This window comes from Drosophila bipectinata, chromosome 3L (assembly GCF_030179905.1).
Source record: "Drosophila bipectinata strain 14024-0381.07 chromosome 3L, DbipHiC1v2, whole genome shotgun sequence".
Classification (NCBI taxonomy): domain Eukaryota; kingdom Metazoa; phylum Arthropoda; class Insecta; order Diptera; family Drosophilidae; genus Drosophila; species Drosophila bipectinata.
Genome location: NC_091738.1, coordinates 16741935 through 17285985, shown reverse-complemented (window position 1 = coordinate 17285985; position 544051 = coordinate 16741935). Strand labels below are relative to the sequence as shown.

At 41.4% G+C, this 544051-nt stretch overlaps 80 protein-coding genes and 5 long non-coding RNA genes across 160 annotated transcripts; 43 read left to right on the top strand and 42 right to left on the bottom strand.

Annotated features, from left to right (window-relative positions):
• Positions 1–25449: 25449 nt before the first annotated feature.
• LOC108120368 (Chemosensory protein A 75a) lies at positions 25450–27182 on the bottom strand. 2 transcript variants are annotated; one of them, XM_070280330.1, is made up of 3 exons: positions 26435–27167; positions 26291–26380; positions 25460–26235 (listed from the first exon to the last, which is right to left on the bottom strand). In XM_070280330.1, exons 1-3 carry the CDS (start codon positions 26913–26915, stop codon positions 26207–26209), a joined length of 600 nt encoding a protein of 199 aa, XP_070136431.1. In that variant the 5' UTR covers positions 26916–27167; the 3' UTR covers positions 25460–26206. The 2 variants fall into 2 exon arrangements, with proteins under 2 accessions (XP_070136430.1, XP_070136431.1); XM_070280329.1 differs by having other exon boundaries at positions 25450–26380; positions 26435–27182.
• Positions 27183–27328: 146 nt separating this feature from the next.
• On the top strand, positions 27329–37664 carry LOC138926342 (uncharacterized). 2 transcript variants are annotated; one of them, XR_011442820.1, is made up of 5 exons: positions 27329–27403; positions 27486–27569; positions 27674–27749; positions 37008–37202; positions 37289–37664. It is a non-coding gene; the product is annotated as an uncharacterized lncRNA (long non-coding RNA). The 2 variants fall into 2 exon arrangements; XR_011442821.1 differs by lacking the exons at positions 27329–27403; positions 27486–27569; positions 27674–27749 and adding an exon at positions 34868–35119.
• A 1333-nt stretch (positions 37665–38997) lies between these two features.
• On the bottom strand, positions 38998–42226 carry LOC108120353 (uncharacterized). Its single transcript, XM_017233972.3, has 5 exons — positions 41476–42226; positions 40873–41417; positions 39939–40816; positions 39347–39885; positions 38998–39285 (listed from the first exon to the last, which is right to left on the bottom strand). Exons 3-5 carry the CDS (start codon positions 40423–40425, stop codon positions 39052–39054), a joined length of 1260 nt encoding a protein of 419 aa, XP_017089461.2. The 5' UTR covers positions 40426–40816; positions 40873–41417; positions 41476–42226; the 3' UTR covers positions 38998–39051.
• Positions 42227–42429: 203 nt separating this feature from the next.
• Positions 42430–58120, top strand: LOC138926341 (uncharacterized). 3 transcript variants are annotated; one of them, XR_011442819.1, is made up of 6 exons: positions 42430–42793; positions 42847–42913; positions 50733–50967; positions 51033–51086; positions 52116–52392; positions 57879–58120. It is a non-coding gene; the product is annotated as an uncharacterized lncRNA (long non-coding RNA). The 3 variants fall into 3 exon arrangements; XR_011442817.1 differs by having other exon boundaries at positions 42430–42913; positions 57879–57906; XR_011442818.1 differs by lacking the exon at positions 57879–58120 and having other exon boundaries at positions 42430–42913; positions 52116–52481.
• LOC108120332 (larval serum protein 1 beta chain) lies at positions 45420–49956 on the bottom strand. The gene is made up of 3 exons (XM_070279374.1): positions 49887–49956; positions 47405–47532; positions 45420–47348 (listed from the first exon to the last, which is right to left on the bottom strand). Exons 1-3 carry the CDS (start codon positions 49954–49956, stop codon positions 45549–45551), a joined length of 1998 nt encoding a protein of 665 aa, XP_070135475.1. The 3' UTR covers positions 45420–45548.
• A 6882-nt stretch (positions 58121–65002) lies between the features above and the next one.
• hid (head involution defective) lies at positions 65003–79918 on the top strand. 2 transcript variants are annotated; one of them, XM_043212072.2, is made up of 4 exons: positions 65003–65913; positions 74712–75225; positions 75491–75848; positions 77340–79918. In XM_043212072.2, the coding sequence occupies exons 1-4, from the start codon at positions 65571–65573 to the stop codon at positions 77418–77420; spliced, it is 1296 nt and encodes a 431-aa protein (XP_043068007.1). In that variant the 5' UTR covers positions 65003–65570; the 3' UTR covers positions 77421–79918. The 2 variants fall into 2 exon arrangements, with proteins under 2 accessions (XP_043068007.1, XP_017089441.2); XM_017233952.3 differs by having other exon boundaries at positions 65005–65913; positions 75539–75848; positions 77340–79917.
• A 2559-nt stretch (positions 79919–82477) lies between these two features.
• On the bottom strand, positions 82478–83952 carry LOC108120370 (uncharacterized). Its single transcript, XM_017233989.3, has 4 exons — positions 83451–83952; positions 82851–83389; positions 82673–82787; positions 82478–82603 (listed from the first exon to the last, which is right to left on the bottom strand). The coding sequence occupies exons 1-3, from the start codon at positions 83923–83925 to the stop codon at positions 82716–82718; spliced, it is 1086 nt and encodes a 361-aa protein (XP_017089478.2). The 5' UTR covers positions 83926–83952; the 3' UTR covers positions 82478–82603; positions 82673–82715.
• A 419-nt stretch (positions 83953–84371) lies between these two features.
• On the bottom strand, positions 84372–85502 carry LOC108120395 (uncharacterized). The gene has a single exon (XM_017234037.3). It carries the CDS (start codon positions 85500–85502, stop codon positions 84426–84428), a length of 1077 nt encoding a protein of 358 aa, XP_017089526.2. The 3' UTR covers positions 84372–84425.
• Positions 85503–86782: 1280 nt separating this feature from the next.
• On the top strand, positions 86783–93441 carry LOC108120390 (uncharacterized). Of its 2 annotated transcripts, none has more exons than XM_017234029.3 (6): positions 86783–86994; positions 89104–89290; positions 89458–90346; positions 90435–91045; positions 91686–91806; positions 91871–93441. In XM_017234029.3, the coding sequence occupies exons 2-6, from the start codon at positions 89193–89195 to the stop codon at positions 93338–93340; spliced, it is 3189 nt and encodes a 1062-aa protein (XP_017089518.2). In that variant the 5' UTR covers positions 86783–86994; positions 89104–89192; the 3' UTR covers positions 93341–93441. The 2 variants fall into 2 exon arrangements, with proteins under 2 accessions (XP_017089518.2, XP_017089519.2); XM_017234030.3 differs by having other exon boundaries at positions 86783–86998.
• A 1214-nt stretch (positions 93442–94655) lies between these two features.
• Positions 94656–98989, bottom strand: LOC108120399 (uncharacterized). The gene is made up of 3 exons (XM_017234041.3): positions 98657–98989; positions 97452–97668; positions 94656–95210 (listed from the first exon to the last, which is right to left on the bottom strand). The coding sequence occupies exons 1-3, from the start codon at positions 98862–98864 to the stop codon at positions 95051–95053; spliced, it is 585 nt and encodes a 194-aa protein (XP_017089530.2). The 5' UTR covers positions 98865–98989; the 3' UTR covers positions 94656–95050.
• Positions 97542–133539, bottom strand: mus304 (mutagen-sensitive 304). Of its 2 annotated transcripts, none has more exons than XM_017234033.3 (6): positions 132839–133539; positions 131290–132784; positions 131054–131233; positions 130329–130994; positions 119433–119523; positions 97542–97668 (listed from the first exon to the last, which is right to left on the bottom strand). In XM_017234033.3, the coding sequence occupies exons 1-4, from the start codon at positions 133475–133477 to the stop codon at positions 130771–130773; spliced, it is 2538 nt and encodes an 845-aa protein (XP_017089522.2). In that variant the 5' UTR covers positions 133478–133539; the 3' UTR covers positions 97542–97668; positions 119433–119523; positions 130329–130770. The 2 variants fall into 2 exon arrangements, with proteins under 2 accessions (XP_017089522.2, XP_070135476.1); XM_070279375.1 differs by lacking the exon at positions 97542–97668 and adding an exon at positions 117669–117759.
• geko lies at positions 102666–108811 on the bottom strand. Of its 3 annotated transcripts, none has more exons than XM_070280268.1 (3): positions 108134–108811; positions 104450–104624; positions 102666–103164 (listed from the first exon to the last, which is right to left on the bottom strand). In XM_070280268.1, exons 1-3 carry the CDS (start codon positions 108378–108380, stop codon positions 102978–102980), a joined length of 609 nt encoding a protein of 202 aa, XP_070136369.1. In that variant the 5' UTR covers positions 108381–108811; the 3' UTR covers positions 102666–102977. The 3 variants fall into 3 exon arrangements, with proteins under 3 accessions (XP_070136369.1, XP_017089529.1, XP_017089528.1); XM_017234040.3 differs by having other exon boundaries at positions 104450–104621; XM_017234039.3 differs by having other exon boundaries at positions 104450–104651; positions 108134–108809.
• Cyp312a1 (Cytochrome P450 312a1) lies at positions 114811–116702 on the top strand. Its single transcript, XM_017234034.3, has 3 exons — positions 114811–115482; positions 115550–116112; positions 116176–116702. Exons 1-3 carry the CDS (start codon positions 114854–114856, stop codon positions 116517–116519), a joined length of 1536 nt encoding a protein of 511 aa, XP_017089523.2. The 5' UTR covers positions 114811–114853; the 3' UTR covers positions 116520–116702.
• Positions 123891–125071, top strand: LOC108120396 (reticulon-1-A). The gene is made up of 2 exons (XM_017234038.3): positions 123891–124514; positions 124575–125071. The coding sequence occupies exons 1-2, from the start codon at positions 124001–124003 to the stop codon at positions 124910–124912; spliced, it is 852 nt and encodes a 283-aa protein (XP_017089527.2). The 5' UTR covers positions 123891–124000; the 3' UTR covers positions 124913–125071.
• Positions 127912–129370, bottom strand: LOC108120393 (uncharacterized). Its single transcript, XM_017234035.3, has 3 exons — positions 128980–129370; positions 128456–128912; positions 127912–128394 (listed from the first exon to the last, which is right to left on the bottom strand). Exons 1-3 carry the CDS (start codon positions 129309–129311, stop codon positions 127975–127977), a joined length of 1209 nt encoding a protein of 402 aa, XP_017089524.2. The 5' UTR covers positions 129312–129370; the 3' UTR covers positions 127912–127974.
• A 187-nt stretch (positions 133540–133726) lies between the features above and the next one.
• Positions 133727–135425, top strand: Polr3D (RNA polymerase III subunit C53). The gene is made up of 4 exons (XM_017234036.3): positions 133727–134107; positions 134168–134541; positions 134600–134671; positions 134728–135425. Exons 1-4 carry the CDS (start codon positions 133890–133892, stop codon positions 135282–135284), a joined length of 1221 nt encoding a protein of 406 aa, XP_017089525.2. The 5' UTR covers positions 133727–133889; the 3' UTR covers positions 135285–135425.
• Positions 135426–135730: 305 nt separating this feature from the next.
• On the bottom strand, positions 135731–137097 carry Tom20 (translocase of outer membrane 20). Its single transcript, XM_017234042.3, has 3 exons — positions 136888–137097; positions 136749–136824; positions 135731–136190 (listed from the first exon to the last, which is right to left on the bottom strand). The coding sequence occupies exons 1-3, from the start codon at positions 137015–137017 to the stop codon at positions 135884–135886; spliced, it is 513 nt and encodes a 170-aa protein (XP_017089531.1). The 5' UTR covers positions 137018–137097; the 3' UTR covers positions 135731–135883.
• Positions 137098–137907: 810 nt separating this feature from the next.
• Positions 137908–140108, top strand: LOC108120429 (4-aminobutyrate aminotransferase, mitochondrial-like). The gene is made up of 5 exons (XM_017234100.3): positions 137908–138064; positions 138123–138247; positions 138447–138618; positions 138677–138839; positions 139008–140108. The coding sequence occupies exons 1-5, from the start codon at positions 138028–138030 to the stop codon at positions 139969–139971; spliced, it is 1461 nt and encodes a 486-aa protein (XP_017089589.2). The 5' UTR covers positions 137908–138027; the 3' UTR covers positions 139972–140108.
• An 84-nt stretch (positions 140109–140192) lies between these two features.
• LOC108120428 (4-aminobutyrate aminotransferase, mitochondrial-like) lies at positions 140193–142252 on the top strand. Of its 2 annotated transcripts, none has more exons than XM_017234097.3 (6): positions 140193–140349; positions 140410–140498; positions 140553–140686; positions 140777–140948; positions 141009–141171; positions 141231–142252. In XM_017234097.3, exons 1-6 carry the CDS (start codon positions 140333–140335, stop codon positions 142192–142194), a joined length of 1539 nt encoding a protein of 512 aa, XP_017089586.3. In that variant the 5' UTR covers positions 140193–140332; the 3' UTR covers positions 142195–142252. The 2 variants fall into 2 exon arrangements, with proteins under 2 accessions (XP_017089586.3, XP_070135564.1); XM_070279463.1 differs by having other exon boundaries at positions 140212–140349; positions 140569–140686; positions 140760–140948.
• A 101-nt stretch (positions 142253–142353) lies between these two features.
• On the bottom strand, positions 142354–148043 carry Nca (neurocalcin homolog). Of its 2 annotated transcripts, none has more exons than XM_017234101.3 (6): positions 147963–148043; positions 146900–146959; positions 143264–143363; positions 143087–143205; positions 142839–143027; positions 142354–142783 (listed from the first exon to the last, which is right to left on the bottom strand). In XM_017234101.3, the coding sequence occupies exons 3-6, from the start codon at positions 143331–143333 to the stop codon at positions 142589–142591; spliced, it is 573 nt and encodes a 190-aa protein (XP_017089590.1). In that variant the 5' UTR covers positions 143334–143363; positions 146900–146959; positions 147963–148043; the 3' UTR covers positions 142354–142588. The 2 variants fall into 2 exon arrangements, with proteins under 2 accessions (XP_017089590.1, XP_070135565.1); XM_070279464.1 differs by having other exon boundaries at positions 146900–146962; positions 147963–148039.
• Positions 144073–148025, bottom strand: LOC108120432 (neuronal calcium sensor 2). Of its 6 annotated transcripts, none has more exons than XM_070279466.1 (5): positions 146900–146962; positions 145469–145620; positions 145249–145392; positions 144457–144585; positions 144073–144367 (listed from the first exon to the last, which is right to left on the bottom strand). In XM_070279466.1, exons 2-5 carry the CDS (start codon positions 145577–145579, stop codon positions 144191–144193), a joined length of 561 nt encoding a protein of 186 aa, XP_070135567.1. In that variant the 5' UTR covers positions 145580–145620; positions 146900–146962; the 3' UTR covers positions 144073–144190. The 6 variants fall into 6 exon arrangements, with proteins under 6 accessions (XP_070135567.1, XP_070135566.1, XP_017089593.1 ...); XM_070279465.1 differs by having other exon boundaries at positions 145469–145609; XM_017234104.3 differs by lacking the exons at positions 145249–145392; positions 145469–145620 and adding an exon at positions 147963–148025 and having other exon boundaries at positions 146900–146959.
• A 762-nt stretch (positions 148044–148805) lies between the features above and the next one.
• fln (flightin) lies at positions 148806–150426 on the top strand. The gene is made up of 4 exons (XM_017233978.3): positions 148806–148874; positions 149370–149636; positions 149704–149859; positions 149915–150426. The coding sequence occupies exons 2-4, from the start codon at positions 149374–149376 to the stop codon at positions 150048–150050; spliced, it is 555 nt and encodes a 184-aa protein (XP_017089467.1). The 5' UTR covers positions 148806–148874; positions 149370–149373; the 3' UTR covers positions 150051–150426.
• A 435-nt stretch (positions 150427–150861) lies between these two features.
• On the top strand, positions 150862–151895 carry Csas (CMP-sialic acid synthase). Its single transcript, XM_017233993.3, has 5 exons — positions 150862–150997; positions 151061–151251; positions 151303–151507; positions 151566–151733; positions 151787–151895. The coding sequence occupies exons 1-5, from the start codon at positions 150927–150929 to the stop codon at positions 151893–151895; spliced, it is 744 nt and encodes a 247-aa protein (XP_017089482.2). The 5' UTR covers positions 150862–150926.
• A 98-nt stretch (positions 151896–151993) lies between these two features.
• Positions 151994–153980, bottom strand: schuy (schumacher-levy). The gene is made up of 2 exons (XM_017233984.3): positions 153277–153980; positions 151994–153209 (listed from the first exon to the last, which is right to left on the bottom strand). The coding sequence occupies exons 1-2, from the start codon at positions 153863–153865 to the stop codon at positions 152074–152076; spliced, it is 1725 nt and encodes a 574-aa protein (XP_017089473.2). The 5' UTR covers positions 153866–153980; the 3' UTR covers positions 151994–152073.
• A 6798-nt stretch (positions 153981–160778) lies between these two features.
• Positions 160779–162682, top strand: hale (hale-bopp). Its single transcript, XM_017233975.3, has 2 exons — positions 160779–161195; positions 161391–162682. The coding sequence occupies exons 1-2, from the start codon at positions 160954–160956 to the stop codon at positions 162634–162636; spliced, it is 1488 nt and encodes a 495-aa protein (XP_017089464.2). The 5' UTR covers positions 160779–160953; the 3' UTR covers positions 162637–162682.
• Positions 162683–162907: 225 nt separating this feature from the next.
• On the bottom strand, positions 162908–168451 carry LOC108120334 (bromodomain-containing protein DDB_G0280777). 3 transcript variants are annotated; one of them, XM_070280172.1, is made up of 4 exons: positions 168250–168451; positions 165783–165922; positions 165540–165734; positions 162908–165486 (listed from the first exon to the last, which is right to left on the bottom strand). In XM_070280172.1, the coding sequence occupies exons 2-4, from the start codon at positions 165860–165862 to the stop codon at positions 163008–163010; spliced, it is 2754 nt and encodes a 917-aa protein (XP_070136273.1). In that variant the 5' UTR covers positions 165863–165922; positions 168250–168451; the 3' UTR covers positions 162908–163007. The 3 variants fall into 3 exon arrangements, with proteins under 3 accessions (XP_070136273.1, XP_070136275.1, XP_070136276.1); XM_070280174.1 differs by having other exon boundaries at positions 165540–165713; XM_070280175.1 differs by lacking the exons at positions 165540–165734; positions 165783–165922; positions 168250–168451 and having other exon boundaries at positions 162908–165318; positions 165383–165486.
• Positions 167324–168277, top strand: LOC108120352 (uncharacterized protein C16orf52 homolog A). Its single transcript, XM_017233971.3, has 2 exons — positions 167324–167498; positions 167576–168277. The coding sequence occupies exons 1-2, from the start codon at positions 167393–167395 to the stop codon at positions 167974–167976; spliced, it is 507 nt and encodes a 168-aa protein (XP_017089460.1). The 5' UTR covers positions 167324–167392; the 3' UTR covers positions 167977–168277.
• A 500-nt stretch (positions 168452–168951) lies between the features above and the next one.
• On the bottom strand, positions 168952–201313 carry Ac76E (adenylate cyclase type 2 Ac76E). 5 transcript variants are annotated; one of them, XM_070279702.1, is made up of 22 exons: positions 201074–201313; positions 193001–193106; positions 192732–192935; positions 180627–180760; positions 180347–180544; positions 180156–180278; positions 178959–179153; positions 178668–178895; positions 178447–178574; positions 176195–176353; positions 174263–175038; positions 173920–174018; positions 173024–173142; positions 172320–172546; positions 172046–172253; positions 171673–171989; positions 171446–171608; positions 171169–171381; positions 170948–171052; positions 170798–170812; positions 170066–170308; positions 168952–170001 (listed from the first exon to the last, which is right to left on the bottom strand). In XM_070279702.1, the coding sequence occupies exons 3-22, from the start codon at positions 192916–192918 to the stop codon at positions 169870–169872; spliced, it is 3969 nt and encodes a 1322-aa protein (XP_070135803.1). In that variant the 5' UTR covers positions 192919–192935; positions 193001–193106; positions 201074–201313; the 3' UTR covers positions 168952–169869. The 5 variants fall into 5 exon arrangements, with proteins under 5 accessions (XP_070135803.1, XP_017089617.2, XP_070135804.1 ...); XM_017234128.3 differs by having other exon boundaries at positions 168953–170001; positions 192732–193106; XM_070279703.1 differs by having other exon boundaries at positions 168953–170001; positions 192732–193106; positions 201208–201313.
• LOC138926276 (uncharacterized) lies at positions 183373–184388 on the top strand. Of its 2 annotated transcripts, none has more exons than XM_070279912.1 (4): positions 183373–183576; positions 183627–183830; positions 183883–183942; positions 184003–184388. In XM_070279912.1, exons 2-4 carry the CDS (start codon positions 183677–183679, stop codon positions 184356–184358), a joined length of 570 nt encoding a protein of 189 aa, XP_070136013.1. In that variant the 5' UTR covers positions 183373–183576; positions 183627–183676; the 3' UTR covers positions 184359–184388. The 2 variants fall into 2 exon arrangements, with proteins under 2 accessions (XP_070136013.1, XP_070136012.1); XM_070279911.1 differs by having other exon boundaries at positions 183376–183576; positions 183638–183830.
• On the top strand, positions 189113–190280 carry LOC108120447 (uncharacterized). The gene is made up of 5 exons (XM_017234132.3): positions 189113–189320; positions 189377–189471; positions 189531–189687; positions 189741–189831; positions 189905–190280. Exons 1-5 carry the CDS (start codon positions 189176–189178, stop codon positions 189909–189911), a joined length of 495 nt encoding a protein of 164 aa, XP_017089621.3. The 5' UTR covers positions 189113–189175; the 3' UTR covers positions 189912–190280.
• Positions 190365–191322, top strand: LOC108120448 (uncharacterized). 2 transcript variants are annotated; one of them, XM_070279706.1, is made up of 6 exons: positions 190365–190520; positions 190579–190608; positions 190662–190747; positions 190798–190960; positions 191014–191107; positions 191179–191322. In XM_070279706.1, exons 1-5 carry the CDS (start codon positions 190400–190402, stop codon positions 191094–191096), a joined length of 483 nt encoding a protein of 160 aa, XP_070135807.1. In that variant the 5' UTR covers positions 190365–190399; the 3' UTR covers positions 191097–191107; positions 191179–191322. The 2 variants fall into 2 exon arrangements, with proteins under 2 accessions (XP_070135807.1, XP_070135806.1); XM_070279705.1 differs by having other exon boundaries at positions 191170–191322.
• Positions 201314–206169: 4856 nt separating the features above from the next.
• RhoGDI (rho GDP-dissociation inhibitor) lies at positions 206170–209843 on the bottom strand. The gene is made up of 5 exons (XM_017234123.3): positions 209658–209843; positions 207962–208161; positions 207785–207894; positions 207609–207723; positions 206170–207111 (listed from the first exon to the last, which is right to left on the bottom strand). The coding sequence occupies exons 2-5, from the start codon at positions 208143–208145 to the stop codon at positions 206915–206917; spliced, it is 606 nt and encodes a 201-aa protein (XP_017089612.1). The 5' UTR covers positions 208146–208161; positions 209658–209843; the 3' UTR covers positions 206170–206914.
• Positions 207126–207575, bottom strand: LOC122322323 (uncharacterized). The gene has a single exon (XM_043214121.2). The coding sequence runs from the start codon at positions 207373–207375 to the stop codon at positions 207271–207273; it is 105 nt and encodes a 34-aa protein (XP_043070056.1). The 5' UTR covers positions 207376–207575; the 3' UTR covers positions 207126–207270.
• Positions 209844–209975: 132 nt separating the features above from the next.
• On the top strand, positions 209976–211050 carry LOC108120441 (metaxin-2). Its single transcript, XM_017234122.3, has 2 exons — positions 209976–210208; positions 210269–211050. Exons 1-2 carry the CDS (start codon positions 210125–210127, stop codon positions 210992–210994), a joined length of 810 nt encoding a protein of 269 aa, XP_017089611.1. The 5' UTR covers positions 209976–210124; the 3' UTR covers positions 210995–211050.
• Positions 211051–211420: 370 nt separating this feature from the next.
• LOC138926379 (uncharacterized) lies at positions 211421–212866 on the top strand. Its single transcript, XR_011442870.1, has 2 exons — positions 211421–211628; positions 211685–212866. It is a non-coding gene; the product is annotated as an uncharacterized lncRNA (long non-coding RNA).
• Positions 212867–214673: 1807 nt separating this feature from the next.
• LOC108120466 (uncharacterized) lies at positions 214674–216064 on the top strand. The gene is made up of 3 exons (XM_017234163.3): positions 214674–214921; positions 214977–215092; positions 215238–216064. The coding sequence occupies exons 1-3, from the start codon at positions 214704–214706 to the stop codon at positions 215597–215599; spliced, it is 696 nt and encodes a 231-aa protein (XP_017089652.2). The 5' UTR covers positions 214674–214703; the 3' UTR covers positions 215600–216064.
• On the bottom strand, positions 215799–217666 carry Grasp65 (Golgi reassembly-stacking protein 2). The gene is made up of 2 exons (XM_017234162.3): positions 217504–217666; positions 215799–217378 (listed from the first exon to the last, which is right to left on the bottom strand). Exons 1-2 carry the CDS (start codon positions 217547–217549, stop codon positions 215967–215969), a joined length of 1458 nt encoding a protein of 485 aa, XP_017089651.2. The 5' UTR covers positions 217550–217666; the 3' UTR covers positions 215799–215966.
• Positions 217667–219865: 2199 nt separating this feature from the next.
• Positions 219866–220743, bottom strand: Pfdn6 (prefoldin 6). Its single transcript, XM_017234017.3, has 3 exons — positions 220519–220743; positions 220231–220456; positions 219866–220071 (listed from the first exon to the last, which is right to left on the bottom strand). The coding sequence occupies exons 1-3, from the start codon at positions 220589–220591 to the stop codon at positions 219993–219995; spliced, it is 378 nt and encodes a 125-aa protein (XP_017089506.1). The 5' UTR covers positions 220592–220743; the 3' UTR covers positions 219866–219992.
• Positions 220744–220869: 126 nt separating this feature from the next.
• On the top strand, positions 220870–224944 carry Su(z)12 (Polycomb protein Su(z)12). Of its 2 annotated transcripts, XM_070280039.1 has the most exons (7): positions 220870–221422; positions 221498–221544; positions 221607–222093; positions 222161–223004; positions 223060–223913; positions 224400–224591; positions 224667–224800. In XM_070280039.1, the coding sequence occupies exons 1-6, from the start codon at positions 221227–221229 to the stop codon at positions 224582–224584; spliced, it is 2613 nt and encodes an 870-aa protein (XP_070136140.1). In that variant the 5' UTR covers positions 220870–221226; the 3' UTR covers positions 224585–224591; positions 224667–224800. The 2 variants fall into 2 exon arrangements, with proteins under 2 accessions (XP_070136140.1, XP_017089504.2); XM_017234015.3 differs by lacking the exon at positions 224400–224591 and having other exon boundaries at positions 220875–221422; positions 224667–224944.
• On the bottom strand, positions 224269–225499 carry LOC138926333 (uncharacterized). The gene is made up of 3 exons (XR_011442804.1): positions 225442–225499; positions 224642–225381; positions 224269–224568 (listed from the first exon to the last, which is right to left on the bottom strand). It is a non-coding gene; the product is annotated as an uncharacterized lncRNA (long non-coding RNA).
• A 252-nt stretch (positions 225500–225751) lies between these two features.
• On the bottom strand, positions 225752–229043 carry Rpn1 (regulatory particle non-ATPase 1). The gene is made up of 2 exons (XM_017234014.3): positions 226789–229043; positions 225752–226729 (listed from the first exon to the last, which is right to left on the bottom strand). Exons 1-2 carry the CDS (start codon positions 228721–228723, stop codon positions 225893–225895), a joined length of 2772 nt encoding a protein of 923 aa, XP_017089503.2. The 5' UTR covers positions 228724–229043; the 3' UTR covers positions 225752–225892.
• Positions 229044–229238: 195 nt separating this feature from the next.
• Positions 229239–230403, top strand: Mtr3 (exosome complex exonuclease Mtr3). The gene is made up of 2 exons (XM_017234003.3): positions 229239–229478; positions 229536–230403. Exons 1-2 carry the CDS (start codon positions 229328–229330, stop codon positions 230360–230362), a joined length of 978 nt encoding a protein of 325 aa, XP_017089492.2. The 5' UTR covers positions 229239–229327; the 3' UTR covers positions 230363–230403.
• Prp3 (pre-mRNA processing factor 3) lies at positions 230401–233494 on the bottom strand. Of its 2 annotated transcripts, XM_017234002.3 has the most exons (4): positions 233270–233492; positions 232483–232673; positions 231414–232413; positions 230401–231352 (listed from the first exon to the last, which is right to left on the bottom strand). In XM_017234002.3, the coding sequence occupies exons 3-4, from the start codon at positions 232246–232248 to the stop codon at positions 230598–230600; spliced, it is 1590 nt and encodes a 529-aa protein (XP_017089491.1). In that variant the 5' UTR covers positions 232249–232413; positions 232483–232673; positions 233270–233492; the 3' UTR covers positions 230401–230597. The 2 variants fall into 2 exon arrangements, with proteins under 2 accessions (XP_017089491.1, XP_017089490.2); XM_017234001.3 differs by having other exon boundaries at positions 231414–232673; positions 233270–233494.
• On the top strand, positions 232886–261225 carry Mi-2 (chromodomain-helicase-DNA-binding protein Mi-2 homolog). 2 transcript variants are annotated; one of them, XM_017233998.3, is made up of 6 exons: positions 232886–233065; positions 254676–254752; positions 254838–255081; positions 255138–259546; positions 259612–260647; positions 260712–261225. In XM_017233998.3, exons 1-6 carry the CDS (start codon positions 233029–233031, stop codon positions 260849–260851), a joined length of 5943 nt encoding a protein of 1980 aa, XP_017089487.2. In that variant the 5' UTR covers positions 232886–233028; the 3' UTR covers positions 260852–261225. The 2 variants fall into 2 exon arrangements, with proteins under 2 accessions (XP_017089487.2, XP_017089486.2); XM_017233997.3 differs by having other exon boundaries at positions 259609–260647.
• On the top strand, positions 233717–251682 carry Su(Tpl) (Suppressor of Triplolethal). Of its 4 annotated transcripts, none has more exons than XM_070280038.1 (5): positions 233717–233883; positions 244457–244583; positions 244649–245036; positions 245095–245171; positions 247267–251682. In XM_070280038.1, the coding sequence occupies exon 5, from the start codon at positions 247593–247595 to the stop codon at positions 250854–250856; it is 3264 nt and encodes a 1087-aa protein (XP_070136139.1). In that variant the 5' UTR covers positions 233717–233883; positions 244457–244583; positions 244649–245036; positions 245095–245171; positions 247267–247592; the 3' UTR covers positions 250857–251682. The 4 variants fall into 4 exon arrangements, with proteins under 4 accessions (XP_070136139.1, XP_017089488.2, XP_070136138.1 ...); XM_017233999.3 differs by having other exon boundaries at positions 233717–233939; XM_070280037.1 differs by having other exon boundaries at positions 233717–233939; positions 244635–245036.
• A 776-nt stretch (positions 261226–262001) lies between the features above and the next one.
• LOC138926347 (uncharacterized) lies at positions 262002–263094 on the bottom strand. The gene is made up of 2 exons (XM_070280113.1): positions 262953–263094; positions 262002–262597 (listed from the first exon to the last, which is right to left on the bottom strand). The coding sequence occupies exons 1-2, from the start codon at positions 262989–262991 to the stop codon at positions 262202–262204; spliced, it is 435 nt and encodes a 144-aa protein (XP_070136214.1). The 5' UTR covers positions 262992–263094; the 3' UTR covers positions 262002–262201.
• Positions 263095–264741: 1647 nt separating this feature from the next.
• Usp32 (Ubiquitin specific protease 32) lies at positions 264742–275192 on the bottom strand. Of its 2 annotated transcripts, none has more exons than XM_017234060.3 (13): positions 274857–275192; positions 272432–272666; positions 272083–272359; positions 271768–271996; positions 269714–271705; positions 269351–269656; positions 269015–269295; positions 267216–267859; positions 266991–267157; positions 266749–266936; positions 266505–266690; positions 265994–266449; positions 264742–265938 (listed from the first exon to the last, which is right to left on the bottom strand). In XM_017234060.3, exons 1-13 carry the CDS (start codon positions 274912–274914, stop codon positions 265660–265662), a joined length of 5298 nt encoding a protein of 1765 aa, XP_017089549.2. In that variant the 5' UTR covers positions 274915–275192; the 3' UTR covers positions 264742–265659. The 2 variants fall into 2 exon arrangements, with proteins under 2 accessions (XP_017089549.2, XP_017089550.2); XM_017234061.3 differs by having other exon boundaries at positions 269072–269295.
• A 260-nt stretch (positions 275193–275452) lies between these two features.
• On the top strand, positions 275453–278666 carry Rab8 (RAS oncogene family member Rab8). The gene is made up of 5 exons (XM_017234062.3): positions 275453–276056; positions 276761–276821; positions 276879–277083; positions 277319–277459; positions 277569–278666. The coding sequence occupies exons 1-5, from the start codon at positions 275933–275935 to the stop codon at positions 277659–277661; spliced, it is 624 nt and encodes a 207-aa protein (XP_017089551.1). The 5' UTR covers positions 275453–275932; the 3' UTR covers positions 277662–278666.
• Positions 278667–278955: 289 nt separating this feature from the next.
• Papss (PAPS synthetase) lies at positions 278956–285232 on the bottom strand. Of its 3 annotated transcripts, none has more exons than XM_017234151.3 (4): positions 284884–285232; positions 281160–281274; positions 279572–281097; positions 278956–279505 (listed from the first exon to the last, which is right to left on the bottom strand). In XM_017234151.3, exons 1-4 carry the CDS (start codon positions 284923–284925, stop codon positions 279299–279301), a joined length of 1890 nt encoding a protein of 629 aa, XP_017089640.2. In that variant the 5' UTR covers positions 284926–285232; the 3' UTR covers positions 278956–279298. The 3 variants fall into 3 exon arrangements, with proteins under 3 accessions (XP_017089640.2, XP_017089638.2, XP_017089639.2); XM_017234149.3 differs by lacking the exon at positions 284884–285232 and adding an exon at positions 282709–283042; XM_017234150.3 differs by lacking the exon at positions 284884–285232 and adding an exon at positions 281891–282136.
• A 226-nt stretch (positions 285233–285458) lies between these two features.
• kto (mediator complex subunit kohtalo) lies at positions 285459–293847 on the bottom strand. Of its 3 annotated transcripts, none has more exons than XM_070279438.1 (8): positions 293144–293847; positions 290419–293086; positions 288644–290363; positions 288201–288584; positions 287834–288145; positions 287478–287795; positions 286991–287285; positions 285459–286931 (listed from the first exon to the last, which is right to left on the bottom strand). In XM_070279438.1, the coding sequence occupies exons 1-8, from the start codon at positions 293754–293756 to the stop codon at positions 285631–285633; spliced, it is 7611 nt and encodes a 2536-aa protein (XP_070135539.1). In that variant the 5' UTR covers positions 293757–293847; the 3' UTR covers positions 285459–285630. The 3 variants fall into 3 exon arrangements, with proteins under 3 accessions (XP_070135539.1, XP_017089582.2, XP_017089583.2); XM_017234093.3 differs by having other exon boundaries at positions 287478–287777; XM_017234094.3 differs by lacking the exons at positions 287478–287795; positions 287834–288145; positions 288201–288584; ... (1 more) ...; positions 290419–293086; positions 293144–293847 and adding an exon at positions 287341–287453 and having other exon boundaries at positions 285475–286931.
• A 267-nt stretch (positions 293848–294114) lies between these two features.
• LOC108120350 (F-box/LRR-repeat protein 16) lies at positions 294115–295853 on the bottom strand. The gene is made up of 3 exons (XM_017233970.3): positions 295263–295853; positions 294513–295204; positions 294115–294450 (listed from the first exon to the last, which is right to left on the bottom strand). Exons 1-3 carry the CDS (start codon positions 295750–295752, stop codon positions 294334–294336), a joined length of 1299 nt encoding a protein of 432 aa, XP_017089459.2. The 5' UTR covers positions 295753–295853; the 3' UTR covers positions 294115–294333.
• Positions 295854–296107: 254 nt separating this feature from the next.
• On the top strand, positions 296108–299445 carry trc (Serine/threonine-protein kinase tricornered). The gene is made up of 5 exons (XM_017234165.3): positions 296108–296879; positions 297312–297521; positions 297585–297691; positions 297751–298235; positions 298293–299445. The coding sequence occupies exons 1-5, from the start codon at positions 296400–296402 to the stop codon at positions 298385–298387; spliced, it is 1377 nt and encodes a 458-aa protein (XP_017089654.1). The 5' UTR covers positions 296108–296399; the 3' UTR covers positions 298388–299445.
• A 99-nt stretch (positions 299446–299544) lies between these two features.
• Positions 299545–306079, top strand: Fibp (acidic fibroblast growth factor intracellular-binding protein). 2 transcript variants are annotated; one of them, XM_070280594.1, is made up of 10 exons: positions 299545–299560; positions 304376–304432; positions 304488–304566; positions 304625–304943; positions 305005–305112; positions 305167–305299; positions 305355–305455; positions 305511–305579; positions 305635–305820; positions 305877–306079. In XM_070280594.1, the coding sequence occupies exons 2-10, from the start codon at positions 304430–304432 to the stop codon at positions 305953–305955; spliced, it is 1077 nt and encodes a 358-aa protein (XP_070136695.1). In that variant the 5' UTR covers positions 299545–299560; positions 304376–304429; the 3' UTR covers positions 305956–306079. The 2 variants fall into 2 exon arrangements, with proteins under 2 accessions (XP_070136695.1, XP_017089616.1); XM_017234127.3 differs by lacking the exon at positions 299545–299560 and having other exon boundaries at positions 304359–304432.
• On the bottom strand, positions 299625–304137 carry Deaf1 (deformed epidermal autoregulatory factor 1). 2 transcript variants are annotated; one of them, XM_017234126.3, is made up of 4 exons: positions 303650–304137; positions 302309–303122; positions 301403–302028; positions 299625–301343 (listed from the first exon to the last, which is right to left on the bottom strand). In XM_017234126.3, exons 1-4 carry the CDS (start codon positions 303782–303784, stop codon positions 301173–301175), a joined length of 1746 nt encoding a protein of 581 aa, XP_017089615.1. In that variant the 5' UTR covers positions 303785–304137; the 3' UTR covers positions 299625–301172. The 2 variants fall into 2 exon arrangements, with proteins under 2 accessions (XP_017089615.1, XP_017089614.1); XM_017234125.3 differs by having other exon boundaries at positions 302300–303122; positions 303650–304136.
• Positions 306080–306181: 102 nt separating the features above from the next.
• On the top strand, positions 306182–308212 carry cyc (basic helix-loop-helix ARNT-like protein cyc). The gene is made up of 5 exons (XM_070280593.1): positions 306182–306337; positions 306592–306666; positions 306761–307215; positions 307273–307699; positions 307797–308212. Exons 1-5 carry the CDS (start codon positions 306318–306320, stop codon positions 308056–308058), a joined length of 1239 nt encoding a protein of 412 aa, XP_070136694.1. The 5' UTR covers positions 306182–306317; the 3' UTR covers positions 308059–308212.
• A 365-nt stretch (positions 308213–308577) lies between these two features.
• On the top strand, positions 308578–311379 carry Cyp305a1 (Cytochrome P450 305a1). Its single transcript, XM_017234085.3, has 3 exons — positions 308578–308840; positions 309709–309746; positions 309831–311379. Exons 1-3 carry the CDS (start codon positions 308747–308749, stop codon positions 311205–311207), a joined length of 1509 nt encoding a protein of 502 aa, XP_017089574.2. The 5' UTR covers positions 308578–308746; the 3' UTR covers positions 311208–311379.
• An 83-nt stretch (positions 311380–311462) lies between these two features.
• Kap-alpha1 (karyopherin alpha1) lies at positions 311463–314454 on the bottom strand. Of its 2 annotated transcripts, XM_017234083.3 has the most exons (6): positions 314349–314454; positions 313501–313724; positions 312940–313439; positions 312618–312881; positions 312057–312556; positions 311463–312002 (listed from the first exon to the last, which is right to left on the bottom strand). In XM_017234083.3, exons 2-6 carry the CDS (start codon positions 313699–313701, stop codon positions 311821–311823), a joined length of 1647 nt encoding a protein of 548 aa, XP_017089572.2. In that variant the 5' UTR covers positions 313702–313724; positions 314349–314454; the 3' UTR covers positions 311463–311820. The 2 variants fall into 2 exon arrangements, with proteins under 2 accessions (XP_017089572.2, XP_017089573.2); XM_017234084.3 differs by lacking the exon at positions 314349–314454 and having other exon boundaries at positions 313501–313823.
• LOC108120426 (DNA repair protein SWI5 homolog) lies at positions 314438–314894 on the top strand. Its single transcript, XM_017234089.3, has one exon. It carries the CDS (start codon positions 314524–314526, stop codon positions 314746–314748), a length of 225 nt encoding a protein of 74 aa, XP_017089578.2. The 5' UTR covers positions 314438–314523; the 3' UTR covers positions 314749–314894.
• Ccdc58 (Coiled-coil domain-containing 58) lies at positions 314810–316555 on the bottom strand. 2 transcript variants are annotated; one of them, XM_017234088.3, is made up of 5 exons: positions 316414–316555; positions 315633–315678; positions 315414–315560; positions 315228–315350; positions 314810–315165 (listed from the first exon to the last, which is right to left on the bottom strand). In XM_017234088.3, the coding sequence occupies exons 2-5, from the start codon at positions 315666–315668 to the stop codon at positions 315061–315063; spliced, it is 411 nt and encodes a 136-aa protein (XP_017089577.1). In that variant the 5' UTR covers positions 315669–315678; positions 316414–316555; the 3' UTR covers positions 314810–315060. The 2 variants fall into 2 exon arrangements, with proteins under 2 accessions (XP_017089577.1, XP_070136263.1); XM_070280162.1 differs by having other exon boundaries at positions 316521–316538.
• LOC108120423 (uncharacterized) lies at positions 315799–316771 on the top strand. Its single transcript, XM_017234087.3, has one exon. The coding sequence runs from the start codon at positions 315889–315891 to the stop codon at positions 316546–316548; it is 660 nt and encodes a 219-aa protein (XP_017089576.2). The 5' UTR covers positions 315799–315888; the 3' UTR covers positions 316549–316771.
• A 126-nt stretch (positions 316772–316897) lies between these two features.
• TORIP (Torsin interacting protein) lies at positions 316898–318039 on the top strand. Its single transcript, XM_017234086.3, has 3 exons — positions 316898–317494; positions 317549–317685; positions 317743–318039. The coding sequence occupies exons 1-3, from the start codon at positions 316942–316944 to the stop codon at positions 317971–317973; spliced, it is 921 nt and encodes a 306-aa protein (XP_017089575.2). The 5' UTR covers positions 316898–316941; the 3' UTR covers positions 317974–318039.
• On the bottom strand, positions 318033–322039 carry Ir76a (Ionotropic receptor 76a). The gene is made up of 8 exons (XM_017233955.3): positions 321985–322039; positions 321678–321922; positions 319840–320005; positions 319512–319780; positions 319328–319451; positions 319162–319270; positions 318597–319101; positions 318033–318539 (listed from the first exon to the last, which is right to left on the bottom strand). The coding sequence occupies exons 1-8, from the start codon at positions 322037–322039 to the stop codon at positions 318051–318053; spliced, it is 1962 nt and encodes a 653-aa protein (XP_017089444.2). The 3' UTR covers positions 318033–318050.
• Positions 320114–322070, top strand: LOC108120439 (uncharacterized). Its single transcript, XM_017234119.3, has 4 exons — positions 320114–320694; positions 320792–321504; positions 321557–321776; positions 321836–322070. The coding sequence occupies exons 1-3, from the start codon at positions 320193–320195 to the stop codon at positions 321665–321667; spliced, it is 1326 nt and encodes a 441-aa protein (XP_017089608.2). The 5' UTR covers positions 320114–320192; the 3' UTR covers positions 321668–321776; positions 321836–322070.
• Positions 322071–322249: 179 nt separating this feature from the next.
• On the bottom strand, positions 322250–327182 carry SREBP (Sterol regulatory element binding protein). 2 transcript variants are annotated; one of them, XM_017234116.3, is made up of 7 exons: positions 326958–327182; positions 324862–326312; positions 323997–324799; positions 323544–323938; positions 323363–323489; positions 322953–323120; positions 322250–322898 (listed from the first exon to the last, which is right to left on the bottom strand). In XM_017234116.3, the coding sequence occupies exons 2-7, from the start codon at positions 326300–326302 to the stop codon at positions 322533–322535; spliced, it is 3300 nt and encodes a 1099-aa protein (XP_017089605.2). In that variant the 5' UTR covers positions 326303–326312; positions 326958–327182; the 3' UTR covers positions 322250–322532. The 2 variants fall into 2 exon arrangements, with proteins under 2 accessions (XP_017089605.2, XP_017089606.2); XM_017234117.3 differs by having other exon boundaries at positions 324862–326309.
• A 1037-nt stretch (positions 327183–328219) lies between these two features.
• On the bottom strand, positions 328220–330530 carry Lsp2 (Larval serum protein 2). The gene has a single exon (XM_017233959.3). It carries the CDS (start codon positions 330500–330502, stop codon positions 328400–328402), a length of 2103 nt encoding a protein of 700 aa, XP_017089448.1. The 5' UTR covers positions 330503–330530; the 3' UTR covers positions 328220–328399.
• A 1220-nt stretch (positions 330531–331750) lies between these two features.
• Ir68b (Ionotropic receptor 68b) lies at positions 331751–333652 on the bottom strand. The gene has a single exon (XM_017233956.2). The coding sequence runs from the start codon at positions 333650–333652 to the stop codon at positions 331751–331753; it is 1902 nt and encodes a 633-aa protein (XP_017089445.2).
• A 535-nt stretch (positions 333653–334187) lies between these two features.
• Positions 334188–337680, top strand: yps (ypsilon schachtel). 2 transcript variants are annotated; one of them, XM_017234078.3, is made up of 4 exons: positions 334188–334673; positions 335333–335950; positions 336153–336244; positions 336803–337680. In XM_017234078.3, exons 1-4 carry the CDS (start codon positions 334502–334504, stop codon positions 336848–336850), a joined length of 930 nt encoding a protein of 309 aa, XP_017089567.1. In that variant the 5' UTR covers positions 334188–334501; the 3' UTR covers positions 336851–337680. The 2 variants fall into 2 exon arrangements, with proteins under 2 accessions (XP_017089567.1, XP_017089566.1); XM_017234077.3 differs by having other exon boundaries at positions 334191–334673; positions 335333–336061.
• LOC108120419 (uncharacterized) lies at positions 337679–338724 on the bottom strand. Its single transcript, XM_017234082.3, has 2 exons — positions 338226–338724; positions 337679–338171 (listed from the first exon to the last, which is right to left on the bottom strand). Exons 1-2 carry the CDS (start codon positions 338667–338669, stop codon positions 337773–337775), a joined length of 843 nt encoding a protein of 280 aa, XP_017089571.2. The 5' UTR covers positions 338670–338724; the 3' UTR covers positions 337679–337772.
• An 80-nt stretch (positions 338725–338804) lies between these two features.
• Positions 338805–340072, bottom strand: ssp (sunspot). Of its 2 annotated transcripts, XM_043214181.2 has the most exons (3): positions 339485–340072; positions 338890–339419; positions 338805–338835 (listed from the first exon to the last, which is right to left on the bottom strand). In XM_043214181.2, the coding sequence occupies exons 1-2, from the start codon at positions 340000–340002 to the stop codon at positions 338933–338935; spliced, it is 1005 nt and encodes a 334-aa protein (XP_043070116.1). In that variant the 5' UTR covers positions 340003–340072; the 3' UTR covers positions 338805–338835; positions 338890–338932. The 2 variants fall into 2 exon arrangements, with proteins under 2 accessions (XP_043070116.1, XP_017089570.2); XM_017234081.3 differs by having other exon boundaries at positions 338805–339419.
• A 35-nt stretch (positions 340073–340107) lies between these two features.
• On the top strand, positions 340108–341419 carry LOC108120417 (eukaryotic translation initiation factor 2 subunit 1). Its single transcript, XM_017234080.3, has 2 exons — positions 340108–340215; positions 340344–341419. The coding sequence occupies exon 2, from the start codon at positions 340388–340390 to the stop codon at positions 341417–341419; it is 1032 nt and encodes a 343-aa protein (XP_017089569.2). The 5' UTR covers positions 340108–340215; positions 340344–340387.
• Positions 341420–341423: 4 nt separating this feature from the next.
• vers (versatile) lies at positions 341424–343392 on the bottom strand. The gene is made up of 4 exons (XM_017234076.3): positions 343054–343392; positions 342542–342999; positions 342355–342482; positions 341424–342111 (listed from the first exon to the last, which is right to left on the bottom strand). The coding sequence occupies exons 1-4, from the start codon at positions 343267–343269 to the stop codon at positions 341639–341641; spliced, it is 1275 nt and encodes a 424-aa protein (XP_017089565.2). The 5' UTR covers positions 343270–343392; the 3' UTR covers positions 341424–341638.
• A 250-nt stretch (positions 343393–343642) lies between these two features.
• LOC108120409 (cytochrome c oxidase assembly protein COX18, mitochondrial) lies at positions 343643–344929 on the top strand. Its single transcript, XM_017234069.3, has 2 exons — positions 343643–344171; positions 344231–344929. Exons 1-2 carry the CDS (start codon positions 343704–343706, stop codon positions 344819–344821), a joined length of 1059 nt encoding a protein of 352 aa, XP_017089558.1. The 5' UTR covers positions 343643–343703; the 3' UTR covers positions 344822–344929.
• A 392-nt stretch (positions 344930–345321) lies between these two features.
• teq (Tequila) lies at positions 345322–355376 on the top strand. Of its 5 annotated transcripts, none has more exons than XM_070279591.1 (18): positions 345322–345527; positions 345857–346400; positions 346452–346609; positions 346776–347061; positions 347116–347598; positions 347665–348207; positions 348339–348584; positions 348645–349112; positions 349171–350559; positions 350621–351082; positions 351142–351411; positions 352618–353214; positions 353271–353662; positions 353733–353888; positions 353947–354715; positions 354775–354867; positions 354988–355071; positions 355129–355376. In XM_070279591.1, the coding sequence occupies exons 1-18, from the start codon at positions 345480–345482 to the stop codon at positions 355263–355265; spliced, it is 7125 nt and encodes a 2374-aa protein (XP_070135692.1). In that variant the 5' UTR covers positions 345322–345479; the 3' UTR covers positions 355266–355376. The 5 variants fall into 5 exon arrangements, with proteins under 5 accessions (XP_070135692.1, XP_070135693.1, XP_070135691.1 ...); XM_070279592.1 differs by having other exon boundaries at positions 346452–346643; positions 346816–347061; XM_070279590.1 differs by having other exon boundaries at positions 351142–353214.
• Positions 355377–356172: 796 nt separating this feature from the next.
• Positions 356173–358004, top strand: LOC108120345 (uncharacterized). Its single transcript, XM_017233965.3, has 4 exons — positions 356173–356443; positions 356763–356873; positions 356931–357356; positions 357735–358004. Exons 1-4 carry the CDS (start codon positions 356261–356263, stop codon positions 357891–357893), a joined length of 879 nt encoding a protein of 292 aa, XP_017089454.2. The 5' UTR covers positions 356173–356260; the 3' UTR covers positions 357894–358004.
• A 2002-nt stretch (positions 358005–360006) lies between these two features.
• Positions 360007–360658, top strand: LOC108120382 (uncharacterized). The gene has a single exon (XM_017234013.3). It carries the CDS (start codon positions 360172–360174, stop codon positions 360388–360390), a length of 219 nt encoding a protein of 72 aa, XP_017089502.1. The 5' UTR covers positions 360007–360171; the 3' UTR covers positions 360391–360658.
• Positions 360659–364971: 4313 nt separating this feature from the next.
• On the bottom strand, positions 364972–390675 carry bol (boule homolog, RNA binding protein). Of its 7 annotated transcripts, XM_017234005.3 has the most exons (9): positions 386196–386391; positions 384863–384988; positions 376087–376499; positions 375869–376022; positions 371568–371627; positions 371395–371512; positions 371049–371140; positions 370953–370986; positions 364972–366262 (listed from the first exon to the last, which is right to left on the bottom strand). In XM_017234005.3, the coding sequence occupies exons 3-9, from the start codon at positions 376206–376208 to the stop codon at positions 366120–366122; spliced, it is 723 nt and encodes a 240-aa protein (XP_017089494.2). In that variant the 5' UTR covers positions 376209–376499; positions 384863–384988; positions 386196–386391; the 3' UTR covers positions 364972–366119. The 7 variants fall into 7 exon arrangements, with proteins under 7 accessions (XP_017089494.2, XP_017089495.2, XP_070136543.1 ...); XM_017234006.3 differs by lacking the exons at positions 384863–384988; positions 386196–386391 and adding an exon at positions 390248–390674; XM_070280442.1 differs by lacking the exons at positions 384863–384988; positions 386196–386391 and adding an exon at positions 390248–390670 and having other exon boundaries at positions 371049–371125.
• LOC138926423 (uncharacterized) lies at positions 374505–375120 on the top strand. Its single transcript, XR_011442953.1, has 2 exons — positions 374505–374626; positions 374713–375120. It is a non-coding gene; the product is annotated as an uncharacterized lncRNA (long non-coding RNA).
• Positions 390676–391402: 727 nt separating the features above from the next.
• On the top strand, positions 391403–392478 carry Dhpr (dihydropteridine reductase). Its single transcript, XM_017234059.3, has 2 exons — positions 391403–391666; positions 391748–392478. The coding sequence occupies exons 1-2, from the start codon at positions 391583–391585 to the stop codon at positions 392369–392371; spliced, it is 708 nt and encodes a 235-aa protein (XP_017089548.2). The 5' UTR covers positions 391403–391582; the 3' UTR covers positions 392372–392478.
• Use1 (Vesicle transport protein Use1) lies at positions 392395–396517 on the bottom strand. 2 transcript variants are annotated; one of them, XM_017234058.3, is made up of 4 exons: positions 396387–396517; positions 393345–393695; positions 392936–393286; positions 392395–392637 (listed from the first exon to the last, which is right to left on the bottom strand). In XM_017234058.3, the coding sequence occupies exons 2-4, from the start codon at positions 393685–393687 to the stop codon at positions 392594–392596; spliced, it is 738 nt and encodes a 245-aa protein (XP_017089547.2). In that variant the 5' UTR covers positions 393688–393695; positions 396387–396517; the 3' UTR covers positions 392395–392593. The 2 variants fall into 2 exon arrangements, with proteins under 2 accessions (XP_017089547.2, XP_070136299.1); XM_070280198.1 differs by lacking the exon at positions 396387–396517 and adding an exon at positions 394250–394269.
• nwk (nervous wreck) lies at positions 394344–404025 on the top strand. Of its 14 annotated transcripts, XM_017234055.3 has the most exons (13): positions 394346–394459; positions 395004–395138; positions 395214–395443; positions 395499–396026; positions 396369–397272; positions 397336–397504; positions 397574–397993; positions 399808–399864; positions 401369–401394; positions 401691–401832; positions 401908–402087; positions 402154–402518; positions 402625–404025. In XM_017234055.3, exons 2-13 carry the CDS (start codon positions 395118–395120, stop codon positions 402679–402681), a joined length of 3099 nt encoding a protein of 1032 aa, XP_017089544.1. In that variant the 5' UTR covers positions 394346–394459; positions 395004–395117; the 3' UTR covers positions 402682–404025. The 14 variants fall into 14 exon arrangements, with proteins under 14 accessions (XP_017089538.2, XP_017089539.2, XP_017089544.1 ...); XM_017234049.2 differs by adding an exon at positions 400611–400643 and having other exon boundaries at positions 394344–394459; positions 401691–402518; XM_017234050.2 differs by adding an exon at positions 400611–400643 and having other exon boundaries at positions 394345–394459; positions 397336–397993; positions 401905–402518.
• A 5182-nt stretch (positions 404026–409207) lies between these two features.
• On the bottom strand, positions 409208–442281 carry Rdl (Resistant to dieldrin). 9 transcript variants are annotated; one of them, XM_043212293.2, is made up of 10 exons: positions 442148–442281; positions 437010–438813; positions 429477–429574; positions 426929–426996; positions 422045–422271; positions 420547–420629; positions 416792–416929; positions 413956–414240; positions 409794–410428; positions 409208–409645 (listed from the first exon to the last, which is right to left on the bottom strand). In XM_043212293.2, the coding sequence occupies exons 2-10, from the start codon at positions 437153–437155 to the stop codon at positions 409484–409486; spliced, it is 1842 nt and encodes a 613-aa protein (XP_043068228.1). In that variant the 5' UTR covers positions 437156–438813; positions 442148–442281; the 3' UTR covers positions 409208–409483. The 9 variants fall into 9 exon arrangements, with proteins under 9 accessions (XP_043068228.1, XP_043068227.1, XP_043068231.1 ...); XM_043212292.2 differs by lacking the exons at positions 416792–416929; positions 426929–426996 and adding exons at positions 418719–418856; positions 429117–429184 and having other exon boundaries at positions 442148–442280; XM_043212296.2 differs by lacking the exons at positions 416792–416929; positions 426929–426996 and adding exons at positions 418719–418856; positions 429117–429184 and having other exon boundaries at positions 409800–410428; positions 442148–442280.
• Positions 442282–469575: 27294 nt separating this feature from the next.
• Slc45-1 (Solute carrier family 45 member 1) lies at positions 469576–474844 on the bottom strand. Of its 2 annotated transcripts, none has more exons than XM_017234152.3 (4): positions 473890–474844; positions 470478–471912; positions 470119–470293; positions 469576–470054 (listed from the first exon to the last, which is right to left on the bottom strand). In XM_017234152.3, the coding sequence occupies exons 2-4, from the start codon at positions 471887–471889 to the stop codon at positions 469833–469835; spliced, it is 1809 nt and encodes a 602-aa protein (XP_017089641.2). In that variant the 5' UTR covers positions 471890–471912; positions 473890–474844; the 3' UTR covers positions 469576–469832. The 2 variants fall into 2 exon arrangements, with proteins under 2 accessions (XP_017089641.2, XP_017089642.2); XM_017234153.3 differs by lacking the exon at positions 473890–474844 and adding an exon at positions 472571–472830.
• Positions 474845–477673: 2829 nt separating this feature from the next.
• LOC108120467 (sodium-dependent nutrient amino acid transporter 1) lies at positions 477674–480901 on the top strand. Its single transcript, XM_017234164.3, has 6 exons — positions 477674–478007; positions 478433–478507; positions 478568–478895; positions 478950–480020; positions 480269–480445; positions 480498–480901. Exons 2-6 carry the CDS (start codon positions 478445–478447, stop codon positions 480752–480754), a joined length of 1896 nt encoding a protein of 631 aa, XP_017089653.2. The 5' UTR covers positions 477674–478007; positions 478433–478444; the 3' UTR covers positions 480755–480901.
• Positions 480902–502732: 21831 nt separating this feature from the next.
• Positions 502733–504387, bottom strand: LOC108120337 (palmitoyltransferase ZDHHC6). Its single transcript, XM_017233957.3, has one exon. The coding sequence runs from the start codon at positions 504210–504212 to the stop codon at positions 502896–502898; it is 1317 nt and encodes a 438-aa protein (XP_017089446.2). The 5' UTR covers positions 504213–504387; the 3' UTR covers positions 502733–502895.
• An 18268-nt stretch (positions 504388–522655) lies between these two features.
• On the top strand, positions 522656–543378 carry GluRIB (Glutamate receptor IB). The gene is made up of 16 exons (XM_043211069.2): positions 522656–522962; positions 523628–523780; positions 524192–524319; positions 524884–525013; positions 532465–532718; positions 532860–533024; positions 534538–534870; positions 535104–535205; positions 535658–535898; positions 536141–536235; positions 536305–536472; positions 538779–538893; positions 540432–540892; positions 541799–542043; positions 542370–542841; positions 543239–543378. The coding sequence occupies exons 1-16, from the start codon at positions 522827–522829 to the stop codon at positions 543341–543343; spliced, it is 3303 nt and encodes a 1100-aa protein (XP_043067004.1). The 5' UTR covers positions 522656–522826; the 3' UTR covers positions 543344–543378.
• The last annotated feature ends 673 nt before the right edge of the window (positions 543379–544051 follow it).

Below are 544051 nucleotides of genomic sequence, written 5' to 3'. Positions count from 1 at the left end.
TAGAACAAGCTTTATGCCTTGGCCTAAATAATCATTTTAAAATTCTAATTCCAAAGCCATAGTTATCTATTCTTTAATAACCATTTGGTATTCCACTAAGTACTCCCCATGGACAGGGTATCTCAAACAGCTGGCCCCAACCAATGTTGGCCAAAGCAGGTGATAAGGCGGCAGCAGCAGCCACTCGAACCACATCAAACGTCGTCATAAACCAGCTGCAACAGCGGCAACATTGCAGTCGGCGGAGAGGGGGGCGGCTTAACGGCGGGGGGCGTGGCGTGGGCGATGGAAAACTCAATTGCGTCGTTGCGAAAATTAACTGCAATATGCAGAGAGCCCGCAGAGGCCGAGAGCCACTTGTGGCACAAATGTTAAAGGCTCGCCACAAGGCCCGGTCGGGCTTTTTTTCGCCTTTGGTTACACAGTAAGAAATAGTTCAAATTTAATTAGCTAATTTTAAGGTACCAAATGCGTTTTGTTACCTTTACTTCATAAAGATACAGGACGTATGTATGAGTAATATTTATGAAAGCTTTATGGCAACAGTGCGTATGAGCAATATTTTTCTGAAAATAATTTTGGCAACACGGCGTATGAGTAATTTTGTTTAGAAGGCTTTTGGAATACAGGATGTATGATCTTTTTTCAGAATAAACTACTTAATACTACGCATGGGTGATATTACTTAGAAGAAACTGAAAACGAAATACCTATTTTTCTAAATTTTAGCAAATTTTTCTATTTCTTTCAGTGTCTTTGCAACTTTGGCTTCCTACGTTGTGCTGGCCAAGTTAAGAAGGCGTCGTGGCTTCCGTGGCAGGTTACAACAAATTTTGTTGTTGGCTTGGCCTAATGCGAAAGTTGTTGCCCTTGTGTTGGTGTGTGTGTTCGTGCCACAAGTGGCAGTGCCAAACAACACTGTCCTTCAAAATTAAATTTTAATGTTGGAGAATATACATTTCTTTAAAAGTTATAATGTTAAATAACAAATTTTATGTTTAAAATAAATATTTATTTTAAAAATTTAAATGCAAAATAATATGTTTTATATCCTTATATCTTGTTGCATAGTGTTGTTTGCCAACCACGTCACGCGTCAAACTTTGTACGTGTTGTTTCGTTTGTTGGTCAAGTGACCAACAATAACAACAACAACTGAGGCTACAAAAAAAGCAACAAAAACAACGACAACATTGACAATAACAAATGCAACACGCGCTTAATTTTTATTAGACCTCATGTGGTGCGCATGCGCAGCACCGAATAACCGTTGCACATGAGCATACGGATACAAATGTATCTGAGTATCTGTATCTCGACGCTCGTATGTGCGCGTAGATATATTTTTTGGGGCCAGCAATTGGCATAATTGACTGGCCGCTCGTCGGTCGTCTGGGTTGCTACGTGAGGTGGGAGATCTTTTTGGTTAACATGTTGTGGTGCCCCACCTCGCCCAAATCCACCGGCAGGCCAATTGATTTATGTTCATCATTAATAACAATCACAAGCGAGTTACCAGACAAATGCGAAGCAAGGTATTTGAGTGACAAGGAGGTTGAACCTTGAATAACACCCACTATGGATTAGGGTCTACTTGGGAAAGGGTCTTTAAACCTATATCAATAATATAAAGTATCATACTATATACTTAGCTTTGAATAAACTTCCTGAAACCAGAATCAATTGTAAACATTTTTATTGCACATTTGCCTCATCATTTAATTATTACGATCCCTTCAATTAAGAGCCAATTAACAGAATGTATTCTCTTAAATATTATTTACTAAGGAATCAATAACAACCTGCAAGTCATAAGTGTAAGACATGAAAGAATTAAAAAAAAAAAAATAAATAAATATAGAATGTGTATAATTCAAATAGACAGATTTTAGTTTCTTGGTAACTTTAATTTTCTCTCATTTTCTTTATGTTTATAAAATCGTTTTAATATCATTGTCTCACTGCGTGTTTCGCAATTATCCGCAATAAATTGGTTTATGTCGGCAGCTTCACATATCAACCCATACAGATTTTATGGCCCTCACCGTCTATATTTAGATATCGGCACAATGAAGAGCCATGCCACAGAAAAAAACAGAGTCCAACCCGGACTAATTGCCATGTCCACAAAGCTGCTGCTTATCCTTGATCATCAATGGTTCATTAACTCCGCCAGAAGTGCTGTAAAGCAAAGAAAAAACTCATAATGCTGTGGAGCGTATTTAATACAATTAACTGGCTACGTTATGAGATTAACCCCATCGCAACGGGGGAATCGTAGAAGAGCCAAGATCAGGCTCCTGCCCAGATTAACAATCAATTAAAATTGACAAGTGGTCAGCAAGTTCTGCACTGGATGGATGGACAAAAGAAAATGCCCCGACCGGACAGCAGGAGACCCATGGAGTAAAGGGTGAGGAAAATAATTACGATGGCTGCATAAAAGGCGCCATTTAGCTCCGGCTAACGACACGCAATAATTACGCCCAATTAATCGCAATAACTTTTGCAAATTAGATAATTTCGGTTCACGTCCCAGCGTCCCGGAGAACGCTTGGCCAGCTGCCTGGGGCCGCATTAAATGTAATTCTTTTCTTGCAACAAATTCTTTGCAAGAGGGAGTTTCAAACGCCACAAGACTTTCAAATGTGTGTAATCAGGCAGAACTGCACTTGTCGCTCTTCCATAGGAAGATGTATCTACTCCGGCCCCCAGGGCAGACCCAGAAACGCCCCAACTTTTGTGACAATGTACGGTGTTTTGATGGGTATCGCTGGGTATTTGATAGAAAAAGCTTTATTAGATGTTGAATTAATTTAAGAATGATTAAAGTTATACCAACATTGCGTATACTTTATTTAAGGTTTCTGGTTATTGCTTTTGAATCTAAATTATTATCCAGTCATCTTCATAAACCCATTACCACTTTCTTCATAATTTTATTCATTTTTTATACCTGATTCCCACAATTTAGGATTATGTATGCAATTCCGTTTTAATAGATCATAATTTTGCCTAATCGCCATAAATGACACTTATCTTTAGCACTCTCCTCCTTAAAGGAATCCCTACTTTATAGCCTAACAGATATCAAATAGTCGACTCTTAATTCTAATATCCATAATTTATTATTTCCTAGTACAAGTTTGTTGTTTTTTTCCATTCTAGCCCCTAGTGTCCGACACTTGCTGCAGTGGGTTGTTGTTGCTCCTCTGCCGCTGCTGCTCCATCAAAAGGCTGTTCTGCAAATAAATTATTGCCCCGTGCACTTGTGCCTGCCCCCTGAAGTCCCCCACGACACCCTCTCCTCCTCGAGTCTTTCAGGCAAAATGCCTACTTAACCAAGGCGCAATGCTAAAAATACAATTGAACCTATTGCTGACAGCTGTTGCGTAAGACGGGGAGCGGTTTAACTCAAAGAGGTAGTAGATCTTTATAAAATATTTGAAAATAGTCTTCTTTATTAAATATAACATTTTGAATCGAACCAAAATATAAATCTCTTAATATGGGGCTCAAGCTTAACCCTTTCATAGTAAAATACGCTCCTGTATCCATGCAATTTATCAAAAGGCAGCACGCCAGGAAAGCCAACTACAAGCAGCTCCAACCAGTCGGATGGCCCTCCGGCGAAAAGCACAAGATGCTGCCGAGGAGGAGTCGTCTTCATCTAGTATTACATAAGCAAACTCAAGATGCGACCGGCGGTTGGGAGCTTATCTATCCGCAAGTATTGGCTGCTGGCGGGCCAAGGAGCAGATCAAGTGGCACAAGATCACAAGCTGAGGAAAAAAGCAAAAAAAAAATATATATATATATATGTATAAAGAGGGAGGAGTACTGTGATGGGGCCACGACAGCTGGCAAAAGACGGCGGCACTGTACTGGAAAAGACAAGTCCAGATCCAAAGATCCTGCTTTGCCAGAAAAAAAGGCTTCGGGCGGGCACGCGTCAAGCTGGAGAGTTGGTCAAATGGACAAGTAACTGAAAGAAAATATATGAAAAAAAATTAATATATATATCTATAAAGGAGTTTTTCAGGAGATAATAATCCATAGTATTTTTTAGAGAATTTTAGCCAATAAACCTTCAATGCCTCACCTCATACTTCCTTAGAACCTTTTAGCCCTTTTTTCCGGTGCAATCTGTGGATTATCTGGCCAAAACTAAAACGGTAGCCTAGCCCATTGTCCAGGAGTTTCATATAAATGTTAGTTTGTGTATGGGAATTGATTTGTTTGTGGCCTGTGGCCAAGTGACAGAGCTAGGGGACTTAAATCCAATCAGCGGACTAGTCCGCACACGCCTCCAATTAGAGTCTAAATGACAATTGTACTTTTAACCCAATTTACTCTCGGCTCTTCACAGATTCTCGCCAGTTGTTCTCTGTAGCCTTAACAATAAATCTGAATTGTGTACGATTTTTAGAGTACACATAGAGCCCATAATTCAAGTCCCTTTCTTTTAGTTCTCCTCCTTCGGGTCGATCGCACTTCAATCTTTGCTCAAGTGTCGCCGTTGCCCCCTAAAAGAAGCCCATGGAGTGCATCGGCTTGCCATATTTGAAAGGGTATTACAGGGTCAATTGATTTTAGTGGGGTTTTGTTTTAAAATATGAAATGGTAAAAAAATATATAAAGAAAAAAAGATAAGGATTAAATTAATAAAGGGATTAATTGATATGAAATAAATGATCTTAGATCTATGACTTTGTAAGTATGAAGCAATTGTTTGTGGATATAAGTTGAATTAACTTTATTATAAGTTTGATTAAAATAATTACCATAATTTCTTAAAGTTTTGACTATTATTTGAATAATTTTCATGGCTTAATTTATTATATTCAATCTAATTATTTAGGTATATCTTTTATTTTTTAAAAAGTTTTGTTGATTATATCTTGAGTTTCCTTTTAAGAGTATCTATGAATCGCCTATACCCTTTTATAATTTTCCCCTTTCTTGTTTATGCATTTGATTATTTGCTTAAATCTTTATCGTTGATTTCCAAGTGTGCCTGTGTGTTGGTGTGTATCTGTGTGTGCCTTCCTCGTTTTTAGTTTAGTTCTTTTTTTTTCAACTTTAGTTTCGTATGCAGGCAACGTTTCTCGTTTCGTTCCTTGGCACTCTTCGTTTGCATCCACACGCACACACACTCAGACACATATTCTCACAGATACTTATTTGTATCTGTATCTCAAAGTGAGGCGGAGGCGAGTCAAGATCCATTAAGGCAATGACCTGTTTTCATATCATTTCTATACGAACTATAGAGATGTGTGTGTGTGCGATGTTGTTGTTTTGTCTCGTTCTAGCGACCAGCTGAAGGGGGGGCGTGGGAGGAAAGGACGGGGGGTAGGGGGGGAGCAGGGCACACGCAATCGGAGGAATCGACGGACGTCGCATGTGTCCCAATGTTGCAAGTTGATAGTAAAAATTATGATGATTCTTGCCCCAAACAACTGGCGGTTACTGGTCAAACAAGTTCCGTTGTTGTTGTTGTTTTTTTTCCAGGCTGTTGTTGCTTTTGTATTTGTTGTTCTTGTCGTTATTGTTGTTGTTGCTGCTGCTGTTGTGTGTGCATATTTATCTCTGCGTTGTCGCTGCCTCTACTTCATTAGGTCTTTAATTTTATTTCGTATCAAAACAGAGAAACACTTTCTACCCTTTGATAGACCTGCCTTGATACCCTGTATTTGAGATAAAATAAAAAAAATATATCCTAGTTATATAGAAAATATCATCATATATTTGTCAACAATATCCTTGAATATCCAAACTAGCCCCTTGATGTATGCTATAGTTTTGATAATCGAGCCACACAGATCTGGTTTACAAAATTTATGTACAAAATTTCTAAAAAGTTCTTGAAAAATTATTCATCCAGGGTATTTCAAAGTTCGACCCTTCACCATGTATCTCGTACTTCTTACAAGTTGTACTACAATCGTACGAGTATCTTGTGGATACTTGGACAACGTAAAAAGTCTTTGGCGCGTAAAATCTTTTTGGGTTCATTAGAACGTTGCACGTTGTATTCGATACCGTGCTTCCTTCTGTCCAGGGAACCAAGTTCCCTGGCAGAGATCTCTTCCTGGGCCTGGTCGCATGGGCAATCAAGTCGTTTCTCGTCCTCCTGTCACTTTGACAGCGCATCTGCGGTTTAATCTGGTTTCTGGTCGGCACTAGTAGTTGCCCTGCTCTTCTGCCAAGTACCTAGATGCAAGTACAAGTATTATTGCAGAGTACAGTACGAACCAGGAGCAGAACTAGCCGTAGGGGCATCTATTTTTAGTGATCGCGTGGATATGATCGATCCAGTTGAAGGCGTGACAAAAGGGACAAGTTCGTTTAAGTTGTTTGGTTTCCTAATAAGGGGTTTTTATCTACATAAAATTGATTACTTTTCAGTTGAATTTAAAATCCTCTAGACCTCTATCTACGGGTTATCGCACCTTCTATTGCCGATCACTCCCATCCATCAACCATAAACCTTGTGCAAAGAGACCATCCCTGCCATCTTGGTTTGGTTCCTTTCAGTTTGCCCAAGATAAGCACCACTACTTTCCACTTTTAGTGTAAAGTGCCTTTCTATTTGCCAGAAACCAACAGAACCCACCGTCCGACCGTCCGATATCTGGCACTTTATTTGCTTAGAACGTTTGCCTCTGTTTGGCTACTTAAATTTCCCAGAGTCAATAAATGGATTCGAGTTTGTCAGCAGTCAGCAGCAGTCGTCTCTGGCCCAACCTTGACCATTCCACATAGTTGCGATTATCTGGCGATGCTACAACTTCCCCAGGGTCATTCGGTTGGTTTTGCCAGCCATTGTTCATTAGCAGCAGCACTATCCTTGAAATAAAATTGAAATCGTAATGGGGCACACCCCCTGGGGGCCCGATATGAATTGCACTCGCAAAGTCAAAGTTTAAGCAAAGTTTGACCGAGTATATGGGCAAAGCATTTTAATCACGGTTCATTTTCCATAGATTAACTCCCGAGTAGGTGGAAACAATGGTTGCAACTTGCAAGACAAATAATTGTTGGTTCCATTTACACGGAAAGAAATGATGGAATTTCGTAAAAATATTAATGAATCAATTAAGTCTGATGGAATAATAAGTGGACAAAGCTATTCAGCAAACTATGATGTTGCATTTTAAAGACAAATCACCTTTCATACATAGAGTATTATTCTCGGTGCAATCGAGAACTGAAAACCATTGGGATCAGACCCTACTTAACCATAATCATGGCCAAGTGCTGATTTGCATTCGCAATTGCTCGAATCAATGTTATGAACGTCAAAAGCACGACAAATGAATCATGCGGCGATCTCTTCTTTATATAGATCCCCCATCGCCACCGGCTGGCCCCCTTGATCCCCGATCTGGGAGATTCGAGCTCAACTTTGTAACTCGTGTGCCCCAGAGGCAGCGACATTGACAATGAGCCAAAAAGCGTTTCCAAAGCGATCCACAAACGGTAGCCAGCCACCAATAACAAAAACAATGCACCCAACAATAGTGGCAGGAATGGCTGAAAACCTAACGAATAATATAATACCAATTACAGACTTATGACCTAGGTTTTAAGATAAAATATGTGATTTAATATAAAAACTTTTAAGATATTAGAAATCTATCACTGCTAAGATAATACTAGTACTAGTAGTTTTTACTTTTCCTCAAAAACATCATACCTTTATCCCCTCTTTTTAGAAGGTATCTAAAGAAAACGTGCCCGTTTGTAAGAGCTTTTGGATTTGGATTTGTTGTTGCAGCATGATCGGGCAAAAGATCGTTAAGCAGTGCACAGTAGCTGCCCGAGCGTCATAATAACAGCAGCAACAAGATGTTCGGCCCCAACCCTCCTCTTTGAAACTCTCGAGGCCTCCAGCACCCTTTTTCTGAAACCCACACCCCTTCCCCTCCCAAACCGAATCAGGCCCACCACCTACTTGCAGGTCCCAGTTTCTGTACGCCTGTCCATCTGTCCCCGTGGAGTGTGGAGCTGCAGCTGCAACGCTGCAGGGTGTACACTGTACAGTGCAACATCGACGCGCCACAAATCAACGAGCAGGCCCATGCAGGCACAGGCACACACACTGCTCCTCCTCCGGTATCGGAGCCAGCGTAGGCAACTGGTTAACCGGTTTGCTCTTCGCCAGGCGGACACTCCGGACATATCGGACGGAATGGACGGGAACGGACAGAGCGTACGGAGGAGACGTTGCCGACGACGATGCATAAAGCTTTTTTAGAACCTTCTTTGTTGCGACGGGGTATGGGATGCACTTGCAGAAAAACTACTATACAAGTTTGTTTTCTTTAAAATTTAAAATAATACATAATTGAAAAATGTAAGAATAATTTATAATACATAAAAATGTATGTAAAATTTAATTCAGAAAATATTTTATTCATAACAAGCTGTATGAAACTCAAAAAGATCATTCTTTGTAGGTTTGGAATCATACTTTGATAAAATTAAAATTTAAATAAAGTACCAATATATACATAAAAGTTTCCCTATAAATATTAAGATTTCTAAGCTTTAGAATAATTTTAAAATACATTCCAATAGCTACCCTTTTTTCAGACATAATGATGCTATATCTCATAGTCTTTACTTTTATCTGATGTATTTCTTATCCTTTTTATAACGATGGTAGCCAAACCCAATTTCAATTTGTTTACACTGATTGATCTTAACCAATTTCTCTTTTGGCCTTTGTAATAACTAGTCAGCTACTAGTTCACAGCCCCCGTTTCCCCTCAACACAAATCGTTAAATTTCATATATCATATTATGGCCTGGTCCATGAACCCCTAATTTTGTTGCGTGTAATTGCCACTTCCAGTACAAAAGCTTTTATTTTGTATGCTTGTTGTATCTGCTGCTGCTGTTTTTGTTGTTGGTGTTATATCTTTAGTTGTTGTAGTATCTTTTGTTGTTGTATTTTCTGTTTCGTTCGGTTCTTTTCCTTCCTCTATGTTTAAGGCGACTGCGCTGCCGTCTTAAGCTGCATTACAACTTTTTACTGCGTCTTAAACTGAAATCGAGTTTTGTTGTTCACGTACAGATACATCCATACATACAGACAGACGTACCTACGTAAAGATACATATGTATGTATATATGTATCTTTTGTCCGTTTGTATCTTTTTTTCATACATCAGTGTGTGCGCAACTCCGCCCGAACCATCAACGCCCCAAGTGCATTGGGCCTCCCCACCGCCCCCTTTTTTTTTTTTTAAGTTTCCCCTACCTCTTGCCCCTACCCCTTTTCATATATCTCTCTTTATGTGTCTCTGACAATCTGCTGGTTTGATAGTTACAACGTAGTCATCGTCAGCCTCCCATATCGCCTCCCTCCTCCTGACCCACCGGAGTTCGTCCAGTAGCCGCGCTTAATTGCATTTTGACTTGCGGCGTGAAGTCGAGTTGAGGCGATGATCATCATGGCGGTGCTGATGATGAGGCTGGAGAAGAACAGCCAGCCAAAGATCTCGAGACGAAGACGAAGACGAAAGAAGCTTTGTCATATTGGAACTCTCTACGGTCTATTTGCTTAGAGGCGTGGTGGCCAGTCGCCTCCTTTTTGGCGTATGCCCAGTAGCTGATGCTGGGCTGAAGTGTTTTCGCAGCTACACTGGAAAAATAATATAAATTCCATATTAAATCTATCTAAAATTTTATATTTTTGTAAAATTTTTTAAAAGAAATATAAACTTACAGGTACGACGGTGCATTCTGGGCCTAAGTCTTAGGTGACAAAGGATCAATTACGTGGAAGATTTATTAAATGGATATTATAATATAGTATGTACATATTATATAGCTTACTATATTATTAGAAACAATATAATTTTTTTTAAATCTATTTTTTATTTGTGCATTTCTCCGTGAACCTTTTATTGTATTTATTTTGGTCTGTGGGCTTTGTTGTAGTTTTTATTATGACTTGCAACTGTGCGATGCATTTTCCAGCTTCTGTTCTATGTTTGTTCTATGTTGATTGAATGCCCTTTGTTAGTTTGGGGACTCTTTTGTTGGTTTTTGTTCATTTGCTGTGATTAGTTAGCGGGTTTATGAAAATCTTGAATAATTTAATACCATTTTTGGTTTGTTTTCGTCAAATTAGTGGTTCTTTAACCAAATAGAGTTGAGTTAAATGAAAACTGTAAACAAAGTAAAGGGTTATTTGGGTATTTATATTTACAAACAATTTCTTAGGGATTTTACTTATCTTACTTACAAGCTTTTTATAAATTGACCCTTCGATCCAATAGATCTTTAACTTAATATCAAGATAACTAATGCAAAATCATGTCTTAATATATTTATTACTTATTAACCGCTTTTCTTTTGTTTTTAGCCATGTTTATTATATAGTATGAGCATGGCTTTTATATTTCCAATAAAGCTAATTAGTTATGCCGATCAGCTATCGATTTCAGCGACCCAGAGTCGAATCGGTAGCCCGCTTGTTAACCAAAACCACAGACATCACGCATAAATTTCGATTTGTCTCTGGTTACAACTTGTCTTACACATTATGGCCAAGTCTTTTGTTTTTTTTTTTTTTATTTGTGATTCGCGTGTCTTTTTTTAATAAATTAGTTATACACACTAGGGGCTACTGGGACATTTGATAAATTCAACATGGGTCCTACGCTTTAAAGCGAATATAGGAAAATATATATGCCAGAGAACCCTCCCAAATATTAAAACAAATATTAATTCATTGTATTATTGTTTTATTTCATCTTTTTATTATTTTAATTTATCACTGTGTTTCTGTGTTTATTTTTTTACAACTTAAAACTACTAATAGTATTACCCCCTTTGTGTTTATTTTTTACAAAGGTGCTTTGGGCATAATTTTACCATAATATTGTACCAATTTGAGTTTGTGTTAATTTGTGTGTTTGGATGTTAATTTGTGTGTTTGGATCGGTAAATCATCTCGGGGCGTTAGTTTATGGGCTGCGTTGACTTTTTCTTTGATATTGGTTTGGATTTGATGCTGCTCTTTTATGCTGCCTGCAATTATCCAGACCGTTTTGATGGGCCCCCTAAGCCCCGGTAACTGTGCTTTAATGGACCCCATAAATTGTGGGACATTATGACACGAGCAATAATCCTGATTCCATCCGCAGTCCACACCTCAGCATGCATTTCATTATAAATAGGTTAAGATGCTAAATATACTGGACATAAAAAATCCGAAGCCAAGAAAGGCAACACACACATATCCGTATGGACTCGCATAAACCTTTAAACCTAAACACGCACTTAAGTCATAAAAAATAAAAACCAACAACAGCAACTAAGACGAAAAACATGACATTAACTTGCATGAGGGGTTAAGCAGCACACCAGAAGAAGCAGCAGCAGCAGCAGCTCCATCACCAGCTCCAGCACCAGCCAAAGGAAAAAAAATAAAAGAAAAAATAATAATATTGTCTATAGAAGCCAGCACAGGTGTTCAGTTGCCGCTGCAGCAGCACCACCAGCCGCACACATAAAAAACCAGCAGAAAAAAAAAATATACAAAACACACAAAAAACTTAAAATCAAGTTTTAAAGATTCAACGACGTCGACGGCACTTAAACAGCCCCCCAAAGTTAGAAAAGGAGGGGCCTACGCCGAGCGAGGGAGACGGAAGGCAACCTTTAAATGCGGGCCGAGCAGCAGCATCCAAACGTGATGGGATCGCAGGACCAGGGGCCGTATCGGAGCCGGGGAGGGAGTGATATAGGGGCAGGGGGGATATAGCGAAGCCAAACCCAACTCGCGATCGGTCCGTGCAGGCAGCAACTTGTCGAGACCCGAGACTCGCCCCCATACCCAAACCCAAACCCAAGCCAGTGCCCCTGCCCCTGTTCCAGCTGGTGCCCCATACCCTTGGACGGACTCAAGTGCCTGACTGCCTGATTATGATCGGATCGGATCCGAGTGGTGGGCTATATGAGCTGCTCCCGCTGTTGATACACTATAAAAAAAGGGAATATGAAAAGTTGGAGGATAGAAGGATTATGAAGGATCTAGGGTTTAGAATCTATATCATTATAGGACCATGCTAGGATGAGGATCAGTTTCTTTAAAATAAGCAATACTTTCAGAGTGGTCTTAACTAAAAACAGAGCTTCTCGAACCAACTATCTAAGTAATATATGTATGTATGCATTAGGCCACTTCTTTTATGATTTTTATGAAAACTTTAATATAAACGCAGTACAATATATTATATTATATGTAATTACATTGCAGTGTTGGCTGGCTGCCGAAGAGTTTCTGTCTTCGCGGTGGCTGGCTGCCTGCATGTGTAATAAACATAATGATAATGCCCGCCGTCGTCCAAGTGGTTTGGTTGCCTTTTTGCTGCTACCGTGGATGTAATTTACACTTACACTGCCAGTCAACGGTTCTCTGTCCGGACGGAGGAGGGGTAGTGGAACTTTGGTCTTAGAGAAGCCCATGAAATGACACAGTTTGGTAAGAACCACAACCGATATCCAATAACTGCTAAATGATTCCGTTTGTTTTCCATGGGCTGTGGAAAACCATAACGAAACGTGATCGAACGGAAAGCCCTCTGGCGGTAATTAGCTGAAGTTTTGGTTAAAAGTAAAAGCCATCTGGCGTTTGAAAATGTTGAATAGGAAGTGGGTTTATGGTTCTAAGAGGGTCTTGGAGTTCAATTATGTGGTGTCTAGACTCTGGCTCTGACTTTGTCTTGTGATAAAACCAAGATATATTTAGGACTTAAGAAAGAGCTCTTTGGAAGTAGCTTTCATTTTAGAACGTTAAAAGGACACCTTGAAAGGACATGGGAATATTGAAACCCATTAGACCACAAGGTTTTAAGACCATTGTGCAATTATTGACTTATATTTCCAATCAAAGCCATAATAAACGAAATTTGGCCAACAAGGAGACCCTACCAAAAACCTTGCTTATACCCTTTGGGCACTTGAATTGGATCGGAACTGAGGTGAACCCCCTCTGAAAAGACCAGAGCCCCAGCAAAACCAGCAGCTGAGCCCCTCGGGCGGCAGTTAATCAACAGTTTTTATGCAAAACTATAAAAAAAAGACATACTGAAAAAAAACTAAAACCAGAACAGGAAAATGAAAAGCGAGCAATAACCCATAACCGAGCAAAAACGATGGTAAAAAAAAAAGAAATACTGAAACGCACACCTCAAGCCCCCAAAACAAGTCAATATGATCGATCGTTTGCTTGATTAAACCTAATTGAAAACGAAAATGCAGAAAGCAAAAGATTTGGAGAGAAGAGAGCCGCTCGATACGAAAAGATCCGATTCCGATCCGCTGTCATGATCACTTGCTGGCTGGTTCTTCGGATCGGGATCGGTTTCGGTCCGGTCCGGTTCGGTACGGTTCGGTCAGTGGAAATCTCGTATCGGTGGAAACCCACCAGACGACTTACTACAAGAATTTTGAAATCAAAACAAAAACGTAAAAGATCAACGCACAAAAAGAGCGCGCCACTGAATTTTGGCGGGAGACTACTGTACCGTCGATCGGCGAGAATCAGATGAACAAAACAAACCGACAAAACCGGAGGAGCCTGTAGTAGGCGTAACCGCTGCGCCAGTGTTGGTTGGTGGAGCATGTATAGAAAATCGAGAAGAACAACAAAACTAAAAAATAAAGTCTAGAAGAGAGATGGACATAAGAGAAAACCACAGCAAAGAGATCGTTAAGATCATAAAAGAGATGCAAAGAGCATTAAAAAGAGTAGTGAGCAGTGTTGCCGATCTGCAGATGAGGCACCGGAGTTTATAGAGCTGTAGAAGATTTAAGTTCTAATTTCAAAACGGCTTGAAATGGATTTACTCTGGTTTTATCGTTATCTCCTGATTTTCAAGAAGTATATTTCATAGTTTGATGAAATAGATGAGCAGATTTTTAACCTGATTAAGGGGTATTTAAAAAAATTCAATTCAACCATCTATCAAAAAGCTTAAAGCAATAATGAAACCGTAATTAATGATCAATTAAATGCCTTCAACACATTAATCGGTTGATAAGGAAACCTGAATACGAGACCCTTCTGCCACTGTAACAATTTTCCCCAGCAAACCAAACACAATATGCTCCCCTCGAACAGACCCTACCGGTTTCCCTCGTTCGGGATTGGGTAAAAAAAAAAGCGCGCCAAAAAGTTGCTCCTACTGTGTATTTATAGTCCTTCCTATGTTGGGGTGCAATAAAGCCAGAAAAAGGGAGCGAGACCAGGGAGGGGTACAAGGAAAAGGCTGCAGTTCTACTGGGTGAGTGTAATAACCTCAAACGGACCCAGAGACGGGTCTCTCGATCCTCTCCCTGGTCTCCCTTCTCCCGTTGAATAAATTTCACGGCAGAGGCGAAAAGGAAGAAATCGAAAGAGGAGCAGAATATAAAGAAGATCAGCAGGAGGGAAGGAGGCAACGTTACTTGTTTCTTAAAGGGTCCCCTCTTTCACACATAAAAAACTACAAAATTGCAATATATTTAAATTTAATATTATTTTTACCTAATATTCGTCGAACAACCTTAACCATTTAGCGGTCTCAGAACGTAAGCCATGATCCTCTGTGTTTTGATTTTACGGCACAGATGTTTTATTTGCCACAACTTACACACACACACACACTCTCACAAAATATATCCAAGAGTGGCATGGAGGTAACTGAAGAGGGAGACAGAGCATTGGAGCAATCTCATGTTTACCCTGTCGCAGTTTTCCCTCATGATCCTCCACTTCGTGTCTTTTAATGCCTTTAATCCTAGCAAATAATACAAAGAGGGAGCTCTAGGACAAGTGTAAGGAGGAATACGAAAAGGCAGCCAAAACGGGGAGGACAAAAAGAAACACTGATAAAAAATCTGGAGTAATTTATAGAACAAGGAGAAGAGTTTAAAAAAGTAGCTAAAATAGTAGTAGGAAATAATACTAATTTTCTAAAAGATGGACTTTCAATGGTAGTATACTGTTACTTTATTTTTAATATAGTGGTATTTGAAATATAAAATAAACATTTTATTTTAAACTTTCAACAAATTAAACAAATTATTCGATAAAATTATTCGATTCGATATTCGTTTTCGATAAAATAAAATGGTTTCCACCACCACCACCTCCACCATTTTTTGTTGCATACTTATGGTGTGAATATTAAGCCACAATGTCCTTTTCACTTTAAATACTTGTTTTTAATTCTTACTTTTAAATAAAAATATTTTTTTTGCAGTGCTTAGAACCAGCAGAACAGCAAAAGTCTCGGGGACTCAACCTGGGGACGTGTCTCTGTCCGTGGCATAAAACAGAAAGTGTGCAACACACGCTCGGGCAGGGAGGATGAAGATTGCCGGAATAGTATGGGAGGTTTAGAGGGGGTAACCCATGTGGTTGTGGTCCCAGTCCCAGTCCCTGTCCCGGTCTGTGTGTCCCAACTACGATTGCAATGAACTTCTAGCCCAGAGTCATTGAACTTATCCTGGGGACTAGTCTGACTCCGACTCCGACTCTGACTCTGACTTTGGCTCTGACTGAGACTGGGACTCTACCACGATATCAGGTCGGTGATCGTCATGATTGCGTTCGTCTTCGTTGCAACTACGTCATAATGATCATGGTTCGTGGCACACACAGACCAGTGGCTTTGTCCCCAGCTGTACCACACACTGGATCTGGATCTGAATCTGAATCCGACTCTTGCTTTGGCTCTGGCTCTGTCTCTGCCTTTGACTCCTTCATGGACATAATGAACTTGGGTTCTGGACGTACTTACAAATACGTAGTAGAACTGCGTACGCAATTTTCAAATCGTGTTTGCCCCACGACTTCATGAAGCCATCCCCTTTGTGCCACCCACCTTTGAGATCTAACTTTAAAAGTGGTTTAAAATGAGAGGGTATTTATAATGCGATTGGTAATGATGGTATATCTTATCTTAAAAATATCTAATATTTTACAGGTTTATTTAATAGGTCTCTCAATCCTTTAATAAGCGTTTCAGAAGAATAAACCCATCAATAGACTCTAATAAATATTACAAAAGGTATATCTATGAGGGTATCCCAACCTTCGCTTATGAAAGATGTGGTGTCTTCCCTGTTTTCTATTTGATTTTGCAACACGATGGCTTTGTTGGTTGACTTTACCCCAAATGTCTTAGTATGAGTACCCATATACATATGTATATGTATATGTATCTGTATGTATGATAATGATGTCGGTGATCGTGCCACTTTAGCAATGGTTAGCTACTTAGATCGGGCCGTGTGCCAGACCCCTGGGATGGGTTGAAGAACCTTTTGATTGGTTAACCATACACACGACCATAGCCCCCTGCCTGCCAGCCCCATGGAACGTTCTGTGGGCAATCCTGAAGTGGGGTGCGGTGTTGTTGGGGCATTTAACTGTGCCATGTTCAGGTCCTCCTCGTATCTTCCCCAAAGCTTCCCCCTAAAACTGCCTTTCTACTGTGGGCTTGCATGCATAATATTGCCAAGATTTATGCAAAAATTGATGGCAATTAGTCGTCGACTCTGCTTCGTTCTTTATCTGGCTCTCAGTGGCTCTCGAAGGGAGCTCTGTTTATTCATATATACAAATACATATATGCATAAAATATATATATATCTCCAGCAGATCTTGTCAGTAGGCTTGTGCATAATGATTTTCGGTATCAAATTACATTGGTTAGGGGTTTTTAGTATGTATTTTATTTGCTTTCAGCTCTTGTCGACGCTGCTGTCCTGAGTCTTCTGTCTTCAGTTCTCTTCCTGCTTAATTTGATGCGCTCGTGCCGTCTTTTCTTCCCTGGATCCGTCCCCAGCAAATCCCCACTCTTCCAGGCTGCTCTTGTTGTTTGCCAATCTTTTGCTCTGGAGATCGTTGGCTTTCTTTTGAATCAGATTTAATAGCTTTTGACCGAGACGTAATTATTAACTAGACTAGCTACAAAATATATTAAAGACGTTAAAGATAATTTGATATATTTGGACTTTCTCCTACCCACTCTTTTTAATTATTGTCAATAATCCCATATTACCTATTAGAATCCTGTTTTAAGGTGTCTCTGAGAGAGATATTATGCTGATTGTTATTGTCACTGCCAGGGCATAATTCTAATGTTCGTACAGGTGTTCAATATTAACGGAAAATATACACAAGACACACGCACTGGACAAAGGTAGGCCCCAGAAAAAAGGTAAACCAGAAGCCAAGCCAATGAAGAAGCAAAGTAAACTCGGCCCAAGTCGAAACCCACAATACAAATAAACAAAACGCACACACACGCACCTGGGTGTATAAATCTTAAACCACAGAATAAAAGAAAAACAACCTGGGGCTTCGACTTCAGATTCTACCCCCCACTCTCCCATCTCACCTGAGTGGCAGCTACACCTCCTCACCTTTCTCCTGCTCGCTAAGTGAGAATCGTAGTAGCCTGGCTGAGTCTTTGTTGTGATTTAATATTTCGGTTTATCAACTTTATTAGAGACCCCCACTTGGGGTTATATTCTTGCTTAGATTCTTCTGGGGTTTGGTCACTAAATGGTGTTTTTAGTTAATCGATGTTTAAATATTGTTTTAGGAAAATAAAGATTTTAATGTAAGATCCATTACCTGTTAATGGCTAGTCACATTTTTAAATAGTGTCTTTTCTAACCATCTTTAATACAATACCATCTTTAATACTAATGCCATTTTAACAGCCAATATATTATCATGTACCATTACATTTTTAATACTAATAGCATTTTTATTCCCAAACAAGCTGTAAACTACAGTTTTTATGTTTTTTTTAAATTTCTTGAACAACTTTTTAAATATTAGCCCCGCCTTAGGATGATTAACAAACATAAGCCCAATTCTTACCAACATTTTGCCTTTTTTCGCTATAATGTCTTGTAACAAGAGAAGCCACAGAACACCAAGATCGAAGAGTTCAAGAAAAAGGAAGGAACTAACCCTAAATCCCACAGCTGAGTCTTTCAAAACACACAGATACCCATATACATATAAGAAGACACTGCACCACAGAACCGACGTCCAGCTGTTGTCTCCTTTTTCGAAAGGGAGTAGAAATCGGAGGAGGGAGTAGAAAAAGGAACGTTGTGGATGGAGGGATGGCTGTCGCTCAGTCGGACGTCGTAAGCGTGTATGACATGTGAGTTGCACGTTTTGTCGATTTTCAAATTGAGCCAGCGTCTCAGCACTCCTATTTTAGCCCTAGCCTCAGAAATAGCCAAATAGCCTTTTTCCAAACTATTAGCTAGAAGTTTTTGAAAATGTTTAAAAAAGGTTAGAGGTTTTGAGGGTATAAGTTTAGAAAAATATTGTCTGTTTTTCTTTAAAAATCAATCTAACCTTTATTCACAAAAAAATATATATATATTAGGATATATTACTAAATCCCTAGCCAGATTTCCCAGAACTGTCTGTTCTTCTATTTCGATCTCTGCCTACTTTTGTCTCCTTCACTCTCTATTCTCCCCCGACTCGTGCAATCAAATTGAGAAGTTCCAGTTGGGCCCCCGAAGGTCCGTCTTCGGTCCGGATCCGTCCGTTCAAGACCTATGGGTACCTGTCAGTCAAAATGCGTTTTACAACAGTTTTTTTTTTTCTTCTTTTCTTTTCTGCTTTTGGTTTCTTTTTTTTTCTAGTCTTGTTGGCCATTTGGTAACCCGTATCGTTGGTGTTGGTTTTGTTGTAACACGATTTTATTTTCCCTTTTCTACCTCGAAAATCTATGAGCAATCTATCTTTTGAGTGCACCACCACCACCAACAAACACAACAATCAATTTGGTTTCTTTATTTTTTATTTTGTTGTCTACTTTTGAGGTTTAATGTGGCAAACAGCGACGAAGATTCAACAACTACTACTGTATGGTAATCCATGACAGTTACCGAGATCTTTATTGTGATCTATGGGTTTTTTCGCCAGGTGGTTGGGGTATGGGGATAAAATGGGATAGGGATGCTATAAGGTATTATTAAAAATTGGTTGAAACTGGAATAAATTATTTCTTAAGGTATAAACTGTGGAACTCCATGAAAAATCTGAAAAAAATATTAATTAATATTAAGAAATTAAAAAGCGTTCTGATTAGTTATAATATATGTAAACTTTAATCCTTTATTGAGGTTAAACGACGACCCTTGTTCTGGGCCAAAAGAGCTATTAACCGAAGGGAACCATCTTGGTTCCACATTCGCGTTTGCCACACAATAAAATGTCATAAATTATACGCTCAAAACAGAGCACAACGCCTGGTCATCATAAAATGAACACATACAAATGCCCATATATATTTATATATACATGGGCAACAATAAAGATCCAAATGCAACAACAGACGACGACTGATCATTAATTAATGAACATGATCAGCGGAGGCAGAAGCAAAAGCTGAGGCAGATGAGTTGTGGTCCAGGCCATTAGAATGCAACATGTCGTCGTGGTCGTGTTCGATTGCTTGAAGCACAGATATACATCGAGACCCATCTATCTAAGAATCTATATAGAAATACACTTCAAGAAATACTAATATTATTGTTTAATCAAAGTAAGACTTGCTATTTTAAAAGCCTGGCAATTTAAAGAAGATCATAGGCTTAAAGATTAGGGTAAAGATAAGTATGTACTTTGAAGTAACCTTTTTATACCCATTTCTTCAAGTGCATAATTCTCATGTGTGTAGAATTTTCCTTTGTTTACAAAACAAAATGTAAACAAAACTTTTGTTCTATCATCACAGGCAGCGATTGAAAGCATTTGCTGCCAAGCTTCAAATAAAAAAAAAAAAAAAAGAAAATAAAAGGGCAGCAGGCTGAGGGAACCTCAGAATCTGGGGCAACCAAGCTGGGGGCCTTTTTGGATTTGGCTTCTGTATGAGAGTGTGCGTGCTCGTATCTGTGTGTGCTTGCATAAGCAGGCTGTGGCAAAAGATCGAGATACGCACCAAAGAAAGTATCTATCAATATGTTAAAGGGAAAAATAACCCGAATAATGAACTTAAAATACTCTTAAAAATGATATTCGAAATATTGTCGTAAGTCTTATAATTTAATATATTTTAGTTATAGAATCAAGTTTATAGATTCTATAAAAATTTAAAAAAATAACTAGTCATTATAAAATACAGATCTTTTAAGATTTAAGCTTCTAAAGATCCCTCATAAAGTTTAAATGGTAGAGTATCTTACGGATTGCTTCTGTTCCCTCATAGTTTTGCTGCAACACTTTGATTGACAGCTGTTGCAGTGTGCTTTAGTTTTTATTTTCGTTATTTCTGCTTCGGGTTTATCTGTAAACGCGCCTCCGAATGTTTCTAATGACATTCACTTTTTGGGGAGAACCCCACACGCTTTTTGGGTCAATCATTATCGCCAAGCCAAGTTGCTGGGCACGCAGTTTGCACGTTTCCCCGGGCGAAGTCGAATCTTTACCTTTAAGCTCCGTCCGGAATGGACGGTCATGAACATGCACAAAGCCATGATCGGACCCCAGATGATTTCACTTTCAATGCCTGGGTTGAGCACACACAACACCGGCTGGGGGAGACTTTAAGATTGGGGTTTTGAGGCCGCCTGGGGATATCACTTTACCATCTACACGGGGAGAAAATCCGCGCCTAGATACTTGTAAGCCTTGAGCTAAATAATGGATATTCTAAGTTCCTTTTTTCAAGTGTCAGAGGACCATGATCTAGCTTGATTTATTCAGGGGTCAGGACTGGCAAATGTTTGGGGAAACCTATTAGATTACCACATCGCAGTCTGTATATGCACATGGTGTGTGTTTGCGCCAGCCCCATTATCTCTAGTCAAACAAATGTTCCTCCAGCCAATCTTCGGGGCAATAGAAACGTCAACCCTCTGCAAAAGAAATAGAGTCCCAGCTCGGAGGAAGGAATACAAGAGTTGTGGCAAACACAAAAAAAAAAAACAGAAGAAAGGAAAACAGCCACTGGACAGGTCTGTCTGGCCAGTCCATGATAGATCACCCCATGGACAAATACGGACAGGTGAAACTTGTCAGTCAGCCAGCCAGTCAGGGTCTGGGGATCGTACTGGTTTGTAAAAGGCAGGGGTTGGACCTTTGGGCCAGCTAGCCAAAAGGGTCGTCGTCGCGAGTCCTACGCCAACAAACAAACAAACAAGCAAGCAAACAAATAAACAAACTGAAAGGGACAGGCCTGGGTTATGGGTGGAAATCTTTGGAAAACTAGCAAAATAAATAGGGAACGAAGTCATGGATTACCTAAAAAATTGAGGCGTTCTTTTGTCGTAAAAATGCTATAAATGTAAAAATCATACTTTCATCACAAATTAATCTCAAACATTCATAAAACTACAGACCTTTTAGTTCATAAATAATAAATTTATTCCTAATCGATGCATGGAATATTCTAATTATCCAGGGTAACAAGAGTGCACCTATGGGGTCACATTTCGATTGGTTGGTCTTATCGCTCTGTAAAAACAAAGACCCTAGAAAAAGGGATCATGTAGCTGAGCTCAGATCAGTTCGTATGGTTTTTGGGCTCAGTGAACCCGGAGACACACTTGCAGAGTGTGCTGGGCACAAGTGCAGGGAACCTTTGTAACGAGGGAAAATAATAATGGGAAAGGGCCAGAGGACAGGGACCTGGGGCTAAGAAACCGAGGGCAGTTTTTCGCTCCCTAACCGACAATTACGGACTGACTGCGATCGTGTCTTGTCTCACAATCTCATGTTAATTTCTGGTTCCACGGCCAGTGCATTTATCACGCTGTCTTCGGTTTTACGACTCATCATTGTCCTCACATCCCTCGATTGTCACCTATTTTGATAGTTGGTGGATTCGCAGCTCCCCTTTATAGGCATTTCTTTGTCTCTTAACTTTTTTAATATCTCCATAAAATGATCTCTTTGGACTGGAGCTAGTTTTACGATCTGTCTCTGCTACCAAAAAAAAACCAAGCGGGTCAGAGTTATGATTCATTGGCGATTCGAACACCTGCAAACTGAAATTTCAGTAAAAGACTCACTCAGGTGTGACCCAGGGCTAATGAGAGGGAAGTTAAACCGGATTAGGATCACAGAAGTGGTAGTTTTCGAGATTTGAGGGTGGAAATACAGATCAGGAAAGATAGCGATAGGAAGAAAAACATTTGTAAAGATTCAAGACAAGGATCTTCCTGCGTAATGTTACAAATCCAGAAATATCCATAAAATAGTATACGTTTAATAACTCCTCTTCAACTGTTGGAAACTAAAATGTGGATAAAGCAAAAACCTAACAATGCCATCAGTTTAAAAATAAGAAACAATGGTCACCTTTTGTCTTTGTGCCTCAATCGTAAGCATTTTGTCGCACAGCTTGTATTTAACCTTTTAAGGAAAGTCAAAAGATCATTTCGATTAATTCGATATACCCGTATTGTGTAGGATGTTCGGATGGCTTTTTGTATGCGTTTTATCATTTAACTGCAAAGATAATTTTCTCAGACATGATTTAAGCATTAAGCCAAGCTATGCTCACCGTTCCAGTGGGCCATTAACATCCAGGTGTCAATTGGCCAGGCCAATAAGAACACCTCAGGAGGAGGGAGGGAATGGGAATACCAAGCGATTGGCAACCTGTCGCATTAACAAGAATACCAAAGGTGGCCAGCAATCTGCCGGGCAAAAGTAAAAGTGATCCTCTCCACTCCATGGAGAGCAGACCAATCCACTTGCCATATTTACATTCCCAGTAACTTGACTTAGTAACTGACTGATCGACTGGGTCAATAGAAACCAGAAGCCAATGAGGAGAAGACTGGGTATCACTGAAGGAAAAGAAAAGATCTAAGAATAATAGTATCACTATTTTATTAAAAACTTACAAGCCTCTTAGTGTAATGAACTATCGAATGTATAAAATAAGTAAATGAGTTTAAGATACTGAAAACAGAAAAACCTCTTAATTCATGATTTTTTTTCAGTGAAAATATAATTTGTTACTGCTACTCACTTCAGCTCAACAAGTTCCGCGCGACTGCTTCCAATTATGGCGAGGATCTGTTTGCAACATACACCAAAAAGTCAACTGCTTTGGGCCCTGGTTTCGACTGGGTTTGGTTTTGTATTGCTGGCCTGGCTGGATGGTTGGTTGGCTGGTTGGTTAGACAGTGGGTTGGCCTACTACTGGTCTTAGACAGCCTGGCGGCTTCCACTTGAGCAAAGACAATGCGTGAATGCAGCCCAAAACTGGCCAAACTCGTGGATATCGACCGGTTAGTTGTTTCGACATCATTTAAGTTCATGATGTATGGCTTTAAAGCTAAATATGTTTTTAGGATTCAGGTCAAGTACAATACCCTTTTTTCCCCCAACTATTTACTTAATTTAGAAATACTTTTTAATATTTTTTTTTCAATATATAGCTTTATAAACCGCCCCATGCTTAATTATAGTTTATTAATTTTGCAAAACAAGTTGTTGCTTTGGCTGCCTGTTGAGATCCTGGCCTTTATGATTGCATTTTACGTTTTAAGTTTTCGCGGCTTTTCGGCTAGGTTTCTTTTTTTCTACTACGCCTTGGATTTCTGCAAACTTTAATTAAATTGTTATGCAAAAGTTCCACTTGTCGCTACTGGCTGCTGCTATATAATTTGGGATTGTACTGGATCAGCAAGTGCATTGGAGATATGGATTAAAAATACCAGTTGTTTGTAATTATTACAAGAGAAAAGGATCTTTGGGGTATGCAGTATATAATAAAGATTTCAATGTATTTTTTAAGGCTTATTAAACTTAAATACTTTTATAAAAAGTCTCCAATATCCCCTTCGAAAGTTTCAAATGCTCAAGTGTGGTGTTTCTGTGGCTTAAGGGGGCTTCTGGCATCGAATTAGGTCAAGTGTTTTCTATGGGCTTCGTTTTTCAGCCTCCGAGACTCGAGTCTCTCTCCAGGCCAATTATCTAATTTTCAAATTAACAGCTGAAACTGCGCCTCAGGCTAGAAAATCATTTCCTCCTCTTGAATTTCTAAATATTCAACTTGAACTTTGACTTGCTCTCAGATCGTTTACTGATAACATATAATTGGATTTTGATTGTAATTCGACCAGCATGTCACGTAAAAAATAAGATTAATGTTTGGTGACAGCAGAATAATGTTTACATGGACCACTGACACCAGCTGCAAGTTATTCGTTGTATTTTCTAGAGGGCGGCCACCTGTGTTTGGCATTTCGCACCTTTCGGCAAATGCGTGAATCATTCGGGCCCACCAGCAAGTGAATTAGTCATCATTAGTGAAAAATTGCACTAGAAAAGTGTGTCCGAACTGTAGAAATTCCATTGGCATAAATCGACTGACTGCACAGTAGAGGTGTTAAAGGAAGTTATCTAAAACGACTTATTAAGTCTCTTTAATTTGGTTTTGAATAAAACTGAAAAATATTTAAATAATGGATCTAGTAAAGAGACTTTGTGTTTAAAAACAAAATATATTTTTATGCTTAAAACTCAATAATTAAACTAAATTTATACACCAACTTCGTATTCCCTTTGTTCCAGAAAAAAAATCAGAGTTAACCAAAGAGGCTCTACATCCAGATGGCGAGAAGAGAGATAGGGGCTCCGCGGAGCAGACGTGGAAGAAGCTGGAGACAGACAGAGACTCAAGTTGAAGTGCAGCCAGAAATGCTACGGCGCATGCGCAACGAAGCCGAAGTCGGCTTATTTATGGTCTTTGGTTTGGGGCTTTGGTTCTTTATTTTTTCTGTTGGTTTTCGTTAAAAAAAAATTTCATTTCTTTTTTTTTTGCTTTTTAGGTTCATTGGCTCTTCTTGGTTTGCCTTTTGTTAAAATGCATTTATGGTCTTATTTTGTTGTATGTACGTCTTCTGGTTCCCTTTTGACGCAAGCGTGTGTGTATTTCTGGGCTGTAGTTTTTTCATTCTTTTTGTTATATTTATTTTCTTTATTATTGTGAACTCTCCGAAGACGAAGAAAAATTTCACAAGGCGTCGCCAGAGTGTCTGGCGTGTCTGGCCTGAGTTATCTTGCCCCTTCCTCTGACGATCTCTTTTATTTTCTGGCCAGTGCTGCATGCTTGGCTCTTGTCCCGACCATTCTGGCTATTTTTGGCCAAGTCAGAGGCCCAAAAGATGAGCCCAAAGACGGCTAAAAAAAATTATTAATCAGGATGCATTTTGATGCATAATCATTCTAAATGTATTTTTAAGTGACAAAATAAGCATACATTGTTCTTCTTAAATCAATTTTTGAAATAATATAATTTTGATAAGATTTAAATTTTTGTTTTCTTATATACTAATTTATTACAAAAAATCGTATGGTAATACTTCCAAAGTCAAAAATAAAATATATGGTAATAGCTATCCTGTAAGCTGTAAATGATCATTTTAATAATATTATTTGTAAAGCGTTACTTCTTGAGCTTTTATAATCTTTAAAAAAATATTGTTATTCGAATTGATTATTCAAAATAAGTTACTTCACAAGATAAATCACTAGTACAATTTTAGGGTATATGCCTGACACGTGATTACTTTTAAAACTTAAAAACAATAAGAAACCTTAGTAAAACTTTTATGATAGCCGAAATGTAAAAGTTTAGTCTTAAACACGTTTAAGCCATGGATTAAGCAGGAGTTCATTAAGCACTACCCACAGTTCCCGCTAAGAATCCTCGACTAAATCGAAGGAATAAAGGGTTATCGGGCTCAACATCGTGACCCAACCTGATCAGTAATCCAATCAGTAATCGGTTTATAGAGGGGCAAGCGTACAGATTCAGCTTCCGAATCTTTACACATTCGCTTAATAAGACACATACCCCGTCATTGGTTAGCCTGTTCGAATATTGAAGATTTACGGATTCCAGTTGTTTCAATCGAGATATGTATGATACGATGTGACCGTCATCTAAGTGACATGCTAATTTTCGCAAAGCCTTAAGGTGGGAAATCGCCTTCACCTCAGACTCATCAAGATCCCGAATGGTTTCAGAACAAAATCGAAGTTTTTGCAAAGTATTTGCGTATTTAAAGATAGAAGTACCAAATATTTGGTTCAATTTGGTGGTAGGATTGGTATATTCTATTTCTAGATACTTTAATGAGGGCATAAAGGGTAGTTGGGTGTAAAATTTCCCGAAACCAATTTTAATAAATCTCATTTGGGGCCACACTTCGTAGGTATCCCTGGGGAAACGTATTTTTACGTACGATACACTTAAACTATGTAGATTTTTCATACCCGAACACATTTGGTAGAGATTGACAAACTCGTTACGATAGTTTACTATCCTAATGTATTCTAAATTTTCAAGCATCTTGACGGCCAACACTGAAATAAATAAATTGAATTCGTTGCATAGAATTATTAGAGAGTTTCACTCACTATCTCTGAGGGGAAACTTTATTAAATCCAAGTATATAAGATTGGGAAGCAATCGCAAAGTTTTCACCACCTTGAGCCGTTCGTAGTTGTTGCTTAGTCCGATCCACTTGAGATTCTCCAAGGTCGCTAGCAAAGGAGACACGTGGTTCCAAAAGTGACTGCGTACGGGCAGGTAATACTCCTCCAAATTCGGACAAAACATGGCAGCCAGCTTGGTCACTTTCACGGATGTCTTCACTTTTCTGGTTACGATTTGCGTAACGGTCTTGCCACACAGCGGCAATATGAGTTTCCACTCCTGCATCGGCCGTTCATCGAACATGATTTTCTCGTATTTGTTTCCAGCGTCCATGGCAAAGGCAAATCCAAAACTCTTGTGAGCCTTTACCAAGTTCATTTTATCCTTCTCGTCTTCGATTTCCTTGTAAATCATTACCATAACATCCAACGGCAAGTCCAAAATAGAACATTTTGATTCCATTTTAAGTAATCAAAAATTTCCTCCAATATAAAGGTCCAGAAACGCCAATGAAACAAAGCTCTTCAGTAATGCTGGCTTTTAGAGATGGAAGATGCCACGCGGAGTCCTAGCTAAAATATCGATTGCACCGGAAATGAATTGGTTTTTAATAATATACTAAAATTAATACTAAAATTATATTCCTTCTTCTAATGTTTTATACGCAGAATGAATATGGATATTTTAATATGCTTTTGTCACAACATTAAACGCTTGCTTAGATTTAACAAAAATTTATTAATAAATTTTGTTTTCAAAAATAAGTGTTTCATTTTCAATGTTTCAAACGGGTATGTGTGTTATCGGTTATCCTCTACCTTAGGATAAGAGTGTGGACACACCTTTAGCTTTATTTCTCAGCTTGTGTGGTTCCCCAGAATTAAGTTTCTTTTAGCTTTGTATAAATACAATTGCCAATGGAAAACTACGCTAATTTTGTAACAGAAATGGTAAGCTTAACCCTTTCAAGAAAATTGCACCTTTCATCAATCATTTAACAATGTATACTCGATCTAATCAAATTTTACGCAGCGCTGATCACCCCAAAGACCGGAGCCCTAACACTAGTTTTGTTCAGCAGATTTAAATGGAAATTCTCACGTTATTGGGATCGGGGTAAGCGATGTCGATGCGATCGCAGTGGATCATTTTCACACGCCTCTATTTTTCATGCGTTCTGCATTCGCGCCTACTGCCAATTACATTCGTGCAACTGTCAGCCGTTCAATGACAATGACAGCACAGGGTTAAGAGCTGCCCCTCTCCATCCATCGACCTGCAGATGCTCCACGTTTGGTAAGCGATTTTCCCTTTTTATTTGTGTACACTGTATCGAACTAGGACGGCACTGCAAAAAACTGCGACTACTAGGGCGCTTAAAATTCTTTTATGTATTTTAGAAGAAATATTCTTTTTTGAAAGAATGGTATCTCAGTGTAACAATCAGAGCCCAATTCATGCATATGCAGCCATTATGTGAGGGAGATCAATTCGGCTGAGCTCCTCCTCCTCCGATCTGATCCACTCAATCTGCATAGGAGACTGGAGAAGGGGAATCGGAGCGACCTGTACAGGTTATCCTGTTCGTGTAATGATCACGGTTGTTGCTTTTGTGCCTCACGCAATTTGTGCGCCGAATGCCGAGCATCGCTATCAATTGCCTGACCCCTAATAACGAATTCGTGCCCAACTTAATTGCAGACATATTGATGAGGACTCGGTCGGGGATAATCCCCGGGACCCTTTTCCCCATCTCCATCCCATTTTGGGTTTCCATTTTCTATACGGTTCCTTCTTCATTTTTTTTTTTGCCATTTGCGTGTCATTTTCTAAGTAGAATTGGCATTTCTTTTATCTCAAAGGAGATCGGATCAGATATCAGAAAAGGACCAAAGGCAGACAACAATTGAGAGTAAAAGTAAATGTTGGCGATCCATGTCACCCCCGCCCAACCTTCCTACTCAAAACAGAGATCGAGATCACTTGTTTGTTTAAGTTCTTAGCAGGTTCATCGTCATCGAAATGTTTCTGGTTCGTTGATTCAACAAAATATTGAATCCTTTTGTTTGCCTCGCCAACAGGTGGAGAGTATCCTGCCTCGCCCTGTCCCTGTCCCGCCGCCTGAGTGTTAATTGGATTATGTATTGCTTAATGATCACCGAATCCCTCGGGTGTTAATCACTTGAATATCCACCTGGAGGAGCTTGCCATATTTTTGCGGTTCTGTGATTAACAAAAACCCAAAAAAAAAGGGAAAGTCGGCTATATAGGTCAAGCACGTATTTTTGGAGACTGGTTCTCCTTTATTATAAAATCCAATTCTGTGGTTAATTCCCAAAAAAAGAAATACTGCTATATGTTAGTCAAGAAAATAAAAGTTGTTCACATATTCTTCTTGATTTTAATTACCGGAAGCTAGGACAGTTTGAACCCAAGTTCTCATAGATTGAAGTCCCGAACCCTCCCACAACTCTCAATCAATGATATTTGTACAATTTGTTAAACAATTTAATTCTCACACATTGCTGATTTTTCCACATTTTCTTAAATAAACAAAACGATCAAGCCTCAGTTGGGTGCGGCGGCGGCCCCTAATTCTTGGAGATGTAGAATAATGGGGTTCCCAACTCCTCCGCAAGTGCTCAGAATGGCGTGAAAACGCTTGTAAGTTGGTGGGTATTATTCTCATTTAACAATCGAATGCACATGACAGGGGTCTTGGCTCTTCAGTCTTGAAATATAAAAAGCGAAAAGAATATATAAAAAAGAAGTGCACATCAAACAAATTAATTTGCCCACTGCCATGGCTGAGTGCGCAGGTGCAGGTTACTTTTGGGATTCTTAAGGGATTTTGGGTGTGTTTAACCACAAACTTAAGGATTCTTCAAAATATATGATTTCAAAAGAAAATTTTATAATGTCTTTAATAAAAATCATGAAGACCCGAAGTCTGCGTTTTGCATCATTGCGCTTTGGTCGAGCTTGAGTGATTCTGAAATTTATGCTGAAGTTTCTTGAAGAACTTGTAAACACATTTAGATTATTTATATAGTTTCTGGACTCGGCGTGGGAAATCATATTCGTTGTATTATTAATTAGGAAAATCAATCAGGTGGAACCCATAAGTAATTGTATGGGAAGTATTCATTAGGAGGTCTTTTACTTGCGAATATTTTGGAGAGTCGTAGTTTATTCTTTCTATGCGATTTTATTTGATTTTTTTTAGCCAAATAGTTCTTGTATTATATTTCATGCCTCTTGAACTTGTCATATTTATCAAAATTTTCCAATACAAGAATACTTTTTATGGTTTTTTAACTACAAACGCCAACAGTTTGGAAAGGGAATTAGAGGCGTGCACTTGAGAGGCAAAATATTCCTGGAACGCACGTGTTGCCCAAGTGTTAAAAATGCATTTGTTGAAAATAAATCAGGACGGATGAGAGGACTGGAAGCAGCGGGAATCGTCACCCAAGTTGAAACTAATTTTATGCATGACTTTTTACACATTCCAGCGATATTTCCCCTGACAGCCACTCCAGCATACTTGGACAGTTCTTACTTTTGTTTCACAGTCTCGCGGCGACATTCCTGCACTTTTCTCTATTTTTTTCCCTTTTTCAGATCTTTTTGTTTGGAGTGTGCTGCATTTTATGCACAGTTAAGTTAATCTGCCCTAAGCGTACTTAACAATCCGGAGGCATGTGTCATCCTCTCACTTTGCCGGGCCTGGAGCCGGGGACGGGCCTGTGACACATGAGACGGCGTCGTCTCCCGGTTTCTGTTTCGGTTGGTCCGTGCCACTCAAATGCCCACTTGAGGCAGGCCATCCACTCGTGTTGCCATCCTAGGACCAGGTCCATTTTTGGGTTATCGATTTGGCATATGTCTTGGCAGGGAATCAATCCGTTGGTCCCGACATTTCGCCACAGCAGGTGGGGCAGATGGTACTTCGAGATATGCAGAAACATTTCCCTTTCAGTTTCTTTATTAGTTACATAAATAATACCTCTTGTGTTAAGCTAAAATTTAAAAAAACCTCGTTAAGATCATTTCAGATCTTGTCCTGGGCTACCGTTTGCGTAATAAATAACTCGAGAACATCGACTGTGAAAACACGAAAGAGGCATTTCAATGCATCCACCTGATGACTGCCCGGGCATCCGACTAATGACACATAAATATTTATCAGAGCCTCGAACCCAGTCCACCCCCTCTCCAGGGTGAAGTTATTACTGAAAGGGTTCTCGTGGCCAAAGAAAAAGCTCTGATCGTTTCTTCTTTGTGAGTTTCAGATATATATTCAGTTTTTTGTCCGCATGCCTTCTGTAATCTGGCTGAGCCGAGCTACTTGACTTACACACGCAGAACAGAAGAACCAGTTCGGGCTCGGGTTCGGGGCATTGAGTAATTACTGTGGGGACCCAGAGTGAACCTTTTGCCTGGCGAGTGCGTCTCTACACTGAAAACAATACTCCTCTAATAGGTATGACTTATATGGTCTGGACTATCAAGTGAGTGATAAGCTCCATACCTCTTATTATATTTAATCATAAATATTTTAATTATAAAATAATTTTTTTCTAGTGTCTCTGTCCAGCGCTGTCTTTGGCTTAATTGCGTAAGGCAGGTGGCAGTTGCTGTTGCCGATGTTGCTGGTGTTGCTGTTGGTGGAAGAGAATAAGACACGGTCACAGACAGGCCACTTTAAAGTTGTTCCCGTTGGTGATTAGTGACGGGTCTCCGGCTCCAGCTCCTGCTCCAACTCCAGCTACAGTGCCCTCCCGATCCACTAGGCCGAAGTCTGGCCTCAGTACGAGTGCTTTCCATTATGGCCAAGTGTCAAATTAAGTGCTCACATGATTAATATTTGTGGCCGGCAGGCATTGTTCCATTGCATTCGACCAATTCCTGTTCGGCTTCTGTCGTGGGTCCGTGCAATTTTCTCGCTGATTAACCGTGTCGCTTGGCTATTAACTTTTAATTGTGAGCCCCGTACCAAAAGGCATCAGCATCAGTCTATCCCTTAAGGTATTTTCTAGCCATAAAGTCAATTGATGTATTTGGCATTGCCCGATGTTTTACGATGTCCTGGAACGGATCAGCGACAATGACCAACGGAAATTGGCTGACATAGCTTCTTGGTGAGTCAGTTTTAAAAACGACTATAATTTTTATGAAATTCTTCGAAAATGGTTCTATTTTAGGCCTATGTATTCTATGACAAACATGAAATGTCATATTGTCATCGAATTAATCCTGGTTCCTGCTTATGAGTAATTTTTGTGGCGAAAACTTTCGTTTTTTCAGGTCAGTTAATTAATGCGATAATTAATCTTGCTGACTGTCTGGTGGAGGGGATGACGCCTTTTGCATTTTATTGCCTGCGGTCCAGGTGACTTTAAATCAGCTAACTGAGCTGTCAGAATTTTACAGTTGCTGCGTGTTTTGGGAATTTGCCTTTCGAAAGTGGGTCAATGTAAAAAGCGAAATTATGTGGGTTGAAACCAAAAAACAATCAGGTCGGGTTAAATGGTTCGATTTAATATTAGAATCAGTTATATATAAATATTTTTAAACCTTTAAAGAGACTTTGGACACAGGATGTATTAAATCTACAATATCATCCGCTTAGATCATTTTCTAATAATTACCTACTTCCCTTCTCCAGTTCATTAGACTCTTATTATTCTTAAATTACTTCTAAACTTGAGAATTCTCTAATGGAATATAGGATCTAATGTACTCTTGAGCGGATATACCAAACAGGGAATCAAAATTTCTACAGAGCTAATGGTAAACCTTTTTGTAACTTTGGGCGAAAACTGGTTTCTCGCTTTCAGACAATTTCAAACGTAAATTTATGATCCAGTGCGAGCGGTGCGAGCTATGACTGTGTATCTGTATCTGTATCTGTGGCTGAGAGATGTCAAGATACACGAAATGAGTAGCTCGCTACTGCGACTCGGACTTGATGCACACCTGCATCTCGTTTTTGTTGTTGTTTCTCTCTTTATTATTGGTGTTAAAATTATGGGTTACGCCAGCCCAGGCTGGGGTGATCTGGGGTTAGGTGAGGTGTGGTTGACAGTCTGTGTCCGTGTGCGTGAGAGTATCTGTGTAAGACGGTAGCACTTCCCTGGGCCAAAAAACCAGTAACCAGTTCCTGCCGATCAGGCCGAAGTCACAGCCTGAGATTCCGTTTTCAATTCCAAATTCAATTCCGAGTCCAAATCAGAGCCTCATACCCCGTCCTCTGTCTGTCGTCGTGTCTGAAAATGTGTTCTAAGGGTCATAAATTCTGCCTGGCGTGTTTTCTGAGGGAGTTGAGCCAACCATGACCACAATGGGTTCAACACTGGTAGTCAAATAATCTCGTTTAATGCTCGGCTTTTGTCGATCTCGTTGGAAAAGTGGTGGCCAAGAGACTGGGGGAATTTATGTTAAGTAGAAAACATTTTAATGGCATCTTAAACAAAAGAGTTTATTCTAAAAGGAGCACTTAAAGTTTTATAAAGATTTGTGTTAAGATCGAGAGATGCTTGAATACTTTTCAAGAAATAATTCAGGTTAAGATTAAGGCTTTGAGTTATTTGAGTTATTAATTGAAGAAAAGACTATTTTAATCCTAATTGAGTTTGCGTGTTAGTTTAGTATTAAGTATCCTTCAGATTCGCTTTTGAACTCCTTGATTGGAGCTTCTATTAGTCGACCTCCACACCTCTGCCCCAATCCGATCCGCAGAATCCTCCTCGGTGCAATCAATTACTAAAATCCCTGGCCGACTCATTAGATGCGGCCGAGACCATGTCTTACTTCTTCATAAGCAATTGCAGTTCATTACAGTGGATTGGAGCCTCATTAGGCGGACAGTTCCTTCCAATTTGCAGGCATGCCAAAAGGGTTTAATGTTTTGATTAAGACTCAGTTCTAACCAGATCCAGAGCAGGTGTTGAGAGATGTTGGCGTGCGGCTGGCAAATTTTAAATTTGCCATGAACAGCCCAGCTCAGCAGAAAGTCCGGTGTTGAGGAGATTCTGGCCTTTATCGGGCTTTGGCATCTGTTAACTGTATTTTTAGATGAACCCAAACGGCGACCGCAATTGGTTTTTATGGCCCGAGGTGTCTGGGGTTCTTCGGTTTGGAAATCAACAATAGAAACCTTGACCGATTAGCGACAAGTTAAACCCTTTGTACACAATCTTCTGACCTTAGGTCGTAAATTAATCAAGCCCCGAAGTGAGACTGAGTCGAAACAGAGTCATCAAACGGTGGCAGTAACTCCAGCTCTACTCCACTCCACTCGAGTCGACTCCAATCCAATCCGACCGGCGACCAACACCTGAGCTCCGCAGCACACAACACACAAACAAGTTGATTTTCCAGCCCAAATGCCCCCAAAACCCAGCCCACTCCACACCACTCGAATCCAAAACTTAACCCAAGCCCATTGTATGTCATTTTTCAAAACCAGAAATGAAACGAAACGAATTAAAGGCAGTTTGGAAATAAGAAACGAATATTATTTTCTTCTTAAGGCACCTTATCACCTTGTGGGGTCCAAAAAATCGATTTTTTTTTTTTTGTCTTATCGTGTAGATATATGTTCCAAAAATGTGCTGTAAAAGTTTCAGATCGAAATCTGAAAAATTTCGAAAGTTATAGCCCGTTACATAGAGCACTGTCGAGCACCTGCCGAGCGCGCCAAAACTTTAAACGCGTTTTTCTCAGAACCATGTTTTTGGACCTTACGTGCAGGATTAAAGACGCTACAATGAACCAATCGTCACCAAATTTTTTTAAAAATGTTCCTTAGGGTTTTTTCTAACAAATGACCCGTGACCAGCCAAAAATATTGGAAATTGTTTATTTAAAAAAATAATCAGTACAGAAAAAAATGCGAAAATTGACATTTTTTTTTCAAAACCTCATAACTTTTGGAATTTTGATTTTTTTTTCATGATAGAGGGTCATTTGATAGATGATACGATACTAATTAAGAATGTGTTCGGTTTTTTTGTTTCAGATCACGGGTTCTCAGCCAATCCTGCACGGGAGCAAAATGCATGCCGCCACCAATGGGCGCCCCCTCCCCCCCCCTTTTTGGATTTTTTCAAGTTCAAAATTTGTATTCTTTGAATAAATATATGTTTATATTCTGACGAAAATTTCAGCGCTGTATCTTTAACCGTTTTCTCAAAAAAAATTCCTAAAAAAAGAGCACTTTTTGACCCCACAAGGTGATAAGGTGCCTTAAATAAAATTGATTTTAAATAAGATACTTTAAAAGGCTCAGAAAAGTGTCTAAAATGTATAGTTAAGAAAGTATACTATTATCTTTAGAAGGGGGTTTATGAGTAGCATATGGAAATAGTTATACCTCCTTCGACTCTTCAATTACAGGGTATCCCAAATGAAGCCTGTAGTTCGCTTTGGTCTTGGGGCTTTGCTCCAGCGCACGTGCCAAGGCAGAAACGCGGCTTTTGCGCAGGCGCAGACCCCAGCTTGATGCCAGAAATCAGAGAAAAAAAATCAAATTCAACTCTGACGATGATGACGATGGCCAAAACAGTTGTGGAACAGTTGTACTTCGTTGTTGCCTCTGGCTTTGGTCATTTGTTGGAAAAACGCCCAGACAAGATTCAAAAAACCAGGCAACTAAAGCGGTTAGTGATGGTTCTCTTATGAAATTTATATTCTTACCAGTTTCTGTAGTTGCTCTCTAAATAGTCCCTAAAAATATTACTTAATTTAGTTAAGTGCTTCATAGATAAGGAATCAATAATTACATAATTAAAAGAAAAGCATTTACTTGACCATTTTAAACTTTTTCAACCCATTTGGTTCCAAAAACCAACTCCATCTCCAACCATGACTCGTTTGTTGCTAAAGGCAAGAAAGAAAACGAAGCTTTGGGGCTTCCAAGAGTAAAAGTCATTTATTTTATTTAGATTTGTCAGACATTTGTGGGCTCTGTTTGCCGGTGTGCATCGTTTTTAATTAAAAAACATTCGAAGAAACAAAATATCTTGGCTACTTGGACTCGTGCCCACGAAGGTGCCTAAAGTGGGCGTTTTTCTTCTTGAAAGGGGCGTTTGTAGCCACCAGAGAGCTTCTTCTTGGCCAGACATTGTAATTGTGGATCATGATGGTATTGAAGATGATGATTCAGCTGATTTGGACTGTCTGGAATATTTATGGCTTGTGCCAGCCGTCTTCAGCTAGAGAAACTTTGTGCCCAAAGCTGAACTTTATTCTTGCCCCTATCTCGAAGGCATCTCGGAAACTCGACTTATCTCTGATGGGTGCTACTGAAAATTTGTTTCTTTTTGTTGTTTGATTTGATTTCCATAGAAATTGGATTTTTTGGAGCCGGCCAGCACGTGCTCCCCGCTTCCATTTGCAGGTGGTGCTCCACGAAAGAACCTCTTGGCCACTTCTTGGCCACGTTCTGATCTTTGGCTGTCAGCAGCGCCCACGCCAATTGATCCCCATGCCTTTGTGTTGTCTCGGTAACTGTGTCAGCAATTAGTTTCAGACTTTATTTATGGTCTCCATTTGCCATTTGCCTGTTAAATTAATTAAACAAAGCCATAAACGTACATTGTAACCATAAAGCAATTCGATGTTTTGGAAATAGGTACAAGGTTACAGCTGGGGATGTGGGTAATGGCATTAGAAAGGATAGTGGAGCTTAAAAAGGGTTTTCTAAAAAGTCTAGATCATGATATTAGATATACTTTAGAGAATAATTATCTAAAAAGTTGAAGCTCCCTATAAATATTTCTTGAAGCTACAAAATCAGACCATTTTATTCACACAATCACTCTGTAAGCCGAGTGTCAACGACCAGCTCAGAGTGTTTATAACTATCTTTTCAACACCGATCGAGCAATTGTGCAGAACAAAGAGCTCTCCAGAGCCCGGCCAGCGGAAAACAAATTCATTACCAAAAGACCTGAGCCCCATCGACCCACCGAGGCACATTAGTCATCTGTGAGAGGCACGACACGAGAGGCGAACCAATCGACTACAATATACTTATCGCGCCTATAAAATCAATCAACTTTTAATAAAAAAATAAAAATGGAAACGAGTAACAATACAAGCAATAAAGAGCTGCTGGAAAAGGAGTTCAGTTTCCGCACATGTGGAGCAGATCGGAGCAGACCAGTGACTCATGGAGTGGTCAAGTCGAGAACGAACCGTGCCCCAACCGAAAACCATAAATAAGCTCAAATATAAATAATTTTTAGCTCCTCCCGGCACGCCTCTGGCCTATCTTCCCGACATTTTGCTTATTTGCCCATTCGGTTTTGTTTATACAATAAATCTACCTGGCCAAGAGCCTCTGCAAAATCTAACAAAGCAAAAGACAGGCCGGAAAGCGGGACTAGATTCCCTTGATCGAGACTTGATATACCCTGACATTTAATTAATTATTTAATTAATATTTTTAAATAGATGAGTGAGGCTGTTTTCCTAACTAAACATCTAATAAGCTTTGAAATAAATTTATTTAATACCTAGTATTCGTTCATTTCGTTCATCTAGGGTATCTGCAAAAACAAGGAAGATGACTGGAAGTTTTAGACCAGAATGGGCATGGACCTAAAGCCAACTACCTGCAGTCCGTGAGTCACCAAAGCAAATCTTGCAGTTTTGGTCCAAAAGTTAAATGATCAACAATCAACGAGGCTTGATATGATTAGCAAGTCCCTCAGACGATCTTTTGGGCCACGTTTCCAGGTAGTTAGAAACCTCGGCCCTGATGTCTGGCCCGAAAGGCCAGGTTCAAGCTCTTCACTCTGTACATGGGAGCTTTTTTTTTGCAGGTCGTGCCGACGTCTGGATTGTCTACTATGTGACTCATCCCAGATCAGGCCAGATCGTAACCACCTCCAACCCGACATCCCCTCTGGACTTTTGTTACACGACAACAGCGACGGCTTCTTCTCGACGGCGGTTTCGGTTTTTGTTTTTAATGCGAAAATGGTGTTTCTGTTGGCGTCTTTAGTTGTCAATGCGGTTCGAGGGCGATTTAGTCAGAAACGAGAAAATTATGAGCTCAATTGACTGCGGAATGGGCTCAGTAGTCGCTAAATTTCTTAATTAAATAGGTGCGATGGCAGAGTGCTAAGCCCATAAAATGGTATAAATTATTTCCGCGATTGAAAGTTTAGGATAAAGGCGAGATTATGCATTTTTTCGCAGCCCTTTACTATTTTTAGACATTTATTGCATTGATGCTGATAGATTCATGGAGCAATTGCAATTTCAAGACAGATCTTCTGGCTGTCAAATTAAATTTTCCGCCATGGCGCGATGCTTTATTTTTAGCTTTCATTTTTCCAGTTCGTTTGCATCGCACGCACATGGGCGAATGCAATTTTATGCAAAAATCTACATACGTTCATAGAAAATATTCACTCTCAATGAATCGGAGGTGTGAAATGTTTGCTGTGAAATGTTTGGCAAAATGTGACTCTCAAAGCGGAGGCGTTCCCAAATGCTGGCTAAAAATATTCAAAAACCGCTTTGTGAAAAGCGCATATTGTTTATTTTCGAGGGCGGTGTGTGAACAGTTTTATATTAAAATTTTGAATTTCATAGACTCTGAAAATTTGTAAACTTCAATCAAAAAAGTACCCTGTACAAAACATAAATTAAAGTGATAAATCCGAGAACCATTCGATTGCCACTCAACGCATGTTTTTCTGTCGGGCATTTGTCAATATTTAATTGGCAGCCGTGCAGGTTGGCCAAGTCGCCACCTCGAAGTCGTAAATAAAAATCGACACTCATGCCAAGGATGTCAACTTCTTGAACAATTGCAAGTGCAAATTAATTCTAGCTTTTATTTTTTTTAATTTTTGGTAATAATATTGGCACTACTTGTCTATATATTCTATGGGTTTAGACCTTCAAAAAGTATCTGTTTTTATTAAATCATTGCCATCCCTATTGGAAAATTTGATGTCTTGTATCAATTATAGCAATTAGCAAAGCTCCATCTTCATATAAAATATCTGATAAAGTTAATTTTATTGCCCTTGTTCAATTGCAGTTTATAGTCTTTTTTAATGTGTTTTGATTTATGTCTGATCTGGTAATTTTTATTGTCCTCTGTCTAAGATTTGCTTTTCTATTTTGTAGTATTTGTGTAAAAGATATTGTCTCTTTGTTTAAATATTTTTCTTAAATTAAATTAAAGCGAGTCGCGGAATATCCTCAGTCCCAGTGATGTCATTTAATTGTGACAACGATGACCCACTTTCACTGCCGAGGGAATGTGAACAGCTGTCAGGCATACGGTGAAATATTGGACATCCCTTGAGACATGACCAGTGCCGATAATCCACGAGTCGGGGTACAGGAGGCGGAGGCCACAGACTCCTCCCATCACTCATCCAACTGGAAACCAAACAAAAGACGAGAAAAGGCGGCCACCGGCAAACATGGAGAACACTCGTACTTCCGATTTCGCAGATTGCAATAATGAGACAACAGATCGCCCACACACAAAGCATCAAAGACAAAAGAATTCTTGCTCAATCGATACATATTTTATTTTAGACGAGCATTTAGGCTACGAGCATCAGAAAACATAAAATAAGTAACTGGGATAATGCCACGAACATGGAGATGTCATCTTATCCTCACAGGCAATTTCGAAAAATTGTGCTAGTACGTAAAGTGAAAAACCCTTAACCCACTGACCAGCAATATTCCCTGGGATTAGTGGATCATGTCTTGCCATATTGACAACCTCAGCAGGTAGACCATTTATGTTCCTGACTTGTATAATACCGGAATTTGGAATACGTTCAAGCTGGAAAATTAGGAATTAAATGATATAAGTAAAAATTCAAAAAATTATATCAAAAACATACCTCTTTGATTATTTTCAAGCTGTTTGGACAACTAAGGATGAATGGATTTCCCACGCTGAAGCTATTTTTAATCAGGATTTTCACAAATGAAGGCAAGAATAAATTGGAAATTGAGCTATGCAAACGAAAATCGGCTATACTGCTACAGACTTTGAGGGCTTCCAGAAAATCAATTTCCTTAAATGTTTGAGGGTTTTCAAAGGACAACTCAAGAGACCTTAGTGTTCCGGCGTGCGTTGCTATCCAATCGTACAGGTTAAGTTTCAGGACTAGGTATTTATTGCCCCAGAATTTAAGTCTTTTAAGCTTCGGAAAATATGGAATTTCAGTTGATATTTGAGAGTTGCAGATAGCAAGGCTCTCCAAATTAGTCAATTCCAAAACTGATTTATTTGTGAATGACAGATCAAAGTTGGAAATGTGCAACGACCGCAGATTTTTAATATGTGAGCATATTTTAAAAATATTAACGGGCATAGAATCCAGCTTAAGTGTTATGCTTAAAACTTCCAAGTGATTGAGGTGTTGTACCAGATCAACTGAAAAATTTAGAGATTATAGAGATTTATTGCAAATTCTTTACAAAACTTACTCTGCTCTCCATTCACTCCGTACAAAAGCAACTCGTTTAGTTGGGGTAGCTCCCTTATGGCATCCATTACTTCTATGGGGAGCTCAAATTTGTCCAAAACGTATAAATGAACCGACTTTAAACTTTTCCGTTTGCTTAATAGGGATGTGATCTTGTTAACATTTCGGCTGTGCACTTTGAGTTGAATACTTTCAATGTTTTGGCAATACTTCTCTATCAGAACTATGGGGACTTCAGAATGCTTACTAAATAACTCGTGTATTTGTACAATTTCGGAACCGCAAATGGGCAAAATCGTTGGCCAGAATTGGATTGGCAGTTTATAGGGATGAATCTTTTCGTATACTTTCTTGTTGTAGTAACAAAGTGCTTTGCTAAAATTGACGTGTACTTGACCGAAATTGATTTGGTCCTCAGTATTTAGTTTGTCAAGTATTAGATGAATAACATCTATTGGCAGGCGCGTGATTTCCGGTGGTGCTGTCATTTCGATTTATGATTGCCAACTGAAACTTGGAGCTGCAGCTAGAAATGAATTAATAATTTAATCAGCGCCAGATTGTTCTTCGAATCCATTAAAACTTTCGCGATTACAAACACATACATATTTTATTTAAATTTTTAGTCTTTTCAGTGCTGATAAGGATTTAATTGGAGGTACTTTTTGTAGCTATATATTCGTTTCTATAATACTGGAAAGATTTTGATTTTTTCTGCTCTTAACTACACAACTTGGATAAAATACCAAAATAACTGCAGCAGTTATATGCAATTCTACTTAAATCCAGGCGAGTGGGACGATCAGTTTTGTTGGATTCAGCGGTCCCCCAATTAATGTTTCTTATGTGGACCACGTCAGAATTCGGTATTCCCCATCTCTGTCAATACAAATTTTTCAATAAAATATAATTTTCTTTTTTAGATCCAAACTCACCGCCACATTCAGTTCCTCATAGTTTTTACAATCTAAATAGAAACAGTTTTCCACGGTTCTTCCATTTTTTAAAAGGACATGTATCAGAGGCGCCAGGAACAGGTTTGTAATTCGGTTGTGCAACCGGAATTCGGATAATTTTTTGCATTCTTTGAGAACTTCTAAGAAATCAATTTCTCTAAACTCTGAGTCCAAGGCACACCTCATTTCCAGAGCCTCGATCGTATTGGCGTGTCTCGAAATCCAATGGTACAGGCTTTGTTTTCGAGAAAAATATGAATTTCTCCAAAATGTTATTTTTTTAAGTTTTTTAAAATGAGGTAGCTCTGTTGATATGTTGCAAAAGCAAATGTCCAGTGTCTCCAAGTTAGGAAAGACCAAGTCTTGAGGATCAGTCTGGTTTAACGTGATGTTGAAGTTGGAAATGTATAAGGTTTGCAGTAGTTTGAGACGCGAACATATTTCGAAAATGTTGGTTGAATCATATTTCCGTTTTATGGAAAGGCTTAAAAATTGTAATCTCTCCAGGTCCTGTACATGGTGAACTGATAAAGATAGTTTATTGAAATTATAGTTTTTTGAAATATTTTCAATTTTTCTTACCTTGATTTTCCTCTAGTCCGTATAAAAGCAAATTATTTAGGTTGGGAAGTCTTTTCAAGGCACGCATAATTTTTTCCGTAAATCTACACTCACCGTAGAAATACAAGTGAACTGATCGGAGGGTTTTCCTATTTTTCAATAAGCTAGCTACGTCCCTAATGTTTCGATGGTTCACATTTAATTGAATGGATTCCAGATTAGAGCAATGTCTGTCGATTAGCTTTATGGGAACGTTGTCATTTGGTTCGAACAGCTCGTGTACTTTTAAAATTTTTTGCCCGGACAGAGGCATAATGGTGGACCAATATCTTACTGGCAGTATCCGAGGATCAATGTGCTCGTATTTTTTTTTGATATTTAAATTAAATGCTCCTTGTAGTTTTTTATGCGATTGGGCCAAGCTCAGTTTGTCGCAAAACTGTAATTCTTTAAATATTAGGTCAAGGACCTCAATCGGCAAATTGATAAGCGATGGAGCCTCCATTTTGTAATGGAGAGGCGCTATAATCGCGTCGAAAAAAATGTAACACTGGTGGCTTGTATTCTCAAGCATCCGTATTTATGTGATTTTTTATAAGCTCATTTTTCCTAAAACTAATCATTTCATATAACAATCAGACTTTGCTGGAATTTTATTTCTAATTTCCTCTGAAATCGCATCACTTCCAGTACTTGCCCTCTATATCAGTTCCTTATAAGTTTATAGATTTTTGGGAAATTAAGTAATATTTCACTCTTTTGAAAAACCCAATAAATTTGTTCACTAATAAAATAAAAACACTCATTTAAAAAATCCCGATCATCATGCCACTTCTTATCAATTTCTTCCATAAATAAAGGAATCACTTTATTAAAATTTTAGAGAATGTGTTTGCGTATTGTCATTTTTATAACGTCACAAAATACATATTTAGTCAAGAATTCCCATCCGTAAATTATAAGTTTTGACTTTGCGGCAACGAATACAATTTTATACTCTTTCTATGGAACATAAGAAACTTTTTCAAGTTTAAATTTTTGTCGAAAATGAGAGCAACATTCGTTATCTGAGAACGTAGAGCAATGGACTGTCAAATACATAAGCTCAATTTAGCTTATTAATATGTTTTTTTTTATGAAGCAATGAAGCTTCGAGCTGAAAGTGTGTGGCTTATCTTTTTCAAATAATTACACTATCTATTATAAGGCTGTAAACTTTATACTATATGGTAATTCGTGGAATGTAGAATTGATCTGATAAGATGTGAAATTAATCAATCAAATTAGTCGCTGATGAAATAAATTTTATATATATTGTATATGTGCTTACACAGCTATAGTATGGCGTTTTTTCCAAGAAATTTATTCATTCATTCATTCTATAATTTGAAGATGAAAGCGAGAAGACGCATGTGACCTTGACAAAGTGAAAGCTTAGATTGTGGATTCTTTAGAAAATGTATGTACCTTGAACAGCTAAGGCAAACAAAGAAACATATTCTTTGTTTAAATCATTAAATATTAACTAACTATATTGATATTATTAACTATATATTGGAAAGGGAAGCCCTCGACATTCGTCATATGTATATGTATGTAAATATGTAAGTAAGGGCTTTAGTCATACAAGTGGTGTGGGAACTTTTATCGCTGCAATCGCTAAACGTCATGGTTTGTGTTAAAGGCAATTTATTAATTATGCATAAATGACAAGGACCTGGTATGGGATTGTGGGATGGGGGGATCGAAAGGCGGAAAGTTCAAAAAGCAATCAAGTTCTGAGTGCCGACAGTTCTCAGCCGATTGTACAGTTATGCAAACAGAAGGACCGGACCGGATCGGGAGACTTTATAGCCTCACCTGAACTGAAGTTAAGCTGACAAAATGCACTTCAACTGGAATCACCTTAAATGGCAGACAACACACGTTCTTTTGGCTTATTGCGTTTTATGGTTTTTTCCCTTAGTTGGCAAAACTTTTCATCGGAAACCATTTGACTGGCTAATGTTTTCTTTTTTTTTATTTGCTCCCCACTTTAATTTGGGCGTCATAAATTATTATAAAGAAATACATAAATATATATGTATTTATATTTGAAAAGAAAAAGGAAAAAGAGTCTAGAATCCATTACTAGGTCTTCATTTACCTGCGGGACGAAGATCCTAAAAACTCAGTCGGTTCGATGCAATTCGAGGCCCAGAGGGACCCATGTGTTTTCAAGTGGCCCGGTCTATCAGTCTACCATTTTTCTTCCTTTTTTCTGATTCCCGGCTCCTTCGTAAAGTTTTAAATTTCTTGGAAATAAAAGCCTGGCCATTAGTTTTCGTCCTTCCCTTTTCTATCGCTCTACGGTCGACTGCCTCTTTTTTATTATTTCTTCAAAATGTTTTTTTTTGGATTCAGAAAGGCAAAATTTTGCAGCTACCTAAGCCTCCAAAAACCAGAGATAGCAAGTGCAGGTGAGATAGCAGCATGAGCAAGCGAGAGGGCAAAAAATCTAAGACCCCGTCATGGTTTGTAGTCTTCTAAATAGGAATACTCTTAATTGGTCCTTTTGAATTTATCATGGGGTTTGTAAACCTGTTCTATAAATAGTCTAGTAGAACCTAAAACTGATTTTTTGGTAAAAATATTGTGTGAATAAATGTGTAAAATATTATTTTAATATATTTTATTCAAAAGCCCTAATATCCTAATATTCCCTAATATTCAAATGAAAGTATGGGGTTTGTGGATCTACTCCATAAATAGTCTTTTGTAGCCTAGAACAGAATTTTTTATTTTGAAAAAATATGTTCAGAAGAAAATATATAGTATAAATAATAGCTATATATACATATATAATAATTTAATAATATATTCAATAAAGAGTTGAAAAAATATTACCATAATATCCATAATATAAAAATATTATCATATTACCATTTTTTCATAAAAATTCTCCTATTGTCTAATCTAGAATTTCTCATGGCTCAAAGCTGTTGTAAAAAATACTATAAAAAGTATAATAAACACTTTAAATATTTTATTTATATTTTAAATTAAGAGTATTTGAAATCCTACCAAATCTACATATTCTTCTCCCCCAATCTTCCGCGTTATCTGCGCCGTCTACTCTCGGCCTGTGTCCGTGCGTTTATTTAATTTTTTATTCGGGCTCACTTGTCCCTCATACACCGTGTTTTACCATAGTTGTTGTATTTTGTTTTTTTTATTGGTTGTTGTTGTTGTTGTTGCTGCTGCAATAGCTGCGATACGAGACCGTGCAGGTGTCCAATATTTTCTTTTATACCGCGTCATCGGGCCAAAAGAAAGAGAGGGAATATATCGGAGGGGGAATGAAAACCAAAAACTAGTTCTAGATTTTCAGCCCCTCCCCCTGGCTTTATTTCGCCCATATTCGATTCGATTGCGTATAACAAGTTTAGCTGTCTGGCCCACCCCCTCGATCCCCACTACCCCGATCCACGATCCCCGATCGAACCGTTCTTCGACTTTGGAATAAAGTGCTTTGCATCCATGCAACGTCGTCCCTGCCCCATACCCATGCCCCAATCTCCCACACCTAATACCTTTCCTCTTCATATATTCTTGTTCGTTTTTAAATTTTCAGATTACATTTAAACAAAAAACTTATACCAGAATATTTAAAATATAATTTTTAATAAAAATTTCATTTAAAAACTCTAAATAATAAATTCCTTCTATTTTCCTTAAAACTGTATGTTTTTTAATATTCCTGAAATTATGTTTTTAAGTGTAATTTTGATTAATATTTTACACATGTTGGATTTGGGGTTTTTAGTGGCCCCATGTGGAGTGCCCCCTCTCTTTAATATTTCCCCCCGCTGCCTGGTAATTACCCAAATTTGGCGTCACTTGCCGTTAAAGGTTTTAGAAGTTGGCTAGAAAAGGGGCATAGACAGAAACGGTAAAGTGGAATTAAGGTTTATTTATGGAGCTGTCCTAACGATAACTTAAAAGGTTCGATTGATGATGGAGGGCTGGGATTAGGTTGCCCAAATAATATCTATCAAAATTTATTGGTGTTACAAACAAATAAAGGGATTAGGTTCATATTGCAGACCAAGAACTCATGCCAAATGATCTTCATGCCAGATCTCAACGTCCTTCCAGAGTACATGGCTTCCGAAGACCTCCTCCGCTTGGTGATCCTCTTCCAGATATCGCTCAAAAGGATAACCCAATGGCAGCTCATCCCATCGACTGATTCCTTTGGTGATATCACAATTCAATTCGTTTCCTTGCTGGGCTTTAAAGTCATAACTGGTGGCCACGATAAATAGACGCATTTTTAAGGGATTTCCTAGACCCCCGCGTGGTAAAATCAACCGCCTGGGAAATCCACAATTCGCAGTAGATATATTCAAGGGAAAGTCGAACTCCTCGTTTTGCGCCAATTTCACAAACTGATTTAGTTCTGTTAATGAAATGTGATCGCCCACGAAACCCTTGAAATCCAGAGAATTTCTTGTAATCCGATTGTCACCCTGGTAGATCATTGTCAGAAAAGAATCTAGAAGATAGAAAGGCTGCCGGTTGATAGATTTACCTTCCGGTATAGTTAGGTATATCTTAAATATAGTTGATTTGGTAATGTTGCTTGAGACTTGAAGGGTATAGCTGAAGTCCTTCTGCTGAAGTCGAAACTGCCGCTGTTGGAGGGTGAAAGGCCACAGAAACTGGCCTCCAAAGTGAAAGTGTCTGGTGTGCAGAAGATTACTGAGATCTATATCCACAGGCTGATCAAAGGTAATCAATGGACTAACTTTTACATCATTTATTTTGAGATTGGTTGGTATAAAACTCCTCTCGGTGGATGGTTGAAAATGCTCATTATAACAACGATATAGTTGCAGTAATCGATCGGCGTAATAGTAAAAGTTTTCTGATCTTAACGCAGTCCGTAGATCCAATAGAAGTTGAGGTTGGTTTGCTGTATCCATTTGAAACTGTGTCCATTCATAGGGAAAGAGTTCCTTCAGCCCAATGAGCCAATTATTATTTATTGACAAATCAATAAAAGTTCCATTTTTCAAAAGAAGACTTTGTGAGGTAATGGCCTCGTTTACCATTGACTCTAACCTTTCCAGATAATCGTTTATGTCGTTTGTTGTTTTTTGATTTTCAGGGGAAAATCTTAAATTCTGCCAGGATATAAGCTGAGAGTTTCTTTCATCCTTTATGAATTGTAACCTTTCGTAGGACATCTTCTGGCCATACCGTTCAAGTTTGTAACGTGCTAGAATCTGGCCCAATTGGTAGTACCACCATTCCTGAAATTGGTCTGATTTATCTTCAACTAGGTTAATGCCTGTATTAAGATAATACCAATAAGCCAGCCAGTCAACATCCTCAACTAGATATCCAAGTTTATTTCCACTTGGCCTTTGTTTCATTCTAAAAATAGTTACACCGGCCATGGCTTTGAGCCATTCTGGGGTATTTCTTAAATCCCCATCCACTTCAAGGGGTTCCATTTCTAGAGGATGCACTTCCTTAAAATCTGTCATGTTTCCTTCCCTTATCCAGTTGGCAAAATTAAAATTTCTAGCCTCTCTTACAGTCTGCATATCGAGAAAGGACTCTGGCCATAGTTCATAAATCTTGGGCATTATCAGGGGCTGATAGTCGTCCCTTTTCAGAAGGACCTGTGTCAGAGCCTGTACAAAAAGGCCAGGGTTCATGTGCAAGCGAGCCCAACAGATATTTTGCCACAAAGTATACCAATCCCTGGTGTTGTAGAAAAAATTGTAAAGCCCCAGAGTCTGCTGGTAGTGATCCTCATAGAGAGGGTTGTAGTAGGCTTTCTGATCCAATAACTTTCCCATACTGAATGCCTCCAAAAATGCAGTCATGCGATCGTTAAAAATCTAAAAAATAATACATGTATAATTTACATTTATTTGTTATTACAATGTGTATATACCACATATTGATCTTTGTCAGTAACCAACTGTTCACCCAACAATCGCCATTGGTCGTTCATGAGAGGTTCGTGGACATGGTGCAGAATTTCTATCAAAAATTGCTCCTTTTCGAGATAGTAGCGATTACCTTAAAGTGGGTGATTAAATCAATGTATAGCTTGAAGCAAGGCTTTATAAGTTTACCTATCCCTCCGCCTAAAATTTGCAACCAAAAAGTTGGAGCTAAAAATATTAATAAACCAAAAAATCGCATGACACTTGTTTACCACACACGAATTAAAAATATACTGAGTTTCGCCAAAAGAATTTTATTTTGATAAGCTATATTTAAATTTATATTTATATATACCTATATTTCTATAGGTGCGAACTTCATTATCTCTAGCCTTACAATATACAGTAGAACAAACAAAAAAAGAGCGTAGTTTTGATACTTGATTTTAAGGGGAATTCCCTTAAAAAATTTTTTTTCTTATTAAAAACAAATCTAAATTTTTCCTAAATGAGTATTATTTGTTTCCCTTGGATGGGGAAATCCTCTCATATAATATATGGGGTTTATTACAAAGACAACCGTTTCACACGAAATTTCTTTTTTGACTTGTCATGTGATAAGACTTGTGATATGGTATTATAAAAACAAGAAAGGAATGCTAACTTCGGGCGGAGCCGAAGTTTATATACCCTTGCAGTTAAAACCGGATATATATCGCAAACATCGGATATAGTTGGCCGATCCTTATGGGAATAGGAATATATAATCCAATTTATTACAATACAAAATCTAAAAAAAGTCCCAAACTTCTATCTTCAAAAATACGAAAGTTGATATTTCTACCAAATACCATTTCCGATCGTTCAGTTATATGGCAGCTATAGGATATAGTCGGCCGATCCTAATGAAATTTGGTAGGTCGGATTAACTGACCAAAAATATAATCTGTACCAAGTTCCAGCTTTCTATCTTCAAAAACATGAAAGTTGGGTCATTTCCGATCGTTCAGTTATATGGCAGCTATAGGATATAGTCGGCCGATCCTTACGAAATTTGGCATGTCGTATTATTTTGCCAAAAATAGCTCTCATGTCAAATTTGAACTCTCTAACTCTAAAAACACCAAAGTTATACCATTTCCGATCAATCAGTTATATGGCAGCTATATGATATAGTCGGCCGATCCGGGCCGTTCCGACTTATATACTGCGTGCAAAGGAAAGAAGGGTGTATGCAAAGTTTCAAGTCGATAGCTTTAAAACTGAGAGACTAGTTCGCGTAGAAACAGACAGACAGACAGACGGACAGACGGACAGACGGACAGACGGACATGCTCATATCAACTCAGGAGGTGATCCTGATCAAGAATATATATACTTTATAGGGTCGGAGATGTCTCCTTCACTGCGTTGCACACTTTTGGACAAAATTATAATACCCTCTGCAAGGGTATAATTAAACGCATATTAGATCATCTTTAAAGAATGTTAGATGAGAATAACCTTATCTTAATATGCAAATATAAATAAACGATAGAAAATGTTACTTCCGTTTTAATGTTTACTTTAATTGCCAATTACTGGGTTATAAGGAATTAACGCAAGTCTCATTTGCCTATTAGTCACCCAAAAGTGGCACAATAATGCAAAGCGATTGTTTTTTTTTTTTATGGCAACTTGTTGGTTATAGTCACCGACACGCCCCCCTCCGACCCGACGCCCACCGGCGATCGCTTCCAGCTCCTGTTGCGAAAATTTGCGGACATTAAATTGCCAACTCAGTCGGTTTCTGGTGATTTCTGAATGCCCGATGTCGGCTTGATGACTGGATGGCGGAAAAAAGGGCAAATTATAATGCGAGAAATGTTAATTACAGTCGGCTCGTATCGTCCCGTCTCAGTATCTGGCCCATTGTTCGTCCAGAAATTGGCGCATTAATGTAAATCGTCAGCCAGGCATGACGGATTATAGGAACACAGACCTAGTCCCAGTCCAGGGCGGCCAAGTAAATTAACGTCCAGTTACGCTGGCATTATACGATTTTGAGTACATATATGTATGTTGCACAAAGCTCTTTGTTTCCGAGTTTCCCGGGTGACAAAACGTTGGGCCCGAAGAACTTAATGAATTGGAACCGTATCGAAACGAAGCAACAAGGCACCCGATAGACGTACCACCCGGTAACTACCCGCTGATTAATTCCCATTGACAATAGAGAGAAGGTCTGTGGAGCTGATAAGCCTGTTTGGACCGTTACTGGTTGTGCGATGCTATTGCTGCCTCATGAAAACTGATTACCGAATTCCAAATCCAACAAAACGTGACAAGCGGATGGAGAATATTGTCTAATCATTGTCACAGTAGAACATCTTATAGATCACTGACAAAAAATTAGGAGCATTTGTAGGCCTTGCCTTCATCTATTATTTTTCTTAAGAAATATAAAATATTTTCAGTGTAAAGCAGTGTCTATGAGTCCCTTCGCACGTGCATTAGCACCCCGGGGTGCCATGCGATTCTGGATTCCGGATTGTCTTCGATCATGAGTGCTTTGCATAATATTAGCAAAAGATCTGAGATCGGGGATCGTATTGCTGCATCTTGGCGCAGAATTTCCATGGGCTTGCCATCATCATCAAATTGCCATAAATCGTCGCATCCGAGAACCCTCCGGGGCCTTCAGTACGCTCCTTTCAAATGTCATCACTGTGTTTTTCTTCTTTTCCCTGATCCTTGGCCCCGGGAGGCTTATGAAATGCAAATTACATTTCAATAGTGCGCTTCAATGGCTCTCCCCTATAACCCTCGACTCGCCTACTTTGTTCTTTGTCATCGGCCAGATGATTGCCCCCTTTTAGCGCATTGGAATCGTATTTAAAAAGTCATTATCGGGTGGATCGAGAACCCCCTTCCAACTTTTTTTTTTTTTAGCGCATCAATCATTGCGCCTTTTGTCAACCTTCGTTTTTTTTTCCCTAGTTGGGTCATAAAACGGTTGGAAAGTGACGATCTTAGTTATTATGCGTGTGATTGGGAGGTTAGAACGAATAAATACTTGAAACTAGAGTTCGGGAATAGCTGCTGGATAAAAATTATAATAGAGAAAACTTCTCTCCAATGAAATGACTCACTTGTGGGCACTGCAGTTATTTCTAAAAGTTCTAATGGATGAGAACGACAACAATTACCATATTTTCGACACCTTGAGGATGTTACACAACCCCATTTAACCTTCTGAAGCCTATTTTCAACTATTTTCACTCACTCAGCTATCTGCCACAACCTCCATAAGCTGCTTATTTATTGCCACTTTTTTTCGTGTAAATATTTTAGGTCTGACGCACACTTTGGTGGCTTTTTGGAATGGCATGTGGACCTCCGACGATCGTCAATGGCAAAATGTGTAACCGAGCAGAAATGAATCATCGGCGGCCCAGGGTCCAAGACTAAACCCCAAAAAAAGTAATGCCAACCCAGACGGCTGGGCCCCAATCGGTAGTCGGCTGTTTTTTTAATAAGGCAGGCGACAAACAAAAAAATAAAATTGGGTCACCAGAGATAAAAGCGCGTAAGTGTTGCTTAAACATGCACTTTACAAAACGAATAAAATTAATAAATTCATTTTTAAAACAGAGTCAAGAGATTATGATATCCACTTAAGGTTTCTAACTAGATTATAATTGAAGGGTTTGTACATAATTATCACTTACTTAAAACACATTTTTTTAAGTGGAACATAAATGGAACCAATTTCGGGAGTTATTCCTGTCCGAAATATAATACACCCCTTTTGGAAAGGGGAGAGAAAGGATCCTGGAACAATGGCCGGGCTTTCATGCGAACTGTCAACTTGTCATGACAATTAACCAAGTCGATGGCTATCTGGCTATCTATCGCAGCGACGAGGAAACCCAGGAAACGCCCACGCATGCCAGTCGTCTTAAGCGTTAAACAAATTAAGTATCCGTCGGGTGGAAATGGTAGTGGGAGAAAGGGGGAATTATTATTGAAATACGACACCCACCGAGTGGATCGGAGTGGATGCATCAGGTAGAGGCGATGACCCAATTCGCTCTGCACTTGCGCGACAATTTCGGTAAACACATAAGAACCCTGGAGTGACCCCAGCCCCACCGTCGGTATACCCCTTGACGCTTTATTTTCATTATTTTTTTTTCGTCAGCTCCAATATTTGTTTACCATTTAGTTTATTATGCTGTGTGCGCTTTGGTTCTGACTGGTTGTTTGATTGCCCTTATTGGACATCGGTGGTGGTGTTGTGGTGATTTTCAATTCAAGTTATGATTATTATATGTTGGGAAAGTCAAATAACGGTCGGCCAAGGCATATGAGGCATTCAAAGACGCACAATTGTCGGTGATAATTTCCATTTGATGAGTTTTCAATTGGGCTCACCAATGGGTTTTTTGATCTTTTCCCCATTCGACTCCCGAGGTGTTGGGAAGTTTGTTAATACGCCAATCGGTTAACAAATATCATACATAAGTTCACCTTTTTTGTTGACATCTATGAGAACAGGGTCTGGAGTATAGCTTAATTGATGTGATATGTTCATGGGAATGAGAATTTCGATATTAAGTGCGAACATTCGTTTAAATGTGAGGGTTATTCAAATGCAACTATTGACAACCAATATACCTCGAAAAGGTGATTCTTTCTTTCAACTTAAAAATTCATATTTTGTTCTCCTTCCAGAGACTCCATGACACAGTTTACCTTAACGAGTTGAAGAAAGCGCCAAATCATCGCGAGGATTAACACCAATCGTCGGAATCAGAATCACTGCGGATATCATCGGCCCACCTGAAAAGTTCCCATCGCTTTACGTGATTTGTTCTGTGTCAGTTACCATTTCTGCCTGTGACAAATTTACGGCGAGTGACTTTCGTAAATTGCATTTTAATAATTTTGTGGAAATGCTTAATCACGAGAAACGGTTGAATGAGGACATAAATAAACGATCGCGATGAAGGTAAATCCACATTTGGGAATCTTCGATTTGTTTTATTATCTTAAAAGATACTACTGATGAAAATTTTTAATATATGTAAATGGCGCATATTCTTTCACCCGATTTCTTGTCTTTGCAAAAATCCTACTCATGTCTCCCTGCAGTCTGCCATGGCAGATATCTAAAAATAACAAACAAAAATGAGATAAAATACTGTAAACAAAATTGTTATTTCCCTTTTGTTGGGGAGAATTCTTTGCGTTTATAAATACAACTGCCGTACGATTGTCAAAGTTGACAATTTATTTTTAATCAGGCAAAAACTGAGAAACGACGCATATCTGCCAGATACACTCAGCCCCTCAGCATATCTGGCAGATACATTTCAAGAGGGGATGAGCACTTGATTAAAGAAAACATCCAAAGGGGTAGATCACTTTGCAAAGGAATTTGTTTGTGCAGATTTTTGTTTATTTTGTTGCAAATGTTTTACTATATAGAGGCTTAAAATTAGATAGTTGAAGATTTTCAATCCTTGTACTTATTCCCACTATTAAATCTTAAGATTAGCTCTCCCATGCGTACCAAGCCCTGAGCTAACCCATTTAGGAGTTGATCGCACTGACCCAGAAGTTGTTCCCAGCCAAGCGAATCGCTTGCCCTGGAGAACCACTGACCATCCCCACCAGATCCCATCCCGTAGGCGGCCCTTTGATCCCCCTTCAGGAGACAGAAAGAGAGAGAGTGTCAAAGAGGTTGGGCACTTACTGGAGCATAAATGAGACGCGGATCCGAGATTTCGCTTTCGTTTTGCGGATCGATTTCTGTGGAGGAAGGCGGGCGATTGCACAGTGACTCTGTCTAACCGAGGATCACGTGTTTTTGTTTTTTTTTCATTTTTTTGATCAACATTGAAGAACAATTACAGTAATTCCAATTAATACACGGCACTGGCTCGGCTTCCTTTGGCCAGTATCTCGCAGATGTGGCGCGTGCTGCATGCCAGCCCAGTATCTGTATCTGTATCCAGATAGTCGCCCATCGAGCTGCACTTATTATTGTCCATCTATTTGTCTTTGATCAATCTCGGCTCCAGTTGCAGTTGAAGTTGCAGTTGTGGCAGCAACCAGTAGCTGAAACTCTCGGACCCGCAATTATAAATGACTGAGCCAGCTTGGAGAGCTGGCCACTATAATTGCCCCTAAGGGGAAATCAGCAGCAGTAACTAACAACTTTGTATCTGCAACATGGACACGCTAACTGCCTCACCAGTTGCAGCTCCAGAGACAGTCGAAATAGATACGGGGCGTTCTATGACTTTTATCGCACAATTCTAACTAACTGCAGGCTATGTTCTGATGAGGGTAATCCAAGTGGTCCAGGCATCTGCAGATTGGGTTGCATCGCTCATATTCAAAATTAACCAACGATCTACATAACTGTTCTCCTTTCTATTCCATACTCTTGCTGAGGGTACTATACAATTCTCCAAAGGTGTGCAACGCATTAAAGGGGCCACCTCCAATCTTATAAAGAATACAAGTAATTTTCTCATCAATACTCCGGTAAGGGGTTTGTATGTATATATTTACTAATACTCAACCAACTTTTGAGAGCAATACCTTTTAAGTTCAATATATCGATTCTCTTATCAAATTTTCATCAAAACATGAGAGCATAATATTATTTCAATATTTTCCCAAATTTAATATGCCTTTCAAAAAAATGCGAGTAGTTATGGTGGTAAAATTCATCAGATTGTTGAGCATAATACCTTTCACGTTTTGTAGATCTATGTATTTTCCATAAATCTGCTTCAGAATCTGAACATAAATATTTTTTTTTTAGTTTTTGCCGATGTTTTGGAGGTTCCATGGATCTTGATTGATAATATGGTAACTTGAACAAAAAAGTGATACTAATACAATAAATCAGAAATTTTGGACCATGGAGAGTCCATGGAGGGTCTTAATTGATAAGAACTTGAACAAAATAGTGATATAATGAAATAAATAAATCTGAAATTTAAAAAAATTTATCTTGTAATACAGCCCCTCTAAGATCCTGTGTAAAAAATGAATGAAAAAACAAAGTTTCAGAGAAAAACAAGGAAGAAATCTGAACATAAATATTTTTTTGTTTAGTTTTTGCCGATGTTTTTGGAGATTCCATGGATCTTGATTGATAATGTGGTAACTTGAACAAAATAGTGATACTAATAAAATAAATCAGAAATGTTGGACTCTTTGTCGTAGTTTCATGAGGGTCCATGGAGGGTCTTAATTGATAAGAACTTGAACAAAATAGTGATATAAATGAAATAAATAAATCAGAAATTTTTAAAAAATGTATCTTGCAATACAGAACCTTTAAGATCCTATGTAAAAAATGAATGAAAAAACCGAAAATTTCAGCGTAACAAAGAAGAAATCTGAACATAAATATTTTTTTTTAGTTTTTGCCGATGTTTTTGGAGGGTCCATGGATCTTGATTGATTATAACTTGAACAAAATAGTGGTACTAATAAAATAAATCAGAAAACTTGGACTCATTTTCCTTGTAGGGGTAGGGTCCATGGAGAGTCTTAATTGATAAGAACTTGAACAAAATAGTGATATAAGTAAAATAAATAAATCAGAAATTTTTAAAAAATGTATCTTGCAATACAGAACCTTTAAGATCCTATGTAAAAAATGAATGAAAAAACCGAAAATTTCAGCGTAACAAAGAAGAAATCTGAACATAAATATTTTTTTTTAGTTTTTGCCGATGTTTTTGGAGGGTCCATGGATCTTGATTGATTATAACTTGAACAAAATAGTGGTACTAATAAAATAAATCAGAAAACTTGGACTCATTTTCCTTGTAGGGGGAGGGTCCATGGAGAGTCTTAATTGATAAGAACTTGAACAAAATAGTGATATAAGTAAAATAAATAAATCAGACATTTTAAAAAATATATCTTGTAATACAGAACCTTTAAGATCCTGTGTAAAAAAATAAAAAAAAACCCAAAATTTCTTCGTAACAAAGAAGAAATCTGAACATAAATTTTTTTTTGAGTTTTTGCCGTTGTTTTTGGAGGGTCCATGGATCTTGATTGATTATAACTTGAACAAAATAGTGGTACTAATAAAATAAATCAGAAAACTTGGACTCATTTTCCTTGTAGGGGGAGGGTCCATGGAGAGTCTTAATTGATAAGAACTTGAACAAAATAGTGATATAAGTAAAATAAATAAATCAGAAATTTTTAAAAAATGTATCTTGTAATACAGAACCTTCAAGATCCTATGTAAAAAATGAATGAAAAAACCGAAAATTTCAGCGTAACAAAGAAGAAATCTGAACATAAATATTTTTTTTTAGTTTTTGCCGATGTTTTTGCAGGGTCCATGGATCTTGACTGATTATAACTTGAACAAAATAGTGGTACTAATAAAATAAATCAGAAAACTTGGACTCTTGTTCCTTGTCGGAGGAGGGTCCATGGAGAGTGTTAATTGATAAGAACTTGAACAAAATAGTGATATAAGTAAAATAAATAAATCAGACATTTTTAAAAAATGTATCTTGTAATACAGAACCTTTAAGATCCTATGTAAAAAAATGAATGAAAAAACCGAAAATTTCAGCTTAATGAAGTAGAAATCTGAACAAATATTTGTTTTATATTTATAATTTTTTTTACAATATATAAAATATAAATGAAAAATGGAAAAATAAATCAGAGATGTGACTTTTATTGTTTAACAGATATTAAAAAAATAAAAATAATTAGCAGAGCAGATAAAGAAGGAAATCGAGATACTTCGATCGCTAGAGATTGCTCCGGAACAGAACTGGAACACAATAGTGATATAAATAAAATAAATAAATCAGGAGCAGAATCTGAGAATTTGACATAGTCACTCGAGATACCCAAGTGTTCAAAACTACAGCTTGTGTTCATAAAATATATGTGTTCATAAAAAAATTAAAACATAAAAAAAAAGTAAACACAAAAAAGTCAACAGTTTTCATAAAAATGTAGCTCCATTTGGCTTTGGAGCTATAGTCGCACCGGTTAACAGACCTAAACGTGTAGTCTCCAGGACTGGAGCTTACCAAAGTCGAATTAGATTTATAACACAGAACTTGAACAAAATGGTGATACAAAAAAAAAAAAAATTAATCTGGAGCAGAATAGGATGATCTAACAGTCGAGCAATTGATTACCAAATGTTTAAACCTAAGGATTTTCTGGAGAATTCAGAAAATATCGTTGAAAATTTTATTAGTTAAAATTAGCTCTATTTGGCTTTGGAGCTAAAGTCGTACTGGTAAAAAGAACAAAATAGTGATAAAAAAAAAAAAATAAATCAGGAGCAGAATTGCAGAATTTGGTAATGGAAATTTCGCTCTGGAGTTGCAGAACCCAAGCGATTAAAGCTTAAACACAAAAAAAAGAAAAAGTTTTAAATAAAAATAAAAATAAATAAAAATTTAGCTCCATTAGGCTTGGGAGCTGAAGTCGTACTGATAAAAAGACCTACATGAACCTGGTCTATAATTGCAGGTTTCCAAAGCCTACTTGGCTTTATAACATTTCATTATTTTTCTTTGGGTCACACTGCAAAGGGTAATTCGATTTATTTTCGATGAATATATCGATGTAATACAAATTAAAACTTTTCTTATAGTTCCTAAATATAGATTTACCTTGTTAGAAATTTTCTGTAGCCTTTTCAGTACCTTGTTAGAGTTTTTTTTATATTTTGTACCTTTTCTGAAGGATCCCCTTCAGAATTCTACAAAATCCATGCAGATGTTATATGCCCACCGTGAAAGCTATATCTTTGGTAATAGCTATCCGATTGTTGAGCGAAAGTTTTGTAAATCGATTTACCAATCGGCATCAAAACCTTATCCAGAAGACCATAATTTTTTAGATTTTGCAAAATTTTCTGGAGGGTCTCTTTCAAAAATCTTCCTACAAAACACTACTGCACTACTAAAAATCAATGCAAACGGCCAAACCGATCGATCCCAGTTAAATATGGGTTGCGCTCTTGGCCTCGAATCGGGTTTGGGCTTGGGTATTGGAGATGGGCATGGCCCCCTCATACGCAGTCCTCAGTCGTCGGCCCTTTCCCCGCTGTTTTGGGCAAGCTCAGGCATATAATTTCGTTGACGCGCAGAATAAATGATAAATGCAATCATTATAAGAAACACAGCCACAGAAGAGCAACGAAAACTTTGCGAACACGAACGCATGATTAAAACTTTGCCAAAGACGTGGTAAGGGGCCAGGAGCGGTGGGATGATGGGTTTCTGGATCCGTGATGGGGTCCAGCAGTGTTGATGCAGAGCTTAAGATACATGCTACACAGAAAGGAAAATTGTATAATACTTTTATGAGGTGATATAGAGAGTATTAGTTTCCTATAAATTAAGGAAGATTTTATTTTTTATATTTTTCATATTAGAAAAATATTATTTTTATTGAAAACTATATTTTTTTCAGTGCAGCGACCGAGTCCGATCCAATGCGTGTGCCTACCCCTGCCCCTTGCAGTTCGATCGTGATACGCTGACCGAGTGCAGCGCGAATGTTTTATGACCAGACCCAACCGGGCCGGGCATAATTTGTTAGCCTGGCCAAGAGGATGCTGAATCCGAATCTGGATCTGGACCCTGGCTGGCTGCCGGGCCCTGCCCTCTGCAGTCCTTTCCTGTCCGCCCCCTTTTGCACAGAAGCTGCTCACCCCACTCCCGACTCTCGATTGCGTATAATTTTTTCGATTCTGTTCCTTTATTTTTTTTTTTTTTTGTTTTTTTCATTTTAGCTGTTTTGTTTTTGGAGCTGGGACCTTCTTCATTGGCATCATTTGCCTGCGGGGCATAATTTTTGATGGGCTTTTGTCTGCTTCTCTGGAACCCAAAGGCCCGAAGAGGTATGGCTGCGGTGAGACTGGCCAACCTGATCCAGAGTTAAGGTAGCATAGGGTGGCTTAATTTATTTTTAAAATATATACCTACATGTGTATATGGGTAAGTGTATTTAGTTTTTTATTTATTTATTTTTTGTAAAACTTTTTTAATTTGTTTTATTCTTAATAGTATTTCTTAGGGTCCATCCCTCTGTCTACCTTTGTTTTTCGGATCGTTTTTGCATACCTCGCTGCTTGTGATCAAAAAATATGCTACACATTTTCACTTTATGGAGTTCTACCTATACGATGCCCCCAACCTGGCGACAGTGATCGACCCTCGGGCCTCAGCATGAATATTTTAGTTGGCGAAAAAATCAAAAAAATAAAAGACCCGAAGGGATCCAGCTGAGGTGGCCAGATGGAGAAGAGTGTGGTGTGGATCGGTAGAATTGAGGACTAGGTTAGGGAGACCGATTGGACCTGGGGTCTGGACTGGACCTGGACTGGGATGGGTTTTGGCTGTCACGGACACTGGGCGCTGATGAACGTTGTTTCGTGTCCGGCATCTAAAAACTGCCTTTATGTACCCTGGACTTACTATATGAAGATATCAGGGTATGTTAGACATTTAAGATGAAGTTAAGAAATGAATAAGAAATCTGTTGTTTTTCGGAGGTTTTTTTTCTTATAAATATTTCATTTTATTTTAATATATTGTTTCATTTCTTTTAAATATGATATTTTTCAAGCAAAGTTAATATTTAAACTGAAGTTACTGATTTATAAGGATATTTTTTATATCAACTTTGATTTCTTTAGAATTTTTAAATATTTAATATTTTTGTAATACCCCTTTTTTAACTCAATCTTGTATGTCTTGGCTGGATTTGGCTTTTTTGCTTTCTGGCCAGTTCTTCGCTGTATTTTATGCTCATTTAATCTCGCAGCGCGTTTTTAACACATTTAAGGAGTTGCTGGCCGGAATAAGGGCACCAAGGGGGCGGAGAAGGGGTGGCAGCAACAACCACATCATCGATTATGTTGATCTTTTTTTTTTTTGTTGCGTTTCATTTCGTTGTTCGCCCGGCTTGCTGGCTATATTCCCTTCTCTATCCCCTATATACAGTGCTATCTCTTTCAGTCGACCGATTTTTTTTTTGTTTAACTGCGCACATTTACTGGATCGTTTCAGGGGGTGGGGGGTGGAGACAATGGCCGAGACGACCGGTGACTCGCTACCTGTCTTACACAAAATAAACGTTGCCCTTGCTTCAGGTACACATAGAGAAATTTAATTAGATTTTATAATAAATTTTAAAAATATAATAAGCAGTATAGTTTTTATGGCAATGGTATTTGCCCTTGACATTAGACTATATTTTTTTTTGAAAAAATGTACTACCTTTTGCATACATTTTAAGTGTGCCCCCATCTCCAATTTTTAATGTTTTCTCTGCTTTGTAACATAATTTTTTCTTCCCTGTCTGTTTGTTTCCAGTTTGGAAACCCTTTAGGCGCTCATTGTCAGCTCAGGTTCTTCGATTCTGTATTTTTTTTTACAAAACCAGATAAAAAACAAAAAAAAAACGAAAAAGTGAACAAACTGGCAGATATATGTATATGATTTCTTATTGTAAATCATGACATTTTGTTGCTTTCTGGGCTGGCATGTTGTCTTGCTACCGTTTCGACTGTTACGCCGTGTGTTTGATTTGCGACGTAAGAGGTGGGACAGAAAAATGGGTTCCCGAGCCCACGCGGCGGATTATTAATGCAGCTGCTGGAAATGACTCTTTTCTTATGAAAGTTTTTACAAGAATATAATAATAATAATATCTTGAAAATATTTGCCATCTGATATTCTGTTCAGGGTTATCTATTTAAGATCTAAGATGACCCTCATTAAACAGGATTATTTAGCTGAATTGATCGAGCGGGGAAGAGAGTGTTTACGGCCCACTTGAATAGCCTTCTAAGTGGCTTTCTTTGCAGCCCCATTCGCTGGCATTTAAACCCTTTCAACTGCGCCTCGGACCCTCTGCCTTTGGTACACAAATTACCCCAATTCAGGTGCCTAGGCTAACCCTTTTATTTTTCGTTGAATATTTCGTAGGGGAAACTGAAACAAAATGTAAATAAAATTGCCACAAAAAGGGGGAAAAAAATCTGTTGGGTTGCCGGCGGCCAAGTTTCACTTTGACACCTAAAGTGTGCGCGCATACGCCCCCGAACACCCTTCCTCCCCCTCTAAAATATGTATGGGAATTCAGACCGCACTCCACCCTACCCCCACAGGAACTGCACTGCGACCTGCCCTTGATGCCGGCGCCCCTGTTCGTTTATTTTAATTTTTTGTTCGCCTGCGCTTTCATTTTTATGCATCCGCACAGTCGGCGAGAGCACAAAAAAAGAAAGAGGGATTTTCTGTTTTGGTTTTTCCTTCAGACAACAGGCAACATTTGCTGCCAGCACACCCCTCGCTTTTCTGCCGCCCCGGAACGCCACTGCCACCCCTCCGCCGACGCCCATTTGGCTGGATGCTCAATAGGTCTTGCGCTTGATAGGTCAGTGACCCACTTGGATGTGTTGTTTTATTCACCACCAATGTTGCTCATGATGATGATGATAATGATGATGATGGCGTGCCTCGTAATGATGTTGTGTTAGGGCAGTGCCAGGAGCAGTAGCATCAGGAAAAATAAGTTTAAAAAGAGAATTATTTTTTTATAAATTAATAGTAAAAGTATATTGAAACGGGCGCTTTTAAGAAATAATATTGGCTAAGTAAGAGTTTTACATGATATAACATTTTATTTGAATAAAATGTATATAAAACAAATATTTCTAAAAAATACCTTATAAATGCCCGTTTTGAAGAAATACACACATATTAAAAGTCACCGGCTTGGGAACACTGTAACCCCCACGGACCCAATGCTGCAACCACCCTCTCACCCCATCTCTTTTAGGGCTGCGGTTGGCTCCCCCCCTTTTCAGTGCAGCATCAAGTTCTTAACATCATCATCATGTTCTTCCTTCTTCTCCAGTTTTTTCCCGATTTTTTTTTGCCTTTTCCATAAAGTCAACGTTCTTGGCGTTTTCGCAGCTGCCTCGGTTTGCCATTGCCCCCCTCGTTGGGGAAAAAGGAAGAAAGGGGGGTGCTTATGCTGGGGGTGATGGTGTGGTCGTGTGTGTGTATAGGGCTCGGCAAGATTGCGGCACATGTGACGCTTTGGTCGCGTGCTGCCTTTCGCTCATCTGGTCGTGCTTCTTCCTTTTCATCAGATGCAGGGCCAAATGCCCTAGGCCCTGTATTTGGTCATACACTGCGAAAAAATACTATAAGGGAGGCTTCCTTAAAGTTTATAAAAAGTTGCCTCCCCAAAAAGCATGCTAATTATTTTCACATTCATGAATATTAAGTATACGTATGGTTACTATAAGATGGGCTTGTGGTAAGCCCTTCTTGGGGCATTGGATATCTTTCAGTGGAAGTAACTTCTGCCACTCGCTTCATTTGCACTCACTGCAGTTGCAATTGAAATTGGCATGGGCGCGGCACGAAGGGGGTTGGCTTGGTTCCTGGGAGCTGCTTGGGAGCTCTTATCAAGAGCAGGTCATCGGGAGATGGCAGATGCTGATTGCAGGCAGCAGGGGAATGAAAAATGGGTGGCCCTCGAAAGTGTAACTTCTTCGAGGGAATAATATTTATGTTGCTGGAAAATTAAGGAAAAGGGGGAAATGGGGCTCTAAATCAATAAATTGATAGGGGAGTGACACTTGCATCCTGGAGATGCGCCATTTTTAATCTAAGATGGGACTAGGGAGCGATATTGTCTTTAATTACTTTAAGAATAAGTTGAGAGATATTAATTACTACATATTATATTTAATATTTTCATTATTATATGTCCCTGCATTAACTTAACCGCTTAAGTGACGACTGGCTAGCTCTTAATTTAACGGTAATTTGTGTGCACTCCTCTCCTCCATCCACCATCCTCCATGGCCGCTGCGCAGGCGCACAATTTACTGTTGTCCAGCCGCCGCCTAATTGGTTGCTCCCCGTTGTTATTGTCGCGATTGTTGTTTTTGTAACAGCATCTACTTATTGCAAATATGAACTAATATTTATTTTTATTGAAGTGAATTTTTTGCGTAGCAATTCAAAACTGCAAACACCAGCAGAAAGCACAAATTTATTTGTTTTCATTGTTTGTTGGGCGGGCGGCAGTTGCAGTAGTCCAGCAGCAGCAGGAATTGTGTAATAAATAATTTAAGCTCGCTTTTGCAGCGTGCCACATAATCATATTCAATAATAATAATAAAAGCAACAACAATATGGGCTGGGCCCCCAGTTAAGAGGGTTGGAGCAGTGCTATGCTTGTTTGGGTCGCTGACCCAGAAATGTCAAATAGGGAAGTCTTTTAATTTTTATTTTCTCGTTACTCCATTTATTTTAGATCATATCTTTGGGTTTGATTAGACTACTGATACTTTATTATTCAAAGAATTTAGTATTTAATATCTAACACAATTTTCTTCAATTAATTTCACCATATTCTCTCAGGTTACCTTATCAGTTCTTGAGAACCTCTACCTCTTAAGAACCTCCAACAACCCCCACTCGTTATATTTTTTGTTTATTATTCCATTTGTGTTCACTGCCAGCCAATTCGACGTCGAATGGGACTCATATTACGCTTAATCAGTTTTGCTCGCAAATCAACAGACTCCTCTACCCGCCCCTCGCTGGGCCCCTCGCTCCGAGCCACTCCCTCCAGTAATTGGAGTCGCAAATAAAAGAGCTTTGAGTTAAAAAATAAAATAAAAAGCCAATCTTAAGTAAACGCAAGCAAAGTTTATAAAAAAAAAAAAGTACAAATCACAAAAATCGAGCCCCTTTTTCTGTGTTGTCGCTGTTCTGCTCTCCTTCTGCTTCTCCGCCCCTTATCAGCCTCTTTGTTGTTCTGTATGCTTTGAACTCCTTCGCTTGTTGCATGCTCGCTCATGTTCATGATTTATGTCAGTGTGGTAGTGCCAACATGATTTTTTTTATGAATTTCATCATCTGGGGTAATCCTTGCATAATGTTTTGAAATATTAATAATATTTTATACAGAAATAAATAAGCTAAATAAAATAAAACTTGTATGTGTGTTAGCTAATGAAGAATACTTTAGCTTTTAGCAGAGTTTAAAATAAATGTTCTTTCTACAATTTAAAGATTAAGTTATATAATTCAATTAAATTTCAATTTGTGTCTATTTATGGAATTGGTTGCTAAACTTGACTTCTTAATAAATATTTCTTTACTTCGACCATAAACTCAAAATACTGATTACCAAAAGCTGTGTTAATTAAATAATCCAACGGTTATTAAGACGCTCAACTGTGCCATAAAATTTAGATTAAATGCATATGTAAATATTTGTTTTAATGCGCGTTTCAAAATATTTATCAAGTCTTTTCGCGCGCAAAATTAAGAAAAGGACAGATGCTACAGGCGCTGGTAAGAGCGAGACAAGTGAACAAGCCTGTTTGATGGGGATGGGGAGTAGAAAGAGGGGGATGGAGGGGCAAGAGCAAAAACTGGTTTCCGTGTTGCACAGTCAATTTTTGAAATATGGTGAAATTGATCAATCAGTAACCGAAATCCGAATATAATTTTTGAAAAACATCCAAAACTTGTTTTTGAATCAAAACCCACGCAGGAATTCTTAGTTTTGGAGTAGGATCACTAAAGTGTGTAATTTTTGCAAAAAAATAGACAAATACAAAACATTAAATTCTTAAGAATTTCAAATATTAAAAATAATTTAACAATAGTTCAAAAACAAGTTCTTTTCCTTATAATCCATAGTTATAGTAGCAGATTCTACTCCATTACATAGACTCCCTTTTTGGCTCCGTTTTCTGTATCTACTCCTATTTTAATGCTACTTTTCTGCTACTTTTTTGTTGGGTCTCTTAATGTCGTAGCTCTCTCGTTGCCAGTTCTCTGTCGTTTTCAAGAGCGTCATAAATTGAAATAAAAAATCAAAACCAAGAGCAATCCCAACAACAAAAAGGCAGGGGAGCATTGTACAATCGCAGTTTTTGTTTTGCTTTGGTGTTCGCTGAGCAGCGCTGCCAGCGCTCTGCTGCTGCCTTTTCTACTACCTTATCTGCTGCTTCTTCTTGTTCTGCCTCTGCCAGCAGAGTTACCTGCTCAACAAGATCTTTGTGTACTCACACACACATGCATAAGCAAGCCCACAGCCACCGCCTGCCCACTCACTCTCAGTTTCTCTCAGGTTGCGTTCTTTGGGATACCCTGTAACCCTAAAAGATTAAATATTAAATATTAAAATCACTCATACGACTTGTATGTCACTGAACCGGAAGTTCAAGGGACAACACTGCGTATGAGTGTTAAGCTTTGAAGCCATTGCGCATTAAACACCGCATTATTGGAAATCTCCAATAATCAGTTTCAATTAACCCTACGAGTACTGGATATATAAAAAAAGAGGCGATTATTCTCTCTTTTTTTTTGTTGTTGTATTCTTCCCCCGCATGCAACTACCTGCATGCATGTGCATGTACAGGAGCGAGCGTGTGAGAGAGGAAGAACGAGAAAGAGCGCAAGAGACTGCACTGCACTGCCTGCCTGCCGCAGCGCCTACAACGTTGTATCTGTATCTGGCCTGGCTCCGCTGGCCTGTAGTTTGAGGTGGCTCCGCACAGTTCGCAGTTAGCCGCGGAGCCAGTAAGACGTGTTTTCTCCTCAGAAACAACGCTCTTTCTTTGAGTCTGCAACACGTTTTAAGTGCTTCCCCAAACAACAATCGATAACAACAGTAACAACAACAGCAGCCAGTAGAATTAAAAATTCGTGATTGTGTTTTTAAATAAAAAGTTCTAACCGATGAAAGTTTTGATGAAAAATGCAAAAGAATCTGGAAAACTAACTTGACTTGAGTGTTGTTCGAAAAAAAACCATAAAAATAATAATAATAAACAAAAAACAAAAACTGCACAAAAAATGCAAAAGTTTCTAATTTTCAAAATCTTGCACAAAAAATACAAAATAAATTAAAGTGAACTCTAAACTGAAAAAGAAACGAAAAGAAAAGAATAATAAATAGAGAAGGAAAACAAACGTAGAGCGAAGAACAATCAAAAGAAGAGCCAAGCGAAAACAAAAAGCAGGAAGAAGCTGCCGGAAGGAAAGGATAAAGGACGCAAGCACCCATCACACCCACAAACACACACACATACACCACCCACACACAAGCACGATGGCCGTGCCCTTTTTTTTGCCCGAGGGCGGCACCGATGACATTGCCTCGAGTTCATCGGGTGCTTCGGGCAACTCCTCCCCCCACAATCCGCACAGCCACCCCCCGCTCTCGGCGCACTCGACATCGGGCGCATCCTCCTCATCCTCGTCCTCGGGAGTGTCCTCAGCCTCCTCCGCGGCATCCTCGGCCTCGTCCGACGGCGCCAGCAGCGTCGCCTCGCAGTCGCCCAACACCACCACCTCGGCCACGCAGACGCCGATGCAGTCGCCTCTGCCCACCGACCAGGTGCTCTATGCCCTCTGCGAGTGGGTTAGGATCTATCAGCAGAACCAGCAGAACGGTGAGTTTTGAAGGGTTTTTTGAAAATCTTTTCAAAAATATTATTTTATTTAAATATTTCCAAATATTAAAAATTGTTTTTAACAATTTAAAAGTGGATTATTGAAAGACGATTCTGAAATACTTCAACTTTGATCTTAAGAATTCGGTTTTATCTTTTAAATAGGAAAAAACTAAATATAATTTTATACTCTATTTTTAATTAATAATCTTTTATATATAATTAAGAACATGGATATAGAATAAAGAATATTCTACATAGATTATATATTCTATTCTATATTCTAGATATCTAGGGTGTGATGGGTGTATTCTATTCTATATCTTATATAGAATATATAACTGTATTGTTGCTCTTATAGAACTAAATATTGCTCTAAACTGTAAAGAAAAAATATTCTTTATCTTAAAATTCTATATGCGGTATTTCAAGAATTCCTGATAAGAAAAATAACTAATAATTCTACAACCATTATGTGTACAACCTTTTTAAAACACTTGTTATGGATAATAATATTTCATTGACTTGCAAAAACTTGATTCTTTTTAGTTATTTTCTTACTTCTCTTGTAGTGAAAAATATAAGAGTTTATATTAACATTTTTATTATAGATATATAGGAAAAGAAAAGTTTGATGAGAGAAACATTATTATGTTTCATAAATGCAAGGCTCTCGGAATTAATTTTAAAAATATTCGTGTTTCAAAAAATATCATCTTATGAAGGAAGAACCCATTTCATAGGATGCGTCCTTACAATAGTATTCTTCTTATAATAAGAATATAATTCTTAAGAAAATATTATTTTCTTCTTAATAAAAATATTCACATTCCAAAAATTATAATCTTAAGAAGGATATTCCCATATACATTCCTACTACCTACTACTATTCTTAAAACTAAGAATTCCTAAGGAAATATTCTTTTTCCTAAGAATATTTACACATTTAAATTCATAAATTAATGTCCTTAAAATACTATTTAATTTTAAGATCAAGCCTTCCTTAACTTGTTTAAAAAATGTATCTTTTTGTAAAAAGAAACACCAAACGGTATCGAATTCCCAAAGAAGTATCTCAACAGGCCCGAAAGTCAGTGTCCGCATTTTAAAATGGGTCAGCAATTAGCCAAGTTGTTGTTGTGACTTCATTTGTTAACTGCTTCAGTTCCCCTTGGGCGAGTTTCACTTTTCAAGGTTGTTGACTCATCCAACCGATTCCGATTCCCGTCCGACTGCAACTGCCCCAGGTCAGCACTTTGCCAGCTTATCAGGCTACATGGTATTTGCATTAAATTACTACTCGGCCACATTCGAAAGGAAGCCGCTGCCGAAAAGGGTAGTAATTCAATAAAAATTAATCGAATCGAAGTTCAAAAAAGGGGAAAATTGAAGGTAATTGAGACCATAAGATCGGGGGAGGAAGTTAAAAAGCAAACAAGATGACACAAAAATGCAAACAATAATATGGTATTAAGTTTCTTGGCTTGTTTACTGCTTTTGGTCAAAAAATAATAAAACACTCAATTAACGATATGCGTCTTAGAACTATATATCACTTTATTAGAACCTGGTATTAATTACAATCTCCCGATCTATAAAGACCCACTCCAGACCCACTAAATAGCCGCAGAAATCTCCCAACTAGAGACAGATGCAAGACAACTGCCAACTGGGCTGTCAGGCCATATTATTTCTTGGCCAAAAGCTGGGCGTGTGCTGGCCAGAAAAAAAGACGGTAAAACAGAGCTGGAAGCCAAAGAGCTAAGCACGTTTAATTGGCACGCGCCAAACTCGCCTCCAAGTGAGTGTGTGTGTGTGTATCTGGGTATCTGCTAGATATGTATCTCAATCACAATGCCCGTATCTGTTACAGTTGCGCCCGAGTCGTAACCCAAATTATTAAACGCCATTTGACCTTAGGCGACTAGTTTTCCACCGCGGACCGGGGGCTGGGCGTGGAGTGAGGCTGAGGGTGAGGGTGTGGGGCCATTTGCTAAGTGTTTGACTTAACGGTTGTTTAAGTAGCTTTTGTGCACCGCAACCGTTGAGTGCGGTCAGTATTTTTTGTGTATTTTTTTTGCGCTTTTCATGTTTACTTTGCGGTTGCTGTTTTTTATTTTTTTGTTCAGCGTTCCTTAATTTTTGTTTTTCCTTTGCATAATAGATTTTGTCGCTGTCGATGATTGCCAGCTGCGGTTGAGCTGCAACAAATTTTTGTTTTATTTTCTTACCTTTTTTTTTGCGATTGTCAGCAACAGTTGGTCAAGCTTGAAAATGTAGTAGACTTCCCTCTGAGTCACTTTTGGGCGTTGCATTTTAGTAAAATTATCTCAAGTTGTGCAATATACAGTACACATATCTCTCAAAAGTCAAGAACCTTTTGATTCTTAACCACAAAAAAAAAGCTCCCTTAGAACAACAGCTCTCAATTGTGGCTCAAGTCACTCAAGTATATAATTTATCTAATAGTGACACATCCCTAAACTAGTGAACAATGCTTGCCAGGCTCTTAACACAAGAACGGGATAAACTCCTGTTAACAGATGGGAGCATCCTCCCAAAACGCTTAGTCATCAACCAGCAACCTAGCAACCCTAAAAGCCTAAAAATGCGAGGCGCAAACAACCCCAACAAAAATTCCTAAATACCCAAAGAGCTTCTCCCAAATAAAGGAGGAGCAGGGAGTCCTTTTGTTTGGGGAGAGGATTAAGCATCCATCCTAGAGTCGGCCTACAACCCACTCCCGTGGCCAGCCGACAAAAGGTGCAATGACAGCAGATTTTCAGACTAGGTATACAGAAAAAAATAAATATTTTTTAACTTTAATAAATAAGAAATTAATAATTAATATTAAAAGATTATTTTTTATTTATTTAAATATCTCACATTCTCTTAAAAACCTTTAAAAAAATCTTCCAAAACATAACCTCTATTTTGCAACAGTGTTGAGCACCCAACCTAACCTCAATGTTTGTCCTCTACGTTTTGCTATGCAAATTCGCATCATTCGCCAACCTCCGGCTCTGTTGCCAACAGCTGTTTTGCTGCTAGGCGTTGTTTGTTGCTGCCGGCGTCGCAGCCGCACTTGACATTTTCAACCATTTTGTTTTGCTCGGCAACTTCGTAGGCACTCCGCTTGGCGCTCGGCTTGGCGGAAGCTAACGGTAAACACAGGGCAAAATGGCGGCAAAAATGGCGACTTTTATCCTGCCTGCCTGGCAACAAAGCTCAGCTGACTGTGCGCACAGAGAAAGAGAGAGGGTAGCATCCTAAGAGAGGGAGTGCCTATTAACCGCAAGTTTTTGTACAGCCTATCCCTAGAAGGGGTGGGCGGTGGTGGTGGTGGAGAAATGGCGGAATAAGAGAGGGGTTTTCATCATTTGCATCTCGATGAGGTTGGCCCTGTTGCCAAGCTGCCGTTTTTTGCTTTTTTTTCCAAAACTGTTATTGACCGTGAATTTTTATTTATTTCTCTGCTTTTGCTTTTGCTTTTTCGTGCTTTGCTTTTTCATGTAAATTGCTTTTATTGAGCTGCGTATTTTTTTGTAATTGTTTCACTTAATTTAAGCTTTTTTTTACGATTTTATGGCCAACATAAAGATCTTTTGACAGCTGCGACAAATCGAATATTTCCCCATAAAAGCTACATAAAGTACATAGTTTGCCAGCAGATGTGAAACATAAACCTTTAACTTCTTCAATCTTTCAACTATTTCTTCTCAAGACTGTTGACATTTCACACCATTCAGCGCAATGAACTTTACATACTTTTTTCAAGTTTAAATGCCCGCCAGGCACTTTGGCTAATAAGAAAAAAAAAAAACAGTATAAACTTGACACTTTTGGCGACACTATACGTAGACAGGAGCTACCTGGATGAGCCCCGACTGAGCTCCACAGTCTTTTGATTAAGTCTCCTTGGAGGCCGTGCTAAATTGTTTGCATTGAAGCGTTCGGGTTAAGTTATGAGAGCGACACCCTGCCATCTGCCATCTGCCACCTGCCACCTGCCTCTGGAACGTGCTCAAGTTTTTGTTATGAAATCGAGCCTAGACAAGTCACCCAGCCATCCTCGACAAGTCGTCTACCATTCAGGAGGACAAAGGAACTTGTGCCGTGATGCTCAGGGCAGAAGTGGAAAAGGATATGTATCAAAAGGCGGAAAACTAAGAACAGGATATGCTTCTTAGCCGGGCACAGACACAGACAGTATACCTGGCTACTTGTTATAATTGGCGAGGTGGCTTTAAAGTTTTAAGGATGTAAGGATGTAAGGATAAATGCCCGATTTGAGGAAATGTTTCTTGGAAAACAGTATCGAATGCGATAACTGGAACCTCCAAACAACACTTGGCTATCAACAAATAAGCTCGTGTAATTGTAGTCGGTAGTCAGTGGGTGGCTCGTGTGGTTTCCGGAGGTGGTGCGGCGGTGGCGGTGGATCGGCAATAGATAACCCTTCGGGCACGCCAGCTCCGAGTGGCTGGGCATGACGCACCGAAGACAGCCAGCCAGTCTGCCCCAGCCGGCTCGCATATGTAATTTCCATTCATTTATTAATAAATTTTTTCCGTTGCCGTTCGAGACGTGCAGTTTGCCGTTTTGTGGCTACAGTTTTTTTTCTCATTTTTTATTCTTCTCTTTTTTTTAATTATTTTAATTGCGTTGCATCTGATCGAATGCTGGCGTACAGTTTTATTTATTGTTTAATTGTAATTTTCACATTTACGTTGTTAATTGCAGCAGGGTGGAAACTGCTAAATGCTGCTATAAAATTGGGTGATTGTTTAATAATATTTATAGCATAAAGTTTTAATACCGGAAGTTGGTAAAATTTACTTAAGAATTAACATAAACCTGGCACTTAAGTTTTGAGAACCTTTCTGAAGCTCTTCTGCTGGATTGGCAGTATTTTTATTTATATTTTTTTTTATTCAATCCTTTATACTTTAGTGCTTTGGGTAGCCTTGTTTATATGCTCCTTTTGGGACACAAAACACATGCTACCAAATCTCCTCCTAAAAATATGCAAACTGCCAAGACCAAGGACTTGTGCTTCGCTCACTTTCCTGTCAATCGATGTGCATCCTCTGCCTGATTTTCCTTTAGCTTTTTATAGCCTTTTAAGCTGTTTTTCCTTTGTTGGATACCAGACCCTGGATAGGAAATTGAAAAATTGCATTTGAGAAGCTCTAGACCCCAGAGCTTCGTATCTGCTAGCCTTAGCTGGGCTGGCGTGATAAGCGTTTGAGCTATTTCCACAAAAATGCTTTCAATGCGGGGCTGGGAATGAATATTTTGAAATTCTATTCAGCTGTCCCTCAACCGGGTTCCTCATTCCTTAAAGTACATAGCTCTTCGCAACGGCTTTTAATTCCTAAAATATTTTTCATCTAATTCTCGCATATATTACTGACCCCATTTCAGTTTAATTATCTTTTTATGAGAATAATATATGTATGCTGACCTTGCTGACAAACTAGATAGCTCTTGATGCACTGCCCTTAGTTCTTTGCTTTCCAGAATTCTTCTCACGAATTCTTCAATTTACTTCCCGGATCTTCCAACAAAGAAACTTTCTCTTTCCGCAAATTATTACGCAAGTTGCTTAAATCCCAGAACTTTCTCCTTCTACTGCCATGAATCACCCAAATGACTTTCCCAAATTTGTCAAACAGCTTCCGCATATTTTAAGCCAATTCTCCAAATGGCTAATTATCCGCCAAACCAAAATTGGTAATTAACAGCGGGACATATGGCCATAAATCGGAATATCTATTGATCTTTAAATAGAAACATAGATCGGCAGCTGATTGACATTCGAGTCGAGAGATCGACATGATCGAATTGTAAAGCCCCCGAAAAAGGCATTTCTAGAAACTGTAGTAAGCTTGAGGATTCTTTATCTGGAGATCGTACACTTGCCGTAATTATTTCCCGAATTCTGAGGCAATTTCCTGAGAAGAGCCTTTTAATTAGTCACTTGCCTTGAAATGTGAGTTGGCCAACCAAATTGGTAATCTCGCATCAGTCGTGACAGTCGACAAATCGCCTTAAATGAATGACTTCAAAAATGTACTTACATCATTTTCTGTGGCTTGTTTTCATTGTCGTCTTGGGTGGGCGGTGTTGTGTTAACTGTAAAATGAGTGTTTCTTAACTGAATTATTCAGGTCTCGTGTAATCTTGAGCTTTGCTTCCCAACTCCAGACACACAGCCAGACAGACCGAGCTTGTTGTGAAGTATTTCCTTTGTTCTGTCATCTTCAGCATGTTTCAGTTGTGTTTCTTTAAATTTTAAAAATTCATCAATAAATGTCAATGTCAAGTGAAGTTGCTGCTTTGGAGTATATTTCGGCTGAGATATTCGTCTTGAAATTAGTCTCAGACCTTATATCTATAGCTTCCTTCCTCGATATCTGGCCAATGTATAGCCCCAGCCAGCATTTCCCATTCCGTTCCACTGACCAACTTATAGAACTCGCACTTCTCAAACTCGTTTCGAAGTGCGACGCAATTGTTCCGTCGAGTACTCGTATTTATTCATAGTTTGCAATTGCAGCAGTGACTCTAGTATATTTTTATGTGTAGTTCATTCTTTTTTTTTTTTTTTTTTTTTTTACATTTTGCATTTAGCTTAGCACTTCAAGGTTATAATGAGCAACATATGCTGCGGGTCCGCCGCCAGCCAGCCAGCCAGCAAATGCAATCAACTGGCTAAGGCACAACTAAAAATGCATTTCAACGACAACGCCAGCGACGACGATTTGTTCTTTTGTGTGGCACTAACAGATACAATGATACAACAAACCAAGCCACAACTAAAGCGTAACATACAGCTCGGCATTTTTCACGTTTTTCCCGAGCTGTTCTTGGGGCTTTTTCTGAGGCGTTCTGCTTAGTTAAACCTTAGCCATTGCCTGATTGATGTTTGTCAGCTGGGTCTCTCCGAAGCGGCCTAGAACCGAAGGAAAAATTTAAGTAAATTATACACATAATTGCATTTTTTTTTTGTAACTTTAGTTTTGTCCAGATGCCACTACGATCTCCGCAGAGTACTCGTAATTCAATTAAACATTTTTCACATATTGTTGGCTTGCGAAAAAAAAGAAATAATTTATAATCGAATGCAGGAGGGGGCTAGTGACAATTGGTCACGTTTCGTCACCAACCACAATAGCAGCGCCCGCATCGGGTGGCGATCATAAAAGTTGTAAAGCCCCCGGATAGAGTTGTCTTCCAAAAAAAACAGTGACTGAAAGCTGCTATCAGATACTCTCTAATATTAAGCTATTTAAGCACTTCCCCCTCCGCCACATTCGATGAAAAATGTATCTCATATGCTAAGTGCTGGCAGATAATTTTCCACACAATTTGCAATTAGTAATAAAATTTTTTTTTCTTTATATCTGACTGGGGCTCGTCAGTTTCATCATAAAGGCACTGCCATCGACACGGCTAGTTATACAAGTTGGCCAGGCCGTAATGATCCCTGCCTCTGGCTCTCGCTATGGTTTCGCTTCGTTTCTGAAGCCAAAGCCGAAGCTAAAAGCCTGATGGTGAAGCTGAGGCTGGAGCTGGCAGATTTTCAAGGTTAGAAGCAACGACGATGGCGCGCGGTTAGCGCACGTGAGCTTCAGGCCCCAGGCAGGCCTCAGCTGCTCAACTGCTCGGCTACTCAGCTGGTTGGCTAGATACCACCAGCAAACTAGTTTCAAATGCCTGCCAAGTATCTGTAAGATACACACGGTTCAGGCAAGGAGTGGCTCAGCTTTGGCCAGCAATTAAATACAGATTTTCTTGCAACTGCAGCAGCAACAGCTGTGGGCCCATTTCGTTTCGATTCTGGCCGTTTCGAGTTCAAGGGTATTGGGTCAAATTGCAAATTAGTGGCCTGCAGGTTGACAGTGAGTGACATTATGGTATATCTCGATACTGACCACCAGAACCGACGCGAGAGACAGATGCTCGGCTTCCGCCGCCAGCGATTTGTATAAATTTTGCATTACAATCGATCTTAAATAGCTTTTTAAGTAAATAAACATTAAGAAGTCATGTGTATGAAAATGAAATCGCACACCCTATCCAGCTAATGGATAGTTTTTTATTTTTTAAATTTATGCGCATACCAAGTGGCCAGCTTAGAAGTGCTTTTGTTGTCGATTTGCATCTGAGAACACTAAGCTCAGATACAGATACAGATGCTTTTCAAGTTGATTTTTGGCTGGTGCTTCAATGGCAGATACAAATGTATCTTCAGGCGGCTTATGAGGTACTTATCGCTTGCGAACAAGTGGAAGATTGTTTGTTATTGTTCATGGATATCGGATAAGAGCCAGCATCTACAATTAGATGAAAATGCATCTTTTGGGGAGTTGATTGAACTTTGGAGATAAGTTTTTTTTTAAGACTATTACTTAATTATGGAACATGAGGTTAAGGTAGCTCCATTGCCATATAAAGATATCCAATTTTATTGTGCTACCTGATCATTTTTTATGGAAGGTTTTACGATCGGCGAGGACTTGCCTTGCCGTAATTATAGCAGTTTTTACTGCCGGCCAGTTGGAAGTTGGCAAGACAATGCACCTCACAAAGCCCCGACCTTAGACACTTCCCCGCATTGTCACTTAAACCCAGCCAGCTCCAGATCTCTGGCCAATGCCGCCTTTGTTTACTCACCCAGTGCTCCATTGTTGGGCGATCTTTATGATGAACGTGGGCAGCAGGTGATCCGAGGGAGTATTGTTTTTTATTTTTAATATTTTAATAGTCCTATTTTTGTTATTTCATTGCAGGCCCTCACATCTTCCAGTATCCACCACCGCCGAGTCCTTCTTGCAACTACACGGGTGGCGAAATATTCTTTCCCCACGGCCCCCCCAATCCGAATCCCCATCCACGCACTCCCCGCACCAGCGTGAGCTTCTCGGCCGGCGAGGAGTACAACTTCTTCCGGCAGGCGACCCACCATGCGCCATATCCGGCGCCATCGACACCGCAACCGATGCCACCGCAGTCGGCGCCGGCGATGCACTGCAGCCACAGTTACCCGCAGCAGTCGGCAGCACCCCACCTGATGGCACAGCACCACTCGTCGCCGTACGGCATGGGCGGTTACTACGCCTCCTATACGCCGCCACCCACGCCGAACACCGCCAGTGCCGGCAGCGCCTCGACCTCCTCGGTGGCGTTCGGCTGGCCCCAGAGCCACCAGCCCATCCACAGCCCCGGGCTGGCCTCCACCCCGCTGTCGGCGCCACTGGCGCCCAAGATGCGACTCCAGCGCAGCCAGTCGGATGCGGCCAGACGGTGAGTAGATACAACATTAAAGGGCTTATCAGCTGGTGGCAGAAATTGATTCGATTTGTAATCACTTTGTTATTTAATCTGGAAGTCACTACCCATTTGCGAATGCAATTCCCATGAAACTGCGCCAAGTTTTTAATTAATGAAATCGGCCAAGTATTCATGGGATTATGTATATAGAGAACCGACACCAGACTGATAATTGCTCATGACGTTGCCAAGACCCAGCCTTCATACATACATATATTATAGTATAGTATATATTCAGTGATATTTATAGAGAACCATTATGCCCCTCTTTCCGATTCTCGAACAGCAAGCGATTGACCTCGACGGGTGAGGATGAGCGCGAGTATCAGAGCGATTATGAGACCAGTTGGGACGAGTTTGACGATCGCTATGACAACTTTACGGCCGGACGGGAGCGTCTCCAGGAGTTCAATGGACGTATTCCGCCCCGGAAGAAGAAAACAAGTGCCACCAGTAGTAGTACTTTGAATCCAATCACCCAAAACGAGAGCCAACTGGGCACTAGTTCGTCGGAGTGCAGCGACAACATCACCAATAGCCAGAACCATCAGCGGCAGGTGGAACGGGAGCGTCAGAGGGCAAAGGCCGAGAAAAAGGTGAGTTTTTAACTTAATTTTTAAATTAAATACAACTTAGATATATAGAGGGAAGATAGTCGCACCTCCTGTGCCCCCCAGGAGCGTAATTAGAATAACACGAGCCGCCAACTTAGGGAGTTCATTAACTCACAAGTAGGAGCAGATCTGGAGGCAACATCTGTGCGATCCTCGTTCCACACCGGCACGTGGCAAACATTTTTCAAAGGCTCAACTAGCTAGAAGTTGACTAAAAATACATCCAGGAATGACAAATTGCCACACGCGAAAGGAGTTTTCAGATACAGATACAGATGCAGGCGGTGGCGCGCAGATACAGATACCCGGCAAGACCCGGCCCTGGGCATGTATAACACTTTTTTTTCGCTGCATATGCTAACTGTGTGATAAAAATTAATTGCGCAGTTCCCCGGACCCGTGGAAAGAGTAGCTCTTGTCACTTGTCTCCTCAGCTCGCATCGCTTTATGTTAATCGAGGCAGGCGCCTCTGGAAGTCGGGCCTTTGTGTCAGCAGCCCTCATCGAGCTTACGTTTTTCTGCTTTTTTTTTTTAATACACACATACTATAATATATATTTTATAAATACGCGTTGCGTTTTTAGTTTTAGTTTTTGTGGCGCAATTGAAAGAAATGCAAAGTTGAAGAAATTCAATCGCAATTGCATGACACACACTGACTCAGACTCTGACTCTGACTGGGACTTGATACCATTTCCAGTTCTAGCCTTTGATTTATTTTATTTTTTCATTTGCAATTGAAACGTTTCTTATCGCAACAAGGGGGCCTATCCTTGGGGAGGCTACTAGCTACTAGACGAGTGGAAAAAATATATATATAGAGCAGTTGGCTGGTGGGATGCGACCTTATCCGAGACTCTGTCAGCTGCGAATCGGGAGCGTGAGAAGTTCTATAATCTGAAAAGTATTATATATATCAAATACGCACTTTATATACAACATTTCATAGTAATTACTATTTGAAACTCACTCCGAAAATTGCATCAAAATTCTGCCACATGTTCGATGGCCTTTCGTACCATTAACCACAGTGATACTGTCACAAAATCCTAACAAAATAAACCCAAAATTCGGTCAAAAATAACAGAAATGGAAATTTGCATAATAAATGCGAGGGTCAAGCCACCACCACCCTCATCATGCACCTCACACGTGCCACACTGACTGCGACCATTGAAGCGTGGAATATTGGACAAATAAATGGTGTAAATTATATAACCATTGATGCGGGTGGGTGATGGTGATGGAGATGGAGAGTCAAGTGCTCTTTATACGAAAATAATTACACCATTGACCGGACAAAAATAGAGCCCCGTCCAGCCACATGAAGTTCATTCGGATAGCCAGTCTATAGTTGCGTTTGATTTACGAGTTCGAGAGGGATGGTTTTGGCCACGTGTGTGGTTTTAGATACTTTATACGACACAGGGGAGTAAAATAAAATACTAAATAATTTTATATTTTTATTTTCAGAAACCCCAGAGCTTCACTTGGCCCACAGTTGTCACCGTTTTCGTTTTGGCCATGGGCTGTGGATTTTTTGCGGCGCGATGAAACCGCCCCCCGACTCGTATCGAAACGAACGATCTTTTAGTGAAATCAGCTACTTCTTAAGATAAATACCGATCTACAGCATAGATATTAGTGCCACGAATTTAATGGATCTGCAGAAAGTCATTAATTCGTAATGCGAATAATAATATAAACCGAATAGGGATATAAGAAGGTTGACGGGACACAAGAACAATATATTCCAACTGTCTAGAATGTCTATCTGTCTATTTGCCTATGTGGTAACTGCATTTGTATCTCTAAAAAAGAAACTACACTTTCCTCAAATACAACAATTCAAACTGCTCAAAGTAATGAAAACTCTTAGACTGGCAAGAGACTCAAATCGAACTTATTTTTTTGCGAATGCATATATTTTGTACAACACTTTTGAACTCCACAACAACAAAATATTTACAAATTATATAAAAAAAAACAAGTACAAAAAATTAAAAAAAAAAGATATATATAAAGCAAAAGAAAACTGCCAATTTTTGAGATACTTTTGATAGTCTTTGTTTTGCATTTAATCATTTCCACTTGCATTTTCTTAAAAAAAAGTAAATCCACTTCTATTGTAGAATATAGTAAACAGCAATTTCAATGTCTTCGCATTTGTAATTCCAAATTGCAAGAAAAATGAAAAACAAAATATATTTTAAATATGTTTAACTAGTAGAATTTTTTAGATCTAAGCCCGCAAGAAAAATCACACACTTAGCTTTAATTGTTAAAACAAAAAAAAGAAAACTAAACAACAAAAAAAAAGGACAGGATTAAAAGAATTATGATTTAATATTGTATATAGTTTTTATGCCATTTTTGTGATGTTTTGTGTCTACGGTTTATGTCATGTTATTTTAGTTAAATTTCTTATGATTTATGTTTAATTGTAATTGTATAATTTTTGTCATTGTTTGTTCATCATCATCTTCAAATTGGTCTCACAATCTAGTAGTTAAGCCGCCCGCCCCAGGGAGTTGAGAGCGTAATAGGTTGAAGGTCGCCAGGGTTGATTCCGTTCTTAGACAGTCTTTTTTTGGAATGCACACAAATGATCTCTCACAATGGAAATTAATGGAAATTGATCTCCGCAAATAGCCAAAGTAAAAAAAGAAATGTAGCGGAAAGACCCTTATTTTCGTGGCGATTTTCAATATTTGCTTTCACAAATTCCCGGGCGTTTCAATGCTAATCGATTACCGTGACATGAAAGCGAACATAGCGAAAAAAAAAACAATCAAAAAAAAAATGAAAGATAGAAAAAACAATTCCCAAAAATCGCATTGATCTCATGGATTTATATACATTACAAATATTTCAACCGTTTTTTTACAATGAGAAGAAATGTTATGAAAAGCAGAAAGTGAAAAGTGAAAACAGCGAAACAGTAAACAAAAATTAATGAAAAGTTAATCTTAAGTTCGCCAAGCGTTTTAGTTTAAGCAAAATATTTTAGATAAGAGTCGATTTAGTTCGTTTTTTGAACTGTCTTTGGATGACAGTCTCTCTTATTTTTTTTTTGTATATAGAGCAATATTATTTTGTATATGATATAAGTGAACAGTATACCACCCATCAAATCCAATCCAATCCCAACCAGATCCCACAGCCAGACCACAACACACAATCAAATAGAATATGTTTTCTCGTACATACCTGCCTATGTATTAATCATAATTTGTATTACAAAACAGTACAATATTTCCAAAAAAAACCCAATTGAAAAATTATTTTTGTAAATTTTTTTGCATCAAATGAACTGGGAATCCCTAACCTGTCCTGGTTGGGGAAATCCCTAGTTCATTGCTAATTAGTTTTCACAATGATCTCGGTAAAGTTTTGTGGCCTCGCGCCCAGAAATCGACATAAACAATTGGATCGATTTTTGGTTGCCATAAATACTCGAACAAAAAGTTAGAGAAAAACGAAGCAAAAGGAACAATTCAATCAGAATGGAATACATGAAATTTATATACATACGTTTCACCCAATGCGACTTAATCCGTTTTTTTGTTAGTAAACTTAAGTATCTCTACTCGACCTCTGTATATAGTGCAGTTCGAATCATAGAATCAAATGCCATTTTTTGTATAGAATTTTGTTTGGTGCCAAAACAATTACAGATATGAACGCGTATTTTTTAAATACCCGTACATATAATGAATATATACATATATCGTAACTTCAATCGTATAGGTTTTCTATAGATTTCAGCGATTTTGTCAAATCCAATTTATGAATAAATTTCTGTTTTTGTTTTGTGTTTCGGAAGCAGGAAAACTTTGTTTAACTTGTACATTTTATATTATGCTGTAATATTTTTAATATATACATAAATATCATTACTGATCTCATGAATATGTTCATAAGACAACCAGAAATATAAATATTTAGAAATATGAATAAATCTATGTGTATGTGTAAATGATATAAAGCGCATAAATATCATGTAAGATTTACAGAACAACAAAAAAAACGTGCAACAAAAAAACAAAATAAAAAATAAAAATAATAAAATGCAAGAAGGTGTTTAATTTCGCTTATTTCAGCTTGAATTTGAAATGGTTTCAATTTAATAACTATAATGATGCTCTTTCATTACTTAATATGACTTAATTGGACAAAATAATTACTTTATTCACATTTTTTTTGTGGGCTTGCCAATATCGTATCTGAAAGATCGTATTCCACAAAAAACACTGCATACTTTTAGGCACTTGGGAAACAAGATCAGTGATGCCCAGCTAGAGGGTTTTTATTCAAAAGGAAAAACCCACCCCTTTCCATAAGATAAGGGTGAAAACGAATCCTTTATTCATATTTCATATGCGAATGAAAACTGCTGGCCACTTAAGCGGCAAATATTCAGGCGAATGCCTAAACCAATTTGTAGTTTCTTTTCCTTTCGTGGCCACGGATTAAGTGGTCATAATTGCTGCTCCTGCAGCCAGGACACGCGACTTGGTAACAGGATACCCACACACGTTGGTCGTGTCACAAAAATGATGGGTTATTAGCGGCTTAAGCAGACCAGGATAATGGTTATAAAGCAAGATTCGTGGGCAGGGCCAATTATGTTAACCTGGCCAGCCGAAAACCTCAACCTCTGAGGTCAGGACATCCGTTTCCGCCTTCAATCACGGACGCATGCAAGTGTCAATCATAGGGCATATTTAATCTGAAATTACGATTTCAATTTAATTCCAAGCGCGTGTCCGTTTTGCTTCAATGGTGTGCTAATCTGAACCCTGTAATCTAACCAGAATTCAATTTCATTTTAAAGAAAAGTAATCTTGAATAGAACACATATCTTAACTCCATCTCCAATAATTTGAAGCTGCTCTTAGAATATGTTTTCATATGTTTTAATTAAAAGGAATCCTAATTAACTATTCGCCACTTGAAAGCCACTTAAAAGTAATTCAATTATAAATAAAACTCATTGAGAGGGTAACGCATCTGATTACTTCAGTTTTTGCCAAAGGAGGAAGGAAAGAAAAAGTTAATTTCATTAAAGGAGTAAGTTCCCATCTTCCGCCCAGCTTAACCCTGGCTGGCTGTTTGTGAAACATGGCCAGGCATCACAGATGCATTAAAAATTCATTACAAAGTGCACACGAAGGACAAAAAGCTGCCATCCTTGGAGGAGGATGCAGAAGTACGCAGGTATGAATGTACATAAGTGGATCCTGGAACATGAACACAAATGTAAGAAACTTGTTCTGCCATTTCTGCCATGTTTTCTTAAATGATTTTACACAAAATTTAAATTAGATTAGACTCTTAGATAAGATAACAATAAAATGAAGATATTTTTATTGAAGATAATAATTTCACATTCAATATTTGGCTGTTTTAGCTTGAGGCACTTTTTTATTGGAAAAACTTAAACCTTTCTCTCAATTTTAGGTCCTTTTTGAAGGAAAAGGAAACACAAAACACGGATAAGTAAACACAAGATGTCCTAGTCAAAAGGATGGCAAACGGAAGGAAATAAACAATCTCATATCTGGCAAGCGATTCGAGCAGGACTCGTAAATTTTCGTAGCCTGCAGGCCATCGGCTGGATAACTCATAAGAGAGGCAATATATGACGATCATAATCAACGTCTTTGCCACTTTATTGACAAACTAATAAAATGCCAAAGAAAGAGATAGCCAAAGGCATAAAGAGAGAGAGAGGGCAGGAGTGTGCAAGGATGTCGAACAAGAGGCGGAATGATACCCGTATGGAAGATGGAAGCAAACGATTTATTAAAATCCCAGTACATGGCATACATAATAAAAAGCCAGACCCTTTGCTGACCGTTGATGTGATGAGTAATTTGCTTTTGGCTTTTAATGTTGGCCCATTGGACACTGAAAATAAGATAGGACACTCTTTAAAACTCAAGTCCATTTCTAATAAAATAAATTAAGAAGTTCTTACCTGAGTTCTCCTTCTTTTTAGACTATAAAACATTTTAATTATTTTTTTAAGTTTATGTTATGTTATTCCCTTTTTTCTTCAAGTGTAGTAACCTTACCAGACAACGAATAGTTGCAGGACACGGAAATTAGTGCGGAAACGCTTACTACGCTTAGCAATCTGTCAAAAAGCCAAAATGTAATAAATGAGACCCACACTGGGGGGGTGGAGAGGGGCCAGTCTGAGGACCATCACCATAATTCATAGGACATGCCAAGAACCCACAAAAGGCTGACCAGCGACCAGCGAGGACAAAGGCGCCAACTGGGGGCTGGGCTGTCTTTTATGGCAGCAGATGCACCATATTTCAACTACACGTTGATAAGTGGTCATTTGTCCTGGACCTGGGTCCTGGAATCGGGGAAATGGCAGAGCTTCCTGCATGCCAACAGGCATTTCATAATGATTTTAACAACCTTTTTACGGAAAAAAACCCCTTTGGGCCAACTGAAAGGCATGGATATGTGGTCCTTTGAATGTCCTCAGACATTCATATGTTTATTAATTTTTGCACGATTTTCCGGTAGCTTGCATTTGACCAAATAGAAATCCTTCATACATAATAAATAAAATAAATTAAAAATCGGGATAGTGTTTCAAGTATTTTTATTTGCAAAAGGATGAAGAAATTATTGAATTAGAATTATTGAAGAATTATTATTGATTTATAGTAATCACATATCCGTCACTTTTGTTTTAGGAACTTCTATGTTTTCTATATAATTTAAAAGATTTAAATAGTTTATATAGAATGTAAGTATAGGCAATTATTAATTATACTTACGTACGACTGCCATTACGTTCGCTTTATAATAGCTTCAAAAATGTTAGTTTAAAAAAAACAGATCCATATTCCGGCACCAAGAAAGGTCAACCATTTCTGAACAAAATCTCTTTAGCTGAAAGCATTAGTTTCGAAGGTAATTAACATTTAATTAGTTATTTTATCTCCAGAAACTTACTACTCGTTTTTCTTCTATTCCCTGGTAATGCAATTTGAGTTTCAATTTTTTATTTTTGTTGAATCCATGCTCCTTTAGAATTTCTTCGAATTTTTTGAAAAAAATTCGTGGTATAATTTTATCGTTACAAGCTGCATAAAGGATAAGGGTTTTTAAATTTTTGCAGCCTCGGAAAACCTTCAAAAAAAAGCCGGGCCGAAAAGTGTCTTCCCAGAACTTCAATAACTCCAAAGTTTTGGAGTGTTGCATTACCCAACCCGGGAAAGCACTGTCTTCAGAGCATTGGTTTAAGATAAAATGCAACGCTTTGAGTTTGGGGAGCCATGGCATTTCACCCTTAACGGTGCAAAAAATAATGGTAAGCTTTTCCAACGTCGAGCTGTGCATCTTCTCATTTGTGCTCTTTATAGAAAAGTCTCGCAACACGGCGACTCGTAGAGTGTTCAAAGGCAATTCTGCAAGGGACCAAGACCTCCGGGTACTATATGCACCAACAATTTTCAGATGCTCCACATTTTTCAATGTTTTCAAATAGGGAACTGAAATCAAAATGGTTTTCAATAAAATACATATATGGTAGTTTAGGTAAATAACTCTTACTTTGCGATTGTAAAAGTTGACGTATTATCAACTGTTTCACTGATTCCATTTTGGAACAAACTTTCATCAGTTCAATCGGAACATTCGGCTTTAAATGGCCATCGAGTTTCCTTAGACGCCTTGTCGTGTCTGACAGAAAATTGATCTCGAGTATCTCCAGGTTGTGGCAGAACATACTCAATAGCATAAACTTGTCTTCATGGTCGGTTTCATCAAAGGTGGCTTTTCTCACGGTGTGGCCACAAAACGACAGCAGAGTCTCCCAACCGCTGAACGGGTATCTCTTGAGGTTAATTTCCTTCAACGCATCACGACAGTGCCAGGATAATGCTTTTCCCAAATATGGATGCACCTCAGCCAAACTGACCTTCGAAAACACTGACAGCTCGGTGTACACCAAGTCCAGGACCTCAATAGGCAGTTTCAATAAGTAATTATTGAAAGTTATCACCTCGCCAGCCACGTTTCGCTTCATCGTGAAAATGAAAAGACTCGGAAACGGAAATGATTTTTCGGTATAGCTTTGGTCATACTTGGTAAATACTGATCATGGTCATACTTTGTTTAAATAAAATACCAGCAGTTTAAAAAAATTTTTCACTTTGGTATAAAATAAATTGTATTAGTAACTTTTTTGTTTTTTTCAGAGCCCAGAGATTATATAGTTATTTTTTTAAATAGTTTAATTATATGTATGCTTAATTATGAAGAAAGTATGACCGTATCTTTTAAGTTAACCCACATAAATCGATAACAATCAGCTGTTGGAGGTGAAAAAGCTTCTAAATATTTTCCCAAATTATTTATTTTTTTAAATTTATTTTTTTTGTTTACAAAATACACAATTCATTTTAGAAAACACTTTCAAAACGATCACCTATTTCAACACTATTCACCTAAATTCTGCTTAAAATTAATATTAAAAGAGGTAATGATATTTATATTGAAATTAATACAAAAAAATTAACAATATTTTTAATCTGACTCGCTGCCATCGTCTGCAAAAGTAATTCGATTCGTTTTCAATACTCTATAGGTATTTGCTGGAGCCCCGATTTTTGGGCTTTTTTCCGGCGCCTTAGGTTTTTTGCTTCGTTCGACAAAAGCTTCCTTGAAACACTGAAGAAAAGCCGGAACCTGGGGAATATTCCCCGCCGAGTGGAAGGCCACAATACCGTCGATATGCTGGGGACGCAGCAGGCTGCATAACTGCCGGAGATGCATTCGGGTGGGCAGTGGCGTCCATTTGAGTTGTCGCAGGGGAAGGGTCAGCGTGCGTGACCCCGAGTCGGTATGTAGCGCCTCTAAAGCTGCCTCACAATCAAGGATCATGCAGACATTTATCTTTACAGAGTTATCGTCACACTGGAACCGCCCTAAATCGCTGCTGAGATGCTTGTAACTCTGGGCCAAGGTGCCCATCGGTCGAATTTGGCCATACAACCGGGTGTGTCCCAAGTTCCAGATCAGTTCCTCATAACCAAAATGTGGCAGCTTCAGCTCTCGCACTTGGTTATTTTGGATGCAGTCTTTCTGAATCTTCTTGGCCATTTCATCGAAGTCCAAGTGCTCGAAGGGCTTATTCACGGAGGACAGATTGAGGTAAAGCCGTTCGGTACCGTTTCTGATCCAGGAGTTGAAAACAGGATTACCCAGCAGGCGTCCCAAGTTATCCATCCTCACCGACGAATAGCAATAGAGTAGTCTTCCGCCTTGGGGTCGGCGGATGAGCAGAATGAGGCTGTTATTCAGGTGGCTGCCACAGCAGAGCATGGCCTCCAGTTTCCTTCCGAAAATCAGTTGCACCTCAAAAGGCTGACAGTCCTCCACCAGATGAAAATTCTGCTTCGAGATTTGGCCGCCCCGCAAGCTCAGGTAGTCGATAAGCTGATTGGCCAACGGTTCGGTGGTGTACATCCGGCAGAACGTCCGAGGCAAAGGCTGCAGCTGCTCCTCCACCCGGAATAGGCTGGTAAGGAAAACTTTGGCATTTGCTTCATACAGTTTGGGAATAACATCAAAGGATAGTTCCGGGTGCTCCTTTGGACGCATGTTGGCTAAAAATAGAAGAAATTAAAGGCCATTACTTTATGGTATTTCTTATAAAAGCTTTAAAATGTTATGTATGTATGTCACGCGTCATTCAAGTGGGCAATGAAGTTCCGCCAAATAAAATGAATCATAGACTCATCGACGACCTTTCATGGTCGGGCAACACACCCCAGTACTCCCACACACGGATGTTAGTGTAGAAAAAAATAATCCATTGACTGCCGTTCATCAATCATGATCCAAAGACGGCATTCGGGCTTTGCATAACTCAACCAAATGTAAACAAATTGCGAAGTCTGGCAAAAACTGAAGCGAGTTGAACGGCAGACATTGGCACAGATATTGGTTTGGAACTCTGGCCATAAGTCGACTTCGAGGAATAGCCCACGATCTTGTTTTTTTCTTTTGTGGTTTTGCTTTCGTTTGACCGCCAAATCCACTCCGACAGCCCCCATCCCAACAAGCCATGAATGCAGGTTACCTCAGAGGCGATAAAAAGTGTAAATTATTATTACCAACAGCTGGGAAAAAGAAAGCCAAAGGTGGCTTTTTGGCTCAGGAGGCGGGGGCGGAGGTGAACGACTAGAGCAGAAAATTACTCAACTCCGAGTCAGTTTCGGTTTCGGTTTCTGTTTCAGTTTTCAGATGTTCAGACTTGTTGGATTGTTAGCCGCTTAGTCGCCAGCCAGCCGGCCTGCTCTCTGATGCCCCAACTTTCACTCAGACGTCCACTTATTGGCCCATTATAATTAAGCCATTTTGCTGGCCAACTGCCTCGTTGGACAATCATTTCTCACTCGAAAAGTGTAACAAATGGGCAAACCAATTGGCGCAATGCTGCTGTAATTGTAATTGATATCATCGTGTGTAACCGAGTTGAATGAACACAATGGGTCTTTATGAAATGGGTGATTCGAGGAGTTTCTGGGATGGTGATTTACATAGCTATGAATTTAGTTTTTATCATCTCTTTTAATTTTTTTTAAAATTTTTTGTTTAAAAGTACTCCCTTAAACCCTTCTCTTAAAATAATTAATATATATATTACTAATTTTAATAAGATAACATAGGCCTTTGTTATCAAGATTAGCTATTTTCAACTTTAAACCATTGACCTTCAGAGCCATGCCTTTTTTTTGCTTTCTTCGCTCAACAGCTCTCTTTCTTCAAGCCAACTCTCTCCCATTTATTGGCCAAGTCTTCAGATATATGTATATAGCTATATATATTCATAAAAAAAGAGATCTCTAGAGTTGGCTTGGCGGTTTTTCTGCGCCGGCGTCGCGTGTCAAACGAGCGCCGAACTTAAAGCCGGAAAGACGTTACCGGCGCATGCGCACCAGCTGCCTTCGGTTTATTATTTTGTTTTCTATATTTTTTTTCGGTTGCGAGGCTTTTAGTTTACCAGTCAACCAGTTTCCATACAAAGTTCGCTTTCAGTTTCGTTTGCCAGACGGCGAGAAAAAGAAGCAGCGCCCCAACAAAAAGTGCAGTGAGTAAGCTGGAGGGGAAAATACCCAGCCAACTAACTACTTGGCTGAAAATGAAACCGAAAGTGTGCAAATCAAAATCAAAAGCCGGGCCCTAAATGTCGCAATTCAAAAACCAAACAAAGCGTGTCAATTGTGCCTAGAAACGCAAACGGGCAATTTTTGAGCTCAACCAGCCAGGAAGAGTGAAAAGAAAGTTGTGAAAAGAAGTGGATACATCAGAGTTTGGCTTTAAAATAGTGACTAAAATACAATTAATGTTTTATACTAAAAATATTAAAGAAAGTGTTTTAAATAATATCAATAATTAGTTTAAAACAAATACCTAAAATATATTAAACTAGAGATGCACTTTCCATCTCTGTTTCGAAAAGTAATAAGATTCGAATCAAACCCCAAACACGCCTTGGACATTAAAGTTAATTGGTGGGGCGGATTGAGATAAGGAAGGAGTGACAGGGGCGTGGTCACATCTCCAGTGTTGAGTGGATTATGTAATTTGACAAGCAGCAGGATACTTCCCAAAAGAATTCACAACACGTACGCCACATCCGCATCCGCAGCCGTATCCGTGTACGTCTTTGCCCGGACAATTGGGAACGCATCTCAAGCGTAAAGTGTCCTTTCGTGTCGCCGCCTCCTCGTTTAGTGTCCCTTTCGCCACTCAGCCACCCACAGCTCCTGTGCATTTTGTGATCCTTGCACCTGGTGCATTCAGCAGACCAATCCCCCCTTAAAATTAGCTGACATTTCTTGTCGGAAACTCCCATTGCCGTCTGCTGTCTTTTGGTTTAGTGCAGCGCCCTCTGTTGCCAGGCAGCAGCAAATGCAATTTTCTAGTACTTCCCCGAAAACTCTCTATATCCCTATCCCTACCCCTTGGTCCTGCACCTCGCCTCCTGTCGGGATCGTAAAATTTTTGGCTGCAATTACAGCTGGTGGAGAAGTCTGTTCTGGCAATTGTATGAAATTTAAATTTTATATTCAACAAGACATTTGGCACTGCACACACAAAAACATAAATAATAAATTTTCAACTCTGCCCAGATGCTGCAAGTCATACGCAAACTTTAACCCAGAAATTTCGAAATTTCTTGTGCGTCATCTTAAACACTGGGGTTTCACATTTTCGAGACAGACGTGTTTTCTTACAATAACCTTGACTCCATTTAAATGCAAATGCAAATCGAACCGCCAGGCGACAAATTGTGAATAATTTATGGTGAAACTGGTGCCTTACAAAAAACAGATTTAGTGAAGAATGTTAATACCCAAATGAATGGGTAGCGAGTGTGCCAAAAAGCCAAAGAAATCAATAAAGTAATAGGAGAGTGTATAACTTCTATAGAGAATCTAAAACACACTTTCACTGATCCGTAAAATGGGATTCATAAAAAATCTATAAAAATACTCTTTTAAGAAAAAATGACTTTAATAAATAAGATATTAAGTTCATGTTCCATAAACTTCAAGAGGTTATATGACTTGAGTTACTAAATCAATACAAAATTTACAGGTTTAACAAATATGTAATCTTTATAAATATTGATTTTTCTTTAGTTTAAAATATCATCTCATAAAAAACCCTAAACAAAGAGTCTTCAGACTAAAGAGCTAGTTCCAGACAAGTTAAAATTATGATGTATGCACTCTAGACAATTGCCATAAGAAAAGCAAACCATAAACTTTTAAGGCCTGTCAGCACTCCGCCAAAAATAAAACTCGACAATAATCCAAATAATTCCGCATGCCCCACAAAGACTAAAGATGATGGCATCCGATTATTTGTGGCAGCCGTGCGGTTGCATAAACACGGCGCAATCATAAAAAACGGAATTAAACAAATGTCGCGGCGGCACTGGCGTCGGCTTCGGCTCCTTTGCCGGATAGCACGTGAGAATTGCATTAATATGAATGCAAATGTGCATCCTTGGGGATGCTGCAGGGGGTCCTGGGGGCAAATCTATAAATTTATGCGCAAATGTAGCAAGGAAAGTGTCAAGCACAAGTCGCTGGGATATGGCGCGAAAATTCTTTTGTAGTTTGGGTTTGACAGCAAGTTTTTATGATGTTTTCCCCTCCCACCCACTGATGCCGTTTTCCTACTTTAGACGACGTGCCTTAAGCTTATGAATCGCTGACGTGAGCACCGGGATATTCCACATTTTCCACCCCAACGCCCCCATCCTGCCCGGCCGAAATGCAATTGCTCTGGGAGCCTCGAAGTGTGCAATGGAAAATTGCAATTCTAATTATCGCATTAGTCGTCGACGTGTCGTGCATAAGAAATGGCAACGGGTGAGTTGATTGAGCTTTTCCTAAATTATGCAAATTTCCCACAGCCCATTCCCTTAAAAAAAACCACTAAACTTAGGCTTATAGTCAGTTGAGGAATACTAAGATGTCTTGATGGCTTAAAGCTACTCCATTTCTTTAAATCTTTATCATTTTTCCCTTCCCTCCAGCGAGGAAAACCAAATCTCCGTGAAGCTGAAAAACTTCTTTCCCTCGGAGGCAGTGCCTGAAGTCTCGGAAGCTCAAAATCACGCAGAAACCTCCGCCAGAGTAACCAACGGCGGAGGAGGCGGCTTCAGACCCTCCCAAATGCTGGACTTCACACCCTCCGATGTGATGCCCCAGGGAGGGGGAAATCGCTATCCCCCAAGCTACTTGGAACCAAACTATAAACACGAAATACCCAGCTCTTTGGGCCAGCAAGTGGCCTCGGACAAGCAGTTCTCATTCCCGGAGGACTCTTCCTCGGTGTTTCAGAGCACTCCGCTGCCCACGACTCCGGTGGTCAGCTACTTGGATCCGTACACCCAACAGAACTACCGCTACACACCCACACCGCCTCCCATAATTCAGTACCAGAGGGAGCAGCAACCACAAGACGATCAGGTGTATACTGTCCAGTCTTCCCTTCTGGTGGGCAGTCATCAGAATCCGAATCATCAGCGTCCTGGTCACGTGGAGGACGTGTATCTGAAGCGACCCGGCTACGTCTTCGACGAGAGCCCGTCGACCATCTACCGGCGACCCACACGACCTCCGCCCTCGCTGCCGCCCCCGCCCACCACTGCGTCGCATAAAATATCCTACGACAGCCACGATTATCCGCCGCCCAGCTACGCCGCCCAGCAGACATCCAATTTCGTGCCCCAACAGCCAAAGCAGCGACCACTGTACCAGCGCCAAGACATCTCTGGGCATCGAGGGGGCCCAGCTCCGGTATCCCCAGTGTCCCCGGCAGTTCCAACATCCCCAGCTTCGTCTAATTATGCAAACAGCTTTGATAATTATTTGCAGCGTCCGAACCCACAGCAGATACAGATACAGAACCCCCAGAACCAGGTAAGCACTGGAAGAAATTAAGCTTCTCTGATAATAAGGCTCCTTTAGAGAGGAATTCCAAGTGACTAATATTTTGTTCTGTGTACAGTATGGGCAATATCAATACAACCCCCAGAATGGAGCTGGATTTGGAGGAGGTGGAGGCCCAATATATGGAGGTGGAGGCGGAGCAGCTCAACCCCAGCGACCCAGGCCGGGACACAATTACTACGAGTATCAAATTGGCGAGATACCGCCACCACAATCCCAGCACTTCCAGCAACAGCAGCAACAACAGCATTTCAACTATCGTCCTGGCACTCAGTCACCAGGAGGCGGTGGAGGTGGAGGTGGTGGAGCAGGTGGTGTGGGTGGTGGTTTAGCCACCCTGGCCTCGCTGTTCAGCTCGACGCAGCAGTATGCACCGCAATTTACGAATCTCCTTTTGGGGGGCGGTGGCTCTTCCGCCACATCGGCAACATCCTCACCATTAGGCAGTCTCCTCGGCGCTTTCGCTGGGACACAAGGAGCAGGCTACCAGACCGGAGGACATTCAGGGGGTGGTGGTCGACCACCCAACACACAACTCATTAGGGCACTGGAGAACATAGCTCGCAACGACGATTTGCAGTGCGTGCCCAAGGTGCTCTGCCAGATGATTGCCGGTCAAACGTTACGTGGCCAATTGCCCGGATTCGTTACCTCCCCGGCCATAGCCAAGTAAGTTTTCCATAGAGAGAATACTCCACTTACACTAAAGAAAAATGGTGATATTATGCGGTTGTAAGTCGGATATAAAAAAAGGATCAAAGACTATCTATTGTCTTTAAATGATTAACTTCAACCTTAGATGAAGAGTAGTACCTCTTAGTAGAAGAGTCCTTTCATTACTAAAATATTTATAATAATTTATTCTCAGTGTAGTGGCATTAGTTGGCCCCCATTTTGCAGAGGCTTTAGTTTGCGAGTAAATATTATTAAATTTGCATTTTGAGGCAGATGGGTGGCATCTTGTTTCTGTGGTGCAGCGTTAACTAGGATTAGACTTCATTACTGCCTTCCAGACCATATTGATTGTTCCATTAAATGAGCTACGTCTGGTGTGGAGCTCGGAATGGGTTACCTAAATGAGCCAGAGCAGGGGTTGCTACAGCACCCATTCTAAATTGAATTGTTTGGCTTTGGCAAATTCTTGGTTTCAAGTCAATTAAGTTTTATAAGCGGCCCAGAGCCGATAGAGTTGCATAACTTGTGTAACTGGGAATGAGGCTTAAGGGTGAAATATCCTTGCTGGTTGAGGGGGAATTGGGCTTAAAACCTACACTTCATTTTCTATTTTAAATATTTTATTTTATTGCAGTTTTCTGGCTGGTTTTCCCGTGGCCTCACCTGCTTTGATTTACGGCAGGGCCGCCCTCCTTGGACTCAGTGGCGGAGAAAGGAGCTGCATCCAGACCTATGAAAAGTGTCCCAAAAATGAGGCAAGTGGTGAAGAGTTTATCTTTTAAAATATTTCCTAATAATAATAGTTTCCTTAAAAATTAGATGGAAATCATTCATTATCTCAACAACCATCGCGGAGGCTTCTTTAAGTTCTTCAGCGAACCGGAGGAGCTGCCGCCGGCTTCTCACCAAGGAGATGGCGGCACTGGCTCCCTATTCAGCATCCTCTCCGCCTTGACAGGTGGGGGTGGTGGTGGCGGTCAGAGCTACACCACACCCAGGCCCGTTCCACGGCCGACTCAGCGACCCTCCACCGACATAGCCAGCGGTATTGGAAGTTTCTTCACCCAGGTGCTATCCGAATACCTGAATGGGGTAGAGTATCAAAGGAGGAGGAGGCGCAGGAGCATTAACATAGACGATGACTTCCATGATGAAGAGGACAACCTGGATACGGAAATGGGTCGTCAGTTGGTAAAGTTCCAGAACGACGAGGAAGAGGAAGCTGCCAAGGCTCACACCGAACTGATAGGTGTCCTGCAGTTTCCGGAGGACGAAGGCCAAGGCAGGGTGGTTAACTTCAAGGATATTCAAAGTGAGGAGCAGTTTGGCGAAGGATCAGTGCGCTTTCCGGATTCCACGCCAGCGGACGTTATCCGGGAGTTCAATCGGGATGCGGCCCAAAGGAAGCTCAGATTCCCCCAAGACGAGGATGAGCAGAAGAAACCCATAAGGGAAGGCAGGGAACTATCCTTCATGGAGGGCTGGAAGGCAGTCCTGCCGAATGACTTGACAGAGTCAGACGTTGGGGTGGACAAACGAAGGGGAAAGAGGATCGTGTTCAGGGATCACAACGAACACTCGGATGAGGAAAGGATTCGGGATGAGGAGCAGTTCAGGGAGGCTGAGTTGAGAGAAGAAAGGATTAGAGAGGAACTGATCCGGGAGGAACAAATAAGAGAGGAACAAATCCGGGAAGAACAGTTGAGGGAAGAACAATTCCGCGAAGAACAATTCCGCGAAGATCGAATCCGCGAGGAGCAACTACAAATCCAGAGAATTCGGGAAAATCAACACTCCGGAGGCTACAAGGATGACTCCCCGCCGAATGCGGTTTATGAGGAAGCTGCTCCGCCACAACGCGGTGCCCGGGTCATATTCCCCGACCACTACGAACAGCACATCCGGAAGGGCAAGATCCTGAACCGACCCACCTACGCCCCCACCTACGAATACAATGACCTGAGAGAAGAACCGAAGGAGGACCGCTTTGTGGTCAGCGATGAGCATAGACCGCCCCAACGCTACCGACTAGAGGGGGGCTTCAACACCCTCAACTACGGCGAGTACATGCCAGGGAACACTGTACGCTTCGCAGAGCCCGAGAATGAAAGGCCCAACCACTACAACTACCCCAATACCAACTACATCAGCGATAATCGGTATGGGAGTAGCCAGAACCAGAAGCCACACTACGAAGACGACAAGAACATCTACGTGACGAATTCCCAGGGAATCAATGAGTACTACATCCGTCCCGATGGCGGCAAAGTGTATCTGAATAAGGGTTAGACCTTGCCAGACAATGCATCTTAAACATTATCATAATTTATGTGATTTTATTTAATGTAAGCTTTGTTGTTTTCGATTTATTTAACCCAGTAATGATATTGGGTCATCTGTGAAGACCCTTGCAGAGGCAGGCCACCACTTTAGTCACATAAGTCTGTAAATATTTAACGCTTTAAACCAATATTTATTAATAAAACACAATTCAATCAACCGACTGTGTGCAAAAAGATAAACTTTCTTCATCTGTCGCCATTGTTTCGAAAAGTGAAACGAGCTGTCTGTGGAATTGCCGCATAAATCCAGCGGCAAACGGCCTTATCCAGGGAATACGTTTGAAAAATTAAATGTGATAAACTCAAACGGAAAAGTAAATGCAAAAATAAACAGCGACAAATACTACAGGAAACTGGAGAGTAGAATATGAGATACCTTATACATATATTGTTAAGAGATCCCCCAAAAATACAATGTATTTTCTAAACATTTTTCCAACTTTAATATATTTTGAAGGTTTGAAGATATGAAGAACAATTCCATAACCTTTCAAGTATACAGGGTATCTCTGTACAGAATTAAAAGATGAACCAACCCATAGAGGGGAAAACCTCCAGGAGCTCTAGCAATTTCATTTACTCGTTTTTTCCCGCCACAGTTTTCCCAAATGGTCCAACGTTTGTCAGCGGGAAAATCACATAGAAATGCAAAAGTGCACAAAAAAGTGGAGCATACTTTTGTGCGGCCCAGGGTTGCCAGGGCTGCCATTGCCAAGCAAAAGCTCAGCGCCTGTGCTGTTTTATTTACAGCACTCAGGGCGACAGGGAACGACAGTTTGTATGCAAACCATATGCAACGAGTTAATAAATGGGAAACAGTGGCATAGGAAGGATGTAGAGGGTTCTCCCAGCAGCTCCCCAAGTTGCGTTTTTTTGTATCTCGGCTTGTTGCAACTCTTGTTGTCCCTGACATTGCAAGAAAAAGACAAAATTTAGAGTAGAGCCGGAAAGAAGGATACGAATGGGCCCTATGGTGTAATTTTTGAAAGATGGGATGTTTCTATTTTGAATATTTGAAGTCCCTAAAAGTCTTTAACTTAATTGGTTTGTTACTTTATTTATTAAAATTAAAATACTATATTTAGGAAGTAGGTGTTTATTTAAATTGGGTGCCTTAAAATGGGTTTTAGACCCTCATTTGACTAAAATTTTCCCTAATAATTTGCATACCCATATTATCATGTATCCAGGGCATCTGAAAACCCACTCTTTTTGAAGTTTAATGCCTTGCGTCAACAATTTGCAAGTGGCGTTGCAACCAGTCTGAATATTTGTTTCTTTTTTCCAGCAGGATGCTCTTTGGCGTATCAATTTTTTGCCCGCTTCCTTGCTTTTCCCCAAAAAAATAAAGGAAAACTTGGTGGGAGGGGAAATGCATTGTCCGAAAGGAATATTGAGGGAGTCCAGACATGTCCTGGCATAGGAACACACAAATTTCGGGATGATTTTTTCAGATGGTTTGTTTATTTATTTGCTTACTCATAAATCTAAGCGCCTAGGTCTGTTTTGGCGGGCGTACGTTTAAATTAAAACCCTTAAAAGCAACTAGAAGTACGGTAAAATGATGGGGAATGAAGGTGACTGGAGGATGCATGATTAACAAAGATGTCCGATGCGACTGACTAAGTGGATGCGGAGTACAGTGTCCGGCCGCACATCAGCGGGGCTGGGGCGGCGGCAGAGGTCCAACTCCTGGACAGGGCATCCTTTTGGCCAGGTGCTTGCACAACGGCACATCCCGCGTCGCATCGCCGATGAAGAGCGATAGGAGGTACCATTGTTTCATCCCGCCAATGCCCGGTTGCACTTTGTAGTTGCTGTTGATGGTTGTAGGTTGTTGGTTGTTGGTTGTTGGTTGCATGTTGCAGGCGGGGAAACGGAAAGCGGATTACAGAAATAATTACTTATAAGTAAGCGGGTAATATGAACACATACACACAATAAGACCAACACACAGCCTCACCGCCCACCGCTCCAGAGTTAAAAACAAAAGCAATTTGCCGGCTCAGGCCCCAAGAGAAGGGTTCGCTTTTATAATGCCGGAATGTGTTGTTTTGGGTATGGGTTTCACTTGGCTTATTTGTATAATGGTTGTGCTGCTATTCTGCCCATAAGTAGGGTGCTGGGGTAAGGACATCGGCCCAAGGTTTAAAGGACTACACGTATACTTGTGTGGAAAAGCCATTAGTGGGGTTTCTTGGTTAATTGCATGTGTTTTATTCTTTCCCTTTAAATGTTAGGATATAACAGGCCTTAATTCTATGGTATAGTTATTCCATCTTCCTCAATCATTTATAAAGCTTAAAATAGTCTAAAAAGTAACTCTTCTGGTGTGCATCCTGATGATTACTTTGTGATATCCCTTGGCTTCACACCTACGGACGGACAGTTGAAATTTCACACGTCTGCGATGGCATAATTTAATCAACTCGGTAACAAACACATCTGCAGATGCCCGTTGGCGATGGAAAAACTACAGGACCAGGAAACCTTCAACAAAGGCACAACGGGGAGACTGGGGGACTGACCAGAACCTGGAGAAACCTGGCGAAACTGGTGGCCTCCCCACTGTGCACTTGCATAAATTTAATCAAAAACTTTAATCATATTTTATTATTACAAAACACGTCGGGCTGTAGGAAACTTCTTCTAATGCCAATTACATTTGCAGCGAAACGAAAACTAAACAAAAACATCATCATGACTGGGGCCAGACTCTGACAGAAACTCCGATTCGGTCTCCGGGTGTCTGGTGGGGTTCAAGGTGGGGCTGTGAGGAGCCGCAGACAGACGAACATTTCAAAAATAATTTTGAATATTTGCTCTTGACACGTTGGCCAAACAACTTTTGACCATTTTGCTAAGGGCCAGGGTAGGGCCAGGCAGGGCGAAACATTAGGTGTGAATGTGTCAGATGCATGTGGAAACCTTTTTGCGATATCACATGGAAAATATTAAATGGAATAAATGTGAAATTGGCAAACAAGAAAATGTTACACATGAACTGAAATGTGTCTGCCACAAGAACTAAGGAGCTTTTCTTTAATCTGGCCATTGTTAAATATTTCCAAATGGAAACTGAAGCCAACAATAAAAATATTTTACAACCTCTGCTGACCAGACGAGCTTCCTTTACGCTTTTATTACGTAAAAACATCAATAAAAAAATATCTTCTTTTTTTCAAGGAAGAAACTGCAGAAAGACGAATGCATTAATTATGAATCACAGCAGTTAGCTGGGATTAGACTGGAGGGACTCTGGACGGGTGAGAAGAATAATTTGCTGGTTCATGAGATTACCATGACAATGGGACTTTTTGACGAGGGGACCGCGATGCGAGGGCAACTAACTCATCAGGAACCGGAAAGCCAAACAAAATTTATGTAAACTTACAAATTGAAATCCAAAGCCAAAGTCGAAGTCGAAGTCAGAGTCGAAGTCACAATTGCAATCGGAGTCATGACATGCACATTTAAACGCTAGGGATCCAAGGAGACATTAAATTATGCACAGATGAGTTAGCAATGCCAATGACAATGGTGGGGAACCGAAAGCCAGGGGAGACTTCAGGATGAAACAGCGACAACAAGGAGAGATAAAAATTGATTGGAAAACATTCAGCTTTAGCTAAAAACAAGCCATTCATTTGCCAAATGACAACAACAGCAGCGCCAAATTGCAAACGTAGCAATAACGAATACAATCCCAGAATAAAAATAGAACCAGAACTAACAAAAGTTCAAGTTCTTACTGCCAGCTTGCCGGAGTGAGTTGCCATAAAGTCAGCACTTGCTGCACTCGAGCAGCAAATGAAAAAAGGCACTAGAAGACAATGATGATGAAGACACGCCATGAATACCCTTAAATGGTACAGAAAGAAATGGCAAGATGTAGCTTGATTACACAGGGAAATGAAAAAAGGAAAGATATCGTATTAAATTAAGGTACTTGTCTTAAAACAAAGGATAAAGCTACTATATTATTTCCAAAGCCAATTGGTGAAGCATGCAGGCTTAATTTATCGAGCTAGTAATTTATTATACCTTTCTCAACCTACCTCAATACTTCCGACCAAGCAGCATGTGGTTTCGATTTTGTTTCGCCAGGAGTCCTGCGCTGGCTGCTGCCTGAGGGACGAGAGGCATGCACTCGACAGGGCTCTTCAAGGATGCAAGCCTGAGGGCCAAACTCTCCCAGGATCTGCTTCTGAGCTAGCTCGGCATCAAGGGCCAAAGGATGGGAGGTTTCCCGCCTGCTCCTCGATCTGTAGGTGCCTGAAAAAGACAAAAATATCGTAAATACATAAAATAATAATAAATTAATTCAAGCGTCATAGACCTAATTGGTTTATTATGATTTTGGGGTATTTCCCAGTCTGATTACTCATTCAAAAAGCTTATCATCCATCAGCTGCCTCACCATCTGTCTCTGAAACTGAATTTCCGGCTGAGCGAGGTTTTTTTTTGTATAGTTGTTATGGTTCCAGCCACTGGCTTGCAGACAGCCTTGACCCCATTTTCACAATTTGTCGGCTAAGTGGACGTGCACGAGAGTTGGTAGCCGCTTTTGTCATCGCACTTGCGGATCAGTTTTTTTTTACGGTCCAACGCAATGAGCCAAAAAGCCAACAGCCACAACGCACTTGCCAAATGGATCGGAATGGATCACAAAATAATGGTAAACACTATTATTTCAGTGAAGCTTTTGTACATATTTGGTAACTATTATAATAGTTTGGGTGTAGATTTTATAGGGAAACTGGAGGGAATTTCCCCATTTTATAGATTAAATAGGTATATGGGGTTAAAAATAATACTATTTTAAAATTTTACTACTAATAAGTAATAGCTACTCTATTTCAGCCTCTCCAATATGCAGACACTGCGTATACATAATGTTCAACAATATATTAAGTATCCGCCACGTATGCCTAATGAGTGCCATTACATTACGTATACGAGGGGTATGACTGCTTTCTAATTAAACAGAAATTTATTTTATAAAGATATAATCTAATAACCACTTCAAAAGTCGAAAATGAAAATAAAAAAAAGTATTTCAAAGTCAAAAATAGTCGAATTTCAATCCGGTGCCTAACTTTCCATGGCAACAGCTTATGGAATTTCCACACCAAATGTGGTGGAATTCCTGCACTGATTACAACAATGCCAAACACTTAATTTATGCATAACATACATATTTTTAACTTTCACTCAATGAAAAGAAGTCATTTAAATTGATTCCGATTGAAGCCGGACTTACTGGGACTGAGGGAGTAGGCCAGTTTTTTGGCGAACTGCGACAGGCGGACGGAAAGCACGATCACGGGGAATCCTATTAGCTGGACCGGCAGCTCAAACAGCGGATCCGCATTCTGGGCCAAGCCCTCCTCTACGAATTCCAGGAGAAGCACCAGCAGTACGTACAGTGTCGGCACCAGCGACAGTGTGCAGATGTACCGCAGATTCATGGCCACAAGAGTATGTTGTAATCGGGTGAGCTATTCAATACTAAACCACATCCACCGGATCCACGGAGCGGCTGGCGACTTGGTGCGCTTAAAGTCTTGGACTGACTGAAGCGACCTGCAGCCGCTTAAAGCCGCCAAAGCGCCGCAGCAAAAACAAACCAAACGCAATCGTAAATGTAAACAAAGAGAGACTTCGAGGAGTTGGAGAGCCAATGGCCAAAAACCAGGTAAGAAATCCCCATGAAAAAGAAATTACTCAAAGAGCTTACACTCCCATGTTTAAACAAGATGGAATGACAGAGGTTATAATAAAAGTTTTAGTTTTTATTAAATTTTATTAAAAATATATAGTCTATAGTAATATAGTCTATATAAAAAAAACCCTCACTCCACCACTGAGTCTCTTTCTGTGCAGACCAAGTTTGTTTTGCATTTTGACCAAGTTTCGTGCGGAAGCCAAACCCAAGACCGGCCAGCAAGTGAAAGTGTGTCCAGTAAGCTGAGGGCGCAGGCCTAAGCGAATTCCTCTCAGTCTCTTTAGTCTCCGGAGAAATGCTTTTCTCTGATTTTTTTCACTCTCTCTCCCAGATATGACAAGTTATGAAAATTTTCACACCAAATATTCGGACTTGGCTCATTGAGGCTCGTTCCTTCACTGCTTGCTCTTTATTCGTGGTTTTATTTTGGTTTTGATGTTTGGTTTGCATATCAATTACCTCATTTCCGTAAGGTGCTACCTGGTATCTGTCGGATACCAAAGTACACGATTTCCTATATGGTTTTGTTGAAGCAATTTGTTTCGGTTGAGTTTTTGTCTGTCTGTTCAAAAGGTTAAAATGGGCGACTAGCAACAGACTAAGTTTAGGAGTGCCAAGTTTAGACTTTTAGTAAACTTGGCATATACTATTATTTTTAAATATTTTATAAAATTGTTGTTTACTTAAGAATTTAATATTTAATCCGAAAAAAACAGTATCAGTCTCTCTGGCAAGTTGGCCAATCCCACCATTCAACATATTTTTTGTTGACCCGGTTAATTAGCACCATTGAACCTAACTGATGGCTCAAGCTGGCTATTTGCCAAAACTGTTTATCGTACGATGGCTTAGAGCACGTGTCTCTGACCAGGTTACCATTCTCAGATACAAAGTGTGAGGAAATCTCATCAATATCAAGGAAATCCACGCCAAGAAACTGTTCAGATGCAATTGCGGTCGCAATAAAACAGAATCATTTAGCCAGATGTAATAGGCCATCAAAGAGTGGTTCAATCAGTCAGTTGGCCAAATCGCCGGGACCCGTTTGAGACCACCGCGACCATCGCGACCACCTCGACCAGATCACGTAGCCCCAGCCGGAGTTATGCAATCTCCCGACAACCGCCACACCACAGTAGAGACTCCCGAGCTGCAATTAAATGGTGGCTGTGCTCCGAACACTACCGCTATGGGAAATTCGCTTTTCTTTCGCCGCTATTTCAAACTTTGGCTTACATTTTATGCAGAGCATTTTCTTGTTGTACCGTACACTTGATTTTCTCCGCGGTTATGGCTTTTGGTTTCTTGGCGTGCAACAGGAAAGTAGGTTGGGAATTGCAGCTCTTGCAATGGAAAATTTTCGTGATTTTCCAGTTGGGCGGGACATGCCCGGCATTTGGTGAAGGTATTTTTTGGTTAATTTTTGCACTAATGAAAGGGGATTACTTAATTTGAGGATTACTTAAATCATAAAATGGGAGTTTTTTCAATTAAAATTGTATTAAGCACTGTAATAGCTATTACAGTTTTGAAAAAAGTGTCTGTAAGAGCAATTATGAAGTTTTTGTTGCCTAATTAAAGGGGTTTTTGTAATAAATTGTTTTTACTTTATATTTTTAACTTTTTCAATATTTTAAGGGCATTAAATATTCTACCAATTTTTCGTTGCAAATTTTTTAGCTTTCATTTTCGGTGAGCCAAATATGCGGAAATAATTTAAAGAAAGAAATTCGAAAGCTGACAGAAGCCTCAGACAATGCAACTGCAACTGCACCTGGCCGGCACACCCTCCTGCCCCTGCACCTTCCTTTTAGCCCCCTGGAATTGCATAAGCCAAACAACTTGTCAAGCGTCATGCCAAAAGCTAAAATGGAGCCGGGTCCAAGCCAAACACGAAATTTGGGCCACCGACCCAAACAATGAAAGTTGCGCACAAAAAGCACGCAACGAGCGTAACAACAACGAACAGTTAAACAAATCTGACCTAATTTTCAGTTTGATATTACGAATTTGTTGGCTTTTATTGTTTTGGATGAATTTGTGCAATTTAGCCAGAGTTTGTTGCCAAATCTAACGTGTTCCCTCTGACTATTTGGGCGTCAAGTGTAACTGGAATTTCAATTAGGTGTTCGATTTTGCATTCCGAAATCAATGATTTATTACGATTTCAATCTCGTGTCAGTGACACTGATGTAGCATTAATAATCAAAAATTTTATTTTTAGATTACTTGTTTTTGTTTACTTTCTAGAGATTTTAATGCAGCCATCAATATGTTTGTCATAATTCGACAATTTCACTCGCATGACCATTGTTTTGTTTTTTTTTTTGAAAAATGTGCACGGAATACTTGATCGATTGGTGAGACAATTGTAAACAAAGCGAAATAATTCTAATTTTTTTTTTGCGCAATGTCGTTGAGCCAATTAAATTTGCATATAAATTGTGCACTAAAATTCGCAGTTTTTGTCTTTTCTTTATTGTTTATTCAAGGTGTGTGGTAAAATATTTGACAGTGCCTGAAAGTATGCAAAAATAAGGATAGATTTAAACGACATAAGATATTAATAGATAAAAATATGGACCTTATGGATTAAATTTTTGACAAAATAATACGACATACCAACTTTTATAAGGATCCTATAGAGGAAAACCTCAACATTTCATTTCATGTCTCAGCATTTTGATGCTGAATTATGGAGAACCGATCTAGAAATCGTTTAAGGTACTCCGGTTGAGAATCGGATGAGAATTGGGGAAGATATAGCCATCACTGTGGGCCGTACAGGGGAAAAGCCCATTTTCGAGGGTTCCCATTACAAAAAATGGACAAAAAATCTAAAAAATATTTTGTCTCAGGATTTTGATGCAGAATGGTGGAGAATCAATATAGAAATCCTTTAAGGTACTTGAGAATCGGATGATAATTATAGAAGATATAGCCATCACTGTGGGACATATAGGGAAAAACCCCATTTTCAAGGGATCCCATCACGAAAAATGGACAAAAAATCTAAAAAATATTTTGTCTCAGGATTTTGATGCAGAATGGTGGAGCATCGATCCTGAAATCGTTTAATGTACTCCGCTTGAGAATCGGGGAATATGTAGCCATCATATAATAAAAAACCCAGTTTTCCTAAAAAATATTTTGTTTGAGGATTTTTATGTAGATGGGTTATATATTTATTTTAATTGTCCCTCTAATAAAATACTGTGCCTGACCAATATTCATTTCCCATTTGAAATATCCACAATAAAGTCTAAGGCAGCACTTTAAAATCAATTACCTAGTCGGATCAAACGCCGAACACCCCGTCCAATGACACATCACAATATCCGTTCAACAGATGATTACCACATTTGATGGAGGAGACGACCTTCCGTTGCATAACAAATATCTAAAAATATAATTTCATTGCCAGCAGGTTGGATTGAACGCTTCCTAGCAATTACCTGCACTTGGGCGATTCAATAAAAAAGTGTGGGGATTTCGTCAATCCCATTTCTCAAATCACTCGAAGGTGACACAGCAACAATCAAGATCATTACGAAATATGCACATAATTCATTTATTTAAATATACAGGAGAGCATCGAACTAAATCTAGACATAAGACTAAATCAAGTCGTGACTAGTCACACATAGAGGTTTTAATCTAGATTACAACTAGGACTTGTAGCTAATAGATGCAGGTTGTTCCAGTTCTACAGTCACATCAGTCATGTCGGGGCTTAGATCCTAAGCTAATTATAAGTAATATACAAGCTAATTTTAATAGTAAAGAATAAAGAAACATACATATGGTACAAAGGCTGAGAAAAATAAAATACATATACACAAGTGATGGGTGTTTTTTAGACGCGAACTTTATAGCTGAGTTTCATTAGTTTCTTGGAGCTAATGGGGCAATTGGGCCACAGGTTGGCACATCCCATGGGTCCACTGAGATTATCGCCAGTGTGGCGCATTAGTTCGCCCATGTGGGCAGCAAAGTACCATTTGCTTGGTGGCATATTCATCATCCAGGGCATGGTTGGAGATCTGTAGAAAAAAGTGAAGAATATTGTTAATAAAAAGGCAAGTTTCAAACAAAATAAAGCTAGAAGAACTAAAACATTATTTGTCCAAACAAATATGTATGTTTATAATTAGAATTTTTTGAGTTTTTCAAACAAAGATCACCTAAGACGGAAGTTACTCTACCGCAGAACAACTGAACCAACATTTAATATTATAATAAGCCATTATCATTTAACGCTTGGCTTGGCTTAGCACTGGAGTTGTTCCAAGTTTCGCTTTCAGCTGTGGGTTTCGGTAGTTTTATGTCGAGTTTGTGTATCTAGAATTCCCCAGTCAGAGTCGGAGCCATTCACCTTGCTGTTGATTTAGTAGATTCTACAATATAGTCGGACCGAGGGGCGATTTTCCATTAGCTTCGGCTCACCTTCGTCTCAAGTGCGAGGTTACAGCTGAAGTTGAGGTAGGTTACGACTGCTGATCCGCGGGATCGTGGGGCTCAAATATTTGTCGCACTTAACTAACCTAAATAGCCCCATTGTCTCTACTTTTGAGTAGTGCACTTTGCCCGTGAGTCACCTATAATTTATTCTGGCTAGCAATCTTAATAGAACTTTAATGGATTGCAACTGCAATCGCAGGTAACTGCACTCGAACCCTTTGAAACCTGTTTGCTGAAAGCTTTTGCAATCATTCTGTATGCAAATGTTTTATAGATATATTAAGAACAGGTTCTACTTGTTGAACTCTATAAGCAAACATTCGTCTAGTTTCTAACGAGAATGGATTGTATTTTTAAGATAAACCTAAACTATTATATTTTAACGAGGAACTTGCTCTCTATTTATGGGTCAAATAAACAAATTACTTTGATTATTCGCTTAGAAGAGTCTACCTCCTAAAAACCTTTCCCAATTATAAATTTATTTCTAGAAAAGCCTAGATTTTAAATAACATTTAAATAAAACTTACTAATGTTTAATAACAAATGTATAAAAAATAAATTGGTTTTTACTCAAACAAGAAATTTTTGTTTTGATATGCAGATTATTGGCAACCGGTTTAAATATTTGTTATTTTGTTTAAAATATCTATTAATTCATTTGCTATTCTATTGCTATTAATTCTTATTTTTGCTATCAATGCTGACATTTATTTTCAATTTTGTATCTAAGCTTAGTCATCTGTTTTTAAAATTCTACTTCTAATTTAAAAAAATATACCAGCTGTTTGTTTCAAATATTTATTCATAGACTAGAATGTTGATTTTAATTTTTTAAGTTATGGATCCTCTTTGTGGATCACTTACCTTATCAGTCTCAGTAGTTCTCGCTCCTTCTCGCTGAGTTGGTACTCCGGCTTGGACGCCAATTCACAGAGCATCTTTGGCAGACACGACTCCTTGATGGTGTCCGTGAGCTGGGACTTGGTCTTCAGGCTAGCCCCAGTAACCACAGCCATTCCCGGCTTTAGAGCCTGAGCTGCTGCGGAGAACTCGTTAAAATCGTGCTCTAAAACAGATATAAATAAAGTTAGGTATTTCGGGCATCAATCACCGGTCTGGTTCATTCGGATGGTTGGCATTTATATATTGTTTAACTCGCTGGAGCTGGAGCTCATTTGCATAGCTAACTGCTTTCAAATTAAGATCTCGGGAACTGCGCAAATCATTAACAAAAAAAATGTATATATTTTGGGGTGATTTCGAGGGAGGAGAGAAGAATTCTACGACCTCAAGGTTGCTAAATGCCAAAATGAAACATGGGAATGCAAACAATGACTAATGAAGGCTCAAAACAAATTGCTAACAAAAGGCAACAAATTGTCAACAATTGGGCAAATATCCAGAAAGACAAATAGAAATTGAGAGTGTTGGAAAGGTGATGATGTGAACACAGGTAATTTCGGTTTATTTTTTCGAGTGCATGTGCGGTGAGTAAGACAAATATTTATTTGGCTATTCGCTTCATCAGCTGTTGCGAATATTCTCCACATTTTATTTGACAACCCCCATGCCCCCAACAAGGCCAAAACAATGCGTTGAACTTTACGTTGAATATTTGTTCAGTCATCAGACGCTTAGTTTTTATTAATTATGGTCTTCAGACGAATATTCATTTATGCCTTTGCCGTCTGAACTTGCCTTTTAGTTTTGAACTTTGAATGCGGAACAAATGCAAAAACCTATCTCGGTGTGAAAATTCAAACTTCAATAATTCCGTTACTGATAACACGTTTTTTTATTTAATTTATGATCCAGGGCTTATAAATATTCATTTTGTCTACTCGAAGTTGCAATCAGGCATGACTTGGCTTGATTTCAAATAAAATGTATTTAGATATTTTATTTAATTTTTAGATTAATTCCAGAGCTATTAGTTTCATACAAAATACAAGAAAAACACAACACTTTGTTTAGAACTTTGTAACAAAAAAACATTGACAGTGAGATCTTTTGAATAAAATCTGGTTTAATAGGCCATCCAAACCTTTGCATAATTCATTGAACTTGACTCACAAATATCTAAATATACTACTTTCTTGAATCAAAACATCGAAAACGAATCAATTAAGGCCTTGACTGAAAGTCGACTTGATGATTGAATCAATTTTCTTTACAAATGTCCGCAATTGAATGGAAATAAATGCGAATTGAAGTGCCAGCTCTGCATTTTTATCACGAAAAGTTAAAGGTTGTGGCTTTGCTTGATTCCATTTGGCCAAGAGGAAGACGTGCAATGAATCCAAAATCGTCAATGCAGATAATTCCGACCGGTAAAATAGAGAAGGGCACGTGCTTTATCTCAATGGAAGTGAATGGCATTTACAAGAAATTAAAATGAATATTCAAATCTCGGTTTACGAAAAACAAAATTCACTCTCGAATTCAGCGGAAATCTAGTTTTTTGGAAGACAACTTCTTCAGTTGGAACAGATTACGTCTGGAATCGGAACCGGTTATAGATCTGAATATTTCCCAAATCCAAGCCCAAGCTTTGAGTGTCTTGGCTTAGTTTGATAAACTAAACGTCACAAATCAAGTCAAGTTTTCATCACTTCCTGTTTGAGTAAGCCAGCTAGACAATAATGAACTTTGAATTTATAAAGTGAACACTGAATTGGTCTAGACTCTAGACTCTCTAAACGCTTCTGACGAAACTGGAATACTAACGCCGGAAAAAAACAAAATCTTGGGGCATTTTAAGTTTAACTCTGACCCACGCTAATGAACTGCCGGTCTCTGGGAAAGTCTCTGAATGGAATTCAAGACCCTGTCTCTCTCGACCCCTAAAAGCTGAACATGCAAAGCGAAAACTTGTTGTTTGCTCGGGGTTTTATTACATCAAGTTTATTTGCTTGGCATTTTTCCACTTTCACCTCTCAGATATACAAAAGAAAGACCAACTTGAGTTAGTCTCGGAGTCATCTCGATGGAGCGTGAAATGGTTTGGGGAAGTTTGCACTCATTTATGATACGTTGACTTTATGCAAAGGTTTTTTCATTTCCTAGTAGGTCCAAACATCATAACCATTAATCCATCGTACCTCTTTTGATTTAATTATTATTTGATTGTCTCTACACACTTTCGTTTGAATTTCTTTTCCCGTTTACCTTAAAATACAAACAGATAGGTTGTGTAATATCGACCAATGTTATGTCATATTATAGCCATTGGGGTATTGTGTATGCAAATCATTGAGAAAGTGGAGGCAAAGAAGTGTATTTAAATCAATTCGAACGTGAACTTCAATGTTGAATAATATTTGAAAATGTTGCCATTTTTTTGTTTGATGTATAAGTTTTGAATAATTACCCATTAAGTCGTTTGAATTTCACAAATAAATCATTTTCCTAGAGGCGGTAAAGAAATGGCGGTAATGTACTCAGGTAATGAAGTCACTTTCCTCAGAAAACAATAGACAAAAAACAAACTAAACCATAAAAAAACTTAATGACGCTGTTATAGTTAATGGAAACTTTTGTTTTCTGAAGTACTCGTATCTGTTTATTATGCCAGACAAGCAACGAATGTCTTGGCACTTTATTTTCCCAAAAATTTCCAGACTTTAAAGTTGTCATTACTATAAAGCATTTTAAAACATTTTTTAGAACTTTATTTTTTCAGTAGCTCACTATTAGATAATTATACCCACAAAAGCCTAATCTTTGAACGGATTATCTAAATGGATACTCTGAATCGCTTGCATTAACTTTTAAAGCGAAACTTCACGTGCGTAATCAAAATAAAGCATCGTACATTGGTCTCCCTTGGCTCGGTTCCGGTTTTCACCTACCAGCCAAATAAAAAAAAATACACAAAAAATAAGTGTAATTAAACATCGAGACCCTAAATGAAGCTTACACGTGCCGCTAGCTGTATAAGTAATTCTCCATTTATAAAGCGAAAATAACCTTGACCAGCCCAAATACAACAGCAAACGTATATAAAGAAATATTCAAACAGATATACATATGTACATATTTTGTGGTCGACTAATGAAATAATGAAATGATTTTAATGAATGGTAATTTTGAAATATTGGAATGGAAATATTGGGTTTAAAAGCTGGGATTTAAAATTTTGAATAAAGATTTTTTTAATAAAGAATAGTTTAAGAGTGAGAACTGTTTCTTGAAAGGCTATAGGTTTGTTACAAGCCTATGAATAAATTGTTACTAGGAAGGTTAAAGCCAAGGGGGATTTTTAAGATTATAATATTTTATTCTCTGCAAAATTTTCTACAATCTTTACATCTTATATTCATATATATTTTATTTTAAAACACAGTACGCCTGATAATGCTTAAAAAACAAAATACTTCATATTATACATATGAATCTTTAGGTCACAAAAGAAAAGATAATGAAATTTTTGATGGTTTTAATTTCTGAATTTTTTTTAGCAACTCAGTCTCCAAGCGAGTAAAATATATTTTTAGCCAAAATAAAAAGCAAAAACAAAAGTGGGATGGGACAGTTTGCGAAACTCACCTTCGGATATATCGATTTCTGCATTCTTCGCCTGAAACTTGCTGGCCGCGGCAGCCGCTGGACCCGTTGGGGCACCGCCCGCCCCCACGCCGGCACCCGCCGCCCCGGCGCTGCGGCGCACCACCGAGTGGTGGTCGGCGGGGGATGGCCTAATGCCACCGTAGCCAAAAAGATCGCCCACCAACAGCAGGGAGACGACCACAAAAATCATGAAGCGGACTCGCCAAGCGGTGTCAATGAGAGCCATGTTTCGAAAATTACTTAATTCACACGCGTTTCACAGAATTCGATGGGTATATATTTCAGAGATATATACTTGATGGAATTAAATTTTATTGGCTTGTGTTGTTAGCACCTTGGTTTTGACACTTTTCCAATGGCAGGCCGAGAGCAAGACAGGCGATTGTATCCAAAATGAAAGTTGAAGGAAAACGAAAGTCGTTTGATTTTTTTCTTTCTTACACGCTTTTCGAAAACGTTTTCAAATTACGTCTGGCAAACATGCAAAGAGCTGTAATTAAATTTGGCATTCAAGCGCGCATAACTCGTTAGTAACTGTAAAGCCAAAATACAGGTACAGGTAACACACGCGATATGGCCGGCCACTGAGTTCTCCGGTTAACAGCTAGAGCAGCACACCTGTCCGATTCGGTTAAGAGTTGCGATGCCACTGAACCGACTCGGCTCGGCTCAGAAGGCCCATACCTGAAACCTGGCTCAGACGATCAGCTGATCGCGAGAGGCATACGGATCGGGAGAGTTGCCTCGAGCAGAGAGCTAGCAGTATAATCGGGTTTTATGCACAGCTGATCGCGAGCGGCTCTCGGGGAAAATATATTGTGGAGAGAACTTCTACCAACTGAGGTTTTAATTTTTGCACCCACTGTACCGTGCTCAGTGGTGCTAATTGTCTGCGGCCAGTCGCAACCACAGCTGTCCATCAAATAAAATAAGTTTTGATTAAACCGAGCAATGACTTAATTCTCTTACTTTCTAGGTTTTACTTGAACTAGTAGGCTTAAAAGGCTAATGACCTGGCAAAGAGAAGGGTTTTTTTTTTAAGGTTTCCAATAAATAACAGAAACTATATTAAATATAAAAAAAAAATTAAATAAGTAATAGCTTGTGGAAATAAAAAATTGTTGAATTCTACAAATACTTCATGTATACTTCAACTAAACCCATTTTTTTGTTGAAAAATCCCCCAAGGACATTCTGGAGTACGTACCAGAGAATACTTATATAGATAATCTCTGTTGCAACTTAAGTATTTTTTATCTTAGGTATTTAAAGTACAGTCCATTTGTAAAACCCACTGACTTCCTAAGAAGTTAAGGATTACCCAGCAAAAAAAAAAAACCAAACCCAATTACCCTACAAATGTAACTCCCAGATAAGTCTCGTGCCCCGTCACGTAGGCCATTTGTGGTAATTGTAAATATTTAAACGATTTCCTCAATTTCCATTTATTTACAATTTCCAGGACAGCTGGAAACTGAACGCTTATCGAGCAGGTAGAAAGGTCATCGGGTGTTCGCTGACAGATTTATGATCCATGGGTGCGAAAATGGTAAACCTGTCTTGACCCTGCCAGCTGACCGACAGCCAAATGTTGCAATGCCCAAAAAAAACGCGACTGCCAGAAAATCAAAAAGCCAGACGAGGTGAGTTTAGCCAACTGAGTTGGCCAAGTTGAGCGCCGTATTAAATGTGCAATCGGAACGTGACTTAGTCTTGGCCAACAATCACCAAAAAAAAGGAGAAAAAAACCAGGTAAGCCCAACACCGAAAGCCACTCAAATTAAAGGTAACAACGAGAACATGAGACAACTTTTTTTGTACATGTCTTGGCCAAAATGCAGTCAAGTGAAGTGCAATTGCCAAGAAGTCGAGGCAACTGCCACTGCTAACTGCAATTTTGAGGTTGACGACCAAATTGAGAAACTAAATTGGAGCTAGAAGTTAGGGACTTTAAGAAATATATAATATCTATGTTTAATATGACTGAGTAACTTGGTTGAGTAGCTTGTCCACTACAAACTCCATTCAACAAAAACAAGAAAAAGTATTCACCCCGCTCTGCATTTGCCTTTGAGAATTCATTTGTTTTGCTTGCCTTCAAATTGCCTCTGTTGTGGCAGCCGCTGTCCTTCAGTTGCAACTACGCCCTGGCCAAAAAAAAAACACCAAAAAACTAATAAATAAAAGCCGAAGCAAAAAATACCCTTAGTTTGGATATAGATATTAAAATGTTAAAAAATATTAACCAACTAAATAGTGATAGAATTAACTTTGATAAATAAATTATTAAAAGAATGTTTATATCAATTTCTCTACTTATAAAAGTACCTGTTTAAAATGAAAAACCAAAGTACTCTTTTATAAAAAATACCTTTTATGCCTCGAAGGTTAAGTAGCAAAGAGCCAACAAAAATGCGAGGTGCAAAAAGTGAAAAAAGACACTGACTTCATTGCTGTCGACGGCAGCCAAGCATGAGGCTTAAAAAAGTAATTTAAAATTATTATTTTTACTTTATTCCAGCCGCCAAAGCCTTTAGGCCGGATGCTGAGATTAAGTTTAAGGTTTTCCGCGATTGTGGCACAGTTTGTTGGCACATCGTTTCGATCGGGATAAACGTCAAGATTAAACGATTAGAATTAAAAGTTTGAAAAGAGTGTATCGAGTTGCATTCAAAACTCCAATATAGTTACCTGAGACAAGCCAAACTGGTTTACCAATTTCTGTGTCTCCCAACCCCCCTTTTATTGAGATATCACCCAAAATTGCATGAGAAACTGGAAAAATCTGAAAATTGTTTGACGAACAGTTGGCATTTTGTATAAGCTAATGTTCTCAAATTAGTTTCAAAGTTGTTGACCTTCAATGCAATAAATAAACATTTTTTATGCAAACTTTTCTTGAAGCCAAAGAAACTGCAGAAAATGTCGTTGCCAAATGTCGTTGCCAAGCTAACCATGATTTTCAAAAACTTCACAACAATGGATTTTTTTGAGCCTCCATTCAATTGATCTTGTTAACTGATTGATGTCTTCTATTATTGTGTGGTCTAGTTCTGGCTTAAGAAAATTGTTAGGTCTATTGTTAATAGCCATCCACTATTTTGACCTTAAAATGTAAGCCTTGGAAACTTATTTCTGCTTTAAAATAAAAATTAAATACAAGAGTGAAAGGTAACATCATATTTAAGCCTACACATAACTGACGTTCGAGTAATTTAATCAACATTCACCAATTAAAGACGTTTAATACCACAAGCTTAATGAATCCTTAGATTAGGTTTCAATTAAATTAAGTTGAGGCAATAAATACGCGCAAATGCCAAACGATTGCACTCACACTCTATTGCGAAAACGGAAACGGAAGCCGTAGCAACAGGAGGCCTTAATGGTGTTGGTGTTGGAATAAACATGTATCTTAATTTTTTTTCATTTTATTTTCCAGCCAAATAAGAGGTCGGAGGTCATCCGCAACCATAACCAACACCTCAGGAAAGTGGCAGGAGCTGAAGTGAAAGACACCGCCCGCGGCTTCCATTTACCGCCTTTATAATTTATGCTAAACGCGTCGCGTCTTTGCATTTAATTGTGAAATTAAATTTGATGCGATTAATGTTGACACAACATGCGATTAGTCCAAGCGAACTACCTTGTGGAAATAAGTAGATCACTCCATCTGTTATAGATCTAGAGAATATAGATCTATAGGAGCAAAATAATAAGTCATATTAAGAATGAAAGTAATACATAGTCTGTTAATGTCAGAAAAATATTGCATCCATTTTTTCAGGTGTACCTTATCCGTTGACATCTTGTGGTATAACCCTGTAGTCTTGACTGGGATCGCCTTCATTTTGGCCATAAGATAGAGATACAGCCGGCTATCTATAAGCCCAATCGGCTCGCATTTGGCAAATTATCATTGTTTGCGATATGACAATGTGCGATGGCAGCGACAGGGACAAGCCTTACATAAACAATAATTAAATGTAGCCAAATTAAATTTTACACAAAAGCCGAACACAAAGTGACAGCTGGGCGGGTCCTTTTGGCTTTTGCATTCCCATCAAGCCCCATACCCTCCACTATTTGGAAATTTCTGCATAATTATGTGGTGCAAGTGGATGGGAGGTCCTGCCTCAGTTGAGTGGTTATATGCATGTATATGTGTTGGCTGATAATATGCAGTTTAATTACAGGACACCAATGCCCACACAAACAACAATAATGAGACACCACTTATGTAGCACAAGAATCGATGGATAAATACTCTAGATATTTTCATCAAATCAGTGGTAATCACTGACTAATTTAATGATGTTTTAAAACAAAGGATCAAAATAATCAGACACATTTCTTTTATTTAGTATAAGTTTTTAAAAAATGTTAAGAGATATACTGTTGATATATTATCAAATATTTAAACAAGAGTAGTGTTTATAGATTTTTTAAAATATACATTTAGAACTCGCACAAAACCCAAGACTTTAGAAAGGGAACCTGAATCGATGGCTACCATTTTGCTACATAAATTCAAATTAGTTTGAACTGCCCTATCCTATCGCCTTGAATTCCACCCCGAGAAGCCATTTACCACCCATCTCCATTCAATATCCCACATCCGCTTGTGGCCACGCATCACTTTTAATTTTCCATCTGAGACAATGTTCTTGGTCCTGTCAGGTGCATAACCATATTATATCCTGACAGTGTTCGTGTGTGGGTCTCTTTCGCAGTTTATTGGCATCCATTAGATAAAGGAATTTACGCGAATACAATTGTGGGCCTCGACTTCAAAGGGCTATTGTCGTACATTGTTGGGTTAGTTCTAATTAGTGGCATATTAGGAAGGAATAGGTCCCGAAACCTAGTAGCTTAATCTTTTCCCAAATCCACAAATCAATTAAAGGCTTTTCTTTAAAGAGTGGCACAAAAAAATAGGTTCCATTTCTGTTTAATTAACAACTTACGGACATAAACTGAATGCAAAAAGTTCACGTTCAATTGAAAGCCGAGTTGACAAAATAAATTTTAATAAAACTCATATTTACGTCATTCATTTGTCCTTTTATTTAAATAAACATTCCTGCAGTGCGAGAACATAATGGAACATAATACAGACACATATGAACTGTTAATTATTTTTTTGTGAATTGTTGACCAGCAAATATTATTTTCAGTTGCATTCGCTTTAATTACAGTATCTTTTGGTCCTTTATTCGATTTTTTTTGCTGTTGACAGCTAACTTTTTCCGTGTTAATTAGTGTAAATATGGTAGGTGAGGTCGTTTGTTAAGCTTCCCTATATTTAAACTGAATATGAATTAAATGACAGTTGGTCGAGAGGAAGACCAACAACACACCAGTAAATTAATTGACAATTGAAATAGAGAAATGACTGAATGGCAAATGTTTATTTTATACTTAATAAAATAAAACAAAAAATATTCTATTATTGGATAGGCAAAATTATTTAACCATGAATTCAAATTGTTTATGCAAGTGTCCTAAGTGACTTGGCGATAATTAATTATAAACTATTGTTTACTTTGTCAATTTTTTTCTCTAAAGCTGTAGACCAATAAATGTATTATTTGGTATTTATCTTATACATTTTCGCACTATAAATTAGGTAATTGAAATCACAATATCTGTCCTCGTATGACCGCCAAACTCTGGGTGGTTTCGCCCCACCCCAAAGACCGTTTGGTTTTACGAGCCTTATGAAATTGGTATGCAATCGACAAAATCGTAATCGACATTATAATTTATCAAATAAAACAAAAAAGTGTACGAGAGGCTGAAAGCATCATCGAAACTGAAGTGTATTTACAAATATGAACAGGACGGGTTTTTTGAGGGTTTTAGTTGAAACGAAGTTTGTCGAAAAAGATCCCCGAAGTTCAAGTTCAATTTTTCAGCATGACTAAAAATAATTAGTTTCGGTAAGAAATACTGAACATTAAAAACTATCTATAAATATTTGTTAAAAACCGGAAAAAACGGTTGTGCCTGAAAGTTCTAATAACCAGGCTTATCCATTATCCATTAATAGTATCCATTTTTTGTATCTTAAACCATTTAGATAATTTAGATTTAATACATTTAATACCATCCTAGAGTATTTTACCATCGACTTGATTGGTTTTGAGTTCTGGATTCTAATGTTTTGTTTACATCTTCGAAGACTTTCTGAGTACTTAAGCGTCTGTGGGCACGCAAAAAGAGTCACTTTAATTTCGCAGCCGCATCGATTTGAATTCGCTTATATTATACATATATGGGTTTACGAAATTCTTATAAATTTATATTGCCAGTGTTAATATCGCTGTCGACCCGGCAGTTGCTCTTAATCGGTGCATGGCAAAACTCACATCGTCTAGTTCCTAAAGTTATTGCACTCGGATTCTAAAAAATAATTCTGGTTACTTGATTATGAAACTATTTTTCTTAAAATATATAATATAGGAAGACCTTCTTTAAAGGCAGACAAAAATAAATAATGATCTTAACTTATGTCTAAAAACTAAGATTTTTTTCAAGTGTGTATTCCGGTTTATGGCCAACTTTTGTGACACTATAGGGCCCCGTGGTGACCCCGACCCTATGTGTCAGACTAATCGCGAGTTTTAAAACGAATCTGTTTAAAACGCATTGTGCGACATCGTGACGAGACAGTTGCAATCTAGAATCCCCCGTAAAATGTTCTGGCTCGGTTTCGGTCTTCTGTTTATTGCCCTGCTCCTGTACCTGCTCTATGCCTTTGAGTATCAGACCAGGATCGATCGGCTAACCCACAACTGGCCGGCACCACCTTCATTGCCCATCATCGGGCACCTACACATCCTGTGGGGCCTAGCGGGCCCGAATCCTATTCGCCGGGCCACCGAATTGACAACCACCCACATGAAGGATCATCGTCTCAAACTTTGGATGGGCACCAAGCTGTATCTGTTGGATTGCAATCCGAAGGACATTCAGGCCTTGGGCAGTGCGCAGCAACTTTTGCAAAAGCCCGCCGACTACAGTGTGTTTGAGAACTGGCTGGGCGAGGGAATCTTTACCAGTGGTTTCGAGAAATGGTCCCATCGTCGGAAAATAGTAATGCCGGCTTTTAACTATGCCATGATAAATCAGTTTGTGAAAGTTTTTGAAAAGCAGTCACGGATTCTAGTGGACAGATTGGGCGATTTCTCCATTTCTGGGGAACCTGTGGATTATTTCTATGTGATTTCCTGCTTTACTTTGGACACGATATGCGCAACAGCTTTGGGGGTTTCAGCTAATGCCCAGTTGAATGAGAAATCAGATTTTCTCAATGCGGTTAAAAAGTGAGTTAAATAAATGTACGTAATTATTAATTTTTGCACTAATTGAAGTGCTTTTAAATCCCTTTAGAATCCTTATCATCATCGACATAAAGCTGAAGAATATTTTCTATCGCAATGGCCAAATATTTAAGTTTACTAGACACTTTCAAAGAGAAAAGGAACTCTTGAAAACTCTACATGGCTTTACGGAAGAAATCGTCCAAAGGCGCTTGGAAGAGCTGAGACAGGACGAGCAGAACCGAAATGTTACGTCTTTGGACGCCACTGACTTGGAGGATGATCGTCAAACAAAGTGTTATTTGGACACTCTCTTTCAAGCCACGGGTCCGGATGGTCAACCATTGTCAACAAAGGACATTCGCGAGGAGGTGGACACCATTATCTTTGGAGGCTTTGATCTCACGGCCAACGCTCTTAATTTCTTCATGTACAACATGACCATGCATCCGGAGTTCCAGGCGCGTTGCCGGGAAGAGGTGTGGGCGGTGTGTGGGCGAGACACCAGTGAACCTATTACGCTAGACCAAGTACGCAAACTGGATTTCGTAGAGGCTTGCATAAAGGAGTCACTGAGGATGTATCCTCCGGGTCCACTGGTAGTTAGAAAAGCCACTGCCAATTGTCAGATTAGTAAGTATTAAAATTAAATAACAAAGCTTCTTTTTATGTAAAACATATTTATGACTTTTTCAGATGATTTTTTTATACCTAAGGGCGCCAATGTACTGATCTCGTCCCTTTACATGGGACGTTGTAAGGAATTCTTTCCGGATCCCATGACTTTCAAGCCGGATCGGTGGGCTAGTGGAGCTGAGCCAAAAATCGATGCCTCCACGTTCATACCCTTTATGAAGGGAGCGCGGAGTTGTATGGGCCAGCGATACGTCATGGTGATGATGAAGTTGGCTATGGCGCACCTCCTGAGAAACTACCTGTTTGAGCCTCTGGGGGAGCGACAGGAGAAACTGAAGTGCAGCTTCACCATCATGCTGCAAACCGTGGAACCCTATCGCTGCCGAGTTAGAAAAATCGAATGAGACTTGCTGGAAAATCTTTATTTAGCTTGAAGTAGCATTAGCCGCCTAGTGTGCATATAAACTTATGATAAATACTTGAAATATAATAGAAAAGGAATAATTTAATACCAAATATTAGTTATGGAATAAGTCCTATTTAAATTGGTTTCTTGCTTTTGAGACGCATAATGTTTGCTTTTTTAATGACAAAAATATATAAAGAATTCTTTACAAATTGGAATATTCTGAAGCTTCATTTTTATGCGATTTCAACGAAGCGCGTTCGTCTAGAAAATAATTTCTGGCTGGTTTTGATTTTTATTGTGGCAGCCGAGCGGCGGAAAATCAACAAACATTTCCTGGCGCTGTAATAAATAAAAATGCATAAAGCAACAGCCACCAAACCGTCGCCAGCCATCCAGTCAGTCATTTCGTCTACCCTTATCCTGGAATGGAATACACACTCCCATATCCTTATATCCTTGCCATCGGATTCCGGTGCAAATTATGAGCGTTGCCTGCTTATTATGGCACCCGTCACAGGGTGTGGGGGGGAAATGAAGGAACGCCATATATAAAATGCAATTTATTTAAATAAAAATCAAGTTTAATTCGCAGTGTCGTAAATTTTTTCTTTTATTTATTTTTTTTACACTCTTTTTTTACTCGTCCCGGGCATTGAATTTCACGCTTTTGTTAACAAGCGCATAAAAGTTTGTTCTATCTGCCAACTGATATGGTTCTGCTATTGAAAATCCCACGTCCAGGGGTAATGGAAAGGAGTTCCAAGATTGTTGAACTCTGTGGCTGATTGGTGGGTGAATTTTGGGGTGGGTTCCGGTTATATTGATAGACATAGATACGAAGAAAAGTGCTGCAGCCAATTTTATAAATATTTTGAATAAATGGTGTGCAGAATGAATATACGTAATTTCTATACGATATTCTAGAGGCATTAACCTTTTTAAATATATTATTTAAATAATAAAAATAATGTTTCCAGCTGGATAATTTTTAAATGTTTAAGAATTTATTACCTAAAACGTAAATTGTTTAAATAATCTAATTAACCGATATAATTTTTCCGCATCAGACCGGTAGGTTTTTTGACCTTGTTACTTAACAAACTAAAATGTTTCTTATAAATTGGTTACAAAGTTGTAAAAAAGGGTATGCATTGTATCATAAAATATTTTTGAGAATGTTTTTTAATGTCCAGTAGGGCTTTTATGGTCAAAAACCCTTTGCTGCAAAGCTCCATCTGGAAATTAAAATATGCGCCTTAGAAACATGTTTTCCTCAAATTTTTAAGTGCTTGGCCAAAGTTTTACGATCATTTTATTGGATTTGGTATCGCGGGGAAGGCTTTAACCCTTCTTCTGTTGGCACCCGCCGCCATAACTTAATTATCCATATGAATCCTTCGAGACTTTTATGGCGCCCTAACCCCGCGGCTTTAATTATGATGAGTACTCTCCGCTACTCCTTTTAAGTGTCAGCTGTCATATTTTTATTTATCTAAATTTAGAGATCTTCACGGTGGGATGCTGTCGTTGGTCATTAAAACGATATAAATCCAGTTCCATATCGTAATCCCAGGGTCCAGAACTTGACGCAATGTTTTATTGCCGCTGACTGGGCGCAGTTTTCATTTACACAGCTTTTATATCCAGCATCTGTACATCAGGCATAAGTTTATGATGCAGCATAACTCCTGGGGCCAGGACTCTTAATTACAATGGAGATTTTAGGTCTGCCTTTGTTGGGGTTACAAATTATAGAATGGTAATGGTATAGTGTCTATAAGCATCCCGTAACCATCTATCTTCTTCCCAATTATTTACATTTTGGTGCATATTTTGCCATAATATTTTTAGGGTTTTACTTTAAGCCTGGAACTCATTCCTCAAGTAATGTTACACCCCAATGCGGTTATCCTCACCGCATTCCGGTCAATTCACATTTCTCATTGTTTCGAGTTAAGTAAACCCAAACGGCCCCACCTCTTCGAGGATATGCGAAAACAAATGCAACCAGCCTCGCAGTTGTGGTTGTGTGTGAGGGGTTTTCGGGATGGATGGTATAGCCAGAGTGGGTGGGCTCTGAGGTTCTGAGGTGAAGGCGACTTTGAAGTAAACGGCGCCGGTGACATTGCCCTACGGCTAAGCCTCATTTGCGGTTAAATTGTGTCGCCGGACGGCAGCTGAAAGTCGATTATGTCAATATTGTCCCATTGCGACGGCCCCACGGCTAATGGCTAATGGATGGTGCCCATTTGCTTCTGGATCGGATCAGATTTTGGAGGTATGAGGACATATATTTGCGATAAGCTGCGGCAGACTTGTGTAAGTTTGCGGCCGGTCGTCATATGCTAATTAGTGTGGCATACTTTAAGGGTTCCCTCGAATGCATTAAATCGGAAACTTAACGATCCACCGCCCATATGCGAACAATCCGGCAATAAAACCACTTTCGAATACATTTAAGAATCGTATTACAAACGACTCGCAAAAAAAGGGGAAGCAAATAAAAGGAGTAGCTGCTCTACACATTAAAAACGCATAAAATCGACAAAAATAAAAACAGTATAAGTAGGAAAACAGGACGAACTGGCAGCAAATAAAGTGGCCATAAACATAAAAATCTTGTCAGGATACGGGATATAGGATTTTCCACACAAAACCAATTGAAGCAATCAATTAAAATTGATCAACGAAATTGAATCACGTGTTACAATATTCCGTATTGAGTTACATAGACCATGTGTGGGTGTAATAAACTCACCATAAAATCGAATCGATTGAACTACCTCAGAGATTTTGTCTGAGATTTCAAAGAAATTATATTAAAGTCCTAAAGAACCTTTTTTGACATTTTCTCGTCAAACCAATCACTCGTTTAAATTAAAGGTAAAAAATGTAAATTACAACTTACCTTTTCGCAATGTCACTTGCAATTCCGGAAGGGTTGCGAACTCAAAATGCTAAATAGAAACAGCACAGTTTTGCTAATGTAATTAACCAGTCTGCAAGTAAAATGCACAAAGCAGGAAATTAGTAACAAAATAGAGTAAAGCCAAAAAAAATATACAAGAAAATGGTAATATCCAGCAGGAAAGGGGTAAGAAAATTACAAACTCTTTCTACGGAATGTCAACTTAAACTTTTTATGCACAACAGAGATGCAAGCAAAAAAAATTAAATTGTTCAAAGAAAGAGCAGATGTCCTGTCCAGGAGGTGGCTAATTATACTGCACAGCAAACAAAGAAACGAATCTGGAAAAAATATTCGGTGGGTGGGAAAAATTAAATGCAGTCCTTAGGGGACGAAATTTGTTTTGGTAAAGACATTTAGCAGAAGCCAAACAGAGGAATTCCGGGCACGTAAAAGTCACAAAAAAAGAAGCAATACAGAATTAATTAAAACAAAAATTGCTTAAGGAAATTGTATTTTATCTATATTATTGCGGATCGGGGAAATGTGGGAAACTGCGTTGCTTGTCAGCAGCACATGATGCAGAAGCGAAAACAACCACAGGACAATAACTGAAAACAGAAAGCAGGACTCAAACGGGGCACACAGGTTCGGTGTATTCACAAAAGTTTTGTGTGTTTTGCATAAAGTTTGGTTGGACTCGAAACCAAACATTTATACATGCCAGCCACTTGAATGTAACAGGCCAAAGTTCAAAGCTCAAACTTTTGCCCGCACTTCAAACTCTGAAGTAGCAACATTGTTGTGACCCCTATCGGAGTATCATGTGTGCATTGAGTGTGGTCAGGATGGTTTAGTTCAGACAAGCGAAAAGTTTGGCTTACACAAAGCCAAAAGTATCAGTTCTGCCACCTTGGGAGAAAAGGGGAAGTACTTGTCCTGGCTTTAAAAATAGATATTAGACAAATCAAATTGAACAAAGTAAACAGCTCATTACATCTAAACTTATCCCTTCGCGTTTTAAAAAAGGGTCTCCTTCAAAAATCTAGTTCCTTTCACTTTAACCACTTCGGTGGCTATATCTTTGGACATAATAAACCGATTCTTCACCCGAACTGCATCAAAATATAATACATTTTTTAGAATAAGCATAATTTTTTTTTAGATATTTTGTAAAGTTTTTTTTAAGGGTCTTAAAGTTAATATTGCTTTTCAAATTTTTGCCAATGAGTACCGCTATAAAATTGTGGTCTACTTTTTATGGCCTTATACATATATGCTAACATGTATCCGATCAGGAAATAAAGAACCATTTTGTAATCAGCACACCCAGACGCGACTTTCCTTATTAAAAATTTTGTTTAAATCATTTTTTCCATAACTTTTTAGATTACTTAAAAAAATATTTGTCAAACTTTCCCAAGGGTCTTCTTAAAAAATCGAAATAAATACATGGAGCCTGGGTATCGGTGAAGGCCATATCTTTGTAAATAATCATCTGGTTCCTGAGCGGAATTTCTCAATCGATTCATACATGAATTTTCCAAAAATGGCATCAAACCCTACCAACACAATATTTTATATATTTTATATATGGCCTCCAGCATAGGCTTATAAATGGTATTAATTATTAATAGCATTTAAAACGTTAAAACATACAATTTTATCAAAGGCTTCAATCAGTCTAACAGACTGAAAATAATTTGGATGAATTAGACAACTACGTTTGTAACCCTTAAATAACCGCAAAGTGTTTCGATTTTTAAGCCTATTAAACCAATCATGGAACTGAGAATATACATCCTAGATGGTGGATACTGTTAAAAAAAAAGAAAAGAGTTACCATTTTAATTACTCTCAAAGAACAGTAGAAAATTGGATAGAAAAGCCATTAGGAGAAAAATTGCAAAAGAATAAAAGGTGGCTGCATTTAACTCCCCCATGTCAGTGCAAATAAAGATACAAATATAAATGCCAGACTCTGTCAGTCAGATTTCAAGCTCAACTAATGAGTGACCATGCATAAACAAAAATGAGGGGGAAAATATAAATTTCGACTTAAGTCCATTGCCATGGACGAGCACCTTGCCCTGGGAGATGCTTCTTGAATGTCTCAAGTCAAGCGGCTCCCTCGGCCAACACTTATTTTAATGAGAAATTCTAATTTCACCAATAACACAAAAGACGGCCGGCAAAAATGCGAGCAGGAAACACACAAAAAAAAAGTAAATAGAGAAATGTGGCAGGAGATATTTTTGCTTTTCCTGGCAAGGAACTGCTGTGATTGCTTTTCGTCGTTTTGTCCGTGACGAAAACAAAAGAGGCCAAGGAGCTGTCTTTTCCCCTATCGAAATGCGAAAAAGCTCGGAATAGAAATGGGAATGGGTGGAGGAAAAAAGTAGGAATTGCCTGCATAAAAATATCTTGAGTATTTGCTAGTCTGCAATTAAATGAGGGCTTCACATCTCCTTTTTTTCTTGTCCCTTGCCAGTGCAGGAGGCGCTCGACTGAGCTTAGCAATAATAATTACAGTTTTGGATGGGTTTTTGGGGGGGTTATTGTTGAAGTGTTGCCAGGGCAAAGTTCTTTCCATTTTATGGGGGGTTTCGTTGTTCAAGATGAATTGCAGTCCCTCAAACTTTTTATTTATTGGTTCCATTTTAAAGAACTTAAATATTTATGACTTCTAATAAAGCTCTTCTTTAAAAGCACCTTAAGTAAGACCCCTTCTATCCTTAAAATATATTTAATCTTAATAAATATATATATATAAATAATATAATATCTAAAAATTTAACTAATCAACCAAACACGAAGGAAAACAACAGACATCTCCCAAGGGTGGACTGTAATGAAGGAGGCATATCAAATGATGCAAGAACCCCAACCACATGTCCCAACCTTCCTATATGTGGTATGTGCCACAATAATCAAGCAGGACTAAGGCAAGTCGAATTACAGTTACAGCTACAGTTACGGTTAAGGTAACGGTAACGCATGGCAATGTCCATAAAATGACACTGAGTGTCAGTTTCAATTAAACATGTTGACAGCTGTAAGGACAAGTCCTGAATTTTGGGGGGCCAGTCAGAATATGTGTACTCCCCCTCCGACTGTTGGACATAATGGGCCATGTCTGGGCAGGATTCTCATACCCCATACCGAGGGCAATTTCGATTTTAATACAAGAAATTCCTGGCATTGTCGTCAGCCCATAAAGAAGTCGAGTAGAATAAGTTGAAGGAACCGAATTCATATGACAACTTTATCGGCACAAGAGAGGGATATTTGCCGAGATTTTCTGCCCATTTTTGTCCATTGACATCTTAAGCTTGTATGACACTCTAAATAAATTTTATTCTTACCTATAATACAGTGTCATAGCATCATTGTTCATCTTTGGAATTTGCATGCAAAGTGAAAACTTTGATTTTTGACAGGGTCATAAGGAACTCTCATTGCAATTTTAAGTAATTTTATGTGTATTTGTTTAAATTTACATTCGAAATGAACAAGACGATTTTCTTGGACAATTTTCTGCCCTGGCCATTCAATTCCGATGCATTGACAACTTTTCAAACATTCTAATATCCTGTTTGAGTATTGACTATGTGTACTTGTGTAAGTACACACATCCTGATGTGTGCTTCTTGCAGGAATTTTGTTTAATTAAACTGACTAGCCAGGCATATAATTTCGCAAATCAATAAATGAAGGTGCAATAAATTGGAAATCATTTTTTGATTTATTTCTTTAAGCCTTTTGCGGCAAAACCTCAAAAGCAAATCATTTAAGTCATTCGCCCCACCCTCTTTATAAATTTATTTTTTTCAAAGTCTAGAGGGTGGAAAAGTGAAACCACTTAATGTCATTTTGACGCCAACGAGCCGATGATGTTTGCCAGTATTTGCCCAAAATATTAGCGTAATGCCTTTGACAATTCAATCGGCAAACGATTGGAGTTAGGAGACATAAGGCCAAGTGCCATTCGTCGGTCTCTCAATGGGCGTTGGTCACACCTCGTGCCAAAATTATTTGCCCAGTTTCTGCAGATTTCTGAATCGCGACGAAAGGACCTATTGACGGTACGGATCAAAAGCCACCGAAGCTGTGAGAAAGAGGTCTTGAAAATCATTCAGATTGGATTGACTTTATTTGGGTACTTTAAAGGACCTGCAGATTTTACTCGAACCTTTACTCGTACATGCATATATTGCCAGCCAAAAACCAATTTAAATAAATTAAACAAACAATTTTGTGCCTCATATTTTTGAATTTGCGTAAAACCACACTGTTATCCTTCTACAGTAACCCCTTTTCGTCCTTTGTCAGTCAGACGCAGGTGTTACCATTTGGGGACAAGTGTTTTTGGCAGCTAAGCAGGCCGGTTTTTTATCGAATAAAATCGGTGAAGCGATTTATGTATCAAAATTCAATGAGTTATCTGAAAACAAAGCAGCCAGTCATTATAAAATCACCAACCAAGCGTAACAAACCTCTACCTTTACTTCAAAGTAGATCATAAAGAAATTCAGTAAAAAAAAATATATTTTTAAAAGAGAAAAAATATGGAATTGGAAGCCGTTTCAAATCCTGTTTCGCAGGATCAGCTGAAGATAGAAGAGAAGATCGCCAACATTAAATCCGGCCTTCGCAAGGAGCTGATTAACTTGGTGATGTGGCGCGACTGGCGTAAGACGTTGGTTGCTCTTATGATACTGCAAGCTATCATCTTTGATCTCACCTACAAGTCAGTAATCAGTGTGTTGAGCATTCCGGCTTTCACTACCCTCGTCGTAATGATTGGGTACCGGGTCTATGTCCAGATCCGCCAGTGGATGGCCAACTCGCCAAAAACGGCGAATCCCTACCAGAGCTACCTAGATATGGACATCTTCATATCCGAGGAGGTGGCCCAACAGATTGCTCTTCTGCTGGCCACCGAGGCTAACAGCTTCCATAAGAAGCTGATATCTCTGATGGTGGGGGAAAAGCCTTTGGAATCGGCCAAGTGGGTTGGCATCCTGGCTACGGCGGCTTTTGTGGGTGAGATCTTTAATGCGACTACGGTTATGCAACTGGGTAAGTTGACACTCCCAAAGCTAATATTTAACAAATTTTAAAATTCAAATTATTATGCAGGGCTAATAGTTCTTTTCTCATTACCAAAACTTTATGAGTGGAAGCAACCAATCTCTGACTTCCACGCTCAGGCTTGTCAAAAACTCAAAAAGTGGGCTGATTCGTTTGACACCCAATTACAAACTAAAACCCATCCCAATGGAGATTCCGTAAAAGAACTTCAGAAAGTTCACAATGTAATTAAAAAAACAATTGTTTTAATTAAGGAAGCTAAAAAATCTCAACCCAATTGTAACACCGAAGAAGTGATGAAAATTGAAATTAGTGCTGAAGCTTTTGAGAAATTAGACGACTCCTGGAATCCAGACGACTATCCAGTGGTCGTAAAGAACGAATAAAATTGTACACATAGTTTTCCATCATTTCGATATATTGTAAACCCCTTTCACAAATTTACTATAATATTTGGAGTTACGTTAATGTTAACAAGATGGAGGAAAAAAACATATATGTATTACTGAATAAAGCTTTCCGAAAGGAATTTTTTCCTCCACAAATAGATCAGCAGTTTCCGCAATCAAACTTAATGATAGCTAATAAATAATTTAACTCGAACAATGGGAAAAAGAATTACATCTACTTAGTTGCAAGCCTAAAATCCTGCTACGCCGCAAAGAATTTACATATGAAAGAAAGTGTATCTGAAGGATTTAAACCCAAACAGCATCACCACCCCCATTTTCCGGTGAGGACACACATGATTAGATGGTTTTTTTGGGGTTGGCCAATGACTAATGATGCTTTCATTTATCTTTTCTTTATTTGTCCATGAAAGTGTTAATGTTTGGAGTCTCCTCTTAACTTTCCTCTGTGGATGCCATGTGTGCATAATTACTTGGATGGCTGGAAAAGCTTTTGTCATCATTTTAAAATTATTTAAATTAGACGGTGAAATGACTAACTGACTAATCTTAGACAGACACCACTGATAAATGAGCCAGTGATGAGTGGCATAGAAAAATTATAGCAATTTCTGAGTTTACATAGGACCTCCTCTAAAGGTTCCTTCGCAGATGTGAGCTGATAATTGCTAAGGATTTACATACTTAATTTTGCAATTTTCTTAGAAATGAATACCCGCTTTTCCAACCAAGTCTTAATGTTAACCACAAGCTTTAATTCCAGCCATTATATACTTAAATTACCCAAAAAGAATAATCCTTATCCTAGTAAATCCTTTAATGTGTCTAATTGATACTGTCACCCATTAAAACCAATAAAACAACGAAACCCTAGGAGGAATGATAAAAGGAAGGAGTCCGGAAAAGCCCAACAGAGATTTGCCAAACGAAAGATTTATGGTGTGCCAAGGAAAACATTTGTGTTTATATTTTAGTGTTAGTGGGATTCCACCATTCCCTTCCACAAAGAGGGATACACAATATGTATGTGGAGGTTGTGGCGGAGGATGTGCCGAAAGTTCATTAATTATGATTGGAGACAGTTGTACAATTAATAAACGCAGCCAAGCGACGACTGTGCCGGCTTGTGGTGGAGTTCCTTAAATTGGAACTTCAACGAGAAAAGGAGGAGAAAATTCCGGCCGGAAGCCAGGGTTTCGTTTTTGGCTTTTTCTCTCTATTTGTTTGGCTCAAGATTATGATCGGACTTTGATTTATGGTAGCATGTGCAAATTTATTGCTTTTAATGGCGAATCCCATTCGAAGTCTACACATCAGCAAAGCGCTGAGTAGTTGCTGGCTAATTGATAAAAGTTTCTTGAGTTATTCAGGAGTTTTTGTCCGGAAATGGATAGTCTCGTCGAAAATCCAACAATTTAGGGTTTTCTTAAAGAGGAAGTAATGCTATTTTTCGAGAAATAATATTCCTTAGGTCCTTTATTTTTTTTACGCATTCGATTTCGATTACAACTTCTCATTCCGAGACATAGGAAGTTTGAGGTAACATTCGCCTTCCACCGCCTGGAGGCATTAATTGCATTCTGCAGCATCGCATTGCACTTTCAATTAGTTGCAAATGCCTTGGCCGAAAGCCAAGCCAGAGTCTCGGCCTCAAAGCCCCCTGCCCCCCAGAAACAGGAAACGGAAGTTAAGTGCCGAGGCGAGGCGTTAGACAAATGCAACAACCCCCAGATGAAAGCAAAGGAAGCCAGTATCAACCATGACACTGGAGAAATTCACATTAATTGAAAGGTGACGACGCTCCAAAAGGGTCTGGAGAGCAGTCGGGGTTGGGGTCTTAGGGGTTGGACGGTTGCAACTTTTGGAAACTGACCAGCAACTCCAGGAAGTTGACCCCTGCAATTTGGAATTCCATTTGCTTGCAGCAAATTTTCTTACACTGCAGTGGAGAAAATCAACAATGTAACATTCCCTGCCCTCTGACACTTCATTCATATGGTTATTAAGTTTTCTCAGTGTATCTTTTGATGCACCAAAGTGCAAACAAAATCAGAGGAAAGGCAAGGTTACCTGTCCCTAATGCATTTCAAAATTGATTTATGAGTTTTCTTTCGAATTGCCGGCAGTTCCTCTGGCTGGGCCTTAGACAAATTTATATTTGCTTTTGGCCATCCATGTTTGTTTTCAATGTTAATTAAGGTTTACAATTACCCAAGGGGTTCTGAATGAAAATGGTACGAGGATATTGGAAGAGGCTTTGGTAATTGAGCGGCAGTTGAATCAATTGGATAGGAATAGTATTTTTCTTATATATTTCACAGATGTTTTGTTTTTAAATAATTACTTAATAGTAAACAAATATTTCTTAATTAAAGCTAATTCATTTTTATAACATAAAATAGCCCATCTTCAACATAAAATAAGAAATATCCTTCTCAACTTTCAAGACCTCCTCTCCACCTTTTTTGAGACCCAGCTTACAATGGGTTATGCTGACTGCTTCAGAACAAAAACAATAAATTGCTTTTTTAACACTCCGGAAAAGCACAAGGATATACATATACGAAGTAACATTGGCGTCAAATGCACTTTGGCTCCCATGCTCCTCCTGGTTGTTGCGCTCAGATCCTGGATTCTTCTTCGGGCTGCTCCTCGACTCGCTTCGTTTGGCTTGGCTTACGCTTGGCAGCTGACAACTTTCTAAGAATAACTGCAAAGCGATTTGCATATTTAGCTGCGTGTGGGAGGCGGTACGGGAGGTGAGAACTTTATCGCTTCCAATGCAGCCAAGCGAGGCCCATGCATCACACACTCACACATGCTGGCACGTAAATCTTAGCAAGAAACTTTGGCAGACATCTAAATGTATTTATAAACACAAGAAGTAGCACTTGAGTTGGCACCGAGGGTGGGCAGTGGGCAAGGTTGGGGTGATTGGCCATGGGGTTAATGAATCAATAATACTAAATGCACAATCGTGTTTGCAGATATTTTTTAGTAAAATCAACAAAGTTAACTAACAAAATATAACAAAATGTTTAATGTTTTTCCAGTATTCCTCTCTGTTCGAATTCCAACAGGCTGGTCTTGACCGTTTTACGTACTCGTTCCGAATTAAATAACTCTTTTCGTTTCGCCTCCATCTTCTCTGGATAACCCATTAAATTAAGTAAATTGAAATTGGCACTGGCTTCCGGTGAGGCACAACATATAGGAAGTTCACAGCACACAGCGTAGTATCCATAATGCAAACATCGTTCCATCTCGTATTTCAAATCACTGAAGGTCGGCAAGGCACCAACAAAGCCACAATAGTTGAGGGTCTTGATTAGGTGTTCAAAATAGTCACTTAAAATCTCATCTTGTTGATGGAGTAGAACGTCTATCCGCAGGCTGGTGTAGAAGAAAAAGTACAAGTCAACAGCCGGACTGCCCCAAAAACAATTTTGAAAATCAACCTAGAAATTAAAAAAATATTTAGAAAAAAGAATAAGAACCTATAGTTTAAGTTCTACTCACCAGTATTGCTTTTTCATCAGGCCTGTTGAACATCATATTATTAACCCACACATCACCATGTACAATCGCATTCAGTTTTGAATTTTTCGGATTGACAACGTCTTTCATTATTTGTTCATATGCCTCTGGTATTTGGGCTTTCATTTTCCTTGAAATTTCTGGCAGTTCATCAGCAAAATAATTGGCTGTGAACTCAGCACCGTCAAGGACGAGGGCCTTTGAAAAGTGGTCTGAAACCCCGTCAGCATAGTGGGAGGGCGCCAGTTTAGCCACAAACTCTGGTTGCTCTTGGCACAAAACCATCGAAGCGCCATGAAACTGTGCCAACTTTCGCAGGCAAACTTTGGCGTCTTTCAGGCCTACTCCTTGAAACCGATCCAACGAGGAATAACCCAAATCGCACAAATCCTCCAGGAGGTATATTTCTTTTCCGGCAGCGATTTCAGTCAACAGGCAACTAAGAAATGAAAGGTAAGTTAGCGAGTCAAATTTTGATTAAGTTAATTAATAAAATAAGTACTTACTCTGCGCTTAGTTTTCGTTCCCCGAATTCCGGCGAACATTTATTTAAAATCTTTGTCATTTCTGGAAGAAATTCCTCATACATCTGCTTCTCGTTTGTGCCCAGTTCGGCCACTCCGGGGAGGAGGTCTTTAAGTATATATTTTCCAGATTCCAAATCATTATCGGGCGATCGGCGGAACTTTAAGGCCACTCTATAGATAACGCTGCAAAAGTTCTCGCCGCTCTGGCTCACAACTTCGATATTGAAATTTTCCACCCGCAGTTTTTCACAACCGTAAGCTTTGGCTAAAGCTTTTTCAAAATATTCCGCACTATAGCTTTTCCGTTCCATAGCGACCGTTCTAAAGAGACCCCGACGAACAACTGAACCCCCAAACACGGTGAACCCCATATAACCCCTCTCGGGTTGTGAAATTCAGACCAGCTTTCCTCTGATTTATGAAATAGTTTAAGCTTTATCACTGAATGAACACTGAATGAACAACACACATGGCACAGAAAAAAAATTTCCTAGAAATATATCTACAAGATGTGTGTACAAACAATATAGTATTTCCTAAGAAATAATAAAAAGTATAACATTAAGCACAAGATTATAACCGTAATGCTTAATGGATATAGATAATGCTTAATGCCGATTTAATGCTTGTAGGCTAAAATAAACAGATTAGAAAAGATTTTCTGTGTAGCTCTAGAGAAGGTTTTCACTTCCTAGACAGATCGTACATGAATTGAAATATAATTGAAGCTGGGACAGTGTTTGTGTTCCATCTAAGTAGATTAAGGCTAAGCTTTCTTACAAATAGACTCTTAGAAAGATAATTTAATTACAGACAAGGAACGCCAAACATTACAAAATAAATAAAGAAAACATATAAAAGGTGATTTATCTGCATATCTCAGAATTTATTATTATATATTGCTTACAGATTTGAATATAAATGAACTTATGCCAATGTTTCTTATATTCTAAAAACCTCTTTTTATCCAGAATCCAGAATCATAAACTGAGAATTCGAACTTTAAACTATTTCACAATAACATATGTTTATACATACGTCCAGGATCCTCATGAATCCAGGATCCCGGATCCCCATGAGCACTAAAACCTTAATAAATTAATATATTTTTAGTTTATAAAAAATATATTTTATATAAAACGCAAACCGAATTTAAAAAGATATGATAGAAAGGTGAGGATCCTTTATTAAAACATTTTAAGATCAGGAGTTAAGGGCTGCACTCTATAACATTGAGTATAATAAATGTTGATTGTTTATTTTACAGTTGGGTATAATACCCTCCCTGCCCCTGATACTGTTTCTATTATTTATTTTGATTCACTAACCTTAGGAATACCTCCACAAACAATCGCAACAATGCTACACAGATACGCTGTACACACACACTTCACTTGGTTTTTACAGATAAGATACAAATCTTTTACAGATATTTTACAGATACGAAAAGCATAAGAAATCTATCTTTAGAATTGTATTTATTTTATGTTAAAGATTCGCAATGATATTGTAAACAGAAGACGCGCATTTGTGTGGAGAGTAACCAATCGTCCTTAAAAAAATAATGCTAATTAAAATTTAAAATAAGAAATGGTCTCACCATTTATTGAACGTTTATCGATAAAAAATTAAATTTTTAAAAAGAAGTACCGGTTATTTACAATAATCCCCTGTTAGAAATTTAAAGAATAAAATACAATTTTAAATATTTTAATACCAAAACTAATTAACATTTAAAGTTCCTAATAAACTAACTATAAAATTTCTAAACTATTCAAATGTATAATCAACCCTTTTTAGGCCCGAAAAGAAGTCTATGTCGAGAAGCTTACAAGGATTTCTTGACTGGGCTGACCGGGCTGATGTTTTGGCATCTGCATTCTTTACAATTCGACTCCACTCGGCCAGGTCGTTGCCTGGATTTTTGGGGTTTGTTTCCTGGTGAAGGGGTTTCAGCATGAAGTGGGACTTTGCTAGCTGATTTAACAATCGCACTGAAACAGAAAAAGGTATAATTAATGATATAAGGGCAATCTTTTCTGTTATTTCATACAATGTATTGGCTGGAAGCCCAGTAAATCCGCATATTCGCACCACCAGTTGCAAATCAGGCTTAAGTAGTGCTTTGTCGTCTCCTCGGAGTCCCGGAATAAAGAAGTCAGATAATACTCATGGAAGACTAGGGTCAGAAGATGTACGGCGATTCGGGATATCTCGCTAACTTGCTCAGTTCCTTTTTAGAGAATTCCATTAAAAATAAAGAAGATTCCTTATAAATCTGAAACTTACCCAATTTTCTCTGGTGCAGCATCCACTGATGCAACATCTGGAACACCAACGTAACGACACTAAGGCACAGTTTCGTATAACATTCACAGTCGTTGACTTTGCTCTGCTGCGATGAACTTGAATTGGAATTTGAATTGATGTTTAAATTCGAATTAGATGCCAGGGTGGAGCCATTCGAGATCGATGCCTGCATAGTGATTCCTGATTTCATTATCGTGCCATCACCCATATCCGACTCATCGTCGTCGGCAAAGTACGGAAGCTTTTCCATTATGAAATCTGGTGGATTCTTAAAGCATTCAAAAGCAAAGTGCACATGGTTGCCTCCAATTTGAAGAAGCAACTGAAGGTGGTCCTGCCTCAGAGGTGTTTCACTGAAGAAGCAGAGCTCCAGTAGCCCCGCATAGACTTGCAAAAAGCAGGAGTCTGGTCCGAAGCGATAAACTGATCGTACGCGGTCTGATACAAAGCAGCTCCTTGGGCTTTTTACACACATCTTCGCCAACATCTGAGGATGTCGAAGAGCGCTTACAAGGCAGGTACTGAGCTCACCAAAAATCCACGGACTGGGACGAGTGAAGACCAACTGTTTGAGCAGATCAAACAATAGTTCATCCTTTTCTGGGGGAAGCTCTTCGCTTTGCATAAGACTGTTTAATAAAAAAGCTAAAGCTTCGAGAAGTCCGAAATGCTCGCTGACCTCGTACGAAAATCCTAGCTTTACAACAGCTTCAACGACTATTTCCAACAATTCAATTCCATCGTGTTGCCCTTCCAAAAAAGCCTTGGCAATTCTCTCCTGATTCCGAAATATTAAGGCCAATGTGGCAATGTAGCGCCTTAAAAGCAAGGCACGCTCATTCTCGTAAAGACTACTCTGCTGAGACAGCGATACACGATGAACTGGCTCGTCCAGATTATATGGATTGTAGGGATATAGCATGCAGTTGTTAGGGAACTCCAGACTATGGGAATACGAAGAAAATTCTGCGAAAACATTCCCTGTTGAGGAGAGTATCCTTGGTATGAGGGCTTCCACTGATTCCGGTTGAGCTTGCAGCTGAGCAAAGCAAAGCAACAACCTTTTCAGCTCTAGCTCGAAAAGGGTTCTTTGCTTTTGACCCCGATGCTGCTCCTCTCCATACTCAAACACACTACCATTATCGGTTTTCAACCTGGAAACCGATCTGTGTATGTTTAGCTTATTGAGACGCAGCATTGAACGCTGCTCCGAGGGATCTGGGCCTGCCTGCAGCATGCTCATGTTCATACTCATATTCATACTCTTTTCGTGGGCTTTCTGTTGAATTTTAAGCTTTGTGTACTCAGCGTTCTTCATTTTTAGCTCAATATCTTTGGCGGCTACTTGTTTGGCCGCTTCGGCAACTTTTTTGCTACAATCCCGGTTCGTTTCATCAGCCAGGGCGAGTTTCTCCATCTTTGTGGACTGCAGTTGTTGTCGAACGTGCTTCAGTTGTTCGCGAAGCAAACTCACCTGAAACCAAAGCAAAGATTAAAAAATAATGAATATATTTTTAGTAAAACTTACCTCTCCCGACTTAATCTCATTCTGTTCGTTGCTATCGCAAAGATCTTTTTCCAGCCTTGTGTTAACCCGCTTTAAAGCTTCGATACGGTCCATGAGGAACTTGATTTGGTGCTCCTGCTGCCGGGATTGTGTGGCAGTCACGATTGTTGCAGTTGTTGTTTTCTGTTGTATACTGATGTTGGTTGTCCTGGTTTCCATTTGACTTTTACTGGTGCTAGGTTTGCTGTCCGGCAGCTTCATAGGCTCACTGTCCATGAGCGTAACAGCAAGAAAATCAAAATCGTCATCGTCGGCAAAGATGGCATCCATGTCCATAGTCGTAGATTTCTTGGCAGGTGGCGGCGCAGGAGGTGGAAATAGTTGCTGGGTACTGGTTGTTCCATGGACCATAGGAGCAAACTCAGTGAAGGTAATTTCGCTGTTATTCTCTGTCTCCGCCTTCTTCTTTCGCTCCTCCGCCTCGATTTCCGCCTCCACCCTCTGAGTGGCCATCAGGATGACATCGTCGTCGTCATCCCAAAAATCCATCATGGTCTTCGGCGGGCTTGGCCGTGTGGATGCCCGGGTTACGCTGACATCCAGACGGGGCTTTTTGGCCCGCGCAAAGTCCTTCATAGGGCCAAAACGCTTCGAAGCCATTTATTCCGCCGGTTTGTTTTGTTTACGTTATGTAGAGGTGTGGCCAGTTTTGGCTTAGATCATACGGAGACTTCTTGGATCACATTTTAGCTGATATATGGTTGAAATAAGACTTACGAAATAGGATAACATATTTTATTTAATAATATTTTTGAAAAAGTAATGTATAATTAATCCGGGAGTATTTAATATATAAATTATCTACAAAATCATCTAACGCCTTAAGAGTGTATCGGCATGTGCGTCCAATTTCTACGCTTCTCAACACTATCCACCTATTAACCTCAAAGGGGCCACCAAGACACTTTCAACGCGACCAAAATTGCAGAAAATAAGAAAATAATTGTAGTGTAAGGACAGCTGGTTGGGGTATCGCGCTTTTGCGGAGGACTGGTGGCACGAATGGGACGCCATGCCAGCTAAGAGGATGACGGCCACAATAGCAGCCCCCAGCGGTTCCACCAACAATAATAATGCACAAGGAGGAGGTGGAGTTCGCCCTCTGGAGACACTTAATGGGATGGTGCGATTGGCTCCAGCCAGGGATCTAACCCTTGGCGGGCGTGGCGCTGGACCTAACAACAAAAAGGTTTTCGCCCCAAACTTGAATGCGGTGCGGAACAAGAATGCGTAAGAATTCCATTGCCGCACACATGTTTTTGTTATAATAATTCCTTTACCTCTTTCTAGCAATGTGAAAACCTCTAAAGACACTACACAACCCAGAGGCGGACGTCGAGGTGGTCGTGGAAACGGCTCAGGATCAGGGCGTGGTCGTGGAGGCGGCGGTGGAAACTCCACACTCATCCAAACTCAGGGTCTTTTTTCCGAGGGCGCCGGTGATGGACACCTTCGGCGTTCCACGGGTAATGGTTCTGCTTATGCCAGGGCCGGAGATGAAGTGGCGGTGGCTCGAAAAAGAAATGACCGCAAGGACGATAAAGCCCAGGCGTTGAGAGTCAAAGAACTGATCGGCGAATCTGACGTCAGTGATGTGGACGAACCCAGTGACGAAGATGTCAATAAGACTGAGATGGCTTTACGACCAATCCTGTTAAAGGAAGGTGTGTATTCTAATTCCGAAAAGTCGCAATAAATATTTTATATTTTTAATTTGTACAGGTCTTTGGAGCACCCAAAAACCACCGATTCTAAAACAGGAGGATGAAAGTAACGCATCATCAAATAATTTAGGTATCTTGGAAATGCATTCACACAATCTACAAATACTAATTATTTTTCCGAACTAGATTCTTTGGCTGTGGCTAACCATCTGCAAAAGTTACACGTGGCCGCACAGGCTGCAAAATTGGAAGAACCGCCGCTTCAGTACGGCCGTTATCCACGAAGCATTTGCAACTTCCTGGACTCTCCTCAGTCTCAGATATTTCTCATGCAGTTGCCCGACGTGCTGCCATGTGTGGGAGATGAAGCTGAAGATGCGGAACCGTCCAAAGGAGAGCCAGCGGCAACTGCCAGTGAAAGTGAACCAAGCACAACCAATGTCAAATCGTCCAGTGCCAAGGAGAGCATGTTGCGTCAACTGGAAGACGGACAGATTGGCAAAATCCTGCGATATAGATCCGGACGTGTTAAGTTGCAGTTGGGCGACACGCGTTTTGATCTGGATATGGGGCTCGACCCGGGCTTCTTGCAAGAACTCATGTCTGTTACGGCGAATCGAGAACAGCGTAGCGGAAACATGATCAATCTGGGGCCCATTCAGGCCAAGTTAAAGGCCACACCCGACTGGGTACACCTATTTGAGCAGCAGGAGGCGGCCGCCAAGCGTATCCCGAACACGTAGCAAAACCTTCATCCTCCCCAGTAGAATAATTAAAATTGTAAATAGGCTGCGCCTTAGCATAAGTTATTCCTTCTTTTAACTCCATTTATGTTTTAAATATAGAAATTTCTGACATAATATAATACTTCTAGAAGAAAGCTACTTTTGGGTATGTTTGAGAGCGAACTGTGTAATTTAATCGAATTTAATAAGGCTGTCTTGCAAACAATTTTGACCAATTTATAAATTTTAGATGCTTAATAAACTGATAGGGATTCCATTGAATTAATTATAAAAACAGATATTTATTGTTATAATTTCTATCAGTTAGAAACCATTATACCAACAGCAATGCTTGTTTATTGTTGATATGGAAATGTCTGACAAAAGTATTGATTTACACATCATTTATATTTTATATTATTATTTGTTCAACATGGCTAAAGCACAAAACAAAACAGAGCACATTGTTTAATTGTTAACAGTTTACGCATATTTATTTTTATGTATTGGGAACATTCAGAGAAATCAATATATAAAAAAAATATGTTTATATATGAAGCCCTTAATTTTTACTGTTGAAATTTGTATTTCAATTTTTCGTAACCATCCTCCAAATATTATTCAAGGTCATCGATAATCGCCCCCGATGAGCTCTCTATAATTTTGGCGCCGTCTAGAGGTTGTCCAGAGCTCTGCCCCAATGAGATTGGACCGTCATTACCCTCCGCCGCCCGATTGCCGAACTCCTGCATTTTAACAATCAACATCGCAAATACTTGGGCTGGCAGGGAGGATTGCAGCACTTGTAGCAGACGAGCCGGCTGGCCGCAGACAACAATGGCATTTGCCAAATGCTCGACACCGCTGTCGAAATCTCCACGAGCAATCAGGGTCTCACCCTGTTGGATTTCTTGCAAGAAATATCTGAAAAAAAGGATAGTTTTAGAATAACAATCTAGTTAGGATTAATGAGTCCTATTTGTAGTGTCTAATTGGATAATTACTAATAAGAATTTCTTTGAAACTACAATTATGACTTAATATCTCGTTGGTATTGCAAAATACTTCTTTGTGAATGAAAATGAATCATGATTTATGACGAACAGAACCTTGAGAATACAAGCGTTGTTGTTCTTTTTTAGGTGGCGGTAGATACCATTATATATATATATATATTAGAGGAAAGTAAACATATATCCTATGTAAGTTACTGGCTTTTTGCCGAAACCTGAATCGAGTCTAGAACTTCAGCTTGAAGGACAAAACATAAGCTGGTAATCTTGAACCAACTTACATAAATAATACATGCCTTACAGCGTGTGTCCATAGAATTTTAATGTCATGTTTAAACTAAAAGTTGTGTGAAAAGGGCAAAGTACACACATAAGAGCATAAAATTCCATGTCTACATGAAAACTATTATGGATCTGCACAACTACACGTGCAACATTATATAATGATGTTCCCGTTGGATTTGCATACCTTTCAATTGCTTCATGATCATTAAGATTTGGTATTCCGGATTTAGCGCCTCCAGTTTTCTTGTTGCGGCGGCGACCTGGCGTGTGATGAAATGCTTAGTACTTTTCATTATTACCTATAACAACAAAAAAATTCTTACGCTCACGGACTTTCTTCTTGTACTCTGGATCGCTGCGGCGCTTCTTGTCGAAATAGATGCAGTATCCTATAAATAAAGTGCCAGCCACTCCCGCTGCAATTCCAATTGCAGTTTTGTTCATTTCAATCATATTTAGGAAAATTCTTCGGCTTCAAATGTGTCTTATTTTACATTCCCCATGTGCCCTCGATTTACATAAAACAAAAATCGATATCGCCGTTCCACTTGTCATCGTGTACGGTCATAAATATTCTACATTTTGGAACGATGGAAATGGAATAGATTTTTTAGTTAAATTTGTTTTTAATAATTCTAATTTTAATATCTTTGAGGGTGATTTTAGCCCTTATTTTAGTTATTTATTATCAATAAAGCTTTTATTATTTTCTTATACATTTCTCTGTGTTTCTTAAAAATTCTTAGAAGTTAAAAGCTTATTTACTTTCAAAACTGTCTTTTTATGCATTGAATCTATTTTTTATATTTAAAAAGATATATTTAAAACTAAACTTATAAAAATAAGCGAAATTTTAAGGTTTTCTCTAAAATGACCATCGAAATCACGAATTTATATTAAAAATTGGAAACTTGAAGCAGGAAAATATCTAGCTTGTTTTTAAATTGTAACGATATTTTTACCTTTCAAATGTAATTTTATACATGAAGACATGTACATGATTAACATAATTATTAAATGTATCGTATAATACATTTTATATATGTATTTTTCCCGTTAAAGAATCTCTTTTAGCTTTATTGTGGAAAAAGTTATATTTCTAAGTAAACAAGCCTTTTAAAAGAAATAAACGATTAAAATGCAATAATTTTTAAAATATTTATTTTTTAAGTTCATTTTGAATAATATTCACTTTTTCGGTTACTTTTTGAATGGCGCCCGGATGGGCATTTGAATTTGACGCAGAACCATGATGAAGTCTGAAATCTAAATTGATAAGTTCCAAACTGTGAGTGTGTGCATGCGCTGAAGTGTATGGATATTCATTTGGACCCGAATACATGGGCATTATATGCCTGTATTCTGTAAATATACATTTCTCTTTAATAAATAAGTTTTAGTGGCTCGATTGCCTCCCAATTGAACAATTCTTTCACTTAACCCGGGAGCACTCGAGAGTAACCATGCGGAGCTTGTGGCTGAATACCCTGACCAGACAAGGTAAAGAACAAACTTTTTTCTTAATCTTAACTAATTTTAACGTAATTCTTTTAAAAAGGTCTATATCGGTTGAGTACCTTGAAGTACTCCACCAGCGTTGAGCCAAAGGAACCCCTTGTAAAAACAAAATCGATACCGGGTCCTAAATCAATTGAGCTTAAAAAGCAACTGGATTCCGTGCAGGTGAATATGATAGGTTTTATCTAACGTGCGATATGAGAGATTATTTATAAACATACGAGTTCGAAATCATTTGGGTTTTTTCCTATTCGGGTCATAGAGATCATTAATCGGGAATAAAAATAACTTCTAAGGCATCGCACCACCAGCACACTTCTTATGAGGTCTTATTTATTTATTAAGGTAAATTGCTTCTTTATAGGCCACCGGAACGATCCAATTCTTTGCTGACTACGACAAGTCCATTGGCAATTATATCCACGACGTTGATGGAAATATATTGCTGGATGTTTACACACAAATTTCTTCCGTACCTCTGGGTTACAACCATCCTAGGCTATTCAATGTGTTCAACAACGAGCAGAATGTGAAAAGTGGGTTTATTTTGATTTATAATGATTGGTAAAGGTATATAATATTGATTATTTTTAGCCTTGATTAACAGACCTGCACTTGGTGTCTTCCCCGGTAAGGAGTGGCCGGAAAAACTGCACTCAGTTTTACAGAGTATTGCTCCAAAGGGACTTAACAAGATTACAACCATGATGTGTGGTTCTTGTTCCAACGAAAATGCCTATAAAGCTATTTTTATTTGGTGAGTATTTATGAATATTTATGATTATTAACTAAAATGAAAGATCAATAATAGGGGAAAAGCTTTTAATGGGCAGTCATGGTTACCAGAAAACGTTGTTACTTCTTTCCTCAATACCTTAATTACCTCTCTAATTAAATATCCATGAAATTTTCTTGTCTTTCGTAGGTATCAGAACAAACTCCGTGGAAATACCCCTCTTACGGATCAGGAGAGAAACTCCTGCATGATCAACATTCCTCCTGGAGCTCCTAAGCTAAGTATTCTTTCCTTCAAGGGTGCATTCCACGGGCGAACCCTGGGCGCTCTCTCTACTACACATTCGAAGTATATCCACAAACTGGATGTGCCTTCCTTTGACTGGCCCATTGCCTCGTTCCCACAGTACAAATATCCTTTGGAGGAGAATGTAGCGTACAATAAGAAGGAGGATGAAAAGTGCCTAAGCGAAGTGCAGGATTTGATCAAACAGTATGCCAGCAAGGTTCCAGTGGCTGGTGTTGTGGTGGAGCCCATTCAGAGCGAGGGAGGCGACAATGAGGCTTCTCCCGAATTCTTCCAGAGCCTTCAGGCCATTTGCAAGAAGAACGGCATCGCTCTCCTGATCGACGAGGTGCAAACTGGAGGTGGTAGCACTGGAAAGTTCTGGTGCCACGAACACTTCAACCTGGACGGTCCCCCGGACGTGGTTACCTTCAGCAAGAAGCTGCAGCTGGGCGGCTACTTCCACAACGATGATTTTGCTCCCAAGGAGCCCTACCGAATCTTCAACACCTGGATGGGAGATCCGGGCAAGGTCCTGCTCCTCGAAGAGATCCTTAAAGTGGTCAAAGAAGATAATCTCTTGGCCAACGTCAATGTGGCCGGAAAGGTTCTCAAGGAGGGCTTGTTGAGCTTGGAGAAGGAGTTCCCCCATATTTTGAACTCCACCCGTGGACGTGGCACATTTTTGGCCATCAACTGCACCAACACCAATGTGCGAGATCAGATTGTTGGGGCTTTGAAATTGCACGGCGTCCAAACGGGAGGATGCGGTGAGATTTCCATTCGATTCCGCCCGGCTTTGGTATTCAAGGAATATCACGCCAATATTGTCCTGGACCGCTTCCGCCAAGTATTGAAGGCCATCTAAGAACAACTTTTAATTATTTGAAATGAATGTGCTCTGAAAATTGAAATTGCTTGCCAATAGAAGTAGTAAATAATGCATCCACGCAGACCTCTATTGCAAACACATATATGTTATAAATAAATAATAAAATGAATCTATTTTTCCTGCTGTTAAAGCTTTTATTTTTATTTAAGGGGTACTCCACCTCCAAGTAACGAAAGAAATATTAGCCTGAACATGGAATAAGTTGTCAGTGTTTTTTTGGGAAATTTTAATAGTATAATGTTTATTAGTAAAAAGTTATTTTGCATGTAATTTTTCCAAAACTTTAACTTATTTCATCCAATACATTCATTCTATTCATCTTTGGTAATTGTCAATCATGATGAGGCGTAGATGGTAAAGTTCTTAATTCAAAAACACAATTATTTGTTGTTTTTTAAGTTAATTCTTATTTAGTTTTCCAACTAAACAAATTTGTCGATCTACTCGGGAATTCACTCAAAGAGCTTTTAGAAATTCTCGGTATATTCCGTTGATCCCACATGGTGAATAAAACTTCTCTAATTTATTTTTAAAGTTAATGATTAACGATAATTCAGGAATTCATCCATTCAGTACCAAAAGCGCCAAGAGCGAAGATTTAGTATGTGAGCCCAAGGAACCTGTTCTGAAATCAAAGGATATACCTGGACCCAAGTCAATAGCTTTAAAAAAGAAACTAGAAACTATTCAGGTAGATAATTATTATTATTAGTGCATTTATTCTTCACAGGATGTTTATCTAAGAAGATATATACGTATCTAAGATGTATCTTTAATTTAGGCGGCTGGAACCGTTGAATTTTTTGCTGATTATGGAAAATCTTTTGGAAATTATATATGTGATGTGGATGGAAATATGATTCTTGATATTTTCACACAAAAATCGACGCTACCCTTGGGCTACAATCATCCAAAGCTGCTTAAAGTATTTCAAAATGAGCAAAATTTAAAAGGTATTTCAAAAAAACTCTTTTTAATTATATATATATATAATATAAAAGCATATTTTTCAGCTTTGATCAATAGACCTGCTTTGGGTATTACTCCTGGAAAGGATTGGCCGGATAGGCTGTCCAGTGTGTTGCAATCTGTAGCTCCTAAAGGACTCTCCAAAATAACTTCTATGATGTGTAGTTCATGTTCCAATGAAAATGCCTACAAAGCAATATTCATCTGGTGAGTTCTTAGTAAATACATATAAATTAGAAAGTACATTTTCCTTATATTCTTAATAGGTACCAGAATAAGCTTCGCGGCGACAGTTGCCCTTCTGAAGAAGAAAAGAAATCGGCCATGCAGAATAAACCCCCAGGATCTGCCAATTTAAGCATCCTTTCATTCAAAGGTGGTTCCCATGGAAATACTTTGGGGACCCTCTCAACATCCCATACGAACTATATCCGTAAACTTGATTACCCAGCCTTTGAGTGGCCTGTGGCAAGGTTTCCCAAATACAAGTATCCACTTGATAAGAATCAGGCCTTTAACAAGAAGGAGGACAAAGATCGTCTCCGAGAAGTGAAGGAACTTGTTGGGAGCTCTGCTTGCAAGTGTCCAGTCGCAGGGATTATTGTGGAGCCAATTCAATGCGAGGGAGGCGACAATGAAGCCTCGGAAGAATTCTTCAAAGGCCTCCAGACGATCTGCAAGGAAAAAGAAATAGCCTTTTTGGTGGATGAAGTTCAAACGGGCGGTGGTATCACTGGGAAGTTCTGGTGCCATGAACACTTCAATTTAGAGGGGCCCCCGGATCTGGTAACGTTTAGCAAAAAGTTACAAATGGGTGGTTTCTTTCACAAGGACGAATTTGTCGCCAAGGAGCCATACAGGATTTTCAATACCTGGATGGGAGATCCTTCAAAATTGTTGCTCCTAGAAGAAATCATACATGTTATTGAGGAAGAGAAGCTGTTGGAAAATGTCAATCAGACTGGAGCCTATTTCAAAGAAGGATTGATGAGTATCGAGAAGGAATTTAAGGACTTGCTGCATTCAACTCGCGGAAGAGGCTTCTTCTTGGCCATAACCTGTGCCAATGCAGCAACGCGAGACAAAATTGTTGTCACCCTAAAGAGGGTGGGAATCCAAGTTGGGATTTCTGGGGAAAGTTCGATTCGATTTCGGCCAGCCTTAATTTTCAAAAAAGAACATGTCGACGTGTTTCTAGATCGTTTTCGTAAAGTTTTAAAATGCCTTTAACTTAATAATTCCCCAAGTTTATCGAAATATCCAAAATAAAATGACGCCCTGACTTGAACATGAATATTGTTTACACTTTCCTCGCCAGCTACTCACCAATCAAATTAAAAAACATATCTTCATACTTACGTTTTAACATTTAAGAAGCACATACTTTATTCAATAACGCTTAATTTATGATCACTTTATTATGAAAAATTTAAAACCGCAACATGGGTGTTTTGGAACGGTCATAATTAGATATTATTATTTAGATATAATTTAATATTATAAGAATTGTTTATTATTAAAAAGAAATATATATATAATGGCCATACTGAAACAAAACAATTTAATTCGCAATTACTCTATACACGTTTAAATGATTATTGCTTGCTTTTCAATAGTTATTTAGTTAATGGGACTGCGGATCACACTGTAATAATCGTACTATTGATGGATCACTTTTGGCTCCTTCTATGAACTCTTCCAAACTTAATTTTCCATCTTTGTTTCGATCCATTTGGCGAAAGATTTTATCGGTTCGTTTTTCAGGAGTACTTTCGTCTTCTGGCATTTTCATTACCGATCCTACCATTTTATATATTGCCTAAAAAAACATTATATTTAAAAAAAAATAGTTAGGTGAGATAATAATTTCTTACTGTAACAATTTCTAGCATTTCTTGCCGCGATATGTATCCGTTTCCATCTAGATCATACATTGAGAATGCCCATTTAAGTTTTTGCTCGAGCTTGCCTCGAGAGGTGACACTAAGTGCACACAAAAACTCTCTAAAGTCTATAGTGCCATCGCCGTTAGCATCAAATGTCCTAAACACATGCTCTGCAAACTATAATTAGGAAAATCAATTATTAACATAAGCTTTTACAAAAGTTTAGAATAAGCTACCTTGCTGGCATCGCCATATGGAAAGAAATTCCCATATATTTTTTTAAACTCTTCTACCGACAGATGCCCACTGGGACAGTCCTTAAGAAAGCCTTTATACCATTCTTGAATTTCAGCATCTGAAAACAAAAGACAAATAATAGTAAAGGTATTTGTATTAAAAAAATTACACTTTACCTGTGAATTCTGTGTTTTGTTTAAGGTCCTCCAAAACTTCGGGTTTTAGTTTACTATTTTGCTTTCCCATTGTGGCAGAATAATTTCATTATACAGTAATCTTAAAATGTAATAAATTATTTAGTTAAACTTTTTTTTTTAAACATATGTTCATTAACAAACAACAACAAAATTTCTCATCGGGTACCGAAGAAAAATACCCTTGCAGACCGGATAATAACTCATATTATTTTATGTATGTTGCCAATAATTCTGTGGTGGTACCTTAAGTATTATCAATTGTCCAAAAAACGACGCAAATAACGACTGCGCCAAGTATACCATTCATTGTGTTTCATTTGATATATATCTGTTAAATAGCATAGATAGTATTTGTCTTAAAATCAAAGATAAACTAAATGCATTGTGAGCCATATTAAGTAGCTTTACAATAACTAAATGAATACAAAAATTACTATATAAGCAGATGTATAACTATAAGCGAAACATTGTTCCCCAATCCAAAAGAGAAACACACAAGCCCGAACTCAGTTGACAGATTTTCGATCAAGTAAACCAATTAGATTATCCCCAGATCAGAAACATCACAATAATCCAGTTTATACGAGTTCAAGCCTGCCGGCCTTTTGGCAAAAAAGAAGAGTCCAATTATCTATAAACAGCATCTATAATATGTATATGATGTATGCACTAATGGGTAGATAAAGAAAAACTATGAAGATCGACACTATTTATATATGCATCACAACTCTAGGAACTAAAAATAGATGAATGCATTAATATGTTGTTTAATGAAGTACAATCAAAAATTTTAATGATTTCATAGTTTTATAGTAGTTTAATTTTAGTATAAGAAATATAAATTAAATATTTATACATTTCATTACTGATTTCATCAAATACACACATATTGTAGGATATAATTGTTTATGGTGCCAGCATTTTAGACAGCTCCTCATCTTGCAAGCATCCTTTTAAGAACTCATCTTGGGTTAATTGACCATCGTTATTTTCGTCCATTTTTGCAAAAATATTTTTTGCTCTTTCTTCTGCTGAATCAGCTGGACGATTAGATGAGCACGCTCCTAGCATGTCATAAATTGCCTAAAACAGAAAATCACATTAATAGTTTATTCCTCAACCTATGGACTAACGAGACTTTGGGAGGAAGAGGCTTTCGGCTGAATGATTACCTGAACAATCTTGGTCATTTCCTGTATGTCTATGACACCATTGCCATCGACATCGTACATTCGAAAGGCCCACTTTAGTTTTTCTTCCGGTGTTCCGCTTGAAGTTACGTCTATTGCGAGTAAAAATTCCTGAAATAAAAATAATGAATATTAATAATGAAAATAGATATATTTAGGTTGGTCTTTTTGCAACGTTTAGCAGATGATTAAAAGGTATTAAGCCATTTAACTTGTCGTCAAAATATACTGCAGCCGAATAAATTAAAATGTCAGCTATTAATTCAGTTGATTTATTATTTAACGTACCATGCGCGTTACAGGCCCATAATAAAACAACACTATATGCATACTTATCACATTTACAATATATATACACATATATATACATACGTTCCTCCCGATCAACAGTCAAACCGATGGGTGTCCAAATATGCCATAACAGCTTTTCAAACGTCATAAAAAAAAAATCTAATGAAAATATAACGTCAGCGTTACTTCTATTGCACCTGGTCACCTCGGGAAACGATTAAAGGCAAGCCGACAGTAATTTCGGATAAAAAAAATCTAGCCCATTCCCTCCCTAACACGCACATACATGTACCTTTGGCAACACGCGGATTTCTTTGTTTGTCAGCGCCCAGGTATTAAATGTAAGGTGACCTTTATACCTCATTTAAATATTTAACCTATTTCTTTCGAAAAAAGTCAATTCCATGAAGAACAGTGCAATATTTTGAAACGGCTTCTGTGCTGGTGGGGAGCCCCAGTAATGAGTAGTTGATGGAAAATTACCTTAAAGTCAATATATCCATTTTTGTCCATATCGAATGTACGAAAAACATGGTCGCAAAACTCTTCCGCATTCCCGGATGGGAAAAACATTTTATACATATCGACAAATTTCGCAGGCGTCAATCTGCCGTTGGGACAATCTTGCTATATATTTAATAAAGAAAACACAAACACACATATCATTTGAATGGTTTTTTCCTGATGTAATATATGTACTTACCTTAAATCCTTTATACCACTCTTTAATTGTAGCTTCGTCATATCTCGTATGGGTTTTTAAAAACTCCATGTCCTCTTTGGTTAAACGGTCTTTACTACTCAAGCACCCCATTGTTTTTCACTGTTTATAACTTTTTAGGATCTAAATTTTATCTATTTAATTTTCTCTTTGTTTAAATTGCTTTGCCTGGTCTGTACATTTGACTTAATGTTATTGGTGGACAGAAAAACTCCAAATCAATAATTTCGCTTGTATGGCATTACGTTAACGATATGTATGAATTGTGGTACGAAAAAATAATGGTTGAACGAACGACTCATTTATAAAATTTTCTTGATAATAATAAGCAAAAATTGTACTTGACTATTAACTTGTATATTTCAAGCCTGATGTGTACCGAAGGACTAATCAAATGGATCAGGCGCATGCGCGGAAATTGTCTCTATACAGGACTATTATTGGTTAACCAAATTTTCTGTACACGGTAGGACTTTTTGAAGGAAGGAAATAGGGTTGCCAACGTTATTTGCAACAAATAACTTCCTTATTAATTTGGTTTTTTTATTATTTCATCTAATTTAAAATAAATTCTAATTCACAAAAAGTCACAATGCTATAAAAAATAAAACAATTTAAAAAGAAGAAAGAATAATAAGTATTTATGGAAATTTCCCTTGGTAAACTTGTTACCCAGCGTTAAGCTTTTTTTTTAATATATTAGCAAGTTGGCTTTATTGCTATCCGCTTTTGATTTAAGGTAATTAAAAACCAATCGAATTTAAGCCAAAGTTTTATTTTTAAGTACGATTTATTGTTATTAAGTATTTATTTATATAAATATATATGTAAAGCGATGCGGAGCTGCAAATTAAAATACTTTATCAGACCATTCCGGCATGGAAAAGTTATTTTTGAGCCCGTGAAAGAAATCTTCACACAAAGAGGACCACCATCTTCTGAACAAAATGAGATCAATGACCAAATAGTGCAAACGATCGATTTTATTTTTAAATTTTGATAGTTTATTGCACAAACACGAGACAAATATTTTAAGTATTCAGAATTTTACATTTAAAATAAATTTGTTAACTTAAAATTTTGCTGCAATATGATGACACGATTTATTATCGACAATACAGTCGAAACGAAGGATCGAGAATACATTCGATCAAAATTTTACAATCTGCAAGGGTATATGACACTAATATATTTTATTTATTTCATTTTTTTATCGTCCGTATTAAAATTGATTAGATTATACATAAAATTATTGGGTTTTTTACACACATTTTTGGAAATATTTAATAAAATAATATGAGTTTAATCGTCTGCTTAGGTAGTTGGTTAATCATGCATTTTTAGGCTACATTTAAGCTTGGCACGAATATTATTAATATTTATACTAAGTTTTAAAATATATCTTTCACTTACATTAGACAATTTATCGTCGACCAAGTCAAGAAGCATTATTCACCTCATAGGGTTAGTAAGCTGAAAGAAACAAAAATTGTATGAATTTTTTGCTACAACAATTTTAAACAATACATTTTAATACTAGTTTTTATTTATAGAAATTATAACAGCTCATTTTTGAATTTTTTCAAAGTAACGTAAAAATACCTATTTCATTTGAGCATTAAATTCGCGAGATATTTTTATCCGATATAATAAAATCTATAGGAATGTCTACGATCTCACCGAGTGCTAATGGTTTTGTTGTTTCCTCGAAAAATGTACTTTAGAAATTGTATTTATGAACTATTGGGTGTGAGATTTAGGTCATGGATTAAGGACCTTGTTCGGTGTTACCCAATTTCCTGGTCACTAAGACCGAATTGCAATCAATTTACAAATTCACTTTCAGCGGGGAATACATTGGGCGAATTTTGGCATACGCACACGCCTGCGTGTCACGCAAAAAAAAAAAAACACGACCCGCGCCTATATAATTTTGTTCTTTGGAGTTTTATTTAATAAGATTATTTTGCTTAAAATATTAACAAATTTTTAAAAAACTGAGCCAAAGACTAATTACTTCAAGTAAAGCTGCGCAACTTTTTCGGATGTGAATGCATTCGATGAACACTTTTATACTCCACTTTAGAAACACATTCTTACATAAATTTGTACTATTTTTTGTTAAAACATTCAAATTCATATAGAAATACAACCGGCTCGGCTTTATTATTTAAATGAGCTAGATTGTTTCGCCTTATTTACATGTATACACACATATATTGAATTTGTTTTATATATATGCTGTGCGTAGTCACGTGCCCACAAATTTGACGAGATTCACTCGGTTGACATGTGTATGCATTTTTATTTCCAATATAAAACCGTCCTAAATTTTGTTATTTTTGATATTTATATGCGTAGCGAACACATATATACATATGTATGTATGTACACGCAGTATATGCAAGCAAAATTTAACTGTGTGTACATATTCACTTGATTTTCGGTTGTCTCCAAGTGTCTGGACGTTTATTACCTGGATACGAACAGCACATTGATTTTAGGCACATTTCCGCTCCCTATAAATTAAGCAGAACCACTTTTCGCAAATGCAATAAAAACTTATTCGACCAAAACACAATCAATACAACAAAATTTAGGGGTGGCAAAGCTAGAATAGTATTTGTAGTATTTAGTATTTTCTGAAAATGTGGCAACATAGGTTTCAGATACAAGTTGGCAGCACTACTTGGCCTGTCCAGCAATGTTGTGGCGTGCGAGCGAGAGGGAAATAAGACTTTGGGGCTTATAGTTTTTTTGATATTTCCATTATAATAATTTTAATATTCTTAAGAATGGCCTTTTCACAACCTAAAATCCCAATAAACCGTATTTTTCATTTTAAAAAAGTTCCAGTAAAAATTCCGGGAAATCCCCAAATTGGCCAACACTGTCCAGTTTCCGGAACCAGGTATCTGGGTCACTGTAAGCCCTATCTACACAGTTCTGGAACGGTGGTGTTCCTCAAGAAGGATGAACTAAAATGGTAAAATACTATGTAAATTTAAATTTTAAATGAAAGAACATACTAACAAGTAATAAAGACATTTTACCTTCCAACGGGCGTAAAAAAATGGATAATTTATTATTCTCCTCCTTTGAAAAAAATTTAAAAGGATTTGTTTTGAAAAACCTATAGCAAATCAAAATCTAGAATAGAATAGCTTTTAGCTTGGAATTTGAAGCTTATTTAGCTAATCGATTGAATGCATAGGTGTTAATTGTAATTCGAACAATTAAGTTTCGTACAAGCGTGTATGTATGTCAACTTGAATAGTTTGTGCTTCTCGTTATATTTAGATTAAGTTTTCTAAGTGCATTTGTTTCGGCCCAGCGTTTTATCATTTAGTCTTTTTTCTTTTATACCAGTATAAACACTATTTTAAAGGTACCAGTGCTGAATTTTCAATTAATTAAATCGTATCCTAGTTTCCTTTGAAAGGCATTGATCTAGTAGGAGGCACCCTTGATCATAATTAAAATTTTTTATCGATTTATCCCTGATATTAAATAGATTTATAATTATTAAATTATATCTTAACGAAGAAGCATTTTAAAAGGAGTTTATTTAGTTGTTGGACTTTTTTTTATGTAATGGTGTCATTAAACCTTTTTTTTTAAGCTATTTATAAGTAAATTAGTTCATTTGGTCTGAGGAATTATGTAATACTAGAATAGGTGTCAGGGACTTTCAATGATAAACAATGATGTAATCCTAAAGAGTAGAAAGTATTCAATTTGAATATTTTTCAAATATTAAACAAAATTTAATAAGGACCCAAAGAAGTGAAGCGATAAAATGAAATTCTAATAAATTGTTGGGTTATGAAATAAATTTTATATTGAGCTTCAGAATTCAAATCAAATGTTTTTAAATTTTTAGTAATATGGCAGACGAAGAAGATCCATGGGGTTTCGACGATGGCGGCGATGAACAGGCGGCATCTTCCGCCCCAGCCACCGATGCTCCACCCTCCAAGGCACCCAGTGTAGCACCTTCTGACCACAAGTCCGACAGCGTAATCGTGGGTGGAACCCCGGCCAATGAGGAGGCTGCCCCTGTCGAGGAAGAAGCCCCATTACCTCCTCCACCTCCGCCAGAAGATGATGGTTACAGGAAACCAGTGCAATTGTACCGGCACTGGGTTAGGTAAGTTTTGAATTTGTTCTTATAAAATTAGAATAATTTGCTTATTATGTTATGTAATATTTTTCAGGCCCAAATTTCTCCAATACAAATATATGTACAACTACAGAACCAATTATTATGATGATGTAATTGACTATATTGATAAAAAACAAACTGGAGTGTCGCGTGAAATACCAAGACCACAGACGTGGGCGGAGCGTGTCCTTCGTACACGAAATATCAGGTGAAATATTTTAAAAATTTTTTTAGATTTACGTAATAAATGAATAATTTTTCAGTGGCAGTGGCATTGACTCGTATGCTCCATCGGCAAAGAGGGACAAGCAATTAATCCAAACATTGGCGGCCTCCATAAGAACTTATAATTACCACACCAAGGCATACATTAACCAAAGGTATGCCAGTGTCCTTTAGTAAGCGTAAGATACGCACTTTAATTTAATAATAGAATCCTTAAAAAGATGAACACTCGTAGTTAATAGAGATATTATATTAGGCGTTTGTATATCTGCGCATCTCCGCCTCAACTTTTAACCTTAAAAATAAGAGGTTAATAGTTTCAGGTACCTCTCTTCAAAAAGAAATAATTATATTTTGTATATTTCTTACAAGCGTAATTTCTGTTAATATATTTTTATATATATTTACATATATTAACACAACTTACCTCTCAATACATGGTATTTTTTAAGATTATTTACTTCGTTTCTAGTCAAGTGAATAAATTAAAAAACTAATTTATATTGTAAAGCTAAAAATTAAATAAAAACTGTGCAATAATAAAAATATATACATTTTAGTGTTTTACTTTATTTTAAGAAATAATTTTATGCCTTATAGTTGACATCAATGGGTCCGCATAGTATATGGAGTGTCGTTTAGAAAACCTTGATACTCTATTTGAAATAGGACAAGTCCCGTAAGGGATAAGGAAGGTATAAACTGGTACAAGTTCCGGAACAGAATAAAGCTTTAGCTGCACAGATACGCAGCTTTCAGTCGCCCTAAAATTATCTAATAAACTAAATTAATGCTTTGTTATGTTCTAAATTGATATTAGGGTGAGCTAACTATTTGAAATTAAGGTATAGAAAAAATAAATTACTTAACAAAGAAATATTTGTATATAAGAGGAGTGCTGATTGCTGGAGCTATTAAATATTTAAAAAAATGTTCGCTATATTTTACATAAAATATATTTTTCTAAGGTTCGCCCTATTCGAAATAAATCTACCAGCTGGAGAACAGGTTTCATTATTTATTTTTTTGACTGAGCTCAAAGATAAAGCAATGTTTTTACTTAAATCAGCGCCAGCATTGATTTTATTAATGTTTATTATCGGAATAAGCTGTAGAGAACTGTGGAAAGTGCTATTCTTAATATATTTCTTACTAAATAAATAATAATTGTCTATTTTCTTTAGTTCAAAAAATAATATACATGCCTTAATTTTAGCAAGAGGAGGTAGCAAGGGAATACAACTAAAAAACTTGGCCGAAGTTGGAGGAATTTCATTACTGGCCAGGACAATTAAAACAATTCAAAATTCTGCCTGTTTTGAACACATATGGGTTTCCACAGATGACAAAAGAATTGCCTTGGAAGCACAAAAATGTACGTTTTATAAAGCTCACCTTATTTTTATTTAAAGGAAGTATAACTTAGATGGAGCAATTATACACGATCGGCCAGAAAAATTCGCCAAAGATAATACCCCATCAATAGATGCAATAAAAGAGTTTCTGGAAGTACATGCTACGGTTAAAGATTTTGCTCTTTTTCAATGTACCTCGGTGTTTTTAAAACCCACATACATCCAAGAGGCTGTACAAAAATTTAAGACACATGACTGTGTATTTGCAGCTAAAAGGTAAGCAACATAAGGATTTTGTAATAGGCAGATTAAAATTAAATACATTAATTTATAGATCACATTATTTAAGATGGAAGGAAGTAAATGATTCCTTGGTTCCTGTCGATTTTAATTTAGAGTCTAGGCCTAGACGTCAAGACTGGAAGGGAGATATTGTGGAAACAGGAATGTTTTATTTTTCGAAAAGGAAGCTGGTTGATAAGGGACTTTTGCAGAACAATAGGTAAGAAAATGTATATTTTTCTAAATTCTAACTAATTTGAAAACTTTCTTTAGATGCTCTATTGTGGAAATTAATTCCGAAGATGGCCTGGAAATTGATTCAAGCCATGATCTTTCGTTGGCCAAGTATATTTTAAGTAGTAGAACCAAAACTGATTTATAATAAATTATAGTTTAGTTTTAAATAATAGTTAAGTAACTTTTAATCCATATTTATTTCCCAATAAAATAGGCATTTAAAGAAAACAAGATTATTTTAATATCCTAATTTAGGCTGTTGTGTTTTTGGATTAGTTTTATTATTTTTTAATGATTAGGTATTTTCGTTTCAAGTTTTCAGTTTATTTTAATTTCGGTGTTGATGTTGGCCAGGCCATCACGGAGGTGTAGCGACTGATTCGTTTGGTCAGCAGACGGGGCATCATGGCAGTGGCTGTGGGTCTCAGTATCAGGCAAGCGCGTCCGAATCTAGCAGTGTAGAGGGAATTGGGATCACTCTTACTATTGGTACCACCTCCACTTTCACGATCCATTTCCTTAGACAGCTTCTTGCTGGTGATTTCTCTAGATTGATTTAGCTCGGAATCTTGAGGTTTTTTGGTGAATATACTTTTTATCCCAAAGGCCACATCAGCCTCATCTTGCGTTTTTAGCAGCCTGGGCTTTTTTGGCGGCAGAGGGATTGGCGTTTGCTGCTGATATTGCTTTTGGCCGTTATAGCAGGATCCACAATGGCAATAGGGATGGTGGTGCAAATGCATCCTGCAGTGTGTACACTGATTATAATTGGGCTGCATGGATGGGTGCAGACAGTAGTTCATTCCTGGGTAATATCCACCAACTGGAAGACTTTGCTGCTGGGGTTGTGTAAATCCAGGGTACGGGGAAGGCGTCACAATGGGTGGATACATTTGTTGGCCAAATTGATTGCCGGATGACATAAAGCCGAGAGACTGGGTGGATTGCGGGCTCGGGGCAGAGTAGAAGGGACAACTATTGCAGGAGGAGCTATAGAACAGAGCCGGTCTCAGCACGGAACAGCTGCTGCAGGGACAACTCGCATCCTGTGGCGGCCCTAAGAAGCCACACTCGTTACACTTGCTGTCCGCTGGGGGCATCGGTCGGTATGGCGGTGGCCTCGACGGACAGCAATTGCTGCAGGTGCAGCTGCAAGAACTGGGGAGGTTGTTAGGCGGAGCACCCAGAAATTGCTGGCAAGGACACATTACAGGTGTCGCCGATGCAGGGGCTTCTCTTTGGTTCACGGGTATGAAGCTGATGGTTACATGGGGCTGGTTGTTACCATTGATTGAATGCTGTTGCTGCTGATGTTGGTGATATTGAGCTGGGGCAGTTTCAGTATTATAGCCACCTTCGTATCGTGGATTGTAGACCATTGATGACATTTTCTGAAGTCTGCGACGAACTTGAGCGGCGGTCTTATCCGAAAGTTTTCGCAAGCTAGGAACGTTCTTAACTATAATTTAAATTCCAAAATAATATTTAAATTATGTTACTGGTAATATAGTAAATAAATAGTTTACCCATATTGCTGCTGCCCTTTTCCGGTAAAGTCTCTTTTGATAGAAAAACCTTTTCTATGTGAGGTTCCTTCTTGTCCAAGGGAATTTGAAGATGAGGTGGTCTCGCTGAACCCAGATTTTGTTGCTCCTGATTATCGGCAGAAGCATCCTTATGTACCATTATTGATGGACTATTGAAGAGGTCATTGCGGCAAATTTTTACAAGCTCACGAAGGATATCAGACTTCCTCATACCAGCGAATGGCCCTTGAAGTGTATCCATTTTTCCCCTTTCTGTTTTACGATTTGTAAGAGAATTCAGCCGTTTTTGTTCGCTCTTTAACAAAGCAAAGCTGAGATTATGTTTCCTACTTTGAAGCCTTGACTTTTTTGGAACTTCTTTAAATAAATTTCCCCCACGTATTCTTTCCTGGAGCGTTTTGACCTCTATAGATGTCTTTTCCGAGTCGGGATACTTCTGAGGACTGATATCGATTTGACCCTTAGAGCTCACGGTAATTAAGAAGCAGCATTTTAGATTATCTTTTTTTTGAGACTTGTGCAACTTTTGACCACAACAGTTTTGATCAGTGCCGCTCCGAGACCCCATCTTTGACTCAGTGCCAATTGATTATTCTTATTTTATACCATTTTTCATTTAATTTTGTGTATTTTTACTGTCACTTTTGAAAATGGGACTTTGATGTTATTGTAAAGCGCAAATGTATTACGATTTCATAAAATAAAATTATAATGCAGATTAATGAAAGATGAGTCTTTTACGATTATAGCCATAGATGTGCCCGGACTTTTTCAAATCTAAAATATATGTATGAGTTATATGTATATGCAGAAAAAAGTTTCCAGGTTTATAAAGAATATGGACCTGCAAAACTTTTAAGGTACTCTGCTCAATAATCGGAGAACAATTTCCAAAGATATAGCCACATTGTGGCTCCAAGATGTTTTGTGGATTTTCAAAGGGGACCCTACAGAAAATTTGGAAAAAATCTACAAAATTTTATGTTCATTGATTTTGATGCAGATTTATGAAGAATTGATCTACAAATCGTTTAAGGTACCCTACTTAGGAATCGGATAAAAGTTGCCAAAGATATAGGCTTCGCAGTGAGCCATATAGTGGCTCCAAGCTGTTTTGTGGATTTTCAAAGGGAACCATACAGAAAATTTGGAAAAAATCTACAAAAGTTTATGTTTGTTGATTTTGATGCAGATTTATGAAAAATTTATCTACAAATCGTTTAAGGTATCCCCCTTAGGAATCGGATGAATATTGCCAAAAATATAGGCTTCGCAGTGAGCCATATAGTGGCTCCAAGCTGTTTTGTGGATTTTCAAAGGGGACCCTACAGAAAGTTTGGAAAAAAATCGACAAAATTTTATGTTCGCGGATTTTGATGCAGATTTATGAAAAATTGATCTACAAATCGTTTAAGGTACCCATCTTAGGAATCGGATGAATATTGCCAAAGATATAGGCTTCGCAGTGAGCCATATAGTGGCTCCAAGCTGTTTTGTGGATTTTCAAAGGGGACCCTACAGAAAGTTTGGAAAAAAATCGACAAAATTTTATGTTCGCGGATTTTGATGCAGATTTATGAAAAATTGATCTACAAATCGTTTAAGGTACCCGTCTTAGGAATCGGATGAATATTGCCAAAGATATAGGCTTCGCAGTGAGCCATATAGTGGCTCCAAGCTGTTTTGTGGATTTTCAAAGGGGACCCTACAGAAAGTTTGGAAAAAAATCGACAAAATTTTATGTTCGCGGATTTTGATGCAGATTTATGAAAAATTGATCTACAAATCGTTTAAGGTACCCGTCTTAGGAATCGGATGAATATTGCCAAAGATATAGGCTTCGCAGTGAGCCATATAGTGGCTCCAAGCTGTTTTGTGGATTTTCAAAGGGGACCCTACAGAAAGTTTGGAAAAAAATCGACAACATTTTATGTTTGTTGATTTTGATGCAGATTTATGAAGAATTGATCTACAAATCGTTTAAGGTACCCGTCGTAGGAATCGGATGAATATTGCCAAAGATATAGGCTTCGCAGTGAGCCATATAGTGGCTCCAAGCTGTTTTGTGGATTTTCAAAGGGGACCCTACAGAAAGTTTGGAAAAAAATCGACAAAATTTTATGTTCGCGGATTTTGATGCAGATTTATGAAAAATTGATCTACAAATCGTTTAAGGTACCCGTCTTAGGAATCGGATGAATATTGCCAAAGATATAGGCTTCGCAGTGAGCCATATAGTGGCTCCAAGCTGTTTTGTGGATTTTCAAAGGGGACCCTACAGAAAGTTTGGAAAAAAATCGACAAAATTTTATGTTCGCGGATTTTGATGCAGATTTATGAAAAATTGATCTACAAATCGTTTAAGGTACCCGTCTTAGGAATCGGATGAATATTGCCAAAGATATAGGCTTCGCAGTGAGCCATATAGTGGCTCCAAGCTGTTTTGTGGATTTTCAAAGGGGACCCTACAGAAAGTTTGGAAAAAAATCGACAACATTTTATGTTTGTTGATTTTGATGCAGATTTATGAAGAATTGATCTACAAATCGTTTAAGGTACCCGTCGTAGGAATCGGATGAATATTGCCAAAGATATAGGCTTCGCAGTGAGCCATATAGTGGCTCCAAGCTGTTTTGTGGATTTTCAAAGGGGACCCTACAGAAAGTTTGGAAAAAAATCGACAAAATTTTATGTTCGCGGATTTTGATGCAGATTTATGAAAAATTGATCTACAAATCGTTTAAGGTACCCGTCTTAGGAATCGGATGAATATTGCCAAAGATATAGGCTTCGCAGTGAGCCATATAGTGGCTCCAAGCTGTTTTGTGGATTTTCAAAGGGGACCCTACAGAAAGTTTGGAAAAAAATCGACAACATTTTATGTTTGTTGATTTTGATGCAGATTTATGAAGAATTGATCTACAAATCGTTTAAGGTACCCGTCGTAGGAATCGGATGAATATTGCCAAAGATATAGGCTTCGCAGTGAGCCATATAGTGGCTCCAAGCTGTTTTGTGGATTTTTGAAAGGGACCCTCCAGAAAATTTTACAAAAAGTCTAAAAAATTGAATTTTCTTAGATTTTGATGCAGATTTATGGAGAATCGATCTACGAATCTTTTAAGATACTCTTCTTAAGAATCGGATGAATATTGCCAAAGATATAGACTTCGCCGTGAGCCATATTGTGGCCCCAAGCTGTTTTGTGGATTTTTGAAAGGGACCCTCCAGAAAATTTTACAAAAAATCTAAAAAATTGAATGTTCTTAGATTTTGATGCAGATTTATGGAGAATCGATCTACGAATCATTTAAGATACTCCTCTTAAGAATCGGATGAATATTGCCAAAGATATAGACTTCACAGTGAGCCACATTGTGGCCCCAAGCTGTTTTGTGGATTTTTGAAAGGGACCCTCCAGAAAATTTTACAAAAAGTCTAAAAAATTGAATTTTCTTAGATTTTGATGCAGATTTATGGAGAATCGATCTACGAATCTTTTAAGATACTCTTCTTAAGAATCGGATGAATATTGCCAAAGATATAGACTTCGCCGTGAGCCATATTGTGGCCCCAAGCTGTTTTGTGGATTTTTGAAAGGGACCCTCCAGAAAATTTGAGCAAAAATCTAAAAAATATAATGTTCTAAGATTTTGATACAGATTTATGGAGAATCGATCTACGAATCTTTTAAGATACTCCTCTTAAGAATCGGATGAATATTGCCAAAGATATAGGCTTCGCAGTGAGCCATATAGTGGCTCCAAGCTGTTTTGTGGATTTTCAAAGGGGACCCTACAGAAAGTTTGGAAAAAAATCGACAAAATTTTATGTTCGCGGATTTTGATGCAGATTTATGAAAAATTGATCTACAAATCGTTTAAGGTACCCGTCTTAGGAATCGGATGAATATTGCCAAAGATATAGGCTTCGCAGTGAGCCATATAGTGGCTCCAAGCTGTTTTGTGGATTTTCAAAGGGGACCCTACAGAAAGTTTGGAAAAAAATCGACAACATTTTATGTTTGTTGATTTTGATGCAGATTTATGAAGAATTGATCTACAAATCGTTTAAGGTACCCGTCGTAGGAATCGGATGAATATTGCCAAAGATATAGGCTTCGCAGTGAGCCATATAGTGGCTCCAAGCTGTTTTGTGGATTTTCAAAGGGGACCCTACAGAAAGTTTGGAAAAAAATCGACAAAATTTTATGTTCGCGGATTTTGATGCAGATTTATGAAAAATTGATCTACAAATCGTTTAAGGTACCCGTCTTAGGAATCGGATGAATATTGCCAAAGATATAGGCTTCGCAGTGAGCCATATAGTGGCTCCAAGCTGTTTTGTGGATTTTCAAAGGGGACCCTACAGAAAGTTTGGAAAAAAATCGACAAAATTTTATGTTCGCGGATTTTGATGCAGATTTATGAAAAATTGATCTACAAATCGTTTAAGGTACCCGTCTTAGGAATCGGATGAATATTGCCAAAGATATAGGCTTCGCAGTGAGCCATATAGTGGCTCCAAGCTGTTTTGTGGATTTTCAAAGGGGACCCTACAGAAAGTTTGGAAAAAAATCGACAACATTTTATGTTTGTTGATTTTGATGCAGATTTATGAAGAATTGATCTACAAATCGTTTAAGGTACCCGTCGTAGGAATCGGATGAATATTGCCAAAGATATAGGCTTCGCAGTGAGCCATATAGTGGCTCCAAGCTGTTTTGTGGATTTTCAAAGGGGACCCTACAGAAAGTTTGGAAAAAAATCGACAAAATTTTATGTTCGCGGATTTTGATGCAGATTTATGAAAAATTGATCTACAAATCGTTCAAGGTACCCGTCTTAGGAATCGGATGAATATTGCCAAAGATATAGGCTTCGCAGTGAGCCATATAGTGGCTCCAAGCTGTTTTGTGGATTTTCAAAGGGGACCCTACAGAAAGTTTGGAAAAAAATCGACAACATTTTATGTTTGTTGATTTTGATGCAGATTTATGAAGAATTGATCTACAAATCGTTTAAGGTACCCGTCGTAGGAATCGGATGAATATTGCCAAAGATATAGGCTTCGCAGTGAGCCATATAGTGGCTCCAAGCTGTTTTGTGGATTTTCAAAGGGGACCCTACAGAAAGTTTGGAAAAAAATCGACAAAATTTTATGTTCGCGGATTTTGATGCAGATTTATGAAAAATTGATCTACTAATCGTTTAAGGTACCCGTCTTAGGAATGAATATTGCCATGAATATTGCCAAAGATATAGGCTTCGCAGTGAGCCATATAGTGGCTCCAAGCTGTTTTGTGGATTTTCAAAGGGGACCCTACAGAAAGTTTGGAAAAAAATCGACAACATTTTATGTTTGTTGATTTTGATGCAGATTTATGAAGAATTGATCTACAAATCGTTTAAGGTACCCGTCGTAGGAATCGGATGAATATTGCCAAAGATATAGGCTTCGCAGTGAGCCATATAGTGGCTCCAAGCTGTTTTGTGGATTTTCAAAGGGGACCCTACAGAAAGTTTGGAAAAAAATCGACAAAATTTTATGTTCGCGGATTTTGATGCAGATTTATGAAAAATTGATCTACAAATCGTTTAAGGTACCCGTCTTAGGAATCGGATGAATATTGCCAAAGATATAGGCTTCGCAGTGAGCCATATAGTGGCTCCAAGCTGTTTTGTGGATTTTCAAAGGGGACCCTACAGAAAGTTTGGAAAAAAATCGACAAAATTTTATGTTCGCGGATTTTGATGCAGATTTATGAAAAATTGATCTACAAATCTTTTAAGATACTCTTCTTAAGAATCGGATGAATATTGCCAAAGATATAGACTTCGCCGTGAGCCATATTGTGGCCCCAAGCTGTTTTGTGGATTTTCAAAGGGGACCCTACAGAAAGTTTGGAAAAAAATCGACAAAATTTTATGTTCGCGGATTTTGATGCAGATTTATGAAAAATTGATCTACAAATCGTTTAAGGTACCCGTCTTAGGAATCGGATGAATATTGCCAAAGATATAGGCTTCGCAGTGAGCCATATAGTGGCTCCAAGCTGTTTTGTGGATTTTCAAAGGGGACCCTACAGAAAGTTTGGAAAAAAATCGACAACATTTTATGTTTGTTGATTTTGATGCAGATTTATGAAGAATTGATCTACAAATCGTTTAAGGTACCCGTCGTAGGAATCGGATGAATATTGCCAAAGATATAGGCTTCGCAGTGAGCCATATAGTGGCTCCAAGCTGTTTTGTGGATTTTCAAAGGGGACCCTACAGAAAGTTTGGAAAAAAATCGACAAAATTTTATGTTCGCGGATTTTGATGCAGATTTATGAAAAATTGATCTACTAATCGTTTAAGGTACCCGTCTTAGGAATGAATATTGCCATGAATATTGCCAAAGATATAGGCTTCGCAGTGAGCCATATAGTGGCTCCAAGCTGTTTTGTGGATTTTCAAAGGGGACCCTACAGAAAGTTTGGAAAAAAATCGACAACATTTTATATTCGCGGATTTTGATGCAGATTTATGAAGAATTGATCTACAAATCGTTTGAGGTACCCTACTTAGGAATCGGATAAAAGTTGCCAAAGATATAGGCTTCGCAGTGAGCCATATAGTGGCTCCAAGCTATTTGTGGATTTTCGAAGGGGACCCTACAGAAAATTTTTCAAAAAATCGACAAAATTTTATATTCGCGGATTTTTATGCAGATTTATGAAGAATTGATCTACAAATCGTTTAAGGTACCCTACTTAGGAATCGGATAAAAGTTGCCAAAGATATAGGCTTCGCAGTGAGCCATATAGTGGCTCCAAGCTATTTGTGGATTTTCGAAGGGGACCCTACAGAAAATTTTGCAAAAAATCGACAAAATTTTATTTTTGCGGATTTTTATGCAGATTTATGAAGAATTGATCTACAAATCGTTTAAGGTACCCTACTTAGGAATCGGATAAAAGTTGCCAAAGATATAGGCTTCGCAGTGAGCCATATAGTGGCTCCAAGCTGTTTTGTGGATTTTCAAAGGGGACCCTACAGAAAGTTTGGAAAAAAATCGACAAAATTTTATGTTCGCGGATTTTGATGCAGATTTATGAAAAATTGATCTACTAATCGTTTAAGGTACCCGTCTTAGGAATCGGATGAATATTGCCAAAGATATAGGCTTCGCAGTGAGCCATATAGTGGCTCCAAGCTGTTTTGTGGATTTTCAAAGGGGACCCTACAGAAAATTTTGCAAAAAATCGACAAAATTTTATTTTCGAAGATTTTTTTGCAGATTTATGAAGAATTGATCTACAAATCGTTTAAGGTACCCTACTTAGGAATCGGATAAAAGTTGCCAAAGATATAGGCTTCGCAGTGATCCATATAGTAGCTCCAAGCTGTTTTGTGGATTTTTGAAGGGAATCAAGAATATATATTCCTTATGGGGTTCGGAAATGTTTTTCTCTATGTTACATACATTCACAGGAATACAATACACCCAGATCTGAACCTGAAAACTCTCATGGAGAACTTTTTCAAATTCCGACTCTTTTGGTTGGACTAAAATGTAAAAAATTGGGGGGAAAAAAACCGCAGCAAGCCGATTCGAAGGCAAAGGGCTTTTGGGTTAAAAGAAATTGTGGGTCATCTGGAGTGTTTGAAGATGTTCTGCTCGGATAGCTGCGAGCTCGGCTGCAAGGTCCCTTCTGGGGCCAATGGGATCGCATGCGGGAACGGCCCACAGGGTGCAGCTGGTGGCCCACAGGCATCACAACAACAGCAAATCAACATGTGCTATGCTCCATTGCCGATGCAGTCCAACACTGAAATGTGCGCTAGGTGTGAGCAGGCGGAGCCTCCTAGAGTGGGCCTGTGCTTGGTTACCGAAGGCCCCGAGGGTTTGAGGTAGGTTCCAACTAAATTAATGCATTTGCTATTATTTACCTCAATTCATAATAAATGAAGATAGTAGAGTAACTTGCATAAAGTTCGATTTCGTTTATTCTTGATGAGAATTAAAATGTGACCACCTTGTTTAAAATTGTATCTCTGTACCGATTCCTTGTTTACAATCTTCATATCTTATATATTCCTTTTAAGCATTGATTGCAACGTACCCTTGCCCAATTCTTTCAACCTGGACGAGTACAAGAAGCAGATGGTCTACTCCTGCTGCCAACCCACCAATATGAGTCCATACTGCGATACCTACGGCTTCCCGCAAGCAGCGATTTCTGGAACGTTTGCTGGCATGGCTCCGATTCAGAGTCTTAATCCAATTTCGAGCCCAAATACTATTACATCGCCGGGATGCAGTTTCCATTGCCAGAGCTGTCCACTGGGAGGACCATGTCCAGGCTATGATTCTTTACCGATGCATTCTCATCCGTCACAAGGGGCTGTGCCTTTGCCAAAGTCGGCAGGGATCCCGCGACATGAGCAGGCCATGACTCCGGCTCCGGCCATGATGCCGCAAATCTTCTGCCTGCCTGCTCCCAACAACAGTAATGCCAACACAACCTCATGCCTGGCCTCTATGGAAGCCTCCAACGGTCTCCAACAGTCGGACCAACAGCCAATGTACTTTTGTGGCATGGTGCCGGCACAGGCTTGGAATCTTCAAGCTATTAATCTGGTTCCTGTAATGCCAGTGCCGCAACAGCAGCAGCCGCTCATAACGAATCCTGGACAGGATTTGCAGCAGCAGCAGCAGGCGCCCCAATTGCTACGCCTGCCCTGTGACCTGTCCTTTTCCCGCCTCCTCACCGAGTTGCGGCGGGAGAGGGACAGGTCCTGCTGCGACTCCTGCGCTACGTCGTCATCCCAGCCCCTGGCCCTCCAGCTGTTTGCCCCGACGCATACGGTGACCTTTTGTGATCCACCAGCGACCACAATGTGTGCTGCTAGTCCGACGAAAAGAGAAGCCTCGACCTCTGCAACACCAGTACCCCCACCAACTGATCCACCAGCCCCCAGGTCACCACCACCAACTGCTCCTCCGGCAGCAACATCTTCGACCATGCCACCTGAATCAACCACTGCCCCCGCCGCTGCCGCTCCGTCCAGAGCTCGTTCGGTTAGTCCCAAACGCAGCAGATCCTGCCTGCGAAACAAGGATCTTTGGGGGGGCAGTGGTACCGCACAGAGCCACCCCGACTATCCATCTTCAGCCCAGAACCACCCCGCCTATCCATCTTCCGCCCAGCACGGAGCTGGCAATGTGTGCATGAAGTGCGGCAATTGTTGGCACTGCCCGCGTTGCAATTGCCCCAGTTGCTCCTGGCATCCCGGCTTGCTGCGTCCACCTTCTAGGGAAAGCAGATACAGACAGTTCCCCGATAGATGAATAAATATTATTTTACCCCAAAGAATTCAAATACCATTTAAATTAAAAGCAATATGTATTAATTTATTTATATTTTCCGTTTTATTCCATTTCAATAACACCTAAATATTCAGTTTTTGAGTAAGAATCACAGTAATTTTGATACATGTATTATATTTGTTCTCTAAAAAAAAAAAAAAAAAAATATAAACCAATATACGTACATATTTAGGTTTAATATTGTTTTTATTATTAGTTTTTAATAATATTTAACTAAGTATCTACTCCTGTAATTAATATTGTTAATACGTTTAAAGCAGCATATTAGATACATAGATATCCTTGAAAGTTTTTTTTCCAATCTTAATATCTAAAATCACAAGCAATAACCACTAATGTCCATTAGTGTCCTGTGTCTTAGAGCGCATATTCTTGTTTAAATAGTTCGAGACGTAATTTTCCATCACAGTTGTTATACTTTCGTTCCTCTGTTCGGGAACTGAAGCTGCCGAATGTTGTGCAGTGTCTCCTTGGACAGGATTAGTCGGTGCCTCGGATTGTACGCTTGGAACGGTGTACGGAGCAACCGTTGGACGTTTTTCGGTATTTTTCCGACGAGGTTGACGAGGTTTCTTAGGTGGTTCCTTGGGAGTCTCGTCCGGGGACTTCTGGCTGGTTGGACAATAAGGCGGTGGTGGTATCCATAAACGGCTTCGCAATTCAATTACGGGACCCGGGGCATGGGGCTCCGCCGGATTGACTGGTACTTGTTGATAGTTTATGGGCTCCTGGAAGGTGGAGGGGTACATATAAGCTGGGGGTTGGAACAAAAACCTATGTTGCTGAAGTTGCTGTGGTTGCTGAAGTAGCTGGTGTTCCTGACGTTGCGGGTGTTGCTGCTGATGTTGCTGTTGTACTTGAGCTGGCTGAGATGTCAGAGTGTGCAATCGTTGCAAATTTTCAGCAGCAGTTGGCTGCTGTTGCTTTGGTTGCATAAGAAATTGTTGAAAACATTCCCGATGTTGTTGATGCTGCTGCTGTTGTTGATGCTGCTGATGTTGTTGCTGCTGTTGTTGCTGATGCTGCTGCATTTGTTGATGCTGTTGCTGTTGTTGATGCTGCTGATGTTGCTGATGCTGCTGCAGTTGTTGATGCTGCTGCAGCTGCTGATACTGCTGTTGCTGCTGCTGCTGCTGTAGCCGACGCATTTCTACTTGCTGACGATGTTGCCAGGACCACGCCAACATATGTTCCTCCTGCTGGCGTTGCTTATCTGCTATACGCTGTTCCAAAATCCTGAGATCAGCTCTTATCTGCCGCTGCACTTGCTCTTTCTTTGTCTTCAGTTTTTCCTCCATCTTTTTGCTTTTCTCCATTTTTTCCAGATATAGACGCTTCTCTTCCGCGTGTTTTAGTTCATAGGCAAGCCTTTCCTCAAGGACATGTGTCAAAGACTGTCCTATCTGGATTAGCTCATTATTTTCCCGGCACTCCAGGCGTTGATATAAAACTTTCAGTTCCTGCAACTGAATATCGTTTTGTTGCGGGTTGTATATAATTTCCAGTTTTTGTTGGGGAGTAGGATGTTGCTGGGCGATATATTGTGGCTGCTGCTGCGGATGTTGTTGTGGTGCCTGTTGCTGTTGTGTCTGAATGTGTGGCTTGGGTGCAACGCTGGGACAGTTCCATTGTTGGGATACATTTTGAGTGGGTATAGCTGGGGTCTCCACATAATGAGGAGTCGCAACATTTTGATTTATACGTTCGATGGCATTATTGTTGATACTACTGGGTTGGCGTATGTCTTGTTTAAATGTTCTCGGACGCACAATGTGATGCATTAAGTGCTGGCGAAGTGTGGACAGTCCTGAAGATGTATTTATACTTGTGGTGGGAAGCTCAGCAACGTGGTTCTGAGCGTTCATATTTGGTTGATTTGATTGGGAAAAGTTTATGGCCTCGGGCTCTGGTTGAATATGTGTCATTTGCTGGTCCTGGGCTGTTGGAATTTTATGAGTTATCTGAAGGTTGTGTGGTAGCTCCAGATCTGGAACTGTTTGAACGTTTTGCACGGGTAGGATTGGGTCTGGCATTTGTAAATCCTGAGGTTCCTGTTGCTCCTCAAAAATGTTTTGTTGTTGATAATTGTGTTCGCTTTGTACTTGAGTACCTGGTAATTCTTGTATAAATTCATCTGGCCCTGCCACCTCATTATAATTCAGTCCTTCAGTTTTTGCATTATTTATGAATTCATTTTCCAATGGCGATTGACTCGGATATTCTTCCAATACTTCCATTTTGACATTGAACTGTGGTTGATGCCAATTTAAATAAGGATAATGCAGGCCTTTTGAAAAGTTAGACTTTATCACACTCTGCCGCTGACTTTGTAGAAGTTTTATATTCGGATCCTCTAAGGAATCTTCATCCTCAGCCTCTTTCTTGACCAAATCAAACAAAGTTACGCTATCCTCGTTTTCTGGTAATTGGGTCTTCACAGTTACAGTTTCCGTTTCTAAATCGGGCATACTCAATGGCAAATCCGGGCTACTTGGGTTTGTATCATACATAAACTCTTCCTGTTTTATTTCAACCGAATTAATGTCCTCCATAGCTAATGGTGTATCCTGTTGGTTTTCGGATGGTGGCTGTTCGCTAGCAGATTGCTCTTTTTTCATTTTTTCAACCACATAGCGGACACGACTAGAATCGAATGGAAACTTCAGCATTCTCAGGTGACACTCTTTTTTCTTCGCTATAGTATTACTTAGTTTTCTGGTTCGGAACTGAAGTTCACTTCGGGCTAGTTGCTTAGGTATAAAAAGACTTTGCTCCGAAAAGACACTAGCTCGGCGTTTCTTGGTTTCAGCTCTGAAAAAGGGTTTATTATAAATATGAAATTAAAATTTAAGCTATAAACTTACATGGATAGCGAATGTCTTTCCTCCAAAACAAGAGGCCTTGTAGCTTCGTCCTTCTTAGGACTTTGTGCTGCGTTACTTTCGTTGGGACTTTTAGCGCTGTCCTGATTGTCTGTTGACTTATTTTTAATTTCTGTAGATTTCACTATTTTTTGTGTAAAGCCGTCAGCTTGAGCACTTGGAAAACATTTTTGTTTTCTAAAATCAAATTAAAATCCTTTCAGTTAAAATTAAATTTATGCTTACCGGTTAATAAAAGGATGTTCACTCATCGGTTGGGATCCGGAATCTGATTGAAGCTCTGTCTCCGATACGGACCCAATCATGTCTCTCTGCGATCTGCCTCCAGACAGTCACCGAGTGCGTATTATATAATAAAATTGTTGCTGGGAAAAAGTAATGGTTGGGAGGATCTCAATATACAATAAACAATAACTTGTGTAGAATGACGGCGTCTAATAGCTGAGCTATAAATAAACTACAAAAAATGGGAATGAAATCTAATATGATTTCCACGAGTTGATGGAGAACTGAACGGTATGTTTATCCTTTGCTTTATTAGCCTCTTACTTCTTGGATCCAATAGCCTGAAAGTAATCCTAATCATATGATATCACAGACGGGCGTCAATTTGTTTGTAAACACACTTTGGAACTTCTCCAATTGAGAAGTTTGTTCTGAAAGAAGAATCCCTCCTCCAACCTTTTCCTTTGCACAGGTTCGCGACAGTTTATTTTTTTAAGCTAAGTTTCGGATCGCTGCAGCGAAAACCGATTACGGATTATAAACATACATTTATAGCACTGAGACGCGTCCAGTCGCACATCCGAAAAGGGAATGAATACAAATGAAATTTGCTAATAATAAAAGAATTACATGGCCCGGCTGAGCGATAACAGCGCCAGACCCACTAGCTTCTGTCCCGGCAATTATGGGTCATTGAAGGGCCAAAAGACCACTGGCCGAGTAGATAGCACCGGATAGATATAAGCTCTGACCACCGAACACCCCCCACAGACGGCGTGCCGCATAACCTGGGTCAACCTGGACGCACTAAGGACACGTCAGCGTCGCCATGTGACGTGGCCGCCTACAATTCATTCAATGTATAATTGGAATCGTAACTTTATTTTTATACGCCGTCGGGCAACCAGATTAAAATTGCATTGTTTGGGAAATAATAGCTAACTATTTTCTTTTTAAATATTATTTAATTCTTTGTTTAAATTTAATCAGAATTTTTACAGATTAAAATTAATTCAGATACTTATTGATGTAAATAATTTTTTCACTCAAACAACAAACATTAATTTTATTTAAATTTTTAACCTAATTTGATTTGATTATTTCAAGAATTTTAACAAGTTTAAAATTTCAAAGCTTGGGAAATAATATTTACCTTTTTTTTTTAAATTGTATTTATATTTCATTCAAATTGTAAATATATTTTCTTCAAATTCAAAGTAAAACATTTTTTTTAAAACTCTCTAAACTCAACACGATGGTTCTTGCTTGAAATTCAGATACTTATTGAAGTATGTAAATAAGTTTTTAACTCAAAAACGTAAAAACATTTATTTTATTAAAATTGCAAACCTCATTTGATTTGATTACTTCAAAATACTTTACTTTGAAAATAAGCAATATATATAACAGAAAATATAATATTCTCTCTTTTCTACCATTTAAAAATTATATTTAAATAAGACCGCCCTTATTTTTAATATCGAAATAAATTATCGATTGCCGAAATCGGTGTATCGATACTTGAAACTTAGTATATTTTACCATCTCGAAAAGCAGCAGAAAACAACAAACGAGCATATAGAAACTAAATAACAAAATTTACTACAAAAATGGATAAATTGACCACAATTAGTGCCACTCTATTCATGGCTGCCGACGTGTTTGCTATTGTAAGCCTAGCACTACCAGATTGGATCATCACAGAGTCGGGAACAGGTACGTACAAGAAATACGGAAGTGCACGTCCCAATAAGCAGTCTGAAATCTTTACTTAATTTATTCATTGCTTGCAGGAGATATACGGCTTGGACTCATGTGGACCTGCATGACACTGTACAATCGGCCACAGGTCTGCTATACGCCAGATCTGCAACCGGAGTGGTTCATTGCCCTTGTCTGCATCTTCACCGGGTGCATTTGCGTGACCACCACAGTTATACTGCTGGCCTCGTCTTCCTGCAATCGCAACGTAATTCCGTACGCCCGCTGGGTGGGCTTCACGGCAATGGTGCTATTCTGCATGGCAGCAGTTGTCTTTCCACTAGGCTTTCACGTGGAGGAGATCGGCGGCCAGGCCTACCAACTACCTAACACCTTTAAGATTGGAATTTCCTACATAATGTTCGTTTTAGCCCTGTGGATCACGGTGGTCTCGGAACTGTTCGCCGGCAAGGTGTGCCTGCCCCATTTCTAGAGACGCGCCAGCATTGGACACTTTTTGATTTTGTTTGCCGTTTGCTCTGTGATTTGTTATACCTTCTGTTTCTCTCTCATCTTTCTCATACTCAACACCAGCAATCTCCCTAATTTTTAAGTGTATTTTAGTTTATTAGGTTTTTTAGTCGAATATTTGTATATACATTAATCCATGGACTTTGTTTAAATAGAAATATTGTCATAATTTTTTCAAGAATTCAAGAATTTAAAGTTTTTTGTGAAAAAAAAACTTGTTTCAGTACAAACTTACAATTATAAATGAACGTATTAAAAATTTATTCACTTTTTGTAATTTTTTTCTTAATTCACTTTAGTTAGTGTAGGTCAATTATTAGCACACAAAAAAAAAAAGAAAAACAATTTTTGTAAACGCTTGTAATCAGTATATTAAAATATAACCGGTCTTGTATTGAAAGCCCGAAATTGTGGGAGCTTATACATACTTCCTCTGGAAGGTCGCGACGGCAACTGCAATGGAAATCACTGTCTGGGTACTAGGTGCCTTCTTGATGTTTATGTATTCATGATCCCATCGCGATCCGAGAATGCTGACCAAGCTCCTTTGCCGCACAAATTCTAACAACTCTTGCTGACCCCAGCAGCTATTCTCCCCTTACAGAAAACTCTGTAAAACGAGAGGCGAAGAAAATTCTTTCCCATTCGATCGTCTTATAAACAAAATCCCCCTTTCAATAAGAATCAAAACTTCCGACACTATCAATAAACATAAGTAAACCGCAGGATGTTTTTTCAACGCACTTGGTTTGGAGGTTTCTTATTTCATGGTGCAGAGTAGTATCCAAATAGTGCATGGTATGAAAAACTAATGACTGAATATTTGAAAAATGTTTATAATAGTATAGATGGTGTAAATGAAATGTAATAAATAACACCCCAAAACTTCCCCTTCTCCATGTAGAAAATAAAAAACTTTATTTCGAATACAGCATAATATTTTATTTATCATTTCTTTATATATTCTTTAAATTGTTTGATAATATCAATTATTGTTGAATGAATCTACTTTGGGGTGCACTTGCAATATTATTGTATTCCAGCTTAGATAGATATTTCCAAATCGGTGTGAAAATGTTGATAGTTTGATTGAAATCCATTTGCTGATCGGAGCGGGTCCGTCGGAGGTACAGTGTAATATTATATATTGGGATATGCTAGGTACACAAGATGCTGTTTTTGAGCTTTAATTTGTCTTAAAAGTAGGTTCGCTTTGGTTTTTTTTCTTGTATCTTATACAGTTATATACATACATATATCAAAATATGATGTCGCGATAGTTTAGTAACAGTAAAAAACATTTGAGTAAAAAAATATATATAGAGTTTTAATTGATTCTTTTCACAGAATTTAACTAGTGTGGCTTGAAAAATGTTCATTTTTCATATAGGTATGTGCTCCATTGTCAGAGAGTATAATAAAACAGAAACATAGGATTAGAGCCTTGAATAAAACTTAAACAGAGCAGTTAGATGCGTTTTTTTGGTAATATCCTTTCATGTTGATTATTATTATTTTTTTGGCTAGGGTGGGCTAATTTCTTTGTCTTACATAATTTTAATTCGAATCGTATATAATATTCGCTGTTTAAGTGATGGCTAGGCATAAGAATTAGCTAACAAACCTTTACAAAATAGTCAATAACATTAAATTCTACTAACTAACTAAAAACAAATATTTGCTAACAAATACTTAACGTATGCGTGTTGGTGTGATGAGCAAAAAACTTTAAATGCTTGCAAATTCATTAAAACTAAATGAAAAGCTCAAAATAAATAAGAAGATGCCTTGATCTAAGCTACGCTACATGATTCATAAATATCCATTAAACATTATCAACAGCGAGTGGATGATTTTACAATTTTCCATCAAATGGTGTCTTTACAAAGTAGGTGACTAGATTGCCCTTGCCCTTTACATAGGTCAGGCCACGGCATTCGCACTCGTATCCGGCGGCCATCAATATTTTTGCAGTGTTTTCCGTTGTCTGTAAGGATTCAGAATTCTTAGAAGCTCTTAGAAGTGCAGGACCTTAACACTTGGTCACTCACCTGTAAGCGTCCCATTACGCCGCAGGAGTCCATGCGGGAGGCCACATTAACTGTGTTACTCCAAATATCGTATTGGGGCTTCTGGGCGCCAATCACTCCGGCAATCACCGGACCATGATTGAGTCCGATTCGGAGACGGAAGCGTTGGAACGACTCCCGATTAATCGAATCCAATATGGACATCAAAGCAATCGCAAACTCGACCAATATGACCACGTTGTGCTCCTCCGTTCGCTTCTCATCCTTTTTGGGGTAAAAAAGCGAAATAAAAAGAATTGCGTTAGTACCGATTCGATTTAGTCCTTGCCGCCCTAGAACCTGAACAGTGCGTCGAATTTGGCCCGCCCTCCGGCTAATCCCGAGTATTTCGTTTCCCTGCCACACTGATTTGACCCTCATTTGGCGACCCTTTTTTTATTGCTCTCCCTTTGTTTGGGCCAATGTGATTTGATTTCCTCTTTTGCCCCGTTTGCTAGTTGTAAAAATTTAATTAAACTGCTAAGCGGCGATTAAAAGGCATTCGGAGAGTAAATAACATTGGCCCTATTTGGAATCAGTGTTCAGTGTGGCATGTGAATGGAAAAAAGGGAAAAAGAATGGAATTTTCGCAACATTCCCATTTATTCTGCGCTCGAATTAGTAGCAGGATATAGGGGCAGATAATGTTGGCCAATTTATCAGGTTGGATATTTAAAGTAGAAATTGTAACACAGAAATTCCAGAAGGACTTACCGCAAAACTACGTGACTAGATTGAGCAAACCAGTCAGGATTTGTCAATGTTGTTATTTACAGGATTAGTGAAAGCATTGAAGAAACATGGATTAGACGAGATAGTAACAGAGGCCAGAGAATGGGATATTCCGGGAGAAGTACTACTTACCGTGGCGCCATCCTCCTTGCCGGGTCTCAGACCAGAAGCGCACATATAGGTGCTGGCTATGGTCTTAATCTTTTCGATTCCGCTGAACTTTGGCTTCAGGAGTAACTGAAAGTATAAGTGCACAATTCGAGTATATTAAGGATGCCATTGCTTGTCGAAATAAAATAACAGAGCTTAAAATGCAATATGTTCGAGAGGATGACAGCTTCTCGTGTCCGTACCTTATCGAAATCGCAAATAATTTCATTTAAGAGACGCAAACACTCCAGGCCCTGCTTGTTGACATCCGTCTCATCGTAGAACTCCTTGTAGTTGGGAATGGAGGCGAACATGACCGCCACGCAGGAGTAGCTCTCGTGGTAGAGCTCCGTGGAGCGTTCCAGGTGCAGGAAGTGCGTGGCCACGTGGGCGGGCAGGATGTTCTCCAGCAGAATCTGAAAATCAAATAAAATTTTCAATTAACATCGAACTGCACTCGTATGGAGATGAGGTACTTGCCTTGTTGATGCCACGCATCGTTTCCACCTCCTCCTGTTCGACCTTGAGCTTGGCCTTCCACAGAAAGTCCGTGCGGGCCACATACTCGCCCTGACGGTCCAGGGTGTGCAGCACCAGAATGATGACCAGGAGCAGCAGGAAGCCCTTGATCTCCAGGGGTAAGCTATGCAAGGGATTAGAGGATAGTTTCTCCAGAATCCCAATTTTATGTATTATATTATCCTTACCCATTTTCGATGAATCTCCTATTGTACTGTGTATAAAGATCGCTATAACCGAGTACTGTGACCTGGCCTATCAAAGCCACCAACATGGCTATCAGTTTAAGGATAAACCCAGATCGCAGAAAGGCTGAAATGGCCGCCAAACTTATGGCACAACAATACAGAAACACCGGTGCAATGGGTAGAGCAGGATTGACTTCCAGAGGCCTAAAGTCCTCCAAGAAAGTAGCATTGATAGAGTCATTCGATGAATTCCTGACCATGGAAGTGTCATTAGAAAGTTCATTGGGAACATCGCCCGGAATCGCCGAGTAGTTGATCTGAATAATAAACTCATTTAACTAAAATACGAATCAGAAAGCCCTTTCAAACTTACCACACTAAATACCGCACAGGACGAGATGAGGATGTTGACCACAATGAACATGGCTAGTCTCAAGTAGCGACTACTGGCCACCACCTGACCCGGACCATTACGGTCCGTGGCTGAGGTGTGCACATCCGGCACGGACACATTGCTCAGGTAAAGGAACAGGGCCAAGGACACGAAGCTGGCCAGAAGCGAGCCAAGCAGAACCAAGTTCCTGAAATTGCAAAAAGGCCAAGGGCGTGAGAAATGGGGCTCGTTAATGTGAGTTGATCTCACCTACAATTCGATTACAATCAACTGGACGATGGCCAGCGAGAGGAAGAGGATGAAGGCGCAAATCAGGTCGAACCGGAAGTGGGTATCGGGCTGGGCCCGGTACATGGCCTCCCGGGGCGTGTTGCGGTACCACATGGTGAAAGGTTTCAGCTCCGTAGGCGGCCCGAAGAAATTAAAATTGAAACATTTACGCTCCGGTGGCAGTAAATTTGATTCAATCATGGCAATACTCTGCAATCAACAAGGGAGAAGGAACCATGAAATGATAGGAGTCAAGATGGATTTTTTCTTATTTATTAAAGCATAAATATATATTTTTTTTGGTAGGTAAAGAGTTTATTTTATTTAAAGCTACAATAAAACTAAAGTATGTCTAGCAGAGCTATAGTGAGTCTTAAGACACAAAACATATCATTCCTTCAAAAATAAATAAAAATGCTTAAGTCCCATTCAACCAGTTTCTTTAAACATGAAGAGCTTGTATAAAAATGTACCAAAAACAAAGGATGACTAGGATAACATGTCCACTTTGCATTTTATACACAAATATAAGAAGCTTTGCTTGAAAAAAATATCTGCTGGTTGGCAGTTTTTACCCAGGCAAGGAAGCTTTTGGTTTTATCCAATTTTATGATACATTTTGGCAATTGAAATTTAATTTTCCTTTTTGTAGAAGGTGGAAGGAATCCATTTAAATTTTTAACTTACCGCCAGTCCAATGTTCTTCACCAGTTTCGATTCCGCAATATTGGCAAAGGGTCGGTCGGCACCCCAGCACTCGACATATTTGGTCATCTTGGATGAGGGCCGATTGCGTGTCACATGACCTGGAAGGGTTCAGAGTTTATTCAGGGTTAGTCGCATTAAAGTTTAGAAAAGGCTTTTAAATGGCGAACAATTTAAGAGCTTGTAAATTCATTTGTATCCGCCACTTCCTCTTTAAATATTTGACTTTTAATATTTTAATGGAGATCTAAAATAGTCTGGATTAAAGCCAACTATCCTTACAACATTGTACCTGTTTTATGGGAACAAAGTAGCCCTGCAACAGCTCAACAAATTAACGTTTACGGATAACTACTTCATCCATTGTGATCTTATTATTAATGAAAAATTCAACACTTTACACATTTTACACCTCGAAAGCTGCAGAGTTTTCACGGTCCACCTAGCTAGGGAAGGGACAGACCCAGACAAGCTCATTAAAAGTCGCCCATTCGCATTAAAAATGCCATCAAAATGACTTTGCCACATGCCACACAACGTACTCAATGTCCTTGGTAAATTAAAACTCATAAACCAAAAAAAAAAAAGTGGACGGAAAAAAATCCGTAAAAGGCCAACGAAGCCCAGCTGGCTGTCAAAGAAGCTTAATTGCCCCGGTTTTGGCCCGGTCCATGGCCATGACTAAAGTTTTCACAAAGGCCAATCCGCAAACAAATGCAAGCCAGCGATACGATAAATTTACGATGCAAAAGTTGCCCCAACAGCGATAAAATTATGCATAACCTGAGCTCATTTGTGAAAGTGATTTTCAACTGTTGCGTTTTACGGTGGCTCTTCCCTTCGCCACATTGCCCCTCACTTTCTCTGCGGCAACTTACCCCCGTGGCTGCGGAAACTTTCGCCACTGTGAATGGACAGCTTGCGTCCTTCGATGAAGGCTCCGGAGGAGCGGCGTCTGTCGGCAAAGGACATCAGACCTGCCGGCGAGAAGGAGGTGAAACACATAAATAAATATTATCATCGGCCACACCGTAGTGTTAATGCCCTCCACAGGTTTTGATTGATGGCACCTGCGGGGAATCTGCATAGTGAGACTCTAGGTTTGGTTAAAGCTACACATATTAAAGTACTCTTCTGCAGAATACCTTTAAAATGATTTAAAGGATAATTTACCATCAATCACAATAATAAAGACATAATTATCTTCCTATAAATACTGACCTTGCACGGACAACTTCCTGCGCGATCGCTCCGGGGCTTCGGCCACCGTTAGACTATTACTAGCAGAGGATGCTCCTGGAGGCGCTGCAGTGGTGGGCGTGACACTTGCAGGATTAGAAGAGGGAGCCGGAGTGCCCGAGTTGGAGATACCGCTCTCGCTGCCACTCATGCTCAGGAGATCTTCGGCGGGGAGGGAGAGTGCAGTGGACTTGGCGGCGGACTCGGAGGCGGCAGAGTCACCACTACCACGATGGCCACCGTTGGGCTTAGCCTCTTGACTGGTTGCATCCTTGTCTTTATCCTTGACCATTAACGGCTCAGTCACGGCAGTGGCCTCGTCGGCTTCGTCGTCCTCCTCCTCGGACATCTCCTTGATGGACATCGAGGCGGCCGAGGCCAGGGGAGCGTGCAGGGGCGTCGTTTCCTGGCTGTTCACCGAGGTGGGGGACATCTTCTCTTCCGGCTGGGAAATTACAGGACGCTGATCGATGGTAGTCGGCAGTAGGTTGTCGGTAGCATCGCTGCCTTCATTGGCAGGGGCGGTGACCAATGTTTCGACATCCTTGGGCTCCTCTGTCGTTGGACTGGGATCGTTGTGTTCGATGCACTCCACCACACGGGGCACGCTGTACGTGTACGCCGGCTTGGGCGGCACAATGAGATACGTCTCAATCTTGTGATCCGCCAGATAAGCGTCTCGATTACCGCCCTCGCCCTGCTCCACCTCGAACTTGTCGCCCAGGAAGTCCAGGGTTTGCTTGGTGATGTGAACCCGCCTGCCAAGGACAATATGAGAAATGGTGATTAATTGTGAGGTGCAAACACACAGGGCGTATGAGTAATCTTCTACCCAAGTCCTCCTGACACAAATAACTCTCTCCCCGCAACACACTTATGCAAAATAATTTAGACAGCCACTGTCTATGTCTATTTCTTCAAATCCCTCGTTATTTTGTTTATATAAATTGTATCCGAAGAGGCGGCATTCGTGCATGAAGCCCGAATTGGAGGCGTCTGAGTGTTTTCCGGTCCATTGACTCTGGCATTTCGATTCAATTTCAAATAATTGAAGTCTGCGTATGTGACCGACCGCAGGTAAGATAAAAGAAAAACATTTTGGCGAACATGTTCCACCAATTCATCTGAAAGACTTAAGGACGCGAAATGAATAAACCAAAAGAAAATTTGTTTATTTGTGAAAAGTATAAAAGTTAAGCTCATGGGCGGGCGTGGGTGGTGTGTGGATTGTAGACGTAGGTATTTGCTAAGTAAACATTTGGAATTTACCTAGAATAAGGTGGAGAGTTTTCAACTTTTTCACAAGAAAAGGGAACGTTAGAATAAAGACTTCTCAAGTCTAATGTTTAAATGAAAATCCTGGAATTAATGGATATATTTTAAACTTCATTAAAGGTTTAAGCTTTCTAAATTCAAATTCCATTTAAGAATCATTTGGATTACTCCTTTTTTTTAGCATTACAAATACTTTAAGTGGAACCCGTTTAATTGCTAGTATGTAGAGACTAATTTAAATTGCCATTCGACTGCTTGACTCGCTTTGTGTTTTCACCGCCATTACGTGGCAGTACCGCCAACAAACCCATTTCTCCCAGCCCCTAAGGCTGTGTTTTGTTTATTTATATTTACCCGCCTTGCTCGTCATCGTTGTCGTTGTCAGTTGTACAAGCATAATGGCTAAAAGTGAGGTAAAACACTTGCATACTTGCAGGTACACGGATAGAAACTATTAACGCAAAAAATCTCTATGATATTTTGGTTATTTAATCCCCATCATTATTTTTATTGTCAGAGCATTTCATTCGCATTAAAAAATTACTTCTATGTAATATCCTTCCTATATTCTTTTATTTCTTAATTCCTACTTAAAATATCTTATAATTATTAAGCAATTTTTTTTTTAAGTGCACTCACCCAGCGACACCGCCGCTCTCCATGTGGTTGGCCAGGGTAACATCGTCGCTCCAAACATCAAATTGCCACTTTCGTAGGCCAAGGACGCCGCAGAGAACGTTGCCAGTGTGGATGCCAATTCGCATGTCAACATTTATGCCGGTCGCCTCACGCACGTGTCTGACGGAATAAACGAAGGGCAAACAATGAGCAAAAGGAGCCAAAGGAGCACTCACTAACATACACACACCAGCACACAGTCTTAGATGTATTATTAAGGATATATACACAACTGTAGGCTAGTTGTGCTGTCGTATTAACAATTTTATGGGCCATAAAACACAAGCAGACCAGGTCGACTACAGTCTGATGTATGATACGGTCGGGAATCGACGAGCGGCGTTGTGGGACTACACTGCTATTAAAATACAACCTATTTTATATAGTCTATTGTAAAAAAGTTATTCCAGGCTTGGGTTTTTTATGAGGCTTTAAGAAAGGGTAACGACTTACAAAACCCTATATTTGCAAAATAGGAAACAAATACCTTGAGAAATTACATTAAAAAGTTACCTTAAAATAAAACTTAAATTTCCTGAATGTCTTTAAAAGGTAAATTTAAGAAAAAAAGCCTTTGCTTCAAATCAGCAAAAAAATTGATAAATTTCAAGTGGATGACTATTTTTTTTCCATTATAGAAACTTTAGTTCCTGGTTGCCCCCTAACTGAAGGACATCCAACAAGTTCTTGAGTTATTAACGTTAACCAGCATTTTCTTTCGGGGTCAAATGAGCCGCATCGAAGGCCAAATCACTTGGGAATGCTTCGGGTCGGTTATTTGCTTTTGTTTTTCTTGGCCATTTGGTTAGGACATGGGCTATGGCTATGGATGCCACAAAAGCAAACAAGGAATTGGATTTTTGTATCCGGTATCCGGATTTTAGGCTTTTGAATTTCTGAGTGCAAAAGTTTCTCAAAGTTTGATTGAACTGCATACGAAATATGAACGGATTGGGCCAGAAACTAAAAGTTATTAAGATTTAAAAGCAATCGCCGGAATCCGTAGCATACTTTTCAGGGATGAGGTCGTCGCTAGACTTGTTAAACTAATTCGGATGATTACATGACAAAGGAAATGCAAGAATGAAAGCGAATCCCCCTCTTGAAGCTACAATCCATAATTAAATGTTGTTTTCTTGCTCCTGTCAAAAAGTTTTTGGCATTTCCCTGGCTGCTTGTTAAGCCAGTTGCCCGAAAGTCAACAGTGTCTGTTTAAACGAGTTTGTGGCAGGAACAAAGCCAGACTCTGGGGCAACTTGAGAGGCACTGGCCGGCGCAAAGATTAAAAGGCCAAAAGCTGGAAAAGAACCGAAATAAAAGGAAAGCCGGCTCACGAAAATAAACAATAGGAATAAGCACAAGGTCCAATAAAAAAAAAAGGCAGAAATAAGAGGCTCCTGAGTCCTTAGTCCTGAGGCCACTTGCGCATAAATTCTCGCGTGTAATAAAATGCCCTTTGTGCCGATATTGTTTATTGTATTTTATGATGTTTCTGTTTGGCATTCTTTTTTGTGTTTCTTTTTTTTACTTCTTGCTGGCGCACTTTTATTGCATAATACGTTTTTAATGGTATTCCCCATCTACATATAAAGCCAGGCAGCTCCGCGAGCTGACCCCAATGGGAATGCGAGCTTATCTGGCGGCAATTAAAGCCTCGAATATGAAAAGAGATGAGCATGACAGGTCCGATTCGCTGACAAGCTCTTAATTGGATTTGAATTTCGAATAATATGCAATTTAAAATTGTTGGATTTTAATCTATTTAAATTTTATTTCAAGGCTTTAAAGTGTGTGGTAGACCCTAAAGAGTCCTTTAAAGTTTAAAATTTAAATAAACAGGTACAGAGAGTACTTTTAATTGTCTTGTACTTTTTTTAAACCTGGTATATAATTTTTCAAGCTATATTTAAACCTTTTTAATCCCACCCAGCTAGCCAAGCAAACAAAAGGACGCTTCATGGCTCAGTTAACCGTGAGTGCAACAAAGATACCGCAAAGCCAACAATCACAGTGTCAAATAGCCTTGGTTGGACGGGAAAGTCACAGTCAAAGGCTAGCCAAGCTGGCCGGGAGCGAAAGACAAACAGGTCGTATACGTGATGACGGACCCAATGCAAATGTTGACTTTGGACGACAGAACGGAGTCGGGCCAAGTAAGGCAAAGTGAGGGCCATAAAAAAAAAGGGAGACGCCTCGTCGAGGCGGCAACTCACCTGATGGCATCGATCATCTGCAGGCCCATGTTGACACAGTTGGTTGCATGTTGGGGCCGGGAAATGGGCAGGCCGGATACGCAGTAATAGCAGTCCCCAAGGATCTTGATGCGCAGACATTGGTTTTCCTGTTTGGGGTTAGCAGGAAAATTAATTTGCATAAAGGGATTTCAGTTTCAGTAAAGGATGGCTACTTATTATCCTTAATTAATGTCTCTTACCTGTGCTATCTGATCGAATCGACCGAAAAGATCATTGAGGGTCTTGACCAAATCGCTGGCCGTCAGAGAACTGGACAGTGGAGTAAAGTTGACAATATCTGCGAAGAGGATTGTGACATTTGTGTGCCGCTGGACGTGCAACTCGTGGAATCGAGTGGCGGAGGTGGAGGCTTGGCCACCAGCCCGCTGGCACGCATCGGCCATTTTCAGCATTATGCTCCGTTTGACCTGCCAGACAAGGAAACCTCAGTTTAGTCTCATTTTTTTCATCTGAGGGACTGGATCACCCACCTCGGCGGCAATGTACGCAGGAATCACACTGAGCAGCAGTTGCTCTTGCTGTTCTCGTTCGCATTCCAGTTTTACGCGCTGCTCGATTCCCGTCCGGGTTCCGTCCACGGTCCTATTGTGGGCAGCATCTGACATTATGCGATAGTAGAGTCCGGAAATGGATGCACTGGCCAGCATCACAATCTCTCCGAAGAGCTAAGTGCGCCAGGAAGAAACAAAAATGGAAGAGCACGTTTCATGAATAATGAATGTCGAGTCCGGAATGGCCATTATTACAGAGGGAGAAAACTTATCAAATATAGCTGCTTTAACAAATTTATTTATAAATTTTATATATATTTTATTTAATAAGGATTGAAAGTCGTTACCGATATCCTAATCACGATTTTTAAATCCTAATTTCAACACTAATTCTCAGTGCATCCAACAGGGCATTGTTGTCCTCATTGCGCACAAAAACACGATGCAACCTAATTAACGAATGGCAGGCCGCGGGGGAACGTGCGGGGGAGGGCAACAGGACGGAAACCGCATCCCATTAGGAGTGCAAGGGGAATTAAAATTAGCAAGGATACAAATTATTTTCATCCCTGACGAAGCGACTAAAATTTAAACAGTTGCAGTTGATGACGTTTTAAAGCTTTGAAAAAAAATATATGTTAACTTGAATAAAATAAAAAATAAAATATTAATTAAGAGAGCTACAAAGATTAATTAAATTACATATTTTTGAAGTTTAATTTAAAGATGGATTTCGGTTTAAACTTGTCATAGATTTAACCACTATTACTTGAATCACTTCTCATACATTTGTTTTAATTATACCCAAGACATCTAATTAGCTTTTAAATTATAATTTAATGACCCTACCATAATTTATAATTTTAATCTTAGTCATCTGTGTGAAAGCAAATGATTCATCTGCCAAATCTAATAAATCTCTTTACCCACACCACCAAATCCTGTGAAATTCCTGGGACATCCACGCCATTTGGGGGCTCTGAATAAACCGCTGTGCATCCGCCAGCTATCAAATTAATTGCCCTTTCCGATCCCTTGGTAATCCCAATTTCGTTGCACTTTCATTATGGCCCTGCCCCAATCTCTGCCTCTGTCTCTGTGACATGGAAACTAATCCGATCGGTTGGGTGTGCGGGTGGCCAGTATTTGTGGAATGCAAATGAATGAATGACTTACCATTGGCAAATTGGGCGAATAGTCCGGGCTGGTGCCGATCCGGTAAACGATATGGATGGCGGTCATGAACAGCGCCAGGACCACAGAGACAGGCCACGATATGGGCAGCATGGAGTGGATGCACTACGAATGCACAGACCAGACTAGGCATTATAATCCACCGCATGAGCAGGATGGAGGGGAGAGCTTACCAGGAACAGTGCGTACAGTGGCAGGGGAGCCAGTTCATCGCCTGTGATGGCCGCAATGGTGCCCAGCGAGAAGGTGGTGACGATGGCGAATGCCAAGGCGGCTGCCGGGGAGCTCAGCACGGCCGGAAACTGCAGGGCCGTTAGTATGGAGCCTGAGATTAGAGCCGCCAGGACTAGCAGGAGAGTGCGCCCCAGGTGCTGCAAAGGGAAAAGAATTTTTACCATATTACCAGAATAATGGGTAATCTTCCTTGGCCATCTAAGTGGAGTAAGTGCTCACCTGGTCGTAAACGATGCCAATTATTATGGACACCACACATGCCAGCAATGATGTCAGAAGGCCGGATCTGAATAGCGACTTTCGCAGCCGTTGGCGATAGCGTGTGTACAAATCATTCAGGTGGATATCCTCGGCTGGAAAAGGTAACCAAATGAAGTCGATTAAAATACATTAAATGGCACTAGCTTATAATCAAATATTAGCTCTGAATGAAAGCAACTTCTAAACAAAGAAAGTGACATATTTCATGCTTTAAGATTCAAGTTTTGAGCCCTCAAGGGGGGATTTGTTTTGTTTTGCTTTAGTCTTTAGTCTTTTGCCACAACTTTATCAAATTTGCATAAATCTATAAGCTTAATTTCTTCATTCTAGGATCATCAGCCTCCTGGCGATTCTAGGATTCTAACATGCCCGGGGTCTCTGAGCGCCAAGAATTAATTGACCGCCCACTGACAGAGTCTGGCATTTAAATTTGACATTCAACAATGGCATACATTTCATTTGAAGTCACGCAAGGAAATTGTATACTTTCCATTTAATATCCCAGACAATTATTGCCTTTGAAAAGAGTCTTAATTGAGCTGTCAGTATCCTTGCTAGAAAAGAACATATCCTACAAACATACAAGTATATGCCTTAGGGGGCAAGGCAGAAAATGGAATTAAATATCACCTTTGGTTGATTGTCTTTCATACGAAGGTGACTCAGAAATAGCTAAGAATCGATAGAAAGTTAAATAAATAACTGAATGACTTTAATGACACATAAAATGGGATTATTGGTGGAAGAATATCCTCCACCAATAAAAAATAAGCGCCCAAAAATCGCTGCAGCCAATTAAAATCGAACCAAAGCAAACACAGCTCCCCGCAATTAAGTGTAAATAGTATCAGCACACGCCCGGTTGCTTTCATAAATAATCAAGTATTCAAATAAACCCAGACCGTCGAAATTATCCATAAAAGTGTTGTAACCACGCACTCGAATTACATCAATCATTAAAATTAGCATATTGGGTTCGAAAATCAATACTTTCGGATTTATACGAGTGGCCTGCTAATTGACCGGCTCGACTTTAAGTTCATGATTTATTTTGTGGGTCTGCAGACATGCGAACGAGTGGGTCCTTTTCCATTGAGGTTTACCTATTTTTAGGTTTTCATTTTTTGTCTGCCAGCTGCATTGATTTTTTTTTTACATATTTTTTTTTCTTTGCACGCGCCTTACTTTTCGACTCACAAACAAGCTGAGCAGATAAATCAATAGATGGCCAGTCTGAGCCGGGCAAAATCCTGATGACAGGACGTCGTAACGGTAAGGTCAAGTGGCCAGGATGTCTGGGTAATTAATTAGGCAAAATCCGGCAAATTAAGGACCCAAAAAATAATAAAAATGCCTTCAATAGCATGACTTGAGGTTATTCCTTAACGGCACTTCACTTTTCAGTTAACACACAAGGTCCAGAAAACAGAAACATAAAAGTGCTGAGCATTATTATTTATAAGTACGGGTTAAAAGTATAAAATTTATATATTTTTACAACTGCTGGTATGGAAGGTTATAAAAATGGAAACCGCATTTAACCGTCTTGTCGACATCGCATTAAGTTAAGGATTCTTCCATTCCAGTACCAAGGGCTGAGTGAAAAATTCTGGTAAAGCCACAGGCAGGAAAAAAATATAAGACCAGAGGCAAACACACACACATCCTTGTTCACACACACACACAGAGGCATTTAAAGGACCAAGCGGGGTGGTGAAGCTGCCTTCACTTGTTTATTCTCTGCAATCAAACAGAAATTCTTTTGACACGGACGGGCCGAGAGAGGGAGTGTGTGTTGGATGGGTGTGTGTTTTTATAGCATATGTGGGTGTATGTGTGGTAACATAGGGTGAACCAAAAATTTTAGGGTTTTAATAGGGATTATATACTCAGTAATCCTAGGATATTACCTATTCATATATTCAATATATTTTTATAAAGTTACTTTGCTTTAACTTTAAGTTTTTTTTTATACATTTTAATATTAGAAATAGAAAATAAATTGTCAGACAATATTCAATATGAAAACTTCTAAAAATGTACGTGATTCTGTTTTAAAATTAATCAATTTTATCATTAGATTAAGATTAAAGAATTTTTATGAAGAAAGAAAACCCGATAATTGGAATTATTTCATCCCAAAAGAAGTAACACCTTCAAAGAACCAGAAAAATGTCCCGAAAAATGCCAAGTGAGTCACCCTCTTAACTGGAATATCTATGCTATTGCTCATAAAAAATAAAACGGCCAAAGTGAAACAGTTGAAGACAACCTAGACGACGAAGACTCGACACCGACAACGAGAACGACACTGCAGAGGCAGAGAGACAGAGGCTTCTGGCATAGATTTTATTTCATCCCGAAGCTGAAGCGCTGAAATCCGCAAAGCCGTCTCCTCCATATGTGATTAAGTATGTGCGGACACATTGTCAAGGCATCCTGGCATCTCTTCGCCCTGGAAAGCAGCCAGGCAGGATGCGGAACGAGAGGCAGGCGATTAGGGTGATTGAGTTCGTTGGTAACAAAATTTCATGTGGATGCCGTCTTTTGCATTAAAGATGCAGGGCATGGCTTAAACCCCTTGCCATGCCAGTAGGTTAACCGGCTATTGGGTAACCGGCTTAGTGCCAGAGCTTTTCAGGAATACATATTTGAAGGAAAGGCAAGCGGATAGCATCCCCAAAAATCAAACAAGTAGTCTGTGAAAAAAATTCGACTAAAACTTCAGTGTGTGTCTACGTCTAACCTGAAATCGTCAGTACATTTTCTAATTATGCACAAAGTGGAAACAAAATAGAGCGAACTAAATTATAGTGGAATTTTTTGAGTGAGATATTGAAAGTAAAAAAAAGGAGATATGTCTAATATCAGAACATATGGGGACCAGGTGCCAACACGCTGTTATAAAGTAAGTACTTATGAATACTTTTCCTAAAGCCAATTTGGAGTTATTTCAAGCCGCTCCATAGCCGAAGGAAATAGAGCGTCTGTTCGACGAGGGCTATCGAATGATCTGTTCTTTGAAGGAAAACATCAAGTGCTTTAACATTGCCATGAAATCCATACTCGCATCGAAAATCAATAGATATGGGCAGCCAGGAATACAGCCACCGATAGACTACAAGCTGAATCGTCTTCATATTGAGTTTGAAGTAGGCAAATGTAAGTAGATTTTCTTTTAATCCCTACCATTATTGTAAAGAATTGGACTTAGTGTATCGCTGTTGTAAGGACTTGGAGAGAGATTTGGCCAGCATTGAAGAAGAAATATTTGGTGGGCTCATACTAGCTATCTTGTTATATCCTTTTAACTCTTAATACAACCCCTTTCCAGAGTCAAGATTAAGAAGTAGTAACGACTTCGAACCGTTTGGTAGCATCCTTCAGGATGACTCGGAAGCACAGCGCGGAAGCAAATGCAAAAATTGGAATCACCGAGACATTCTGGACAAATCTCAACGTGCCCTTTCCAGCCATGAAATAATAGCTCCAAAAACTAAATATGAGGAGGATTCAAATCTTAAATGTCCGGTATGCCTGGAAGTTTTGAAGAAACGGCAGCCCAAGTCAACCAGATGTGGCCACATCTTCTGCAGCGAATGCATCGACACTGCCCTGGAATTTTCGCACAAGTGTCCTGTTTGCAAAAAAAGGGTTTTGAAAACACACGTTTTTAGAATATATCTTTAATGCTCTCATAATAAAATGTTTTTTTTAAAGGATAAACCACTTGGATGTCACTTTCTGGTGATAAAATATTTATTGATTTATGGCTCTTTATTGACCATTTAAATGATTTATGCAGTGCGGTTTGCACATAACTCGTAATTGAAATGCAAAGTTTGAAAAAAAAAGTTTGCGATAAATTCATTTTATCTCCGGACCTGCCACTTGCCATTTATTTAGCCAACAATTTTTGCCTCTATTAGGTTTCGAGTAAATTTTCAAAATGGTTGAATTTTCGGTGCCAAGGCAGCCGAAAAGTATGCAACAGCTTTCGCCCCCGACTGCGGTGGTGGAGGAAAATATTGCACATACGACCTGTCAGCCCAAGCCGACAACATAAAATGCAACAAAATGGAAGCGCATAGCTAGAGTGGAAAATGCCTCACATGCATAGCAAAACACACACTCACAGGACAACCACTCCAACTTGCAACGAGCGGCAGCCACCTGCTGCAACATTGTAAATTACATCCTTCGGGCTGAGACAGGAATTACAAGCTTTTTGCGCTGAATCGTGGGCCGCATGGCAAGCAGATGGCACCGACGGCTCTTCCCTTGGCCTTGCTAGGGATTCCAAAGTTGGCGATTTGTGTGCGCGGGTCCTTGAAGTGGATTGTAGAGTTAACCATCCGCATCGGCAGCGTTCTGCGGGGCTTATGGACTCACGACCTAGGCAAGAAGCTGGCGTTTTGTTTGCATTTGCTGTGATTTTATCGCCCATTCAATGGAACGATTTATTTAAGTGGTTTTCAGTTAGAAACTTATTTTAAACATGTGTTCTTGCACTTTTTATTTTAGGGTGAAAGTTTAGAAAGTAATAGGAGTGCTAGAAGCAAAAATCATCTCCCCTGATTGCAAATCCCAAGCAAGCACCAACTTTGTTTCCCAGATTTGCTGCTTCAGTCATCACCATCTTTATCTCGAAGATATACTTCATACTTATTACAGCACTGTTCCATCTCATTTCTTTCTAGCAGGTAAGAGCAAGTTCTCCGACGCGGGAAATCAACACCTAGCCGGAAAGAATAATGGCAGGCGGTGGATTCTTGGTCGCAAAATGAAAGGGAGTCTCATCCAAACAAATTGGCGACAATAGAACAACGGAAACGGAAACAATGAAAATGTTCTCGTAGCCACAGCAGAAGCAGCAGAATTTGCTAATGGCCACCCTGAAGGGGAAAAAATAAAAAGACTCCTGTCAGGACATTAATCAAGGTGCAGTCAATGTGAACGGAGCCTTTGGCCATACTTTGGTGGCATCCCCAGCACTCTGGCCTGGGCAACCAAATTGGCAACAGAAGCTTGAGGTGGCAGACGTGTCCTTGGCCAACACTAAGCTAGACCCTACGGGGCACGTATTCTTCTAGTTTCTCACTCACTTTTTCCCTATCCTGGTAAAAAGCATCTCTCCGGCACAGCTGCCTATTTGTTTTTCTGTGCGTGTCTCTGGCACGATGCTCGTAAATAATGTCATGGCTAAGACAAAAGCCGAAGAAAGTCAACAGTCTGCTGCCGCTGACACAGGCAGAACTCATTTAACTGCCCTGCCTGATATGCTCTGCTTCGGTTGACACTTTCTGTGGCCATTTCTTGTTACCTTTTCATTTAGGCCCAAAGGCACGCAAGTCAATCAGCTATTAGCCCCAAAACGCTTAAGCTTTCAATTTCCGTAATGGCCGAATAGTGTGTGAAATCCCGAAAGGTGTCCATAGCACGTTTTTAGCTTAAAAAGGGAAAAAGTTTATTTTTAGAAGGAAGTGATAATACTCTAGCCGTGACCAATATCGATTTTTGTTTAAATTTTTAAGCCTGTGGGGAGATGATATTCTGTAGCAGTTAAGCTTTAAACTTCCTTGGTAATGTATCCCTTTTGTGTAATTTATCGTTCCTCACGTACTGACCAGGGCTAAAAGCCATACAAACTACGTGGAACACTTGGCTCCGAAATCGATTAAGAAAAATCCCCCGCAGACAGGGATATTGAATTTACAATGACTTGCCATCAATTCGGCATTAGTTAAACGATGATTTCTTCTATCTATTGGCCCGAGAAATCTGGAACCCTCGCCGAAAATCAGTGCCATCAAATGCCAGATCTCTATCCACAAATCTGGAGTTGTAATGTGCATATTTTAGCAATAAAACGCTGACACTGCTCCAGGGCGCAAATCCACTGTCAGAGCAATTTGCATACATCTCGGTATTGTTGCTTTTTTTCCCTCGACTTTATCTTTGGGGGCCAATTTCGCGAATACTTGCCCCTATCTTTTTTTGTATCCAGACATGGGGAAATGGGTTGCCATTTGGGGCATGTGGCATGCAAATGTGGCATGTAAGAGGATCGTCTATTGTCGGGCATATTTCGTCTTCTTTTGAGTGGCATAAATCTCATATTGGCCAGACCCCAGGCTCACCCACAGGCGAATGATGAATGCAAGCTCATGAACAGGCAGAATGGTGAGAAATGGTAGCCGCATAATAAGCCAGACACAGCCAACAAAATGCAGATACGTATGGCATATAGCTACAAATACAGCAACAGCACCAGCAGATACAGATACAGAATGCTGAAATGTATGCCATTTCTCAGAGGTGTGTGTCCTCGGAATTTCTCATTTCGCATGCAAGTTGCATTCATTTGAATTTCTATTTGTCGGATTCGCTTCGGTGGTGACAGTTTTCTTTTTATGCAATGGAATTATGATGTATAGCACATACTTACATATGTGCCACATGTCTTCCGGAATTCCAAATAGAAACGTATGCTCGGATTGCTGCTAAAGTATGTTTAATCCTGGCCCAACCCACCAACTATCTTTGTCATTTTAGCCCTTAACTATTTGGTGTAATAAACCACTTCCGACAAAGGTTTGACTTTTTGATTTTTTTTTTTATTGCAGACCAACCCTCATGGCCCCGAAATTGGTTTGTTTATCTCACGTTGGCCAACCTTTATTCACAGTCGAATCAATTTACAACTTTTCAGTCAATCACAAACCAATCAGAGTGCAAAATATGAGCACAATCACATCAAGCCAATTGCGGGCTCTATGGCACACTTAGTAATACACAAAAAGAAAAATGACTGCAATAAACATAAGTTACAAATTTATATTTCCCATAATTGATATTAATATTAACTATTTGGAACTAATTTAATTTTTTGATAATATATTTTTGAGTAAAAATGTTACATCTTATTCGCATGAATGTTTTTCAAAGTTGACTAATTTAAATTTAATATTTTTGTAAGTTTTCAAAACGTATATGATTTCTTTAAAAAAATATTCAACAAAAATCGTTTGTTTAATTGTTAAAATTATAAAATATATTTAATATTCATTTTATAAAAAAAAAAACATTGGATCCTTTCCAATTTTCAAAGTTAAGAGAGGTGTTTGTACAATACTATTTCTTTCAGTAATTTCCATAAATCTTAAATTCGAAATGGATTATTTTGTAGATCCTATTAGATAACATTTGTTCGTAAAAGTTCTTTAGAAAGTGTGATTTTCTAGATTTCCCTTTTAAATTTTTTTTTCAGTGCTACGATAGAGGTTCACTTGGGACTCTTTGTGGCTGGGACTGGATGGCGGCGCCATCAAGAGGCAACCAGGCAGCGATGTTCAACCGGCATGGCAGCTGAACAAACAACATCAACAACAACAAATGGGGGGCAACAGATTGACAGAGGCGCCGGATAAACGGGGGGATGAGGACGGATGGATGGTGGGTCTGAGGGCGCACTGAATACCGTTTCATCGACACTTTTTCATTGAATTCAATTAAAAGCGAAATTGAAAATTGAAATTCAATTAAGATGCTATAAATACGAGGGTGTGAATGGGCGGGAAGAGAGGATACAGTAAAAGCATTCCTGGATAGAAAGGACCTCCCACACACACACATTCCTCCCACACACACACGCACAGACAGAGTCACAGCAATGATGATAGATGAGCTGCCAGTAAGTGCTGGTAGTGGATAAAGGAGATTGAAAATGGTCCTGAAATCGATCGGTATTGGTGGGGTAGCGCCACAACAAAAAAAGAACAAGGCACAAGGATATGTGACAGAGGTTTTTTTTTTTAATTTTATTTTAACTTACTCTTCTGTCTGTTCTTTTTTCCGACATTTAATGGGCCATCAACACTGCCTTACTCAATTTGATGACGGGATATTAATGACAAATAAATTGATGCTGCAATCAATCAAAGAAAAATTAAACCACCATATGGTTGGACAGAAAAAATGAAGCATCAGAGAGCATAACTCACTAATCGGATTAGTGTCATAATTAGAGTTGAGTAATTACGTTCGTGAGTAAGAATAAATATTAAATATAATGAATTATTTACTCTGGTGGTTTATTTTATGTTCAGGAATTTAAAAGACTATTTTCCTACTAGATTGAAATCATAATTTGTGAGCCGGCAGCTGCTTTCAATTAACACATTAAACAAAGGACGAAGGGCAACCAGCCAAAGGAAGTGCAAAAAAGGCCACAGGACTTTTTTTCTGAAGTTTCGCCAACGCAAAAGTTTCTGGGTAGAAGGAGGCGGAAAACTTTCCTGAAGAAGATGGACTTTACTGACCCAAAACCAGGAAAAAGGGATCCCTGACGATTGAATTATCCCCCAGATTGTGGGGGCAAGTTTCATTCCAAGCTTAAATATTCAAGAGGTCTTTTTTAATAGTCTTGCCAAAGTTCAAAGTTATTAGAATTCTATGTCAAATATGAACATTTTTTTTGTTTTTCCAGCTGCGAACTTCAATTTTTAATGCCATTGGCAAAAAAATTTATTCAACCCAAATGCTGCTTTTGCATATCCCTGACATCTGGATGCATTATAGTATCGTTTTATACTTTATTTTTTGGATTCCTCAATGCAGGGATCTTGGTTGATGATGTCCTCTATAAGAAAAGTAAGTATTTCTTAAGCCTGGCTAAGGGTCAATTAATATACGATAAATTTCACCAGCCGGAAAGACGGATCCATGGACGAAGTGGTTTAATATATGTCACGTGGCCCTCAATATTCTGTCTGCTGTTATACTTCTGTTATCAATTGTGACGGTAGGATAGTGATTTTAAGCCCCTATTCCTAATTTAAATATTTTGTTTTCTATCTCTAGAAATATGTTTATTTTGTATTTGTTTGGATGGCAATGTTCATTTTACACATGATCGCATACTACATAGCGTTCCATGCTATAGTAAATGTCCGCATGCCCTTTTTTAATTCCCCAGTTACTGGATCCATATATGTCCTTTTCATGTGCCTTACACTTGGTAATGTATTAAATTTAAACTTTATAATTTTGGTTAATTTTGTATCGTTGCAGCCATTGATATATTCTGCGTTTACACGGTATACTGTTATTATTTTGTTACGACACATCCGAAGGATTTTCGACCGCCCTGTGCTGATAATAAGTGAGAATAAAAGAACATCCTAGCAACTCATCAAAATAAGTTTGTAAATTAACATTATCCTTGTCTAATAAAGATTGTAATGCCAATGCGAAGTTAACGCGTTCTGCTGTGTTAATATGGCAGACTCAATTTTCTTTATAATTTCATTAGCATCTTGATGGAAGTTGAAAACGATTCCACCCCAGCCCACACACTCTGTTCGGGTGGGTGGCACACACATGTACGGGAAATTCTGGGCTAATGCTAATGAGGCCATAATATAAATTGCTTAAATTGAAATTATGCAAAAAAGTTAATACTCCCCACATCAGCTTCGAGAGGATAATGCCTTCAGAGGAGCAGACGACCGGAGTAGCAGGCAATTTTCTTAAAAACTTCATCGCAAACAGCTGGGACAGCAATATAACAAAAATTGTTCTAAACAAATAAATTACGCATACGCTATGGAGAGCAGGAAGAAAGAAAAATAATTCCTAACAGAATATATATCTTTCTCTAAGATAAAAAAAAAAATCTTAGTTATTTTTGCATTTTGTGTCAAATCTCTTAGAATCTCAAATAAAACATTATGACTCCGGCCAGAAGATGTTGCTTTTGTCTTTCACTTCAATTAGGATGCATTGTGATATTCTTATTTGGATTATTTTTTTCGGTTGTGCATATTGACTACGTTTATTCACTGATAAATAGTAATTATATTTCATTTTGTTTTTTTTTTAATTTACGTTACGATTTTTATTTTGTTAGGAAATGACAGAATGGGTAAAAAATTTGCAGGTAAAATAAATAAATATGTTTTACTTTTTAATCTCAAGCTTCCCATTTTCCAGGGAAAGTAATATTAAGCTTTTTGCAAATGACTCCATATCTTTTGAGCTTCGTATCTGCTTTTTTACTATTTTTTTCCATTCTATCGGTAAGAAGTAAAAAAAAATGAAAAGATAAACATTTTAAATTATATTTTAGCAATATTCTTGCCTGTTTTGGACTACGCTTGTCTTTCAAGCCATCGATGCTCTCTACCTTTTAATTTTTAGCATTATTACATCATCAATGGGCTTAAATATAATAATAAATGAAGACATGACGCATAATATCCTCTATTGGGCTTATGTAATCTTATGGATAGGTAAGATACAATGATATCATGAATAATAGGAATTAAATTTGGATTTTCTGCAGTTTTAACAGCATACTTTATGTATATTACTTATTCCTATTATCGAAAACTCAAGGCACAACAAGATGAACGTGATGCAGTCTGAGTCTAATAATGGTAAAAATTATCTTATTGTTATTCAAATCTTTTAATCGTTTGTTCAACGATTTATTACCCAGTGTTTAAAGGATCGCTAAAGCATCAAAACATCGTAAGGCTCCACAACTTTAAAACTGAAAACTTGAAACGCCCTGCTTGGGAAAATCTAAGGAATTCCTTTTCTATTCCTTTTTTGTTTTTTTAGAAAATAAAAATACATTTTTCTTGTTTTTTAACACAAACGTTTTTTTATGTTTTGAGTCCCGCTAAAAGTAGACTGGTTCAAATATTTCATTACATTTACAAAAATATTCCGAAATTTAATGAATGTCTGCATTAATACTCTATGTATTTCTTTTTCTGGTACTAAGCACACCATGGGTTAGGGGTGATAATACTACCATATCTTGTAAGTTGTAACCAAGGTCATATTATTTAGTTTGATACCGAAGTTTATATATAGCTGATATTTCTATTTCATTTCCCGTCTGTGGAAACTGCGAAGAATTGGTCAATATACATGTAGGTAGCGGTGGCCTTTGCCATTATGAAGATGGCTTGTCTCTCGTTCGAATTTTTGAAAGTGAAAACAATTCAAAACCCGAATGCATACCCCGCATTTATGATCTTTCGCGTATGTATGATTCCTATAATGATACATCTCCCTATTAATAAAAATTATTAGGTGCTATAAGGCACTTCTGTTGCTTCTGGTCACCGGAATTGGGATGCTCGATGCTGATCGGACCATTATATTACGAACGTTTCGAACTCAAATGCGATCAGTGCGTTCCAGTTTGCACAAATTTTTTATCTAGTGTAAACTCGAGCGCCCAGGTCTTGATAAATATTACTCTACTTATCCTGGCCCTATCCTTGATTTCTGTTAGATGATGGCACAGTCTGATGTACTACAAGTACTTCCAAGACACAATTTTAACTTTTTCTTGGTACAATTATGTTTTGGGATTAATTTGTGGTAGATCATACTTTGCTTTCGTCTTTTGACTTTTGACCTAACCCTGGCAACGGACACAATTAATCAAAAATTAATAGTAAAAGCAACTGTTTCATCATCTTTATTATTACTATGAACTGGGCCGTGGAGGGCGGTGAATTTAATTAAAGCCACAAACGTGCGACGGGCCACAGAAATGAGGTGGGCCCGCTACGGATGTTATCGTGACAAGCCCAAATTAAGTAGCGCGGGCTTACATCAGCCAGAGTTATCCAGGACTATCCTGGGGTTGGGCTGGCAATTCAATTTAAAGACCAAACCACGGCAACTGGTGAAACTTGCCCAAAGCCGGCCAAGAGATGAATGGTGGACCTGCCTGGGGCTCTTTAAATAGCCCAAAAGCTTAGCTTCGAAAAGAAAGAAAAATACAGTCAAGTTTCCTTCTAAAGGAGCAGGTTTTATATTGAATTATAATTATATTGGATTATATTATATATTTGAAAATAAAATATATGAGCTTCCCAGTTATAAATTCTACTAAATTGATATCCTAAATTATTTCCCTTTTAGTTAAAAACATTCTCTTTACCCTTGCCTCACTGTACAAGTAGAATTTCCCTTTGTGAAACTAATTTGATTCAAGTAAGAATTTGGAGACTCAAGGATCTGGATTTTCACACTCACCCGTCGTTCCGTTTTCCTGTTCACTCAAATCCGCCAAAGAGGCTGACAGGGCCTCAGCCATTTTGGCTGCCGAGGAAGTGGTCGTCATGGTCCTTGGCTGAGATGCATTTCCGTCGCTTTTCACAATCAGATTCGTTGCACTTGTACCGTTTTCCGTTTTCGCAGTTTCCGCATTATGTTTTACCATGGCGGAATCCTTCGGGGCTGGGGAGGGGATTGGAGATGGTGTGAAATCCACAGCCTACGGCTGTGTGCTCAGATTGCCCTACCCAGGACGAAGAACTCCGAAGTGTCTGGGTCCTCGCGGGTGAGCACTTGTTGCCGCCCGACTTCCTTGCTTCCTTTCTTGTGGTGCGGAAATCAGGAAAAAACGCTCTGTAACGGAAGAGAGGAGTAATGGTTGAGTTCCTTCCGTCAAATGACACTCAATTATGTTCTTTTATGTTCATGAATATTAAAAATCATTTTTATAGTGAATAGGCATAGAATCTTAAGATTTTTTGTAAGACAGTACTAAGTGTTATTTAATTTGTTAAAGATTGGTTTAAACTTTAAATGTAGTTCCATAACCTGGTTCTCAGTAATTGTTAGTATAAAGAAAACGCATGTCTGAGAGTGTCTATGCTGCAATTAGAAAAGTTTTCAGCCCTACAGACTTCAAAACAAAAGTAACTTTTACTTGAACAAGATAGAGAGACATTACAATGGTGTATATATGTATATAGGGAAGAGTTGTATGCCCTAACAATTAAATACAAATTTATATTTTAGGATAAATATTTTTTTTTACAAGTGAAAATGGTTGAACAAAATGTTTAGTTTTACTTTTGTTTTTGAAAAAATAAAGTTGCATATAGGGTATTACAGACTCTTCAGCACCTGTCCTGAAAGGCAAAAACATCAGTATGTCAGGCAGACTCAAGTGAAGTTCTCGCATTTCCTTAAGGCATGCGACACTCCTTCAGGGTCCCCTCCTCCTCTATTCCACTGCCTTTTCTAACTGAGACAAGAACAAAGTTTTTCTGCTTTTGTCAAAGTCACCAAACTAACTACACTTTGGCGCCGGCGTTGTTCATTCAAGTTGTTAAAAGTTTCAGCTACCTAGAACTGCTCACTGTTTTCGCTTCGCAGCTTCACGGTTGCATCTTTTGGCCAAGTTAAATTGTCCCAGTTTAATGTTGAGTGTCACCCCAAAAGATAAAAGGAATTGTCTGATATCGTATCCAAAACAATGAACTAAATACGATCCATGGGAATGAGATTACTCTTCGGTTTTATAACCCAAAAGTGAACATTATTGTAAACAGCAGCCCTGGGATTTATTTATTATTATTGGGGTTTTTAAAATTTGTTTACAAGATGGAAGATATATTTTCAAAACAAAGGGCAAGTGGTATTTTTGGAGAACATCTTTCAACGTTGAAGTAAGAATCATCTCAAATTAAGTTTTTTATCTAAAAATTTCCATTATTTCTTTTTCTATTTTAAGTTCTAGTTTTCTTTGCTGAATAGTTTGTAATAATCGTAATCCAGTTTGCCCAATTTTCAAACTTTTTTGATATTCCCATTTATCTTGACCTTGCTCTCTAGATGGTACCCATAATAGCGCCGTTGATAAGCCTCAAGTCCAACTAGAATTCATTGTCATTTTCACCTAAGTTTCGTTGCCGGACCATTGGGGGGCATTGTGTGTGCGTGTCTCGGAGCTGGCCACTTGTGGATTTTTTTCGCATTTTTAAACAGGCGACAACAAGCGAACGGCAACCACGCGTTTGACCCATGACCCCCTGAAGGCAAACACAAAGAGACACAATAAAAAATAAAAGAAGAGCACTCGCGTAAACTACTCATAAATAAATATATGGAGATCCATTGTTGCTTTGCCGCATTTAGCAGCTTTTTTTTTTGTTATTATTATTTTCAGAATTGTTTTGTTTGGTTTTGCGCGCCGGTTCGTGCTTTTGCTTTTTTTTTTTTTGTTAAAAAAAAGGGGGTTTTGTTTACGCTTCGCCATTTTTACCGAGAGGGGTGCTTCAGTTTAGTGCAGCCGAAGCAAAACCATCACGGGTGGAAAAATAAAACGGATCCCAAATAAACAAACAAAACGTTTTGCCAGTTACTTAAATTCATACAAATATTAAGTTCAAGTTTGTTTATGATTCCTGGCAAAAAATTTAATTGCAAAAATATGTATTTACAGAGGATTTAGTTTTGTTTATCGTATAGAAAGGGGGCCAGCCCTTTTCATAACAAAAACACAAAAAATAGGGTCAATACTTTTCTTATTTTTTGTAGAATCCATCACAGACCCCCCTTTTAGTGCGCTGCATTTAATTTCCTCAAGTAAACATTTTATAAATTATCTGCAGTTTAGAAATAAGCCATAAATATGGCTGTGCAATGTGCATTTCCTTGAAAATCCGCTCTGCTTTGCTCCGCTATATTTTTATAGCCAGACGGCGTACGTGGCGGATGAGCAATCTCATTCGCACTTACTGGCATTTTTCAGTTTTTCGTTCTGTTTTTCAAAACCAGGCACTGCCAGCGAGGGCGTAGCTTTCTAGTCAGCCAATTATCGTAATTTTTTTTGCATTTAACTTATTATCATAATTATCATTTTGCTGAATTGGTGAGCCAAGCAGACAGGGTTGGGTACGGAAAACTCATAAATATTCACATTCATAAAATATATACATATACCTCGCTGTTATATTCATTAAAAAAAGAGAACAATAATGTTTGGGAATATTTTTAATTTGGCAAATGTGACGTTCTCTGTTTGGTAGCCTCAAGCATTTATCTTCAAAAAATCCCCATGTCCCCATCATTCTTGCTCGCAGCTACCACCATATGTGTGGGTTCTTACTTGGTTTCATTTAATAAACATTTTTATATGGCAGAAAGTATTTTCCCAGAGAACCTTGCATTCTTTTAGCGATGAGCTACCAAGTGTTTTGTGTTTGTTGTTTGAAATTGATTAAAGTAGCCCCCAGCCATCCATCCATCCATCTATCCAGTCATCCAGCTTTCCAGCAATCCAACGCCTGTTCCCCAAACACTCGTACACTTGATTGAATAACCGCGAGTGCAAGTGTTTGTGTATATTTTTATTTCGTATCTGTATCTTTCAGTACGTATAGTACAATATATATGTATATGCGAATATGTGTGTTTGTCTGTTTTTTGTATCTTTGACTTTGATCGCGCATGATTAATGATTACGCCCGTGTTTATTGCCTTTGCCACTCCTAGAGGGTGATAAAAGTTTTCTTTTCGGCGCTTCGGGGGATTCTGATGCCTGGCGTATTTCTCTCATATTTCAGCCTTAGCACTTCTTTTTGGGGACTGGGGATTGGGCATGGTTGTGTCTGTGGTTTGTCATCATTCATATATAATTTGACAAACTTTCTACATAACGTCCATCAGAGATTAAATTATTAAAGATTAATTCGTCAGATACATAAATTATTATATTTGTATATAATATTACTCATAATATAGGTCCGTTTTAATTACGCATTAAAAGAATAAAAATCAAAGCCAAATATCTAAGCTGTTTCTGCCACAAAATTATCAAAACAAAACTTAAAAGAATTCCCAAAACCCATTCAATAGCTATTTACTAAGCTTTATAATTATTATTTCCATTGCTTAAATAAAACATAAATATGGTAAAAAGTTTTTCAAAAAGTTTCTGGGTTTTGTCAAAAGCACGAAAATAAAATCTGAAAATGAAATTAACGTTTAAAAGAGAACTCGCCCACAGAAAAATACGAAAGTGTGAATTAAAACTTGGGTACTTGGGTCAGAACTTTTATAATTGAATGCCCAGAAAGAAAGGCTAAGAGATTTTGGTTTCAATGCAATTAGATGGAGTGCAGGCCCCTGCGCTTTCCCACTTTTCGGATGCAATCAACGTCCAAGTGCTCTTTCAGAACTGCCATCGAGTATACGCCATGTTGGACCGCAACAGGCCCGAGGGCTCTTCAATAGATGGCTAATTTTTGTTTCCTAAGCTCAAATTGCTGGCCAAAAAACGAGAAAATTAAACAAAATGGTCGGAGGACTACACTCAGGCTATTATGTATATTTCTGTTGGTCTTGGCAGGCCTGGGGCCCATGAATGCTGATTCATTAGCCAAACCTTCTCGACCACATAGACATAGAGCCATTTAAATGCGAATTAGGGTAACCGCCCTTCTCACTGGGTATGTGTGTGTGTAAAGGGGGCGTGGCTGTTGTGGTTGTGGGTGGGCCGAGGTTTGTGGTCTTGCCTTGGCACGTCCCAGCTCGCCTTGGATCGCAATTGCTCTCCGGATGCGTGACTCTTGTTGTTTCGCCTGATGGTGTTTAATTTGATTTGGTCGAGAATGCATAAACTACTTATAAGGCAAACAGGAATTAGTGTTAGAAATTTAGTTTAGCTAATTAAGAGGCAGATGATGTAGGGGGTACCCCTCTCAAAATAACTCATTAGATGCCAAATAAATTGCAAAATTAATACCAATTTTAACTGGTTGTACCGGTTTATGCAATTCTTGGGGATTATTAGTAATTCCCATAAGCAAAAAGACCTTGATGTGACATTTCAATTAAATGTCTCCAGCACCCGCTCTCATCCAGCATAGGAGGCTGGCTGTCTTCCCTGGGAAGGCATTAAGATTGTTTTAATTGCTCATTTATGAATCCAAGAGAGAAATGTTTGAAACATGTGCTAAGCGATTTTATTAGCTACCGCCGGCCATAAAAGTCGTCGACATCAAAAGTCTAAAAATAATGTTGGCCAAAAAAAAAACCAACGGGGGAGAAAAAATTGAATTATCAAGGGAAACGAAACAAAACAAAAAGAGGCATAACGGGTGCAAAGCCAGAACAACAGGTAATTAGGAGAATAAATAAACAAATAATAAATTTGTTGAATTTGCAAAATGCGAAGAATCTCTTCCAGAGCTATAGCCAGAGCTATACTTGAGTGCAATTCCTCATTTTGCCTTAAATACTTGTGTGTGTCAAAATGAAAAATTTGTGCAATGTGCAAGACAAACTTGATTTGCCATAAAATTAAATTTTCGCGCCCATTTGGCGAGGACCAGTGCAGCAGTGGCCCAACCCAAAGATCTGTGCAAATTCGCCAAACGTTCGACGTCAGCCGGTCAATAATTTTTTTGCAAAATGCAATTTTTGGCCCCTTGGCAAGGCCTTGTCGTTTTGGCCAAAAGGCCTGGGCAAATAAATCAAATTGAAATCCGTTGAGAAAATGTTGCAAGATCATTTGACATTCGCAAGTCCGACAAGTGTGAAACGAATTGCCTACAAATCTATGTGCAGATACTTTCGACAACTATGCTGCACTCTGAAATTAATGGGCATAATTGAAAGCTTAAAGATGAAATATTATTTAGAAGAAATCACTTGCGAGTGTTAAAGTTTAAGCTGCAAATGAGGAAAATCAACAAAAGCCAAGTAAACTTTAAGTTCTCACATGAGAACAACTACAACCATTGTTTTTTTTTACAAAGTATTACATTTAATTGAAATAATAAAGAAACAACTTATTTTTGTGAGCAAATCTAAGCTTTAAAAATAATATATCATAAACCCTAACAAAAAAGGATAAACCCATTTCCTGTTAGTGAAAAATGAAGCTCCCTGGAACACAATGAAAAATTGATTTATGTTCAGCAATTTGTTCTTCCTTGAAAACCTTACAAATTGAAACACAAACTTTTGAAAAAATCATAAAGAAAAGAAAGAAAGATTGTTCTTATCTTCATTCCATGGGAATTATCTTTGACTTTTGTCATAAGTATTTCAACAATTTTCTTCGGTAATTTCTTAAAACTTTCCCACATTATTTTCCACTATTTAACGAGAGGGAGAGTGCCTGGAAATTACATTTACAATTGCATTTAACTAAAGCAAAACTCGTTTCTTGACAAACATTAATATGGATTATCATGAGACTATTTTCCGCAACACAAGCCCCTGAGAATATTTGCATAAAATCCCCCCAATTCTAATTTGTAACAATTTTGTTTTGTATTTGTTTTTGTTAAAGTGCGTTTTTGAACTCGTTCCTCGTCATTACACATGTTTATTATACATTTTTGTTGTGGGTCTGTTTGCTCTTAGGGTTTGAAATTTGGCTACTAAAGCATTTTACTTTTTTTTTTGTATTTTGTTGCTGTTTGATTAGGCGTCTAGGTTGACACACACAGGCGGCACAACAAGACATACATACATGCGACGGACTGTCGGACAGATTGACAAACCGACCGACTCACAGAGACGGACACCCATATAGTCGCACGTATGCGAGAGGCGGTCAGAGGCACATGTGGTGAAAATTTAACACAAATGTGCAAATTTAATTAAATTCAAACGAGAAATAAATATAAATATACGCTTCGTTCGCATACATACGGATGATACTATATTGCGTTAGGGGAGATCTAGTGAAAATAAGAAGCAGTACGAGCCAAGGGAAAATAGAATATAACTTTGTTCATAAATATATGCAAAGTATTTTCAATGTTTTAATTAGGTTAATATAAGGCGTAAATAGATGTTTTATTTTTCATAAATAATATTACAAGCGAATTCTTTGAGTATTGCCAAAAATCTCTAATAATTGGCACATGTCAATCATAATATTTTGAAGGGAATGGTATTTTCGAAAGTTCCCTTTTAAAGTGACTCATAATTCCCCTAAAAAAATTCCTTCTATTCTCCAAATATTACTCATATTTTAGTTTAAATATTTATGCGATAAGTCAATCGTTTTAAATGTTGATCAAATTCGATTAGAAAAAGTAAAATATGTGTGTCTGAAATTTGAAAATGCCATTTGTCTCATTGGGCTTACCGGCGGCTTCAATAAAGTATTTTATCGGCGCTATCGCTCTTTGTGATAATGGCCCCGAAAACCACCAAAAATAAAATAAAGTCAATGTCCAAGTCGCTTCTTCATTTCGTTATCGGAGCAGCGTATGCCAAGTGGCTTTGATTTGGTTTCTACTTTAACTTATTTTTAAATTTTTCGTATATAGACAAAGCATGGCATTATTTTTATATAGAATCCTAACTCGCTGCTTGGCCATAAAGATAAAATTATAACTGGCCAAAAAAAAAAATAAATGAGGCACACTGAACAACGTGGGGGCGTTAATTTATTGTTGGGTAGCCGTGAGCCAAAATCTGCGACAACACTTTTATAACTTGATTTATTTAAAATTTTAAAACCAACAACATTTGGCAAAAATATACATTCAGAATCAGAATGGTATTTAATAAGAAGGAAGAAGGACACTGGCTAAGGTCATTTATCCCATTACTTGTCGATGAAATAGTTTCTGGAGGGTGTCGGAATTTCTCTCATCAAAGATTATTAATTATTGAGCCAAAAATGTATTAAAAGCTTTGCCACTAAAAATAATAATAATGCCAAAGACAACAGACACATTCGCACACACAGATTCTTCAGTTGATAAATAAATATATGTATTTAAATATATGTGTAGTCAAACTCATATATATTTATATATATTTTTGTTGTATCACTTCTTTCATCAGACAGTCACACATCCACAATGATCATCAACTCGTTCTGTCGTTGAAACAAAAAATGGCAAATAAAACAATAACAACCAGAACTGACGCAGAAATCCGCCGCCAGCTGCCGAGTTGAAGGCAGCATTCATTTTCCTCAGCTATTTCATAGAATACATTTAATTTGGAGACACTTGTTGTTGGCCTTCTTTAATTAATAATCCAAATCCAAGTTCTAATGAAAAGAAATATATTTTAAAGGCGAAAAATAAAGAAAAAACGAAACTGAAATCAGATACGATTAGCACTATCACTACACCAAACGGGCCACAACGAAAAAAATCAAATAAAAAGTGAGCTGCAAATTTATTACGATCAGTCTCTACCCATTCTGATTCGTATGGTCGCGTTCTCGATTTTGTATTTTTGTATTTTTAGCTAATTTCAGTTGCTATTGAGCTTGGCAATTAGTTACACTTGATTATATGAAAGCAGGGCGTTAAACATTTTGCCGGTCGTCCCCCCATCGAAGTTCGTCATTCTGTGTGTTTTTTCTCCCATTTTCGATCACTTTTGAGGCACAAATTATTTCCCATAATTTATGAATGCCATAAAAACAAAAACTCAACCTAAATTATGTGAATTCAAAAGTTTATTGAAGCAATTTAAATAAAATCGCTTGATTTGTTTTAACAAATTTATTGGTTTCATTCCAAACTGGTTTTAATTAGTATTTTAAGAATGGGCTTGAACAAATTTCATGGTTCGCCAGCGGGGAAACCTTTGTACAATACCTATTTCAAAGATTTCACTCCTTTGTGTCGCCTATTTTGCAATCATTTATATCAATTTTTATTTGTATATATTTGAGACATTGCCCAATGGCACATGTTGTTTAATAATTTCACATTCACACCAGAGCACTCACAACTCACACACTGGGGCCCGCGTTAGGCCAGGAAAAGCGCGAAAATCGCGTCCGACAATAGACGCCCGAGAACCGCCTGCGAACCGCCAGTGAACCGCACCCGAACGCGTTCTAATCAGAACTGAGGAGCAGCCGAATGTCCAACAGGCGGAGGCCCCACTCAACATGTTGCCGACCTTGCCGCCGAGTGAGCAAAAACAAATTCTTTTCAAGAGAACGAGAGCGCCACAAATAGAGAGTGAGCGGTTCTGTTTGGGTTTTATTTTCTTTTTCTGAATCAAAGTATAATCAAAGATTAATATAAACACTTCTTAATATTATTCAAAAAAAAAATACAATTTTTATTTGGCATATTGCACCTAGACTTTAATAATGGAGTCTGGTCCAAAATAGCCATTTCATCATGATTAATACTTAACTTTTAAAAGATATTATTGTTGTGGAATAAATAAAAAATAAAGATTACAATAAACAAACAAATTTCTGTTAGATTAGACTACACTTGTCATACATGGCGTATAAGTGATATTTTTAAAAGTACTACCTTATGAATTTATTCATATTCCTGGACTTATAACATTATCTCTTTTTTCTTCTACTTTAAATCCTATTTGTCTAATTTCTATGATTTTTTTCCTCAATTGCATATTACACTCATCCTGTCATAAATGGAGTATAAGTAATATCTTTGAAAGGAATTTTAGCTGTCTAGTTCAAGAACTTTATAGATAGTATCTATTATACACCCTATCCATATTTTCTTAGAAAATTCTCCCCTCTTTTAAAATCCTATCTGTCTTAGTTTTATGGTCTTCTTCCCACTTAAAATAAACACTAATTAATGAATCAATCACAATAAAATTCAAGGAGGGCTTTATTACTCTAATCACAAGTATAAATGAACGATTTCCGTAATCTTAAGATTAACGCTAGACTAAATGCGAAAAGACTAATCTAGTTTTTAATCTAAAAAATGTCAATTAAGAAAAAACAAGTATCATTTACAGAATCGAGAACAAGGACGGGATTATCAATTATCCGGAATTAGTTGAGTCCAGGTTCCAGAGCTTCCAGAAATTAAAGAAACACGCAATCGACACCAGCTTCAGCGCCACTTCAACCTCAATTTCCTGAAATTAAATTGCTTACAAGCTGCTCGGCTCAGTTAATTTCAACTTAGCAGGATATTGTCAACAGTCGTTTCCATTCCGCCTTTTGTATGGCGGTCAGAGGTCAGAGGTATGGTTGGGGAAAATGTTTGAGGTGCACTGTTGACATACAAACACCTAAAGTTCTGCACTTTGGTTGCAGTGTGTTTGCTGACTTGTGCAATTTCCGTCCGACAACACGGGGCGTATACGTAACGAGCTTTGACAGAGTCTGGGCAACAGTTGTCCGCAAATTTATCCATTACTCTATACACCTGTAATCGAGTGCCCTCACCTAAGAGTTCATCCATTTCCCACTTGACCATAACCGTCTACCATAATTATATAAATAGAAAACCAATTATTTTCCGAGGGAGTTAGAGAGATTAATAAAGAGATTTTTTTTTGCAAATTCGTTATTGAATCCAATAAATATTTAAAGCCACAATCAAAAAAAAATTTAAATAAACAATCCAGAAAAAGCGTAAAGCCTCTTTAAACACCAAGATCCATTAAAATGCCATTTAGAGAGTGTAAAGCCGCCAAGGATCAAGGCAAATTAACTAATTGAAGGCTCAAGTAGGCTTTGCATATATTTTTGTGGAAAGCAAAAAAGGTGTCCCGCCTGCCGATAGATTAAAGATGGAAAAGCCATTGGCCACCAACGACCAAGGTCATGGCCAGGACTACACCAACCCCGTAGGTAGGTGGAATGCATAATATATTGGCCAGATCGAAATCAAAACATGTTTACCTTCGCACGCCGCACGCTGAAAAGTTAGTCCTGGCTTGAGGAAGGCCACTTCAGAAGGCGACAAGTAGCCAGGACGAATTTTTTAATCCTCCAACTGTTGCCGTGGGAGTAGATATGTCTGATATTCAAGTACCTGTCGATTTTAAAGGTTTGTTGTTTTTTTGCGAATTTATACAGCTACTAAAATAATAATTATTTTCTAAAAATAAATGAAAATATCCTTCTATTCAGATGGCTTTAACCTTCTTTAATGACACAAAAGCAAACAAGTAAATGATACTTTAATGAACGACTATTAAATGTCAATCAAAGCAGAGGTCATAGTCAATGGTAGAAAATAACCTTTTTGCATTTTTAATGGACTTGCCTTGCGTTATCCTTGAGGCTTGAGTTATTTTTTACTTGCTATGAAATACTATTTAACAAAAGCCCTAAATGTATATGTTTGTTTCTTGAATAAAAAATACAACAGCCTGGCCAACTGTCGCCAGGACATAAAGCCTTATTACGAAATGTTCTTTAATTAGTCCGCTCGACTTAATTACAAAACTGCAAAGTCAACAAAAGCAGCACCACCATTTCTAAAGCAAATTGTATACAATAACAAACTCTCGACTGCCCCGGGATCTGTGGCCTTTGGCCGACAATTAACCGACTGTGGCTCTGACTCTGGCTTGTATGAGTGTTTTGGTGGCAACAGCTTGTTGACATCCAACTTTAAAGTACTTTGTCCTTTAATAATTACAAAGCTCGCTGGCAGGTCTTGAGAGATCTAATATAGTCAGTACTGAAATAAGGGTTAGTTTTTCTTATGATATTCAAACCTTTTTTTAAAAACAAGTCCTAATTTTATATGAATATTATTACACCTGTAGCTGAGCCACAACCCTCATTTCCTGCTTTACCCATTATCATTATTTTCGTAAAAAAGAGAAACAGAATGAGAATGAAATGAACAAAAACTTGGACGTGGCTAATAGCAAAAATCAATGCCGACTCGCCCCAAAATGCAAATGAGCCTCCCCCAACCATGGCAGGATCATTTGAATAAATATATTCACAAATCATGCAATTTCCTGCTGGAGTTCTGGAGCTGAATCTTCAGAAAAACAGAAAGCAACAAACAAAGTGGACCAAGAAAAAAGCAAATTCAATATAAACGCAAATTATTTGTACTCTCCGGTGGTGGCAATAACTGCAAATATAAGAAAAAAACCACCAGGGATAGCACAAAACTTTGGGAAAAAGTGTGGTGGTGTTTGGTTTTTATGTCCTGTCGTCCTGGCATAAATCTGATGGTCAACTCGATGGCCGTGTGATGTGTTCGACATGCCACTTTAAGCCACTTTTTGGTGCCAAAAAAAGTATTAAAGTAAAGGTATTTTGGTCAAAATGGTCAATAAGAAAAGTCAGAGAAATATGTAGTTATTTCATTACAGATTTTAGAAACAGCCTCTATTTTTTTTAGGTAGTAAAAAATAATAATGAAAAGACAAAACCATTTGTTATTTCTTCTCCTTACCCACACTCTCCAAATTTCTGAAATTAAATTCATCATACGCCACGTAGTCCTGCCTGGCAGGAGCTGGAAGTAAACTTTTGCACGTTGCTCCAGTGCTGACCCGCATACAAAATAGAAGACCAGCACAAACCAAAAAGTTTCAGAAATCTTTGGTAGATTTAATTATGTTTAAATAGGCTTAACCAAACTTAACACGGGATGAATAGAAAATCCAATATAGGTTGGCACACATATGTGTTCTCCGATGATAAAGTGAAACTAATTAAAATTGTGGGCATAGAAATTGTATTAAATTTTGTCAGATGGCTTTATGATAAATCCGGCAAACAAAAGCACAAGTTTCTTTATTTAAATGACAATTTTTTTCATTATTATTCCATTAGTAAACTATGAAAATGTTTTTAAGCCTTTAATAGACAGATGCCAACAAAAAAAAAGGGAAAGCTCATTAGCACTGAAAAATATATCCTGGTATAGTGTCACAGCTGCCAATAAGCCTATGGTGGGGGTTAAAGGTCACCCTTCTATCTGCCTGTTGCGCGAGTTTTCCCCTTTGATTTCATTCCGTTTCTACTTTATTATATCAATTTTTGTAGCTTTTGTTTCTCCACTAGTGAGGTTTTTTCTGCAATTTCCATCGAACCTCACGACCGGATGCAATGGACCATAAGAGAGGGCGGACAATCGGCAGCATCAGGTTAAAAGGATACAGTGACACACAACCCGCTGTCAGGAAGAACAATACGGGCTGACTTACATCCGACGGACTCTCTGCCAATCAAAGCCCAGAAATGGACAGAACAGATGAATGCAAAAATATTGGCATTTCGAAAAGCTAAAGTTACCTTTATGGATCCGAGTGCAAGTCCAAACTTTCAATCAAATATGACGGAAATATTAAAGAACCATAACTTCTACTGAAAAAAACCTGTAATTGTTTCTTTGCTAATGAAAAACAATCAAGTATGAAACTAAATAAATATAAAATGGTTTTTCAGGGCTCTTATATACGTTTTTCGGGTAATATATCTCAGGATGTGGCAGGATACCTGGATGCCCCAGGCTTTGTTATTCTCGGGCTGTTGTTTTTCTTACGTTACCAACGCAATTCCGACCAGGCAGCTTATTTATTCATATGGTTATTCGCGTTTTTTAAGAAAAATGAGCTCTGAAATATTAAAGTAGGTTCCAAAACATGTTGATAAGCATTCGGGTGCAACAGGCCGCCATTGAACTTGGCAACATGTTGCGTGTGCCAAATGTAAACAGAGAAAATATAGCGCCAACCAACCTCTTCTCCCGCTGGCGGCTTCCTCTCTGGTACGCCCCCTGAGAAAAATGTTAGTACTGGCTCACGTGGCGTATGAGTAATTCTTGTTCGGCCTTTTGCCTTCTACCAACAATTTATGACGTTTACCTCTTGGCAACGTCATGTGATAAGCTGTATTAAGTGTGAAATGTGTGAAATACGTGAATTATGTTTTGTAGACGGCACCTGGGCTGCCTCTTCTGATCCAATTTAAGAAAAACAACAATCGTAGATGTAAATATTTTGTATCCTTTATTGCTCTTCGGTTGCATTCAATCGGCATTCGCTTAAATTTTACACAAAAATACACAGAGATAGTTCAGTAGTTAGAATAATGCTGGTTTCAGTGTAGTTGTTGCTTTTAGTTTTCATGCTTTACAGATATATCAAATGCACTTTTAAGTATCAGCTTTAGTTACGTTTAACAGTTTGAATTGCTTGATTAGATGGCTGCGTACAGTAGAGGGGAAATCATCTTTGGGCATTTGCTTCCCATTATTTCGGGGTATTTAATCTTACATTTAACATAAAGTATTCCGTTCATTAGCTTTAATTAAGTAGCGAAAATGCATACTCAGTATAATTCCGTTTGAAATTGTATGTTAAACATATTATATGCAATGGCATTTAGAACGAATCGACTGACTGACTGACTGACCTAGTGACTTGACTTGATTCCGACTTGACTTGATCTCTTTATGAGGACTCTGGCGATACATGCTCTCCTCATCTAACACACATTCCATTAGCATTGGGTATCAAAAATACTTATCATGGCTTTACATTACACTTTAGTTACAAAAATATTTAAAATTTAATACCATTAACAAAAATACTTGACAATCGATTTGATTTTGGAAACTCTTGCTTACATTTTTGGAACGAAAATAAACTCATTTACAAGACATGGGGAGAAACAATAAGTGTATGTCGTGTGTGTGTTTATGAGTTGGTGCGGTGTGCCGTATGGGTGCTTAGTTCCAGTCCTTTTTGATCTCAAAGGTCCAGTCCCACTCCAGGTGTATATGCTTGTCGTCATCCGTGAAAACCGAACTGACCGAGTACGTGCCGCGGGAGAAAGTACCGGAGGGCGCCTCCTCGGCGGGCGTCAAATAGAATTGGATTTCCTTCTTCGGGGGATAGGAGCCAACCATGTGCTTCATTTTATCAACTGCCGAATGAAATAAAATGATTCAATCAGTCAATTGTTTACTCTCCTTAACAATTCAGAGATACAAGGCAGTCTTACCCACAACTTAAATCAATTCAAAATAAATTATCCGAAATTAGGTTTGGCATTGAAGACAATAGGATAGGATATTGGTTATTCTCAACACATGACTATGGTCAGTATTCCAAATGTAATAAAAACAATGTAAACCACACTGCAGAGCCCGCACAACAGAGTGGTGCCATCAAAACTACTATTTGCCATTTTCAACTTTGAGGCAACTGTTTAGTTAGAAAGCCAATAGCAGACTAATGCCTAAAGACATCAATTTGTGGGTTCTTGCCAAGAGAAGTCCCAAAAGTGCTACAGCTACGTAACACCTCTTAAAACCAATTGATAAATGCGGGATTTTAGTTTGACTTTACTAGCGTATTAAGGAAGAGTTGAAGAATCTACTATAACCCTCAGAAAAAAACCAGCTTTAGAAACACACTCACCGTTCACACCCAACCGAGAAGTCTTTTGCACATACTTAAGGCCATGGACAATTTCGCGTTGCACGATAAAATCGATGCGCACCTTGTACTGAACACCTTCTTTGATCACAAATAGCTGTCGACCAAATAATATAGGATTAATAATTGCATATATGGTTTTAAAGTGCATTACTTACCTGCTTTTTAAGCTGACTAAGGTCACCGGTAAGATCCAATTCCATATCGGGGCGTCCCTCCACAACAAGTGCCAGTTTCTTGACAATCACCTTACGAGGATCATTGGGATCTAGTTTAAAAAAACATGAACTTTGTTTAGTTTTAATTCAAACTAATCACGTGTGTGGGTATCTTACCAACAATGATCTTTTCGGTCTGGGCGGCACCCAGGAGGGCCTCCTTGTAACGTCGCAAGCTTTCGTCTTCCTGATCAGCGGCCATAATCTCCTCGATGGTCTTCTCCGGCGGCGCCTGGTAGTTGGTATCGTGCACATCCTCGTCATGGTGGTCGGGATGCTGCTGCGTCTGTGTGTCGGCCATGGTTTTTAACCTAGAACTAGACCAAGTAGCATTGTTTATAAATCAATTAATTTGGAGCGCTTTCTCTATCGCCAGGCAGTTGTGTTGTGTGGGTCATAGGCATATTTTTAGTGGTGTGATTAACACACTGAGCGTAATGGGTGTGTTTTTACATATATTTTATGCATGCGAGCGTTACTACAAGTATTTGCAAGCATGACAAATAATTTAAAACGAATATCATCTGGAATTACTTGACTAGTCGCATGTTTAGTGGTTAGCGAACAAATGCTAACGCCTAAACTCAATCCTGATAGCAGATTACCTTATCTTTCAGTTAACATCGAAGTGAGTTTATTAATTTTGGCAAAAAACAAACACTTTTCTGTGGCAAGAAACTGTTTGCCACTTCATATGCACGTTCAATAATATTGATTAAATTCCAATTATTAACGCATTGATGGACTGACACGGACGGAGGTGGTGCTGGGAGGCGGCAGTCGCCTGCAGCTGGCCCGTACAACAACAAAAACAAAAAGGTCCAACCAAATACGGAGCCAAAGAGACAGATAAGGTCGGAGCGAGCATGCGATAGAGAGAGAGGGAGCAGATATCGGCATTGAATAATATTGACCAGAACCCGCCCCCACTACCCTTCCGGCCGGGCTGGCCCCCACCCAGCGACGCCTTTATTATTATCTTGCTTTGTTTTCCATTATCTAAATACACGTCGCTTGCTTTATGTCCATTTTCAACGAATGTTGGGCCAATAATAATTCTCCACTTTCCCGATTTGGCCATATATGTATGTGGGTATGTTCGAGTGTGCTACCAGCACAAAATACATGAAATTGAAATGTTATTACTTGACATCGCGTTGTTGCTTGCTGCCAGATAATAAAAACGTATTTATATACCTAGGATATCCACACATATGTGTATGGCGATATATATATACAATGTTAGCAGAAATTCGCTGGATGAGTTGCCGAAAAAATAAACATTTCCCCAAAAGTTTAGGCCATCAAATACAATCGAAACAATTAGGACCGAGTGGGCCAAAGGTAATTTAGAGAAGAATCTTGACCAAACAAAAATTCAAATTCCAAACAAAACGTCGAGAAACCCACTGCCAGGAGAGAGAGCACGAGATTGTTAGAGGGAGAGAGTGGAGGAGTGGCGACCCCCCGTCAGAGTTTCCGATTGGTGTGGGGATATTTCAAGGAAATGTAGGAACCATGCCAGTTTTTGATAAAGAAAGAAGAATGTTAAGACCCCAGACGTATGAATCACACACACAAACACATGCACACACACTCAAACCGGCACATGAGTCGTCATTGGTTTTTTTTTATTTTATTGCAAGTACACTTTTTTGGGAGGAGTACCCCTGCCTGAAGGTACACAAACAGTAGTTATAAACATCAAATGCTATTACTGAGCCTAAAATTTAATATTATTTTAATAGCCTGCATTGGAACGCACGCACACACACTTGCACCCGCACACAATTTGAAGGCGTCGCGCACTCACCTTTTTAAAGCCAAGTAAATAACTACCAAATGGCGTTTCTTGAAGAGTTTCCCGAAAGATGCGTGCCCAGTAAGTTAAAATAAATTTTTTACAATTTTTTTTGGCTTTGATAGACAAATTTAGAAACAAAGCAAAATACAACGAAAAACACTCGGCGAAACAAGAAATAAAATCACATCAGATATCTGGCGCCCTCTAGTGGAAGCAGTGCTGCCAACTTGGTACTTTTCAGAGCTTGTGATTTGGCCAGATTCGGCTATTTTCCCAAACAAATTTTATATTTTCAAAGTCGATTAATAAAAATACATATCATATAAGTCATAACGACATTGAAGCGAAGTCGTTCCAATTATCCAACTATTTTCTGATATTTTAAAATAAAAACACGTCTTCCTGCATGCTGGTCACACAAAAAATGAACAGCTGTTTATTACTTCATCGTTGAATTTTGCGTGGAAAATTGGAATATGACTTCCCAGTACCTGAATCAAATGCATACTGCAGACAAATTAGCCGCAGAGCCGTGGCCTGAGGATGCGACGCTCTACCAGGTAAGTTCTTTAGTCCCAGAAGCAGGACAACCTTTTAAATCCGACTGTTGTCTATCCTAGCCCTATGAGGCAGAGCAGATCTTGCTGCCGGAAAACGCAAGTTGCTTGGCGGTTAAGGCTTACCTGAAGATGTGCCAACTGCCATTTGGAATACGGTCATGTGCTAACGCTGAGCACATGTCCCCAGGTGGGCGGATGACCAAGCTGCCATTCATCCGTGCTGGAGCATTTATTTTTGCAGAGTTTGAACCGATCGTAAACTTTGTGGAGCAAAAGGAACTTGCCATCGGCAGTTGGCAAGACGAGGACGAGAAGGCCGACATGCGCACGTATGTGTCGCTTGTGGAGAATATATTTACCATGGCCGAGCTGTACATCAGCTTCCGCAATGAACGCGTTTATAAGGAGGTCACGGCACCCCGTAACGGCATCGTCTTTCCTTGGCCCCTTAGCCTCATGCAAAACTACAGCAAGCGGCGTAATGCCCTTCGCCTGCTAAAGGTATATCAGTGGGATGACCTGGACATAGACGCCGTCATCGACAAGGTGGCGAAGTGCTGCGAGACCCTTGAATACAAACTGAAGGAGTCTCCTGATACGCCGTATTTCTACGGCGACCAACCCTGCGAGCTGGACGCCATCGCTTTCGGGCATCTCTTTAGTATCCTGACAACCACGCTGCCCAATATGGCCCTCGCCCAGACAGTGAAGAAATTCAAGCACCTAGTCGAGTTCTGTCGCTTCGTCGATGAGAAATACTTTCAGACCAGGTGCCTCCACAATTAGATGTATTGTTAGTTATTGTTTTGCAAAGCGTATCAAATTATAGTCGTTATCATTTATCTGCTGTTTTTCTTTTGTCCATAAAACTTAATTATAGCCTTTTATTGCTTTATAGGAGTGCAGCTTTTTACTCCACATAGCTTTCAGGCATTTATACTGGTCAATATTTTCTATAAAAAGTTTTAAGTTTTGTTTTAACAGACCAAAAAACAAACTAAACAAAAACTTATTTAACGCATTTTTCTTTGAATATTTTTCCTGCCTTTTTTTAGCCAAAAGCTGCTTTAGGATTAAAGTTATGAACTTTTACTAATTCAATTTCTACTTTGGAAATTTATTTACAGCAAATAAATAATTTAATCTTTTAAAAGCATTTCTCATTTATTTCTATTGATATACTGTGGCTTATCGATTGTGGTATATCGATATCCATAACGAATCGATCGACGATTTTAGTTCATCTCTAAGTTTATAAAAGTTTATTTCTAATAAGAAAAGTTAAGAAGAAACCCCCGTTAACAAATAAGCGCCAAAAATATAACAAAAACTAGAAAAGTGATACAGATAATTAAAACGAACAAAAAATTAAACAATACTTAGTTAATTAAAGAAAAAAGAACCTATTTCACAATTGCATGTAAGTGGGGCTTATCAGTAGATGACTCACAGGATGCAATATTTTTTTAATTTTAGTTTGTCAAATAAAAAAGTACCGCACTAAAAAAAAAAGAAGAAAAGAATTATGTCAAATGATACTTTGAAGATCGTTTCATACAACATTAAGGGACTGGAAGGAAAGCACCTAAATGATGATTTTAACCAATATCTTCAGAGTTTTGATGTCTTCATTTTATTAGAAACTCATGCAGATTCCGGAAAGCATTTGGATACATACGAACGATTCAAAGAACAACATTCCGACTTTGATTTATATTGTAAGGATGCCATAAAGGTACTTCGAAAAGGCCGTGGGAGCGGTGGAAGTATTATAGGCATTCGAAAATCTCTTAAGGACATTGGAGTCAAATACTCAATGGAAAAGTTGGCCGTCTGGGAAATCCTAAAATTGCGTCTAAGTTCGAGAGAAGTTAACATACTTTCCCTATATCTTCGCCCAGCTTCTTGGGAGGAAGAGTTTGAAAAATTACATGAAGAAATTGATAAACTTGACGTGGTAGATAATTTCTTAATCTTGGGAGATGTTAACATCCGACTGGGAGAGGTTACACAGGATGTGGCCTGGTCTCCTTGTATAAAAAACAAAAATGGGAGAAAATCGGAGGATAAGAAGCACAACAAAAAAGGGATATCCTTTTGTGATTTTTGCAACAAAAACAACTTTCAAATATTGAACGGGCTGACCCACGGAGATTGTGATGGTCGCTTGACTTTCATTGATCCAAATTTGGGGAAATCAACAAACGACATAGCTGCAGTTAGCCGAAATATATTGGCGATGGTTAAAGACTTCAAAGTTGACAGCCCAGAAACCGGGCAAACCCGACATGGTTCGGACCATGTACCAATATGCGTGCAATTGCATCTTCATGCTGAGCAGTATTCCCAAACGGTTGAAGACTTGCCAGTAAATGCATGTTCCTTTGATTCCAGCCTAGTTCAGACTGAATCTTCGATGGATGCAGATGTCACCGACGATGAAGTGCGGTACGCCTGCAAAAATCTACATGACAGCTACACCTGCAGGTGGGATGATAAAGATTTTATAGCTGAAAAGAAAGTTCGGTGTAATGAGTTATTTAGGATCGTTGCAGAGAATATGTTAGGAATGGCAAACGAGAATGATGCCGAAATTCTACTCAAAATAATTGAAAAAAGGCTGAATGATTGGTGCAATAAAAACAAAATACTTAACGATTTTCAACATAGCTCTGCTAATGGCTTATCTAAACTTGACTTGATATACAATTTGCATGCCGCAGTTCATATTGAGTTGGGTGAAAAGCGGGGGAAAGTGTACGCTTACTTTCTAAACTTTCAACATACTTTTTCGTCGAGGACCTTTGCATTTCTCTTCGGAAAATTGCAAAAGCTTGGCGTATCCTCAAAGGTGATATGTTTTTTGAGATTCGCATTTTGTGATTCAAATTTAGAGGTTTTAGATTCGCATTTAAATTTCAAGAAACTGATAAGGTTGATGTATAGCCTTTATTTGAACGATTTGGCAGAATCCATAAAGGGGGGCCTCGTCATTGAAAGTCGTAGAGTAGGGCTTCTAATGTGTACCAACCACATTGTAATTCTTTCGGAAAGCATCTCCAAATTGCAAAATATGATAAATCAGTTACAGGCTTACTGCCACAAGTGGGATTTAACGATCGACCACATTAATTCTGAGGTAATGGTTTTTTCGAGAGGCGGTATGATTTCAGCGTCTGAGAGTTGTTCAATATATGGGAAAAAGATAAAAACTGTATCTAAAGTGACTTTCTTAGGTTTCTTTTTCACTTCAAAACTGTCGCCTACGAGTCATGTCCTCGAAATGATCCAAAAGGCCAAAACATCTTTTCAAAACTTTGAAGCACTCGATGATTGGAGAAAATTTTTGAAAATGTATATGCCAAATGTGTGGGGATGCCGGGAAATCACGAAAATAGATCAACTTCAAGCTCTAGTTTCCAGAAAAGGAAATAAAACCGTAGCAAACTCTTTAGCACAGAAAAGTCTTAACAGTCTGGCTCAAGATCTCTTTTTAGAATATATAAGAAAAGTCATTTTTGTCTATGAAAACGATAGTCTTAGTCGTTACCTTACTCTTAAAGTAATTGAAAAAAATGTTTTTTGGGCTGAAACTCTAGATAAAAGGTGCAATACTAGTAAAATTGATTGGAAATATCATCTTCAATCACAAACGAATTGGGACAAATTACGTAATATCTTAAACCAAAGTTAGCGATTTAGACTTATTTGAATTTATTTTTTTGTAAGTCTCTGTTCTTATATATTATCGTTATTATCTTTGTGATTGTATAGCAATGTTTACAATGTTTTTATTATTTATAATTTTTTTATTATTTTATTTTGTTCTTATTATCTTTATGTCTTAGAACCAAGTTTATATTTGTACTATTAAGCGTGTATTTTAATGAGATATTATTCTTATTACATAAAGAGAATTTTATTTTATTAAATTTTTTTCTTTATGTCTTTTTATTAATTTCTGTATATTTTTTAAAACATTTTTTTTAATAAAAAACTTTTAAAAACAAATAAAATGAATTGATAATTTTATTTAGTTTAATAAAGCTGTGTATATTGTAAGCTATCTTAAATGTTTTATAGAGTTGGGTGATTTATATGGGAGTTTTAGTTTCAACCTGTTTCTGTTATTTTAAAACTTTCGATAAGAAGTCCTTAGCTTATATCTACACAATCACGAAAGTTATTACAGTTACGATAATTTTATTAACTATAGGATATAGTCGTCCGATATTTGATAAATTGTGTAGATCGGATCAATCATCCAAAAATGGTATGACCCGTAGAAAATTGATACCTTCTAACTTCTTAAACATATTAGTTATGCCATTTCACTTCAATACGTTATATGTCGTCATCAGGATATAAGTGAAAATAAAAGGATGCACAAAGAAGTGCATTTAAAAAAGAAAATACCATTTTTCAAAGTAATTTGGTATTAATTTCCCTACTCTACTTGGTCACACTGTCATATGTTAGTGTTGTTTTGATAAAAATGTCGCGAAGAGGTAGACCCATGAAGAAGAAAAAGTTCCTCTGGAGCGACACTGCCACCGATCGCCTTGTAAAAATGTGGGTGGGCAAAAGCAATACAATCAAAGGCTATGGAAAAAACACAATCATCCACCAGGAAATGGCAAGTGAGCTGAAAGACTATGGTCCGACACCAACCGAAATAAAGGCCAAGCTTGACTGCATGAAGAAGAGATACCGGTAAATATTTAAGATTCCATTCCCAAGATTTATTGTAATTCTTTTCTAATTTAAGTCGCGAACTGGGAAGGATGGTTTCGATGAAGGAGGTGAGATCCGACTGGAGGTACTTTGACAGCTTGCATCACATTTTCAAAGACGAGCATGTCAGAATAGACCGCAGGAACAAGGGTATGTAAAACCTAATGTCAGGATTCAAGGGAACATAGCTTACACTCGTTAAGGATAGATAAGAAAATACCTTGAAATTGGCAGCACAGCTAAACTAATGTATAATCTATAAAGTCACTATAAATATTCTCCCAAATTCTTTTAGATTCCGCTGAAATGAAGAAAGAAGTGGACCGTTATGAAGACGAGGGTTCGGATGATTCGGAAAGTTCAATTGAATTCTTTTATCCTGAGCTGGAAGCGGAGGAGGCAGCTGAAATAAAAGCTGAAGCTGACACAGACGCAGAAATTGAACCCGAAATTGAGTCTGAGATTGAAGAATTACAACCGGTCTCCAACGAAAAGTATTTTAAACGCAAGCGGTCGATTTTAAGAATTGAGCAAGAAAAAATAGCTGTCCAGAAGCAGACCTTAAATATAATGCGGTCGATGGTTAAGGAAATTTCCAACTTTCATGCGTCATTTTTAATTACTTATAAAACACAAAACAAAAAACGCTCTACGTAGTTAAATTCAGACCCATTAATTAGCTGATGGAATAAACTATATATGTACTTAATATTAGATTAGTTATATTTCCACTTTAAAATGTGATTCGGAATTCTCATCACAAGCACCTTATTGTTTTAACCATTCTGAGACAATATTCGTTTTCATAAAAAAAATCATATATTTGTAAAGATATTATGTAAAGACCCTAAATATATGAAGTTTAATTTGTTTTATTATAAAGTTAATTTAGATTATTATTAATATGCAATTTACATAATTTGCACGCAGTTTGCCAACATTTCCTCATCACTGTTGATGTTTATCAAATCAAATGACAGGAACAAGCTTAACGACAGTTTGACCAATCAGCTCAGCTAAAGGCTTAGTTGCTGGGCAGATTAGTGGCCGCCACTGTTGGATCACCTCCTGCGATGCCCGCCGGTGCTGTTGGGGCTGAAGGGACTCCTGCCGGTGCTGGTATTGGAGGCGAAAAAACATGCGCCATTTGTGGTGGCAGTGGCGTTGGCTGCGTGGGAAAGAGTCCTCCCATGGAGGGCTGAACCTGTGGATACGAGGGCACCGTCTGGGCGCCAGCTGGGTATGAGAGAGTTGCCGGAGCCGACATGTATGCCTGTTGCGGAGCAGAGAACATGGGCACTGCTGCAGGTGCTGCAGTTGCTTGTGGAAATGGCAGCTGAGCGGCGGGAATTCCTTCGAGTGTCGCGTTCTGTTGTGTGCTCGGATCATAGACTCCGGGAATAAAAATGTTGGCTGGTGGCGGCAAAGGCTGTGTAGACGGCTGTATAGGTTGTATCGACTGCGGTATAAGTGGTGTGGGAGGTGGAACTTGAACTGGAGCCACAGCCACGTCAACAAGTGGCGGCGGTGCCACCGCTGCCGCTGGTACCGCAGCTGGGTCGGTAATATTCGCCTGAGTCTCGAGCGCTGCAGTGAGAGCATCTGTAGCATCATCCGGGTTGAAGTAGGTCTTAAACAGGCTCTGCGCTGGTGGATCTATGGTAGGTGGTCTTATCTCTGCATTGGTAGATCCAAAAGTGTTTGCAAGTGGTGGTATATAAGGCAACGTTGGTGAGACGACAGCAGATCCAGCAGCAGCCACAGGGGCAGTAGCACCAGCTGGAACAGCTCCACCTCCGCTTAATAGCGGAACAGCAGCCTCCGACGCAACAGGAACAGACCCAGCAGCTCCGGAAAGGGGCGCTGCTTGCACAGGAATGCGATGCAGATAACCAAAGCCAATGCCACATCCAAGAGCGCCCTCTCCTCCCCAGGCAGTGTTGGGCTTGATGGTTACCTCGCGGCACGCGTCATCATCCAGATTGTAGACGTACATCTTCAGCGGCTGCTGCTCGTGGGTCTCGATCAAAGTAAAGAGGTCGTCGTTCTCGTGGCGGATCGCATCGGCACCGATCACATAGTCGCTGTAGGCCCTGAGGCCAGCCAACTCGGCCGGAGAATTAGGATGCACTTCCAGGATATGCCAAACACTTTCGTTGGCGCCCTCGAATGAGCAGAAGCGGATGCTGACGCCCAGAAGTCCCTGTCCGCCCCAACTGTTGCTGGGCGTAAGAGTCAGTTCGCGAACAGTCTGCGTTTTGCTGGAGTACACAGTGAGGCGCACCGGTTTGTCAACGTTCTGGCGCAGCAGCTCCTTCAACATATCGTTGTCTTGGTCCAGTCGAGTACCGGCAATGGCCACAATAAAGTCGAAGAAGGCTTCCAGACCGGCCTTCTGTCCCGGCGAGTTGTCCTGCACCTTGAGGACGTGGTAGCCTGTAAAAGAATTATGTATGTTTACACTGCTAGTTCCAATATTACGTGGGTGTATGTGCGTGTGTTCTGATTGGACACGGCAAAGTTTACGTGTCTCTCTGAAGAGAGTGGGTCGATTGGTTTACCTTCGGTGCCGCCTCCGGGGACATGAATGCTGTGACTCGAGCCCATCTTTAGCTAGCGTCAACCCCTAATGTACCAACTTGTGCAGCGTAGAAGTTCCGTCCTTAATTGTGACAGCAAAAAAATTGTGTTCTTCGTGGCAAGTAGAGGTGGAGAATCATCGATGGGAACTTCGATGCATCGATGTTTTAGAAATTTTTAGAAACATCGATAATTTGTGGCCTTTATCGATGTTTGTGTCACGACATTTCAAAATATAATCTGCATCAAAATCTACAAGGAGAGTTTTTTTTTTATATATTCTTTAGTATATTCTTAAAAAAATCATTGTTCCATTTTCATAAATATGAATTAATATATAAGAACATATATTTTATTTTTTGTCAAATTTTCGGAAGGTCCCAATCAACAAATCATGATTCGAGCCACACTATTATGGCTCACTGCGAAGTATATATATTTGGCAATATTCATCCGATTCTTAAGAGGAATATCTTAAAAGATTCGTAGATCGATTCTCCATAAATCTGCATAAAAATCTAAGAACATTTAATTTTTTAGATTTTTGATCAAATTTTCTCGAGGGTCCCCTTCAAAAATCCACAAAACAGCTTGGGGCCACAGCATGGCTCACTGCGAAGTCTATATCTTTGGCAATATTCATCCGATTCTTGAGCGGAGTACCTTAAACGATTCGAAGATCGATTCTCCATAAATCTGCATCAAAATCTAGGAGCATTCAATTTTTTAGATTTTTGCTCAAATTTTCTGGAAGGGTCCCCTTCAAAAATCCACAAAACAGCTTGGAGCCACAATGTGGCTCACTGTGAAGTCTATATCTTTGGCAATATTCATCCGATTCTTGAGCGGAGTACCTTAAACGATTCGTAGATCGATTCTCCATAAATCTGCATCAAAATCTAAGAGCATTCAATTTTTTAGATTTTTGATCAAATTTTCTCGAGGGTCCCCTTCAAAAATCCACAAAACAGCTTGGGGCCACAGCATGGCTCACTGCGAAGTCTATATCTTTGGCAATATTCATCCGATTCTTAAGAGGAGTACCTTAAACGATTCGTAGATCGATTCTCCATAAATCTGCATCAAAATTGAGCATTCAATTTTTTAGATTTTTGCTTAACTTTTCTGGAGGTTCCCCTTCAAAAATCCACAAAACAGCTTGGAGCCACAATGTGGCTCACTGTGAAGTCTATATCTTTGGCAATATTCATCCGATTCTTGAGCGGAGTACCTTAAACGATTCGAAGATCGATTCTCCATAAATCTGCATCAAAATCTAGGAGCATTCAATTTTTTAGATTTTTGCTTAACTTTTCTGGAGGGTCCCCTTCAAAAATCCACAAAACAGCTTGGAGCCACAATGTGGCTCACTGTGAAGTCTGTATCTTTGGCAATATTCATCCGATTCTTAAGAGGAGTACCTTAAACGATTCGTAGATCGATTCTCCATAAATCTCAATCAAAATCTAAGAACATTCAATTTTTTAGATTTTTTCTCAAATTTTCTGGAGGGTCCCCTTCGAAAATCCACAAAACAGCTTGGAGCCACAGTAGGGCTCACTGTGGAGTCTGTATCTTTGGCAATAGTCATCCGATTCTTGAGCGGAGTACCTTAAACGATTCGAAGATCGATTCTCCATAAATCTGCATCAAAATCGAAGAGTATTCAATTTTTTAGATTTTTGTTCAAATTTTCTGGAGGGTTCCCTTCGAAAATCCACAAAACAGCTTGGAGCCACAGTAGGGCTCACTGTGGAGTCTGTATCTTTGGCAATATTCATCCGATTCTTAAGAGGAGTATCTTAAACGATTCGTAGATCGATTCTCCACAGATCTGCATTAAAATCTAAGAGCATTCAATTTTTTAGATTTTTGCTCAAATTTTCTTGAGGGTCCCCTTCAAAAATCCACAAAACAGCTTGGAGCCACAATGTGGCTCACTGTGAAGTCTATATCTTTGGCAATATTCATCCGATTCTTGAGAGGAGTATCTTAAACGATTCGTAGATCGATTCTCCACAGATCTGCATTAAAATCTAAGAGCATTCAATTTTTTAGATTTTTGCTCAAATTTTCTTGAGGGTCCCCTTCAAAAATCCACAAAACAGCTTGGAGCCACAATGTGGCTCACTGTGAAGTCTATATCTTTGGCAATATTCATCCGATTCTTTAGAGGAGTACCTTAAACGATTCGTAGATCGATTCTCCACAAATCTGCATCAAAATCTAAGTACATATTTTTTAGGCCTAACGACAAATTATCTGGAAGACCCCCTTCAGCCACTATATGGCTCCCATAAAATCAAAATCCCCCATTTAATTGTTTGAGTAAAAGCTTAATGGTTATCAGGCTCCGCCTGAAGAGCTTTACTTTTATATTTATTCTTTTTAATTTATTTCCTTTGTTTTGAAGCCGTTGTGCCAAGTTTTTTATGTTTTCAAGTTATAAATAAGTTATATCTTAGAAGCTTCACTTCATCGCCGCCGCGACCTGCCACTGCTGCTGGTACTTCGTCACAGCTTCGCGATGTTTCAGCATGTCCTTTTCCCTGTGGTAGACAAAAGAACCATTAAATATCATTATACCATGAGGATACCAGTATGGGAACACCGGATTTTGCATTTCTATTCAAAACGGGGTTTGAAAGTTTGCAATCCTCCGGCTGTCCAATGTAGAACCACAATCCCAGAGCTGCTGGAGTACTTACATGTTTTCTAGTGTGTCGGTGGAACTCTTGAGCTCCTTTGAGATATATTCAATGCGCTTTCCCACGTTCTGGCGTGAGTCCTCCAGCTCCTGCTTGACCAGCACCGGTCCGAATAGCTTGTAGACCTTATTGTCCGGCCCCAAAAGGTTCAGCTCGTCCAGCACACATTTGTTTTCGTTCAGTTGGCTTTCCAGGAGGGCCCGCTGCTTGACCATCTTCACACAAGCTGCTCGTACACATTTTTATTAAAGATTAAAGGAATCAAAGGAACAGATGGTTTTTTCTTACACTTTTGCAGGTTCTGGTATGACTCAACCTCGGTCTGCATCTTTTTGTACAAGGCAGCGCTGTTTTTATCCATTTTGATTGTTTGGCTCTAGCTGGAATTTATAAATATACAATTTTATTCTTTAAAAACTGCAACTTTGCAATTTTTTAATAAATGAAACAATATTTCGAGCTGAAAATGTGAGGTTTAGCGGTGTGACCCTAAGCTGAAAACACACAGAGTTGCCACAGTGGGTTAATTTTCCAGTGTCGGTAAACGCCGAATGTCTCAATGATTAATGTTTGCTTATACACCTCCATATTTATAGCTGCATGATGCACTTAACTGTTGTTAATATAAAAACTAAAAGAATTGTGAAAATGCACTCAAAGATAAATCATCACGATGCATTCAAATTGTAGAATAATGAATTATTTTATCTAACAAACAATATTGAAAAGGTATCATGCAGTCGTAGCGTTCCACATACTCCTATAATAACGCTGAGACAAAAGCAAAAGATTTCGCGCCGAAAAGGAAGACTGCAAAAACACACAAAGCGGTGCAAATATAAAAACAAAAACCGAAACTAAATGGTGAAAATGTTCTAAAAGACAAGCGCATTGTTTAGTGCGTGGAAACAGTGCGTGTTTTGGCCAGGCAGCTTGTGTTTGCGATACGTAGACTAATCTCCTCAACCCCGCCCCGCCTCCGCACTAAATCACACAATGGCTCCAGCGAAAAAACGCGAGAAAGACAGTAGCGTAGATGCTCCGGCTAATGGCATCAATGGAATGTCCTCCAACAGAGTGGCGGATGCCGCAAACCCAAGTGGTAGTGGCAGTACGGCAACGGGAAACGATACACATGCGAAACTGAATGGACACCAGCAGGAGCAGGAACTCTTTTTGCAGGCGTTCGAGAGTAAGTACAGCTGGTAGTCCGGCACAATAAGCCCAACAAACCTTTGCATCTTTCTATAATGTGAATCCTCTGCAGAGCCCACGCAGATCTATCGTTACCTACGCAATCGGCACGAGACAAATGTGAGTACGTCCATGACCCAGATGGGCCAATACTTAATCTCTTTCTGTCTCTTTGCCCGTAGCCCATATTTTTGAACCGCACCCTAAGCTATATGAAAGAACGAATGTCGCGCAACAACAAAAAACGGGTCAGCTTCAAGGTCAACTCCATACTGGACAGCATTGTGCAAAAGTCGGAAGCCGTAAGCCAAAACTACCTGCACGTTATCTACGATTCGCTGCACGAGAAGCTTAAAACAGCGCCAGATGCCACTGGAGAGGATCTGCTGGAGGAACAATTGCTTTGTGAAGCAGGGGAATCGATTTGTGTGGAGACAACGCTCTACAAGATCACTCGAAGCAAGCGCAAGGACAGTACGTTGGACTTTCAGGAGCTGCTTAGCAAGAGTTCCCGCATTGTTTACAATCCAAAGGAGCGAATTGGGGAGCACTCGGCCATCAGCATACCGCTGCAGTCGATGCGGCCGATGGGCGAACAGCACACGCTCTACAAGCTGCTCTTCCGCATTAAGGTGTTGGCGTTGGGTTCATGCAACGACGAGAATGCAGGTAATGATCAGATAGAGCTTTTCATTAAAAGGTATATGACTTCATACTAAATCCTCTCCATTTCCAGAAACTCCACTTATTAAAAGACCTCGACGGAACGAGAAGATTTTCGGCTCGGAGCTGATACTGTACGAGAAGTCAACGGGTTTCATTACCGAGGGCGAATATGAGGCCATGCTCCAGCCGCTCAATTCATCGAGCATCAAGTCCTTCTCGCCAAAGAAATGCACCTGGGAAACAATGCCCGACAGCTACATTCCGCTCTCGGTGACCTACGACGTCTACCAGCAGAGTCCCATGCTCAAGTTCCATCTGACACTCTCCAATGAACCGCTTCCCGAGACCATATCGGCGACGGAGCTGCAGCGCTATGTCCAACATCTGGATGCGGTTGCTGGCTGTGAAATGAATCACAACAACAACAATTACAGCAATAACAACAACTGCAGCGGCTTAAAGAACGGTGGAGTAGTTTGTAAATCACTGCCGGAGCACATCCAAATCGTGTACAACTTTATGTACAGCAACAATACCCGCCAGCAGACCGAGTACACGCAGGAGTTGATTTGTCCCTGGTGCGGATTGGACTGCCTGCGGCTGTACGCGTTGTTGAAGCACCTGAAACTCTGCCATGCCCGTTTCAACTTCACATATCAGCCGGCGGGCAGTGGGGCACGCATTGACGTGACCATAAACGATGCCTACGATGGCTCCTATGCCGGATCACCGTACGATCTGGCCGGACCATCGGGCTCGTCCTTTGCCCGGACCTGTGGCCCGGTTCGTCGCACTTCAGTTACCAGCCTGATGGTCTGTCGGCCGCGCCGTCAGAAGACTTGCCTGGACGAGTTCTTGGAGCTGGACGAGGACGATATCAGTAACCAGAGGTCTTACATAACGGGGCACAACAGGTGAGCGGGGTTTTGGATTTTATTTAAAAGTTTATGTATTTAACCGTCTTTGCAGGCTTTACCATCATACCGAGACCTGCTTGCCTGTGCATCCCAAGGAGCTGGACATCGACTCGGAGGGCGAGAGCGACCCGTTGTGGTTGCGCCAGAAGACCATACAGATGATCGACGAGTTCTCCGACGTCAACGAGGGCGAGAAAGAGCTTATGAAGCTGTGGAACCTCCACGTGATGCGACACGGCTTCGTTGGTGACTGCCAACTGCCGCTGGCCTGCGAGATGTTCCTTGAGGCCAAGGGTCATGAGATTGTACGCAAGAATCTCTACCGCAACTTCATTCTGCATATGTGCTCCCTTTTCGACTACGGCCTCATTGCGGCCGAAACCGTGTACAAGACGGTGCAGAAGCTGCAGGGAATGCTGAGCACATACGGGGCTGGCCAAGAGATGATGCAGCGACAGCGCGAGGCCCAGCTTAAATATTGGATGGAGGTGGGAATGCACAAGAAGCAGGAGGATCCCAAGACTCTCAAGTCCCCCCAGAAGCCGGCACTTCCGGCTAATACTGCCACAAACTCTTCAACCTCCTCCACAAACGGTGCAGCGGCTAGTTCCAGCTCCATGCAACCACCCAAGCGGATGCCCGCTCACTTGAAACGTTCCAGTGCCGCCTCCTCCTCCGGATCTACCCAGGAAAACAGTTCTGGCAATGGAAGCGGCGCTGGCTCAAACAACAGCAAGAATGTGGCCAAGAAGAGTGCCGATCAGCCGCCCTCCAGCATGGCCAGCACCCGGGAGCGCCGTTCCGATCCGGGTCTGAAGCGCAGCAGCAGCGGAACAAGACTATCAGCAGGAGCAGCTTCGGAATCTGGCCAGGGCCAAGCATCAAAACGAAAACTGAACGCCAAAGGTACGTCCTGTTCTAGAAACCCAGATCATGGTCGAGCAATTCAGTCTCATACTCATCGTAGTCACCTGTCACGGCTTGGGGGGCTTACTGCTGTAATCTGAGAGTAGTCTGAGGGGGCTTCTAAGAAAGTTCCATCATCGCTATTATATTCTAAGATATTCATATATTCCCCGCTCATTCTTCAAAGCACTAAAAAAAATTCAAATATGAGGGTCATTCCCAGTTCCTTGTAACTTTCGCCATGAAGATGGTTGACTGCTATTCATGTGTACATATGAACCACATTAACATCTCTCCATCGTCATAAGTTCACCACAAATGCCACAAAAAAACAAAAAACAAATCAAATCAAACCTCAAAATTTCAATCAAAATTTATACGGTGGCATCCAATACCGGATGCTTCTCTTTCTCTTTACATTTTCATTTTGTTTCTTTTGGATTTTCACTGAATTCTTTCTAAATGTGAACGCGAGTGCTATGGCAGATGTGGATGATGTGGCTGATGTGGAGCCGTCGACGGCGGATGTGCCCGAGTTGGTGGCCTTCAGCGACAATGCTGTCGATGTTGGTATCGGTAGCGGTATCGGTATCGGTGATGATGATGATGATAGTCCCGTGGGAGTAAATGGAATTGCACTCCCAGTTGACGACAACTGCGTAGGCAATTAATAAAATAGTAAATTCTTTCCTCCCCCCCTTCTATCATTACTTTTTCTAATCTCCCACCTATCATCCACCACCATGCATCTAGATAATGCGGCGTTGACCAAGCGACAGCGATACAGTGACGGAAGCCCCAGGGCAGGAACAGGATCCGGAACTGCGACAGCCAACGGAGGCGGAGGGAGCCGCACCAACAAAAGCAATAACCATACACTGCCAGCCAACAGCAACACCAGCAGCAGCAGGAAGCGTCTGATCGCGCGCCGTCGCTCCACCTCGGAACGGAGCAAAGCCAACGGATCGGCGGGAGCAACGGGAGGCGTCCGCACCAGGCTCTCGGTGCCGGCCAAGTACGAGAGGCGCTGACGCAAGCGACGTCCCTGCTGCTGCTGCTGCTCCTCGTCCGTCACCGCCAACTGACCATCGCAGGGCTTAATTGTTTCATATTTTTGTCGCCAGGCCAGGCAATGTTTACGCTCTTTATGTTTACGGACTCAATTCTATTATGTTGTGTTATATTTTAATCGATCTATGATGTTGGACCATTGTAAAGCCCGGTGTCGGGTTCGAAATTGACCTCAGAACCGGGGCTTGGATCTGGGGGACCACTCCAAGCCATCGGCCCATAGTTTCAGTTGTACATCCAAATCGAAATGATCGGAATTATTGTAATTTTTATGCCAGTTACTTATCAAATACAGGTCTTAGGGCGGCTCCGCTACCGGCAGGACCAGTTCAAAGCCCATTTGAATTGCCTGGCTTTCGGTTTATTTATTTCGGATCATGTTGAAAGGCTTTTGTGACTAAGAATAAAACAAATTAAATGATTGTAATTAGTACAGAGTGGATACAAATATATTTACAGCAATAAGCAAATCTATTTTTAAAACTTGACAAGCTAAACATAATTCCAAAACTGAACACAAAACCAACAAACACACAGCTACACTTACAACATACTTACACACCAATAAAAACTCACTTTAAATGCAAACAAAATATATATATATTTAAATTTTAAAAGAAAAAAGTGCTGAATAAAGTATGCATATATATTTTTACAGTGCATTCAAATATTTTTTGTATTTTACTCCAAATAATTCCCCCTTTGGAACAGCTTCTCTAGAAGTTATAGAACCTAAATATTAAAAAATGAAACATCTTATTTAAATGTTTTTTTTATTTATAAAGTAGATATATTTTTTATTTAATGACATTTGAATCAATCGCCTCCAAAGGGTACAGACATTCTCTGGGTGTTAGTTTCTGAACTTTAATTTCTTTCTTAAATATTAGATGGTTGAATGCACTTCTCTATTTAACAAAGTTGGGATTCTTTTTCAATATGACGAATCCCTCCATGACCGGAGTGAGCGCCAAATACTCGTCAGTGGCCAGCTCGGCGCGCTCGCCAATGGCCAGCAGGACGGGCGTGGTGTGTGTCTGGAAGCCGGTGATGGTCTTCGGTTTGCCAGCTTGGCCCACAACATCGATGGCGATACCCACACGAACGGGCACCTGCAGCTGGTTGAGCTCCTCGTCGAAGGTGATCAGCATGCGAGCCTGCATGGCCGGCACAAGGGTGTACAGCAGATAGTGCGACCGGTTCAGGATCAGGTTCTTGACATCCAGCAGGGAGACGAGGGTGGCCATCAGACCGGCAACGGCCATGGGATTCATGAGCTGGCGGTCGCTGTGGTAGGGACTCAGCGAGAGCGTTCCCTTGCCCAAGTGCGTCAAGCTCTGGGCAATGCGCACCATGAACAGATTGCTGGGGTCCTTTGAGTGGTACTGGGCCAGCTGGCGCAGCATCGAGGCAAGGCGGGCGTTGTTAGTGCCGGCGCCCACCAGACCCATGGCGAAGATGGCATTGTGGGCTACCTCGGCATCGCTGTCGTGGGAGAACTTGCTCAACGTATCCAGGATGTTCAGTTTGGGGTTGGAGGCGGAGATCAGACCCAAGGCCAATGGCACAGCCCGTCGAATGGCGGGTTCGCAGTAGCGCAGCAAGTTGCCAAAGGAACGGTATGCCATCTCCGCGCCAATATCCTCGCCCATGGCGATCAAGGCGATACCCAGCACGGCAATGGATTGCGTGGCCGAAAGGTCCTTCTCACGCTCCTTTTCCTTTTCTTTCTCCTTCTCCTTATCCTTTAAAAACAATACATTTTAATTAAAAATTAAGAAAAATATTTATAGTATTATGTTACCTTCTCCTTGCTCTTGTCCTTTTTGCTCTTATCCTTCTCATCGTCGGCATTGGTGGTCTCGTAGTGATCGGAGCAGATGTGGAGCAGCTGCTGGATCTTAAGGACGTTTCCGGTGCCAGCATAGGCGCAAATGTCAACCATGGTAGTGGCCATGCTGCGGTGTGGCTCCTCCAGAACCTCCAGGGTCATCATCACAGCCTCGGTGGACTTCTGGCGGCCCAGGTAGAGCAGACCCAGACCCAGGAACAGGAACCTCGTGTAGGTATCCTTCAAATCCGACTTGGTCAGACCCATGATGGTCTGCAGCAAGAGTTCGGTGATCTCAGCGTTGCAGGAGCCCACACTGATCAGACCCAGGGAGAGGGCAGTGATGCCCAAGATCTCCACGCTGGCCGAGCTCTTATTGTTGCTGCCGAAGGAGAAGACCGTCTTCAGAGTGTCGATGACAATGGACCGGTTCGAGCCGGCGTAGGCTATTCCCAGGCCGAGAATGGCACCCACGCGCATGCAGGTGTTCTGGTTGTCAATGTAATCGGAGAGCAGGGCGTGCGCCGGATCAACCTCATTCCGAATGCCGCAGTTAACAATGCCACAGGCCAGCAGGGCACCGGACTTGATGTTGTCATCTGTGGAGTACAGGTATTTGTCGATCATAGTCAGACCGCCATCGACATCCCATAACAGGATGAGGCCCAGAGAAGCGGTGGCTGAGAGCATGCCGTGCTCCTTGTTCTTGTAGAGCCACTTGTTTCCATCCTCAGACAGCAGCTTGTCCACGCCGAAGCCAGCGTTCACAAAGCCGTTGACGAAGCTGGCCGCCAAGTTCTGCTTCGCCGAATCGACCTGGATGGAAGCAAAGCGCGACCGCGAGTTGTCCAGGTGCGACTTGTAGATGTCCTCTGGGGTCTTCGGCTCCATGATGTCCAGCTCACGGGCCAGGTTGAGGAAGTGCTTGTTCAAGTTGGCATTGGACATGATCTCCATCAGGTCATCATAGTCGGGAACTGACTCGTCCAGTTCCAGGCAGATCTGCTGGCGGGCCAGCATGAACGCCAGCTGCTTCTGCATGGCCGGCTCCTTGGGCTCCTTGAATATCTCGCCAATCTTGTCCATGTCGTTCAGCATAAGGGCCAGTCGCATAGCCTGTGTGTGCTGGGTGAACTTACGCGACAGTTGCAGCGCCGTCTCCAGAATAATCGTGTTATCCGGTTCAGGAACGTAGGGGTAGCACGACTGCAGATACAAGCATACCCTTGGGTAGGCCGACTCGTCCACGTAGTCGCTCAACAAGTGCAAATGGTCGATTTCGATCAGCAAATCGCAGGCATCCGCCTCCGCGTTGTGCTCCATGTTGTAGGGGATGATCTGCTTGACCAGCTCGATTAGCTGGGTGCGGAAGTCGCCGGTGGTGTCGTGGTAGTGAGCGGAGATCTCTCCGGACAAGTGACGCACATATTCGTGTCCCCAGTCGCCGATGCGCTGCTTTCGGTCACACAGGAAACGGTAGGCCAAGCAGTCCTTGCCGCTGCCCATAGTCATGGACAGCACCGAGATAATGTCCGCACACAACTGACGGGTCTGCTCGTCGGGCATCTGCTTGTACACTTTCTTCATGGTCTCGTAGTGCGGGCGCATAAACTTCAGCGGCTTCGGCACCGAGGTCATCGACGTGGTGGAGGCTCGAATCAGCTTCGCCATCATTTCCAGGGCTGGCTGGTAGAGCTTCTTGTCCGACTCCTGCAGCCGCTGCACCAGAAGCTCCAGCTCCTCCTGCAGCTGCTGGTCCTCATCGGAAAGCTCGGGCTGCTCCTTTTCCTTCTCGTCTTTCTTGCCCCCCTTCGCCCCGTCGGATGCTGCCTGCTTCGCCTTCAAATCCTTAGCATCGCTAGGAGCCGGCACCGGTTGCTTCTTCTCCTGCTTGGTCTCGCCAGTCATCTTTACGTTTTTCTGTCGCCTACAGTTCTATTTGGATGAAAAATTTATGTATGGTTCCGCTTTCCGTTGTAAATGGTTAGTTTTTGTTCCTCTTTTTTCGTTGTTTCGAAGCAGAATTACACAGCGATTTTTGGTGGTGTGACCGGTTGGCGGATTTCAAGTTTGGCTAGATGTGTCAGCAGTTTCTTATAAAATACCAAAAATAGTTAATATGAGCGATAACTCCTAATTGTTCTTGCCCTTTTAATTTTTTCGACAATTACTTTTTGTTTTTCCCTACAAAAGACTTCTAAATCAGAGACTATAGCTTTTGAATTTAAAAACAAATAATTGGTATACTTCAAGGGATACACTTTCTGAACATCTAAATTGCTAAAAAACATATAACTGTCAAGTAATTACTGTAATTAATTTTAGATAATTCTTCTAATTTTTTTCTAATCCCAACTTTTAATATAATTAACTTAAATTTTGATTAAGTTTTTCTCATGCATTTAAAAATTTTAGTATTTTTAAAATGAAGAAGAATGGTCACACACGGTCTATTTAGCGGCTCATGTTTTCGGCCCACATGTAGATTTGATTTGTTTACGATTAAGGAAATATGTTACGGGTGACACAGACCAAAAATAGCCTGCTCGATGGCGCCACAATTGCTAACAACCTATACACCACCCCGAAAGACTGCGAGGAGTTCTTCGAGACCCTCGATAAGCCTTCGGAGGACCCCAAAACGTTTGCACCCCGAAAAACCTGTTGGTTCTTCTAATTATTCAAAAGATACAAAAACTCACACATACTTTTCTTTTTAGTCATTCGCGCCGGAGTACTTACGACTGTCAGAGGATCTGCCTATATGGAATATGGTAACACAAAGATCCTGGCTATTGTCGCGCCACCGCATGAGCTAATGCGCGCCAGTGCCCGACGCATGAACATGGGTGTCATCAACTGCTATGTGAACTTCGCAGCCTTCGCCACCGGCGAGCTGGAATCCGTTCCAGAGCGGGAACGGCTCTTGGGTAGCATGCTGACAAAGGCACTCGAGCCGGTGGTGTGTCGAACCGAGTTCCTTAACTTTCAGCTCGACATCCGGGTGCTGATCTTAGACGACGACGGTTGTCTGCTGAGCACTGCCATCAACTGCTGCGGCGTGGCCTTGGTTGAATGCGGAATTTCCACCTATGACTTGATTACAGCCTCGACGGCGTGTGTTTATCGAAATCACGTTTTCCTGAACCCCAGCGCCAAGGTGGAGGAACTTCTGTGGAAGCATCGCGGAGCTCAAGTTAAACCTGAAAGTGAGTCGGCCGCCCAGGAACATGGTTTGATCATCACCGCCAGTATGGACACGTTTGATCAGATAGCTCAATGTCAACAGTGTGGCTACCTCAACCCGGAAACCTATGTGAAACTAATGGACTACACACTAGCTATTAATAGATCCCTAAGGCAGCTAATTCGGCAAGTGCTGACCACCCGAGTCAAGGAGCAGCACGAGTTGGACCTGCGCGAAAAGACAGAGAGCGCCCTAGAGGATAAGAAGCTAAAGGAGATTATTGAACGACTGCAGCAAAAGGGACTGGATGAGTTCATCCAGTCAAACATCAAAGAAGATCCCTATGTGAAAAGAATGTAAATAAATGAATTACGGGTTTGAAGCCGTAATCGTGCTAATTAGGAATCCTGAAATAACTTTTATTTATAATTTTGCACTTCGAAAGTCTTTAAATGATTCCGACACAGATAACAAATGCGTAGCGCTCCAAACGACAGTAGATTTCAGACTTGTTTCGCTATCCAAAGTTAAGTTTTTGATCTCTAATTTTTAGTCTTAATTTCCTAAAATGCTTTCGGTCACAACAGCTTGGACCCTACTGCTGGTCGGTAGAGGCTTCCAGTACGGCTCCGGAATATGCGAGGTCCCAGTAGTGTTCCACTTGATGCTTCTGGAAGAATTCACGGGCCATCTTTTCCATGGGAAAGATCTTGAACTTGATCTCGCCAAAGTGTCGTCGCTGACTGGTGCCCTCCCAGACGAGCACACACGAGTTGGGCACGTCCTGGCCATCGTTACCCTTGGCGATATCCTCTTCCCACTTGATACGGTGCAGCATGAGCCGACGGTACTTTTTCTGTTGCTTAGGACCACCCTCCACAACCACAACGCAGCAGTCACGGAACAGGGCCACGCTGCCGGTCATCTGCAGCTGCTTGGCATTCGTCTCCACCTTGAACTTCTTACTTTGGTTGTCCTGTAAGTCGCGAATCCGATACACGCTCACATGTACACCGCAGCTGGTATCTTCGCGCAGTTTCCGTTGCTTCTTTTCACTCTTTTGCTCGCTGGTCAGCTTTCGAGCATTGTTGGCGTCCTCGTGGGCTTTCTGTCGCTTGGCCATCTGCTCCCTCACGTGCTGTTCCATCTTCGTTGGATCTTGGACGGCCTCTGAGCCAAGCACACGCATAAGATTCGATATGCGAAGCTTGGGCTCAGGCGGTGCCACCAGACCCAATCGAATCTTTTCCTGTTCCTCCTTCCAGGCCTCACGACGGTTCTGGCGACGCAGCTTCTTCCGCTCCTTTTTGGTGAGGAATACCGGCAAATAGACAGGCTTCAAGGGTTCATCTACAAAAGGGAAGATGTTTATTACATTGGAAACTTTTAAGAATTCAGTTGTTATACTCACTTGGCGGCTTCATCTGAGTGGGGTGCTCAATAAGATTGCTTATGGCCGTCTGTCGTATGCTTATCTTACCGCTCGCCTCATCCAGAGTCTCGAGGTCTTGGGTTAATATAACCGAGTCCCACCACTCCATGGCGGGAACATCATCCGGCATATCCTGCTTGGGAGCAATGAGCGCCAATTTGGTGGCCGATGAGATTCCAGTTTTTCTGGCTATTTGCGAAATCTCGTTCTGAAGCCTTTCCAGCTGGCTCTTCATGCGCATCCGCTCCGCCAGCTGCTGAAACTTGCCAGGCTCATGGAAGCGCAACGTTCTCTTGGTGCGCACCGTTGGCTTCTGTGCTATCCTATCGTCGAAGTACTTGATTGCTTCATCCTGCGCCGAGCTGGTTGCCTCGCCACCTCGCTCGCCGACTCCCGTCGTCCTCTGAAACACCTCTCGTTTCTTGGCCCGGATGTTAGCCTTTAGGGTTGGCGTTACAGTTGGTATATTAATGGCACGACCGCTCTTGTCCACCGTCCGTCCTTCTTCGTCTAGGATCAGAGGCTTGGGTCGTTCCTGTGCTTGAGCCGCAGCTGCTGCCGCCGCCGCTACTGAGGGCTGGATCAGACTAGCTAGGTTGCCAGTCAGTTTGGCGCGAATCTGCGCCTGCAGCTCAGCTATCTTCCTGGCCTTTTCCGAGTCCTCCGGGGTCGGCCTTTTGGCCAAAGCCTGCGTGGCAAGAGCCACGGGCATGCCGATCTGAGGCACCGACGCTAGGAGGGGGTCCTTGTCCCGAAGATTACTGAGTGCTCGCTTGCGCTCCTCGATCTCACGCTGGGCGTTCACCATCATCATCTTGATCTCCTTTGAACTAAGCGAGGACGTGGCTGCAGTTGCAGTTGGGGTTTCATCGCCGCCATTCTTCTCCTTGACGTCGAAGCGGGATTTCTTGGTCGCTTCGACGACGCCTCCATCGCCGGCGCGCTTTCTTGCCAATTTTTGGTCGTTGGCGTCGCCATCCTTGCGCGTTATAATGGACGACATAATTCGCAATTAAATGGGTCTGACTAAAAAGTAAGAGTTATTTACCGAAAACTTTGCACATTCCTCAAGCGATTTTTTTGTAAATTGTCCCGAATCGTCCCAGAGGGTTTTGCAAAGAAAACAATTCCTCCCCACAACGTTTTCAGTGAAAATTTCTTCTATGCAGGGTTGTCTGGCATAACATCAGAGGCGTCAGCAGGTGGGGATCAGACTATGGTCTAATTCCACTAACTTTCCTGTAATGAAAAAATATTAAATTAAAAGTTAAATCAGCATTTGTATGATTAACTACGTAATCCAGGGTGTGGCATTATACTTTGAAAATTAGTAAAAATTAATTAAAAGGACCCCTTTTAGCAAAGCGCCCCTGAAATTGAAGTGCAGTGTTACCAGCTGACTAGCAACTATCGGAGAGCAACCCTGCTCGTTTCTCATTTTCTCGTTTCTCAATATGGCGAACGTATTTGTTGAAGCCGCTTACAACTCGTCTATTTTTTTCTCGTCGTGTCTGTGTGTGCTTAATTATTTGTTGTGAAAATTAGACGATTTTCGTGTGCACAAACAGCGGAAAAGTTGCGTTAAACTGCAAGCATGGCATCAGAGGAAGAGAACGACGATAATTTTCAAGGTAAGTGCATTGTTTTAGTCGGCAAATTGTCGGCCTGAAAAATTCGGCTACCAGAATGCGAAGAACCGTGGTCATGTTCGAGAGAGGCGAGAGCGTCGATGCCGCGCAGCGTGTGCTGCTTGTCCCCCCTCTAGACCCCTGATTCATTGTTTATTGTTACTAAAAAATCCAATTGGAAGGTTTATTAAAGAGTGACGTCCATACTTTGGGCTAATATTTCTAATATTGTGAAATTTTTTCTTGGTGGCGCGTTTTTCTGGGCTTTTGCTCCTCTTTCATTCCACACAAGTTTATTATTGCATTTTTGTGTTCTCCTGATTCGCAAATGCAGGTTATATATCCGTCCTGCTCGCACGTCAAAACATCTGTTTTTTACGGTTGTTTTGGTTGCTGCGTTGAAAGTGTTGGCCGGTCACAATGATTTGTTGTAAACTATTTTTAAGTATTTTGTAAGTTAATTAAGAATTTTAATTTAAGCCTGATTGTTACAACGATGTCTAGCAATACAATTAATAAATAGTGTTCTATGCAATAGCGCAGTGTGGCCACTCGCGGCAGCAGTAAAAATGGCATCCAGTGTGACCAGATAACAAAGAAAATCCGATAAGGGATGGAAGCAAGAAAGCCCCAAGAAAGAAACTATATCTGGTCACATTTCATTTTTCGTTTTGTTGCTTGGACGTGGCAGCCATGACGTGATTTCTGAGTTTTTGTTAAACCACTTACATTATTAAAACTAGAAAAAACTGTAATTTAGGGGAATACGTGCATTACTCGTCATAGCGGCGGCTCCGTTTTAGTGCAAAGAAAGAAATCCAGTGCGTAACCTGTCTGAGAAGTGTGTGCAAAAACCTGAATTTACCACAAATATTGTGTAAGAAAGAAGCAAAAAAAAAAGCTAATAGCAAAAAAAAAAAAAGAAAAATTGTGCATATGAAACAAAGATGCGTGGAATATGGAAAATCTTGTCGCACTTGCACTGACGCTCACACATATGTGCTTTTTTCCACTCCCCCTTTTTCCCCCGGCCGCGTACGGTGCGCTCTTGATTGATTTCTCCACTGTGTATATGTGCACATGCCTCAGTGTGTGTGCGTGTTATGCACGCGCGTTTCGTCGGTCGCCCCGTCTCAGTCGTTCCAATTGCGAACAAGGGAACTAAAAAAAAAAACGACAAAAGCGAAAAAAAATTGGAAAAACTCGACTCGCCGTCGCCGTATTCAATGCGATTTAATTAAATTTGTAATGAAATAGTAACAGCCAAGTCTCGTGTATACAATAAGTTCAAAGTGTCTACAAAACCCCAACCGAAAAATTGCCTTTAAAGCACTTAACCAAAATATGCCAACACACAAGTAAGAAGAAGCAGCATTCAAGTGGGAGAGTGTAGAGAGAGTGTGCTCAGGATAGTTGTGGTGGGGGGCGGGGGCTGTGATGAGGAGGGAGCCTGGCCAGGAAATTGCTGGAATGTTGTAGTAGTAGTGGTAGAAAAACCGATAAACAATATGCCGTATGCCGCGCATTATCAACCCCAATTTCGCGTACAATTTATGTTAATTTACTCGCAGCTGTTCCCGTTGTCTGCCGCCACTGCCACTGCCGCTACTGCTGCTTCTGCTGCTGCTGCGACTGCTCTTCTTCGTCGTCTTCTGTCCCTGCCCCCATTTTAACTTCTCTTTTTCCGACGCTGTTGCACTGTGGGCGTGCGTCTATGTCTATGTATGTATGTATGTATGGTGAGTGGGCCGAGTGTGCGTGCGTGTGGAAGTTATCCTAGAGAACGAACGTGGGAACAGAGCACCAGAAACTTTAGGTGTCTAAATTTAACACTCTCGTGTCTCGTGTTTGTTGTCTCATCTGCTTGTTCTAATTGGATTTCTGCCTCGGTGCCATTATCCTTGTCCACCCCCCCCTTGTCTTTGGAATCTGTTTCTGTTCTGTGACGTCAGCATTGTCTGCGTATTTCATGAAAGAACAAGACATTTCTTCATGGAAAACTCCCAGAATCAGCATTATTAGACACATTTTCTTGTAAACTTAAAAATTATGTTAATGTGATACCCCCCCTGCCTTTGGAATGCCGACCTACCTGTGATTTCACCACGATTAGTGCCAATTCTCACCCAACGATGGTTCCGATCCATTTTTAATGGGTTTACCTTACCCTCTTTTCATTATTTTCTTTTTTATAAATATGTATGTTAATCAAATAACGAAAGTGTTTATTTTTGCACCCTTTGCTAATAAATGGCAGCTGGAATTCATTTCTCGTAATCTGAGTTACTCATAGCTGCAGGTAAACAATCGAGTAATGCGACATTGCATAAATCGCAAGTGCGCGAGAGAGAGACGGGTGTTGCGGTAGATGTAGTGCGACTATTTATGCAGTAATGCACAAATAAGGGAAGGGGGCGAGGGTGGCCGAGAGAAGAGAGAAGGGGAGAGGGCGTGCTTAAGTGCCTAAGCTTACGTATTAAGAACTCTTACTGAACTTGTTTTCTTTTCAAATAAATCAGGTGTATCAAAATGGCTCTGTTGCCGAGGGCTCAGGCTTGCATAAATATGCCTAAAAAACCATATCCACCAACAACAACAACATAATATCGTGGGGCGCCAGCAGAAATAAAAAAATAAAATTCAATACAAGAAGTGAAAGTATATTGTGTGTTTGTGTGAACTGCATTTGCGGCTGTATTGGTGGCGATCTTACCTTGCTGTTGCGAACGCGAGCACGAAACTAAGCAGGCCATCCCACTCGCACGCACTGCATTCAATCGAAGCAACAACAAGTGGTGCTTTTTTATATCCGCCATGTAGTATTTGGTATTTGGTGGTGTGTGTGTGTGTCTGCCGTGTGCTGGCATTTCGAAAAAGTTTACTTGCGCTTAAAATCCACAAACTATGAAACACAAATAAGAAATGTAAATATTATCTTAGCTTTCAATACGCTGTTCATTCGTTTTGAAAAATGCTCTCTCAAGTAGAACAACACTGAAGAGCAATTATTAGTGGGGCGATTGTTGTTGTTTTTGTTGATCTTTTCATTTTGACATTTGACGCGTATCACACTCGCTCCTCCGCTCCTCTCGGCTCTCTTTCATTGGGAGCGTGTGCCGCTCTTTCAAAGCTCCTTGTTGCTTTTTTTTTTTTTTTTTTGTTTCTTTCAGTTAGAGTACCCCCCGCCGCCATCCACCACTCCCTCCCTCCGACTACAACAACAGTTCGGCATTTGACATTGATTACCGTAATACCTTTGGCGTGTCTGTGTCTGTCTGCTCTGTGTGTGTGTGGGGCTTTTAATATTTGTGCAACTGCTGGTTGTCTTGTTATTTTACCTATTTACAGTAATTGTGTTGTTGCTCGGAGAGAAGGCCGTGCTTCAGTTCGATTCGCTGGCTTTGGTTGTTGTTTTTGTTGTTGCCATTTTGTTGTTCAGATTATTCGTCGCCCCAACACTCACGTAAACACTTACATACACTGCCACAGAGTTCATACAGCAATTGATGATATTTTTTGTTTTTGTTTTTGGAAGACGTGTGTACGAGTTAATTTATTTTTAAAGCGTCCACTGTACTTGTATGGGAATGTGAAAATTAATCAACGCTTATCATCTATCCTCTCTGATCGCATTTATCGATGCTCTTTGAGGTGCTCTTTTTTACGACTTGTCCCTTTTTGCATTTAAATGCTATGAGGCACGGGTACTGTCAGTGGCGCACGGGAGGTGAAAGTGAAGGTCATTAATATTTGCATATGGAAATGTTTACGCAGCGAAAATGCCAAAACATAAATGGTCATATGGCAAATGCCGTTTCGTTTTGTCTCATTTCTGCCCAGTCGCTTGTCGTCTCGTTTCGTTTGTTTTCTCTGTCAACGAGCGGTCGCCATTGTGGTTTCCGTTTCTGTCTCTCTTCGGCTCTCTTTTTTGCCATTCCATCAGTGTTGCTAACTATTGATTATAACAAAAGCTCATTTAGGCGAAAAATAGCTCAAAGGGTTATATTATCTATTTAGTAAAAAAGGGTTTAAAAATAGAAAATCAGCATTAGTAGATCTTAAGTGCCATAAAATTAGTAAATTAAAAGTTGAAACTTTAAAAAGCTAAATTATGGCTAGAAACAGAAGCTAGTTCCCAACACTGTCGCCTTAACCTAATTGGTTCAATAGTTTTGTAATTGTGAGCGGCTTCCGCTTTTGGCCCACAATCCAAACCTCTATTTTTGCTTCAATTGTCACCGAAAATAGGTTTATAGTAACCATTATGTTGGGCAGGGCGTGTGCGGCAACAATTCGCGTATCTATTTGTGTCATATCCCCCACTGTACAATATCCAAGCCATAACACGCATGTGTGTCACCGGATTTGTGGTGTTCCTGTGGTGTGGCACATGTAATCGAAATAGCTTCAATAGTTTCTCTCAGAGGTGGTGCCACAACGTTGTCTAATTAGCCAATTAGTCGCTGAGCTGAGCTGAGCTGGTGGTGCTGCAAGCTAAGCTCGCCGCATTGCCAACTAGGTGCATAATTATTGCCAACGACATTGCCAGCGTCGCTTTATTTACAGTGCTGGACAAGGTACTAGGTGCTCATGACCAAGTCAGAGGTCATGAATCAGTTAGTACTGTTAGGATCTTAAATCATATATCTGTTATATTTTCTTGTTTGGACATGTTGTGACAAGTTTATTAATGTAATCAATCGTCGCAGAGTTACCAGCTCAAAAACAAAAGCAAAAGTAGTTGACAGCCCTAGTTATTTGTTATTGTTGCCACCCGACTTGTTACATATATTGCTGTGTTGCTCTCGCTTTTGCGGTGGTAGTTATATGTACTTGAGGTTGTTTTTGTTTTTGTTGTTGTATTACTTGCTGCGGTTGGCTTTAGTCATACACTCACGCTCAGCAATACAAGCTATAATGTTTATATAATTTCTGTTTGTATCTTTTTTTTTTATTTTATTTTTCACATGCATACCGCGGCGAGGTTTTTATGGCTTGTTGTGGGTTGGGTTTTGGGGTTTCGGTTTTGGGTTTTGGGGTTTTTAGTCTAAAAAGTGATGATATTGTCTTACAAAGCTAGGCTTTAGATAAGTAGCTCAAAGTTACTAATTAGAATATTTTATGAATAATCCATCTAATTAAGCTGACTAACAAATTATTACTTAAAAGTCAATAAATAGACCAGACTTGTGATTCAACCTCGGCCTAATTTTGAAGGCCGTATGAATAATGCTCCATTTAGGCTCTCGAGTCTCCAGTCTCTAGTCTACGATTCTTGGACCTCATTTTTTATTGTTAGGCACTGAATAGAATTGCAACAAAATGCCGGAAACTACGCCACCGACAAGGCAAGGTGATGGCCAATGCTGACGCTTCCAAAGCTCTTTTTTTAATTAATTTATTAGTGTGTGTGTGTGTGTTTGACACACAATAGGCTGACATGGAAGTGAAGAATTCTGCGGAAGTTCAATTAACAACCAAGTCTAGAGAGGTGGGTGGGGGGGGGGTGGATTTTAAAAAAGAGAGTTTCAAAGCCAAAATCGGATAACTCTAATACTGGCATTAAAGCAGCCGTTAAATTGGTTAATGAAATATTAAAAAGTTGATTGTACGCTCAATTCGAGTGACCTTCAGTAATTTTAAAGATATAGCCTCAAAGATACAAGTGTGTGTGTGTGTGTATATAGTATATACAAAATGTATATTCATTTTTTATAATGAAAGACAGCAAGACAGACAACCCAGCCGGACAGAGACCCAGAGAGGGAAATACCAGTCGAGACTTGCTCCGTTGGTTGTTATTGTTATTGTTGTTGTTGTTGTTATTTGGTTTCTTTCAAGTCCGTTTTTTTTTTTTAGTCCAGTTCCAAATTGCCAACACTGTTGCTACTTGGTGCTTTTGTTTTTGTTTTTGTTTATCATACACTAACTAAGAGCATCTCAGCTGGAGGATCAAAGAGTCTTAGATTTAACATCTAAAGAGAGTCTAGTTAAGAGTTCTCTTTCTCTTGTTAGTATCGAATATCTTCATCTCTGTTAGTAATAATACTGTTATTAAATCTTAGTAGAGTGTTTAAAACTCTATATATTTTTATATTTCTTGGACTTTTTGGAGCTGCTCCAATAAGAAGAAGAAGAAGAAGAAATCCAAAACTGAATCTGGGAAGACAAGTTTTCGAAGCAACACCACACCACCACCACACCATCGAAAACCAACCACACACCATTACCACCATCACCACTCACTCTCGCCTCGAAACGAAACGAAACGATACGTTTCGAATCCGAGACTGAATCTCTGGCTCTGGCTATGGCTATGGCTCTGGGTCTCTTGTCTTTCTCGGCTTTGAAGCGAAGCCTTCTAGCCAACCACCCACCCCACCCTCTCCCCACCACCTGGCCGGCCCGGATTTTGGTATCGGGTTTTCCATTGGTTCGGTATTCGGTTCGGTTTGGGGCTCGGGGATCGGGGCCTGGGCCTTTTGGGTGTTGATTGTTGCTGCTTTTCGTTGATTAGCATGCCCATGTATTTGTGCTGAAGATATCGCGCTACTCACTACACTACTACTGCCTGCCTGGCCTGCCTGCTTCGTTACGAAACCCCTCCACATATAAAAAGTTTTTTTTATTCGAAATTTATTTATATTTTTTTTTTGTTGGTCGGCTCTGTGTGCCACTTCCAAAGTGCTTTATTTATTTTCAAAATCAAAAAAAGGCTTAAATTTTTATTTAAAATAGACAAGAGTTGTGAAAAAAGAGGCTATTTTGGAAGGCTATTTAGAGTAGCTTGGGAAGTACTCTATTTTTTAAAAGATATATGAAGCCTAAGACCTAGTTCCTAGTCTTAAAATCTAAGAACCATGTGCCGGTAGTTTGGTTTCTTTTTTGGTTTTCTGATTAAATTTAAATAGATTTTTGTTTTTTTGTATTTTTATAGTCATGTTTGTTTTTCGACCCAAAACCAGAATTCTTTGCCCGCCAATACTGGCTTCTCAGAAAGCCACATTTAAATGTGGTTTCCAAGTAGCAGTTTCCCCCAAACATCTGCTGTTAAGAGCTTTCTATATCCATCGATAATGTAGCTAGCTAGAGCTAGCTAGCCTAGCTGGCCAGACCACACAACCGAGATAACAATGTCACGTAAACAAGAACGCGCGCGCAAGTCAAGTAATCTAATCGGAGGTTGTGTGTGTGTGTGTGTGTGTGTTTGTCTTGCCTGGAATATATAGAAATTTCGATTTATTTTTTTTTCTTTTCTTTTTCTGCCGATTCACGGTCAATGTTTTTCCGATTTCAAGGGAGAGGGTTACCCATTTCCGCTTCTCGAACTTGTCTATAAAGAAGGGTTATGCAATAAAGATCGGTCGTTAATCGTTCTTCCAGTCTCTCAGTCTCCCAGCTCCCAGTCTCCTTGTTGTTTTTTTTGGGGTATTTGAACAGGCTACAAGTTCAATGTACGCACCTTTTGCTCACTTGCCCCGATATATATTTCAGAGTTCAGTGGCCAGTGCTTTTCAGATAAGCTTAGAATGAATCTATATCTATAGACCGATATATTCTATATCTGGTACGATGGAAACTGCCTTTGTTTTTCCCATTTTCCAGTAAAATTTGCTTTAGTCACTGGTCTTATGTGGAATATAACCTTTAACTCTTACTTTTGAGTCATTTTCCCTTTCAATATTGATTATTTTTTTTTTATCTTTTAACTCCAAGTTAGGTAGTTAACACCTTTATTTATGAATTATTCCCCCACTTGACGTCTTCCAAGTGACTCACACATTCAAATGAATGAGAGATCGGTTCGGGTAGTGGGTGCTGGCTGTCGTTTCTATATCTGGACTATAAATAGCCTCTCTGCCTGAAAGATAAAATTGAAAATATTGCCATTTTATTATATAAAATAGTAGATGTCTCTCTCTCTCTCTCTTTGGTCTCTCTGTCTTGAAAATGCAACTAAAAATGGGGAAAAACAATACGAAATGTTTACGAGGCAATGTCCAAGGCGTTGTTTCGTTGGGATTCCCGTGTGGGCAATTACCAATAAGGCCCCCACTCCCAGTCTCAGACCCCAGTTTGCCAGCATTATCGTCAATTGATTATTCACTCCAGCACATACATATACATATAGCCTCCTATACTCTCTATAGGTTATAGTCTCGTATTTGTTTGTTTGTCGAATCAGTTGCACTTGTATTTCTGTTTGCGTTTAGTAAGTGCCAAGTCTGTTAATTAGTCGAGGCTTTTAACTATTTTATGATAGCTATAACTGGAAATAATATCCATTATTTAGTCTATTATTTTATTTATTTCTTTAGTTTCCTCAAAGTTGGCCTTTTCACGCTCTAATTTCATAACAAACGCTTTCCACTCCCCTACTGATAACAGAACCATATTTCATTTCTTCTGATAAGGCTTGCAACTCTGGCAACTCTGCAATGATTTGTGAACTCTGCAACTCTGCATGCAACGGTACATAAGGCTATATATATATACAAACATATGCCAGCTGAGAGAGAAGAGGCCCGTCTGAGGTTGTTGCTGCCCCATTTCCTCGTTTGGTTGGGTATTGTTATCACTGGATGTAGTTTTTGTTCTTCTTCTTGTTCTTCTTGTTGTTGTTGTAAAGAAGCGCAGCACAAAGAAAACTGCTCGTGCACAGCTGACAGCTGCAGCGTCGTTTACAGCAAGCGAGTGTGTCATCTATTTTTCACCCGTGAGATTATACATTTTTACATATGGCACCTACCTTAGTGGTATGCAGCTAGTAGCCAGCCACCTAGGGGATTGTACTGTCTCTCTATCTCTGTCTCTGTCTCTTGCTTTGACTATGTGGTGGCGTGTGTTTTTCTTTTCTCTTTCGGCTTCGGAATCGGCATCGGAATTCCATTGCACGCGTTTTTCTTTTTGTTTTTCCTTCTTTTTTGAAAACGTTTCCATTATATTCCGTAGGGAACTCACTAGGGGCATGAGTTTACGTGGTATTTGTGACGAAAGATAGTGCGACATTTTTTTTAGTAATTGATTATGAATAAGAAATGGTTTGCAAAGCGATGCACTTTGGGAGTAAAAAGCATTTTTTACTAGACCAGAAAGTAACTATGCCTTTTTAATAATTGTAAAGTATATAGTATCTTAACCTGTGGGAATTCCATTTATTAGACTTTTATACCCTCTAATAGGTTCTAATAGTAGCGGGATATCTACTAAAAGTAGATTGTTTATGGTATTTGTGGCGAAAGAAACTAGGCCATTTTTAAGAATTTTTATGAATAAGATATAATTGGCAAAGCTATGCGTTTTGGGAGTTTGTAAGGTACTACAGATAGGTACTTTAGGTACTATAACCTGTTTGAATTTCAATTATTAGACTTTATTACCCCGTATGGAACTACTCTTAGACGGTTTCTGGTATTTGTGACGAAAGATACTAGGCATTTTTTAAAAATTGATTATGAATAAGAAATAATAATAAAAGAAAGAAGTCTCTAAGAAAGAATTGAGAGTATTTATAACGAAAGATACTCTAAAATACTTAGATATAGTTGACAAAATATTGAATATGATGAGTATATAGTATCTGAGTCGGTAAAGCTATGAATTTTGGAATTATATAGTTTTAGAATTCCATTTATTAGGACCTGTCCCTGTAGGAGACTTAAAGAATGACTTTTAATGGTATTTGTGACGAAAGATACTACATCATTTTTAAGAACTGACTAGGAGTAAGCCTTATTTGGCATAGTTTTTGATATTGGGAGTATATGGTATCTGAATTCCAGTGATTGGGCAACTAAATGCAGGCTTATTTTAGACTTTGTGTCAAAAGTTACTCTTAAATATTCAAAAATAGTTGGCAAAATGTGGCATATTGTGGGTATTATAGTCTCTATATCCTAGATCCTAGATCTATATCTAGATCCTTTTCCTGTTGGGAACTCAAATCATGACTTTCAGTTCATATGTGGTATTCGTGACGAAAGAAACTAAGCCTTTTCCTACAATTGCTAACAAATAGGAAGTAGGACAGTATCTACCTGACTCCCAGGCACCATTGGGAATATTTTTTCAGGTTTATTTGCTTTTACCAGGTACTTATTAGTCGATCATCCCCGGATGCTTCCTCCTTGATTTCTTTTGGTGGTTGCTTAGCGGTTGACGACTTTTGTTGTGCCTGCGGCCAGCTGTTGTCGAAATCCTCGCATTTCCTTCTTCGTCCTTGCCCCCTGTCTCTGTCTCTATGTCTGTCTCTGTTCCTGTCTTGGCTTGCTTGTTCCTCACGCTTTGTTTGCCCTTCCTGTCGCCTTCCCACCGCTCCGCTCAGCTCCCCAGCCCAGCTCAGCTCACTTCCAGTGCATTGGCCTTTCGGCGTTTGGCTCTCAATGCTATTTGAACGGCGCGGTTTTGTTGAAAACTTGAAATTGTGTTATTGTTGCTAGGTTGGTGGCTGTATTTCTTGGTTGCTTTATATGCACAGTTGTACATATTTAATTGCTTAACTAATTTAATCCTTCAAATTAGCTTCCACACCTTGGATGCTAAGGATAAAAGTTAATTTTGATGAACAAGTTCTTAGGTTTTCGAATTAATTAATTAATTATCCAATCTATTCTTTAAAAAATCTTAATTGATGAGGGACTTTACCGTTTTTTTGTGTGAAACAGTTTCTGACCAATGGAATGCCTCTTTCCCTCTCCCTCCCACGAGCAGGTGTGTGTGCTCGCCCTTGACTGTCTTACCCACTCTGGTTGTTTGGAAAAAAGAAACAGAGTTTCATTGTGGAATACTTTCGCACTTACACACATACCCCAAACACCCGTTTCTATATGTGTTTGTGTGTAAGTGGCTTAAATTCCTAGCGAAAAAAAAAATGACAAACAGGGGCAAGAGATAAGCCAAAAGCCAGGCAAGTAGACAGATAGACAGACCGAAAAAAAAGGCACGATGAAAAATCGCGGCCTCTTAGAAGATTCGCTGCTCTACGGTAAATCTACCTGAAAGCGGAAAATTTTCATATGCAAAAATGTCAAAAGTGAACAAACCAAAAACAACATCCGAAATTATGACTGAGAGTCTCGGGGACTGTCGCGTGCTTACCGCTCTTTCATCTTTGCGCTTATTTGTTTTTTAAGAGAGCGAGAGAGAGAGAGAGGCATCCATCGGGTTGGAGAGTCAGCGAGACGCGATAACGAGTTAACCTACGTAGTAGCCGTCCTCCGCAACGTAAACACAAAACAGCTGTGATGAATAAAACGTATGATCGCGACCGCGTAATGCAAACAAAAAGATACTACCCATAATAATAATAAAAGCAAAATAAGAAGGGGGAGTGGAAAAAACGATATCAAGTGCAAGGCAAAACAAATGCTAAGTGTTCTCTTTTTATCACAACAGTGTAGAGTGAAAATAGGATCAATAAGTAACATAACAATTACCAGAAACGCAACGAAATTGGAACAAAACGGAGCAGCAGTCACCGAAAAGCAACAAATACCAACAACAACAACATCGCCTGAAACAAGTACGCAAAAAAATGCCTAAAACCAAAACGTGATTTTCTGACTAAACATAGTCACACTTTTGTAGACAAATTTTGGACGCACAGCAGCAGTGGAAATCCAAAAAAAAAAAAAAAAATACCACACCGGAACGGCAGCTTACGTCCTAAAATAAATATTATTTTCACTGTTGATTCCTCATCGATTTTCCGATAACAGTCCCAGTGCTGTTAGGTTAGGTGCGCTTTTCAACACTGCATCGCGAGCAGCGAGAGCTAGCGAGCATAACAGCTGATTCACACTGTCATTGTGGAGGCGGCGACAGCGAGACCAAGAGCGCTGAGAGAGAGCATCATAAACTACTACGTGTGACGTGGTGGGGGCATACAGGTGGCAAAACAGCTGTTCCAACAGCAAAAGCAACACAGGGGAAGCAACAAGAAAATCGTATTTACTAGAAAAACTATCCATTATACGTAAGTACGCCGTGCTTGTTTCCTGGCCATACCCTATTAAGCTGAAATATTCTTCTAGAATCTAGAATCGGAAGCAGATACATAGAGAGGGAGAGAGAGAGTTAGATTAACAGACACATACACAAACAAGCAAAAGTAAGCAAGTTTTTTTTTTTTAGTGGTTATGTCTAAGACGTGCAGACAGTCAGCTTTGCATTCAGGACTTCTTACATCTAAAAAACACAATAAGAGAAATCTATAGCTAAGAGAGTGGCTAACGGATCGAGGCTGAGACCAATGCCAAGTGCGCACATTATATTGCAAACTTGTTTTCATTTATTTCTGGCCCGACACACGCTCCGCTTACAAAAACAACAACTAAAACCACTACGAAAGACAGCAGTGATACAAGGCACGTACTTGGGGCAAAGTGGCGAGTCAAGAGGCTGCCTAAGAGAGCAAAGAGAGTGATCTGGTTGAGCGCATTTCGCTCTCGTTATATCCAATTCGCCCATTGAGCGGTGTAACAAACGAGTGCACAGCAGAGAGCCAAGAGAGTAGTGCTCTCCACAGCAGCAGCAGCAGCAACAACAACTCTCGGGCCAACCACTTGAAAGCAACTCGTTTCGATTTCATTTAGCAGATACCTTTTGTACGTTGATTAAGATACCTTGACAAGCGAAGTGCCACACAAAAGAAGATGCAGATAAATTGCAGTAAAGCCTAACCGCACAAACCGTAATTAGAACTGATCGAAGGCAACGTGCAAATCCTCCGCGTATATCGCATCCCCGAATTCCAGTGCCAAATTCCAAAAACGTCGAAAATGTCTTGAGTAAAAGTGTCTCGAACGCGTTAAGCGTTTATAAGTACGACTGTGACTGTGTGTGTGCGTGTGTGTGTGAGTTGCACCCATACAATTGCAACCAAATCGAGCAGCAGCAACCAAAAGTGGTTTAAAAAGGCATTAAAAATTAACAATATTTCAAGTGCTCTGAAACTGAACTCTGAATGCGAATACGAGTACGAACGTGTGTGCGTGTGCAAAGAAGCGTTATATGCGATGAGTGTGTTTGCTGGCTACCACGAACGCACACCTCAGTAGTAGGCGATAGACGTACTTGTGTATCTATGTGCAACTAATATAGCTGTGGACAAGAAAGAAAAAAAAAATATAATAAGCGGCCAGAAGAGCCAGAGCAACAGTAAAATATATAAAAATCAGCGTACGAACACAGATGATTTTTTAGCAAAAAAAAACGAAAAGAAAAAAAAAGATCGACCAGCAAGCAACAACAAAAGCAGAAAGGGGGGAGAAGCCAATCAAAACAGCAGTTGTCTCGCTTCAACGCGCTCGCACTGATCGACGACAGTGTGACAGCAAGGCAAGGAGAGCGAGAGAGCATCAGTCACGGACGTGTGCGAGCAGCCAGCATTGATTTGATTGCTCGCCTGCTTTTGCTTTTGGCTTTGCGCTGTCTTTGATTTTGCTTATGGCTGACCTGAGAGCCACCTCTTACATACATATTCATCATCATGTGTATGTGCATTGAGCTCAGCCACTCACACTGATAGCTATTGGCACCTGGCACAGGATTTTACAACAGCAACAAAAAAAAACACAGTACAAGAAGTACCTACCCTCCCTACCTATCGACTACTCACCTTCCTTCCGCTACTTCGCCGCCGAGAAGAGACAACAAAAAAAAAAAAGAAGAGGGACAGAGCCTACATGCCTACCTTAACCCAATTAAAATACCATATTATTTAACAAAAGAAATTGTGTTATTTGCGAGCAGCACCCATTCGCAAAAAGAGCGAGCGAGCGAGCGAGAGCCAAAAGTGGGCAAAGCGAGAGAGAGAAAGACTACAATTGGGAGTGCAAATATGTACCAGAAGACTTTTGAAAGTAACCATACATATGTACATATATAAATATATATATTAAATTGTCTTCCATACGGAAGTGAAATTCTCAAGATAAACGCTTCAAATACAAAGAGAGTGTGCGTGCATTTGAAATCCAAAAAAAAAGAAACAAAAAAATACAAAAAGTTCATTTTTTTTTTATCAAAATCAAACGAAAGCAAAGTTTGCAGAGCCCAGCTTAAAAAAGAGAGCCGTTATATGTGTTTGTGTAAGAGAGCCCAAGAGAGAGAGAGCAGAGCTGTACATGTGTGTCACGTCTTAGCAACAACGTAAATTTCATTTACGATTACAACATACTAAACTATAGCATTATATCGCACAGAATCAACAACAACAACTATAACAACTACAACAAGATTCGAAAAAAAAACCCAAAGAGCGAAAGAGAGAGAGAGAGGAATATCCAGGCAGCTTCCTTCCGGACTTGAAACACTTCCAGGCCGTGTGCTTCCCCCCGTCCTCTACCTTCCCATACACCAAAACACCATATACCATACCCTTCCAGGCCATCCGTCGCCAATACATCCTCCATAGAGATCTGTACAAGCAACACTTCCTCCAGTGGGTATAGCACTTCCTCCATATCCAGATCCAGATCCGTTGGGTGTATCTATTGCGATCTGATTGGCGGCTAGCTGCGAGCACGTTATGACCAATTCGATTGCGTCGACGAAATGCCTGCCCAATGCACTCTCGACCGGCAACTATGGAATGTCCCAAAGACACCGCTACACCGACGATAGCAAGGAGTACATTATCGTCAAGCTCACCGACTCAGCCTTCCGTGCGATCGAGGAGTATCAGCGCGATGATCATGCCAAGCGCCTGCCGCCCGGCCAGCGGGCCAAGATCCAGTTTAGTGGCAACGAAGGCGTCATCCAGTTCCCGCGATCGTCATCAGATGCTAATGGCCACCACAACAACCCTAGTGCTAATGGCAACGGCAACGGCAACACTGGCGGCGACGGAGGTCGCAAGTTCCTCTTTACCATTAACAACATGGAGGGAACGCTCGAGTGCGTCCAACAGCAGCAACAGAATCTTGGTGTCCTCGGCGCCGTCACACTGCGGATGCGGATCCATGCGAACGATGATGTCTATGATACGACGCGCACAAAAATGGCCATTGCCGAGGAGACGGAGAAGAGCAAGTGCATACGGGAGATCAAGCCGAACCAGTCGGATATCGGGCGTAAGGTGAAGAAGCCGCCGTCCATGGTGAGCAGCAACACGACCTCCTCCTCCTCCTCCTTGTCCAGCTTTTCCTCCTCCAACATCGCCAACTCCAACTCCAATTCTGGTTCGACGACGACGGCATTTCATCATCACAACAGCAACAACAGCAACAACAACAACAACAGTGGGATCAACAACAACAACAGCAGCAATAGTTTTAATAGCAACAACCATAGTCGTAAGTTAGGTTCATCGCCATTTAATGGTCTAGGCGTAGGATTGGGAGGCGGCTCCGCCAACTCCTCCAACTCCTCCTCCTCTGCGTATGCATCGCGCTCCCCCAATCCCAGCATGCTGGGCGCCAGCGGCACAGTCAACGGTACTGGTGGTGGCTCCGCCGCCGGCAGTCGATATCATCATCAATACCACGGTGGAGCTGGTGCGGGTGCGGGAGCAGCCTCCTCCCTGGCCTCCACCTTCGCAAGCGGCATATCGCAGGGGTACAACCTGAGCGGCAGCTCCCCGAGGGATTCGGCGCAAGGAGCTACAGCGGCAGGATCGGCAGGAGGCCAAGGAGCCAATGGACGCAGCAGAATGCCGAGCGGAGGCAATGCATCCGCCAACAACAAGAGTGCCAACAACAAGTCCTCAGGCGGCAACAAGATGTCGGAGGTGTCGCGGCGGAACATCAGGGAGCGACTGGTCCATCTGCTGGCCCTGAAGGCCTTCAAGAAGCCGGAGCTCTTCGCCCGGCTCAAGAACGAGGGGATCCGCGACCGGGAACGCAACCAGATCACCAACATACTCATGGACATCAGTACCATGTCACACAACACGTACAACCTGCGGCGCCAGATGTGGAACGACGTCGACGAGAACTGGCCCTTCTTCAGCGAACAGGAGCTCCAGCAGCTGAAGCGCCGCAAGCCCCAGAACCTGACCCCCCCGATGAGCTCCGACGCGGGCAGCTCCACCTCCGGCCAGAGTCCCACCTCGACGCACACCGGCAGTCCACCGCCGCCCTCTTCCAGCGGCGGAGTCGGTGGCGGAGGGCCGGGCTCTGGGGCCGGGGGAGCGGGAATGAAGCGAACCAGTTTGGAGTACGACGAGACCATGTTCAGCACTGTCCAGCCCAAGAAGCAGCGCATCAGTCACTACAAGAAGGACACTCCGCCCTCGAGCACCTTCTACCCCGCCGTCTCCTCCGGGCTGGCCTCCTCGAACTCCTCCCGGAATCGGTACACGCCGCCCCAACGGCAGCCGGGTCCGCTGGACGATCACAGCACCGGGGATCTCAGCTACAATGTGCTGGAAAACATGGAGGAGTTCATGAGCTCCACGGCAGCGGCCACCCAGTCGACTGAGCAGCAGCACCAGCAGCATCCGCGGAGCAACAGCAGTCGGAGGAGCAGCTCGTCGCTGGGCAGCGGTAACAATGGCAACAAGGACAAGAGGAACTCGACGGGCAGCAACTCGAGCAGCTCCAGTGGCTACGAGACCCAGCAGGAACGGCAAAGGACCACCACCGCCATGTCCTCGTCCGGCCGCAACAGCAATTCCTCGCCCCCGAAGCTGTCGTACAGCTTTGTTCCTGCCGCCGCCTCCTCCTCCTCCTCCTCCTCGTCATCATCAGCTCCAGCCGCCGCATCCTCTTCCTCCTCTTCCAGCAAGCAGAGATCCCAGCCAGCGACGGCGCAGCACAGCAGTGGGAGCAAGAAGCGGACGAGTCAGAGCAATGGGGTGAATGGCCAGCGGCAGAAGAGTTCCAGCAGCTACCAGCAGGTGCCTCCACCCTCGAGATCCGCCCCCCAGCATCCGCAGCAGCCACCACCACATCATCAGCAATCCCAGCAGACGCAGCAACCACAACAACAACCACAACCAGAAAGGTATCCACCGCCGGCACAGCGGGAACACAACAACCATTACCATCAGCAGGCCAACAAGCATCCCTCGCCGACGCAACAGCTGGCGGCGGCGGCCCACGCCTACTCGCATGCGGCGGCGGAAGCGGACTCGGCCACGCCCCGCTACGACTTCAGCCAGTACGTGCCCATCCAGACGCTGGAGGTGCGGCGGCGCTACAAGACTGAGTTCGAGAGCGACTACACCGAGTACTGCAACCTGCTGAAGCGGGTGGAGACGGTGCGGAAGCGGTTCCAGGACCTGTCCGAGCGCCTCGAGGGAGCCCGGCGGCACGAGAACGGCTATGGGGACTATGACCACATCAAGCAGACGATCGTGAGCGAGTACGAGAGGATCAACAGCGACCACACCATCCAGGACGAGAAGCAACGCTTCGACTACCTGCACGCCAAGCTGGCCCACATCAAGCAGCTGGTGATGGACTACGATAAGACTTTGATGAGTGCCACAGCCACTGTTGCCACGGCGACGCCTCCAGCTCCAGCTCCGGCTCCAGAGCCGGTTCGGGAACGGAAACCGAAATCGAAACCGGAACGGATAGAGGTGGCGGCCGGGAAGCATCAGCAGCATCAGCAGCAGCGGCGACAGCATCATGCCGTGGAGACGATAGAAGCACATCGCCAGCAGCACCAAGAGCCACCGCCACCACACCACTATCAGGAACAGCAGCAGCATCATCCTCAACAGAAGCAGCAGCAGGAGAGCGACTCGGAGGACAGCTCGGATAGCTCGGACTCCAATGATGAGGACTCCAATGACGAGGACTGTGATGATTCCCACTCCAATAGCGATGAGGAGGAGCGCTACTGATCCACTGATCCACGGCAGGAACTACTTGGACAACCGCTGAACACCACCACCCCCCCAAATGTAAAAAGGCCAACCAGATACCAGATATCAGATACAAGATACTAGATGGAAGAATGGAAGGAACCTATCTTACAGATACTACAAACTATGATAGTGAAAATGCTACAAAAAACAACAAAAAAAAACAAACTAAGCAAGAAAATGGTTCTTAAACTACAAAATTGTACTAAAAAAACAAAAACCCTCAAAAAAATGTTGAAATTATGTTAACAAAACAAACAAAAAAACTAAAAAAACAAAAAACTTTAAACAAAAAATACAAAGTTTCGCGTATAAATGATTTTTTATTAAAATTTAAGAACGACTGCGGCTAGTGGCTGCTTTCAAAACTTCTAAATATATATACATGTGTATGTAAATATATAAATAAAAAATTAAAATTATAAATAAAAAAATAAAAACTAAAAACTATATACCTACGAGGAGAGATGAAAGCCAGGAGGAGGAATCACCGGACGAGCCGAGGAGAGTCGAGGAGACAAAATCAATATTTTTTATGGCATGAATGCGAAAACAAAAAAAAAAAACATTTATATACCAAGTTGTAGACTTAATTTTTTGTTGAGCATATATATTAAAAAAAAAGAGAAAGAAAGAGAAACGTGCAGCTTAAAATAAAAAAAAATGAGCGCAGGCATAAGTAACTAAATGAGAAAAAGAGAGAAGAAACGAATGTTTTTCCTTCCTTGCGTTTTGTGTAATAATTATTACTATTATTATATTATTATCAATTTTTAAATATAGCATGTATGTTTTTCGTTTTTAATCTAGACTCTTCTTATTTTTATTCTTGATTTTTGTTGAAAAAAAAGCAGAAAACGGCAAACACACCACTCTACACCTCACACACACACACACCTCACACACAACACCTCACAAATATTTGCATTTTTGGGCCTAGCTTTTGTTTTAGATTTTTGTGTAAAAAAAAAGATTAAAGAGAGAGAAATTAAGAGAGGGAGAGAGATTAAGAGAGAGAGAGAATGAGAGATAGAACTGCACGTGCCTAGGTCCTGAGATGGCCCGTCCTGAACATTAAGAGAGAGTGGGGGATCATGGTTGGGGTAGGAGTGGTGGGGTGGGTGCGAGAGCAGGTTTAATTAACTGATATTGAGAGCCAATGTTTGCCTGGGTCCTGGGCCTACTAAGATCCTAGCCATGTATGCCATGTCAGTGTATGATGATACTTGGTGGTGTGTTGCATGCGGGCGTGCCTCTAACAATAGACTGAACTTTTAAACGGCTTGTTAATTTCTAGCGGCTTGTGTAGTAGCTCCTTTGTTTAAACTATCATTAAAACTATAGTTAATTTTTGTTGAATATTTAATTTGTGTTTTTATTCAGTTTTGGAGTTTTTGAGTTTTGGTTTTTAGACAAGCTGCATATATTGCTCAAAATTACCAGAAAAGGACTATGTAGTTGGGAATGATGGTATACTTGATGGTTGTATCAGAGAGCTAATGCTAATTGGTTTTAGTTAATAGATCGTCGTCTCTAATCATGTTATAAATAGAAAAGCTTCCTTAAAAAAGAAAACATTTTTCAAAACAAAAACAAATCACAAAAGTCGCTTGAAAATTATCAAATAATTTGCTGAAACTCTAGTGTCCAAAAAACAACAAAAATAAAAAAAACCAAAACAAAGTTCGAGAATAAGAATTAATTAAAAAAATTAAAGAAAAAGAAAGTGGGGGGAAAGGAAAGAGGAAATTTTAGCTATTTCGTTGCAATATTTTTTATATACGATATTTAAGTAGAAAGAGGAGATAAGAAGGAGGAGGAGATAAAGAGGATAACCAAACGAAAGGGAAAATCAAATGGAACAATGAGATCAAGTTGCAAAAAATCAAGCGTTTAAAATCGATTCGTAGCAATTACAACAAACAAATAATACAAAAAATAAAAAAAAATCATATATACAATTTATATACAACAACAAGAAAAAACAAACACTAAAATATACACAAAATATATAAATTTAAAACAAAACAAAATCTATATATATATATATACAACATTGACATTTGATAAGCAACAAAAAAAACTTACTAGTTTTATATAAATGCCACGCCCACATACACACACACACTCACTCATACAGCCCAGAATACTATTACACGCAGATACACAGAGAGAAACTAACACAGCAATTGAAAGGAACTTATTAATGATAACGATGATTGTGTGTAAGCCGGATAGAGAATAGAAGACGAAAAAGAAGAAGAGTAAACCAGATCAAGAGACATGAGAAAAATATTATTATTATTATTGTAGAATTAAGAGCAAAACCGCTGACACGACCAGCAGAATGAAAAATCTTACAAAAAAAGAGATATTGTTATATACTAGTAATCTTAAGACCACAACAACAACAACCAACCAACAACAACAACAACCGAAAGAATGAGAGAAGAAGAAAAGAAAACTTAACAAAAAAAGCAAAAAATAGAATCAAATAAAATATTGAATCGAAAAAAAAAAATGGCATTTGTTTTTTATTTAAAAAATAATAATATATAATAATATATAAAAAAATAATATAGTATAGTAATATGCTACATAATATGGTATATAACACTATATTATGTACTAAATACTATACTATACAATAATATATTACTTATAAATTATAAGATATTTGAAAACATATCTTCTTAGACCGCGTACAGTGGCGGACAAAAGTCTACATACGACCCCCTTTTTTTTATGTTATCCACTCCTACAGCTTTTAGAGAAAAAGTAAGGATGCAGTCTTGTTTTAAATGTTATAATTATACAAAAAACAAAATTTCATTTTGATTCATACAAAACTTTGCATATTTAGGTATCATTTAGTACCATGGTTTTTCACTTAAAGTTGAGAAAATTTAATATGAAGCTTCTATAAATCATTGAAACAAATTTTTCTAGTTCTGGATTTACAGATTTCTAGATATCTTAGTTCTTGTTAGCTCTATTTAAGGATTTAGTTGGATTTAAGGATTTAGCTCTCAAAAACATTTTATGGAATTTGTTATAGTTATAATACCTTTTTTTTAATTTCATTAAGCTTTTGAATATTTGATTGAAAAGTCATGATCAAAGTCATTTTTTCAAAAAGTCATGGTCATCTATAAGAATTTTTATGATTTACTGAACCAAGCTTTCGAAGGGGCTTGTTTTCATCAAGGAAATGGTCCAAATGTGGAATCCTTATAATTGAAATAATATATTCTAATCGGAAAATCAAAGTCTGAAGGAACAAGTATCTTTCAAGATATAGAAAATCTACGTATTCGGTTTTTTTTTTCATTTTTAATTGTACGGAGGGGTGATATTAAAAAAGATCATGGCATTAATGGGTCCTTATACAAGGTCTAAGGAGACATACAGTTAAATATCCAAAAAATCATGAATTGAGTGATATTTTTGAGTAAAAAAGAATAAAAAAAAAAGTTAAAAATAATGATTATTAAAAATTATTATTTTTTCTCTCAGAGAATAATGATTATTTTATGATTTTTAAAATAAAACTCATAATGATAATGATGATATAAGCAATAATAATCCTGCTTATAAGCAATAATATATTCCTTCCCTCCCTAATACTACATATGTAATACATGTATTATGTAGGTATATCTTTTGAGAGCATAATCGATTCTAGATCTCGAACTCCACCTGGAACATGACCAGCGGTAATACCTCGCTTTTAAAAAGCGATCTTTCCGATAGGGCAACCACTAATCCCCGATATTTTATGAATTCTGATCTCTTTAGAAGAGGAAGAGGCTCAGGAGGACAATGCACAAGTGGCGGAGCTGTCCAATGATTCCGATGCGCCACTGAAACCGAATGTAAGTAACCCTTGGAAGGACCTCTTCAGATAGGTTTGGAGTTCAGAAACTAATCTAATCTAACTAATCTATGGCTTCATGACAGAATGACGAGGACGACGACTATGATCCCGAGGACAATCGCAAGAAGAAGAAGGGCAAGAAGCGCAAGACCCGCAAGGGCGAGGAGAAGGGTCGCAAGAAAAAGAAGCGCAAGAAGAACGAGAGCGAGGAGGACAGCGACTTTGTGCAGCACGATGAGGAGGTGGAGTACGCCAGCACCTCGAAGCGGGGACGCAAGCGCAAGGAGGAGAAGCAGGCCGCCAAGGAGAAGGAGTCGGCATCATCTGGTAAGTACAGCCTGGCATACCAACTTGGCTTACTGACTTTACTATCCACTCTCTAGGAATGCCATCCGTGGAGGACGTTTGCTCGGCCTTTAGCGTGTGCGACGTGGAGATCGAGTACAGCGAGGAGGAGCTGCAGAGCCTCACCACCTACAAGTCGTTTATGCAGCACGTGCGTCCCATTCTCCAGAAGGAGAACCCCAAGATCGCTGCCCCCAAGCTGATGATGCTGGTGGCGGCCAAGTGGCGCGAGTTCTGCGAGAGCAACCCGCACATCCAGCAAGAGGGAGGAGCTGCCGGGTCCGGGTCCGGTGGCCAGGGTGATCAGGAGGCGGAAGAGCCCCGATCCTCGCGGTCCTCACGAAACGAGAAGCCAGACGACATCTACGAGGAGGCCGCCGAGGAGGAGGAAGAGGAGGAGGAGGAGGAGAAGAAGCCGCGACGCAAACGGAGCGGTCGCGGCAAGAAGGGACGCCGACCCTCGGGCAAGGTGCCCACTCTGAAAATCAAGCTCGGAAAGCGGAAGCGCGACAGCTCCGACGATGAGCAGGACGCCAGCGGCGCCTCCGAACGGGACTCGGATCTGGAGTTCGAGCGCATGCTGCAGAAATCGGACGACAGTGCCGACGAGAAGGAAGCTCCCGCCAAGGCGGAAGCAGCGGCTCCGGCTGCCCAGGACGACGGATCCGGGGCTCCGGTGGTGCGCAAGAAGGCCAAGACCAAGATCGGCAACAAGTTCAAGAAGAAGAACAAGCTAAAGAAGACGAAGAACTTCCCGGAGGGCGAGGATGGGGAGCACGAGCACCAGGACTATTGCGAGGTGTGCCAGCAGGGCGGCGAGATCATCCTGTGCGACACCTGTCCGCGGGCCTACCACTTGGTGTGCCTGGAGCCGGAACTGGACGAGCCGCCAGAGGGCAAGTGGTCCTGCCCGCACTGCGAGGCCGACGGCGGAGCTGCCGAGGAGGAGGACGATGACGAGCACCAGGAGTTCTGCCGCGTGTGCAAGGATGGCGGGGAGCTGCTCTGCTGCGACTCCTGCCCCTCGGCCTACCATACCTTCTGTCTGAATCCGCCGCTGGACACCATACCAGACGGGGACTGGCGCTGCCCGCGCTGTAGCTGCCCTCCGCTGACCGGCAAGGCCGAGAAGATCATCACCTGGCGGTGGGTCGTGCGCACCGACGCCGACGGACCCAGCACCTCGAAGGGATCCAAGAGCAGCAACACCCGGATCCGCGAGTACTTCATCAAGTGGCACAACATGTCCTACTGGCACTGCGAGTGGGTCTCCGAGGTGCAGCTGGACGTCCACCATCCGCTGATGATCCGTTCGTTCCAACGCAAGTACGACATGGAGGAGCCTCCCAAGTTCGAGGAGTCCCTCGACGAGGCCGACACCCGCTACAAGCGCATCCAGCGCCACAAGGACAAGGTGGGCATGAAGGCGGACGACGACGCCGACGACCTGGAGGAGCGCTTCTACAAGAATGGCGTCAAGCCGGAGTGGCTCATCGTCCAGCGAGTGATCAACCATCGGACTGCCCGGGATGGCAGCACCATGTATCTGGTGAAGTGGCGCGAGCTTCCCTACGACAAGTCCACCTGGGAAGAGGAGGGCGACGACATTCCCGGTCTGCGCCAGGCCATCGACTACTACCAGGACTTGCGTGCCGTGTGCACCTCTGAGAACACGCGCTCCAGCAGCAAGAAGAACAAGAAGGGGCGCCGCTCCAAGCTCAAGGCCGAGGACGACGAGGATCGGCCGGTGAAGCACTACACTCCGCCGCCGGAGAAGCCCACCACCGATCTGAAGAAGAAGTACGAGGGTCAGCCTGCCTTCCTGGAGGGAACCGGCATGCAGCTGCATCCCTACCAGATCGAGGGCATCAACTGGTTGCGCTACAGCTGGGGTCAGGGCATCGACACCATCCTGGCAGACGAGATGGGTCTGGGCAAGACCATTCAGACGGTAACCTTCCTGTACTCGCTGTACAAGGAGGGCCACTGCCGCGGCCCGTTCCTTGTGGCCGTGCCTCTCTCCACGCTGGTCAACTGGGAGCGCGAGTTCGAGCTCTGGGCACCCGACTTCTACTGCATCACCTACATCGGCGACAAGGACTCGCGTGCGGTGATCCGCGAGAACGAGCTGAGCTTCGAGGAGGGCGCCATTCGCGGCAGCAAGGTGTCCCGTCTGCGGACCACCCAGTACAAGTTCAACGTCCTCCTGACCAGCTACGAGCTCATTTCCATGGACGCCGCCTGCCTGGGCAGCATCGATTGGGCCGTGCTGGTGGTGGACGAGGCGCATCGCCTCAAGAGCAACCAGAGCAAGTTCTTCCGCATCCTGAACAGCTATGCCATCGCGTACAAGCTCCTCCTCACCGGCACCCCGTTGCAGAACAATCTGGAGGAGTTGTTCCATCTCCTGAACTTCCTCAGTCGGGACAAGTTCAACGACCTGCAGGCCTTCCAGGGCGAGTTTGCGGACGTGTCCAAGGAGGAGCAGGTGAAGCGCCTGCACGAGATGCTCGGCCCGCACATGCTGCGTCGCCTCAAGACGGACGTGCTCAAGAACATGCCCTCCAAGTCGGAGTTCATTGTGCGCGTGGAGCTCTCGGCCATGCAGAAGAAGTTCTACAAGTTCATCCTCACCAAGAACTACGAGGCCTTGAACTCGAAGAGCGGCGGCGGCTCCTGCTCGCTGATCAACATCATGATGGACCTGAAGAAGTGCTGCAACCATCCGTACCTCTTCCCCTCCGCCGCCGAGGAGGCACCCACCTCCGCCGGCGGTCTCTACGAGATCAACTCCCTGACCAAGGCCGCCGGCAAGCTGGTGCTGCTCTCCAAGATGCTCAAGCAACTGAAGTCGCAGAACCACCGAGTGCTGATCTTCTCCCAGATGACCAAGATGCTGGACATTCTCGAGGACTTCCTCGAGGGCGAGCAGTACAAGTACGAGCGCATCGATGGTGGCATCACCGGTACAGTGCGTCAGGAGGCTATCGATCGATTCAACGCTCCGGGAGCTCAGCAGTTTGTCTTTCTGCTCTCCACCCGAGCCGGTGGTCTGGGCATCAACTTGGCCACCGCCGATACCGTCATCATCTATGACTCTGACTGGAATCCGCACAACGACATCCAGGCCTTCTCCCGAGCGCATCGTATCGGCCAGGCCAACAAGGTGATGATTTACCGTTTCGTGACCAGGAACTCGGTGGAGGAGCGTGTTACCCAGGTGGCCAAGCGCAAGATGATGCTCACCCACTTGGTTGTGCGGCCGGGAATGGGCGGCAAGGGCGCCAACTTCACCAAGCAGGAACTGGACGACATTCTTCGCTTCGGTACCGAGGATCTCTTCAAGGAGGACGACAAGGAGGAGGCCATTCACTACGACGACAAGGCGGTGGCCGAGCTGCTGGACCGCACCAATCGCGGCATCGAGGAGAAGGAGTCCTGGGCCAACGAGTATCTGTCCTCTTTTAAGGTGGCTTCCTACGCCACCAAGGAGGAAGAGGAGGAGGAGGAGACCGAGATTATCAAGCAGGATGCCGAGAACTCAGATCCGGCCTACTGGGTCAAGTTGCTGCGTCACCACTACGAGCAGCACCAGGAGGACGTGGGTCGCAGCCTGGGCAAGGGCAAGCGTGTGCGCAAGCAGGTGAACTACACGGACGGCGGCGTTGTGGCCGCCGATACCACCCGCGACGACTCCAACTGGCAGGACAACGGCAGCGAGTACAACTCCGAGTATTCGGCTGGCTCGGATGAGGATGGCGGCGACGACGACTTCGACGACCAGAACGGTGGCGAGCGGAAGGCCAAGCGCCGCTTGGAGCGCCGCGACGATCGCCCGCTTCCCCCCCTGTTGGCCCGCGTGGGTGGCAACATCGAGGTGCTGGGATTCAATGCCCGCCAGCGGAAGAGCTTCCTCAACGCCATCATGCGCTACGGCATGCCCCCGCAAGACGCCTTCAACTCTCAGTGGCTGGTGCGAGATCTCCGCGGCAAGTCCGAGCGCAATTTCAAGGCCTACGTGTCCCTCTTCATGCGGCACCTGTGCGAGCCCGGTGCCGACAATGCAGAGACCTTCGCCGACGGAGTTCCTCGCGAGGGACTGTCGCGCCAGCACGTTCTCACCCGGATTGGCGTCATGTCCCTGATCCGCAAGAAGGTGCAGGAGTTCGAGCACATCAACGGCTATTACAGTATGCCGGAGCTGATCCTGAAGCCCTGCGAACCCGTGCGGGCCCTGGCCAAGCAGGAGGCATCGTCTCTGGAGGCCACTACGGCCGCCGGCGGCAAAGCAGAGGTGGACAAGAGCGCCACCACTAGCAACAGCGCCACTCCGGCCACCAGCGCGGCACCCAGCCCAGCCCCGGCTTCGGACAAGGGCGAGGAAAAGGACAAGGACGAGAAGGAGAAGACCTCATCGGAAAAGAGCGATGTAAAGCAGGAACAAGAGGTGAGAAATAGTGGGCATCCAAGTCCGTGTTAGGTTACTAATCATGTCTATCTTTATGTTAGCAGGAGGCTGAGGAGGATAAGAAGCCGACTGACGTCAAGCAGGAGCAGTCTGGGGAGGATGCCTCCGCCGACTCGAAGCCCAGCGAGACCGAGGTCAAGGCCGAGGTGGCCAAGACAGAGCCCAAGGAGGAGGCCAAGGACACCGAACTCAAGGACGAGCCCAAGACCGAGGAGGACGACAAGGAAAAGGAGAAGGAGAAGGAAAAGCTCGAGGACAAGAAGCCCATCCCTATCGACGATGACGACGACGACGTCATGATTGTCAAGGAGGACGGGGAGCTGGAGAAGCCCAACGCCACCTCGCCCAAGGATCACAAGGCGGCTGCCGCTGCCGCCGCAGCTGCTGCTGGCACTACCGGAGCGGCCGGCAAGGGAGTGGAGGACAGTCTCGAGGTGCTGAAGCGCAAGTTCATGTTCAACATCGCCGACGGCGGCTTCACCGAGCTCCATACCCTGTGGCTGAACGAGGAGAAGGCTGCGGTGCCCGGACGCGAGTACGAGATCTGGCACCGGCGCCACGACTACTGGCTTCTGGCCGGCATCGTGACCCACGGATACGGGCGCTGGCAGGACATCCAGAACGACATCCGCTTCGCCATCATCAACGAGCCCTTCAAGATGGACGTGGGCAAGGGTAACTTCCTGGAGATCAAGAACAAATTCCTCGCCCGCCGGTTCAAGCTCTTGGAGCAGGCCCTGGTCATCGAGGAGCAGCTGCGGCGGGCGGCCTACTTGAATCTCGCCCAGGACCCAAGTCACCCAGCCATGTCGCTGAACGCCCGGTTCGCCGAGGTGGAGTGTCTCGCGGAGTCGCACCAACATCTCAGCAAGGAGTCCCTGGCGGGCAACAAGCCAGCCAACGCCGTGCTCCACAAGGTGCTCAACCAGCTCGAGGAGCTGCTCTCGGACATGAAGAGCGACGTCTCCCGGCTACCGGCCACTCTCGCCCGCATCCCGCCCGTGGCCCAGCGCCTCCAAATGTCGGAGCGTTCGATTCTCTCTCGCTTGGCGGCCACCGCCGGCAATGCCTCCAATGCAGGTGAGTTTCAATCTTGGGTTTTTGTCTGAAATGGGTATTAACTTTTGAAATTTTTATTCTGCAGCTCAATTAATGGCACAATTCCCGGCTGGATTCCAGGGCACGACACTGCCCGCATTCACCGGCGGACCGGCTGGCAACTTTGCCAGCTTCCGGCCACAGTTCTCGGTGCCCGGCCAGCTATCGAATAACGCCGGCGCCTAGGCCCATCCTCAATATCTATGTTAAGCGCATTCGTATTCCATGCAAATATACTTTTAATCAAGTTAAGAATTTCAACTCTCACACGAAGACACCTGCACACTCTCTTATATTTATCGTAATAATCATTTGCAATGAAATCCCCGATAGAGACCCATACCTCCATGTCGCGTTCCCACAACTAACAACTTTCAACCCATATGACGCTTGGCGAACGGCAGGTCCTTGCTTCCAATCCATGCCAGAACAAGGATCTGGGACAGGGATCTGGCGGCCAATTAACAGACACCTAAAATAATTCTTATTTACTTACCTACTTATGTGATTACAACATCTAGATACAATATATAAATGTATTGAATTCCATTGCAAACAAAGTGTTCAGAGTGTTATTGGGGGGCTCTTTGGAGTAAGAGGTCAGAGGTCATGACTTCTTTCGGAAGAAAACAACGGAAAATGTTTCAGATTTCAATTGGCAACTTCAAGTTGAATGATAAGCTGGGATAAGTTGGAAAGTTCAAAGGTCGAAAGCTTCTAAATCTGTAAAGTATTATTGCCCGAGTTTTAAAATATTTATCATTTCAAAAATTAAAATAGAACTAGATGTTTTTAATTTAAATATCTAAAGTAATTGGGAAACGATGGAAAAACGGGATACCTTTTAAGGATCAGAGATCTATTCCTCTGTGATGAGCATCAACCAGATAATAAAAATTTGATCCAATCTTTGGCCAAAATCAAAATCCAAAAATGGAATCAAAATTTTGTTGGCCCGTTTGTATTGACAATTATGCTACCGGGAATTCTTAATTCGGGAATGCAGGATGCAGAATTGTTTGGAATCGATCTAGAGATCGTTTAAGGTACTCCTCTTGAAAATCGGATGAGAATTGGGGAAGATATAGCCATCACTGTGGACCCTATAGGGGAAACCCCATTTTCAAGGAATCCCATCACAAAAAATGGACAAAAAATGGAAAAAATATTTCGCCTTAGGATTTTGATGCAAAATGGTGGAGAATCGATCCAGAAACCGTTCAAGGTACTCTTCTTGAAAATCGGATGAGAATTGGGAAAGATATAGCCATCACATTAGGGGAAGCCCCATCTTTAAGGTATCCATCATTATGGTACATATGTCTTGACCCATCTTTAAAGTAAATACTTTTATTATTAAGGTATTTATGCTTAGGCGTAAGTGGCCAACTACCAGCTTTCCTTGGAGTGGCGCTCAACTAGAAATCAATCAAGCAGCATGGCATGGACAAAACTAAGCACATGCCCTACGGTCTACTGTGCTACAGGAAGTATGTAGAGTCTTCGGCTTATTCTAGAGGTATTCGAGGTGTTGCACTACTTGGACTCCTCGAGATCGTTCTTGTCGAGCTCCTTGAAGATGAGGTTTTGTATCTTGCCGCGGATGCGTAGTTTCTGGGCTGACGTCAGCTGCTTCATGTGCGGATGCAGGCTCATCAAATAGTGGTAGTCGTCATCCTCCGGCATTAGAGGCGTGTCCATCGTTGAGGAACCATTGAAGTTGCTATCTTCGGACAGACGTGGTCGCTTCAGCTTTGGTGCAAGTATCAGTCCGGCCTGTGGAACTTGAGTAGAAATGGTGGTCACCACGGGAGGCGGCGAGTAGTGAGCTAATTGAGCAGGTGGTTCCACAATAATTTGGACTAGAGGAACCTGCGGCTGCTGCGGCTGCGTCGTTGGCTGCGTCATCGTTGTAAATATTGTTTGATGAATCTGCGTGCAAAGGAAAGAAGGGTGTGGAATAGATTGCGTAGAAACAGATAGACAGACGAACATGCTCATACAAACTCAGGAGTGATCCTGATCAAGAATATATGTATATGTATATACTTTATAGCATAGATGGGCACGAAGTCTAAGGTTCGGAGCCGCAGCTCGGCCAGAACCACAACCGTCACGATGGTTGTCGTCGCGTTGTGCGCAGCCTTAATATGTATGTTCTTGTTGTTGCTAACGGGACCGCAGCGTCGGCTCGCTGACCGCGCGACTCCCATCTATGCTTTATAGGATGCACTTTTGATCTAAATTATAATACCTCAGCAAGGGTATTAAATACTTAAGTACTTACTGTGCAATTATAATTATAATTATAATTATAGAAAGACATCTTTATTTGATTTTTTTTAATTTTTTAATGGCTTCTTACTGTTGCTCAAAGCAATTTTTTTCTCAACTAAAAATTAGTGATGATAAATCATGAATCCTTTTCATCGAAATTTGTGATTGTCAATTTTTTATGGTTAGTTCATACATTGGCAACCCTTTAATGAGTATGGCGGCCCATAATAAGCGTCCCAAATAGGGACCACCTACACCCCTACCACCATTTGCCAGAAAATTGCATAGTGAACATTTTCCTGATCAACATGCAGTGCGTGAGATCTTTGGAAATTATTATTAAAGAAATTATTATTAAAGAAAACCTTTCAGAAGAATTTCTGGAATGGTTATTTAAGCGAAAACCTACTCTTGAAAATGGATCCGCCATTATTGAAAGTAACCTAAATTTTATTATAGTCGACGAACCATTCTTTTTAATTTTCGACGAATTCCATTTAAAAAATGTCAATTGTAAGTATATAAATTTATATATGTACATATATACTAATTAATATACAATTTTTTACAGAATGCTCCAAATAACATGAAGAATTGGAAAATATTTTCGATAGCTTTTCCAATATCGAAGGAAAATTGCAAATTGTTTATTTGCGAACGGTAAGTACAATAATTACCTATTATTATTTAAATGAAATTAATTTAATTTTGGTAGGCATCAAGACTTGGCGTTTTCCTTTTCGTTAGTTGATCGCTTGATCATTATTTTTGTAAAATGGGACTTAGAGATGGGAAAAGTATAACAATTTCGTAAGTTTGGCCTTTTATTTCCGTTTTTTGGGTTTTTTTTTTCAAAATCACAAGTTCTTGGCTGTTCATAAAAATAGCAGTTTTTCTTTTTGATCCCTAAAAAGCGACGAAAAAATTAAAAATTTTGTGAAAAGTAAGTTTGCTTAAGTTTATTTATATAATTTGAATGAAAATACACATTAACCATGCAAATGTTGATTGTTGATTTTAGTGGGAAAAGGACACCACTGTTCAAAGAAAGAGAGGAATTTGATAGTTCAGCTTAGAAAGCTGGAAAAACCCTATAAAAAATCCAAGATATGGTAAATTGTTTTGCCAAAATGGTATCACCGATATTGAAAGAAATATTGATAAAAACCACCGATATTGAAGGCCGAAGAAAAGTGCGGTTCACCAAAGCGAATCCTTTTGCTTCTTCTAGGGATGTAAAAAAGGAGCTGAAGTTGTAGATCAGCAACGTCACCATTCGCCGTCGATTAGTAAATGAAAATTTAAATGCGAGTAGCCCCCAAAAGGTGCCATTACTTGGTAAAAGGTCGATATCCAAGCTCGATTGGAGTTTGCCAAAAGCCATTTGAACTGGCCAGTGACGAAATGGCGCAATATTCTTTGGATAGATGAACCCAAACTGGTCTCATTTGTTGGGACAGGCTCCAGACAGTACGTCCGACGACCCCCAAACACTGAGTACCACCCAGCTCTTAGCTTAGCAAGGGATATGTGGCAAAGAAATACACGACTTCAAAGCTGCAGCTTTGGCAATTTGTACAGGACGCGTGGGCCCAGATTCCCCTCAGGACTTGGTTGCCAGGACTTGGTGGACTCCATGCCACGTAGGTGTGAAGCTGTTATAGCCAATAAAGGCTTTACGACAAAATATTAGTTTATATTCATAATTTTTGTTATTGGTATTAAGTTATTTTTAAGACATGGCCAATTCCACCATTATTTCATCGCAGATCTTTATGGTTAAATAAAAAACGATTCAGTTTAAGCGATAAAAGTTGTTTTATTCATAGCTTTCCGTTTCGAATATATCATCATGTTCATGTATATTAATATAAATTATTAAGTTCTGTATGTATACATATCTGTGGGTGTATATATATAATTTGTAAATATCAAATACATAATCATTAGATATATTGAAGTCATATCTGATAAGCGCAATACTAATTTCGAACCGAATCTGCTCGGCGCGTTACACAAAGCCAATCAATCAATCGATCAATCAATGAATCAATCAATACATTTAAATACGTATGAGTAGAGCAACAATAGTCTGCGAGTTCTTGGGATGTGAAATTCGTAACATCTTGATATTGCTGATAAATTTTTAATATCAAAGAGTCGACAACATTTCGCCTTTCATTTGCTATTTACAATAGTACCAATTACACATTACAAGTTAGACATTACAAAGTAAATGGAATAACCAAACGTCTGGTCTGGCATAAATAATTACAATCTGGCACACACTTCGGGCCTAATACAAATACAAAATTTTAAAATTATATACAACGAGAACGAGAACGAGAAAAAAAAAACAAAAACCAACAATAAGAATGGTGAAAGGGATCGTTGAGCTAAACAAACATAACTAATTGGCCATTGACCAGGTAAACGCATAACTTAAAAGCTAAAACTTGAATATGTTACACAAATTTGTAGTATAGTACACGCATTGAACCCGAAAGGCTTCAAAAGCGTGTAGAGATAGACTTAGTAACTAATTAGGGCTAAGCAACTAAAGCTGCGCAAATCCAAATAAGCTTAAAATAGTAAATAACAAAACATACGACGCGGTGCAAAACAAAACACAAAACACTATCATAGAACGGGTACAATAATAATAGAATCCCTCATAGCCATGACCAGAAAGATCGGGGTCGGAGAGTGGACTTCAGTTAGGATATCGTGCACAGCTTCTTCAGCTCTCCCTCGGTCTCGTCCACTTCCAGCGGGAGTCCAGTGGCATGTGGTAATACGCGGCCCTCGATATTGGGCAGGTAGGGTTCATAGTCCAGGCCCTTGCGCTCGTAGAACAGCAGATAGGCAGCACTCGGATCTATCATTGGCTTCTGGGATATTTCACGACAGGAACTGTCGTTGTAGCAGTACCAGGAACCACTTGAATTCGATGCGTAGGAAATGTAGTGACCGCCATTCAACATGCCAGAGTGGGACTAGAATATTGAGATTTAGAATCTGAATTTTAGTTTCTTAAGAGAGAATACTCACCACTACAGCATAGAGTCTGTATTTTGGATCAAACTCGTCCACCTCCTCCTTAAGCCTGTGCTGGTGGTAGTCCTCGAACTCCCCATCCACTATGGGCGTCTTGGTGAGACTTGTGGAAATGAGGCGTTGCCTTCGAACAGTATTGATGCTTCTGTTCTGTCGCAGAATATTGGCTGTGGCAACTGGAGATGAGGTGGTCGGCTTTGCCTCCTTCTCTTCGATGTCCTGATTGCTAGCCCCATCGATCTCATCCAGCTCGCTAACCACTTCGCTGCTGGCCATCGTAAAGTCATTGTCCTTCTTTATTTCCAACAATTCTTTGTGACGCAGTATCGTCTCTTGTGGCACGGATGCCAAATATGGAGTAGGATCGAAATCGTCAAAGGGGAAGTGCACCACCTTCTGGGACTTGACCCACTTGCCGTTGACGCAGTTGAACCTTTTCAGATGAACAATCTACAATGGAAATAATGTAAGATATAGTTTTTGATTAATAGTTTTATGGACAAACCAATATCGGAGGCAATTTCCAGATCTGCAGCTTCTTGGTGGCGGGTTTCTTGCCCTTGCAGTGGCTGCAGTGGTACCACTGCTCCAGCTTCTCTTCGGAGGTAAAGGCGCGCAGGCAATGGTTTAGGTCAACGGGCTCCACTTGCTCCCGTCGGCTTATGGCAATGGTTTCATGGTCCACCCACAGCTACAATACATGTGGTTAGTCTACCATAAGAAAGTAGTGTTGGGATTAAGTATCTTACCCGCTCCAAGGTACTTTGGTAGCGCAAATGCAGGGCGGTCGGATCCCAATCAATGGCAATGGTAAAGTCTTCGAAATATTTCGTTGTCGGTGTATACGATAACGAGGCGGTGTACTCTGGCGTCCTCTTGACCTCCAAGTTTGGTAACGATGGGAATTTAGCATTCATTTTTGGTGTAGTGGTGTTGCCTAGAAAGTGAAGATTAGTATTTTTCTTAAAAGACTCTGCTCGGAAAGACTTACTGGATGCAGCATTAATCGGTGGCAGAGCTCCCTGGAGCACAAAGTCGTTGTTGCAACGAATCTCGCAGCCCCGACAGAAACTCGACCAGGGGCAGATGGCACAGGTGAGTCCGTCCGCCTTAACTGCTCGCAGCGTAAAGGGAAAATCATAGCCCAGACTGTCGTCGCTGCAAGAAGATTAAAGTATTAAACATTTTTGAATTAAAAAAGGGTCTTGGGTCTCACCAATCGGCGGCATGGTTCGCCTGATCCGTTGTAGCCGGCAAAGGACTGAGTAACCTGCTCACTTGCAGCCACACGGCACAATACAGATCCTTGTGGGTGCCGCCCTCGCTGTTCGGGATGAGCAGAGGCACTCCAAACAGGCTGGGCCGGGTTTTGTGGTAGGACAGGAAGTAGCTGTCGTGGCGGGTGATCTTCCGATGCACGGCTACCAGATACTTGCCGGCCTTGTGCGGCTGCGAGGAGCGTCGGGAGTAGACGCCGCTGCTGGTCTCCGGCTGCGAGGTGGTTATTTGCTGATCCGGCTCCTCTTCGTTTCCCTCTTCCGCCTGCTCGTCCACATCGAGGCTGGCGCCCAGCGTGTGAGCTGTGCTCAGGCCACTGGATTCGTTGGGCGATGTTCGGCAGGAGCTAGACGAGTCTTCACTGCCACTTCCGCTTACGTGGGCTCCACCCGTCAGCTCTGCCAGCGGATTGGGCTCCGTCAACGAGCTCTCCATGGAGTTCTCTCCCGAGGGATTCGTGTAGGACATGGAGCTGGTGTTGCTCTCCGTGTGCAGCAGCTTGGCGGAGGAGACACGCTTCTGCTGAGCCGCCGCTCCGTGGATGAAATGGTTCTCGGGACTGGAGCTCAATGTGAGCGACTCCTGTGCCAGGATTTCGTATTAGAGAGTTTGGGGATAAATAGAGAGTCGGTGTGCGATTGGATGGGTGGTGTCTATGACTCAATGAGTGTGTGTGTGCTAAAGCTTTGGGAACTCAATTAACCAAGGATCAATCTACTCGATAATGTACACAATACCTCTAAACGATAAACGCTCAACTTTAATGCTAAATTAAATATTTATAAATTATTGCTTGTGATTAAAAATTAGCTTTGTTTTACTTTGGTTATTCTGTGAAATCGGTGGTGAGTGAAAAGGTGGCAATTAAAAATCATGAACTTAGTTTTTGAAAATATTTTTAACTTGAAAGCGAGGTCTAAAAGTTTTTATAAAGGTTTTTAATATAAATTTCAAACAATTGAAACAATAAAGTATTTATTTGAATTATTAACTAGCTAATTTAAGTCAAATCATCCTAAATTCAAGAAAACTTACTACAAACAATACTATTTAATTTTAATGAAAGTCTAAGAGCTTCCAACAAAGCTAAATTACTAAAAACTTAAAGCAAACTGTAAAGCTATATATTATGTTTATAAAACTTCCAATCCTCTAACCAACAACACGACATACTAAAGATCAACAAAGATTCCAGAAAGGATAGCAATAGGTGATTCGGTTTGATTTTGTTGAAGCAAATAATTTACAAAAGTTATAGAAAGGCCGGCAACAAATTAAATGTGATTAGTACAGAAGGATATACGTATATATAAAATAGGATACAAATAATTTAGATCGATTGGGTAAATCAGTGTGCGGATACGAAGAGTATAGGGAGAATATACAGAGTATGCTAGTAGTTGAGTAGAGTTAAGAGGGAAGCCCACAAACCACGCAGCCAGCAGACGGCAGACGGCAACTGTTCACTTAACATATTCGGTATTTAATATATCTTTAGATTACACTCAAGAAAAGCAGACGGAGGCGGATTCTTGAACGGATTCTGATTCGGATTCTGATCTGGGGATTCGCTATTGCGACGACCATGACACGGAGACACGAGCTGTGTTCGCTGCTAGGGACGAGCTCTATCCTATGGCAAAGGAAGTTCTCAATTTAAGAATCGATCGACCCAGTGACTGGGCATAAATCTATGATATTAAATACGTGTATGTTAATATAGTATAGAAGCCATACCTTGAAGCAAAATAGGCTGTGGGGCATGCACTCTCTCTTTCCAAAGCACCGGCTTACCTTTCCGGCCTCATCTGGCAGAAGTTCGTGCACCTGGTTGTCGCCGCTTCCGTTTCCGCTGAAAATGTTGTTACTGCTGCTGTTGTACCTAGACTCTGCCTCAGCCTCCGGCTCCATGTCTAGTCCTGCAACATGGCCATTGCAAAGGACACGAGACGAGGCACGTTGGCTGGAGGTTTGCAGAGTACTCAAGGACGACAGCGAATCTTGGGCAGTAATAAGGGCTGCCAATGGGAATCAAGTTTAATCCTTGAAATTCATAATAAGCTATTGCCTTACCGGAACTGCGTTGGATATCCTTGAGTCCCTGTTCGATGTGCATGCTGAGCACCGAGTTGGAGCGCGTTCGCACATTGTTTTGTTCCGGTAGCTGGTAGATGTACAGATCTTTGGCACTCTGGGTGCGCAGCTTCTCCTCGTCGGCCAGAACCTGGCGTATCTGGGAGTTCCAAAGCTCACACACGAGCATCAGGCTGGGTTGGAGGTTACAAAGGGTGGCAAGTTTGTGTTTCAGATCCGCGTACTTGCACTCCGAGTTGAGACGAAGGCCATATTTAATGGGTACACTGCCATCCAGAAGGATAACTAGAAGGATAGGATAGATTAGATAGTAATTAAAGACTAGGAAAATGACCTACTCACCCAAGACCTCTAGGTAGACATAGTTCTCCACGGGCAGTGGCAAGCTGAGCAGACTGAATGGATCAAATCTCACTGATTCGTATCCACAACCCAGGCAGCTGACCTTTGACTTCAGTTGACCATAAAAGAGGTCTATAATGATCGATTGGTTGCGGGCGTGATGCTGCGACCAAGCCTCGGCGGCGACGATCTTATCGGGCCGACCGTTCGAGTCCTTCAGCTCGCTGTACGGCTTCTCTGTTACGCGGTTGAGGTCTTCATGCAGGGCATCCAGCAGCCACTCGAGCAGTTCCTGCGAATCGTGCTGGCCACCGCCTGCGAACTGGGGGGCATGCTTGTTGACGCAGAAGCGCAGCTTCAACGGAGCCACCGAGCGCGTCGTTGCGGTCCAGACTTCCTTGAGCAGCTCCCCATAGCGCATGGCCAACTGGCCCCTCGTTCCCAGCTTGTTGGTGGCATTTAGCTCAAAGCGATGCATCTCGCGCTGAAAGTATTGGGCCAGGGGCTGGGTGTTGAACAGAACCTGTAGGGCGGCGTTCATGAAGCAGGTGTTGCCCAGATTGTGGAGTCCGGTAGCGCCAGGCGCATGTACGGACATAATGGAGCTGCGGGTGAGGCGACGACGATCGCCCGGTGTTCCGGCTCCCTGACCACTCTGAGCCGTGGCCAAAGAGCCAAGCTCTTCCGGCCAGGTGAGGTCCTTGTTGCGGATCTCTAGGAGGAGCTGGTCGTTGTCGCGTATCAGCAGCTCCTTTAGGCACATGGCATCCTCCTCCAGCAATATGGCTCCAGTGTCGGGGTACGGCACGTGCCACAGCCGAATGTCTTCGGATTTCAGACGCAGTTGCTCGCAGAGGAAGTCACCGACCTGCCGAATCGTTGCCAGGCGGCTGAATGCGGCCGTGTAGGCTAGGTATCGCTTGGGCGGCTGAAGTACGCTGCTTGCGGCGATGGCCGCATATCCGCCACCAGAGGCAAGAACTCCATAACCACCGCTCACCGTGGAACCCCAGCTCCCCAGCTGGGAGCCTCCGCCAGCTCCGGTTTGGGAGGGCTGGGCCTGATGCAGCAGGATTCGCAGGTTCAGCGGGTACAGCTCCAGATCCACATCAGAGTTTGGTGGTTGTATGACCTGCCGGGGTAGTGGCAGATTGTCGCCATACCACCGATTTAAAGCTTTCCACAGCGACTTGGGCACCAGCTCAAAGTCGTGATTCTGCACCAGGGGTGTGTCCCGCTTCAGGTGGCCTCCTTCGCCTGTGAGGGTGCGAACATTTCTGTACGGATTCACGGTGATCAGGTTGCTGTTGTCGATGGGTCCTGGCCTCGTGGGTCCACAGTGTCGGCCCGCGGAGATGCCACTGCTGGCTGAATTGGAGCCAGAGGCTGAGCCTGTGCCAGAACCCAACGAGTAGCTGTCGTGCTGCTCCAGGCTATTAGTGTTAAAGCTTTCATCGCACACGAGTGCCTCGTCCACGGCGGTTTTCTGGCTTGCAGTGCGCTTGCAATAGTCGCAGGTGTGGGCCGTGTGCTGGGTATACTGCATCCATCCCAACCACCAGTCGTGGGCAATCAGATACCAGAACTGGCCCACTCTATATGGTCGTTGCTCCTCTCGGCGCAGCCATCCCCGGACAATATCGTTCTCCATGTGCTTGCACTGCGGCCACAGCCCAAAGACTATGTGACAAAGCTCGAAGATCAGGTCCAGGAGAGGCTGCATTAGCCGCATATCGCATTGTACATTCCAGAGCATGAAGTCCTCGGCGGTGAGCGATACATTATCCCGAGTTAGTTTGCTGGGCGTGCCGTCTGGACTCCTGCGTTGTCCAAACTCTAGCAGATCACTGATTACATGCTGCATGGTTAGCTCCCGATAGTGCTCGGCCTCACGGTTCTCCTTGGCCACCAGCAGCAGAACGTTCACCATTTGTAGTGTCTCCTCGTGGCTCAAAACTCCGTCCCTATCCACATCAAAGATCTTGAAACAAACTTAAAGGGCAGAGTTTTCTTAAAATATGTCTTACATATGTCTAAAATTACTTTAGTCTTACACCGTGTCCTTTCCACTCCAGGTCCTCGGCAAGCAGCACTTACGCCGCAGCACAGCTCCTTGAAGTCGATGTGTCCATCACGGTTCTCATCGAAAGCATTGAAGAGACCTGCCAGTGCATTTTTTGGTATTGGTGGGCTGATTAGGGGACCGAGGAACTGCAGATCGATTTGGCCGTTTTGTGAGGTGTTTTTGAGGCGCCAGAACTCCTTTTCCAGGTCACCAATGTCCTGTAATAAAATTAAGAAAGTTAGTATTAAACTTTCCAATAAAATGTTCCTATATCTGGCTTGATAAAGTAGGAGATTCACACTACCTTCTCCTCCAGATGCGTAACGCCAGCCAAGCTCTGATAAAACGTGGGGGTCTCCAGCTCCGAAGTGAGACTGACACAGTTGTCCGCCAGCAGCCATTTGGACAGAACCGTGGCATTGCGGTGCTTAACGATCCAGTCCTGGAACTGCTCGAAATTGACGCGTTCGCTCTGGGCGAACAGGGAGACGCTCTCGAATGGAGCCAGGTTCACATTGCGGACGTAGTCCGTTTTGATGATGTAGGTGCCGGCATCATTACAGTAAAGGTTCCACAGAAATCTGTTAAAAAGAAAAGGTTAGTTTTTTAGTTTAGTTTTTTAATCATTTTATGGAGTTCTATTAAGCACTCACTTGGTTTTCTCCTCCTGAGTGCCTCTCGTGATCAGAACCAAGCCGCAGAGCAGATCCTTGAAGGATATTCCACGCTGCGTTCCGCCACAGGCTGCATACAGCATGTCCGTGATCTTCGGCGGCACTCCCTCGCAGAGTACATCCTGCTGAAAGGCATTCCGGCTGAGGAACTGCCGTCCCACGCCCGCTGACTTCTTGAAGGCATCTTTCAGGCGTCGGAGCTCCGCGTCGCTAACTAGAATCACAAATTGGAGACGTGAACTGGATGAGTAATGGTCAGGCGGGTGGGTTAATCCCAACCTCAAAAATCTATATAAATAGCTGGGGTCCCCCGCATCCACATGGTTTATTCATTTTCACACCAAACCCCCAATGCAACGTCACATCCAAACAAAGTTTAGGAAATAATAAATAATAAGAAGCATGATAACATCGCTCCCCTTCATTTATGACAACCATAAAAACGAGTTCTGTAATTATTTATCTATCCATTCAATTTTGAGATTAACTCTCCGGGTTACCTAATTGTCTGTTATCAGCAATTGAGTGTTTTCCGAATGTTTGTGAATCATTCAATCGCCCCGGCGGAATCACAAGTGCACAAGTGCATGCATATGTTTACGGCCACAAACACATTCGTTCGGCGATAATTAAAAAATCGTAGCACATTTTAGTTATAAAACGTTGGGAGAGAAAGGAAGACAAAAGTTTTGGGGATTAAAAATAACTAATATTATTTATAAATATGCCACATTATTATAAAGATCATCCATCCTTTTTTAAAAAGTATCTTTTGCAAACAAAGTTAGAACCTCGCACCTCTATTTGATCAAAGAAATACTATCTTTTTTAAATCACAATGATTCATTTTATAGTTTATAGGTCTAAGTAACTGTCATTCAACAAGCAATCAATAAATCATTTAAATTTCAGTGATCAGGTTAAGTACTCCCACGACTGATAAGCGCTAATTGGGCATAAAAATGCGGAGCAAATTGTGTCGCTGCAGAGAATTAAGCGACGTCACGGAAACGGAATTTTTTGCTAAAATGCCAGTGCAACGTGGGGTCTGTGATTGCGACTGCCGCAAGCTGGCTGGCATGCAAGCACTCCGAGTATTTCCCCCGTCGATTTCCTCGTCAGCTCAGTGGAACCGGTCGTAGCGGCTAATAAGAGACTCACGCACCTGACCGCCCCCCGTCGAGGGGGTGGGCCTTATCAGCGACATTCGTTTTCTTTGCTCTCGCTGGCTGGGTGGCTCGCCACAAATCAGCGGCCGTAGCCGCGGTCACCGGATGATGAATACCCGACCAAAATGAGGTTGGAATAAACGGCGCCAAAGCAATTCCGAGCACAACACGTCACCGGGAACAGGTGGGAACAGGTAGGGCTTCAATTGCTGAATTGGATAGTGGCGGTGGTTTTTTTTTTTTACCAATGGCTGAATTAATAATCTTAACTTTGCTAGATTACCAATTCATATTAAAAGTAAGTTCTATTTGATGGACCTTGAATACAGTGAACTGTCGGTATCTAAGAAAGTGTATTTCATAGAAATACAAGATATCTTTAAATAAAAGTTAAAGATTATTTATTTTTGGCTAAAGCCTACGATGTTTTAATCGAGAATGGCTTTAAAAAATATATAAGAGTTGTTAAATACTACAAATAATTGAATTTAAAATCTCCCTTTGTAGAATTACACCTGTAGATTGCCTAGCAGGTTCTCTATTAGTGTCCAAAAGATTGCCCAGCTATCTGAAAAATGTACTTAAATGTGATTTTGATACTTTAATACATTTCACACACAGTTCAAGGCACATACATTAGAAGTGCACTTTGGGGATGGGATGGGTTGGGGTTGGGGGGAGCATGACATGCAGAACTTGAAATTATCCGCATTTGCGTTCACAGTCGCCTTCGTATCCGCGCTTTTCATCAACCCTAAGCTTGCACTGCACTTGGTTGGGCTATTTAACTGTTTAAGTTCGTCGCTGCTTTGTTGTCTCCCAGCCACCCACCACCATCCACTGTCCACATCCACCCTTCGCCACCACCCGGTCGGATGAGCTTTTCTATTGTGACGTCACTGGCGGCGGAGACGCAAATACCTATGCACACAATTGCACGGACACACACAAACACATGGATGGGCCTCTAGAATTGCAAATCAAATGAAAAAAGACTCCAAAAACCCACAGAAATGCGGCAGGGGTTGGGAGTAGTTGGAATTTGTGGTGTCCACTGGTGACAATTAGAATTTGTAGAAGCACAACAATGGAATCGATAAAGCGCAATCACACCTGTGTTGGTGTTCTGGGGCCCATTGTTGTTGTTTTTATTGGTCAAGTTGCGTTGATTAGCAGTGACCCATTTCCACGGTCATTTTCTCTTCCATCGACAGTTGCCCGTCCGGAGAGCTCACCTCGCTTAACGGCATCCTCGTAGCTGATGCAAGCGTGCTTGGACTCCTTGGTGCCCATGCTTTTGTGGGGGTACAACTGCAAAGTGCGTCGGATTCTTAGAATCCGATCCTGCTGCTGCGTCTGCTCCTCCTTCCCGTCGTCTGCTGCTGCTGCTGCTGCGTCCTCCTGCACTGACACTGTTCACATTTGTTTACGTTCGCTGTGCCGTCGCGGATAGGATCAAATGGGATGTTAAACGGATTAGGAGCTGCGTAAAGCGGGCCTGGAATAATAATATACAGTGTCGAACATGGACTTGCCATTCGCACGGCTACGCGCGTTCGCCCAGCTGATTAGCAGCTAGAGTTGGCATCAACAATTAAAGTTTTTGAATCGTCAAGAAGTTGAATTAGTTAAATTAAAAATATGAAATATAGGGCTAAAAATAACACTGGGAGTCATTTTATATTTTCTGTAGTTCTAGTCTTAAAAGAACTGTCTATGTTATGAAGAAAAACTAAATGTGTTACCCCCCTAATAGAATTGTGTTGATAAACCCCAAAAACAGGGATTCAAGCTCGATAGAATTTCGATAGGCTCACACTTCAACCCTGGGCCGAAAAAATTTGTTAATCAACACTAAAACCATATTTTTTTGTACGGGCGTAATTAGAAAGCAGCTAATAAACTTAATTTCCACGTCCTATACACCACAACACTTAACATACTCGCCCGGTAGCAAGCGCGGCCAATAAGTTTCCCACCGGAAAAGCCGCGCGTAATCTTCTGAACAAGCCCAGAAACTTATAAAACTACGTCGCCATTTAAACACGAAATCGAAAACACAAACACACACCCAAAAGTACCGAGAGCTGAGAAAAACGGCAAAGAGCGAGCGAACCGTAGTGTGGTGTGGTTACGTCTAGGAATAGTATATTATTAGCGTTATTAGTGGCCAATAAAGCGGAGCCGAGACCCTTGATTTTCCACTGCACGCAGGAGACGACAACGACGACGTGTCCACCATTTCGTTACTTTATTATACGGAGTAGTGACGAACAACTGTGATCTCCATATCCCCCCATCAAGCAGAACCATGGCCAAGACCTACGACTACCTGTTCAAGCTGCTACTGATAGGCGACTCCGGTGTGGGCAAGACCTGCATCCTGTTCCGCTTCTCCGAGGACGCCTTCAACACGACATTTATATCCACGATAGGTGAGAATGGTGGCTAGATGGGAGATACTGCCAACGCAATCAGTCATCTGGTGGCTGGTGGAACTTCCATAGAATTCTATGCTGATTGAATTGGTTCTGACGCTGCCGGGCTTTCTTGAACTTCGCTCAGTCGTGACTCACTGACACCGCTCCTCTTTTAATAGTCCCTGTATTCGTCATAATTATTGTTGATGTTCAGGGTAAGAGGATGCTCTGAGTGGAGACTCCCTTTTAGACTAATGCGATAAAGGTTTCCCAAAAAATAATACACATATATCTGTATCTATTTATAAGCCCACACAATAATAATAACAACGGAAACAAATGGCTTGCGCCAAGAGTCATTGTACTTTTTAAGCTCTTATCTCTCCGATACAGTTTTCTTTGCCAGTGAAGACCCCGGATTGGAAATCCGAGTTCTTTTCTCCCCCCCGCCCCCGCTTCGCAGCTAATTGTTTATTTTCGTATTTGGCACGTCCCTCTGCTCTAATTCCCAATTTGGGATATTTACTTAACGACATTGTTTCAATCAATTGCGTGGTTTGTTCAGGTTGCTCTTTGTCTTGACGGCCGCCGCTCTTTCGAGTGGTGGGGTGCTACGTCACGAGTTGCGAGCAAACAGGTTCATTCGGCTGCCAAATTATTCAAATTAATTACGTATGTTTGGCTGACTCTCATGTTTTTCCTCTTTTCTTTGGTCACAGGTATCGATTTTAAAATTAGAACAATTGAATTAGATAACAAAAAAATAAAGCTGCAAATATGGTAAGTAATTAGACAACTATTAAGGCTTAATATATTTACCTATTTTATTATTTTTAGGGACACTGCCGGCCAGGAGCGTTTTCGCACAATCACCACGGCCTACTACAGAGGTGCCATGGGCATCATGCTGGTCTATGACATAACCCAGGAGAAGTCCTTTGAAAATATTAAGAATTGGATAAGGAACATTGAGGAAAATGCCTCCGCCGATGTCGAGAAAATGCTGCTGGGTAACAAGTGCGAACTGACCGATAAGCGACAGGTGAGTACCGAAATAATCCCAAGAATATATAGGGTAGATGACAAATTGGCTTTATCGGTTTGAGGTTAATACATTTTTTCAACATTCATAACGCTTCTAGTGTTGATTATTAAGCTTTAATGTTGAGTCACTTATTTGATAGATTTTTTTAAGAAAAAAGGGTTTCAATTCCCACTTGCAAAGTACAATAAACGACTGTTAAATGACCACTTTAACACTTTAACTTTTATAATAGGTTTCAAAGGAGCGAGGCGAACAATTGGCTATCGAGTATGGCATCAAGTTTATGGAGACCTCCGCGAAAGCCAGCATCAACGTGGAAGAAGCCTTCCTCACCCTCGCCAGTGATATCAAAGCGAAAACGGAAAAGCGAATGGTGAGTGGCGGTGAAAAAAGAAATAAAATAAAAGTTGGATGGGAAACAAAGAATCTTTTTTCTATAACAACGTGTGTGTGTGTGTGTGTGCGTGTTTGTGTATTCACAGGAGGCGAACAACCCACCCAAGGGCGGACATCAGCTGAAACCCATGGACAGTCGGACGAAGGACAGTTGGCTGTCCAGATGCAGTCTGCTTTGACGTGGCAACGTGCGCTCGGCACTGATGCGGCATGGTGGTAGCAACGATAGTGTATGTGGTAGTAGTTTTCTTAATTCCTGTTAGGTTCGGAAACCCTCCATACCGAGATCGAGCACAGTGTGGACATCAACAAACAAAATCAACATCAACAGCCAGCTGCCCCCCCTTCTCATAATGGAACAATAAAACGTAATGCATTATGAAACAGTTATTAAATAAAGTATATGACGGCAGTGCGTACGAAATATGAATAGGTATAAATAATATATTGATATAAATATATACGTATATAACTCAAGTTTAAAAGATCCAGCGTAAAAGATAAAGAAAGTGTGCAAAAGCAGCCAATCCGACCCGCCCGCGTCTTTCTCGAAGAGGTTTTTTAGTATTTACGGAGTTATGATTTTCTCTAGCAGCCATGGTTGTTGTCGATTTGTAAATTATTAATTGTAAAACGATAAAAAAAAAAATATATATGTATGTGTACGCATATGATTAGTTCCACCTATCCTTGTTTGCTCATTGCATATGTGTACTTTTTTTTGATAAATTTTTGCCATTTTGTTAAGAATACCGAGGATGTCCAGACGCACAATTACCCAACACATACGCCTCGAATTCTGTCCCTCACCCGATCGGATCCATACAAAATCTATATCGTAAATGTATGTGGTAGTTTCGCACAGCTGAGGGTGCTTATTATATTCTTAATCTTCACACACATTTCATTTTATAAGTTTGTATTGTATTTATTATGTTTTTTTGTCGCACACCCTAACGACTATGTCAATAATCATTATCGAAGATCGAAGCGAACGAAACGAAATTGAAATTAAAATTAAAAAAAAAAACAAAAATATAAAAAACACATACACAGCGCAGTAAAGTACATAGTGTGAAATTAAATGATAACTAATTGCATATTTGATATTAATTAATTACTTGTAATATTAATGATTAAACGTATACAATTTTATAAAAATAAATCATGTGCAAAACAAAAAATATGAATGGTTTTTGATAATCGAATGATCTAATTGGGTTTAAGATTATTTTATAGTTGGAAATATGTTACGTGGCAAGTAAATTGAATTGAATTTTTATATGGAATCTCCTCTATATAGGCATTATGATTTATTAATTAGCGAAAACTGTTATATGCTTTTCTGCGGAACCCCCAAAGTAGGCAATGTCTTTTACTATGTATAATACCGTATAGCCATTTATTCTACAGAGCCATACAGTCATTTTTTTAAATTATTAATTTAATATCCCATCCAAAAAGACGTAAAACTTGTTATATTAATTTGTATATTTTTTAAAAACTGTCCTTGAAACGACTGGACGATCTTTAGCTTAAGATAAACAGAGGGGTTTGTCAAAAACTTAATTATAAATACAAGTAGATTGTACGATACGAACACTTCGATAGCTGGAGAAGGGCTAGGAGTTTAAAGCACACACATACACACAGGGAAACAGGCTCGGATTGGGGGAAACGAAGTACACGAAAACATTGCGACACGAGGGACAGAACATGTAGCGGTGCCTGGCGGTAATCACATGGGTATATGATAGGCCCACAAGCTATAACTAGGAGGAATTGCACGTGGATGATTGACGGCGTGGCCGGCGGGTTACGCCTGCGGCAGGTTCTGGTAGTAGGTGGCCAGGATGCTCCATGCCTCTGGCTCCATGAAACCGTCTGGCGGACTGGCGCCAGTTTTGGCCAGGGTGCGCATCTTGGTCCCCGAGATGAACTCGAACTCGTCCTTGCGCTTCGGCTCGAAGAAGGCCATCTTGCTGGCGCTTTTGTCGTAGGCAGCTACCCGGAACGGCAGGATCTGGTAGACACAAAATAATTCATTTATTTTTGCTGAATAATATGCAAGATTGTTTATTCTACTCACCTCCATGCTATCCAAGCCTTGGGCCATCTTCAGCACCCGAGCTCCGTGCGTTGCATCGTAGAGGTTACCGTCTGGATAGGCCTGCTTGTCGGGATGAGGCATGCCCGCCGGGTCACGGCCCACAATATAGAAATTGGCGCCGGCGTTCATGCGAGCTTTGGCATGCCACTGCACCTCTGTGGGTCCGGCGTACATCATTGGCGAGGGGAAGATGGCCAGAACAGTGTCTTCCCGCCTAAGGACACCGGCATCGAGGACCGCCTGATGCTGGCGCATACGCACGTCGAGCGGAACATCGTCGTCCTTAGTCCAGCCGCCCAGAGGATGAAGCAGGAGAACCGGCTGCTTGAAGCCTCGTTCCAGGAGTTGGCGCCGAGTGTCCTGCATGAGCAGAGCGTGTCCGTTATGAATGGGGTTACGCAGCTGGAAGGCGAAGATGGCGTCGGCGTTCAGTTCCTTGAACCGCTTCCGCAACTCATTGGGCGTCAGTCGGTACTGATCCAGTCCATCGTCCCAGCGGATGCGCTCGATGACGGCCAAGTCGCCGCCGACCAGATACTCGCCGGATTCGTACACCTGTTTGCTGTACGGATGCTCTGGGTTGCTGGTGCCGAACTGCCGTGCCAGGCGCTCCTCCTTGCGCTGGTAGTAGAACTCGGGCCGGCGAAGAATAGCCACCGCCTTGCCCTGGTACTTGAGGGTGAGCGAAGAGCAATCGTTCAACCGTTCCTTGTCCGCCTCACTGGCACTGAGCACGATGGGCACCGAGTGGTTTTCGCGATAGGATCCGTCCATGCCACTCTGCAGGGTGTTGAAGTGCAGCGTCTGAAGGTACTCATCCTCGCGCATGAATCCGCGCAGAGGATAGGCCCATCCCTCGGCCAGGACCTGCACCCACTGCAGCTCCACGGTGCTGATCTCCAGACTCTGCAGCGACTCTGCCTCATGACGCAGCGCCTCCGTGGCAATAGCCTCGCTGGGATACAATTCCGGCAGCAGATCGACGTCGCGCAGCGAACGTGGAATGATGCCTTCCTGCTCCAGCAGGGTAACCAGCTCCTGAGTGGACTCGCGCACCGTGTAGCCATGGGTGTTGACCACCAGCTCCGGCTTCTGAGGACGCTCGTACTCCTGGGTGATGCCGGTGAAGCCCTTGATGACACCCTCGCGCGCCTTTTTGTACAGACCCTTCACGTCCCGCGTCTCGCACACGTCCAGGGGGGTGTCCACGAAAATCTCGTAGAACTTAAGTCCCGCATCCTTGTGGATTTTGCGGGCCATCTCGCGGTCATCGGCGAAGGGGGACACGAAGCTGCAGATGGCTACCACACCGCTGTCGGCAAATAGCTTAGCCACCTCGCCCACCCGCCGGATGTTCTCCTCCCGGTCGGCGGGCGTGAAGCCGAGGTTCTTGTTCAGCCCAGTCCGGATGTTGTCTCCATCCAGGCCGTAGGCGGGGATGCCCCTGGACACCAGATAGGCTTCCAGTTCAAAGGCAATAGAGGTCTTGCCAGCACCACTAAGTCCTGTAATATAGAAAGGATTATTTTCTAGTATCTCTGAGCCTTATATGCTACCCTATCCTTACCCGTTAGCCAAACTGTGCATCCTCGGAATCCCCGGCACAGGCCCAGATTCTTGCCGCGCGTCTCCCGGGTGACATGGTGCTTCTGTTCGGTCACATTCGTCGCCACTTGAAGGCACTGCAAAAGAGCCAGAAGCGGAACAGAAATAAATCGGGTTTAGCTTTCGAAATTATCATAAATTAATATTCATGCCGAGATGGGATGGCGAAGGTGCCCGAGGCCCATTGGCGGGTTCTTTTTTGTCTTTCTGGACCGAGCCACAAAGCCCGAGCTCAGGTTGAAGCCGGAGCCAAAGGCAAAAGTCATCATCGGAATAGATCGCTTTGACCCCGCGGGCTATTGGTGCTGTAATTCTGCGTTCAGTTTGTTGACCTTCCGCAGAAGGTCGTGTTTGCGAAATCGCGTTGAGAATTATGCGATATTATATACAATATATATGTATAACCCAGATGGCTCTCAATCTATGAGTGCGGATTTTGCATGGTTGGGAAAAGGGGTTAAGGCACAATGGAGTTTTCTATCAATAAACAAAGCTTCCCTAAAGAAAAATATACAAATTTTATATGGTAGGTATGCCCGACTTAAAAGTGGGTCACAGTGTCTTATTCCTTTCCCCTTCCCCAACAGATTTCATCAATTTCACGCCAATTGAACAAGTTGATCATCATATTTAATTGTTTTGAATGACAACGTTTCAGATAGACTACTACTATGTGAGACTACTAGGCCTTACCCTTCTCTTGATATGAGGATAAAATCCAATTGGAGGATTCGGCATAGTTTTTTATGTAAATTCTTAGATGCTTGGGGTTACTTTAATTTTGTCACTGTATTTCTTGGTTTATTATTCGATTCACATTGAACACTGATAACAGTGCAGATTCGATTCGGATTCAATGGCTATGGAGACAAAGTCCGGATGCAAAATTATTTCCGTCATAGACACGCGGCGAGAGTCGAAGGCAGACTGAAAGTTTTCAATAATATTTACGGTATTATATGGCGTGCTCTGCCCCCAAAGCTACGGAGAATGGGAGAGGGAAAGAGAGATCACTCATTGGAGTCTTTCTCAGGCCCCCCCCATATCTCATTTCCATTCTTCTACTCCATATGGAGAAAATGTTTAAACAGTCGGTCGGGCCAGTCTTCTGTTTGGTTCTGGATCCCCCTCTCCACATCTATTCCGGACTAGTGATTGCTTAATAATCTCTCGACCCTGTGGATCTTGGCTAGAATTTGGCCAAAGTTCGGAAGGTTCTGACTATATAGAACCCAAGAAACCGAACCTGTTTCTAAGCCTCTTTAAAATGTGTTGAAAGAATCTTAAGAAATGGCATATTTATTGAAAGCCTAAGGCAACAAAACTCGCAGTAGGAATTCGTTCAAGATACTTGACCTACACAGATCTAATCTTGTAGCTCTAATCTTATCTTTAATTAAGTACCAAGTGGGAAAATTAGAAGCTCACTTGAAAGATTATTTTTATTAAATTTTATGTTGGGAGAGATGGGGATCTCTTTCGGTGGTGATCTCAAGCAAAATAAAACTTACCGCATCGCTTGATTTTCCGTCATTTGGAAAGCAGCACTTCGGGGAAGCAGCAGCATAGAGGCTGTTATTGTTATTGTTATTATTAGGATAGTGGCCAAGCGAATTGGCACATCGGGTAAACATTTTTCCACAAACGAAAAGAAGCAAACTGTTGACAGGCGAAAAGAAAGCGGCAGACTAACAAAGTACTCTTTGATAATTAAACGGGCGAGAGTTTATGTATTTTCGAGCGAACCTGGCCCGAACGAACCGCGGCTGAAACCGAAACCAACAACCGCCAAAAACAAAACCAAAAACCCGTGAACTTTCTCGTCGAAGCTCAAAACTGCAACTGAAATACCACAGCCTGCAGCCGAGACTATAATACAGTAGCGGCCACGTCGGCAGATACTTCCAAGAGGGGGGGCTGGTCCACATAGGAACTTGTTTATGACGGTATTTGGCCAAGATACTTCTCATAGTGAGAGTATAGTTTGCTTTCCTTGTTTTGTTTTGGTTTAAGATAAACAATTTATAAAAAACAGCTAAGTACATAGCACCCTTAACTGGGTAGTAAAGATATCAAGAAGCTTTTTAAAATATTATTACTAACATAAAGATAGCTGATAACTATCTAACTAAGATCTAAGATTTCTAACCTAAAGATAGCTTTTGTAGATTTAGTATTTAAACAGCCATAAACATTTAAAACATTTTGTTTATTAAAAAGGTGTCAAGTTTAAAAATAGGTTTTAAATTTTACTGAAAAATAGTTTACAATATTTCTAGTTGAAAAGCCTTATAACTTTATAACTTTATTATTTTTATGGTTTATACCCTACCCTATAAGGCCTAGAAAGTAACCAAAAATAAAACAATAAACTACTGAAAAAGTGTGATTCATAAAACTACCTTATAAAATATAACAACTTAAAGATACTGAAGACAAGTTAACACGCTGGTCATTCAACTTGGCAACTAAGGCGGCGGCCTGTTGACCAAGTTTCAACTACTTTTGACCAGCCCCAAAACATTGCCAAGTCGGGCTCATCCTAAAGCACAAGTTGTTTACTTTTTGTAAAGTCGTCTCGGAAGACTTTCTTTCTATTTTGAACCTGTTTTAGCCAAAAGTAATAACATTCGGTGTGGTAACCAGTTGTTTGTAAGGAAATAGTGTTGCATGTTGCATAAGTTCAATTTGTTTTTAACTTTCCAAGGAGGGGGGTCATTACTTGTGATTATCAATGACGGGTCTTTTCTCTAGAGGGGACTGTAAAAAAAACTTTAGCCTGATAAGCAAATTAAATAAAGTACTCTTGAGCTAAATATTGGTTATCGTCCGTATATGTATATATGTGCATAAGCCATGTGTACATATGTACATATGTGCTTTTATTTAATGCCTGGCTAAAGCTTAAAATAATAAATGTTTAAATTCGCTATTCGCTACAGGAAAATATGACGTCTGCAATTAGTAGAATCAACTTAATCAAAATTATTGCTGACTAAACATTTTTAGAAAGAAAAGGAAACATCATGGCCCTTACAAATCGCTTAAGTTCTATGATTATATAAAGCTTAATGGTTTAAGATTTTCTAGATAAATGTTACAAGTTTATAATTAGAAATATACCTACAAATATTATAGAAATCTTCAAGGGCATAAATGTATAGCCTTCCCTATTTTATTTTGTGATCTGCATCCATTTGGAAATACTTTGTAAAGATGTTACAAATTAGAACCAAACTTGAGATAGAACCTGGGTCAAATGAATCGCTACCTTATCAATTACGTGCATGTTGGATGCTATTTTGCAGTACATTTTCAAGCAAAATTAGGTTATTCCTCAAATGAGATTAGATTAGGAATAGGAAGGGGCGTAGAAAGCAGCCGTTTTTTGGGCAGTATTACGTGTCGCCCTAGCCATATGGAAGTTAGTGAGTTATGTACGTAGAAAGTAAGGGTGACGGCGATGCAATGAATGGAGGATCTGGCCCGGTAGCGGCTGTGTAAACATGGCTATATATATTCTTTAATTTCTCATTTATTTCATATCCGACACCTGAGCAAGTGCTCCAAACTTTTTATAGACAATTGTTTAAACAAAACCCATAACAAATACTGTTTAGCTTCCATCTGGGGCTTAATGGGGGTTCTAAGTATTTTTGGGGCCATGGCCACGTCTTCGGACTCACCGTCTTTTGACGTTTTTTGCTGCTCTCTGGCGCTTCGCTCATATCCGGACTGGAACTATTCGACCCACTAACACACGTCCTCTTGCCAAGCAATTGCAAGCAATACTGCGAAAAGTAGCACCTTTATTGGGCTGAGCTCGATTTGGGTCGAATTTTGGCTCAATCGATGAATGAAGTTTGCCACGGACGAGGTTTGGGGGTAGTGTCTCGGTTTCTACACAAGCATCTGCCTCGGGGCAGGGGGATTATTGCACAAAATTACTTTAAACTTATTTACAAATACACAAAACGAACAAACAAATTCACGAAAAATGTATAATTTCTAATTCACAAGAACACTGACACACACACAACATAAACATAAACGCCCACGCATACCAACGTAGACACGGAGGGCCAGCTGATTAGAGATGGGCCAAAACCCGATAGTTCTGCGATAAAGGAAATGCAAGATTCCAATATTTTTAATTTTTAAATTTTAAAAATGAATATATATTTTCACTTATTGAAAAATTTAATACATCAACATATTTTTTTTTTATTAATTTACAATAGCTTGAAGTTTAAACTTTTCTTTAGATTTGTAAGTTTTTAAATTGTTTCTTAATTTTAATACCTTTTTTGAATATTTTTTAAAAAACCGACTTTACGGCATTTTTAATTACTTTGTGTGTACGTTTATTGCAAATATGTACGTCTGATAAATAAATTAAAAAATAAGTTTTAAAATTATGGAGTGTCTAGAATCTAATAGGGTGGAGGCTGGTACTGCTGCTGCTGACCCATCATGTTTTGCCTCTGCAGCTGGGCCACCAGATTGGGTGTCTGCTGCTGGTTCATGCTCTGCTGCTGCGGCACCATGCCACCCACACCAACGCCCACGCCTCCTCCGCCGCCACCAACACCACCAGCGCCGCCGGCTTGCTGGGGACCAGCTCCCATGCCCCCGCCTCCGCCACCACCCATGCCCTGCATCTGCATCATCTGCTGGTGGCGCAACTGCTGCTGTTGCTGCTGCTGAAACTGTTGCTGGGTATTGAGTACTCCTGGCTTTCCGCCGCCGGCCGCCTGTTGCCTGGCGTAAGGCGGAACCTGGCCTGGACCTGGACCCATCATATTGGACATGGTTACGTTTGGCGCCTGGTTCATGTACTGACCTCGATTGCCGGCCATCATACCTCCGGGGACGCCTCTCTGTTGCTGTTGTTGCTGCTGTTGGGCAGCTGCCGCCGCAGCCATGAAGTCGGGATTGTTGCGGTTCGCCTGCTGCATCTGAGGATTGAAGTTTCCCATCATGTTGCCTTGTTGCTGCTGATTGGGGGCCATGCCCACCCCGACGCCAACGCCAACACCGACTCCTGCTCCGCCTTGCTGTTGCATTCCCTGCTGCTGCTGTTGCTGGTATTGGTTTTGGAAGTTCTGGAACTGCACTTGTTGCTGGGGCTGCTGCTGCGGTTGTTGCTGCATCATTCCCTGCTGCGACATGCCTCCCATGCCCATGTTGGGATTGTTGCCACCAGCTCCAACGCCCACTCCTACCCCAACTCCCACTCCAACGCCATTGCCTCCCTGGCCGCCACCAGTCTGCATCATCTGGTTGCCGTTCGGATTGACCATACCAACCATGCCTTGCTGCATCTGCTGCTGCATCATGGGGTTCTGGGGCATGCCCTGGCCGCCCATGTTCATTTGGTTCATCTGGTTGGGCGTCATGCCGGGTCGCATGTTGCCCCGCATGAACTGCTGCTGCTGTTGCTGGTTGGGATTCAGCTGTTGCTGCTGGGCGTTTTGCTGCTGCAGGGCATTGAAAGCGGCCAAGGCCTGCGGATTTTGTTGCGTGTTCATCTGCTGCTGCCGCATCTGGTTGGGATTCATCTGCTGCTGGGGGCCTGGCTGCTGTTGCTGCGCCTGTGGTTGCTGCTGCATGGGATTGAAGCCGGGGCCGCCAGGGCCCTGTTGTTGCTGCTGCTGTTGCTGGAAGGGATGGCGCTGGCGCAGCATCTGAGATAGAGCCTGCTTGGCCTGCGGCGGCCGTTCTATGCGATTGGCTGTAAAGAAGGAACACAAATTCAGGCTTCTATTCGTAAATCTGATGAGGCTAACTTACATTGCATATTCTGCTGGTGCGGTGCATACTGATTGTGGTATTGCTGCGGCGGCTGCTGCTGTTGCGGTGTATTGTGCCACTGTTGCTGTCCAGGCATGCCTTGCGGAGCTCCACCGCCGCCTCCAGGGCCCTGTTGCATAAAGTTCATCTGCGGATTCTGCTGCCCGTTGCCACCGCCAACGTTCAGCTGCTGCTGCAGCTGGTTGCCACCCATCTGCTGCATCTGCTGTTGCTGCATCATTGCATTCTGTTGCATCATGTTGTTAGGATTCGGTGCAAACTGTTGCATATTCATCTACAAATACATCAAATGAATCAAAAATATTATTCAAATTATCACTATGTGGTACCTAAACAAGGTCGAAAAGTGAGGTCTGGAATTTAAAATTTATAAAGTTTGCAGGATATTACCGAAAAAATGATAGTTTGGTTTCTCGACAAAGGTTGTATGGGTTGCTTTGTTCCAGCTTTTAAGAAATACACTTACCGGCATGTTCATTGGCATTTGACCCATCTGGTTTGGCTGCATCTGTTGCTGTTGCATGTGCTGCTGTTGTTGCTGCTGCTGCTGTTGCATCTGTTGCTGCTGCTGAACGTTCGGCGGCTGCTGGGGTTGCGGCGCCAGCTGGGGCTGCTGCGTCTGGTTGTTGACGGGTGGAGTCTTCGGGTTCTTGGGCTTACGCTTTCGCGTCGTTGTTCCCTTTCCACGACCACGTCCAGTGCCTCCCACCGGGGCGCTGGGAGATTGGTCCACTGAAGATGGCGTATCGGCCTTCATTTCGTCCTTCTGCAAGGATAACTGATTCTAATAAAGACATATAATGGTGAACCTTCAATACTTACTATGATCTTCTCCGGCACCGGCTCAATATCTTCGGGAGGCAGCGGTAATGGCTCATAGTAGTAGCTGCTGGGCTTGACCAGGCTGTGCGTGTGGTATTTGAGATTGCGATGGGCCTCCTCATAAGTTAGGGGCTTCCTCTCCAATTTAACGGCTCCGAACCAGACCCACGATAGTGGCGCCGGGTTCTTATGGCCTTCCAGGATGTCCCATACGCTGATGCGCTGCTTATCTGAGATTCGCAGCTGCTTCTTATCCATGTCACAGATCTTGTTACCCTTGGTGTCCACTCCGGCATGCTCGCAGGCGATAACCTACCGAGAAATATTTGAGTTATGTGATAATTAAATAGAGATGTAGATGACTTACCTCCGTGGGCTGCTTGTACAGTGGCAACAGCTGCCGGATGACCCGAATGGAGGCATTATTCTTCTCGCCAATTTCTTTCTTCAGCTTTTTCATCAGGTTTAGGTAGTTCTTCTTGTCGTCCCGATCCGATTGGCTGTCCAACAGAGTCGAATGCACCAGAGTGGCCAGCATGTCTACCACCGTGGTGAAGAGTTCACGGTTGCAGCTCAAGTCGACCACCCCCTGGCACACCAGTTGGGCCAAAAGGATCGCCCAGTCGGTGGTGGGTGTGCTGTTCTTCTGGATTGCCTCGAACATCCCACCCACCAGAGAGAAACGGAGCTGCAAGGCGTCCAGGATTTCCTCGCGGGCTTGTGGCTCGTCAATGCCTCCGATGGTGTCCAACTAGTCCAAATATTAGGATTTTTTATTATTTATTTTTAGGAAAGAAGCTATGAACTCACCTCAGAAAAGGACTGCAGGCATTGGGAGAGCTGGGCATAGAGACTGACCAGCAGGTTCTCCTTATACTCGTCCTGTCCTTTCAGACAAGTTAGGATAAGACCCAGGAATGGTTGGTAGTTCAGGGGCATCTTTTTGTTGCGAGGAGCTGCTCCGCCCAACCCGTAGCTGTTGCTGCTGTGGCAACTGTTGCTTTTCTCCCTCTCGTCTCCGCTTCCGGAGCTGTTGCAATCCGACTTGGATACCTTGGAGAAGTAGTTCATGCTCTCCAGCACCTGGCCCGCCACCCTCAAGATCCGCCCCTGCACAGCCGGCGTCAGCTTTGCGATTAACGGCGCCACTAGCCAAGTGGAGGGCTTGGGTTTGTGGGTGGCTTTTAGAGCTCCTGGTAGGACGACTTCCTCCATATGGAAGACGTCTATTGCAGCACGGGCCACTGTATCCAGCCACACGTTTAGTTCCGCGTTGTTGCTAAGCGACTGCCGGTACATGAGCTGCAAATCCAGCCATGAGATGCGCAACGTCCACTGGCCCAGGTTCTCGAGGATGCGAACGATCATGGCCTTTTGGTCCAACTCGGATATGATGTTGAATTCAGCCTCCGGGTAGCAGATCATGTGCAGCACTCGTTGCGCCTGCTTAGCAGTCAGCATCTCGTCCATGATCATGTCGCACAATTGCTCGGCGTTCTTAAGGCACCTTTCAAGGACGTGCTCCTGGGCACAGATCTGTTTAAGCACCGCCTGCGCGAACTCCAGCAGTGAGATCTGTTCCAGTCCTCCTCCACTGGATGGTTGCTGCATTGTTTCCGGCTCACTAGTTAAGCTACTGCCCATCTGAAGGTCACTGGTGCCCAGAATCTGGCTGAGATCCGCCGGCCTCTGCTCATTGCTCTTCGGTGTGCTACCTGGATGAACAGGCGTACTGAAGCCACTCCGTCGGCCGCTCCCGAAGGCGCCGCCTAGACCACCCGAGGAAGATCCTCCAGCAGCCAGCGGTGTTTTTAGGGCCGCGTTGTCCACCACTATAAGAATAGCCTTGAGCACCGCCAGCACCGCAGCTATAGGAATGGTCTTGTGGGCGCCCACTAGCAAGTGCCTGTCACAGCTTAGTCGGATGCTGAAATCGTTTCCCACAGCGTGCAGCGGATTGGGGGAGGTGCTCACAGAGTACATTCCCGGCTGGGGAATCTCCAAGGTCTTGAATAACTTCAGCACTAGGTGGCAAGTGAGTCGGGCTCCTGCTTCCGCATCTACGCTCAATTCGGCGCCTCCGGAGCTCACAGATCGCGCCAAGGTGGGTAGGGCAAACTTGCTGACGAAATCCGCCAGGGAGAAACAGTGCCTGGCCACCAGAATGCACACGAACACGGCCAGGGCGTTGTGCGTCTTAGTCTGCCCGATGTCCACCTGGCCGCCCTGGCCCAGATGCGGGTAGCGAGGACTCTTACTGCCGCTGCATAGGCTCTGCAAGGCGGCGATCCACTCCTCAGACAGCACGTTGCAGCTGGCAGTTAGCTCGGCGCATGCCAAAGCCACATCATTAAGCCGCTCGTTGTCGGTTTCCCGGCAAACGGTGATGACTGCGTTGGAAACAAAGCTGTACACGTTCGCCGGCGACTCGTGCAGAGTGCGCAGCCAATGGGGCTCCAGCTTACCGCCGCGGCGTGGCGCCACAAACAGTTCCTGCAGCAACTGGGGGTTATAGCCTTGTGGCGGAAGGCTGAAATCCAGAAATAAATCAATCATTTTGTAGAGTAATTTACTAGCCGACTTACCTCAGCTGCTCTGGTGTATTGAAGATATCCTTGAAGCGCTTGATGCACTGCAGCTGCTGATAGTACTCCGCAGACTGTTCTTTTCCTTGCAGAAGGACACAGGACTCGTGCAGATCGCTTAAGTACGCCAGGATGCAGCGTTCCGCCGAAGAGCACTCGCTGGGATTACTAACGTGGCGAATGGTGCGACAAACGCCCTCAAACACAGACAGCGTTTGTTCCGGCGAGAGGAGCAGGCAACTGTGGTACCGTCGCAAGATGCTTATAATGTAGAGGGCCAACGAAGTGGTGTAACTGCGCACCAAGTTCGACTTTTTCAACTGCAATTGATGCTCGACTTCGGGCAACTCCTTCAGCAGGCTGTCGCATAGTTCCAGAAGACTGTAGATGTTCAGCGCCAGCTCCATGAGGTCGAACAGAAACGCCACATGCTCCTGCACCGGCAGATAGTTGTTGTTGCCCAGCGCGAATCCGTTGAGCTGCTCCAGCACGTTCGCCGCACACTGGGCGGTGACCACATGCTGGTCGAAGTAGGCCATCTGCTGGCACTTTGAAGTGGTGGCCTCAAAATTGAACTCGTTCCTCGAGTGCTTCTTGACGTGCCCGGCAGCAGCCACATCAATGCTGAACTTCTTGGTGAAAAGCTTACCAATCTCCTTGGCCATCTTCTTCACGGCATGCTTCTTTTCATCCCTTTCCTTGCCGACGCCGAACAGCAGAATATACCGCTGATTGCTTTCACTGCTGTAGCTACTCATGCTGGGGTCATCCTGCGGAATGGGAAAGTGTTTGGTGTACACATAGTGGCGGGAGATAGTGCCAGTGCCCCCCGTACTGGTATCACTATCGCCGGGTGGACCAATTTTCGGGCTATCGGGCGGCTCATGCTGCTGGCCCTTCTCCTTGATGTTCTGCACTATCTTGTCCAGTTCGTAATCCACGTTTGAGTCATCCTGTTCGTTATGTTTGAAATCAAGGCCTCCAAAGCCATCGTCGTCGAACTCATGCGTTGTCGTTGTCGGCGGAGCCGGCGGTGGTGGCGATGTTTTGGTAGCTGTAGTCCCGGATTTGTTGACCAGGACAGACTCCAGCAGAAGATCTCCACGCGAGATGAGTGTGTGCATGTAGGCATTGTGCGAGAAGACGTCGTGCCTTATTAATGCGCTGAACAGCTGAACGAGATTGGTGAATTCTGTACGCTGCTGGGAACTGCCCGAATGCTCATCCAATACTGGAGCGTCGTGGTCAAGGAAGTGCATCAGAACGTGTTGGAAAACGGGCAGACCATCGATTAGGCCAGCACCTGAGGCCAGAGAATCCTTGTCGTCCTTGTCGCTGGACTGTTGATCTGCTGGCGTGCTCGTCACATCGATTTGACGTTTGTCCAGCAAGCTGGCTACCACCATGGCCCGGTGTTCGCCCCATCGCTGCCCGGAAACGGCCCACTCACAAAGGATTCTCACAGTGTCCTTGTCCTGCTTCGGTTCGTAGGCAGGACGAGGCTGCTGCTGCTGTTCCTGCTGATCTTCGTCTCGCCGCCGACTAGTGCTGGGGAATATGTGGGCGTACAGTGTGTCGATGCTGTTCCCCTGATCCAAGCGATCAAAGCAGTGCGTGTCCAGGTGGTCCAATGTAGCCAGTACTCCGGTATACTGATTCTTTCCAGCGTTAAGCCACTTGGATGCGAACCAACGCTGCTCTGCGTGTTGAGTTCGAAGGACAATGTCCGCCTCTGCGGCTCGCAGTTGGCGTCGGATTTCAAGATTGGTCCGCGGACACCGGGTTGGCATTGGCAGCACGGAGGGTGCCAGCGGCAGGTGGTCCAGTGGGCTTCCCACTAGCACAGAGGTAGCCCGGTGGGCTGGGATGCCACTCCACACCAGCGCCGTGGGGCATTCAATAGTAATTATCTGCAGAATGGTGCTGAGATAGAGCACTACGTCGCGGTGGTGCGGGCAACTCATCTGTTCCTGCAGCGCCAGCTCATAAGGGTCCTGCTGCATTCGGTGGTCGTCCAGCTCCTTGATCGCTTGCTGCTCCACGGCCGTGTTTAGCAACTGGGCCAACTTTTTCGCTACAATGTAGGCCATTTTCCGGCACAAACGTTCCGATTGCACAAAGTCGTGCATATATTGCAGGGCGAAACTTAGAACCAACTTCTTGAGCGGCTCATCGAAGCTCGCCTGGGTGCGCATCTTGTCGAGTAGGTCAAGGATCCAGTTGAGGAACTCCTGTCGGTCCAACAGAGACTCTTCGTACATATACTTGCTCAGCTGGTGGCAGTACTTCCAATATTTTAACGCGTTTCGGCTATCCTCAAACTGGCTTCCGATGCCGGAGATGCTGGAGCCAGGCGGCACCGCAGCACCAACACCAGCAGCTCCTCCCACCACTGACGACCCCGGTGCAGATCCTCCCAGCCCCACGGCTGCCGGAAGCACACTGCCGGATCCTACTCCGGGTCCTGCCGAGCCCTGTTGTCCATTTGCCGGGCTGTGTATCGGTGGCAGCGGACTGGCCATGCTGGGTACCGGAATCACATTAGATGGAGCACTGGAACCTGCGGTGGACCCTGGACCGCTCGAAGAGGTGCCATTGGTTCCACCAACAGATCCTGGGGCTGTCAGACTCGGTGTATTGGAGCTATTTGAGTTATTCTTATCGTGAGCTAAAAAATAAAGAAATTATTAGAGATTTTATACTGGTGGTCACCGGAAGTACTTACACTGCTGGTAATACTCCTGCAGCTTGGGCAACAGCTCCTTCATAAACTTGATCATATTGCCTGTCCACTCTGCCGCTGGATCGTAGATGCTGCGCTTTTTGTTCTTTGACTCGGTGAAACTTAGTGTGTAGGCGGCGCTCAGCTTAATGAACCAGGTGGCGCGCTGCATGTTCACCTGGTTCTCGCATAGAGTTATGAAGATCTCCTCCTTCTTGTTGAAGGAGGGCGCCCGTTTGGCCAGACTGAGAAGTGGCTTGTTTCCAGCAAGGTCCTTGAACCAGGCGTCAACGGTGCATTTCCGCCGCGGTGAGACGGGCCAAAAGTTGTCCTTGCAGTTGATCTGCTGCTTCTTTCGCCCAGTGTCCGGCAGGGTCATCAACTCCTCCTTTTTGGCCAAAACGCCACTGAAGAAGGCGCTTACCTTTCCAGCATTTACGTTTGAGTTGTGGGCTGTGCCAAACTCGTCGGACAAAGGAGGGGTCGTGGTGAAGCCGTGTTTTACATTCGTGGGCGTCAGTTCGTCCTCGCGCTGCTTTGCGTCCTGCGGGTAGATGTCTGGTGGTCCCAAGCGAGTCCGCTTCAGCGGCCGCTTCTCCTGCAGCATGGACAGCATGTCGGCGGCCCTTTATTACGATTTCCTTAATATTTATTATGAATTTTCGCTGTTCGCTGCCAACAAACAAGACTGTAAATATTAGTGGTGGTGCGAAAAGAACGCGATAGGCGAATGCACCGATAGGTCGGCGGCAGTCGCGGCTGAAGATCTCCCATCTCTAATGGCTTGGTCTAAAGGGGTATTCTAGTCCTAAAACTTAAAAAAATAGTATTTTCTGAATTTAAAGTCCCAAAATCTAACCATAAAGTATAAATTTAAAAAAAAAATTAATAATTCATATTTTGGTATATTTTATATACTTTATTTTTGAATCAATTGTAATAAATTGAAAAATGTTTATAAAATTGATACAGATTCTAGCAGCCTATATTATATAAATTATGTTATCAGTTTTTTTTTGGTTACGAGTATATAAGGTATCTAAATAAATTTTTAAAGAAAAAATTAACGATGTGCAATAACAAAATAATACCACTTAATGTGATAAAATCACGAATAAAGCTTTATAGTTTAAAAATATTTTGTAGGGATTTTTGGTAATGAATGAAGGAAATTTCCGTTTTATACCGAAGCCTCAAACCGCTTGACGATCGAATTCAGGTTCGTCTGCATAAAAGTGATCGTTGCTAGTTATTCCATCGCTGCACTCAAAATGCAAACATAGCATTTTCAAAGGGAAATCGGCCGGTAGCTGAAAATCGAATTTTAATATATAAGCCAAAATGCACTAGACAAAAGAATATATTGACTTACTCTTTCCATGATGTCGTGCCTGATGTCCGTGGCAGCGGCGTACAGTTCCAACGGCTGCCAGGTTGGGCGCCTACCCAGACTCCCCAGAGAATCAAGGACAAAGGTGTCCGTAATTCCCAGACAGTAGCATATGTTAAGATAACGCAGTCCAACGTTGTTGGCCACCAGACGTGTGAGCTCCGTCTCACCTATTTCTCTCGAAGCCTGAATGGAAAGGCACTCTAGCTGGCGTAGCCCAGCTAGGTGGGTAACGCAAAAATCGTCTCGTGGCTTGCATACAAGCCACTTTAACGACTTTAAGGCACTGATATACTGCGCCTGTTCCTCATTAATCCAACGCTTTCGATGGAGAATGAGATATTGCAGTTGTTCACAGCACTGACTTCTCGCCAGCGTTTTAAAGAAGCGCGTCTTAAGCTCCTCCGGGCAGTGTATTTGAAGAAACCTTAGGTTCGAGAATTGGGGCAGTACTAGAAGATCGGCGTCGGATTCGTTGAACGATAGCTTCTCCAGTTGGTGGCAACTAGAAATCAAGCTCCTTAGTGTACTGGTGGTCAGGAAACGCTTAGCGTTGCGAAGCTGTAGGCATCGAAGGTTTCTCATGGACCTAACGATTGTAACGAACTCGGAAGCTGTGACCTCGTCGTACAAGCCCAGTTCCTCAAGCTCGCTGAAGCTCCGCACCTCTTGCACTGCAATGGAAATACATTAGAGTGGTTCCTTTAAATCGTTTAGAAACAGAAGACTTACACTCCTTTCTATCAAAACTCTCCAAGCTTAAGCTGGTGATGTGCGGCAGATGCCGCCGTATTGCTTTTATAAGGTCCTTGCTGGTGCTCTTGTAGTTTCGGACGTGCACCTTGCGCAGCGAGGTGATCTTCAAGAGATAGGACTGCGTTTTAGCCACAGTCGCGTTGTTGATGGATATGCTTTCCAGCCGATAGCAGTGTCTGCTGATGAGTGGCCACAGTTGCAACGGGTGGTCATCGTCAAAATAAGACTCAAGACATCGAATTCGTCCTCCGCACAACCACAAGAACGTGTGCCAGTCTTCCAGGGTGCGCAGATTCGTGTCCCTATCGACTACCTTCCGGAAATGGTGTCGGTGCAGATGCAGGAAAGCGTCCCGGAAAAGGCGGCAGCATCGGGCCAGATGCAATTGGTCCTCTAGTCCGAGACAACTGAATATCAGCAATATGCACTTTGGATCCAAATCCAGAATGTTAGTGATGCGAGCCATTATCTTGTGTCCGTGGTCCTCATATCCCTAATCCTAGAAGGAGTGATTCAGTGCTAAAAGGCTCCAACTCTCCCCACCCTTTGTTTACAAATTATATCTTAGTGATGGAGCAGCTTCGATGGAAATTCCATGACATCGATAACATTTCCCCAATCCAGTTTGCAGCGCCATCAGTGGAAAAAATGTGAACTTGTCGATGCAAAACAAACAATTTCTAATTGAAAATAAATAAGAAAAATGTTTCCAAAGATTCTTTTTATGATAATTATGAATTAATAACTAATAAATAATCAATATTATGGTTCTTAATATCCCCACAATTCGGTAGTAGTTTTAGTTTACATCGCTTGGCAACTCTGACCAAAATGCGAATGGCACTTGAAGAAGAAGCTGCGTCAGAGGGAGGAATTTCAACAAATTACCGAGGAAAAAGGCTAGCAACGGGAGAAAAAAGCAGTGTGTGTGCTCTGGCTAGTGCATAACTCCTCACCACACAGTGACACACAGCCGGGCAGGGAAACGGGACGTCGGAGAAATCACAAACAACTGCCCAGAGGATCCCACAATACATCCATAAAGCCCAGGCACAGCGCAAAACAAACACAACGCAACACACACAACTCGAGGAGAGACCACAAGCAGCTTAGATGATGAGCAGCAGAACGGACACGGACGGGGCCTCGATCAGATTCAGTGACCACACTCTGGACAAGGCCACCAAGGCGAAGGTGACGCTGGAAAACTACTACAGCAACCTGGTGACGCAGTACGGTGAACGAAAGCAGCGCCTGGCCAAGCTAGAGGCCCAGTTGAAGGACGAAAGCCTGACAGAGTCGCAACGCCAGGAGAAGCGCCTTCAGCATGCGCAAAAAGAGACGGAATACCTGCGCCTTAAGCGTCTTCGGCTGGGAGTCGAGGATTTCGAGGCGCTGAAAGTGATCGGACGAGGTGCCTTCGGTGAGGTGCGACTTGTCCAAAAGAAGGACACAGGTCATGTTTATGCCATGAAGGTGCTACGCAAGGCCGACATGCTTGAAAAAGAGCAGGTGGCACATGTACGGGCAGAGCGCGATGTTCTCGTCGAGGCGGATCACCAATGGGTGGTCAAGATGTACTACAGTTTCCAGGTGAGTGACTCGTCAGCTGCACCACCAATATTACCACCGAAACCACAACATAAAGGGAAGACAAGTGTGAAAGCGGGGAGCGGAGGGAAAGAAGGTGCAAAGCAGCGCGCATAACAAAAGAATTGTGTTAAACACGGAAAAAAATCAATAAACCAATACAAGTGCAAATGCCAAAAGCGCCTTGCCAATCATATGGTCACCTCTCTCCCTCTTTCTCTCGCTGTCTCTCTGCCTTTGTTGTTGCAGTTCCCTCGCTTCTTCTTCTTCTTGGTGAAAGTTCTTGATACAGGCATACGTGCCTATAACGTACAAAAGGGTTGTTTTCAAGGTTTCGTTTGAATATTATGTGGTTTGGTGATAAATTCAATTAATAATTGCATTTAAATTAATAATTTCATTTGAAAATAATAATGAATCTTTGCATATTCACAGGACCAAGTCAATTTGTATTTGATAATGGAATTTTTGCCCGGTGGTGATATGATGACCCTACTTATGAAGAAGGACACTCTGTCCGAGGAGTGCACACAGTTCTATATCAGCGAGACGGCCTTGGCGATCGACTCGATACACAAGCTCGGTTTCATACACAGGGACATAAAGCCAGACAACTTGCTTCTCGATGCGCGGGGGCACTTAAAGGTGTGTTTTAATAACTATCACTCTAAAAATGTAGATTAATAAAGGTCCATATTTGAATTTCAGCTCTCAGATTTCGGACTATGCACCGGATTGAAAAAATCGCATAGAACAGACTTCTACCGAGACTTGTCGCAGGCGAAACCATCCGATTTTATTGGCACTTGTGCCAGGTAAGTGTCTAGAAATCTATAAGAAATTCATTAAACTAATAACTTTATTAAAATTGCAGTCCCATGGATTCAAAGAGACGAGCCGAGTCCTGGAAAAGGAACCGACGTGCCCTCGCATACAGCACGGTGGGTACGCCGGACTACATTGCGCCTGAAGTTTTCCTGCAGACTGGATACGGACCCGCTTGCGACTGGTGGTCCCTTGGCGTCATTATGTATGAAATGCTTATGGGTTATCCGCCATTCTGCTCGGACAATCCGCAAGACACCTACCGCAAGGTAATGAATTGGCGCGAGACGCTGATTTTCCCCCCGGAAATCCCCATATCGGAGGAGGCAAAGGAGACGATCGTGAACTTCTGTTGCGAGGCAGACCGGCGGCTGGGATCCCAGCGCGGTCTTGAGGACCTCAAGTCGGTGCCTTTCTTCCGGGGCGTCGACTGGGAGCATATACGTGAGCGACCCGCGGCCATTCCCGTCGAGGTGCGTTCCATCGACGATACTTCCAACTTCGACGAGTTTCCCGATGTGTCGCTGGAAATACGTAAGTTACTGGAAACTAATGTAAAGATTTTAAATAATTTAGCATTGAAATTTATAGCATCGGCGCCAATACCGCAGGGCGGTGAAATCGCCAAGGACTGGGTCTTTATTAACTATACGTACAAGCGGTTCGAGGTGCGAAATCTGGAGTGAAGCAGTAGCTGGAGCTTGGGCAGAGCTTGATTGGAGCAGAAGCAGCATGATGTTTGCCGCACTTTGCCAACCATTTTATCACCACCACAGCCGTCGCAATCGTCTCTCTAACACCATCACCACCAAGAGCATTCTCCACGCTAAACGAAAACCCAATTTTCCTTTTTGAATGTCTTACCTACATGTGTATTTAAATACTAGCTAACATTTGTGATTCCAAACAAAAAGATGAATACGAGTATGATAACGAGAACAAACGATGTATTGTATGTAAAAAGAAAACATATTGCTTAAAGCGTCACCCGCGCCTCGAGTTAGGTTAAACGCTATACTAATCCCCCCCATTGTCCTTCCACATTGGCTTTGTTTAACCCTAATCTTAACCGTTTGAACGTTGTGTTTGTAAACCTAAATCCTGAATTAAGGACCCCTTTGGCAATTTTTTATATATATATACTATATTGTTTACTTCATTGGGCAGCAGCAAATTACCCATAAATTTATTATTTAGCCAATTGAGAAATGTTATAAATTTTAGGCACGTTTATTGTACGTATATGTTTGTATCATTATTAATTATAAAACACAAACACATTATACATAATGAAATCCCCCTCAAGGTCTATCTCAACATACGGATGCGGATCGAAAATCTATCACACAAATTAGTTACTAACGCCAAACAGCAACAAACGCAATCTTAGACAGCGAAATAAACAAAACTATGTTTAAATATCGGTTTCGTTCTATGTACACCCCTCCCCACCCACTCTCACGGATCTATATATATATATATATATATATAATTATATATATATGCTGTAGCTCTTCCCCCCTGGAGTTTTAGGTTCCGAGTAATTGTAGTTTGAGCAAAAGGAGAATTATTGAACAAGTTACCGAGTTACCGCTGGCAAGTATAAATCGAATTATATAGCAGACACTATCCCGAGCAGTTGCAAAATGCAAACTTAAAGTAATTGATAACATACCTATAACTAAATTAAACGAGTAAACAAGTTTTAAGAAATTATTTTTGGTAATAGAATACAATAATAGTAAGCATACTGATAATTCGATAATAATGCAACACAGCAACATAAAATGCAATAATAAATGAAACATGTGCATAATAACTAACAAACGTTAAAATTGGATTTTATTTTGTGGATCTAGGTAAGTCTAGACAAATCGATAAGGACCTCCCCACTTTTCATACACAAATTGTTTAAAAATCAAGTTCCTTGGATGATTTATTATATTTCAAGATCTGTGTCATGTTTTAAGAAACGATGAAGTGGTTTACATATTTCTGCTGCTGGTAGAAAATATGCATCTCCAAAACAATATTTAAAAAAAAGTATTTAAGGATACCAAAAAGGAACACCACATAACGTAGACTTTGTACATTTAAATGTATGTATATATTTCTTCGATCTGTATCTGCATTCTTTACTTGCGTGTTTTGATTTATGATGTGAATGCAATCATTGTTTTTTTTGCGGTGTAGTTGTTTGGTTTTAATTGAATGCCACATCCGAAACCATTACAGACATTTAAATAAAGATTTCAAATTCTTTAACTTAGACGGGGGGCGCCGGAAACTCGAAATTCAAATTTCGTATTTCGATTGCTCTGCATCTCGTGTGTTGTGTAGCGTGTGCGTGAACCGGAATATATAGCTAGTTGTTTAAAGATATCATTTTATATATATATATATATATTCTACATATATGAATGTATGTATTAGCATATGGGGGACTAAGACTATTTGAATTGTTACACCAACGGGACGACGACTCAGACGCGACGGGAAAGGCGGAAAAATCTTTACAAACTCTGAGAGGTGGAGAAAAGGGGGAAAAACCCTACGAGACACATATACACACAGCTAAATAATTGCAAATTGCTTTCCTTATTTCTCGATTTAATGTTCTTTTTCTGTTTACATTTCGGTTCGATTACGGTACGGATATGTTCCGGGTACGGGCTTTGCGAGGGACCTGGACTTTGCGAGTTTATTGCATACTGAAGTATATTTGTTGGTTGGTTGGTTTGGTTTTGTTTTGAAATCTTTATTGGATGCTTGTAACGGGCAGTAGAATCCGTAAAATTATAATGGTAAAATGTTAAAAGTTTAACTATGCGCTTAGAGTCTAATGAAAAATGTATACATAGACAAATATGTATTGTAATTTCAGAGTTTTAAGTGTTTTCCTTTCGTAGTTAGTGTTGGGTTTTGCGTTCTGTGTTTTCTGTGATGGAGTGCGGGAAGAGGATGGGTGGAGGGTTCTCTTGTTAGTTATGCTATGCGCTTTGCAACTATTATTAATTTAATTTAATTTAATTTAAATTGAATTACAAGTAATCGCTTTAGGTTCTTTTTTTTACTTTCAAATCGTAGCTTAATTAATTATCTACGCCTTTGCACTTGCTTTGATTTTCGATTGCTACGTTTTTTTACTCTTTTTTTCATTAATTTTATTTTCTTTTCGCTTATTTTTTGTTTTTGTTTTTTTTTTTGCTGGCTTGACCTACGTTCAATAGTAAAATGTATATATATTTATATAGTTATATGTAAGTTAAGAGTTACATTAATATATAGAACATAATTCTAAAAGGATGCAGACTGCTCATGGGTATCTAAGGAGTGGAAGTGGGCTCAAGGCAGGGGGCAAAGGGGTCTGGGTTGGGCTGGCCTGGATCGTACAGTAAGGAGGATTGAGGGGAACTTTATATAATCGTATTATTTAGTAGTAAAATTTGTATGTACAATTCGTTACGTTCCTTAGGACTGATCATCGATCAACAGCATAACCTGTTGCGTTGTCGTTTGTGGATTTCTTGTGCACTCCACCTGATGAGCATTCCAATCCTTGCGCTGGCAGAATTCTGAACAATACGGCGTCTTCCGGCACAGAGAGCATTCTGCCAGAGCTTCTCGATTACAGTTGGCGCACTATTTAAAAATAAATCGAATCCATAAGATTATCCAATTCTAAAGAAAAGTAAACTCACCTTCTTTGCGGATATGATCTCGTTGCCATGCAGGGAGCCGGATATATTGGGGTCATCGATATCGGCGTGCACTTGGACGCGCATCGCACTGACCGCTGCGTCGCGCTCCTTTTGCAGGACCTCCAGGCGGCGCTCGTAGGTCTGTTTCATGTCGTTCAGCAGGCGCTTGAAGTCGTTGGTCGCCTTCACCATTGTGCAGTAGACGTGCTCAATGTTTTTCAACGATTGGCTGGTGTCCAGGACGGCGATGGAGGACCCGTCGTTAATGTTCACCACGTACGTTTCCCGCTCGTAGGTATTCCCCATCTGCGACTGGTCAACCAATTCGGTGGAGGTGCCCAGGCTGTCGTTCAATTCCGCCCACGGTTCGTCCTTTGACGTGATGTTCTCCTCCAGGAACATGTTATTCTCGTCCACAACATTAGCAGCTGCCGCGGCTACAGCAGCAGAAACATCGACACTATTGTTGGCACCGCCTCCGCTTGTATTGTTGTTATTAGTGTTGCTATTGTTGTTGTTGCTGTGATGGGTATTCCTTTTGCGTTTTGGTCCAGGCTCCATGTCGAGATCGGTTTGATTTCGCTTCCGTCTCTTGTAGGGCGTAAAAAGACGCACTGGACCGGATGCTGTGGAGGGTTTATTTAATGGGAAAATAATTTGTAAAGTGATTCATTCAAGAGGCCTTACACAGTGAACTTGGCATAACCAGTGAGCTATATTTTGAGCCAAGCTATACTAATTAAAAAAAAGTATTTTCAATAAGGAATATTGGAATTGGAACTCTTATTTGAATTTCGAAAATCACTTATTGGCCATTTAACTAACACCAATATTCGGTTATGCTCGAGTTCACTGCACGGTGTGGTCAGGTGTGAATAGTTGTTGATGTCGTCTCACCTGACTCACCTGCTTCGTCGTCACAGCAGACCGTGCAGCTGCAGTTGGTCGCGTGCGGCGTGAGCGTTCCCTCGTCTATAAGGGACTGAAGCGATTTCCCTCCGTACTTGATGGATCTCTTCCAATCCTTGCTAGAACCACGGCCGCATATATGCTCGAATTCACTGGGCGTGTGCCACTTGTCCTTGTACTTAACGCAGCGTCCACGACCGCCGGATCCCAGCTTGCTTCGGTAGAGCTCGGCGCAGGTGGTTTTGCATCGGATCTGGAAGACCTCCATGTGCTGGGTGGACGAGTTCTCTTGCCAGCCGGTGGAGCCTGTGTTGCCGCCGCCTCCTCCGCCACCGCCGGCACCTGCCCCAGTGTGCGTGTGCTCCAGCGTGGCAAGGCTGTCGTGGCTGTTGTTGCTCCCGGAGCCATCGTGATTGAGACCGATGGTATTGGTGGCGGTTGTGTTGGTGCCCGCACTGTTGGCGCCGCCGTTGCCGCCACCTCCAGCCCCGCCTCCGCCGGCACCGGGCTGCGTCTGCTGCTGGATAACGATCGTCTTAAGGTCGTTGCCCATGCTGACTGTGCTGCCAGACAGGTAGCCATTGTTATCGACGCACAGCATCGGCTTGAAGTGGGGCAGCTGGTCGGGCGTGATCACATTAAAGGTGGTGCCGGTTATCATCGATCCGATGGGCAGTGAGACTGGGACCGAAACTACGCCTCCGCCGCCTCCCGCTGTACCAGGACCGCCTGCTCCGCCGCCAGAAGCACCGCCGCCGCTGCCGCTGTTGTCGTTCGAGGAGGATGTGACCATGCGAACCTTCGAGTCCAACTGCATTACCATTGCGCACATATTCCCACGGTCGTCACATGTATTCGAGATAGTTTCCAGCGCCAATTGATTTTGTTTCCGAATAAATTTAACGCGATGCGTTGGGATTTATCAGGAGTCGATGAGGAAAATTCGAATGTAAGTAAACAACACAGCATGGGAAAAATGAAAATCGGTATACACAACAATTTGCGCCACAAAAGCGCTGGGATGAGGGTGGTGGGTGGCGTGTGGCGGGCTTCGGTGGGGGTTGGGCTAGCGATGGCCTAGTGGGTCGCATGGAGCTATGAAGCAGCAGTTCGTAGGGCGCAAGCACCGCGCGCATTTTTGTTGCGCCACCCACTCGCCTCCCGCTGCCCACAGATGCCCCCCGTCGCCAACCCCCAACCACCCACTTTCCACAACTGCGCAGAGCAAAGCGGAGCACACTCCGATCCAGATCCAGCTCCATTACCGAAGCCTGGAACCAGAACCGTGCCCGATTCGTTCGCACAGTCACCCCGCCAATGCCAATGTTGTTTCCTTACCTGATGGTGATTGTGGTGATGGCCCGGACTCTCTAGTATCACCTCTTCCTTTACAACGTCGCGCACGTCGTCGGTCAGCGCGGCTAGATCTTTCCTATTCAGGTGCAGCTCGGTTGAGGAGTCGACCTGTTCCATATTATATCGCTGTGCCAGGCGCGCACTCTTGTTCACTTTCACTTGTTTTGCTAGCTAGTATTTGGGTTTTATGCTATAAGATGCATCTAGTTGCGCGAATGCAACTTGCAATTGGATACGATTATACTGTGTTGTTGTTGTTGTTGTTTGCTGCTGTTGCCGTTGCGGCGCGATCCGCTTTTTCCCGCGCACCCCGTTCACATGCGCAGTGCGTGTTGTGTACGTTGACGTTTCATTGCACTATTTACAGAGCTTAGTTCATTGCAATTTACATTTTTTAAGCTAAACTTTACAAAATTTCGTCTCCAAAAGTTGATATCCTCCTCTTCTTCCTCATGATAACTAGAGTTGCCATGCGCATTGCAGTTATCGATAGCGAGAATTATATAATCGATAGTTAAGTTTCGTACAATTCACCTTTTTATTTTAAGCCTAGGAACAAAATAAATAAAACAATTTAAAAAATTAAATGATTTTAAAAATTTACGATCACAGAATGAGTTATTGTGAATATTTTACCATATATGCAACATCATTTTAATGAATAACTATTTAATTATATATTAAATTCGATTTACTTAATATTTCAAGTCACATCTCTAATATCATCGGACGTCTGTCCACTATTGATGTAAACAACAGAAAATGGTAATCCACTTTAGTCTTTTGTCAAGGGTTTTTTATAAAATTACAAAAATTTCAGGCTGATGTGGATGTTTTTATTAGCAACTACACTCTTGTGGATCCAGAGATTTATCAGCTATGGATCGAGGGTTTCTCCTGTAAGTGATATACCCTGTTTTTTTTACCTGTACCAATCTAACAAAATTTCCCTATCAGCCAGCGAGGCAGTATCCTACTTGAAACAGAAGGGATTTGGACACTCTATGGGTGCTCCCAGCGACCTCATTGCCTCCGATGTACTGGACCACTATCGAACCTATTCACTGATTGAACTTTATTTAAACGCACCCACAAAATTAATGGAACAGTCTTGTTTCCAATTGGAGCCACATGTGCGCGATTTGATAACCGAAAAGTATTACTCCATCGACGATGTGGTTGCCCGCGAGATTCTCGGGAAGAAATTATCGTCTCGATACCGCAAGGATCTGGATGAGGTGGCTGAGAAGACTTGCGTCAAGCTAAAGTCTGTGAGGTGAGTTATTTTTGAAATAGTTTTATTGAATAGGGACTAACAAAGTTATGTTTCTGGACAGACGACAATTCGATAATGTAAAGCGCATTTTTAAGGCCGTGGAGGAGATGCCTGGCACGTTGACCAACAACATAAAACAGCACTTCTTTATATCCAACGATTTAGCCAAGTAGGAGTTGTCTTCTTCCACGGACAATCATTTTATAAAACCATTTATTTTTAGAAAATACGCCTGCATTGTGTTCTTAGCCTGTTTGCGCTTTGAAACCACAAAAAAGAAATTACAGTACTTAAGCTTTAGTGATCTCTTGACCTGTTCCCATGCCATTATGATATACTGGACATACACATACCAGGCAAGCAATAATTTCTATCAAGTTATCATCGGTACAGCTTACACTCTTTCTGCAGCACACGGGTCCCGAATATTATGACACAGAAATGGATAAGGAATTCCTTTTGGATTTACGAGAATTGCGCTGTCTGCTGGACAAGGAGAAGGAAATCAAACAGTAAGGAATATATTTTTAATCTGTAAAGATTAATATACTAGATTACATATTTTAGCCTCGTCTGCTTACGTCTTAAGCCTGTACTTCTAGAGCGAGCCTTTCACGAACTCGATGCTAACTTTCGGTGCGTATAATGTATTCACATCCAATTTTTCGATGTTAATTATTATTTTCTAAAGCTCATATTGGCGCGCATTAATAACAATCGCCTGCAACTTGCATCGCAACCGGGAGCTTCGCGATTTGTTTGTCGATCTGTGCGAGAAATTAATTGATCCTTGGCGACAGAATGGGTGGAATCGTGAGCAGGTGAACAAGTTTTTGGCGTCCATTACACAGAGCGTCTTGGATTTGGAGATATCTAGGTAAATTGTTGAATATATTTAATTAAGGGACGGCAATAATGTATTTATGATTGCAGGGATCAAGAAACTCGATGCCTTTGGGACCGATATATGCAGGTTATTACGATATGCTTGGATAAAATGTATCACATTTAAAGCTGTGATTAGGTTAAGATAAAGATTGATTTTTTATGTATTTATTGTTTGTTTGTTTTCATTCGTGTTGTGCTATCTTGTATATGATATTTGTAGAACGTAAAAAATAAACATTAAAAACTAATTTAACGAGTTTTTAAAATAAATTCAAATGTGACCAGTAATACCATAAATCCGTTCTTCATTCTTAGAACGATGGTTCTCAAAGTTCTAAAGGTATCGATGTATCGATTCTAAAAGCTACTTTGCTTCCAGCTCTACTGCAGATTCTTCCCGTTTGCTAGATATTGTTAGTAAACAAATCCAAACCCCTTGCAATAGATTGCAAAATAAGTAACTCCGTAGGTCGTGATAACTTGGCAATGGAAATGACAGAGTTCTGGTAAGTACCAAAAAAGTGCATTGCCAATTACATAAAGCTGTGCGTTTTGAGTCGAGCACTCACACCACCGCACATCTGCAGGCACATAGATACGCACACCCACGAGATGTATGCTAGTGTGCGCTCAGGTGGGTGCAAAAGGAAAAGCGAGCAACAGTTGACTCCCGTTACATTGGCAACCACCTCCAGACACGCAATGGGGTGGTTTTTTCTTAGCCCTCCTTATTAAAATTAGCTTATTATTATTATTTCAGCGATAATCTGGAGGAGATTGAGGACGAAACGTTCGACGAGGAGAAATCTGCGAGAACTTCGGATGAAAATCGAAAGTAGGAAAAATAAATTAATTTAAAATCTAATATATATACATCCTATACTGTACATCATACATCCTTTTAACTAACCATTTCTTTATCGCGGCAGGCAAAACCACAGTGAAATCGAAAAACGGCGGCGGGATAAGATGAACACTTACATCAATGAGCTCTCCTCCATGATTCCCATGTGCTACGCCATGCAGCGGAAGCTGGACAAGCTGACAGTTCTCCGGATGGCGGTACAACACCTCCGTGGGATACGCGGAAGCGGCAGCCTTCATCCCTTCAATGTGTCAGACTACCGGCCTAGTTTTCTATCGGACCAGGAGCTTAAAATGATCATTCTGCAGGCCTCGGAAGGGTTTCTATTCGTTGTGGGTTGTGATAGGGGACGCATCCTTTATGTCTCCGAATCAGTGTCCAATGTGCTCAACTGCACTCAGGCAGAATTGCTTGGACAGAGCTGGTTTGACGTATTGCATCCTAAGGACATTGGTAAGGTCAAAGAGCAACTTTCATCGCTGGAACAGTGTCCTAGGGAGCGACTCATCGATGCAAAGAGTAAGTGATTTATTAAACCACAAATATCCCTTAAACTAAAAGCTTTTCTCCGTGAAGCCATGTTGCCGGTAAAAACAGACGTGCCGCAAAGCTTGTGCCGTTTATGTCCAGGTGCCCGGCGTTCATTCTTTTGTCGCATGAAACTGCGGGCCACCAACAACCAAATAAAGGAGGAATCGGACACTTCATCCAGCTCGCGCAGCTCCACCAAGCGAAAGTCCAAGTTGAGTACGGGTCATAAATACCGGGTTATTCAATGTACTGGCTACCTCAAGTCCTGGACGCCTATCAAAGACGAGGAACAGGATGGTGACAGCGATGAGCAAACGACTAATCTTTCGTGTCTGGTGGCCATTGGTCGCATCCCACCAAACGTTCATAATTCCACAGTTCCTGCCTCGCTGGACAATCATCCCAACATTCGGCACGTGCTCTTTTTATCCCGGCACTCGGGTGAGGGCAAATTCCTGTTTATAGACCAGCGGTATGTATTAAATTGGTAGCTTTTAAAGAAGCTTCTAGGCTGTGTAATCTCTCCTTAATGCCCTTGGCTAACTATTATTTTGGTTACTTTTCAATAGTGCCACCCTCGTGATTGGATTCCTTCCACAAGAGATCCTGGGCACCAGCTTTTACGAGTACTTCCACAATGAAGACATCGCCGCCTTGATGGAGTCTCACAAAATGGTTATGCAGGTGCCAGAAAAGGTTACCACGCAGGTCTATAGATTCCGCTGCAAGGATAATAGCTTCATCCAACTGCAGAGCGAGTGGCGGGCATTTAAAAATCCATGGACGAACGAAATTGACTACATAATTGCCAAAAATTCGGTGTTTCTATAAGGTCATTAGAAAGAGAAACGACCTATGCATTAGTTTACATTCCCAAAGATCATCTCCCGATGTTGAGTAATGATGTACAAACACTTATTCTGATAAGCCATACTTTTGTACCAAAATAATTTAATTAAAGTTAAAAGAATTTTAAACAATTCAATGGGAATTCTCTCGTTCTTCAACCAATCAAGTTTTTATTATTGTTCTCTGATACCCCATTATTGTAGAAGAGAACGCTTGTAGTGAATAAACAAAAGAAAAAATAGTTCTTAGCCAAGCACGTTTTGGACGTGATCGTTGCTCGAATTTCTTTGGACACATAACTACTTATATGTACATATGTGTGTAAGTACCTGTGCCGCCGACATGAATGTCGGTTTATTTGGTTTATCATGTGAGACGGGCTTTTTGCCTGATTTTTGTTATTTTATTTATTTCTTTTTTGCCTGCACTATCAATAGACCCCCATAAAGAGGCGGCGGCGGACCAGGCGCGTGGGATTGGCCTGGGTCTGTTGCTGTCTCAATCGCCGGATTCGAAATTAGTTGGCATAGAGCTGGCGTCGTGTGCGGACGCTCTGGCATTGTGGCTCTCCACCACCCTCCCCTATTAAATCATAATTTACGCGGATAAAGGCATCGTTTCGGGTTTCGGTATCATTTTGGTTTTCGCCGTCCAATCAAGTTTTATTGAAATGAGTGCCCTCATATTTCTGAGTACGATCCTGGTTGGATTTGTGATTTATTCACTCTTCAAATCCATGCGGCGACCCAAGAACTTTCCCCCAGGTAAGGCTCTTATGAAATTTCTACCAAAGGGATATAAAAGAATTTCATTGTGCGTTCTTCGGAGAATTCAAATTGATAAGAAATAAAGTTTTAAAATAGAAAATAACACTCATGCTACTGTTTAAAGTTCTCATAAATTTTATCGCATGTTTATTAGCTCTGAATATTTGCCATAAATGGTAGAGGATAGACTTACAGACATACGACCTGCCCCACACTCACCACTGACCACTCAAATGGGGAGCTAATTAGCAACTTGTAATGGTCATCGGACACTTCGACAGGTGGCAAGACTCGCGTCTGGCATGCAAATAGATCTCATTGATAACATCGTCACACATTTCTGACACCCTGCCTAACTGGTCTGAATTGTTTTCCATTAACAAGGGCCAAGCTGATCTATAGATGACTTGCATTCTTGATTATTTATTAGACATGTAATTGCCAAAACAAGATTACATTTGAAAACCTAATTTTAAATCCTTAATAGGGAGAGAATTATCATAGTTATAATTGTATAATAAACAAAAGATTTATAAGTTTTTGAGTTATTTTTTAAATTTATTTCAAAACCTTCAAGTATGCTAGTTATTATTTTTAAAAATACCAAACATAATTCCCTATGCACATTTTTATTAAAAGCTTATAACTAAGTGGCCTAACTAACAGATTTAAAGATTGAATTGGTAGAACCGATAAGATTAGAAACATTTCACTTTTTATTAAGTGATTACCGAGTTAGACTTTATCAACAAATCAATGGGTTGTTAATAAATTAGTTGATAATACTTCCAAATTATCAAAATAATGTTGAATAAGCCTATGCAATGTTTGGATATTTTGTAATATTTGAATTGTATCTTCTCAGGACCCGATTTCCTCCCTTGGCTTGGTAACACCTTACAGGTATGTTTTAAAGAACCTTGGGTTTTTAAGCTTTCAGGTTTTAAGAGTTTAGAGAATAACCCAGCCCGCATTATTACCTTTCAGTTTCGCAAAGAGGCTCGTGCCCTCGGCGGTCAGCATATCCTCTTCGAGCGCTGGTCTGAGAAGTACAAGAGCAACCTAATCGGCTTGAAGCTGGGCCAAGAGTATGTAGTGGTGGCGATGGGGCATGAGATGGTGCGCGAGGTGCAGCTGCAGGAGGTGTTTGAAGGTCGACCGGATAACTTTTTCCTGCGCTTGCGGACGATGGGTACCCGGAAAGGTATTACTTGCACGGACGGAAAGCTGTGGTACGAACACCGTAACTTTGCCATGAAACAGATGCGTCACGTGGGATACGGCCGCAGCCAGATGGAGCAGCACATTGAGCGGGAGGCGGAGGAGCTGATGGCCCAGTTGGGTCGCACCCAGGAGGAACCAACCGAACCTGTAACCTGGCTGGCCCAGAGCGTTCTCAACGTGTTGTGGTGCCTCATTGCCGGCAAGAGGATCGTCAGCGAAGAGGATAGCACACTGTACAAGCTACTAGACCTGATGAACCGGCGCTCCAAGCTCTTTGACATCTGTGGCGGGCTTCTGGCTCAGTTTCCCTGGCTGCGGCACTTTGCTCCCGATCGCACCGGCTACAATCTCATCCGGCAGCTTAACTCCGAACTCTACGGCTTCTTCATGGGCACCATAGAGGACCACCGTCGTCAGCTCGAAAAGGATCAGAGCCCCAAGGATGAAGATCTCATCTACGCTTATTTGCAGGAGATGCAGAGCAATGGGGACGAAACCAGCAGCTTTAATGAAACTCAGCTCGTTATGACCATTTTGGACTTTTTCATTGCTGGCTCCCAAACCACCAGCAATACCATTAACTTGGCTCTAATGGTTCTGGCCATGCGGAAGGATGTGCAAGATAAGCTCTTTGCCGAGGTATCCGCGAACATGGAAAAGGCCAGTACAGATGCCTTTCCGCATCTAAGCCGACGCGAGTCCTTTGACTATATGGATGCTTTCATTATGGAAGTGCAGCGATTTTTCCACATTACTCCAATTACAGGACCCCGCCGGGCTCTGTGGCCTACCCAACTTGGTGGCTACGACATCCCCAAGAACGCCACTATCCTAATTGGACTGCGGTCCGTTCATCTCGACGCCAAGCACTGGGGCGATCCTCTCGAATTCCGTCCAGAGCGATTCCTTAATGCAGATGGCAAGTGTTTCAAGGATGAGTATTTCATGCCCTTTGGAATGGGCAGACGCCGTTGCCTCGGCGACGCCCTCGCCCGTGCCTGCATATTCTCTTTTCTGGTGAAGATCGCTCAAAACTTCCACATTATCCTGCCAACGGGTGAAGCCCCGTCAATGGTACTGCTTCCAGGGATCACACTTACTCCGAAGCCCTACAAAGTGAAATTTGTAAAGCGCACCTAAATATCATAATCATAGCTTTTAGATGTAGATACGATTTATAGTTCTGGTCTGGTTGTTGTTCTTTATTCAAATTTCCTTCCAATTAAATGAAACATTGAAAAGTTTATAGATTTCTGAAGTATTCGTAACAAAATAAAGTAAAATTACGCGTGTCTCTATTAATGTATAACAACACCAAGTCAGGCTCTCAACGAAATTGGGCTTAATAAAATATAGAATATTTACAAAATCAAAATGAAAGTAAATACATATACATAAGATCGTATAACACATTTAATTAGTACATATAACTAAGTAAAAGCGATTCCGCCAGCTGGTGAAATGCTTGAGTAAAGGTCATGACTGGTCCAGGACCAAAAACGAAAAAATAATCGCAGATACAATGTGCAGCCGAGTATGTAAAACCTAATGAAATAATAACGGGCCCCACCATCTCTTAAATGCTATTAGTGACTGCCCTTCCTGGGCGCATTTCGTTCAATCCCTTGAATATTTCTTTTGTCCTGCATTTCGGTCAAGGCGTGGCAGGCGCAGTGCTTTGCCTCAATTTTCTGTAGTGTGCTCTGTGTGTTCGTAGTTAAAAAAACATCGGCACATGAAACTTGGTGGTGTGCTAAAAGTTATAACCGCTGCTGGGCATGTTGTCCGGTTTGAACTCAAATTGCTGACTACCGGCCTCTGGGGCCACACGAGGATCCTCATCTTCGTTTCCGAAGTACTGTTCAATGATGTAGAAGGATTTGTGGTAGATGTCACGGTTTTCATGCGCCTGCAGATACTCGATCTTATCCAGACCTTAAAAATGCGAATTAATTAAAGGTAAATAAACAAACTGACAATATGACTTACCTCCGCACTCCTCGATTGTGATAGCGTATGGATTTGGTCGCACCTGGAACTTTTCACCCGCCTTCAATATGTTCTCCAGCGCGTTCAGCGCCACCTGCACTATATCGGAGTCGACAACGGTGAGGAAATCACACATGGGCGGCACACAGCCCACCTCGACAAGATAGTGAATTTGCTCGGAGGTACCACTACTTGTGGCATTAGTAATAGCCCAAGCAGCCTCTTTTCGGGTCTTAAACTCCGCTGTTTGCATAATGACCATCAGCATGGGGAATATGTCGGCGTTGATTATGGCTTGGATTTGCTCCCGGTTCCCAGCGGCGATGTTTGAGATAGTCCAGCAAGATTCCTTCTTAATTGTCTCGGTTGTGGAACGCAGCAGGTGACTAATACAGGGCAGAACGTTGTAGTTCAAAACAACCTGGGTCTGCTGGTCATCGCCAGTGACGATGTTTCCCACTGCTCTTAATGCGGCTGTGCTAACATTTTGTTGGGGATGTCTGCAAAAGGAAAACATATCACATTGTTGAATCATACGCATAGAGACATACAAGTACATACAGTAGTAGCTCAACCAGGCGTCGGCAAACACCCGCATCAATAACAGCTTGAATTTTGTCGTTCGGTCCATCGGACAGGTAACTGATGGCCCAACATGTATCGCTGAGAACGTCCACGTCGGTGTAGTTCAACAGGCGTGCCAAAATAGGCAGACCGTGGATTATTTTTGAAAAGTCTGCCGGCGGGTTCTTTCCGCGGCACAAATTCGATAGTGTCCATACCGCATTGCGTATCAATGTAATGCGTTCAGAAGTAGTTAGCACACTGAAAAAAAAATGAGATTATGTTTGGGGAGAATTATGGTTTTTCAAATGAGACTTACTGCAGGAGTGGCGTTAAGATTCCGGAATTAAGGAGATGATCACGGCATAATGGCGAGTCGCCAGCTATATTGCCAAGAGCCCACACAGCCTGCTCTTGGACATCGTCGTGGGGACTGGCTAACAATTCGATGAATATAGGCACAGCCCCGGCCTCAATAACGACCTTGGTTTGTTGCGATGTGCCGGAAGCGATGTTGGTCAGCGTCCAAGCGGCCTCGAACTGCAATGTGGCGTTGGTGCTGTTTCGTAGAAAGGATACAAACTGCGGGACAATTCGCTTCTGGATAACCTCTTCGATGGGCGGATTGGGGTCGCGGGAAAGCAGTTTTCGGAATTTCTGAGTGGCCTCTAGCTGGTCGCTTTCCTTGTTGGTGTATAGCATTGAAATCATCTCATCGCTGATAGCAGAGACCTGAGCTCCGCTTTCGGCGGCCCCATCCAAATGTCCTGCAAACTGCGGCTGTCCGGTGCTACTGTCCGCCATGTGCATGTCGCCGGCCTTTACACGAATATGATAATTTATAAATGACTTGCAAAATGATAAGTTATGGCCGACCTACCTGATGCTCTTGGCTGGTGCTGCTGTCCATTCCGGCAGACATCGAGGATGTGGCTGGCTCCAAGACCACATTACGGCGCTTGAAAAGCTGCTGTTCCCGCTTGGTCTTTCGAAGCTGGATCCCGACCTCCTCGCGGCGACGGCGCATCTCAGTGGAATCCAGGGCGGCATTTTTGTAGCGTTGTTTGTGGGTGGTGGACATATTGTCGTCTGGCAATTTCGAGGCTACAATATAATAATTTACCAAAACTGTTGATAAGGTTTGAAAACTAGGAGCCGTATGGGTTGATTTCGTGTCAGATACTAAGGTCTGGAACAAACTTAGGGTTGGCACATGATCGAATTGTGTTTCAGAGCTATGTATGTATATTGATTGAAACTTTTTAAAATATTACTTGTTGCTACCTCTGCAACATTTATTCTGAAAGATCATCCGATTAGAAGATCAACTGTTTATCTATAAGGTTTATCTAGGTACATATATAAGGATATACTATAAGGACTCTTATGCGAAAAAAATACTTTCGGTTTTTAAAGATTAATAGTTTTAACCATGAACAGGCTAAGCGTGCCAACCGGGCATTCTAAAACAAAAACCATAGTCTGAAGGATTTGTTTTTACATTTTTATTGTGCATAGAATGGCATTTAATGAACCTTTCAGATTTCCTAGCAATATGAACAATCATAACACTTTCACATTTTAATGTGTGTGCCCGTGTGCGTGTGAGTGTGCGGGCTTAGGTCAGCACTGAGGAATTTAATCTGTGGGGGACACACACTTGCAGCTAGGTATCACATTTTTCTGGAGCAGAAATACACTCATATGGTTGGTGCATCGACACCTTACCTGTGCTGGGTAATCCTTTCCTTTTCCGTGTTTTTAATCATGCAAAGAGCAGCAGGAAATTTTACACGTTTTGACGAACAGTGTGACCGTACTGTTGGCGACTGAGTGCATCACAGCTGATGCATTCGATAGCGATAGCCCGGACTTCTAATTTTAATTTTATTCCAGCATAATTATGAAAAATTCCAAAAAGAAGCCACGTAAAAATGCAAACAAGCGAAAGGACACCACTCCTGTCGACGAGGACGTCGCTTCCCGACAAAAGGAAACTATTCAATTGCTTCATGAATACAACGACCTCAAGGATGCGACGCAAATTGTCCTGGGAGCTTTGGCCACAATGAAAGGGGTTCCCGTTCGATCACTTCACGCCTCCTACAACCTTCCAATCGACGAATAAAATATGCTCAAATACTAGGTGGGATGGGATACCAGTTGGGAGTATTTCTGAGAGTTAAGAATTAGCAACAAAGAATTTATTCCAATATTATTTTGTTGCAATAGGCCACAGTAAATAAAATGTAAAAGCAATTATGAATATCAAAATATGCAAGTTTTTTTTTAAATATAGTCTTCAATTACTCTTTTTCAAATTAAAACCACAGGTTCTAGTAAATGCCTTCTGGCTGGGCAGTTCCTTTTGCTAACCACTAAAAACTCCACTTAAAACTAGACTGTGATCATTGCACAAGGCAGTACTCAAGAAAAGTACCTATTGTCCTGCATGGAAGTATGTCCTGCAGCGCTCGTTGAATGCCTTATAGGTGCGCTCTTTTATGATATCCTCCACGTTGAGCTCGGCTTGTAGCACACGCAACTATAAAGAAATCTTAATTAGTTTCTTAATTTATTATTAGTTTCTTATTGGCTTTTCATTACTTTGCGCTGTTCAGCCTTAAATTTGCTGTCTGTGTCTATGTCATCCGGATTGGCTTGCTTTTGCTCACGGAGTTGCTTCAGATTGGTTGCCGACAGGGTTATGCAACTGCGTATGCTATCTTGCTGAATGGATGGATTTATATAGCTTTAGAAGATATTCAGGGATAAGCTTAAAAGAGTAGTTACCCGGGAGAGATGCGACTTCTGAAGCTTGGAGTAAAGGTCCCGGCACGTACCCTCGCTGTTCACCTGGCCCTTGAACGATTCTGTTGGCAAGGCGTTTAGAGCATAAATAATTTTGTCGTCAACATCTCGCATTTTCTTTAGGGCCTCCTGTTGACATATGCAGTACATATTATGCACCAATTTAGAAACAACAAATTCTTTATATTTCCTGAACCTCACCTGAAAGCCGAGAAAGTCTAAGCACAATGCGGCCATTGGTAAAAGTCTGTCGAAAAACGGTTCAAAATAATAATAACAAAACGTTGTTATATATGTAAAAGTAGCCGGCGCAATGTGCCGGATTTCATGTTGTATATATATCGATATATATCGAAACACCTAGATTATTTTTTCACACCACTAGCTGATTTTGGCATTAGGCATTTTTGGCATCATAACAAATAAATAATCATAACAAATAAAATAATTTAGCAGAATGTCGTGTAAGTTCGACGATATACACGAGAAAATAGAGAGTGGCGTCTACAAATTGGCAACAAATCGTAAAAGCACACGCAGCACCGTATGGCAAGTGTACCGGAAGATCGAGAAGGACGATGGGACAATTCTGGAGGAGGTCTTGTACTGCATGGGTTGCAAGAACATAATGTCCTTTGTACACAAGTCCACGACGAACCTACGGCGTCACAAATGTCACCTACAGTACCTTAAGAAGCAGGAAATAATCAGTCTAGACACCAGCGAGCAATCCAAAATGGATGAAGATGGCGGGAACACAACGGAGGAGGACCGTCAATCGCTCTCGGACGACATCGAGATCAAGCCGACGGCTGTGGATGTAGCTGCTTATGTAGCTGGAATCCTCCCTCCAGTAGATTCCCCTATACTTCCATCTCATACCCAACCAGTTAATCGGCTGCAACAACGGCAGCTGTCTGACGTGCCGGAAATTTCATTAACCCACCCCAGTGACGGCGGAATTGAAGAGTCTAATATTTACGCGCAAACATGGTCCCTGGAGTTTCGGAAACTTAGCGACGACCAAAAATTCTACGCCAAAAGAGCCATAGACGAAATCTTTGTCTTGGGAAGGTTGAGACGCTTAACTTTAAATACGGTGACTCCGGCGGAGTAAATTTTTAAGGGCCTTTGCATTAAGACTCAAAAAACCGTTCATATTATGTTATATAGACAGTATTTTATCAGATTTGCTGCATCAATATTTTGTTTTTGGAAGTAAAGGATTGCTGAGTTATTTATAAAATTCTGGGGAAACCCAGCCAAAGCGTGGGTTTTCTCTACTAAGCCAAATAATTGTCAAGTTAGATGTTTCTCAATAAAATGTCTAATTGTATGGATATTGGATTTTGGATCCATTCTGGACGGTTTATTATTTCATAGGTATTAAATTGGTAACCAGATTTAAATGTATTTCAATAGTTTTTAACTATCGATAACAAACATTTTTGTATCGATTACTTATCTTTCTTTGGTTAGTTTAGTTTTTATCTTTGTGGTTCTTTCAAATATGCAGCGAAAACCCATACATGAGGGGAGCCCAGCGGCCTTTACCCAGTTTGAGAAGCTCAACAATGAAGAAGGTGCCCATAGTTACGAAGAAGGTTCTTCTTCTGCTAGCGAGATAGAAACTAACGAGGAGGAGGAGCGGCCGGCTCCAAAGACGCCGGTGACACCCGAAATTCGCGGAGCAAGTCCCCGAACACCCAGAACGGATGAGCCTCTTCAGCGTAACAGGCGTGGGAGCAGACCGAATGCAGAAGCATCGATTAATGAGGAGAAACAAACATCAAAGGCATGGCTAGGCGTTGTTTTCGCTTTAGTCATAATTATTTCGGTTTACGTTAAGAGTGATAAGGTTTCGCGTAAAACTTGCGCTTTTGAAGGACTTCGTGGCAAGCTACCTTCTCAGCCGGATAAAGTGTGGAGGGCCTTGCAAAAAGGTATCGAAGGAATCGTGAACAAGGAAGTTAACCGTCCCAGTGTCTTTTTATTTTTGCACGAGGACCAGCGGCAGCATAAGCTAATCCGCGACATTGCCACCGAAGCATCCAGCTGTTTTGGTAAGTGAAACCGAAGCAAATCAAAAGTGCTTAGTTCTGACTACTGTGTAACAGGTGGCCCCAGTCAACTGATTCAAATGAGCAAGGAAGATTTTGGTGTGCAAAATGGAGACTACGGATTAGCCATAGAACGCTTTAAGGCTAAGGTCAAAAAAGGAAGCAAAGTATTCCTTATCGTCAATCTAAATGAAGTGAGTTACGAGCGAATATACTCTTGTATAATTCTTTTTAAACCGTTTACCTTGTAGCTTCCCCCCAGTGGAGCTCGAGCATTGCACACGATCTGCGATGTCTACTCGCCACTTGTGGAGGATGCAGTCATATTTCTTACATTGCGCGCGGCCCAGACTAGCAGTGCTAAAAACTCCGTGACGCTGGCAATGGACACTTTGTACGAATTGTGGGAAAAGGACTTACGGGACAACGAGTTGGATCCTCTTCTAGCTCGCGTGACTGATCAAGTTTTGCATTTAAATTAAGTAACGCAATTTTAAAGTTTTATATTTTATAAAATCGAATAAAATCATAGCTTCAAGCTAATAAAATACAGTTCTTATTATATGAATATTTCGCGCCTTAGCCATATTTCCCCCACAAATGTAAGTAGACTGCAAATCATGCCAAAGCACCAAAGCAGAATAAGGCCAATGAAGTTATCAATGCCCAGTTTTATGGGACCAATATCCAAGGTGAGCTTCTGCGAGGCAACGATCCGATTTTGGCGTTGGGCGCTCATGTAATCGGCGGCGATCTTCCACTCCCAAAACTTATCCATCCCCGAGGAGTGCCAGGCTAGAATAAAGTCGTTATAAGCCTCTAAGTGAGCCCACAAACGTGGCACAAACGCCACTGTAAATGCAAAGTAAATATCGTCCTCCATTAACTTTAGGCGCTCCAAAGCCCTATTTGGGATGAGCTCTGTGTTGCCTAGATGTCCAAATTGCATACGTTCCACCACAAAACCCATTTGTTCGGATTGCGAAAAGTCCGAAATCTTTTCGGCATCGAAGACGCGATAGTGCTCCATTAAGCCCAATAAGACTGGCTAAGAAGGTACATAAAGTGTTCATTCGGTTGACAGTATAGAATCTTGAGTACTAACGTCAGCTGAGCCCTCGTCAATCGTGGTGATCCAGACTTGTGACGTCCCAGTCCATATTAGTTTGTGATCGAAAAGTCTTTGCCGGGAATCTGCCGCTTCCTCCATGGTGGGCAATGTTAAAATAGCAGCCAGTCCTCCGCTGTAAACTGTGGTCAGGATAATGTCAATCATATAACTAGCGACCAAAACGGTTCTAAGGGAATAGGAACTGGTCACATAGCTGGTGCTCTGATTAACAAAAAGCTTAAGGGTGCTAATGCACCCAAATATTAGACTGCCGAACCAGGTGTGAGAACCAGGAACCGAAGAGGATTCCCACCGTCGAGTTATACAAAGGGCCAGGCACTCGAGCAAAAGACACAGCATAACGCCCATCCAGAGGGCAGTTTGGAATGGACGCAGTAAGAGGGTCCAGCTTATAAGGCGATGTGGAGAGGGCACCAGGCAGGTGACACCAGAACGTCCCAAAAAGTGAGTTATATCCATAAACTGATATGCCTCATACCTGTTTAAAAAAAAAGGGAATCTTTAGATGGTATAATGTGGCAAGTTTTATTAGTTTCACCATAAATACATTCCGCCAATTCCGTAATCGTTTTGCCTATCCAGAATCATTCCAACTAGGCCTATTCCTGTAGCATTTGTGTATATGTAGCCCCAGTCTGAAGGCTCGGCTGTGAAAATAGAAAACACATATCTCAAATATCTCAATGAATATTTAAAATACTTACACGTGTCCACTTGTACGGTGCAATTGTGGAGTTTGCAGAATATAAGCATAAGTTTAACATCGGTGCCGTCTATAAAAATATCTGCCTTTTTCGTGGCTCGATCGTAAACTGTTGGCTCTCTCTCCTAAAAAAGAAAAGGTCCTAATCCAGTTGGAAATACATAAAGACCAAACCCCTAACTTACTCGATCCATCACCATAAAAGGCTTGTAATCAAAAATCCCAATAATTATCTCACGTCCTTGAAGGTTTCGCAGTTTCTGAGACACATCGTTATTTCTTCCATTTTCCCATGTTATCTCTTGGAGTTTGGCATCGTAACGCTGAATTAAATCGAATTCTACTGGTGGTGGATTCACTTCAAAGTTTCTTTTGCCCACAAATCGGTTAATTCTAATATCAACTACGCTTGAATTAAAATATGTTGATGTAACAAGAAATATATGTGGTTGATCTGATAAAAAATCTAATTTAAAACAGATACCCAATTTTAAGATATAATTTAAGCCGAACCGTGAAATATATATTGGCTCAGAAAATGTTCTTGTTTTTTCGAAAAAAGTTTTTCGGTGGCCACGAAAATAAACCGATTTCGCTGGGAACGCCAAATGGAATATATGCTCGAGTGGTAAAAGAATTCAGCGAATTCCGGAATCTGTTCTTGGAATGCTATAAAAGTCTAAAATAAAATTTAAAATTTATAATTTTCGGTGGTTTTACATGAACAGTGTTGAGTAACTTGCAATAGAAAATTCCCAACAGCTGATACGTTATCGATAGAAACCAAAATAAACAAAACGGTTTGCAGAATATTGAGAAAAATCGCCCCATTCGAGAGATAAAGAAAACCTTCTTATAGTCGGGCAATGGAAAAACTAGGGTTGGCCTGCCCATTTTTCTTTCGGTCCGGAAAACCACAAGGATCGAATCGCGGTATCCTTCAGCTGAATTATGACTGCTACCTGAAAATATTTTCCTATTTAACAACGCTGGAGGATCTGCTGAATCTTGGCCGGGCTCATCCACTGCTCTGTGATGTACTTGGTCATGTGCTGCGAATGCGTTACACAAAGATCAATGTGCGGATGCTGAAGACGATTTCAGATTGGGAGTTCCTCTTGGGACTGTGCGGCTCCGAAGTGATCAGATGCGAGCTTCCTCATGGCCACTGGGACGACGGTTTCACTTATCCTTTTCTGAAGCTTTTAGGGCGCCTTTGCCCGAATCTCCGCCAGGTGGTGGTAATATTTATGCACACAGTGACTCCACTGCATACGACCGAAGATGTTCCCTCCAGTGTCATGCCGTTGCTCTTGGAGCTTCCCGGATTGACGAACCTAACTCTTATAGATGCCAAAGCAAGTCACCGTAGGTACAGTAAAAAGGCCTTTATGGGAAAAATATTTTGTAACACATTAACGTATTGTCCTAGAAAAAGATTTTAAACATTTTTAATCTCTTTCAGTGGAACAACTGCAGCATTTTAGTAAACTTCAAGCTTTGGATTTGGATGGAATTGATAAAACCCTTAGCATTTCAGCCTTTGAAACTATGTTCCATAACAAGGACCAACTGAGAAGTCTGGTGCTGAACTTTGGACAGGGATTCAGGCAATCTTTTCTGTTACACCAGGTGGAAAAAAAGTGTCCGCGACTCAACCACATTACCCTGGAGAACTTTGATTCCAGAATTAGAGATCTGGGTACCTTTAGGAATCTTCAATCGCTTCATTTAATTTTCTCCTGGCGGATCGTGGAAATGAACACGGACTTTTACAGGTCGCTAGTAAAGCATTATGCCGGCCGCTTGCAAAGATTGAAACTTAAATCTATCCGTGTTAGGGTGGATCAAGTGCATCATTTCCGATCTTTAAACGGGCTTAAATCTTTTGACTGCGATGAATATCCTATTCAGTCATTAGATGAGTTGGGTCACTTAACTAGTCTTGAGTGTTTGGCCTTAGATTGCTTGGAGCCATATCCAAACGGAATACTTCAACTTTTGGATATTTTAAAAAAGTGCTCCAATCTTAAACACCTTAAACTGGGTGTTACGTGGCGCATGGCCATCAAGGATTGTGAAAGATTAGTTGGCTCCTGTGGAAACACAAATGAAGACCCAAAGCGAAATCTTCTGCTCAGTCTCACCTTTATTGAAAATGAGGATATCCAAGAAAAGGTTGGCCATATGATAATTCTTTTTATAACAATTAACTGATCAAAAATTCCAGTTGAAGAATCTTGTGCGGGATTCCGAAGTATTACGGCTGTCTTTTAAGGAAACAACTTGTCACCATTGCCAACGAGATACCCATGCTAAGTGCGATACCATTTTTACATAAATTTAATTACCTCGCAATGAGAATGTTCGATGGCGACCGTCAACCTCAGTGTCCAATCATTGTATGATATCCCATTTGTATCGAACTCTCGCCGTTTTTGATTCCAATTGTAAGTATCGTAGCCATCCGAATAATTAGACCATTTTTTTGAGTTTATAATAATTACAGGTATTGGTTCCACGTCTTCGAGGTGGAAATCAAAATCGGAATGCCACAGAATGCATGTTGTGTGTGAATTTGTGAAATGTTGTCCCACTAAACAGGGAAGGTCATATATGTGTATATATGTCTTGTTGGCCTTCAAAGGAAAATCTTACCAAGAAAACTTAGAATTGTACTCCAATAATTCGTCTCTAATAATAAACTTGACATTGCGGAATGCATCTTTCAAAATATTTATATATAAATATATTTAAATTGCAATCTTTTCTGTTTATTCCAATTGAATATTTAAAGATTAGCTGTTTTTATTATTGTAAGATTTCTTAAACTATGCCCACTGTTTATTTCGGATGTACTGGCCATTTTTTTTATAAAAAGCTTGCATTTAAATCACAAATAAGCCCATGCATAAGAATCAAATTCAAGGTCAAACTGTTAAAATATTTATTGATATAAATATGTTCAACCATTACGGTAAATATTAAACAAATACGATTTCCATATTAAATTACTTGGGAATTACAATCTAAGCATAACGGGCATAAACGAGGTGAAATGTAAATAAAAAGCCTAAAGGCAGCTTTTTCCTGGGGGAGGGAGGAAAATGGGAAATGGGCTGGAAATCAAGGCTCATATTTTGCCTTCTATCCCGACTCCTTGTCAAATTACACACATAAGACACTTATAATAATCAAATCCGTGATTAAGCTTTGACGCTACCAATACCACTGCCCAGGGATTTCATTAGCTGGTAGCACTCCTTCAACTTCCGTTTGTCGCCCACCTTCTCCAGAGTTTTGGCCGCCTCGGCCAGCATGCCAGCACGCTCACCCGGAGAGCTGAGCAGGGCGGGAGGTAGGTACTTGCAGGCTACATACATTGCAGCAGCCCGTTCTCGTTCGCCGCCTTCGAAGTTTTGTTGACGCCGGTCCTTGCTTCCACAGAAGATGGACGAGTGGGCGTATCGCGAGCGTAGGCTTCTGTCCAATAACTGTTGGGTGGGACAGGGCGAGGCCCCGGCCATTAGCCGGCAAACAGCTTCGTACAAGTATATCCTTGACTGCGCATTCTGAAAAAGCAAGGCATTAGCTATTAGCTATGCATTTATAAAAGTCGTCCTTACTGGTATATTTTCAACAATGCTGCGCAACGAATTTAAATCGGTCTGGAATTTCTCTAGCTCGTCACCAGGGACTTGGTAAAAGCCATCGTCATCCATATTCATGTGTTCAAGTTCCCACATGGCCGTACGTGTCTCGAGTAGCCAATCGCAGGTGAGCAATTGAAACAGCTGCGTATAGAAAATCGTAGTCGATTAGTTACTGATTAGTATTGAGAGTTCCGGCACCGTATGCCAGTGACAGGTGGCGTTGTTTGTGAAATGCACAGAGCTTGCACTGCAGTTGTATTGCCTGGAGCAAGCGGGACAGACAATGCGACTACAATGCACCTGCGTGACATCTCCGAAGGCAGGTAAAAGTGTCTGCTGGTATTCGGTCACCTCACTATCAAAAAATCTTCAAACTTTCTTACCAACTTTATGGTTTTGGCATTCTGAATCCGATTAACAGTCAAACACTCCTGCAACTGGGCACTAGATTCGTCGCAGAGGCTGTTGATCGATTGCTTCAATCTTTTGTCCAGATTATTACCATTGTTCCTGCAAAATAAATCGATTATAGCGTACAATTAAGTTTTTCAACCATTAACTCACATCAGCAGTATCATTTTGGCTCGAAGAACCGCGTGAAGTGCCTTGGGAAGGTGATCTGATTCGTTGTTCTGCTGGAACTTGACTGGTACTTGTTTGATGCCATCATACAGCTTTTCTGCCAGTGTGTCCTCGCCCAACAGCCAGTGAACTGCAATCTCCAGGACGTTAGCCCACCACACCACATTCGTGTCGAGTTCGTCCTCGTCAGCCCAGAGAGTGTCTCGGAGCAGTGATGTGTATTTCAGCACATTGCTCACTATAGTACCACTGTGCTGTTGCTGCTGCTGCAATTGCTCCGCTTCTCCACCTACAGAGGAAGCAGGTACACCACCTGACTTGTGCCCGGCTCCAACTAAGCACTGAATGGCTTTAAAAAGCAAATGTTCCCGGTATTGCTAAAGGAATATCAAATAAGTAAGGGGTTTTATATTGAAACCAGAGCTCAGATCTCACCTTTAGAACGTGAGCTGTTGGGTCGCACGGGTTGCGTAGCCTCGTGAAAAAGTCGTCCTGTTCGCTGGATTCACTCAGATCGTAATTGAAGATGTGGGTGCTGCAATAGCGATAGCCGTAAAGAGTAAAGGCCCAACGCAGTTCCTGTGTCTGCTCGGTGGCTCGCGTACGTCCGCATTCCTGTCGTGCCCGGCTCATGTAATAGCGGGCAAAAAGCTGTTGCAGCCACTTGGGTGCACTTCGTTTCATCCGCAGGGCCGTCATCACGTGAATGCATATGGTTTCTCGTGGCGTTAGTAGATTTTGAGCCACTTCAGCCATGTTGCTGGCGTATAGAGCCATCATTACACCATTTCCGCTTCCATTTCCATTGCCCGTCAGTTGCAGTTGGTTGAGGCGATTGAAGAGCAGAGCCAGCTCACGGGCTGAGGCCAGAGCTTGCTTTCTGTTTGCCGCGTTGCTAAAGAGTCCACCTGTCCGACGGGACAGCACACGACCCAACCAAAGGCGATGAAAAGCAAAGCGTATGAACTGCCAAGTGGTCTGAAGGTAGCATTCCAAGCGAGTGGCCGGCAAACTCAGTCCAAACATGTGAAGACAATTCAGATAGCCGGCATAAGCCTGAGCCGCCTGACCCTGGGAAAAGTGAGCTTCGGCGCGTTGCTTATGCTGCCAGTAGATGTCCGACTGGGTGTCCAGCTGTGGATCACCGTAGACCAGTAGTTTTACCAAGCAGCCTATTATTAGAGTCAAGTTCATTAGCCATATGAAGGAGCTGTGTTGCCAAGCAGGAAAACCATCGCCTAGAAATAAATGGAAATTCTTTAGTTGAAACACCAATTCTAGGAAAGAATTTCAATCTTACCGCCATCCACATCGTAAGAGAGAATGCTTCGTCGCTGACCACTTAGCTCTCCGCCTAAGTCATCGTCGCCAAATCTACCGAATTGACGGCCTTGAAGGAAAGTCTTGAAAGGGTTGATCGCCATAATGGCAAACATGAACATGCAAAGTCCGAGCCGCGATTGGGTGGCCATGCCGCGCATCGAGCTTGGCACAACAACCAGTTCGTCCTTACTGCTGCTACCACTACTGCAGCTGGCCGTAGAGCCACTGTATGGCGATGGCGGCAATGAGATGTCCGAGTGCAGCGGTGACAGGGATGGATCGGAAACATCGCTACGCGGAGGCGTTAGTCCGGCGTCCGTAGAAGAGGTCAGGGAGCTTTCTCGGCGCTTCTTCGAGCCACGGCCAGGGCGAGTGCCTAATTGAAGGAGGTCCTTTACCTTGGACCCATCCCGAGCCATTAGTTCACGCTGGAGACGTTGCAATTCCGCCTTCAGCTCGTGCGTCTGGCGTTGCAAATCCCTGATCTTGTCGATGGACTTCCGCAATACTGCAGACTTGTTCAACTTGGCTTGTTCTCCAACCACTAGATTTTTAAGTTCAGTGATCTTATCATTGATCGAGGTGCGGTATCGGCGCTCGATAGCGTTGTGAGCCGAGCGCTTCACCTCCTTTACCTTCGGCTGGGCTCGACTGATGGCCACTTTGCCATTGGTTATTTCACCCGCGGCGGCGGCCGGTGTTGGGGCCAGCTGTGCCACTCGTCCCTTGCTGCTTCTAGGTTGTGGAGCAATTGAAGGAGAGGTCTTGGGACTAGCCACCATCGGGGTTGTTGGAGATTTCAGCAGTGCAGGCATGGCGGCTACAGGGGTTAGAGGGGGTTGGGCACACATAATGTAGGGTGGTGTTGGTGCTACATGCGGCAGAGCCGTCTGCCCCGCCATGGTTTGCATAGTTTGGACATTTCCGTTATGAGGAGATGAGTCACCTGGCGGCGTGGGTGGGGAAACGGTTTGATAAACAAATCCATTGCCGAGAGAGGGGGAGTAGAGCGGGGCACTCGGAGGCATCCTTTGGGCGTCCATGTGGTGGATGGTAGCCGTGGGTTGCATGACCACATGCTGCGGTGGTGGCGGCTGAGGCTGTTGTTGGGGTAGTTTGTAGTTTGATCCCATCAAGGGATCCGGGTTGTAGAGTGGCAATGAAGCCTGTTGCAACATCTCCTCCTTGACGTGAACTGGAGAATAATGCTCGCTTTTTACATGAGGCCGCTCTACGGGCTTTAGCATTGGGTCCTCCGTCTGCAGTAGGAGGGGCATCTCGTCCAAAATGCTGTCCAACATGTCCAAATGCAGGACCTCATTGATCATATCGAAGGCGTCTTCATCCTTGAATAACTCCATGTCCATGGATTCTTCCATGGGACCGGTTGACATGATGTCGATGGAATTCGTGTCCATGTTTTCGCTGCTGATGAAAACAACAACAGTATTGTGTAATTTAGTACGAAACACACACGTAAGCGGTTTGTTTATTAAACTTTCAGGCGGCGCAATTACTAACATAAACAACAGTGGGCGTGGAATGAGTTTTTCGCGCTAAATATTTTTCACCCTTAAAATCACAGCAAATTACACACCCAGAACATTTGTTCAAAAAAATTACCTTAGCAACAGGATAGCTTATTTTTTTATAAGAAATATATATTTAAATAATCGTATTTTGTTGGTACACTTCTAATAATTATAAAGCTGTGTAAGGGGATTCTATTAGGAAATATTTCGTTAGAACTAAAGTAAAAAATTATAGACACGAAAGTTGTGGTACAAAGTTTGAAATCTATATTGTAAATTAGTTTTTCATAATAATCCTTTTTTTCACTCGAGGAGTCATTATGACCACTGTGCACACATACACGTGCGAGTAAGAAAGCAAACGAAAGCGATTCAACCAATCACAGGGCTTGACCGGATCATACGATGTTTTGGCGACGCCACCTCAGCCTTTGGAACATTTCCATGGGTTAGAACGTTATTTGCATGGTTTTCCATGGCCAATTTCCACTCTAGCTTACTAAAACTTTACCAAATATAGATATTATCACACCCTTATCACCTTTTTATCTGTTTAATCAGTTCAATTCACTTTAAGCTTATCCATTATTATTGTTAAATTTGGGCTAGCTGTTTTAGCTTTTCTAAGCAATAGCTTGGTTTAATATTTGTTGCTTTCCATTGTTGTGTTGTTCTTCATATCAATCAATGTTATTCGAGAAACTTATAAACAATGTTCGAGCCGACGACAGAAATATGGACTTTAAGCTAATCAGCTGGGTATAGAGTTGCCGGATCACTAATCGACATGGTTACCGGACCTTCTTGGTGTAAACAATATATCGGCTTCATATCGATGAAAAAATTCGTAAATTTCCACCAGCCCGCTGTATACGATTTTAAACATACGATTTTAAATTTTCAAAAAAATCTTTGAAAAATAGTGGTCAATTCAAAAAATTTTACAGATAAAAAATTGTGTAGAAAAAAAACTTAAGTTCTCTGGATTTGGTGCACAATTATGGAAAATAGATCTACAAATCGTTCAAGGTAATTCCATTCAGGAATCGGATGAATAATGCCAAGGATATAGCCTTCGCAGTGAGCCATATTGTGGCCCCAAGCTGTTTTCTGACCAAAATTTAGATTTGACCAAAAATCTAAAAAATTGAATGTTCTTAGATTTTGATGCAGATTTATGGAGGATCGATCTACGAATCGTTTAAGGTACTCCTCTTAAGAATCGGATGAATATTGCCAAATATATAGACTTCGCAGTGAGCCATATTGTGGCCCCAAGCTGTTTTGTGCATTTTTGAAGGGGACCCTCCAGAAAATTTTACCAAAAATCTAAAAAATTGAATGTTCTTAGATTTTGATGCAGATTTTTGGAGAATCGATCTACGAATCGTTTAAGGTACTCCTCTTAAGAATCGGATGAATATTGCCAAAGATATAGACTTCGCAGTGAGCCATATTATGGCCCCAAGCAGTTTTGTGGATTTTTGAAGGGGACCCTCCAGAAAATTTGACCAAAAATATAAAAAATTTAATGTTATTGGATTTTGATGCAGATTTATGGAGAATCGATCTACGAATCGTGTAACGTACTCCAATCAAGAATCGGATGAATATTGCCAAAGATATAGACTTCGCAGTGAGCCATATTGTGGCCCTCCATATTGTGGCTGATGCAGATTTGTGGAGAATCGATCTACGAATCGTTGAAGGCATTCTGCTCAAAAATCGGAAAGGTAATTATTGCCAAAAATATAGTTTGTTTTTTTGAAATTAAAAACTAAGAAAGAATCGTATGACTTGAAGTATGGTGGTATTCGGATTCGTTTATTAGTTAAAGGCACAAGGAAGACTCACAAATTAAATGGTAAACTAAATTAAATTATGGCAGCTATGGGGGAACTGGGTGTAGACAAAAAGAAAACATTAATGGATCCGATTCCGTTCGTTCGTTTGTTGGAGGAGTTTTCGTAAAGGGGTCTGGACTTAGACCACATTGGTGTGCTCGTCGCGGTGGAAGATCTTCACGTCCACGAACTTGAAGTTGTGCACGTCGAAGTAGTAGTCGTGCTTCACCGGTCGGTTGAAGGGGAAGCCGAATGGCAGGTTGTCCACGTAGCGGGAGCCGTGGCCGATGCCGCAGCTGACCACTGGATCGTAGCCGGTGAATTGAGCCACAGCTGGCTGATGGTAGGGGTAGACCATGTAGAAGAACTGGAAGGCCTGGCCGCCCTTCTTGCCGCGGGGAAGCATCATGCGGTTGGGGACTCCACAGTGGGCCTCGGACTGGTCCAGCTTGAATTTGTAGTCGCTGTTGGTGGCGTCCATCAGTTTCTGGTAGAGCTCCAGGTAGGTGGTGCGATCGTTCACCCAGAAGCTGAAATCGCCGCTGGCACGCTTGATGTGGTTAACTCCGGCCTCCAGGTGCACCTTGAAGTGCTCCAGCTCGAAGAAGTTCTGGTAGTTGTGCTCCAGCGGAATGGGGTGTCCGTGCTCATCGAACTTGGGTCCAATGAAGACCTTCACAACGGCATCCTGAGCCTTGTCGGAGGTCACGTCCATGGTGAACTCGAATGGCTTGTGGTTAAGGCGGTGCTGGCGGGCCTTGATCACGTAGCTGCTGCCCTTGTAGTGGGAATTGCGTCCAAACTTGTAGAGGGGATCGGTGGAGCTCTCCACCACTGGCTCAACGTTGACAGCATTGCTGATGTCAGAGTCGAAGTACTCGAAGTAGGTGGTCAGGCTTTCGGGCATGTGGACGGCGTCGATTTGGACGCCCTCGAAGGCGTAGTCAGTCTTCTTGTACTCGGGGAAGGTCTCCATCAGATGCCAGTAGTGGTCGACCAGCTTTTTGTAGATCTCGTAGAAGATGGGGTCGCGCAGGGAGGTTTCGTAGTGCATCAACAGGCCGGGGAAGCTCTCATCGTGGTTGCCGTAGTGGTGTCCCTCGTTGACGATGAACCGGTAGAGCTTGTCCAAGCTGCCGTAGAAGTGTTTGTCGACACTGTCGGCGTTACCCTGGATGATGTTGCCCAACTGGTTGACCACCTCCATGTCGAACTTCTCGTTCTTGTGGATCCACTCCATGACGCGCTGGGTGTACATCTCGACGAACTCAATGTACTCGAAGTTGTGGCCGTGGTAGAAGCTGTGGTGGTTGTCGCGGGGCCACTGGGGCACTCCGTTGTAGCTGCGCAGGTTACTGGCGTAACCAGACTCAGCTGGGAGGTACATGTTGAAGGCGGGAACCTCACCGAGATCGTGGGACAGACGCTCCATGTACCAACGGGCCAACAGCTGCCAGTGGACGTACAGGTACAGCTCACCACGACGATCCTTGTTCAGGACATGCTCCTCGCCGCCCTTGGTCCAGAAGGGGTAGTCCAGGTTGAAGTAGTAGTAGAAGGAATTGAAGCCGATATCCTCCAGATAGTAGGCCAGATCGTGGTCGTAGTTCAAGGAGCCGTGGGCATTCGAGTAGTTGGCCCGGATCACCACATTGTAGATGTTGTCCATCTGCTTGACGTGGTGGAAGCCGTGCATCTTGTAGTGCTCGGCCCATTCGAGGGCCTGGCTGTCGTAGAAGCTCCATGGGTGGATCTCGTAGTGAGCGGGCAGGACAACTCCCTCCATGTCGTCGCGGAAGATGGTGGCGATGGTGAAGGCGTAGATGAACATCTGCTTGTTGACGTGCTGACGAGCCCAGTAGACCACATGCTGGAAGGTCTCCCAGTTCTTGGCAAAGTAGAAGAGACGCACCAGACCCACAACATACTCCTCGTGGCGTTCATACATCACCGACCACACCTGGTCGTCGCCGAAGGGATGGTGCTGCCACAGCTCAAAGAAGTGCTCCAGCATCTCCGGATGGTTGAAGTCACTCACATGCTCCCATGGCTTGTACTCCGCATAGCTACCGCCATAAGCCATCACAAAAACATCGTCCTGGTAGACGTGCTGGCCCATATCGAAGACGAACTTCTGTTTGGCCAGGAAGTCCTTGTCAGCCACCTTGGACTCGAGGTGCTTGGCATGGCTGCCGAGGAGCAGAGCCACCGTAACAACTGCGATCGCCGTGAACGACTTCATCTCGCCGAATCATACTGCTGCACCGTTGCCGGCCCGTATTTATACCGGATCGAGGTGTTAGGGCGCAGTTCGCCGATTGCAGATTGCAGATTGCGGGCTGCAGTCCGGGCAACGTCCCATCATCCGTAGCCTTGACACTCCGCCGGATCTGCTCAACCTCTGGTCACTGACTCAGCTGAACGATGATGGGCCGACTGCAGCAGCCGGAGCTGCAGGTGATAAGGCCCCCATTTGGTAAAATGGTGCACATGGGAAAATATTTTCCAAGACAAAGAATTTAATTCGTAATGGAAGTTTTAATAAAATAATGGTTTTTTCCATTAGTTTTCAAAACAAGTGATTAAGAATTAAAATCTTTGATTAAGAAAAAGGAGGCTGCCTTCTTTTAGTTAGAATTTCTGCCTGTAAAATGAAAGCTTTGTACATTTGGTAACTTAATCTTCATTAAATTTTCTTTAATTTTTCCATTTTCCAGTGTATAACCCCTATCTATCAATTCTATAGACTCAACTCATTATGTAAGCGTATACTGAAAAACCAGCACCTTGCAATTCAGCAGTTTCCAGGCAGAGTATGATAAGGTTTCCTCAGCCGGTAAGTGGCAGGCCCCTTTCTTCACTCCAAGTATAGTGTTTGGATTTACATTGTCAATCGAATCGATTCACCTGGCGATTGATTGGCATGGGTCATTGGGTTCACAGCCTGATAAGCTTGCAGTCCTCTTTGTTTTGATCTTGGATGGGTCGCCAAGGGAACAGGCGCATCATTATCAACCTGTGCTAAAAATATTTTGAATTGCAAAACATTAAACCATAATGCTGCGACAACATGTCGAGACAACAAAGAGCAATGATCCATCGAAAGACATAGTCCAACCTAAATTATGATGATTAATTTTCAGCTTCCAAATAAATAATTTTGGATTGGCCCATTAAATATCTAGGATTTGTAATTTTAAATCTTAAAACTTTGCAACTTTGGTAGAGAGAGAGTAATAGAGTATTCAAATATTATTTTCATTTTATTTATTGTATAAACTGCAATGATTTCATCAATACTGTCAGGTGTTGTTTTCTGCGATAATTACCTGACTTACATATATTTATAAATTAAGAGATTAAGTGGCTTTGAAGAAATAATCAGAACATATACACATCATTATAAAGTATTTAGTTGCTAAGCTAATTTCTAATAAATTGATTATTAAAAGTATATATTTAAAAATGCATCAATTTAATAGGGCATATTTTAATGGACATGTTCGTGCCGTTTCCTCCAAAAGTAATGACCTTGCTCCAGGACAAATCCCAGGCAGCTTAAACCAATGCCCACTGACCAGAGATAGAAGGCTCCTTGGAGGATGTCAAGGGTGAGGACAACCCGTTTCTTGCGCCTTATAGTTGCATCGGTGGCTGACGCGTCGGTGTCCGTCTGGTCGCCCAAGTCTTCATAGAACTCCTCGCCATTGGGGGAAGTGCCTTCCCGGTTTAACATGTCCATTTGGCGCCAGTGCTCGAAGAATCCGTGTTCGTGGAATCCGGTGAAAAGAGTTTGAAGCCGATGTAAAAAGGGCGAACCCCGCGGTAGGATGTAGGTGCAGAGCATGGATCGAAGGTACTCCTTGACGATGTGGTAGCTGGGACGTTCCGTCTCGGAGTTGTAGTTACGGGCCAGGAAGTCACGGGCGTGGAAGTCGCGCATGATAAAGGCTGCACGTCTATCTCGCCGGACCACTAACAATTGGTAGTAGGAGGTGGTCAGTCCCAAGGGCAATTGGCGGCTCCGGTTAGAGAGCAGGCCGTAATGGTAATCCGAGAGCGAGGCTCTAACTGCATCGTACATAGTGGTCACCGCATAGACGTGTACATCCATTTGGGAGAGGCCGTCCAGCTGGTCAAGTTGGGGCTCATAGTAGGGACGTACAAAGCCACTCTCCAGCTTGGCAAAGTAGATGGTGGTCAGGACGTAGCTGAAGAGGATCCAGCCCATGAGAAAGGTCCGCATCGAACTGAACGAGGACGCCCGCAAGACTGGCTCACCCACATGAGTTCGGCCAAACATCTCTATGATCTCGTACCACTTGGCCTGGAAGTGGGTGATTCCTCCATGCCGAGGAACTCGCTTCTGGAAATGCTGCATAAGCCAAAAGATGACGACCACTGCCAGGAGCGTGACCAGTAGTAGGTGCCAGACCGAACGCCTAAAGACCCGCACGAAAATTAGATACTCTGGCTGAATTCCGGACGCCGGGACAACCAAGTACAAGACACGACGGGTGTGCGGATACAATACTTCGACATGTGGCCAGATGCAGTCCAGAACGAAGCGGGAGTTAGGTCCAAAGTGAGTGCGTCCTGCCACCAGGTCTCGTACCACGCCTGTGAAATTTCCATCCGACAGGCAGCGTCCGTAAGATTCGTTATCCGCCGGCTGGACATATGTAACAGAGGCGTTTAGCATACGGACAGCTACCCGTGCAGCCACTCCATCCGTGGCTTTGTAGCCCTTACTCTCCACCGGATCCCGTGGTATCGCCATTAGAGGATCAGGAAACATGGAGAAGCGGAGTTGATAGCCCCTTAGGTTACTCATTTTTTCACGGAAGTTCTCGCCACTTTGCACCACTTTTAGACCCCCATCAAAAAAAGGATCGAAATCAAAGATCCCACTATTCCGGTGGGTGATGCACAGAGCGTAGGGGATCTGTTTGGCCCAGCAGCCACGAAATAGTTCAAGAAGCTGATCCTGGCTGGCATCGGACCATAGAAAGATGTACTTGTGCATGTGTTTCCGCGGTTGATGGGGATTCAACATACTTAGGATGCGTCGTACCAGGGAATCACCCTTCTCGGCTATCGGTATATGGAAGATGCTCACGCTATCTGTTTGACGCAGTGGCTCCAGCTCGAAGGCCTCAATGTTTCGCGATACTACTGGAAGGCGACTTCCCACACAACGCTGTACTTCCAGCTCCATAGCCGAGTGCTCTGGATCTAAGGATTCCGCACAGCTAGCACAGCGATAGACATAAGTGACCTGGAGATTTTGATTTACGGCCATTCGACAGGCAATCCTGGCCAGGAGCAAGTCCACTTCAGCAGAAATGGCACCTAAGATAAGGAAGAGTACAAAAACAACCGACGGCTTCATCCTGGAAGAGGAAACTGACCAGGTGAATCGGCTTAAGGTGGTCATAGCACCCGGGGTCGTTCTCCCAAGAGACCCCATAACCAAAATTAAAGTTGCGTGAGAAGTTCATTAACTTAGTCAGGGCAATAATTCAGGGCGAAAGTAAAACAAACATTGGCAAAATAAACTCTAAATATAAAGCTTACTTTTAGTTTATTGGGAAGGTAGAGCAAATCAGAAATACAGAACATAAAACGCAGCTGTTTTAAAATAATTCAAACTAAAAGGATAAATTTTTTCTACATTTTAAACTTTTGCTTATGTATTTGAATTAAAATAAAATAGTCACAATTTCCTTTTCCAATAAAGGGCAATCGGAGAAAACGTAAATAAGATTATATCTTCCCATAAGACTATTTAAGTTTTTTTCCATTTGAATTTTTGTAACAGCCATTTGAAAAAGTCTCCAGCCTTAGTGATGGTAGATTGGGCCACTTGATGAAGTTATCGATGTGCGGCATCTATCGATAGGCGACGCTGAGCAGCCCTGGTCCTGGCTGTCATGTTTTACTTCCGGAGCTTGCGAACAAAATAGAATCGCTAAGGCAAAGAAAACCCTGCGAGTGGCGAGTGTTTTAAGATCACACTCAAAAACAACATCGAAAGTGGTAGTGGTAGTTGAAGAGTGCCACCAACTGCGACCCCAACAACGCCCGACCGCATAACACCAGCAGCAGCAGTTAAGCAGCAGCCGCGGACCGACCACGAGAAGCAGTGAAAATAGAACAGTTGCGGCACTCGCACCACCAGCAACAACAACAACAACCGCCGCCAACAGCAACCCAGGAGTCGCTCGCTACCCGCTTCGCGATGGCCGACACCGAGAACAAGCCGCTGGCTGCCGAGACGCAGCAGCAATCCCTTCCCGCTGAACAGCAGCAGCAGCCGCCGCAGGATCAGGATCAGGAGCCGCAGGACGATCAGGGCCAGCAGCTGCAGGGACAGCAGGGCAAGCCCGCTCCGCCGCCAAAGGAAATCATCGGTGAGCAGTTAATCCCAATCCCCTCGACAAATCTTACTCCATTTCATTCATACGCGAACACATGGCTGCAGCTTGTGCTACCAAAATAGCAATGAAAGCAATGAAAGGAACGAAAAAAAAAAACGAACGAAACGTAGCTGGCGTGCGTGTGTGTGTTTAGGTCTTAAAATATACGCGCGTCGGCCATTTTGTGAGGCATTGCGCATACATATAAATACATATACTGTCGCGTTCGCCGGCTAACGAAATGAAAATTCTGCCTTTGCCGGTCTGTCCACCCACCCCCTTGGTGTTATTTTTTTTTTGTCCCCCCCCACTCATCCTCACCCCTCCCCACGCCTCGGCACACGCACCGTACAGACGCAGAGCAACCCAATTTTTTGGTCCGCCGCCGACTGCGCGCGCAGCGTAGGTGTAAGCGGGATAGCGGCAGCCAGTGTGGTTGTGTGTGTTCATTGTTTTGGTAAATTTATTTGTACACACCTCTACTCACGATGTTCCCGGTAACATGTGCTTGGCTTTAAGCCGATTTCGAAGGTGCGAGACCTATAGCCCCTCTTCTCCATTTACATGCTAAGAACTAAGTTTAAGCTTAATTGTTATGTACTTAAAGATTTAAAACATAATTTATTTATTCTTTAAAATAAATTCCTTTGCAGCCACCAAAGTTACCGGCACCGTCAAGTGGTTCAATGTCAAGAGCGGCTATGGCTTCATCAACCGGAACGACACCAAAGAGGATGTCTTCGTGCACCAGAGCGCTATTGCGCGCAACAACCCGAAAAAGGCTGTTCGCTCGGTGGGCGATGGAGAGGTTGTGGAGTTTGATGTGGTCATCGGTGAGAAGGGCAACGAGGCTGCCAACGTGACTGGTCCATCTGGCGAACCTGTCCGGGGTAGCCAGTTTGCGGCAGACAAGCGCCGCAACTTCCGCCCCTGGATGAAGAAGAACCGTCGAAAGGATGGCCAGGGCGAAGAGGGCGAGGAACTGGCGTCGCCGGGACAGCAGCAGCAGCAGCCGCCGTCCGTAGACGGACAGCCGCCGCAGCAGCTGCAGTCCGGACCACGTCAGCCCCGCCAAAACTTCCGTCGTGGCCCACCCGGCGGACCACCAGGCGGTCCTCGCGGAGGTCCCCGTGTACCCGGCGGACCACCTGGCGGTCCCCGTCGCTACAACAACTATTATCCGCGCCAGCCTCGTCGCGGTCTGGGCGGCGGTGATGGCAGCAGCGCTGATCCCGGTGTTCACATTCAGAACGTTGATGGTCTGCAGCGAGGTGAGGGACAGGGTCCACGCCGTGGTGGCGGCCCGCCTGGGGGACCCCAGAGGCGCTTCTTCCGACGCAACTATAACAACGGACCACCGCCACCACGCCACGGCGATGACAGTTAGTAGTCTACTTATTTCTTTGGGAAGCTTGGGCTTCTCTTTTCCGAGCCAGATATTAAACCATTTTATTTTTTTTGTTACATTTAAAGGTCAGGGACAGGCTCGGCCTCAACAAATTCGTCCGCGTCGCCAGAATCGGAAACCAAATGGCCCTGGTGGTTTGGAACAGCAGCCACAGCAGGTAATGAATTAATCACACCAGAAACTACAAAAGAAACTACATCTTCGCCAAAGCAAAACTACGATAACATCTGATTAGTTTAACAAGAAAAAAAAAAAACATGCACTATTCAGAGCGAAAGCATTATCTGCATCAATAATAACAACGTCTACGATAGGAGCATCTTGGTGGCGGCCAATAAAAACAAAAACTAACCCAAAATGCGTTCAACAGATGCATTCACGATTAACCACTAACAACAACAACAACCACTCGCACCTCCACAACAAAAACCCTTAAAAATACAACAGCTGAAATGCCGAATGAACAATACTGCAAAGGAGAAGAATATTATAATCTTAACACCTAACTTAAGAGGCTTTGGGACTAACATTCTTTTATTTTAGCTACTTGTAACTAATTGGCTAACTCAGTGACACACACACATTTAATGTAAAACCAAACAACAACAAAAAATGCATTCAAATCATTTTCTACCTTTATCATATGATTTCTTTTTATGTTTATTTACTATTTGGTTTGTTAATTATATCCCAATCCCACACACACAATTCCCAGAACGGAGCTCAAGAGGTGCAAAATACGACTACTGAGAGCACTGCTTAATGGGGGTCGCTTATTCTCCATCTGCATCGAAACCAAGATCAGCAAGAAGAAGTGGAGTAACGATAGCAAAACCATCAGCAACAGATGCAACATCAGAAACCCGTGCGAATTGAATCAACATCAGAAAATGCAACATTTTGCTAGCTGGGCCTCTGCGTTTTTTTTGTTTATTTGCTATTTGTTTTGTTTCGTAGGGCAAACTACAGCAAAACGAAAAGTAAAACTAATACATCAATACATACACGAAGATTTCTTTAAAATTCAAAACCAACTTCAACCATGCCCGGCCATCAATAATTTTATGAATGTCGATTTGTATTATATGAACCACAACATCAACAACAATAAATTCAAATTCGCCCAGCATATTTGGATTGTTAGTAACAATCTCCCCCTCTCTACCCTTTAAACAACTTAACTAACCTAATGATTATTTAAAATTTTATTTATTTTTGAAATCCCCTCTCAAACGTTGTTATGTTGTGCGTTAAGCGAACCTTTATTCTAAGTTTCTCGTATTAAAGATCAACATAAAACCTTAAAATTTAAAATGAATTTTTTGTTCACTTTAATACACTTTCGTAATCCTGAATATCAAAGAATCATACGACCAGCAAAAGGCCCAACTAAATGTAACCAAAAAGTAAAGCAGAAACACTGGCATGTTGAGAATACAATATCTAATTCACAGCAAATAAACTAAACAAACAAAAAAAAAAGTGTAAAAGCAAGCAAAAAAAAATATACAACAAACGCATGATGGCAAAAAAGAAAAGTAAAAAAAAAAAACTTTAAAAACGTATTGGAAAAAATAAAAAAATTGAAAAATATTTTGGTATTCAAAACTTTACTGGGGATTACAAATGGTGTACAAATTATATCTAGTTATATTAACTTTAAACCTACAACCACCTAAAACTCATCAGAAGTTTGTGGATAGGGAAGTGACTGTTGAAATGCTAAGCTTTTGCAAGCGTCCCAGCACAAGGAGTTCATCTATGGATCGTTTGGCGTAGAACTTTTGCTCGTCGTTTAAACGCAGGAAGGCGTGAGTCCAGGCTTTGGCGTACGACTCGGCTTCGGCAATGGCACTGGTGTCGAAGTCATGGTTGCTTCTGGATGGGGGAGTCTCTGGCTTGAAGTCTGTAGCTGGGTGTTGCATCTGATTGTGATCCAATTCAATGGTTCGCTGCTCTTCAGACCCAGTCTCATTGATGTGATCCTCATCCAGCTCCTGTTTATCAGAACAGGAGTCCTCTGAGAATAGCTTCAGCAGGGGACGAGACTTGGAGGATGTTTCTTGATTTATTTCTAGTTGCAACTGGAAAGAGATAACTTTATTTAAAAATTTTATAAATTTTAGTAGTCTGCTTACATCTTCCTCAGCAATGTTATCTTCCTCCAGGCCTGTCTCTTCTGCATCCTCGATCAGGTCCTCGCACTCCGATATGGTGTCTGATTGGATCTGACAGAAGTCCTCACGCTGAACGCCCAATTCCCGTCTCCGGGAACTAAATTTCCGTTGACCAGTAGACAACGCATTGCCGTTCTGTTTCAGATACCGGACGTGGCATTTGTGGATTCTCAGGTTGGAGGTTGTGCCTCCAGTGGACTGCATAACCCGCTTACAGCCAAGACAGAAGTAGCGCCACTTGAGCTTGGATCCATCCGCGCGAGCAATCTCTCGGTAAACATTCCAAACGGAGCTGCGTTTGTTTTTCTTAACCAGTCGATATTCGCCGGTGTTGATCTTCAGCAAGATGTCCAGCTGGGCCTCGGTACACTTTTCCTCCTCCCCGGAGACGTTTATAAAAAACATTTCGTTCAATTTTAGAAAACAACAAATTTAAATAAGTGTGGCCAATTATTAAAAAACTCGATGGTCATTTCGCCCAATTAGTCAAAATTGGATGTGGCCACACTAATCACAAAATTTAAAATTTAAACAACAAAATTGGTAAAATTTGGTTTTTATTGCATTAAACCTATGATTAGAAAATATCGAGTCAACACGCGTTATTTAAAATCTAACAACTTACTCTTAATTATAAATGGCACTGTAAAAATGTAGAACGATTGCCGTTACTTTGGTATAAATGCTTTGCTTAGTTCGTTACGAAATAAAGAAATCTCTTTCACGAGGGTCTTTAAAACCTCAAGCTTCTCCTTTTCTATTACCAGTTTTTCACCTTCCAGGACAAGCCTTTTCTCTTCAATTTCCAAAAGTCTAGCTTCTCTATGAAAGTGAGCTCTTTTTGTAGGATTTTCTGTAGACGTTTGACTGTCGAGCTCTTCTTCGTAATTTTCCAACGATGCTTCTATGTCCTTTATAATGTTGTCCTTAAGCCTTGCCAGCTCGTCCTCTTGATCTCCTGCATTATTAACAACTTCTTCGACCTGTTCCGATTTAATTTCAAGAGGAGTTTCATAGTTAAGGTTCCGATTCAAGAAAGTTTTATTATCGAAATGTTTAGCCTTGTTTTCCACTCCTGAGAGAAGTTTCCGTACACGTTTGTAAATGATCCACTTTGACGGTTTACCCGTCAGTTTCTCTTTATTTTCTTCTTCCCTAAAAATGTATAATATTTTAATAAAATTGAAAATTAAAGTCCTTTTGAGATGTGTGGTATTTACCGATATTTTTCGATAGTATCATCAATTTTGTCTTTAATATCCATAGAAGTCACCCCCAAATGGCTCATATGATCCGCCATATTTTTAAGAATATCTAAGGATCGGCCTCCCTTCAGTAATTCCTTAATATTTTCGGACCACAGCTGTAACAATAGGCTGGTTGACTTTGTTGACCATCTAAACTGACCAGAAGTCCTTCTTTTAAAGCGGATCGGCATTTTGAGATTTTCCTCCTTCTCGGGACTGATCGTTTCAGTGTGGTCTTTGGACTCCTTCCGCATACGCGCAATGTATTTGACATGACACATGTGGGTACGAAAATTGGAAGAGCTGTATCCCCGCATGACGCGCTTGCATCCGGTACAAAAATAGCAGTTCTTCAGCATTGTTCCATCGTCGCGAACAATTGCTTGAAACACCTTCCAAACGGTGCTGCGTTGCTGCCTGTCCAATAGTTTATATTCTCCTTGGAAAACTTTAAGAGCCACTTCGCGGCTTGACTCCTTGAGGTTCTTCATCTTGGCGTTAATATTGAATCACTTATACTCCAGCCGCTGGAGGTGCAAAATTCCCTGCGAGAATCGGTACTACTAGAATTTTCACCAAGAACCCTCTGGTCACCCTAATTTTGTATCAGCTGTTGGTTATTCCGCTTAAATGTTGTCCTATTGGAATACCCTGTACTTAATTAGTGGCTGGGAATATTTATTTTAAATTGTTAAATAACAAAGGTTTTTATTTTTAAATATATGTTAGAAAAAAATTAATATTATTACAAAAATTTATTTTTACAACACTGCCCGGCGGCACCGCTCTTCTTCTTACGCTTCTTAACAGAAATTGTACACGTTTCTTCCAGGATCACCGAGTGCTTTTTGAATTACTGTGTGTAAATATTCCACCATGGCACTAACGTCGCGCTTTTACTTCGAGCGATATCCCGAGATCGAGGATGTCGTTATGGTAAACGTACTTTCCATTGCGGAAATGGGCGCTTACGTCCATCTGCTGGAGTACAACAACATCGAGGGCATGATCCTGCTCTCTGAGCTGTCACGACGTCGCATCCGTTCCATAAACAAGCTGATCCGAGTAGGCAAAACCGAACCCGTCGTCGTCATCCGTGTGGACAAGGAGAAGGGCTACATTGATCTGTCCAAGCGTCGTGTCTCCCCCGAGGATGTGGAAAAGTGTACCGAGCGGTTCGCCAAGGCGAAAGCCATCAATTCTTTGCTCCGGCATGTGGCCGAAATCCTCGGCTACGATGGAAACGAAAAGCTGGAAGAGCTATACCAGAAAACTGCCTGGTACTTTGAAAAGAAGTACAACAGCAAAACGGTGGCTTACGACATCTTCAAGCAGTCCGTGACGGATCCCTCGGTCTTCGATGAATGCAATCTGGACGCCGAAACCAAGGAGGTGCTGCTGAGCAACATCAAGCGCAAGCTGGTCTCGCCAACGGTCAAAATCCGGGCTGACATCGAGTGCTCCTGCTATGGTTATGAGGGCATTGACGCCGTCAAGGCATCCCTCACCAAGGGCCTGGAGTTGAGCACCGAGGAGCTACCCATCCGGATCAATCTGATAGCACCGCCACTCTATGTTATGACCACGTCCACGACCAAGAAGACAGACGGCTTGAAAGCCCTCGAGGTGGCCATCGAACACATACGGGCCGAGATCGTGAGGTACGAGGGCGAATTCAAGGTGATAATGGCACCTAAGCTGGTCACCGCCATCGACGAGGCCGATCTGGCCAGGCGGCTGGAGCGGGCCGAGGCCGAGAACGCCCAGGTGGCCGGCGACGACGACGAGGAGGATGGCGTCGATCAGGAGGGCATGCAATTCGATCCCGAAAAGGAGTTCAATCACAAGAGTTCGTTGTCGACGGCCGCGAACAATGACGATGACGAAGACGACGAGGACGAGGACTAGTATAGTGGTGGCACCGGAACGGAGTAGCAGACGAGCAACAGAAGCGTTTTTTTTTTGCATAAGCAAGCTAGACGATCATGGGAATAATATATATTTTTTGCTGTGGAAATATCTCCTAAAATTGCTGTTTCTTTATAAATTATACCATAATAAATATTATAAGTCAAGAATAAAAATTTCAATTTAATATAAAAACAAGCTATTTTAATTAAAAAAAGTTTACGTTCTTTTTTGTCTGAATAAAACTATTAAATCTTTGTGAAATGAAGTTAGTTCTTTAAGTGCGTCCTTCATAACTTGCAGCTTTTCTCGTTCTATTGACAATTTCTCCTCTTCTATTTGTAACAGTCGGTCCGAGCGATATTTCATTGCTTGGGATCGCGAAACGTGCTTTTCTGACTGATCCTCTGGAAGATCTTCTTCATACTGATCCTCTAGATCGACCGTCATGTCCTGTTCCTGCTCGTGCTCCTCATCCTGCTCTGGTTCCTCTTCCTCCTCCTCGTCTTCATCAGCGGGTTCTTCGAATTCGGGGGAGGCAACTGGTGAATTTTTTATACTTCTTTCTAAGCTGCTTTCATGCGCATCTTTGAAATTGTGGGCCTCATTAACGGAGTGATCTACATCTACTTCTTCTTTTATAGAATCTAAATCATCATCTGATTCTAGTTCTGGGGATAAATTGGTTGGCACTGCAAGCGAAATTGTAGAAAATGTATTCATCCGTTTAATACAGAGGTCGGCACGGCCCTATCTCGGGGGCATAGGAAATTTCTCTGCCCGAGCTCTGCCACACACACACAGTATAAATGTGTGAAACGTCATGCTCAAAGCCTACTTTCTGTTATACGTTACTAACACTAATGCGGTAAAATCATATCAATGTATTGGGGTGCCGACCACTGGTTTAATATCACCTCATTATGCTCAATTACCTTTGTTTTCGAACATGATTTCCTCAAATACGTCTACGGATTTAGTACCAATTAGAAGAGACTGTATTCTATGGAAATATTCCCAAGTTGATGGCTGCCCAGTTTCCCTCACTTTCTCTGCTTCCAGCCTAAAAATAAAAACGTAGATATTTAATAAACATATAGTCTCATATCTCTTAAGACTTACCGATATTTTCGGGACATATTGTCCATCTTAGTTTTAATTTCAAAGTGGCTTGGTCCAAACTCGCTCATCTGCTTCTCCATTTCTCTGTAGACAACGCAGTTCTTCGTCGGACCACGGAGATCCTTTATATAGTGCGCCCACAGCTGGAGGAACATTTGAATGGCCTCCTTCTTCCAAACGTGCCTTTCTGTCTTTGTATAAAGCTGTTGTCCTAATTTATCCGTCCGACATCGCGCGTAGGTAGTAGCTTGGTGGACAAACTGGCGTTTGACTGGCAATGGATCTCCGTTGATCTGCCGGATGACCGCGTCCTTTGGCTGTTCTGGGTAGGGTTCTAGGAGGATGGGAATCTTACGAGGGCGACCCACTTTCGGCCGTTGAGGCTCCTCTCTTAGCATCGCGTGCAACGACCGCTTCCTTGATGGCTCCGACTGCTGAGAATTTGACGTTCCCTGACTCTGTAATAAAGAAATGGTTTAAATGCCCAGGGGTTTCTTCAGGCTATTTCTTACCTCTGGATCACTGTCATCTCCAAGAAAAACATTCTCATAGTACTTCTCGTAGTCGTTTTTTGGCGGAGCGGTTCGCTGCCGCACGCTTCCTTCCTTGATTGATGCACCGGCGCCAGAAACACGGCTGTGTGCGGCCGATGAGCGCGTTGGAACTTTGCTGCCAATGTGCGACGCCGCCTGTGAGCCGGCAGAGCCTGCCATTGATCTGGATCGCATTTTTCTTGTTTTATAATTATCCTTATTGTAGATTCTGGTCAGAGCGGGATGTTCTTTGGAGGCAACTTTTTTGTTTATGGTTTGACAGTATGAGTACAAACAGAGTGGCGCCACCACTGGTGGAAAGTGGAAACGCAAACCACCGGAGTGCTTGAATTTGGTCACATTAAAAATTTCAAATATTAATATTTTTTTCTATTAAGAGCCTTCTAAATGATCTTTAAATTTGAAATTTATGTTTTGTAATTTTCTAGTGTTACAATACATTAACCCAATCTTCGGTGTTTTTAAAGGTCTGGAATAATATCGTTATAATTAATCGTCCAAGCAGCTGTACTGTTTTCAATAACAGCACTGTAAGTACGCTGTAAACTCAGCTGTTCCGTTAAAAAATCTCATTTTAGTTGTTTACATGTTTACATAAATTGCTTTTAATGGCAACTTTGCTGTTTTTACGGACCCTAAGAAGGCCTAGCCCCATTGCAGCGTACAAGTTCACATACACAGGTTCAAAATGCCCGAATACATCGCTCCACCATCGCCTATCATCAACAGAAGCTGCGTCGGCGGCGGCCGCCCAATTCGGAAATGCCGGTGGATTGGGGGGCTTCTGGCAGACTTTGTCAAATAGTCAGCCCGTGGGAGTCATGCAAGATACCCTTATAACGATACACGACTACAGCGGACTGCCTTGGTGGGCTTCTATTATCTTATCCACTTTCCTGTTCCGGAGTGTAGTCACTCTCCCACTGACCATTTACCAGCACAAGATCACAGCCAGGATCGAGAAAATAGCCCTAGAGATGCCGGCCATAGTGGAAGAGCTCAAGAAGGAGGCTGCGATGGCAAAACAGAAGTTCAAGTGGAGCGATAAACAAACCCAGATAGTCTACCGGAGATCGGTTTGCATTACTTAACCCTTGAAATTATTCCAAAATCTTTAATTTTAATTCATTTTCAGATCAAAAAACAGTGGCAGAAACTTATCGTGCGCGACAACTGTCACCCCATGAAGACACTCATAGTATTGTGGGGTCAGGTTCCCCTGTGGATATTCCAATCAGTGGCTTTGCGTAATCTTGTCTACATGCTACCCGATCCCATGACCATTCAGGCTCAAATCGTCGCCACAGAACTGACAATTGGCGGCTTTGGGTGGATACCCAATCTTACGGTAGTGGATAGTTCCTACATCCTGCCAGTAACCCTAGGAATCATCAATTTGGCCATTATCGAGGTGCAGTCCATGACCAGAACGCGACCGTCCACACGCTTGCAAAACATAGCCAACAATGTCTTTCGGGGACTGAGCATTGTTATGATTCCGGTGGCCTGTACTGTGCCCTCGGCCCTCTGTGTTTATTGGGTGGCCTCTAGTAGCTTCGGCCTGGGACAGAATTTATTGCTTCTCTCGCCGGATGTGCGGCGCATGGTGGGAATTCCCAAGACAAAAACGGAACTAGACCAACCGTACGATCAGCTCTGGCTGAAGATTCAGCAGCGGATAGGGCTCATCGCGCATTCGGCTACTGATAAGCCGGAATCAAAATGATTAGGTACCGCAGTCATAATTCTAGTCTAAATGTAGGTAAGATGTTGAGTTTTTAAGGGGGCGCCCCCTAAAAAAAGATTTTTTTAAAATCTTAAAAATAAAATTGTTGAAAAAAAAATATTAAAATTCAGATTCACAGTCAAAAATACTGTTTTGATTTAAAACAAAAATCTCCTCAAAATGTATATATTTTAGAAGCTTCCCCCTTTAAAGCAATGCCCTTAATGTAAATATTGACTACCCCTAAATACAACTGTGCCACTGTAAATCATGACCACTGCCATCAGGAAAGAATCATCTCGATTTCCACAAAATAAATAAACTAGTGAAACCCCCCAAAGAAAATACAAACAAAACAAAGCGATAAGTCAGCGGGAAAGGTCTTGAGATTACGGGGCAGATAGTGGTCCATTTCAATTGGTCCAGCGACATCCGAGCGCATCATTCAGCGGGAGCAGAGATAGAGATTCGTTCCGAGCTCAATTAAATGAAATGCGATCTATGGTTGAGTCAGTCGAGTCTGGAACCTGGACGGGACAACAACGGAAACCTTAAATTCGAACGTAATTCGGAAGGAATTCTAGCAAAGTGACTATCAGTATCGGTGGCTTATACTATATATCCTCAAAAAAAAAATAATATAAATCGGAAACGGAATATGGCCAAGTGGCTCCTGAGCCTGTGGCTGGCGGTTCTGCTGGTGGATGTTAGTATTTTTTGTGTTTGTGACTTTATTTGCATGGAAATCCTATAAAGAATTTAATATTTTAAAGAAAGATTATTTTTGGATATTGATTTAAGGACTTTTTGTCTTACCAAATCTCATATCCTGTTCGTAAAGGATGCCGTATCCATCAGGCATTAGAGGAAAGCTATAAAACTTCTGAAAAAATATGCATGTGTCTTAAAAATAGTCTAAAATTTAAATTTTAAATTAAAAACGGAAGACAAATGCCCGCCAATAATACCTAATTATATGCTATTCGCTCCAGCTTGTAGTTGTACAATAATATTTCGTAATTACGCTTTTGACAGCGACCCGGGGCCTCAGCTTATCAATCAAACAGCAACTACCAAAGTGCCGGGCAGCAGTCCGGGCAAGTTGGGTTATCAGCCGGGCACGGCCAGTCCATCTACCAGCGCGATTCCGCCTGTCCACCTCAATATACGGGAGTGCTGGCATATCCCCATGACTGCCACCGCTATATCAACTGCTACAATGGCAGTCCCACTATCCAAACCTGCGCTCCAGGAACACTTTTTAATGGAAAGATCCTCGAGTGCGATCATCCAAACAACGTCGAATGCTTTGTTTCGGGAGGAGGAGCCGGAAAAACGGAATCCACTCGTTTGGGGAGACTTCAGCAGTTAAACGGGGAGCCAAAATGTCCGGCGGGTATAAATGGATTACAACCCCATCCCACGGACTGCACCAAGTTCCTGAACTGCGCCAACGGACAAACCTTTATTCAGGACTGTGGACCGGGCACGGCCTTCGATCCGAAACTCTTGCTGTGCGCACACAAGGGCTCCGTGGACTGTGGATCTGGAGGAGCTCAACCCTATGCCAATGGCAACGGTATGTATGAGGGAAAAGTATGTCTAGTACCTTTACTAACATGTAGCTCAGGCTACTCTCCTGCCTCGGAGGAACTGGGCTGTCCAACCGGCTATCGTGGCTTACGTTCGCATCCCCACGATCCCCACAAGTATCTGCGCTGCGGTATCGGTGTTCAGCCCCAAGTAGAGCCGTGTCCTCAGGGACAGATCTTTGATGGCTTCAGTTTGGTATGTGTTTTTTCAGGCCCCTCCCAGACCTCCTGTAAGTTTCATTTTATTTTCCCAACTGCTTTGCCTTGCCTGGTTCATGTGCTTCTCCATCTTGGGTTTATTATCCTTATCGCCTGCGGTTCATGCTTGCCTGCTATTTGCTTTATTTCTGCATTATATATAGACCTATGATCCTGTTAATCTAATCCTTTTCTTCGCACCAGCCAACGCCTTGACCTCAGCCGGAGCTCAGGCCAACAATCTTCTGTGTCCTGTGGGGGCAGTTGGCCTGTTCGCTTACCCCTTCGATCAGACCAAGTTCCTTCATTGCAAGGACGGCAAGTTGGCCATTCAGAGCTGCCAGCCTAGCTTTGTGTTCAGTATATCGAGAGGGTACTGTCACTTAAAGACGCAATTACTTCAAAGCGATTATGTGACTTTGATTATAACACAGATTGGCTTCGACTACTGTAAGTTACTGGATTATTTTCGATGCACAGGTGAATCTAATTGAGTTTTCATAGCCCTGAGCTTAAATACTTGCCCTGCCAGCATCTATGGCTTGCACCTGTATCCCTACGATGCTGGGAAGTACCTTAAATGCTCAGATGATGGACAATTGTCCATTCTCAACTGTGCCCCCCAAACTGCCTTCAGCCTGTCTCAGAAATCTTGTCTCCCGCGCCTACAAATCGGCAGAGGCGATCGTGTCAAGTTCTGGGAAGAAATTCAGGTTGAAACCACGTATTTCAATGAAGGCGCACAAAGTCAAAATCAAATAACAAATCAGTTGTTTGCTCTTAAGTCGTGTCCGGCCAAACTGCAGGGCAACTACCCGTATCCCTTCCATGCGGGTCACTTCATAAAATGCCTCAATGGAGTCCTGGAGGTAGTGTGTTGTCCTTCTGGAACGCTTTATAGTCTTTCGAAACGCCAGTGCGTAGCTCGGCACCTTCTCTCCGCACATGATTATTTGGATTACTCCTACATCAGTGTCCAGTTTTCGAGTAAGCATTCTGAAGAATCTGAATTCCCAAATTTTTCGAGGAAAAACAAAAATGTTTAATTTGCAGCTGAGTTCCTGGTGGATGTGTCGACCGTGACTTGTCCTCCTGATAGTAAGGGACTGTACTTACATCCCTTCGACTGCACGCGGTATGTCAGGTGCTCGAATCAGCAGACATACATCGAAGAGTGTCCCCAAGGAGAGGTCTTCAGAATATCCCAGCAACGATGTGAGCCCAAGGAACAAGTAATAGAACCCTATGATCTTGTGTCTTATTACTTCGAGACGACTATTGTCCAGAGTGTTGCTGTAGAAGGAAATCGAGGACATGGCAAGAGCCTAGATGGGGAAGGAGACATTAAATGTCCTCCAGCCGCTAGTGGACTCCATGCTCATCCATTCGATTGCACCAAGTTTTTGGAGTGTGCAAATGGACAAACCTTCATTAAAAATTGTGGACCAGGCACTGCTTTCAGCACGGCTATCGGGAACTGCGATTTTGCCAACAAAGTTGATTGCACGGGCAGGAGCTTCGCAACAGGCCCCACTCCAGTGGCACATCCTCCGGTTCATCAAAGTCCTCCAACAAATCCCAATTATGAGACGTTCAGTAAGTCGGATATAGAATGGATTAGCTTTATAGATCATTCTGCTTTCTCACCTTGGCCTTGAAGTTCATCATGCTATCCATACGTTGCTTGTTAGATACGGTTAAGATTCATCTTCCATACCCTTTCCCAGATAACCCATCCCCAGCCGCCCAGCAGCACTCGTCAGATCTTCTCTGTCCTGTGGGAGTTGATGGGTATTTCATTCATCCCTTCGATCAGACTAGTTTCCTCAATTGTAAGGCAGCCAAGTTGGCTGTTCAAAGGTGTAATCCCGGCTATGTATTCAGCATATCGAGGGCCACCTGTCAGCCAAAGGATCAATTGGTATACTCCGACTACGTTACGTACATAGTCTCCCAAATTAGCATCGAACAGAGTAAGTTTTCTGCCTTGGAGTCAATCAAGTCTCTAGATTTCACAATATTCGATTCATCAGCCATGATCCTTTCTGCCTGCCCGGATGGTACGGACGGCCTTCATCTGTATCCCTACGATGCTGCCAAATATGTCAAGTGTACCGCTGGGAAACTGTCTGTTCTGCCCTGTGACTCCCAAATGGCCTTCAGTTTGAGCCAAAAAGGTTGTAGACCGGCGCGCCAAGTGGCTCTTGGGGATCGGGTCAAGTTCTGGGCAGAGCTGCAAACTACGACGACTACAACCTACACGTACAAGGATACCCAAGACCATCAGTCTGCGATCAGGGGCTGTCCAGCCAATCTGCAGGGCAACTATCCATATCCCTTCCATGCCGGCCACTATGTGAATTGCCAGAATGGACTTCTGCAGGTCGTTTGCTGTCCAGTTTCCGAACTGTACAGTTTGTCCAAGCGCCAGTGTGTGGCCAGGCATCTCCTCTCCGCCCATGACTACTTGGACCATGCCTATATCAGTGTTCAGTTCTCGAGTAAGCTCCTTCACGATTATCCTATGTGCCGGTAGTAGGTTGTCTTTTTCTTTCGCAGCTGACTTTATGCAGGATCTCACCACATTAACCTGTCCTCCCAACGCTAAGGGCTACTATCTCCATCCGTTTGATTGCACCAAGTATCTGATTTGTTGGGATGGACAAACACAAACTGGTAGCTGCGATCAGGGCCAGGTTTTCAGCATATCCCAACAGAAGTGCGTGCCCAGGGATCAGGTTACAGAATCCTACGATCGCGTGGAGTACCTGAGTGGAACGCAGCACGAGTTGAGCCAGGAAGCAGATGAGAATGAAGAATATGGCCAGGGTAGAGCTTTATCGCCCGACCATCAACATGGAGGATATCAGCCCACGGGGCCGCCAGCTGAAGCTTTACAGTCCAACGGAGGATACCCCACACAAAATTATCCCAGTTCCCAAGGAGGTTACCAATATCCGGGCCCTCAATCGTCTGGCGGTTACCCGGGAGGTTCTTCTCAATTACCTACAGGCGTCAAAGGTGGCTATTCTCAATATCCAGGGGCTTACCCAAGCGGTGGCTCTCCATATTCGGGAGCCCATACTGGAGGTAGCCCTCAAACTTCTAGTAGCTACCAAGGAGGTGCTTCTTCATACCCAGGAGGACCTTCGGGAGCTCATCAAGGCGGACATTCTCAATACCCAGGGGACAGCCGAGGAGTTAATTCTCCAACTTTCCAACATACTGCAGCCTACCATGGAGGGTCTCCTCAAACTGGTAAAGGCTATCAAGAAAGTTCTTCTCAATATTTGGGAGGCTACCAAGGAGGTTCTTCACCATCTTCAGGAGGTTATGGCGGTGATTCGCACTATTCTGGACCGTACTATGGTAGCAGCTCTCAAACTCCTGGGGCCTATCCAGGAGTTCCCTCTCATTCAACCGGAGGCTACCAAGGAAGCAACTCTCCATCATCCGGAGGCTACCAAGGAAGCAACTCTCAATCAACAGGAGGCTATCAAGGAAGCACCTCTCCAACGTCTGGAGGTTACCAAGGAAGTAGCTCCCAAACTCTTGGAGGTTATCAAGGAAACTACCAATCTCAAGGAGGGCAAATATATCAGCCGCCAGCTCAAGTTAAGGGAGGATATCAGCCTCCGCAAGCGGCTGGAGGATACCAACAGATTTCGCAATCCGGTGGAGCATCTTATGCTAATAATGGGCCAGGCTCCCCCTTCTATTATCAAGCGCCTCCTACACCCTTGATGTGCCCGGAACGCGTGAGCGGACTATTTCCAAATCCCTTTGATGCCAAGAGCTATCTGACCTGCATCGAGGGTCATACTCTGGTAAGGAAGTGTGATGCTCTGGATGTGTTTAGTGTCTCGAAAGGATACTGCCTGCCAGAGCAGCATGTTGCCTCGACCGATCGCATTCCGTTCGTGAAGAAAGAAAATGAGCAGGAGACAAGTGAGTTGGGGGTTGCCTGGAACTTCCGCGATATCTAAACCCGATCTCTCAAATCTTTCAGTGGTTAGCTGTCCGAACGTGGGTTTCTTTGTTTACCCCTTCGACTGCTCCCAGTTTCTCAGCTGCAGTACTACTGGGATGATCCTGAAGCGTTGCTCTCCGGAAGAGCATTTCAGTCTTTCACAGGGAGTTTGCCTTCCCAAGGGTCAGGTGCAGCGAACAGATCGCCTGTATACGCTTGAGGAGCTCTACATCGTCTACGACTGGACGCAGAAGATGAAGCTTGAGAGCGCCGTACCCGCATGTCCAGAAGGAATCACTGGAACTCTGCCCCATCCCCGGACTCCCAGCAAATACCTTCACTGCGAGCCTGGTCGGGCGGAGATCTTTGACTGTCCCAGCCAGCAGGTTTTCAGTGTTTCGCGGAGGTTGTGCGTGCTGGACGATAAACTGGCCAGCTACGATCGCTCCGACTATCTGGTCCGGGGGGAAGAGGCTATCGGTTGGACAGATCCCACTAATGGTTACTAACACACGGTAGACATTGTGCTCTTTTTAAGTTTTGTTCCTTTCTGCTTTCAGACAATCGCCAGTCCAAGTCGTACGAGACGCCTGGCCGGGATCAGTTCGGAAATCGCTACACGACTCGTACTACGACCACAACCAGGGTTATCGGCGAGGGCGATCGCTGGAGGGACATGAACATGCAGCGACCATCTGGCATTGGTTTGGAGCAGAATCCACATTACCAGAACCCGCAGGAAGTTGGCTGGTCAGGCCAGGAGACCTCCTATTCCCGCCGTGATCCGTCCCAGAACGTCCTCTATGTTGAGGGCTCTTTGCAGCCGAATCGTAATTATCCTACCTATAAGACACCACTAGCACCAATGGCACCTGTCGATCCCGGAAAAGTATACTACGCTCAGCCTGTTCCGAAGAACGAACCGGAGCAACCTCCGCTTCCGTCGCGTCAGAACTTTAGTCGCAGAATCGATTACGGCTCGCCAGGAAACGGCTGGCAACCGATGCCGCCACTTGCTCCTCTCGGTGGCCAGAAACCTTTAAGCCTTGACTACAATCCCAATTCCCCTGGGGCTAGGGAACCACACAATCAAACTCCCTCAATCGGACAGAAACCTCTCGACTGGGACTACGATGAACCGCAGACGCCTTTTGACGAGCCAACGCCATATTCGGGAAAGGCTCCTACACCTCCTCCTGGATCACCTCCGCGATATTATCCAGATCAGTCGCCTAGAGGCTCCCAGCCTCAATCTAAGTGGCAGCCTTACAACCCAAACCCCACTCCTGCCAAGCCCTTAGATCACCCTAGTAGTCCTACAGATTCAAAAAATCCTTCCCACCCTGTGGAGGAATCAAATCTCTACGGTGGTCTGCTGCCGCCCAGGGCGCCTCCTTCCACACCCACTACTACCAGTACCACCACACCCTTGCCCAAGTTAGGTAATCGATTATACACGTACCCCATTTATCCGGCAGTGGATAAGAATGCCCCACAATCTCCCAGTCAGCCTCACTATAGTCCTTCCTATGCAGGTATTGCTCATTCCAGAAACGCTTCTTGGGCTAAAGTTCCCACAACAAGCACCACCCCCTCTCCGCCTTTAGATCCTTTTAATCCCGAAGATGATGTCATTTATGACGACGACGACTTCACAACCACAACCACTGAGAGACAATCTCCTCCGTTCAATCATCAATTGAACCGTCCGCAAACCCCTCCAAAATCAAATCCATCAGTGTATGGAGCAGATCCCAATTCCCAATCGGCGATGAAGGAGGCTCTGAAGCTAATGCTTCGCCCCTACTTCAATCACAGCGGCAATGCTGAAGACAAGCTGGCCAAGCAGGCCGAATCAGCCTTAGCTTCTGCCATCAGTAGACCCCCAACTGACACTACTTCCACCACGACAACCACAACTACGACCAAACGCCCCACAACCACACCCAGAACAGATCCGGACGAAGACGTTGAACTTATTAAAGCCGGGGAGCAGGAGAGCCTGGACTCCACTGAAGATGACTATGTTTTTCCAGATGTCAGGGAGACGGCCCGCACCGAGCAGACCATTAAACCCAGTACTACCTACTCCTCGGTAAACTATCACCGGAGCACCCGCAAGGCGGAGGTTGACAAGAACCCGACCACCCCCAAAACGACAACAACGACAACCACAATGAAACACAATTGGCATGCGTCCGGTCACAATCGTGACTACCACCGGCGCCATCCAAATCTTCCCGATCCGTTCTCGAAGCCCCACCAAAATCCTTTTTCCCACAACCACCACCATCCCCATCACCATGAGCACAGTGCCGATTTCCATCGTCGTCATCCAGAGCTTCCGAATCCTTTTCCTGTAAAGGATGAAGCCCCCACCCAGGAAGACGACTGGGAGCTGTATCAGAACCCCAATGCAGAGGAAGTTACTCCCAAGATTGGTTCGCGCTCCAATGTGATTGACGAGTGCGAGTTCGATTGCGGAAACAGAAAGTGCCTGAGGAAGGAGCAGGTCTGCAATGGCCATAAAGATTGCCCCCATGGCAAGGATGAATCTAATTGTCCTCCGAAGGACTACGAGGTTAGACTGACTGGTGGAGAGGGTCCGCATATGGGCCGGATCGAAGTCAAGGGTGAGCTGGCAGTCTTATTTCATGTTTTGGCTTTAATAATTTCACTTTTCTTCCAGCCAACGGCCAGTGGGGCTTTGTTTGCGATGACAAGTTTGGCCTTAAGGACGCGGATGTTGTCTGCCGGGAACTGGGCTTTAAGATGGGTGCCCTGGAAGTTCGTGGAAACTCTTTCTACGCCCCTAGCAGCCAGGACTTCAACTATCTGATGGATGAGATCGAATGCCAGGGCAACGAAACAAGCCTCAAGGATTGCAGCTTCAAGGGCTGGGGAGTTCACAACTGTGGCGTCGACGAGGTGGCCGGAGTCATCTGCAAGGTTCCGGCAATGAAATGTCCCAACAACTATTGGCTCTGCCACGCCTCCAAGGAGTGCATCCCGCCCGCCTTTGTTTGCGATAATACAGTGGACTGTGCCGACAAGTCTGATGAGTGCGATGCTGTTTGCAAGGTCTGTATCCATAGAGGAGGACAAGTTTTTAATTTTAAATACTATTATTAAATATTACTATATATTTTAGTCTTCCATTCAATACCGTTTGGAGGGAGGTCGCAGTTCCAATGAAGGCCGCCTGGAGGTCAAGTACCATGGCGTTTGGGGCAGTGTGTGCGATGATGACTTTAATGTGAAGAATGCCCAGGTTGCTTGCAACTCTATGGGCTACTATGGCCCAGCGGTGAGTGGAATATGAAGTATATATTCATAATATGATCTAAGTCCCTCGCATCTTTTAGAAAATTGAGAAAAACATATTTGGCAATGGCAATGGACCCATTTGGTTGGACCAGGTGATGTGCTACGGCAACGAAACCTCCATCGACAAGTGCAATCACTGGAACTGGGGTGAACACAATTGCAACCACACCGAAGATGTGGCCTTGCATTGCACTGCTGGACCTCCGCCACGATCCCAGAATCTCTACCAAAACCCCATCAAGGGTGGGAAGCAGGATTTGAGTTCATTCTCCCAGATCGGCCTTTGGGAGAGATCCAGCAAGGCGCTGCATACCCCGCGACGATGTGGAATCTTCAAGGACGACCTGGTCGATGAGTACGCCCATCATGAGGAGGAGCGCGTGGTGAAGGGCCACGCAGCTCAAAGGGGCCGTCATCCCTGGCAGGCCACCATTAGGACTCGCGGACGAGGTCACATCTCCAGTCACTGGTGCGGCGCTGTGGTGATCTCCAAGCGCCACCTCCTGACTGCTGCCCATTGTCTCTACGGAAATAAGAAGGGCGCCTACTTTGTGCGCGTGGGTGATCATTATGCCAACATTGCCGAGTCCTCCGAGGTGGACACGTTCATCGAGCACTGGTACATCCATGAGAAGTTCCGGGACGGTTCTCGCATGAACAACGACATTGCCCTGGTAGTGCTCAAGACTCCCCTGAGATTCAGTGACTACGTGCAGCCCATCTGCCTGCCGGATAAGAACGAAAAGCTAGTCGAGAGTCGTATGTGTACGATTTCTGGCTGGGGCTCCATTAAGTCTGGTATTTCTAGTAAGTTGACTAAGCTGTAGTAAACAACTTCATCATCATTATAATGCAATTTCTTACAGCCCCTTCTCAAGTTTTGAGCTCAGCTGACCTGCCCATTCTGGCCGACCATGTGTGCCAACAATCGAATGTCTACGGCTCAGCCATGACAGAAGGTGTGTGAAAACGAATCTATTATGATTACTGAACCGTTTAACAATGGATCTCAGTGGAAATATACTTGTGAATCTAGCTTTAACAGGAAATAACCCGCATATACTCTTTACACTTTTCAGGCATGTTCTGTGCCGGTTCCATGGACGAGAGTGCGGATGCCTGTGAGGGTGATTCAGGTGGTCCTCTGGTTTGTGCAAATAATGGTAAATATTTAATATAGGAGGTATGCTGTATCTCTATATTAACCTCTTCTGTTTCAGATGGGGAGACCCTTTATGGCATCATATCGTGGGGTCACCATTGCGGCTACAAGAACCGACCAGGTGTTTATGTTCGGGTCAACCACTATATCGATTGGATCTACGAGAAAATCAACGAAAGCCTGCAGCGTCTCTAAAGGATTTTAGTTCCTCATCAAACATGACCTACTTAATAGACAGTTTCTATTAGAAATGTATAATTTTTAAGAAATATTTTCAAACATAAAGTAAAGTACATTTTTAACAAACTTTTGAACTATTTCTTTCCATTTACGAGAAACTTAATTAAATCCATAATCAATGCTAATAAAACTGACAACAACAAACCCAGGCCTAAGCCGGAGCAACAACAAATAGCACTCACAACAAACAAGATCCGCGACAATGATTTAATTCACAAGTCCGAAATGCTTTATTTTTCGACTCATCCCCCCCACATTTTTGGAGAACTCAACTCGAAATGCTCAGCTTCCACGTCCGCATTTTCCTCCTGATTGCTTTTTGGGCCTCTCGCTGGCTTTGTGGCCGGAGAACACTCAATTGACACCAAGCCGAATGGTCAAAGGGGACCAATTTGTGGCTGGAGGCCGGGGTGGGGCTGCCAGGGGTTAAGAGGAGGGGTTAAATGGGGACGGAGAGCGGCTGGGAAGTATTGTGCGGGCGTTGCATGCGCGATTGGATGATCGGCATGGAAAGCGCTACAATTAACTTAATTAATACAACAATTTGCCAGAGTACACTGAAGAAAACATTTAAAATTTTGATATTCATGAAAATTAACCTGAAACTATTATTTTTTAACAGAGTTTGGTAATGAAACTTTTATCAAAATATACTTTAGACCTCTTGAAAGCCTTTCTTATTTATGTATTATGTATTTATTTCAGTGTAGGACTCTCTGTTGGCTTTCAATTTGGTATTTTTGTGTATTTGTGAGTGAAAGAGTGCACACGGGCGGTTCCTATTTAGTTCGAGTATCTCTCAAATTTTCCCCATCTCCGTATCTCTCTGGGTCCGATCTCAGTTTAACTCGGACCCGTGGTGATTCTCTGTTATTCAGCCGTGGGATTTCATCTGGAACAGATCGCCGCTTAGTCGAGCTTACTGATAGCACAATTCAAAGTATCTCGAAATGTTTCGAAGCAAATCCTTTACTTGCTGGACCATCTTCAGCCTCTGTGTTGGCCTTATCTCGGGCACGGCAGTGGATCAATATGGATATAACACTGGAGTGTCCTCGTCCACTACCCAGAGGAGTAACTCCGAAATGCGCTGCATGGACATTAATCCCCAGAACTCGATGGACTTGGAGCAGGTAAAGTATACTAAGATTCAGATGTATATATCTGTTTCCCTTTTTTTTTTTTGTAAAGCTTAGCTTGTTTAAATAATTATTTAAATTCCAAGAGGTCGCTTATGGCTAATGCAATTATGGTTTATTTATGCTAATTAACCCTTTGCGCCCAATGTCAATGATGTTCATGCACCCCAGTCGTCCTAAATATTTTTTTTCCAATTTTATTTAATTGAACGCACAGCGAGTGGCATGCAAATCGCACAAATGACCCCCATACTGTTTGTATAGATGTGTAATAATGACCGGTCTGTATTTTTTTACGTGTGTACATATATAGATGATGGGCCTCTGGTACGGCAGCGAAATTATTGTGCACACCCAAGATTTTCCCGGAGTCTACGAGTACGATTCATGTGTAATCATCCACCTGGCAGATGTCACTGACCAGGTAAGTTCTCATAATATTTGTTTTAAAGATTTATTTTAAATATTGGTCTTCTTGCAGGTTCTTCTGTCTCAGAACAATCGTCGCTATGGCATTGATGGTTACGGTGGCTATGATAACCAAAATTACAACCGCAACCAAAACAATTATGGAAGGACTACAACGCCACCCTCTTATCTGGGAAGTGAGGAATATCCCCGCTACAACCAGGGTCAGCAGAAGTACCTTCGCCTAGTCTGGAGCGAGCGGGACAACAACCTGGAGTACACTTTCAACTACAGCACAAGTGCACCGGGAAAGTGGTCCAACATCGGTGATCAGCGGGGCTCCCTGGCATCCCTGAACTATTATACCCAGTTCACGGGAACTGTCCAGGTCGTTAAGGCTGTCAACGATCACCTGGTACTGAACTTCTGCGGCAATGATGTCAAGAGTTCCATTTACACGGTGGTTCTGACCCGGAATAGGCTGGGTCTCAGTTCAGATGTGAGTATGATATATGCTTTATATTAAAAGGTTTAAGTTATCACCACTGAGAAACATAATACGAGGCCTTATTCTAGTCAGAATAAGAATTTTATTGAGTTTAATAGGAAACGTGTTCAGTATCATAGAAAAAGTGTTTGTTTTATTATAATAAATTAGAAGCATCATTAGCTAATCTCTAACAGATTCCAAATAATCTCTTACGTGAGCATTTTATTCAATCTTAAATCTGAGAATTTTAAAGCCAAAGGTGAAATAATATTTTTTTATATATTTAAATAACATGCGCATGCATCTAGTCATAGATAACCCCAATCTGTTAGATTACTAATTGGAATGAAATTTTTTTTTTAAATTTATTATTTTATTTTTTTTCAGGAACTGAGGAGCATCCGAAGCCTTCTCTCCCGACGAGGACTCTACACGGATACCATCCGCAAGGTGTGCAATGGATGTGGTCAGCTGAGTGGCAGTTTCCTCGCCCTGGTAACCCTCTTTCTGGGCATCCGCCTGGCTGGATGGGGGCGGGGCCAGTGATCCCGACGGCCTCCAATCAGCTTATTATTGAGTCCAGCCATATTATGTTAATTCATGTAAAGACTACTTAAAATATACAGACGAAAGTCCCCGAGAGGGCACTACCCATAACTAACCAAATGGTGAAGTACTTTCATCGCTTTAATTGCTCGTCTTGTCAATTAAAGCCAATTAGACCAAAGACAGGGGGATTACTTAAGTCAGCTAGTTGTAGGCGTTAAATGTTTGCTTAATTCAATTAGCTGGGATCTCTACCCGATCGGGGGGAAATAATAATTTGGTTGCTACCCTATTAGGGTTTAGAATGCTCTCTGAGAAAATCTTTTCGTTGGTGTGAGAAATCCCCAAAAGTAGGCAACGCCAACGAGCTGCCGAAAATGTTTATTACAAAATTAATCATACGCACCGTTGACACAATCACACACATTGAAAAGCCAATGCCAATGCCACTTAAAGCTGATTACGTTATTAACATTTCATTTTTTTACACAATCGGCTCTAGCCGAAAAATCTGCATTAATCTTATCAGTCCTAGGCAACTGGAGTCTGCTAATCAGTGGGGGATTCAGGTGGATTTTCGTTTCATTAGAAAAATGGGTTGGACCCCCCGCAATCAGGGCCATAAAATCCAGGTGATAGCCCCATTTTTTCTTCGATCGAGGCCGCAATTCACGCGATTTCGACACTCAAAGTTCGAAAGTCTGCCGATGGCTCTATTTATAAACGATTTTTTTTTGGCAATATATTATCTTTATGTGGTTTGTTGTTTCTTTGTCGGCGATAAGTATAGAAAGTGGCTGGCCTGTTATCGGATGGAAAGAAACAAACCTACTAAGTACTTGTTCGCGAAATAAAATGTCTAGCCTCTGCTGGACATTCCCTCAACAAAAAATAAACAATGGGAGGGTGGAAAAGTTTAGTTTCCAAAATATTCCCAACGATCCCGATGATTAATTCTCAGTGCCATGACGAAACGAAGTGCATTGGGGTTCTGGAGCACTACCAGACAACGTGCCTGTTATAGATAAGGGCCTCCCGATTGTTCCCGAGATTGGTCAGCCCCCGCTGAGTCGGAATCGCACTTGAACTTGGAGTGCGATCATCAGGTGTTCTTTAATTTTTTGTTATTATTGTTTTGCCAATGTTATTGTTTATTTAACGACTTCACGATCGCACACTTTCTGCCGGATTTTACAACAATGCCTGATTGCAGTCGGAGACCGCGCAGGCTTGACGTTTTGTTTTCAGAATAATAAGTCATAGGCAAGCGCCCCTGATAAGAGCCACCCGTAGGCACACGTTGAGAGCTCATGATACTATTATAAAAGAAATAAACAGTTGTAGCATATCTAAGACCCGACTCCGACTGCATAATCAGCGGTTCGAGTAGGATGTGTCTAAATAGGTTAATGCGACCTCTGGCGCTGTCATGAGCCAGCAAGTTATGTATATATTTTCAAAAATGTGTCAATTACAGGCGAAATTCTTTATAAAGAAACCCTTGACCTGCATTAAATATTTTTACTTGATAAGTGATAATCTTAGAAAAGAGACACTAATCTAAGAGAATGATTAAGTATGGGTCATATATCTTGTTTATAATCAAAAGTGAAATTATACCTATTTTAATCCCATTATACCCACAAATATATAGCATATTAATTTCAATTAAGTGAGTTTGAGTGACAGATGTTAGACTGTACATACACTTAATGAGGATTTACGTCATTGTCTGATGAGTATTTATTTAATTGTGCAATATTCGCACATCAGTCTGGATTTTAGTCTTTGGACTTTGAGACCTCAGCTTTGAAGTGCAAGGAAACATCATAATTTGGTTACACCCACCAGTCTAGACAAAGGCTATCTGGCCAGAAGGTAAACATTAAATAAGTTGAGAGCAGAACCTTTGGCATTAAATGCGTCGCAGCCTGCAGGTTGCATTATTATAACCTGGCCATAAGGCAATCAATTAACAACCCTTTGGGCACCGCCATCATCCGAACGGGCCTGATAAGCCGAAACTACTTGGAAGATAATGTACCAGTATAAACCGCTGATAAGAAATCGACCCGACATGTGCCGACGGCTATAAATACCGGATCCGGAGCGAAGTGCGGACACACAAACGAATCGTGCGCGCAAATGAGCTGAACAACCAGAGTTCGGAGCAAAAATTCCGAAAAATTCAACAAAATATAGAGCATACTCTATATTAAAAGCAACCCAACTGTGATAATAAAACCAAAAAACGACATAAAACCTGCAAAAATCAAACATGTCTGCTGCGAATAAGGTCAATCACTTGGTAGGAGCCACCAGTCGCTTTATTGCCGGACGGAATGCCGTCCAGACGGTGTACTGGCGCACCTCGGCCGGACCCAATCCCCGGATGGTGAAGACCAACAAGTTCTGCGAATTTGATCGCTCCCAGAAGGCCCCCCAGAGTGTCCGGCTGCAGAAGTACAATCGCAGCTTCATCGGCAGGGAGGCCTAGTTGCGGAATTCCGGAAGGATGTCTTCAGTTCCGGCCTTGAGATGTTCCTAATCTTCATTTTTTTTTCGAGCACTTTATTGTATATATATTTTTCGAGTGCGTATAGTAGAACGAGTATTTTCTGAGGCGATAAATGTCGAGCTGAGTGCCTCGAGCGAATCGAATCTAAATGAAGCCAGCGCTACGATTTTTCATGTACCTTGGCATAGAAAACATATAACAAAGATTAAATAAATGCATTCTAGAGCGTAGATAATAGAAATACAAATATTTGTCGACTTTTCACTTTAATAAAGGGGATCTAGGAAAATGTATATACTATATACAAATGGGAATGCGTCATTCCATACATGGCCAATGACATAAATCCCTGAATAACAAATAATACTCATTCATTGATTCGGTTTATTCCATTTTTAATATTTTATTTATTTAGTTTTATATTTATTACATACATTGAGTTCTCGTATATATATAAGTTTTTGTTTTTATGTTTATGCTTTACTTTCTTTTTTGTTGTATGTATTTATTTTATGTAATTTTCATTTAGGTTTTTAATTTGTTTTTAGATATCATTCTTACTTATGTTTTATAGTATATTTTCGCGATTTTCTTTCGATTTTCTTGTTTTGTTTTTAATTAATTTAATTTGTTTTGTGGGTGAAATATGTTGATGTTGAATTTGGTTTTAAGTTTTAATTTTAAATAGATCGTTTTTATCGGGATTTTTACTTACAATTACAGCCTTTATAAATAATTATTTTTTATGCTATTCTTTCGAATGTTTTTTTTTGTGTTTGTGTGTGTTTTCTCGTATATGTGTTTTTGCTTTATACTTTTTATTTCGCTTGCCGTTGTACTACGTATTCATTTTTCTTTTCGTTATAATTTTACTAAATATATATAGAGACTTTTTCCGTTTTTCCGCATCGTAATTTGATGGATCTGAATAATTTGCACACATGTATGTATATAATATATATGTATATAATATAATTGTTATCTAAATATATACTCATATAGACTTTATATATTTTTTTACTCATATTTGACAATTTCAGTTGGGCTTAGTGTCTGGCTTTGCTTTTGTAGTGTAGTGTAGTTTTGGTTTCTTGTTTTTTTTTCCATTTTTTATTTATTTTTTATTTGCACACGGAAGATTTACACACATATGAATAAAAAACCGAAAAAATACACACAAAACTTTGTGCATTTCCTTAGCTAGCTTTGGTTTCAGTTTTTTGATACTTTCTTTTGGAATATGTTATGTTATTTTAGCTTCGTTTATTTGTTTGCCTAACTCAATTCTCGTCAAAACAGTTTCGTTTGGTTTATCTCAAAAGAGAAAAATATATATTAATTATTATCTTTGTATTTTTTGTTAAGTTTATCTGGTTTTTCTGGGTTTTTTTGATTAAAAAATATTGCAGCTCAAAATGGTAATACTTGGGTTTTTTGTAATTATTTAATAATATGCCTATGTCCTTTCTAAAGCATAGAACACAGTAGAGATCAGTTGGGTTCTTCTCTAGCTTCGCCTACAATCTTCTATCGCTACTGCTAATCCTTATCCAGCTATATCCTGTTTTTCTATGCCCTCCAATCTCTACAATCTCTGTTATCTCCTTGCTGATATCTTTTTCGTTAGTGGGCTGCATTTTCTTGATCTGTAATACCTCGTATTTCTTTTGTAGGTGTCTGTGTGTGTTGTGTGTCATCTGATTTACGTATTTTCTTGACTACTTTTATGCTGCACAGTATAGTTTATATGAATGTATATATAGACTCTTATGTATGGTAAATTGTTTGCTAGAAATGTGGTTTTTTTTTCATTTACGGAAGAATTTGGATACATTTTCTTAATTTTCGTATTTTATTTCTTTTTCGTTTAGCTAAAGGTATAATTTGTCTAGTATTTTCTCTTCAGCTAATCATTGCTATGTATTTACTTCGGTATTCCTATCCCTCGGCTAGCAGCACATTCATTGGGCGCTTTAATTGGCTTAACATAGGTGTATCGGTATCTAAATCGCGGCATCGGTAGCTGTATCTTTACTCTACATGTGTATCTTGTATCTTTCGTGGCTCGCACACAATTACAATTAATCCTGGAGCAGCTTCAGCACAGATTCTCACAATGTGCAATTTGCACCAATATATTTTTAATTTAATTTTATTTTTTATAATTACACACATACACATGTGTGTATACATGTCTGTATATTTTGCAACAGAATTTCGGCTTTTTTCTTGTGGGGGAGGATTGGGTGATTTTTTGGGGAAAAACTTAAAGAATTTCAAGGAGTTAATGGACATTTTTGTCAGCAGAAGGCAATAAACGAAATTCTGTGCAAATATTTGACGAATAAATGGCGACAAAAAAGAAACCCTAGAGAATTGCAAAATTTTTAAAAATTTGTATAAATTCATGTTCTTTTTTGTGGTTTTGTGTGGTTGGTGTGTGTGTTTGACGTTTAATTCGATTCTCTCATGACTAAAAATACTCAACAATTTCGTTTACTTGAAACCATTTTAGCTACAATTTATATTTGTTGTATATATGGTTAAATATTTCCTACACACTTGCTTTCAACATTGATAGAAAAACCATTATGTTTGGGTTGTTATTTTGCTTTTCACCATTTGCCATGTTTTTGCCTCTAAATCGAGATCTCGCTCTAGAAATTGCTTTGTATATCGTATGTATATTTTGGAAATAGTAATTCGAAAAGATACTTTTGCTGACAATGATCCAAAACAATGGTGGTGGTAAGGGGTGGGGTATATCTTATTTAGGAACTAAAGATCCAACGAATTACCAAATATAACAATAATCCAAACAATTCTGGGCGCAGATCGTAGAATACCACATATCATATGATGTATCTATAAGGTTCAGCTGGCTACGTAATGCACCTATGTGTGGTTAAGGTTATTCCTCGATTAATCTAGAAATAGAGTTCGTTGCACGTTTATTGTATTTTTAGGCTCGACTTCCTAATACATCTATTATACCTCAAAATAATGCTGAATCCCACAAAACTAATTTCTCATGTCTCTTCTCGGATAATGGGACATATATTTTTAATTCGCTTTATACAATATTCATCACATTTTCTTGTGGGGTTTTCTTTCTGCCTAGTTCTGGTTGCTAATTAATTTATTAATTATTGCTGCGCCATTATTTTCCTTTTTTTAGTTACTAATTTTAAGTACAATATCATAAAAATAAAAATAACACTGTATATTTTGTTATTTACCATTAATTTTTTGCTTCATTTAATTGTTTATAAATTATGACCGTTTTCTTACAATTGTTTTTTGTTTTGTTTTTTATTGTAAATATAAATATATATAATATATATCTCAGGTTTTTCATTTATTAAGTACAATATAATATAACCATATACAAAGCGGCGCCCCATCCTCGTCCTTTCGAGCAAATCATACAATCCACCGTCCAAACTTGAATTCGGCCATTCGGCATTCACCTGCAAAGGCTCCGTGTGCGGCATTTGAAAAATTCGTAAACGGTTAGTACACTTTTAATATTTTTTAGTTATTTTTAGCGTCAGTCTTGTGTAAATTAAATTTTACTTCAAAAAACGTTTAAACGCGCGCACACGGAGCAAAGTGGATCTTTTCACCGCGTTTTGAGGCGTCGATTTTCCGGGATATTTCTCCGTCAGCTTTTTCCGACTTTTCCAATTTTTCGTCTCCATCACCGTGTCTCTATGGCTTCACCATCGGGCCGCTTATTGTTATAAAAAATTGCTGCTCGACTTTACATATACATATATATATATATATATATATATTTAATAAAATGTATATAATATATGCGTGTATACACATACAAGGTTTATTCAATTCACACGTAGACGTTTGTTAAAAAATGCATTTTCTTATGTAAAAATGTTTTGCTTTTCTCGTCCTTTTTAGAAATATTTTTAACTTGGTATCTGATTACTAATTTATCGTTTTCATTTTGTGTTTAAGACGCCATCGAGATATTGTTCTTGTACATTTTCATTACATATGTATGTATAATTTTTGTTTTTCTTTCGCACATACGACGCATCATCTAAGTGTATGATTTGTATGCTTCATATATATATATATATAGTTTATAATTACGTTTCTTGATCGCATTCGGGAAGATTAAAGTTTACACACGGTAGTGAGAGATAGGAGTTAAAGACGAGCGAGCTTAGCAAACCAATTGTAATTGAACTACATTTAGAGTTTAGACAAGTTTTGTTTTCATTAAGTTTAGGCCTAATAAATTGCCGCCTTCCTCCGATTGGATATTTGAGATTATAGCTAATTTGACACAACCGTTTAATTTAACTATTTTATATCATTTGCTTAACGATTTTTGCTTTTCGACTGCCATGCTACTGAAAGATTCGTTGCTTTTGCTCTCTGGTGTTTGCCACTTCTCTGGAACGCACCTGAAAAGTATGCTACATGTTTTGAACGTGAACGTGAAATTAAAACCAAAATGGCTACCAAAAATGGCTACCAAAATCTGAAAATGAAAGAAAATCAAATAAAAAAGGAAATAAAAACAAAATAATGTTCGCTTCGGGCTCTCATTTTTATTATCTTCAAGACATGACATTGGACACTCTGAATCTAAACATTATTAATTTGGAATAAATTCTATACACTTTCTCATATAACTAAACCGAATTTTGACAATAGTTGGGCCGAAATAAAATTGGCAAAAGCTAACATTGGAATAGGGAAGATTGATAATTTTGCAAGGTCAACGAGACAATATCGGAAATATTATGAATCGGAACACCCCAAGAAATCTATCGAACCCGAAACATTTTGCAATGCTAATATAACGTATATCGGGCGATGTAATAGCGGTTTGGCAGGCTTCCAGGCTGGAGACCTCAAGAGTTCGGATCGGGCGACAGCAAGCTTGTATATACTCCGGTTAAAGATGGTGTCGTATATCGTCTTTTTCATAACTGAACAATTTTGAAGAAGTATTGGATATGCTAGGGTTGGTTTCTTGCGAATCAATCAATGGGCGTTTGGTGTGTTGATGGTCCCCATAATGTTATGGGGAAACGACGTTGGGTCTTGTGGCTTATTTGCTATTTTGTTGATCTCTAGATGGCTTGCCGATCGTAGTCCCTCTCGTTCCTCTGTATCCGCTCTCAACTCGCTTACACACTCTTCTTGCCCATAATCGTAACTTGTTACAAACGAAACGTTAACGAAAAACGAATAAACATTTTTTTTAAAGTCAGGAACAAAAAACGATATCCCCGAGGTGGGGTGGTGAAAGCGTGAAGGTTTTGGGGGGAAAATGGTTCGGTAATAACAAACAACTGATCAACTGACTGATCAAAACTAAACCATTTTGCTTTTTTTGGGTTTTGATTTTCTTGGTTTTTTATGTTGCGACGTCGCCATCGGGATGTTCTATCAATGTGGTAAAATGTTTTTTGATGAAGATCAAAACTTTTCTTCTTCGTGTTCTTCTTAGCCAATAACATCATCCGATTCTCCTCCAGTCGAGCCCTTTTTCCCGTATAAAACCTGTCCGACGATAATTGCTTGGTAGAGTTCTGGGTTTATCTTGTTTTGTTCTCCTCCTACACGCCTATGTCCTATATATATTCTTGTATCCTATGTGCTATATAGCTAGCCCCGCCATACAGCCACTCCCTGCTCCCTGCCCTATCGCCCAAGAATCGGATGAGGGCTTAAAGTCTGGGCATGATGCACCCAGTCAGGTTGATGTTACTGTGGTGGTGATGGTCCTCCGGCCAGGCATTTGATGGCTGTGGTTGCTGGTGTTGTGGGTGGTTGTTCGTCGATGGCGAGTGCAGCATTGGTGAATGGTTTTCTGTATAAAATATATATGGGGCTTGGTGTGATTTACATATCTGAGAAAGGGGAGAAGGAATAGGTGTAATCGAGGTACGATTAACTGAAAAAAAAGCTAGAATACCAAACTAAAAAAGCTTAGACTCAAAAAATAAAGAAAAACCAAATAGTTTTGCAATTTGTTCTTTTTTTTTTCGTTCATATCGTTTTTTTTTTTGTGTTTTGCATTTTGCTAAAATTATTAAGTAGCTGTTGCTTTATTGTTATTGCTATTTATGCGTTCTTTTCTCATCTGATTTCTATATATATATATATAGTATATGCGTGTGTGTGGGTGTGATTAAATATGTTTCGTTTTCAATTACTTTGTTGTGATGATCATGGGGTATATTATATCATAACATGCTTGTATATATAATTATACAAATTAGACTCCATAGAAGTAGAAACTACTTCTCTTACAAACTCCTGCATCTCGTCTATCTCTTGTATATTATGTAATTGCTGAATTCATTTAGGTAGGTAGGTACTTAGTCTAAAAACATTTTGTGCTCTTACTTGAGCTGCACTTAATCAGTTGATGTTTCTTCATTAAAATATATATATATATATATATTTATATATATATTCTTTGCGCTATGATATATATTGTATTGTATATATATAATTTTTGTTCACTTCCGTCTAATTGCTATTTTCTCATTTTTGTTGGTTTCTTTGTTACTTGCCATTTGTTCATTTTAATATATGTATATATAATATAAATATTTACTATATATAAACTAAATAGATTTTTACGATGGGACAATCTGCTCTCTGCTCTTTGCTGTTCAGTAAAAACTTAAGAACCTCCTTTCTACTCTCTGCATCATTCAAGTCGTACAATAAATTGAGTTTACAAACATTTTACTCGATTTTCTTTTTTTTTTCTCATTTCTTATTTTTTTTTTTGTTTTTTTGTCAGCAAAAATGTTCATTCATTCTTTAATTAATCATTATGGTTTAAATTATGCCTTGGCATTATCTTTATAATGTATATATGTATATATCCGTATAATATATATTTAATATTGTTTTAAACCTAAACAATTTATGAATTTTCGCTTTTTCAAAATATCACGTATATACTTAAGTTATGCCTTGGATTTATTAGTTATGATCTGATCTTTAAGTGTTGAGTAGATGCGGAAGATGGAAATTGCTGGGAACTGGGCATGGTTGGGACTAAAAAGTAGTGAGTGAGTGAATCAAACTGATATCAAAAATTAGACCTGACCTCCACATTCCTCCTCTCACTATTGGGTATTACTAACCAATATATTCCCAGCAATTTGGATTCTCTGTCCTCTTTCAAACTTAGAACCCTGGCTCTCTCTTAATTGAATATACATACATCCCCTTTTATCTTCAAACTAAATGAAATCCCTATTGACTGACATAAATGTAAGTACTCTCGGTTGGTGGTTTCTATGTTGCTTCATCGACTTGACCTCAGTTTTAGTTTTTAACTAGAGCACGCCTTATTGAATTATTGCTTTCCATTCCATTAATATTTTCATCTTTTTTTTGTGTTTTTTTTTGTTTGCTATTCTCGTTTCAACAAAGAGTGATTTCTAATTATTGTTACAATTCGATTTAAAAAGGTTTTTTTGTATTTAACTATTTAACAATTTAGTAAAAATTTGTCAACAAGTTTCGCTTTGAAATGCCATTTGCGGCGGGCAGCAGCATCAGATCGAGTTCTTGGTTTTGGGCAGGCGACCTCGGCGATATCGGTTATCGGTTTTCAGTGTGTCTTTTTTTTTAGCAGGTATTTTTGAAACCTCTGGGTTGGTTTATTATTTTCAATTACAATACGATAACAGTATTTTGTGGGCAAATAATTTTGTTTCATTCAATAAGGCATATACGTATATATAAATATTTTTATTTTGAATTTTCCGCTAAGGTATTCTTCATATTCAGCCAAATTATGCACCAATTTTGAATGGAATTCGCTCGACGGTCGCCCGGGTCGCCCGGCCCGATTTTGTGGCTGCCCCCGCAAATGTATCTCTTGGCATTTGTATTTCATTAAATAATTTTGGTTAACACATCTCGCTTGTTTCTCGTTCTCGTGTTTTTGATTAGTTTGATGCCATCATCATAACAATAAGTAGATACAACAAAAAAATCTTTGAAGTACATGTGTGTGTTTTGTGTTGAAAAACAGAAATAATAAATCAACATTTTTGCAGAGTTCGATTCTTTTCATATTTTTGTTTTTGCTTTTTTTGGTTGTACATTAGTTTATTAAATTGTTATTTTATTTTACTTTTAATTCTTTTTTTTATTTTGTTTTCGTATATATTTAACTATATATTCTTGTGTAACACACACCTATGAGTGTCTATGTATTGCTTGAGTTTTATCTATTTTCCTTTCGCTAGAGCTTTGAGTTTAGCTTTCCTTTAATAGTCTCTCTAATATATGCCTCCCGTGTACATTTTATTGGGAGTTGTGTGTATGTTTTTTGCATTTTTTTGTTTGTTTAGCTAGCATATTTTGAATATCTTTATTGTAGTTCATTTTTTTTTTTTTTTTAATTTTAGTTCACTTTTTGCTTGACTTATGTAACTAGGTTTATCAATTTTACGTTTTCCTTTAGTATTCTTGCATTTTAGACTAAAATTTCGTTCAGTTTTCTTTTGCTTGGCTTACAAGTTAGTTTTCTAGCGTTCTACCGGATACCGATCAGAGAGTGAAGGACATCTTTCACAAATTATCCTTGACTCTCTGACCAGGACTCGTTAGTGTGCGTATGTGTGTGTTTTAGTGTTCAGTGTGTTGTGTTTAATGTTTGCGTGTGTGCGTGTAGTTTGACTTTGTCGTCTCCTTTGCTTATATTCTTATCTTTTTGCTTTGTATCGCTGTATGTGGCTGTGTATAACAGTATACCAGTTTTACAGTTACGAGTTATAGTAATTTTACGCTTTATATGTACTGTATATATGTATATAAATTAATTTATGCATAATATTATGTCTTTAATCTTCGATCGCTGCCCCGCTTTCCTCTTAGCTACCATTATAGTATGTGTGTGTGTGTGTTGTGGGTTTATGCCATTTACTCAGTTATTCTCTATATTATAATATTTATTTATAAGTATGCTCTTGTTCAGTGTGTGTGTGTGTGTTTGCTGCTGCCTCTGTATAATCCAGTTATGTATTTAGCATCTCCGTGTTTTTTTTGTATATAATATAGTTTAAATATTCTTTCAAGTGTTCTCTTATGCGATTTATTCTCTGTCTTTCGCTTGCTGACTTTCCACACTCACTGCAGTTTGTCAAAACTGTCCTTATAGTCCTTTTCAGACCTTCACCCCTCCCTCCCCCCCCTTGTCCTCCTACTCGATCCTCTCCGCTAATTGCACATCATAAATGTTTCCAGCCCACCAAATACCCCCTCTACACACCCACACCACAGCAGCAACATCTGCAGCATCAGTGCTACCTTTTAATAACATAAGCAGCTTACTTTACAGCATTTTGCAATGGTTTCCTTGTCACTGCAGATGTGTGCGTGCGTGCTGGTGTGTGTGTGTGTGTGAGGGAGAGTGTCCTTCCTGTACGATTTTCCTTTGACTAAACATTTCCGAAATTGCAGCTGGGATGTGTACTTTTGTCTGTATGTTTGTGGGTATGTGTGTGTGTGTTTATATAAATTCTATGCTGTTTGTTGTTGTTGTAGTTTACTTTTGTTGTTGATGTTGTTGTTGTAGTAGTAGTTGTAGCATCACTATATTGTTGCTGTTGCTGTTGCATCCTCAAAGTTAACATGGATAAATTCCTACAAAATAATTGAAAAATTTCCATTTCATATATAGAGAGAGAGAATATTTCCATGAATTTTGTATAATATTTGATATTTTTTGTGGTATATGGTATTCCAAGCAGGTGTGTGCCGAGACTCTACTACTATTTACAAATCATTCTCTGCTATATGTACAGCAAGCATAACCGAAATTATTTTAAAAAAAATTAACTAAAAAATTAAAAACTGAATTAAAACTGAAGTTTAAAAAATGTTCTCCCTTTTTTGTTTCTACTAGCACGTGGACATGGCATTCAAACTAATTTAAAATACATGTACATATCTTTTTTTTTTGTTGCTCTACATATATAGTACATACATATTAAAAAAAGAATATGAACTAAAGCTCCAACTTAGCATAAATTACAATAAATCATAGGCATTAACTTAATTTTAAAATGAAACTAAAATTATAAACTAGGAGAGTGCGGCTGCTGCTGCAGTTTCGATCAGAGTTGAGGGGGGGAAGCATGGTTTTTATTGTAGTTGTAGTAGTAGTAGTAGTAGTTGTTGTTGTTGTCGCATCTGCATCTGTCAGATAGTTGTTGTAGTTGTTGCAGTTGTTGTTGGTATGATATTTTAATTATTCAGGGCAGCTCTCAACGAAAAATTGGCGACTACGAAAATTTGTTTACTTTATTTATCATTTTTTTTTTTGGATTTAACCTATTTTTTTTTATGGTGGTGGTTGTTGTTGATGTAGTAGTTGTTGTTGTAGTTGTTGGTGGTGGTGGTGGTGCGCCAAGTAAAAAATGAAAGAAAAGAAAGCAAATACCGATATGTGTAGGCTACGACAAACGACGACAAAATACGACCAGAAAAGGGCCTATACTACTAATTAAGCTTTCAAAACTCACCTTGATAATTCTGAGGCCAAATGGTGGGTACATTCTGAAATAATTTAATATTTTATTAGTTTATATATATTAGTTTTTATTATTTTAATAACTCACCATTGGCACACTGTAGTACTGATAGAATGGCTGATATTGCATGGCTGAAGGTGGGTAGATGGCTGGCACTCCAGCGGCTGTAAAGTCAGTAACTAGGTTGGTTAATTTATTCCCAAATGATGATGGTTGGTTGGTGGTTGTGGTGTAGTTGTTGTTGTTGTTGTACATAGTTGTTCAAGATGTGAAGATGATGTAGTAGTGGTGTGGTGTTCAAATAGAAGTAGAAAAGTTATGAAATTACAAAGAAAGAAAAGAAACACAAATGTCAATAAATAAAACCAAGTGAATCTTAGAGATGAAAGCGATATTATGGTGTATTATAGTAGGTAATAATTTCCAAACTCACCTGGCGGATATACAGCGGCTGCGAACTGATCCATGGGGATGTTGCTGATGGGTGCCGGCGGCGTGGTGGTATAATAGACAGCTCCATTGGTGGCCACAATCGACTGTAGAGGATTGGGCTTTAAAGGAGAGATTATCAGGTGATTTTCTTAGCCAAGTTTAGACTACACTTACCTGCTTTTTGATGGCCGGTGCAATGTTCAGTTTGCGATCGCGCAATACCACGCATTCACCCTGTTTCCAATCGAAAAAAAAAGATAAAAAGCATAAATGGTGGAGCATTAGAATCGTAGTTATTGCATTATAAACACACAAGCCGAACGAAGAAATTCAAATTCAAATCGAACGCAGCAGCATCAAAAAATTCTCAAAAATACTTAAAAATTAATTCGCAACGCTTTTGTTTTTATTTGTCTTTTTTTTTAAGTTTTAATATTTTTTTTTTGTTGTTCAGTTCTTATTTTTTATGGCACGGCCATGGCTAAGAGAGAGAGAAACACGTGCCAAGGCAAAATTACCAAAGTACCATTACCAAAGTTGTTTATAAAATATATATAAATTATATGGTGTAATTATATAGTGGTGTATATATGTGTGTGTGTGTGTGTGAATGTTTATTTAAAAAAATAATGTTTATTACAAAAACGTCGTGTACATATGTTGCATAAATAGTTTTATTTTTTTAATTGGCTTTCAAAGCAAAAAATTCTATCGCCACAATGTTGTTCAGTTTTAACTCCATTTTTTTTGTTGTTTTGTTTCATAAATTCAATTTTCAGCGGCACAAAAATCAACATGTTTATTTTAATCAACAAACAAAAACATAAAAATTCATTAACCAGAATAATGAACTCATTTAAAAATTAAAAAGAACAGAAAATGGCACAAAAGCATTAAAGAACAAAATTCAATTTTTGTGAAATAAAGCTTTGCTTTTGGTTGTATTTTGTTTTGTTTCTTCTCTCGTCTCGTGTTTGCAATTAAATGAATATTGAAATAATTTTAATACAAAAAACAAACAACTATAATAAATAAGAAAAAACACCAAAAAAAACCAAGTTAAATAAATATTTAAAAAAATAAAGTCACAGGAAATATAGAAACCTCTACCCGGAAAACTTTCTACAAATCGCCTTTTCTTTCAAACAAGATTATCTAGAGAGTCCTTTTTCCTTCCTGCTATGAGTCCTTTGGTAATCCCCTTTCCCATTAAAATTGCATTTAGCAGCTCCTCGACCCAATAAATCAGCCAATTTACATAGATTTAATACCAACTACTAACGCACACGGTCTGAAAAGGCTTCTTTCAGGCTTCTGGCCAGCCGGACCCCCGGACCAGTTCATCTTTAATTGGCAATTAGTCCCGGCTGATACCCTTGTGATTTGCGCATGAAATGCATGAAAAGGACACCCAGATAAGCACCGACGACGACTCCTTGAGAGACAGGACGAGTGCTGCTGACCTGCCGTCTCCTGGCAGCGGTAATAACCATTAACCTAAGCAAATGTTTGCTGGCCAAGGAGATCCAGCTACTTTGACGTTACAAAAAAAAAAAAATAAAGGAAGAAAATTGTGGAAAATGAAATGAAAAGGATGCCGGAGTGGGAGGTGGGATGGGGGAGGGGGTGTCACGGAAAACCTGAGCATCGCGCGGCCTATCCTTTTCTGACCGCCGGCGGGCAAACATTCTTTTCATTTATGTTCGAGTTGGCCGCCCTCGAGCTTCCTCGTCGGCTCGGCGACATAAGGATAAGGGCCATAACAAAGGGCCAACAGTTGAGAAAGTAAACTAAAGATGAAACGTATGGCAAGAAGGAGCTGCTCTGCTCCACTCCTCTACGGCCTACAGGCCATGGCCCACAGGCCAAGCCGTTCTCTCTCTCTTGTCCTTAACCACTTCTTTTCTTGACTGAATTTAATTAAGAATCCTTTTGGTTGCTGGCTTTTACGGTGGCCCCTTTGTTTTAGCCACGGTTGCTTGTAAAGCTCACACACACACTCACTGAAACACCCACACACAGTCATAAAAAGGACAACAAAACAGACTCCCTTCTGTTGGTCCACTCTAAAATGATTTAAAATTGAAGACTTGCCTACTTGAGTGTAATGCACTTGGACAAATTCGTCCTGGATGGGATATATATTTATTTATTTTCCGAGAAGGTAGAGAAGGATATGTGCGTTACTCTAATCCTTACAGATGGCTCTTATTTGTGTTGGGTTATTATGCATGTATGAGTTGGAGAGGGGAGTGATGGTTGGTTAGGATTAGTTGTTTCGGCCTTTTTTTTCATAAAAACATATTCACAAAAATTAGTAGAGATTTATTTAGAAACTATATAGTATATGATTTAGATTTTGTGAGGGATAGGGGATAGCGCCGCGGGCCGGGGGATAACCTTTTTGGGGATTAACACACCACTACGCTTATTTGATGTTGTGGCTTTTGATGAGTTCGTGGTCGGAACTGAAACTCGAAAACTAAATGCTGTAACTTTTCTAAATGAAATTTAATTAGTGTAATGTGTGTCTCTCTGGTTTTATTGTTTTTAGCAGGGATCTAAGTGTGTGTGTTTTTGTGTAAATTAAAACTTCGTTAAACGTTGCTAGGACTCGTCATAAGCCCATTGTTGTATTTATCGTTGTTGTTGTTGATGTTGCATGCCTTGTGACTGCTGCTGTGCCCGTTTTTTTAGCTTTTGCCTTTTTCAAAGAGCGAGAGTGAGTGGTGTGGTGTGGTCGTTGTTATCCTTGTTCTGCCAGCGGGCATTATACTTGATATAGTTGTAGTTTTTAGTTGCTGTCGTTCTTTTCTCTCTCTCAACAAGGACACTCGTGTCCCAGACTCTACTAACAAGAGCAAACAGGGAACCAGAACGACAACAATGCATATTAATGACGGGGCGGCAAAAGTTTTTCACTTAATATGCCACAGAGCACTGAATAGCCCTGAGAACTGAACTACTGGCTCTGAAAATGGGTAAAAGTTGCATCAGTTCACCTCCACCGGAGGAGGAGGAGGTCTATACGCCAGTTATGCAATAATTATAATCAATTAGTATGCCCAAACAAAATATGGCCTCGCCAAGTTCATTTTATAATGAGAGAGAGGAGAGGTTGGTTGGATGCAACTTTTTATGGCCCGAAAGGCCAGAGCCCAGCCCAGATCTTGACTCTACTATATAAAGGAAAGTTCAGCAGTAGCATCCATAACACAGGTAGCTGCCGACAGGTGAGGATTGAGCGTGGGCTGCTCCAGCTGGGGCTCACTGGGGAGCAAGTGATTGGACTACCAACTTTGAACTTAATATTCCCTAGGAACTTTTACGGCGCACTTACTGACTGGCTGCTCGCTTGCTTGAGCTTGATTATTAATTCGTTTCGATTCCGCAATTGGAAAAATGTGCAATACACAATCGTAATTCGATTCGTAATCAACAAATTAGGCAAAAACCAAAAAGAAACAAGATGTGCCAACAATGCAACTTTACACTTTAAAACGGAAACGGAAATGGGAAACTCAAAACGGAAACGGAAACTGGAAACTTGAAACTCAAGGCAACAAGGCAACGCACTAAGGTATTTCTCTATTGTAGTTCTATATTGGCTATAACATGTCTATAACATCTGGAGAACTGGAGCCAAAAAACTGAGCAAATTTGCTAAGATTTTCTTAATTAATTGATTGCATTAAAAAAATGAGCATTAAAAAAACAGTGCAACGAACTCAACATTGTTTGCATTTATTTTTTAGCTTTAACGGGCAAACTTTACGATTTATAGATGTGTGTGTGTGGGTGAGTGGGTGTGTGGGATCAAAGAAATATATATATAAGGCTGCCTACGCTTGGGGGAGAGAGTGTGTATTAATGTGGGTTATATAACTGGGTGAGTATCTTTTGTTGGTGTTTTTGTGTTTCTGGCAATGAAACGATATAAGGAACGCAACGGAATCGAATGTAACGTAACGTAATGGCAACGCAACGGAAATGTAACGTAACTCGGAAACGTAAACTCAACAAAAACGCAATAAGAAGAAATTTATAAAAGAACAAAGTGCCGTCCGTACCTAAGGCGGTACATCTGATCATCGTATATGTATACATTATATCATACGCCCATGGGCGATCTTAAGATCATATGTGGGGTAGAGTATCGGTATCGTTATCGGTATCGGTAGTAGTTTTCAGTAGAAGGAACACCGACGTCTCACGGTAGTAGTAGTAGTAGTAGTAGAGTAGAAGTAGTACTTGTGTGTGATGGGTCAGGTAATACCCTAAAAGATTCGGAGTACAATTTATACATTTTTTTGTTTTTGTTTCTCTACACAATACAAATAGTCCGTCGATTACACTAATATTTTTATAAAATCATAATACTGGCGACATTTCTGAATCAAATATTTTTCAGCAAAAAACATTTCAACAGGCGAGAGATATTAGCAACGGAAGGTGGTCAGTGGAGTGGTACTTACATCTGCCTGCAGTCTTTGTGCCTCCTGCTCCGTTTCGAATGTGACGAAACCATAGCCCTTGCTGACGCCGGCGCGGTCCACGATGATCTTGGTGCTCTTCACAGTTCCATAGGCACTGAAGACGCGAGTCAAGTCAGCCTCGGTGGTATCGCCACTAAGAAGAGGGATTAACTTTAGTTTGATTTCTCTTAGAATAGTTAGAGGAGAGAGATACTCACCTTATTCCGCCAACAAAGATGCGGTTGGGGATGAGTGTGCCATATTTGGGTCCCGCCAGTGGGGCCTCCAGCGCTCCAGTTGGCGCTGCGGCCGGCGGTGGTGCGGCTGCAATCTTGTGCATCTCTGGTGGTGTCGTCTCCAGACGAAAGTTGGCGGCTCCGAAGGGAAGAATCTTGAGGCTGTTACTGGGTTATGGGGTGCGCGCTGGCCGAAATCTTATTATCGTGGTCGTTGGGATCGACCGGGTTCGGATTAATTGAGATTTTTTTTCAAGGATCGGATCGGTTCAGATCGGATGGCGATATTAGGCGGCTGATGTAGCGGCTATCGAAGTTTCAATCACTGGCTTGATGGTTGTAGCAAGCATGTATACACAGTTTGGATATATTCCTTGGGATTTTTTTGTTGAAATCTGCAATAAAATTAATTCGAGAATTAGTTGTGCTCATTAATAAGCCATTAAAATAATCAGCCACATGGCTAGCCAAACAAAGAACACACAGTTGAGAAGAGAGAAAGATTTAAATCTCTGAAGAAGCAAAAAAAAATAAAAGAATTGCCCCCTACATTTCGAAATGAATCTATTTCTGGCACAGCCGACATATGTCACACGAGGAAAACTCAGGCCAGTACACACACACAGATTCAGATACAAGATACACAGATACTCAGAGGAAACTAGCAGAGGTAGTCGTCGCTGGTTGGCTCGAACACCATGTGTGCACCATAAATTCACCTTCAGAAGCGGCGGCGAGACAACTAAATAGCACATAGAGTTTAATTTTAACAACAGCAGCAGTCGTAGTAGCAGCAGCAACAATAAACTTGCCTTGTCAACAAATACGGTTTGAAAGTTTTTTTTTGTTTTTTTGGGGTAGACACCTAGGGAAATAACTATACTCATACAATAACTATTTCTGACCACCCCCCAAGTATCTATAAAGCTGCACTAATGCCAGTTCTTTCCAGCCTTCGTCAAACATTTTGTGACATATCTAGCAGATGGTAGTAGAGAGATGGATGTGTTTGCATGTTTCGGGCGTCGCATGTTTGTTGGCCAACAGTGGCACTTAACGTTCCATATTCCTACTATTCGTGTATCTTTATCTATATGTATCTGTATCGATGATGGGCCGACGCGCTCCATTGCCCACTGCTGGTCTAGAACTTATCTGTGAGATATCCCCACCGCCATGAATCTGACGGATATACGGGCGTATACGATTGGCAACGGGAGGCACACACATAGCAATGAAAGCATAATTAAATTTTCATTAACAATGAAAATGTCAAAATTGTTTGTGTTTGGTGCTCTGTCTGTGCTATGCCAGGCATTTTAATTGTATCTCCCCATCCAAACGTGGCCTGATCGATTTAAAGATACTACATATAGGTATGTTTGTGCCATTAGGTATCTGTTTAATGAACGTTGGACGGTGTTTTGGCCAACACGTGATTATGGCTTTAGTTTCGACCCATTTCTCGCTATCTCAGCTAATAAATTATCAAAAATATCAGAACCAATAAATGCAAACACGTTCATGGCTATAAATTCGCATAGAAAACATTTAAAACTAAATCTAAAATATATATATCCATCCAAAAAGAAAAGATATATCTTCCGCTCATTAAAACGCGTCACATTCCAACAAAAAAATGGCCAATATTTTGGAATATTTTTAGAATTTTTAAAAGAAAAACAACATCTTTTTCTTCATTTGTCCGGCATGACGTTGGCAAAACGATATAGATATAGTTATAGATATAGATATATATTGCGCCACTGAGACTGTGGAATACAAAAATATATATATTTTGGCCCAGCAGAATGGATTTTCTGGGCTCTTGGGCGGATGTGGCCAACATTTAGAGGCAAAAGCTGATTTGCCGATGGCTAAGTGCCCCTGACATGATTCATGATGAGCTTGCTCCTCCGCACTGAGGGAGAGATGGCTGTTAGCTAGTGCTCATGATTGATGTGCGGCTCTTAATTATTTACAATATTATGAAATTATTTTTGAGAACTTTATTCCCGGGCATTAGCAAAATTGATGACAAAATTAAGCGAGGCTGTATAATAGGGAGGTGGATGATGCCAGGAGATGGGATAGTAAAAATGGCGAACAAAAAGAGAATACAGAGTAGGTCTGACTGAATTATTAAAATGTTCATTACCGAAGGCCTCCCCCCCTGACATCGGCCATGGCAACACTGATGCGGCAGCAACAGCAACAAAAGCAACAACAACTGAGGTCAGCCGGAAAATCACAGAGTCAGCAAGGGAGATATTGCTCGCATCATGACAACGCCAGCGCTATCAATGGAATTTAATCAACAGCAGCAGTAGCAGTAGCCAACTCAAAACTCTCACACAATCCCCACCCACTCTCAGGCAGGCCCAACTGTCAGTCAGTCAGTCACTCTGTTAGTCAGTTCGGAGGCACCTCAACTATATTGCAAAATTCCACGTGCGAAAATTGCGCGAGTAATGCCAATGGAAACGAAACGAGAACCGCCAAAGAATTTTATTTCAACCAAGGAGCAAAAAAGAGTTTACGGCTGCAGATTGTGGTGCGTTGGGGGTGTTGTGTGTGATATGATCTGAATTAGTGGGCATTTGGGGGAAATAGTAGAAAAAAGAAAGAGTTTTTTAGACTATATGATACCCGGTACTCTTCTCTATTAAGATGTAACTCTTCTAAAAAAAAGCCAGATTTGATTATATATGTATATTCCAGAATCTAGATGGATATATTTCTAGAATCTAGATACATATGTATATATTAGTCTTTCTATTCAAATTTAAAAAAAAAAACTCTTTAGGCTCTCTATTGGGGTTAAAAAAAATGATTCCTTTTTCCTATTACATAAATTACCTAGCTATATAATAATTAAAATAGTAAAATAGGGGAGGTAGGACATAAAAGAAAGAATTTCTCGGCTACTTTTAAGTGTTTTAGACAAAGTCCCTCCCTTCAATCATTAGAGAAGTAGAATTACATTACATTACTTTTCTTAAAATTATCTGATATGGATGACTTTTGTTTTCTAGATATTTTATCCTAGATATATTGGTCCTTGGAATAGTTTGGCATCAAAAAACTATGGTTATGGCTATCCTATGGTTTTTATATAAATAAGACGAAATTGCTACATCATGGGTTAATGTTTGTTTCCTTTTCCTATTTTATTTGCCTCCCCGTGACATATAATCTTAGGAACACCATATCCCATTGTATCCCCTTATGATAACTTTTCAGGATTTTATACAGAAATTTCTACGACATGGGTGAAGATATGTATGTTTCCCTTCTCCTCTTATATAGATCCCCAGGAACGCCATATATCTTTGCATTTTACAAGTACTTTTATGATAACTTTTCAGACTTTTATAGAGACAGTCAGAATATTTAACTACACCAAGGGTTAAGATATGTTTCCTTCTCCCTATATGATTCCTTGTAGCTAAGCAGATATACCCTTTCATTTTACAAGTACTGGGTATTTAAAAAACACGACAGTACAGCAGAGCCTTCAGAATATAACATCCCTATGGGGATGAATACGAGAATAATCACAAAAATATGCAAGGTACTCCCGCCAGTGAATATGATATACAGCCTTTGGGTAATACAGATTGGTATTTTTTTTTGTTTCATTCGCGAGGAAAAACCCCAATTGGTTTTAAATCCCTTTGCCGAGAAAATGTGTGACCGCGCAGCAAAATGAATCATTTTCCAATAAAGAAAATGAAAAATTAATCCCCCAATTCGTTGGACATTTGTTGGTGAATGTTTGATAACGTATTTCCAGTTACCCGGCTGGGATATTTTTTGGCACATTTCGAGCGTAACTGCAATAAGGGCAATGCAATTAGTGAAGTGCCAAACTATTGAATAACCAGACTGCGTGGAGAAGCCACTGGCTACAGAAAAGTAGGGGAAAATGGGTCGGAAAAGTGGGCGGTGTGGAAGAGAGTGCAAGTTTGACCTATAAAACGGGGCCAGGCAGCGTGGGCGCGCTTCACTTGGCACAGATACAGATACAGATACGAAGCTAAAAAGCTGCACAAAAAAAAATTAAAAGGAAATGAAGGCAACCAACCCAACCCAACCCAACCACCGGAAACAGGAAGGATGCAAGGTGGAAGGCAGAAAGGCCCGAAAGAGTAAGCACTATTTTTAAAACTAAACTAGCCACATGAGACACCCAGACACGAATACAGGCCACAGTCAAGACACCTGAGATTCAGGCGAGTCCTGGCGATAAGAAAAGTCCTGGCAGAAGAACTCTACTCCCAGCGAGCCTGCCCTGTGTATCGCTTTGTTCGGCTCTGCACACCTGCACATCCTTGTTGTTGTTGCTGCCTGGCTGTGTCCTTGCCGAAAAACAATAAAGTGCAGACCGCAGTCGAGCGATAAAAGCTGACACACAAAAAACCAGAGAAAAAGGACGAGAGCGCTGGAAAGTATGCTACAGCATGCCAGATGGGTGGTGTATCGGAAAAAGTATCTATAACAAGGATATTGAATCATATTTAAGATTCTCTAAGGCTGCCATTCATTCCTTAAAGTCCTAGTCCAGCAGGTGAATCCTCCCCAGGCCAGATAACCGCATCCAAGTCACATAAGGACAATTAGCTCGCCCAGGCTCAAAGAGTTTAAGAGGACATAACGGCCAGGGCAGCAGCCCAGGGACGTGTGGGTGGAAATTAGTAGAGCGGAGGGTGTGGGTGTGGGTCTGGGGCAGGAGGAGGAAATCATGTTGATGGCTGGGGCATGACGATGACGCTAAAGCGTACGTGTTGGTGAATAACTTAAAACGAAAGAAAGTCACTGGGTGACAGAGATGAAGAGGGAGGGCAGGGCCAGCAGCAAGGAGAGGATTAACAGAGGGGGTGGGGAGGGCAGGAGGATGGCTGGCAAAGGAAAGCAAAGGTCAATTGAAGTTGCGGTGCTAAAACTTTGCCACTGGCTGAGCCAAGAGTCGGGGGGCAAGTCAAGTGTAAAGCGAGAAAGCGCAAAAATGGCACACACATACAAGCATGGATGCACTGACTGACAGTGCGCCGGAAGTGGAAGTACACCATCCCCCCCGCCGCACAACCACCTCATCGCCCCTCACCTGAGCGGATGAAAAAGAAAACGGCGCTCTGCCTTTCGCCAACATGTTATACAATCCTTGAGTGGGGCGAGCGAGGACGAAGCTTTTGGATGTCAGTCAAGTGAAAGGAAATTGTAGCACACATTGGGTGGAGGGATGGAGGGGGTAGGAGCTGGCCCAGACAAACCAACAGACAAACATCATCATCGTCATCATGATGGGAGCTGAGGCCTCCGCAGCTAAATTGATGGCCTGCCATCGGGGCATCCATTTTGCTCGACAAGGAGGGGGTGTATTCACATCCACCCTTTCTGTATGTATGTGTGTGTGTGTATATGTGGCACACAAAAATCCATAATCCTCGGCAGAAACTGAAGGAGCAAAAGGGAAACGCCAAACTACCAAAGCGCGAGCACAAATTGCCACTGTAACGGAATAACCACACATACTATAACATAGACTCAACAACACACACACACACGCTTATATCCTGTATATCCTGCATATCCTGTAAGCCGAAAAACTTGTGTGAAACAATGAAACTTTTCGACAAGTTGTATTTGTGTTGGTTTTTATTCCTTTCCCCTGACCCATGTCCAATATTTGCCAAAACTTGAAGCTCTTTTCGCTTGAATTTCGGTTTTCGGAATTAATTTTCAAAAAAAAAAGAAGTCCTTCCTTAAAACATATGTGTGTGTGTGGGTGGGTGGTGTTTGAAGCAGTTCGGTCTGATGATTTATTGCCACTTTAGCTGGGGACAACGCTGCGTATGAGCGATGGCTGCCTGATGTCCTGCCTCCTACTCTCCCCCCTCCCCCTTCTACAGAGTAGGATTATTATTGTCTATGCTGACAAAGGATTTAAGCCATCGAAGCTAGGAGAACCGAAGCCATCCATTAAATCGTTACGCCAAATTAAGTCATTAAAAAACAATTTTTGAGCCATCGGGGCGTATACGCAATCCCCTTGTGGAAAGCAGGTGGAAGCACTTGCCAAAAAGTAAAATAAATATGCAAATTCGGCATTCTCCGACGACAGCCATAAAAATGCAATCACACAAAAAGCCAAAAAGAGAACTCAAAGGAAACGTAAAAGCCAAAGGCGGCCCAGGCCAACAAATAAGAAAAAAAGTGAAAAGAAATGACGTAAAAGTGTGACTCAAGGGGGGGATCTGGAGGATGGAAGATGGTGTGTCTAAAGAAGGGTAGTGGGGGCGTCGTTGCCTGCCAACTATTTCTGTAGAGGCGCAGCTGCCGCCTCAGAGAAGCTGCCTTTGTTGCCATCTTCCTAGGCCAAAAGCATAAAATTAAAATGCAAAAATGCAGACAATGGGTCGACTGAAAGGGACGGCACTACCATCCAACTGTATGTGTGTGTGTTTGTATCTATGTGTGTGTTTTTGTATAAAAAGTGAAAAAGCGCAGCTGAGCAACGCAGCATCGCTCTCAAAGGCAGCCCTCCTTCAGGCTCTTCTCACTTCAATCATATGCATATGGATGCGGTATCTGTATCTACTAGACTATAGTATACCTGTATCTGTATCTGTATCTTTGCAGCTGTCGCCTTTTGTTTTGGCGCATATTTAATTTTTTTGGCAACGCTTTTGGCCCAAATTGCGCCTTAAATTCGTTACAGTTCAGGCTTCAGTCTGGCGACCCAGTTAAGAGATGCAAGTTAATGAAATATTTGTGAGATATTTTTGGTCTGAAAACCCCTGAAAGATCTATGATATTAACTCGACCAACACAGCAGCTGCCTAATATCTTTAAAATGGTAAACAAAATAAACGAAATCCGAGTCAAGTGATATGTAAACAAATAAATCCAGCAGATACTTCTCTCGATTCTACTTAAAATTCTTGGGCATAAATGCCTTATAATGGCCCATACTGATAGATAATTGTTTCCATAGTGTGGAAACTGCATCTCAAGTTTAGCGAGCCATGTTCTCACATTAGTAAAGTATCTATATATGTATCTATGTATCTATATATCCGCTTGTGGGCAGCTGAAACGATTTGAGAACCGTGAAAATATGCAGATAACTAATATTATCTTTTGTTGTTCGAATGCATGAATGAAGCGTGGAAACGGAATAGTTGTAAAGCCAAGCCAAGCCTCGTTAGATGAATGAATGAATGAATGTCGACTCGCTTCAATGCAGCTCTCCAACTTCCACAGAGCGAGTCGTATGCAAAAAAAGCTATATAATTGAGGCACACACACACACAAGGTGGGGGGAGGGGGGGGGATGAAACAACCAAAATTGGGAACACAGTGCGTGCAGCAGCAGTCCGGTTCTATTTATGGCCGAAACGACCATAAAAGCCGCACGCAGTTCAGTTGCTGACCCACACGGTGACGGAGGCTATGGCCCTCTTTTTACCATATAGATTATTCAGGTGGGTGTGTCGTCTGTGGTTTTTAGCTCTATATCTCTACAGCTAGCAGTGCAGCTGTTTTGTATCTGTATCTATAGCTGTAGTTGTATCTGTATCTGTAGCTGCGTTGCGGTCTAAATGGTCGAGTCGCCACGGTAGAGTGCAAGTTTGATTACCGTTTTGGTGACCATTTTGCATTTTATTTTCGAAAACTAGGGTGAAAGTTCGAAAGAAAGAAAGAAAGTGCTATAACCCCCCTAGGGCCTGGGATTAGTTAGATTCTTAAAGGCATTTCCTCGCCTTGTTTCCTTTTGACACAGATTTTCTTTATGGCCTTAACCCACCATAAACCCCCCTTGGAAAACCCCCCCTATTTAGACTTGAACTTTGACTTGGTTTACGAGTTTCTCTGCCTTCGATAACAGATCCTGGCGGGCATTATATCTTTTTATTGCCAGCGACAGCCGCCAGAGGCGTGGCCTCTCCCTCCTAGAACAGCTGTCGCCATTTTTGTATCTTTAGCGAGAAAATTAAATGAAAACATATAAGCAAAAGTACTTTAGCTCTTTTTGGCATGCGTGCGAGATGTCGCTTATAAAGAAAAGTCTCTCGAGTAACCAGCCCAGAAGGGGGAGGAGGTGGTCTTACTTGTAGCCTAGGCAACAGCCAGAAAATCCCAAAAAAAAAAATAAAAATAATACTAAGAGAACAAAAACAGCAACTAGAGGATGGCAAGAAATGAATATTGAAGAGCGGTGCGCATTATAATTTTAGATTTATGTACAGGGTGTCTGTCTGGGGGTGTCTCTGGGAGGCATATCCTCCTAAAGTACCAAGCCGCGGGGAATACTTATTTTTATTTATGTAAGCCAAAAAGGCAGGCAGGAATTACGGAATTGAAAGCTTAAAGCCAACCAGTGCTGCCGGAGGGGAAGGAAGCTGAGCTCTACCCCCATGACCTTTGACGGTTGGGTATTCGAAAAATGTCAACCAGCCTCGAGAATATCTTTATCAAAATATCTACACAGGAAATAATTCTTTAACTCTATATTAGAATTAGAATAAAATTATAAAAGAGGGGACACCCTCTATGAGGAAAAAGTCTCTATCCCCAGGCGACAGTTCCCATTGGTTCGTGTAGAGTCTTCCCAACTCTCGTCAGCTTATTAGACATGGGGCCTCTGCGTGGGTTATTTCGAAACTGTTGGCGTTTCCTTAATGCGACTTTTCATCACAGAATGCAACTAAAAATACCATCTAGTATAGTATTAGTAAATCCAACAAAGTATTACCTTTATTTTGTTGAAAACTTTCCGCTCGTTCTATTATTTCTTTGAGAAATTTTCAAACCACTTTACTTTTCTGTTTATTTTTTAACATTAGCACCGGGTTTTGTTGATGATGGCTCTTCTCCCTCTCTATAGATATAGATTCAACATTGATTTTGAATTAATTATAACTTTTATCACTTTTTTTTTAACTTTTCAATTAGAGCTGACCGCTGCTACTGCTGCTTTGGCAGCATCGTTTATCCACTCATCAGATGGCATGGCAGTCAGAAAAAAAGACCATCAAGGAAAAATTTGAATAAACAAATTTTCCAGCTTTCTCTTCCGCACATGTGAGCAGAAAGGGGGATGGGATGAGCGTGGGGTTGTAACTATACGAGTTTTCTGCTAGTTCTAGTGCGCGCTACTGTTGTTGTTGTTTACGGCCATTACGTATACGCAACGTGTGCGAAAAAGGCTACTACACACGAGAGTGGGAAGGAGGGTAGAGAGCAATGGCGATGGCGATGACGACTGTGGTGAAAGAGAGGAGGAGGAGGAGGAGTAGGAGGTGGGTGGGAGGATGTTAAAGGAGAAGAAGAGAGAGCAGGAGAGAAAGATACGATTGTGACTATTTTCTGAAGGCGAGCCCAGGAGGGGGTGGAAGGTATGTACGGGGTTTGTTGTGGGCGGGCTACTCCTGCCACTGCCACTGCTTCTTCGGTGTATACACAAAAATACCGTTACAACATAAAACACCAGCCAACAACATATCAAAAGAACAACAATAACAATAACAACTAGTCCATGTCACGCATAAAGATTCGCCCCTTTTCTTTCCGACCAACTTCCTTGGCCATAATTTGTTATTCTGGCGAAAACCCGTGTGAGCTTGTGAGCCCAAAATCAAGTACGTTCTCACACACGGATTTTCCATAAAGAATATATACATATATATATATTTATATAGGTATGTATTCTTGTCTGAGTTGGAGTATATCTTTTATTGTGACTGCCTTGTTTTTGGGGCCAAAATAGTTGTTGTTCGTTGACTTTTGTCCGCTGTTGGCCAGGCCAGCACTTAAAAGTGTACTTGTTTTTGTTTTTTTTTATTTTTATTTTTATGGCTTTTTGGCGAAAAAAACGCAGTTTAAAAATACTATATATATAAACGGGCTAACGAGTAAGGGAGAGAGGCGATGTGGTAACTGTTTGTTGTCGTTATTGTTAATTGTTGTTGCAGCAGCAGCAGCGGCAGCACCACCAGCAGCAGCAGCAGCAGCGGTAGCAGCGGTGGAGAACGCATGAAAAACTGGCACACACACACACACACACACACACTTATAGAGACACATACTTTTACAAACTCGAGCGTTATAATAAAATGTAGAACTTTTTTTTTTTTTCTTCTATTTCCTTTGTAACGCGACTACGAGAGAGTTGGATTTTTTTTTTTTTTTGGCCGAAAAGCGGAGCGGAGAATCGTGAGTTCTTAAATCCGAATATCCGAATCCGAAATCAAAATGTGTTGCAATCACAACGACGGTAGAACAACGACTCAGCGAGCCCCAACTGACGAACAGCCGACGATTTGGGGGCCCCCAACAGCGCAGTCAGCGTCGACAGCAGCTGAGGCGGCAGCAGCACAAGCAGGCAGAGCGGGAGAGAGCACTCGTACTACTACTACCACTGCTCTCTTTTTGGGGCCGCGCTTGCTCTTTGGGTTGAATTCGAGGGATGCACTGATGCACGTGCGTTTGCTCCAACGTGTGTCCAAGTGTGTGTGTTTATCTGTGTATGTGTGTGTTGTCGAGAAAAGAAATATTACAATAAACACATTTTAGCAATATTACATATTTGGCCTATTTATTAAAAAGCTCTTTAGGGCCAACCCGCCCACCGCCCACTGTGTGTGTCCCTCTCTGCTCATCCGATGATATGGAGGCCGCGATTAGAGCTAGAACCGTAGAAAGAGAGGGCCGAAAGAGAGGCAGCTGTACTCTAGTGATCTAATAATGGTTAAGGTTGCCATTATCTGATTTAGTAACTGGAAAAGGTCAATTCAATAGGTGACGAGAGCGAGACCTACAAGATATTTATATTTGTAGCTATTTATATAACCTTTAAGATGGATTTTTATTAAATGAGTATCTTATATTATACTAATTATATCATAATCTTATGGTCTCTTATTGGGGAGTCATCACTGTACGGTAATCCCGCTTTCTGGCTAAAGGCGTGGCAACTGGCCGGCCAGCAGCAACACCTCGTTTTTCGGCTTTAAACTAATTAACCGAATTCGGCGCGTTCTAAAACTATATACTAAACTCTAACCGTATTGTTATTCAGATGAGCCGAGTGTGCAGCGCTGCCAGCGTCTCTGCCGGCGTAAACGGTTGGCCAAGCAAACACAGTTATGTTTTCCCCCAGCCAGTTTTGGTATTTGTTTTTTTTTTTTTTTTTTTTTTTTGATTCTTTACTTATTGTGCAATGATCCGTGGCAACTTAATTGCTTTTCGTTTGGGTTTTTGGCTACAGAAGCAACAAACATTTCTATTTTTTATTTTTTTTTCTAGCTCTCTCTCTCCGCTAGGCTGCACTTTAAAATCCCAATTGTTTTCCCATTTTTTACTATTTTTTTTTTTTATTTTTTTTTGTTATAAATAACACTACTGATAAAAAATGGGCGAATGGCGAGCGAATCTAAAGCTCGTAATTATGGACAGTCAGTGCTTTTATTTTTTATCAGCTCGCTCTACGTTTCACATTACATAAGCTGTGAAGAAAAAAGTGAGGAAAAACGAGGAAAAGCGGTGGAAAAAACACGTCTGTTTGTGAAGTTGGAAAAATCTGAATTTCATCAGCGGCGGAAAAGCAAAGACAGCGAACGAAACAATCATGATAATTAAATTGAGTTCACTGATGCGTATACTTAACATTAAATTCAAAGCCAAAGCCAAAGCCAAAGCCAAAAGCAAAGCTAAAAGCATCACTCGGCTGCTGCGACGTCGACTGAGCGACTGAGAAAAAAAAAATAATAAAAAAAAAAATGCTTTAAAAAAAAGCAGAGGAACCTTCAACTGCCAAAACACCACCAGAGGTTCCGTTGTGGGTGGGTGGGTGTTGGGGGCGGAAGGAGGATGTGCTTGTTGTTAGAAACGAAACCAAAAAATTATATAGGTTAGCGCTAGCCTTCGCATCCCTATCCCAATTCGGGCTATATACAGGGAACCAGAGAGCCAGTCCAAGAGAGAGAGAGAGCGAGTCTGAGCGAGGAGAGAGTGCTTGAGTGGGGCATGCAAATGTGGGGCGACTGCCCACGCAACCACCCACCCACACACTACCCACTACCACCCACTAGCCACTAGCCACTGCCAAGTGCCAACAATGTGAGCCAAGAAAAGGAAATACTTTTGAAAATTAAAATTATTAAGTAAAATATTAAATATTAAATATTATTATTAAATTTCTATTTATTTTAGTTAGATTTTATTAAACTACTCCCCTGAGACCATCATTTAACGAGACACGCTTTGGGGCCTTAGACCCCCTTTGGTCAGTGGGGGGTGGTGGTCGAATCGTCTGCCAAAACTGTCATACCCCGAGAGTCCCCTGAGAAGGGCACACAGCACACGACGAAAATCAAAGCCACTTTTTTTTCGCTCTTAACTGCAAAAATCAAACACACCCCCCAAAGCGGCAGCGCTGCCTACGCCGCTCGCTCCCTCTCTTTCTCTCTAATTTTCCCCAATCTCTCCCGCAATCTCTCAACGAGTGCTCTTCGCGTGCATTATTTATGGCTCTTATACAGGCCGAGTGACGATGACGAAGGTGCTCCACTGTTCAGTGTCACCACCCACCTCCCACTCTGATTCCCTATCGCTCGCTCTCTCTCTCTCTCGCTCGCTGTGTTTGGGCCCAGTTAAATAGTAAACCAGCAACCTATAATGGAGCCTCTTCCGCGTTGTTATCCCAATATCCCCCATTTTTTCCCCCATTTTCCTATTTTCCTATCCTGGAAAATGAGCACCAGCTGGCTGTCACTTTTATCCTTTCCCTTTATCAGGGTCGCGCTTAGGGAGGGGGAGGGGTCGGGATGCTTTGGTTACTAATTCATGTTTAAGCTTGTCCTTCAGCAGGAAGTGGTGTTTTTAAAGAAAACCCTTTTGGAATGTACTTCCCATACGCCCATGGCTCTAATCTTGTTTACTTTCTCTCGCGCCTCATTGTATAATAAATAACTGTAAAATAAATCAAATCAGAGATCCTGGCCCAAAGCAGACACCCGTTAAATGGGCCGAGAAATGTGAAAGAGAGCATCTCTTCTTTTTTTTTTTTGTTATTGGGTTATTGGGCACTGACGGCGGCGACCTTAAAACGCATTAGCAGACCCGCCGAGTCGTTATAATTTTATTGGCAAACATCAAAAATATTAAAAAAGACACCGCTTAAGAAACATAAATAAGAGCCACTACGATTTCGAAAGAGGTGTTGGCTTTTTAGAAGCCAGATAGGCAGGGGGTGGAGGGCCAGGTAGCTGCGACAAGTGCAGGCGGTGCTCAAGGTAAAAGCGCCTCAGTCGACGTAGCAGTCGCTGTCGCTGTCGCGGTCGCTGTCAACTGCACTGCCACTTACCGGAGTGCAAGATCAAGTGAAGCGAGTGGCCGAAAAATACCCGAGAGAGAGATAGAGCTAGCTAGACTAGAGACTAGTAGACTAGAGACTGGAGACTAAAGACTAGAGAGAGTGCGGTAGCTGGAGAACGTGCTACCACTTTTTCATGAAAAAGTTTACTTGATCGACTAGATGACATAATAAGCAAAGTAATAATATGACAGATAAACTAAAGGGAATTCTAAATTAATATTAAAATATTATCATGATTAGGCAACTTTGATCTAACTGTCACTAGCGGATGACATTTATCTCCCTCCCACTCACACCTATGCAGCTTGCTTTTTTTTTTTTTTAGGAATTCTGGAGGCGATGCTGTTTAGGCCTTTTTGGCGTCAAGTGGCTAGCAGAGAACGAACGGCCTATGCCTCAGCAGCGACGGTAACAGCGGCGCAGCTGCGACTAGATAATAAGAACAAGCTGACTAAGCCAAGAAACACGTTTTAGCCCGTGTTTTAGCCAGACTTGGAGCTGGAGAGTTTGACACACTGACCCAATTCCGGGTTTCGATTTTCAGGTTTTTCTTAAGAATACACGTTTTCCGCTGCACTCGCACACACACATGCATGCATGCTCATGCAAGAAAGAGAGGTAATCAAACACACACACACACGTACACGACCGGGTTAAAAAAAAAAAAGAAAACGAGTTGAAGAATTTTCGCTAGGCATTTTTTGATTTTCCCCCGTTATATACATACATATATGTATGTACCCCCCGCTCTCGCAAACTCACCGTTATGTCCTCTTGGGAGACTTCCGATTTGTTGTCGTTGCACTAGTCCTTACGTACCGCTGCGTTACGTTATCCTTTTGGCGTTCGTTGATGGCTTGCGTTGAAGTTCACAGACGTTGGTATTGCAGTTGCGTGATGCCAGATATTAAATTTTATTCAAATCTCGATGCGTTTTTATTTTCTTTCAGTTAAACGGTTGAACAACAAGAAGACCGATCGATGGCGACGCGTTGTAGATACTTTTCGTTTATTCTTTGATGAATTTCTTTTCGAATATTTCGGATATATTTTGGTGGTGTTTTACTTGTATTTATTGTTGTGTTCCGATTTTATTTTGATGACTATTTTATTAGAATATATTTTGCACTAGAGAACTTACTTCCTACGAATCACAATTAGAAATGAGTGTGAGGCGGCATACGTAAGGGAAACTCACAAACTGAGCTGTGAAAATCAACGCGCCGACTACTTTGTTCAATCTAAAAAAAACACACCAGCATGTGTTTTTCCGGCCAAACGAAAATCCAACTGGGCACTATGCGAGGCGGGGGTGTTCGTATGTAGCTCGAACTTGGAACTCTCGCGGAAAACTGTCGTGACGTAACTGGAAAACTCGACCAACAGCCACGGCGCCTAAGCCTCTCGGTTCTCTCGTAGTAAATGCGGCAAAACAACTAACAATTTTCACACATTTCCCTTTTTTTTCAAAAAATATATTCTAAAATATATTATGGTTTTAAATTGTGAGAATTAAATACATTAATAATTATTTTGGTACTTTTATTTTGGTGTTTTGATGGGAATTTGGTGGTACGTTTTCCTAAATGCATAACCGGTTCGCTCTCTAAGAGAAAATTTCCTTTGTTGTTGTTTTGATTTTGCGTTTAGGGTTAAACAGAAACTTGGAGCTTAAGCTGCCACAAAATGAATATAAACTATGGTTTTATAATGTTTTCTACATTTTTTGTATCTTCTTAGGTGTTTTTTTCTGATTTCTTTTAGGTTTTCCATTTAACCGGTTCGCATTTTCCTTTTCAAAAATTAGCCACCGAATAGAGATGCCCGCCATCAGCTGTGAAATACCAACTGGCAAAAAATACCAACACATCGCGGTTCTCAGAGTGGCCATATCGCGGTTATTGATTTTCCACTTGTTGCTGCCGTTTCTTCTGAGAGCCAAGCTTTTTCAAGTTTGCAAATTGAATTCTCCTGCACTTTCCGGTAGAACTGGTTTCAAAACCCCATCTGCACTCCAAGCTCTTTGAGTCACTTTGGAATTTTTTCGCATTTCTTGAGATCAAACCGAGTTTAGCTTTCAAACTGGCAGCACGTATCATGTCCGCGGGTCGAGTCTTCATTTACGGCGGCAAGGGAGCCTTGGGATCAGCCTGCGTTGATCACTTCAAAGCCAACAATTATGTGAGTTTCCCTTTCACCTGGTAGTTGCCACTCATTAACCATTGTTTTCCCCAACCTTCATCTGGAAACTCCATCGGCCAGTGGGTGGGCAGCATTGATTTGTCGGAGAACGAGAAGGCTGATGTGAGCGTTGTGGTGCCACGCGATGCCGCATGGGTGGACCAGGAGACTGAGGTGGTCGCCAAGGTCGGGGAATCCCTCAATGGCCAGAAACTGGACGCTGTGATCTGCGTGGCTGGAGGATGGGCCGGCGGCAATGCCAAGAAGGATCTGGCCAAGAACGCCGACCTCATGTGGAAGCAAAGTGTATGGACCTCGGCCATATCCGCTGCCGTGGCTGCTCAATACCTGAAGGAGGGCGGTCTGCTGGCACTCACTGGCGCCAAGCCCGCTCTGGAGGGCACCCCTGGCATGATTGGCTACGGCATGGCCAAGGCAGCTGTCCACCAGCTCACCCGTTCCCTGGGCGGCGATAAGTCTGGTCTGCCAGCCAACTCCCTGGCCGTCTCCATCCTGCCCGTCACTCTGGATACCCCAATGAACCGCAAGTGGATGCCAGAGGCGGACTTTGGCACCTGGACACCCCTGACTGAGGTGGCTGGACTCTTCCAGAAGTGGACCCAAAACCAGGAACGACCAAAAACCGGATCACTGCTGCAGCTGATCACCAAAAACGGAGTTACCGAGCTCATAGCAGCCGAATAGACTTAACAGATAAAGACCCAATATGCTCAACAACACCACAATTTAATCGCTTTCGCTTGTACATAAACTATTCATAAATAAATCGCTGGGCGGCTTTCGATCGTTTATATGAGGGGGCCTTTTTCTGGATAACCTCTTGAACTCGGTAGTGGAACGATCGGAATAGCAGCTTGCTTAGAACATAATCTTGGTACTTGGTTTTTGGTTGAAGTAGTATCCCGTCTACGTTTTCTTCTTTTTCATAATCTTCATAAAGAGAACCATGCCTGTAATTCAAAAAACGAGGTTAATAAACCCATTAGAATGTGCAATAAATCGAACTAATTAAGCCTGAGTCAGATGAAACTTGTTTTCTGAGGGGAAGATTACAAATTCTTAAAATAATTAAGGAAAGAACTCGTTTAGCAACCCAACCAGATCAATATTTTTGTGTTTTTTCATTTAAAAGTGGGGAAATTAATTAAATTAGTAAGAAGCTGACTGGCAGAATTAGTTCCCAACTGACGTACTCTGAAGCTTGGAGACCTTTCAAGAAATTCCAGGTACTTCCTCGACATGACTCACCTATAAATGTGACAATTACAAAGACAATCATTAGCCAGAGCCAACATTTGTAGGCCTTCTTCGAATGCTGCTCCAGCTTGTCAGCCTCCTTGCTTAGTGAGTTAATATTGCGTTCGGCCATCCCAGATGAGCGAGAAACCACCTCGGTGTCCCGGCGGATGATACGATTGGCCGTTTCGGTCTGCTCCTTGAGATTCCGCGTCAGCGACAGCATATGCTCCGTGATCTTCTCCTGGGCGTTCGTGTAATACTTGGCGGCTTCAGTCAAGTCAGTGGATGAGCTGGGAATGCTGGTGTTGCCGGGACTTGAGCCCTCATCCTGGGCTCGGCGTCGACGTAGGGCATCGCCCTCTAAAATGGTAATAAGACTTGGTTATCTAGATATTCAGGAATTGCTATTAATTCCTACCCTGTAATAGTTCCTTTCGCAGATCATTGTGATGCTTTGTGTTCTGCAGCTGGCGGACTTCCTTTAAGGCATTCTCGCCAAACTCCCGTTGGGAAGAGGAGTTTGTGTTGGCCGCCCCGGCTGGCTGGGTGTATCCTGTGGCCGCCTTCAACGCCTTCAACCGTTCCAAGTAGCCCGGTATCCGCTGAGCACTCTGCGGGTCGTCCATGGCCTCCAGTTCGTCGAGCATTGTGTCCAAGGACTTGATGAACTTCTGCAGCCGCCAGAAGTTGTGCTCGCTCTTGGCCAGGTCCTCGCAGTTGGCCAGCAGAGTGCGGATGTTTACATTTAGCTTCGTGGCCATTTCCTGGGCTAAAGGTTTATTTGGAAAAACAACAACAAAACATACTGATAGTAGGCTGTGCGGGGGATTTTGGTATTTTTCTTAAAAGCTGAAACGGTACTACCAATTTACCGGCAAAGTTTTGTGCTGGCAATGCCTTTTCAAATTTTAATAATTAATTTTCATGAAATATTTTCCTATTTTGAAAATAAAATAAATTTGATTTTGCCTAAAACTAAAAATATTATGGATTTTCTTTTGGTTGGCAACTCTAAAAATACTAAACATCGCTAGATTCCATATTTCCATTGCCTACCTTTCCGCGCAGGTGGCAAAATCTTATCATTTCAAACTTCTTGGCCAATATCAGAAGTTATCAATTAAACCACTTCGATAGGGCAGCATATGTGTATTACCATGCCAACGCATATATTTTTGGCACCAGTCGACGGTCGGCCGGGTGTCAATATCATATTATTTCGGTTTGGAAGGCAGTTGGGTTCCTGATAGCCAATTGAAGTGCCGTTACGGTTGAAGAGTCTGTGTTATCAAGCAGCTGACGGGCTAAAAACAAAATACCCACCCTCGGGGGCGCATGTGCTTGTTAACGTTTTTCCTTTTTTTTTATTAACGGCACTTGACTCTATGAATGAAAGTAGAAAACCTCTCTCTCGGCATCTCTGGCTGGTTTTTCTCTCTTGCGCTCTCACTTCTGCGCAGCAGCAGCGCAGCAGCAGTTAACGGTTCATGTGAAAATTCCCCACACAAACGACGTGAAAATCGAAATCGATAAGTAAGCAACGGTCTTGGGACTCCAAGAAAATTGTCCAATTCGAAGGAAAAAGTTCAAGATAAGAGCCATAAAAAGTATAGATTAACCCCGAAAGCAACTCCCGGCGATGGCCAAGAAAAGTGTTAGCCAAGTGATTTGAATACCGTTATTCCTTAAAGCCAAATATCAAATCTAAGCTAGTCTGGGGGCCAGAGAAATCGATACGCAGAAAAAAAAAAACAGGGGCTGCTGCGTGGGCTTTGGACAGTGAACATTTTTCAGCTAAAATCAGTCTAAATATAGCTTCAAGTATTCTCAGGCTTTTAGTGTAAAGTTTTTGGCCAAATATCATTGCATTTCTTTTTGGTTACATAAGTTTTCCCTGGCTGCGTAGCGAATCCATTAATGGCTTGAGACCAATGGTAGCCACCCCACCAACCACCCACTTGTACCATCACACACCCACACAAAACGTCTAAAAATAAACTTTTCTTATTAAAATGGTCTTAAGGAACCTCATCTATTTCGCCTTAATGTTGTCTCATTTAGTCTGAATTATTTTTAGCTTCTAGAGGTAATGTAAGGCTATCTAATCGGAGCTTGAATTAAACGGATTTGCTTGTAAAATAAGCGAAAAACCTTAGAGACCCGGTAGCCAGTAAAGAGTATAAATCCCAAGATGCAGCCACCGCCGCGTAAGGTAAGGATCTCACCAAAATATCCATTAAGACTTTGACTTTATTAATTAAATATTATATATTTTTTTAATATCCAGGGTAACTATGTGAAATTCCTTAAGAATTTGCACACGGAGCAGGTGGCCAAGCTGCAGTTGAAGAACCAGCATGAGTGCGACTTGTTGGAGGACATCCGTCAGTTCACCATCAAGCGCTCGGCCATTGAGAAGTCGTACAGTGAAGCCTTGCTAAAGATCTCATCCCAGTATCTCAACAAGAAAATACCCAATATACCAGATATTAAGATGGACGGCATGGAGGAGCGATGGTTAGTACTCATAATCCACTCATTTATTCTATTTTTTAATATTTGGATCTTTTAGGAACATGTGGAGTGTTTGGCGCACAGTCCTTGAGGAAAATGAAAAACTGGCCCGTGCCCGCTTGGCTGCTATCGAGGTGTTCCAGCAGCAGATCGCCGACGAGGCCAAGGTCCTGCGGGACTACAAGCTGGCCATTGCCAAGCGCTCTCTATCCGGAATTGTAAACGTCCAGAAGGAACTCCACCTGAGTGTCGGGGATGTGGACAAAACCAAGAAGTCGTACTTTGACGAGGAGCACTGTGCCCACGATGTTCGCGACAAGGCAAGGGACATTGAGGAGAAACTGAAGAAAAAGAAGGGCTCCTTCTTCCAGTCGATCACCTCGCTGCAGAAGAATAGTGCCCGAGTCACCTCACGCAAGGAGTTGCTGGAGGAGAAGTCCTCCGGGGCAAGGAATGATTATATTCTCAGCCTGGCCGCAGCCAATGCTCATCAGAATCGTTACTTTACCGTCGATCTGCAGACCACGATGACCACCATGGAGAACTATGTCTTCGAGAGGGTGGCCGAGTACCTGATGTTGATGGGGTGAGACTTGGTCTTAAAATTTAAAACACTTTGGCTTTGCTTAAACTTTAAAGTCTATTTCGGATTTTGAAAAAAAAACATCAATCCCAAAAGTTAAAATTTGTGAACAATTTTATTATTCACCCCAATTTTTTATTATTTTTTACCTAAATCCCCCAAAAAAAATGTGTATCGAAAACGTGATTACAAAATTAAAAATTCTTTGGGGATTATTCTATTGTTTGGGTCCAAATTTTCGTGATAAGATAAAGCAAAGCTCTTATCTTTCGGGGCCCTAAAAACACTATAGTTCATTGATTAAAAAGAAAATAATTCGAAATTAAATAAATAATTTAATTTCAGACGCACAGAGCTGCTCACCTGCTCGGCTACGCAGAACAGCTTCGGGAAGATCAGAGACCAGGCTCAGCAGCTCACCCGGGAGTACAACCTGCAGTGCTGCTACCTCTTCTATCCGGTTCTCAAGCAGCACATTCAGTACGACTTCGAGGCCTGTGACAACGATCCGGTCCGCAAGGTGACCACCGAGCACGATTCCGCTGCCGAGACGCTGACCAAGGAGGCCAAGAACTTGGCCGGCAGGGTGGTGAAGGAGAATGCCTCCATCAGGGAGAATGCCAAGAAGCTGGCCTTGTGCCAGTCGCTGCGGGACTCTGGACAACGCACCGATCCAAACGATCCCAACGGGCCCGATCTGGACACCAAGATCGAGGAGTTCCGCGACCAGATCCGTCGCTCCGAGACGGAGAAGGCCAAGGCAGAGGCCTGTCTGCAGTGTCTCCGCGATGGTGGCATCAATGTGGACGAGTGGGTCCAGGAGGCGGAGATCATGGGTGTGCAGGAGCTGACCCGCTCGGCCAGTTCCATTTCGATGCGTACCGATGCCTCCGGGCAGGGCGAGAACCCCAGCTCCGACTCCTTCTACGACAGCGACAAGGAGGACACTCAGACCCAAACCCAGGCCCAATCACAGGCTCAGGCCAAGCCCAAGACGGAGCAGCAGTTGTCCCGGGATCGCACCTTCAGCGACAGCGATGATGAGCCCGAGGAGCGTCCGGCTGCTGCGGCAGCATCCTCTAGTGCAGCCGCAGCTGCTGCCTCCACCTCCTCCATGATGGGAGGCGGCGGCTGGGATGACCCCACCGAGGTCAATTGGGGTGGCGAGGAGGAAGACGACAAGGACGAGCCCATTGTACCCGAGCCCAAGGAGGCCATCTTTAAGTGCACTGCACTCTACAGCTATACGGTAATGGTGTGACCCAGAATGGGCCTAGAAACGTTGCTAATGATGTTCTTGTTCTCCCTGCAGGCCCAGAATCCCGACGAGCTCACCATCGTCGAAAATGAGCAGCTCGAGGTGGTCGGCGAGGGCGACGGCGACGGTTGGCTGCGGGCCAGGAACTACCGAGGCGAGGAGGGCTACGTGCCCCACAATTATCTGGACATCGACCAGGAGACGGCCGGCAGCGCCTTTAATGGTACTTCAGGCAATCAATTGCGCTCTCAAATCTCATTCTCATCTGTCGATTATACTGTTGACAATGAAGATCAGACGGTGGACTCGATGCAATCGCCCGACCAGGTCTCGGTCATCATGGCGCCCCAGAAGCGCCCCAAGTCGGACGTGGAATGGTGCATCGCGCTCTACGACTACGACGCCACCGCCGAGGACGAGCTGACCTTCGAGGAGGGCGACAAGATCAAGATCATCACCAAGACCGCCCACGGCGTCGACGACGGCTGGTGGGAGGGAGAGCTGGACGGGCGGTTCGGCAACTTCCCATCGCTGGTCGTCGAGGAGTGCGACGAGATGGGCGAGCCGCTCAGCGAGGGCGGCGACGAGTCACCCCCGCCCACTGCGGCGCCGACCTTTGCCCTGCCCCCTGCCCCGGCACTGCCGCCAGAGTATGCCCATGAGCTGGAGCTGGAGCTTACCGAGGACATGTTCGGCTCCCAGGACACGGCAGGTGAGTGAAGGAACATTCAAAAAATGTTTTTGCCAAATATTTTTTTTTAATGTTTGTTTTATAAGTCACTGACGTGTTATTTTAAGTTTCTATAAGTTTATCATAAATATGTTTTGGTTTTTCGATAACCATTCGATATATAGATTCCCCACAATTACAAATCTAAATCTAAAGACAAACACTTTTTAACATTATTTTAAAATTAAATCTCAAAAACCTTTAAAAGGTTTGAAGCCACGTTTTGGACCCCCAGGAAAGATTATATCTTTGGCCACATTCATCCGATTCTTAAAAAGAGTATCTTAACGATTCGTAGATCGATTCTCCATAAATCTGCATCAAAATCTAATAACATTCAATTTTTTAGATTTTTGGTCAAATTTTCTGGAGGGTCCCCTACAAAAATACACTTTGGGGCTTGGGGCCACAATATGGCTCACTTCGAAGGCTATATCTTTGGCAATATTTATCCGATTCTTACGAGGAGTACCTTAAACGATTTGTAGATCGAATTTCCATAAATGTGCATCCAAATCTAAGAACATTCAATTTTTTAAATTTTATCTCAAATTTTCTGGAGGGTCCCCTTCAAAAATACACAAAACAGCTTGGGGCCACAATATAGCTCACTGCGAAGTTCATATCTTTGGAAATATTGATCCGATTTTTAGAAGGTGTACCTTAAACGATTTGTAGATCGATTCTCCATAAATCTGCGCCAAAATCTAAGAACATTAAATTTGTTCAGATTTTTGGTCAAATTTTCTGGAGGGTCCCCTACAAAAATACAGAAAACAGCTTGGGGCCACAATATGGCTCACTTCGAAGGCTATATCTTTGGCAATATTTATCCGATTCTTGATTGGAGTACCTTAAACGATTCGTAGATTGATTCTCCATAAATCTACATCAAAATCTAAGAACATTAAATTATTTAGATTTTTGGTCAAATTTTCTGGTGGGTCCCCTACAAAAATAGACAAAACAGCTTGGGGCCCGATATGGCTCACTGCGAAGGCTATATCTTTGGCAATATTCATCCGATTCTTAAGAGGAGTACCTTAAACGATTCGTAGATCGATTCTCCATAAATCTGCATCAAAATCTAAGAACACTAAATTTTTAAGATTTTTGGTCAGATTTTCTGGAGGGTCCCCTTCAAAAATGCACAAAACAGCTTGGGGCCACAATATGGCTCACTGCGAAGTCTATATCTTTGGCAATATTCATCCGATTCTTGATTGGAGTACCTTAAACGATTCGTAGATCGATTCTCCATAAATCTGCATCAAAATCTAAGAGCATTCAATTTTTTAGACTTTTGGTCAAATTTTCTGGAGGGTCCCCTACAAAAATACACAAAACAGCTTGGGGCCACAATATGGATCACTGCGAAGTCTATATCTTTGGCAATATTGATCCGATTCTTAAGAGGAGTACCTTAAATGATTCGTAGATCGATTCTCTATAAATCTGCATCAAAATCTAAGAACATTAAATTTTTTAGATTTTTGGTCAAATTTTCATTTTAGTCAAAATCTAATAAAATAACTTTTTTCCAAATTTTATGGGAAGCTCCTAATAAAATCTGAAATCGGGGCCCCTTTTTATCCCCACGCCATGTCTTTGGAAATATTTCCTTATTTTATTATGGTTATTTTATTATTATGTTTTTGCTTTTTGGTTTGGTAAAAAGTATTGATTATTTTGGTTTTTTGTTAAGTTGTTCTCATACATATGTATATATATTAACATTTAAATAAATGTTGAATTAGTTTTTGAAAGTGATAACAATAATCTCTTTTTCTTGACAGATGAGGATAGCGGTGTGTATCCAAACGGTGCGGCTGCCCCGAGCATGCCTCCGCCAGGTAAATTTTTAATTCTTCCAAGGCCGCCTACAACCTGGTCTTTTGTTTCCCCTTTCAATATCTCTCTATATTATACAATCTATCACTCAATATGAATTCCTCTAGTACCAAACATTTGTATACTTTTTCAAACTTCACTGTCAAAAAAAAACAAAAGAAAAAAAAGAAAAATTTCAATCAAAAGTATTGTTATACCTGCTTCTATATTCTCTAGAGGTAAACCTATTCTCCAAAAGTGCAGCTCGTGTAACTACTAACCACTTGTACCACTACTACCACCACTTAACCACTAACCACCAAAAAAAAAATGTTACCACCAAAAACCACCATCACTGTAACTATTCTCCTCTGCTCTCCGTTAATGTGCTAATTTGTCTAATCTCGCCTTCAAAAGACTTCGCAATTCTCCGAAAAAAACCAAAACCGCAACCGAAGAAATGTCCTACGTTTTTTACAGTGTTCTCTATCTTTAGGATGATTGTTAACCAAGTGTCGTGTCGTGTTACCGTTATTTGCTCATCTTCGATATCTTTCTTTTTGCAGCTTACTATTTCTCAATTAATTAATTATAAAGATTTAATGTCTGTGTGTGTGTGTCGCACTGAATTTTCAATTTAATTGCATTCAAATGCTTTAATTGGTTATTAGTTTGTCTAAATATCACGTATTTATTTCATTGCTGTTTTGCATTGGCTACTTTTACTCTCTTTTTCTCTCCGTGTAATTGTGTCTTTGTGTCATTTAAGGCAACAATCCAAGCCAAACAACTGCCAATAAGGGTAATTTACTAAATTATCTAAAAAACAAAATTCTCTTTATCTTTGCCCCCCGAACTTTTCACCTTCTTGATTCTTGATTCAGTAACTCTAGTTTAGGGAAATATTTTCAATTTCCAAAACTTTGAGAGCATGACTATAAATCCTCTTAATCTCTGTTTAATGTTTAAACTGAGCCTTTCTTCTTGGTATTTAGAAATTCTATAAAAAATATACTCAATAATATAATCCATTTGAGGGTTTTCTCTTTAAAATATTCAAATATATACCATAATAAAAACTGACGGCCCCCATCTTTGTATATAAATACCATATATCAAATATCAATTCAATCGGTTTCCATATATACCCCTGTAGTTATCAGACTGGAAACTGAATAATATTTATGAAATCCCCTAGTTTTCATCCTATATTCCCGCATGTTTGTGCCCTGAAAACCAAATCTGATTAATTGTATCCTTAGTTATGCAAATTTATGCAAATTATGAGTTTCTTTCTTGCTTTTTAATTTTTTGTTGAATTTTAAATTCTGAATCTCTATCGTGTACCTAGATAGTTCTCGTTCCAAGGCTGCCTTGACTTAATCCTATATTTGTTTTGGTTTCCAACTCACCGCTCTATAACTATTTGATCAATAAATTGTAATTATTTAAGACATATTTAACCTTAAATACGATTGTTGACTAAGAAAACGATTACTTTCTCATTTATTTTTAACGCATACTCAGTACTCATCCAAGAGCCTGGCATGGAGGTAAAATATTGCCATTTATATATTTTCTTTAAGAATTAAATAGTTCGGTTTTGAAAACGAAAGTGTCTTTGATATTTTTAAAAAGTTAGGATTTATGGAATATCCTTTAAAAAAGGATACTTTTCTAGAAAGTTGTAAAAAATGTACATATATTCATTATAAATTTTAAAAAAGCAATTAAAATCGTTAACACTTTTTAAAAAATGCAAAGTCACTTATTAATACTACTGCTTCCTTTTATTAATTTAAATTTTAAAATTTTTAAGTGCTAATCTTGATTATTGTCCCTTTTCCAGGACGATCTAAGTGACGACGGTCAGCCGCCACCGTCTCTGCCGCCGCCCCAGCTGCCGCAGGCGGGCGGACCGACGCCGGGTCCGGGGATTAGTAAGGGGGAGAAGGGGGCGGCGGCTAGCACCGCTAACACCCTGAACTTAGGTATGGCACAAATAATAGTTACCGCTGCAACCCCCATGGTTGAAGACGGTGCCGATAAATCTTTCCCACCAGTAGGAGAGAGCGATTCCCAGTCCGATAAGGATACGGATACGGAGAAGGCCAAGGACGAGAAGCCCGAGAAGCCGTCCAAGGAGGCGGAGGCGTCTGCCAAGAAGCCAGATGTGGCGCCCAAGCCGCTGGCCAAGGTATCGCCATCGCCCCAGACCGCTCCGGCTCCGGCTGCGGCCAAAGAAGGTAATCGGGGTGGGCCGAGGCCTGTGGTGAGCATAACACTGACCGAGTATCCATCCTGTGATGCAGAGGACCAACAGTCCTTCTCCGAGGGCACCGATTCGGAGACCGTTCCTGCCCTCCAGGAAGCCGATGATCCGTTCAACGAGAAGGCCAAGGGCGAGTCCAGCGGCGGAGGTGACGGATCCACGGGATTTGAGGCGAACTTCGAGGCCAATTTCGATGCCAACTTCGATGATGCCTTCGCGGGAGCAGGATCGGGATCGGGAGGGGGCGGTGGGGGAGGAGGCGAGCAGTCCCATGACTTGGACGTGAATGGAGAGCCGGGAGAGACTGGCTCTGGCCCGGCAGCTGGCGAGGAGGATATTGAGGCGCCCAAGCAGGTGGTCGGTGGGCGAGCTAGCATACCCGAGGAATTGGACTCAAATCAATTGGCACGTTTGCAAAATCTGAAGGAGTCGAACGCTTAAATTCGTCACTCCCGACAGTCTCTTCCTCCTGGTCGGCTACTTCAATGTTGTTTCTCTTTTGTTCTTTTAGGCACACGACCATGAGCAAGATATATACTATATAGACTATAGCCACGGACAGTTATAGAGCGGATCAGCGGAACACCACAGCCACAGCCACCACCACTATCCAACCACAGTAGCAACCACAACACTTGAAATCCACTGAAAAATATTAGGCTCACACAATCCTCCAAACCTTTCCAAACAAATCCAAACACTTTTAGGTTAAAAAAAAACACTGCGATCTCGAGTACTTTGATCTCTCTTCTCAGGGCCCCAAAAAGTATGCTATGAAATGTTTCGTTTGCCAAAGTGTTTCAGAGGATCCTTTTGAGAGCCCAACTCAAGGACGTCAAACTCTAGAGACGTCTCTTTTAAACCGACTCAGACGGACTTTGGTCTTTGCAGATAAGGCAGATCAGGCAGGACTATATACATACAACGACACAATAGCAGGACTATCTATAGAAACTATATACGCCATATGTACTTATAGCAGGTCGAGAACCCTCTCTCCTTTTTCACGTACAGCGCTCAAATTGTGTACATCCATTTGAATACTTTTTCTGGACTGCCTCTGGGGTTATAGTTAGTTACATCAACTGGGCCTTCATAACAAAAACCACCATACGATATATAAATATAAATATAAACTATTTAAATATATACATAATTATGTTAGTTTGTAATGTGTTATACCCTCAGACACGTATGGAATACATCGGATATATATATTATAAATGAAAAATATTGTATTGTAACGTTTTGAAAGACAAATACTTATGTAGCACTCAGACACGGGTCTTCGAATATCAGCATCCACAACTAATCGAGCAATAATATGTATATATATCTAAGAAAACTAGAGAAGCCGTTAAGTTAGCCATTCGCTTGATCTACTAGCCGCATTATAGCCAAGTTGCCAATCAACTTTATTGTCAATTCATTTGGGTTTTCGTTCTCGGTAATTAGTTTTCGGTTCACCTAGTTCTAGGACCTCTGCACATTATAGTGAACTAATAATGGAATGTAATCAAAGCCTAAGAGCGAATCCTGCGGAATTAATATATTGTTGTAATTGAATGTCAGCACTAGTCTAATTAGTTAAATGTTTTCCGTGTCTAGTTAAATGGTCTAAGTTAATGTTGGATGCCAGAAAGAAGATATTTGAAATTAGTGAAAAGCCTTCTCAATACGAGACTTTGTTTGCAATACTCGAATATTCCAGTTCATAACTCACCAATCGGATAACTTCATAATCATATAATCAAAGATATTACCATACATAGATAACAGAAACCAAATCATAAATCATAATTAAGCAGAAAATTGTATTGTATGTAATTTTTGAAACCTGCCCAGTGAGTTAATCAAACCTTCTGTTCAACAAACAAACTTGAAAAATAAAATCTCCACTTTGATGCAAGAACCTGAGATACTTTCAATGAAACACTGGGGGGATTGTAATTTTTTTACATATCTTTATTTATATTCACTTCATTGCAATATTATAATATTTTTCTTCTTGGTTTGCATTTTTTCCATCTGGATGTTTTTTAGTTTTAGTATTTAACTTAATAATATAGGTTCCTTCTTGGGTGTTATCATTTACTTTCTTGTAACATTCATCTCATATTATTTTCAATTTTTAATTATTTTGTTATGTGTGTGTTTATTCTTTATATGCTATAGATAATTATTCTCATTTCAGTTTTTTTCTTCATTTTTTTTTTGGTTTTTGTTTTTTATTTTTTTGGTCTTTTTAATTTGGTTTTTTTCATTTTATATAACGAAATTAACACAGTCAAAATTTGTGATCAGTGATCAATCATTACATACGCATTACGTTTTAAATTATTTTCTCTTGGTTTTCGCCCCATTTCCCGGGGGACCTTCAAACATATTCTTGCTTATATACTTATTTTTTTTTGGGAGGGGGATTTCTTATTGGATTTGTCCCTTTATTTTCATTCCAAGACTGAGGCTGATGGATGGTTGAGCAACCGAAAAATAAATAAATAATTATCTGAGGGTACTGTGGAACCAATAATTGACAGCAGACCAACTTTTCAACTGGGGCGGGGGATTACCATATCGGATCGGAAGTGGCGAACGGATGGCGGGATGGCTCTGACTGGCTGGTAATCATAAAAAATGTTCATTTATTGCATTTAGGAACTCTTTTTGATGGACGGATAAAACCAAAAAATATACAGATACACTCCACATCGAATATATAGTTTTTGCTTGATTTTATTGCTTGATGATGGCATGAGACTTGAAATTGGTAAATATATTTTTTTTTACTGACAAATCATACACAATTGGTAATCGTAGGTAGCCAGAGCCCGCGGGGAATCATACTTTGGATTGATGCCTAATCTTAAAATTTAATAACAAATTTTCGCATTTTTTACTTTGCTTGAGCAAACGGTTTGCCTGTCAACGGACAATGATTCTGTGGCCTCTTAAATTAATGCTCCTTTTCCTTTTATTTTTTTAATAATAATTAATAATGATGCAACAAACTAAAAGTATGCAACGTACAACCATAAGTGTGTGTCTGTGTGTGAGTGTGTGTGTCTTTCGAATAGTGTATTTAATTTTCGGCACTAATGCCGCTAACAATTCATGGCTCAATCAATATCTCGTCTTGCTGCCTAGGGTTATAGACTATTTCTCAATAATAATATTCACTTGCATTAACTTTGAATTCATTTTAAAAATGTTGTTTTTTTTGGTTTTGTTATTCGGTGCGAACTGCTGGAATTGGGATCTGTTCTTTAGTAAGTATTACTGGATCTGTATCTGTGTCTGGTGTGGTTCAACTTAGTAGCTAGGGTTCCCAAATTGTTGGTTTGCTTATCTAAATACTTTAGAATTTCATGTTTTTGGTTTTGCTTTGTTTTTGAGACCACCATACATATATAATATATATAATTAAATATACATCATGTCACGTACATATGTATATATCGCTCCTCATATATATATATATATATATAATTATTTTTTATTTCTCCATTTCGGTTGCTTTATAAAACGTTGGTGTTGGTGTTGCCGTCTAAACAGCAACACCAAAAATGCTTCAAACATTTCATTGTGTGTATATTTTAACATTTTACATATTTGCATCATTTTTTGTTGCTTATCATTTCTTATTTTTTTTTTGGTTTTGGTTTTTCTTGTTGTTGTTGTCCTAAATGCTCTTGCATAAATACTTTCGTATAATATGCATTTTCATCGTCGTCTCGCCTCAATAATTTGTTTATAAAAAATGTTCTCGCTATGGCCAACTAAATTATTTTGGTTTTCCTTCCTCAACATCTCGACAAAAATAATATCATAAACTAGGTTGTAGAGTAAAAAATTCCATATGAAAAATTAAACGCACAATTTGCCATTCATATTTAAAAATGTTACTCCTTTTTGCATCAACTATTTGCGCCTCTGCGTTGTTTACAAATAAAATGTTACTTTTGTTTCATTAATTTACGTTCTTTGGAAATACGCTCCGAAACCGTTGAGCAGCTATTTGTTGTTCATCATAATTTTATTTGAGTTTAATTTTTTTAGGGAATATTCATTATATAGCATGTTTTTATTTTTACAAATTAATATCATCCGCAATTGTTGTCTTTTAACTTTTACAAACATTTTGATTTCTGTCTTCGGTAACATAATTGATTCCTGACCTTTGTATAGCTACAAAATATATATATATGTATAGGGTGTGTCTGTGTTTAATATATAAGCAGATATATATATTATTTATGTTGTTTTATCACCGATTTTACTTTTACTTGGGTTGTAACTATTTTCTTTGGAAATTGTTTACTGTGTTTTTTGTAGATCAATTGCAGTTTGCTTCAAATCCGTTTCACTTGGCTCAGTAAATTAGAAAATGGCTAATAAAATGAATTTTGGTTAAATCTCATATTGCTTTCCTTTTTGCTCAGATTCCTAGTTAAAAATATGTGGATACTCTTTAGCCGTTTGGAGTAAAATAAGATTGCATTTTTTGTTCGAAAGCAGACAGACAACTCAAGATACTTTCCTGGCTAAAGGGTATTAATAGTCGAAGGTTCGACTTTGTCGTACATTTTTTTGTTTTCGTTAATTCTCATTTAATATCTGGCTTGTGTAAATGTATTATCGTGTCTGTTCTAGATCGTTAATAAAGTAATTCTCCTTGGGGCCTCTCCGGTAGTCGTTTTGCAGAATTGGTTAGGTAGTCCTTAAGAAGGGTTGGGGGTTAAAGGTTCATCTTATTCATATGTATATCTAGGCTTCCATAGCTGTTCCACCATCATCATCGTCATCGTCATCCTTCGCTTACACTGCCAGTGTTCCATTCATAAGTACTTTTCGTATATACAGTTAATTGTTTCTCGATTCGATATCAATCGATCTTTTGGGTATTTGGATTAGGACAATTTCTTCCTTGGTTTACATATAAAAAACTCGTGCTACATATACGTAGGTGCCTAAATACGTTATATGAATATATCTCATATACTGGTTGTGTGTGTGTGTGTCTCTTAAGCCAAACTTTATAATTATATACATGTGTGTGTGTTTGTTGTGTTCAGGGTGTTGAAGTGTGTCTGTGTGTGTATTGACCATATTGTATGGCATATAACTAGATCCTAGCTTTAACTTTAGCTAACTGTACAAAATTCTTTAGCCTTACGATCTGATCTGCACTTGCACTAATCATAAACACTAAATTAAAATTCATTGATGATATTTTGGTATGGTTTTGCTTAATTATATCTCCATTGAGCTAAATTGTATATTATATTAATTATTTTTTAATGTTTAAAGTTAAACTCACTTGCCTTTAATTATGTGTTAATTAACTTAACTTTTGTTTCTTTCTCATTTGTGTCTGTGATTCATCGAGGAACTTGAGCGAAAATTCAAATTGTATATATATATATATAATGTATATATGTATTAAGTCGAGTATCTGTATCTGTTTCTGTGTCTGTCCATTTGTCAGTATAAGTAGAGTGTCCTGTGTGTGTGTGTATTCATTAGGCTAACTTAGGTGCATCGTAAGTATCTGTTGTATGTTTTGCGGCTTTATTGACTGCTTGAACGTATCTGAGTTAATCGCTTAACTAGATTCAATTACATTAACTAAGTTTAATTCAATTGCGAAGTTTTGCTCCTACTTTGCTTTTTGCTTTGAGAATGTTCCGAGTTTCGAGTGTGTTCTGTATGTACAAATTGAAAATCAATTATCCTCCGTTTATCCTTTGCTTAACTCATTTTTATTTAGCAACTATTTGTTAGACTTATACGCTATTTTTCTTAGGCAGTTTCATTTATACTTGTGTACATATTTCTATGTCTATTTTATCTATTTTATATTCGTTTTTAATGTTTACTGTTTAGGTATTCTTTATTTTGGGCTTACTTGCTTGCATTTTGAAAATTTTTCACTTAGACTTTAGATTGATTTCTTACGGTGCCGCAAAGTTTTGTCTTCGAAAAGTTTGTTGAGTTTGATTCTTGTGGTGTTTATCGAGTTATGTTATCGAGTGAGAGTGATTGAGTGATCGATTGATTGAGAGAGTGACTGAGTGCAGTTTGAATAATTTGTTGTTAGTTTTAAAGTTGATATAAAAATTTGGTGTAACTAAAATTAATCGTTATCGTTCATATTATTATTTCACTATGTCAATTGCACTAACTATTTGTATGACTTATCTCCGATGTTTGCTTATAAAAGGTGCCGTTCATTCAAAGTATTCTCCATAATATTCCTTTCGTATTTATTGTGAGTGCAAATGATTAAGGACCCTTCCCGTTTCTTCGTTCCTCAATTGCATTTAAAGTTAACTTATTGAAACGTATAATAATTCGCTAAACTGATTCTCAATTGTCGAAATTTGTTCATTGAACTACGTTTTTTTTGATTTCTAATAAATTTGGCCATTTCTCTTGGAAGCGCTAAGTCAGTTCTGAATAAACAAATCAACCAACTAAATGGGCAATCAATGGATCAACATAGTGAGTACTTTCTCAAGATTCTCGTTAAATTTTGGTTCAGTTTTTGTTTTGAGAGCGTGCAGCTAAAGGATTTTAAAATGGGGACTAAAACGCACTTATAAATTAGAGGAAGACTCTTTGGGTGTTTTGCTTTTAAAGTGGGGAAGCAAAGGTCATTCGTTTCATAAACTTCAAACAAACACAAAACGCCTCAAAGATAATCGAAACTAGTTTTAAACAAAAGGTCCTAGCATGTCCTTTTAAACATTCTCTGTTTAATATTCTATTATTTGGTGTGTTTTTCGGTTTGAAATCCACTCTTGACTGCGCTATTTCGAGGGTATCCCATAGTCGTTCAATCGTCTTTCATTACTTTCATTATTTTCAATTAATGCCTATGTTGCGTATGATTTTTGATCGTTATATTTGTGGTTTTATGGTTTTTCGTTATATAATTTTCACTACAATTTGCTAATCTGTTGCTTTTGATTATTCTTCATTCATTTATACTCATTTGGTTGTTTAATTCTAATTTTTTTCTTCCTTTTTTTTATACCTGTGTAAATCTATTTAACAATATTCTTTGCTTTCGACCTTGTAATATGTGTGTGTCCTTCTGTTTTTTTTTGTTCGTTTTTTTTTTAGTAATAAACAATAATTTCTTGCTTTTTTAATATATCGCTAGTTAAAATTAGTTTTGTTGCCTCTATTTCTTTTGGTTTTTGGGTTTTTAATGTTTTTTTTTTTTAGTTTTTTTCTCAGTGTTTCCATATTTTATGTTTTTTTGTGTGTGTGTGTGGTTTTTCAGCGCCCTGCACAGTTTGACTCTCTCTGGTGCGCTGTTCACTCCTGCGAGTCCATACTCCTTGCTCCTTGTTGCTACCACCTTACTCCTCGCCCAGGAGCACCAGATCATCGGCGACCACGTCGCTCACATGCAGGTAGATGATCCAGTACATCAGGTTGAAGCAGACGAAGCACACGGGGAATACTATGCGCGAGTACTTGTCGATGTCCGATGGCGTGATGCCCAGGAGCTTGTTGATGTCCTGATGGGACAGGTGATTACAGGATTAGGATGAGGGATAGCCGACAGGCAGGGGAGATGGGCGGGGAAATGAAAGAAAAAGTATATGTTAGTATGGTTGGGAAAAGTGTTGAATACTTTTTTGTCGCCGCATCATGTACGATCTTTACCTTTACCTTTTTTACTTTTCCGGGATGCAGAAGGTGGGCTGGCACCGCTGCCTCCGGATCACCGCCGCCCTCTGGCGGTCCGCCACCGCCGCCGCCGCCACCGCCACCGCCCGGGCCGCCACCGCCCTGCGCCGGACCCGGCCCGTGGGACTGCGGTCCGCCTCGGCCACCGTTCACGGTGTTCTCCAGCGTTCCACCCTTGGAATGGGCCTTCGGGTCGTGGACCTTGAATCTCACCTCCTGGAACAAGGGTCCCACTATCGAGCAACCGCGCGTACCAACGTTTTGTTGGATATTGGAAAAGCCGATTGGGCGGTTACTCACTGTTTGCTTTGGCGCATGTGGATGCCCGCCGTGGCTGTGGGCGTGGTGTCCATGCCCGTGACCATGCTCCGGGCCCATGCCCATGCCCACGCCCACATTGGGTCCGCCTCCCATTCCGGGTCCCATACCAGGGCCCATGCCAACGCCACCGCCTCCGCCGCCTCCACCGGAAGCGTTCGGATTCGGATTGGCCTGCTGCTGGTTGGCTCCATCTAGCTGTTGCTTTTTCTGCTCGGCTATCTTTTGGATCGCCATAAATCTTTGTTTTCGCATTTGAATTCGTTTTGCCATGTAGCCGACGGTGGCGTATTCTATTGATAGCGATAAACGGATGCGATACGAAACGATAACGATTTTGGGTTTTTTTCAATTCAATATCAGATTACAGTTCGAATTTCGTTTTGGAATTTGGGCGATCATTGATGTTGCAATTTGGACGACAGAATTTTTTTTAGTATTTTTCAAATAATTTCAATCGATTGTTGATGGGCAGTAGTGGCATTTGGAATTTGGTTGATAGATTGCGATAAATTTCGATTAATTTCGATAGATTTAGATACATTGTTGATGGACGGTTTGGCATACGGTTTGGTGGTGGTGGGTGGGGGATTAAGTCGGTAGGTTCAGATGCAGATGCAGTTCAAGAATTTAGAGTCGAGTTCGGGTTCCACATGAAGTACGGATGATATTTTTTGTTGGTAGTTGTAGTTGGTTGTTGTAGTTGTCAGATATAGTTGGATTGTTGAAGTTGTAGTTTACATTGTTTTTTTTTTTTGGTAGGGTGGGTTTCGATATATTTTTTTTGGCATTTTTTTTCAGTCGGATACAAAGAAAGACAAATAGAAAAACAAAAGAAATTTAAATTTCATGAAGAATTTAGCAATCAATTTCTGTTCATTTTGCGCACAACGTCTAAAGAGGTAAATGTTTGGCAGGATGGGCTGGTATAGACGCCATGTGGGGAGGGGGTATAGTGGGTTTTTGGGATGGGCGGGATGTTTCGGAAGGGACTCAAGCTATGTAACATTCAGAGTCGTTTGGAACAAATATTGTAGATTGGTTGTTCAGTGTTTGGTTTTTGGGGGGCAAGTGAAATCAAAAATTAAAGTGAATTTATTTTCGTATTTCCATTTTAGCCAGGCAAAGGAAAATTCGAATAAAGCAAGTCTGTGTGTGGGTGTTTTGGGTGTTTGGGTGTGTGAGAGAGTTAGCAATATTCTAGAGAGACAGAGAAGGAGAGACAGAGCAATTGAAGTGTGTCTGTATGCGAGTGAGTGTGTGTTAGTGAGTGAGTGTTCGTGTTTACGGTTTTCTGCCGTAGTTGGTTTTGTTTTTGTGAAATGAGTGGAAAAAGTCATTTGTAAGCCAAACGATTTATGTACACATTTATTTCTGCAGTTGAGACCATCATTCAAGGAAAATGTTCATGTGCGTGCCTTAAATGCAAATTCATTGAACAAAGTCGCCCGTTATAAAGGACACGAAAATTTCCAGCATTTGTTCGTATTTGTAATGCTCCTCGTAATGCTTCTTCAGCTTCTTCAGATGTTCTTGTTATCCTTGGAATGTTACGGATTCAGATTTTGATTTGAGTGTTTTTGGATGGGGGGGTTTTTTGAGTTTTTCAGGATTTTATTTAAAAAATTTTCAACATATTCGCATACTCGCCGATGAATGTGGATAGAACATGGCGGGCAGGAAGTAACGAGTAACGATTAACTAGTAACGAGTACTTACCCCATCGCATTTCCGCAACCAATTTCGCTGCAAAAGGCAATAAAACAAAACAGAAAGCAGGCTACGAATCATATCTTACCTAACATTGGATTATCTACTATCTGGTGCGATTTTATACATATTCTTATTCATATTTTGTATGCAATTTGGCAGCCATCATGTCTGGGACACGCGTTAAAGTGACCCAAACTTGATAGCTCCAAATCGCAGATACTCGTATCTCTCAGATACTTTTTACTGACGTTACTGGGCGCAGTTTTGGATTTGAAATTATTTATGATTTTGGTTGCGGGGCTCTGTTGTCTGAAGAGTCTTCGGGGGCTGCGTCTTCTGGCTGTTGATCGACGACTTGTTGAACCATATTTACAGTGTATTGTGTCTGTTCTTATTTTTGTATTGTTTTTTTGATTCAATTCAATCGCGAGTCAAGCCAGGTGTGGCGCAGGGCATGCTGGTTTCGTATTTATTTTGATATTTTTTGCGCTCCCTTTTAACGATTGTTAGCTTTGGTTTTAGGTTTTAATTGATTTAATCGATCTACTCGTACCCTGGGCTCTAAATTGTTTTTATTTAGTTATTCTTTTCTTTTTCTCTTTTGTTTGTGCGTAGTTTTTGTTTGTACATATATTTTTTTTTTCAAAGTTGTTGGTTAGCGATTTGCATTTTGCTGCTTGCAGTTTGCAGTTTGCATTTGGCGGAAGCTGGGCGTATATTGATATCTGGGTACCATTTCAGGTTGAAGTGTGTTCGCTCAAGTGTGTGAGATTTGCTCGTCTGGGTGCTTGAACACAAACTCAACCTGAGAGTCGGCTTCTATACATAGTACATAGTATAGTACATACAGTAAGTATATAGTATATACTGGCATATACACGGAGCGTGTATATGGAGAGGCTAATGTGACTGGTGAATTGGATATTGGTTTTTGCTTTGCTTTTGTCTTTTTTGGCTGAAGCATGCTTCGATTCTAGGTGCGATGTGAAAAACGGGTGGGACAGGTGATAGACGGTGGGTGGGGACGTGGGTTATTGTGGGAAATTTTCGTGCCTTTACGGTTTATTGTTTTTATTGTCTCTCAGGCGCGTATCTATGAATTTGCATACATTTTCTTTGGATGATAGTTTTTCTTTGTATTGAAAAATTAACAAGAACATACAAATACGAAAAAAGAGATTTCTTTCTTTTGAGTTTCTTTTTTTCTTTTCTCATAAGTTTTTTTTTTTTATCTTGCTGTTGTTGTTGCTGTTTGTTGGAGTTGTTGTTGTAGTTGTGGGTGTAAGTTGTTTGCTTGAGAATTGAGTTTTAGTTGTAAGATAGTTAGAGAGAAAGTTAAAGTTAGAATTTCGACAGGACCAGCACCGAAGCTCAAGATAAATGAAATTTGGAATAAACAGCATCTCTTGAGAAATGCGTATCTTACGAATACAAAAGTATCTTTGGCTTAATTCGGGTGGCTGTGCCTCAAGTGCAGTGCATTTCAGCGTCCTTATGGATGGACCAGTTTGCAGTCTGTTGGCTCCATAAGAAAAGTGAAATAGTTCAAGTTTAGATAAAAATCAAACTACTGTTTACTGTGTGAAAGGACAAAAGTTCACTGCGCTTTTTCAGGGATATTCGTCCAATGAGTTTGATTAAAAGTTTAATTAGAATTTCTCAAGACGCAGATCGTTTTGATGGGAAAAATATCTGTTGTGTGTGTGTTTTCTGGATGTATCTGCAACTGTTGTTTATACTAGATTGCACAACGCTAAGCGTGGCACGGAAAGCTGGCATAAAGTGTTTGTAAATCGTAAAGGAAACTCAAGGCTGGCACGCGACTTTGTCGGCTTGTCTGCGCCAGGATTATTCAAATCATACGGAAACGGAAACAAAACACGAAATAATAAATTCAGAGTTCACAGGGCAGATCCCCGTGTGATCCTGTTAAAGTGTGAGTTGTGATTATTTTTTTGGCTGTATATTGGTGTGTATAGATATGGGGGTAAATCGTATTGCTACTGTTTAATGGTGTTTGTTTTTTTTTGGGGCGGTTACTTTTTTTTTGGAATTGGTTGTTCGGGGTAAGTAGTTTATTGTTTTTGGTAGTTTTTAGTTTGTTTACCCAGTAGACTGGCAAAGACCATAACGAAGCATGTTCCCAGATAGACGTCAATCGACTTGACGTACGAAATCTTTGGCAGCGCTGCGTTTGTTGACGACATCAAAGTGGTCATTGTCAACACGGTTGTCACACCGAGCGCCACACGCGCCGGCGTTGCATTGCGATTGAGCCAAAATGATACCCATGATATAATAACGATCAGTCCAGAGGGTATATAGATTTGTATAAGGTAGTAGCCCATCGAACGCACGAACTGAATTTCGCAGGCTAATCGCGAATAGTTGCCTGCCCTCGCCAATTATTTCGTCGAATTAGTTTTAAGAATTTAATTATTTAATTATGATTTCAATTATATATTTTTTTAGTATTTGTTGAGCGTGTTATTTTTGGAAAGAGAGAGTGAGAGAGAGAAAGAGATATAAATATATTATTAGTATTATTTTCGCTAAGATTTATTTTCGTTTGCAAATATTTACAAATAATATTAGTAGGTATTCTTCACCAATTCAAAATAAACACAAATAATACTTTTAATTAAAAGAAAATGAAAATTTAACTTAAATAGAAAACTGAAAGACAAAATTAAAATCAAGTATGAGCGCATTTTATATGAAATCATGATCGGCTGGCACTTTTCCTGGAAATATTGTTAGTTTCGATCTAGACGAGGCTTCGTTATCAGGCAGGCAATACGTCAATAAACAGATATTAAGGTACTTAAGTGAGGGCTAAAAACGAAATGTTAAATGGTCAAGTCAAAGCTAAGGTCAAGAACTAAACTTGAAAAATATTCTATGCATTCCACACGAATCCTTGCAGAATGTTTATCGATTTATATGAACAAATATTTAATTTTTGAATATCATTCTGCAAGAACCTTATTTAGAAAAAAATAGGATTATAGGAGCAAGGTTAGTCAAAAGTACTTGAGAAATAAAGTAGTGGCTTGCATTAGAGTAGGTTAACTGAAACTGGCCAAAAATCTCAAGAAAGGAGTCAAATGAAATAATAAAAGAAACATGAATAGAGGCAGCTAGTCTAAGACCTAATTAGGAGCATTTGAATTGCCTGCAATTTGTTGCTGTTTTGTCTATATAGTTATATATTTATTTTGTTAAAGATTTTGTAAAAGAAACTTTATAAGATGAGAGCATGCTTGGGAGGGCGTTTTGTATTTTCGATATATATATATTTTTTTTTCTGAAGATATTTTAAACTGGATTGTAGGTAAATATATATATATTAAGTATGTATAAAATGGTTTTGAACTTCTCATTGTTTCTCGTTCGATAATTTTGAACGTTTGAATGCTTTTTGCGTATTAGGATTTGAGTAAAATTTTTAAATATATGTTGCATAACTTTTTTTTGGTTGTTCGATTATTTTTTTTTTGGATTTTAGATATTAATGCTGTTGTTGTGGTTGTTTTGTTGATTTACAATACAGAATGTTTGGTGTTGATTGTTGTCAGTTGTTGGTTGTTGTTTGATTATGCTAATGAGTTTTGATAGCGTTTTAAATTACTGGTAAATACTTTTTAGATAGCTGTTGCTGTTGGTAGTAAAAACTAATTTCTGTGACTAGTTAATAAAATTATGTGTATGTGTGTGTATGAGAGTATGAGTGTGGGCATTTGGCAGCTTAAAAAATTGAATTGATTATAAGTATTGTAATAATGTGTCAGGCATAAATCAAAAGCATGATTTACTAAGGAAAAGCCATATTCAGTTAAGCTTTGCTATTTCCATTACTTTCTTAATAATTTGCATACGATTTTCAGTTTTTTCTCATTGCTTTTTTTTCGGTTCTATGATACAAAGGTCGCTAAGTGATTTGGTTTTCAATTTCATATTGATTTCTCATTTGATTTGGTTTGATTTTTGCATTTGTTTTGGCATTACCAATGATACGATTGGGTTTTATTCTATTTTTCGGTTGTTTTTCTGTTCTTGTCAAGGTTTGCTGTAATTTATGAACTTATGAGCGTTTCAAAATAAAGGAGGAACCAACTCAGAGATCGGAAAGTAAACGTAAGCCGAAAGGAAAACAATTCGATGAACAAACTAAATTGGAAAATTGTTGCTAGCTTGTAACATGCGTTGATTTTGCGTTTAAGGATATATGAACAGTAGTATCCTGTAGGTACGAGTTAAAGTGGGAAAGCTCTAAGACGCGACGAGTCTATCAGGCTAGACAGTCTAGATTCTAGACTATGAAAGTGGACTAGTTTTAAATGTTAAATGCACTTTGTAATATTATTATTGTTATTTAAGTTGTTAACTTTATTGCTTGGTATTTTGTATGCTATGGATTAGATAAGTTGATGAAACAAACTCTAGCTAAATGGAAATAGAAATTATGTAAAAATCTTAGGATGCTTAACATGCATTTTCTGTTCACTTTTCTTGTAGTAATCTCAGAGTTCGTTCATCTCAGAGCCCTGCTTGAAGCTCCATGGGGGGCTTGAACCAGGGCTCGAGTTCCAACTCTTCTCGATTTGGTAAGCCTGTTCCATAACATGATTGAATTTTGGGATAACTTTTTACAAATGCTGCTTGAAAATTATTTCGAATCGATAAATGAATCAAAACTCATAAGCAAAACTTATCGAAATAAAGAGCCTAAAAGTTGTAGAATCGAAATCGAAAACGCAAAACAGAAAACGCAAAATCATAACAGAGATATATTTATATATAGTATGTTATATATAGATATATGTTTATATATAGATAAGTCATCATCGGTATTGTATATATATATGTATATATAAATATATATAGGTAGGTATAAAAGTAAAGTTTGAGTTAAAAGAAAATCGGTAACCGTCTACAGGTACCTGTGGTAAGACTGATTTCCATAGCTCTTTGACGATGACCCAAGACCTTAAATTGGGGCAGCGAAACCTCACTCGAGACACCGACCGAGTTGGGGCCTTCGTTCCATTTATAGCGTATGTCACGCATCGTGTAGCCGACTATATAGTTGTTGTGTATTATAGTTACGTTTTAATTGTAGTTGTTGTTTAAGTTGTATCGTTGTTGTGGTTTTAGTTGTTATGTTTTGAAATTGCATATTGTACAGTTTGGTGTTTGGTTTTGGGTTTTTGGGGTTTTGGTGTTTTCGGTTTTAGTATTAGTTTTGTTGTCGTATTTGTTGTTGTTGTTGTTGTTGTAATTGTTGGACGAGTTTATTTTACAGTTGTTTTGGTAGTTGTAGTTGTTGTTGTTGGCACAGTTCGGTGGTGAGGTTGTCGTTGTTGTAGTTGTTGTTGAAAAATATGCATAAAACAAAAAATACATTTCGTGAGACTATTAATAAGTTCTATTCTATTATAGAAAATTGTATAACAATTCAATTAAATTCAGTTTTTTTTCAGAGTATTACCATTTTTTTCTGGTTTGTGTTTTGTTCTCTTTTTATTAGTTTTTGTTTGAACATTTTTCAATTTTTTTTTGGTTTTTGGTTTGGTTTGTATATTTTTTTTGATTAATAGTCTCATTCAGAACTTGTCGCTTTGAGTGTTGTTCAAAAATATATTTTTTGATTTATTTAATCGAGAAGAAATTCTAAAATTCTTAATTGTTCGTATATTACAATTGCGCTAAAAATGCATTATAATTATTGAATTTTCATTGGCAAAGCATAACTAATGGTAAGTTAGATATTAAGGAGCATTTAGTAGGCACGCTCTGGTTGACTTACAGCTACTGTTTGTTCTTATTGGCAGTAGTATTTGGCTTAAAGCTAATAAAACTTAACTAGATGTTTGGTGTCAGAAATGGGTGCTCTTGTGTCATCTGTTTTTATTTGTTTATTTTAGTCATTGGCTTTTACAAATTTCTTTTCTTGTTTTTGGCATTTACTTAGGTCATTTACTTAGTATTCATTAGCGTTTTTAGTTGCTTTAGTTGCCTACCCAAGCAAACGAAACTGGACTCTCTTGCGACACGAAATAATGAAACGAAAAAAAACTGAAACTGATACTGATACTGAGAAACTGAAATCGAAACGGATACGGAAACGGAAATGTAAACGATAACGGAAATGAAAATCATAATGGCTGTTCCTAGCTATCGCTCACTACGCCACTAACTGCTGCTTTACTGATCGATTTAACGGTAAATTGGTAAACAGTAAAGAGTAATCGGTAATCGGTTAATCGTAAAATCGGTAGAAACTAAACGAAAGGATAAAGAAATGTAATGGAAGAGAGAATAAGAAAGAGATGAAATCAACGAGTAGTCACAACAGAGGTTAGTAGAGGACACTTCAAACACAATATATATATGTATATATAGGTAGCAAGTAGATGGGGGGAAAGTGGGTTCGATTGTTCTGGTTAGTAGCACAAGTTACGGTTAGCACTCGATAAAGATATATTCGATAAACATATATATTGGTGAAGGAGAAGTAGTAGTAGTAGTATTAGAATTAGAATTAGACGAGAAAAGAACACAAAACATTTGGTTGGTTGGTTAAATGTGCGTGTTTCGTTACTCTCGGATATGCGCTAACCCTTTTTCGGAAACACAAAATCAAAATTACGATTACGAAATCCATTACGACAAAACGGAAAATGGAAAACTGGTTAAAAGTTCAAGTTGAAAAATGCTTGTTTTAAAAAAAAAAACAAAGGAAATGGTAATGTGATTATATTGATGTTGTTATTATTATTATATTTTGTTTTTTTTTTTCATATAGAGATAGATATATATATATTTTTTTTATTGGGTTGTTATGATTTTTTTAATGTATGGGGGTACCTGTGGTTAGGTTTATTTCGGTCGCCCTCTGCCTGTGTCCCAAAACTCGGAACTGCGGTAGTTCGACCTCACTGCTCATGCCAACACTACTCAGTCCATCTCTCCAGAAATATCGGATATCTCGCATCGTGTAACCGACTTCATTGTTGTTGATTTTGAAGATTGTTGTTGTAGGAGTTGTTGTAGTTGTTGTTGCAAAAAGGGGGGCAGTAGTTAATTAATTGATGTTTATTGTTTTCATGTTTTTAGAGTTTTGGTGTTTGGTGGTATTCTTTTTGTTGATTAGCTTGTTGGGGACTTGAACACAGAATACTTAGCTCACACACTCCTGATGTTCTTTTCGGAATAGATACAGTCTTAAGGCTAATGTTTTTCGGGTGTGTGTGTGTTTGGCAAGAGTTTTGACAAAGGAGGTCTAGACGTAAATGGTATGCATATTGGAACGTATATACAATAATAGATCTTAAGCAAAAGCGTGCTGTGTATGGGGTATTTTGACTTATAATTATTCAACTTAATCCAACAGGGGGTATGAGTGGGCGCATTAAAAAAAAACACAGACATCGAACTATAGGCAGAGGCATATATTATCGTTTTTCGGTATCATGGTTCCTGAAATTGAGAAGGCGACCGAAAACCAACCAATTTTTCATCATGAATACACGGCGCCATGAAATTGTGAACTGCACTTGCGATGATATATAAGTGAGATATACTTTTTATATAGATACTGATACTGGTTGATTGCTGTTGTTGGGTAAATCATTCGGGTAGATGCGGATAAAGATGCTGTGACACTTGGCAACTTCGTGGAAGTTTCAAAAAACAAATACATAAATGACCAAAAATATCTGAGGTGGAAGGAGTTGAACTCTTTGGATGAGTTGGTTGGTATTGATTGATTTTAATTTCTTTTGCTTGGGCGAGGGGACAATTTTGATTTTGATTGAACAAAATATGCACAACGAACTCAAAAGATATATATATATATATTGAGAAATAAAAATAGTACTTGAGAATCTATTGAGAGCCTGTGTTTATCCTTAAAACCGAAAATTCAATTTCATACCACCTAAGCTCCACCTAAAGACAATTAAATTTGTATTCAATTCGATTTCCTGCTATTTGTTGCAACATAATTGCTCTGTTCACAATTGACATCAAAGGCATCTTAATTGCTTTTTGAGGCTCTGTGTGTTTTTATTTTTGTATCTGTATCTGTAGCTGTTGCTGTTGCTGTATCTGTATCTTTGTCTCTGTGTCTGTGTCGAGGCACTTAAAATTTACTTGCTTGCATTTTAATTGTTTTGGTTTCGGTTTGGTTTGGTTCTGGCTTGATTCTGGTTTGGTTTGGTTTTGGTATGGATATTTTCACATATGATTTCAGTATATATTGTCTGCCCACACCGAACAAACAGCGCACGGCCTTTGCTTGAGAATTGAGAGTTGAATTCATTTCAGTTCAGTTTCTGTTCTGTTCTGTTGAATTGAATTTAACTCGGCTAACTGGAGTGGCCAAGACTCAGTGCAGCTGGGGCTCCAGCACGGGGTATTGGCTAATAATAGGTGCAGGCTACAATACAATTTGGCTAAATGGCGAAACGAATAAGCACAGAATTTCGGCCCAAACTGGACACCTCGTTTTGGCCACTCCCCTGCCGAGTTGGCTGCTTCACATTCTGAATGAGTTGGTTTCTTGTTCACATATTACTTTGTTTCGTTATTGTTAACATTTCTCGACATAATAGTTACTTGGATTTCACTTAGCATTATTATTGCGTTAGTTACTTGGCTAGAGTTCAGTGATAATTGAGATCATAGTACTTACAGCTTTCGATTTCAATGTGGCACAGCTGGCGATCCATTGGGAAATATTGTAGATTCATCGGACACGATGCGGTAATTGTCAATCTAAAGGAGATAGTTTTGTATTTTTTTGGGCAGGAGTTATTGGGGGAAAGAAAGCACTCGATTAGTAACAGATTCAAAGGCAGCTGGGAAGACATCAACAAACAAACGAGCAGAGATACTAGTATATACAAAGGGGGTATCTTGGGGATTCAAGTTCAAGTCATTACATACAGAGCGAGTTCAATTGGATATGAGCTATAATATAATTTTTGCTGCTGGTTTATTTTTATTTTTTTGGTAAGTGAGAGATACTTTGAGTGGCAGTTTAGTTGTAAATAGTGAGGCGATTGGCTCTTACGCAGGGCTTAATACATTATCATAGGGTAGGCTTTAGTAGGCTTACTTAGATTGTTGGGTTGTTAAGTCGTTGTTTAAGTTTGCTTACAGCTACGGAAAATTAAATGCTACTCATACTTAGTTTGTTGCTTTGGCTATTTGGTAATGGCATTGTTGCATTTGTCTGGTTTAATTTTATTGGTGGCTGCTGGGGTTGCTATTTAGTTGCTATTTTGGACAGATTCTTGTTTAAAGGTAGTAGAAAATAGTGCGCCCAGTAGCCCTGCTACTGCGGCCAGTCAAACCTTTTTGCGGTGTCAGATACACATGAGACAGATGTCAACAGGTATGTACCCACGAGTCCTGGTAGTCGATGCTGAACAATTTTCAATATCTTTTTTTTTTTTGGTGAGGGAATATGCTTGTTGTTTACACTACATATGAGCCACATAGATTTTTTTTGTCGTAGGAGGGTTTTGTCGAAGTGATACGAGAGTCTTACTATCCCATGGATGATGTGAAATGAATCAGGAATTCCCTAGCCAATCGAGTATAAATATTGGCCGCGCTTCGGTCACTAATTTCTTTCTGGACTGACAATGATTAAATTAAAAGATAGTCTATGTACAAATACGGCTTGTCATTTTTAGAGGCTGCATCGCTCGAAAAGTTGCCAACTTTCTTTCACTTTCACTTGCCAATTGAACTCACTTGAATAATCGTTAAATCGTTTGGAAGAAAACTGTTTTTCGTTCTGTAGAATTTTTCCATTTTCGTATAGATTTAAAAAATTACAACATCGATTTATACACACACAGAAAAAAAGTTAGTTGCAAAAAGGGCCAAAAATGATAATTTGTTCAAACGAAATCGTTAGTAGAAGGTTGAGTAGAATGTTGAAGTATTTCTTTTTGTTTATTTAGTTGGAGGTTGGAGGTATTTTTTGGTTATTGGGTTAGTTTCTTTTTGGTTTTTGGTTGGTAGGGTGAGTTGTTGTTAAATATTCAAATACACATACACATATACAGACAATTAATTAATGTTAATGTTAATGTTTTGTTTTTTTTTTTTTTGCTTTCATTTAGAGCTTAGAGTTTTGGGAGTTGCAGTAGTTGCGGTAGTTGAGAGTTGGTTTTTACCTAATACTTCTTGTTATCGATCCAGAATGATGCACACGTATGAATTCATTACTGGTTGTTGCAATGTGAAAATATGATTGTTTTTCATTTACAAAAAAGGTGTCAGGTACCCAAATATTCTTAATGAACTCTGATCCAACCGACAGTGTTTCTACACCAGGTCGTTTTCTATACGCTAAACGAGGATCGGTCCAAAATTGACGAAAGTAAAAATCCAATGTGAAGTCCTATTTAATTCACAATTTGTTTCGTTTTCGTTTAAAATATAGGGGAAGGTAGCAAAAAGAGATTGAGAGGTTATTTATATTAGTAAAAATTGGCAGTGAGCACTTATTAGTTAACTAAACCACTAATAACTAAAAGTATTGTGTGTTTATATTTTCAACAAATCATAGGAAAGTTCAGAGATGGAAACAAGTTTAGAGTTTGAATTTGTAGAAACTAGGCGGAAAGTTATTTTTGGGCACAACAGATACACTTAACAAACGCACAAAGAAAATGTCTTGCGGCAAATAGAAATCAAGTTGAATTCATAACGTGCAACAATTTCAAATTTTAATCAATTTTATTTTTTTGTAGTTATACAGGAAGACAGGATGGGTGGCTAAATGGCATGCAGAAACTTCGAATTAAAACTTTTTGTACAGACTTATTGGGACTCGTCAATAAGGAAACTAAAATCTAAATGAAAACTTAAGGAAATCCAAAATAAATAGTTCAGTTTCAAGTTAAAGGCTTATATACAGTAGCAATAAAGGACTTTTAATTGGGATCGGGTAAGCATATAAGTAGTACAGAAACCTCTCACAAATATTCGTATGGATTCATTGCTGTGATGTGAAGTAGCTTTGGCTTTTTTTCTGGCTACTGGAGGGGTTTATTTTTGGTTTTTTTTTTTTTTTGGTAACTACTACTTTGGCATCTATGGCAACAGGCTGGCTTTATACAGGAGTATCGGTAGTTTGGCTTAACTCATTGTTTTATTTGAGTTTATATTCAGTTTGAGTTTCTGCTGTTCTGCTTGTCCTGCTGCAGTGGCTCGAAGCTAAGCGTTTTCTAGGCTACGGATTGGATTGGTTTGGATTCGATTGGGGGATTCGATTGTAAAACGACAAACAATTCGGCTGTGTGGCTCTGTTTGTATTTGTAGTATCTGTGTGTGAGTTGAGTGGGTGGGTGGGGTGGTTTAAGGTGGATTTCGAGTGTGTGTGTGTGTGTGTTAGAGAGGGGTTAGGACAACGGTATATGGTAAAGACAACTACTCGAGTTGTTTCTCTCAGTCTTGCATATCATTATCTTCAAGCGCGTCACGACAACGAACCAAAAATTAAACGTAAAAGCATGTAAATGCAAATGTAAATGCTAAAGGTAAATGTAAATGTAAATGCAAATGCTATAATAATAGAAGTAGTTGTAGTAGTTACAGCAGGTAATAACATTTGTAAGTAGTTATAAATATTTATAGAGCGCACACTGCTTGCTTTTTGGGTACTTTGGCAGTACTTTAACGCACGCTGAGTTGTACGAGGCTGCTCGTTTAGCTGTGTCTGTCTACAGAGCGTATACGTAATTTTCTTTCTGTTCTGTTTTTGTTTTTTTTTGCTTTGTTATTATGTATATAAAGGCAATATAATATTTATGATGCGAAAATTGCACACGGTTCGTGGTCGTGGGTTGCCTGCAATTTTCTCCGCATTCGCATCAACATTTTGAAGTTTAACTGGCAGATTTGGTTTCCACTCGGCTTATGGCACGCCCAAAAACAAAAACTCAAACACAAACATAAATGTTTTCAACCAATGTTTAATTATAATACAACATAATAGCTCAAAACTATTAGTAAGAATAACTTAAAGCGCAATCGATAATGGAATTTAAGTCAAGTGTGGATTAAATGCAATATCCATAACTCTGTTCGGGAGATGTTTTTTCTTTAAATTTTTTATACATATTTGTTTTTTTTTTTTTTTGCAAAAAAGGGGTTCTCTGGGGAACTGGGGTCAACCTGGTATTTTTTATTCTTGGCACATACACAAAATCAACTCTAAATACGAATACTTATGTGCATGTCAGTAAACGAGTATATATAAATGGAAATGTGCCTACAATGGCATCACAATTAACCCCAAACGTGAGAGGGTCTATCGAGTTGTTTGTTTTATTTTTTTATATATCTTTTTATACCATTTACAATTTACATATGTATAGATATATATTGGCATGTGGCATGGTGTATTTGGTCCTTGTTACCCATTTTTTTTTTTCGTTGTTTTGTAACCTCATGTTGTTGTTTGTTTTCTGGGACTGTGTCATGTTGATTTTAACTGCCTCGCTGCTCGGCTGAATTTGGATTGGATTGGATGGGTTGCCTTATGTAAATTTTGGTCTGCGTTGTCATTGTGTATCTGTATCCTGTATTCTGTATCCTGTATCTGTGAGTATCTGACTTGTTGTGTGTGTATATCTGTGTGTATGCGTGTTGTTGTTCTTGTTTCGGTTTGGCATTGGCTCAGTTTATTTTTGAATTATTTTCATTAGCAGCGTAGCAATTCTGTTCTGAGCAAAACACAAAATGTGGAAATGAAAAATTGTCATGTAAGAAATGATCGGACTGGAAATGAACATGTTGTTGTTCCTGTAAGTTTGTTGTAAGTTGTAGTTACTTTTGCTGGATTGTGTATACGAGAGTGTGTTCATGTTTACGTTCGTGTTGGGCATGTTATTTTCGCATAAATTGATTGCCAAAGCCAAACGGTGCAGTTGTGTCATACGAACATTTCTTAAATGTGAGAGAGTGTTTCAAAATTTTTGTATTTTTTTTTTGTGATTTTATGCAGCAAAAGTGCAGCGAAATCTAATTGCTTTTCAAAAATCATCTTCGTATTTGCCAATTAATTCGGTCTGCTGGTTGCTCTCTATTTTTCACACTCAATCCTGGCAAAATTGATGAAAAAGGGTAGTGATTCGATTGAAAGTGTAGTTAAGAATAAATAACATAAAAGTATCCCCTTTGAGGCCTAATTCTATCCCACTTATGGTATATGTTTAGTAATTAAATAATTTGGAAAATATCTTTTAGAAGCTGTAAGAAAAAAAATACATAACAAATAAGAACGTGCGGCGTACAGAATAAATATTTTTATTTTATTTAAAAATCCAATATCATATAGAGTATTTTTGATTAGAAGGAAAAAAAACTAAACATCTCTTGGCCATCGTCCCTGTCTCAGTGTCCCCGCAAAAGGATAAAATGAAAAGTAAACTAAAAAAATAAACACAGAAACAGGCATAAATGAGCATCAAGTCCCTTGTACATGAATATTTAGTCCATATATCGTTTGACGAACACATCGACACCGAGCTGATTATATATGCTATAGTATATGCTGTGTGGATTATTTTGATATTCATTCATATTCATTTATATTCCACTTGATTTTATAACAAATACGCATGCGCGCAGACCTCGTCAATGGGACTGCTGTGGTTATTTTGATTTTGTATTGCACTTTGCATACCAGAGATAACAACAAGTACAATTGGGTAGCAAAATGACGGTTATATGAGAGTATAGATATAAGGATATATGAATATGGCATAAATATCTCTCGTTTCTCGACTTTTTGGAGGCCCAGCATTGTGTCAGTGTGCGGGTGTGGTGGCGATAATGATAATGGTGATGGGATGTACTCGATGGGGCGATAAATAAAGATTTATACAGCAATTAGATTGATTGATTTTTCGCAATTTTCCATGAAAATGGAAATGGTAGTTGGGTGGTAGGCGGCAGGGGCAGTGATAGGGCGCGATGGAGACAAGGAGGAATATGAAACGTAATGGAACGCAAAAGGCAACAAACTGAACGAATAGAAATGGCATTTCAAAGCGACAGTATACGCAGCATAGTATGGTAGTTGAGTAGGAGGAGAAAGAGATAAACAGAGTGGCGAAGAAAGAGAGAGCAGCACACATTCTGAGCTCAAAGATTAACACCAAATTTTTGTATTTTTCGGTTAAAAGTACATAATTTCAAATGTGAATTTCAACTTGTGTATTTCGTTTATTGTATTTTTTGTTGTTGAGGTAGTATTGTTTGAGTTGAGAAGAAGCTTGTTGGCGTAAACTGCTTGGAGCGTAAATGAAATGGAACAACAAACAATTGCGAACAATCATTGCCTATGTATAAACATTGAAATGAAACAATAAACACAAAACGAATATGCAACACTGGAATCTGATATATTTTTTGTTTGGCAATTGCATTGCAATAACAATTCGTTTCACACAACATTTAATTTTTGTAATTTGGAAATTTTTGGATATATTTATAATTGGTATAATTATGTATATAGATATATATTTATACTGTATATCGGGTGGTTTGCAGTTGGCTTTGAATGGTCGTAACGAACCAAAAGTGAATCAACGTAATTGTAAAGAATTTTTATGTCTCTGGCCAATTATCGAAAATTAAGAAAAAAATGGAGTTTTTTATAAAATATGCTAAGACACAAAATGAGCTTTTAAGCAACAGAGACAGACATTGAGATATAAACATATAGTTTTAAGATATGGGAGTTATATATAGAGAGATAGTAAGACAGGAAGAGAGAGATAGATATATAGAAAGAGAGAGAGAGCGAGAGATAGTTACAGGTAAGAGGTGGAGAGACTGAGAGAAATTAAGAAGTATACGAGTAGATTTATGAATTAATTTTTGATTTTCTTTCATTGAGAGTTGAATTTAAGAAAAAACAAAGGAAGAATAAAACACAATACAAAGAAAAATGTTTATTTTTCTCTTGTTTGTATCTGTTGTAAATTGTAGTTGTAGTTTGTTTTATTTTAATTTTTTTATTTTTTGGTATATATTAACGTATGTACCATGAGAACTTCCGAAACCGAACTGATACTGAGGACATACATTGTGACGCCAACCTCCACAGGGGGACCTGCAACATATACACACACACGGATTGATGGAATTTTCATTTTGCTCGTTATTTGGTTTTGGTTTTTTTTGGTTCGTTGTGGATTGTTGTCGTTGTTGTAGTTGTACTATCTGTATCTGTAGTTGTTCATGTTAGCTTAGATGTGACTAAAACCCAAAAAGTATATATATATATATTTAGATGTATGTATGTATGAGGAACAGAAACACACACACAGCGGTACAAGAAACAATGGACGACGCATTACGCAGGACGCTCATTGTACATTATTTTTCGCTGCCTACTTTTAGGAAGTCATCTGGATTTCCTTTAGCTCGTCTCGGGTGCTCTTTAATTTCCATTAGCAAAATTAAATATATAATGTACGGTTGAAACAGTTAAATTGGCAAGCGGTGCGCTCTGTTATTTGTTGTTTTTTATATATATATTTTTTATATTTTATTTTTAATGTGTTTAGGCTTTTGCTTTGTTTTTAAATGCACGCGCCGAATGAAAACCAAATCAGTCTACTACTCTGATTTTATGTATATTTTTGGTATATTTTATGCTCAGCTATACGAAAAAGTTGCAGTTGCTCTAAAACATTATTGACGAAAAAAAAAAACATATGGCACCTAACAAATAAACATCTATTTAAATTTTAAACTAATTTTTAAGTGAATTAGATTAGCGGATTTCACACACCATTTGTTTGTATTTTTAGTTTTTATTTTTATTTTGCATTTAGATAAAAATATATTTGTTTGGTTTTTTGTTTGGGAATGGCGATTTGGCAGCAGTAAGGCTATAAAATGTATCTTGAAGCTTTGAATTTGAGTTTATAGGTGGGGCCTATAAAAAGAAGAAGACAGAAACAATACGCATGAAGTGAGAGGCAAGAGTATTGCTTAGTTTTAGATTCTTTTGGAGTGGTACTTGTGGGGAATACGTATGCTATGCTATGCTTCGATATTTTTGTACATAGAAATGGTAGGAAGAATGCTCCGGAAAGGGTTGAAATGTTGTTGATGGTTTTATAGTTTTTTTTTAGTTTTTAGGAAGGTATGTGGGTGAGTTTGAGTGGGCATGGGCGTATGTGTGTGTGTTGTGGGTAATTTTGGAGTTGTGCTTGGCCAATTAGACATACACAAACACACACAGAGGTAAAAAGTAAACGGTGAGCACATAGGAAGTCATTTTGTCGAGCTTAAGGAACATAAAAAGCTTTTGCCAATCGTTGATTTGATGGAAATATATAATATATAGAGGGTATACAGAGAGAGAGAGAGAGTTATAAGAGTTGACATTTAGTTTACAATGTGTTGAAGACGATGCTGAAGGGGGGATGGGTGGTTCTTGCACTATAAAGTTGAGAAAAACAATCGAGAGGCAAGAAGATTGCCCGGGTTTTTGCCAAAAACGGGTTTCGGAGAGTGCCTATAAATTCTGGGTATGGCCTAAATCGAGTCAGCTCCTAGCAAAACAGACCTTGGCTAAGTATTCATTTCGGAAGTAAAATCAAATTCAACTGTGGAGAAGTTGTTGGAGAAAAACACTAAAAAACACAGCGGCTATAAAAACGGAACTAAACATTCGGAAGAGTTACAGCTTGAGAGATTTAGTACCAAAAAGGAGAGAACTGAATAGGAAATCAGGAAATCTGAAAATCAGGAAATATAAACACAAATCACATATAACAAAAACGTAAAACTTAAATCGAAGGAATTACAGTATAGGTAAGTGTAGGGGGTGTGTGGATAAAATCGCAAATAACACTTTCAACTGGTGTACTTTTGTTAACGGGTTAGAAACAATAGATCGGTCTAATCTATCGATATATATGGATGAGAGTGTTACCAAGATACAAAGCAAAACAGTTGAAAACAGGTTGTTAGGTTTTAAATCAAGATTAGTGTGTTTCTGGGGTGTGTGTGTGTTATAGAGCGTGTATTAACTAATGCGTTGAGTGGTAAAATAACTAAAAGAACTTAATAAAAGGATAACTAGAAAGTAAAGTCCAACAACAAAGACCAAAAGACAGAGAGATAGAGTTAGGAGTAGGTAGATAATTAGAGATAGTATGCGAGAGAGCGCTTAACGGTAACAATAATAGAAAGGTACAAAGTTCAATTAGTTTGTACCATTTTCACTTCTGAGAGCGAGCTGATCGATAGCACATACATGGTGACTCCGACTTCGACAGGAGGTCCTGCAAACACGTATTTTATAGTAGGTGTTATATAGCTATTTGTAAAAATTATGTTTAATAGTCTCATTAGTAATTCTCAGTGGTATATATATATTTTTTTTGTATAATCGCTGCGCCTCAACCCTTTACCCTGTCCCTAAAACCTTTTTGGATTTATTTCATTAACCTGTGGGCTGTGCCCCCATTTGCGTTTCGTTCAAGTCGCGTTGCGTTTTGGGTTTGCAGTTTTGCATTTAGCTGGGTAAGTGTGACTAGATATCTACATTCAGTGTCCGCAAATTGGTCTACTTACCACCATAATTGGGTCTTACTCTTTTGTCGTAACTAACACTAAAGGAGTCGAGGATAGCGGATATGTTTACGTCCCCCAGCATACTGCCGCCGCCAGTTCTGCAAAGAAAGAAAGAGTTTTCATTTCATTAGTGAGCTCCTCAAACCAGTTCAATTCAATTCAAAAGTCAACAATGCAACCCATTTGTCAGGCAACGCAAATGGAATGAGAATCTCTGATGTTGGTAAATACAGTAGAGATTCTTTAGAAGAGACTAGGTTTATAGAACTTTTAGATATAGTAAAGAAATAGTGCCAGATCTAAAATCATTTTTAAAATCTTAATAAACTTTTCTTATTAAACTTCTCTTTAGCTAAGCTCTACTGTACTGGTTGAAACCTGAATGTTTGCTCAAGCATTTGTTGCTGTGCATCATTTTCAAGCGTGTGTGAGATCTCTTTTTTTTTTCCTGCGTGCCTGTGTGTGTTTGTGTGGCAGGACTTTCAGCGTTTCCTAGAAAAAAAGCGACTGACAGTCGACACAGACATTGCGCTCGGCAGTCGTTGCAGGTTAAGTGCCACTGTGTGGGTGCAGAGTGTATGCCCAGAGCTGTGTGGGTGTGAGTGTGTGTGCTTGTGCTACTTTCGCTTTATGCGGCATCAAGTGCGCCCCAACACGAGCGTTTGTATGTAATATTTATTGCATGTGCCTGGCAATGAAGGCACAGGCATACGTCGCCAGTTGACTGCCAAGCGAAGGCACTTGAATGCCTGTTTATTTGCGTCTATTCTACGCTAAACTGTGCTATTAAAGCGCGTTTGTTGTTATTCCAACTCTGCCAGAAGCCAGAAATCCATTGGATACACAGCTCAGACTCGGCTCTGGTGGGTCTTTGAAAACGGGGGGAGGAAGCATGGGGAGTGGGGGATTGGGGAGCGGGAAGCTCACCCAGCGATGTGGTGAGCAAAATCACAATTTAATAAAAGTTGCGCCTGCAAATAAACAGAAACAACAGCAACGGCAACGGCAAAGGAAAAGGCACAATTTTTGTCTCTTAAGCGCGCGTGCGCGTTTTTCGGGAGTCCTGTGTCTCATTTCGCTGGCATGTGTCTTGTTTGCTTTTCATTTGGCACATCGGGTATATATTTATAGATTCTATAAATATATATACATACATACATACGTTTATATAAATAAATATATATATATGTATATATATATATTTTTCCTAATTTGCACATTCACCAGTCAATTGTTGTGGCTGATTTGATATGATTTTAATTTTGCAGCCCACAAAAGTCGGCTATAATTTTTGTAATCAAGCCTGGGCGTGCCACGACCCATACTCTCTTTGCTCGTCCGCTCTCTCGTCTTCCCTCCCCCTCCCTCTTTCTCCTACTTTCACTTGAGCTTTAACCCAAGTCGATTGCGGGCCATTGTGTATACGCAGCGTGGGCATCAAAGCAAAAGCCGACGGCAAAAATGGCAGCGTATTTATAAATATACTCGTACATGAAAATACTCTGTTGCTATTGTTGTTGGCTTTCTCTTTTTGTGGTTTTTATTTTTTGGTCCTGGGCCTGAACGAGTGCCTGCCTGCCTGGGCCTCTTGTCTGATGTTGATAATGAAAAAGTTTTGATTGCTATTTGATTTGAGTTTTTGATTGGGTGTTTGCCTGCGTACAATGCTGCGTATGCGCAATTTTTGCCGCTGCTGTGGGTTACGATTTTTGTCGTAACAACCTCTTTCTGCCACACACTCCACACTCCACACTCCATACTCCACGCTCTAGCTCTAGCCATTAAAGTTTAATTTATGCACTGCTGCTACTTTGGCTGGCAGGTGCTGTCAATAAGTTTTTGACAGCCTGCAATAAAAATTACTTGAAGGACGCGCCAAAAACTTTTCGCCAACTCCGCTTACGCCGCTCTATACCCATTTCCCGGGCCAGAACGGTACAACGTGGCGTATACGTAATATGCAAATGTGTGCCTTTCACGGACGGCTAAGTGAAACTAATATTATGCCCAACGTATTGTCAAATAATTTATGCAGCCCCACACTCATACACACTCACATGCGTGTATAGTAGTGTGTGTGTGTGTGTGTTTGGGGCATGCTTGTCGTTAAGTGCACTAGAAAATGTCAATAGGTCGTACTTGAGGCGTCAAATATTTGCCTATTGATCGAAGGCAGCTAAAGAGCACAAAAATACGAGAAGAGCCGGGCCTCCAGATGCCAATCGCCAGAAGTGTGGCCTCTTATAGGATTATACAGTGAAAGAAAAGCCCCATCGAAAGCTTAAGTTCTCCAATCAGTTTATCAAAGTCATCAGGATCTCAAGTCCTTAGGACAGAAGAGTGTTTCCAAGAAATTCATTAGGTTACCTTGCTAATAAACTATACTTCTAATTTCTTTATTGGTGCAATATTAATGGCCGCCTTAGTTGGCATGTCCCGAGTTACCAAAACTCCCATTTGGCCAGTAAATTACTGCCACATATTTGTCGTTGTGTAGGTGCATTTGTGCTGCATCTGGCATGCAATTAGCTGCGCGCACGTAAGTGGGAAACAATTTCTGTTTTTCCAGCTAGCACTTTGGGCCAACAACAAAACGGAAAACAGCCATAAAGCCAGAAGCAACAACTGAAGCAGAAGGGAAGCCAGGAGCAGCAGCAACAAAAAAAAAAAAAAAGAATATATATGTTTATGGCAAAAAAGAAAGTAAGAAATATACGGTAACAGAACCGTAACTGTAACAAAACCAAAATGCAAAGTCATGCGCACGACAGCCAAGCCCAAAACGTGTCGCCTCAAGTGCCACGCCATCTTATCGCTGCCCACAGTTTGTTGCCTTATCTTGAGGCGCTGCACGTTTGTAGTGTGCCATTGTGTGAGTAAGTCTCTGTATGTGTGTGGGTGGGCGTGGCTGGTCAGCAAATGTGTGTATGTGTATGTGTATGCGTTGTGTCCTGTGAGAAATATTGTCGTTATTGTTTGTTGTCGTTCTCGCTGTCGCTGTCGTTTTTAGTGGCACTTTGAGTGCCAGCCATTACGTATACGCTGCGTTGGACACGCGCCATTGCATAAATTCAAGTGAAACGTTAAAACAAAGCGGAAATGCGAAAACTACTAGCAAATATTATCTTTCTTTTAGCGTTTTCTTTGTCTTCATTTCTGCCACTGCCACTGCCACAGCAGCCGCCTGCTGCTGTCTCCGTTTCCCCAGCATTTCTTTCTTGGCAGCCGAGAAGCTGGAAATACTGAAGGGAAACTGTGGAAAAACTGGGAAACTGAGGCAAACGCCAACGCAGAGATAAGCAAAAGTTGGTTTAGGCCTTTCTGCTGCGCAGTAAAGCACTCTGTGGGTGTCTATGGGCTCTGTGCCTCTGTGGCTCTGTCCAGCCTCCCAATTCCCTATTCCGCCCCTTACAACTAGGGATGTCGGAAATATATCAAAATATCGATATATCGATATATTTTCTCTTAAAAAAATATTATTATCGTGATATTTTTTGGGCAAAAATAGTCGATAATAATATTTTTGAGTTGGTGTTCTCCGATATTTGTTGCGAAAGAAAGGAAATGCAGGTTTACTTGAGTATGCCATTTTGTAGTTGGGAGACAAATCCGTTGGAATTCTGGAACTCACAAATTTCAACGATGCCGATGCTAGCGAAGGTTGCTTTAAGTTTTCTTATCACGCCTGGAAGTTCGTTTCCATCTGAACGGTTGGCTTCTGCCATTAAATGTATTGTCTGTGACTCCCGTAGTCGAATGACAGACCAGCATATAACCGAAAGAGTTTTTTTTAAATCATTGAAGAAAGATTTATTTTGTAATTAAGAGTAATTAAGAGCATTAAATAAGAGAATTAAGTAATTAGAATTATTAAGTACATATTCCATGAATTCCATGAAACTTTTTTTTTTGTATTAAGTTTTTTTAAAAAAAAAAATTTGAATACAATGTCCTTAATAATTTTGTTATTTTTTATTTCAAAGAACTTAAATAAAAGTTGCTTGAGAGTGGGTATAAATATTTGTTGTTTTTTCAATTCACTTTTTAAATAAAAAATATGTCTTGTTTGCAGTTCATGGCGGATGAAAACACATATTAAAACCTTTTTTTAAATTTAAAAATAACCTTTTTTCAAATTTAGCTGACTATAAAAAATATCGAAAATACTCGATATATCGATTTTTTTGGGTGATATTTCTGAATATTATCGATTGATATTTTTTTCACAGCAAATATCATCAATACGATATTTTTTCAAAAACCAACAACCCTACTTACAACCGCCCCCCAGGGCGAGTGTGAGTAAGCGATTTTTAATAAAGTGATAACTTGATGCCTGACAGCCGCCTGACAGTCGCTAAAAATAAACATATCCGCTTAATAAGCCAGAAGCTAGCAGCCAACAGCTCCCAGGATACACAGGATGGCCGCCTGGACATGGAAACATTAACTATTATGAGCTATCCGAGCCAGTTGGGCAATTTCAGCCACGCCCCAGTTTATGGCCATGTTTAAGGAAATCTTGACTACCCTGGGCTTTTGATTTTTGGAGTTTATTTCTTAAGAACACCTTATCCTTGCTTCTTTAACTTTAAATATGAATTTAAAAAATATGTAAATATTTTGTCATTTCGAATTGAAATTTTTTGCTGACAAAGGTGGCTCTAATATTGCTTTTCCTTTTGCCATTTCCCATTGGTTTCCAATCAATTATTTTCGAAATTTGCACGCTGCCTTGCCGGAAATATCGTTTGGCCTTTTGATTAAATTAAACCCAATCCCAATTCCATACTCATACCCAAACCCATTCTCATTCTCACTACCACCATTCCCATTTCGTATTCGAGGTGAGGTAAATGCATAAAAAATTGAATTGCATTGGCAAGTCCTTGACATTTTGCAAAATGAACAGCAGGACTGCCAGCTATCCTGCCAGCTAGCAGGACCAGAATCAGGCGATGCCGATGGCGATGGCGATGGCGTTGGACTAAGGCGCGGATATCTCTCGCCTCCAGGCGGGCCAATAAAAATAGTTGTGCCCCGGCCCCTCGCCAGGATTGTATTAGCGGTGGGGGCCAAATGTGAAAAAATTAGACCTGCCTTGTCGGGGCTTTATTAAATATTTGAAAAGCAGATGGAAGCATGTGGAATGGCGATTGGCAAGCGAACAAAAAAAAAATAGAAAAGAGGTAGAAGGCAGAATGGCAACGGCTGGGAAAACACAAGGATCCGAGGAGGCTGCCGCTTGTAGATATTTTCAATCATACTCAAAATGTGAAGGAACAACAATTTACGCTCAATGACACTCGACGGCGAGCTGTTGATGCAGCTGCCCCACAAAAATACACAAACACACACACACACCAGACACACACACACACACACACAAATATACGGTGGCAAACTCAAATAGTGAGCCCGAACGACAGGCGGTCTTTGCTTTTGTCGCTGCCACTTTGGCATTATCTGCTATCAATAAATTCCAAGTGAAGTGGGCACTTGTGTGGCAAGTGGAGCACAACGGGACGCCCCAGCAGGGCGTGGCGTGGCCTGGCCTGTCGTGGCAGAAAGCAGAAACAGCCAGGCTAGGCAATGGGGCAGCCAGGCTGGGAGGCAGCCCAGCAGCCTGCCGCACAGGAAGTGGCAGCGTGTAAAGTGAGCAAACTGTGTCGCTCTGGCCTTTAACCTTTTTGTGCTTGAGGGGAGCGAAAAGAAGGGGGTGATGGAGGGAGGGTAAGAAGGAGAAGCTTGGCTGGCAGAATGGGATTGGGGCTAGAGGGTCCTGGGGACTTTGACTCGGCAAGGCTGTCATTTTGTGTTGCATACTTTGTGGCGGCGCCTGTGCAATGTTGCATGAAAAAGTAGCGTAAACTTTTGCTCCATCTTTGGAGGCCTTTGCCTTCTATACTGGCTTTGCTTCTGCCTCTGGCTTTGTCGTTGCCAGTTGCCAGTGCCAGTGCCAGTGCCAGTGCCTTTGCCTTTGCCCCAAATAAACGGCCTTAGAGCCGCTTGACTTTTTGCCACGACATTTTCGATTTTGGACTTCTTGTTACGCTACAACTGTGCTCCAGCCCAGCTCCAGCTCCAGCCACACAGTCCATATAAGCCACATCATGCCACGTCGCGTGTATCTCCGTGTCCTCGTCTGCGTTCCCAGCACGCGATCTTGTAATCCCATAAACGTGCATTTGTACCCCAATCGTTGCCGCATTCGCATTCGTACTCGGTATTCGGTACTCGGAATCAGATTCGGATTCAGAGCCAACTAGAGGTGGTACTGCCACGTCCTCCCACTACCATTGGATTTGCCTAATTTGCCAGGTTGCCATGTTATGCAAATGTTTGTGCCTAAATATTTACTAATGAGCGCTAACCCAAAAAAAAAAGGACAAAAAAAAACCGAAAAGTAGAAAAAATAGGAGAACCAGAGCCCCGGCTCTGCATAATTTGTGTGATTAAGTTGACAGAACGCCACAGTAGCTGACAACTAATGCCACAATTGCGGCAATTTCTTTGCGTTGTCCGAATGTGTTGTCCGCTTTTGCGGTTACTGTGGCGGTGGACAGCCCAAAGGACATCCCGCCATGGGCAGGAAGGGACCTCCCTCGAGGGTAACAGCGGGCGTATTGGTTCAGTGGCTATCGCGTTGACAGCTGACAACTGTCAATCGTTAAGGACCATAACTATGCCGCATACCGCATGCCACCATGCCACGCCATGCTTTCCAAAAACAAACATAAACACACAGTATGTATGTCCTTTTGGACTGTGTCACTGTGTAACTGTGTGAGTAATTACAAGACCATCGAGTGGCAGTTGTCATTTTTCAGTCGCTAGCGCCGCTGCGGCTGCTGCTGTTGCTGCCACATTTTAATGACTGCCACATGCAAATGTGACAATGACGATGTAGATATGGCCAGCCCGAAACTCCAGCGAGCGAGTGGCCTAATAAATGGCCTGCACTTATTCAAGCTGTCGAGTGGAGCCAGTTTCCGTTTATTCACTGCCAGCCAGGTCCAAAAGGCCAACTGGTCGACTGTCATTCTGGCTAATTAGCGAGGCCGACAAAGTTTTGAGCGCATTTTGCAGCAAAATGATTTGAATAATCATAAATTACCATGAATTATGGCCCCAAACAAACACCTATGTGGCACGCACCTGTCGCCTTGGGGGGTGGCGATAGGGGCAGGTGAAAGGTAGGCCACTGCAGCAAAGTGTCAGCCCCGAAACAAATTTATTGTTATTATAACTGCCCAACTATACTTTTTCTTTGTCCGGCAAAAGTTTTTCGGGGTTGGAACTTTTCGGGAGGGGGGCGGTGGTGGCCTAAATGGGCGGGTGGGTAGCCATGGCTAACCATTATTTGGCCATAATTTAATGCGAATTAGAGCCGAGTTCGCCCCTCTATGATGTTATTAGCCTAATTGATAGTTCTAAATGTCACTAATTGAGTAAATGCCATTGAATATGAATAACGCCCAGTACTCAGTGAATCAGAATTGTGAATAATTATGAGTGGGTTCGAATACTTACGCCGCTTGCACTGTGTGGATCCTGTTTTTGTGGCCCGTTTCCTGGGCGATCAGGGCCATGTTAATCGCCAGCCAGATGGTCAGCAGCGGGGTGCGGGCAGGCAGGTTGGCCAGCCTGGCCAATTTCTCGGTTCTTGAATCACTCATGGTGGTGCTGTGATGGAAGTTGAAATTTTCGGGACTTGGTTTTCTTTTTGGGTTTTTTTTTATCCGGGAGTGTGCAAAAGTTTTCTTATTTAAAATTGATGCCGTGGCTCTTTGTAGTTTTGCATTAAAAATTGAAGTTTTTTTTTTTTGTTTTTCGTTTTTTGTTTCTTTTAGTTGCGTATAAAGTAAAGTTGTAGTTGTTTGTTTGTTGGTTGCTGTTGTTGTTGTTGTTATTAGTCAAGGTTACTCCTTTAGTTGTTGCTCCGCTACTTGTCAGGGCTCAGGCTCCTTTATCCTTCCGTTCTCCGGCGCTTTGAAGTCTCTCAGTCAGTGAGTTAGTTTGGTTGTTTTTAGGCAGCGAGGCATTCAGTCAGTACTTCAGTGCATGTGTGTGTGTGAGTGGTGCTCAGAGTGTGTGGTTGTGTGTGTGTATGGTTCCTTTTAGCGTTTAAGATTCCCTTCTACAGTCTCCAATATCTCCAGATCGTGGGCAGATCCTGATGCTATCCCACTTCCGGTTTCCTTTTTTTCTTCGTTTTTTAGCTCCTGCGGCATTAATTGCTTCACTCTGCTTTTCTCGTAATCAGGTTACTTCCTGTCTTTCCAGCGAATTTTCTTTTTCGCCTTTGGTTTTCCCCTTTTTGCCTTCTTTATTTACTTTTAATTACTTCTATCCTGACGAGAGATGCCCGCTCATGTGCCAGTGTTAGTGTGTCAGTGTGCTTGTGTGTTTTATTTAGTTAGTGTTAGTGTGTGTGTGTGTGTGTGTGTGTATGGGAGTGTGAGCGCTTTGCAAATTCCTTGAAATTGAGCCTTTCGTTTGCTGCTTTTCTTCCTTTATTCCTGCCTGGGATGCTGCTACTGCTTCTGCTTATGTCCTGTGGGGAATCCTGGGTGTTGTTGCTGTTGTTGATTCGGGGTGAGTGCGGGCTTCTGTGTGTGTGTGTGTTTTGAGTCAGTGTGTGCTAGTCGAGCTCCAGCAGAGTGTACATGGTGATATCCCGCTACGAATCGCTCTGTTCACCGCTTTTCCCTCTTCACCCCGCTCACTCATTAATAATTACAAAATATCCGCACTGTTCATGGCTGCCACTGCTGCTACTATACGATTTTGTTTTTTTTTTGGGGGCTACGATTACGGTTACGGGTCCAGGGGTCCTCTTCAGATTTCCTATTCCGAGTTCCGAGTTCCCAGTTCCGAGTTCCGCTGTGGTTTTTAGTTTCAGTTTTCGGTTTCAGTTGCAGATCTCCCACCCCCCTGGTATTGTTCGGTTCTTTTTTTTTTTTTGGTTTTTGTCGATTTCTGAGTTCGTCATCCAATCGGACGCTCCATCTCATCGCTCGTTCAATATTTCTGTGTCGATTTTTGTTGATTTCCTTCCAGCATTCGATGTTGTTTGGTTTATTGTTGTTGTTCTTGTTGTTAGTGTTTCCCGTGGGCCTGCAACCTGGTCGCTGTTGTTGTTGCCGATTCGGTTGTTGTTGTGGGTGTTGTTGTTGCAGGCGACTTGGCTCATTTTATTGGTTTCGCCTTAACTTTTGGCATTGTTTTTTTTTATTTTTTGTGTCTAAAATTGTAATGCGGCTTCTACGCTTTCCGGGGAACTATGGGGCATACTTTCTAGCTTAAGTCTTATCTTAGTTCTTTGTCATTAACACTAAAAATGTTGAAATAAATAATAATATTAGTTGTAGTTATGACTTTAGATTAGTATTTCTTGTTGTTTTATTTGTTTTTATTTATTATCCAATTTTATATTCACTTTTTGTCGAGTTTTTTTTATGATTTTTTACGAACAAAGAACTCGAATCAGGGCGCGTCGCGTTTTGCTTGAAAATTTCACGCTACTTCTAAAGAACATCCTCGCACACCCATACACGTACGCAAACTAATTTATACACACGCACATACACACACGGACACAGACACAGACACAGACGCAGGCACAGAAACGGACACGGACACAGACACGGACACTTTTGTATAGATTTTGTCGAGCTGCCGTTTCTTGTGGAAGTTTTCTCCTTTTGCTGAATTTCTGGGTTCTCTTGTACCGTCTCTGTATGCCAGTGAGTTTCGTCCCAGCCGCTAGCGTCCGTTACATTTTCTCAGCTGAGCGTTTGAAAACCGTTTGGCAGGACATCCACTGGGCCAGCAGTCAGTTGGCCAGCTAGGTGCCGAGCCGAGCAGACTTTGCAGACAGCGAGAGCGAGAGTGAGAGTCTTTCGCCAAAAATAGCCCGAGCCCGAGACTGAGCCTGAAAGTGTGCTACATTTTCTGCAAGCAAACTGCCAACGAGACAGCGAGAGCAAGAGAGAGGTAGAGCACTCTCACAGGACCTTTTGTGGCACCTTGTTGTTATCCTTTCTGGCTTTTTGCAGAAATGTCACCGTGCACTCTCAGCTCTGGCAACCCCGGCAGTTACACTCTGTTTAGCATAAACGTTTGCTACTTGGCTCCAAAGTCCTTTCTAGCCTGTGCCACCTTCCACCTTCCTCCTGCCTCTTAGCCCATATCTATCATCTAGAAGTGTGTGTGCGAGTGTGTGTTAGTGGGCCTTTGTATTGGTTTTTTTGTTTTTATAAATTTTTCGCATGTGTTTTTTCCCCAAGCACATTTGATTTGTATGCCACTTTTTGTCGGTCTTCTGAGTGTTTTTGTCCTTTTGCTAAATTTCTCGCGTTTTCCTGCACATTCGCACATATCTCGTTAATTGGTAAGCATGCGTTTTCTTGTGCCTTTGCTTTGATTGCTTTTTGCGGCAAATCCAACACAAAAACAGGACGAAAAAAAAAAAAGAAAAACAGAAAGGATTTGTCAAGGCAACGGGTGAGCGGGAATGAGCATTGTTTCCTTCTGCCTGTTCAACTTGACAAAGAAAAGCGAGCTAAGGCTCGGGTAAGGCCTGGGTATGTAAATTCCATATGCATATGTGAGTATTGTCCTTTAGTCCTTTCGCTCTCTCACTCCCCTCGTATATGTGCATATTTTATATTCAATGATAAGAGTTTGACATTAATTAAAATGGCAAGAGTTGCGTGTGTACGCTCACATTCGACATTTTACATTTCACTTGCAGCTCGAAAGTCAGCTCGGAAGGGGAAAATTTATGCCAGAGACTGGAGACGGGAGCACAGAGGACTGGGGACCGAGGACCGAGAACCCGCTTTTATAAACCGCCATTGTTTGGCTTGCATAAATACTTTCATATTGTATGCGAAACGACGACAGTTATTAATGAGTTTTGGCCTCGCCATGCCCTCCGCCTCCGCCTACCCCCTACATATTTGATGGCCCACAACAAGGCCTTTAAATATGCAGTCCTTAACTTGAACTTGCATACTTAATGCGCCTCTGGCAACTTTCTAATTACTTAATACGATTTTACAGGCAAACCCTTTCCATGGAACCTCCTTCCTCTCCAGACCTTCCTATATATTGTAGGATGTATATATTTTGGGCCAAAGAACTGATTAAGTATCCAACCGGTCAATAAAACTAGAGGAGTTCGTTCAGTTCAGTTCGTTAACCCAAACGGCTCAATAAATGTAAAATTTTAGCTTTGCTCACAAATGGAAATTATGGATCCTTGAGTGCTGGGCCCAAAACTGTGCTCAGCTATTCATTAAACGGAAGCCAATTGAGGGGAAAGTACACAGAAAGAAATTAACATATTTTACAAAAAATAATTAAAAAATACTGTAATAATTAGTACCAAAGATGGTAACAATTTTAAAGGAATTAAAAAATAAATTGAAATTGAAATAAATTTTAATATAAAGCCCTAAAATTTGTCTCTGTGCTTGACTAGAGACAAGGCCAGATTTCATAGTCAACTGGCATTCAAATATTCATGTGCTGGGCTGAAATCGGCTAAGACTTTAAGCCATTAACCTCGTGGCCGCTGTCATCATCAGGATCTCTCGCTCGCGCCCTCTCTTTCTATATGGTCATCTCTCTCAGTCTCAGTCTCAGTCTCGGTCCTGGTTCTGGTCCTGGTCCCTCTCTAGTGCCCTGTTGATGTGTGGCTGGGCACGTTTTTGGCAATTAAAAGCATATGCGGGCTAGGCCGCCCTCCGCCCGCCTCCCCACTTCCCATCACCCACTCCCTACCACTCTTGGCTCTCCTCGGGGCTAATCAACGAGGCCGCCCCACCAATTTGCTTGAAAATTAAACAAAAGCAAAGGGCGTGCAAAAAACGGGTGGCCCGCGAGGAGTAGGTGGTAAGTAGGAGGTGGGCGGTGGGCTTTAGGGCGGAAGGTAGGCGGGGCAGAGCAGCTGCCAAGACGATGAAACTCACGAAGACGTAGCGACGCTGCCTACCACAAGCAAACAAAACGAATACACACGCAGACGTCTGCGAATTCGCTCACCCACACATGCTAGCAAAAGCCCACACTAATACACTGATACTCACACACACACATACATGCCACATACTGCAGCAGCAGCAGAAGGAACAGACTCCTTTTTGCCGTTGCCTTTTGTATTTATTTACTGCTTTTTTCTTTGACTTTGCGTGTGCCAGGACATGTGTGTATGTGTATGGGGGGTGTATGTGTGTTGGTATTGCGTGCTGGATCTTAGTCGATTCTTTCTTCTTTCTTTCTGTTTCTTTGGCATCACTTTACTTAATTATAATTTTCATAATTTATTCTGCACTAATCGCATAGTATCGCTATTTAAACATATATCCAGCGCTTCTCTCGCTTCTCCGGGCTTTGACTTTCCACCACGCACACTCACACTCGCACCCGTAGTAGTCACTCACACACTCGCGTTCTCTACACCCACAAATGTTACGCCTTTTCCCGAGACGCGTTTGCCAAAAATTCTCTTTGATTTTGTATGTTTTTTTTTTGTGTCGGGGGGCTCGCTAATTTATTGGGGTCAGCTGTCGATTGCACGGATTTTTTTGGTAATTTTTGTTGGAAATTCGTTTAATCGGTTTTTGGGATTTTTGCTTGGATATTTTTTCTTTTTGCCATACCAAAAAGATTGGGTGGAAAATGTATCTATGCCTGGGCTTGTGGCAAAAAATGTTTTCCGATCCGCTCGGCGTTAACGACTCGACTCGACTCAACTCGCTCACGGACTCAGCTCGGGCGTGTTTGATTTTTTTGCGGAGACCAGAGACCGACTGGCACAGTGGCACTTACATCACGAAGCCGCGAAAATTCAGGGTGCGACCGTTGCCGACAGGACACGAACCTGCGACGAGCATTGCCACTCAAACACAACAGGATATTCTCTCGGTTTTGGCTGGGAGTTCGGATTTTTGGGTTTTCGGCATCGAGAGGCGACTACTGACGGAGAGCTTTGTCGGTATCGCACTGCTGGCACAGTTGTTGTAGGTCTCAGTTGGTTGCCCTGCTCCAGAAGTCGTCCTGCAAAAGGACTATATGTATGTGTATGTGTGTGTGTAAATGGATTTGGCTATAAGCACACGCAACTGTTTCGCTGGGACGCTGCTGCGTGTGTGCGCTTTTGTGTACAACCGGGAATCGTTTTGCCTCCCACCGCTCCTCCAACTTTCTCGCACACAAATCAACATAAATCAGCTAAATCGTCAGGATACAACACACTTACACACACACACACAGGACACAGGGTAGGGCTGGTAGGGGGTGGTAGGTGAAACCGAAGCACTGTATTAGTAGTAACACACGAGGGCTGAGCTGCAAGCACAGGGCTGGCGTGCATAGAGTGCACTGACAACTGACTACTGACTACTGGCTGGATCTCATGGCGTATGCGTAATGCAGCTGATGGCCAAATCTGTTTACCCATGACTGAGCAAATTTTGACTGGGCAAACTTCATTTTATCCAGCTGCCTCATCACTGAAATTGAACTTGATGTTTGGCATATGTAAGCCCACCCAGATGGCGGCCCTATCACAAATATTACATCATAATCTCGGTGCGCTCAGCTGTAATTAAATTGGGATCAGCATATAATTACTAATAATAAATACACCTGTTCATGTGGTTGAAATGATGACACTGCGAGTGAATAATATTATTGAATCATTTCGAATGCAAAAATATTACTAATGAGAGGCTGTAATGAAGAGGAAATTATTTACGTGCTGAGGGTATAACCAAATATAGCCATATATAAAGACTGAAATCTAAAGCTTAAACAGATTTATCCTCACAGGCCTCTATTATTGCAACCTCAGGTGTTCGATCGACATTTATTTCATTTTATTGCATTATTTTCGACGACGCAAGCCAATTTATGATTAAAGCCAGCTTAAAACGATGAATCGAATAAGATTTAAATGACACGATATCTCGGCAATCCCAATGTATCTCCTGCTGTCATATGCAGTAATGGCTTTTAAAATATATATCGCCAGCCATTAAATACATTTCCGTTCGGGGACCGGGCACACACACGTCCTCGCTGGCTACGCTGGGATACACGGAGAGTTAGCACACAAAACCGGTTGGCAAATGGACATCCAGGCGGCCATTTTGTGGCCACAGGACAATGATGTGGGAAGGCCCAGCGAAGACTGTGAAAGAACGGCCAGGCCAGGACGAGTCCTTTTGCCAGGACGATGTCAACCAAGTTGACTTTTCGATGCGCACTGCTGATTTTTTTTAATAAGCATAAATTTTGGCACGTAAAGCAATATGGGTAAGCCGCAAGCACACTCACACACATACATAGAGTCAGTCAGACTAACACCCATACACGCCCAGTTATGGCCACCAGCCACTTGCCTCTTGCCACTTGGCCCATGTCCCTTGAAGGGCGCAAATTGATTGAGTCTGCCGTTGTCATTTGTCGCTGTGGCGGTCCCCCAAAATTTATGAAAATGAAATGCCACGCAGCGCTTTTCCGCTCTTCCGCTTTTCCGCTTTCAGCTTTCAGCATTCGGCTTTCGGCACGTGTGTGTATGTGTGGAATCCTGGCTCTTTTTAAGGAGAGCTGGGCTGCGTCAAATTAATGAAACACATGCAGAGTCGCGTAATTTGTCATTTCGGCAAATTTTTGAATTATTTAAACGGAAATCTTAACGTCAGGCAGCCAAACAAAATGTGCGTCGCGATTTATGCGATTCCTCTCGTCGGTGAATGTGATTTCAAATGTGGGATGCGGATGAGGATGTAGCCAGCGAATTCTATACTGTGACTGTGACAGCAATATATGGCGTTTTAAAGACGCCGCATGAAATTGCCAACCGAAAAATGCCAGCCAAAGCACACAATTTCCATTTACGCCCGCCTTTAGTCGGTGTCGCTTGCGAGCGGTGCTTTTCCATTCGCTGTTTTGGTTGGAGTTGTATGCACTACCCATACCCAGTAGCTATAAGATAGATATTGCATTTAATAAAACAAAGTTCCAATTATTATAGTAACTACTATCATAATTTAATATTCAAAAAACTTTGATTTAATATTTTTATAATAAAGCTTAAAAATGTAACATACTTTTCAGTTGTGGAAGGCATATCCCGAGTCACTGGATATCCCGCTGGTTTGGCATTTCAACAGCTCTGGAGCATTGTTGCTTGTTTCCATTTGCTTTTATGCGCCCGAAAAATGTTGGCTTTGGACAAGGACGAGAATGAGAACGCAGTGGCAGGAGGTAGGATGTTAGGATGGCTGGATGGCAGGATGGCTGGTATGGTGGGGAGCTAAAGGCGGGATGTGAATGTTGCTTGGCTTAATAGAAACGTAACAGCGTACAATTGCTGGCTGCCGCCTAATGGGGCACGCACACCCCAAAGCTAAAGCCCACACACATACTGACTAACACACACTCCCACACATGAACTCATGCATGCGGCTGCTGCCAAAAAATGCTGCCTTATCTCATTTGAATGCGCCTTGAATACTGCGCGTTAGTTGCTCTGCTTTCTTTTCTTTACGCTTTTTTTTTGGCTCCTTTGGCTGCTGTGCGATTTCGTTTTGGCATTTGTTTTCATTCGCAACGATATTTGGTGCTGTTTTGCATATTTTTGCCATAATCTGTATTATCGACGACTGCTATAGCAGCACCAGCACCAGTAGCAGAAGCAGCAGCAGGAGCATCTTCAAGTTGAAGCTAAATTATGGGGAAATTGTTTCCTTCTGCCTTCCGAGATATTGTTTATGCAAGAGGGTCTGCCGGAAGCCCCCATATGGCATACTAATTGGTCTGAAAGCAGACAACGAGGACAACTGAGACAGCCACAAAGGAGAAGACCTATTGCCGCTAACAAATATTAAATATTTCCTTAGCCGCCTGAAAATGTCACTCTTAATTGGGTAACTTTACATACATATACTTGTGTATATCTTTGGGAATACTTTTGCGAGGCCAAAAGAAAATTCATTCCGCCAGCTACTTTCATTTTATTTATTTATTTTTCTTTTTATATATGTATATATATAAATTTTATATATGTATATATATATTTTATTTGACTTTCTTCTCTTTTCGGGGCAGTGCGGATTCTCTTATTTCGTTTCCTTTTTTGGTCTTGTTTCATTTCGTTTCTGTTCTTTTCGGTTGTGCTCTTTTTTCGGGTCACTTATGCAAACAAAGTTATTAATTACACTTGCCGCTAGTTGGGGCGGCTGCTGCTACAGCTTCTGCCTCTGCCTCTGCGACTGCTCCAGCCTCTGCCACTGCGGCGGCCCAAGGACAAATTAAGTGGTCACCAGTGCAGAGTGGCAGTGGAAAGTTGAAAAGCGTTGAATAAAAAAAATGGCTACGGCCGAAAAATGACCGCGACCGTAGCCATTGGCCATCGACAAATAAAACGTAATGCCAGCTACAAATTTGACCTAAAAAGATAAATACTTTTGCAAAAGTTTCGGCCAGGGCTTTGCCGCTTGCCGCCAGCCGCCTGCCGCTTGCCGCTGTTCATTTTACGTGTCGGGGAGCACACGTTGCGTATACGTCATGGCCGATTGCCCGCGTTCACGTTACGTATACGCCACCTAGTTCAGTTTTTGTTTTCATCCGCTATTGTTGTTTTTGTTATTGTTATTGTTTTTGATGTTGTTGTTTCTTTTGTTACTTCGCTTCTGGTGTTGTTTTAAATTTATGTATCTAAATTGCTATGGAACTATGGAACAGAGCCGGGAGCCGACCATTTTGCATGGCCATAAATCGCAGGCGGGCCAGGAAAAAAGCAGTTACAGCCGAGCAGAGCAGAGTGCGCTAAAAATAAAATGCGAGTAAATAATTTGCACTGCGTCATGTCAGAAATTTTAAACACATAATTAACCGCTTATTTAACCCTTCTGTTTGGCCCGGTTCATTCCCTTGTTGCCTGTCGTCCGTCTCCTGCCGCCACTGCGCCAGATTACTCTGCCTCTGGTAGCATCCAAGGCTGAGGTACGGACTGGGATGGAGGGCTGGTGCTGGTGCTGGTACTGGTGCTGGGGCCACATGAGAAGCGCTGGAAATTCATTAAAGTTGTCTATGCTCGGGGCGTTCGCAGAACGACAATCGGGGCCAGCCCCGCAACAATGCCTTTTTCTGGGACTGGGCCAGTAGGGGCAATGACGACAACGACAACGACAATGTTCGAAACAAAAGCGAAACAAAAACACCAACAGCAACAGCAATAGCAACAGCAACAGTGTTGGTGTTGGTAATGGTTGGGAAGGCGGCACAAGGGGCGTGCCCTGCCATATTTCCATTTGTAAAACAGCAGGAGCAGGAGCAGGAGCTAGAGCCAGCGCCAGAGCCTGAGCAGAGCTGCGACAGGACACAGTTAGCCCCGAAGACAGTGGACCTCTGATCGGAATACAAATTTCCCCGCCACTATACCATAATGGAGATAATTTATTTAACTCAAAATGAAGCGAGTTGATTAGGAGAATATTTGGCAAGTGTTTCGAGGATTTCATTTACATTTCAATGAATTGCTAAAATTAACTACAGAAATCGGTGGAGATTTCAAAACAATGGAAAGGCTCTTCATGACAAATTGTTGGTTTTTTTGTAAGAGGTTTGAATGCTTTAAAACTGAATAAAATTACTTATTAATATATAAAAGGATTTATTTCAATCCACTGTGCAGCATAAGCAATAAATGTGTCTCTATGTCCATGTGAGTGCCAACTCTCTGCATGGGATAGGAAGGCGTTGAGAGGATGTTTTCCCATTTTCCTTTGCCGTTTCCATTTCATACCATCCCGTCCCATACCATAGCATCCCCTATTCCCACGACCCACCTAGAGAGATACCCAGCATGTGTTGGCTGCCGGTTCTGGGCCATCTTTTAATGTGCCATACACCTAACTCCGACATGGCCCGTTTCATATACCAATTTCATGATGATCATCAGCGGCAGGAGCTGGAGCAGTAGCACGACCGGCACTAGCAGCGGGATTGCCAGTGCCAGCTGCCGCCTCTTGATGGGTGGGCGTGGCAAGGACATGAACGCCTTGGCGCGCACTTAGCAGCTGGACATGGTGAAAAATGCATGTGCACAGCCATGACAAAAAAAATGGAGAATAGCACACAAATGTAGACGACAACAACATTTTTTTTTTTTTAGCCCTGTCAATGAAGCTAAAGATGGCCAAAACAACAACAAAAAAAATGGCTAAAAACAGAAACACAAGCGAAAAGAGCAAAACAAAACAGGGAAAAAATATCATTTTAGTTGGCACATTTTTTGTTGTTGTTGCTGGTGCTGTTAGTGACCGACCCGCCCAGAAGTATGCTATGCTGCGGGAGCAAAAAAAAAATCGTGTTCCAAAGAGCAGGAAGTGCAAATGTTTCTTTCGCTTTTCGCATGTTTCGTCCTTTTGGCCTGTTACTGAATTATTAGTGTGACCCAAGCACACACAGACACAGGCACAAAAACCAAATGGCGCCAGAACTTTTCGCTAGTTTCGCTTTCTGCCATTTTGCATTTTTAAAGTGGCGGCGACAAAGAGCCAGAACTCCCAGAGCTGCGAGCCCCACTGAACCCCGAATAATTTTCATATCCCAAGTGTCAGTTCTGGGTTTTTTTGGCGAGTCCCCTCCCCGCCCAGAAATCGCGTAATGGGCGCGGTCCTTGGTCCTGACTGTTGCTTACTTTGTTGTTGGCCAGCAGCTGACGAGCCATTAGCGTGGAAATTGGCTCCTCTAGCCCTGCCGCGGAAAACTTTCAGCCGTACAACAACTAAAACTGAAACTGAAACAGAAACAGCAAAGGCGGGTGGATATTGGACGGGGCAGACAGGGGCAAGGGGTCGTATACATAATTTCGCCAGTGCTGCATGAATTTTTAAACCACCAAGTTGCGAAGCGCCCAAAAGGGCAGGTAGCGCACCCAAAAAAAGGAACAAAAAAAAAATATAAAGAAAAGTGAGAAAAAAAAAGCAAAGTAAAAATCCAAGAGCCAAGTAAAACATAAATGGCAACACTTATTAATGTTTGAGCAGGCAAAGGCAAAGCCAAAAGCAACAAGAAAAACATTGAGAGCTTACAGCGCAAGCGTTTGCCCGGGAATTTCCTGAAAAGCCAACTGACACCGCGAAACAGAGAGAGAGAGAGTGAGAGTGAACGGTGCTTCTGCTGTCAGGATGCTGCAGACATTTCTCCGTCTCTCTACTCTGGCTCGCTCTCTGGCTCCCCCATCTCTCTTTGTTGTGCGTTTGGCGCTTTTGTGTCTGCCCAAAAATCGTCACCCCACCCCACCCCACTCCCCCCCTCTTTCATCTGTTTGCTTTGTAGATTTCAATCTTGTGTGCGTGTGTGTGTGTGCGACTGTTTGTTTGTTTGTCTGTGTGCACTTTCCTTACACCTTACGACCAAACAATTTCCCACGCACCACGCACTCAACTTAATTTTTGTTGCAACATTATATTTTGGTAGCAACCATCCACACACCGCCGCCCGGGCGCCTCCCCGCCAGCGCCATATTGCGTATGCCTTGCGCTTAATCTGAGGTTAAATACATGTGTTAGTTTGGATGAAAGCAGCCACCTGGAGAGGGGGGAGGAGGAGGTAGGTAGGTAATGGTAGGATGGGGCTTTTTGTTTCGGCTGTTGTTGTTGTGGTTGCCATTTTTATTTTTACTGTTATTGTACGAGTATGCGTGTCTCTGGCTCAGTGTGTGTGTGTCTGCGCCATTTTCATTTTATATGCTGCTTAGCTTTCAGTGCGTGACCTTTTCTTTCATTTTTACATTCACTTGCCATCAGCATTGTTATTGTTGTTGTTGTTGTTGTTGCTGCTGCTGTTCCCTTGTTCGTATTTCTTATTTTTTTTTTATATTTTTTGGCTCCTTGTGTTTCTCAGTGTGTGTTTGTGTGTGTGAGCATAATATTTTCCTTTTTTGCGCCTCATTGCAGGCGAACCACAAAATCTGCTTTTGTATATCTGGCGTCTTTGAAGCAGTAGCAGCAGAAGCAGCAGCGGCAAAGATCTTATACAAATTAGCATAATGGATTTTTTTTGTCAAAGTGGCGTCGTCGTCTCCTTCGTCGCCTTGGCTTTTGTAAAATCAACACACCGGCCCTGTCAGGCCCGGCCCACCCAACCGACAGACCGACCATCCGCTCGGCATCCGCTCCTCTCCCATGTAATTTGCGGTTTTGCGTCCCTAATCACGATATGTATTCACATTTGCCTAATCATTCGGCTTAATTAATTGGCCAGGTGAGCTGGGCCGGCAGCAGGAAGCTCCACCGCAAACCGTTTTATTTTCCTTTTTTCCGGCCCCGGCCCGTCCCGTCTCGGCTCCTAGGGGGCGTGGGCCGGGTAACATTTTAATTTATTAAAATCAAAATGTTTGAGCTCCGATTTGCGATTGAGTCGACCGCAGTTCAATTAGTCTAATGCGGTCTCTTTTGGTTCGATGCTCTTTGAGGGGAATGCTTATCATTGGTTTCCGAAATTAAAAAGTGAAATTGAAAGGGAATGCTTTTGATTGTTTGCTAAGGTTGGCTTATTAACAGTTTTTCTTATTTGCTTTTTGTGTTGGGATCATTCTATAATATCTTAATGTACGCTATAACGGTCTATACAAGAAGTTGGCTTTAATTCTCTTGATGGCGATAGACAGATCTCGATGCCCATAGCGTTACTCAAATCGTGAAACCCATCACTATGGTTAGATCTCGATGCCCATCTCGTTAGTTAGATCTCGATGACCATCTCGATAGTCAGATCTCGATGCCCATCACTATATTTAGATCTCAAAGCCCATCGCGATAGTCAGATCCCGAAGCCAATCGCGAAAGTCAGATCTCGATGCCCAAGCCAAGCTTTTATCGACATATCGTGTTTCATCAAACATTGCACATCATTGCTCATCGCTAAAAGTAGTAAAATTGTCCATTAATATAGTTTTAAGTAATTGACTAAGTCTTATATTATCAATGTAATATGAATATTAAAATATTTGTAATTATGTAGGGATATAACGATGTCCCTGGAGTAAAACACCAACACTTTCCTTATTCTAGTTTATTTATTATTCTTGACTAGATCCGCTTCGGATCGCTGCTGGTGTTCGACTGACTCCGCTCTCAACTCGTGATCAGCATCAACCCTCATTGCTCGCTGAAAGAGCAATGAGAGCGATGAGAGCACCAGAGAGAGAGAGCCAGAACCGACAACCGCCAACGACACCGACTTACACTAACAGTTTACAGTTATACAATACACTTATAGCTAATATATATATACCCTAAGTAGCAATCCTGCTACAATTCGGCCGTCCTGACATTTAAAGATCCCCTGATCTTGTGATATTTTACAATTGATTCTTACATCTATTTGACTTAGATACTATTAATTATTTATTTACAAAAGTTTACATAATATTTGAGCTTTATCTTCGTTTACCTATCCAATGTTTAATGTTCTGACTACTCCAAACACCTTGATATGGAATACGTGACAATTGAAAACCTTCAACATCTTTAATTAAATACCTGTCATTGCCTAAAATTTTGTCTATTACAAATGGACCCTTATGTTTGGGTATTAATTTTCTTGCAACGCCTACAGTACAATCAAAATTCTTAACCACGATATAATCTCCTACCTTGTATTTTGAACTCGCTTTCCTTTTTTCATTGTAATTTCTTTCATTGTTTTTCTGCAACTTTGTTTGACACTCTGTTCCTTTTTTCCTAATTTCGTCTAAATTCCTAACATTATCAGTATTATCTAATTCTTCTAACTTTTGCCTTAATTCATCTATAATTTTTCCTTTTTGTGCAATTCCAAATAACATTTTGCTCGGCATTTGCTCAATGCTTCTCTGCTTTGTATTGTTCAATGAAAACTCAACATCCTCAATAACTGTATCCCAATGCAATCCCTTTTCTGAGTCTGCCAATTTCGCTATCATCGGTCCTAATATTCGATTAATTCTTTCCACCTGCCCATTAGCTTGAGGTGACCCTGTTGCTATTTTTACGTGCTTAACATTATATTCTTCGAGAAATTTTTGAAAATCCTCAGATGTGAAACAACTGCCCCTATCCGAGACGATACACGTCGGTCTACTATATGATCTAAAATAATCTTTCAATGCTATAATAACTTCCTTTGTATTTGTTGTTTTTGTTGCATATAACCTAACATATTTTGTAAACCCGTCTATGACGACAAAAAGATGTTTATTTGCCCTTCCCTTATCCACTGGCCCGTAGTGATCAATATGTATGATCTCAAATGGTACATTCCCTTTCGGAATGCTGTGTAATAATCCTTCTCCTTTTCCTGACTTTGGTGAAAACGCTACACACCTCAAACAATTATCAATATGCCTAACAACTTTCTCTTTCATATTTGCAAACCAATACGTCCTAACAATTGCATCCATAACCTTATCTCTACCTAAGTGACCTAACTCATTGTGATATTTATACAGTATCTTGTCTTCCATTTCTTCTGGAACATAAAACAACAATTTTCCATCATTTGCTTTCCTATACACTACTCCATTTCTCATCTCAAACATTTTGTCATCTTCTTTTTCTAACCTCATTCTAATTTTCTTTAACTTTTCATCTTTCGCTTGGCATATAACTAAATTGTCTTCAAAATTCACCGTTTCTACTACACATATGTTCGTATTCCTACTTAAGGCATCTACATGTTGCATAAGCTTTCCTGCCTTATGAACTAACTCAAAATCATATTCAAGTAACTCTAAAGCCCACCTCGCAATGCGAGGGTTAAGTTCTATTCTGTTTAACGTCAATGTCAATGAATTACAATCAGTAACAATTCTAAACCGCCTACCTTGCACATAAATTCGGAACCTTCGTAGAGCATAAATAATGGCTAACGTTTCAAGTTCAAAGCTATGATATTTTGCTTCATCCTTCGTTGTAGCTTTAGAAAAATAAAATATAGGATGCAATTTCTTATCCTCTTTCCTCTGTAATAGTACTGCACCAAAACCATGTGCACTTGCGTCTGTATGTAGTTCTACTTCATCCTTATAATAATATAAACCTAATACCGGTGCTTCTATGAGTTTCTTCTTTAGCATTTCAAAACAATCTAACTCTTTTTCTTCAAACACGAATTCGCAATCTTTTTTCAACAAATCATATAATGGTTTTGCAATCCTCGAAAAATCCTTTATGAATCTTCTAAAATATGAACACAATCCTAAAAAGCTTCTAACTCCATGCACTTTATTGGGGACTGGAAAATCTCTGATGGCTTCAATTCCTTTATCGTTTGCTTGTATTCCTTTGCTCGACACCAAAAACCCTAAGTACTGAACACTCGCTTGTAAAAACTCACATTTATCCATTCTTAGTTCTAATTTGTTCCTTGCTAATCTTTCGAAAACTTCTTTTAGTACACTCAAATGCTCTTCAATTTCTTTACTTGCGATCATAATATCGTCCATGTATATAACCACTTTTCCTTCTCTTATCATGTCTGCAAAAATCTTATTGATAAATCTTTGAAACACCGCCGGTGCGTTTTTTAGGCCCATTGGCATCCGCATAAATTCGAACTGTCCTAACGGCGTCATAAATGAAGTATATTTAATTGATTCGTTCTCAACAAATACATGAAAGTATCCATGTTTAAGGTCTAATTTCGAAAATATTGTCTTATTTACTAATGTGTCCAATAAATCATCAATTAAAGGTAGTGGATAATTATCTTTAATCATTGTCTTATTAAGCTTTCTGTAATCCACACATAATCGCAAATCACCTGTTTTTTTCTTGACTAACACTATTGGAGATGCATATTCTGATTCGCTCGGCCTAATAATTCCCTCTTTTAAATACTCGTCTAATATGCTCTGTAACTTTTCTCTCTCTGTATACGCTAACCGTCTCGGAGAACTACTAAAAGGTTTCGAGTCCTCCAACCTCAGCTTTATTTCACACTTAACCTCTGGTTCCCTTGGCCTTTGTTTATTGACATAAAAATTTTCTATAATTTTAATAAATTGCTGTCTAACCTTATACTCAACTTGTTCACCAATTTTGTATTCTACCGATTCATCTTCAATATTAATATTCATCAATTCTTTTTCCACTTCATTTATGTCGAATTTCGTTGCTTCTTGTAACCTAATTGCATTTCTAATCTTTTGTTTAACATTAACATCACTAACTATTTGCTCTTCATCACTAACATCATAACTGTCTTTAACATTTTCTAAATTTTCTACCGTAACCATCTTCAAGGTGTCAAGGTTCAGATTCAAATCACATGCTTCCATAAAATCTCTTCCCAGAACTACATCATGACTCATAGATTTGTTTGCCACAACAACTAAATGAAAATGTACTTTATTAAATTTTTTCTTTATATAACATAATATTCTGCCATAAGTTTTCAAATAACTTTCATTTATTCCATGATATGAACTTAAAACTGGCATTTTACAAATATTTTCTGGTACTTTAGATATTTTGATAAACGAAATTGGGCTCCCTGTATCTATGAGGCATTGTGTAATTAGTCTGGTGTTAGTGTTATTCTTAAAGTAAATTTCAAAATACCTTACATAAATGCTCTTGACCTCGCTCTTAACTTTGTTCTTTAGGCACTTCGCCACAAAATGTCCCATCTCGCCACACGCATAGCACGATCCTTTCTCTCGTCTTGGCTTCCTGCACTCCTTCGCCCAATGTCCTTTAGCATTGCAATTATAGCAACGCGTGTCCTTGCTGTCCTTCTCGTTCTTGTTCTTTGTTGCATCCTTTTTGTCGCCATTATATTTAGGCAACTTCACCTCCGCAAATGCACGTTTGATGTGTGCAATATTTTCAAAGCACTGAATATGTGCCTGATTTTGAAGCCCTTGATTAGGGATTCCTTCAATGATACGACTTATCATCTCCTCTGTATCTATGTCGATTCTCTGGCCAAGCATCACTTTATCGTCCACGTAACTTCCAAAACTTTCACCGGAACTCCATTTCCGGTTCTCGAATTGACGCCTTGCTTCTAACCTTGAAACTTTGTCCGAAAACATTGAAATTAGCTCACCGGTTAACTCATCCAGCTGTAGCATGATGCGGTCAGGGTTCGCATGTAGCCACACGTTTGCCTTTCCTTTGATTTTACTAATCATCAGCATTTTAATGTATTTTCCACTAACTCCATAAATGCTTGCAATATTTTTCATTTGCGTAATCCATTTTCGTGCGCAAGTTTTGCCCGAAAAATCACTCACAACTTGTGTTGCCATGCCCAATGCAATGTCGATGCTTGGGTTGTGAAATTCCAAAAACTCCGACTTTGCAACGTTGCCTCTTTTCACTTCTTCAGTGGCGCCTTCTTTTGCGCCGCTTCTGCCGGTTTCATTCCTGTCATTGCGTGCATGATCTCCATCTTTGTCTTCTCCCTCGCCGCCGTCGCTGTTGTTGTTTTCGTCGCCGTCGTGATCGTTGTTTCTGCCGCCATCGCTGTTGTTGTTTTCGCCGCCGTCGTGGTCATTGTTTCTGCCGCCATCGTTGCTGCTGTTTTCGCCGCCGTCTTTGCTGCTGCTCTCGCCTCCATTTTTGCTGTTTCTTCTGTCTCCGTCCTTTCCGCTTTGATCGCCGCCAACTTTACTCTTATTTTTATCGCCATCTTTTCCTTTAGTTCCACCTTCGTGTTTGTCGTTTCCTTCGCCTCTGACTTTTTCGTTTTCTTGGACTCCAGCTTTGTCGTTGTTGTTGCCTCTGTCTTCGTCGCCATTATCGTTGTCATTTTCTTGGCTTTCTAATTCCAGATCCTCTTCATATTCGTCTTTATCGTTGTTTCCATCGCCGTCTTCGTCTTGATTCCTAATTGCTTCCAGATAATTACGCGTTTCCGTTGACATTTTATCCAAACGTAATATTAATTCGCTCTTCGTTCCCGTTGTTGGTAGCCGTAACGCACTTAACCACCGTTTTAATTGCGCAATTGATGCGTTGCTAACATCCATTTTGATTATAATTAATTGTCATTAATTGTTTATTTGGCACGAGATCGGCCCACTTCTGATTTTGTAGGGATATAACGATGTCCCTGGAGTAAAACACCAACACTTTCCTTATTCTAGTTTATTTATTATTCTTGACTAGATCCGCTTCGGATCGCTGCTGGTGTTCGACTGACTCCGCTCTCAACTCGTGATCAGCATCAACCCTCATTGCTCGCTGAAAGAGCAATGAGAGCGATGAGAGCACCAGAGAGAGAGAGCCAGAACCGACAACCGCCAACGACACCGACTTACACTAACAGTTTACAGTTATACAATACACTTATAGCTAATATATATATACCCTAAGTAGCAATCCTGCTACAATTATTTTCTTTAAGAAAACTTTTTTTTTTATTTTCTTGAGAAAATTGTACTTATTTTCTTTAAGGAATTTAATTTCATGTAGACCTAAATTAAGTTTCCTAGAACTTAAATCTTAAGAACTTTTATCTTTTCTTTAAAGATTATCTTTTCAATAAACTCCTTTATATACTTCTGTAAATTCAATTTACCATATTCCCCCATAAATATGGGCAACCTTTCGGATTAGCATCATAAATCAGCATTCACATTTATCTTGTCCGCCGTGAAACTATAACTATGTACATGTTAGCCAGACTAGAGTCTGTGAGCTAGTGGGTAAGAGTATCATAATTCTTCGGCCCCAAAATTCATACTATAAATATGCAAAAGCATTGCTTTCATTAGATGCATCCGACCTTTTTCCCGCCTGTCGGCTATAAATTCTCATTAATAAATCAAGTGAAAAATCAAAAGTGTCTCATAATAAAAACTAATATATGGCTGCGTAAACAAACACACGTAAGGCGCACACATACACCTACCACAGTGGAGATATCAAGCATACGCATTGTTGTACAGGTGTGAAAAGTGTGAGCGGGAGAGAGACTCCCCCGAGAGAAAGAGAGAGATACATCCGAGAGCGAGAGAGGAGAGGAGAGTCTGCACAGCATTCGCGTCTGCTGGCTGAGATAATCAGATGGAGCTTTGTTAAAGTGATAGCTGCAAAGTGAGAGACTCCGCTCCGTGTTACCACTCTCTGTTGGCCAGGTTAGCGGCCCTTGCACGCGATGTTGTATTTGAGTTATGACGTCATTAAAGCGCACAGCCTCACCTTGTTCAAATATGGAATAGCCAGCTCCCCTTGAATCCACCTCCGCCCTTCGTATCCGTCCCTCTATTCGTGGCATCTGTGAGATGTCGCCGCTGGTTGCCATGTTTTGTTTGTTTGGCCGCCCTATAGCATATATACCTATAAAACCCATATATCCACATACCTGTGTGTGTGCGTTTGAATTATTTGCGCGTTTTTACTCATATTTCCTGGCATTTTATCACTTTGGTAGCAAAAACCCTAAGCATACTTTTTGGGCTATGCGTGCTTGGGACCGTTTGTCATGCATTTTTCATATTCAGCAGCGGTAGCAGCACCAGTAGTAGTAGTAGTATTGTGTAGAAGCAATATCACCAGAACCAGAACCAGTACCATCACATAGCATATAGGACTTGAGGACTCAGGACATGGCACACAAAATGTCAACGTCGCCACTTGAACAACAATAACAGCTCCACCACCATTCAAATATGTCCCAGCCAGTCATTCCCGCTCACACTTTGCGCCATCTCATTCACACTCCCATCCCCAATCTCCATTCCCATCCTGTGGCAGTGTCGTCCTGACATTTGTTTACATATTTATGTCAGTCAGTTGGTCGCTAGGTTGCCTAGCTCCTGGCTCCATCTCCTATTTCCCAGCTGCCCGTGCCTGTATCTCTCCAGTGTGGCTTTGGCTTTGGCTTCAGTTCACTTCATTTCACATCTCGCAGTCGCCGCTTTTCCTTTTCTGTGTTTGCCTGCCATTCACTCTCGCCCGTTGGCTGTCTTAACTGGGTCCTGGCGTCGGTCCTTCATCCCCTCTTCTGTCACTCCTGCAGCCTGTAGTGCCGCCTCCTCCTCCTCCTACTTTTCCAGCTCGTGGTCTCTTGTCCTACGGCTGGTGTTGGTCCTGGTCCTGGTGTCCTTTGTGTGTTTGCTTTGCCTCACTTTAGAGGGCTTGCACTTGGAGAAAAATATTGAGGCTTGGCTTCGAGAATATTTACAGAATCACTATAAACATATACTTTTTTTCACTCTGTACTCACCACCTCCACGTCTGGCAGCTTTATTTTGCAGCCTGCAGTTTAGCCTTCAGTCAGGCAGCGTTAGGTGTGGGCGTTGTCTGATCTTTCATCATCGTCAGCGTCAGATTCAGCGCCAGGACAACGCTGCCAGGATACTGGCAGGACAGGCCACTGGGCCCAGCCTTAGTCCCAGTCCCAGCTACTGGTATAGCATCAGCCTGAGCAGTTCCTGTGCCTCTGGTTTAGCGTCCGAGCATTGGACAGTTTTATGGTTGGCTCATTCACAGACACGTGGGCAGACCATACATACATATAGGTATGAGGATATATGTACATATACCCATTAAGGACATGCATTATATAGGCCCGCATGTGCGCTCTTAAAACTTTATTATGTACCTGAAACCCAGCCGCCTGCCTGGCCGCCTGCCCGCCCATCCGTCTGACTTCTGACTTTGTCTCTAATAAAACTGATTTCTGCTGCTCGTCCTTTGCTTTATTATACACGAGCGTCACTTCCGGCTTCATTACGCCACACGGAGCAGTTCTGCCAGTTGTCAGAACTCATTTCCAGCTGCCAGCCAGGCCGTCAGCGAGTGAAAACCCCAAAAATAGTTTTAGCATGCAAAGCTGAGAGCTGAAAGCTGGAGGGATAGAGGGACCTAGGGAGCAGAATAGCTCAACAACCAGCAGCTATTAATAAACCTGTGTCAAACTTTTATGAACTCAACTCAAAAAACGCAACTTTTGTGGGCTCTCCCCTGAGCTGGTAAGCGTTCTTTCACTTTGCATTAAAAATCAAGTAGCCGCCCTGTGGTCCCCCCCACTCCATACATAGTCCTGCCCCATTATACCGCCTGTGGAGAGGCCATGGAGAGGATGTGGTCAAATTAAAATGTTACGACCAGTATCACCAATTCAGGTTGGCAATAGCCTAAACAAAGTTAACATTTTTGTGGGTTTCGGATGAAAAATATTTTTTTGCAAAATATTTTTTTATTTTTCATTTCGGTGGACATAAATATTCCCATGGCTGTGATGGGTTAATTTACAGAGTGCCAGAATGTCCCCTAGCCCCGGTCGCTGGGCCCTGGCTCTGACTCTGACTCTGACTTTGATTAACCCTTTTCCCAAAGCTGCTTAAAACTGCAACAAAAGCAACAGCAACAGGAACAGCAACTGCCAGCAATCCCCAAAGCAAGAGCAGTAACAAGATTGTACTTCACAAAGCCGAGCAAAGTTATGTGCTTAAAATAAATAAAATTCATAAACGCCAGGCTTCGAGTGATGGGGTCGCTGGGCGGTTAAGGAGGCCAGTGAAGGGGGCGTGGCCTGGTGTGGTGTGGCGTGGTGTGGCAGGTTAGAAGGGCGACGAGTCGTGGGCCGCATGCGTTAACCTTTGGCATTTTTAATTAAACGAACAGGGCATAAAATATCGACACTTAATTTGCAAAAAAAAAAAAAAAAATATGGCAGGCAGAAAATTAAGCAGCCAGCAGCAAAAACTAGACAGAGGTGTATAGAAGGGGTATTTTATAGTAGATAGATATAGGATGTCTATAAAAATAATCTCGTTTTTTAATAAAAAAAAAATTAATAGTTCAAGAAAATAATATTTTTTGAAAAAATAAATCCCATAATAGCCTTCATTTTTTGACCAAAAATAGGTTTGTTTTTAGAGACCCCCTGTTGTAAGCCCTTCAGGGGACTACGCCTTTGTTTTGTCCATAAACCAGCTGGCAGCAACAACAACAACAACAACATCAGCCGAAGCAATTTAACGAACCGCACCGAGCGCAGCCGAGTGTGTTGTATTGCATTAAAGGTGAGGCAGTTCTGGCCAAAAGGACGATGAGGAACTGAGACAGGAGCTGGGCGGCGGCAAATGAACGAGCCTATTAACGGCAACAAGGACGACAGCAAATGATTACAGCAACACCAACAACCACAATAACAACATCAACAGCAGAAGCCGCAACAGCAGCAGCATCAGGACCAGCAGCAGCCGAGGAGGCAGAAACACCAGGTAATAGAGGGGGCGGGTGGGAGGTGAAAGCTGCGTCGAGCTCTTAATTAAGAACTCATGTTAATTGTAATTATTTGGCACATGAAATTTTTATTAATTTATGCCGCTCGCAACGAAGGCAACAAAGGTGTAAGTATAAGCTCCAGCTCCGGTGGATGAATCTCCATTTCCATCAGCAGTTTCAGCTCCTGCTCCCACTCCTGGTCCTGGTCCTGTTCCTGTTCCTTCCTATAGTTGGCCGATGTCGCTGGCGTAGTGTTAATGATGATGCGGCTGCTTAGTATGCCGGTGGAGGCGTGTGTGTAACGCTGTAATGCTGTAATGGGCCTGGCCCAGGAAAAGTCGGAAAAGGACCCCGGCGCGTTGAAATATAAAACGAGCGAATGATGAGGCTGCCACAGCCATCCCATCAGGATGGTTGGGAGTGTGTTGTGTGTGTGTATATGTGGCACACGTAGATCTCTGCAGATTATAGGCGTTGACAGCGTTACCAGATGCGGGTCCAAAAAAAGTTATCCTAGGGGATGAAACTGAAATCATTATTAACTAAATATATATGTTTCCTAAGAGTCAACTAAGGTCCCTATTGTAATACTACAGATTCTATCAATAGAAAATGTGATAAACAATTAGAGTTTAAAGATTTAATCTATTAACTTATAAAAGCTTGAAACCCCTTCCTTTTTAAACCCCCATTTTAATGAGATTTAAAAAAAAACTTATAAAGTAAAACCATGTATTTTGTAAAAGCCTGTCTCAATGGACCAAGACTACCAATTAAATCTTGAAATTGAACATCCTGCCAGCTGTCCAGGAGGAGAAATGCCAGTAAAAGCATTTTCAAATCACTTGGATAAGTAAAATGTAGATATTTTAGAATGATTTACCCTAATGCACAGAGCAGCTCTAATGTATCCATTTGCATTTAATCACTTTCAATTAAGCCGAGACTAACGTTCCTGCCCCGGTGCCCTGCAAGCTGACACATTGCTGGAATATTAAAAATAGACGAGGACCGACACCCGATATCAGCAGACACCTAAGCACCCCATCCTTGCCCCTTGGACAACAACAACAACAGCAAAAAAAAAAGAAAAACATAAAGAAGCCTTGGTCAGGTTGGCCTTACCCCAATGTGCTGTTGGCCCGGAGCCCAAACAAAACCCAGAAACAAAAGGCGCTCACAAAAAAAAAAAAAAGCGTCGAAAAAAAAAGGAAACCGGGCAAAGTGCAAAAGAGGAAAAGCGAAAAAGAGGACCCACTGAATCCTGGCTGAAAAGAACCCGATGGTGAACCCGACTCAACCCCTAGTGAGTTGTTATATCGTGGGCTACGTTTGAAGAATTTATAAATATTTTATTAAACTGTGCGCGCTGCTTTGGCAAGTTTTTGTGAGCGTGCGGGGATTTGCCTATGCTGGATGATGATGAGACTTGAGTCTCATCCTTAGCCCCCATGGCAACCCATGGCTCCTAACCCCTAGCGCACAGCACAGTCCCGGCCCCAACTGCTGACTGATAATAAAAGCAAGCTGCAAACGAGAAGAAGGCGAAAAGGGAGCAAGGCGCGCTTTGATTGATTGATGGCTGAATGAGTTTCTGGTTGGCCTCATTTCATTGCGTAGTCATCATAAACTCACGAGGCCGCCGCATCCATATCCTAGCCACATCCTATCCCTATACTATACGTATGTATTTGCGATTGTTATTGTTATTTTTTAGCGCAGCTTAGCTTTGTTAATTGCGGGAATGCGATGGAGTGGGAGGGTGGTCTAGGCTGGGAGGTTGGGAAGCGAAAGAGGTTTCTCTATGTGACACCGGAAATGGAATTTTGCAGTCACACGCACACGTTTCCGCTGCCTGTCTCTGCTCATTTCCACTGATTAAACCAGGCGGCAATGGTAGCAGGAGCCGGAGCCAGAACTGTGGTGGAGCAGCTCCAATGCCCCTAACTGGATTAGTATTTCACAAGCAAATTGAGTGACAAAGGTTGACAGTTGCTGCAAAAACACACACACACACACTCGGCTAGAAGACAAGCAGCCACCAGGCCACCAGGCAGCAGATGCCTTTTTCCATTTGCCGGCGTTGTATTTAAATTTCATGCTCTTTGCATTTTCACAGGATATTGCTCAAGCATATACAAATATTTGACGATTATAATGATAGCAAACGACAAGCACAAACACCCAACCATGAGGATAGTCCCCTACACATGGGATGGAGTGTAAGTATGAGAGTGGTTGTCGCCAGTGATAATGATGATGTGTAATGCTGATGTCAGATAATTTATGACATTTTTCGCAAGAGCTAAAAATAAAATAAATTTATTTGCACAGCCAAACAGCGAACCCACTCACAATCCGCATTTCTAACATCAATATCTCTTATTAAAATGGAAATGAAATGGAAATTTTCAACCCGCCCCGTTGCCTGGCATTGCAATTTGTGAACTGCATTCTATTTGCATTTGGCTGATATTATATCCATATGCATATGGGAGAAATCAAGGCTGAAACCGAAACTTTGATATACATTGTATATCCAACATATATCCATCAATTTTTGCCTTTCACTCGCTTAAATTTTAGATGACATTTCTAAGCGAACCCTCTCATCCATTCACACATTCATCCATTATTACTCTTGTTTTGAGTTGTCGTCGCTTTTGCTGATGCTGTTGCTGTTGCAGTTGCAGTTTCGAATTTCATTACAATTTTTCTTTTGTCTCCGTGTTGCAGGAGGAAATTGCAAAAGCACCCCTCGGTGCCAACCAACCAACCATCCAAAAAAAAATATAGAAAGCAAATAGTAAATGAAACTACTAACTGCTAAACGACGAGGGCCTTTCACGGGGGCGGGAAGTTTCGCTTTTTGAGCGACTGGCGGCTGACTGGCAGTTGCTGCAGACTGCGCTCCTGCATTCTGCGGCTTTGGCTGTGGCTGTGGCATCAATGGCAGCTTGATAAATGAAGCATTTCAATTAGTGGCAAAAACACCAAACGCCTGGCGCAAAAAAAGACGCCGGATGGCAGCCGTTTCTAATGATTTTCCAGCGCTTCTCGCTGCATTGCAAGTTTCGCCTTGAGCGGCAAGTAATTTTTGGCATGATACTGTAAGTTGCAAGTTCTATGCTTGAGCTATTTTTTATTTCATTACATTTTCTATGTTTCTTTTTTTTTCCACAGATCAACTGTACATACTGTGATACTTTGTATGAATAAATGGTTAAGGTTAAAGAGACTCCAAGGTACTTTACAGTTCTTAAAATTTATTTTAAAAATTCCGAAAAATAATATTTTTAAAAATTCGTTGTATATTTTATTTTTATAATGGAAATTTTGTTATTGTTTGCCTTTAAAGTTATAAAAAAATATGTTTTCTTAATTATATTTCTTTAAAATCTTTAATTTTTTATTTTACAACTTCCTTTGCAACATATAAAGCTTAGATTTCTCGGTTTTGGGACATTTTAAGAAACTGAAGGATATTTTAGCATTTTGCAGAACTAGTCATGTTACACACCAAGAAATTGGCATAAAAGCTAACCTGGAAGCTCTTATTTTCGGATAAAAGTTATCCTTAGGATAAAGTTTTAGGATAAAAGTTAAACAAGCTTTCATTAGGTTTTTGTCCAAAAAGAAACAGGCTTTATAGCTTTTGGAGTTTGAAAAGAGTTTCAAGCTTTTATGAGATTTGCGAAAACTTTTGGTCTTTAAAAGGATCTGGTATTTTGATTTAAAAATAAAATAAAACGAAAATTAACGAAAAAGGATAATCAGTTTAATAATTATTAAGGTTTTAACCAAAAAGTATATCTCCTTAAATATTTGTAATCCAGAAACCTGATGTTGTTTGTGGCAAAGAACTAAGAGTTAATCATTATTAGAAAACTATTTAATTTACCATTAAAAAATATATTTTTCCTTTAAAACTTTAACTTAAAACCCGTAAAATAAGTCGGAATCTATTTACTTTTTATAAAATTGAAACTTTTTTGGAACCAAAATCTCTGACCACGCCGCTCAGCAGGAGGTCTGGGTAAAACGTGTTTTATCTGCAACAATTGCTTGTTGATTTGACCCCCAGCTCGCACTCCGCATCTGCGGAGCTCCCACCTCCCTCCCGCTTCCTAGGTTCTTGGCCCTAAAAACTTTCTGGCATAGACTGAGAGTGACCCCGAGACTAAGGGAGTAGAAGCAGAAGCGAGACAGCCCGCCTGCCAAAGACAATTTACGGCTACGACGACAGTCTTCTACAAATTATCGTGTGACAAAAAAGCAAAGAAATTGCAAATGGATGGGGGGATACCCGGCAGACCGACTGGGCAGGACGAAAAACTTTTGCGGCTAGTTCGGTTTGATAAGAAATAATTTATTTGCGGTCAGTTCTCACCTGGAGCATCGGATTTAAAAACTGATCGGAATGGCTGAAAATTGAATGCTGCCAAAAGGTTGGCATAAATTAAGTCCGTCCTGACCAGGCCAGGAAGTTGGCCCATTAAATGGACTCGTGGCACTTGCTTAATTAAGGAAACGATTGAGCGTTAAGGCGATTGACAGTTTAAGCGGGGTATTTCATTTAAAAATTGGTTTCATATCACGCTGTTTTTTTCCCCGCCCTTTGAACAAGGTTTATTTTTTTGTTCAATGAACTCGCTCAAAGGCGGCTGGGAGTCCTTTAAATAAAAAATAATTAAGCAAATGTTTAATGCAAAATTAAATAAGCCAGGAGACCGCTTTAAAGCGATGCACCAAATTCGACCGCAACGCGATTTATTTATTTTATTTTTATCTGCCCGGCAGCAAGTTTAAATTACATTTCTGTTTAAAAAAAATGTAGAGAGCATTTGCATGGCGTGTTGGTCATCACAGGACTGGCTGGCATGACGATGAGGAGCAGGAGGATTCCGGGCTGACCAAAATAGACTAAGGGCAAGCACATTTCGCATTTCGCATTTCAACTTTTTCATTTATCAGCCTTTTGGCTTTTAAATGTCCCCAGCGCTGCTGTCACTGGCTGACTTTTGACTGTCCAGTTTTCGTTTTTCGGCTTGGCTTTATTTCTTTTCTATATAGTATGTGTACAAAATCGTCCTTTTTTTTTGCTGCGTCGGATTTGGGGCAGGGCTCTGGATAGTGGAAAGTATATTCCGCCCCCCATCCGCTCCCCGATGTACTTAGCTAAAGGCGGGCTGAAGGAGCAACAGGCAGGACTCGGAGATTTGGAGCTGCACTTTCTTTCTTTTTATCCCACTCCCCTGCCCCGGTGTGTGTGCCATGTCATATGAAAGCCACAAGGTTGTACGCCAGTCGACAGACGACAGTCGCCATGACATTTCAAATTTACGGACTATGACAAAGTGAGTTAAATGCATTTTGAGAAGTACTCCCAGCCCATGGACAGATACACACACACTGGCACTGGTATATCCTGGAAGCTGAAAAGAAAATCCTCAACAAAAAACAAAAAATTGAAGGAAGAGGGCTGGAGAATCTTGGCTGCATCAGAAGCAGAAGCAATCTGCCCTTTTGATGTTGCCGCAGGACAAAGTTCCTGGCTCTCCCTCTCTCTTTACATATATTTAAAGATCATGTACTTACTAAAATTACAACGCATATAGAGAAACACACACACAAGTGTTTATGCACTTCGATTGCATGTCTTTGGGCACGATGCAGCTCCAATAACCGAGTTTCCAGGCACCCAAGCCACCCATCCTCCCATCCTCGCACTTCCTGGCACTCCAGCAAGTCCCGACACTCCCGCCGCTGCTTCTGCTGTTGTTATTTGCAAAAGTTATTCATACGCCACGTTGACAATAGTAGAAAATGCAATTTATGTTGGAAAAACATTGCGTAAGTGCATCTGAGGCGAAATTCAAGTAGCTGCTGCTAGCACCCCCAGTAGAGCACTGAAGACAACGCCAGACACACTGAAAAGCAGTGGTAGTCCCCAGGGGGTCAGTAACCCTTTCCATAAGAACTATAACTCTTTTAAAATTATGAATTATGATTTAAAGTAAAGGCAGTTAGGCACCCATTCTTTCAAACCTAAACCATAAAGATCACATCCTTTAGTAAGATCTTTAGTAATCCCCCCCTTGGAAATATAAATATCAACGCCACTGATAGGAGGCACATGCACATGCTGAGGCTCAGACCCAGGCTCAGGCGGTGGCAGGCAGTCATGTAAAAGCGTTGCCATATAAAACATCTAGAAATTCCAATAAAATTTTCATGCAATTTTCCTCACACCGCCTTCACATGCAGAGTGAGCTGTACACCCTTCCTAGCCTTCTACTCACCCAGCCCTTTGGCCCTCTTGCCCCTTGTTCTTGGCCAACTCATGGCTTATTCCGCCTTCTCGGCCCTCGCCTTTGGCACTCAACCTGAAGCTTTCTCTTTTCTCTCGACCATCGAGCATGTGTGTTTGTGGCAAATGCATATCTTAGACACTCAATAAGTAAAATAAACAATGCCAAGAAAGTGCCAAAATCAATTGGCTTTCTAAATGTCAGTCTTGGCCAAAGTGCACTCATGTTTCGAGTCCTTCCCCCCGATGGCCAAACCAACTGGGCCAAGGCCAGATAATAGGAGCTTTCCTATTTAAATTCAAACACTCCAATTCCAGCAGTAAATAACCAATTAATTGTGGTTCAGTTAACCCCTGACCTCCGAAAAGCTGATGCAGATTGATGAAACATCAAATAAATTGTAATTTATTCAACCATTTGTGTTACTTTTTATGCGTTCGGCAAATATCGCACAAAACTGGAAAATTCCAACCTTTTGATGTTGGATGCTGCCATATTAAGATTTGGGCATAAAGTTGATTGAAGCGGCCAGTGAACTGTTGGCCAGGCCAATTTAGCAACGCTTAGCCACACGATAGATGGATGAGGAGGAGCTTGTGGCGAAAGGGGGCGGCACAAATTTCATTGGACGTGGCGAAAAATTTCATTTAAAATATATTTTGCACACATCACGAGTGCGGCAGGCTGCAAGTGTAATTTATGCGTCTTCTCACACTCACACACACACACAGAGTTTTGGGCGAAAATGTGTAATGTTGACCCGATGCCAGGGCTGTCAGCTTGCTGCTCCTAGCTGCTGGATGGGATGTCCTGCCAGCTAGCCATCCAGCCATCCAGCCAGCCAGCCATTGCTCGACGCTTTTCATTTTTCTGTTTTGGGCTAAAATACCAAATTACGACATAAATAATGCATAGATAACGAAATTTATTACATTTCATGTATCAGGCAGGCAGGCTGGCTGGCTGGCAGGCCGGCTGCTAGTCGGACAGAGGCGGACAAGCGGACAAACGGACAGTTGGGGCGAAAGTCCGGGCAAAAGTCCGGGTCCACGTCCGGGCAAAAGTTTCACATCAAACCGGCAAGGCTCCTGCTGGAGCTGGGAACTGGTGACTGGGAACTGGAAATTGTTTGAACGGGGACACTGTCGTCCTGGGCGTCGCCTTCTTAATTTATGGCTCGTGTTAGTTTCCCTGATTTGCGCAGCAAAAGTTTATTGAAGCATTCTATTATTCCAGCACCAGCTCCAGGTCCAGTGTTGCAATTTCAAAACGCAATAATCGTTCTCCGAAAATTCATACTCGCCATAAATTCAAATTTCAATCAAATCGTTTTTTGACCAGTTTTTCCCACCCAAGTCCTTTCTCACGAGTTCCTGCGCTTGTTTATGCAATAAAAATTAAGTTAACAGAAAATGCGCCAAAAACAAAAAAAATGGAAAGAAAATGAAAATAATGTAAAACTTTTTGTGGTTTTGAGCTTGGCAGGCGTCAGCTTCGCTTGACGTGGATGCTTGGATGCGGACGCAAACGCGGATGTGGATGCGGATGCGGATGTCTTGCTCATATCGCAGCCAGTTGCTTATAATTGCATTTGCATATTATTTCCCTTTTATTGCACATGTCGCCCGACTTGACATGCCATCACTTTTGGGGGCGAAGCGAACTAGCGGAAACCCTTAAACCATTTATATATTTTTTCCTCTCCTTCCGAGCTCTTGGCTCTTCTCGGGCTTGGACTGCCATTTTTATTTCAGCGAAATGTTTATAAAATGCCAGCACGCTTCCGGCAGCAACAAAAAGAATAAAAAAAAAAAATAAATGGAAAATAAAGAGTTAAAAGTTAAGCGTTGCTGTTAACAAAAAAAAAATAAAACACAGCGCATAATACCAAAATAATTTGCATATAAATTATGATTGAAGGCGCCAGAGCCAAAAGGTGTCGGGAAAAATGAATACTGAAGGGGTCTTAGCCTGGTTTCGATCTTAATAAATTGTGATGGCTGGCCATCTAGGGGTTAGTGAACTGGCCATATGAATATCTGGTAGAAGTAATAAATAGTTTGGTGATTTACTCCATCCTTTGGAGTTGTATACTACCCTTTTAAACCCTCGCTTCTCTTAGTGTACCTTTTAAATCTTGTAGCAACAGTTGCACGTAAATTTAGAGTCAGTGTCTCGGCAATATCCTGCACACTTGTCAGCAACATCTCAACCCATCTCACCGACAATCCTTGTCGGCAGGTAAACAATTCTAATGCATATGCTTTTTGGTCGGGCATTCGAGATGGGATGGGATGGATGGGGGAAGGATACGGGGCTGCACTTCCGGCACGCATGAGATGGCGGACTTACGTCACAGATCGTCAGCATCAAGAATCGGTAGATGGGCGGGTGAATAAATGGTGCACGTGTTTCCCTTTTCAGAGTCTCGGAATCAAATCTGAAATGAATTTACCTTTGTTGATTTGCGACGGCTTTTGCATTTTGGCTTATTACATACAGACTAACATGCTCAGACTGAGACCCAAAACTCAGGGCAAAACTGAGCAAAACGAAGACACTAACGTGGCTTGTTGATTTGCCGGCAAACCCCTAGCGATTGCTTGCCAGGATTCCGGAATGAGCTCAAGACAAATGTAAATATTTTTTAGTGCTCACTCAACGAAATGGGACTGGGAAAAGGGAAAGGACAAAAAGGGGCTGGGCTCTGGGTCTTATGATGGATGATTGTGTGCTTCCTGTAGATTTGTAGCCGCCGATAAACTCAATTTGTTTGCGCTTTAGTGGATGGGGCGGATGGCATGGCATGAGCTCGCATTACGCATACGCCGTGTGTGCCGGGCAACGCAACTCGATTTGCCATTCGAAGACGCTTCTGATTGTCAAAGTTTTTAAAGCCGATACTTACGCTAGTGTCTTCTCAACAACTTGTCGTGAAGAATTTATTTTCAATTTGATGAGAACTTGGCTTTTTGTCGCCCATTTCGCTTTTCATGTCTCTAGCGATTGCGATGAGTGTGTGTTTTGTCTTATTTTCTTTTAGTTTTATTAAGACAGTTGCCCCAAGAATTCTCCTTTTTTTACGACTCTCCAATGACTTATAGTCTCGGGGAACGATGAGCCATATACTTTCAACTTATTTCCCAATTATTGTTTATACTTTACACTACACTATTCAAAATTCGTTTTCTTTACGGCCATCCACAAAAAACGAAATGCCAGTACTGCAAGCCAGGAAGGGGAATTTAATTGCTTTATTCGCACTAGAGGATGGAACAGTGCTCTCGCAAAATTATTAAATGCTATTTATCACTCAGGCGACAACGGAAATGTGTCTCTGACACTTACAAGAATCCCAAAGGATCGCAAGGAGGTAAGGAGGCATGTGCAGCTGCTAAGGAAATTGGCAGCATCTGGGAAAAAAAATTGCACTCGAGGAAATTAAAAGTTGCATTTGAAATGCCATGCACGAGCGTAAAAACTAATATCCGCCCATAGGTTCATTGTTATAATTCCTTGGACTAAGAAAAGGACTCGGAATAAAGGATTTCTTTATTAAAATTTTATTTATAAGACAATAAAAAAAAAACAAACACAAGCACAATTATATTCTCAACCTTAGACTATGCCACAACATTGTGAGTGCAGTCGCAGATACTGCCAAAAAGTAGGCAAAGATACACAACTAACTGCTAGATACATGTACTACAGCCATGTAAAATTCATGTAAGCTATTTGTTAATGACACAAGATGGATTATATGTATACAGGATCGATAATCCGGCCTGTCCCTAGACGTACAGGACGAACAGGGCGGCAATGGCTGCCATGAAGGACAGGAAAGTCGACAAGTAGAGTACGGCACAGGTGGTTTCCATCCAGGAGATGAGAGGTCCTACGGAGAGGGACACAATCAGCTGGGCAATAAACACCATGCTGCTGATGATGGCCACATCGGTTCCCAAGCCACGAGCCTGCTTCAAAGGCACTGTTTCACCATTTTTCACAGCAAACTGTTTGGGGAAAAATATTTATTAAAAATATTATTGTATAGAATTCAGTTTTTTTATAACTTACGCAATTTTTGGCATGATAGTTGGCCACTAGAATAAAGGGCACTGTGAAGATGGTTCCATAGAGTATTCCCGCAGAGGTACTGAATACTAGAACACCCCACTTGGTGGGCCACAAGCCGAGAACCAGCATTCCAATTCCATAGTAAATCATGCCACTAATGTAGACAGCCTTGGTTCTGAAATGGATTGAGGAAATAATATTCAAGACTCGTAAAAACAATCATTTTTGTATTTTTAATGTAATTTTAATGATTTTAGATTGTGTTTTAATCTATAGCTTGCTTTAATTGCTTACTAGTTAACGACAAGCTTTATCAAAAAACGGAAATAAAGGTCTAGCAAAAGTACTTGTAAACTCACCCAAACCACTTCATCAACTTGGTGACGGAGAGGGAGTATATCGAACAGGAAAATGCATAAATGGACATGCCCCAGCATCCGAAACGGACTCCGGCCTCGTAGTTGAGAGCCGCCTCCGAGCCGGGAGCTGCTGTCGGATCACCGTGGAACACTGCCTCGCCCACAAAGTCCGTGAAGTAGAGGCAGTAGGTGACGTGACCCATCCAGCAGAAGAGATTCGTCAGGGCCAGCATCCGCATGGAGTAGGGCATAATGAAGATGCTCTTAAGATAGGCCTTCAGGCTGACAGGAGCATCCATTTCTGAGTCCGACTGGGTCTCCACATCCTGGGCCTTGTTCTGCTTCTCCAGGGCCGGAGAGTACCCATTCTGGTAACTGCCCTGCAGGGCCTCCATCTTCTTAGGGTCATCATTGGCCATTTGCAGCTCCAACTGTGTGGTCTCTTGGATGTAAAAGATGGCATTGTTGTTTTTCTTCAGCTCCTTCTTGATGGCCTTCTCGGAGAGTGGCCGCAGCAGTTCGTCCTTTTCAATTAGAGGCAAGGGGATCTCCCGGAAAGTGGTCACCGTGATTAGGTAGCATATCACAAAAATAATGGTAACCAAGGTGAAGACAGTGGGAACGTTTCCTCCCATAAAGGTGCCGATGTGGGTCGTCTCCCAGTCCACGCCTCCGATGGCATAGCCGATGGTGCCTCCAAAGCCAGCGAAGAGGGCAAACATGGTCATGGCCTTGGGCTGCTCCTCGGGCACACACATGTCCAGGAGATAGGTGCGAGCTGGGGTTTGGCAGGTATCCGCATCAAAGTCCAGCAGCACCATGCCCAGGATCGTAAGGATAACCGCAAACTTGAAGTCCGAGGCCTTGGGTCCACTGGTGGCTTCTTCCGAAACCAGAGCAGCCACTGATCCGTCTCCGGCAAAGGATATATTTAAGGCAGCCGCATCAGCATAGCTGTAGCCAGCATCGCCCAGCAATAGTCCCAGATCCTTGCCGTAGGGAACCAATATCAGGCCGCACAGGATTCCAAAGGATAAAATCGATATAATAGGACGTCGGCGGCCCCACTTAAGTTTGCAGCGATCACTGATGCTGCCCAGCAGTGGCGACACAAAGAATCCAATCAGCGGCGACAGGCCCCAGGTCATGGACATATGCTTGTGGTCCACGCCGATCTGCAGCAGGATGGGAGACACAAAGCTTGTCTCCGCCGCATAGGCAAACTCAATGGCCATGGCAATGGCCGAGAGCCGGAACATCTCGAAGCGGGTCTTCCGGCGGAAGACGTGCGAATAGTCCTGCTCCTGCTCGCTGGCATGGTTCTCGCGGGTCTTCAGCATGTACTTGATCATCGGGTTCTTGGCCGAGGACAGCTGGTCTGCCTTCGAGGCATCGGCCGTGACTCCAACCATATTGATTCAAGGTTTTTTTGGTTCTGAAATGGAAATAAGGGGTCTTAGTTTAATAAAAATCTTATACTGTTTCAAATACTTCTTTAAGATTATTTTCGGTGAGGAACTAAATGAATGCCATGCTTTTTGGATTTCTTATTAATGCCTAATTAGGCACATGTGATGTAGTCATATATTTCCTATCTCAATCTTTAATAACCAGATGAAAAAATGCAATAAGAACGCAATCCGTGATGTTTTCCCATGTCAAGTAGGGCTCGGCGAGACATTGAACCGATTAAACTAGAAACATCTGGTGCGGCACGTCGAAGAAGCGCCAAAGATCTCTGATTAATTGAGCTGGGGCGATCGGTGCAGGGGCAGAATATATATGAATATGAATTTCAATTTCAATTCAATTGCACTGATGCTCTCGATTTGTGTCACTTGCGACACACAAAGTGCGAACCCTGAACAGAGGCTATTTGTTTACAAACAAATTCAATCACTTCGGGGGAAGAAAAACGAAAGTGAATTGTGTGACTCGCTTGGCTTATCGCTGGTTTGGCGAAATCGAAACTCAGGCAGGAATGAGTTCACAGACCCGAAATTCCCATTAAAACATAGTCTGGAGAATATGGGACCATAAAAGAAAATTCCATTCTTTTTTAAATTAGATTAGGCTTAGATGGGGCCACTTACTTTAGATCTTAGTTAACTAATATCACAATTTACAAAGTCAGTCACCAGGTAGTTGATATATATCACTTGATTAATTTCACTTCTGTTTGAATTTAACAATTAGCCACATTTTCGAGTTACTGCGAAGAAACACTTTTGCCAATTTAGGGTTCAAGCGGATTATATTGGGTTCAATTGTATCTTTTGTGGCGATCAGCAAATAGTTTTATGTCCGACACGAAAACTTTCCAGCAACCAAATCGTCGCGTGTCCAAATCGCAACTGCGACTGGGTCTCAAAATCGCCTCTAGAGTAGTGTCTCTGGGTTTCTCTACCGTATCTCAAGACTCAAGACCCGAGTCTGTCTCGTCCGAGTGCCGTCTTTGAGCCATTGACCAAATCTCGTTATCTGCCGCAACAACAAGAATAATAATAAATTAACAATAAAAGCGGCGAATAAATTTAAAATACAAAACATCTAATTTGTACGCCGGCGGCTCGAGTGTCATTTAATTGAGACAAGTTGCGGGTCATTTATGTGGGCGGAATCCTACAGATGGAAAATATCGTAAACCACCTATATATTTTCCTGTAATTTTGGGCCGAAAGATTTGGCCAAGGGTTAGATGACCGGCAGTTTTTGGCCTGAATATGCATGAGTGTTCGCAGAAGCACGGGGTCCGTAATCAGAAATCGGCTCAGACTAGGTCAATAAATGTATAAATAAACACCAACCGAACATCAGGCACATCAACAAAAAAAAAACTCAAACTCAAATCAAGAAATCAAGAAACTTTTCAAATTAATTAAGTCGCCGCTTGGCATTAATTGGTTGTTACTATTAGGAAGTCACTTGATAAGCGCTCGTCTGTTGACAACTCTTGACGTCTTTTTTGAGTGAATCATTCTTTGGGGGGGATTGGGGTCAAGGTTATTATGGGGATCCCACTTTGATTAGGCCTAGGAGGAAGTAGTTTGCATTCCACTCCCCGTTAGCCCATCAAAATGCAAAATTCACACGTCTTTCGAGCTGAATTCCATTGTTGTTTGGCGATTAAACAGTTTTGCAATTAAGTTTGTACTGTTTATGCATATTGCTTTATTGTGGGGGGTGTGAACCGGCTGTGGCAGATGATACCCTATCCATCAGTTGGGCCTAACATATAGGCAGTTTAATTAAACATCCATTGGAGTGTAATTGATCCTCTTATTGTGAGCAGGCATGAACCGTGTTATTAGCTTAATTATGGGATCGAATTCACAAGAAATTGTTAAAACAAAGGGAGTTTAAGTGCTAACTTAAGTATTTAATACCATTATCTTTGGAAAGCAAGACTCACCTGGTTGTTGCCTAAAATCCTTTGATCCTCCAACAGCTCACGCTCTCTCACCAAAGCAAAGGTTCTTATGTTTTTGAAATATTTTAGTTTAATATTTGATTTATTTACGTTTCTGTTTTATTGATTTATTACGATCACTGTCACTGTTCTGAATTAGTTTACTCACTTCTAGGGATATGCTTTAGTGTCAATAAATTATACTCCGTTAAAGTTTTTCTCTTGCACAGATTGTTGAACATAAAATAGATTTCGATTTTTTTCAACTTTAATTGTTTCTGTTTTTGTTGCTTTGAGCGAGAGTGGGCGTGGCTGTTGTGGGCGGGCGGCGGTAACGAATTCACTCTCATAACTTTACCCATCCAGTTGGTGCTGGCGAAAGGCTAACGAAATCAATTTTCGAACCTCGGTCGAATGTTTGTTTGTCCCGAAAAAGTTGTTCCACTCTTGTCCAATGACTTTGTGTGACTTTTAATACGTTTCTTTTTTTCAAGATTTTTGTTTTTTATATTTTTGTGTTGAAATATTTTCACTATCTCTACTCTACCGCCGATGGCTTTGTTTTTCACTGAACTTTTCGCGTTAAATTGCTGACATTGCCGCTTTATGAATACGGCGGCAGCTGTTTACTCCGTTGGCCTTAACGCTGCGAAGATTTTGGCAAGACATGAAAGATATATTTTAATTTTTTGGGCTGACAATTTTCCTGGCTAGCCAACAACGCAATTTCCACGCAACGACACGGTGTCACTTTATCGATACGATCTGCACCAAATGGAAAATTAATTTTCAGTTTTTTTCGTTTTATTTTGGCAGAGATTTGTTGGTTTTTTACGGATGCTTCGGTGACTTTGGTTTATTTTTGGACTACTGCTACCCCACACGTCTGCGTACGACTGGCTGGGATAATGATGATGATCTGGGTCTGGTCTAGCGCGGTCTGCGACTGAATATTGTGCCTGCGAACGCACCAATTTATATAGCATCCATATGTGGCGGCGGGAGCGAATTTTGTATTCCCAGTGCGACTCTCTTTCGGGTCTATCGCCCCCCGCGCCCCACTGCACGCCATCTCTTTCTCGACTAGATGCCCTCTCTCTTTCGCTGCGATCGAAGTCTTATCGCGAGTCCGGTTGGGCCTTTCTTTGTCTTAGGACCAGCAGCCACACGGAGAGAAATGGTTCTATCAAAATTTACATAAATCATAAATCATCAAGATGAAGTGGAAAATAACTTAAGGTTCTAGAAACTCAAACTTATTTTGTTCTCTGCATTTAAAATATTTCTATTTATGTTAATGGTGATGGTATCTATACCTTAACTTATTCCCATTGCAATTAAATTTCATCATTACTATATAATTATTAATTAGCATTATAAATATTTCCTGGTTGTGGGCCAATGTTTTTAACCATGTAACATGTGGTAGTCAGAAGTGGCCTGCAGATTCTGAGCCACCTGAGGCCCAGCTGAGCCCCAGCATGATCACCTGGAATTCAGGCAACAGGGAGCACAGATGAAACTAGTTTCCCAGGCGACGACAGGTTTCAAAAACATGGGCACTGGCTGTCGAGGCTGTGGAGGTTGGATATTGGCTAATACAGAAGGTAATACAGTAGGTTCGGTATGTGCACAGTGATACCCGAGTGATTTTCCGAGGGTGGAACCAAATCCTAGATTACACTATGGGAAATTCCACTTCATTTCGAGTGCTGATTCTCGAGATTATTTATTTAGCTCTTGGCCTTATCATGTCTTGGGCGTGGACGGGCAGTAGCTATCAAATCTCAGTCGGGCGCGACACTTGAATTATTCATATCACCGTAAATAATTGCCAATAATATTTAATAATCTATTATTGGTCACATGAGTTAGACCCTATGTCTGGCTTCTCATGCAGACATGCTCTATAATTACCTCCAAGGACGCTCTCATAAATGCATACGTACTTTAAGTAGAAACAAATCAAACTATGAGATAACACCTTCAGTATCTCACCTCATATTTGATAATATTTGATCTATCATTTAGAATCTATTACCAGATGGAATCGTTTCGGTTCCAGTTGATTTCCAGCCACCTGAGCGTGAGTGGCTTATCTTGCCACTTCAGAGGCAGAGACAACAAATAGATATTCATAGCCAGATATACACATACGCATGTATCTTTGGGAGATATCAGAGAACAATATCCAGGCAACTAACATAAAATAGATATTAGAATATAGAACAAGCCGGTTGTTTGATGGCTTTTGTTCCGACTCCCGTACATTTCAAACTTTCCGTCTCGTTTTCGGCCTCATCAACATGCTAAATTATTCGCCAGAGGAATGACACACAACTTTTTTTTGCCCGCCCCAGACATTTCTTGTTTTTATTGTTCATATGCCGGCAACATGGCAGAGATTCTCGGATTCTCGGATTTTGAGGAGGGCTGTGTTTGTATTAGCTCGCCTTGTGTGTTTGACGGGGAAGTTGACACGAACTATTAGCGGAAATTCGCTACTTTTGCCGCCAACAAGATCTCCAACTGAGGCATCAAATAAAGCGCTGCGAATTATGTAAAAAATAAGTGGTTAGGCCCAGTCGGGTAATGTGGTTATCAAAACCGCCGAGCGGTGGTGGTTTTAGGCCAATGACTTGGCCAACTCCCCCTCTTATTGGGGACATGGATGGAAAAAAATAACAATACCAGTTTAATCAACAAAAAGCTCTATCATATCTGAAAGGGAATAACCATGTAGTATTGATTTTCTATACAAAGATAATAGCTTTTCCATAGAAATTTTGTAATATCTATGGTTATTAGTAATGCAATTTAATATACCCTATTTTAATTTCTGTAAACAATTATTATACATCTCTGATAACCTTAGCTGTTTGTTTGCAATGCGCTGGATGAGTTTAATGTTTATACTTGCAGAAAGTCGTGCCAATTTGATAGCACAAAGCCCGTTATATTGCTCTCAAGGTTATCATTTTGCTGGGATCTTCGATAAGCGCTGACGAAACTTCCAACCTTTTTGATTCTAATCTCCATAAATCTTTCTGTTTGGCTTATATTTAAAACGATGAAAGTACACAGCAACGGATGCGCATAAATAAAGAGTTATACACTCCAGATAAGCAACAAAATAACCCAATAGACGACGGTATAAGCCTAAATAAATTTAAGGGGCTTAAGCGATCTCTGTTTATAAGTGTTTATTTATGAAATCGTTTAAATATCCGTTATGACATTGCTACTAAGTTGATCGTAAACATGGGTGCGTTTCATTTCTTTCACCTTTTGAGAGCTTTCTAAGCGAATGCCTAAAAGTAGGCAAGGGTTTTCGAGAAACTTCAATAAATAAATCAAAATTCGCAAATCGATAAAAATATTTTTTATAATATTTAATTATTTTTTTGTTTCCCCATTAAAGGGCCTTGAACTTCGTCTGGAGGTATATTACCAATCAATTAGGTTGTTTGAAAGTAAACAAGGCTAAAAATTCATTTTAATTAAGCACTTAAAGCGGACAAATCAAAGAATTGGAACCGTTCAAATCCGCTTTGCTGGTCAATCAGTTAAATTAAAGATGCGCCAGCACTGAAAAAAAAGGTGATAATAAAAAAATACCCTTCTAATAACCTGATAGTAAAATATTTGAGTCAAGCAAAGAGAATATTTTTCTCTCAAACCTAGATCATACATAAGTTTTCAGTGTCGCTACTCTCTTGAGCCAAGTCGGGCTCGGCCTGGGAGGGTTCTATAAAAGGGGTAATGGATCCCTTGATTCTCTCCAGACAGTTGTATCCAAGCCGAGGCGGTGGACAGTTCGGAATAAAAAAACATAACTAGCAGGGCCTGATAAAGGGCAGCTTAAAGTGGATATAGGAAGAAACGGTGCCCAGTCGGTGGTGCTTTATTTCATTTGTTTCTGATTTGTTTTTAATCCCAAATTTGTGCAAAAATTGCAAAAAACAGTGTAAAAGTGGATTATTCTATCAAACTTGGTTAAATTTTTATTTAAACTATTGGTTTTGTTTATTATAAATATTGTGCTTTTGTGTCCATGGTGCCGATTGATAACATTTTACAAAATCACGTCTATCTTATCCACGTCAAGAGATACTTGAAAGGTATGGATTTTATTTCAATTGTATATATATTAATAATAATTATATAATTTTTCAATAAAAATACATTAAAGTTACATAGCTTTTTAAAATGAAATTAAATCTCTAGAAACCTTAAATAAATTAAAGGTTAGTGCCTTGGAAAACAATTGTTTCAATCAATTGGATAAACCTCTATTGCATATAGAAATCACTATAAATTATTGCATCAGCCGGAAAATTGATCGAAATATGTATACAGCTCCTCCAGCTGGAGAGGAGTGGACTCGAGCCGGTTTCCCCGGCAAATCAGCGTTTTCGATTTCAAAATAATTCGAAGCGCCATTGACGCCAATTTGAATGCGAATTCGAGAAGCGTCTGAGAATTTGCGCCGCTAGGCCGCCAATGTTTTGATTCCCCAACTTGACTCTCTTTTTTCTTTCCATAGCAACGCACTACGATGAAAGATTTGAAAGCAGAGACCCCAGCGAACGGAAACCTCTCGAAACTGGAGACCAGCAGGGTGAGTTCTCTAAACACCTTCTAAGAATATTCGAAGGAATCATGTTATTATTTTTGTCAGTGTGGCAGCAGTGGGGAGGCGCTGCTAAAGCCATCCACGCCGCCCACGGTCTTGGAATTGTCTGAACTGTCGCCGGACCAGAAGGCCAGAGACAATTGGGGCAGCTCCTTGGAGTTTCTGATGTCCTGCATCGCCCTAAGCGTGGGATTAGGTAACGTGTGGAGATTCCCGTTTACGGCCCTGGAGAATGGAGGTGGTGCCTTTCTGATCCCCTACCTGATCGTTCTGTTTGTGGTGGGGAAGCCGATTTATTACATGGAGATGCTCCTGGGCCAGTTCTCGAGCCGTGGCATTGTGCAGGTCTTTGATTTTGCGCCGCTTATGAGAGGTGAGTCTCCAGGCTACACGATTTGGATAGGTTACTTACGTCTTGGCATTACAGGTGTGGGTTACTCTCAGCTCTTGGCCCTTGGCGTTCTGGCCACGTACTATGCCTCTGTAATGGCTCTAACCCTGCGCTACTTCTTCGACTCCTTTGCGGCGGAGCTGCCCTGGAGCTACTGCCGCCCGGAATGGGGAGATGGCTGTGTGGGTGCCGCCGCCACCGGAGAAGGTCTTCAAGGATCCCTGTCTAAAAATTTCAGCTCATCGAGCCAGCTCTACCTGCAGCGTATTGTGTTGAATGAGACCAGCTCCCTGGAAACAGATGGAATCGGCTATCCCAGTAGCAGCTTGACCCTAATGCTGGCTCTGTCCTGGCTGACAGTAACCCTGATCATCATCAGAGGCGTCAAGAGCTCCGGCAAAGCAGCCTATGTCCTAGCCCTATTCCCCTACGTGGTCATGTTCATCCTGCTGATCAGAGCCGTGACTTTGCCGGGCGCCTATGATGGCGTCATGTACTTTCTGACTCCCCAATGGGACAAGTTACTGGAACCAGTGGTGTGGTACAATGCCGTGACCCAGGTCTTCTTCTCCTTGGCCGTGTGCTTCGGAGTGATCATCATGTACTCCTCGTACAACCGATTCGGACACAATGTCTACCGCGATGCCAATATTGTTACGACCTTGGATACCTTTACCTCCCTGCTCTCGGGAGTGATCATTTTCGGCATCCTGGGCAACCTGGCACACGAGTCCGGCACCAAGGACATTGCCAGCGTAGTGAAGGCTGGTCCTGGCCTGGCTTTCATCTCCTACCCCGAGGCCATTGCCAAGTTCAAGGTGATGCCGCAGATTTTTTCGCTGCTCTTCTTCGCCATGCTCTTCATGCTGGGCGTGGGCAGCAACGTGGGCATGGTCAGCTGTATTATGACGGTTCTGAAGGATCAGTTTGTCAACCTCAAGCTCTGGATAATAGTGGTGTGTCTCTCCGTGATCGGGTTCCTGGTGGGTCTGGTCTACATCACGCCCGGAGGGCAGCACATCATCACCCTGCTGGATTTCCATGGAGTTACTTTTGTTTCCCTGGTGTCGGCCATCTTTGAGCTGATTGCCGTGGGATGGATTTATGGTAAGAAGACTTTACCCTTTTTTATTGTTTATTTATTTTGGATTAATAGAGTTCCAATTGAAACCCTTTTAGAGTCTCATTTTTCTTGAGAGTATAGTTTGTTTTCATTAAACGATTGTTGTAATTAAAACTGGAATTATTCGGTTATAGCTGGTTGAAACCGGATGAGGCTTTTAAGAAATGAAAACAATCAGAAACCTTATATGTAGTATAGACTGAATAATAACTTATTTTTGTTTATTAAAAAGGCACTAAACGTCTTTGCCAAGATGCTGAGTACATGCTGAACATCAAGACCTCAAAATACTACCGCATTTGCTGGTCGATTGTAACTCCAATGGTAATGGTGGTGATTTTGGTCTATACTTTGCTGACAATGCGTCCTTTAAGCTACAATGGCCAAGAGTTTCCACTGCCTTATAGAGGTGTGCTATACCTCTTATTTCTTAGCCACAATCTGACCATTACTTCCCTTAGTTTTCGGCTGGTGTGTCTCTGGAGTTATCATTGGGCAGCTGTTCTACTGGGCCTGTCACGCCAACTACAAGCAGCCAAAGGGTTCGTTGAAGTGCCGTATTAGCAACTCGGCCAAGCCACATGCAGATTGGGGACCTCTGGACTTGAAGCAACTAATGGACTACCAAATGTTCCTCCGTAACAAGGACGATACCAACGCCCGAGGACTCAAACATCGCTGCCTCTGCTACACAGTCGGAGATAGAATCTTCGGCTGAGCAGATATTTTATGTAACCATCCTATATATGTCATATTATGTTGCGTAGTTTCATTTTATTTTATTTCAATTTTTTTTTCTCGCATTTAATATATTTATATTGATTTTATTTATTCAAAATAGAGAATGAAATCAAACAAAAATCAATTATCTCGAAAGTTTACTTTAAAACTAGGCTGGCAAGATGGCCGGATGAAAGTTTCCATTTTTCATTTTTAGGGAGTTAGTATCCTTTTGTTATTTCATTTCGGCAGACGGTAGACGGCAACAAATTGGTTCGACTGGCCAACAAGGTAAGACAATCCGCATGTGAGCCAAAACTTTATCTAAGCAATTTTCAATATTTAAAACTAACAATTAGCAAGACAGCACTTGCCAGCTCCGTCTCCTGGCGTCTCTTTCAGCAACTGAATAGACATTTATTTGAGTTTCAATTTGTTGTGCAAGTTTCACACACTTTGCATAGAGTTTTTGCCCGAAGACCATGTCCGTCCATAGTGGCATGGTGGCATCTTCATTCGCCTGTTTTGTTTGCGGCAGTTGAAAATTAATATGTCGGTTCTCTGGACCTGCAAATGTCTTAATTAAAAGTTATTTTTCCCATACGTTATACAAGCCATTATTTTTTTTGTTTGTTCTGTGTGGCAAACGCAACAAATTGCGTTTTAGGGAATGCACATAAAGTTGTCAAGGACAGGCCAGTCATCCAGCTATCCAGTCAGTCAGTCTGTTAGTCAGTTGGTCTGACATTTCATTTGTCGTCATTGCTGACAAGAGCATTAAGTATACGCCGTGTGGACGGCTGTGGAAAGATTTCATGGCACGGATAAAGAGAGAATGAGCTACTCCAGAGACAACGGCGAGGAAATTAAAAAAGTTACCCTGTAAATGGCTCACGCTCTGATTTCATTGCAAAAGGTGCAAGAAACAATATCAACAAGGAAAAAAACTTGCAAACAACAAGCAACTAACAAGCATTGAAGTTTAATAAAATCCTTCTTAAAGGACTACCCACTACCTCCCACAGCCCAGACTCATTCCCAGTGAAGCACCTCGGTGTCAGCTCCGGCTGCAGCTAATGAAATAACTTTGTGGCAACTTTTCCTTGCCGGAATTTGCTTAAAGCACAAATAAAATAAAATTGCCAAGATTGCAGCTCTCCGCGCAATCAAAGGCGTTCGAAATATTTAAACAGAGTCGGGTAAAAAAACTTTAGTTTTAAGCTTAAGTGCTGCCGCGCAAATCATTTACAATAAGCGGAAATAATTTCTCCCAAAATCCCCACTTCAGAGGGGGGTAGGAGTTGGATGGGTGGCTTGGTTTGTATAATTCGTTGGTGGTGCGGTGATGCACGCAACCGAAAAAGAGAAAACAATTGAGGGCAATTTATTAAACGGGTGCACGGCTTGCAGCGGACAGTTGGTGGAGTTTTTGGTTGCTTCAGGGATCGGGAGGGTAAATCGGATCAACAAGGATACCAAAAATACAAAAAAAAAAAACAACAAAAACCTCACAAAAGGAGAACATGAAACGCGGGAAAATAGAGCAATCGGGAAATGCTTTAAACTTTCATTTTCACAGACTATCAATTATGGAAATTTTTATAGAATGCAATTAAATTTTAACCGCCATGCCTGGGTTAGATGACTGAGCTTTGAACGATGATGGTTGCGGCTTGTTTTCCACTAATTATTGGATATATGTATGTACATAAAAGGAATTCTAAAAATGGTAGGGGTTTCACTAAGAGCTTTTTTAGTTTTTGTGGAAAATATTTCATAAATGGATAGTTGATTATTGAACGTGGCAGGCATCCAAACATAACTGCTCTGTTTGATTTTCCTCTAAAATATTTCACATTCTAAATTAAAGCTGTTGGCATTTTAAAGGCTTCATCCGGTTTTACTTTGGCGGCAAACAAATGCCGCGGTGGGGCAAGGCAGGCAGGACCTGGAATGGATGCAGTCGGCAGGAGTGCGAAAGCTGCTCGTCATGCGTGCTGGCAGCGGGAATCGTTCTGTGACGTTTTCAGCGTTTTTGTTTTGCACTCTGCCCCCCAGGCCCTCAGCCTCCCAGTCGCTGTCCTGCCACTGCCAGGACCTCCGCCATGTTTTCCTCCATTTTCCGGCATCTCCATCGCAGACAGCGTCTGCCTGGGTACGTGAGCCGCTTGAGTGATTCACCTGCTCGCCACCATTTGCATTTTGCATGCTGGAGCAGCAACTGACTCCTGGCTCCCGGCTTCTGACTCCTGGGTCCTACCGGGTGCCTTGGTCCTGGCTGTTAGCTGCGCTGCTGGTAATGGCTGTGACAAGCATTAGGGAATTATTTTAGAGACCTCGCATGTGGCGGCCATTAAAGGACCTCGGGCTGAGCCTGACGATTTGATTTGTAGGCCACACACCTTGGGGGCGAAAAAAAAATGGAAAGGAAAAATAGAGCAATCCTGGAACTATCCGCAAAGAAAGCCAATGCCAAAGTCGTCAGATCTGCTGGGCGAAAAAAAAAGGAAAACCTGCACCTTTTATTGTAATCTGCATTTAAGTGGCTTTCTTTTGTGCTCCTTTCTGGTAAATTCTGGGATGGAGAATTTAGTATTTCTCCCATCTTTTTTTGCACCTCAACTTTTTTGCGCTTTGCACCTTCCAATTTGGCGCACTTTTCTTGGCGACCATTGGCAGCAATTTTTCGGCTAACTGCCGCTCGTTTGAAATGCTAATATGCAACTTTGACGCGATTGCCAGGACGCCGTTTGGCGTTTGCCATTTCGACATTTGGCCATTTTCAGCCATTTTTGGCCAATGCCATTGCCATTTGCCGTGTGCTATGTCCTGGGTGCTGTATTCTCTGTGCTGTCTGCTGGGTGTGCTGTGTGCCGGCAATTGCCAGACAATTTTATTTTCGCTACGCTCATGGGACAAGAGATAAGGGCCGGATGCAATTTTACCCACCAGAGACATCAAAGGGGCTTTAAAGTTAACCCACTTGCGGGTGGCTTTAAGTAACAGCATTTCCTTCTCGTAGCCCCAGAGCTCGTCAAACTGTAATTCTGAATTTCAGACTGCAAGCGAATTACTTTCGGCATCCGGCAAATTGATTGCCATCTGTGGGCCGTAACTCCTCCAGAGTTTCATGCAATTTTCATACAATGCACCCTTTTTTGGCCCCAAAAAGCAACTTTTCTTTTTTATTTTTTTTTTTGAGTATTTCCAGTGCATGCAAATATACGTGAACGTAAAAATTTCCATATAAACTGCTACTGCTGCTGCTACTGGTGCAGTTGCAGTTGCAACTCGCTCCACGGCAATTCAAGTGCAAATATGTTGGCATGCCGCACTTGAGTGTCAAGTTCCCGGCACATGAAACGCAATTGTTATGAATTGGCCAGGCTAGGCGACCCACCGCCCACAGCCAGCCTTGGCCAACAACAAATAGGCCAGCATAAATGCATACGTTGAAGGTGTTGGGGGGGAATGAGCCAACAGTATGCAAATGCAAATGGATAGATCAAACAGACGTCATCGCAGCTGAATGCTGATTGTTTGCCGGCATTTAAAAGCAAGTGCCCGAATTTATATTCCCAGTCGCCGAAAAACAAATTAAGTGTCTTAACCAAAGTGTATATAAAATGGTCTTAAATGTTGATAAGACTATGTTTTAGTTGGATATATATTTTCCAAACTTATATCATCATATGGCAACCTGTCTCATATCAATTGGTTAATGCGCCCTCTGATAGACTTCCTTTTGGTCATCCAATCTTCGGCATGTCGGCCACTTGTTTACTCCTTTCTTAGATGCTTTGTTGCCACCTTTGAGCCTTTTATTGTTTGCGACACTAGACAGATACTCTCCGAGAGTCCCGGCCAAAGCCCAGTCTCAGTCCGAATCTCTTGGGGGGCTAAGCCGAGCAGCAGGACAACAAGTGCAGCTGTCAGAAAGAAGTTTACCGGCCAAAGGCACTGGCTAAGAGGACCAGAAATAACAAATGTTGGGGCGAGGCACACACACAGACAGACGCAAACAAAAAAGGACATGGCACAGGGATAACTGCAACAGCTGGTTCCAGCTCCAGTTCTTGTTTTGCTGTTCCTAGTGCTGGATCACAGGATCCTGGCCACAGAAACGTTGATTGGCCAGCGCCGGAAAAAGAAGTTATAACCATCAAGGCGGAAACGGATGTGGCACAGACGTTTCCGCATTTCGCTCCAGTCAGCAGCACACACACGAAATTATACTTTTAGCCCCGGCGCGTCCGCCTCCCGGCGCACATGCATTTCGCACTCGAAAAGTGCTGCATACTTTCGGGGTGCCCCTGCCACACCTTCTGCGCCATATCCCTTTCTGTGGCACCACCGCACAATGCTTGTCAAATAAAATCATTTTGCATTGCAGAAATACAAATGGAAAAAGAAACTGTAGAACTGGAGAGGGAACTGTGGCAGGGGTTAGTAGTACACGAAGGCAACTGCGTTTAGCGGCTAACCGCAAGCACTTCTAATCAAAATATTAAAGAATTTCCTTATGGCTGCGTCTCTGCGGTTTCTCTGTGTTGCGAAATATTTAAATTCTGCAACTTCGGAGTTGCCTTCTAATTGAATGAGCCGGCCCCGAAGACTTTGTTGTGGCTTTCCCTCCCCCACATCGTTTGGGTTCTCGAACAGGATTCGGGAGGCGGCGCTGGTTGAGCCATAAAAATGGCAACACGTGCTCATAAAACTAGCATTACACGCCGCTTGTGGGGCATTCTCTTTAATAAACAACTTCCTTTGATTATTTCAGAGGAGGAAAAACCCGACCAGCTGCTAAATGGCGCAGAAAGTTCACAGGGTTAACTCTAGTATGGCTATACCTTCACGTCCAACACTGCGTATGCGCAATTATTTTTCTATCTATGTAGCTGAAAGTTGGCTCTTTGAATTCCCATCGTAAGCTTCATATATTTGCCAAAAAAAAAAGAAGGAAACTAATTGCAAGGGTTGGACGACCATAACCGATTTTCAGCACACACTTTATGGCTATATGGAAAGTTTAAATTGCTCTCCAAGCGAATCGCTCTGCCATACCCATTTAAAGCCACCCGTATTGGCGTGGGGGGTGGTGCACTAATTATTTGCATGCAAAATTAAACCGTTAAACAGCTCTGCCATGGAGTACATATACCACCTCCCTACCATCCCTTCGCCTCCTGCCGGGCCGCATCCCTTTGGGAAAACTCACGTTTGGCGGGGAGGCGAATTTGCATCTTTTGTTGCAAAAGTTTCATGGGCCCAAAGTTACATGTTTTGCATTTGACTTGCGCATGGTTGACACGCTCGATGGTCGTTAGGAAGTGGTGGGGGGCCCAGGAGGAGGTAAGCAGACACAGGTAAAGGGTAAAGGGGCAGAGGTGGTTGGAAAAGTGGGGGGAAAACTTTTGTACCTTTGCCGACGGGTAGCGAACGTAGCGCGTATGAAAACTAATAAAGTGTGCAACGTGCAATGGAAAATGGCGGCGTGCTCATTTGCAAACATTGCCAAAGGGGGGCGGGCAGGGGTGCAGAGTGTTGCAACCGGGTGGCAGCAACTTTAGCCAATGCTTTAAAATCCCGCTTCCTTTTCGATTTTTAGTAAATTATTCAAATTCTTTGTATTATCCTATTAAAGTTGAATTGGCTGTCGGAAAAATTAGATCAAAGTCAGTTGATTTTCGCTTTCTTTCCTTTTCTGTTTGTGTCTCATTCATCTGGATATCGTGCCATCTCTTTCGCCCGTTTTGGCACACGCTCCGGGAATTTATGGGGCCAGCGGACGTTGCCAAAAACGGGACAGTTATGCCGTTTGAGATAATTGCATTTTATTGCCCTTTATGCACTACCCGCCTGCTGCACTTAATGCCGGCCCAGGATCGGCCGGGTCTGGCTAAAAGGAATTCTTAAAGTTGGCCATTTATTCCGGCTCCTTTTCGTTTCGATATCTCTGCTGGCGTTGCACTTTTATGGCCGCCATCCAGGAGCGTGAAATTGTTTAAAGTAAAGTTTTGCCAAAGTTTCTGTCCTTGCAGCGAGTTGTGTTGAAAGCTGGCTGCCCCTCCTTTTAGCCACACCCGGCTTACAATGGCCGATTCTTATCGGACATGGCTGAAACGTTTGGCAAATTGTCGCCATAAATAAAAAATATTAACAAAAGCCGGCGATATCATTGTGCCAAATGGCCAGCATTTTTTCGCTGAATTTTTTTCTAGCTCCGCTATTATAATGTCGCATTCCCATAATGTTTAATAGATTGGATTAGCCAGAATCGGATTCGCGAAGTTCGCAACTAATTTGGAGTAAGTTGCCAGGACTTGATGTAAGCTGCGCCTTATCTGCGCTATGAAAATTAGCTGGAATAAGCACTTTATAGCACAGTGGCTGTGGCAAAGTTGTGCCAAATCCTGGTGTCACGTAAATGCCGCAAGGATTGCATCCGACTGCAGCTAATTGGAGCTGGCTGAGCTGAGAGAAAAGGCAAAAAATGTTATGGCACCCGGAGCACGTGAGCCGGGGTAACTGGGAAAACTGAAACTCATTATGGCAGGCAGGCAGGCAGTCTGTGAGTGGTAGAAGGATAAGCCGATTCAGATTGCTTTAATTACTATTATTAAATGCGCCATATCAATAAATTAGATGCAATGCATAATTCCTGGCTCATGCCAAGCATGAGTGTCCTTGTCTGGGCACTCAATCAAATTGAAATCCAAAATGGTCTGATTAGAGGGCGGCGCCAGAGTTGTGAACTCGTGAATAATTAATCCGGGCAAGGACAATATTTGTCTAGCAGCTGCAACCAGCTGTCTAATAAGAAGCCAAAACTCCTTCCCAGTCGGACAGCCAGTCAATAAGGATAATACGATGTTGCCCTGAGAGATCCTGAGACATGGCCCAGCCCAGCCCCCCCCAAAAATTGGTTGTCTTGTGGCTGAAACTTGAGTGCATTTGCTTAAATTGAAAGCTGTCTCACAATCCGGCCGGAGTATCACTACCTGGTCTCAAGATGCTGCCATGTCTTTGCGCCTTTTGTGGCTAATTATGTCATTCATTCGTTTGAGAGACGTGGCTGCTGCTGTTGTGGCAACATTTCTGACACTTGTGTCACCTATTTGGGTTACGTTTTACCAGATGCCTCTGGTCTTTGCTCGTGGAATCTGGTTCACTTGGCTCAATCAACTATTCATTACAATATCCAGCCATCAATCAAGCCGAACGCCAAAAACGAATGAAAGAAACTTTCCCGGCATTTAAATATGCCATGAGACAGAGGCCCGTACACATGTTTAACCTAATGAATTTGCATACGTGAGCAGGCGCGGAGGGTCCGCCCGAGAACACGCACGGTTCCCACGGGAATTGTAGATCAAAAGCGGAGTTTACCAGCCCGTAAGCCCACTCCACGGTTCTGCCGATTGGCATAGCAACGGATTCATTAACTGTCAGTCTTTCTTTTTTTTTTTGCGACGCATGCGACAAATTGGATCTGGTGGAGATGGAAATTTAACAAGGATATATGGCGTTTCCGCTGCCAGAGATTCCAGGATTTCTGAGATTAAAAAAACATTTAGGTGTTGACGCTTATGCTGATTTTGATTTGGATGTCCCTGACTGATGACAAAGGTCCTTTGTGCGGGTTATGCCATTGTGTTCACACTGACCGTGGCGCGAGGAACTCACAGATACCAGGACTGCGATAATTATCAAACAATAAAAACAATAAAGTGCCACGACACCAGAGAAAAATAATGAAAGCTTCAAATAATGCCCCTGCCCAGAGCTGGCAAGGTGGGCAAAGTTTTATCTGCCCCCCACTCATGAAACGAGGTGACCAGCAGGCACAGAAACATCAAAAGGAAGAAGGACCTCCTTGGAGCGGACAAAAGAGCCGCCAAGTGCACTTTGTAAGGAGAGCCGTAAACCGGGCGGCATAAAAGAAAGTGCAGAAAGGGTTTCTCGAGCGATAAGCAGAATTTATTTGTCTGCGGGTATTGACAAGCGACAAGTGGGGTCTTGAGAGTGAAATGTCTGAAGGGTGTGGGAGCGACTCTGACTTCACAACCAACTGACTCCGACTTTGAAATGGAATGCCTTGGACTCATCGGCACAGTGGTCGGCAACTGATTAGCGGCCCGGCGGAGACCGCCACTTAAAATTCCTGGCGGCGCATCGATAATTTATTATGCAACTCTCTGTTTGGCAGACCTTTTGCCTAGGCATTTCGTGCCAATAAAAGATTTACGCCGCCTGAATTTTAAATGCCTTGCTCCGGACTATGGACTCCGAACTACGGCGGAATCCAAGACTAGATACCCCAAAAACGAAAGGAGGACAGCGGTAGCCTCGCTCGCATACACCTGGGAATTTTGTTAATTACGCTGAATAAATGCAGGAAATTCCAAACAGCCCAATCGGGATGGGGCCCGGCTGAATTAGATGTCCTTTGTGCCGGAGATGGCAACCTTCGAGGAGATGGCTCCATAACTCAAAACTCGATAATAATCGAGAGGCAATCAGAATTCGAAATACGCCCCAGACATGTGAACTTATTTATTTATTTCCTTTATAATTCTGCTTATGTTTTTGCCAGGCAGAGGCCTCTGAGGTTTAAAATATTCTCCCATAGACCCATATAAAAATTCCTTTTGTGCCTTATTAAAAAATTCCTGGCCTGCTGGTGACAGGCCGCGGGTGTAGAGGGTCTGGAGGAGAGTCCAGAGGATGGGCTTCCTTCCAGAGCCTTTTGGCCCGTTCCAAAGGAGCCACGCATAAAGAAATCAATCAGGCGGCACAATGCAGGCAGGCTACCAAGCGATAAGTCGCTCAAAATGACTCGACGAACTTGGCGTTTAATGGTCCGTGAAACGTGAAACACTTTTGCTATCTGCCGGAGTCAGGGGTATTGCTTTCTTTTTTCGCCCTCTCCGGCTTTTCACAAAAACTCACATGTAAATGGCGCTAATGCCCGTCTAAGCCATCCCGCCCGAGCCTTTCAACTTTCGAGCATTGAATTATGCATTTTAATTTTGGGCCAGCCCGTCAAAGGCAACGGCACGGAACATTTATTACTCGGCTTTGACTATTTTCAACACTTTAATTTAACTTTCGGGCACTGCATTTCCTTCTTGGCCATTTCTTTACTTGGCCATTTTTCCACTCCGGAACCAGAGTCCCAGTCCCAGTCCCAAGATGTCCGAACAGCTCGTGTGGATCGAAAAGTTTGGGGGATGGATATGGGTGGTGGGGGTTATGGTGTGACTGGGCGGCGTTTGCCTTTGTAATGGACATGTTAGACGATGGCAAAAATGATATATGACTTTTTCATTTCCTTAATGAAATTAACTTGGCCGTTTCGCTCCATCTTTTCGCCCGCTGGACCTGTGGACCGGCGAGGCGGGGCCATTTCTTGCCTTTACATAATGCTAGCCAAATTGCGTTGATTTTTGATGTGGCAACAATTCATTTTGGCTCATTAGTCGGGGCCAGCATGCTGCCAGCCGTCCATATATCATTATCTCAGACTCAGTTTCAGTTTCTGGCTCTGGTTCGCTGGGAGCCTCTCGGTCACAATCTCGGCATATGCAGTCGGGCTTTAATGAAGCACGCTAAAAGCATTTCAGTTCCAGCTGACGGCCTTCGCAGAGCATCGGAGCATCCGCAATTAAACTGAGCCAACTGCCCGGCGAAGGACTTAAGCCGATGTACAATAATTTTAACTTAGCAGCCGAGAACGTCCGGCCGTACGGCCAGGTTTAAGCTTCCTGTTACCTACCCCATCTACCCCTTGCTTCACCTCGATTTCATAGATTATGCGGCTTATGACTGGCCCCGGTAAATGGCCAACTCATGTAAGTTCCTGTCGGCCATCCTCCCAGCCATCGGTGGGTGTGTATCTGTTAGCTGACGGTGAACAATGGGCTTTCTTAAGTCATAACTCCCAGTTAAGAGGTGCTGCACTTTAATTATTTGTATTCGGCAGAGCATGACCTTAAACTGAGCCAAGTCCCAATTAAAGCCAAAGCTGGGCTTTTAATTGGGTTTCAACTAAGTGAGCGGTGGCTGTGCAAAAATTCACAAACATTTCTGCTCCCAAAAATGTTTAATAATGATAACTTTTATTCCTTAAGCCAACAAGAGGGCCAGACAATGGGCCTGAAATAACAAGGGCAAGCCAGTATAGGGCCTCGATTTATATTCCATTCTGTTTCAGCCTGAAGTATCAATTTATCAAAACTCAAGTTGCATTTCTATTGCATTTTGTTATTTTTATAAAGAACTACCATCAGCACTGCTTAGCACTTCGTTTAAGCCTTAAATTGTTTATTTTGACCCAATTAATCTCCGTTGGGGTCCGCAGTTTGAAGTGTTTGGTCCCATTGTGCGTCTGGCGTAAAAAACGAGCCATTTATTTAATTGAAAATTGTCTCCGCTGTCAGCGGCAGCCAGAGGAGAAAAGCAGAAGGGTCTGGTTCTGGTCCGGACTCCTCGCCGGAGCAGACTCCTCGTTATTTCTGGCCCCTTCCCCTCTGGACCCCTTTTTAAGTTTCTGGAGTGCAGTGCATGGGGCCATGGCCACTTGAGAAGCTGGTGGTGCACAGCTGCACTTTTTCATCGCGAGCCGGCGAAACGAAGTCGAGGATCTTGAGAGGACTTGCAGCTATCAGTTGTTTAGACGCGGCGTCTGCCGGGGACAGGGCTTCATCGCATCGCATAGGATATGGTAGGATGAGATGGGATGGCATTCTTCCGGGGCAGGACAGACGGGTGAACATGGCCACGTGCTCCTTCATTATGCCCGGAAGTAATCATAAATTCCACACGCACACGGCGGACGGACAAAACGGAATAATATTTCGCCCAGTGTGTCAGTCAGTTAGTCAGTCAGTCACCCGGGAAGGTTAGTAGTAGCAAAGCCAGTGAGAGTTGGTTAGGAAATATGGCTACCTTTTTGCCACGAAAGTGGATGCGATGGAGTGGGCGTGTGGGTGTTATGCCATCGGGCGCATCGTGTTGCTAATTTATGGCCGAGGAAATGAAAGTGATAGAGCTGAAAGCAGCAGCCACCGGTCGAGTGAGTGCCTCTGGGCTGGCTCCAGTCTCTCGTTCTATCGCTGCTGCTTTACATGGATATAACGTTCGTCCTTCGTCCTGCCGCTGTGTTATTGGCCGGTCAAAGCGAAAGGGGGCACGGGTAGTGGCAAGTGGCACGGGTGAACCGGGAAAGTGTGCCGCTTGACAACTGAAGACAGTGACAAATTAGCTTGGCGCGTGGTTGGTGTGCAATTTGCATAATGAGCCTTTGACAAAGATGTGTGGCCGCCGCACCAGTAGTAGTAGGTGGCTATCTATTTATGACTCTGCTCCGATTTCAGCCGCAATAAAAGCCCAAAAGACACACCAGCCTCCGAAATGAAAATGTCACCCAACACACGCACTCTGACACCTCTTTTCCCCGGCAATTCCCGGCTGTTCGAGGCGGTTGAGCCAAAAGCCATCCACACTTTAAGGCGCTACCCCACCTCCACGCAGACTGGCATATCGAAACTTTCAGCTTGTTTGCTCTGGCTAAAAAGCATTTTCACGTTAACCGAGACGACAACCAAAAGAAGTAAAAAAACTGAGAAAAAGATGGTGAAAGCGTCGAAAGAAACTCTCAGCTTGCAGCTCTCGTTTTTCACGTTTATTTTTTCGGTTCGTTCCTTCACTTTTGAATGCCAAGTGGCAGGAAAGGAGCAACGAAATGTGCTACGGCCTAGAAATTTTTATTGAATGCCTGCAGGTTTTATTGATGTCGTTTAAAGTCGCTCAAGTTGCGCTCCGGCTCGTAAAGACGTCAGCCAAATTACATAGTCCAAAAGTCCAAAAGTGTTGCACGAAGAACGATTTGATTCGTATTCGAAATAAAACCGAAACTCTTTTTGTATGCCACACGGGGGATTTAGCCAGAGTACCCTGGTTCACTAGCGTTTGGCTTTTATGTCACCTCAGTACCCGGCAATGATTGAAAAGTAGTTGCCATAAAGTCGATCCATTTGAATTTAGTGATTTGGCAATCAATTTCATCGCCAGACGACTGCCAAAGGTGAGCAAACAATTTTATGAAATTGACCCGGCTGGGAGTTGATAATGAAGTCGCTCCATTGAGTCGTAATCGATGCATTTGTCAGCTTTTAACGCTGACCCATGACAGAGGCCACAAACATAATTAGACTTTGCAATTTAGAGGCTCACAGTCTAGCAATTGTGCAAGATTAAGATTCTTTCAGGACTGGCCAATTTTCGAGTGCTGGCTTTTGGCCAAAACCGAAGCCGGTCCGTGCGATTCGTCTAATCATTTGGCAATCACAATCAACTTGTTTGCTATCGAAAAAACCAATTATTGACCCAGCTACATGACCACGTAACGTGCAAACAATTGCGGCCATGTTCGAACTTGGCCAGAACCAGTACCAGCACCAGCAGCACCGGACACCGGACACGGGACACCAGAAGACAGAATGTTGAGGCTTTCTGTATTCGCCTGAAATCTCCTCCCTTTTCGCATTTTTTTTTTTTTTTCTGTTGGTCGGTTTCTGTTGGCAGCTGCCAGGGAAATGTGTTACCCATGTTGGGATTATTTATTTATAGGCAGTGTGGGTGGATGACGGGAAACTTGGCAGATTTTTACTCATTTTACTCATTTGGTTTGTCAACCAATTTCGTACATAGTTCTGGGCGGGCCAAAATCTTTCCCATAAATTCTACACTTCCGAAAGTTTTGACATATTTGTTGCTGTTTGTTTTGTTTATTGTAGGGGCTGGGAAAGTTTCATTTGATTTTAAATATTTTCTCTACCCGACAACTGTAAACTTTTTAATGCGCTGGAAATTTGCCTGACAAGTGTTCAACTTTTGTTCAGAATGTGTGTCAAGCTCACCCGATTCCCAGGTGCCCATTCATGCACGCACTCATGAATCTTGAATAAATATAACTAATTTATAGAATTCACTAAGCCAGTGATCGGATGGCCAGGACCAAGCCAGACCAGCCAGAAATTAACTTTGCCACAATTCTCCAGAGTAATTGCAGTGATTGACCTCAGAACCGCAACTGCGGTGGGCTTCTTTCTCCGCTCGCTGCGAACTGGTACCTTCTGGGCAGGCCAGGCCGCAGCCAAATCAGCGTCTGAATGCCATGGCAGTCGGTCTGATTTTGTATATTTTTCATTTCATGGACCAGGCCACAAATTCGCTCCAGGCTTTTATGTCTTAATTTGGAGTCTTTGAATTACAAGTATTTAATAAACCAACTAGCAAACACCTCGGTTAGCTCACAAGCCACACATCAAAGACAACGACTGGCTTATGGTAATTTATCCTCTCGAAAGGATAATACTTTCGAGGCTGTATCATTTGTCGTTTAGCAGCATCACGCGTGGCAGTCGCGTTAATTATATGCAAACACAAACCCTCTCCCGGGCCAAATCCTCTGATGGTTATCAAAAGCCAAGTCGACAAATTAGCCCGGCCAGATGGTTTATCTCCTTCTCCTTCTGCGACTTCATCCGATGATGAACTCTGGAATCCTTGCCGGGCTTTGCGATGCGGCTTAGCTCATATTTTTTTCTAGGCTGGGCTTATTAATTTATTAAGTCGCGCAAACTTTTGTGGCACCCGCACACATTGAGGCATTCAGACAGACGGGCTTAAGTTTTCAGCCAGCAAACAAACAAAACTACAAAAACAATTGGCCAAAAGTTGGCAAGAAGCCGTGGAAAAAGAAATTGTTGGAAAGCCTCTTTGCCAGCGGCGTTTGTCGCTTCAATGTCGCTTAATGTCACCAAACTGCGGGTCTTAATTATGCAGTATCACACACACACACACACCATAGCCACACCCTCTACACCCAGACACACTTACATTATTCTCCACAATTTTTTGATATTTTTTTCTTGCTTAGCCAGTTTATGGTTACTTGAAAATTCAAAAGTTCTGCGGGAAATGAAAGTTGGCGCAATCGTGCAGAAAAGTTCAGAGTGGAAAAAAACAAAGCAACAAAAAGTCTGGCGAAAAAATAACCGGAAAAGGAAAGACCAGGAAAAAATAACTCTCATAAAGTTCGGGGGCATGACACAACTAAATGCATTAACTTTTTTTGTTAGCTGCCTGCACTTTAATCTCATTAAGGGAAGCGACTATAAAAAAAATATCGATTATGTCGTTAATAAATATTGACTCGCCACTCAGTTCGGGCTATTAAATGCAATTTAATGAACGCCACCCCACGCGGCGTATGCGTAATTCGATAGAGCAGTTAATTTAATCGATTTCTGCACTGTTTTCAATCAAATTGAAATGGAATCGTATCTGGAACCCTGTCCAACCGGCCATCTCATCAATATTTATGGTTATTATTATGGCTATTATTATTTATTTTTTAGCCCGAGTGCTGGCAACTAATTAATAAAAGCAATCCTTTTGACTGGAATAAGTTTAAAGATTTCTGTGTTCATTTTTTCTAAAGGGTGCTACATTCACTATCATACAGTAACCTTACGATCGCCATAGCTCTGCCAATTTGTATCAGATCTAGAAACAATATACCAAGTCGCTTCTGGGTTTGCTGATTACAAAATGGGACTTTGTTCTCCGATCGGATGCAAATTGGCAAAGCTATGGCGATCGGAAGGAGCAAAAGTGGGGAAAGTAGGAAAACCCACTATTCCATGGGGGTACCCTTGGAAAAAGTTCGCAAAATTGAGAAACGATATTGAGGCAATGTTTTGAATGAGGAAAGTCGCTTCTGGGTTTGCTGATTACAAAATTGGCAGAAGTATACAAAATAGGAAAACCCACAACTTCATTAGGGGACCCCTAGGAAAAAGTTCGCAAAATTAAAAAACGATATTTTAGCAATGTTTTGAATCAGGAAAGTGGCTTTTGGGCTTGCTGATTACAAAACAGGACTTTGTTTTCCGATCGGATGAAAATTGGCAGAGCTATGGCGATCGGGAGGAGCAAAAGTGGGAAAAGTAGGAAAACTCACTTTTTCATGGGGGTACCCCTAGGGAAAAAGTTCTCAAAATTGAAAAACGATATTTAAGCAATGTTTTGAATGAGGAAAGTCGCTTCTGGGTTAGCTCATTACAAAATGGGACTTTGTTCTCCGATCGGATGCAAATTGCAGAGCTATGGCGATCGGAAGGAGTAAAATTGGGAAAAATAGGAAAACTCACTTCTTCATGGGGCTACCCCTAGGAAAAAGGTCGCAAAATTTAAAAACGATATCTGCCTAGCAGTTTAATCAAGAACCTCCAGAAATGTGGCTAGAAGCCTTTCACTCTAAATAGCTATGTATATGTGCGCCTTATTAGAAGTGTGTCGACGGCAATCAATGTCTTTTGTTCCCCGAGCACGTTAAAGCACTAAAAGCCGGAGGTGAGTCCCCCGTGGGTCAAATTGAGTTAGACACACATGGAATCTGGTAAATTTTAATGCTAATTTCGTTAGGCTGACACATTAACGAGACGCCATGTGTGGGAGGAATGGGCCTAACCGAAAGTCTAAGCCAATAATAGCAGACTTCGTATTCGAGCCATTAATGCTGCATGATCCAGACAAGTAAATGCAGTGCTTAAGTGGCAGCTGCATTAAAACCTGATTCGGCATACAAAATCAAAGCAAACTGCAGCCCAAGCAGGGCTGGGTGACATTAATCACGAATTTATGAGACATTCAGAGACATCTCCACTTCTCACCTCCTGTACACCTCCCGTCTCCCGTCGCCCGGCTCTCCTGTATCCTGTTTTCCGTCTGCTGCTACAGTTATTTGCATATTTAGACATAAACCTTGACACAAAACCCACACACACTTCGAGGGTGCCCCGAAAAGGGAGGCGTTCTCGAAATTTGCAGCGACAATTTGAGTGCGCGTCTGCCACAGGATTTGCCTTGAGCCTGAGTGACGACGGTTGCATGCACACTCACATGCATCAAACATGACGCACAAATGCATATGCCTGGCAAAAGCCATTAAATTGCAGTCTCCACATCTTGCCACTCCAGAAGGGGAATGGAACTTGCTCGCTCAACTCCAAGTGGGTTTGTGCGAAATAGTAGTATCTGAAAAAACTTGCCTCTCAATTAACTGAAAACTTTAATTGCAAACGTCCGAGTTGAATGGCAGGAGTGGCGTTTCTTGGGCACCTCTGTTTGATTAGGCTAAAGTAACAGGAAACCAAGCAAAAGCCCATCAGCTCAGTTGGCCAAAAGTTTTGTCAATTAAAATATGAAAAATACGGCAGTCGGCCAACCGACCAGCCGGCAAGTCCATTCAGTCCAACCGATTCGTCCGCAGATGGAGATGGACGATGGGAGCCAGTGCCAACTAATAAAAAGTTTTGCTGCCAAGTCGCTGGATGACATTGCAAGTAATATTTTGGCTATATTTGGCCCAACTTTCACTTGCAACTGTTGCCACTGCGGGCTGGGATAGAATGGACTGGGAGTCGGGTCCAAAATTTGCATGCGCCCAGAGTGCCAGAAACTTTTATAATTAATAAATTATTTATGAAGAAGGAATGGAGAGCAAAGGCAGAGCGTCAAGATGTGAAAAACAGGAACAACCGACTGCAATTCACTTCATTTTAAATAATGAAAAATTGCTTTGCTTTTGCGTCATAAATAAACAAGTCGAATGCAAGGACAAGAAGCTCTTGGAGCGACTTGCCAGGACTTACTGGCTCTTCCAAGAACTCAAAGCGGTCTGTCCAAATGCAATTTCTACAACTTTCAGGTTTTTGCAATTCAACTTGCCCATTCAATGATCCAGAGCATCAGATCAGGACCGTGCCACTCCCGGTCCTGATTGTTGAGGAAATCGGCCCTCGGCAGGCCCTTGGACAGGATGCGCTAATCCATGCGGAATTGCGAATCGCTCCTCTGGGCGAAAATTAATAACAAAAAGCTATAGTCCGAGCCGTGGCAAGAAAGCGAAAATCGTACAATTTGTTAGACGTTTGGCATTTGAATTGATTGAAAGCCAGCCGGCCAGTGAGCGATGCGATGCGATGCGGAACATGAATGGAAATCCAATGGATGGATGGATGGGTGGTCGAGGCAGGGTAGGAGGCATTCAATATCAATTTCGAATTTATAGCAAGCCGAAAAGTGAGTGCAGTAAATTGAAGTTTGAAATGTGGCGGCTACAACATGCCAGATTCCACGGAATGCGAACTCCAGCCAAGAATCCTGAACGCTTCACCGCCCCGGACCATTTGATCATTTTACATTTTTACAACTTTCTGATTGGATTGCGATTGCCGTCATTGAACTCTAAGGTGGCACTAAACCTAAACACTAAACAGTTGGCTTAAGCAGTTGGCTTCGCCCCTCGATTTGATGAAGACTTGAAAGTTTCATGGCCATTTGAGTGGACCTATGTTGGGAGACAATGTTAAGATTTCTTTCAAGGAGTGAGAAATGTTAGCTAATAGGATATTTCTTACACTTTCATCTTTACCAAACAAAGAGCTATAAGCTTGGCAAAAAATTATAGCATACAGGGCTTAAGACATTACCCATACGCAGTGTATGCCGTATTTTCGATTCTGTTGCAATACATGCAATTACATATTAAAATAAGTGCATTTTAAGTAAGTGATTCTTTTGAAGAGAATAGATATCCTCCAGGTCCACCCCATTTGCATGTGTGTGTGCATTTGGCATGTGCCTTTGTGCTGAGCTGCTGTGCTTTTATCCACTCTGGCACTTGGCTGCTACCGATATGGGATAAGTGCTTCCTGCCGATGCAATTGCTGCATCTGGCTCTAATGATGCCATAATTGCCTTTGTTCTGCTTGCCAGACTGTAAGTGATATGAGTGCTCCCTACCTGCTTGTCGCCTTGTTCTCGTTCTCGTTCCCGTCCTCGTTGTCTTGTTCCCTTGTCATTGTTGGGCGGATAAGTGCCGAGTCCTCGTCAAAGTGCACATAATTGCCCGGGCGGACAAGGCGTTGTCCTTAAAGCTGCTCGGATTTGCTAAAACGAGGGTATCAGTATTACAGTTTCCCAATCGGAAAAGTCCCCCTAAATAGCCGCAGAGAGAACGAAGTGGGTGGCTTGGGGGTGACTTATATCAAAATCTCCCGGAGAAACCAAATCACAGAGGCAAAAAGCAGTGGGCGGGGTGCATCAAAATAAAAGTCAAAAGTGTTGCCAAAGCATAAAATGGACGACAGTCCGTGAAATTAAATGCCAGCAGGACATTGAAAGCGAGCTGAGTCCTGTCACTCCTCTTTGGCTCTCCTCCCAGTTCCTGGCTCCCAGCTCCAAGTTCCACTGAAAATGTAAAAAAAATGAAAACAAAACGAACACAAGCGATTTGTATAGCTGCCAGGATGGGGCAGCGAAAAAATTCACGCACAATTATTTTGCAACGACAAAAGTCATTAAAGTTCGCCTTTGTTATGTGGCAAATGTTTATGTAAAATTTATTTTGTTTCCGCTTTATAAAAGCACTGCCATAGAGCGGCAGAGACAGCATTGAAAATAAAAGCTGCAAAAAACAAGAAAGGAAAGCTAACTTCGGGCGGAGCCGAAGTTTATATACCCTTGCAGTTAAAACCGGATATATATCGCAAACATCGGATATAGTTGGCCGATCCTTATCTGAATAGGAATATATAATCCAATTTATTACAATACAAAATCTAAAAAAAGTCCCAAGCTTCTATCTTCGAAAATACGAAAGTTGATATTTCTACCAAATACCATTTACGATCGTTCAGTTATATGGCAGCTATGAGATATAGTCGGCCGATCCTAATGAAATTTGGTAGGTTGGATAAACTGATTAAAAATAGAATCTGTATTAAATTCCAGCTTTCTATCTTCAAAAACACGAAAGTTGGGTCATTTCCGATCGTTCAGTTATATGGCAGCTATAGGATATAGTCGGCCGATCCTAATGAAATTTGGTAGGTTGGATCAACTAACCAAAAATAGAGTCTGTACTAAATTCCAGCTTTCTATCTTCAAAAACACGAAAGTTGGGTCATTTCCGATCGTTGAGTTATATGGCAGCTATAGGATATAGTCGGCCGATCCTTATGAAATTTGGCATGTCGTATTATTTTGCCAAAAATAGCTCTCATGTCAAATTTGATCTCTCTAACTCTAAAAACACCAAAGTTATACCATTTCCGATCAATCAGTTATATGGCAGCTATAGGATATAGTCGGCCGATCCCGGCCGTTCCGACTTATATACTGCGTGCAAAGGAAAGAAGGGTGTGTGCAAAGTTTCAAGACGATAGCATCAAAACTGAGAGACTAGTTTGCGTAGAAACAGACAGACGGACAGACGGACAGACGGACAGACGGACAGACGGACATGCTCATATCAACTCAGGAGGTGATCCTGATCAAGAATATATATACTTTATAGGGTCGGAGATGTCTCCTTCACTGCGTTGCACACTTTTGGACAAAATTATAATACCCTCTGCAAGGGTATAAAAATCAGCAGCAGAAAACTAGTAGTAAGAGCGGGAAAGCGGCGCAGAAAGTTGCATTGTTTATGTTTATGGCTGTTGGCACATGCTTTATTTTTACGCAGATTTATTTATGGCTATTTTTACTGCATATTCTTCAGCTGCTACTGCCTGGATCCTCTTGTAACCTCAATTCCCCAGACAGCCAGAGTCCGGAGTCCGGTGTCCGGAATTCAACAAAAACAAAATCCTTTCTTTTTTCTATTGATTTTTCACTGGCCAGAAGCGATTATTTGTTTTGCATTTTCCACGCCGTCACCCAAATGACCCCAACACACAACACAGCCCGGAATGGGTATGGGTTTTGAGGATTTTTCAGGGCAGCCTGAATGTGATGGCATCTCGAAAAGCAAATCCCATGCAGGCATCCCAGCCAGGTCTTGTCTAATCCCAACCATTTTACGCTCCCCTGGACCCCAACACTTTGTGCAAATATTTATTGACTCCGGAGCTCTTTTGCATTGAATTATCATCCTGGCTGTCATATGTACATGGACCAGGGACGACCACCACCTTCACCCCAACGCTCCAATTCCCAGCGCCTATTAACTCGTGACAACGACAGCTGATTTCCCAAAGGCACATTTCCTACAACTTACAGAACACAACAATTCAAATTGCATTTATCTAATTTCGGTCTAAACACGCAGTCGCAGCCTTGGACTTTGGCTCGAAACATGTGTGATTTCCCCAAGCGATGATGGCTTTGTTTTCGTGTGTTGGCCAGCTCTGATCATGTTAACCACAAACATGATTGAGCCGAGAGAGCAGAAAGTGATTATTCAATGCCTTTTGCACTCGGCAAACATTATTTGCACTCCATTCGAGTGGCACGGGGGCGAAGGCCTAATCCCATTGATCAACTGGCTTTCAAAGCTAATGATTCACTAGCTGGGGCATTCAGTTATTCCATGCCATCAGTATACCCTCGCTTTCAAACTCCCAGCTACAAATCCTTGCAGTGGAGGACACGGGAGCTGTATTGATTTACATGTCCATGTTTATAGTACAATGGCAAATCCGCGACTCGGCTCAACTTTTACAGGTCGCCGTGCATTTCAATTGATTCCCCATCCGAGGGCAAAAAGCTGAGAGCTGAAAGCCGTTTGTTTTTCCATGTTAGTCGTGGTACGAACTAGTCCTGGAACACCCGGGCTTTGTTGGGCCAGTATATCCAGGCACGAGGGTGGTTATATCCATTTCCTGCCACGGATGCCTAACTAAAAATAAAAGAATATACATGTAGATGTATAAACAAGAAAGGAAAGCTAACTTCGGGCGGAGCCGAAGTTTATATACCCTTGCAGTTAAAACCGGATATATATCGCAAACATCGGATATAGTTGGCCGATCCTTATCTGAATAGGAATATATAATCCAATTTATTACAATACAAAATCTAAAAAAAGTCCCAAGCTTCTATCTTCGAAAATACGAAAGTTGATATTTCTACCAAATACCATTTACGATCGTTCAGTTATATGGCAGCTATGAGATATAGTCGGCCGATCCTAATGAAATTTGGTAGGTTGGATAAACTGATTAAAAATAGAATCTGTATTAAATTCCAGCTTTCTATCTTCAAAAACACGAAAGTTGGGTCATTTCCGATCGTTCAGTTATATGGCAGCTATAGGATATAGTCGGCCGATCCTAATGAAATTTGGTAGGTTGGATCAACTAACCAAAAATAGAGTCTGTACTAAATTCCAGCTTTCTATCTTCAAAAACACGAAAGTTGGGTCATTTCCGATCGTTGAGTTATATGGCAGCTATAGGATATAGTCGGCCGATCCTTATGAAATTTGGCATGTCGTATTATTTTGCCAAAAATAGCTCTCATGTCAAATTTGATCTCTCTAACTCTAAAAACACCAAAGTTATACCATTTCCGATCAATCAGTTATATGGCAGCTATAGGATATAGTCGGCCGATCCCGGCCGTTCCGACTTATATACTGCGTGCAAAGGAAAGAAGGGTGTGTGCAAAGTTTCAAGACGATAGCATCAAAACTGAGAGACTAGTTTGCGTAGAAACAGACAGACGGACAGACGGACAGACGGACAGACGGACAGACGGACAGACGGACATGCTCATATCAACTCAGGAGGTGATCCTGATCAAGAATATATATACTTTATAGGGTCGGAGATGTCTCCTTCACTGCGTTGCACACTTTTGGACAAAATTATAATACCCTCTGCAAGGGTATAAAAACAATGGTGCTCTGCAAATTACTTGCCAGCAGATGCACACAGTCCCCTGGCAGCTGCTCCTGTCGCTTTAAAGCCAATGTGCCGTGAAATCGGCCCTGGCAACTCAATTATGCGGCATGTGGCAAAAGGCCATAGGATTGCCTCTGGAGCCGATCGAATTGAAATGCATCGGATCGGATCGGCTGGGATTAACATTTACACACGCACTTGGCTTGCTGGCCTTGGTTTGACAAAAGCATTTATTAATCGGAATATTAATTTTACAATATTGAAAATCATTAAGCATTAAGTATTAAATGATTAATGCGGCGGTTGAACGAAACAATTTATATTTTAAACAATGTGTTGCTGGAATTAACAGGGCAACTGGGATTTCTCACGGTCTTAATCTTCGCAAGGCATATTCATGGCTCGCATCAATTGCTGTACAGGTTCTCCTCCAGCTTGGAAATCGTCCAAGCTGTCTTGATCATTGGTGGTGTCAAAATCGGTTTCTGTTTCTTCTTCGTTGTTGGAATTTATAGGGCGAGCACCAGTAGATTTACGCCTTCCCAAAACCTTGCACTTAGGAATGTGAATGGCACAGCAACGAGGAAACCAACCTCGAATGGCACCTTCGCGTATTAAGCCATGCTTCTCTTCCTCGGTGATTGCCCTTTCCCCGTAAAGCCAAGAGGACTTGAAACGAGTCACTTTAATGCGATCTCCTAGCTCCAAGGCGATGCGAGGATCATCTGTGCAGGGCGTCTGCAAGGACACGATCAAGCCCTGAGAGAATATCGGCACCCAATGGCCGGTGAATGGACGAATGCATTTGAATAGTTGGGTATTTGCTCGCTTTTCCTTCTTTTGTGCCAGTTGTTCAATCGTCAATGTGAACTGATTGCAACCGGATCTTACTGGAAAGCTTATTCCATCATTGTTGGGGAAGAAGACCTCATTTATGTTCTCTTTATAACCCAGATCGTATGGATATACAAAGGGTTCTATGTTAACGTCCCTATCGCGGCGACATTTTGCCTTATATACTATCCAGTTTTCGATATCGGTACGATTACGGAGAAGCACCTTTACCTGCATTTGAAGTAGTTTTAGGCAAGCTATTGCCACACCGATGGCAATGGCAATGGCAAATACACTCGCAGAGGCACTGTAGAAGCTCAGTGTCACCGTAGCTAAGTGTTCATATCCATTTTTGATCAACCATTTCTTAGTAATGCCCCGAATAAGAGCGTACGCCAGAATCCAGGACGATTGAATAGCTCCAGATAAAAAGAACATCAGAAACAGGATAAAGTTAGCCTGGTTGTTCCATCCTATACAGTTGTTGATCCAAGGACAGTGGTGATCCATCTTGAGGACGCACCGGTCGCAGCGGCGACAGTGATGGGATCGAGGCGCCTTATAGCCCCTACATTTCTTGCAAAATTGTAGAAAATCCACGTCCCTTGGATTCTCCGGGCGCCAATTGCGGGGCAGATAGCCGGGCCCCGAAAAGAACGCCCGCATAAAGTTGTAGATTATGCCCAGCGTGTTGAACCAGATCAGGCCATAGTTTATCTTAGCCAATATGTTCGTCCTGGCTGGCCACCACATCGAATTCATCGTTAACGTTATGTGAAGGACGAAAAAAGTCATCAATAATACGGTGGGTGGGCCCCAGTTCAGGAACCGCCGTAGATCGCTGTTCACCTCTTTCATTTTTGATTTTATAATTATACGTATTTTTTTAAATTTTTATTTATTTTTTATTTCTAAATAATTCCAATTTACTTTTATTTTTGAATACTTTTTTCTTTCCAAATTTATTTATTTTTTTTTCAAATAATTTCAATTTACTGAATATCCGCTCGATTTAAGAGTCCGAATATGACTGAAATCTTTTGAGCCCGAATATCTAGAGTAGGAGTTTCCAAGCCTACTAGGCTCTTCCCAACCCAATCCCTGGCCTACTTGATTCCGGATAAATTAAAAGGCCCTGGCCACACAAAACCCGCGGCGTTGTGGGTAATTAAATAAAGCACAACTATTTAAAACAGCCATTTCACGATAATTTATAAAACTTATACCCAGGTATTGGCAAAAGGCAATGAGACCTGGTCTGGCAGAAGACCTGGCCCTGCATACGCACGTATGTGTCTGCTCTTAAGCCGCAAATGAAAAATATTTTAATCATAAAAAATGCAAATAAATTTAAAAACAATAAAAGTGCAAAATGCGGGTCATAAATAAAATGCAGCCTTAGTGATGCACGGTCGTCGGCGTTGGCATTGGCGTTGGGCGGATGGTAGCTTTTCCGAGTTGTTGGTGTTATTATTATTATTAAGAATTAATAGCAATATTTGCTGTTGCTCTGTGTGGCTTAAAAAATAAATCGAAAAAGTATCTATAACACCCTCCCACAAGGGTATGGGCGGCATGTTCCACAACAAAGCATCATGCGGATTCAATTGAATTTAAAATGTGCCATAAATTCAGTGCATTCAATATGCGAGATGCCTACAATCCGGGTGTGTGCGTGTGGACACAAAGAACGGCATTTTGGTATTATTTATGGGACTATATATATAACAATAATATTTTGGTAGCGCCAAAATTCTTTGGCAAACATTTACTAATGCCATTAATTGATGATAAATGTTTTGCCGCACGTAGACAAAACGTAATCGAAGCTGGGCAATAGAACGCACTTTCAAAGTGCACTGGGAGAAATAATATTGATTAAATTATGTTATTAAGAAAATTTAGATATAATTAATTAATAAAAGTATAAATTCAAAGATACGAATTTTTATCCTGGCACTTTCTGATGGCATCCACCTCCTACAACTCTCAGAACCCGCCTTAAGATTGCTAGTTGATTTTAGACTCACTATCCTATCTAAATAAAATCCTTTTTAAGCTTATCTTTATCATCATTTTATAAGCCAAACTTTATCAAAATAACTTTATACTATTTCTGTCTATGTAGCAAATACCAAAAATGGCCAAAAATAATCGCATTCACCCATAGCGGAATTCCGTTGGCTGGCTTTTTGTTTTGCATTTGGTTGTTGGCCTAAATAGTTTGTTTTTGGACCTCCAGCTGGTGCTTTGATTTTGTTTATGAAATAGTTGCGAGAGGGGCAGTTTGGGCCAATTACCCGCCTGCAGGGCCATAATGGTGGCCTGTCCGTTTGGCTCTTTTTCACTGCCCATGGCCGTGGCACCGTCCGGCTGAGTGCACACATGGTCGACCCTTTGGCCCGTAATGAGTCTCCGGACGGGGATTTGTGCGACTTGCAAGTCCCGTTAGCCAGCTAACTAGGCTAACAAGCTGTGCCATTTACCAACAAAAGCGACAATTGGCCCGAAGCCGAAGCAGAGGTGTAAACTAGCAAAGGTGCCAACGGAGCAAGAAAAAATGGCGTAAATAAAGTCAATTGGAATTTAAAATATATATCCTGAGATGCCCCGGGTGGAGCAGGTGGTAGAGGACCAACATACACGTATAGAGACTTGTAACCCCAGCGACTGGCAACCGAAAGCAATCTATTTTCCTCCGCAGATTAGATGGCAATAAAATTGATTGAAACATAATTGCAAATTGATACAATAGTGGAGGCGAGGCAGTCAAAGAAAATTGCCCGGAAATGCCAAGAGCGCCGAAAGCAATCTATATCTACCCCGATATCAATATCTATATCGAAAATTACTTCAAAGCTAGTCGGTCGTTATGTGCAGTTAGATGAACATCTAAGGGTATCTGTTACCAAGTGTATCCGTATCCAGCTTATGTATCTCTATCTCAAACTCGTCTTCAAGTGAATGGGTTAAATTTTATTTATACTCGGATTACCCAGTGCACTCAAATCGCTTCATTTACGCTTCAAGTGGCTTTAATGCCGTCGAGTGCATATATTTTGCAGTTTATCAGGGAAATTCATGTTGTGTTTTTTTTTTTTCCAACCATCCCGCTGATGAGTGGAAATTGTCAATGCCAAGAGTTTATTACGACGGTTTGCAACGAAAAGTGCATAGCCAAGGGGCCTCGCTTTGTATGGTGCAGAGTTCCGAGTATATCCACAGAAACTTTTTACACAAACTTATTTACTTAATTTGAAAATTAAATTCCGGCATTAAAACACATAAATGACACTTGAGCCCAGCCCGAGCTTGGCTGCTGCGGCTGTTTCTCAGTATGTTTGTTTTTCTTATCAAAATGCCTGCTGCTGGCAGAGTGCTGGCAAATAAGAGTCTATATGTATGTGTGGTATATCCCGCATACATATATATATATATCCCTTAAGACAAACAACGCGTACAAGGAACGAGATGCTGAAACCGAGGATCTCTGGGCTGCGAGCTGTGAGCTGCGAGCCCGGCCAAGTGCACGCTTAAAAGTCAAAAGTGCAGAAAAATGCATGGCACACACAAAGCGGAGAAAGTACAGGGGGCCTGAGACTGTAGCTGGGACTGGGGGCTGGATGGTGGGCCTGGGACTGTGAGGAAAGTAAAAAGGAGCAAAAGACGATGCTCCTGCCAAGACAAACAAGCCGAACAGCCAGCGAAGGAGGCATATAAATTGCGTTACTTGGAAGGATGCGAATGCGGATAACTGATGCGGATGCGGATACGGGTGGGTGGGTTGAGGAGTTGGCCCAGAGCTCATGGGTTAAGGCGGGCATGAAAAGGGGGTAAACGTTTTTGGTGTTTGACATACGACGTGCATTAGCAGCAAAGTCAAGGATTAGCGCCACTTGTTCTTAAGGGCCACCACCGCCAGCCAGCCAGCCATCCACCCATCCAGCCACCATGTTCGCTTTGTGGCATGAAATTTAAATACATTCCGACCATTAAAGTGACTGCGAATCAATTTCGCAGCAAACATGCGAACACGCACATACATACGCTGCCTGCCCCTCTCATGGGACAGGGGCGGGCTTAATGCGGCCAATTCAATTTGGCCAGTTCACGGGAGTCGCATAAAGGCCGACCCGCCGCCAGACACAAGGCTGTGGACACAAAATTTCGCATTTGCCATTTAAAGCCATGCCGCTTTAATGGGCCTGAACTTTTCAACTATCCCACAAAAAAAAAACCAGAAATAGATAGGACAACAAAAAACCAGAAAGGAATAAAGAAAGGCTGGCAGCAGGAAAAAAAATGTAGAATAGAGGAAAAGCGGAAAGACGTCAAGGAAATGCCAAAGCTATCGCAAACGCGTTTCGCAATTTTTGAAAGATGTGTTAAGTCAAAAAATATGCAAATTTCACGCACACAGCCATGAACGGGCGCACACGGCCGGGTAGAGTTAATACGCCCAACGGCAGCGGGCTCCACAGCTCCCAAACTCCCAGGACCCCCCAGGATTCCTTAGAAGCCCCGCAGGACCACCCATCCAAAGTCAGTAAGAGAAATACATATAGAGGTGAGTGAGTGCGAGTGTGTGTGTGTGCGGGCGCCGTACGTGTAATGCATACGAAAGTAGTGAAAATATCATCAATGCCAAAATATGAATATCTAAAAAGGATAACGAAAAATGGAGTCAAAGCCAACAAAAAAAAAAAACGGCATAAAAAAGGGGAAGCGCCAAGAACAGAGAGCCTGTTCCTGGGAAAAAGTGCAAATGTCAGTTTCCAAGTGCCATAACCCGGCTCAGTTCAACTCGGTCCATGACATTTGACAGAAAACTAGACAATTTCCAACTCCTCGGAGATGAAAGACAGGGTTTTTTTCTTGTTGTTATTATTCCTGGGCTACTGTTGTGCCGACATGTCCGGGTAATCAGTTTCCCGTAATTGCATCAACCTTTAAGCGCGAAAACTTCCGGAAAAAAGTTATAGGTAGCTGGGATATTATCTCGTTGATGGCAAATTCATGTGCCACAACTTTATTCGGAATTGTTATCGCGGAGTCGTGTGGAGCTTTTAAAAAACGCTCAGACAGCGTCTGCGATTTTGGCCCAGAGTCTGCCCAGATCCTGGAGATCCTGTTTGGCACCGACCCGCATAAATTTGCCCAGAGTCTGTTGTAAATTACATTTGAAGTAGCAACTTGCACATAAATCTTTAGTACCCGGGGTCAGGCCCCAGTGAGAAAATAATGCAAATACAAAAGCGGAGAAGGAGCGGTATTCCAAAATGGGATTATAAGCTACCTTATAAGGATATCTTAATTATAAGCTAATTTTTCATTAAGAAATATTTATTCTAAAAAATAATTTATTTTTAAGCAAGTCTAGGTCATTATTTTCTTTAATTAAAGGCTTTAATAACAACTTTAATATTTACTTTTGTGTTTTAATGAACTTAAATATTAAATCTTTAAAGTATCTAAAAAAAAATGGTAAGATAACTTCAAGTATCCAGTATCCAGTATCCATGCAAAAAGGACGCGACAAAAGTGTGTCACTCCCAATTGTCGCCCTTCGTCTGTCCGGGCTCTGAATCCGCCACAAGTATGTGTTCGTATCCTGTGCGCTGCTGTTTACATTTGTGTTTGTGAGTCCTGGCATCCGCCTTTCAGTCCGAGGAGGCGACCAACATGAATTACGTACGCCGCAAGTGAAGTAATGAGTACACAGCTGCAGCTTGAGGGACTTTTTGCAGGCAAACAAAAATACAAACAAATGGTATGACAAAAAAAATACAGCGAGTGCGGGACCGGAAACGGAAATAAATATTAAAGCTGCGAGCGGCGAACGGCGAGCGGCGACCGGCGAACAGCGGCCACAATAAATACAATATAAATATGCGATATTTTCAAAAGTCCGACTAATAAATAAGTCCTGCCAAGTGGCCGCCCATAAAGAAGCAAAAGGGAGCCAGAGCTCGTATTTTTCTATGGCGAGCCAATTGGATCGCGAGAGCTTGGACTCTGGCTGGCTGATAAACGACGCTAAGCAAATAATATAAATGCCAAGCAATTTATGTGGTGTAAAAGTTTATATTTGTATCCTGGCAGTCCATATCGATAAACAGTAGCAGAATAAAAATGCGAATTTCAAGACACTTTATGGCGTTATGAACGCAACTTAGACCATTCTGCATCAAATGAAATTTATATATTTTTTACGATGCCCTAGTTCCCATCATAGGTTCATTGTCCTTTTGCCTGTTGGCCTGAAAGGTATCACTACCTCTTGAGAAATTTTGTGCAAGCTCACGCATCTTGCCCTTTTGTAATTTGGGCATCAGAAGAAATACTTACAGCCATAAGATGGCCAGCTCGTTTTATGGCAAAATGGCTTTGTTTCGGGCCCTACCACACCGTCTGTTTACTGCTTGAATTATTGAAATTGACTGGCAACTGGCAACACGTCGTTGCCCAGGGGGAATGTCCTTTTCTGGCAGCAGGTGGTGGGAGCTATTGTGAAGGACAGGTGCACCAGGTGCGTTTCATCTGGCATGCAAAGCTAAATGAATTGCAAGTCAAAGTAGTTAAAAGTCCGACGGATAAGCAGATGGATAGACAAGCTGGCTGGCTGGCTGGCTGTATGGCTGACTAGCTAGCTGGCAGACAACAAAGCCAGAATGCAAACTCATTTAAATTGCTTAAGGACAGGCAAATCAAATTGGAAGACAGGCAAAGGACATGTACTGGAGCTAGCTGGCTGGCTGGCTTTTGCAAGTTTTTGCCATCCAAGCGCGCCACATGCTTAAGTAACTGTTGAGAGACACAAATAGCAATGGCAACTTGGCCAAATGGGGCATGCCACACACTAATGCACTCTCTCGTCGCCGCTCTGTTCAGTTCTGTTCTGCATACATGTTGCCTGTGGCAACGACATTGCAGCTTTGGCCATCGGAGCATGTCGAGCAACACCAATCTGGCCAAGGGAATGGAGGATGCCCTATTTCCAGCCCCAATCTCATCATCCTCGCCATCATCATCAGCATCATCCTCATCCTCGCCAGGAACGGAGGGAGCGTCTGCATTGTCGTCATCTTTTCAGAGTGCTTAAGGGCTGCATAAAAGCATTTATTATTAGATTTGATTCAATTTTCTATTCACTTACGTTATGAAAATGTGGCTGGCTCGCCGCCGTGTTTTCCCCTCCTGTTGGTCCTGCTGTATTATTTTTTTTTTTCGTCCTTTGCCGCCTTTGTTGCTTGGCGCTGCACTTAATTCAGAACGGTAAATAAAAATCAATGTTTTGCTTTTACTCGATCGAAGCGAAACGAGAGCAATCGCGTAATTTCATTTGCATAAAAGTCAATTGGATTTCGTGCCATGGAACAATTTCAATAATTGCAAACGCCTGCCATACATTCTGCAGAGCCACTAAGCCGGCCTAGGCTAGTCCTAGTCCTAGTTCCAGGATACCATACCAGCAGCCGTTGCCGCCGTTCTGTCGCCACCGCCCCATTTCGGCCATGGAAGTTTTTGGCCAGCCCGGACACATGGAGACCAAAAGCTAAAGGCGACATCCATAAACTGTAATCAAAAGCTATTATCTCGGCTCGGCTCGGCTTGGCCCGCTTCTGCTCCTTTTCTATAGTATGGTATGGATACCATCCTGTCCTGGCCACCACCCACTATTCCGGTCTAGTTTTTGGCAACATTTTTCTAAACCATAAATTTCAAAAGCAAATTCAATGGAATTCGGTTGCCAAAAATCAGGGCTTCCGCCGCCATCCGCTCTCGGGCCATGTTCAAAATTTAAAGAATTGACCAGAAATTTAGACCGACACGGGAACCGACAAGATGATGAATATTAAATAGTAGATTCCTGTCTAGTTTTTTGTTGTATAAATTATTGAACCCAAAGCATATTAAAATTGAAATTTTGCACGAAGTAAGCTGATTGCCGGCTGTCTATATTTATTTATTTAATTATTCTTTTTCGAATTTTTTTGTCAGGTATTTCGCTGGTAAATCCCTCGAGTGAAATTGTAAATTAATTTACGCGCAACAATTTCGATTTTAATAACTAGAAACATTGTCACTTAGTTTGCATATTTAATTATTATTATTTTTTGTGATGTAGCTTGTTTTTAGGGGGGGAATATTCAATATAGCTTAGCTGGAGTATTAAATTTTGATGCAACCTGGTGCCTGGTGTCTGGTGCCAGGGAAGCAATTATGAAATCAAGTTAAAGCCAGACCAGAGTCCTGGGTCATTGAATCATCATCGGACAGAAACTAATTTCGATACGGAAAGCACATAATTACATTTAACTAATGCCAATGCATGCAACGATAAATTGTCATGGGCCAGGCCTAAATAATTCATTACGCATTCTGCACGAGCAGCCAAATGACAAAAGCAGACTCCTCCGGCCCAGGACCTTTGAGATGTTAAGAATTATTACTAAGATTTTTGCCCAGACCGTGTGTGCATATATTAAGACATAAATATCAGTTACAGGCTTTCTTCAGGGCCCGTGGCCACATTGCAGTGTGACTTGCAAGGAGCGGGCGGGCGGACCAAGTAAGGATCCTGCCACCATCACCATTGCAATCACATTGAAGGGACGTGCGCATTTGCCAAAAATTACAGTTATTACTGCAGACAGGACACCCGACCACCGACCCCCGACTGCCGACTGCCGACACCCCCAGGACGCGATTGCGGCTGCATTGGAAAATCTAATTCAATTGCCAGGCGGCAAGGACATAAATCGTGCACTTTATTGCATCCGCAGTACGAAATGTTCACGCACACTACAATTGCCGCAAGGATGTGCGGCGACGGTATGTGGGCCGGCGATGGGAGCACTTTTGGCAAGATTTCTGTTTTAATGAGCTAACGTAGATTTAGTTTATTTAGGTGCCCGGGGAGGAGCAAGGCCCATCACTTTTTATTCATCCTGTTGGCAGTGCTGTCTTGGCCGCAACAAATAGCACTTTCGGCCACTTCCGGCGGTGAGTGGACTTTGCCGCTTCCTTCGCCCGATATTTGCATGCAACTCTTGATTTAATTCCCGGGTATTTGTGTTGCGAATTCCTTATTACAAACCCCAACCCCACCTTAAATACGGCGGCCCTAAATCCCCCAGCTGGCAGCTGAAAAAGGCTTTAACTGAGGCGCTTAGCCTAAGCCCGCGGACCTGGGGCCAAAACGAAGCGAAATATCATATCGCACACAATGCAGCCTCGCAATTAGACTTAAATGCATGCAGCCGTGCAAGGAGCAGTGCCCGGATCCACTACCTCCCCAGCCAGCATCCTCCCAGCTCTTAGAGAAACAATCCTCCCAGTCAGACCGAAAGGAAAAAAATATATACGAGTATGAGAAATGCGCCAACTGAACGTCGCGGCGGGGTAATTGAAAAGGAAAATGGAAAACATGCCGCGGGCCAGAGGCACTGAAACAAGAAATGAAAAGGTGAAATTGCGGAAGCTCGGCAACGAAGTCTGGGATACCCTTCAAAAAAGTCCCCCACTATACTTTCCATTCTCAAAAAATTTGAATTCTTGAAAAGAAGAGACTCGAAATAAACTAAGGCCCAGAACCCTTCGAGGGACCCCATCAAACCCGGAGCTTCTCAGTTAATAAAAGGTAATAACGAAAAAGTTGCCTCTTGTTTGTTTGTTTGCCTTTCAGCCGTTTTCTTCCGCTTGTTTCCTGAATCCGGCCAACCACTTGCGTCCCGTATCTTGAGCCCGAATGCAGGTCATTTGGCAATTAGGTCGTCGTAGTGCCCGCCGGCATTTCCTTTTAACAACCCATCTTCCAGCGGTATCCTCATCTACCTTAAAAAAAAATATACACAGAAGACAGTCATTTGATTTATTTCTTAAATTTGTAAACGCCCTCGATGGCTAATTAAATTCCGCCCAAAGAATCAAACAGAAATTCTGTAGACGGTAGACGGTGGCAAGTTGCCGGGTATTTAAGCAGTCAAGAGCCTGCCGCCAAAAGCAGCCACAATAATAACCAGAGAATGACACTGCCACTGCAACTGCAACGGCTGCAGCATCTGCAGCTTTTCTATTTACCACTTTTATCTTGGAGACTGCTGTCCGCCTAGTCGGTTACACAGAAAGAAAAAGTTTTGTGCTTTAAATATTGGAAGGCTACTATGTAGATAGCCTTTTTTTCAATAATAGAAAACTCCCTTTTTCCTACAGTGTCGGCATTCCTGTGGCTCCAAGTTTTTCACGCTGCTCAAGTGGCCAGCGCAGAGCGGCATCCTCGAGCATAATGAACACTTGACTCCTTTGGCTTTTGGCCGTCCTGCTGGCTGCTCCTGTCGCTGACAATGCCCAGTGCAAACATTTCACCGCAGGCTAAAACAAAGGACTGACAAAATGAAGCGAGCCAGTGCCGCGGCGGCGACTTCTCTCGGGTCCTTGAGGTTTCAAGTGTTCTTTTGAGGCGCAAAATGGGCAGGACTGGCAGGCTGGCTGGCTGGCAGGACGACATCCAAGCAGGACCCTGGCTATAAAGTTCCAATGCTCTCCAATTGACCCAAATAAGGAATGCAACGGCGTGAATGTGAATTCTTTATGTTCTCCAGCCGGCATTTGAAAATATTTGAGCGATGCTGATGCCAATGCTGACGGTTACCTGGCCTACCTGTTTGAAGTAGTCATTCCGTTGCCATCAACATAAGTTAATACAACTAAGAGCCCTCGCAGGGATCTGGATCGGCACGTCCTGGCCAACATCGCCAAGGCATGGCCATTCATTTGCCTATGTAAATTGTAGGGCCCTGCATAAATTACAAAATTAGTCAGAATACACGAATTTCGTGTCGTCATCTACGACCGTCCCGGTTGTATTTGGCTATAAGGCTACAGGACTACAAGGCTATCTGGCTAGCTACTGGCAGGGTGTATGTCTGGCACAAAAACTATTTCAATTTAAATTCTTATCGTATCGCAAACTAGGCAAATGAGACAGGAAATCTTGCCGGGGGCAATCTTTAAGAGGCATTTGCTACCTTGTTCCCAATGTCCTTGTTGCCTTGTATTCCATTGCTATTGGGCCGTAAGCCGCTTAGCTTTCACTATTGCCATGCCTAACTTTTAACGTTTCGACGCCTTAAAGATCCTTTGGCTTGGGGCTGAGGCTGAGTCTGATACAGAGACCGAGGGTTCCAGTTTTCATCCTGAAATGCTCCCCCACCCCACTCCCCTTACTTGGTAGCGTGGTATCACATATCTTACTTAACGTGCCTGCGAGACTTTTTTCATTAGGATAAGTCTATTTTATGCCAAACATCCGCCCCCCACAAAATACACAAGCACACACGTGGCACATGGCATGGCGCTTTGGAAGTTTTTTGGATCCGTTCTGGATTCTCGATTCTGGATTCTGGCTGACTTCCCTTTTGCCATAGTCCTTCGTCCTCTGCCTTTGCCTTTGCCAAAATGTTTATTTGGTTTCTCATGTTATTTATTTTATGGCACCTCTTGCCATACTTTATTTTTCTGCTATTTGGCTGCTCCAGCTACGGCTACAGCTGTGACGCCTGCTCCTTGCCTGCTCATCGATATAACAATATCCTTTTGATGTAATTTCCGCTTATGGCTTATTTTCACAATGGCAGGTGTAAAGGTAATCGCTGATTGTAAGTGCCTGCCAATGCCAAGCCGAGCCAGCCCAAGTCAGGATTTTATAAGCCACATAGTAGATGGTAGATGGTGTCTCCAAGGTTGGGTGATTGGGTGTTTGTTTGGCTTTTATGTCAATTCTCAATTATATTTCAATCATTTTTATTACATCTCCTAATGCCCAAAGAAGATTACTTGCCATCATAAATAAGTTATAAATTTAATTGGAAAAGCTATCTGCGCGCGTGAGTGTGTGTGATTGTCTGTTTTTTGAATCCCCATGTAGCTTTAGGGGCTATGAATAGGTGTCTATGTTTGGATATACACATTTAGGTACATATTTGTCTATCTGATATTATTTCTTCTCATTTCCGTCGCTTAATTAGTTGCTAAATTATTACCACTCGGGGCTGACACGGGCGCATCATCTCAAGTGACAGCCAATCGATGATACATACAACTGGCTGACTGTCTGGCTGGCTGGCTGGCTGTAACCAGCGTCGCACTTTATTGTTGCATATTTGATTTCAATTGATTTGCGACACGCGTGCCCTCTTGTGACACTCCTGACACGCGTGACACGCGACGAAAACAATGCCAATCATGGCTTGGGCTTGGATGTTCGGCAATTCGCGTTAATTTCCATGTGGAATACGGCCGCATAATTGCGGCACTCGTTACCCGGAAAATTGGCCCGGCAATGCGTATACGCAGTGTGGTTTCAATGGCAGGTGTGTGTGATTCGGTTTGTCTCTCTATAATTGTGAGGTTGTGTGATTGTTGTCCTTTTTGTGATTTTGAATTTAAGTTAATTCTTATTAAACTTTATAAATTAGTGCCCCAAATGCGAATAATAAATATTAACCAGAAACAAACGATATGTGAGCGACCATCTTTCTCATGCATATTCCACATACGCCCCGTTGCGACAGTTTTCATCTGCCCTGTACAAGGATAATCCCATAAGAATTCTTAATTAGCATATAAATTACTGACAGCCTGCCAGATGACCGTTTAACACTAGAACGCCGTCGAATGAGTTGATTTACGAAATAAAAAGGACTCTCCTCGGCGAACAGTCCAAGGTGAAACGAAAATGAAAAGAAAATCTCATTATTTACCAATAAATTTAAATCCATTCGCTTGAGCTGAGTTCCAAGAGTTCGTTTGGCATTCAGGTGTTAAGATATACGACAGCACGCATCGTGAGTTACGGATTCCCAGGAAGAAGGACTCCGGGTTACGGGTTAAGGGGCAGTGGTTCCGTATAAATATATATATACATATATATGTCTGTGGCGGGGCTTTTTTGGCACAGCTCGAACTCTCTCTTCGTTTCCAAGGTGCTGATTGCAATTACCTGTGTGTGACGACGACCCGTTACTCCGGCGGAGTCGCTTTTGCCGCATGTTTACGGCCGACCACATCAGCTCTGGCGGATGAGTGTGCGTTTGGGCAACCAAAGAGGGCATGAGGAGCCACGAGGAGGATGTGAGTGGAGAGTGGAGCAAGTGGAGCCTCCGGCAAAAGCAACAGGCAATAATGCCATAGCCATCACCCACTTGCCCAGTACTCCAACGGATCCGTATTCCGACCCCGTAAACGGACGCTGGCTGACGCCGACCCGGATACGGCCCGTACTCCGTTCCGATGAATTGCGTGACTGTGCAAGTGAAGCTGTGGATATAATAAAAATAATTAACAAGTGTTTGCGCTGCATGATGCGGAATTTCAGGCGCGGATAAGCGAGCATACGTGTGGCGTATAGGATGTGCCATATGGCATACAGAGGAGGTGCGATTCGAAAGGTAAATTGCGCACTGAATACAAAAAGGGAATTGCTTTAAGTGCCGCACAAAAAGTCTAATAACCAGAGGGCCCCGGGCTACAAAAACCAGAGAAATAAAAGGACCTCTACTGATCGGAATCCATACCGACTAAATTCCGATGGAGCCAGGGAGGAGGGGCAAGGGATCTGAAAATCTCTCGACAAATACTTTTGACAGCTCTGGATATTTGATGCTAAAAAACAACAGAACGTAAATTGAAAAGTTTTACACTTAATGCAGGTGTGAGTGAGTGTTCGTGTTAGTCGAAATGTGTGTATGAGGGTTTGTATTTTTTTGGGAAGCAGATGTATGTACATGTGTGCTATTGTGTTTGGTAACACCGCTTGAAGGCCCTGGAGCTGGAAATCAATTTGTGTGCATTTATTGAAAATTGAATTTCCAATGAGCAGCGACGCGTGCACACATGTTGCGCCTTCCCCGGCAGGATGGACTTTTATCCTTGAACTGATTGCTGAAATGGATATACTTTTGCCCAGGGTCAGTAGGGATTGTTTTCGATCTGCTGGCGCTCATTTAAGCCCTTCAAACTTTCCATCGGAACCATCAGAATATTTTATCTCTAAATGGAATTTTATTTATAAAAATATTTCTAAACATTAAGAGGTTTTTATTTTATTTAAAAAAAAAACAAGCATAAAGTCTGTCTAGGGTTTTTATTTTCCAGAAATGGTTTCTACTAAAGGAAGCTATCATTAGGCTCAAGAAAGAATGCTACAATATGTGATTTTTCAAAGGAAATGTCTAGAAAGGATAATAAGAAAACCTTTTTCTTACAGAAAAGACACAAAAAATGTTATTAAAAATTATTTTAAAACATAGAAATATTAACCCTTTCACATATCTCTCCAACTCTATATATCTTAATAAAAAAAGTCTTTCTTCAACATTTCTAAATTCTCTTCCAAATTGACTGCACTTGCTGACAAATTGCTTTAATCGGCTTAATTGATTTCGTATCCTGAATCGTTGTTATGGATTCCGCCTAACACTCGGCTTTGGCTCAACAACTAACCAAATGCTAACAGCAACAGCAACAGCAACAGAAACAATTGCAGATTGTGCTGCACTCACGAGCAGGCAATAAAAAGGGCAACCGACCAGAGAACGACAAGTTGTACTCTTGTTATTGTTGTTCTCGTCCTGGCAAAGAGTAAACTTGAAGGCGAAAAAAAAAAAACGGTTACTAGGTCAGTAACACTACTGCCAGAAACACACACATCTGCTGAAGGACCTCTCTTCAGGATATTTCGGCTTTGCAGACAAGTGCGTGTGCGCTCTGCTCTCTTTCGTTCTCTGGATGGCCGCCCTTTTTTAGTACATTGAGAGCACAGCATCCGAAGTTTCTCTGAAGAGAGAGCCATACGGTTTTGTAGCTTTGTCGCCCGGCAGGATACGACACTTCACCTGCCCCAGCATCCAGAGACGACTCAGTACTCGGTCGTGCCCGCGTCAAACAGGACGATTTCGGACGGATAGTGACAAGGATACCGTGGCTCTCTGGCGGCGGTTCACGGGAATCGGCAAATCGAAAAATCGGTAAATCGGAAGAATCAGGCAAACGAACCCAAGTCGGGCCAAGAACCGGATTCGGGCCAGAAAGGAAAACCGGACGGAGTCGGAGCCGCGGGTTTTTCGTCGCTTTCGGCATTAAGTGATAATAAAGTAGCGGCAATCATTTTTAAAATTGTGTGCCAGCTTATGCAAATGTAAAAGTCGCTTAAGAGCCAATTCTCAAGAAAGTGCCAACCGACGAGGCAAAAAAAAACGGCCCCAAAAAAGAGGGCCCAGAAAGAAAGTTAAGAAAGAAAAGCCGCAATTTAAGTGGGCTGTGTGTGACCAACAACAATTTACAAAAAAAAAAACAAAAAACCACAAAAAAAAAGTCTCAAGGAGCATAAGGAATTGTAAGCCGCAAATGAACAGCGACAAGCGACAGGCAGTTTGGCCCGCTTTCGTGTAAGTTGCCAAAATTTGTCTGCCATACAGCCATACTGCCAGATTGACAGACTGACTGAGTGACTAAGTGACTCACTGACTCACTGTGAGTGGCCCTGCCCGACTTTGGTATTGACGAGCATTAATATAAACAGCGGAATTTGTGCTCATTATTTGTGACTTTGGCTTTGGCTTTCGTTGGCATGGCCCTAAAAGTGTTTTTTTTTTTTGCCAATTCAAATTATCAATTATCGTGGCACTTGTCTCTGATTGCCAGGGACTCTTCAAAAATACCATTGAGACCGGGACCAGCAAAGCTAATTACTGAGAGGATAAATAAAGAACAAATATGATAAAGCCAGGTACCTGAATCGGGCCTCAATTAATGGAAAAATATAGATAGGTTTTTTCGGTGGATGCTTTGCTATTTCGGTATGACATTGGCATACTAATCACCTCATTGAAATGCAAATGAGCTGGCTTATATTATGGATTTTATCTGCGGCCTAATAATTTTCCTGTTACATTTTTATCTCGCCGTATCCGCTAAATACCTGGCATCGCTTTTTGTTTTCCAGTCAGGGCCGCACGTGCCCCGTCAACAAAGAAAGAAAAACATTGTTTGCCGCGGATTCGCTTTTGAAAGGCAAATTTTTTTTGTTATACTATATACTTTTTGTTGTGTGTGTGCTGTTGTTGTGGTTTTTTTTTTAAGAACGAAAGTAAGCCAGGCTTTGGAGATGCCTATCAGCTGGTGGCAAGCTGTAAATTACCAGGGGCACTGGCAAAGGTCAGTTTTCAGTATCTGGGAAGAGTCTGAGCAACGTGTTAACTTGCGAATGAATAGAGTGGAGGGCCAAAAAGTAATCAGCAAGTGGCTACAAAATAATTATTTAATTAACGGAAGTGCTTCCACAGACATCCACAATGCAACTCAGCCTCTCTCAGTTTCCCAGCGCCTTCGGGCCTTCGAGCCTGGTCCTCTGCTCTAAATGCCCATTCATTCGTCTCACTTATCTGGGTGTGCCTCTGCCAGGGTTAGTGCCTGTGTGAGTGTATATTTCGGCCGCTTTTTTGTTTGGCCTCTATAAACAAGCCAACTTGAAAACGGGGAAAAAGGAGGCAACGGAACGGGTCGCAACTTGGAGCCTTTTAAACGTCCGTGACGTTCAACTTTAGGCTTCTAATTTAAATTTAATTAAGTGGGATCATTCGTTTAATGGAAACTGGCCGGATCCGTTGTGGGGCCTTCGCACTTTTCCGTTAGTTTCGCCATCGTCATTATAACGAATAAAGTTCCAAGTGGCCGACTGGCCGAGTGGCCCAAGCTCCGGGCTTTGGGCTCCTGGCCACGGCTATATGAATATTAAGCGTCTGTTAACCTATTTTCTAAATGCGCTAAATAATCCCGTTCGCGCCGATGCCTTTTTGCTGATGACGGACGGAGTAAGCTCCCTCAGCTCCAGACCCGGATCCAGATCCGGGCACTGGACTCTGGCTGGGCTCTGGTTTTTATGGGGCTCGCTGAAATAGATACTGAACAGACTGCAACTTTTCACTCAAGTGGTTTTATGTAGATTGCCTCGGTCAATGTTTGCCTAATGAATGAATGGGGCCAGTCGTAAAGAAAGGGTTCCCATTTGCCGCCCGGGGGATTAGTTACTGTAACTGATATGATTAAAGAGTGGCTAAGCAGCAGGACAAACTTCAAAGGGGATTCAAGCCCGGAGGATGGAGGAGGAGGGAGCTACTGCCTCCTTTGATTTGAGATGACTGGTAATCGGCCTTAAAATCAACCATAAGCATAGGCACTGTAAGGGTTCTAATTAGTATTGAATTTAAAGCAAAGTTTCTTTGGAAAAACTAACTTTAAAAAAGTAGACTATTAACTTTAACTTAATGCTCTGATTTACTAAAAACTAATATCCTAAAAGCACTGTCTAAATATTAATAAAAACGCTTTATATTTAAACAATTTATTGTCAAAAGGATATTTATTAGGCAGCCTACGCAGAAAAATCCACAAAATATAAGCCATAAACGACACAGATTTATTAGCTTGATTTTCATATGAAATTTATGAAGTAATTTTAAAATTCCACGAAAAGATATTATATTAAATTAAACCTTTATCCTGCATCTCTTTTGACCATTTCTTTGTGATCCCCCAATACCATTTTTTTTTAGCAAATTTTTGATATTTATTTTTGGCGAGTTCCAAGAACCGATTCCATATAAAATGCGAATTATCAGATAGAACCCCTTACAGATTGGCCAGCTGTGGGTGCGGCGTACCTCAAATAAGCCGATTTAAAAACAATTTCAAAAATTAAACCGTCCTTAAAGCCCGCGGGAAATGCAAAAATGTTGAACGCAGGAATGCGGCCCCAAAAATAAAATGGCAATCCAAAAATAAACTTTGAATCGGCGTGCGTGTGGGTGGCGCGATTCTTCGAAAGGTTTCATCCGTTGGGCGATTGGAAAAAAAAGGACATTGAAAAAATTCCGAGGGAATGTGGTAGAGAGAGACATTTTCGAGGGGACAGCCAGACTGGCAGACTGGGAGACTGGGCGATTGGGCGACTGGCAAGCGGGCAGTCATTCAGTCAACCTGAGCTGTGCAATTTTAAATAATTAACAATAAAAAGCATAAAACAAAAACGTAAACAAAAATAAGGCTGGCAAAGGGAGCGCACAAAAACAACATGCATAAAGGACATTTAAAATAAGCGCAAAATCAGCACAAAAACAGCCAGCGAACCGAAAGGATAACGACTGGGGGATATGCTACAGTGACTACGGTACAAAGGGGAGGGGCCAGGTGGCAGGTAGAGTGGGCGTGGAACTGCACACGCGACAAAAGCAACAATAACGACACAAGCTGCTGGCACAGTGACACACTGACAACGCACCAAAAACAACAACAGCTCCGGGAAGCGCAGCCGTAGACATACACACCGCACCGCACCGCCACACCACACCACATGCCTGCATATAGACCAGGTGTACATATTTGCATACAGTTCAGTGGGCACACACACTCGCACTCGCACTTATACACTCTCGCATTCACTCAAAACACACACACGCACAAATGCGAGCCTCAGCGGAAAGTGAATGGAACGCGACAGTTGCCAAGTCGACTTCCATTGTGCCAGGTGCCAGCTTTCAGTTACCTGTTACCACACGGTGGAAAAATGGCTATAATTTGTAGACATATTTGAAAGGGTCTTGTAGGGTTTTTGGATTAAAATCAACAAGTAATACATTAAAAAAGAATACAGTATACTTCTGGTTCAAATTTAATGTTTTAACAAGAGGTTCTTAGCTTTAAGACCTTTTAGCTTAAAAATTTCTGATTTACAGGCTCTGCTACTAATTTAAATAAGGTCTTAGCTTTAATCTAAATTTTATTTCAAAAGATTGTCAACTTTTGACTAGTCTCTAGTGGGAAAAATAAAAATTTTCAGTGCTTTTATTCGAGCTGCCTTTGAAAAGGTGGCCCAGACACGTGCAGGCCAACGCGTGCCAGTCCAAAGTGCTTTGTGGGGGAGGTCTTTGGACACGAACAGGGTCTGGGCTTAAAAAATACACACTAACATAATTCGCCCCAATAAGCAGGAAACGTTTAATTAAGCAGACAAAGCCGAAAATTTAAGCGACTTACACGAACATTATTTGCATGATAAACTTAACAAAATCTGCTGAAAATCTTCATCTGATATATATTCAACATTCCACCCCCAAAAAATATAAAAAAACAAAACTGAAATACAGGCAACACAAATTATGCAAATGCTGCGCTAAGTGCAGCAAAATGCTCGCAATGCCAGCGACGACAAGCGAACCCGACACAGGCTCCACCAGCAGCAGCAGCAGCTCCAACAGAAAATAAGCGGAAAAGCGGAAAAAAGGCAGCAACAACCAAAGGGGCCAAAGGACCCCGGGAAAACCGAATAACAATAATAGCAAGAACAACAAAGAAGGCAGAGCCAACAACATTAGACGAAGAGGAGACCGGCAGCAATATCAACGGGCTGCAAAATGCGCTTTGGCTTAAAGTTGAGCTGCCTTTGGCCAAGCATTTTATTATGGCTAACGTGGAGTTTGAGCTGGAGGTGGAGGAGCGGGGGATTTTTAGTCAGCGCACAGCCATCATTAACCGAGAAAATCCCATTAGGTGAGTAACCGTAACCGTAAGCCCAATGCATCTGACAGGGACTCGACCTGCTCGGCTGCTCCGCCATCCTGCTTTCGCCATCCTGGTTTTGTCGTGGTCTTGCCAGGCACTTAGTTTCATTTTATAACCGCTCAGCTGCACACGCCCCAGCTGCAAATGACTTGAAATCCAGCCCCGAAACTATTTTATTTTCACAATTTCACAGAATATTAAGAATATGGTATTTCATTCGAACTCTCAGATCGCTTTCAGTTTCATTTATTTTATTCCCTGAATCGGTATTGGCCAGTGGCCACTTTGAAAACAGAAACGCCACGCTTATTAGCCGGCTGCCAAACGCCACTTAAAAATTGGCTCAAATGGCCCGCCAAAAATAACTACAAGAACAACCATAACAGAAGCTACAAAGTTAAAAAAAAGACTGTGTAAAAATTACAAGAGCAACAACACAAATAAAATTCGAGCAGAAAAGCAATTACAAAGTTTAAAGTGCCTTTGCTTTGAACTTAATTGACAATTTCGGCGAAGCAGCAGCCGACAGGGAGTCCCAAAAAAGTCAAAAAGAAAAAAATGCGAAACAAAATCGAAACTTTTACCCAGAAAGCACCGAAAGCACTAACGAAAATTTTACACATCTTTGCATATTGCCTCGACCTGTGGAACAGGTGCCATTTTCGAGCAGGGCACCGACGAGGTGCAGTCGGCCTTCAAGTACGCGATGCTCAACCACAACCTGAACGTCTCGTCCCGTCGCTTCGAGCTGCAGGCTTACGTGGACGTTATCAATACGGCGGATGCCTTCAAGCTCTCCCGACTGAGTGAGTATTTAATCCAACGCTCCATAGCAATTATTATTTTTCTACAATTTTTCTTACTATTTATGAGATGCAGTTTACTTTCTTGAATAATGTCAGATCCATTAACAATGCAAGTACTTCCAAGGATATCTCGTTATCTAGCAAAATCTATTAATTTATGCGCATTTTTATCAGATTCTTGGCTTAACCAAAATCTGGCTCCATTTCCACAAAAAAAGCTCTTAATTGCATAAAATTGCATAAATTTAATAGTGCTAATGGAAGCATCAAAATAAATCAGTTTCATCTAAAATAGAATGATTTTAATTAAGATAATAGCTGCATACTATTTATAAACTAAACAGTTTTAAAAAATATAATGAAAACAAATAAATAAAATAGTAAATAACATTTCGAAATCACTCTCCACAGTTTGCAACCAGTTCTCACGGGGCGTATACTCAATGCTGGGCGCCGTCTCGCCGGACTCCTTTGATACCCTACACTCGTACTCGAACACCTTCCAGATGCCCTTCGTAACGCCCTGGTTCCCCGAAAAGGTAAGCGCATTAAGGCATTAATAAATATTAAAGCAAAGTTTAGTGCCAAGGCTTCAAGGTCGTTTGCCTATTTAAATATGAAATATTAATCATACGCACTGTTGGCTTGCAAAATAAATTGGTAACCTTGAAACCTTGGGCCGTGAAAGTCCACTAAACAGCAGCTGAACAAAGTGGCAAATATTTATGACCCGACCAGGTACAAATCATTATAAATACTAGTGAGCTGGGACCAAGTGGGCGACCGACCAGCCAGCCACTTGTTTCTAATGATGTCCTGCCCCACCCGTGTCGGATGGCCGTGTGCGTGCGCTTTAAAAATTTATAACACACTTTTGGCCTCGTTTAGGCCGGGTATGCCTATAAATCAACCAGGCAAATGCCCAAAACGAGCCCAAAACGAGAACAGCACCAGGATCCCAACAACAATGAGCACTCAATAATGATTCATGTTTACTAACTCGCCATGCCCTTGTCCTTTCTCTCTTTTATTCTACCGCTCGGTGAATGTGAATGTGAATGTGGACGCTGCTGCTGCTACTTTCCATAATTTTCGCGTTTTAGGTGCTTACACCATCGTCTGGCTTCCTCGACTTTGCCCTCAGCATGCGCCCGGATTATCATCAGGCCATCATTGATACAATACAGTTTTATGGATGGCGAAAAATAATTTATCTCTACGATTCCCACGATGGTGAGTACAACCAGCATGCATACAAGAATATATATATCTATATGGAGTCTATGGGGACGGGGCGTGTAAAGAGGATAACGAGGATGCGGAATCGAAAGGAGCAGAAAAGAGTCAATAAGCATTTTTCCGCTTTCGTTTCTCGCAACCTCATCTATGCAAACTCTATCACAGATGCACTTGGGAAAATGGTTTTTAAAATGAGATTTAAGAAAAGGGTTTTAGAGAACTACCTTTTAGATTAAATATTTGTTTCAAAGGCTTTATAAATATATATATAATTAAATTGGATATCCCTGTCATTTAATTTTAAACCCTAGCTTTTAATCCAAGTGTAGCTATACTCTATTGAGTGTGACCCCTTTGTAATTCCCCTTTCCACTCTCTAGCGTAAATTTGCTTTGTTATAAGTTTCTGCAAGCATTTTCCATTTACCGACTGCATAAATAAAGTTTAATGACACAGCCGTCTGCAGTGAGCAGCTCCTCTCGGCTCCGTTCCTTGCCATTGGCAGTCGGACAATTGGTTTATGTGGCCACAGGACACCGGACAGATGGATAGTCCGGGGCCCGGACGGAGGGGCCCAGTGTCTGGCGTTTGCATTATTATTATTAATGAATGCCACGTGAAAATCTTTCTGCGGTCGCCGACAGCACTCAATCAATTCGAGCGACAAGCCAGCCGACAGAGGCAGTGCTTCATGTCCTCGTTTGTTAATCTCCTCCACATAAATCCTCATCCCCTTCCGGGCTAACCATCGCTTGCTTTAAGCCGTGCCAACTGCTTAGTGGCACTCAATCAATTCAAGGCATAAGTAATAATTTTGTGGCTTCTTGTTCTCGGCCTAATGGCCACACGCAAATAAATTGGGATGCTCTCCGTATGGCATTCAGGAGATACTGCCAATTAATAGAAGGCACAAGTCTCTTTATCTTTCCGTCGGTTAGGGTATTTGTTCTCTGGCCCTAAACTACTAGACCGTTTTTCATTTTTCCACAATTCTTTTTCGCCTACTTGGTTTATGACCGTGTTTACATGGCAGCCGGGATGGCAACTTCTGGCACGTAGTCCCTTTTGCCAGTTAAGCGGCCATTGTTTTTCGGCCAGGACTCTGGATCTCGCTGGCTGGCAACTGTTTTGTCGTGGCATGGCTTCCTCGTTTGTTTATTCGACGCGCCAACGAGTTTATTACAATGAAATGGGAAAAACATTTTGCGCCTTGAGCCCAAGATACCAAGCCGAAGCCCAGAGAAAAAAAATGTATAAATATGGAAGGGGAAAAAAAATAACTATTTATGGTCAATGGCCGGCTTCAGATATGATTTTTGGAGTGGCGTGTAGAACAAGCCGACAATCACAACAGAAACAACAATCGATGCAAACACAAACAATATTTCGTTATGGGTTCTTTCGCCTCTCCCTGGCTTATAAGTTTATTCTCGCTCCTATTTACGACTTGGCCAAGAAATTGGCTTACACACATTTTCCTTTTAGCTGTGAAATTATTGTATTTGCTTTCAGAGAGACTCTCCTCCGAGAGTCCTTGCCAGTTGTTTTGCTTTGTTGTTGCCCCGCCCGAAAATTCCAATACGTGCCATGCCCCCGGGCCGTGCCACATTATATTTTTGTTGCAACAGTCTATGTGCGTGGCAGTGTGTGTGATATTGTTCACTAAAAAACACTTGTGCCGCCCGCGGCTATTGGATTTCCCAGACAAGGATGGCAGGACATCCCACACAGGTCATCAAATAAATCCGCGAGTGAATTCTAGCGCCGAACATTTAGGGATTAGGTCTTTAAGCGTTTAATTTTGATACAAAAATAAAATAGCAACTGAAATATGCAAAAAGCATTTAGTTTAGTTGCATCAATAGAACTAATTGATAAGGATTTTTGGGATTTTTTCAGGGCATAAATTAATTGATTTCAATTTGAAAACAAAAGCTTAACAACTACTGTTTAAAAAGTGTATTTGATTTGAAAAAAATGGTACTTAAATATTTACAAAGAAATTAAAAGAGATTAGAGGGTTAAATAAATAAGTAGAAGGTCTATTTTAGATAGGCTCTATAATCTTCAAGGCTGATTAGTTACAGTTGGAGAAGTACAAACCCAATGATATTTCACACGTATGATTGAAATTGAAAAGGCAGTTCACAAAAATTGAGGCAAGCAATGTGCCAAGCAAGCTAAAATAACTTTATTCCATATGGGAGCGGAAGAGGACAGGGCAAGGATGGGCCAGATTGGGGCCAGGACCACAACTTGACATGCTAACTGCTCGGAGCAGCTGTCCCGCATCCAGTCATCGACGCCAGCCAGCCACGTCAAATGAGCCGTATAAGCAAATTTGCCTCAGACATCTCGTGGCGAAAGCAGTGCCAATGAATTGCAAAGTATTTGCACGTACGAGACACAAGAACAAATGACATGTACATGCAGAAGTGACAGGTGGCGGTGCTCGGCTAGCCGGATTCCAGCTAGAATCCGAGATTCGCCAGGACGCTTCATAAAGCGTTTGGTAGGCCAAATGCCAATTTATTGCGTGATGGCCGTAAGTTGTTGCCGCCATCTCCCAGGCTGGCACGTTGGCATCGATATTTCGGTATGAAAAGGCATACAATCAACAGTCTGCAATGAAAGTAAATGTCTTACTTACACATAAGCGTATCTATATATAAATGAATATATATGTATGAGGGTCCATGGGTATGTGGAGGAGCACCTCGTGTGTTTGCCACGAAAATGAAGAAGGAATCTGGTTATAAAGAAGAGAAAGACACCGTGGTGTCGGTGTAGGCGTGGTCGGTAGCCTTGCCGTGTTAACAGCACATTGACTTGCCGTGAAATGAAATTTATTACTCAGGACCGAGTGAGAAAAAAGGAATAAACATGCCACACAGAACACACAGATACAGGAACAAAGATACACAGATACAGATACCAGACACCAGATACAAGATACAGGACGGTGCGTGAGATTCGTCGCCGGGTTAAGGACGTGTGAAAATATGCTGGGTCATGCTGCAATGAATACGTCAGCATTTCGGTCGAGTGACCAAAACTGCCAGCCTCCCCAATATTGTTTATTAAAGACATGTCTTCAGGTATTAAAGATGAACCTCCCGACTAATCAATGCGACCCGAAGGAGCCCTAACTGTGGAATTATGCAAATGGTTTTGCTTATAAATGAAAGACTTGATTGTCTTTTGGCCCGATTCCGAAACCCATCGCAGGCCATCAAATATGTATCTCCAATAGCGATTCAACGTTCGATATGAGTGCTTTGTGTGGATATAAAAATCTGAAACGAATCTCGGATAGAGTGAGCATCATGAATAATAAGCGAGCGCTGATTGTTCACGGCTAGAGAGAGAAATGCTACATAATTTAAATGGCAAAGGAATTTGCATAAACTGCGTCAAATGGCAGCGCAAATTGCGTTAAGACAAGACAACTGGGTAGAAGTCCTTGGCCAGGACTCTGGTCTCTGGCCTCTTCACGCTCTACTGTTTTGTGACTGTTACGGCTGACTGCCATTAATTTAACCATTATGGGGTTTACTGCGCTTTCACTTTCATGTTATTTGATACTTTTAATGCCAGTCGGCATCCCGCCTCCCGTTTCTCTCCATTCGAGGCCATTGAAAACATATGCGCAAAGCCTTTGAGCTTGTCAGCATAATTTTCCCCAGTAAACCAAGCTACCACCAGTAACCAGCTACCATCTAGCAAGGCAGGAGGCATCCAGAAGGCCGTCGACGACGCAGTTTGTAAGTAATTAAACCGGCAAAAGTTTTTGATAGCACAACAGCCAGAACACGGCCTGTCCAAGGATGTAAAAAAGCGTTACAAGCTGCTAAATTGGGGCGTGGCACTTAAAGTCCTGTGTATCCTAATTAGGGCCAGTACGTCAAGTTGAATCCAGTTAATGCATAAATTATGAAATATTTGGATTTATATTCAATCGGAGCAGGCTCAACGAGGAAATGAAAAGTGGCTGGCATCAGGAAATACATATACATACATAGCTATTCTGGGAAACTTTCTCCATAATAATTAGGTTTTGTTTATCTGCCATTCGGCCACAACGCCTCTGTCAGTCAACTTTCTCCATAAAATATACGTAGGGATATGTCTTACTTGTCCGCCGCCGTGTGCGATGTCCACAATCCGTATCTATTACTATATCTCTAGCCGGGAGTATCTGTGTATCTTTGCATCTGTTTAGGGGTGCTGGTGGCAGGAAAACTTCATTTCCGCAAAACTAACTTTTGTTTAACATAACAAATTGTCTTGTTTGCTTTTTGCATTAAAGGGAAAAGTGTGGTGTGGTGGGTGGCAGAAGGCAGGTGGCAAGAGGCGTGGCTATTGTGGCTGACAGATTTGCATAAAGTCATAGGACAGATAATAGCCAGATAGGACTCTACATGACTGTGTAATCTTTGTCTTCTGGCCTTCAAATACAATTCCAATTGGTATTTCGAGATTGAGTTCTGGCTAACAACAAATTGAATTTGGCCCAGAAGGGCAGTGGCCAAAAAATAAATATAATTGTAAATTAAATTCGTTACATAAACGAAAATGAAAGAGCTCCGGCCGCAGATCAAGGGGGAAAAAAAAGTAAAAACAATAAAAATCAACGGAAATACACAACCGCACTCACTCGCATGAGATACGAGTGTGCGGATGCGGATTGCGATTCGGATTTTGGGAATCCGGGGGAGAGACCCCAATTTCAGGCCATAAAGTCGGAACCGGGGGGAGGGGGTGGAGTGTTCGGAGGTAATGGGGAGTGGGTGGAGATGGGAAACTCGAATTATATACGGGGTGAGCCACAAACATGTTTGGATATCAAAAATGAAATAAAACAAAATCCTCGTCCGCAACAGCATGCTCTTCAATTACACTTTCGATTTTCCGATTCATACACATAGATACACACACACACACACTCAGGCACACACCAAATCCAAGCGGCAAATCTCAAATCGAAAAAAAGAAGCCGAAAAAAACGCAAAAATCAAATCCAAACGCAAGCCAAGCGAATAGAAGTGGAAATGGCAAAACGAGGGGTATGGCAGGGGCAGGAGCATGGGTGGGGGCAGGATCAGGAGCCGGGGGATGGGTAAAGGAAGTGCCAGCAAATGAAATTGTATAAAAGGCAAGGCAGAAAATTTATTGCACAACGAGCAGAGCAGAGCAGAGCGCAGAAAAAAATGGCCGCTCACTCATCCACACATACACGCATTCACACTCACACACACACTTGCACGCACACACAGACAGAAAGAGAGAAAAAAGAAAGTCCTGTATTATGCAAGGCAATTTGATACCCAAAACAAAGAAATATTCCATTTGTTTAAGAATTGAAAATCAAAGAGAAAATCGGCTATTTCAATTTTTTTATTGACTAGATTTTGTTTCAAATTCTTTACAAAATAAAATGGAATTTTAAAACTAAAAATACTAATATTTGTTAATAATATAAATAGAAAAGGAATAGAAAAATAAAGTTGAGAGAACTTTTAGTTAAACCCAGACATCTAAATATTTTTATTTGGATCAAAACCTAAAACTTAACAAACAAAAGTAACTCAAATCCTTATTAAATCCTTGTCATATTTTATAAAAGATATAAAATCTTAAATGTCCTAATCTCTCTAATCTCCCTAATCTTTTATCTGCAACCCATCTACCCTGTAATACCCTATATTCGAACTACATAAGAATCCCAACCCGACATAGTGAAAATCAAAGCAACAACAAATTGGAAATGTATTGAGAACGATCTGGCCGTGCGTAGCTGTAGGCGTGGCCCCACCAACACAACCAAATACAAGTACAAATACAAATACAAATACACCGACACAAAAAAAGGAGCAAAAACAAGAAGAAGAATGTCTAAATCAAAATCCAGCAGAAGCCAGAAGCAAAAAGCAAATCCCATTTTATCCGCAAACATAAATTGAAGGCGCATTGGAGTTGCACCGCCATGTCTCATGCGACATCCAGTTGAGATTTTTCCTGCCATTCGAGTTCGCTTTTCCATCTTTTCCTTTGGCTCGCCTCGGTTCCTTTTCCTCAGTTTTCCTTTGGCCTTTCTTTGTTTGCTGCGTAGCTGTAATACAAATCATCTGTCTGTCTGTCGTCCTGTCGCTCGGTCGTTCGGTGGCTTGGTCGGTGGATCCTGTGTACGTATCCCTTATCCTTTGCCACATCTCACTCTACTACCATTTTGTCCCTGGCGCATTGAATCGTTGAGTTCTGACTCGCAAAGTTCTGACTGAGGCAAGTCCTTCGAGACAAGGATCAACGGCCAGAGTCCGAGGGGAGTGGGTTACGCAGAAGGAAGACTGATAGCCGGAGGAGCCGGGCTCGGCTTAAGTGCAAATGAAAGCTGCATGGGGGAGGCGGCAGTTAGTTGCAGCCATAACTCAATAAGCACAAATGCAAATTACGACAGCCGAGGAATGGGATCGGAATCTCGGCCGCATATCACAACAGCAGGACAGCTGTAGGCCGGGGATAAAGGATAACGACGATGGCCCTGCCAAGTGGTCCAAAACTTGGCCTTGCCCCGGGCCAGGCGCTGGCATTGCCAACATACTGCCTTCTGCATTTGGCCTGGTTTCTCGCACCCCGTTTGTGTATCTTGGTATCTGCCAGATATGCAGTGGCAGGCACGCATCCTTGTATCCGTTTTCGGTAAATTTCAAATTGAAACTGATTTTGCTCCTTTGGCTTTTGTTTGTGTTAGGGGTCGGTATGGTTAGGTAGGTTAGATAGGGGGTGGCCAATGGGCGTGAGTGGCCTATTTTTAAACAAAGCAAATGCCCAAGTGTCAGGCGACACAAAAAACAAAAGCGTTCTCCAAAAGGAATTATAAGGACTGAAGCAAAAAGTAATCCTTAAATGTCTTGAACTCTTTCCAAAGGTGTTTTCAAAGTTCTATGGAAATTCAAGATTCAACCAGATAATGGCTTCAGCTGATTAGCAGCGATTTCCATAATATAAGGCGCTTATTTCCGAAAATAATTCAATTCACTTCAAATGGGCTTTGCGAATAAGCAGATTTTGGCGTGAATAACGCTGTGATTTCGATTTTTGGTCGGGTGTACGGGCGTAACCCCTTGTCTCGATTTCACCCTCCCAGGATACTCTCTGTATATGTGTGTGGGGAGATGGAGGGAAGAGTTGCAAATGCTCGTCTTGTTGATAAGGGATTGGGACCCGGAATTGGCGCTAGAAGGGGGTGAGAGGCCCAAGGGCAATGGGGATTATTCCCTTCCAGTGGCTAACGACTCGCAAAACTGTTGATGGTTGTAATTTGTGTGCCCCTGCTAATGCATATGTATGTGTGGCCATATGGCAACTGTGTGTGTGTGGGAGGGGGGTGTGTAAATTTACCCAAAGGCCAGTTAATTAACAGGATCACACTTACTATTCCGCAGGTCTGCTACGCCTGCAGCAAATCTACCAGGGCCTGAAGCCCGGCAACGAGTCCTTCCAAGTGGAGCTGGTCAAGCGCATCTCCAACGTCAGCATGGCCATCGAGTTCCTGCACACTCTGGAGCAAATCGGCCGCTACGATAACAAGCACATCGTCCTGGACTGCCCCACGGAAATGGCCAAGCAAATACTAATCCAGCATGTTCGCGATTTGCGCCTGGGCCGGCGCACCTATCACTATTTGCTGAGCGGTCTGGTAAGTGTTGCTATTCCACCACAACCTCCACCTGCCACCAAATACCAAATCTAAGCAGCACCTGGCCCTGGGACTCCTCTGTTCCGCAGAGAGTCTGTACCCCATCATTGTAAAAGCCTTCCGTATTGTCCGCCATTGCAGGTCATGGACGATCGCTGGGAAAGCGAAATAATCGAATTCGGGGCCATTAACATCACGGGCTTTCGCATCGTGGACACCAACCGGCGGCTGGTGCGCGAGTTCTACGACAGCTGGAAGCGACTGGATCCCCAGATGAGCGTGGGAGCTGGTCGTGAATCGATCTCGGTAAGAGGCCATTCTCTATGCGTCGGAATGCGAATGCCGGAATCCCAAAACGAGGCCAACACACACTAGTTGTGCCACTAGTTTGGCAGTTAAATATTTGCAAGGATTTAATGTTTACCGGGGGACAGAGCACGGCACATAGCACAGTGAACAGGACATAGAACGCAGGACATTGGGCATGAGACATAGGACACGGGGCGGGGGACATTGAAAAGGAGACAGGACACTGCAAAAGACTAGAGTATAGTATAGTTTGCGGCGCTTTGTCGCTGCTTTGCGCTCTGTTTGCCCCAGTGTTTGTGTTTGTATTTGTGTTTGTGTTGTGTGTAGTCAAATACTCGTATACGGACTCGTCCAAGGATTCGTCCCAGCGACAGATTTCAGATTTCACTTTTAGCCAGCGGCCAGGAGACGGATGGCTATCGCACAACTTGCAGTCAAAGGCACATGTGTCCTTGTCGCTGCTGCTCCGTTCCTCGTTGTCCTTGTCATTGTGGCTGCGACATGGACATTTACACTTTGGACAAAAATAAATAGTTTTAAAGGACCTGACAAGCCCAGTTTTGTTAAAAGATAGGATAGTTATGTTAGATGAGTAATTGGAAATAATCAACTAGAGTTTATAGAGGCGAGTTAAGATAATGTAAATAAAATATTTGATTCAAAAAAGCTAATATATATTTAAAAAAAGATTAAAATTCTACTAAATTAGTTGATTTATTTTTTAAAATTATTTTTCTAACCGTGTAAACTAGACAGCTATGCGAAAACGCAAGTTGGTTTAGTTTGCGCTTGCTGGCTGTTTATATTTGTATTTCCTTGGCATTATCCTTGTTGACAAAGATTTCACTTTGTGGCGCTTAAATGTTAGTTGAATTCAACAGCAGGACGACAGTCCTCTCCGGTCCGGTCTCATTCCGTCCGTATTTGGTCCGTTCCGGTCCGGCTTCTGGAGCGCTGCCATTGCTCTCTTTGGCAGCGTTTGTTTGTTTATTTGGCTTGTGTGTAAGTGTGGGAGTGTTACAGGACTGCAAAAGGACTCAGGTCGGAGCAAGAGGAAATTCACATTAAAGTCTCTGTGCGGCATTCTGTTTACCCAACTGCCAGTAGGCCAGTTTAGTAACTCGCTCAGCTTAACTCTTAAATATTAAATCAAAGTTTCCTTTTTTTTGTACCCACTCCTTTGTGCGGTTTAATGTGCGACACGTTTTGTGGCCGAATCCCCGCTGGGTTTTCGGCTAGCTTAGCCCCTCATCCGCCCGGCCACACCTGTCCTGAAAGGGCCTCATAAATAAGGCCAAAGACAACCAACCCCCGGGGGGCAATGGCTGAGAAAATTGTGAATAACAGCGTGTAATGCACTCATTAAATCCCGGCTGGCTCTGGGAGGCCACAAGCTTGAGGAAATGTGTGATAGTTATTTACACATTACTGATTAGTCATCGCGATTGGGGGTTAATCCTACAGAGAATGAAGACTCCCAATAATTCCCTTTTGTAACCTCGTTTTTCAGGCACAGGCGGCGCTCATGTACGATGCGGTCTTCGTCCTGGTGGAGGCCTTCAATAAAATCCTGCGCAAGAAGCCGGACCAGTTTCGGAACAATGTACAACGCCGCAGCCAAAATTTGATGGTTGCCCAGGCAGCTGCCTCCACGTCCATGGACGGCTACAACTACAATGCCAGCGGCGGAAACGGCGGTACTTCCACGAGTGGCGGTGGCAGCTATGCCGGCGGTGATTCCGGCGGATCCGGTGGCGCCTCCCGGGCTCTAGACTGCAATACGGCCAAGGGCTGGGTGAATGCCTGGGAGCACGGCGATAAAATATCGCGCTATTTGAGAAAGGTGAGGTCTGGACTAGAACTAGAGCCGCGCCGTGGCGGTAGTCATGTTCCCGATGATGACGCGGACACAGCATCGACATCGATATAGCTGCCAGTCGGGGCAAACTGACAAAGCAATTAAACACCCACCCACCCATCTACCTATCCACCCATCCAGCCAGCCACCCATTCACCCACACAATGTGCCTGTTTTATCGTCCAATCTCCACTCTATATCTCCCTTTTGCTCCGCAGGTGGAAATCGAGGGCCTAACCGGGGACATCAAATTCAACGATGACGGCAGACGCGTCAATTACACGCTGCACGTTGTCGAGATGACAGTAAACAGCGCCATGGTATGTGTCTACATCGACCTGTATGTATGTATGTGGGTGTTTGTCTAATGGTCCGGACCAGGTGAAGCCACCCGGGAAAAAGTTAAAGCCGCACTGAAGCTTTACAATGCAACTCCCACCATCTTTTTGGAGAGTTTTCAAAGGTTCATGTTCTCGAGTTTGCTTAAGAATTTTAAAGACTTTTCAAATTGGCTTTAAGCTTCATGGCGAATAATCTTAAAAATTTCTTTCAAGAAAAGAGCTAATAATACTTAATAATCATCTTAGATAGATAACTCAAAGTGTGAACTTGAAAACCAATTCAGAGTTAGGCAAATATCGATTTAGCCCGAGTCCACCTTGGGGAATCAAGTGTCGATGGCTGCATTATTTATGGCCCGACCGCCTCAGTAATTTATAATCTTTTGGGAATTTTCTTTTCTGACATCCTGAAAAACCCACGTATCTCACAGGTCAAGGTGGCCGAGTGGAATGACGATGCCGGACTGCAGCCCCTGAATGCCAAATACGTTCGTCTGCGTCCGCATGTGGAGTTCGAGAAGAACCGCACCTACATAGTGACCACCGTTTTGGAAGAGCCCTACATCATGCTGAAGAAGGCGGTTTTCGGTGAGAAGCTGCATGGCAACGAACGCTTCGAGGGATACTGCAAGGATCTGGCAGATCTCCTGGCCAAGGAGCTTGGCATTAACTGTAAGTGTAATTTCGAAATGGGTAGGGAAGCGTTGCTTAATCGGGCGTATTTGTCCCTGCTTCAAAATTTATAGTTCGAGGCACTTGAAAAAACATTTCTTAAAATTTTGGGGCTAAGTTAAAGTTTTCTTAGATTTCTTTTGGTATTTTATGCTTTATCAGTTTAAAAATAATTTAAATTCATTATTATAAATATATCTATATCTCTGACTTTATTTTCTCTGTGTGTATTTCAATTTCAGATGAACTGCGCCCGGTCAAGGATGGCAATTACGGATCGGAGAAGTCCACCGAACACGGCGGTTGGGACGGCATGGTGGGGGAGCTGGTGCGCAAGGTGAGTCCTCTGGCAGGATGCCTCGATTCCCCAAAACTGACTCTGAACTCCTTCGTCCTTCGCCTGCAGGAAGCGGATATTGCGATTTCCCCCCTGACGATTACCGCCGAACGCGAACGTGTCATCGACTTTAGCAAGCCGTTCATGTCGCTGGGCATCTCCATCATGATTAAGAAGCCAGTGAAGCAGACGCCCGGCGTGTTCAGCTTCATGAATCCTTTATCGCAGGAAATTTGGGTGCGTATATGTTGGTAGTTTGCCCCATGCCCCTTTATCCCGGACCCCATGTCCTTTTTGGCTCCTGCACTTTACCTTATTGGCGCTCACCGAAGCGGTGCAGCTTGGCAACTCCAAGGACCCTAGCGCCCTCCAAGAGCTGGCAGCATTTTAATCAAGATTCTTGTGCGACTATTGAGTCCTAGACTCGCATATGTACATTGCCAGTTGGCATTGCTTCCCAAAATTTCTAATTATTTCCCGTCCTATGGTAGCCTTTGACGACCAAACACACAGAAAGCAATGTGTTTATTTTCAGTTTGGTAACGAGTCAAAATGTTGCAAAAATCGCGCTGCATACAAATGAGTAAAGTTTTTAAACAATTTCTTCATTTCGCCTCCGCTTGCTTGGTAATTTTAACGCTCGCCAAATTTTTCGCTTTTCCCTATTTTTTATTATTTCCAGAGAAGCTGTTTTATTTTTTGTTTTTTTTTGGCTCGAACTACTTCGCCTTCGAGGCGAATGCTAGTCCGCTCCGGGAAAGTTTGCGGCAAAGTTTCGACTTGTATATTTATTTCTTCTGGTTTCGGCTTCAACTTGGCACCACGTAAGCTCCCAAAGTTTAATAGAGTAAACGACAAAGTTTTTTGTGCTTGTGCCTGCCAGCCTCTGTGTTTGCCACTGTTTGCCTTTTTCTTTTACTTTATTTTAGTACATTGCGCGCATAAACAGCGGCGATGTGGAGTGCCTGTCCAGGACATGGCCGAAAAATTACGTGGCCGTCGAGCTTTAAATTTCACGCTAGTGGCAAGTAGCTGGCTGGCTAGATGGCTGGCTGGTGGCAAGTCCGAAGTTTGCAGCTCGAGGCTTGTTTAAATAATGGCAGCCCATCAAATTTGTATGAGCGTTTAGTTGATGTTTATGTTGCATGGGTCCTCCGACCAGGCGCCTGGGTATCCTTTATCCTTCTGCCATGTCGGGTAGTTGGGGCTCTTGGGGTAGACAATTAAACAAATTAGATGGGCACCCTCGCGTCCCGCTACTAATGCGCTGTAAATGCGAAAAATTATGACGACAGTGACTGTAAAATTTACGCACAATAAAAAATTCATAAAAATGAAAAAAAGGGGCACAGTCAGTCGACGGCGAGCACGAGTCGCTGAGCATCCGAATCTGGAAAAGTCAAAGAGTGTTGACAGCAGCGACAAAAGCAAAATTAAATGCTAATAAAAGTCGGCGAGCAGCGCGCCAAAGTGAAAGCTAATGCGTAATTTGACATGAGCTAAAAAATTACAAATGCAAATTAGTTTCCAGGGGTTGGAGTTCGCCGTGGGTCCAAGGGTACAACCGAAAGTGTAAGAGGCAAGGCCAAAAGCAAAAGCCAAGGCGCAAAGTTAACAAGCTAATAAAAAAGTCTTTTACAAAAAATTTATCATAAATTAAATGAAGCATTTTAGCTGCACACACACACACACACATTACAGGGAGAGCTCAAAAGCAACAGCAACAAAGCGGGAAATCCTTCTTAGAAGAGCCAGTGTGTGGGTGCGAGTATGTGTGGTGAAGCCATTCAGGCATATGAAAGCAGCGGCGACAAACGACAAGGACACACCTTTCCTTTTTGGTACAAAGGCGCTCTCCATGGCAGCCATTCAGGTGCTGACAGCTCCGGCCACTCACACCTCCTTGCACACACACACACTCTTCATACACTGAACAAAAGAAAATTACTTTCAAATTCAAAGGGAAGTGGAAAAGACTTCCTTCTTGTGTGTTGTACACTGGGAAAAGTTTCGAAGGACCTTTAGATTTAAAAAAAAGGACGAACTCTGTTAAATATTCAAATTTTTACATGTTGTTTTTTGTCCTGTTCCTTGAAGCAATAAAAACAGTGGCAACTGTTGCCAGACAGCTGACGGCAGACTTCCTGTCGATGTCCTTGGCTGCCATTGTCTCGCCCCTCGACCTGCCCGCCATGTCCCGGCGCCATTAGGTTAATGTTTCGCTATTTTCTACGAAGCCCCGGCCGCTTCCGCTTCAATTAGTTAAGAAAATTTAATGAAAAAAGCAGAAGCAGTAGCAGTAGCAGTAGCAGGAGCTGGTGCAGGAGCCGTGGCAGTGGCAGCCAGGAAAAGCCCAGGTGCTTGCACAGGTGTTCAGGTGGCAGCCAGGAGCCAAACCGCCAGCCATTCATGTTCATCGTCACGAGCGTCTCATGTTTACTCATACCACCCCACTACCCCCACTTTTCTTCTCTCTCTTTTTGGCCACCATCACCGTCACCGTCGTCACCTTCTCACCTGCCGCTCGGGGCCAACAACAACAGGTGAGCGTCATCTTCAGCTACATTGGCGTGAGCATCGTGCTGTTCTTTGTGTCGCGCTTCTCGCCACATGAATGGCGCCTCGTGCAGCAGCCGCCGCAGCAATCACAGTCGCCAGGTGAGTGTACCCATGCTTATACCATCCGCAGCACACCTGTTACCTGTTCTCCGTCCTCCTCGCCGGGTATTTAAATATTGAATTAAATTGTGTTTCGCACTGGAGCAGAGACAAAGGAGGGAACACGCTTAAGAAAACAAGCTCAAAAATTAGCATCCACTTGAAAAACATCTAATTACCGAGTGTCCTGCGATTAAAAGAAATAAAAGAATCATTTCTGGGACTATTTAAAGGATTTTTAGGATAGAATTGATTTAAAAACAATTCCAAAAGTAAAACCACAAATTAATCTGAAAACTATTTATTTAAAATATATAAATAAATTAGAAATCATTGAGTTATTGTCCAATTATGGCCAGAAGTGTAATCGAACTCCATATCCTGCTGTGATTCCTGCCTTAACCAAAATGGAAATCTCCAAAATCTCGTAATTGTATGCATCTGCTACAACTTTGGGCTTTATTTTGAATTCGAATTTCATTTGATTTCATGAAAATTCAATTATTTCGATTCAATTTTCAGTCGCTGCTGTTTTTGTTGAGAGTCGACATATGTATATGAACTGCCAGTTAGAGGAAAGACGAGATCGAGAGGGGGCCCGGGGACCCGATTGACAGACAGAGGCAGCAGTCGCATGAAGTGGAGTACCATAGCTGTTCATAACAATCTATTGACATCCTGCAAAACATCCTTAATGTAATTTTAGCGGAAAGTAAACAACATTTTGTATGCAGCCAGCGTTGGCACACAGTGTAAAAACGAATGATAGACAAACAGAGTCAATGCTATGGCGGTAGGGGCCAAAGGACAAAGGACAAGGGACACGAAACATGGAGGAGGGGACAAAGCCAAGTGCAAAATAAGACCTGGCCAGGCCAAGAGAGTGCAGGGAAAATGGAATGAAAGGACATGCTGCCATGCATCCAGCAAAATCAGCATCCACATCAGCAGCAGAAGCAAAAGCATGAGCTGAACCAGAAGCAGTAGCTGGAGCAGCAATGTCATCACATCTCCTCCTGGCATTCAATGGCTTTGCAATTGAAGCAAATGGGGGAATAGGAACTCACTGGCTATGGGTTTGATTGCATATCAATTAGAGCAGGCGCAAAAAGCCGAGCCAAACGAAATGATTGAAACTTGGACAGTCGACATGGGCACGTACTGAGAGCTCACTCCCTTATCCTTGCCCTTTGACACTGACCGAAATGGGAGGGGAGATCCAGGATAAGAGACTTTGAAAGGTTTACTTGAAAAGTATTAGAGAAGAGAGTTTGTTAAAAAGTTTAATAGATAGCTTTGGAAATTTAAATATTCTTCATTTAGTTTGACTTTGAATATTACAAAATATAATATTATCAACTATCCTAGGTTACAATCTTAAAATATAAATATCAAATAATTTTTAAAACCAAGTGTATATATTTTATAAGTGCTTTTGATTTTCTTCCTTCCCACGACATCTGGGTTTGTCGTCTGCGGTTTCATTTTGTGGTCGACTCACAGGACATGCCTTTTATGGTCTCCATCGACTCTTTCAGATCCGCATGCACATCACGAACAGCTTGCCAATCAGCAGCCGCCCGGCATCATTGGTGGTGCACCCGTACCGGCTCCACCCGGACCTCCCACTCCCGGCGCCCAATCGGCGGCCGGCGCTGCTGCCCTGCAGGCCGCCCTCTCGGCCGGAAGTCCCGGATCCGGCGGCTCATCCTCGACGGCAGTCAATGAGTTCAGTGTGTGGAACTCTTTCTGGTTTTCACTGGCCGCCTTCATGCAGCAGGGATGCGATCTGTCGCCGAGATCCGTCTCCGGGCGGATTGCCGCTGCCTCCTGGTTCTTCTTCACCCTCATACTCATCTCGTCGTACACAGCCAACCTGGCTGCGTTCCTCACGGTGGAAAGGATGGTGACGCCCATTAATTCGCCGGAGGACCTGGCAATGCAGACGGAGGTTCAATACGGCACCCTGTTGCACGGCTCGACCTGGGACTTTTTCCGGGTAAGTACATCCACACTGAGCAACACAAAAAGAAGACATACATATGAAGAGGGTTCATATATAAACTTCAGCTAAGGCTATATGTTTGCAAAAAATCATCAAATTGTTGAGCGAAATATCATAAAGGATTGGTGGATTGATTATCCACAAGAAACTTTTCTGTAGGACCATTAAGGACTTCCATAAGTCCTTGCCTAAATTTTTCCCGTGTACATCATGTACCTTTCCATTAGACAGCCCCTTAAGGGAGCTATGGGCGGCCTGGGGGAGCCTCTCGATTGCCTGGCAGCCAAATTAATTTCGGGTACTCATGTCACACTCATTTGACAACCACACAATGGGCAAATCAAAGACAATAAAAGCCAACAGTCAAGAGCTGGAAAACCATTAGAATTTGCTAGCTGAGCCTTTTGAGACGTCAAAATTGAGAGGAGACAGCAGTTGCCGGGCCAGGGATTAATTTGCTTTAGACGAGGAATAAAAAGCAATTTTGCTTCCGCCCCCTCACTCCGTTTCGTCCGTCAATCGTTCCAAAAATGCAAAAGAAATGAGACGCAATTCTATTTTTTATGGCTACATTTATTTGAGATGCTTTTAAGCACACTTACGCTCTGCTGCCTCACCATGTGAGCAGATATTTCGGTATATATATTATATATATACATTCACAGGCGATGGTAGGCGAGCAGTGCCACGATTCGAGCATTATGCTGATGGATGTCCGGATGAATTGAAGTCCCTATTCGCCTGCCGTCGATTGTCTTGGGATGCCATGGCGTATACGTTATATGCTGGCACACACACACACACAACACAGAGATATTCGCTTTCATACTGACCCACTCCCCAAAAAATCCTTACTTTATATTTTTGGTCGGTTCGCTTTTTGTGCCTTTTCGCCCGCAGCGCTCCCAAAACGGACTCCACATCAAGATGTGGGAGTACATGAACTCGCGCAAGCACGTCTTTGTGAAAAGCTACGAGGAGGGGATCAAGCGCGTGCGCACCTCCAAGGGGAAGTACGCCCTCCTGGTGGAGTCCCCCAAGAACGAATATGTGAACGCCCGCGAGCCCTGCGACACGATGAAAGTGGGCCGGAATATGGATACAAAGGGATTTGGCATTGCCACGCCGCTCGGCTCGGCCCTCAAGTGAGTACACAGTGACCGTAAAATATGATCATAAAATGTCAATTTCAAATAAATAAATTGACACAGAAAGAGTCTAATTTTAAAAAACTTAAAGAACATAAATATTGAAATAAATAATAAGAAAAACAATCAAGTCAGACTGATTGATTTTTGGTCAGTGTAAAGGCAGCCCCTTTTAGGAAGCCCAAAATTACTGCCTTTGTGCTGCAAGAGAAAAGAACACTGAGGAGTTGAAAAACAAAAATGAAAACCTACCCACATGCCTAACAAAGGAACCAGTTCTTGGCCCCATTCTTACCCATTTTGCTTACCATTTCGGTCAACAGGGACCCCATCAATCTGGCGGTGCTGAAGCTAAAGGAGAACGGCGAGCTGATCAAGTTGCGCAACAAATGGTGGTACGAAAAAACGGAGTGTAGCACCCACAAGGACGGCCAGGCCTCCCACAACGAGCTGTCGCTGAGCAACGTGGCCGGCATATTCTACATCCTGATTGGCGGGCTGCTGGTCAGCGTTTTCGTGGCCATCCTCGAGTTCTGTTTCCGCAGCAAGGATTCCCGTTCGGCGGCGAACGGTTCCGCCATGGGTATGGGTATGGGCATGGGCATGGGACTGGGCGGATCGGGGGGACACGGTAGCCTGGGCAAGGCCAATGGCTCCATGATGCTGGGCCCCTCCAGCGCTGTGCCCGGCGTGATGCCGTCCACACATCAAAGGAGCACCCTGACGGACACCATGCACGCCAAGGCGAAATTGACCATCCAAGCGAGCCGCGACTACGACAACGGACGTGTTGGGGTGAGTTTCAATGAGAGAAAATTTTGATAAAAAAAAGGAAATTCTTAATAAGGTTTAAAAAAGACTACACATTTTTTTAAAGCCCTGGTTATTTAATTTTATTAAGAAATAAAATTATTACCATATTAAATATTCAATAGAATGGTTATCGTTTAAATTTATTAAACAACTTAACGAAGAAAAAAATTTATATTCAATTAATTTGACGGTAAATCCTACTAGCGTTTTGATTGAATTGATTAATGTTATTTTAATTGTATCAAGTTGGAAAAAAAATGTACTTTTTTCATGAGTAGAAATGGGATACATTTTCTCCCTCTAATTAATTTCTTTTTTCCAATAAAAACACAAACTATTTTTAACGCACTCCCAGACATTAATACTAATCCACGCACAGTATCTGAATTGCGCCTCGTTGCAGTATTATCCGCCCGCCCAGCTCTCGGCCACGCCCCCTGATGCCGGGGACGCCCTGCACATGAACGCCCACGGCCAGGTCTGACATGAACTCGCGCAGGAGTCGCGCCTATGACGCACACCCTGCGCCCCCACGATCCGCCGGATAATGGCCAATAGCCGCCAGGAGACGGAGAAGATGATGGGCGGCGGAGGCGGTAGCGGAACCGTTACCGTATCCGTTCCGGCCACCTGCTCGGGCAGCATGAACGGCAGCCACGAGGGCAGCCTCACACTCTCGCCCGGAAGCGGGAGTGCCACGTTGATGCGCCATTCCCCGGACATCAACCAGCACCCATATGGCAAGTAAGCAGCCGGAAGTGCTGCATAAGGACATAGCAATAAGGACATAGTTGTAAGTGCCAAGCCAACAACAGCCAGAAAAACAAACATGACATCCAATCATCGCAATCATACATTTTTTTTGAGCTGCAAAATTGTTGCATACTTTGAGGGATATGTCAAGGATTTAAGGCAATTGTCTTATAAAGTGAAATATTTTTTATTTAAAAATTAATTCCGGTATTTCTCGAGTGAAAACGAAATTGCCTGGCTAAAATTACTTACCCACAATTGAATGGTGCATTTATGGATATTAAAACGCAATAAGTGGGTGAAAATTCAACAATAAATCTTGCCACAGAACAGTGCAACAAAGTATGCAGCTTTATTTATGCGGCCACATTCAAATAATTGCACTGCGCAATCAGTTGGCAAATTTTTTAGCCTGTCAGCAATGCAATGCAAATGAGTG

Coding starts and splice junctions, on each gene's coding strand:
- LOC108120368 (XM_070280329.1), bottom strand. CDS start 26,915: ATGGAATCAAAATGTTCTATTTTGGACTTGCCGTTGGATGTTATGGTA. Junction 26,381..26,434: donor AAAGTTTCCCCTCAGAGATA/GTGAGTGAAACT, acceptor TATTTATTTCAG/TGTTGGCCGTCAAGATGCTT.
- LOC108120353 (XM_017233972.3), bottom strand. CDS start 40,425: ATGACAGCACCACCGGAAATCACGCGCCTGCCAATAGATGTTATTCAT. Junction 39,886..39,938: donor CGGAGTGAATGGAGAGCAGA/GTAAGTTTTGTA, acceptor TAAATTTTTCAG/TTGATCTGGTACAACACCTC. Junction 39,286..39,346: donor GCTTGAAAATAATCAAAGAG/GTATGTTTTTGA, acceptor CTAATTTTCCAG/CTTGAACGTATTCCAAATTC.
- LOC108120332 (XM_070279374.1), bottom strand. CDS start 49,956: ATGCAAAGCACTCATGATCGAAGACAATCCGGAATCCAGAATCGCATG. Junction 47,533..49,886: donor ACCCCGGGGTGCTAATGCAC/GTGCGAAGGGAC, acceptor ACCCACTTTAAG/GTAATCGCTACTATCTCGAA. Junction 47,349..47,404: donor CTGACAAAGATCAATATGTG/GTATATACACAT, acceptor ATTATTTTTTAG/ATTTTTAACGATCGCATGAC.
- hid (XM_043212072.2), top strand. CDS start 65,571: ATGGCCGTGCCCTTTTTTTTGCCCGAGGGCGGCACCGATGACATTGCC. Junction 65,914..74,711: donor TCAGCAGAACCAGCAGAACG/GTGAGTTTTGAA, acceptor ATTTCATTGCAG/GCCCTCACATCTTCCAGTAT. Junction 75,226..75,490: donor CAGTCGGATGCGGCCAGACG/GTGAGTAGATAC, acceptor GTATATATTCAG/TGATATTTATAGAGAACCAT.
- LOC108120370 (XM_017233989.3), bottom strand. CDS start 83,925: ATGAAGCGAAACGTGGCTGGCGAGGTGATAACTTTCAATAATTACTTA. Junction 83,390..83,450: donor TCAACTTTTACAATCGCAAA/GTAAGAGTTATT, acceptor TTTTGATTTCAG/TTCCCTATTTGAAAACATTG. Junction 82,788..82,850: donor GAATAGAAGAAAAACGAGTA/GTAAGTTTCTGG, acceptor TAATGCTTTCAG/CTAAAGAGATTTTGTTCAGA.
- LOC108120395 (XM_017234037.3), bottom strand. CDS start 85,502: ATGCGTCCAAAGGAGCACCCGGAACTATCCTTTGATGTTATTCCCAAA.
- LOC108120390 (XM_017234029.3), top strand. CDS start 89,193: ATGCAATTGCTCTGGGAGCCTCGAAGTGTGCAATGGAAAATTGCAATT. Junction 90,347..90,434: donor TACAGAACCCCCAGAACCAG/GTAAGCACTGGA, acceptor TTCTGTGTACAG/TATGGGCAATATCAATACAA. Junction 91,807..91,870: donor AAAAGTGTCCCAAAAATGAG/GCAAGTGGTGAA, acceptor CTTAAAAATTAG/ATGGAAATCATTCATTATCT.
- LOC108120399 (XM_017234041.3), bottom strand. CDS start 98,864: ATGAATCTGCGGTACATCTGCACACTGTCGCTGGTGCCGACACTGTAC. Junction 97,669..98,656: donor GGCCTACTCCCTCAGTCCCA/GTAAGTCCGGCT, acceptor TGTCTTTTTCAG/GCACCTACAGATCGAGGAGC. Junction 95,211..97,451: donor GCTTGGTCGGAAGTATTGAG/GTAGGTTGAGAA, acceptor AACCATCAACAG/CAACTACAAAGTGCAACCGG.
- geko (XM_017234039.3), bottom strand. CDS start 108,380: ATGGCTCTCATTGACACCGCTTGGCGAGTCCGCTTCATGATTTTTGTG. Junction 104,652..108,133: donor AGAAATCGATATATCCGAAG/GTGAGTTTCGCA, acceptor TATCTGTTTTAG/AGCACGATTTTAACGAGTTC. Junction 103,165..104,449: donor GAACTACTGAGACTGATAAG/GTAAGTGATCCA, acceptor TTTTTTCTACAG/ATCTCCAACCATGCCCTGGA.
- Cyp312a1 (XM_017234034.3), top strand. CDS start 114,854: ATGTTCTGGCTCGGTTTCGGTCTTCTGTTTATTGCCCTGCTCCTGTAC. Junction 115,483..115,549: donor TTTCTCAATGCGGTTAAAAA/GTGAGTTAAATA, acceptor AAATCCCTTTAG/AATCCTTATCATCATCGACA. Junction 116,113..116,175: donor CACTGCCAATTGTCAGATTA/GTAAGTATTAAA, acceptor TGACTTTTTCAG/ATGATTTTTTTATACCTAAG.
- LOC108120396 (XM_017234038.3), top strand. CDS start 124,001: ATGGAATTGGAAGCCGTTTCAAATCCTGTTTCGCAGGATCAGCTGAAG. Junction 124,515..124,574: donor GACTACGGTTATGCAACTGG/GTAAGTTGACAC, acceptor ATTATTATGCAG/GGCTAATAGTTCTTTTCTCA.
- LOC108120393 (XM_017234035.3), bottom strand. CDS start 129,311: ATGGAACGGAAAAGCTATAGTGCGGAATATTTTGAAAAAGCTTTAGCC. Junction 128,913..128,979: donor GAACGAAAACTAAGCGCAGA/GTAAGTACTTAT, acceptor TTCATTTCTTAG/TTGCCTGTTGACTGAAATCG. Junction 128,395..128,455: donor CTGATGAAAAAGCAATACTG/GTGAGTAGAACT, acceptor TTTAATTTCTAG/GTTGATTTTCAAAATTGTTT.
- mus304 (XM_017234033.3), bottom strand. CDS start 133,477: ATGGCTTCGAAGCGTTTTGGCCCTATGAAGGACTTTGCGCGGGCCAAA. Junction 132,785..132,838: donor ATGAGATTAAGTCGGGAGAG/GTAAGTTTTACT, acceptor CTTTGGTTTCAG/GTGAGTTTGCTTCGCGAACA. Junction 131,234..131,289: donor GCTGCACCAGAGAAAATTGG/GTAAGTTTCAGA, acceptor TTCTCTAAAAAG/GAACTGAGCAAGTTAGCGAG.
- Polr3D (XM_017234036.3), top strand. CDS start 133,890: ATGCCAGCTAAGAGGATGACGGCCACAATAGCAGCCCCCAGCGGTTCC. Junction 134,542..134,599: donor ACCAATCCTGTTAAAGGAAG/GTGTGTATTCTA, acceptor TAATTTGTACAG/GTCTTTGGAGCACCCAAAAA. Junction 134,672..134,727: donor CGCATCATCAAATAATTTAG/GTATCTTGGAAA, acceptor TTTCCGAACTAG/ATTCTTTGGCTGTGGCTAAC.
- Tom20 (XM_017234042.3), bottom strand. CDS start 137,017: ATGATTGAAATGAACAAAACTGCAATTGGAATTGCAGCGGGAGTGGCT. Junction 136,825..136,887: donor CAAGAAGAAAGTCCGTGAGC/GTAAGAATTTTT, acceptor ATCACACGCCAG/GTCGCCGCCGCAACAAGAAA. Junction 136,191..136,748: donor GATCATGAAGCAATTGAAAG/GTATGCAAATCC, acceptor CCTTTTTTTCAG/ATATTTCTTGCAAGAAATCC.
- LOC108120429 (XM_017234100.3), top strand. CDS start 138,028: ATGCGGAGCTTGTGGCTGAATACCCTGACCAGACAAG. Junction 138,619..138,676: donor CAACGAGCAGAATGTGAAAA/GTGGGTTTATTT, acceptor GATTATTTTTAG/CCTTGATTAACAGACCTGCA. Junction 138,840..139,007: donor TATAAAGCTATTTTTATTTG/GTGAGTATTTAT, acceptor TGTCTTTCGTAG/GTATCAGAACAAACTCCGTG.
- LOC108120428 (XM_017234097.3), top strand. Junction 140,499..140,552: donor TATTCCGTTGATCCCACATG/GTGAATAAAACT, acceptor ACGATAATTCAG/GAATTCATCCATTCAGTACC. Junction 141,172..141,230: donor TACAAAGCAATATTCATCTG/GTGAGTTCTTAG, acceptor TATTCTTAATAG/GTACCAGAATAAGCTTCGCG.
- Nca (XM_017234101.3), bottom strand. CDS start 143,333: ATGGGAAAGCAAAATAGTAAACTAAAACCCGAAGTTTTGGAGGACCTT. Junction 143,028..143,086: donor CATATGGCGATGCCAGCAAG/GTAGCTTATTCT, acceptor TCCTAATTATAG/TTTGCAGAGCATGTGTTTAG. Junction 142,784..142,838: donor AAATGCTAGAAATTGTTACA/GTAAGAAATTAT, acceptor ATGTTTTTTTAG/GCAATATATAAAATGGTAGG.
- LOC108120432 (XM_070279466.1), bottom strand. CDS start 145,579: ATGGGGTGCTTGAGTAGTAAAGACCGTTTAACCAAAGAGGACATGGAG. Junction 145,393..145,468: donor AGTGGTATAAAGGATTTAAG/GTAAGTACATAT, acceptor TTAAATATATAG/CAAGATTGTCCCAACGGCAG. Junction 144,368..144,456: donor AAATGACCAAGATTGTTCAG/GTAATCATTCAG, acceptor TTTCTGTTTTAG/GCAATTTATGACATGCTAGG.
- fln (XM_017233978.3), top strand. CDS start 149,374: ATGGCAGACGAAGAAGATCCATGGGGTTTCGACGATGGCGGCGATGAA. Junction 149,637..149,703: donor TTGTACCGGCACTGGGTTAG/GTAAGTTTTGAA, acceptor AATATTTTTCAG/GCCCAAATTTCTCCAATACA. Junction 149,860..149,914: donor CTTCGTACACGAAATATCAG/GTGAAATATTTT, acceptor ATAATTTTTCAG/TGGCAGTGGCATTGACTCGT.
- Csas (XM_017233993.3), top strand. CDS start 150,927: ATGTTTTTACTTAAATCAGCGCCAGCATTGATTTTATTAATGTTTATT. Junction 151,252..151,302: donor TGCCTTGGAAGCACAAAAAT/GTACGTTTTATA, acceptor AGTATAACTTAG/ATGGAGCAATTATACACGAT. Junction 151,508..151,565: donor TGTGTATTTGCAGCTAAAAG/GTAAGCAACATA, acceptor ATTAATTTATAG/ATCACATTATTTAAGATGGA.
- schuy (XM_017233984.3), bottom strand. CDS start 153,865: ATGGGGTCTCGGAGCGGCACTGATCAAAACTGTTGTGGTCAAAAGTTG. Junction 153,210..153,276: donor AAAGGGCAGCAGCAATATGG/GTAAACTATTTA, acceptor TTTAAATTATAG/TTAAGAACGTTCCTAGCTTG.
- hale (XM_017233975.3), top strand. CDS start 160,954: ATGTTCTGCTCGGATAGCTGCGAGCTCGGCTGCAAGGTCCCTTCTGGG. Junction 161,196..161,390: donor GAAGGCCCCGAGGGTTTGAG/GTAGGTTCCAAC, acceptor ATTCCTTTTAAG/CATTGATTGCAACGTACCCT.
- LOC108120334 (XM_070280172.1), bottom strand. CDS start 165,862: ATGATTGGGTCCGTATCGGAGACAGAGCTTCAATCAGATTCCGGATCC. Junction 165,735..165,782: donor GAACATCCTTTTATTAACCG/GTAAGCATAAAT, acceptor ATTTGATTTTAG/AAAACAAAAATGTTTTCCAA. Junction 165,487..165,539: donor GAAAGACATTCGCTATCCAT/GTAAGTTTATAG, acceptor ACCCTTTTTCAG/AGCTGAAACCAAGAAACGCC.
- LOC108120352 (XM_017233971.3), top strand. CDS start 167,393: ATGGATAAATTGACCACAATTAGTGCCACTCTATTCATGGCTGCCGAC. Junction 167,499..167,575: donor CATCACAGAGTCGGGAACAG/GTACGTACAAGA, acceptor CATTGCTTGCAG/GAGATATACGGCTTGGACTC.
- LOC138926276 (XM_070279911.1), top strand. CDS start 183,526: ATGTCTAATATCAGAACATATGGGGACCAGGTGCCAACACGCTGTTAT. Junction 183,577..183,637: donor TGCCAACACGCTGTTATAAA/GTAAGTACTTAT, acceptor GCCGCTCCATAG/CCGAAGGAAATAGAGCGTCT. Junction 183,943..184,002: donor CATTGAAGAAGAAATATTTG/GTGGGCTCATAC, acceptor ACCCCTTTCCAG/AGTCAAGATTAAGAAGTAGT.
- LOC108120447 (XM_017234132.3), top strand. CDS start 189,176: ATGCCATTGGCAAAAAAATTTATTCAACCCAAATGCTGCTTTTGCATA. Junction 189,321..189,376: donor TGATGTCCTCTATAAGAAAA/GTAAGTATTTCT, acceptor AAATTTCACCAG/CCGGAAAGACGGATCCATGG. Junction 189,688..189,740: donor TTTCATGTGCCTTACACTTG/GTAATGTATTAA, acceptor GTATCGTTGCAG/CCATTGATATATTCTGCGTT.
- LOC108120448 (XM_070279706.1), top strand. CDS start 190,400: ATGACTCCGGCCAGAAGATGTTGCTTTTGTCTTTCACTTCAATTAGGA. Junction 190,609..190,661: donor AATGGGTAAAAAATTTGCAG/GTAAAATAAATA, acceptor CCCATTTTCCAG/GGAAAGTAATATTAAGCTTT. Junction 190,748..190,797: donor TATTTTTTTCCATTCTATCG/GTAAGAAGTAAA, acceptor ATTATATTTTAG/CAATATTCTTGCCTGTTTTG.
- Ac76E (XM_070279702.1), bottom strand. CDS start 192,918: ATGGTAAAACATAATGCGGAAACTGCGAAAACGGAAAACGGTACAAGT. Junction 178,896..178,958: donor CTGCGTACATTGCCGCCGAG/GTGGGTGATCCA, acceptor CTTGTCTGGCAG/GTCAAACGGAGCATAATGCT. Junction 176,354..178,446: donor CAGATGATCGATGCCATCAG/GTGAGTTGCCGC, acceptor TTATTCCGTCAG/ACACGTGCGTGAGGCGACCG.
- LOC122322323 (XM_043214121.2), bottom strand. CDS start 207,375: ATGGCAAATAGTAGTTTTGATGGCACCACTCTGTTGTGCGGGCTCTGC.
- RhoGDI (XM_017234123.3), bottom strand. CDS start 208,145: ATGGCCGACACACAGACGCAGCAGCATCCCGACCACCATGACGAGGAT. Junction 207,895..207,961: donor GACCGAAAAGATCATTGTTG/GTAAGATACCCA, acceptor TTTTTAAACTAG/ATCCCAATGATCCTCGTAAG. Junction 207,112..207,608: donor TTCTCGGTTGGGTGTGAACG/GTGAGTGTGTTT, acceptor TTCATTCGGCAG/TTGATAAAATGAAGCACATG.
- LOC108120441 (XM_017234122.3), top strand. CDS start 210,125: ATGACTTCCCAGTACCTGAATCAAATGCATACTGCAGACAAATTAGCC. Junction 210,209..210,268: donor AGGATGCGACGCTCTACCAG/GTAAGTTCTTTA, acceptor TGTCTATCCTAG/CCCTATGAGGCAGAGCAGAT.
- LOC108120466 (XM_017234163.3), top strand. CDS start 214,704: ATGTCGCGAAGAGGTAGACCCATGAAGAAGAAAAAGTTCCTCTGGAGC. Junction 214,922..214,976: donor TGCATGAAGAAGAGATACCG/GTAAATATTTAA, acceptor TTCTAATTTAAG/TCGCGAACTGGGAAGGATGG. Junction 215,093..215,237: donor AATAGACCGCAGGAACAAGG/GTATGTAAAACC, acceptor AAATTCTTTTAG/ATTCCGCTGAAATGAAGAAA.
- Grasp65 (XM_017234162.3), bottom strand. CDS start 217,549: ATGGGCTCGAGTCACAGCATTCATGTCCCCGGAGGCGGCACCGAAG. Junction 217,379..217,503: donor CCCCGGAGGCGGCACCGAAG/GTAAACCAATCG, acceptor ATTCTTTTACAG/GCTACCACGTCCTCAAGGTG.
- Pfdn6 (XM_017234017.3), bottom strand. CDS start 220,591: ATGGATAAAAACAGCGCTGCCTTGTACAAAAAGATGCAGACCGAGGTT. Junction 220,457..220,518: donor ATACCAGAACCTGCAAAAGT/GTAAGAAAAAAC, acceptor GTGTACGAGCAG/CTTGTGTGAAGATGGTCAAG. Junction 220,072..220,230: donor ACCGACACACTAGAAAACAT/GTAAGTACTCCA, acceptor TGTCTACCACAG/GGAAAAGGACATGCTGAAAC.
- Rpn1 (XM_017234014.3), bottom strand. CDS start 228,723: ATGACTGGCGAGACCAAGCAGGAGAAGAAGCAACCGGTGCCGGCTCCT. Junction 226,730..226,788: donor AGGACAAGAGCAAGGAGAAG/GTAACATAATAC, acceptor TTGTTTTTAAAG/GATAAGGAGAAGGAGAAAGA.
- Mtr3 (XM_017234003.3), top strand. CDS start 229,328: ATGTTACGGGTGACACAGACCAAAAATAGCCTGCTCGATGGCGCCACA. Junction 229,479..229,535: donor GTTTGCACCCCGAAAAACCT/GTTGGTTCTTCT, acceptor TTTTCTTTTTAG/TCATTCGCGCCGGAGTACTT.
- Prp3 (XM_017234001.3), bottom strand. CDS start 232,437: ATGTCGTCCATTATAACGCGCAAGGATGGCGACGCCAACGACCAAAAA. Junction 231,353..231,413: donor CACTCAGATGAAGCCGCCAA/GTGAGTATAACA, acceptor TCCCTTTTGTAG/ATGAACCCTTGAAGCCTGTC.
- Mi-2 (XM_017233997.3), top strand. CDS start 233,029: ATGGCATCAGAGGAAGAGAACGACGATAATTTTCAAG. Junction 259,547..259,608: donor ATGTAAAGCAGGAACAAGAG/GTGAGAAATAGT, acceptor TCTTTATGTTAG/CAGGAGGCTGAGGAGGATAA. Junction 260,648..260,711: donor CGGCAATGCCTCCAATGCAG/GTGAGTTTCAAT, acceptor TTTATTCTGCAG/CTCAATTAATGGCACAATTC.
- LOC138926347 (XM_070280113.1), bottom strand. CDS start 262,991: ATGTCTTTCTATAATTATAATTATAATTATAATTGCACA. Junction 262,598..262,952: donor ATTATAATTATAATTGCACA/GTAAGTACTTAA, acceptor CTTTGCACGCAG/ATTCATCAAACAATATTTAC.
- Usp32 (XM_017234060.3), bottom strand. CDS start 274,914: ATGGGCACCAAGGAGTCCAAGCACGCTTGCATCAGCTACGAGGATGCC. Junction 267,860..269,014: donor ACAGCCTATTTTGCTTCAAG/GTATGGCTTCTA, acceptor ATCCTGGCACAG/GAGTCGCTCACATTGAGCTC. Junction 266,937..266,990: donor ACCGATTAATGCTGCATCCA/GTAAGTCTTTCC, acceptor TTCACTTTCTAG/GCAACACCACTACACCAAAA.
- Rab8 (XM_017234062.3), top strand. CDS start 275,933: ATGGCCAAGACCTACGACTACCTGTTCAAGCTGCTACTGATAGGCGAC. Junction 276,057..276,760: donor GACATTTATATCCACGATAG/GTGAGAATGGTG, acceptor CTTTGGTCACAG/GTATCGATTTTAAAATTAGA. Junction 277,084..277,318: donor AACTGACCGATAAGCGACAG/GTGAGTACCGAA, acceptor CTTTTATAATAG/GTTTCAAAGGAGCGAGGCGA.
- Papss (XM_017234149.3), bottom strand. CDS start 282,831: ATGTTTACCCGATGTGCCAATTCGCTTGGCCACTATCCTAATAATAAC. Junction 281,275..282,708: donor ACGGAAAATCAAGCGATGCG/GTAAGTTTTATT, acceptor GCTCTTTTGCAG/TGCCTTCAAGTGGCGACGAA. Junction 279,506..279,571: donor AAGGCTTGGATAGCATGGAG/GTGAGTAGAATA, acceptor TGTGTCTACCAG/ATCCTGCCGTTCCGGGTAGC.
- kto (XM_070279438.1), bottom strand. CDS start 293,756: ATGCTGTCCATGCTGCAGGAGAAGCGGCCGCTGAAGCGGACTCGCTTG. Junction 293,087..293,143: donor GCAGGAGTATTACCAGCAGT/GTAAGTACTTCC, acceptor TTTATTTTTTAG/CTCACGATAAGAATAACTCA. Junction 288,585..288,643: donor GCCTGCAGTCCTTTTCTGAG/GTGAGTTCATAG, acceptor TATTTGGACTAG/TTGGACACCATCGGAGGCAT.
- LOC108120350 (XM_017233970.3), bottom strand. CDS start 295,752: ATGGCTCGCATCACTAACATTCTGGATTTGGATCCAAAGTGCATATTG. Junction 295,205..295,262: donor GAGTTTTGATAGAAAGGAGT/GTAAGTCTTCTG, acceptor TTTCCATTGCAG/TGCAAGAGGTGCGGAGCTTC. Junction 294,451..294,512: donor GGCACGACATCATGGAAAGA/GTAAGTCAATAT, acceptor TTCGATTTTCAG/CTACCGGCCGATTTCCCTTT.
- trc (XM_017234165.3), top strand. CDS start 296,400: ATGATGAGCAGCAGAACGGACACGGACGGGGCCTCGATCAGATTCAGT. Junction 296,880..297,311: donor AGATGTACTACAGTTTCCAG/GTGAGTGACTCG, acceptor GCATATTCACAG/GACCAAGTCAATTTGTATTT. Junction 297,522..297,584: donor ATGCGCGGGGGCACTTAAAG/GTGTGTTTTAAT, acceptor TTTGAATTTCAG/CTCTCAGATTTCGGACTATG.
- Deaf1 (XM_017234125.3), bottom strand. CDS start 303,784: ATGGAACAGGTCGACTCCTCAACCGAGCTGCACCTGAATAGGAAAGAT. Junction 303,123..303,649: donor ATCACCACAATCACCATCAG/GTAAGGAAACAA, acceptor ATGGTAATGCAG/TTGGACTCGAAGGTTCGCAT. Junction 301,344..301,402: donor AGATCATATCCGCAAAGAAG/GTGAGTTTACTT, acceptor ATTTTTAAATAG/TGCGCCAACTGTAATCGAGA.
- Fibp (XM_070280594.1), top strand. Junction 305,113..305,166: donor ATATCCAACGATTTAGCCAA/GTAGGAGTTGTC, acceptor ATTTATTTTTAG/AAAATACGCCTGCATTGTGT. Junction 305,580..305,634: donor GAACTCGATGCTAACTTTCG/GTGCGTATAATG, acceptor TATTTTCTAAAG/CTCATATTGGCGCGCATTAA.
- cyc (XM_070280593.1), top strand. CDS start 306,318: ATGGAAATGACAGAGTTCTG. Junction 307,216..307,272: donor GCGACTCATCGATGCAAAGA/GTAAGTGATTTA, acceptor TTCTCCGTGAAG/CCATGTTGCCGGTAAAAACA. Junction 307,700..307,796: donor TTCCTGTTTATAGACCAGCG/GTATGTATTAAA, acceptor ACTTTTCAATAG/TGCCACCCTCGTGATTGGAT.
- Cyp305a1 (XM_017234085.3), top strand. CDS start 308,747: ATGAGTGCCCTCATATTTCTGAGTACGATCCTGGTTGGATTTGTGATT. Junction 308,841..309,708: donor ACCCAAGAACTTTCCCCCAG/GTAAGGCTCTTA, acceptor GTATCTTCTCAG/GACCCGATTTCCTCCCTTGG. Junction 309,747..309,830: donor GGCTTGGTAACACCTTACAG/GTATGTTTTAAA, acceptor ATTACCTTTCAG/TTTCGCAAAGAGGCTCGTGC.
- Kap-alpha1 (XM_017234083.3), bottom strand. CDS start 313,701: ATGTCCACCACCCACAAACAACGCTACAAAAATGCCGCCCTGGATTCC. Junction 313,440..313,500: donor GCACCAGCCAAGAGCATCAG/GTAGGTCGGCCA, acceptor ATTCGTGTAAAG/GCCGGCGACATGCACATGGC. Junction 312,003..312,056: donor CACAATCGAGGAGTGCGGAG/GTAAGTCATATT, acceptor CGCATTTTTAAG/GTCTGGATAAGATCGAGTAT.
- LOC108120426 (XM_017234089.3), top strand. CDS start 314,524: ATGAAAAATTCCAAAAAGAAGCCACGTAAAAATGCAAACAAGCGAAAG.
- Ccdc58 (XM_017234088.3), bottom strand. CDS start 315,668: ATGGCCGCATTGTGCTTAGACTTTCTCGGCTTTCAG. Junction 315,561..315,632: donor TAGACTTTCTCGGCTTTCAG/GTGAGGTTCAGG, acceptor ATATGTCAACAG/GAGGCCCTAAAGAAAATGCG. Junction 315,166..315,227: donor TTAAGGCTGAACAGCGCAAA/GTAATGAAAAGC, acceptor ATTTCTTTATAG/TTGCGTGTGCTACAAGCCGA.
- LOC108120423 (XM_017234087.3), top strand. CDS start 315,889: ATGTCGTGTAAGTTCGACGATATACACGAGAAAATAGAGAGTGGCGTC.
- TORIP (XM_017234086.3), top strand. CDS start 316,942: ATGCAGCGAAAACCCATACATGAGGGGAGCCCAGCGGCCTTTACCCAG. Junction 317,495..317,548: donor CGAAGCATCCAGCTGTTTTG/GTAAGTGAAACC, acceptor ACTGTGTAACAG/GTGGCCCCAGTCAACTGATT. Junction 317,686..317,742: donor TTATCGTCAATCTAAATGAA/GTGAGTTACGAG, acceptor TTTACCTTGTAG/CTTCCCCCCAGTGGAGCTCG.
- LOC108120439 (XM_017234119.3), top strand. CDS start 320,193: ATGGAAAAACTAGGGTTGGCCTGCCCATTTTTCTTTCGGTCCGGAAAA. Junction 320,695..320,791: donor AGATGCCAAAGCAAGTCACC/GTAGGTACAGTA, acceptor AATCTCTTTCAG/TGGAACAACTGCAGCATTTT. Junction 321,505..321,556: donor ATGAGGATATCCAAGAAAAG/GTTGGCCATATG, acceptor CAAAAATTCCAG/TTGAAGAATCTTGTGCGGGA.
- Ir76a (XM_017233955.3), bottom strand. CDS start 322,039: ATGTCAAGTTTATTATTAGAGACGAATTATTGGAGTACAATTCTAAGT. Junction 321,923..321,984: donor TACAATTCTAAGTTTTCTTG/GTAAGATTTTCC, acceptor TTCCCTGTTTAG/TGGGACAACATTTCACAAAT. Junction 320,006..321,677: donor TCGAACATTCTCATTGCGAG/GTAATTAAATTT, acceptor ATTTTATTTTAG/ACTTTTATAGCATTCCAAGA.
- SREBP (XM_017234116.3), bottom strand. CDS start 326,302: ATGGACACGAATTCCATCGACATCATGTCAACCGGTCCCATGGAAGAA. Junction 323,490..323,543: donor GCCAAAATGATACTGCTGAT/GTGAGTTAATGG, acceptor TTTATTTTGCAG/GAACAATGGTAATAATCTGG. Junction 323,121..323,362: donor ATGCCAAAACCATAAAGTTG/GTAAGAAAGTTT, acceptor TTCTATACGCAG/CTGTTTCAATTGCTCACCTG.
- Lsp2 (XM_017233959.3), bottom strand. CDS start 330,502: ATGAAGTCGTTCACGGCGATCGCAGTTGTTACGGTGGCTCTGCTCCTC.
- Ir68b (XM_017233956.2), bottom strand. CDS start 333,652: ATGAAGCCGTCGGTTGTTTTTGTACTCTTCCTTATCTTAGGTGCCATT.
- yps (XM_017234077.3), top strand. CDS start 334,502: ATGGCCGACACCGAGAACAAGCCGCTGGCTGCCGAGACGCAGCAGCAA. Junction 334,674..335,332: donor GCCGCCAAAGGAAATCATCG/GTGAGCAGTTAA, acceptor ATTCCTTTGCAG/CCACCAAAGTTACCGGCACC. Junction 336,245..336,802: donor TGGAACAGCAGCCACAGCAG/GTAATGAATTAA, acceptor CACAATTCCCAG/AACGGAGCTCAAGAGGTGCA.
- LOC108120419 (XM_017234082.3), bottom strand. CDS start 338,669: ATGTTTTTTATAAACGTCTCCGGGGAGGAGGAAAAGTGTACCGAGGCC. Junction 338,172..338,225: donor ATAACATTGCTGAGGAAGAT/GTAAGCAGACTA, acceptor ATCTCTTTCCAG/TTGCAACTAGAAATAAATCA.
- ssp (XM_017234081.3), bottom strand. CDS start 340,002: ATGAAGAACCTCAAGGAGTCAAGCCGCGAAGTGGCTCTTAAAGTTTTC. Junction 339,420..339,484: donor GATACTATCGAAAAATATCG/GTAAATACCACA, acceptor ATACATTTTTAG/GGAAGAAGAAAATAAAGAGA.
- LOC108120417 (XM_017234080.3), top strand. CDS start 340,388: ATGGCACTAACGTCGCGCTTTTACTTCGAGCGATATCCCGAGATCGAG.
- vers (XM_017234076.3), bottom strand. CDS start 343,269: ATGCGATCCAGATCAATGGCAGGCTCTGCCGGCTCACAGGCGGCGTCG. Junction 342,483..342,541: donor AATATGTCCCGAAAATATCG/GTAAGTCTTAAG, acceptor TTTTATTTTTAG/GCTGGAAGCAGAGAAAGTGA. Junction 342,112..342,354: donor AATCATGTTCGAAAACAAAG/GTAATTGAGCAT, acceptor TTTCGCTTGCAG/TGCCAACCAATTTATCCCCA.
- LOC108120409 (XM_017234069.3), top strand. CDS start 343,704: ATGGCAACTTTGCTGTTTTTACGGACCCTAAGAAGGCCTAGCCCCATT. Junction 344,172..344,230: donor AGATAGTCTACCGGAGATCG/GTTTGCATTACT, acceptor ATTCATTTTCAG/ATCAAAAAACAGTGGCAGAA.
- teq (XM_070279590.1), top strand. CDS start 345,480: ATGGCCAAGTGGCTCCTGAGCCTGTGGCTGGCGGTTCTGCTGGTGGAT. Junction 346,610..346,775: donor TCTTTGATGGCTTCAGTTTG/GTATGTGTTTTT, acceptor CATTATATATAG/ACCTATGATCCTGTTAATCT. Junction 353,663..353,732: donor AGTGCGATGCTGTTTGCAAG/GTCTGTATCCAT, acceptor TATATATTTTAG/TCTTCCATTCAATACCGTTT.
- LOC108120345 (XM_017233965.3), top strand. CDS start 356,261: ATGTTTCGAAGCAAATCCTTTACTTGCTGGACCATCTTCAGCCTCTGT. Junction 356,874..356,930: donor TGGCAGATGTCACTGACCAG/GTAAGTTCTCAT, acceptor GTCTTCTTGCAG/GTTCTTCTGTCTCAGAACAA. Junction 357,357..357,734: donor GGCTGGGTCTCAGTTCAGAT/GTGAGTATGATA, acceptor ATTTTTTTTCAG/GAACTGAGGAGCATCCGAAG.
- LOC108120382 (XM_017234013.3), top strand. CDS start 360,172: ATGTCTGCTGCGAATAAGGTCAATCACTTGGTAGGAGCCACCAGTCGC.
- bol (XM_017234006.3), bottom strand. CDS start 376,208: ATGCACAAGATTGCAGCCGCACCACCGCCGGCCGCAGCGCCAACTGGA. Junction 376,023..376,086: donor ATCTTTGTTGGCGGAATAAG/GTGAGTATCTCT, acceptor CCCTCTTCTTAG/TGGCGATACCACCGAGGCTG. Junction 371,141..371,394: donor AGCCGCTGTATATCCGCCAG/GTGAGTTTGGAA, acceptor TAACCAACCTAG/TTACTGACTTTACAGCCGCT.
- Dhpr (XM_017234059.3), top strand. CDS start 391,583: ATGTCCGCGGGTCGAGTCTTCATTTACGGCGGCAAGGGAGCCTTGGGA. Junction 391,667..391,747: donor ACTTCAAAGCCAACAATTAT/GTGAGTTTCCCT, acceptor TCCATCGGCCAG/TGGGTGGGCAGCATTGATTT.
- Use1 (XM_017234058.3), bottom strand. CDS start 393,687: ATGGCCACGAAGCTAAATGTAAACATCCGCACTCTGCTGGCCAACTGC. Junction 393,287..393,344: donor GCGAAAGGAACTATTACAGG/GTAGGAATTAAT, acceptor TTACCATTTTAG/AGGGCGATGCCCTACGTCGA. Junction 392,638..392,935: donor TGTAATTGTCACATTTATAG/GTGAGTCATGTC, acceptor TTTGAATTACAG/GCATGGTTCTCTTTATGAAG.
- nwk (XM_017234043.3), top strand. CDS start 395,118: ATGCAGCCACCGCCGCGTAAG. Junction 396,027..396,368: donor GAGTACCTGATGTTGATGGG/GTGAGACTTGGT, acceptor ATTTAATTTCAG/ACGCACAGAGCTGCTCACCT. Junction 399,865..400,610: donor CCCGAGCATGCCTCCGCCAG/GTAAATTTTTAA, acceptor GTGTCATTTAAG/GCAACAATCCAAGCCAAACA.
- Rdl (XM_043212293.2), bottom strand. CDS start 437,155: ATGAGTGATTCAAGAACCGAGAAATTGGCCAGGCTGGCCAACCTGCCT. Junction 429,575..437,009: donor ATCCACACAGTGCAAGCGGC/GTAAGTATTCGA, acceptor CTTTCTTTGCAG/AACTGGCGGCGGCAGTATGC. Junction 410,429..413,955: donor GGTCTTTGCCAGTCTACTGG/GTAAACAAACTA, acceptor CGCTATCAATAG/AATACGCCACCGTCGGCTAC.
- Slc45-1 (XM_017234152.3), bottom strand. CDS start 471,889: ATGGTTGGAGTCACGGCCGATGCCTCGAAGGCAGACCAGCTGTCCTCG. Junction 470,294..470,477: donor AAGTTGATGAAGTGGTTTGG/GTGAGTTTACAA, acceptor AATCCATTTCAG/AACCAAGGCTGTCTACATTA. Junction 470,055..470,118: donor ACTATCATGCCAAAAATTGC/GTAAGTTATAAA, acceptor TTCCCCAAACAG/TTTGCTGTGAAAAATGGTGA.
- LOC108120467 (XM_017234164.3), top strand. CDS start 478,445: ATGAAAGATTTGAAAGCAGAGACCCCAGCGAACGGAAACCTCTCGAAA. Junction 480,021..480,268: donor TGCCGTGGGATGGATTTATG/GTAAGAAGACTT, acceptor TTTATTAAAAAG/GCACTAAACGTCTTTGCCAA. Junction 480,446..480,497: donor GTTTCCACTGCCTTATAGAG/GTGTGCTATACC, acceptor TACTTCCCTTAG/TTTTCGGCTGGTGTGTCTCT.
- LOC108120337 (XM_017233957.3), bottom strand. CDS start 504,212: ATGAAAGAGGTGAACAGCGATCTACGGCGGTTCCTGAACTGGGGCCCA.
- GluRIB (XM_043211069.2), top strand. CDS start 522,827: ATGCGCTTTGGCTTAAAGTTGAGCTGCCTTTGGCCAAGCATTTTATTA. Junction 523,781..524,191: donor CTTCAAGCTCTCCCGACTGA/GTGAGTATTTAA, acceptor CACTCTCCACAG/TTTGCAACCAGTTCTCACGG. Junction 532,719..532,859: donor ACTATTTGCTGAGCGGTCTG/GTAAGTGTTGCT, acceptor CCGCCATTGCAG/GTCATGGACGATCGCTGGGA.